Source organism: Patagioenas fasciata, chromosome 23, assembly GCF_037038585.1.
Source record: "Patagioenas fasciata isolate bPatFas1 chromosome 23, bPatFas1.hap1, whole genome shotgun sequence".
Taxonomy (NCBI): Eukaryota; Metazoa; Chordata; class Aves; order Columbiformes; family Columbidae; genus Patagioenas; species Patagioenas fasciata.
Window position 1 is genome coordinate 845,321 of NC_092542.1, and position 485,547 is coordinate 1,330,867.

Genomic DNA, 485,547 nt, shown 5'->3' on the forward strand with positions numbered 1-485,547 from the left:
CAGCAACGAAGAACTCACTGAACTCACTAAACGTTTGATGTTTCTTCAAGAAGGTGTTTGTGCAGAACTCCTCTCGCTGCCCCTGGGCTGTTTTCACCCATTCCCGAGAGCCTCCTCCCCAAGGCCACCAAAGGTTACAGGAGTCCTTGGCATCATTCCCATCACGTTAAGGTGTGAAAATCTGCTGCACCCCTGACTATCCGCAGGGCCTGAGAGCAACAGACCAGGCCAGGGACTGTTTCTTACTCCAGGCATGCACACACTTGCTGTAGCAGCTCAGTCCAGCAGTTAAAGTAATCCCAGGCCGGCCCGTTTGCGGCACAAACCCCAGTTTGGGATGCTGTGGAACCCTCTGCCGGGGGCGCAGCTGCCGCGGGACGGGGGATCCCAGGGTCAGCTGTTGTCCGGCTGCCCTGTAAGGCCGGGCTCAACAGCGCTCTGTGTATTTACTGGGAACAGAGTTTTCCTTGACCTTCTCTTTTGCCCCCCGCTCTGGTTTTCCGCCTCCCCTAAAAATGGAGCCTTTTTTCTTGCTGGTTTATGGTGAATCTCAAGTGCTTTCTGGATGACAAAGTCCACTTGTCAGCAGTATTCTTTTAAAAGACTCTGTTCTCTTCTCTGCAAGGCCTGCCTGACAATCGCTCTATTATCAGAGCTTTCTTAGCCCATAGATTTTTTCCTCTCCCTCCGGGGCTAATAAGGAGAAAGGCTCCAGCCGTCAGAGACCGTTTCTACTCAAGAGTTCAGCCTCGGCTGAAACCCTTACACGGCAACTCCAGGGAAGGGCCATTATGCCGTATGTAGGATACCATCATTTGATCACCATGAATGACTTTCTGAAGCGCAGACCATTCATCAGTTTCGTAATGCGTGTTGTTAGTTCAAAGACCGAGCTTTCAAGTCATTTCTGCTCCCAGGGCCCCCGCTGAACCGTCTGACCGCTATCACCGGATCGCTCGCTGCCTCGCAGCTCGTGGGTTGAAAGGGAATATTCCTGACACCCCAAACTCCCGCACGAGCTCCTGTTTCTGCTACATCCCCCCAGCCCTGGGGCTGGTCCGTCCTGCGCCTTCACCGCTCGGCCCCGGGCCAGGTCGCCCATCCGAACGCCCATCGCGCGGCTCCATCGCCACGCCAAGAACAAAGCTCACAGGACCACTGCTTATAAAAGCACACAGGTTTATTGCATATCAATCTCATGTATAAATTCATTGTAGCATTGGAAAGATTACATTTGGTATACATTCCTATTCTACAGCATTAACCTCAAAATCAGCTTTTTCTATTCATTATTTTAAAGGAATTTCTCTACACAAGTACATTTGTCTTTTATCACAAGCATCAAAATGAAATTTGTAAAATCGCTTTTTAATTATTTTCTACACTTCATATCTTTTATTTCATTATGCTTCCAAACAAAGCGATTTCATATTAATTAATAACTGCCGACGCTTTTCTTTCGCTCCTCCCGTGGCAGTTCCAGGCTTCCAGCCTCAGACGCAGAACCTAATCACATATACAATAAGTGCATCTACGGAATCTTTTTCCTTTTAATAAAAATTTCACAAACAGACACAATAATGACTGCTAAACACAAGTCATGCACAGTTTACTTATAAACATAACAGAAGCAATATACAATCAAGAATGATATGGAACAAGCACCATCCTCTTTCTCAATGTTTTTTAAACATTATATGAAAACCAGACATTTACAATTGATTTAAAAAAACACTATACAGGCCTAAAGAAAAAAACCCTAAATCATATCTGTATTGTAACAATGGGAAAAGGAATGACATAGGATGCACAGATTTATGATTCTTGCAAGCACAATATATATATGTTTTAAATTACATCTTTTGCAGGCTGGATATGACATCAGGGCAAAACATCTCTTGCTTTGAAGAGAGCAACAAGAATGTAAAATACATTGAGAATTACTTTCAGAATTACTTTGTTCACGTGTGAATTGCACATTTGGAAATCAAAGCTGCCTTTTTTTCTTTTTTTTTCTTTTTTTTTTTTCTTTTTTTCATTCTTTTTTCCAAAGTGGTAATTAACAGGAATTAACGACAGAAGAGGAGAGCAAAATAATCCTGGAATCATTCCGTAAGGTTTTAATCACAGTATCACTCAGCACTACAGAGGAGAAGCTGCACGGCTTTGTGGAGACGCTCCTGACCCCGGCAGAGGTTTTGCCCTGATGCTGCCAGCGCTGCCGGGCGGAGCCCGGTGCCCCTGCCCCTCCGCACCGAGAGGAGCCCGGCGCTCCTGCCCCTCCGCACCGAGTGGAGCCCGGCGCTCCTGCCCCTCCGCACCGAGTGGAGCCCGGCGCCCCTGCCCCTCCGCACCGAGTGGAGCCCGGCGCCCCTGCCCCTCCGCACCGAGTGGAGCCCGGTGCTCCTGCCCCTCCGCACCGAGTGGAGCCCGGCGCCCCTGCCCCTCCGCACCGGGCAGGTCCCGGCGCTCCTGCCCCTCCGCACCGAGTGGAGCCCGGCGCTCCTGCCCCTCCGCACCGAGTGGAGCCCGGCGCTCTTGCCCCTCCGCACCGGGCAGGTCCCGGCGCTCCTGCCCCTCCGCACCGAGTGGAGCCCGGCGCTCCTGCCCCTCCGCACCGAGTGGAGCCCGGCGCTCCTGCCCCTCCGCACTGGGCAGGTCCCGGCGCTCCTGCCCCTCCGCACCGAGTGGAGCCCGGCGCTCCTGCCCCTCCGCACCGGGCAGGTCCCGGCGCTCCTGCCCCTCCGCACCGGGCAGGTCCCGACGCCGCGCCGCGTCCCCGTCCCCCGCCACACACACACACACACAGTACAGCACGTAGAACTCCAATGTAAGTCAGTAGATTGAGATGGGCTGCGGGGAGGGGGCTCGCGATCCAGTGCTTTGATGCTTAGAGTCTAAACACGTTCACGGCATTGTGCAAGTGCTTTTCGAAACGCTTCGCATGAAGTGAAAAAGAAGCCACTTTCAAGAACGCCTATTGAAAGTCTAAGTGCTGATTAGGGAGAAATCGAAAGCTTCCACTAGTCTGTTTTAGCCAAGACAGAACCCGAGCTTTGCGTTTAGTCCTGAACGCAGCCGAGCGGTCGGTTTGGCTTTGCTGCGGCGCTCGGCTGCTCTGGGACTGCAGGGCCCCGCGGGATGTGCTTTAATGGTTTAATGGTGAGCACCGGGAGCAGCCGGCACTGGCAGCAACACCCTGTGCACCCAGCAGTGACCTGGGACCGCTGGCGCTGGGCACATCGTGCAGCACAGCCCCGCGCACCGCACTGCACCACCTGCATCGCCGCGGCGGTTCGCACCTCCTGGCTGCTCTGGGTGGGCCGAGAAGGGACAGCGCCATCAGAGCTGTGTCCTCCGCTCTGTGCCCAAAGACACATTCAGGAGCAGCAAAGACCCCTCTTGGTGCGGTGTCACATCGGCAGCGCTGAGCAGCCAAGGAGCATCAACCTTATCCCGCCACACAAACAACTCACAGCGCTCCTCCCGTCCTCTCCTCCTTGCTCTTGGGGCAAACATGGCTGCGAGATGTGGAAATACTTTTAATAAATAGATCCTACACAACTATTCTTGCTTTAATCCCCGCCCCCAGTGGTGCCTTGGCTTCCAAACCAACAGCTGCCATGTCCCAGCTCACGGTATCGCCCCAGGACCGTGGCTCCCAAGCACGACGTGCTGGTGGGTTTGGTGTCCCCCGGCAGGACGGCTCCATGTCCTACCAAAGGGGCTCCAGACCTTCCCCACCGCCGGGACGCAGCGCGTGCTCTGGGCAGCCCCTTCCTCCACACACGCACCGGGAAACATCCTCAAAATACGGGATTGCTTTTGTCTACAATGGCGAATCAAAAACTGAACATCTGCTAGGAGCTGCAACGTTTCAAGTGCAATTGAATGAAAGCTGCGGGATAAAGAGAGGTTCAGTGAGGCTTTCTGTTTATTTAACTATGGAAAAATTAAAACTTGTAATCAGTGCTAAATTAGAGGAGTTGGGAGATCCTACAACAAACAGATGCCAGCTAGGGAAAACGGGATGAAAACTGAATTAGGAAATATGAAAAGAAAAAATCATGTCATGATCTTAAGAACTCTATTTGCAACGTCCTCGCTCCCTGGCCGGATTGCGCCCCCGTCCCCGGGCAGCACCTTGGCTCCCGGAGCTGGGGGAGCAGGAACAGCCCCGCAGGACGCGCTGTTCTGGGCCGGGGTTGGGGACCAGCTCCCTGCTGCTCCTTCAGCTTCCACCACGAACAGAACATGGGGTTAGAGCACGCGACACTCGCTGTTACCCCCAGATCGCGCTCCAACACGGCAGACAGCGCCGCAGGCCCCTCGGAAAGATGCTCGGACGCGGGGATTACTCCAAGCACATACCCCAGGAGCCACGGGGCCGCACGGGTCTGGGATCACAACCAGAGGTTTTTATGGGGCTGGGCACGGCTGTGCAGGGGCTGCCAGGGGACACTGGCACTTGCCGGCTTGGTAGCATCACTTGCCAGCCCCCGACACCCCCCGGTGACTCCCTGGCCCTGTCTGGCAGGCGGGCACACGGGGACAGGCCCTCGCTTCCTGGTGGAGCTTCGCTTTCCAACTGGCCAAGGAAAGAACCCGAAACCTTCGTCTAACGCAGCGCGGTCACTTAAAGGCAAATGCAACAAAACATATGATTGTCTGGAGAATCGGCAGCAAGACCAGCAGGATTGATCAGGGTCATTTGGCACATGGACAAACTCTTCCTACTCCCTGGTTATCAGTCATACAACATACAACCTTAATTACACAATTTTGGTCCTTCACTACATACTTATATTAACATTATCTCTTCACAATAATGATACCTAACGCAAAAAATACTGTTAAGGAAGAAATAAAATAAGAAAAGAATTAGCAAAAAATTACAAGTTATATACAGATTAAAATAAATTCCATCAGGAAAAGAAACAACTCTTTCATTATTTTCAGTCGGCCCCTGCGGGCTCGATCTCCAGGCCCGGGGGGGGCAGGCGGTGCCGCTGGGGCACAGGGGACGGGACGGGACCGTCCCAGCTCCTCACAGAGCCGGGGGCTTTGGACAGTGTCGGCTCTCGGGCTGCGTTTGCCCAAGGGCTTTGTGCAAATAGATGAAGCAGTTCAGGTCACGCTGCCTGTTGGCCTCAGAGCCTTGGGCACTTTCACAGGGCGTTGTGGAAAACCAAAAAGGAAGGGTAAGTTTTCTTGGAAAATACACGGATGCTGCTAATTTACCTTTTGTTCCTTCTGTACCAGAGCCACCCCGGGCGCTTCCTCCGCGGGCAGCGCGAGGCTCCTGGCTATCTAGAAACAGCCTCACAAGTGCTCTTGGTGCAAAGGGTGAATGACAAGGGTATCATCCCTAACACAACCTCTGCTTTACCTCAACAGCTGTCTCCTTTGTTTTAGCATGCTGGAATGAGGCTTCGCCGCTCTGCTCCTTCACACCGGCCTGGCACGGAAGCCTCCGCCTGTTCTTTTGCACAGCACACAGGCAGAGAGGCCACACGTGTCAGGTGTTCACAGGCAGATACACCGACCTCTGTGAGCTGCTTCTCTGAAACTGGCCATTAACCCAGTTCTGCAAGCAGTTATGACCTGATGCAACACTTACCAGAGGCACACGCAGCACTAAAATATGCTGAAATCAACAGGAAGAGTTCCTCTGGCCTCAGCGGCTTTGGATGCGACCCATACAGAGCCGGAGTGCCCGCGCACGCCCGGCTCCTGGGGGCTGCTGCTGATGCAGAACTGCAACGGCCGAGATGCAGAGACGCGTTTTCACACAGTGGTGGGGTAGTCCAGTCCTTGGCATTCCTGACCTTTCCTTGCTGCAGCTCGAATATTCTCAGGACACACATTCTGTGTAGCCAACGTCATCCTTTGCAAGCCCTGATCGCTTTCCTGACTGTTCTGTAATTCAGCTTTACCGGCAAAACCAGTGCTCCAACGGCAGGCGGTAACTGCGCTGCGGAACAGCACAAACGGCACAGGCTTTCTGGAGGCTGCTTTATATTGGTAAAGAAGATGAGACTTGGAAGTGATTTTAAATCACTCATAAAATATTTGCCAGCGATTTTAGAGTCAGAGAGACAATTCGATTCTTAGCTCTGTGCTTGAATAGTGGTCTGTACCCCTGAGGTTGCCGACTCAAGGAAATGTTAATCTTTCTACTTAAATTATAGGCCATATAGCAGTGTGCGGTGCATAAGCGACCATCCAGCATACCAAAACAACTGCACGAGCCAGAAACTTCCACCACAATTCCCAGACACCATCAACACTGGAAGGATGCCACCCTCCAAACCCTGGGAGATGAATCAGAAGATGCAGCAGAATCGCCGTTCTGCAGGCGAGACCCAGCACCACGCACGGCGCACACACGGTTCACTCCCCGGCCCCTCTGCCGGGGATGCTGGAGCATCTTCAGCGTCTCAGCAGCTCGGTCGCGGGTCGGCGCGGGGCCTGGTGCCACCGTCCCCTGCAGCCCGGCTGAGCGGGATCTTTCTGAAACGCTCGGATGTTTCGGGTCCAAGCAGCAGCTCGGGCTCGCAGGCACCAGCAGAGATGGAAAGGACCGTTCACCTCGCAGCGCAGGCACAGACGGGACGTGCAGGGCACAGCAGTGACCACGAACCACAGCAGTAACCCACCCTCGGCTGGAGATGGCTCGGCGGGGACACCACGGACGGTGTACGGTGACCGCAGGCAACGTGGCCTCACGTTCGAGAAGCTTTGCAGCGTGCCAAGGTGTTTTGCTGGGAATAAAGGACAGGACGGTGGTTTTGTAGGAGCACAGAATTCCAGATTCTCATGGGGGTCAATCAAACGGGTTGAATTTACCCTTCCCTGGTATAACTCCAGTGACTGTGTCAGAATTGCACCAGGGATGGGTCACGCCTGGCTCATTTTCCTTATTACTTCTCTACCCAGCTGAACTGAAAGAAGTGCTACCAAATGGTTTCAAGCTTTCATTTATCCGCAGGCTTTACTGGCTCAGCGACACCGGTTTGTGCTGTTAGAGGGGCCAATATTTGATTGCACTGTTGCAATTCGTGTCTTGCTCATGCTATTCCTATTGACTGTGAAATCTCAGGGCTGTATTGGAGTTTTCCAGTTTTGGAGAGGTTCATTCTGATAAATTAGAAATGAAAACTCTGGATAGATAGAAATGCAGGACGCGTAGGTCGGATGCAACAGGTTTCCTTCTCAGCCAAAAGTCCAGATGGCTCCCTGAGGCCCCCTCATCCATCTTCTGCTTGCTGAGATTTTTGCTGGGACAATCGCAGCACCGCCGCCTCCTCGCTGGGACTCTGGCCAGTGCCTTGGTGACCTCTCAGAGGTGGTTGATGGGGTTAAAGGTCCCCGACTCTGAAGTTGCTCCTGCCATGTCCAACCAAGCACCCAGAGAGCTCTGGGAGGACGCGTGGAGGGGAGCGTTCTCGGACAGGGACAGCATCATTGCATAAGCCTGGAGGAGGAGAGAGCAGCGCAGAGCACACGTGTGAGCGCACCCGCCCGAGAGGCCACGACACCCGCGTGAAGCTCAGCAGGGGCTGCTGGCGACCGCAGGACAGCCGGGGTCCCTGGCCTGGGCCAGCAGCCTTGCCCGCGGGGCTGAGGTTACGTCCTCACGCTGGGACAACAGCCACCGCTCCAGCTACTCACATGTGGCACCGAGTTCACGGGCAGTTGTAGGGTTACTCGGGAGAGGCCATTGTTCCCACTGGCTTTGGCAGGACCAGACCCACCCTGTGCCAGCTTCGCACGTGGCCACAAACCCACACGTGTGGTTCCAGGCTCTGCTCTCGGGGCAAAGCAGCTACATGCAGAGTGTCAGTTACTCTGTTTTGTTCTGTAAAAAGTACATCTAGGGACAAGCAGGTGGCCCGGTCACAGCCACAGGAACAGCACCGCGACACCCACGCCAGCTGTGACCCCACGGGCAGCAGGACACGCGCCGTGACTCCAGCATGAGCTCACCGGTGCCCACAGAAACCTATGGAATCTGGGCACGAAATGCTCACCAGCATGGCCAGCGTGTCCATATGTTTTTCTTGGGGTAGATTTATTGCTGCAGTGAAATGCTTAAAAGTGTCTGCTGAGAAAAATGCACGGAGACCTCTGTTTTCCCTAGAACAACCTGCTCGCTGCTTTCTAACCCCGATGCTCTCCCTCCTCCCTTCCATCTGTGTCCTTTCACAGCCCACACTGGTGATGTGAAGACTCGGGCAGACGATAACCTAACGTGCGAGCAACGCAATCCCCAGCCACGATGTGGGACAGAGGAGGCCGCGGTGCCACCCTCCCTGGCCACGCTGGCCCTGCAGCACTGGGACACGCACGCTGCTGACGCTGCCCAAAGCACGGCAGCCACGAGGGAGAGCTGCGCTGCTCCCACAAACGGTGTTTTACCGCTATGTTCTGCACGAGAGATGGCTCGAATTATTTCAGCTACTTACTGTGATTGAAGTGTGGCTACTCCTGCATCTTATACATTATAAAACTGATTCGAAAAGCAAAAATAGCCCCCATCCAAGCACACACTAGACTTAACAATGTAGAACAAACTTTAAGAGAGCAGGCTGTGCCTAAACAGTTAGTACAATTAGCGTATTAGTAACAGGACACAGGTTAAGAATCAGGCAAGTGGCTTGTGTTTCAATCAGTTTCACCTGGAACAAAGCTGCACGCTACCTTCAAGCAGACCTTCCCCAGTTCTTTTGTAGGGATCAAGATATGAACTTCATAAAACCAGACTATTCAATGGAGCTGCCCCCGCCTCCACGTTTTCCTCAGAACCCCACAAGGTGCTGAGAGGTGATTTTGAGGTCTCTTGGTGGGTCTGAAGGGGCAGGCTTCCATTTTAGGGTTTCCTTTTAGAAATCAGGGTGATGAATGAGGAAATCCTCCAGACTTGCTGGACTGCAAGTCTTGGGAATACTCTTGTCTATTTTACCTTCTGTAATCAAACCCAAGGATTCTGCAGACCAAACCTCAAGTTTCTCAGTACAGACCAGCCGAAGACCCATCCCAAACTATAAATAAATAATAGTCCTAAAAACATTTATACAGACAGATAAAACCAGACGGACGCCTCTGTCTCTCTGCGTAAGCAGGTCCTCACAGCACAGGCTAAACGGTAAATTGATCTGGTGACCTAAACCTGATGCCCACTCCATTTCTGCTCAGTTTTAGCACAGTTGCAACAAGACACAGTTCACATATGATCCACATGTTACAGTGAGAACTCCTGCTCGCTGCAAGGGGAAAATAAACCTTAGCTAAAGGAGGCCCGCTGCTCGCTAACCCTGTGGGACGTGCTGGTGGCGAGCTAGAGAAAACGGTCTGTCATATACCCACCTGGTTTTTAGCCTGCCTGTACAGAGTCTGTTTTATTGTCTCAGAGTCTAAGGTGGAATTAAACACATCTTTAACTTCAAATGCTTCCTCGGCTGCTTTGCGAAGATCCAGCCCCTTCCCAAAATTCGGCATCTGCTCCAAATCTAACAAGCCGGCTTCGTCCTCCTCAACACACCTGTACCAAGGACCAGGGAAGGGGGGAGCTGGCGTTAGCTCATCTCGCCAGGGGTCTGACCTGCATGCACATACCACGGGGGTCTCACAAGCCACATGCGTGAACCGACAGACAGACGGACACAACGACGACACAAAATGCAAGGAGCGAAGAAGAAGTGGAGAGCGTGACTGTGCACAAACAAGCGGTAGTGCTGGAGGTGCTGCTGGTTCAGCGCGGCCACAGCTCACTCTGGTCTCTGTGTGATGTCCAATTGCTGCCCACTCGAGATGGCTAACACCTGAAGAACACCGCTGCATTTTGGCAATGACAACAGCGATGCACTGGAGTCACGTAAGATCCTACTTTGGACCATGGGACATTTGTTACGAATGCCAGTTGGGAAACTGAGGCAAGCTGAGGCAAAAAGAAAGCTAAGGCTATGCTGTGTGCAATAAACTTTAATTTTAAAGGTATCTAGACATGGCTTGACCTTGGGAAAAAAGCCTCACTTTTTCCCAGAGCTCTGAGAACTCCCCTTGAAGTCAACAACATTTTGCTACAACTAGAACGGGCAGAGCAGCACAGAACGGGTGCACACAGGTGCCTCTTCCCTTGCTCTGACCAGCGTTTGAGAGAGAAAGACATTATCTGCTGAACTGTGGTGCCCTGAAAATGCTGTTTTCTGTGTCGGACTAACTGTTCTGATGCGAACGTCTCAGCTCTTGGACACACACCTTATCCCAGGTTCTCCCTGCAGTCCACTTGTTTCACGTCCCTCACCATGGTGGAAATGGAATCTCCCAAGTGAATGCTCAAATCAAACCGGAGGGATGACACATGGCTCGAAAAATACAACAAGAGCACTCCCAAGCTCCCGGTGACTCGGGGTCCGCGCCCCGTCGGGTCCTCCAGGGAAGGGCCCCCTCACCTTCGGCTGTGGTCAAAGCTCATGGTGAGAGATGTGGGCTCTTCATCCTCCTCATCCTCGAACGCTCCCCGGGGCTCTGCGGCGGGCGACGCCGCCTCGTCCTGGGACTTCCCCGTCAGGCTGTCATCGTCCTCCTCTTCCAGTTCTTCGTCTTCATCATCCACATCTTCCGTTTTCTCATTTGCCAACCCATGACACTGGGAATTGCCATCGATATCCTGGATTTCTGGCCTGGAATATTTGGTCGAGAGGGGGAAGAAGAAAGAAAAGGACAAAAAGACGCCAAATGTGTAAGTCACGCATTTCCACTGCACCGCAGGACTTCGATAATTGTATACATATGTCTGAATACACAGACATATTTATGTACATATACATATTATTTAAACTGCAAGGAAGGGGAAACCAATACGTTTCAGGCATTTAAAAATCGGCCTTCACAGTGTTCTAAAGGCTGATAAGCATGTCGAGGACATACCAAGCCCAATGTTTTTCACATTTTACATCAGCACGTGCCCCACTTCTTACTGGTCTTTACGTGGATCACATCACCAAGTGGATTTCTCATACTTACATTTTGGACTTAAGCCTTAGTATTGGCATTAAATAGTTATTTGTGAAAATAGGATAGCAGCAGGTGAAATATCACTCACTCAAAATAAGGCCTGTGATATGGACAGATTTGAAACAAACTAATAGAGCAGAAAAGCAATACATGTCAGGAGATCATTTTACGTGCTTGTCTACCTTTTATCTGCTAAGGTTGACGCTTGATTCATCTCACTATTTGCAATAAAATTTCTGATTTCAGAGAAATACGAATCCTCTTTTTCATCTAAAAGTGCATGGTTGTCTGATTCCGAGTTCGGGGAGGAGGCGCTGGTCCCGAGGTGGTTTGTGATGACCCCGGAGTGCTGGCTCACTGCGAGACAAACAGAACGGGACGACCCGTCAGGTACCGCCACAGCTGGTACGAAGAGCAGAAATAAAGGGGGGATGTTCCACAACAATCCTCTCACCACACATTAATGATTTAACGTTGGACAGGAATCTCATGGAGCAAAGCTCCCAAAGGAAGCCCATGGTGTCCTGTCCCTGGCCCACGGTGTCCTGTCCCCCAGCCCACGGTGTCCTGTCCCCCAGCCCACGGTGTCCTGTCCCCGGCCCACGGTGTCCTGTCCCCCAGCCCACGGTGTCCTGTCCCCAGCCCACGGTGTCCTGTCCCCCAGCCCACGGTGTCCTGTCCCGGCCCACGGTGTCCTGTCCCCCAGCCCACGGTGTCCTGTCCCCCAGCCCACGGTGTCCTGTCCCCCAGCCCACGGTGTCCTGTCCCCCAGCCCATGGTGTCCTATCCCCCAGCCCACGGTGTCCTGTCCCCAGCCCACGGTGTCCTGTCCCCGGCCCAGCAGAACCCAGCGCCGTCCCCTCCTACCTGGAACGTTCTCGTGCTCGTGCTTCTTGAGGTGCCGGTCCAGGTTGGTCTGCTGCCCGAAGCACCGGTTACACAGGTGACACTTGAATGGCTTCTCCTTGTTATGGATGTTCCGAACGTGCCGCTGGAGGTTGGAGGAAATGCTGAATGACCTGTCACAGTATTTACACCTGGAAAAAAGCAGCAAATGCCAAAGAGTGCTACGTGAGGAAAAAAATCTGACTATCAGAAAAGCAGAAAATGTCGGTCTATAAATCTTTACTCAGTTGAGGACCTGGGAAACACCAGGCATTAATCATTCCAGACAAATCTGATGTTGTTTTTATTCAAGGAACACAAGGAAAGGATTAGGATTAATTAAAAAGTGAGCCGTCCAAACAAATAGGAATTTTAAGCAAAAGAATTGCTTTTCCACACATGAATGTAAAAATAAGAAAGGTGAATTTATTTCCTCCACCTTTCTCATTTAGTGGGGAAAGTAGAGAAATATGGCTGTGGAGCCAGGAGAAAGGAGGGAGCTTAAATGTATAAAGTAGTTATTAGGTAGAATATCCCTATGTGAGACAGCGATCTGGACATAGAGAAAATTCAGAGTTACTTGTGGGATTCCCAGTGGTACTCAAGACATGGGCAGAACAGCCCAGAACAGCCCAGAACAGCTCAGGACAGCCCAGAACAGCCCAGAACAGCACAGGACAGCACAGAACAGCCCAGAACGGCCCACAATGGCCCAGGACAGCCCAGGACAGCCCAGGACAGCACACCTTTACTGGCAATTGTGGGGATTATTATCATGCAACAGCTCCCAAAAAAGACACTGTAGTTTCCAAACAGGTGAAGATTTACCCCTATGTAGTGAATATCTGGTTTCCGATGAAACAACGCGGAACGTTCCCCCTGGGACGAAGCCCCGCAGGGCCCATGGGGGGTGTGCGGGAGCTGGTCCAGAGCCCCCGCCCCTCCGCGGGTCCCGATTCCCGACCCAGCCAGGCCAGGCTCTGCTAAACCCGGCTGCGAGCCGGGCCCAGCGCAGCGCAGCGCCGGGCGGGAGAGGGCAGCTTCGAGCCGCCAAAGCCGCACAAACCCCAGTTCCTCTGAATCCGCCTGAATCATTACAGCTCCCTTCACACGCCTCATTCGTACTCCACAAAGCTGCGCTCTGCTTCCAAAACCCACCAGGAGCAGAATCCTCTCTCGGCTACAGACCTGGGCACTTAGGGACAACATAAAACTGTTCCTAAGCCCTGGTAAGTCCGGAATAAAACCACTTGCTGTAGCAGAGCAGGACGTGTCCCACCGCGCTGAGCTGCCGTGTGCCAGGCCTGAAGACGCTGCCACGCTTGGGGACGTTTTTGGAACCTCGTCAGTCCACTCTGGGAGGAGAGGACACAGAACTCACCCCCTGCCTGTGCCACCCCAGCACCAGAGCGGACTTTCCTGGACACCAGGGACGCAGGATTGCTTCCTGCAGACACCACAGGTTCCAACGCGGGGAGGAGGCGCGAGTGTAAGAAACGTACGCTGGGAAACACACAAATTCCAGATGTGCTACAGCTGCGATTTTTATTTGGTCTCTGAAAATAAATTGATATTATTTTTGGAAATGGCAGAGATACATTTATGAAACACTCTCTCACTGAATGTTTTTGGATTCCACGTCCACCTTCACATTTCCTACTGTTCAATCACCAAAAAAGAATAAAGTTATTTCAAATAATGAAGCTTTGTTATGATTAACCTAGGAACCGCAGTTTTCTCAGCCTTCAAAAGTTTTTCTTTTTCATTCTTTTCAAAAAATACGAATAGAACAACTAAAGCAAACAAGGTGATATTTGAGCATCGGGGAGAACAAGCAGAGTTTATACACTGAGAGCTGAACATCCAGAGGTTTCCAGCTCTTATTCTCCACCTACCCGTGAGCGAGCGATGGATCTGACCCCAGGAGCTGCGAGGGTTCAGCACCTTGGGAAACCGAAATGTCCCAAATAACCAATCCCCAGTATCCTCGTTATCCCGCGGGGCTGCCACGGGCGCTCTGCCCGGCTCAGTTCCACCGGTGTCACATCGCCAGCCCCCGTCTCTGCCGATGCCCCAGGTTCGCCCTCCCTGTCTGTCCCCACCAGCTCTGGGGCTCCCAAATCAAATTGTCCCTTCTCTGTGTCACTTTGTGCCTGGCACACGAGGGACATTGGGCACACAAGGGACATTGGGCACATGAGGGACACTGGGCACATGAGGGACGCGGGGTCCCCAGCACCGTCCTGCTGGGCTGCCCAGGGACCCACATCACTCGCAGCTCCAGGGACTTCAAAGGAGCCCCCGCACGCGTCCGGCAAGAAAGGCCTGGCCTCCCGCACGCCCATTCATTTAGATGTTCAGGAAGCCTTTGAAAAGCTCCCTCTGACAGGTCCTGGCTCTGCCCGTGAGCGATGTGGATCCAGGTTGGGGGACGGAGAAAGGACAAAGAGCTTGTTACAAAAATAGAAAACAGAGGGGCATTGGAAAGGAGCAAGAGCTGATGCCTTGAAAGCAAAGGGATGAGGGAGACGTACGGCGTTATTTGTGGTCCCAGAGGGGTCGGTACTCGGATCTCTGCTGGTTTTAATCTAAACAAATGACCCAGAGAGAGGAACCAGCTTAAATTCAGGGAAGAGGTGAACACAGAGGCAAGAGATGAATAAAACTCAAAAGAAGTAGTATTTGCTTTGTAAACACGCTGACAAAACGCCAGTAAAGTTTCTTCCTTATCAGTTTAAAGTAACACACCGAGAGGCTAAAAAAACACAAAGTGGGAGTGAACGATCGTGAAAAACGCGCCCGAGCTGGGACGCCGGAGCTCTGAGGAGCAGTGGCAGCCCCGTGGGCGTGGGGACACCCAGGTACCTGCTGGGACACGGGGGACACGGCAGCGAGCCCGCGAGCGAGCGGGACCGGAGCCGATCCCGTCCGCAACGCTCCCGCCGCGCCGCAAAGCGGCTGACGACGCTCGGTGAAGCTGCAGCAGCAGGACAGCGCCTGCAGAATTATCACTTGTCGGCTGATCAATGCGAGCTGCGAGGACAGAATTGCGGTAATAAAGGATAAAACACGGGGACAGGCACCCTTCCTCCCGATAACTCCTTCATCTCAGTGCTTTACACCAGGGAGAAGTTTTGGCTACATTTGTAGAAAAGGAGAAAGAAGAGATTTTTAGTGAACTATGCACAATCTTAAAAGACGCGGCAGACGTCGGCTTTAGTTGTTAGTTTCAGCTTAATGCAGATAACAGGACACGGGGGCCTGAAAGGAAATTAAAGAAAAACAAACTCAAACCAGACGTCAGGAAGCACATCTTTATGGGGGAATCACGGCAACGCTTCGGGACGGGCTGTAACTCAAGAATCAATTAGAGGGCATCCTGGGGGGAATGGACATTTGAAGGGAGAAAACAAAGTCCCGCTGAATCCGATAGCTTTTAGCTGTTCTCAGGCCAAGCTTTACGTACTTTGTGTGATTCTGCGATACCACAGAATGAAAACAAAACATAGAAGCGAAGCCACAACCACAATAACTCTTGCACTCCTGTGCTCCGAGCACACGGAGCTGCACTGAGATCAACTCGGCTGGGTTTGCTCGGTAAGCTCAGAACAACATCCTCCTTTTTACACCCTGAGTTTCCAGGTTTTCACAAGCCCAACTGAACCTGCATTTCTCTGCAAGCAGCAGTTAGGTTTGCCAGTCCTTTGTGAAATACATGAACCTGGGATTTGGTGTGGAAGAGTGAAAAGCAGCAGCTCTAGTTTCACTGTATAGGATATTAGCTTTAAATCCTTTCCAATAAGTGCATTTTTTAGGAAGCACATTACAGGTATTTCTCATTCTCCAAAAAGCATGCAGCACTTAATAAGAAGAATTAATTTCCCTTCTTATTGCTCAAGTGCTATTAATTCCTACTTTATACATAACTAAATAGACACCTCGGAAACGTAAGCGACTGGGTAAAAACGCATCACTTATCAATGACAATCAGGAATCAAAAGCAAAGCACCTGATTTTCTGGCCTGCCTGCTCCTTTATCTACACTGGGACATTTGGTCAGATCATGTTGGCATTAAGAACATTGAAATTCCTGTTTGGACGAATAACACGGACAGAGGCAAAAGAAAAATCATTAAACAACCAAGAGAAAAGCTGCGAGAAAGACATCAGAAAAACACCGAACAGTCAGCAACCTCCTTTTACCTGCGTAACGTCGGCACTTAAAAACAAGCTTTCCAAACAGCTATTGCTGCAGACGTTGGAAATGTCAGTTCTCAGAGAGGAAAATCAAATCAAGGATAATTAAGCTCTCTGTAAGCGCAGCACTAACCCTCCTGAGTGCTGTTACAACGCAACATTGTCCAGCAGTCAAACCTCTGGTACAAAACAAACACACGGGCCGTTTTCTGGGAGAAGACCAGATCAAATAAACCTCTATTTTCCTAACCTTTGTTAAGTTGCAAGTCTCCTTTTTTGGAAGAAAACTGGACTAACCATCTCCGGATAATCGGGAGCAAGCGCTTCAGTCCGACAGGCTGTATAGTGAATGCACAGCATTCATTTAAGGCATATCAAATAACGCAACTGAAAAAATCAGAATGGGGAATGGTTCCAAAATGTGTGTCTGCTTTGGAGAGGGTCTGTTACATTCTTAATTTACCTAATGTCTACACTCAAAATTCTGGATGACTCTGTATGGAAAAAACCTGACTGTGTATGTACCAGGGATCACAATGTGGGAGAGAGCGGCTCCTTAAGTTAAACCAAGCATAAGAATTTGATGCATTTGACCACATGGCCTTTTGCTGCTCATAAATTTGTGTTTCTCTTTACATAATAACTGTTACATTTGCTTTGTTGTGAACTTATGACTGTGTATGGAAATACCATAATCTTCGCTACCAAAAATGAAACTGTTTGAATTGTTACTACTGCTTGAAAATGTGCGAAACACTTACTCACATTATGGAGAACACAGCGCTTGATTTGCAGCGAGCTCTCAATTCATCACTCTTTCAGTTTTGCTCATGCATGTACCTATTCTAACAACAAATCCGGGACGCAGGGCAAACCGAAGCCTAAAATCAGAGCAGCTCATCCACAACCAGCAGAAAAGGTGGCTCAGGCGACCGAAGGCGGGCACCCCCTAACTTTAGATTTTAAAGCAGATAGACTACAGGGCTTTTCTTTTCTTGATCCACTACTCCAGACACCTCTGGCATGCATTAGGAAAAGGAAAAAGCCCAGCTAGCCCCAGCAGTTACTGGCAAACCCTTCAAACCAGCCCGATTTTCAGAGACATTCAGCACCTTCAGCTGTCCCTGAGATGAATGGTTAATGTGAGTGTCAAACAACGCTGCGAATCAGACCGCTCGTTTGCCAGCATACATCTAAATATAAGTTAAGTGTCTATCTTCAAGCTGCCAGGGCTGATTATTTTTGGCTGGTACACATAATATACAATCCTATGAATCATTATATGTAATGCTACGGGACTGCGGTATTGTGTTGGCACGGCTTTACAGAGAGGAGAAAAAAGAACAGAGTGCTGGATGAGGAGGGGGTTTACTGGGGGGTGAGTGAGGAGGGTGTGGGAAGGGGTTTGTTGGGGGGTGAGTGAGGAGGGTGTGGGAGGGGGTTTCATGGGGCTGAACGAGGAGGGAGTGGGAGGGGGTTTCATGGGGCTGAACGAGGAGGGTGTTTCGGGGTTACCTGTAGGGCTGCTCCCCGGTGTGCGTCCGCAGATGCCGCGTCAGGTTTGCGGAGCGCGGGAAGATCTTCCCGCAGTACCTGGGGGGGAACCACAGAAGCGTCAGGTCCCCCACAGACACGGCCCCACCGCCGCCCACCCTCTGAAAGCCCCTTTGTGCACTAAGAGCTGCAGGCGCCACGTGCCGAGGGCGGAAGATGCGGAGGCGAGCCCACAGCTTTTGCAGCAAAACCGAACACAGGAGATACATCAAACAAAATGGACACCCACTTACTGCCCGCAAGAAAAACGCAGCGGGAGCCACCACAAGAACCTCAGGTAGCTGCAGGTAAAACTGTATAAGCAGATACAGGTTTCTATTCCTTTGGTGATCTGCTCCACTAAAAGCTTTTAGCGCTGCAATGGATGTGTAAGTATTTCTGAGGACACGAGAGCGTTTGAAAAAGCGGTCTGCAGTATGCTGTGTTCTAAATTGCCTTATTTTGCATTGCTGAGATCAGATGTGGCTGAGATCAGATGTGGCTGAGATCAGACGTAGCTGAGGTCGCCCTCACGTTGGCAACTGTGGCATTTGCTGCCACACACGAGAGACTTGGCTTGGCCAATTGTGTTTGCTTGAGAATCTCCAGATCTGCTCTCAAGGTTGTTAAAGAATTACAAAGAAAACAGAAGACGCTGATTTTCTACCAGACAAAACAAGCTATTTCAGAGCGAATTAGTCATGAGAATGCTCTGTTCTAATTCTGTTCTCCCTTTCCACGTCCGTGTGAAGCTGCCCCGTCCCGTGGCCGTGGTGACGCAGCGTCCCGGGGGTGCTGTTCTCACCTGCAGGTGTAGCGCTCCTTGCCCTTGCGCAGGATGGGATCCGACAGCGTGGGCGGCGGCGAGCGGAAGCTGAAGGGGTGGTGGGGAAGGGGCTGCAGGGACGCGCCAGTGTCCGCCTTCATGGCTGCAAAACTCTCCAGTTTCTCCGTCATCGTTTCTATGGCTGACATCTACAAGCGCAAGGAGAGACCTCGTGTCACAAAAATCCCCAGGAAGAACAGTATCCGATGCATAAAACATGTCCTTTAGCGCCAGGCTGCTGGGCAGAGCCTGTTGCTGGTGTTTGCTCTCACTCCCAGAGCTGGTTGCACAGTGTGAAACGGAGCCACTGAATCCAGCCAGGAAAAATACTGCACTGGGCTCAGAGAAATCAGAGAAGATACAAGCCATGCCCTCAGCATCAGATCTTAGAAATTAGGCGCTTGTTCACCTTTTGCAATGTGCATGTGCTTACTCGCAGCATTTTAGATTAAAAATTATCTCAGAACAGTTTTGGTTTCTCTTTTTCCAGGGCTGACACTGGAATGAGACACCATGGCCAACTGCTGGGCGCCAAACTCACCACCCAAAGCCTCTTCCCAGACTCAACTCAAAGTCTGGGCAAGCGAGGGGGTTTGATTTCTGACCTGGGGCTGGGGCTGGGAGAGCAGGACTCGGATCAGCCCCGTGGAGTGAGGCCACTTGCCCAGCAAAGAGCCCAACGCTTCGGTTCTGTGTGAGAAAGGCTGGGAAGCCAGTGAAGGTGAGGAAGGACGGGTGGGAGATGGCTGAGCCCCCCGGATTCCAGCCAAGGCGCGAGCTGCGGCGGGATGAGCTCGGGCGGGAGCACCAGCACCCACGGGTGGGAGCCGCTGGGATGGGGCGGCACACGGACAGGCCCAGGGATGAGATGCCCCGTGAAATGTTTCTGGAAGCCTGTATCAGCTTCGGCTTGTGTCTCAGCAATGGCCACATAAACACTGGGTGAAATACCAGACCAGAAAGAGGGAGAAAACCTGGAGAGACAGGAGGAGGGCAAAGCTAAAAAGGCAAGAAAAGAGCCAGCCTGCGCGCAGAAGGCTTCGCATAAAAATCCTGCCTAAAGAAAAGCGCTTTTGCTTCCACTAAAGCAAGACAGGAAATCCAAATCCAAGGGAGAGGCGCAGGTCAGAGGACCGGGCTGACATCTCCAGCGCTCGGTTTTACGCGCCCTCGAGAGCACTTTCGAGGCACTGAGCAGAGAACACGGATAAAGCAAAGAGGGCGGCAGTAAAGCTGCCTCCCCTCAGCCGACACAGGAGCGCGAGCGGGACAGCGGCGGAAGGCGGTAGGAAGCCATAGATCACATCGCGATGCTCTATTGTACAGGAAGGGCTGACCTTTTGCACGTTTGCACTTTATTAAACTGGGCTCGGGGCGGGGAGAGAGAGCCAAGATATTGTTTAAAATGTATGACTATGAAAAAAAAAAGTTGTCTTAATCACCAAAGAATACATTGTGGAAGGCTGACAACCATTCATAAGCTGTAAAAAAGAGGAGTAGTAAAACCCATTTCTCGATAATAGATCCACGGCCCCTTAGTTGGAGGCTCCCAGCCCATGATAAATAGTAAGTAATACTTAGCGCCAGCCACTTGAAAAGGTTACTTGATCATTTACAGCAAAAGCTCTGCCCCAGCTGCCAGTCATGTAACAAAACCATCACGTTAAAATGCTCTGCGGATCTCTGAGAGCTGTGCCGCTCAGCCCCGCGCCGCAGTACCTGCAGATCTCTTTTGTTGTGCCCTGTTCTTTAGGCACTTAGTCAGAGATGTTTGCTGCCTTGATAGCCGGAGGCTTATTTTAAAATTCTAAACGCCGGCCGCAGCCTCTCCAGTGGTAAAGGCACTTTGCTATTTAGGGAACAACCGCCTGGTTATAATAAAAAAGAAGGGGAGAAGAAAAGAAACTTAACAGGTGAGGAAAGGTTTTCCATTAAGTTATCAAAAAGTTACACCATTTATTTATGTTGTCCAGAGTTTCATTTAAAATAGACAATGTAAGAATAACTTCCATCGGAGCAGAGAAACTACTGGCAACGACTGGCTAAGAAATAAAAGTTGCCCGAAATTCAGTTTGAGAGGGAAAGCACCTCTGAATGCTGAGCATCCATCTGGCTCAATCGCAGCCCAGCCTGGGCCTCTGTGAGAGCTGGGGAACCGCTGACGGGGAAAGGGCTGAGACCTGACGTGCTCGGAGTGACAGGCAGAGCACGGTCTGGCTGACCTGGGACGCGAACGCCGGGCTCGATGCAGACAGAAACAGGAGCCCTTGAGAACAAGGATTCTTAGAAAAAGATCCAGGATAACATTGGATGGGGATCTGGCCGTAAAAATCTGACATATTCTTGAACAAATGACCTGCCTTGGCTCACCGCACCTGAAACACCCGGCGGATGACATAGCATGGGAACAGCCGCTCTCCAGATCAAGTGATCTCTACACAGCAACCCGCTTCATTAAAAATGAGTTACCAGGAAGTTTCGGGCTCGCGTGATTGTAAATTTTAGGCTATTCTGTGTGACAAGCTATTAGAGATAACCAGACCTTCCACATCTTTTCATTGCCATGGGAAGAGGACGTGGTCAGGGTTTCGGGAACAATGTTAATACCCTTCCACCCAATCCTCGCTCCCGCTCCGCGTCTGGACGGTTCTCATCGTCTCGTTGGGTTGCTTTGCCACACTAGCTCCTCCCTGCTATCAGATTCTTTACAGGCAGATATCCCCACTATTCTAACCCACACAAACACAGGATGTTCCTGGCCAGCCTGTCACCATTATCCAGCCTGGATGAAGGAAAAATCGGGGGAAGTTATTAACCAAACTCTGAGGCTGATGCGAAACAATGAGGGAACTAAGTTTAGCTGTGAAAGCAACCAGGATCCAGCTTTCACAAACCTGCGAGTTATTTATCTAAGGTGGGAAACACTATCAGGGGAGAACAATGCATGTGAATATAAAGGAGAGCACAATAAGGAGCACAGAGCCCAGCGTGTGCTCACGGCACCGGGCCGGAGCAGAGCGGGTGACGCCGCGGGGCCGGCGGGCAGCCCGGGCTCCACCGCTGCGGCGTCGCTGCGGAGCCGGGAGTCCCGAGGGCAGGAGAGCTGTGCGGGGGGACAACACACGTGCTCCATGGGTGACCCGTCCCCTGCCAGCGCAGGCAGAGCTGAACCCCCATTCCCACCCAGAAGATGGAAGGGAGGGTCCTGCTCGGGTGCTGGGGGGTCTCTCCACTTTGCACCGCCACGAACGACGGCGCGGGGCGCTCCCAAAGGGAACGGTTTGCAGGCGTTCTGGCGCGTGAAAGGGGAGCGCGGCAGACGACACGAGTTGTCCAGTCCTCATCCCTGTTCTGTTAATGCGAACGGAACAGCAAGGCACAACCACCATCCTCACAGCCAGCACGGAAAAAGTGTTTGCAAGTAACTGGTGGAAAAGCGCTGTGTCCAGTCGGGCCCTTGGACCACAACGGGTCCAATCCAAGTGACCCGTTTGCACCAGCTCCATCTCAGAATCCTCAGCGTTCAACCAACCCCCGTTCCAACGTCCCTGCTTTTACCTGGGGGTGAAAAAGCAGCGGGGAGGGTCGCAGGTACTTCTCCTTGAGGGCACCCACAGGGTCCGTCACCTTCCGCTTCTCCACCCTGCTGGACAACAACACAGAGGGTTACGTACCCACCACACCGCCACAGCATTGCCAGCGGGGCCTCCGCGGGAGGCTATTCCCCTGCTGACACAAGCGTTTCTACTGCATACTGCAAATGATGACCCACGTTACCCCAAAATGTGCTGGCAGCGATATGAAAACAGAGCCCCTCCTCTGGGCAGTGGTTTTTCAGCCAGCAGACTGGCGACTAAGAAAACATTCTGATCTCTCCTTGTGAGAACTCTCCCCTCCGCTACAGTGCTGTCTAAGTCTCTGTTGTTGTGAAACGTCACGAAAAGAATCACATTTGCAGCAAAAGCAAGGTTGAAGCGGGAAAAGCTCGAGAGTCCATAGCAGGGAGCCGCTGCATGGAAAACAACTGTCTGGGAGCGCTTGCCTTAAGAGTTAACACCGGGCCCGACTTCACAGCCCCAAGTGTGCTGACAACATTAGGTGTTTCATATTTATTTCCTCCCTTGCAGCTGAGATATAATATGCATTGAGTTTATTTGGCAAGTGTACGCAGACAACGATTTAAACAGTTAGGAACGGGTGGGAGGTTTCTGAAGTGACTCAGGAACGGGAGTTGTTCCGATAGCAATTTGGCCTGGTCAAATATTCCTTGCTTAAGCACCTTATGATGCAGAAGCGATCCTCAGGCTCGGTCCTTTTTTTGAAAGTATTGGCATTTCTTTCGCAAAATATTCTATTGCAGGGAAACTGTCATGTGAGATCACCCAAAAAGAGCAACCGGAACGTCCTCCACGGGAAAAGTGCTATGGAAGTAACTCCAATAAACGCAGCTGCATCTTTAAATTACTGGAACTGAGTCCATCTCGGCTAAACCAGCAGAAATCCCATAGTAAGAGTAATTTTAACAACATTAGTCCAGCATAAATGAGAGCAAATTATTTTGCTGCATTTCAGCTGATTGGTGTGTGGATCAAATTACCGAAGAGTTTAAAAGAAGAGTCATGCAGAGTGCTATTTAGCGAACTGTACTTAATCTGCATTTAATTTTTCTTAGGTAGAAGAAAAGAGAAGAGCCGGATTTGAAACGTGGCCGTAATTACGATGCTTTGGAAGGCACTTGTTTTGTTACGGGCATGAGATCTCAGAAGAACAACAACCCGTAAAACAATATGTGAAAAGTTCCTCCCTGGCACCAGGTAAAACAGCAAAACCCCGGTGAGCAACACCCGGACCAGGGAGGTGTCACCCCCGCCAGGGGCTGGAACAACCAGGGAAATGCCCCTGGCCGCGCCGGCTCTTGGCACCAGGGACCCCAAGCCCCGGGGACCCGCGGCGTTTCACGCGGCTGCGCCATCTCCCCACGTCAGGCGCTGGGAACACGACGCACAAAGGTCCTGGTCAGAGCGGATTCCGCAGCGAGCAGAGGATTAAGCTGCTTTTGAGCCCTGTGCCTGAGAACATTACCTCCGCAGGCCGAGTGAAAGCCGCGCTGATTGCGGGCTGTCTGCCTGCGCCGTATTAGATCACCAGGAGAAAATGTCAAGGATTTAAGTGGCCTTTGGGAGAAAAACGAAGGAGCCAAATGATGTGAGAGAGTCTGATAAAGAGAAGTTTAGAAACCAAATATTTCCATATTTTTTAAGCTGGGACTTGGAAGCTCTGCTGTTTAGCTCATTACACCAGAAGTCTGATTCACAAGCAACTCCACCACTGACTTTCTATTTTAACATATTACTAAAACTATATGCATCCCATGGAATGCAACAAACGATGCCCCCATCCTCCACTTCCATCTGTCTTCTGGACCTTTACGGTTTTCCCGAGGCTGCTATTTTAATTGGCAACGGCTTTTTGAGCCCATGTTATTCTAACATTCCTACTGAGAACGCCCAGAGGTGGCAGGATCCTACGCTAACTCCACGATTTTGCCTGTCTCTCCCATTTATTTACTTTTTTCCAGCAGTGCTTTCTACCAGAACAACTGCGGGGCTGTTCACAGCACCAGGGATGCCTGCGGGGGGAGATGGGCACGCTGGGCCCAGCCAGAACACGTACGTGTCCCGGGTGTGATGTGGCCGTTTCCATCACAGATGGGAGCGTGTCAGCGAGGAACAGCATCAGCCCCGAGCGCGCTGGCACGGCGAGAGACGCTTTCTCAACAGCAACAAGGCGGGCTCGCTAATCCTCGTCCCGGCTGACAGCTCCTTGGCCTGGCTAGACATTGACATCATTTTTTCCCACAGTTATCACCCGTACAAGGCAGCAGGGCAGTGACATAGGTGCTGTTCTCCCAGCCCGTGTTTCCAGCCCGGTTGTCGTTCGCAGCCCTTTGAACACCCGGGCGAGCCGTCCCAGTGCTGACACCATCGCTCTGCGGTGTCTGTGAGTCTGTCCAGCCCCGGGATCGCAGCGAGGCTCACGCCGCAGCCCGGGCACCCTCCAGACCCCGAGAACAAACCACCCGCTGCCAGGAACCGGCTGCTCGACCCAACAGAGCCCAGGAGCCCTCGGGGTCAAACCCGTGGACTGAGATGGATGAAGCAGCCTGTCCTCAGGGAGAATTAACTGCCACGTTAATGGCTCAATCAAACTGGTCTGGGACATCTCTTTTCACTGGACTTTGCTAGAAAGAAGCAAACGGTATTTGCTGTGTGACAAATACAGGAGGAGAACAAGGGCAGTGCCAGTGCCCAGATGGGTAATACGCAAACTGGTACCCCCCCTTAAACCAGTTTCCATTTAGAAAGGGTTTTTATAAATAGCTCTAAAACAACAAAAGGCTCAAGTCTGCCCCATACATCATCTTCTGAATTCCTTCCTTCTGGAAGTGTAACTGGCATTTGGATAACTTCATCCCGTCTGCTTTACACATGCCTGCCACGTTCAGCTTATTCTGGGCATGACATAGCGAATCAGGCCTTCCCCAAAACCCAGCCGTTTCAAGGGAAACTAGAAACCCCTTGTTATCTCCTAAGAAAGCTGAGTTTGCAATCAACCTATCTGGGAGAGATCCAGATAATAACACGTTACCATGTATTTACACAGTACTTGTTACTCCAGACTTAAAAACATTTCAAACGGCTGGGTCCACAACGGCTGTTCCTATGAACGGAAAAGCTCTAAGTGAACAGAATTAGAAAGCAAAGGGGGGGAGGAGGAAGCAAGGTGAAGCGGCACAAAGGCCATCGCGCAGCTTCCCGGGGCTCCCGACTCATTCCCAGCCCCTCGACTCCACATTCCTACCGGATCAAACCTCTGGAATTTCCCCAGCACAAGTGCCATCTTAGCGTTGGCTCGTGGGAGAGTCCTTAAATAGGCCAAGTTTCTTCTTTATCAAAATAAGGATGTGTTCTTTATACATACTGACTATAAGCACTCCTCTCAATTCAGCCCTTTCGATTCAGAAAATCCAGGGTGCTGTGACAGAGAGCAGGATGATGAGCTGCAGCAGACTGGTGCTGCGCCTCCTGAGCACCCCACATCCCCACCTGCATCACGGTGCGAGGCCAGCTAGGAAACAAGCTCGTTAGGGAAACGCTTAAGGCAGGGTATGTTAATACCTGTATATGGGGTCCATGAAAAAGGGCGATGGCTTAGCGTAATGCAGGGACGGCTGCTGAGGCAGTTGAGACTGGGAAATCTTGGGTAAGACTTCACTTGCCATCAGCTTCCTTTCCCCATAGATGTGGTTTTTCCGTGGCTCTCTTCCTCCGTTCTGGCTGGCCCGGATGCGGTTGCCGATGCTCAGATCCAGCGGCTGCTCCTCCCCGGAGGCCGGGGCTGGCAGGACCTTGGGTGGCGGCAGGATTGGCTTAATCTCTTTTGGCTTTGTGGTGAGATCGAAGGGCGACTCGGAGCTGGTGCTGCCCACTTTGTGGAGGTCCCTGGGTGACTTTGGTTCTGCCTTGACCAGCAAGTTGTGATTGAGGGTCCGCTCCGCGAAAGGGTAGAGAGAATGGGGGAAATTGGGGAGGAACTGAAAAGGGAACATGGAATGATAGGGGAGCGAACCCATCTTTTTCTCTTGCATCCCCATAAAGCCAGGCCCAAAATATTTTTCGGCAATGGAGGCGATAGCTTTAATAGAGTCATTGGCTGCTCCTGTGGCCGGCAGCAGGTGCTCTTCGGGGGGAGGAAAGAAGGAATGCTGAGAATAGAACAGAGGGATCTCACTCGTGTTGTTGTTGGAGCCTGCAGACACAGAGCTGCTGACAAAATCTGGCTTGCTCTCAATCGGTTTGCTCTTATCTTTCGTTTTGTCCCTGTCACTCTCTGCATCACTGTCCAGGTCCGACCCGGTGCCAGTGGTGGTGTCCAGGTCTGTGCCCGTGGTTGTATTGACGTCCTCGAAGTCGCTGCCGTCGGACATGTCGCTGTTCCTGGCTTTTAGCTTCTCCAGGTAGGAGTTTTCCAGGCTGCTTTCGCACTTCTCCTCTCCGGCGGCGGCCTGGTTGCTGTTGCTCACCGCGGAGATGAGGGGGAGCGCCGGGTTCCCCAGGGGGCTGGGAAGCTTTGCGTCCGGAGTGTGGTTCAGGGGACTCTTGAGCAGTTGGGTGGGTGGTAACAAGGGGGGCCTGGGGTACAGAGAGGGCGGGAAAATCCCCGGGAAGCCCGGGGTGAGGGCCGGGAAGGCCGGGGGGGCCGGGGAGAAGGGGAGACCCCCCGGGTGCGGGCGGGATGGGAAATAATCGTTAAACCCCAGGCTGGCGTGGTTGAGGTTGGGAGAGGGCTTGGATTTGTCCATCATGGAGGTGGGCGTGAGGGGGAGGCCGGGGGCGAAGATCCCGGCGGGGCTGTAATGGTTCTTGCCCTCGCAGAAGCGGCGGTGCTTGTTGAGGGAGGAGGTAGTGCTGAACATCTGCCCGCAGTCCTTGCACTTGATCTGCGTGCGGCAGTCCGCGTGCATCCGCTTGTGCCGGCACAGGTTGGAGAACTGCGTGTAGGACTTGTGACAGACCTCACCTAAAGCGTCAACAGAAACCAACAGCAAAAGCGATATGAAATTACCAGGAACTGGCCGGGGGTTGTGAGGAGCTTCCCCAGCCGCCCCCTCCCTGCCCCGGGAGCCCCTTTCCCCACAGACAGAAGAAAAGAGGTAAAAAGTACAATAATAACGCATTTCCCTTCAATAAACGTCCTTACCGGAGAACCTCTGAACAAGCAGCTCCACAGAAGTCTGACGGGATGTGCTATTCCTGCTCTAACACTCTCTTTAAAATCTTCAATAAAGATAATGATGCGTTTCAACGATAATACCTATTTATTTGATCTGCTTTCCCTGTAGTCCTGGCATGGCAGGAAGTATTGAAGGCTGAAGGGAGAAGATCTCTGCCTTATTTAATCAAACCCACCCTTTCTTTAGTGCCATTAATAGCAGGTAACCGCTCCACAGGGCTGTCCTATAAATACTTCGCCAGCCAGGCCTCAGTTCAAATAGAAGCGGGGTGAGATCTTGTATGCATTACGTTATTAAGACACCTTAGCAATGCTACGTTAATGCTACATCAATGTTTTCTTTAACAACCTGTAAATACCGAGCTCTCAAAACGTGATGTTTTAATGACCTCTTTCACCTACAGACTTTGCTGGTGTGGAAGGAACAGGCAAAGTTAGGAAAAAATCCCACCCAAACTTTTCTATATATCAAAACACTGTAACCTATTATCCGATGCCTCTTTCAACATCGGAATAAATCCTGCTGCTCGGTGAATCCACGCAGCTCTTTCTCAGCAGAATTGCTGCTATCACCGTTTTGTGAACACGGCAGGTGAGACAAGGAGAGGGAAGGCGTGCTGCCCACCCCAACCCGGGTTCTCCTGACACCCCCTCCTCCCCCTCAAAGTCCCCATCCCTCCACTCCCCCTCTCGCCTTTTACCAACAGGTACAAGCGAGTGTGACTTTCCCTTTGTTTTTCCTAAATCTTCAGAATTTCCATCCATGAAACGACTGCCAGGAGAATATTTCACTGGCAGCTCCGAAAATATAAGGGGGAGTCCCTTCTATTGAAATTCCTAGCAAAGATTATTAAAACTTAACAAAATTCTCTAAAGAAAAGCGCGGCAGGTATGAGGACTCACACCCTCCTCCTAAAACAAGGACAAATGGAAAATGTTTGTTTAGGTCTCTGGTTATACAACGATTTAATAACGCTGTGTCCTGCCCCTCTCTTGCTGTTCTGTGGTTGTGAAGTTTGGGGATGTTTTTAAGCCAAGGGTAGCAGTGTAACAACCACCACACAGGAACGGGAGAGCAAAGCGCAGCAGCGGCTCCTCGCTCCCTGCTAATGGGTTCCATGCTCACGCATGCGGCTCCACCTGGCACATCTGAGCCGGCGGGACCCGCCGCGCGGTGCTCTGCACGCTGATCTACACTGACAACCCCTAATTCTTATGAGGTGAGAGTGAGGAGATTATGAGAAGAAATCATTCATCTCGCTGCAGCCATGCTATGAGATCCAAATTATCTCTTTCATGTGCCCGTCATCTAATGAAGGATTGCATCAAAATGAGCAATAAGAGTATTTTTTCTTCCTCCACTGACACCCATCTGATTATCTCAGAGCACATTAATGAAACGAGCCTCCCAGGATACTCCTGCATGCTGTTCCCATTACAGCAATAGGGGAAAAGAAGGCAGAAGTGGGTTCAGTGGCTTCCCTACCGTGACATCAAAGCCGGAATCCAACCCAGATCCCGTCCTGCGCCTGAGCCGCGTCGGGAGGAGCCCCCGCGGCTCCCCGGGCTGTGGTGGCACAGCCGCTGCTCTGCGCTGTTACCAAACCCAATAGGTGCTGCGTCAATTAAAATAATATACAGCCCTGAGAACGACAAGGGATGAGATGAACGGCTCTCGGGGGAAAAGGCCCTTTTGGAAACACTGCACTAAAGTGAGCACTGAGGACACAGTTAATCTGCTATTTATTTGGCTCCCCAGCATTATCCAGATGAAACACACAGTAAATAAAGAAGGAAAAAAAACCTCTTTCTAAAAAACATCTTCTTGTGTCTGTGACTGTTCCAAATTCTTCACTACAGCTACAGGATTTGAGGCACCCCTGAACAACACTTCGATCAGGCTGTGTCAGCTGTTTATTTACATCACCAACATGAATGTCCAAAAATCATTAAGGACAAAAAAAAGATGAGAGGAAGAAAAGATACGAGCAAATGGCATCGCTAGGACTGCTGGGAGACGCGGCTTTTAACTCGCCAGGAAAGGCACAAACTGCCGTGGATGTTTGCTGGAAAAACAGGGAGCACGCAAAAAGAAAGAGAAAGAAAACGAAAGGCTGTGGAATTTCATCTTGTGCTCTGACCTATGAAACCACTGGGGCTGCTCCCGGAGGGGCAGCTCGTAGCGGGGGCCCTGCGGGATCTGTGCGGTTACAGGACAACTTACATATGAAAGGTTTGACGGTGCTGTGGATGTGCTTGTGCTGCTTGAGGCCGGACGAGGTGGCGAAGGTCTTGCCGCAGTCGGGGCAGGCGTGCGCCCGCGCGCCCACGTGCTGCGAGCGGATGTGCCGCTGCAGGTTGCTGGGGTCCGTAAACACCTGGGAGAGAAAGCGCCTTGAGGGGGACACGGAGCGGCGGGGGAAGAGCGTCTATGGGAAAAGCTTGGTGATGTTTGCCGTTTGTTGCCATCACCGCTCCTGCCCTGTGAGACCACACCTGGAATCTTGTGTCCAGTTGTGGCCCCTCAGTTCCAGAAGGACAGGGAACTGCTGGAGAGAGTCCAGCGCAGCCACCAAGATGCTGAAGGGAGTGGAGCATCTCCCGTGGGAGGAAAGGCTGAGGGAGCTGGAGAAGAGGAGACTGAGGGGGGACTCATTCACGTTTACATTACACATTACATGTGTAACCTCAGCTGGGTGTTCCTGCTCCATGGGGGGATTGCACTGGATGAGCTTTCCAGGGCCCTTCCAACCCCTGACATCCTGTGATTCTGTGGCACTGGGAGGGCAGGAGTTCACCTCCTGCACAACGTCACCTGCCACCCTGGGAGATGCTCCAGCACCCAAAGGCAGGTCCTCGGGGCGATGCTGAGCTCCACAGCCACACCGAGCTGTCCCCGTGTCACCACGCTCCACACCACGGCCAAACCACCAAACCAGGCTGGTGTGTGTCCCCCTGGGCTCCTTCCCCGGGTCCCCGCGCCTGTCCCAGGCAAAGCTGCTCGCGGTCCCCCGTCCTGCCCCGTACCTTAACACAGTTTTCACATTCAAACCGTTTCCCGCTGTCGTGAGACATTTGGTGCCGAATCAGGTTGGATTTCCAGTTGAAAGCCTTGGGACACTGGTCGCACTTGTACTCGCGCTCCTCGGTGTGGATCACCATGTGCTGCTCCAGGCTGGGGGACAGAGACACGGGCTGAGCCACCCGGACCGGCACCGGGGACACAGCACACAGCACACACCGTCATTGAAACCCAGAGAGAAGGTTATAGATGGTGACAGAGAAACAGCCACGAGCCGGGGTGTTTTCCAGGTCTCGCTGCCGAGCGCCGCTGCAGAACTCTGTGGAAAGCAGGTGAGCGGCACAGCGACCATGAGAGGGGCAGCGAGACGCAGATACCACTTTGGTTTTTGGCATTTATTTCACTGCCCTATTCTGCCTCAAAACGTCGCTGTGTTTTATAATACATCTTATTAAAAACCTGAGTCGGTTTACAAGGGGGAGACGGAAGGTAAAAGCAGACCTGACCCCGCAGGTTCCTGAAGGGATAAACGAGCGCTTTGTGACCAAGCGTCCTGCGGCATCCCCGCAGGGAGAGACAAGATACGAGCTGTTGCTGCTGAGAATATCACGTTGCCGTTTGCACGGGCACAAAGCCCACGGCTTCCCAGAACACAGCAACTTAACATTGGAAAGAAACGTGATAAGGTGCAAACACATTTCACTTCTAAATGTCAGACATCTTTTATTACTTAACTCGGCAATTTCCACTTCTGCCAACTGGCAGCTTCTCCCAGGCCAGGAGGATGATGATGGCGAAGCGGTGCTGGAGCGGGGCCAGGGCAGCGATGGCTTTTCAGAGAGAGAACGGGGTGCTCTCCCTCCCTGTGCCCACCCGCTGTCCCCGCTCAGCCCGCAGAGCCCTGGGGACACCCAGGGACGGCAGCTTTGGAGCCTGGAAACCATCCCAGTGAAGACCGAGTGCTGTAAAATGTACCGAGGGCGCTGGAAATGCTGCACCTCCCAGGCCAGTTCCTCAGAAACAAAGGAAGGAGCTTTGCGTCCTTCGCTGCCTTCGGTGGAGTTTAATTGAGTTATGAACTCTCTTTCTTACTGTGAATTCTGACAAACATACGTGAAACCTGCTGCTGCCTGAAATCCCCTGCAGACTGATATTAAACCACTGCTATGGAACTTTAAAGCAGGGCTATGTTTTAATAGGAGCATTAAAACGCAGCACTAGGAACAAGGGCAGCCCTGCAGCAGGTGGGTGTCACCACGGGGCTCGGTGGGACTGCGCCCCCCGATCTCTGCAGCCGCCAGCCCGCTGGTCCCCAAAGAGCCTCCCTGCCTCCAACTCACATCATCAATATTCACACTCATGCCCCTCACAAACTGCCAATCCACTCAGTTTAAAGCAGCAATATTCATTCCGCTGAAGAAATGGCGTTCTTAACACTACTAAATTTTGTACACATACAAAGAAATATATACCTTTCATATACATATACAAAAATAGGTTCCTGTTAACTGTGATTTATGAGTTTATTTAGAGCAAATATGGACAAACTAATACGCTGTTTAGAGGCAAGTACCTACCGGGATTAGCAAAACATTTATTTATTTAGTCAGCTGCTAAATGCTCAATTTGGGTTCCCCAGTGGCACTCCTGATTTGATCTGTATTAACTTCTGAAAAATTACAAGACCATCTAGGTCTGCTGGCCGGACAGATCCCGTGTTTTTGTGCCTTTCTCAGCACACAAAAGGCAGCAGATTGATGGGGGGGGTAGATGTGGACATTCTCTCCCAGGCCCACCTGGTCCATCAGGAACACTCGGGGATGCTGCTGCCTCTGCCTTTCCCCTGACGAAGAAATGACTTCACATTATCTGCTTGAAAAAATCCCCAAGCGAAATACTTGGGACCCATGCTCTAGAAGGCAATGCAGCCAGCACCCATCTGTCACAGCCCTGAGGAACTCACAGGCAACTCAGAAAACAACCATTTAAACTTGATATTGCCAATAAACTGTGGGTGCTTCTACCAGTGGATAATGAAAAGCATCAGTCTGTGAAACTAAAGTGGAACAAAATGCCACCTCATAGCTAATGACACTGGAGGAACCCAAAAAGGCCCTTCCTGAGCCCTGTGGACAACGGGAAGCTCAATCAGCTGTCCCAGCTCCCACCCTGGTCCCACATCCCCCAGTACCAGCCAGGACGGTGCAGGAGCAACGCGGGTCTGGGTGTCCCGGTACCTGTACTTGTTGGGGAACATCCTCTCGCAGTCCTTGCACTCGTAGACCTGCCCATCGCCGAGTCCCTCCTGCTTGATGTCCTCGCTCAGGCTCTCGTACAGGGAGCCCACGGCGCTGCAGGCGTACTTCTTGTGCCGCCGCAGGTCCAGCTTGGACTGGAACAGCTCGTCGCAGTCCTCGCAGCGAAACGTGGGCTCTTCTGCAACAGACACACAGACGGTTTGGACTGCTGGGTCAAGGGGTCTGCTTTACCCAACAGATGTGAAGAAGATGTGATATTCTGCGAGGATCTATCAAACAAACCAAGAGGAAATCTGCAGAGAGAACCCAAGGTGGGCTGTGCTCACAGGCTGCTTTCACTTTAGGCATTAAAAGAACTGCACCGCACACCCAGGAGAGATCTCGTTTTCTCCGGACTCTGCTGAAACCCACAAGAATCAGCAGATCACAAAACACTGGGGTACTTCTGGAGCACCGCATTCGTTTGCCATGAGCGCCTCTGAAATTATGAATGAGCTTTTCCTCAAAAGGGGCTGCCAGGGAAGAAAGGGACAGACCACAGCGACAGACACCGGGAAGAGCAAATCGCCACAGCACAAACCTGGGGAAGCTCCTTTCTAAGAAAATGTCTTTCTATTACAATGTTATCCTCTTAACTCGTCCCACAGCAGCAGCAGCTCAGGGCGCCATCAAACCCGACGGGTTCAAAACCAGAGCACCGTGAAGAAAGAAAGGGAGCCAAATTCTTTGTTGTTGTGCTTTTTCTAAAAAAAAGATCTAATGCACATAATAAATTATTGTAGTCAAGGTCAAACAAATTAAAAAGAGGGCAGCTATTATGAAGTTTACAAGGCAGCATCCTGACCACGGTGCCAAGCCAAACAATCAGCTCAGAGCTGTAAATTTTCCAGGAGAGCGACCTCTGCGAGGAGTCAGGAGGCTCCGGGTTCCTCCACCCGCGCAGCTTCTGCAGCCGCCACCGGTCCCCGACGCCGCGCGGCCCCGTCCCCCTCTGCCCTCCTCTGCCTCCGGGCTCTGTTCCGTATTAGTTTTATTCTCTTTTTCTGGTAACTTCAGTTTCCGAAGGAAAGGTTGTGGTAAAACACATTAGCTCAGAGGGAAGGGAGGAAATACTCTGCGAGACGCGGCAAGAGCCGCCGCTGTGCTGGATCCGTCCCCGCGGGAGGGGACAACGGGGGCCTGGAACCCTGTTCAGAACCTGCAGCCTTCCAGCGAACCCTCGTTCAAACACCCCATGCACTTGTCTTTCCTAAGTGCCGCACAGTTACAACCACTTAGGCTGTGCTTTAAGGGCTGAAGTGGTGTTTTATATAAATCAGGGTGAATTTTGGTAGTGTGACAGGAGCACAAGCGCGGGCAGCGTCTCACCCAGAGCGCCGATTCCCCGCCTGCGCCCGGCAGCGATCTCCTTTCTCCGGCTCTCTCGACACAGCCCGGTTAAGCTCAGGCTGTGGTTTGCAAGTTGCCTCTGCGGTGACTAAGAAAGAGCAGATCCCATCGGCTGCGACAAGCAGCGAGGTGGGCAGATAAAACCCAAAGTGCTCCACACCTACGCGGAAAGTATCGACATGCCCACGAACTGGAAACAGTCAAACACAGCTAGAAAAGAAAATACCACTGAGACACGACCAGCGAAGCTTTGCTGTTCATCCAGGCAGCGCGCACAGCGGCTCCGCGCCCCCTCTGCACACGGGGTGAACAGAACAGAGATGCTGCAGGATTCCCTGGACTGCAGAATGAGGGATGTGAGAAGAAATAAAATCCCGCGGGTCAACACTTGCCTTTGGGGGATGAAAAGGGATTTTGAATAACAAAGGAGACCTAAGGGAAGAAAATACCCGTATCTCTCCCATTTCAACTGGTTTTGACAGATCATGTACTCTGACATTGCTGTGAAGTGGATCAGGCCCCGCTCTGCTCCCTAGAGAAATCCTATCCGCTGGCATTTGGCAGAATAGAACCAATGTGTATCTCAGGTGTTTTATTTCCCCGGGGAGGGAACCCTGGAAATCAGGATACAAAGAACTACCCAGCAGTATCAGCAGAGCGCGTATCACCTACCATTAAAATAATCCAAACTACTTACTATGAGCGGGGGGGGAATTCCAGTATCAGATGTCTTGTTATTGCATTGGCCTTGCACCAGCGGCATGAACGTTACCCAGCAAAATTTAAGATTTCATCATGTTTATGGACCAAAAAGATTCTTGGCACAGGAGCAGCAAGGGGGGAAGAAGAGACAAACCTGATGGCACCGGGTGTCCCGACCCAGACACGGGCTGAGGAGCGGCCTCGCCACCACCGCTCCGCGTCACCCACCAACCCGTCAGCTCTGCACCGAGGTCTGGCCCGTGGTCTCTGTGCACCGAGGGCCGGCCCATGGTCACTGTGCACTGAGGGCTGGCCCATGGTCTCTGTGCACTGAGGGCTGGCCCATGGTCACTGTGCACTGAGGGCTGGCCCATGGTCTCTGTGCACTGAGGGCTGGCCCATGGTCTCTGTGCACTGAGGGCTGGCCCATGGTCACTGTGCACCGAGGGCCGGCCCATGGTCACCGTGCACTGAGGGCTGGCCCATGGTCTCTGTGCACTGAGGGCTGGCCCATGGTCTCTGTGCACTGAGGGCTGGCCCATGGTCTCTGTGCACTGAGGGTCAGCCCATGGTCACTGTGCACTGAGGGCTGGCCCGTGGTCACTGTGCACCGAGGGTCAGCCCATGGTCACTGTGCACTGAGGGCTGGCCCGTGGTCACTGTGCACTGAGGGCTGGCCCATGGTCTCTGTGCACCGAGGGTCAGCCCATGGTCGCTCTGCACTGAGGGCTGGTCCATGGTCACTGTGCACTGAGGGCTGGCCCATGGTCTCTGTGCACCAAGGGTCAGCCCATGGTCTCTGTGCACTGAGGGCTGGCCCGTGGTCGCCCTGCACAGGCTCCGACACCGGGCTGAGCTCAGGGTGTCGCTGGCACTAACAAATCCTGCTTCAGAGACCGCACTAACCCGATAAATGCTTTCAGAGCTACAGAGGTTTTAGAGCTCCGGCCCTCGCACATCACTGAACTGAACAAACCCCATCTGCTCAGTACAGGCTCGTGCTCCAGTAACATTTCTCTGCCATCACCAACACCACAGCTTGTACACAGGTAGGGAAGATGGGTGATAAGAAATGCTTGTGCTTCAGAATATTAGGGTTTGGAAAGAGAAACATTCAAAGAAGAGAAGAATCAGAGAACTGACAAACCCCGATGAAAAGCCCTGTGACCACACGTGTCGCCACGAGGAGGCTCAGGACCGAGCTGAGACCATCTGGTATCTGCTTATTGTCTTTATATCACACACCAGGTTTGCAGACCTCGGGTTCATTACAGTTTTTCTTTTCCTTCTTCAAGCAGCAAAAATAACAACATTGCCCTTCAGAACAAGTTCTCATTAAAGTTTTCCTCTTTGGTTAAGCAGCACAAATGAAGCACGGCCCTTCAAACAGGGTTTGCTGCTCCAGCGCCGCACGGGGAGAAGGGATGAAAGGAAAAGAAAAACCCAGTCACAAAAAATTGCTGCCTGTTCTCTGCGTCTTGTTTGTCAAATCTATGGTTATATGTGTCTATCTGAAGTTCCATCAGCAACACTCAGGACAAAGCAGGAATGTAACAGAAAAATAAATCAGTGCCTAATAGCTTTCAGAGAAACCAAGGGGAACACAATTATGTGGCATCTACATGCTAATCTACCAGACTTGAATCTCAAAGGAGTTCAAGTGCCCTACTCCAAATTCCTGCAGTGATAAGGGGTCTGCAGCGTTCCGCTGGGCGCGAGAAAAGACTTTTATGATAATTATCTTTGTGTAGAACAATTTTGCATTTTCTTTCTTCTTAATTCAGAATGGAAACGGGGTGCGAGGCAGCAGGAAGATAGCATTACCGAAAGTAGAAAGTATTAAGAAGTCAAATATTTAATGTTGGCCTATTATAATTTGAAAGCAATTATGTGGCAAAAGCACTAAACGTTACCAGGAAGACACAGATAAATGTTACAGAATGACGGAGCTGGAAAACAAGGAGCACTTTTTGCTCGTTCAAAGAAAAGCCAATTAGAAACAGGGATGTGAAGCAGCCGTGAGGTTTCTTTCTGGTTTCTCCCTGACATCAAAAAGAAAAGGCGTGTGCTGCTCCATCACTGAGAACACAAATCATTCATCTCTGTGTGCTCATCTTGGGAAAACTGTGAACTTTTCTGGGGGAACACTGACAATAGAATCCCAAACCTGACGTGTCCGTGAGCCAGCGCCCTCCGGTCATTCACTGCACCAATGGACCTTCAGCGAAAGAGCTCCACTGCAGCACTGCAGGGCCCACATTCGGCAACACTAATTCTGTTCCACAATAATTCCACCCTCTGCTTGGCCTTGGAAGCATTTGGCCCATTTTTATTAAACCTAAAGAAACACAGCGACCCTGGGAATTCAAAAGGCACCTCCAACCGCATTGAAAACCACAACGTCCCTCAAAGAGAAGCAGCAAATTAACCTGTTGCATGGCTTGAGGTTAATAAAAGCTCGCTCGCTATCAATGGCTGAGGCAGCTCACCAGAAACAGTGAAAATCAGCACAAATATTGCCAGCGGGAGCAGGGGCAGGCGCCGGAGCAGGGGCAGGCGCCGGAGCAGGGGCAGCACTGGCTGGGCGCTCAGCACGGCCAGGATTGCTGGGAGAGGTGCAGAAAGGTCCTGTCTGGTGAATCGAGGCCTTACCTTCCATGCTGGGCGCCATGTTCCCGAGGGAATAACCACCTTCCTTCAGACACACCAAGAGCTCTTCTCCCGGCTCAATTTCTTTAATAACTTTATAATAGATCTGGGAATCAGAAACAAAAATTGAGACACATGTTAAATATGCAAAGACTTGCACTTTACATTTTAACCAATAACTGAAATTATTCCAGCTAATAGGGGAGGCTGTCACTTGATTTGTGTGATAATTGCTACTGAGAGCTCTTTTTTCCTGCCTTTATTTTCCTCCATGTGTGTCAGCATTTCACTCGCCTTGGACAATAAAGCAGTATTTATGGTAACAGCCTCTCTCCTTCAAATTACACAAAATCTTCCCATTGTTTTCCCTGCCTCCCATAAGCTTGGTGTATTTGTTATAGCAAAGGGACGATTAAACTGATGGAATTGACACATTCAAGTCTCTGCTTCTCTCAGCCAAAATTGGTTTGATGATTAGAGCGCTGAATTAGCAGATCCGCACGGAGCTGTTTGTGGATCCCTCTCACCCGGAGCCTGAGGATCCGACCCCCAAAGCCACGGTCTGAACCAGCCCAGGGAGCAGCTGGACCCTGCTCAGAGCTCCTGATCCCCACAGGACCTGGGTCTCAGAACCCAGCGCCGCCCCCCCTCTGCACCATTGTCACAACGCCCGGAAACCAAAGCAGACCCCCCAGACCATGTACCAGCCGCATGCCCCGTCCACCTTCCATTTAAAGTGCGCCTTTAATAGCAATGCACAAAATTATTTTTCAGGATATCGCCTACAGTTTACCCAGAAAGATTCCCCAAATTAGCTGCCGCTCAGTTTCTGCCCATCTGCTGTTTATGGGGAAGACACAAAACTCTTAAACATCTGTGTGGGCTGCTTTATACAGTCACTATGATGCATTTTTCTTCTCAGAGCCTCTTTTCTCCCTTTGCATGGAAGTGAGAGGCCTGGGACCCCCTGCGCCGGAGGCACCGCAGCTGCCTGGGCTCCTCTCGGCTCGGCCGCTCCGTCCCAGGAGCCGAAATCTGCCCCAAGATGCGGCACCGCTGCCCGGGGCAGCCCCCCGGGCACCCGAGAATCCCGGCTCTGAGCTCTTCCTCCAGACCGAGTTCGGGAAACTCCCAAGGGATTAATAATTCGTTGCAACTAAACATAAAAATAACCATGTACCGCGCGCCAGTGACCGGTCCCGGTCCCGCGGGTTTGTAACCAGGGTCGCTGCTCACCCCGCCCGGCTCCGGGAGCAGCTCCCGCCGCCTCCCCCGAGCTGTTCCCCCGCAACCGGACCCGCTCCTGCTTCGGCAGCGCTGGGGGAGGGCTCGGCCGAGCTGCCCCGGCAGCGCCCGCCACCCGCACCGGGACCCGCACCGGGATCCGTAATGGAAGCCGCACGGGGACCCGCCCGCAGCGGGACCCGCAGCTTTCCCCGGGAAAGCCCGAGCGAAAGTTGCCGCAGCTGCCGGCGCGATGCCACTTGCGGGCGGCCCCGGCGAGGGCGGCGGAGCTGCCGGTGAGCGGGCGGGAGCAGGGCCGGAGCGGGATCGGGCCCGCGGCGCGCCCCGCCCGACCCAGCAGGGGGCAGGCTCCGCCCGCCGCGGGGTCCCCGCCGAGCGGCCGGTGCGGAGCGGGGCCGGTGCGGAGCGGGGCCGGTGCGGAGCGGGGCCGGTGCCGAGCGGGGCCGGTGCCGAGCGGGGCCGCGGGAGCAGCCCGAGGGGTCGGGACGCCTGAGCTGTGTGCGCTCCGGGGCGCGGGCAGCGCCGTCCCGGGGCCGCTCCGGCGGCAGCGGCCGCGATGTCCCGTCCTGTCCCGTCCCGTCCCGTCCCCGGCGCGTCCCGCCCGCCGCCTCCCCCGGCGCGGATCAAGCGAGGGAAGCTGGGGCTGTACCGGGGTTTGCGGCGTTGCCCGGGGCCGGTGGGACAATCGCTGAGATCAACCCCGACACCGCAGCCCCGACCTGAAAAAGCCCTTTTTGGTAAAGTGAGATCAATGCGATGCGTTTGGTTTGTGCAGGTGTCTCCATTCATCCTAAGCATGCTCTAAACCCCCTCAGTTTCTTCTGCAAATTAATTGAGATAGATTAATATCTTGCATGCAAACAGATTAATACTGCCCAGCAGAACGGGCATAAAATCTCTCAACAAGAGTTTCAAACCAGCAGCAGCGGCACAGCCACAAACCCAAACTGAAATGTAACTGCCTGTGATTTACAAGGTGTCCCAAACCGCACAGAAACCCGGCCTTGCGCTTGCCAGAACCCTGGTGCAATTTTCGTCACGGTTTTCTGCTGGTTTGTAACCAGTTCTCCCACTGAAGATACATCCATCCTCACATCTACCGGATACGCCATCAGAAAACGGGATTTACTAACACATCAGAACATTTACGTTCATGAATCATTTATGTTCATAATTTATACAAAAACTCCACACGTTACCTTTTCTTATTTCTCACAACAAAAGGGCACCTCTCCTAACTACCAGTTTTATTTAATATAGAATAGCTGACAATACAACTGAGGTTCTGTGCATCTTTTCCTTGAGAAAAAGTGCTTTTGAGGCAGACAGCCCAGAAACAACGTGGTGTTTCAGTACCAGGGCAATAGATGGAGATGAAACACGTCAAGTGAGAAAAGTCCGTCCCGGTATTACCTCATTATTCAAGTATCTTTCATAAGAAACAGCCCTGTTTACCTGCCGTTCGAGTTACGGCCACTATTCATCTTCACCTCATTGCGGCAACGCGTTTGTACTTGGGGAAAAAAGCACTTTAGAGAGCTGAGAAAACAGCTGCAGCGTCTGCCCAGAGATCAAACCCAGCCACCAACTGCAGCCACGGCAGCGGAGCTGATGGGCAAACCAGCCAAAACAAGCCCCAAAGCGGTTGGTTTACGTCCTTGTCTTGTGAACAGTGACCTGCACTAGAAATGCAAGGAACACCACGGGAAGCGCCGCTGCTGCTGCTGCTCCGCGGCCCCGGCCGCGTCTGCTCGGGGCAGCCGGGAGCCGCTGCTTCTGGCCCGGCCGGGGCTGCTCGTTCTGCTCCCGTTCAGCCGCTTTTCCTCCTCTGGGGTCGCCTTCCCTTTGTTCTATTTCCTCTTTTGTGTTACACACCTAGGAATCCTCAACAGCCACAGAACGCGTATGTAAAATACACATAAAATATCTCCATTATGCGCACGCGAGATTGACTCACTAAACAGAGGCCCTATTTTTTCCACCACTGTAGCTCCTGTTAGGCTCTTTTTTTCCAATATATGTAACACAAACAAAAGCAGCAGCTATCATTCCGAAAGCAAGCTCATGGCTATTATATTTATTACATATACGCTGTTTAAGATTAGTCTCCTGAATAAGAACAGCTAAACTGCTGTAGTGTTTGCCCCATGAAGGCAGCAGTAGCAACATGAAAATATAACCCAGGAGTCATGTATCATTTTCCAGATCCATTTAGCAAATCATTTCATTTCTCTACACTTTTTTTCCAGTCCTCCTTGAGAAACAGAATTATCTCGGTTAATCAAGGATCTTCTGTTCCTTTCAAATACCTATGAAGTAAGAATAAATATAAAGAAAACTGGCTAACATTATTTTACGTGTCAAAATTGGTTTCACGATTGGAATATAGTTAATGAATATATGAACTGACGTCTTTCTAAATAGCAGCATTTTAATCTGCACTTCGGGGAGGACAAAACCAAACGGAAAGCAGCACGTTCCGAGGCCCAGACCCTGCTGCCCGTTACTTAGAAATCCAGGAAAATCCCCTGAAGAGCCCTGGGAACGTTCCCGAGCTACAGCAGCGTGAGGAACACAACGTGGTCTGGGGGGGTGCAACGGACGGTCTCCCCGTGTAAACATGTTCATTTTTTTCCAGAAAAGCAAACGGTTTTGATTAAAGCTTGTCCTGGTCTCATCCTCACAGTGCTGCTCAGTTACTTTGTGGGTGATCTGTTACTGCAAGGTCTTTACTTTCACTGCAGGTTTTAGTTCTCTCCCTCCTCAGGGGACTCCCAGACCGCGTCCCCTCTCGGTCCCGAGGGTCACGGGGTGGAATCCCTCTCTGCCACCTCTGTCCGCTCCTCACAGCGAATTCCTACGGTATCGATGGCAACAAAACACCAAGACTGGTTCCCATTTGTCTCATTGTGTTTTGTTACCATAACCTGTGTTTCACACCATCCTCCCCACCACAAACGGAGTCCCGCACCAGAGGATCCCATCAGCGCAGGGGGTTTTAGGGATGAGCCCCTTGGTCACCGCATTCGGTGCTGCCCCACACACGGGCTGGACCGGCGAGGCTGTGCGGTTACCTGGTCGTTGAGGTGGCACAGGGCCAGGTTCTGCTCCTCGCAGGAGCAGCTGCCGCGGATGAACTTGAGCCAGGTGGCGGAGCCGCTCTGCCCGGCGTCCACTCCGAACTTCTCCGTGCCCAGCTCATCAGCGACCTGCAGGGGACAGGACAAGAAACGCTTGGTCATGCGACACCAAGGGATGGCTACAGAACCGAGACAGAAACCAGAACTGTCTGCAGCGCAGGATGCCAAACAAGAAATAGGAAAGCGGGATGGTGTGTGTAATTAATAAAGATGCACGTGACAAGACTAAAATCAGCTCTGAGGCATAATCTGCAGTTCCTGGTCGGCAGGACCTCCGAGGACGTGCGCCTGAGCTGTCCACGGGCTACAGGTGCAGGATCACGCACAGTTCTAGCATCCACACCAGCTCAAGTAATAAGGCGCAGAACTCCTCCAAACTGGATTAATTTAAATGGTAAGGCCCTTAGACTGCCCCATCTTCACACCATCTGTTTTACCCTTTCATGCAAGGTCATTTTCTATCATACATAAAAAATCACGTTCCTTTTTTGAGTAGACTTTCAGAACAGGTCACTTCCCACAGGGCTGGGAAATGATGCTTTGAAAAGCGCTGTAATGAATGGTGCCTCCGCTTACAGAACCACAGCAGTGACACCAGAGGATCCCATGTAAAATTTGGCCAGTGTGCAAGAGAGGAATCCTTCCAAATAAAACCCCAAAGCGAGTGCAGGTGTGAAAAAAAAAACAGGTTAATGAGATGGTTGTGGTCTAAAGAGAAGCACTGTTTTACCAGCAAGATACTTGGCATGTTTTAATTCCTAAGATAGCACAGTTTGATGGCACAGAACCAGAAATGATGCTCTGCATTCCACACCAACGCTGGCAAAGATCCATTTCACAATTCACTCAGCAAAGCGCAGTTTAACCATGGCACAGGCTGCCCCTGGAATGAGGCAGAGCCCCTGGTGCTGGGGTGGCCGGGCCGGACCCTGCTCGCGAGCCGGCCTGCGCCCCACGGAAACGCCTGTCCCTTCGGTTCCCCGCTGCCCCGCCAGCCCCGGGTCCCCGCAAGGTCCTTCAGTCATCAAAAGCTCTTAGCATGCTTTACTAGCCATTCATTAATTCAACCAAAATCTCATGGGATACCATAATCCTTCCCACCTATTTCAAGGCAGAGAAAAACAGAAAAGGTAGGAACAAAGGAACGATCAAAACCCAGCGATGGCGGCAAATCCAAGTGTCAGGCCAGGCCGGGAGGTGCTGGAGCGACGTGGTCGGCAGAGACCCCGGCCCCAAACACACCGACCTACGGCAAACACCGCGTTTCCTCCCAGAACCGGTGTTCGTTGGGACAGAACTGGTGGGAGAAACAACCCTCCTGTGCTGGGATCCGCGGGAAAGGACTCTGAGCAAAGCGCGCGGCGGTGACGCCACAGGAAGCCAAGTCAAGGTAGTTTGGAATTCATAATTTTAGGTTTTTTAAAGCGTTCTTAACGCGGGTTGAAAAGCTCCACGGAGTTTACTCCAGCTAAAATAACAACTTCTGTTTTATCTCAGGGAGCTTCTAGGAACATGGAGGGTGACTGAAGCTGTTGACTGTTGTTGAGATTAAAGTACTTGTCTTGGCCTTACTGACCCCCAATTAACTAACGAAGCAGAATGGCCCGGCCAGCACTGGACGGAAAGCGATCAGAGACCGTCCGGAAAACGAGACCGGGAGGAACCATCCACGTTCTGCTGTTTATTGGAAGCCACTCTGGGTACATCGCATAGTTTAAAACGGTCTGAACGAGCAGCAGCCCACGGACCTCCCACCCCACTCATTTACACAGCAGCGAGCGGAGAAGTGAAGTCACCCCGGGAATACAACACGGAAACTCCAGGGCTTACCAACAGCCTGTTCCATTTCCCAGCGGTATCTCCCGGACACCTCTCCCGTGTTCCAGAACAGTTTGTTGGAGACACTCGGTCCGCCCTGGGAAGAGCCAGAATTCAGCCCAAACCCCAGCTGCTTGCAGGGCCCTGCAGGGCGCTCAGCAGCTCAGCACAGCGTCCCGCCACAAATCACCTCCGACCCTGCGGTTTGATCTGAGTGCAGCTCGAAAACCCAACAGGGGTGTGAAATCTCACAGATCAAAACGAGAAAGAGGTCGCATGAAACCCTGAGAACTTCAGCCCCTGTTTTTCACACACGCTCTCTGCAGCCCGTAAATAGCTCAAGGCATCGCGAGCCCTTCGAGTATGACTGTCCCTTCTCGAACGGGCCGGGTCTGCGTCAGCAATAGGGACCTTGGGAATCCCAGCAGCTGGAAGACAACATGTTATGGAGCAGAAGGGAGTGGGCGGAATATCACCAGCAGTACAGCTGCTAAAAGGCAGCAAGTTCTCCTGGCCAGCTGAGCCACAGCGAGGTGATCCTGCGAGTTCTCCTGTCCCGATATGCATATGAATAGAAGGTACCATTTTTAGGCAGGGAATCTCCCCGGATTTTTGCTAACACGCTTTTCCTTTGCAATTGCAGCAGGCTGGAAGCTCGGGGGCACAATAGGACGCAACCATGTGGAACAGACTGTTAGCAAAGGTGCTTAGAATGGCCGGTCTATGGTTTTACTCGCTATAAACCCTTGATGAATAAGTCCAGATTTATGTAGCTTTCTAACTTCCACTGAGCATTATCTGCCTGATTAATAACAGCACGTTCTCCTGTGTGCCCGCGACCCAGGAGCAAACGAAGTACAGGTTAAACTACCAGTTCCAGCGCCCCTGGCAGCTGGGTACTCATTAGATACTTGCAATTTATCATAGGAATAAAATGAAAGTGAGATACTATCTACAAGAACACAGGCTAGTCTTATAAACCCTGCCTTCAAATGACAGTCGTTCTCTAAAAATCTCAGTATTTGCAAACACACAGCATCTGCCTTCCCTGCCGGCTGAAGGGAGACAAGCAGGCGGTATCTCCAAGGCTGGCAAATGCCTGCAATGCCCTTTCCTAGGATGCTCCGGTGTCTGTTCACACGGTGCCAAACTGCTGGCGAAGACGCTGCCCTCGGGCCGCGAGACGCGCTCGGAGCTGAGCTGAGCTGAGCTGAGCTGAGCTGAGCTGAGCGCCCAGCGGGACCGGGCCCAGCGGGGCCCGCGCTCTGTGGTTCACACCTCTAATTACAGATCAGCTTCACACGCTCTTTTCTGATCTTCTACATGAAACTCATAACACAATTTAAAAAATACTGAGATATCCAACCCCAGACACAAATTACTGTCTGCAATATGTATTTTTTCCTCCGTGAAATGTGCACTCACAGAATGATATTCTAAGTCCCTCTTCTTCCCACCTTAAAAAACTCCAGAAAAACAAACTGCAACCTTTTACCACATCTCCACAGTTTAGACCAGAAGGAAATCAGAAATTTCCTCTGCTGAAATTCTTCAGACCAACTGTTCACAAGCCATTGTCAGCAACAAGCCAGATCTGCGGTGTGCAGGTTTGCTCTCGGAACACACGCGGGCATTCACTCTCATAGATCTGCTAGAAGCAGCACAACGAGCGCTAAGAAGAACTGGTGCTCTGAGGAAGATCAAGTGGGGAAAGAAAAGGGGGGCAAACAGCATTATCTGGGGTAAATTAGGGATGGCAGAGGGATCCACCCGCGGCCACTGCGCGAGGGGCATTCAGCACATTCAACACCCGATCCAGGATGGCCTCGTCAAAACAGCCGCTTCCAGCTCTATTAAAGCAACTGGAAAACAGACAAACAAACAAACAAACCCACCAAAAACAACGACAGAGGATCACATGTAACTGGCAGGAATCCGCCCTGGCGGAGCTGAACCGTAACCGCCGCACTTTGCGCTCCGGCGCCCTCTGAAATCGGTGAGGAAGTGGAGACGGATGATTTGGCTCAGACATTAAAAGAGGTTATCAGAGGAAAAGGAGAGGGGAAAGGAAGGGGGAAGATAATGGAGAGGGGGGAAAGAGAAAATCAATTTATAATTAGTGATCGGTGTCATTTTTACAAGCCTCATTCCACCAGGTGCTGGCACTGCAGCCCAGCGCAGGACACGGCGCTTTACCTGCCTCTTGCGTGAGACCCGGACCCAGAACACGAGTCCCTGTCCCACCTTGTCCCAGGTCAGACCCGGGTGCTCGGGGACGGACGTGCACTCGTACGCCTGCTGGAGAAATGAGCTCCCATCTGGACTGCAGCCGTGGGCATTCTCGTAAAGTTAATTATTGTGGACATTTCCTCTGCCTCCTCTCCCTCTGATCAGCCTTCCATCTTATCCCGCCCACCCAATCACGGATCGCTCGCGGCTTCCTTTTCAATGAATGCCAAAACCCAAGTTCATCTTTTTTCCCCCTGTTGCACATTGTGAGTTCCATATATACCTTTATATATTAACCCAGGGCACCTCCCATCACTTTTGTTTTCAAGTCCAACAGCTCATCCAAGCACCTCAGCTCCACTCCCCTCCTGGCCGGTAACGGGCCCTGGTCCCACCCTGCTCAGACAGAGCCACCTTCACCATCTTCTCCCCGTCCTCCTCGTCAGTCTCGGTTAAACAAACGCCCCTTCCCGTCTGTCTGGTTCTGGGTTCGACCCGGCCCGTGGCAGGGACGCGCGGATCCCGAGCCAGGGCCCTGTTGTGGTTCAGACTCATCCCCACGGGCCAAAGGAAACTGTTGTCGTGTTCCAGGGCCCCGCAGCCTCAGCTGCTGTCTGCGGAACAGCGCTCGGGACCGGGATCCAAAAGGCTCATTGATCTCGCAAAGCCTCCGTTTCATAATTTATTACCATCAGAAATGCTGAGTTATGAAGCGAAAGTTATGGAAAAATTCTCTCGAACGTTTACAATTTTTTTTGCACATCATTTGAGGTTTCCTGCTCCTCCAATTCGCGGGCGCTCTGCCGGGCTGCTCCTTTCAGGTTTTAATGGGCAGCGTCCAGCGCTCGGCGCTGGGCGGGGGCGCCGGGATCTGTCGTCAGTTGCCTTAATGGATTCCCAGCGCGCACGGAGCAAGCGCGGCTCTGCCACCAGCGACCCCGCGTCCTGCTGCCGTAACAGCCCTCCCCACAAGCCCGAAGTGTAATAAACCTTCTCATCCCATAGTCGCAGGATCCGCCTCTGACAGCTTGGCTGACGGGCGCATTTTATTTGGCAGGAGTTAGAGGGAGATTTTTCCCTTTTTTTTCTTTTTCCTTTTTGCTTTAATGACCCACAAGCTGATTTAGAGCAATAAACTGTTGCCATGAAGTTTTGTTGTGTTTCTTTTAAATAAAGAGGAGGGAGGGTCTGCTACAATTTATGACTTTGAGAAGTAACTGAAACAGAAAGTCCATTCTTGCCACGAAATGAAGAGAAAAAGACTTGATCCAGAGAAACACCTCTGTCAATGTGTGGACATGAAGCCTAGATGAACTCATAAATTCAGCGCTCTGCCCGCAATTAAGCAGGCTTCCTGGTGCTTTGACGAAGAGTTAATGAGAAACGTGCCAGACAAACGGGCCACGGCACCGAGAACCGACGGGACCAGCAGCCCAGCCAACGCACCTGGTCTGCTGCCCCGCTCCAGGGCCGCAGGCCGAGCTCCACATACACACAGCCACAGCCACTTCGTGTTGCAAACGGTGAATTTCTTGTCCAAACAACAGGTCCTCTGGCAGAGCCTGGAGCCAGCTCCCCACCCTCAAAAGTGCTGGATGATACGGAGAGAAAAACGCTGTTCTCATCTCCAAACCCTCATGCACGCACAGGATGCGGGTGTGTGATGTGCAGGGGCTCCGGGGTCAAATTCTAAGGGCTCTTTATTGAATGACTGCAGGATCAGAGAACTCAGCTCACTTGCAAGTGCCTGACTGCTGCGTGGTCCCAGCAGCATCCCCGCCACCCGCATCCCTCCCACCCGCAAAGGGACGTGCGGGTCTTCAGCAAAACGTCCGGGCACACAGAACCCGGGAGCCCAGCGTGCCCGGCCGAGGGGAGAGGAAGAGACATCGCTACGTTTTTAAAAGAAAGAACATCTTTGAAGTTCCGCTCCCACTCAAGCCACACGTCTGGAGTGGAGTTTTTCCACCGGTGTCTGCGTTTCTGAGTCCGCCGTCGTGCAACCGTATTATCTGGTTTCATGAAGGATCTGCAGGAAAAACATCAGCGAGCTGCGGGGAAGGCTGTTACTGAGACATAGCTGTGTCCCGGAAAAATAACCCTCTCATTCTCTTTTCCATCACATCTCAAGAACACGAGAAATCACACGAAGCGAGGCTGGTTTTGAGCAGAAGGCCCTGCTCCGTTTGCGAGGCAGAGGAGCCCGGTTGCTCGCACGAGCTGTGCCGGCGAGGCCGAACTCCCTGAGCGCGTCTGAGCGCAGCCGAGCCCTCGGACGCCCTGCCCGCTGTAACAGCCGCTCTCCCGCTCCCAGCACAGCCCAGCACCCGGGTGTCAGCTCCGCACCGCGATGCAGCGGCTGCAGAACCGCGGCGCCACCCACGTGTCTTTCAGGCACGGCAGCTTCATTCCAGCTGAACGTGCAACAGCCCTGACCGTAAGCACAAAGCCTCGCTGGAGAAACCAACAGCAGCAGTAATTACACGCAGACCGTTTGCATAGCTCGTTAAATGCGATCTCCACGAAGGCATCTCCTGCTCTGCAGAGCAGCCGGATGCAACAGGCACCGGAGTCTCGGACGCCGTCTGGATCACACGGCAGAGCAAGGTCTGTGCAAAGGGAGAGGCTGAGAACTCTTGGGAAGAAGCAGCACTGGCCCCGCTCCCCGCTCCGGCCACCCCTGCTTTGTGGGCGCAGCTTTGCTGCCCAGAGGACAACCCAAATAACACGGGACAGAGCCAATTCCGCCCCGCGCGCCCCCTCCCACCCTCGAGCTCTGTGAGCGCCATCAGCTGCGCCCAACAGCACCATCTCATCACCGCACACGGCGACGCGGAGCACGGACGTCAAAACAGAGGACGACTTTCGGGATGATGGCAGGCGTTTATCTCAACAAAAGCTCGTTTTTCACTGGTAACGTCATTCGGACCGCACCGATTTAAATTAAACAGTAAACCATAAAAAGTTACGCTTGAATCAAATCACAGGGTTGCCTCGGATATTGTACACACAAGTCAAGAAAGGGATTTCCAGTTCTTTGTAATGTACACACACAACAACTTTGAAGTTTTCCTCCTCCCTGAAAGAGCCCAAGACATCGCATTCTGTATTCTCCTTCGTTCTGCCTCATTTTAAAAAACAGTAATTGCTAGAGCTGTAAAAGCTTAACACATGAAAAATACATGGGGACGTGAGAGAATTCTTCATCTGATAAACGGAAGACAGAGCGACCTGCAGGCAGGTGAGGATTCAGAGTTTCAGGACAGTTCATCTCGGCTAATTAGGAAGAGGGAGCAGAAGCACACAGAAAATTCGTGAGATGACAAAAACACTGATGGGTCGTTCGCTTTCCCTGTGGGTTCTGAGCCTGCTGTCTGTAACCGATTCACCTTGGGGTTCCCCTGGGCCCGGGAATTAAGAAACCCAAGGTCTCGAACTAATTGCTGTTTCCAGGAACTGGGGCTCTACACGGCGCATTTCTTGCCGCTTTTAGTGCTCAGCTGTGAAAGTTGTGGTGAAACCAAAGAAACCGGTTCCTTATTGGTGCTCCAAAGGTGCTGCTGGTGTATGGAAACCCCAGCTGACCAGGTGCCCCAAGGAAAACTCAATGAATCCAGAGAGCTGAGGTTCTTGAAATAGCACCTGTTTTCCATTTAATGAATAGATCTGGGGATATATGGCCCAAGTTCAAGTAACAGGAAGATGCAGATAACTGGTGTCCAGATAACCAAGCCCAGGTCGTGTGGTGTATTCAATGGGGGCAACTTTTGTGTCTCACTCCCCAAAACCGAGAGGATAATTATTCTTAAAGCTCAGTATTTGGAGTTTTCCTACCGCCTGGTTTGGTGCTCAGGCCACGTTTTTAACGCCAAAAAAGCTGCAGAATAGCAAAGCCAGAGAAGGCAGGCCCTGAGCACAGCAGTATCTCGCTCTTCTAGCACAAATTTACCAGCATCGCTATGCCTAAAACACAGGATTATCACCCTTTGCAGGCCAAAAAGGTGCATAGTACTGTAGCTTTAGCCATCACCTTACGCTTTCAGAACAGAGATTTTAAAAGAAGAAGATTTAAAAGACAAAAGGAGCCGCTCAGCAAAGCGCAGCGCCAGGCTGCCCCGAGCTGCGCCGCAGCCGCACCGGCTCCCACTGCACAGGAAACCCCCAAAACGCCACAGCCGCACGACAGAGCCCGGGCTGAGCCTCTGCTGTCAGAAACGAGCGGCCCAGCTGCTCTGCAGGCCGCTCTCGTGCTCTTCGGAAGGTGTGAAATGCAGGAGTTTGTGCACCGGGCTGGCACAGACGCGGCGAAAGGGCACGAGAGGTCTCCCTCGCCAGCGCCGCGCCGATCGCAAACAGAGCGGCGGAACCGGCTCAAGGGCTCTGAGAACAAAGCAGCCGCCGCGCAGCAAACCAAAGAGAAGTTTCCTCTCGGGGCCGTAAGCAAGCGCTGCTCACCCCTCCTGCGGCGGAGACGTGTGACTCCTTTAGAGCTGACAGTTACCAAAAACGTGAACAAGAGAAGGTGCAAAAATGAGGTGATGAGGCCTGAGCACCACAGCAGCAAAAAAAAAGGTGTTTTTCCAGAAGGGGATGCACCCCCAGGTACCTGCGAGTCAGCACCGTTCACACTCAGACACCAAGCGAGCGGAGTAGTGTTCCTTCACAGTTACGCAGAGAATAAAGTAATTTTGCCCCCTGACACAATTACTCAAGCTGCAAAGGAATTCTGGATCCTGGTTTTCATCCCGAGCTCAGAACCAACACTGTTCCTGCTCCTTGGACAACCCAACGCTCCTCAGGCTGTCTGGGGACACCAGGCCCATCACACTCGCAGCGGAAGGTGTCGGGGTCTCTATGGATCTTGTCTACAGACACCACCCCGGAATAATCACCTTCCGTTTCTGGCATCTCCATCCTCCAAAGGAATCCGACCATTACCCTCTCACTCAAATACACGGAAATCTCTTTTGTTTTGTTTTTTAAAAGCAAGCCCTAGAATTCCTCAAGCCAGAGCTTGTTGCTCTTTTCAAAACTCCGAGCAATGGGGCTGATTGAATTATCTCCCTCCAAAGCTCGGTGATTTGACCCCTCTGCAGCTGAAATGGAATCATTACCTTGTCTGACATCACAGGCTGAACTCCGGGCTGTAAGGAAGCACAAGGGTAAACTGCAGAGTCCCAAGTGCCGCCCGATGAACTTTACCCTGAGCCAATTCACCCACTTATGAAATGACATATTCCAGGGAATTGATTCTAATGATAAATCTGCCCTCTGAATGTGCTAAGAAACATTTCGACATCTGCAGCTCGGCTCTCAAGCCACCTCTGGGCCAAAAGAAGCTCGGCAGACGGGCGCTGTGGAGGCGGCTGCTCCAGGCAGGGCCGCAGCAAAGCCAGACGGAAGGTGCCCGAGCGGCTCGTTTCACCTCGGCAATCCCTGCACATCTGGTTCTCAAAACAAGACGTAACCTGACATACCATCTGTCCTCGATGCCGGGGACAGGCAGGTTTGCGTTAAGGCGGCTCTGATCACCCCCACGACAGCCAACACGCTGCGTTTGGATCCACCTTCCCATCCAAGAGGACACTCCTGCGCTTTTTAACGAGAGCTGTTTCAAAGCCAAATAGAAGAAAAAACAAACACAACAGAATTGCATCTGCCTTTCCCAGCATTTCCTCCACTCTCAGAAAGCCAGACTTCAGTGCAGGCCCAGAAAATGACATTATTCACCACCTTCACGTATTTAGGAAGCCAACCTGATAACCTGAAACTCTTCTCCATTAGCAGACAGACACTCTTCTCTTGCAGACACCTTGCTTCTTATCTTAAAGTTAAAACTCACATATTACAGAACGGAGGACTTCACAGATTCCTTTCAAACACAATAAAAAGTATGAACTTCATGCTGAGAAGCATTTTATCACATTTTCAGCAGCGCTTTAGCATGCGAAATAGGTGAAACACCCAGTGCAAACAACAGCATTGTCTCCTTCCTTCTGCAAACACCCGGGCTCTAAGTTGAAGCACCCGCTCAAGCCTTGAAATGCTGTTGAAACGGTTTATTGAGACCTAATCCTACAGCCTTTAAAAAAATCTCACAGCACAGTATTTCCATGGTATAAATGATTCCTGTCTGTATCTGGCAGCCCCACGAGTTCTCGAAGGATGAACATAAATTCACTTCTACCAAATTAAATCTGAACATACATAAGCCACATAACATTTTAATTGAGGCAATTCTTAACTTTTTTTGGAATAACGATACAACAGCAGAGCCTACGAGGATGATACAACACATATGCTTTCTCCCTTGAGCTGCCTGCTTTTATTAATTACTCTGGCAGAGATAGATTTATATTGATGTTGTCAGTGTGTGAACAAAACTTCATGGACAAAAATGGCTTAATTAAAGCAGAAAAACGTGGTTTACGGGTGGTTAGCAAATCTGTTCTTTAAAGTCTGTAAAACTTTCATAAGCGATTAGATAAAAATAAATCTCAGGAAAGCATTTGCAGCAAATACGTCTCGTGCGTTTTACACTCGTGCGTTTCGCAGCGCGGGGCAGGCACGTGGACTCAGTAACGCGCTGGCTGCAGCTCCCGTTGCTCTGCTTTGATAACCTGATCTGCCTCCTCTGCCCAAAACTGCTGCCGCCCTGCACCCCGTCCTGCTGCCACCGCCACCTTCCCAAAATCAGCCTCGGGGGGCCTGAGCTGCCCCCCGTTCACACCAGTACAGGGCACTGGGGAGCGGGTGACCCGGCGCAGGGCTCTGCAGCTCCAGTCTGTAAACACCCATGTTGATGCTTGTAAGCTGCTCCGGGGATGGACAGACTGCTTGGGAAGCACAGGCACATCCACACTGGGCTGTGGACGCTGTATGGCCCTGCCGTCCTGCTCTTGGGTTTGATATAATTCGATGTAAATTGTGCTGAACTGAAGCGGTTCACTGTCCCTGTCCCTGGAAACTGGGGACCCCATGGGCACCCCGCTCCCTTTGCCGAGGGACAGCATCCCCAAGAGAGACGGCGCTTCAGAGCAAAGCGAGGCCGTAGACGTAGATCTCACGTTCTAATACATAAAAGTAAATACCTGACCTCAAGCAAAAGATCCTTCCTTTGACACTCCTCATCATTTTTATCCTTCAAGCTCAGTTTTTACTGGACGTGATCCAGCCAACTTATGGTAATGTAACAGCCTTTTTCTTTACATGAACAAAAGTCCTTTTCTAGTCCTGAGGGCCGGCAAGTTTATCCAAATATTCTCAGTTTACTACTAGCCCCTTTGGAACCCGAGCACTCCATACAAGCACGGGCTGTATCTCCAGCCCTGCGCAGCGCAGGGTCGGGATCGGGACACGGGCCCTGGCTGGAAGGGATCGGTGGAGATGCTGCCATCCTCCTCCTCCTCATCCTCCTCCTCCTCCCCGACAAAGAGCTGCTCGCATCTGACAGCGCCGCAGAAAGAAAATACACACACAGAGCAGCTCCTCCTCCCCCTCCTGCCATCTCCCCAGGAAGAATGTTTGGAAATGCTAAATAGTCTTTTCCATGTTTCTACATCAGTTCTTATTTTGGCTAAGCTTGTCCGGCCTGTTCGCAGCTGCCAAGCGCATGAAGTAATGAGAAAGCACAGGGAGCGAGAGCTGACTTCATCCCCGCGCTGCAGCCCGCGCAGCCAGTTCGTTCTCCGGCTGTCAGCGCGGCGCTGGACGGACCTCATTAGCAGATGGGACTTGACCAGCCGGCGGAGACGCGTCCTCTGGTGCGGGGGAAGAGCTGGGGAAGCAAACGAGGTCCAGAACCAGTGAGGAAAGCTGGGGAGAATGGGGCTGTTCAGCCCGGAGGAGCCTGAGCTGCAAGGACCATCCTCAGCTCAGAGCCCAGGGCACTGCCCAAGAGTCGAGAGCGCGATGCAGTAAAGGACAATGGGCTGAAGAGATTGCGGAGAACAAAACCCACCAAACACAGCACACCCTGCAGCCCAGGGACCCCCCGGCTGTGGGACCCGGCACCCCCAGCAAAGGCAGGTTTGCAGAGAAGCTGCTGGAAAAGCCCAGCGCTGCCCATGGGGATGAGCGGAGCAGGAATGGAGGTTGTGCCATCAGCGGAGAGCAAACAAGTTGTCACCCGGCCCCAATGCCAAGCACTTATCCAGCTAATGCGGCCGTTTGAGGGGGAATTCAATGGAAATTCTTCCTCTCCTTGAAGTAGCACAGGAACACCACACACCCAACCCCTTCAAACAAGTATGCTGTCTCGGGGTGAATTTTACAAAACTTATATTATGAAGGGTCATTATATTTATACAAGACTTATCCACACAACGAAACAAAGCTTTCGGCAGATAAAGGCCCATAAATCTCTTCACCTCACTACAACGACCACTAGGTAAGGAGAGCGAACCCAGCTCACCCTGCAACACGTGCTGCGCTTCTGACAAGGGGGTGTAATAAGACGCACAGAACGTAGCGGGACCAGCGCTGTAATTTCCATGGGGCCGAGTGCCACAGGTGCACTAATATAGGCATTAGTGAATGATTAGGCCTCGTAAAATATATGAATGCTGTTTCTTTAAGAAGCCATAAAATTTTATTGAGGAAAAAATCCATGTGTAAGGCTTTTGGTTCGTTTCATGCGGTCATTCAGAATTTCACTCATTTCTGACAGGACTATGATAATTAAAACTGCGGCCTGGGTCTGGTTTCTATAAAGTCCATCTGGCCGTCCGCGATGGAGAGGTTTGCAAGTATGCAATTGCCTGGGCAGCACATAACTATTTTGCCATCCGCGGTGGTTTAATTTTGTCCCGGCAGCAGGGGAGCTGAGTCAGAGGGGCAAAAGATCATTAACGTCTGCAGCCAGAGAGGGGCTCCCCGAGCACTCCCGGCCCAGATTTGTTGAAACGCTTGACACCAATGGGCCCCGTTAATGCATGGGTTAGATACAATCTGTGGAAAAGGGTCTATTATAAAGGGATTATTGGGAAGTGTTCTGTAGTTGGGGGTGGGTGTGATTGAAGGACTTAAAACTGTTACATTAACCCTTAGGGCACTCCAGGCAGTAACAAACCTGGCATTAAAGAGCTGGTGTTTGTCACCATTTCTTCACTTCCCTCTTTCTCTGCCACGAGGTCAAAGAGATTAAAACCATCCAGAAGGCACTCGGCTGAGCTACAAAGATGGAGCTTGTTTTGTGTCCACTTTATGGCCGCACTCCCCCGCTCCCGCCCCAAACGCCATCGTTAGACAGAAAACACACGCCAAACACAGACACCGGCAATTATTGACATATACGTGTGTGTGTGCGTTTACTTCTGCATCACAACAAAGCCAGCACAGCCGTGGTGACCGGAGAAGCCCTAGAGCTCTTCAACACCCAAACTGCGGCTGTTCTGACTTTGCTGGACTAAAATGAGCTGGAAACTTCAGGTTTGTGAGCTGATCCCTTTGCTCGATAGACTTTAAAATACTCCACAGAAGGCCACTTAAATACAGACAGTTTCATTTCGATCTCAAACAGCATTTTGTGCAATTTCTCTGTCTTGTCAGTTGGATTAATGTGTCTCCCATGGGAAACTAGAAATTAAAACCACTTTGGGCATGACCAGGACTGGCCCAACCACTGCGACCTCACGGGCGGTTTGCTCTAGAATTAGCGACTTTTGTTCTGCTTTCTTTCCAAGGACTTGTTCATTTAATATGATCTCATATGACCCTCAACTGGACCACTGGGTTCACAGTGTTTACAATGCTGTCGAGAAGGCGGTAAAAGCCCCAGCGGGTGTCAGAGTGTCCGATTTCCCACCGCGCCACGCGGTGACGCAGGAACGCTGGTTCCTGGCATCCCCGGCCGGGCAGCCCTGCCACCTCCACACCGCGTGTGGCTGAACGGCTCCCCGGCCCCCACCTGAAACAGCAGCAGGTACCACAGTGGAACACGCACTTTATCGAGCGTTACTGAAACCGCGACTCCTGCCACGCAGCAGAACGTCTGTTTGCTTTGGCGTGTCCATCTCTGCTACCACAACAACCCGACAGCAGAACTACAGTCGGAAAGGATCAACGTGTCAAACGGTTCTGCTCGGAAGACCAGGGGGGTGGATTAAAAGTCACAAATAAGGGGGAAAAAAGGTTTTAAAACTTTTCTCAAGCAAGACACTAAAATGAAAGCCCCGGAGCCGCTGGTCCCTGTGACAGCACCGAACCACCTGTGTGCGGTGTTCCCAGGACACCAACAACCCTGAAAACGTCCCTCGGAAGGGAAAAAACCAAAAGAAGAAACAGACGAGAAGAAGCTGTGAAAGTTTCTGAGGATAAACACCGATGACAGGTGGAGTAGAAGCTGAAATTTGAACTCCAAAGTAACTGCAAATAAAGATTTGTTACAGCTGGTTTCAATATGACCTAACGCTGGGACGCCAGCTACAGTATCGCTCCTTCCTGTAGGCTGGACAAGACCAATAATACAGTTATGGAAACACCGGGACAGACACCTCAGGAATAAGCGGCGTTTAGCAGACATCAGTTATGTTCTTCAGAGCAAGACAGGACCAAAAATGGTGATAACGGGACACAGAGCCGGGAGCAGCAACAATGCGTATCTTCAACAGGCAGAATCAAAGGAAGGTAACTTCCCCCGTACACAGCAATATATCCAGATGGTGTATTTTATTCTGACGGGTTTCACACATTCTCCTGGTAGGCACAGAGTCAAACACGGGAAAGATGAGCGAAGACCGGCTGAACACAAACCCCTGGGTTCACGTGGGAGGTGCAGCGAGCACCGCGCTGCGGGCGGGTGGCGCGACACGGCCCGAGCGACGGGCCGAGGCGCCCGTAAACCCAGCAGCGGGAACTGTAAAGTTTTACCGCTCACCTTATGTAACTTTTATTTTACACTCGATTAACTTTTATTACCAAGCCCAAAGAATAAAGGCATTCTTACTGTAGAGAATTAGAAACAGCTTTTTGGGGAAAAAAAAACGGGCATTCTAATATAAGGGGCTGCATTCCCCTTAGCTTAGAAATATCAAGAAGAAATACAGTTTAGAACACGGGTAATGCGCAGCCTTGCGCTGCCGACAGCCCACGCTTGAGGAGCACGCTGGGCTCCAAACTGCCCTGCACCAAACCCAAGTGAGACTGAAGCAAGAAACCCACCCCGGTGCATACAGGACCTCGCGATGACAGCACATTATTTAGCAATTGCGGTTTCTAACCGCAGCAAAAAAGAGCGAACCGCACAAAATCTTGATGAAGATCCCCACGGCAGAGGCAGCTGAACTACCCACACCAGCAAACGCCGTCCCAGGGGTTGGTGTCGGGAAACCCGAGAGGAAGACGCACGCTTCTGTATTTCCTTTAACTCATTACACTTATTTTCTGAAACTTCTGCGAATGCCAATCACAAACAGCCCATTCTGGAGCAGCGGACAGTGCCCTCGGCCATTGCGCCCCACAAGTCCGGGGACTGTGTGATGTCTGCTTTTAATACGGGCCAAGTCCCTTTTCCCCTCCTGTTTAGTATAATTTTATACTGGGTGGACATATTTAGGGCCTGAATGGTTTGACACTAATGATTAATACCCTGCATTAGGAGATTCCAGTGAAAGTATTCAGGAGCACGCTGTGCAGTTTGGTTCTCATCAGATGGTCAGGTCTACAGGCCTATTAAAAACAGCAGGAGAGCTGCAGACTTAATCACAGAGGCTGGGCCCGTGGAGGGAGGAAGAGCGAGACACAAAAAGGAGAGAATGAGCAGAGAGATGGACCCGAGGCGCGGGAGCCCAGCTTAACCCGGGCTCAAACCAGCACGGAAACCAGCTGAGGTTTTCTACTTCAAACCTGTGTCCAAAAATGATTCAAGAATAAAAGCTCATTTCGAAGCCAGAGCAGGTAAGGTTAGAAGATTGTTCTTGGGGGGCGCACAAAGATGTTGAGCTTGGAAGTCCCTAGTGAACTTAGATTAACGGACTGTGGCACCTCGGATGGGACCCGCTGGGCCACTGGAACGCTCCCCGGCCCCCACCTGCTCTGCTCTAAGGTACAAAACGTGCAGCGGGGAGGATGCAAAGCCACAAAACACTGGTCTGTACCCAACAGTGCAGGGGTTCCTCCTGCTTTCCATACCCAACAGAACAGGGGTTCCTCCTGCTTTCCATACCCAACAGAGCAGGGATTCCTCCTGCTTTCCATACCCAACAGAACAGGGATTCCTCCTGCTTTCCATACCCAACGGAGCAGGGGTTCCTCCTGCTTTCCATACCCAACGGAGCAGGGATTCCTCCTGCTTTCCATACCCAACGGAGCAGGGGTTCCTCCTGCTTTCCATACCCAACGGAGCAGGGGTTCCTCCTGCTTTCCATACCCAACAGAGCAGGGATTCCTCCTGCTTTCCATACCCAACGGAGCAGGGGTTCCTCCTGCTTTCCACACCCAACGGAGCAGGGGTTCCTCCTGCTTTCCATACCCAACGGAGCAGGGGTTCCTCCTGCTTCCCATACCCAACAGAGTAGGGGTTCCTCCTGCTTCCCATACCCAATGGAGCAGGGGTTCCTCCTGCTTTCCATACCCAACGGAGCAGGGGTTCCTCCTGCTTTCCATACCCAACGGAGCAGGGGTTCCTCCTGCTTCCCATACCCAACAGAGTAGGGGTTCCTCCTGCTTCCCATACCCAATGGAGCAGGGGTTCCTCCTGCTTTCCATACCCAACAGAGCAGGGGTTCCTCCTGCTTTCCATACCCAACGGAGCAGGGGTTCCTCCTGCTTTCCATACCCAACAGAGCAGGGGTTCCTCCTGCTTTCCATACCCAACGGAGCAGGGGTTCCTCCTGCTTCCCATACCCAACGGAGCAGGGGTTCCTCCTGCTTCCCACACCCAATGGAGCAGGGGTTCCTCCTGGTCTGCAGAAAATGACTGAAACCCACAAACACTGAGCCGAGCTTAAACCCCTGCTCTGGGTACCCGAGGCTTCGTTTGGTGGGGCCGTCACCTTTCAGCAGTGCTGGATTTATATTAAAAACCAAATCATTGTTAAAACCCCAACAACATACAAACGGCACGTAACAAAGCCCCTGAGGTGTTCAAAGTCCGCAAATCCCCCTTTTTCTGAACGTCTGAATAACAACAAACCCAAAACAATAATTAATTCTTCTCCAATGCACAGCCCTAGTTCAGTAACAAGCGCTAAAAATACATCAGAACCTTAGAAACAAAAGAGGAGGCACGGAGCACTTTGAAAGTTTGCTCCGATGATTAAATAAATTAGACCTGAGCCGCTAAGAAGGGAAGGACAGAAAGTTCACCAGCAGCACCACCAGACGCTGCCAGCTCCTGGCTTGTTTACGGAGAGAAAAAGGGGAAAAACCAGCACATTCAAACAGATTTCCAAACTCCAGGTGCTTTTTAATTGTTAAGTGACAATATGACATTCAAATCCATGAGATCACGGGTGGTTTTTGACTCAAGCGGCCGAGCGGCTCCGCAGAGGCCCGGCCGAGCGCCCTCCGCGCGGGACACGAACGCTCCCGCTCGCGTCTCCACGCGGCCCGAAACGCCGCTTTGCCTTCCACGCGCCCTGACACCGCTCAACTCCATCCGCCATGGCTAAAAACACTGTTACTGAGACCCAGCGCTTTTAGTGAGGCGTGAGCAATGCCCCTTCACACACTTAGAGCCAGCGATGGAAAAGATCCTTGTGTGAGGACAGCAACTCTTCTGATACGCGTTTAGCGGCAAAAAGGATTTCACTAACCTCGGTGTATTTAAACCCAGCTCAGCACCCCCAGAGCCCTGAAGCCGCAGTTTCTGAGGACATTCAGTGCTATTACTGCGGTGTAACAGCTCTCCCAGACACGGAAAAGAACGCGGGACTCGCTCTGCCCAGCCCGTGCACAATTCCCTGTGTCCCCCCGCGTCCCCACAGCCTGGGGAGCTGCAAAGAGAACGAGTGTCACCCTTGGGAAGCATCATCCTTTCTGGACTGAGTGCTTGGATGTGATGGACAGCAGGAGAACACGGAGACAGGAGCTCTGGACACCCCCCTGCTATCTCCGCTCGATTTGGATCCGCGGGTTATCGGCGGGGCAGCGGCTCGGGCGATGACCTCATTAACCAACGTGGCCACATCAGCACCTCCACACAGCCCTTATCGCCCATCATGTGTCATGGGGTGGCCCGTTGACACCTCCCGGGAATGCCGCTGTATCTTATCTCGGGACAGGACCCTCGCCCGGAGACAGAGACATCCAGGAATGCAGCTGGAGACAAGTTCACCAGCAGCAGCTGACGGGGGATGATTTCTCAAACAAACACCGAGTGGGAAATGAATGGGCTTTGGTTTGCCACCGACAATACCGAGCAGAAATACATTAACTTCTGACTGCTATAATTTAAGAATTATTACTGTAATTTCAGTCCAAAGCTACCAGGACACTTCCATCGCGCTGCTCCGGAGCGCAGCTGCTTTCCTCTCCCATCATCACCATCGCGCGAGCACGGTCCAGCATCTTTCCTTCACAAAAATCATAAAGACCCTTAAGATCATTGAGTCCAACCATAAAAAATACAGACCCATTCCTGGTTGCCTGGGCACTGGAATTCTCTTCCCACATCTGAAAATCACTGCAGTAGTTTCTCCCAGTTTCTTCACATCAAAATCCTTCTTTGCACCTCACAAGCTGGACACTGGCTGAGCAGACCCAGCACTGGATCCGAATGGTTCATCAGGACCGGGCGCTGGGTCGGCAGCACAAATGCACTCCAGCCCTTACAAGAACCTGATAGCCAAGCACAGCGTTAGGAGCCAGAGAATGGGGTGGCTCAGTAGCTTCTCCACCGGCTGCTCCGGGAGGTTTTGATCCCACCCAGGATCCAACGTGCAGGGACACAGGGGACTTGGGGTCTGGGGCCACAGGAACGAGTGTGACCATGTGTGCACCCACCCCGGGGACACGCGTGTACAGGGACACGGGTGCAGGGACACGGGTGCAGGGACACGCATGTGCAGGGACATGGGTGCAGGACACGCGTGTGCAGGGACACACATGTGCAGGGACACGGGTGCAGGGACACGTGTGTGCAGGGACACACGTAACAGCCCGTCCAACACCTGTCTCAGCCACGGGCCTATTAAACACAAAGGATCATGGTGTTTTTCCCAAGCCCATCCGGAAGCACACATCCCCTGTGAATGATGATGTTCGGTTAATAATTTAGCACCGTGCCGCCTGCTGAATTTTCGGAATCACAACATGATCGATGGGGAAACAGTTGGTGTATTGAGTTTGCTGTCAGTTCTATATCCTGAAGACACGGAGGGAGCGCAGAGGACACCCGCTGCGCGGAGCACGTGCGGAAAGGGGAGACTGGGTCGATGCGCGTTTGCCAAAAATGATTATTCTCCCAGGGAATGTTCAAGACACCCTCTGGTGCACCAGCCTCTTAAAGCTGAAGTTTGGGAAGTACACAGAGTTGTGCCTGCTTTGCTGTTTTCTCATCAACTGCAGAGACACTGCAAATAAACAGCTATTCTTCAGCAGCCTACTTTCAATTTCTATTTTCTCTGTATGAAAACAATGAGGCTGGAAGGTAGAATATGAAAAAAATGACATTGCTGGTGGAGGCAGATGTCTCCAGAACTTACGCTCTTCTCTTTCAGATAAATTCATGTTTGCTCTGCCTGCTGTATCTGCCTGAAAGCACCAAGTTTTGCAACAAGATGTCCCCTTGGCATGGAGCATCGTTCAGGACCAAGCAAGGAACGCAGGTTTAGTCAACAGTCCAAAGCAGGAGAAGGGATTCCGACACAAACGCAGGTGAAATGTGCTCAGAAGCGGGCGAGCTCAGCACCACGGGCTCTGCTCCCCGGGTCAGACCCAGTCCCAGCCACACCAACACCGCACCTGCCGCTCAGACACCTTCCCTGAACATTCCCAAGGACTGAAACAGGACAAAACGCACATCGCACTGTGACGATGTTTCTGCACCCTGTAACTGCCTTAACACTGAACCGAACCACCTCTCCGTACAGGGGATTTCAGTGTAAGGACCAGCAAAAGCCCCTTCCCGTGAGGACAACCAAGAGCCGCGCGGGGAACGGAGCCGGAACACCAGCCGGATTGTTTTCTACCAGATATCTGAGTGTTCAGAGAGCGTCTCGTGTTTGCACAGGATGGGCTCTTACTCCCCTGTTCCTTTTAAGTTCCCGTAACCTTGCAGGTGTGGGTTGATTCATTTTTTCTCTTTCTCTTTCTCCTTTCCGTAAAGATTGATTACATGCTAAGCGGGGTTTCTTTAGCCAGCACTCACATCTCTAATTATTAGCACTGCCAACTTTTCCAGCACAATGCTCAGTGTCAGATAAACGAAATCTGGTCCTGTCTGCTCAGTAACTGATATCGGCTCCATAGTGACAGTCGCTGACCCCGGGACCCCGCGCTTTGTTCGCTGCTACATCTTTACTCTGTTGAGAATGGAGTCCACACACATCCCCAAATCACCAATATTAATTAAATGGCAGATACCGTTATCACTTCGCTGAATAAAGGGCTGTTTCAAGCCACACTGAGTAGCCCCAGCAACGCTTTTCTGCTGACAACATTCCAAATATTACATTTCCCATACTCGCTTTCATCTTACCCACAACCTATTTGAATTAGCGGTCATTACATTACGACAGTCAGAAACCTGTTAAAGTTCTGTCCACACACAGCACAACGCGGACATATTTAGATTCCACATCGTTCTTTTTTAATGGAAAACATAGTTAACCTAATGATAAACACATCGGTGTCAGCATCTGCCTGCAAAGTGGCTCTTGGGGCAGAGCAGCACGTTTCTGCAAGGTGGACGTTGTGGCCATCTCTGGCACCACAGGCTGAAAGTAACAGAATTTGGCGTTTATAAGTGCGTATAATAGGAATAAGCATTACCGGGGACCAGGGTCACTTCTGCTCAGGGATATCTGAACATTCCATCCCATATTTACCAAACCTCTGTTACAGAAAACAACTGCAAATGGGTAAATAATAAGAGCTCCCTAAAACGTCTATAATTAGAAGCTGCTGCTGTAGTGAGGAGTCGATTTTTAAGTATTTGTAATAAAACCACAGTTCTAATCAATATGAAAATATCTATTACAATAATTTCAATATTTCTGTTAATTATTTCGTTGGCTTTATTGGTTTGATAAATGTCTGAGCTTCCCGTCCTTTGGATTTCGGGGCGAAGCTGGGAGATGTTTGCACCTGGGGACACGGGCGCCTGATGAGCCTGGAGAAACTGATACCGAAAGGTACGGACTGAAATCAGAGCTTAATTTAAAGGTGCTGAGCCCTTTGCCTACTAATAACATCTGTACAGTTCGGTTATTTCCCTTGTCTCTAGAAACCACTGCACGATAAATCACGATAAAGCAGCCTCAGAGGCACTTTCTGCCATGCAGAGCGCTGTCCTTCCTCCCTAAACTCCTTTTCACAACTTCTTTTCATGACGGTTATTAAAGGCATGTTGATCACTTGTACAATTGACCATACTGCTGGTAACAACACAGCAGACTAATTGAAATGTATGAGAAACAATTACGAGTAATTGGAATCAATTAATTGATGACTTTCTGGGGAACTGCTGCTTGATGCGGGCAAATTCTAATTACATTTACACCACCTAGGAAAAAAACCTGGAATCGCATGATAGATTTGGAAGCAACACGGTGTTGTTTCCAACAGACGGGCCCCGGTTCAGCTCAGCTTTGTGGTGGTGGAGAGGGGGAGCTGGCCCAGACCCCCAGCCGTCTTTAAGGAATAAGAGAGACACCACCTCCCAATCTGGTTTTGTTGGGTTGCACGCAGTAAATTCCATCTGCAAAACCCATTTAAAATGATCTACCCTTTATAAAGAGACCTTAGAAATGAGGAGGACGTTTGCATCAAAATCAAAATCACCTCGAGTGATGCGAATTTGAGCAGTGGTTGGTTTGGGGGACTCTTCCCTTTCGCCGAAGCCCAACACCAAGGTGAGCGCCAGCCCAGCACCTTCTCCTGGCTCAGAACGGCCCTTATCAGAACCTCTGCCGCCCTTGGCTTCGGAAGAGGCTCCTCCGGCCTCGCAGCAGAGCACTTGAGCTGAGGAGCTTGGGCGGGGAAAGGACACCAGACAATCAAGGTAACGACAACAGGAGCGCCCGTGGACATTTCAAGTGGCAGGAATAGATACGTTAATGATTCGGGAGAAAACACATTTGCTTCTCAGACAACACTGAACTTCTGCCCTTCAAAAGTCACTGTTAGCATTCCGAAGCCTAAGGATTTTTGGTTTTTTTGAATAAATCCGTATTTAAAGAACACGTCGCCCCACGGGGTTCACGCTGTCCCTCCGCCCCTGCTCAGGGCACCGTCCCTGCTCAGGGCACCGTCCCTGTGCGCGAGCCGACTTTCATCACTCGGCCTGCAGCGCTACTTCAGGTTCCGCAAATTAAAAACACACCCGAACTCCAAACCCAGCACTGAAATTGCTTTTCATATTTATGGCTACTAAACCGTTGGCTACAATTTCTTCTGAAATATATCTTGAAGGGAAACGCGGAGCGGGTGCTGGCGGGAGAGGAGCACAACCGCCATCTGCCCCAGGGAGAGCCCCGCGGGGTCCCGCCACTATTTTCTACAAAGAATTCAGTGCTACCTCTGTAAACTTGTCCCAGGCATCCAGCGTCAGATAAAAGTGACATGAAAGCATTGCTGGGAGCCGCGCGGGGAGCCGCCGGTGTCCCACGGCGGGACAGTGCGAGCTGACAGGGCGCAGTCGGCACCAAATTGCTCAGCAAACTATGTCATGTACAAGATAGCACCGAGAGCCTGCGTTCAACAACGCGCCCGTGGTCCTTTGAACTCGTGACGAGCTCTGTGTGTTTTCTCCTCTTTATTTGTGTAGCTGCTCCAGATCCCAAGACAGGTGGTGCAAAAAGATCCAGACGGGGCTGCAAGGAGCAAGAGCCGCTTGGTCCGAGGGCAGGAGATGGACAGACACTTGCTACCGCGACACCAGCGCGGTGACACAACACGAGCGTTTCCAGCAGGTCCTCTGGGACACACGGTACGAGAAAGGAACTTCTTTGCCCACACAGCTATTTCCCTCACTTGGATACAAGGACAGAAAAACATCAATACGACCTCAAAAATATCCCCCTTCCCTGAGAATCCCGTAGCAATTTGTACACGTCAATAAAGAGAGCGAGACAGGCGAAACCACAGAGCAAAAGGGAGGGCGAGGAACAGGGCGCTGAGGTCCTGCCCGGGCCAGGGGCCATTTCTGAGCAGGAAATTCAGCTTCGATTCGCGAAGCATCGCTCGGTACACCGACAAAACCTCCTCGCGAGAACCACAGCCCCCCTCTGCAAGGCCGGAGCGCACGTGCGCGGGCTGGGACGGGACAGGACGCCCCGTCCACGTTAACGTGCGGGGAACCGGAGCCTTTGAAGGAAGTGTCTGGAAAGACGTTTCTGGTGAGATTAATACCGCACACGTTTTTCAAAATGTTGCCGTAATTAAAGCGTCCCGGTTCGACTCATGAGTGCTCAACTGCGTCTACAGGTGATTAACAGAGCATTCCAGCTTCGCTTTCATCCTCCCTTAATTGGTTTATCACCTTTTCCCCGGCAGCCTGAACAAACAGCTACTACGGTCAATCTGGAATGAATGATTCAGAAGACCTTTCTCCCAGCCAGGAGAAAGAAAAACGTCCTAATCTCAAGCCATTTTCACTAGAGGATGTAAAGGATTTTGAAGGCGGGATATTCTCTGTGGATGCTCCTTCCCCAAGCACAGCCCGGCCGCAGCATCCCAGATGTCGGTCCGTGCATTTCGCGCTATCAGTGGGTAAGGTGGTGAGCTGATCCATTCCCTATCAGAAACATGATCAGCCTGGGGGTCAAATAACTTATTGTCAGCATCACCAGAACTGCTATAATAGGCCCATCTAACTTTGTTGGCCCTAATTGTATATGGCCTCAATGAAAAACGATTCCCAGGGTGCAAAAGGGTGTGTGGGGAAGGGCTGGAGGAAGCGGGTGCAGCAGCTGATTCCCATCATAGCAGACGCAGGGACACGCGGGTTAAAGAAAATGCTTGGACTGAGACTCGTGCAACGGCAGGAAACGCCGGACTCGACTGAGCAGCGGTGCGGAGGCCGGCTGAGTGATCTATAGAGAGCACTGATCGCCGAGGCGCCCGTGTTATAATCAGAAAATACTGAACGTCCAAACATCAGCCTCGTGCTCTGCACCAGCTCATTCCAACGCAGCATCGCCCGTTACAATAAACCGAGCATCTACACGATCAGCTTCTCTATCTCGAACCATCAGAACGGCGCGTTCACAGCCGCGGCTGCGGCGGCACCGCCGAGGGCACCGCCGAGGGCACCGCCCGCCTTCCAACGCCAGCTCCGCAACTCCTACAAATTTTCCTAAGGATGAGGTTTTACCTCCCCCCTCCCGCCCCCGGAACCTGCAGAAACAGCAGCGCGAGGCAATTTAACTCCGCATTCAATCTTGTGCGGTAACAGGTTATCTGCACAGCAGCCCGCGGGTCGGGCCTCCCATCACGAGAGATGCCTGGCAGTTGACTGAAAGCTGATTCCTGTCAGGAGCTATTTTCCCTGGGAGACAGAAGAGACATTGTGCCCCTGGGTGCTCCAGTGTGGCCTCGGCTGCTGCCAAAAGACCACCTTCTTTTCTTTTTTTTTCCTTTTTTTCCCCCTCCTTTGCTGAGACAAAACAGAATCCCCTGCTGTCAGCTCTATCTGGAGCTGCTGAAAGGAGATGTATGAGCCCAGTAATGCTGCTGAGGAGATAACTGTCAAACAGCATGAAAACCGCTGCCCGTCTCCCGTGCGCAGGAGCCGAGCGCCGCGGAGGCTACAACTCAATGCTCAACAGCTCTTGGCATCTGTGAGGTCTCTTTCTTAGCTGCTCTTTAATACCCTGGTGAAAGGGAACAGTGTGCGCGGCGGCGGGGCCGGAGCCGGAGCGCGCTGCGGCGGGGTGGGCGCCGGAGCCGGTCAGCGGCGGCTCCGGGAGAGGGGGAAACCGCCTTTGTTCGGCCTGAAAAGCAGCAGATTCTGCAGCGTGTGGCGTGAATGTGAACTAGATCTCCAACCTGGGCTCGCGGGGACAAAAAACACACCCGGAGAGAGCGACGACCGCGTGCGGGAGCCGCGAGAACAACGCTCTGCGCCGCCGAGAGGTTGCAGTTGTGAGCCCGCTGTAGTTACTCACAAAAACATAGGCAACGCAGTTTGCTGTGACCTCAGAATAGAAACTGAAAGTGAAGCGTATACAAAAGTTACAGAAGCAGTTTTAAAAAGATCAAATATGGTACGGAAGAGCATAAGAAAACAGTATAGCACTATTTGTTATTAGGCACTAGCGACAGGTAACCGAGCGCCCTCCTCCCGGCGCCGGCTGAAGGGCTGATGTGATTCATCCACATCGCCCCCATTCCAATAAAGAAACGTTAAACTCCCTTTCACAGCACGGAAATTATGAAGGTAATTAAGTCACATAAAATACACGGAGAATGCTCCTCATTTTTTACACAGTATTTCAGAAAGAAGAGAAAGCAAATTCCATCAGCTTAAGGAAAGGACAGCAGATGTTTGAGCCCAGCCACCGAGTCCCCTGGAAACTGCTCAAAAGAAAGCGCAAATTGAAATGGGAATGGAGCGGGGACACAGCACGCGATAAACACACGATAAACCATCACAACGCACACCTCGACCCACAAAGCCATCAATGAGATACCTCCCTTTTGTTTTCAGAAAGGATAAGTAAATCCACCCTGTTTCTGTGAGCAGTGCCTGCAGGGATCCCCGCGGCCCCGGCCCCGCCAACGCCGCAATGGCAGCGAGCCAGCCGCCAGCAAATACGGCATTTCCGAACCATGGCAACTTGGATGTTTAGGGGGAAAAACCATCAGTCTAGAAGGAATCGCTGGTTTCATTACTTAGTTGTGCTTTTCCTGCACTTAACCACAGTATCATTATCAAAGCATCCCTTGATAAGCAACTTACATACTCTTCCATCTGTGAGTCCAGGCGGTAACGGCACGGCCAAGCCGGCGACCGGTGCTGTCCCCTTTACTGAATGAAAGGAACAACCGCCACTCTAAGGCAGTATTTTAAATGACAGATTTTCAAACGTTTACATACCTAACAGTAGAGAAGCCACTTTAGAGCTTATCAACTACAATAAAGAGAGCAGAACTTTAGGGCTTTGCTGTTAAGATCTGGATGGGAGCCATCAGAAAGCTCACATGAGAAATGCCTCCTCGGCATCGCGGTGTCAGATCCCACACGAGTGCACACGCTGGTGAAATGGACTGAGAAAAGGCCCTCGTGTTTCTCCGGGTTCCCAGAGACACAACTCTGAGCCGGAGCTTTCACGGCTTTACCAGCTCAGCCCCTTCTCCATCAGCTCCACATCCCCACAGCACATCTATAGAAATGATCATCGGGACTTGGCTGGGAGCATCAAGAGGGATGAGATGCCAGGTGAGGAGCGGCGACGCGCCACCAAGACTTTCACCATCCAAACCTGCCTTGTTCCATTCAGGTCCCTTTGTCACCCTCCAGAACACTGGTAACCATCCAAAAGATTAACCCAGCTGCGGAAAGAGCTGCAGCCCATTATATCCCATTAGCAATGAAAAAATAATAAAACGCAAATCCCTGCTGGATTAAAAAAATCTCCTCAGATGTGAGATTGAAGGCAAAACTAACGAGCACCGCAGCAAGCTCAACAATCGAGCATTTTTCTTAAAATACAAACCCTCGGAGCGAAGAGGCCGTAAATTGTACAACAATCAGAAGGATCCACTTTTTAGCGGAGGCACCTCTGCCAGCCTGGGCGTCTTTGATCAGAAATGTTACTGAGGAGAGGAGAAACCCGAACGTGTGAATTAATGACTCTCCGAGCTTTGCGGCCAAGTCAGGAAGCTGCTATTGAGCTCCAGCCCCGCGCGATGTATGGGGAACGTTATCTAAACCACTAGGACGACTATAAAATATCTTAACAGCTTCTGCTGCTTAGCTGGAAGCAGGGCTCCCGAGCATCTAATATGAACCAAGTGGTCCGGCCTGTGAAAGGCAGCTCTATATTCAGAGGCCACAGCGGCTGGAAGCTATGGGGTCGTCTCAGAAGCTCTCAATTGTTTTTAAATTCTGTTTTTACAAGGAGCGTGAGATTTATAGGCTCTTGAGGGGAAGAAAATGATGTAACTTGAGTAAATCAACAGGCCATTTATTCCTGGCCCTGTTTCCTCTCTGTCACTGAGCTCTGGAACCAGCCCCCAGCCCTGCGGAGCGGAGGCAGCGCCTGCAGACACGGCGCAGGGACACGGGCAGGAAAAGGCTCATTTGGGGCTGTGCCGGGGGCTGAACGTGGGGGCCAGCCCTGTTTGTGGCCCTGCCAGCCCTGTTTGTGGCCCTGGGGCCCCATTTGTGGCCCTGCCAGCCCCCCTGCCCTCTGTGTCCCCCAAAATCCAGAGCTGCCGGTGGCACACGTGGGTTTGTTCCGTCCTGGGGACAAAGGGACACGCGTCTGCATGTATGAGATGGGCAAAACCCAAGAGCTTGAGCTGTCTGATGAGAACATGTTCCACTGCAGAGCGCTGCAAACAGGAACGAGCTCAGAACGGGCAGAGGGGAGCCAAGGTGGATTTTTTTCCCGTTTTTCCCTCTCACATTCTGGTCGTCTAACAATAATGGATTAGCTCATTATAAACAATTTCCAAACTGCTCCTAAACCTTCATCTCAATTTAATTGCTGCTCAGTGGCCAGCGGCTCATGAAGCGATGTCTACGGAACAGCAGCACAACCTGGGCAGCAGGGCCACGAGGGACAATTTTCCTCCCAAGGCAACTCGATTCGGGTAGAACTCCCTTGTTGTCTGGAGAGTCAGTGCCTGACCGTGAAGCACAGGGGCAGCTCCTGGCCGGCTGCAGGTGACACTGTGCCCGTGGCAGGAGGGCACGGAGGGGCAGCTCCGTCTGCTCTCGGGGTGACGTGTCCCCCGTCCCCACCCTCCAGGCCAGACCCCTCCCCAGAGGCGATGGTGCCATTCAAAGAGCTGCTCGCCAGCCCAGGGCCTGCTGAGGTTCCCCGGGATGCTGCTGCGCAGATGAGAAGGTGACGTGGAGGGTGCTGAAAGGGAGAAGCGTGGGCACGAGCAGGAGCCCCCGCGAGCAGCAGCTCCGCTGCACCCCGCTCCAGAGACCCCGCGGGAGGGCTCAGCGCAGGCGCACGGGTCCGGTAACGACTTACGGCACAGAACTAAACCCCAACGAACTCCAAGCCCAGGAATGCCTACGGGCTCCAAAGCAGACTAATGTTTCAACCTTTGCACTCTCCAAATTTCAAGCCGTGTTACCATCCCCTAATCTGCTCCCTTAACCTTGACCAGGGAGGGAATTTTCATTTTTGTTTTATAAACTCCATCTGATGGGTATACACCGCAAATACCTTTACTCTCCCATCTCTTCTTTTCAATGCTCTGCCCACTCAACAGGGCAAGGCCTCCATGTCCCTGCTGCACGCAGCTGCCGCCGCGGCACTCGGGAGCATCCCCCGGGTTGAGAGCCAGGCCGACCCCCCTCCATGACCATGGATCTTTATCCAGACCCCATCCCAACCGTTCATCTCAGGAAGGTCAGGGAGAAAGTGCCTCTCAGGCCCCCGACCGCTGCAGCCTGGAGAACTTGCTAAAACCTGAGTTCTTTGGGGACGGTAACTCAACCAAGGCGGCGAAGACACCGACGTGGTGCCTTCTCACAATTAGGAAATGCTGATGTTACAAAATTGCTCTCAGCCCACAGCTGCCACTCCTAAACCTGGCAATCTTTCCTAAAACTGTGAGACTCGGAAGGGCCAACAGACCTGTGCGAGTAAGAACGTGAAAGATTTTACACCGCTGTGAAATCCATTAACACAGTTTTGGCTACAAGTTTAAAAGTTTAGCAAGGACAAAAACCTCAGATGAAATAAATTCCAATAACTCTTGGAAAATGCAGGTAACGTAATTCCTCAGCAACTCCAGCAGTATCAAAGCTGAAAGAATTGTTAGCAAAGTTTTAATAAAGTTACTAAAAATGCAATAACTTTGTCCTCCTTGCAATAGCATTTCACAGCATAATTTAAGAAAAGCCACACACACAATAAAAGGAAGAAAAAGGGGGAAAAAAAGCTTGTAGTAAAAAACTGGGGTATAATTTTCTTCAATCAGCTCCGGCTCATGACTGCAATTACCCCAAATCTCCGCGAAGCTCGCTGCGATACACCAGGGACAGGTCCTGGAGCCTCTGTGGGTGGCAACCTTTCATCTGCCTCTCAAACTGTTCTTTATTGTACGGTTTCAAATTAGTGCTAGCAGCAATGAGCAAATTTGATAATTCGATCTCAAATTAGTTAATGTAATGTGCCAGGAACCACTAACTAAGGCGCTGCAAAGATGAAAATGTATCTTTGCAGCTCAGGATGCGAGGTTAACCAGCCTGACGTTTCATATTTGAAAAGGTGCTTTTTAGTTTAATTAAACTGAAATTTTGCTTTAAACGTCCCCCTTCTCTTCCCCCACAGTGTATTATTCTCATTCTGGGTGGAAAAACACACTATGAGCACAGGAGGCACACATTCTCCTGTGACCCCACACAACTGTCACCCAGAGAGCTGTGAACTGGGTGGAAATCACTCGGATCATCTGTACTGATGGAGCTTTTGGAGACACCGGGTGACCCGGGCCATGTCCCATGGCAGCTCTCGGTGAGGCCAGCCCGCGATCCACTTTTCAGATCCTTATCTCCAGGTGTACTCAAACTCATCTGTTCTGGAAATCAAGATGAAGTATTCACCAAAGCCCCGGACGTGCTGTTTTCCAGCGGTGCTTGGGTTTGACAGCCTGCTTGGCCTCCTCGGTGCTTCCGCTCCTCTCTGCAGGTGAAGCCCATTCCCGGCGCTCCCATCCTGCTCCGTGACGCTGCTCCTTCTCCAGCCAAACAAAGCAGCGCTACTTAGACAGACTGGGATGTTACACACTTTAAAATTCCTAAATATCCATTCAAATTGACCCCATCTGTGACTGGTTTCAGCCTCCTGACACGGAACTTTCCGGTGAATGGTTTTTCACATCAAAAAGAGCGGCAGCCCGGAGCAGCAGCAGCTCTGGCTGCGCCAGGTGAGCACAAGCGGTGGAATGAAATGTATAAAACCTCCCGAAAACATCTCACAGACACTCTGAGGCTAACGCGTGAGGCTTCGGGTCTTCCCCAGGCATTGCTGTACGTGAAGAGTACAGATCAGTGGGACGCTGATCTGTATTAACTGGCAGATTTATTCTAATAGCATGAATTATATTTGGATAAAGATAAAACTCATGAAAACACAGATGTGTTGAGGATCCACCCGGGCAAACTGACTCCCCATACAAGATCGACTTCATTTGCAGCTCGGTTTATTTCCCTTTCGGCTTTGGCTGGGATGGGAGGACACTTGACGGAGGGAAAAAGTCAATGGACATGAAATTCCTAAAGCTCTGGAGGATGCTGGGGACCAGGTCCCTGCTGGATGGGAACGACCTGCAGCCCCCCAGCTGGTTCAAACCCGCCCGAGGAGCCGCGAAGCGAACTCTGGGGGTTAAGCTGGGCCGAAGGGCAGGGGCGGTTTGAAAAGCGTCCCTGTTGCGCTGGACTCGGCCCCTCCAGCCCGGAGCCGAGTGACAGATGATTCTCCCCTGAAATGTTTTAAAACGGAACAGAAGACGCTCTTTATCTGTGTGGTCTGAGCTCATTTACTCCAGGAGAAACCTCCAGCTCCCGGCCGACTGAAAGCCAGGTCTTGTTCTCCCGTCTGATGGATGAATGGAATTCCGAAGTTTGATACTGTCCCCTGAGATGTCATTTAAATCCACAGATAGCCTCAGCAGGCAGGTAGGGTTCGAATGTCAGCGCACAGGCTCATCTCCCGGCTCCGCGGCCCCTTCCTCCCGCGGACCAGCCTGTCTTCGCTTCTTCTTGCCATAAATCACAGCACCTCTAAAGGAATTATCACATTTCGTTTCTTTGGGGATGTCTGCCTGGTTTTGTACGTTTTGCTGCGAAACGTTAAACAGAAGAGCAAGCTCACACACACAGCTGCTGAAGCACCTGTCTGCTAAACCCAGCTATGAGACTGGTTTCTCTGTTACTTTTAAGCTGCATAAACAAGGAAGGGCAAGTACGAGGTGCTGCTGTTTCTCACTGCGGAGCTGCTCTGGTGGGAGCTGCAGGGCTGGCTCTCCCGCTCCCTTCTGCAATCCGGTCAGTACTTAGATGGGCATTTCTTTATGACAAACTCATCCATCCTCTCGAAATCCAAACACCAACCCCAAGCTCCATGCTAATCCTTCACACAGTATTTACGGCAGCTTGCTGGATGTCGCCTGTTCCACTGCTGCTGCAGATCCTGAACTGGGAAAGCAAAAGAAAGCAGCAGAGCAGCAGCACAAGGGCAGCACGTCCCTTTTTGGAGCAAACGACTCATTTGCTGTCTTGACATCCGCAGGGATTCTTCTCCAGAACAGACTGCACTCTGGGGCAACTGCTGCTGGACCTGGCCTAAGAGAAATTCTTCCCAGTATAGCAACATATAGAACATGAGGGGCGATTGCATCTGATCACCCAAAGATGGGAGCGTGCACGGCCCATCCCAAATCAGCCTGCACGTTTCTCTGAGCTACCCCTGCTTTATCACAAAAAGGGCTCTGAGACAGTGGGAGCTGCTACCGTTGTAATCCATCCAAAAGGAATGGTAGAAAAGCCTGAAATAAAAGCCGAGCTTCCTGTGCCATGTGTCGGCCAGACCGCTGGGAAAGGTCGGGGCATCCTCGCCGCACACTGCTAATTGCAAAAATGAAGGAGCTGAACCCTACCCAGGAGATCAAAGGAGGAGAGGGAAGGAGAGGGTTTTACAGGAACAGACCCACTGCAGGGCAAAACGCAGGGGGAAAAACATCTCGTAATAGAAAAAAGCCAGTATAATTAGCATTGCCTCCACGAATCACTCAGATACCAAGTAAAACTTAGCAGATAACAAATATAATGATCACTGGCCAACCGTTTATTCCTATTAAAGTAGAACATGCTGATGTTTGAGGTCAATTTTCACTAACAGTCGTAAGAGCCAGTCACGTACGAGTGCTGGGGAACCTGGGAAGGAACAACACTGCGGCAAGAGCAGAGCCCTCCAGCCCTCGGAATACTCAGTGCCCCCGATTCGAGAGACCAACAGTTAGACGGGACTTGGTGACTGTGGCGGTGCCGCCCTAAGCCAGGCCTGGCTGAGCCCGGCCTTAGCAGAACCGGCTCCCAGCAGCCTCGCTCTCTGTTACCTGGAGCCAGGGAGGGGTGAGATCTCCAGATTCACCTGCAACCTGCACAGATGCCCAGAGCAGGATGTGAACCGACCGAAGCTCCCCTCGGTCCCTCTCTGCCCCACATCGCCCCGATGACGCCCCCGTCCCGCACCCCTGACCGGGACCCTGCGCCTTCCCCTCAGCCCAAACTCCCCGCTACGTCCATTCCTTTTCAAAAGCTCAGAAATTTCTTCTAAGCGGAAAACTTCACGCTTTCTGTGTCTCAAAGCGGGTACAGGACGGCTGGGATGGCGACGCTGCACAGACAGTGCACAGAGCTCCCTCGCTTGCAGTCTGTGCATTTAATAAACTAATCCATTAATGACATTTCCTACTTAAACGAACGAGATTATGCAACTAAACAACGTTTTGCAACCAAAATGGATAATAAATCACGCCTTTGGAAGTGCTAACGGTGCTCACATTTATTCCTATTAATACTTCCTGGTTCTGAGAGCTGGGCCAATTCCAGAGATAATGTATTACAAACCTCCCCGCTGAAGGATCTGGGCTCCTCTAGGCCGGGTTCCAGTGGTAACTGGCAGCTAATGCTTTCACACATTCACAGATCCCGGCCCCCCCGCCAGCGCAGCCTTGGCTGGGTCAGCGATGCCGCTTTCAAACACCAGCACCAGATGCACCAAAACTCCAACACTGCGAGACTACGGAACGGCGAGAAGGGATATTCTTCCATAATTGCTTGAAAAAACTCTTTTGGTTTCCCTAAGTGCACCCCCTGCTTTTCGCAATGCGTGTCCGTATACATTGTGCATTGTAAAACACTTCTCTGCTGTATCTGACAACACCTATAGCCAAGACCCTCAAGCACCTTCAGAAGTTATTTCTGGAAATGCTGAACCCCATAACAGCAATAAAAGGAAAATATTGTTGCAGCCAAAATAAATGTCTATTTGGAAGACGTTTCAAAAGCATTGGAATATTTGTGTAAGTTGGAAACACTGCCCTTCGGAGAACAGCCCGGCGGCGGGGAGATAGCGAGGAGCGGGACACGCTTACCAAGGCCTCATGGTCGATTTGGTTTAAAGAAAATGCTCGGTAAGATAAAAGCCTGAATTCCGATCCTTTCGCAGGCGATCAGAATCCGCCCTGCCCGCTACCGCACCGGTTACAAAGCACAAGACGCAGACCCGGAGCCGAGGAACGGCGAGCGCTGCACCCTGGACCAGTGGCCCTGCAAACTCCCTCCTTTCTCCTTTTGCTTCCAGACTCAGCACTAGGACCCAGCAACACTTTTTACTTGATTTTTCCCTTTTCACGAAAGAAAACCAGATGATAAAATAGATCAACTCGAGAAATATAATGTATGGGTTCTTTTTTTTTTTAATAGAAACAACAATAATGCTCCTCTCGAGCAAGGAGCGGTACCGAGGAACAGTGGAATGATTGTTGTCGGAGTGAATCTGGTTTTCATTAGAGGGAAGTGATGGGTCCGGTTTCTGCTGGGACTGTTTGCTCCGTCTGTGTGCTCTGTGGGGACAGTTAACCCTTGCGGGGGGACGGGAGCACGCGGGTCCTGCCCCCGGGGACGGGCTCGGCTGGGACACGGGGACACCGACCCGGGGGACACCGACCCGGGAGCAGCACGGGGGACGCACAGCGGAGCTCTGGGATCCACTTGGAAGGAATTTAAGAATTGATTATGGGCTGGAGAGACTGTGCCTCATCCAAATAAAAAAATCCACACTCACAAATATATATACATATATATATAGATCTATGAATTGGGTGGAGGCGCGTGCATGTCAACCAAGACCAGGGTGACGTTTGCAGGTGAATTTGGCGCTTGCACAGCTGTGATGGGAGGATTCCCCCAGCACGCCCCGACCCAGCCCGCCCACAGACAAGCTCCCTGTGGCTGCCCCCTGCCCGAGGGGACAGGGGGGACAGGTGGGGACAGGGGGGGGACAAGGGGACGAGGGGTAGGGCCCTGCACGGCCCTCGCATCCCGAGAGATGTGACAATGACAAACTCGTTCTCATGGACACACCAACTCAAGCCAGCAGTGAAAACTTCTGACTTGTTATCTTCTATTTTAATACACTCATTTAAATTATGTACTTAATATATAGTAACATCATATCTATTAAATATATAATTATTAATTTAATACTACAGTATCAAAACTACCGTTAAAATTAATTACCATTAAAAATTGGTATGGGGCGCTAGCACATTTTCAACCTAAGGACATTTCGGAGTGCCCAGCCCCAGTGAATGGGGTTACACTCGGGTGTGCTTTTCAGATTCCAGGGCAGTGTAAGCAGCTCAGCTCACCTGCAGCTGGTTACAAAGCCCTAAAACTTTCCTCATAGTAGTTTTATAAATAATATCCTACCTTTACACAGCACTGTTCACACCATCCCCTCCCAGCCAGGCCGGGGCAAAATTTATGTTTTGAAACATGAAACTCGGGGTTTCATTTCCTTCACAGACCTCAAATCCAGTGCAAATGGACTGAGAAGTTTGCAAGGGCCAGCAGGGCCCTAACGCAAGAGTCGATCTCGGGGCTGATTCTTGTCGCTTATCGTTTGTCTCATCTCAAAAAGAGCTCGGGGACAGAGGGGGTTTCATCATTTTGGGGGCTCTTTGCAGCCTCTGCCGAGGGGAATTTCTGCCCAAGCCCCTCGTTGTGCAGTGAATTCACCGCACAGCCCCGTGTCCCACTGCAGCGCCCCAGGACCGTCAGGATGAGAGAAAACGTGGGCGAGATACTCAGAGCAAACACGGAAAGAGGGTGGGATTGTCGCTGACGGACCGACCTGAGCTGCAGACCCTATGTACGCAACGCGAGAGGCACCAAAGAAAATCGCAGCCGGTGTCTGGCCCTGAAGATCAGTATTAGACACAACATAACGTCCAAGCTCTATTTGTTAGGTTTGATTCACCTCCAGATTACACGGGACGGAAAAACTCAGCAGAACGCGCTTGGATGAAACATTTGCCTGAAAAGGCATTTCCCGGCGTCCCCCCTTTCCCCAGCGAGCCGCCCCCCCAGCCCAACACCGGCCCTGGCGGCATCACGCACAGAACCAGGCTCTAGGTGTAAAACGAGAGCCCCGGTGGCCCAGCAGCGCCCCCGCCCAGGCCGCGCTCGCCCCTCCGCTCGGCCCCTCCAATTCACCACAGCCCAAAGCACCAACCTGCTCAAACAAACCAGGGGAAAGAATTCCCCTGTCAGAAGGCTTCCTGGTGAGATAAACCCAAAGATACCGTTAGCCAGCTGCTGAACTAATACACGCAGAACATAAAGAAGACTAAAAGAAACTGTCACCACCTATTGCTAAAGCAGTTTTGTCCCCTCCTGTTCCAGCCGGCCTGCGTTTCACCGCTTCCTGGGACAGATTCTCTTGGAAGGAGGATCCTGCTCGTCCTTTTCCTGGGGGAAACCTCTCGGACACCCCCTCTTTCTACTGAACACATTGCAGCCTCAGGGCACAAACCAGCCCCACGGCCACAGCAGCTCAGAGGCTCCGACCGCGGCTCCCGCCCCGCTGACCCCAGCTCCCGTCCAGCACCAGCCCCGTGTGCCGTATCGATGGCGGCACAAGGCGGCATCTCCCCCTCTCTGCCCCGCGCCAACACGCTTCGGACTCTCCAGAGCCATTCATTTATCGCACGCCTTTTTTCCCTTCAGATAATTCCCCGAATTACTTCAAAGATCCTTTGCTGCGCTCCATACATTTATTATAAACGGGGTGTCTTAAGCCAAAACATTAATTGCATCTTCTGGAAAGGCAAAAAACCAACTGCATTTAGTAATGTATTCATTAAGCGCCTGATTGACGCAGCCAGAAAGGGGTTTAACGCGCGCGGCAGCGGAGGCCGGAGCGCCGGGAGCCGCGGTATTCAGCTCGGCAATCTCACCTCGCCGCGGTTATCTCTGCGAGCCGGATAATTGATCCTCCTCGTGGCACGGCAGAAAGGGAACTTGGCAGAGGGGGCAAGACAAAGCCGACGTTTTGCAACCGCTAAGTGCTAAGGTTTCTCAAGATAATTTTTGCAAAAGGTTTCTAAACAGCCCCTGTCAGCCAAGTTGTATTTTGTTATTTCAAAGTGACTGTGGGAGTCTAATCCAGTTCAAACCCTTTGTAAATTTTAATGGAAATGTTCATACACAAAGGACCAAAAATCGCTTAGCTGCTGCTGGATATTCAGGAAATGTAAATCTAATTTGCACTCCTCATCAGCACCGCAATCTCAGCAACGCCCGTTGTTTCTGTTTCCTTACTGCAATTTCAACGGCACTATCTATTTTATACCAAAATGCAGTTCTATATACAGCCATATATACAATTCTATATACAGATCAAAGTACAGCTTTAATTAATCACAGGGAAAAAAGGGGGGATTTTCTGACCACCACCACCAGAAAAGGTCCATTGCTGTAACTTCTGAGCTGTGCAAGCGTGGAGCAGAAGGAAGACGACGCCCGTTGGAGATGAAGTGTGCTCTCGGAAATTTTGGGCCTCACTAATTGTGGTTAATCCTACACAAAACGAGGTTCCCGAGCACACCGAGGTCGCCCCATCGCGCGGCCTGGAGGGCACAGCAACCTGCGCTAGAGCACCAGGGAACGGCACATTCCTTTCCTATCCAATGTCTCCATACATTACCAGCCTTACGTTACCACAGCTGTCCCTGAAGGTCGCTACATTTCTGCCCGCAACACAGCAAACTCAAGCAGTAGCTGCAATAGTATTAAAATGGCAATTGATTAAGGAGAGCCCACAGTAAAAGCAGCCCAATGGGTAAGGCCTGGATGTGGCCGAATTCGTGCAGCTGTTCAGGCAGCTCTGGAAGGAAACAGGAGAGCTGGACAGAGAATCCAAAGCAATGGGCACCGTGCGCTGTCGCGCTCCACGTGCACAGAATTGCTCGAAAGCCTGGACGGGTGCCCCGTAGATCAACCCGGCTCCACCAGACACCACCGTCAGAACGGGTGGTTCCGCCACCACGCGTGGGGCTGAGCGCTCAGCACGACCACGTCCAACCTGAGTGCTTTCATTGCACAAACTCCAGTAGCGAGACAGCAGGAGAAAGGACCCCACAAACCACACTGGGGAGCCCCCGACCATGTCAGTGCCGCCCGCCCAAAGACTCTGTCAAGCGTGTGATGCTCTTGGTGGTTTTTTAATGCAGATTTTTGCAATTCTCTAAACATCAGCCTTCAAAAAGACATTTTAAAATATCTTAAAAACGCATTTATAAAAGTCTGAAAAATACCCTGAAAAGCTCTGCAAAAGAATACACGCAAATAAACTACACCCAGCCTATTCACAGCATAAACCTTCATGGGGCCAGTGTAACGAAACCCACGCTCCAACCCAGAACCGCTTCAGTTCTGCAAACACGGAGGAGTTCTTGCTGCTCGACACCATCGTGCCGCCACATCTCGGTCCTTTTCGCAGATGCTTCACCTCTTCCTGGGAGGAAAAGCAGCGCCGGGCACGTCCGCACGTCCCCGCAAACCCGGCCCAGCCGTCCGCACAGAGACCCAGCCCGGCCGGGCTGGAACGCAGCGCCGGGCTGTAAACCCGACTGCTTGACAGAACAACCCAGGACGAGTGGGACAGGAACACCCATTCATTTCTCCATCCCCTGTTATCATGAGAAAACGGCATATAAAGTAACTCTTGTTCGCGTCCTTTATCCTCGAATTTATAACCGTCTCAGACAGTGCAGTCAAGGGTGAAGGTTATTTGTGTCGTACTTGCCAAGAAAGTGCCCCTTTCAACACTTAAGGAACACAGTCGAACCACAGATAAAGAAGCAGACAAAAGGATCCTGTCTTTTTCAAGTATTATTTATCTCCTCTATGTTCTTTGTTTCCCTCACGGTGGAGATACCAGCTGGGTAAGGTTCACAGACTGAAGTCCTTGAACCCAAGTGAGTAATTTAATTTTCTTTCACTTGAAACCAACATGGGACGGGAATCCCAGGGGTCGAACTTGACACTCCCCCTCTGAAACACCACGGCCTCCTTCTTCCGAAGAAACAGGTCCCGGGTGATACTCAAAAATGTATTTGATAAAACTAAAGGCAAAGCTTCATGCAAAACTCCCTGGGGGAAGCTCAGCTGAGACAAATATTATTGTTTATTTCCTAGTTAGGTAAAGTTTGTCAATAAGTAAAGAGATGTCATGATAACTCCGGGTGTATTAAACACAGTATTTACAGACACAGCCTGTGAGTTCAGGGCATTTGACCATTCACAGCCGCTCAAAACAAGCAGAACCACGGGCACGGGCGCTGCCACGGCTGCAGCCGCTCGCTGAGATGGACCAGAGGTGGACCAGAGGTGGATCAGAGATGGACTGGAGGTGGATCAGAGATGGACCAGAGGTGGATCAGAGGTGGATCAGAGGTGGACCAGAGGTGGATCACAGATGGACCGGAGATGGACCAGAGATGGACCGGAGATGGACCAGAGATGGACCGGAGATGGACCAGAGATGGACCGGAGATGGACCGGAGGTGGACCAGAGGTGGATCGGAGATGGACCAGAGGTGGACCAGAGGTGGACCGGAGGTGGACCAGAGATGGATCAGAGATGGACCACCATCCACTCCAAGCTCCCACCCAGCCAGTCAGTCCCACGCCAGCCCTGCTCGGACCCAGGGACGGGCAGAAGGTCCCAAGGTGCTCACGGAGGAGCAGAGGGAGCTGGTCCTCAGCATTACATCTCACCTCCTTCTCTCTGCATCAGTTCTCTGTCACAACAAGGCATCGCTTAAGTTTACATGAAGATTGGGTCATTTTTTCCCCTCATGTCACAGTCATTTACAAAATGATTCTCACTGTGAGCCAGAGGCCGGGATGCAGGAGGGACATGGGAGGGATGTGGGATGAATGTGGGATGGATGCTGCAGGGATGCGGGATGGATGTGGGATGGAGGCCGCAGGGATGCAGGATGGATGTGGGATGGAGGCCGCAGGGAAGCACCGGTGCCGATGTTGGAGCGGCCGCCCGCCCCGTTGCTCCGCCGGGGGCCGGTCCCTCTCCTAATAACACTGGTAAGACAGTTAATAAGACTCCCGATGAATGATTAGTATGGATTTCTGCACTGCTAATTTCCGTAACTATCACTCTTTGAAAGACAGCTCCAGGGATTTTGGGTCCGCGGTGCCCCTGTCTCTCCGAACACAGAGCTGCTTTATCCGACACGGTTCAAATTGGCGTATCCCGTTTCACTGATCTCATGTGCGCTGCACTTTAAAATGATACAATATTTTGAAACATGCAACTACTTTACTGATACCGTCTGTGCCTAAAAGCCTTCGTGGAGCTCCAACAATGGTTCCTATCTTTTTCTTTTGAAAATAATACAAAGCCTTGGCATGTGCTCGGTACTTTTTTATCTGTCGCTCTGAGACCTGGCGTTGGACGAGCAGGGATGCGGGAGCTGTTCCGCAGCTGCTTTGGCAGGGCCACGTTCAGTGGTCACCATGCTGAAAACACCACTTGCTTCCCAGTTACTCTTTGCAAAAGGACATTGCGGTCCATGGGCTGTGAAATGGGCACAGGAGAGCATCGCATCGCATCACATCACATCAATCACATCACATCACATCACATCACATCAATCACATCAATCACATCACATCACATCAATCCTCAGCATCACGCACGCCCCCAACAAGGAGGAAAATCCCCGGTACTTTTGCTTAACACCATTTTCCTCCCCAATGCAGAGAGACCTGGGATGAGAAGCTCCGTGCAAATCAGCAAAGCCAACAAGTGTATTAATTATTAAAAACTGCTACTGCTGGGTTAACCAACCCCCCCGAATCCCTGTGAAAATTCAAGATGAAAGCACGAAGTCAAACTTGAAGGGGTATTTCTGCACATAGATTATGCTACATGCAAACCACCTAGGTATTATATTAAAAGAGTGCATTTTCAGAGATTACTTATTGCTGTTTTCATAGTCAGCCTCAAGAGTCCTCTGTATTGGAACACAGCAGTCAAAATACCTGAAAGCTTGAGACAATGTCCAAGTTCCTGTCAGAATGGAATGTAATTAGTGCAAATTAAGCAGCATCCTGGAAGGAGGAGGTCAGAGAGCTGGCAGGGTCGAGCTGGGTCACCACCGACCGTTTCTATAGCACTGAGCGCAGGAGGGACGGCCGGTCACCCAGCGGCACCGCGGTGCTCCGGCCCTGCGGCCCAGACCCGCTGCTCCACGCACAACGGGGCCGGGATCCAGCAATCCCAGCAGCCAAAGAGCCCCCATTAAAACCACCAAACAACAACAGAAAAAGTTCTGTTCTTCTCCTTTTCAATTTTTCTATTTAAAATCAGGGGAAAAAGTGGCCTCATCAAAGCCTCGTGGACTGTTCAATTTCCGTGTTTGGTTCTGTGGCATTAGGTGGCCCGGGAGGAAAAGACTTAGAGCCTGTTGACCCACGGCTGGGTGAGCCGCAGTGAGGCACCGCAGCCCAGCACCACCCGGTGTGCGGGCTCAGGACACACGCTCTCCTCAGGCCGTGTCAGTCTCCTCGATGTGTCTGCCAAGGTTTCCAAAACTCCACAGACAACGTCAGAACATCAGACTAAAATGAACCCATCTCCTAGATGCACACACAGACACACTCGCACTGGGGTACAGATGCACACGCAGACACACTCAGGTACAGATGCACACACAGACACACTCAGGTACAGATGCACACGCAGACACACTTGTACCGGGGTACAGATGCGCACACACAGACACGCTCGCACTGGGGTACAGATGCACACACAGACACACTCGCACCAGGGTACAGATGCACACACAGACACACTCAGGTACAGATGCACACACAGACACACTCGCACCAGGGTACAGATGCACACACAGACACACTCAGGTACAGATGCACACGCAGACACACTCGCACCAGGGTACAGATGCACACGCAGACACACTCGCACCGGGGTACAGATGCACACGCAGACACACTCGCATCGGGGTACAGATGCACACACAGACACACTCGCACCAGGGTACAGATGCACACGCAGACACACTCAGGTACAGATGCACACGCAGACACACTCACACCGGGGTACAGATGCACACACAGACACACTCACACTGGGGTACAGATGCACACGCAGACACACTCACACTGGGGTACAGATGCACACGCAGACACACTCGCACCGGGGTACAGATGCACACGCAGACACACTCACACTGGGGTACAGATGCACACGCAGACACACTCGCACTGGGGTACAGATGCACACGCAGACACACTCGCACTGGGGTACAGATGCACACACAGACACACTCGCACTGGGGTACAGATGCACACACAGACACACTCACACTGGGGTACAGATGCACACGCAGACACACTCGCACTGGGGTACAGATGCACACACAGACACACTCGCACTGGGGTACAGGTGCCCGTATTCGTGTATCAGTGCTGACCACTGGAGGCCAGTCCTGCGGGAGGTGCCCATTTCTGGGTTAAATCCGGGCAGATCGGGTTCTGTCCTGCAGCGTTTGGCTGCGAGGCCTTTCCACACCGCTCCTTGCAGCCGGGCACCCGCACAACACGGGTCTCTAATAATTCAGTCCTTAATGGGTTGTAACCGCAACGCGGTTGGTGGTGTAAGATTATCCGCTTGAGTGTTTTCTACCATTTTTAAGTCATTTTCTCTAACGAAACTATTCAAATTCCTGTTTCTTCTCGCAGACAAGACAGCTTCTGTAAATCATTTCTGTCTGCCCTACCGGAATTGTAAACACCGGGGAAAGCCGTCGAGCGCGGGGATGAAGGCGAGGAAGAGGACGGAGCGGGTCACGCGCGGGTTTCGTGAGGTTGTCACGCATTTCTGCTCTCAATGGTATAGACTTTTCCTTGTGTCTGACAACACACTAAAAAACCCCTCCAGCATGACAACAAAAATAAATATCAAAAGAACATTTGAAGAGCTCAATAAATTGATCATATTCTGCTGAACCTTCACCCTCGTAACGATAGCACCATTTAAATGCTAATGTCATTTTTAAAAAAGTCAATTACAGGAGTTTTAAAGTAATAGAGTCAGCAGTCCTGATGTAAATCTGCTCTATTAATCTGCTCCGTACACTGTATCCACGGGCACTGATGCATTCGCCCCCGCGTCCCCGGGGGTAACGTTCCCTCGCACTGGTACCAGTAATTGAATCAAGTTGATATAGACACCAAAAATATTGTAAGTCTTGTAGGTAATGAAAAGCATATGTTGATAAAGCCAGTTGCTGTACTTTGGGATAGGAGAGCACTGACATTTGGGAAGTTCAAAATTAGAATTAACCCTTCGATGATGAAGTGACTTGAAATTGTCCTTCCAAACTGCTAATTTCACTGAGAACTGCTTGAAATGTGCCCTGGGACAGCTGGGATCCTTCGCCTCCCTTTTTCTCCGCTTATTCCCAATTCAATTCACTTCCATAAAGCGTGATTTTTTCAAAATTGTATCAAACTGGTTCAGACAAAATACAAGAGGATGAGAAGATACCCATTGCTCGGGGTTGGACTCATTTCTGTGCCTTCTCCTCGGCCCACCTGGGGCTGGGCAGCCACAGAACAGCCGTTGGGACCGAGCGCCCTGTGCCGCGAATGAGCACAGCAGGGACGCCAGGGCCCGGTCCGGGTCCCGCTTAAACCAAATACACCCAGACACACCAGGCATCTGCAAGCAGAGGTTTGCCACCTCTCAAACCAAATGTTACAGGTGTGTTATAACAAAAAGAGCCTAAGAACGTCTCATAAAATAACGGAAAGCAAGCTGAAAATGCAAGAAATTGAGAATATATTCCTCCTGTTGTGCTACATTGCAAGACGCTGTGCTGTATTCACATTGAAGTCAGGCTCTCCGACTGGAAGCCGTTACCTGTAACTGCGGAGCACGGGACACACAAACGGCCTTTAGAACAACAAAATAAACCCAGACCAGAACAAACAGATACAGGACGTTTGGAGAGGGACTCTTGGTTGGGAACGAACCTGGCTACGGCCCGATATTTTGCAATCCCTCAGCCCCCGATGACCCACTCAAGTGCGGATGCAGGCAGCAGCGGCTCTTTGCGCGACACCCCGTGGGGCTCCAGCCGGGCCCCCTGGGGACACCCCGAGTCCCTTCGCTCACACGAGCGATGGGGAACGACGGGAACCCCCCGCTGAGCCGCCCAGGGCTTGGGAAGACACTCTGGTCTTCTCCATTAGAACTTGGGAGTGTTATGAATACCTCCAGACGCCTGCGTACACGCGCACAGGAGCGTATAAAGGAGCCTTTCCATTTACAACAGAAGACGAAGCCTTCTGAGCGCTTCCAGACAGCAAGAGCTATAAAAAAGAAAAGACTAAACCAACATATTTTTGTAAGTAGCAATAACAAGTTAATTGCATTCGCTATGACTCTGAAACTGAGAGAGTACTTCCAGACAACGAAAATCATCACTGAATACATTCAACTTGTTATATAAACACGCGCTGGTTTTGCTGTTAAAAAGGGGTTGATTAACAGCTCATCAAGATTTTCCTGCTTCTGCCCTTTGTGAATTAATTTTCAAGTGTAGGTCTAATAAAATCTTAGCAAACATCACACACATGCCACAGAAATATTTCCAGTGCCATAATAAACCGAACAACTTGGACCGGGGCGCTCGCAGTTATTTTGTTAGCTCAGGGCCTCATTCTGCTCTGGTTCAGGGGTTAGAGGGATCCCCACAGAATTAAAACAAGGCTCAGGCAGCTCCAAGCCGACCGCAAATTCAGAACATGTCTAACAACATCTCAACATTCTCAAAACCTGGAACTCTTCCCAAAATACCGCGGGCTCTGGTATCTCGAGAAATGAGTCTGGAATCCCGGAGTTCTGTCACCGCCGAAGGCACCGGTGTCTGTCACAGCCGTGTCACACGCCGGGGCTGCTCGGGTGACACCCCCGCCGCATCAGGACCATCTAAGCCTACAGCAAAGCCGAGCCTCCCCGTCACGGCGGCTGCGCTGCTGTGCAAACGGTGCCGTTTCTACAACAGCGCTTGGAGTAATTTCATAAACTGATTCACAAGGCCACATTCGGCTACTTCCAGAGAAATCTTCCAGTTACATCTTGTGCTGTTTTGGCAAAATTGAAAATCGCCATTCTGGCACAAAACTGAAGTATTTCAGTACTAAAAGCATCACGGGGCTTTTTGGGGGGTTTTGTTTGCGTGTTTGGTAAAGTGTTTGTTTTCAAACGTCCATAAATGAACTCCATCACGTTTCTAACAAACCTCCCCACACCGCACCCTGGAAGTGCCCTGGAAGCCATGTATCCAGAACAGTTCATTTTATTGAAATAATAATATCCAGAAAAGTGCTGTCATTTTTGATGTAGTGTTTGCAGATCCAGTATTAGGAACAGAACCACAATCCTTCAGAACTCGATAGAGACATAAACTGCTACATGGCCCCTTTGAAACCAAACCCTCCTAGAAGCCAACACTGAAACAAAAGAGCGCGTCACACAGAATCCCAGACTGTCAGGGGTTGAAGGGCCCTGTAAAGCTCATCCAGTGCAATCCCCCCATGGAGCAGGAACACCCAGCTGAGGTTCCACAGGAAGGTGTCCAGGCGGGTTTGAATGTCTGCAGAGAAGGAGACTCCACAGCCTCCCTGGGCAGCCTGGACCAGGCTCTGACACCCTCACCATGAAGAAGTTTCTTCTCAAATTTAAGTGGAACCTCCTGTGTTCCAGTTTGCACCCATTACCCCTTGTCCTATCACTGGTTGTCACCCAGAAGAGCCTGGCTCCATCCTCCTGACACTGCCCCTTTCCATATTGATCCCCAGGAATGAGTCCCCCCTCAGTCTCCTCTTCTCCAGCTCCAGAGCCCCAGCTCCCTCAGCCTTTCCTCCCACGGTAGATGCTCCACTCCCTTCAGCATCGTGGTGGCTGCGCTGGACTCTCTCCAGCATTTCCCTGAACTCAGAGGCCTGACTGCTTCCTTTGAGGTGCTCACAGGGCTCCCTTCTTTCCACCAACAAGTAAGTGACCTCGCAGCACCAGTGGGCAAAGCCAGCCTGCGGTTAGAGCAGAGATATCCCCTTGGAAAGGCACGGGAAACACCGGTAACGCTCCATCCACACGCGCTCCAGCCTGTCTCTCCCTCCTGCAGGACTGGCACTGACGAAGCAGCGAGCGATCACGGTGCTTCCACCTGCATTTCGCATAAAGATGCCGAAAGCCGTAAGAAAGGAAGCGGGTGATGTTTCTAGACTCTAATTAAGCCCTGAACTCAAACTTCCCAGCAGAATGGCACCCACCAGGTAGCACGGATGGTCAGCGCTGCAGCTCAGAGCCCGCGCAGCCAGGAGCCACATCGAAGCAGACAAAAGTGAACCCAAGCTTACCCCAGCAGTTCAGACGCTCCCTGGCACAGGGTGGAGGGTTAGGAGGCTACGCCATGTCTTCCTTGTTTGTTCTATGCCAACCTCCCACACCACACATCTTTTACAGGTAGGTGGGTTTGCTCCTCTTGTTTTTCCTCCTATTGCGATGAGAAATGGAGCCAACAACTCCTTGTATTCACCACGCTGGACTCTCTCTGAACCGAGAAGCCCAGAACCGGCCTCAATAATATAGAATATTCTATAGAATAAGACAAAAACAAAGAAAAACCAACAAACTTTCCCGCGCCGCAACCCAACTCCCCCCCGCGCCGCCGACAGGGGGCGCCGTTGTATCGGACGGGCGCACTCGGGCAGAGGCGGCGGGGGGAACCGGGGGGCGGCGGGAGGGCGAAGCCCGCCCGCCGACCCCCCGGTTCCCCCCGCCGCCCCCCCGCGCTACATTGGTCCCGTCCCCCCCATTGACCACTTGGGACCAGGTTGATGAATGGCCGGTTTATAACGCTGTCGTGCCAGTTTTGTCCTGTGGGAAATGCGCGCCTCTCTCCGAACGGCTTATTGCCAACCTGTGGCCGAGGCGATGATCAATCAAACTGATCAGATATGGCAAACGCGGTAAATGATATCAACAAGATCTTTCTCGCCGCGTAGTTCGGGGTTAACGTGACAAACGGGGAGAAAGAATAACTTATGGGGGGGGGGGGGGGGCGGATAGCCCGTTAAATGCTGAACTTAAAAGTAGCTTTGGGAAGCAATTAACAGTTTCATTTAACACGCACTCATACTCCCTATCCATTAAGCCAACCCATCACAAAACCCTTGTGTAATCCAGAGTGTTTTTTAAACACAAAGCCTGATTGTAAAGAGAAATTTAACCCCCATGCACATCTTCAATACTCAGAACGGTTCACAGTGCAGGTAACGCATCGGTTTGTGACTCATTTTCCATCGCGCGTGGCACCTGTATCACCTAAAATACAGAGAGTGGCCAATGCACAGCTTTACCTCAAAATCCTGTACAAACCATTAAAGAAAACAGCAAAATCTGTATTAAGACAGGTGCTCGGGTGCCAGGAAAACCAGCAAACGCTTCAATCCTAGGGAGCTGAGCTGTATCAAGCCTTGAGGTTTCGAGTCTTCTGGTGCTCACGGGCAGCGGAGTTGTGTCCACACAACTTCCAATCTGCCTTTTCTTACATTTTCGGCAGGGCAGAGCACTGGAACTCAGGAAAAAGCCCTAGTTCTACTCCCTGTGTGGCCGTTGCCCGAGCGGTTCAGCCTCAAACAGCCTTTCCACACCTCGCACTTCGGATTCTCCATCAGCCAAACGCAGACGAAGGGCCCCATTTCTTGCAGACCATCTCCCTCACGGTTTCTCGTGGTTTTACACTGTGAGAGTCTGGACTGTCACTGAAGAGGAGCACACAGGCTGCCTAACGGGATAAGGCCTTGATCCTGGGTGTTTCACCGCAGCTTAAATAACCAGGGTCCATAGGCAGGTGTAAACGAGGTGCTGCGTGCTGACAGCAACAGCAAGATTTCACCTGAAAATCCCAGAGCAGAGATACACCACAACTTGCCAAAATCCAAACCGCTTTGAGATCCTCTACTGTCACTCAGAGCAGAGCTACCTGCACCGATAACTCTTCCCAGAACTTCACCTCTTTGCCTTCAAAACCACGGAGGAAGCGGTGAAATTCCCTACGTTGTGCATAACCCAACTGCGATGTTGGGTTTTGTAAAGCACGCGCATGGAAATACCCCGTGGGAAACAGGATCTCGCTATAGCTCGGGTTTGTCCCCGTTTCAGGAGCAGTTTCCTCTGCATGGCCAGGTCACCCCGAGCCCGTCCATCCCCCCCCACGGGAGGTGCTGTGGGGCTGGGACCACCCGGCACATCTGCGGCTCCTGGAGCCGGCGCAGCCTCTGGCAAACATCTGATGTTACTCACTTGACTGAGCTTGCGAAAACGAAGCCTTATTTGCTAGCAAAATTAATGAGAAAAGAGTCTTCAATGAGACAGGAATTTATGGCTTCCACAGCAGCTGGCACGTACAGTGACATTCAGCTGACTGTTCTTCACAGTGAAAGCAAATATTAGGGGGGAAAAGGTGTGGATTTATTTTCAGAAGCATTGTCTGCTATTTCAAAATCAGGTTCGTAGCTGGGTGTTTTATTTTATGAAACCTTTGCAAATTTGATGAAGGTTGAAGTAAGCGGGGCCTTTGCCCCCCTCACCGTACCACTGTGCACAATGACAGCAAAACCAAATTCTGCTCTGTGGCTACAGGTCAGAGATCGGTGATACAAACAACTCAAAACGTATTTTAGATTTTGTGTGATGCTGAAAACGGACACATTCAAACACACGGAGCAATACATACATCCAGCGTTATCTGTCCTTACTTCACGGGAAAGTGAGGGCTGCAAATCCTTTTCCTTGAAACTCAGCTCTCTGAGCTGGTCACAAACAGCAACTCTGTGCCTTTGGAACACAGCAAACTGCCAGCAGAAAAGCCAGAAATGCATCAGACAATCAAAATACGTATAATGGCTACCAAACTCCGTTCTTCTCCCCCTCTCTTTTTTAACAGATAGGTTTTAGACTCTATAATAATCATGCAGCTAAGATACAAGGTCTCTTGTTGGCAATAACCTACATGACATGACTTAGAAGGCAGGTGTTACTGTAATTAGCTATTGTTTGACTATCAAAAGTCAGAGCTGATTAAAGCCACTAAGTACAAGTGCACTATTTTATTTCAAAGAATATTATGAACTGCATGCTGGGACTCTTTCACTGCGGCCCTACCTTCCGGAGTCTGCTAAGAGCCCATGCCAGCAGTAATCAAAACTAAAATCTGCATAAACCTTCAGGGTTTTAATTCAAGCAGAGCCCTTTCATTAGAAATATGTTACTTTATGAAATCTGGTCGCCAGCAAGGGGAGAAAAATGTGACTTCTTAAGAAAAGTGAATGGCATCTCTTTAGTGATTAACCCAAGATTAATGGAGGCTCCTACTGCTAGGCCTAAGTCCATTTTATTGCTAATTCATTTAGGTACTATTTCAGATGTACTTGATGAAAGTCACCTGCTAAGAAGTCATGTTTTGGCAAGCACGGATAGCCATTATGGTCAAATCCCAAATAGAATTTTTATTAAAGAAGCTTTGAAAAGTGTCTTGTATTAGTCTTTCAGAGACATACTATTTAATGTACTCAATTAGTTAAAAATTTGGGGCCCAGGTCCCTAATCAAACATTCATAAAGCCCTTTTTTTATTACTTTTTTGTCTACATGCATCCTTAATGTTCCAGGTAGGATGAACACTGCACTAACAGGGACATTTGTGAGCAGACAAAAGAAGCAATAGGGAGACTTCCCAGGAGGTGGGTGGGCTCTGGGCTAAGTGCTCGCCTGGGGATGGAAACGCTGGCTTGGCAGAGCATCTCTTTGTTCCCCTGGCCCTGCCAGGGCTCCTGCAAATCATGTTCTTCCACTGCACATCATCATTTGCCTTTGGCTTGTGCATACGTTTAGAACACGAGGCTTGATCTCCTAACACAAATCATTTCAGTTTTAGACTTTCCTGCAGTTTGTTCTTTTTACAAATGGGATTTCGGGAGAACTATGATTAGAGAGCGCGGAAACTGCTTTGTTACGTACGCGGTGTATACCAGAGACGTTCTGCCCAGATAACCACGTCCCGGCCCAAGCGCAGCGCTGGGCCAGGCTGGCGGAGCCCGGGCAGCCCAGCTCGATCCACAGACAACCCCATGTGCTGGGATCACCTTTCGGTACGTCCTCAGACACGTGGAAACTCTACAAAAGTCACCATGGGCTTCTAAAACGCCTCCCTGAAGGGAACGTCCAAGGGGAAGAGCCGCGGACGTGTGCTACCCGAGTTAACCGAGTGTGCTCCCCTCGCGTGCCGGGGCGCTCGCACATGCAAATCTTGTCTGCTCAACCGTGCTTGTTCACCTCCAAAGTCCTTGGGTGATTCAAATCTGTGTCTTACTATCCTATAATACCCTTGTCTAACAGTTCTTTTTAAATGCATGTGTTAATTATCTTGCCACCGCTGTAATTTCTCCCTGTAGTCCATTAATTAAGAGGTCACAATCTAAGAGCATGTTTACCCAATAAGCTTTCTTTTTTAATTATCCTAATTGCTTGGATACTGACAAAGACTCCATCCCTCCCCTTTCTCTGAGTGGATTAGAAAACGACGTTTCAAAGCCCCACACAACGATGGTTTGTAAAACACACACATAAATATATATGGTTTTTACAACTCCACAATGTTCAAACACCAAAGGTCAACACGACAAAAGATATTATATTTGTGGAGCTATATAAAATGAAGATACAAATTGCCCTGCATCGATTTATCTGTTAGTCTAGAACGTTATATCGGTCGGGAAAAATAGAAGCAAAACTTCGAAGCCCGCAGTGCTAGAGCAAGAAGAGCCGGCTGGGCACGGCTTGTTCTGTTCTGCAGCACATCCATGGGCGCCTCCGGGGAAAGCGAGCAGAAGAAGGGAAAGAAACAGAAGACAATACTTTTACTGCACCAGAGATCAATTATTGTTTCCCCATTATTGCCTCCCATAGGTCGCACCATGGCAAGCTGGTCCAAGTGCTTTTTTTACTGCCCTAGCAAGGCTCAACAGACAAAATCTCCACCACTTTAAACTTTTAAACCTCTCCTTTTGTCAAGCCTTTAAAAGGGAAAAGGAGCTATTTGAATTCCAGATAGGATTTTAACACAACAATTAGTAGAGGTTATGTCCAGAAAAATTACTACTCTGTCAGAATACGAAACAACATTTGATATGTCAACTACAGTAAATTTTTTTGTTTTAATAAAGCAAATGTCCCGTTCAGACCAGTCATCTCAGGAACTATATAACACAAGTATAATTACTTAGAATTGCTTAGGTAAGCGTGATTGATGCATGGTAAATAGATGTTTCCAGCACTTATTGTTTCTTCCTGATGGATTAGAGGAGCTGTTTAACAGTTCATTTGACCAGTCTCTCCTGGTGTTCCTCGGGTCTGGCTGTGCCAGTCAGCACCAGCAGTTCCTGGTAGTTTAAGTCTCTTTAATAAAGATTAAGATGTCAGAGGTCCCGCATTGCACAAAATCCCAATTTTATTAACTTCTCATTATCAGCTGAAATATGAAGTGCATTTCTTTTCATCTAAAGCAAGGCACTTTCTCAAGGGAAAGAACAGATATATAATATCCGGCGATGATGATCAAGGGTGGGTTTGCTCCAGCCGTGGCTGATGCTGGTGAACGCTTTCTCACAGGATGGGTACCACATACATCGGTATCTCTCCCTGTGTTCAGGTATTTCATGACCAGGCCGTCACGGGGCATTAGCGAGCGGCGGCGCTGACCCGTGCGCCGGACACATCGCGGCACGTAGAGCCGGTCGTGTGTTCATCAGGGAGCAGCAGCACGGGGCGGAATCGCTGAACCCCGGCAGGACCCCAGGACGAGCGGCACACAGCACCAGCCCAGCCCACGCTCCCTCTCCGTGCCCTGCGGCTCTGGGGAGAGCAGGAACAGCACGAACCTTCGGGACACCCGTTAGAACAGCGCAGCAGCGCTCGGAGTCTGCTCTGAGCAGCCCCGGGGCTGGCACCATCGCTGTGAACAACGCACAGCACCGCCACACGCCAGCACCGCCCAGCACCCGATCCGGCACGTCCCAGTGTCAGAACCGCTCACACCCAACACCCGCAGGGCAACACACACCAACAGACCCTTAAACGGGTGCTTTCCCTGTGCGACCATCGGAGCTGCGCTTTTGGGAAGATGAGAACTGCTGTCCTCGGCGTGTTTTAAGGAAGGCGTTTGCGTCCCGCGCTGTTTCCCGGCCCGCGCGCTCAGGAGGCGCTGGCACCGCGTGCGCCCCAGCACAGGGCGGCTCTGGCTGCAAATCAGCGCACAAAGGGTTAAGAGGCAGGAAGGTTCTGCTGAACCAAACACGTCCTGCAGATCAAACCGTCCCAGCTCCGCAGCGGCTCTGGGGAGGGTTAAGCTCTATTACTTCTGCTCTCTGACGCTGCTAATGGCACTCTCCAACTAATTGCATTTCTATACCTATACATACGTCTAGGCAACAAATAAGCCCTTTAATCAAACAGCTTCATCTACTTCTAATTAATTCCATTTCTGTGCCTTTTTAAGAGTACAGGAACATACAAAGATACAGATGATGGAGCACGTTCTGCTGCCAGTTGACAACTTCTGCTCTGCTCAAGCCTCCCTCATGGCTCAGACTCATTCTGCCTGTGACTATCCTATGTATTCCATATTTCTGCTGCTCAAGACTCAGCAGATTCGTGTCAAAGACCAAAAGTAACAAGCAGTGGCTGTGTGGAATTAGTTACAATTACCTCAGGGAACCGCTTGTGCATTTGCTTATAGATTTAGATCACTTTCCGTTTCCATCAGAAACCGTGGTGGTTCTGTCCGCGGGTGCTCGGGGCGGGAGGAGGAGACGCTGGCATCAGCTGAGCAAACACGCTGCTTCGTGTTTGCACACCCAGACCCAGCGCAAAGTCTACGGCTCCAGGGCCACCGGCTTGGGAGGAAACGCTGATCCTCCTGCTGCATTCACCTCTTTGATAAAATAGGTCATATCGGAGAAAAGAAATCCCCCCATCAGTATTGAGGAAAGAGAAATACATATGCCATAAGCTGTCCGTTTCAAAGGTATGGATATGTACAAAAGGCATGATAAGTGGGTGCTGAATAGTTAGGAGTGGCAATTATCAGTTACACATATCATTATAGTCTCGCAGCTTTTCAATAGCACAGAGTTCCTAATACCATGTTTACTAGATCAGGTAAAAGGGGACTCTTAATGCTGTGCAAATATGACTTAGCGAAGGACTTTGCTTTCTCACCTATTCTTGGGCTTTTCAAACCACCATTATTAATTGGCCGGCTTATCGGTAAGTGCTGTCTGGCAGTTAAAGGATGTTTCCACCCATTGCTACGATACATAGAAACTCAGCAATGTCAGCCACAAGGACAAATAACTCCCATGTTGAAACAGAAAAATATTCCGACACCTTAAATCTTCTTTATAAAAGCATAATGTACTTCAGCATTAATTTCCTGTCCTTTATTTCATCTGTTATTCCATATTCTATCACCCCTGTTTTCCTTTATTATACTAGTTCAGAACCATGGCTTACAGTTACAAATACAGGGCTTTACAAGATACATTTTATTTTCTTCTCCCTTTTTTTTCCTCTGGTTTTCTGTTATTCAGGTGTGCGCACACACACATTTTAGACTGCGAATCTACTCCTTCCACACCAGGAAACTCCACGACGTGGGAGCTGGGGAGGTGACTCTGCAGGGCTCGATCAGCCCCTCACCTGCCAGCCCTCCCAGCCAAACCCACTTGAGAACGGAGAAGAATGCTTGGCCGATAAGGACTGAAAACAAAGAGCACGAAACTTCCCAGGCACCTTAAAGAAAGGCAAAATAATCATCTAACCTAGGAAGAACGGCGTTCGGTGCCGCTCTCACATCTGTCCCAACGGGCCAGGCTCGGCCCCTTCACACCAATTAACAAAACAAACATAGAAACCCCCAAAAACCCACAAGGCTGGAGAAGATCTCGGGAAGCCATCAAGGCCCTTATTCTAACGCACCCTTTCCTTTCCTTTCCTTTCCTTTCCTTTCCTTTCCTTTCCTTTCCTTTCCTTTCCTTTCCTTTCCTTTCCTTTCCTTCCCTTTCCTTCCCTTTCCTTCCCTTTCCTTCCCTTTCCTTCCCTTTCCTTCCCTTTCCTTCCCTTTCCTTCCCTTTCCTTCCCTTTCCTTCCCTTTCCTTCCCTTTCCTTCCCTTTCCTTCCCTTTCCTTCCCTTTCCTTCCCTTTCCTTCCCTTTCCTTCCCTTTCCTTCCCTTTCCTTCCCTTTCCCCTTTCCTTTCCCCTTTCCTTTCCTTTCCCCTTTCCTTTCCTTTCCCCTTTCCTTTCCCCTTTCCTTTCCTTTCCCCTTTCTTTTCCTTTCCCCTTTCCTTTCCCTTCCCTTTCCCTCTTCCTTTTCCCTTCCCTTTCCTTTCCCCTTTCCTCCCCAATTACCATCCAGGTTTCTTCCCAGCGCGCTCTAACGGGCCTCCCGCCTGATCTATATTCTCTTTAAGAGCCGCACAACGCGATTAACCCAACACTGCGCACACCTCGAGCTCCCAGATTACATTAACAGAACCATCTGGCTCCTGTAACGTACGTAACGTATACAATAAACCCCGACGCCGCGTTCCGCCTGTCCCGCCGGTGGGTATCGCCAGGCTGTGGAAATGGCGGGGGCAGCGTCGCCCCCGCGTCCCCCCCGTTAGCACACGGCTCTGAAATCCCAGAGGCCATCATTCCCAAATTTGTGATGTTTTGTCTACTCCAGTGATTTAAGGTTTGTCAGAAAATGTCAGAAAGGCCACGAGGCCAAGGGCTTCCTGACGACGGAGGATTTTCTTTCACATGACCTTCCTGAGGTTGATTTTGGGCTCCAGACAGCGCTGCCTTCAGCTCTGACAGGGGCCGGCTGGCAGCAGATTCATGGCCATCTCTGGGGCATTCTGGCATTTCTAAACTGAGGAGAGGCTGTAATGCCTCCTAATCATCCGCAGTACGATTTCCCCAGTAATCGCCTTCCAGGCGCTGCGTAAATGCCAGCCCTTCGGCCTGCAGCAAAAGGAGCGTGTGCTCAGAGCTATGCAAACAATTAAAAACATGTCTTGGTTCAAACGAATAAACGTGTATGTAGAGGATTTCTAATTTCACGTATGATATTACATGTGTTTTTTCAACAGGGAATCATTAATTATCTGTCCACTTAGAGGTAAGCAGGATTATGAGAGCAGTGTTGAAACTGCTCAGGCGCGCTTGTGACCGTTATCACAAGCACAGAGAGCTCGCTCCCCAGGATACGTGGGTTCCACACTATTTAGCTATTTAAAAGTTTATGACTTTCAAATTTGTGCACATCTTTAGCAAAACTGATGTCCCAACCAGTCTCCGTTGCCGAGTTGTTCTGCAGAAGCCTGAGGCCGGCGGCAGGTCCCGGTACCCGCGGTACCGGTGATGCTGAGCACCCACCACACTGTCCCATCAATGGGACAGGGTTTGGTCTGGATCACTTACAGCAACAGGAACACAACGAACTGTTCCACCGGCTCGCTAATGGATTGCCATCGCTGCCCTAAGGAGACGAGGTCGCGCTGATGCTGAAATACGACATTGGTTATAAATTACTAGTGGAGGGGTCTGGGCTTCTCTACCGCTCAAGCACAGCACTGGTCGGGCACAGGGGTTAAACGGGGCAGCAACCGGACTTGACTCTGCTGCTCACACTTCAGAGACGCGGCAGATCACCCATCCAAGCCAACAGATCACCCATCCAAGCCAACAGATCACGCATTCAAGCCAACAGATCACGCATTCAAGCCAACAGATCATCCATCCAAGCCAACAGATCACGCATTCAAGCCAACAGATCACCCATCTAACCCAACAGATCGCCCGTCTAACCCAACAGATCACCCATCTAACCCAACAGATCACCCGTCTAACCCAACAGATCACCGATCCAATCCAACTTGAAGAAAGCTCAGGCAGTTTCTTGAGGAACTCAGGGCCACCACAAGCCCGTGTGTCCGTGTTTGAGGCGCATCAGGTGAAGACAAGGTGACCTCTCGTAACCAGCTGTGCCTGCAGTTAAACAGACACTGACCTTAGGAGACACTGCTGAGCAGAGATGCGTGTTGTTCAGAACAACTTGTATAAATAGCTCAACAATACATTTCAGACACGTTCCCCTCAGCTACAGTAATTCACTTATTCAAGAAAATAAGACAGCAGATTATACATCAGTGCTAATGGTAAACTGTCATTAACCGCCCCAGTCACCTGTAGGTGCTGCTGGAGCTCCTGGGACAGGGGGCTGTGTGGGACACGCTGTGTGGGACACACACGCCGCTCACATCTCCAGCGACACACGTGGCCACATCTCCACGTCCTGGAGACCCGGACAGAGCAAACTCAACACAGCCCCTCGCAACCTGCCCTGATTCACGGGTTCCAAACCGCGGCGACCCTCCTGCGGTCACTTAGACACACGCACTACACAGCCGAGCCCAAGCGTATGTATCACACAAATTAAACGTACAATGTTATTCCTGCAAAATAATTTAACCGTCACTTTCTTTGCTGACTTTTCTGTGCCAGCTTTACACCTTTTTTTCACTTTACATGCTTCATTTCAGCAAAATCAAGGATGCAAACTTCTTAGAAGTACTTAGTTTCCATGGCAACCTAAGCTGACCGCAACATTATTGTTCTCAAGAGGGAACTGACTTTACTATATGTTCATTCACTGAATTAATGGACTCCTGGTTCTTTTATTAGCAGCTCTCCAACAATGGAAAGAGAGAATTGTTATAAAAAAGACTCTCAGACAACTGTCCACTCCTTTGTCCAGGGCTTATTGGAATGACGCAAGTCCATTCAAGAAAAGATTATAAAAATCAACTCGGAGCTGCCTCTGTTTGTGGCAGCTAAACATACCTTTATTTCCTAGAGATACAACCTATAAAACAAGCACATTAAAGCCTTTTTCTGCAACAGTAACCGTCAGGCAGTGCCGATGCTGGACCTGGCTCTGATAACCGGGTGGTGTTGCCCATCTCCGGGGCTGGTGAAGCCCCATTAACCTCCAGCGTCGGTCGCTGTGCTGCGCTGTCTCCAAGCTCCCAATAGCCTGGTACGTTTTATAAGAACGTGCTCTCCTCTGGAAGCTACATTTAGGCACACAAAAGCAGGTGATGTATTTAAAATAAATCAGTCTGGTTAATAGTGTAAATTCCCAGTACGTACGAAGACTTTTAAAACCACTAAAACTTGGGGCTGATTCTTCAACATACACAAATGAAATATGAATATCCACTGAAATTTGGGTTTTTAAATATTTACTAACAGTTTTAGAACACCTTTTATTGGACATAGATGAGAAATATACTCTTCATATATACAGAGTGCAGAAATGCCAGCGTGTTTTGTGCCAAGAGCTGCGGACCCAGGGCCCGGGGCCGCTCAGAGCTGTGCTGTGGGTGCTGCGGGTGCTGCGCCAGCCCGTGCTGCGGGTGCTGTGCCAGACAGCCCGTGCTGCGGGTGCTGCGCCAGCCCGTGCTGCGGGTGCTGTGCCAGACAGCCCGTGCTGCGGGTGCTGCGCCAGCCCGTGCTGCGGGTGCTCTGACAGCCCGTGCTGCGGGTGCTCTGACAGCCCGTGCTGCGGGTGCTGCGCCAGCCCGTGCTGCGGGTGCTGCGCCAGCCCGTGCTGCGGGTGCTGTGCCAGACAGCCCGTGCTGCGGGTGCTGCGCCAGCCCGTGCTGCGGGTGCTCTGACAGCCTGTGCTGCGGGTGCTCTGACAGCCCGTGCTGCGGGTGCTGCGCCAGCCCGTGCTGCGGGTGCTGCGCCAGCCCGTGCTGCGGGTGCTCTGACAGCCCGTGCTGCGGGTGCTGCGCCAGCCCGTGCTGCGGGTGCTCTGACAGCCCGTGCTGCGGGTGCTGCGCCAGCCCGTGCTGCGGGTGCTGCGCCAGCCCGTGCTGCGGGTGCTCTGACAGCCCGTGCTGCGGGTGCTGCGCCAGCCCGTGCTGCGGGTGCTCTGTCAGCCCGTGCTGTGGGTGCTGCGCCAGCCCGTGCTGCGGGTGCTCTGAGAGCCCGTGCTGCGGGTGCTGCGCCAGCCCGTGCTGCGGGTGCTCTGACAGCCCGTGCTGCGGGTGCTGCGCCAGCCCGTGCTGCGGGTGCTCTGAGAGCCCGTGCTGTGGGTGCTGCGCCAGCCCGTGCTGTGGGTGCTGCGCCAGCCCGTGCTGCGGCCGCGGGGCGCGTGGCCCGGCCAGTAATTGCTCCACAAAAGCCAGTTCACAGTCCCCTGCTCCTCTCTGCCCACCCTCCCGCGCGCTCATTGCGCTCTGGTTCCTGCCTCCGCCGGGTCATCACTCATCAGCCCCGCGGGTCCCGCGGGACGGCCCGGCCAGACCTTTCCCCGGTCCCGGCTGCCAGGGGCCATTTCTGACGGCCCGTGATATAGAAAATGTCTTCACAGCGACCCAGGGGGACAAACTGTGCTTATAATACCCAAATAATCATTTTGCAAATTATCATAATTATCAATCAATCATCTTGTGTGAACAATGTGTTTCTGAAGTATCAGATGGTTCCTGTGACCTGTAGCATTTTCTATATAATAATAAACCCGGAGAGATTTATGGCCCCAACCCGCTTCCTATCCGCAGTAACAAAACATGGGCTGGTTTTTACTTTTGTCTCAGGAATAAGGGCTTTCCATCTACCCGCTTCCTTCTTCACTACTTGATGCTATTGAAGAGGTCGAGATTTCTAATCTCACCCACTTTCTAACAGCAACTTTATTTTTGAAAAGGTCTGTGTGATTTGGGAGTGGAGGATAAATCACTGCGCTGAACACACTACTCTCAGTTTATAGTGTCATCAGCATTATATTACCCGCTTCTAGTATTTTGCAATGTGAGTATGAAGTCAGCCAAAGAGGGGAAAAAGCTGGGTTTGTCTTCAGTTTTTCTTGTTGTTTTTGTACAATACCAGATTGAATCCAACTCTTTTGAAGCCGATAGCATCTCCCGCTCCCCGTGCAGCACATTCTTGTTAATGGATAAATTCAGGCTCTCCAGAAAGTCAAAGCATAAATTTAAAGCCTTTTGCCAAATGCCTATCCTATTGGATTTTGATAAGACGGCTATTGAGCTTTAATAATGTCTTCTATCCTTTTTCAGCTGGCCCTTAACATGTCCCTTTATTTGTCCCTAAAGCCTCTTCAGCGATGCCTTTTTATTAGCAGTCTCTCAGCCTGCTCTCAGGGGAGACGGGGTCGACAAGAGTGATAGATAGATAACTCTATAGATTATCTCCCACAGATGTTTTCTCTCCAGTAGCCCCTCAGGCCATTCCCTCTAAGTAAACAGAAACTAAATAGAGGGGCTGCACAGCAGAGACGTCCCCAGGTCCCTCGTCCCCGTGGGCAGACACATCCTGGCTGCGAGCAGAGCGGCCCCAGCGCCATCCGCAGAGCGCCCAGCACCAAACACCCAGCGCTGCTCCCCACGTCTTCTGCCCTCTCACAGTGAAATCAAAATGACAATGAAAATAACAATAACAAGCTTCCCCCCCCACCCCCCCCGCCAAATATATTAAATGCGGCGGAGAAGCTTAAAAAATCAGAGCAATAGAGCACGCGAGCTGCTCTCAGCAAAACCAACAGCCTGCAGCAAGACGCCTTGGAGAGGTGTTTGGGAATACAGGACCCTGTCCCCGCAGGTACAGCTCAATCTCCTATTTTAGCATTACTTGAAAGTAATTACTTAAAAGATGAATCTCCTATTTAAGCGTTACTTTCACAAGCAATTACTTAAAATCAAACCACCAGGATGGGGAGCTGATGTCAACGTGTGCAAGTTAAACTAAATATCAGCCAGCAAAGTAGATCAAAGGAAAAGCTGGTAGGCGTACACCGCATTCTAGTCTCCAGCACAGCACATTTCCAGACATGGAAAAATGATCCTGGATGTAGGTCCTTTCATAATATTGCTAGAGATCTTAGTTCTTGCAAGACAACCACTAACAAGCAACTCAGCCTCCTGGTGCTGGTGGTCCCAGCAGAAATAGCAGTAATGCAAACCGAAAATAGGGGACATAGTGGGAAAATACTTCTTGCTTTGCTCCAAGCAAAAAAGCAGAGGCCTGCTTTATTATATGATCCACAATAGTGCCTGCTACGCTGCGTCTGCAGACTTTGCGTTACCTTGCAGTTTATGAACATTTCCATGATAGAGCATTATTTTCCTGGCATGTTAACAGCAGAAATAACCCCGGGCTCTGTTTTTGAGCAGAGATTGTGCCTGTGCATCTTCCCGCACCTGGTGCTTCCATCACGCCTCCCCTCCCAGCTCCATGTTCCCGCTCTCTTTGCAGGTTTCCTCTCCTCTCGGGAGCTCTGTCTGACCGTCCTGTCCCTGTCCCTGTCCCACGGAGCCGAGCGACGTCTCTGTCCGGCTCCAGCCTCCCACCGCAGCCACATCTGTCTCCAGTCACCTTCCCACCACCGACTTATCTCTGAAGGAACAGGAATAAATCGAAGTCAAATCTCCACTCTTGTGTCTCCAGGGAGATGACAACCGAGTGATTCGGAGAGGCTGGGAAGGGAGATCTTCTCCCCGGAGGGTTTTGTACCACCGGAGCAAAATGCTGCGCTGCTCCTTACAAACAATCCTAAGATGCTACGGAAATCGTACAGAGTGATTTCTCATTCTTTCTTTTCCATTTTCTGCTGTCTAGCAGTGGTCTTTTCACAAGCCATAAAGTTTAGACTTGAACTCTTTACCTTACTGCTCTGACCTTTCTTACCCCGCTGTAAAACCCTACTGCCCATCCTTCAATAAATTTATCACCTCATAAACTCCACTACTGCTTCTCCACAACGCATTTAAAGACAGCAGTGGCAGGCTGGTCCTTCCCCTCTTGTCCAATGTCATAATTGTCCAGTGCTATACCTGCTGGACAGGACAATATTTCCGTACATGCTATTTTTCAAAGACTGGTAGTTTCTGCAACACTCTCCTTCGAAATAGAAGTACTGAAGTTTAAATACGAACCCACGTATTGACTGTATAAAGCTGAGGGGTTAACGTTTCCTTCCACCCTTGTTTCATACAAAGCCTCCTCTCTTTAGGGTAACGCGCATTCTGCAGGAAGGGATGCAGAATTTATTTGTGACGTTGTAATTAAAGACTGAGAAGGCAATAGCTGAGCAGTGCGAGCATGGAGAATCGACTCCATCCCCGCGCTGTGACAGCGAGAACCTGCCACCTTGTCACCACGGCTGGGGGACAAAGGGATCCCACAGGGCAGAGCGAACCCCACATGAGTTATGGGGCTGGAGAAGGTAAAAAGTTCAGCGATGGGTCCCTGCAAGGTCAGGGGATGGTCAGAGGACGTTTCATATTGGTCGCCTGGCTTCCTACAATAAAAGCTTATTTTTCTCGACACGGTGAGAATAGAACAGTCCACACCAGACGTGGGCCTAAATATCTTTTCCCAAACTAACCCGGGAGCCTGACGAGGATTATATTTCACTTGGTTTGGCAGAGCGAAACGAGCGCTTCCCTTCAGCTTTCGGAGTGAAGCAACAGCACCGGAGCCTCGATGAGTGGATAACGACGGCACGAGTCGCCAGTTCCAACGTAAAACACTTTCCGCTTTCAAAACCTCCTGTTTTACAAACACGACCACGAACACCCATCACAAGACAGTTGAGTACGAACAGAATTACAGCAAGCTCGTTATTCCAAGAGGGCTGAGCCACCTGCGGGCACCCGCGCGGCTCCGATCAAGCAGGACTCGGAACTCGTCGCTTTGGAAGCCGTTCAGCAGCAGCCACGGAACCCAGGTCAGCTCCGTGGTACCGCAACAACCCAGCAAACAGCAGCCTGGCTACCGGCGAACGCCGAGCTGGGGCTGATCGCAGCTACCGGGGAGGAGTTTGTACAGCTGGGCTGTATTTGGAACACATTTTCCTCTGGTCAGTATTATAGTTTAAGCATCGCAACGTGATGAAAAGCACCGGTAATACATCATCTGAGTTAAATTTTATCCTTTCCTATATCTATTCTCTTTCCCTTGGATTTCACATAAGCCACATTACATAGTGAACCGACCTCTAAAAATTTAGCACTTTTAACAAAGGATCAACATTTTCTTTTACTGGAAAAGAGGTAACTGAGGTTTTTCAATTTGGACCGGCAGCTGTTGCTATTGTAGCTGAATCCAGGAACACTTCAAACTGTTCTGTTATTTTTCATAAATACCGGAGTCACAAGAAGACAGAAAAATACACCAGAAGAGCCACAAAACTTAATCCAAAAACGCAACAGCAAATATCGGAAAGCTTTTACGACGCTGTTGGGATACACACCTTTGTTCAGGAGGAAGAGGAGGAAAAGCGTTTAGGTGCATTGCAAAGCCGGGCAGTAAAACAAGGTGCGTAAGATCGATCCATATCCTACCTTTTTGACATTGCCCTCCTGGGAGGTCACCTCGGCATCACTCAGTATTTGCTGTGAGAAAAAACAAAACAGGAAACAAAATAAGTTGAACTGCAACTAAGAATGCTATAAAATAAAAAAAGATTATTATTATTATTACTATTGTTGTTGTTATTGTATTTAAAGCCAAAACTCCAAACTACAACGGAGCGACGCAGACGTTTTGTCAGTTAGACGGAAGGATTACACCAGAACTACTATTGTATTCTCGCACACATTTTAAGGTTTCTGCAGCTTCTGTAAGCAGTTTCTCTAGGTTTGGGCGATGGGCACACGCGTTTCCTTTCCCAGGGCGGCGATGCAGGGCACGGGGGACCCGCCGCGCAGCGGCTGCACCCCAGGCTGGATGCTGCGGCACCTCGGGACGCTCCGTAATTCCCCCTCCAGCAGAGGTGTGGGGACACAAGTCATTAAAACGCTGCTGGGTCTACCTCCGATTAGCTCCAGGTCAGCGGGCATTGGGGCAGGTCAAGCACCTCAACTTTGTGCCGCAGCGGATACCCGGTCAGGGTAAACACCGACTCCATGCAGTGGCCGGGCTGTGAGGATTTAAGCAATTTCACCGACCCCGGCGGCATCTCGGGTGTCTGAGGTTAAATGTGCTCAAGTGCCAGGGGGGTCAAGGGCCTCGGGACTGCCAGGCCCAGCAAGCCCTGCTGGCTGGCAAAGAGCGGGGGAAAATGCTCTGAAATGCAAGGAAACCCAAGATAAAATGAGAATCGTACATTGCAAAGGAACCTTACCTAAAACAAACAAACCAACCCCCCCACACACAGCAAAGGAAAGGGCCGAGCCCCCCTGGTGTAAACGGAGCCGATCCTCACAAACTGTGGGAGCCCGGCGCCTCCAACCGCTCAGGGTTTGGCACAAGGGGCCCGGGTGAGACGAACCAACATCCCAACTGCAAACGTGTCAGCAAATACCTGCAGGCTCAGCTGTAATAACAACCTGTCGTGTTCTGAATGGTCAGAACCTAAAGCATTCTGTATTTTACAACAGCTCTAATAGATACTGAAATTGTGGTTTAGAAAGCAGCTGAAAGCAAACAGGAGCAAGAGGTGAGCGCCGGAGCAACGCAAACCTGTGTGTCCGGCACTTGCGCTCGCACCCGCTAAAACCTCACCCCAGTTACCCACGTTAAACACCCACCCTGCACAGTTTGCACCGCGTTGCTGGGACTGCTGCCCCGTTACCTGCTCAGGGACCGGCAACGGCCCCCCACAGCCTTTTCAGAGCCAGGCCATGAAGCTTTCAGAGCTGTACCATAAACAGGCCTGTGCTGCATGACCTAAAAGCCTTCCTGGAACACTGCTGCCTCCAAATGAAGACACCTAAAGGCAATTATTATATGCAAAAAATCTTTACATACAATTGGTTGAGTATGTGCATTCAGAGTGCATAATCCACCCGTTCAACACAACCATAAACGTAGAGGGGAAAAACTCAAAATGAAGTGCAAATTGGGCTGTGGTGTAGTCTTATATAAACAGGCTTAAGAGTCAGGAATTCCTGAGTCTGAATCTCAACGCCAACACAAGCTTCCTTGTGTTGGTTTGGACAGATCTGCTCCAGGCGAAAGTTCTGTTTCCCAACCCATATTTTTTTTCCCTTCAGTTCATAAGTGATCCCAAATTTCAAAATTCTTCGGAGAACAGAATTTCCGTACAAAGTATTTCATACCGGAGGTGTCTGAGAGACGCGGAGATGAGGTTCTTGGGGACATGGGTTAGCGGTGGACTTGGCAGTGCTGGGGTAACCATTGGTCTCGATGATCTTAAAGGTCTTTTCCAACCAAAACAATTCTATGATTCCATATTCAGAACTGGTGCTTCTACAGAAAAGCATCAGTGGCTGTTTGCCTAACGGTTCATTCAGAATATTGCAAAACGGCTGATTTGTGACGAGATGAAATACTTTTTCAGTTTCCTTCTGTTACAGAACTGGGGAAACAAGCCCCAATTTCATGAAGCATTTTAGTGTTGATGGCATCACCTCCCCACGCCCCCAGTTTGATGAGGTTTTGGGTTGGAGGGTGTGGGTTGTGTCTGTGCAGGGGCAGAGGATGGAACCCAAACCCTCCTGCTGACAATCACTGCCAGAGCCGCTGAGGAACCGCCAGAATCACATCGCCGGGATGGATGTACCGACGCAGTGATGGACCTACCAACGCCGCGATGGACGTACCAACGCCGCGATGGACCTACCAACGCCGCGATGGACGTACCAACGCCGCGATGGACCTACCAACGCCGCGATGGACCTACCAACGCCGCGATGGACGTACCAACGCCGCGATGGACCTACCAACGCCGCGATGGACCTACCAACGCCGTGATGGACGTACCAATGCCGCGATGGACCTAGCAGCGCCGCGATGAACGTACCAGCGCCGCGATGGACGTACCACCAACTATCACATGAGAAAGGCAGAGAGAGGGAAACGGAGTACCAGATGCGATGTTTATTAATAAGAATAACAAAAGATACTTTGAAAATCTACTCATCGGGTAGTTTTAGCTCAGGCTGGACTTCATCTTATGTGAGTGCCGCAAGATTAAATATAGTGCTTGATGTCTACAGTGGGCTGCGCTTTCGCAGTTAACACAGATGTTCTTAAATGTACTCAAAATTTACACCATATGCTCTTTCTATCAACTGATATGTTGACTTTAGCCAAAGGAAAGACAACGTGTCGGCAGCAGCCGCGTCAGAGCGCCCGGTGCTGCAGGAATGGGTGGAGGTGTCATCTCCTCCAACCGGGACCAGGTCCCTGCCTTTCACTCCTGGATCCAGCGAACTGGTGGCATCCGAATCCTGACTTAGCGACATCAGTTGGGGATGTGCTATAATTTTTGCAATGCCTCCCGAATGTATACTAAACATGTCAAGTAACACCATGTGATTCTTTTTGAAAAACAGTTTACAAGCTGGCATTCTCCAGCTGCAGTTAACCCTAATTTGATTACATTACTGAGACAGATCACAATGAGCTTATGTAAATAGTAACGTTATCCATTCATTCCCTGAGCTCAGATAAACTGTCATTAAAAAAGGGGGCAGAAAACAACCCACAGCACAGAAGTTAAACAGGCTTGATGCATTCAGCAAACCCCAGCGGCGAAGGTGACGGAAAGAACCTGCCCCTGTTGGATCACTGGGAATCTTGATTTTTAACAAGTATTTCCATGGCTGTTCCAAGCTGGAAACAGAAGAGAACACCCAGTAATTCCACACAAGTCAGTATGCGGATAACAGCACTTGTTTCAACAACTTGTTCTTTGTTATCACCTGATTCTTTAGGAAGACCTCAACACACCACAGTCAGTAAGACTAAAACCAAGCAAGCACCTCGGCGTTTCAATCCGTGCCCAGGGATCTGCACGATCCCCAGCGCACGAGTGAACAATGCGACACCAGAGCAAATATTTCCTTCGTTAGGGGCTTTAAAAAACACCCCCAGCACCCAGCCCAGCCTGGCACTGCGGTCACATCCCCATCCGCATCCCTATCCCCATCGGCACCCGCATCGGTACCCGCATCCCCATAGGCATCCCCATCTGCACCCGCATCCCCAGGACACGGCTCCAGGGCTTTCTGCACCTCTGCTCCAATTCGGTTCGAAAGAGAATGTTGTTGTTAAGCTACAAATCTGGTCCTTCATAATTGCCATTAATTATTATTCCTTTAAAAGCTTTATCTTGCAAAGTCTGGAGAATGCTGGCCCTGACCCAGTGGGCATTGGAGTGAGCAGTATCTGAAAAAGGAATCACCAGAAGGATGAGTGCGTTCTGGAACAGCTCACACGGGCTCATCCAGGGCCAAGTGTAAGCCAGATATTAAACTTGGCACTGAGGGGCTGGAACAGCCTGTAAAGCTCATCAGCCCCGCAATAGCTGTGCCACAGTGACGCTCTCGCACAGCACGGCCAGAAGGAGAAGGAACGTTATCCATCCCCAGAAAACCATTTCAGCACTTCAGAATTTTTCTATTAGCTGTGTTTTTAGAATGCAGGGATTTGATAGCACTTTCTGGGCAGCAATTTACCAAAATTTCACATTTTCTATAGTAAGTAAATTCATGAAGCCTATTAGCTCGAGGAAATTTTCTATATCCTGCCTTGGGAATTTGCAACGAATGTGCCTGGAATGAAGAGGGAAGGGCGGAAAGCTCCTGTCTGCGGGGGAGAATTCCCCTCCCTGCCGAAGGAGATGAACAGCACGGCCCTGACTGGCAACAAACAAGCCGAGGGCTGAAAAGAGTGCAAAGAATAAACCAAGCATTCACTGCTAAGGGCAACCCCAGCACAACCGGGAACACTGCGGAGCGGCCAAACTGTGGCTGCGGAGCAGGACCGGCCTGCACGGTTCTTATGACCAAGAACTCCTGTGAATCACTACAGGTTGTTGCAAAGGGTGTTCAAAAGGAACATCCTTAGTCATCTTTTAGTAAGAAATAACAGCTTCTTATCACACAGAACAAACTTCCGTGCATCCAGAGAGGCGCAGGGAAACGCCAGCAGTAGTTAACGTGGAGAAGAATGAATGTCAAACATTAAAAATGTGTTTAAGAACAAAGACTGTGAGAAAGAAGATAAACACGCAATTTACATACGTGGTATCGCACCGCGTGTATCACTTTGTAAAGACGTGACTCCTCCACGGCGCTGTGATCCAGCTCCACTGCAAACACCAGGAAGTTAAACAGAATCTAATGGAGAGAACTTGTAATAACTTCAATAAGCTGAGGACTTGAGACTTTCAGCCAAGACAAATACGAGAGGGTACTGATTGCTAAATGTCACCGTTTCTCTTGCCAAGCACTCAGCGACTGGTGATAGGAGAGTATTAAATATAATCTCACAGTCTTTAGGGGCTCTTTGATTTTATATTGCATTCTTATCAGGTTCTTAAAGTCCAGTGTTAATAAGCAGGAGAAATGCACTTGATAGGTTGGCAGTTTTGCTAAAAGAAAACGCATTTCCTTCATTATGTGCGTTCCTTGGATCCGAGCTGGAGATGCATTTCCCCTTCGTACGGTGCCACATCCAACCTCCCTCTGCCCTTTTTCTCCAGCAACCCAACAGCCCCTTCAGCCACCACCTATTTACTGGTACTGTTCGGAGCAAATAGTGCTCAACAGCCACAGAAACGAGACCTCGAAGGGCCCCACGCGGGCAGAACACGGACACGGTGCGCGCACCGGGGAGTTCTGAAACAAGAGCAAGTCCCAGTTAATGATAAAAGCCTCCAAATCTTCTGTGCAGTATTTTGCTCACTTCTTGAAATGCCAGAAAAGAAATATGTAACGGTACACTGAGAAAAAAAATGTTTAAATTATTGTTTTCTTTTTAAAATACCCTTACAAATATCATCTTCAACTCCCTCTTTCTTGAAGAGAAATTCCATTGTAAAACTGAATTCCGGCAAGATGAGAAGGACACTTCTCTGTGCCCAGCGCTGAGCAGTAGGTGCAGTCTAAGGATGAAAACAGAAGTTGTAAGCACTGAATCGTATCTGTATTTACTCAGTCTGTTCCTCTCGAAGCCCGGGAACATGCCGAGCAGACTTGGACGCTAAACAAACTGGAGCTGGTCTGACAGACCGTGCTCCCAGGGCAGCTGCACCCTCCTCTGAGCACAGCGAGCCGGGAGCAGGATGGGAGCCGGGTCGGCAGCTCCGCATTCTGCCTGCGCACAACCGCACAATCACTTAATGTATCTGGAGCTATTTGGTATTGGGGCAAAAAGTCATCTTGAAGAGTGAAGTGTCATGTTTTGGTTACGAGATAAAGCTCCGATGTGTGCAGCAACGTGCATGGATCGGGCAGGCAGCTTCGGTCATCCAGGATCCATCTATCTTCTGTTCTCAACCCTTTTTAGTTATAAAAATGACCTTGATATTGACAGAATAATATAAATGAACTTCCCCTCTACTTCATATATTGATAACCTGTTTGTTAAGGTGATCAGTAATAATCGTAAGTAAAAAAAGAGAGACCATGCATCTTACGGTAATGGCAACGCTGACCCGCACTCGGTCTGACGTATGGGGACCTCTGGGCCCGGCTCAGGAGCTCGCACTGCACATTAACCTCAGCCTTCCTACCCCGGCCACAGCGACACGGAAACCCACACGTCCCCCTTCTGCCCCTTGTCCTCAGGACGTGTTGCTGCTCCAACACAGAGAAGTATTCACTGTGAACTGGGGAGTGAACCTGGAGAGGAATTCCTTGTGGGAATGCTCTGCGCAAGGAAAGAGAACAACACAGGGACAGAAAGGGCACCTTGTCTTCTGTACTCGGAAGTAATATTAAACAAATCATCCTCTCTATAAAGACAAGTGAACAGGGAATTATTCTGTGCACTAACTTCAGACATGGGCACAATCAGCTTCCTATTTATAAAGCACACGGTGGTGTTTTATCTGAATTGATAGGGGGTTCCAGATGAGTTCCCTTTCAAGAGCCGTAGAAACAATCTCAGACAGAACTGGGTAATATTACGCTTGGAATTACAACATTGTGTTTGGAAAAGGATATTTTATTTAATCAGCCAGAGAGTGGGTGGCAATTTCAATGCACTTTCTTAAGACAGGGATCCAGAGACTCCAAATGGAAAGAAGTTCTGGGTTGCTGGGAGGCTCCTGATGTCTTGCACAGGGGGAATCTGTGTTTGGAGCATCCAAGGGCACAATATAATACCGATATATGCTGTAACACAGCCGCAGTAATGCTGCGCCGAGTGTCCTGAGCTCCCCCTGCTTGGTGAACCAGCACAGGAACGGACAATCAGAATCACCACCGCGAGCTAACAACAACCGAACCTAAGGTAATCCTTAATCTTTACAGCATCTCCACAGACAACAAACGTGCATCACGGCTACGACCTTCTTCAAAACATCCCTATGTTAGCCCTTAGTAACTGCAGTTGATTACTAACAGAATCAACGTGGATTCTGCAGTTGGAGTATCTGTCGGAACAGTGCCAGGAAAAAAAGGGGGATTTTTCTTCCTTGCATTAGAAGTTTTGAGCAGCACACCCAGCCCTCATCATTATTAATCACTGCAAGTCAAGTTCTGGAGAAAACCTTGGGAGATGCAGCTCTGAGTATTGATTACAAGGAGCCTTTTGATCCCGAGCCAAGCGGAGCACTGAGGTTAGGAGATGGCTCCACGCACGACCTCGCCAAAGAGCATTTCTGTTTACGTCTTAAAAACCGTCACCAACAGATCACAGACACAGGAAGGTCCGTAATGTATCCAGATGCTGGAAACAAAATGTATTTAAGCCATTGAAGAGCGTTTCATGAAGTAAAGCATTTTTTAACTGCCAGCCCAAAGTAAATAACCACTGATGTGAGTAGAGTTACGAGATCCCATCTCACCAAATAACCTGAATGTGCCATCGAGGGAACTGTTGCTTTGTGGGAACAACGTAACAGCAGTTTAATGTTCTCATAAACTTGGTTCTTGTCTCCTCAACACCCTGAACCTCTTGGAAAGCGTAAAGCAAAAAGCCACAAACCCCCCTCGTGCCGTTGGTCCGTCCCGCTGGGTCCCGTTCTGCCTCGACCAGGACGGACTCACTGCCACCCCCACGGAAACGACTCTTCAGGTGAAAAGGAACCTTCTCTTTTATCAGAAAATAACCAGGAAAGAGCATTTCCATCCCTCTTTTGCTCACAGAGCCCTTGTCCGTACAACCAGCGCAACCCTGGCACCGTCCGGCACCGTGGAGGATGCACCATGAAATCCCAGCCCTGAGGAACCGTGGTCTGAGCCACTTCAAAAGAACACGCAGAGCAGCTTTGCCACGTTACCTCATGAACCCTGACACCAGAATTCAAGTTATACGACTTTGAGTTATATGCATTTATTTATCACAAATTTTGTGCAATCTGGTTCAATTATGAATTTGACTGCTTTTTTTTCCCGGATATAAAACCCTTTTCCTTGCACCATATAATTGTGTTCCATGGCAGAACTGGCATTCATCATTGCCCGCTGTCCCCTAGCCGAAAAGATAAAACATCCGCAGGGTAATAAATGTCAAACTATGATTATTGATGCTTTCAGTTAAATTGATTATCTATTTGAGGTGCACGGCGCGGTGATTTACTGCTGTCTCCTTACGTTGCACTTGGCACAATGGCTTCCCCAAAGGTGAGCACCTGCATTGTTTCAACAGATTTTCTATTCAATCTGACTTTCCAGAAGGGACTCAGGACCATCCTGGGGCCCGGTTCCGCTCCCTGTCTTCTGCTCCCTTCCGGAGCACGAGGTTAGCAAGGAATACGGAAAACAGAACATGAAAACTAGTGTGTAAGTGTTAATGGAAGGACAAAATGCATCTTTGACTTACATCCCTCATTCAAAACTTCTATTTACAGATTATATTAGACAAAAAGTGTGCATAATCTTGAGCTTTGCTGAGCACTACCCGCCTCAACAGAGATGGGATGACCTTCGGCTCGTCACTGGCGTTGTGTTTTTATTAGTTTCAGATAACAGGAGCTATAAAATTTAAAGACATTTGCTCCCCAATGATAACCAGCGGCCGCTCCACAAGCAGCGCTTCTGTTGGCTGCATCGCGGTGAAGGTGACACAAGGTGACCCGTACCTGGTCGTTTCCTTGAAGAAACGCCTGATGCGGTTGGACAACCCGGAACGAGCTCCCGCTGCCGTTGTTTCCCCAAAGCGCAGCACAGGTTGTTTCAGCCCGTTTCATAAAGCAAATTTGGCTTAAACCACACAGGGTCTACTCAGCAAGCTATGCCTGTCCTGTGAAATGCAGATCACAATTCTCTTAATGCACTGGTTTTGCTGGCTATAAAGAGAAACACGTGAACCTTCTCTTCAAGCAGGCAGACCTGGAGAATCCCAGGACCAAACCCCCTGTTTTCATGGGGAAAAAGCTCGGTGCTGGCTCAGGGGCAGGGACAGACGTGTCCCCATTGCTGGCCACAGCTGCTGTTTCCACGCCATGGGCAGCACCGTGTCAGGTACAGGGTTGAGCACCCAGGGCTGAGCACCCAGAAAAACCACGGCAGCCCAGTCCTGTCGGCTGATAGATTGAATATGAAGATGTGTCTATCTAAATAACCTTGCAAAATAGCACATGTGATAGATGAACAGTAAGAAGAGAAAAGGAGAAGGATGACTAACTCAGTTTTACAGACAAGACTGAGACAAGAAATTAGGCGATGTGCCCAAATCACACATCTCTGGCATTCAGAAAGCGCATTTGAAGCTCCTTAGACCTTATCTTGAAAATAAGGCTGTGATTCCTCCTCAGATGCAAACACCTTTGACCCCGGTAAGGTCTGAATTATCCACACATCAATTCAGACTTTGAAGCCTGGCTTATCTCTCAGTAGTGCAACTGTCCCCTCCGCTACAACCAACTGGGCTCGCTGAGCAAAACCAAACGATCATGGGAGAAAAGAGAAGCAATCGCTACAGCTCAGGTGGAACGAGCTGGTTACGTTTGCTGTGTTCTACCTCCACCCTGGCAAAGCCCAGAGTGCTTTATAGTTCTGCATGGATCAGGAAACTACTGAACAGCACGTGAAAAGTTACCAGCTTCAGAGAGGAACCACAGCAAGCACCCAACAACCCAAAGCAGCCCTGCAAAGAGGGGAGGGCAAATAGTAGAGTAGCGTTTCCATCTGATGGAGTTGGCTACACTTGAGAATGCAGAACGTGATAAGCCAGGTTTAAATCTGGTCACCAAACCAGAGTGAATACCTGTTATGGGTTTCTGATGTACGTGACAAGTAAGGTCTTGGACAGCTCGGGTTCATCACGCTGTTCTGGGGCATCGACTCAGACGGACAAACGACACAACCCCTGCAAACCCCCAGCTGTCCACAGACGCCCCGCTCAGCACAGCAGACACCGGGTTGAGACAAGACCGGTGAGCAACTCGGGGCCCGCTGTTCACTCCGTGTGCTTTGGATAGCAGGTCATAAAAAATAAAAATAGATAAAAATAAAAATAAGAGCATATATTGCTGATTCCCATTCAAGCTTATTCTGAACATGTTTTTTCAAATTGCATGGGGCAAAATTCTTACCCCAGAAACAGCAAAGAAAATGGAAGCTGAAGGAGGCGAGTGTGGTCACTTACTCAGCGCAGCACAGGCTGTGGCTCACACATCTGCCCACCCAGCCCCAGCAAAACCTTCCCAAACCCTCCCCAGGCCTGAATCACTCTCCTCCTCCTCCCTTCCTGCCCCGGACGCTGGAGCTGCCGCCCGGGACCAGGGGCCTGGAGGCCCAGAGCGGCTCTACAAGGGCCCGGTTCAAAAGGAGACACAGTGGGCTCCGTTCTGCCACAGCCAAACCCGGAACACACAACAAACTGCTTTTCTCCCTGCTTTTCTTCACACCAGCTCAGTAGACCCGTCTTCATATCAGATCACAAATAACTGCCTGCTGAGAGGCACAGGAATGAAGCGGTAAACTGACTCTTACCAACGGCATCTTCGCTCCTGACAAGAAACCTTCGCATTTCTATTCGGGCACTATCTGACTAAAGGCTTTTTTTTGCCCATTTTTGTTTTCCTTTTTAATAGGGACACGTTGCAGATGTTCCCGCGTTATCGCGGCAGCCGCACCGGCTATCGGCGAGCGGTGCTGGCCCGGCTCTGCGCGGGAACCGCGCGTCTGCTCTGTTTAACGCACAGGAAGCCCGGGGCAGGTTTAAGAAGTTCGCAGAGGATGTAATGGAGCCTCTAATGTGTTTAGGTTTCTCCAGCGGAATCTGGTTTTATCAGAAAACAAAGGTCCTGGAGGGATTATCAGCAGAAAGAAACCCAGGACCCATCTGGCTGGGAGCGGGGCCGTGCAGGCTGTTATGTCAAGGTGCGCCCGTTTCCTTCAGCAACGCCAAAAGCTGCTCCTGGAAATCAGTCTCCTCCAGCAAATTAACTGAGGTTCTGTGCCCACACGCAAGATTTTCAGCACACATAAAGTGGTGTTTGCCCCAGGCTGCTGCCTGGCACAAAGCACAGAGGAATTCGGATGGCTTTCCATGCTGAAGTTGCCCTACTACAGGTAGCAGCAAAATAAAATGTTGCTTGCAAGCAGCTTATTAAGAAATGCACCAAGTTTATCCCTGTTAAACACCCCAGTGCTGCAACGCGCTGCCCTTCATGAGGAATCAAACAAACGACCAAAGCTTACAAGACCTTCAATGTCGCTGCTCCAGCCCCAGCTCGTGAGCCCCCGCACACACACAATGAGAGCAAAAGGGGCGGTGGGGGCAGCGAGGGGGAAACAGGGACCGAAAGAAACTTTCACAGGCAGATAATGAAATTGCCAGGTATAAAGTACTAATCACTTGTGAACTTGATCCTTGTTTTGTGCAGTTTTTTTCATTATGTGATAAAAGATAATCACAATAATAATTTCAATTCAAATACAAGTCTGTATAACATAAAACTAAGTCATGTCAATGTGCCAGTCTCGGCTCTGCTCAATGCAGCTGCACAACAGCAAAATATCAAGGTGAGGCCATAAAAATCAAAGCTGGTGCCTCCTGAGTCTCTAGGAGAAGATTCAGTGATTGCTCTTTAGTCACTAGGGAGTTTCACAAAACCCAGATTTACATCCTGGTTAAGGCATTACAATACCCTCAAAATAGCATTTTGGATTCAAGGGCTCTTGATGAGACAGGAAATAAATACAACATTGGTATTTTAAACAGGGAGCTGCACCAACCGCAGACGCTGTGGATTCCCTGCCCTGCTCTCCCCGCGCCGCGGGCACCCTCAGGCAGGTCTCCAGGACGACGCTGCGCCACGCGGGGAGCCACGGCACACAAACCGCTCCTCTCGCACAAGCAACACGCAGGAACACCAGTACTACCTCTAAAAACCACCTACTGCTGCTGTGGGGTGACACGGGGACATGGAGGGGCTGCTCACCCACAGCTCGGCCTTCATCCCAGTACAACATCCTGTGGGGTGACACAGGGACATGGAGGGGCTGCTCACCCACAGCTCGGCCTTCATCCCAGCACAACGTCCTGTGGGGTGACACGGGGACATGGAGGGGCTGCTCACCCACAGCTCGGCCTTCATCCCAGTACAACGTCCACCTCAGTCCATCAATACCTGTGCTGGAACCACCCGGTTTTAGTGATGGGTTCCCCAAGGCGCTGTGGGGGATTGGGGGGTATTTACCGCACTTCTGCTACCCGGGGTCGCCGTCTCCAGCCCAGCGCAGAGGATGAGACCAGACCCAGCTCGTTGCCGCTAACACAGCCCCGTCGTGCACCCAGCGCCCCCCCAGCACCAGCTGAAAAAGGGAAAGAATGAGAAAGTGAGTACCCGGGAGCTGGCACGGCAGACAATGTGTGTCTTGTGTGAGTAATTTAGCGCTATGGCCAGTCAATCTGGTTTCTGGGCCCGATGCCCTGACCCTCTTTAGAGCGGCTCTCTCTCCAGCGCAGTGTGAAACATTTCCTTTCACAGCACTGACACTTTGCAGATTGAGACGTCAGGCCTGTCCAACTGCAGCAAATTAGCAATTTTTCTTTTACTAATTGGAAATAAAAATGTTTGCTAAGGGAATAATTTGTAGGAATGCAGTGTTAGGTTTCCGGCTTTTTATAAGGATGCTTTAAACTTTATACATGTGCACTTTTCTGCTGTTTTGATGCCTTGCACTGTAAATTTTAATAGGTTACTCGACTGTTAGCTTTACAGTCTCGGCCTTCCAAAGGATTAAATGAAGTGTTTGATCCCTCTCCCCTCCCAGGCAGCAGGGGCTCTCCTGGGCGAGCTCCAAAGGGTTAAAAACATACATGGCTACGTGGCATCTGGATGAACCTTGGGCAGCGATTTGTTTGCGAAGCCTCCGGCTCCCAGCTCCCCAAGTGCCCGCGAGCGCGGCGGAGGGGACGGGGAGCAGATCCGGGAACGCTTTTCAGCAGAAACCTGCCACAAACGGGCAGTTTCACCATTCCCAATGTGTGCGTTAGCAGCTGCACGCTGAACCAACACAGAGTGCAGGAACTCGCTCGTGTCTGCGCTGGTAAGAAGGGCAAGGAGGCTCCTGCCGTCCATGTTTGCAGCTCATTGGCACTAACGCAGCTTCGCCCACTCGGTGAGGAAATACGAACAGTTTGGGCAGGGTTTGGTGTGGCAGCGTCTGGATTTTCAAACTCCTCTCACGTGCAGAAGTGGATTTGGGGCAGGTTGATCTGTTTGATCCCAAACGCGCTCTGCAGTGGCACACGAACGGCGGTCGGGAAAGATTCCTAATCAGAAAGTTCTTCAAGAAAGTGAGATGGGGCAAGAGCCACCCATAATACAGAAGAACCCCCTAAAAACCCTAGAAATGGCAACAAAGCGCCCTTTCAGTGCAATGCAATATTTTAGTTTAACGCATCTCTGTAAGGTCTTCCCGCAAAGCGCGCTCGGCAGCGGTACATTAGCTCCTATAACAATGCCAGCACATAAAGAGTTACTGTTCTTTCCCCCTACAACCCCCCCATAAAGCATTTGACAGCCATGCCTAATAATTCTTTCTGGTGTGGTTTTTCTTTTTCTTGATGTCTTTATGTGAATATGAAGCCAGAGTGAAAGGCTTTGGGTGACCCCCGTGAGAGAGAAAAAGTATGAACTACAGAGAAAAAGAGTGAGATATAGACTCCCCGCCGAGCCATCGGCATCTTCTCTGGCAGCTCACAACTTGGCTTCAGAGGGCCTTTGTGGAGCAGAAAGGACTCTTCTTCACTCAGGCGGTGACAATAGGTGTTTTGTCAGAGGGGGACAGGATAAAAAGCAGGGGGTGGGAGGCGAGATCATCATCGGCAAGGGGCGAGCCTTTGGGGCCTGCAGATGTTGGAAGGAGGATGATTTATTGCTCCAGTGTCCTCGGTGGCATTTGGCTACCTTCCCAGAGCCCAGGGCTGGCCGGCGGGAGGAGGAGCGCACACAGCATCTCCAGCCTTCTACGGGCAGAGCGGGGGGGACACGGGGACCGAGCCGCGCGGGGAGCGGGTTGGACGCCGATTACTGCCGAACCGCGCTAGCGCGAGGAAGTGCAGAAAATGCCTTTAATTCCCCAGCCTAGAAAGGCCCCGCAGAAAAAAAGAGGTGCAGTGGCTACCTATAAATTACAGTCGCGGGACAGCTCTGTGCTCGGAATAAGCAGACCTGATTAAGCCATCGTCACCCAGAACCCGACGCTGAGGAGCTGGGGGTGTTCCTGCGGGTGTGAACGCGCAGACTGTCCCTGCACAGCTCCCACCACGGAGCACAGCGCTCCCGGCCCATCTCTGCCCGTTCCTAAAGGACAATCTGCGCTCCACATCGCACCGGCCGATCCCAAACTCAACCCGATTGCTGTGTGAACAGGAGGAGGGATCCCGGCCCTGCTTCTCGCTCAGAAAGCACAGCTGGGCTGGGGAGCGGTGCGGGGGATTTGTGCAGATCAGCTGAGGAAAGGAACCAGGATTCTGGATTCCCCTCCATAGCCCAAAAATTCGCAGGACTGTGTGAAGTTTGCCCACTGCTCTGTATATCCAGTATATTGAAAAGTATCCCAGATCACCGAGCCAGGACGTTCTGGATGATTTCCAAGAAAAAGGAATCACAGCCTAGCAAGAAATACACACCAAGATGGTATATTGCCAGGAGTTTGATTTAGGACTTTTGCTCTAGTTCCTTTCCTCTTTTAATACACAGTTTTCCACCACACTTTCTATATAAATACTGTATGCTATGGCTGACAGCCTCTCTTCGTAGATTTATCCGTTAGTGGACTTACTAAAAATGTTTTCTGTTTAAACAGGGGCACATGCTTCACCTCAGCAAGAGACTCTATTGAATACAAACCCGGTAAATCCGAGACAAGATAGATGCAAAGAAGAGCTCTTAGAGTCATTTCATACAGCAATGTGCACAAGAGGAAGGCAACCCAAAAAAGCATGAAAGAAAATGTACCAGACTCCCAGGTGGGTGCCACAGGAGTAACACTCAGAACCCCACGGGTGACGAGCGCCATCGGATCCAGCTGCCAGGACCCCGGAGCAGCCGTTACGAGGGATCTCAAACTGCTACCAGGTTCCGACACTTTTCTGCGTGTCCTCCAAACCGTTACGTCCGTTTACAGAAGGAAGCGAAGCATTCAGAGCGTAAGTGACGTGTCCAAGGTCACACAAAGAGTCAACTGCAGAGTCAACACCAGAGTAACGGGATCTTTGCTCCAAATCCCTTGGCTTTGACTGCGAGACAATGGCTCCCCCTCCCACGTAATCAACCAGTTATGGAGAGGCACAAACGCAGATCTGCAGGACTAAATATGTTCACTGGGGAATAAAAATGTTGGGATGATTATCTATAAATTATATGACATTATCCAGACCTCTCTGGTTTGGAAGTCGCATAGAAATTTGATGAATTACACGCGAGACACAAATGTTATAAGAGAAGCTTTGCTTTGACTATTTCTCTTGGTCTCTGCAAGAAAGTAAGAATTGCAGAGCTGGACCAAAAGAACACAATCCCCTGCAGCCCTGACTGTTCAAAATGATTATTGTTGGTATTCCCGGTATCGGTTTGTTCATCGCTATCGGCATTTCCTATTCCGCTGCTCATCTTTCCACACACCAAGGTTTTCCAGAATAAGGCAGCCTGAGCAAAAAAAGTGTCTGAAAGGCAAAGGAAACCTGGACTTCCACAGACAGGTCTAGAATGTCTCTCAATTTCTGATTAAATTGTTAATGCTATCTATGAGTGCGTCTTACGCAGTCTGCACATCTCCAAAGCTATGACCAAACGGGGTTGATTTTTGCTCCGTTTCCGTTTTCTGGGGGTGTTTGTGTCCGTGCCTGTGCAGGGTCCCCTGCCGAGCGCAGCAAACCCCACAGGGCCCTCGTGTGCAGCTCCGGTCCCGACCGACGGCACGGACTGGACGCAGAGGACACGCCAAACTCCCGCGGAACACGCTGGTAAAAGCTGGCTTTGTCTCTTTCTCTCTTTTTCTTAATAGGCAGTGTTTGTACTACAGACACAGATAACACTGCATCTTTAATGCCTCGCAACAAATTGCCACATCAGCACTAAATACCTCCACTTAATTTTTCATTTGGATACGATGAAACATTTTTTTCCCATGGAAGGAAAAGTCTGGTCTTTGTGATCGCGGCACTGCCAGCCCAAGTTACAGTAAAGGTTAATCACAAACAAGAGACAAGTAAAGTAGACAAAGAGCATCATACACTTCACTTTTCAATGGATGTTTTCATAAATGTATGAATAATTTAAATTATCATTGCCCGGTATTTATTCGAGTGTTTCAGGGGAAAAAAATGCCTCCTCTTTTTCTTCCCCTCCTTGATTCTTTTCATTTCTGTCTCATCTCTTTTATGTGCTGCATCGGCTGTTTTCTTGCCATCTGAATCAGTTTTTTGGAACAATGGGATGTATGAGGGCTGAGGGGGCAGTTGAAGAATACAGCCCTTGTTGTACACTCTGTGACTTGACATTGATTAATGAGGGTGCGGACATGGGCAGAATGTGATGGAGAAACAAGGGGAAGCCGGAGGACCTGAGGGCACCGAGGAGGAGGGCAGGGAGGTGACGGGGACGCGGTGGTGCCAGAGCCCAGCGCGGTGGCCACACCGCCCGGGACGGACCGGGTCCCGGCTCTGTGGTGACAGCGACCGACGCGACACACGGCATCGCACCTCGCCCAGGACCGCCCCGCACGTCCGGACTCACACGTCACACAACGCTTCCCTTCCTGTCAACATCTGCCCCGAAAATACCGGTAGGAAGAGCTTTGTCGCTTCCTCTGTTCTTTCACAGGTACCCCAGTCCACCCTGTGGGTTCACTCACTAAACACAAAACACTGAGGTTCGTAACCTTTTCTGCCAGCGTCCCAAACACCGACGACTTTCCTCAGGAGCCACATTCAGATCGAGGGTTTCTGGATGTCAGGGGAGGGTTGGGTTGGTGCCACTTTGGAGACACAAGAGTTCTGCAAATCCTGTCATTTCACTCAAATGCCTCATTTCCTCATGTGAACAAATCTGAAGTGCTGATGTGGTCAGAAAAGAGCAACATTCGTGCGCTGAAAAGCCGGAGATGTTTTTGTGTGGCTGAACGTCCCAGCTGAGCTGTGCACCATGGTCCGGGGATCGCACGTGCTCAGGATTGGATCAATCAGGACAAACACGACGAGCACAGGACACAAGCAGAGCTGTCCCACCTCCCTACGTTCGGTACGGCAGGACAGACAGACAGGGTCTACTGCACATCTTGTCATCATTCATATTAAACCACCAATAGCCATATCTTACTGGTCAGAAATCTTTACCGAAACCACACCTCGTGAAGCCTGGAAACAAAGCCGCAGGTGCAGTGGTTTCGGTCAGAAAGAATCCACCCCAAACCAGCACCAGCCCGGTTCTCCCATTCAAACCGTTCTGCCCTTCTCCACCGCCCCAGATAAATTCCATATCTGCCAGACTACTGACTGTTCATGTGCTAATCTGAGGCAGACTCTCATTCATGGCTGTTCTCTTTTGCATAAAACATTAAATGTTGGTTTAAGGGGCCAGTTGTCCCCACGCCGTACGCAGGCGCGCTCCCCCCTTTTCCCTGTGCTGACGGGCAGGGACAGATCCCGGCTTTGCTGGCGGGTATTTGAAGGGAATGCAGGAAAGTTCCCCAGATGAGCCCAGGATCTCCTCCCCGTCCTCATCTGCCACAACCACCACCGGCTGTACCGCCTCAATTAAAAAGCAACAGGAAAATTCTGCTGTGTGGTGCACAAGCTGCCTGAGCACCAGTGACTGTGCAAGGGCACAACCAGCCGCTGGTTCTGAACACCTGGTTGAGCATCGGTGATTGTGCAAGGACACAACCAGCCTGTGGTTCTGAACACCTGGCTGAGCACTGGTGATTGTGCAAGGACACAACCAGTCTATGGTTCTGAACACCTGGCCGAGCACTGGTGATTGTGCAAGGACACAATCAGTCTGTGGTTCTGAACACCTGGTTCAGCACTGGTGATTGTGCAAGGACACAACCAGTCTATGGTTCTGAACACCTGGCCGAGCACTGGTGATTGTGCAAGGACACAACCAGTCTGTGGTTCTGAACACCTGGTTGAGCACTGGTGATTGTGCAAGGACACAACCAGCCCCTGGTCCTGAACACCTGGCTGAGCACTGGTGATTGTGCAAGGACACAGCAGGCTGAGCACCGGCGATTGTGCCAGGACACAGCAGGCTGCGCACCCCGTGTGGCCGCGTTCACTGTGCAGTCCCCAGCCTTTCCCTTCCCGTCTGTCCCCACATCCAGCCCAGCGATCACCTGCACCAGCTCCACAGAGGGTGACCTGAGCCCCGGAGCGACTGGGAACAAACGAGAGAGCTTAACTAGAGCAAGACTGGCATAAAAAGGAAAGGGAAAGAAAGAGAGGAACAAAGATTCCGTCCAATTTGCTCTTTTCGGCATTGTAAAAACTGGCCTGTTTCCCAGTATATCACTCTGCCATTGAATAAGGTCAATTGCAGAGCAGTTCTTCAGTCATCCTGATGGGTTTTCATGAGAAAGTGAATGGAGTGCAAATTAGCCAAAGTCGTCACAAGCTTTTTTACTGTCACTCTAAGCCTGACAGTCCAAAGGAAAATGAGGATTAATAAATCTAACGAACTTTCTCTATTATCCGAGCCAGGTTAGGAAACTATTTATTGTCTCTCTTTTGCTGTGTTTCATCCATTTTGCCTACTGTGGTGAAGCATTTCAAGAAGAAAGAGCCAACAGCCGCACGCACCCCACGCCTGCGCACACCCTCGCGCCCGCGCACACCCCCGCGCCCGTGCACACCCCCGCGCCTGCGCACACCCCCGCGCCCGTGCACACCCCACACCTGCGCACACCCCCGCGCCCGTGCACACCCCACACCTGCGCACACCCCCGCGCCCGTGCACACCCCCGCGCCCGTGCACACCCCACACCTGCACACACCCCCGCGCCCGTGCACACCCCCGCGCCCGTGCACACCCCACACCTGCACACACCCCCGCGCCCGTGCACACCCCCGCGCCCGTGCACACCCCCGCGCCCGCGCACACCCCCGCGCCCGTGCACACCCCCGCGCCTGCATGCACTGCTAGAAAGTCTTAAAAATCACCTTTCTTTTTAAGAGCAAAAAATTGGTTTCAGGTTAAGGGGGAAGTTTTTTTACCAATCGCACCCACGCGTGTGAGGTATTTTAGTGTCATCTCAAAATTATCATGTTTTTAATAGAACGAGGCATCTCAGGAGCTACTGCTCTAGAATGCAGGCCTTTGCTGTTTATTGAAGCCGCTGGTATTCGGGCAGCTCTTGGAACCCCAGCTGAACCCCACAGGATTGCCTGAAACACCCAGAACCAGGAGGTCATGCCAGGCCCTGGTGGAAAAGGCCTCTAGAACCATCCAGCACTTTGGCTTGGGAGGTTTAAGCACACGGGTATGTACATATATATATACACACATGCGTATTTCAGTCCAGCACAATGCAAATCTGCCCAACTTCACAGCTGTACAAAATGTTTTCCCGTGTATTTGTAATGTGTTGTGACTGGTACAGTAGTTTTCATTCCGGAATCTCGAAGTTCTTAACAACTCGTGTGCACGAGGCCTGGTGCTGTCTGCAGATCCATGGGGGCCTTTGCTGAACTTCAAGCGTTTGTTTCAGTGTTTTGCTTCCACCTTTGAGGTGGGGACACCCATCAGAACAAACTCCCCCCGAGGAGGCTCGAGCTGCAACCTGAGCAACCAAAGAAAAACTGCTCACCATTCAAAGCGATCTGGGGTTTGCTGAGATTTCCCTTCTCCTACTTTTACAGTCACTTGTCATTTCATTTAATAAGAGAGAAAACTTTCCTGACCATCTGAATTATGCCATTCAGGACATTAAAGAAAAACACACATACCCCAAAGTAAAGGTAAAATTATGCTGCAATCATCAAATCAGCCTTCTCTTCTTATCCCATCTGTGTATTCTCCTTGGAAATGCTCGAGTATTGGCTACAAAGCTACACGAGAGGCACAGTCCTACCTGCTTGCCGCTTCAATTGCTGGTATTTTAATCTCATCAAAGAATCGGGGTTTTCCTTCCTGCTGTTTTGACTTTGCTGTCTCTTGCTCTTGTCACATTCACTAGTTTTGAATAAGTGCAGAACTTGCATTTACAGAATTTGCAATCTGCGAGATTGTTTAAGTGATTTATCAAACGCTTTGACCGAGCACTCGTCGCTGCCCTGGCTCTGATTCTCCTTCCCACTGACGGGGTTTGACACGGGCCCGCGAGCGAGCGCGGGGCTGCGAAACCTTCCCACCGCGCTCGGCAACGCCGGCCCTGCAGTGCCCTCCTCCGTAGGGATCTCGTGTCTGACAAATCCAGAGTGCCAACAGCCAGGCCTTACCTTACGAACGATCCAGCACGGCGTCTCTGTGGTCAGGTCCATAACGCACAGAGCACCTGAGAGCGCGCCCTGCATAAACTTCTTAGCGTGTTGTTCCTCTTGGCCCCTGCTCCAAAGAGACTTCAACAGGTGAATTCACCCACGGTGACTCAAGGGATTGTGCACCGGATTATTCGGCATCTTTGGTGCAGCTCTGAAATGTTTTGTGCACTTTGTATGAAACACTCAGCACTTGTTATCCCCAAGAATGCTGCGAATCCACCCCTTCCTTCAGGATTGGGTGAAGAACACCCAAATGATGCTGCAATGGAGACACTGATTGTGGGCGGCTGTGAACGCAGCAACCACTTGAGATGAACTCTTAGCGTATTAAATTGGTGCAGGAGAGGGGCTCCTCTAGGGTTTCATCATTTAAGTAAAACAAATGCACTCTCCGGGAACATTTGCTGTCTGCCACATGACTTTCAGTGGTATAACCACTCAGAAACAAACTTAGAAACTAATCAAAGTACACAAATGCAATAAGAAATCTCCCCAAAAACAACAAGGAGAGATGGGCCAAAGCCAGAGCGGATTTCAAGCAGCCAGGATTCAGAGGGGACCAGATACAGAGTTTTCATCATTAATAACAGGCCAAAGACAGAATAAATGAAGAGAACTTGTTTCAGTTCAAAAGAGGTTCAAATGCCGCGCTTTTGCAGCAGAACGGGTGTGAGTCTTTCTCACTGAATCTGTTGTCTTTCAGGCTCATGGCATTTTCAATGCTTCCTCCAAACCCGGGTGGATAATGCACTTCCAACATGTAGGCTCTAGGTATGCACATTCTTAAAATCAACCACTCAACACGCATCCCAATAAAAGTGAGCTTTCCTCCCCATTTTCCCCAAGAAAGGAAGCTCAGAGCCCTTTTATGCATTGTGAATGGCCCACCTAATTTAGACTGAATTATACCCTAACCTTCATTTCCCCTTTACTTCTTTGCTCCATTCAGCGGTTTCTGACTTCAGCTAATTCACTAACAATCCCAGCTGGTCCTTCCCAGCTCCCGCTTCTTTAGCACATTGTCCAAGGGAACTATGTGCTCCCATCTACGCTGGTATTCCGCTCTCCAATTAACCTACTGCTGAGAGGCTTTACCCCTTCCACCATCCATTCCTCTGCACAGGCATCTTTTTAACCTTTTACTTCTTGAATTGAAGTTCAGAAGATCTCTTCCAGGTGAGAAGGTGGTAAATTTATTTGCCAAACGTGGTGCTGGTTACACAGGAAGACACAACACAGCAGCAGGCGAGAGCTATCGGAAAAGAATCTGCTGGATGCAGAATGCACTTCAAAGCCGAGCATTAAGGCAAAGATGTTTAGGACACAACTAAACAAATAACACAGGAATTTCCCCACTGTCTGACAGGCACATGCTCGTTCTTACAACTGAAACTGCTCAGCCAGGGGAACCGATACCTAAGGACACCTGCAACCAGTGACACTGATGCCTAAAATCTATCACACTTATTCCTATAGACTTATTTATTACTAATTGCTGATTTTAGGTGTCAGTACGGCTGGTGTCCGATCCACAACCCCGCAGCAGCGCCCCGCAAGACACAGATGGATTTGCTATTCTCATTATTTTTAAACAACCGATCTCTTTTCTATCATACAATTATAACGCTGATGATGGTAAAATGAACACCTGCACCTATGCAACCACGTGTTCTTCACCATGTCTGCAAGGGATCAGTCTCAAACGTGCCCGTATCGCAGATCTCTTTGCCGTGTCACTAGAGGTTGGTGTGCCCAGGGACACGGGGGATCCTGTGTCTGATCATCACTCGTCCACTTGCACAAACAGAATAACCCGGGCTAGAAACAGCTCTGCTGTCTGGGGAGAAAAGCCGAGACCTCCACGCCTCGGAGCCCCTGTCCAACACCTGTGGAAGCATCTGCAGACAATCCCACAGCAAACGGGGATAAGCCTCCCTGATCCAGACCAGAGACCCGTCTGTTCTGGCGTCTGCACAACGCCCGTGCTGGTAACACAGGGTCCTCCTTTCCACTTAAACTGTCGCAGTTATTCCAAGACCTCTTTTCCAGTGTAGATTAAACCACATTTTAAAAGGCCGAAACATCAACGTGTGCTTCCTGAGAGCCATTTAACATCTCATTTCCTGACACAACGCCAAGTGTCTTCTTTCCTGGCCAATGGCACAGATCTCACTGTTGACAAGATCCCAGATAAAACCAAGATAGACAAAATGTAACTGATGGCTGTTGAGCACCTACCTCACCCAATTCCTCCTTTCTTGTACATTTGCTTAGAAGCAAGCGAGCGGAATAGCAGCACGGTGCTCAGAAAGTGCTTTTCAAACCAGGCAGTGGGAAAGTCAATATGGAGCAGGGTGTCCATTTGTTTTGATTTATCTCACTAACTTCAATTGACAGTTAATTCATCAGAGGAGGAAAATGCCAGTCCAGTGAAAACACAACTCATGAAGGAGAGAACCGAGTGGAAAACGTGGAGTGTGGATAATGCAGGTAATAAATTAAAGGATGCAGTATCAGTATTTTATCATTCACATTCTGAATTTGCTACATTCCTACTCTTGCCAATTACAGTTTAGAGCAAGCAGTAAATTTACACATGCATTTACCGATACGTATATCACACACACACAAGCCCTTTAGAAAATGAAGCAACTTGGAAAAACAGAAAAAGGCAGGAAAAGCAGTCACTTCAGCTCAAATTTCTAAATCTGAAATTTCCAGCAGATTACCACAAAATCTTGTAATAAACTGCAGGCAAGATGAGAATTTACACTGTGAATGTTGGCTTGGATCCAAACCCCACCGAAACAACAAGGAGTTGAAAACGGGATCTGCAATAGCAACACTGGTCCAGCGCTCGCACGAGTGCGGGGAATGAAGACTCAACATCCTCCTGAGGTCACCAGAAATGTCCCCCTTGACGTCACTTATCACCACCAAACACAATTTCTCCCTGGGATTTTCCTTCGCCCCGGTGCCCCGTTCTCGCGCAGCAGAGGCCGAGGGACGCGTTGGGTTTGGTCTCTGCCCCGGCGGTGCTGGGGAGCAGGGGAGCCCAGTGGCCCCTGAGCACCTCGCTGAGCCTCCTCGTCCTGCCGGAGCCGCTGCTCACTACATCAGTCCTGCTGCTGCAGGTGTGACGTGGGCCTCAGACACCAATTCCCAATTCCCTCTATGCACTGCTCTCGGGATTTTGTCAGCTCCACCAGTATCTACTCTCCACCTTCTCCCCAGAGTCTGCAAACCGAGGTTTTCTTGTTCTCCCTCCTACAACAGCCGCTGAATCCTCTTGGAAATTTCAGCCCTGTTTCAGCACATCAGCATCAGGGCAGGTTCCCAGCCTTGGTGCTTCGTCCCTGCTCCTCCACTGACGGTACAAGATCCACACGCGATAGCACAGCACCAGCACTCACCACTATGACCAGTATCAAAGGCCAACTCACCAGAGCCACCTTTAATTCTTCCAGTGCAAAAGCTTTCAAGCCAACTCAAAGTGGTTCACCACAATGAGTCCAGTTCTACAGCCAAGGGTTTCCCCCCCTGCACTGAGCACCTTGTGACTTAACAGTAACGTTTCAAAGTTGTTCAACAACCCTTTCTTTCACTACAGAAAAGATGAAGAAAGCTACAAGGTGTAAGCACTAGACATACCTGACGTCTCACAGCCCTGGCGCTGACGACAGCTGCCCGCGTGGGACGGACAGGACGCCCACCCCACTCCAGCTGCCGACTCTCCCCTCCTTCACTATACAATCTTTATTCCCTTCCTTGCTGCAAGGCTCTGGGACTGTGGCTGTTGTCAGCTAAAAGTGGATCTTTTCCTTCATATCGGGCTCTTTGGCACTCATCATGTTCTCTTCAAAAATCTTTCAGCTCTTGTGGCGTTACAGTCACACTCCCAATGAAATTCCTGCCAGGCTGCTGTGCAAAAATACTTCTAGTACATACACATGTAATCCAGTATTTAAAATTTGCTTTAAATCGATAAATGGGATTTAAATCCCAACACGGAGCCCTGTGGAACGGGCGGCAGAGCTGGGGCAACTCGAGTCCTGCTCAGACCCACCACTTCCTGACCCAGGACCGAGGTTTGTCCCCTTCCCCAGAGCTCCCTGCTTTTCAAACATTTGGCTTTGGCGACTCCCTCCACCCCTTCCCTTCCCTTCCCTTCCTCCAAGTTTAAGGCAGTTCACCACTTACGGTCATTTACAGCTTACATCTCAGTAAATCCAGAAGGTGTCTGATGAAAAAGAGGGACTAGCCAAGCATCTTAATCCCCCTGTTCATTCATGCTCTCTGTAATGTTCTTTCAGGCCTCTGCTGAGAGACTGGGCTGAAATGAAGGCTGATAAATTAGTCTGGAGGGAAACAAGGCAGATTCTGCTTGTAAAAGGTCATTCCAACTTTGTTCTGGGTGAGGGTTTATCTTGACTGCAGCTGCGACAGACAATGGCCGGGGCCTAAACGGCAGAAATCCAAGCTCTGCTCATGAAATTACTGTGCTGATAAGGTAGAATGGACTTCGGTGAGATCTAAATGGGAAAAGGGAGGTGGGGGACAAGGGTGAAATGTAGGTATTTTTGAACATGATTGAACAGGGATGACACAATGAGATGTACAATTAAAGGAATGACTTGCCCGGGCATTATCTGAAAGTGAAGAAACATACTGCTCGCTAATCAGATCAAAAGGGAGAAAATACCCACTTGTGTGCGCGGAGCAAACCGGCTCGGCACGGCGCAGGGACGGCGCAGGGACGGCTGGGCTGCGGCTGCAGCTTCTGCACCAGAAAGGGTTTGAAACGCACCAGACACAAGGGTGGTTCTCAGGGACGGGGCTCTGAGCTGCGGCAGCGCCCGCAGGACAGCGTGCTGCTGCCAGGACACACGGACATGCGCTCCGCCAGCAGCACGCTGCCCAGAGCAGCCTGAAGAAGCCTCGCTGCAGAGCACAGCGGGACAGCTGGCTGCGAACACCCCACAGCCAAAAGTGCTATTATTTTTAAGCAGCTTTTGTGCGTTTTTGTGCAAAGAGAGTAAGCGACGGCAAGTTCTGACGCAGCGCTCTCCAGCCTGTGCCCCCCAACGCGCACACAGATCGCCTGCGTTGTGAGAGACGCCTCTCCTTTATTTACACATCCCACTTGGACGTGCACGTCTCTGTCGGTGCGAACACGTTAAATGGTCCCGGCAGACTGTCACAGCCCGAACCCCAGGACACCAACCAGCTCCCATCAGGGCCTGTGCCTCGGAGCGTCCTGTTCTCCGTTTGCTTTCAGAGAGGGAAGAGAACCGGGACATGGGGAGAGACACACAGATGAGTCCAGGTGGGTATTTTACACAAGGACACTTGGCAGAGCAGCTGCTCTGAGTCACAACTCCGGAAACAAAGCTCAGGATTAGTAACGTTTCCAAAGCCACTCCTGTGCGGGGAAATGCTCCTTGCAGCCAACGCTCCACCTTGTCTGGACACCAGAGCTCCTCCCGCACACTCCGTGTCCCAAATGTGACTCAGACGGCGCTTCACACCTTCCTGGGACAAACACCACCCTGGAGACGCCCCGCGCCGGGCTGGACGGGCTCTGAGCGACCTGAACTGTGAGGATGGCCCTTCCATGGCAGGTTGGACTGGGGGAGCTGGGAAGGTCCTTCAACCCAAACTGTTCCACGATTCTACATAAAATGATGCGGCCTTTCAAGTGCCGTGTGCATTCCTGTTTAACTCCAACGCATTGGCCGCTCCCTTCCCAAGCCCCGCTGTGTTCCCGGGCCCACCAGCCGGGCTTTCCTGGGGACGCACAGAGCAAAGCCTGGATTTCTGTGGCGGTCCAGGCTCCGGACGCGCAGCGCAGCCCCGCACCCCACACGCCTTGGGACACCGACCGAGCCGCTTGGCAAACCCTCCGCTCACCACCAAGCAATCTGTGCGATTTGGTTTTCCTCCTTTTTTTCTTCCCCCCCCCGCCCCTTTTTTTTAATGTGGATGATCAAATGCGGTTTCAGAGTCGGGTGTTCATGGATGCCTCTCGAAAGCTAAAAGAAAATATTTATTTCCTTTTTCTGCTTGTGAATCAGAATGTTCTATTTAAAGAAAGTGCCCTCTGCCGGATTGCTCATGAGTTATTACCCCTTATGGAAATAAAGGAGAAATATCAGGAGGTATTCTTAGTCATTCCCTTCCCCTGTCTCTTCTTTTTTTCCTTTATTCCTTATATACCCATGTTTTAGAGACGTGCCCAAGATAGAGCAAGATATCCTGGCATTCTTGGGCCCAAAAAAGACTTACTCTTTTAACCCCCACTGGAAGCATTTGATGAAACACCACAAAAATGGTACAAATGCCGGTCATTTCACTCGGACATCATAAGGTGCATTTTTCTTTTTTAATCCAGCCTCGAGATTAATGAATTATCCCCCAACAGATGCAGTTGCAGAGAATGGGACTTTGCCTTTGGTACAACGAGCAGTTTTCCCACACTCCTCCCTGCTTCTCTTTGGGAAGCGTTCGCCAGCACCGCGTGTGTTTAACACAGCGCATCTCCTGGCCTGTGTTTGATACACCGCGTGTCTCCTGGCCTGTGTTTGATACACCGCGTGTCTCCTGGCCTGTGTTTAACACCAGGTGTAGGGAACAGCCCAACAACCGCCGGGACCCGGCGCTGTCCACGGGCAGGGCTGTGGGGCCACGAACGCTCCTGCTGCACCTTATTCTTCCCACAGTTCTTTGTCTTTCACGGAACAGCTTCTATCGCCACCCTAAAGTATGACCTGGGAGCACTTATCTTTCCCAGGTAAATCCGCAGCCTGCTTCCCGCTGCACTGTAAGCGAAGCCTCTTGTGCTTCAGCAAATCGCCTCTCTTAAAATATAAATTAAAACAAAGGAACTAATAACTATGTTTTATTAATGGTATTTACCCTGCGAAGCAAACTGAGCTAAAAGCATATCTGATCGCTTCCCAGTTCCCCAGAATTCACTTGCTAAATTTCCCTCCAGGATGCGATTCCCATCCTTCTCCCAGTTAGCAAATTAAACAGCGCTATGATAAATATCATTATTTATTCAACAAAGTGATCAAAATCATTACGTGGCTTTTTTTTTTTTTAAAGTCCCAGAGGCAATAAAGTGAGAACGCGCTGTGATTTATTCGGGGACTCTGAACGGCGTGTTCTGTGCCAGCAGGCGAGGAAGCCATAGGACCAGGAGAGCAGGGCAGAAACGCAGTCGCGTCACCCTAAATAACCACACGGCTTTTGGCTTGGGGGGCGTCTCTGAAGGGGGAGCGCTGGATGGGCACAATGGGCACAGGAGTGCCGGGGAGTTCTGTGGTGTTCCACAAAGCACATGATGGAGGAGACAGACATTAAGAAACAAGAGAGTAAAGCGTGAAGAACACGTCTCTCCTGAAGCAAAAATCCTCATGTAACTGACGGGCCAGGCGATCCAAGCACACGGGTGATATCTCAATTAGGCAGCAATAAGGCGTTATGACAAGTCTTACACCGGCTTTCTGCACTGCAAGTCAAAACTACAAGTTACGGAGAACTATTGCCAAAAACGAATGTCAAACTGCACACGGAACACGGCAACAAGTACATCTGTCAGATCCACCCGTTCCGAGGACCAGCGCGGAGGCAAAAGTCTCGTCAACAAATTACAGGGTGACAAAAAACTCCTCCCCTTTCCTTTTTTTCTCTTGCTGCCGATTGTCTGCCTGCTCCACTTCATTAGCAGAGATGGCAACGTGTCCCAAGCTGCAATTCTCGAGCACAAGTGACATCCTGTAAAGCTGCCTGGAGCATCTTTAAGGCTTTTCCACCCTTAAAATCACAGAAAACAGCTCAGAAAGCAGCGCACGGGCAGAGATGGTTTGTGCGGCAACGATTCCCGTCCAGCACCCGAAGGTACCCGGGTATCTTGTTGTTCCCAAGTGAAGAGGCTGAGGAACCAAAACTTGATTTCTGCACTTCCTTTAAATGCACTGGGAGGTGGAAAACCCCGAGAGGCGCCTGCAAGGACGAGGTCAAAGAGACGGTGTGGGGTGTGTGAGGACAAACCGTCCTTCCCGTGGGGTGTGGGCCGACCCGGAGAGCAGAGCAGCACCACCACAGCCCCACAACTTCCACTCGGAAAGGAAGTTTGTTCAACCGTGCTACAAGAATCAACAGTATCGCAAAGTCAATGCAGCTAACAGGTACGGCTGATATCAGTGCAGAATGCATGCAGGGAACAATCTTAAAAACAGGGATGTAAATACGAACTTTTATCACAAATATAAAACACAAGGACAAAGTTTTGCCGAGGTCATAGAGAACAAGATCGGCATTAGTCAGACTTGGTCTGAGTTCCAGCAGCCAAGAGGATCGCGCTTCTTAAAATAAAGTCTTTAAAAACAAAGCCACATCTACTGCAAGGTTCAGAGAAAGAGGATTCACCTTCCGCACTGCAAATGATCAGTGCTGGGTATTCCTAGAGGAAGAGCGCGTTTTGTTTGAGAGAGACCTCAATGCCACCAGCACATCGGGGACCTCCAGCTGCGTCGTACCCATGGCCTCCAGACTGACAAGCATGGACAGGTATTGACCAGTATCGCCAGCATAGTAACAGAGAATCTTTTTTCCAAACACCCCACCCGTTTTGAAGCTCACACAGTAACACCACCACCATTCTGCCAGGCCATCCGCCACAAAGCAGCCAGCACGCAGGTGAGCGGGGATCGAACCTCTGGCTGCACTTCCCTTCACCTGCATTGGGAGGGAGAGGAAAGGAAACAGCTCCTGCCACCAAACTGATTTGAGCTCTCCGGACACTTCCTACAGCACGACAGCCCAGGACAGCTCAGCGAGCCCTTGGATAGGGGCATTTTTCCTATTGAACACTGGGGTTTGTTCAGCTCTTAGGGAAAAATGACTTTCACATTTCTTTATCTTCTCTGCAGAACAAGAACTCAAGAACACCTGGGCTGTTAATGGGTACATGCGATTTTTCTCTGACCAGTTAATAACGCCTGCACAGCAAACACGGGCTGCAAGTCAAAGGTAACACAGCCAACTACAAAACATGATGCGACTAATCATACTCCTTCCATTGCGACAAGTTCTGAACACAATTTGGAAATGACAAGCACTTTAAGAAGTGACCCAACATCATTTAAAACCAACCTTCTAAAATGGTGCTAGGGCAGTATCTGTAGCCCGAGAAGCCGTCTTTAAAAGGATTTCTGCTGCTTTTTAAACACTGCGTGTAATCGGGGATGCAAAGTAAGGCAGGGAAACACGGCATTAGCAAAGCCACCGCCTCTGTCCCCAGGCCGGTCGGGGCCCGATGGAGCTTCACGAACAGTTTGCACAGAAGACAAACGAATGGGATTATCACATTCAACACGCTTACCTCCCATCCAAAGTTTGCTTCCTTTAATGTGCTCCTCTGTACTGCCATATAGGGTCCAAATCTTTCCCCAACTTCAATCTTCTTTTTGGCCCAGATCCCTAGCCCTGCCCCTGGAATCGAAGATTCTCTGAGTTCAAAATCTGGTGGGATTGGAATGTCATCAGGAATGTAGACGGGAGCTTCATAGGGTGAGCCCTCCTTGGGAGTGAAGTCCTCGCTGGTGGGAAAGGGTGACGGAGGTCCGACCGGAATGGGGGACATAATACTGTCCTCTGTTTCCTCCTCTGCACTTTCGCCAGCAAGGAGATCAGGGTCGGTCTCGTACATATTATTTACAATCTCGCTGTCACCTAAAAGGGGAAACAGCAGAACAAAACACACTGAAATACTCACGTGAACATCAGTTAATCTCTTCTTGGGACATAGTTTCATAAAGCCTAGCTCGCGTGCTTTGCGGACAGGAGCAGCGGCGGAACAAAGGTCACGCTCAGCTACAGAACGCGGGTAAGAACGTTCAGCCCGGCTGCGCGGTGCTCAGCACCACTGGAGATGCGATGGAGGCGACCGGCGGGTGTTCACCCAAAGCAACGGCACAGAGAGGGACGAGCACACAGCAGAGGTGCCCAAAGCTCCCTCTGACCATTTACTGCTTTAGCTGGCTCAGTGTGTTTTGTAGGGGAATTAAAAGAGAAATTAAGGTAAAATACGACTGAAGTTTGATGGGGACTGCCTGCTGAGCGCTTGGGTTTCTTGGGCTCAACGCGCCACACAACAGGAGCCAGGACCGATGTGACCGTCCAGCTGCACCTCAGCACCGCAACAAAAGCATCACTAGTTTGCGATACTGTTTTACGACTAATAAGTCCTACATGCTTAAAGAGCGAGCATTTTAAACTACGCTCTCAGCCACAGCACACACGTTGTTCCACCAGACTCCGCAGGACAGGGACCTGGTTTGTAACGGTGCTACAGCAGCCAAAGGGAAAGCGGGAAGAGCTGGACCTGCCCCACTCTAAGGACTCCTGTGAACCATTTCAGTACAGAAGGTGGTTCATGGGTTCTCTCTTAGGCTGACCCCACTACTTTAAGGCCCAACAAGCAGCCACCGCCACCGGGGGACATGGGCTCATCCCCCCTGCGCAGCCCCCAGCAATTCTAAACCCTTTGTCCCCTCTCCCGCCAGCCGTCTGCCTCCTTTTTCCCTTCCGCATTCAACATCTCTCCTTTTCAATTTTTGAGGATGTCACCTCTTAACCTCTCCAATGAGCCACATGGGATAGAATATCTTCCACTGAAATGGGAGTTTTCAGCCCCTCGCAGACTCCTGACTGAGCCATCTGTGGTTCAACAACTTTTGTGAACTATCTATGTGAGAACCGGCCAGGGGACTCCAGGATCACCCGGGCGAGTGCGAAATCCAGAGAAATTCTCCACTGAACACAACGGATTTCATCTCTGGGATGCATTTACCTCTTCAGACTTTTAGTGCTAAACAGGGCTTTTTACAGATTTCACAATCTCTATCATACGAAGTACAACACTTAACATCAGACACCGCACTGCAGGCATCATAAACCAGTTAAACACAGACTTAGCAGAACTGGGCTCTTACATCTCTTATCCCCTATACCTGAAAAATCATACACATATATATCCAGTTCCAACTTCCACAAAACCATTAATGGAATTTCTCTCCAACCGCACTCAAATGGTTCAAGATTAAGCAAAACTCAATTTCAAACGCCCTTCATGAAAAGCAACTAGGAAACAAAAAAATAATTAACTATATATCTTCAAAGCATTTGCCACATTAACTGGAGTGCTCGTTAGCGTATTAGAATGCCCTGTTTTAATTGAATGTGAGGAACTGATATTGACGTGTCTCATACCAAACTGAGGCAGGGTTGATATCGCCTCCAAACACAGGGTCACCTGGCATTAAAGCCGTAGCTGTAAGGGAGCTGGCTGAAGCGTTACGGTGAGATCCCAAAGGCGGGTGAGCTGAGCAGCAGAATGCAGCTGTTCCAGATGCGGCCCATCCCCAGAGGCAGAGTCACCAGCTCCCACCCAGCACCCTCTGATGATGCCAAACACCAGCACGAACACCAATAAGTTTGAGAAGCAAGTTGTACAACCAGCTCCGAGCACGCTCAAGGAAAGAGATCAAGTCCCAGGGAGGCTGAAATACATAGAGATAGGAGGATTACGAGTGAAAACTGCGGATTCAGAGGGTAATCGTGTTTGGGGATTTTCCAAGAGGAGGCAATTGCTAAGCTACAACATTCATATGTAATGGAAATGGAGCTTTTTTTCATCCAAAAAGGAAAAAAGGGGGGAGGGAAACAGATGAAGGGGGAAAAGAAAAACACATTTGTCATACCATACAAGTAGCTGAAGTATTTTGGGAACAGATTTGCCATCTCTCAATTAAACATGAGGCAGCATGACTGTGCTTTCATTGCACAGTAGTTTCCACTATGATAACAAGCCCAACAACCAGCTCATTGTGGGCCTGCAGGCCGGGAGGGACTCCCACCGTGCATGTTAATGACCGACCTGATGTCATCGCAACAGCACCCAGCAAAAACCAGTGTGCTCTGCGGCACAGAGCAGGCTCTGCTGCCAAAGAAACCGGCCGGGAAGAACGGTGTAAAAGCAAGGCTCCGCTTAACATACGTATATATATATATATATATATACACACACTGCATCTCTTCTCTCTCCTCAGAATACACCTTCTGTGCGAAGGGCATCTCCTCCTCCAATGTTTTTTGATGCCTAATGCAGGTTTTCCTGCGTTCACGCCTCAGAAGCTCGGTGGCAGCCTGCACCAAAGAGGAGGGGTTGGCTTCCTTTGCCAACACTTCTTTTGCTCCGGCTTTTGAGCCGTACAGAGAAGAGCCTGCTCCAGCTTACAAATGCTTCCTCTGCTAGAAAGTGCAACCTCCTTACCCAAACATGTCGCCAGAAACACACTTTCATGAGTGTGAGATACTCCCCAATCCTGAAAATACCTGTGGTTGCTGTAAATGTTTTCTCTCCTAGTATTAGCAAGTCAAATTATTTTCTACTCTATGATTAGCCTCTTTTGCACTTAAGAAACAGGAATTCCAACTGAGCTGAAAAGCGAAACTGGGTTTATTGGAGCATGACCTGTGAAAATGTTCAAACGATACAAGTATAAAGACATCTCGCTATGGAACAGTAACTTTAACTTGCTCTGAAGTTAAACACGCATCTGACCGACCTCGTATTTCAGGAGACATCACCAATCTCAGGTAATATCTCCTTCTGCCTCTTCAGCTGCTAACTCAGCGATCACCACCAGGCACCAGGCGCCGACCGACCGGAACCTCTTCAGGTCACGATACAAGAGACACCACACGCACCCACAGGAGCAGCGCCACCAAACATGCGTACGCACGCTGGGTTTGTCACACTATCAAATATTTAGATCAATAGCTTCCATGTGGGATTTATTAATAGCCAGGGCAAAGTCAGCCGCTGGGGTTTAGTTTGGATTAGAGCTGAAGCATCTGTGACAAGCCCATCTACTCACATTGCTGCTTCAGAGTCGATGGAGCCCCTTTAATGTCTGGTTACCGCGTTGAGAGTCCTGCGACCAGCGCGCTGCAGAATCCCCAGGTTGGCCCCAGCGCACGCTGTACCGCTCACCAAGCTCTGTGCCCCTCTCGGCATTACCGTACGCGTAACACCACTGCCTAACAAACCAAAAGGCTGAGGACATCTTGTAGGTTAGGAGCGCTGCCCAGATCTCGGAGCGTCCCCAGGAAGAGCCGGTGGCTTTGTGGCCGTTCCCGGTGACAAGCCGCTGTCCCACGGCCCCTCTCCTCACCGCGGGGATTTCAACACCCACAACGTCTGCTGCTCTGAAAAGCGGCACAGAAATACAACTTGACCTTATTGTTATTGCCATGAAACTAAAATTAGTCCTTCAAAGCTCACGAGCAAAATTGCTCAATAAAAAGACCCATTGAAAGGTCATTTCCACAGATAATCAGATATGGGCATAGGCTTAAAATCTGTGTGACACCAATGAGGTTCCTGCAACAATGAGAGTGATGCTGTAGTGTTGGTAGAGGCCTCATGAATAATCTATTTAGCAGCTGTACTGAAAGAAAAAGAAAGTCTGATGTTAAAGGAAATGGTGGTAAAAGAAACAATGCATTAGATTGCAGGTGGGTCCTTTTGTATGTTTTGTATTTGTTTCCTAATTTGTGTAATAAACAGGTATTTTCATGTTCTAAACACCAAGAAGAACATCAGGCCCCCACTGAACTCACACTCTGCCTCAGCAGAGAACCTGGGATCTCAGGCCCAAGAGATAATTCAAGCAGAAGAGTAGAAAACAGAAACACAGACATAGAATTGGGACTTTGTAGCTGAGCCTGAACGCGGTGCCGCTCTGACAGACGCCTTCCTCAGGCATCAATTGCCTGTTGAAAGGTTTTTTACTTCATTATTCAAACTTTGCAACTCATTCTTGGCTATAAGTTTACAAGTGCATCCAGGTATTAAAACCATGCTATTGTCTGGAACTGCTTGTTGTTGGGCTATAAGGATATTACAGTTATCATCAGAAAAACCCCCAGCAGGCCAGGACCTGCCGCCACCTTTACAACTCCATGGAACGTATCCAGGCTCCTGCACCGGGTGGGAAGAAAAGAAAACCAGCACACCAAAAACTATTCCAGCTCTAGCGCAACACTGGGAAGAAGTCGTGGAACATTTCACACCTCCGGAACACGAGGCACCGTCAGCTCTGGGGGACAGGATTCTGTCTCTTTGCTGTACACTCAGTATGTTTCATCAGCAAAAATAGTCATTTTCATGACCAATCTGCAGAGCAGCAGAGCTGGAATGAACCCTCAGCATTCCAGCCCGAGCCAGGAGTGCAAACTCTTCCATTAAGTGAGTATGTGCTCGACTACTGCCAACAGCTGCCCGGGCTCATTGCCCCTGAGTGTCGTGCCACCCATCTCTAACTTAGTTCAGGTGAGTTGTAACAAGCACCTACATCCTATATGCTCCTTCCTGCATTCAGGATTGTGCAGCAGCCCCGCTGCCCGGCCCCTCTGTCAGAACAGCGGAGCAAAACCCCCAGGACATGTGTAAATCACAGAGGACACCCGAAAGCACCAAGCAGCACCCACCCAAAGAGACTTGGAGCAGAGGATGATCTCAGTGATCAGATTGCCACCTGATGGCCGCAGCTGAAATACAATAGAGAACCAGAACCCTGCTCCCCACTTGGCTGGGGCTGTAACCCCGCTCACCCAGGCCGGGATCCCAGCATCCATCCCCTCCACACGTGGAGCCCTCGCACCAGAGAAACGAACGGCTGGGGTTAGGAACACTTTAAAGCCTTTCCATACGTAAGCCAAAGACCTCAATTCAGGGCAAGACCATCTCTGGAAGTTCATCTAAAATATCTGGGTTTCCTTCTGCCAGAAAGGATGCAAATTAGTGCCAAAACCACAATGAGAAGAATTATTTCTCTTTCTTTAAGGATGGGACCGAGGCATTAAATGCTTCAGGGCCATATGAAAATAGCTTTTCCTCCACCCATGGCCAGTAAGGAGTAAGTTACTGAGGCAATTCCTTCCTCCCGCCCATCCAGAAACCCTCTCCCAACCCCGTGTCCAGCACAGAATGGCTGCACAGCACATGGAGCCTGACACAGCAACACCCGCGGCTGCGCAGGACAGACAGGGAGGGGACACGGGGCCACTGGAAAGGACTGGGATACAAACTGAACGTCTGCACACATAACTCCTTCTCCGCCTTCAGTTTGTATAATTCTTCAAGTTTCACGTTTCCGGTCTGTTTCGTCTTGACTGCCATTGTACCTCGCAAAACAGATTCCAATCCTCTTATTAAAAAGAAACAGGAAACACCTTACACGAGGAATGAGAGGTGAGAACGAGTACGGAGCAGAAGAGTTAATGGGATGTACGTTTCAATAAATGTTCTAAAAAAATAGCTGCTTTGGAACTTGGTTGTAAGATGAGCAAGAAGTAAAGATTTCAATTACCTTTGGTTTCAAGCAAAAAATTAAGTGTTTTCTTTTATTAAGGCGTTTCTGCTGGCAGAATGAAGAATAAAGGCTGAGCCAGTGTTTCGATGTGTTCCCTAGTGCGCGTTTCCCGCTGTGCCACCCGCAGGGACAGTGTCCGAATGACTCGCCACGGAACGCCCGTATCACATTTCCAGTGGGAGTCTGGTCCAACCCGGCATCGGAAACCTTGCCACACCAGGTCCTTTCAGAACCAAACCCTCACAAGAATGTTCTTGTCCACAGCCACACTTCACCTCATCTCCGCGTTTAGTATGTTGGTTTGTATTTGAATTCGAGATGACATTTCCACGATTGTTCTATGTTAGAAAATTAATTCAATGCATATTGGGATGCAGTAGATACAGCACGTTGTTATAAGAAAAATAAAAGCTCTACTATGTTATTATTAAAGCCACTGGAAAAATATTAGCCTTTGGGATTTGTGTCTCTGAACTATTTACAACATAATAGCTGCAATGAAGCGGCACAAGAAACGTCCAGCGTGTTACACATACAGTCACAAACGCTTGTGAAGAATCTATGGAAATCATTCAAGAGAAAGAAAATCTGGAAAGAAGAGACGAAACCTGAGGAGAACGCTCCGCTCGTCCAGAACAATCCCTATTGCTCCTCAGCGCTCTGCTCAGCTCTGCTACAAAACATCTCCCCCTTAAAAATCTATACAACGGCAGAAATGCTCCAATCCTACAGAAATTTCTTTGCTGGAAATGCAGTAAAGTGGAACTCTAAAAACGACTGCACGATAAATTCTCCGCTAGGAGAAATGTTACCTATTCAGAATAAATAACTAAATGCAGCGAGACTGGTTCTCCAGCCGCTAACAAACGGCGCTGGGTATTTCCCTCGGTCCTGGATGTCAGACCATAGAACAAGAATAAAGCGTTTGTAAGGCTCCAAAAGGAGACCTTGCAATTGGAATTCACGTCTCTGCCAAGCCAAAGCTTTTCGGCTGTTGTCACCGTCTCATTGTCATTCTGCTCACTGTGGGTTCCCCAGGGTCCAGAACAGGAGTCCAGGCATTATTAACATAGCAGATTAATAGCGGTGGGAAACGACATTTTCACCAACGCGCTAAATATTAATATTAATCGATAACAATTTCTATTTCCTAACAGGAACCAGACAAACACATCCGTGCAGGAGGGGAGGGCCGAGCGGACAGGACGTGAAACGCAGCGGTGAATGAGCGGCCCAGGCGTGAGGTGGGGGACAAGAGCTCAGCTCTGAGTGCAGGGCACACACACAAACACACACACACACACACAGAGCTCTGAGTGCAGGGCACACACACACACACATGCACACAGAGCTCTGAGTGCAGGGCACACACACACACACACACACACACACACACACACACACAGCTCTGAGTGCAGGGTGCACACACAAACACACACACACACACACACAGAGAGCTCTGAGTGCAGGGCGCACACACAAACACACACAGAGCTCTGAGTGCAGGGCGCACACACACACACATGCACACAGAGCTCTGAGTGCAGGGCACACACACACACACATGCACACAGAGCTCTGAGTGCAGGGCACACACACACACACACACACACACACACACACAGAGCTCTGAGTGCAGGGCGCACACACACACACACACACACACACACACAGAGCTCTGAGTGCAGGGCACACACACACACACACAGAGCTCTGAGTGCAGGACACACACACACACACACACACACACACACACACACACACATGCACACAGAGCTCTGAGTGCAGGGCACACACACACACACATGCACACAGAGCTCTGAGTGCAGGGCACACACACACACACACACACACACACACACACAGAGCTCTGAGTGCAGGGCGCACACACACACACACACACACACACACACAGAGCTCTGAGTGCAGGGCACACACACACACACACAGAGCTCTGAGTGCAGGACACACACACACACACACACACACACACACACACACACACACACACACAGAGCTCTGAGTGCAGGGCGCACACACAAACACACACAGAGCTCTGAGTGCAGGGCGCGCACACACACACACACACACACACACACACACAGAGCTCTGAGTGCAGGGTGCACACACACACACAGAGCTCTGTGTGCAGGGCACACACACACACACACACGCACACACACGCACACACTCACACACGCACACACTCACACACATCCCCAGTCACAATAGCCCTGGGGTTCGCCAGCCTTAGCCAAATCCTTCCAGCCAAGCTCAGCAGCTCCGAGCTCTGCAAACACAGGGCCTGGTTTCTCCACACTGAGTAGCGCAGTAGTCTGCAAACTGTGTTTTCCTCTATGCTCTAAACACTATATAGATATTTGAAAAATCAGATATGCACAAATTTTTATATATATATTTATATATATTTATATTCAGAAAATTTACCAGATTTGTATTTCAAGCCCGCCTTGTACTCAGGATATTTTCTATCACCTGCCCCTTCTATTGTAAAGCCAAAAAAATCTATAAAACTTGTTGTATTATTTCTAATGACTTAGCCCAGCCGAATTTTTAAGATTCAGTCTTTGAAAGTCTTTGCCACTATCTCACATACTTTTTGGTTTACAGAAGCAGAATGCACAGTCCTGTTGCTACACAGGCTCCTGAGTCACCCACTGCACAGAGTCTGTGTCGGTTCAGCCAAATCAAACCATTCCAGCCCAAAACCTCCTGGCAGAACATAAATCCCACTCAGTCACCGAGCTGAGTCCTCCTAGAGCTGTGTACAACCAAGGCAGCTTTTATTCACAAACCTCAAGGACACGCTTTTGCAGCAGCCTCCAACTTCACTTTGGCCCAAGAACCGTGTGTTTTCCAGACCTGAAAGTCAAGTGAAGATCAGCACGGGAACCCCTGTTTGTACAGGAGAGGCTGCCCGAGCTGCTCCCCGGAGAGGACACACCGAGGGTTGTCAAACGCGCTGAAGCTTTTACCTCTGGAGATTTCCTACACCTGCACTGACTGGCAGCTGCAAGAACACGCACTGTCTGTGCACAAGGACAGCAAAGCGCAGGGTGACCAGAACGGGGACACGCGAGGACACAGCACCGCGTGGCCGCAGGTACCCAGATCCCCTGGGCTGGTCCTGTTCTAAACCTGCCTCTCACTTCTCAACCCGCATCCCATTCAGGCAACTTCCAACTCATGTTAAACCTGTCACATTTCAAACATGCAAATAAGGGAAATTCAGCCAAGTCTGACTCTGAGTTCTACCACGTTATTCCGCACCTTTAGGCCAAGGAGTCAAGTTATTGATATTATGGGAACAAAACCGAACTCGTTTCGTGGGCCGAGCACACCTCCCCAGCTCCCAGTGTTCCGACGATTACAGAAATGTTGGACTACTACGAAAAAATGGAATTTTAGGGGGGCAAGTGATGACACAGTGAGAAGCACAACTCTCTTTAAACCCCATTCTCTGCAAAGATCTGTCTCTGTTTCTCCTCCAAAGGTTTCCCAGCCCAGTTTCGATGGCCGCCTGCACTGTGAGCTCCTCTGCAAGACTGGCTGGGGGCATTTTCCTCCTGATCACGCGAGTGCTCTTCGAGGCAGGCTTTCCTCGCTGTGAGCAGGACAGAAGTACCTGACCAAGACCTAAGTGCACGTTTAATCCTGGCGCTTTTTTCCCCACTGAAGTCTATTTACAAGTCACTTGAGGCTGAGAAAGCGCTCCTAAACTCCTTCCGCAGAACGTGGGGCAGGAACAACAGCGAGTTCAACAGCAGGCGGTGGGACGGACACTACGCGTATCCTTCCCCATCACTTTGTGCGCAAACGCGGTTCAACAGGCGGCTTTCCTGAGCGCTTTGCACGTGGGTCACAGGACTTGCCAGTGGAGCTGTGAACACACGGCCAGCAACAGCGGACGTGTTCGTAGGAATCTCATGATTCCAATGGAAATCCACCGGACACCAGGGAGCTCTGCAGTAGTTTTAGAGCCGCTCAGCCCACAGGCACACCGGGTATTCTTCTGCCTTAGCCTGACGGATCCATTCAGGTTATTTTGGAGCCGATTCCGCGCGGTTCTGTTTGCGGCCGAGCAGCGGGTGCTGCAGGCACATCCCAGACAGGGGTGTCGTCCTCACCTTTCCCAAACCAGCCCTGGGTGCTGTACCCACCACCTGCCCCTGTTCGAAGCCACCGCATTATTCTAAAAAGGATTATTTATACTAAAAACGCTCCCGGGACTACTGTACTTGTATTTCAGGGCTGCTGCATCCCCTATTTCCTCACTGCTCTAATATAGCCTGGGGCAGAGCGGGTGAAATGACTTGCGATGCCACTGTAATTTTTATCAAGGCTTGTTCCTGGTAAAAAGCCTCTTTGTTTCAAAGAAATGTGATTTGGCCTTTTTCCTCCTCTGCTCTATTCCTTGGTTAATATACCACTTCCACTTGCCCCGGGGCTGAGATAGGTATTCCATGGAATTGGTCAAATCTCACTGTTTTTCTTCTAAATCACAACTGGCTTTCTTTGCTCGCCCTTGCTAAGCACTATCTGAGCTGACAGTCTGAACCGCAGGTTTTATTTGTGCCTTAACCCTTCAGCTCCCAGATTTCCCGGCGCAGGGACGCGTGTCAGGGCCGGGCAGCAGAGGGGACGGCGGCCAGAGCTCCGGCCACGTGGGTTACTGTTGGAGGTAAAGGCACGTTCAGCCGTGTATTCATCCACCGTACCTTTCAAAATGAATATCTTCTGCTGCTGGCAACTCTCCATCTCACTCACGTAAGCTTAAAAACACTTTTCATGGCTAAATGCAGAAGAGTATATTAGAAAATAATATAAACAGAAAAAAACCATAATAAAACATACAAGAATTGTAGAGCAGCGTTGTGGAAGCTCCAGTTCAACACTGAAAACAATGATCTCCGAGACCCCTATCACAAAAGCTCAATGTATCAGTGGACTTTTGCGTAAGTTTGAAGTTTACATTGATAGTTCTCAATGCCTGTTCAAAAGACAGGCTCTTTGTTTCCTATGTGACACAAATAATTTGTTTTTAAGCACAGTAACACTTAACCCAGATTTGGGATTGCTTAATCAAGTTTTCAATTATTCTGTCTCCCTCATTGACAAATAGGATGGATTTTCCTATGAAATAGATGCCAAACCCGGCGCTCACGTTCACCAGGGAAAGATACTTGGAAAGCAGAAGCTGCAGCGAGATGCTGGTTGCTGTTCTCCTCCATTTACATCATCCCCACCGCGTCTGATACAATTTACACATTACAAACCAGGTGTTCCAATATTTTTTCAGCCATCTCTAAACCGCTCACGTTTGGAACCCATTTCTCCTTTACTGCACGCACTGGAAGACGAGGGAAGGACATTTCACCCCCAAACCACCAATACAGCAATAGCCAACATACGGTGGCGTTTTCACAGAGGAAACAGGCGGCAAGATCTGAACAGCACCTTTAACAGTCAAAACCAGTCAAGTAGAGTCTGAAAGAGAGCATCTCCAGCCTAATTACACGACCATTAATAATCCCAGTTTGGTGATTCAAACAGATTTCTAAACTTTGCTACCCATAAAATTGTATCCCCATAAAGCGGATTAAAATCACAAGGACGGCATCCCACGTCCTCGTGGAGCAACCCAGAAGTGTGCAGAGCTTTTGCTTCTCCCAGGGTGGTCTCTACACCTTGTTGTGAAAAGCAATGGTAGAAATATCCCTCCCTGTGCAGGAAGCAGCAGAACCGCAGTGGGGTGGGCAGAACCGCAGCATTGGGGGGCAGAACCGCAGCATTGGGGGGCAGAACCGCAGCATTGGGGGGCAGAACCGCAGCACTGGGGGGCAGAACTGCAGCATTGGGGGGCAGAACCGCAGCACTGGGGGGCAGAACCGCAGCACTGGGGGGCAGAACTGCAGCATTGGGGGGCAGGCGGCCCCACCAAACCCCAGGATCGCCGCGTCCGCGGGAGCAAACCCGCTTGCTCGAGTGCAACATCCAGCCCGGCTGGTCCTTAGGTCATTTTAAAGCTTCCTGGTCTTTTCCTTCTCTCATCCCTCCATTGTTTCCTGCTCACCAAATACACGATCACTTGGAAATTGTTGAAGAACCCTGACAGGTCAAGTGGTATTTTTCTTCACACACATGACTTTAGACTGGTGAGATTGCTTGAGGACTTCCCATACGTGTTTGATAAAACAAATCCGGCTTTATAGCAGGGTTATTTGATCTTTATTTTCTACTTAACATGTTAGCTTGGCAAGAGTATAAAAACTGTGGTTAATGCAGGCAAAAAGGAGCTGATGGAAGTTCCCTGCTCATGTCCGTAGGGTGCATCTATCTCTGTCTGTCCCCATCACTCTCTGCATCTCCATCCATCTCTGTGTATCCCCATCTCCCTCTGTGTGTCCCCATCTCTCTCTGTGTCCCCATCTCTCTCTCTGTGTCCCCATCTCTCTCTCTGTGTCCCCATCTCTCTCTCTGTGTCCCCATCTCTCTCTCTGTGTGTCCCCATCTCTCTCTCTGTGTCCCCATCTCTCTCTCTGTGTCCCCATCTCTCCCTGTGTGTCCCCATCTCTCTCTCTGTGTCCCCATCTCTCTCTCTGTGTTCCCATCTCTCTCTCTGTGTGTCCCCATCTCTCTCTCTGTGTCCCCATCTCTCTCTGTGTGTCCCCATCTCTCTCTGTGTCCCCATCTCTCTCTGTGTGTTCCCATCTCTCTCTCTGTGTCCCCATCTCTCTCCGGTGGCTCTGGACCCTCCACCGCAGGGCTGCAGCGCGCGTGGATCCAGAGCAGCTGGTGGCCGCCCCCCGCGCACTGCGTGCCGTTCGCTCCATAGATCGCACCTACACGGCAATTATCTCACTAACAGGACCCATCACCAGCACGGAGAGAACCACCAGTCCTCATGAAACCCAGCCAGACTCTTTCCCAATTACCCGTGGGACGCAGCGCCCTCGTTAGCAGATCCCCGGGGACACATCCCCGCAGGATGGAGGGCAGGGAGGGATCCAGCACCAACACCAGACGCTCAGCCTCGCTGGACCAGACCCAGCCTCTTGTTTTCTCTCTCTTCTCCATCCTGATGCAAACACAGACACAAACTTGCAAGAAGCCTCGGTGCATCTGAACAAACCTCTGCAGCACAAACAAAATCCCCACCGACGCTTGCCACATCCCATCACAACCGTAATAAAGATGTTTATAGTTTTAACCATCAAATAAAGTGCTTAATTCCACCGAGCTTGTCCCCTCCACTCAGTCACTCCACAGCTTCATTTAGCAGGCCAGTGGTAAAAAAAATTCATTAATTTTTATTAACAGGGAGAGCCATTTGTTCCCTGTGACAATATTTGACTTGTCGAAATGATTTTCACCTCTGCCATGAGGTGCGCGCTCCCCACATACATCACCCGATTACTCCAGGAGCGGCCAGAGTTGCAGTCATTAGCCAGTGAATTAACGACAATCCACAGCGCTATTAATCACGCTGACAAAAGCGTTAGCTCGCTGCTGACCCGAGCACGGCTCTGGGACGCGGGCAGAGGAGAGCGCGGCACAGCCACGGGGCGAGCACGGAAAGGATTGCTATTTGTTTTTTAAGCTGCTGAGGCAGGAAAAAAGGGATAGAGAAAGAGAAATGAGTAACAGCAGAGCAGCCGCAAGCTACACCGGGAAACTGAGGCACGAGGGCGCTACGGGAAGGAGGAGAGGGGGAGAAACATGGGGTCACCTGCTGTATTTAACTTCCATTAAGCACCATGTAATAATTTCTTTCTTAATGCCTAGGTGTTTGGGGAGCCTGTTCCACTGTCACTGGGTACAGCAATCCCCCAAACAACCCTTGGAGACACAGCTGGGCTGACCAAAGCTCATTCCACAAGCCCCTCTCTCCCCTTGAAGACTTCAGGTAACCACATTTCGTAAGGGGCTGAATGAATCCTCCCCTGGGGAAGCTTTCGGGCCCTGGATCCCCCAGCACCGGCCACCCCTGCCCAGCCACGCTGGGAAGGAAGCGCAGCCCTGCTCCTCCTGTTCCGAGGTTCCGAGCACTGGGCCAAACATCCCAGCAGATACACACCAACCCCTACCACAACAATTCTTTGCACATTTAACTTTGGACGGCGCGGTGTGCGTGCCCTGGTGGTGCTGTGGTAATCAAACCAAACGGACGCGTTTGAATGCAATTTTTAAATTGAAAAACGGCGTCAGCAGAATCGCGAAAAAACAAAATGTGAGGAAATGCGGTTCCCGAAGGAAGGGCCGAGGAAGGAGACCCACACACGCTCCACCACGGCACAGCAACCGCAAAGAGAATGGATCTTTGCAGTCGTTTGGGATGTTCCTGCTGTATTGCACAGGCCATGGCAAAGGAACCGCATTCTTTCGGTCCTGCCCTGTCCCATCCGTTCGCAACTCCCACTGAACCAGTTTCAACAGTAAGGCCATTGAAAGTTATGAAGATAATAAAACCATGGTGAGAATTCCAAAAATCTCTTTTGAAAGTTTCTACTGCCTTTTCTCCATTCGTGACCTAATAAGGGATTTAACGGAGAATTTCCAGAAGTGCTCAGTGGGTTCTCCTCCCCCAGTTCTGACAGCGCATCCAGCAAAACACTGTGACTGGCGCTGCTGGGACCGGTGTCACCACCCCGAAGGGACATCGTGTCTCCAGCGCCACCCACGCCAGCGCTCCGCACCCGCAGCTCCCCCACTCGCGCCTCATCTTCCTCTAAAGTCCCTTTTAAAAGCAGTGGAACTGCTGCTAAACACGTTGATGATGTTTCACTCTTACCACAGAAGAATAATTTTAGAACCTGTTTCTTGTTACTCACTTTTGCGGGTTCAATTCTCCTTTTGCAGCGAGGAATGTCGTAAGGAAAGCCGGGCTCGGAAATCCACGATTTCCGGCAGGTTAATTAATCTCAGCAGAGCAGAAGGCAAGGTGATCTTCCTCTCTAATGCTGCAGCTCCGATACGGCAACAACCAGGGGCTGTATGGGATTCCACGTGCCGACATCTGCTCTGCTCTGTGCCAACTCACCCTCTGCCACCCCAGAGCCATCCTGCCCCATTAACAGCTCCTGAGCATTTAAACACCGAAGCAGTACCAGAACCACCAGCTCCGGTTCCACAACAGACTCTTCACCCTTCGGATTAGCGAAGGTTCCTGTGGCCCGATGTGCGATACAATCCATTACCTTCACTTCTTAAAAACTCTGGTTTGATGCAAAAATAGCATTAAAGCGAGTAAGCAGCACTCTATGCGAACCGTGCGCTGCAGGAACAGCTCTCCAGAGTCGATGCCTGAATCTGGAAGGATTTACCACCCAACTCGGTACAACTCTCAGCCCTGGGAAGACCCCTACACGACGTTTCCTCCTCCCGCGCTGCTGTGCCACAAGCACATTGACGGTAAATATTTAAGAGAAAAATATCTGTACGTTTTGCTTCTGACTGGGCAGCAATAGCCCCACGCTGTTCGACACATTAACTGGTACCAAAGGGAACCTGGAGCTCTCAACCAGGTGTCTACATGACTGTTATTGTTCACTGCTTGTTTTTCAGGGAAAAATGCAGATGCACTGAAAATATACCCATCACAATTAGCATTTTACTTTTATTTAGAACTAAATTCAGCTACCGTCTTCTAATACTGCCTATTACTAATGGCATCTGCCCAGAACCTCTTCTCACAATGGAATCTGTTTTTCTAAACCTGGGACATCTTCGGCCCGTCGTGCTTTCCCTTTTCCCTTCTTCAATTTCAGTCATATCGGGTCAAAGCTTAACTTTTTAGCTTTTCTGAAATAAAATGCTATAAAAAATACTCAAGTCTGTGTTTAGACTGTGTCATGATTTTCATGTTTCCGATCGAAGCTGCTTTCCAAATTCTACCTTTCTTTTCTAAGTCAATGAGCTGTTTGAAGAGCCCCAACAGCACTGCGATCTGGACAGACGCCCCCGCGGGTACGGACGGACGCCCCCGCCGGTACGGACAGACACCCCCACAGGTACAGACGGATGCCCCCGCCGGTACGGACAGACACCCCCGCGGGTACGGACGGACGCCCCCACCGGTACGGACAGACACCCCCGCGGGTACAGACGGATGCCCCCGCCGGTACGGACAGACACCCCCGCGGGTACAGACGGACGCCCCCGCCGGTACGGCCATTCTCACCCACATCATCTTTCCTGCAATCCCACGACCCATGGGTGTTTTCACAGAGCAGGGAACACCCACCCAGGGATCCCCAGATCACAACCAGGAAAACCTGCCGCTTTGTTTTTGCGCAGCGCTTTCTGGCCGCTTTACATCTTCTTCTGAAATGTACGGTGAAAGAAAACATTAAATGTTTCACAGACCTTTTAACTTAGGGTCTTCATCCCCACATATTTTTCATATTACTCATATTCCCCTGCTTGAGTTAAACTCAAACAGGCCTGGAACAACTTCATTAACATAAAACCACATGATAATAGGAAACAGAGCCTTTTAATGGTTTATTTTCTTATTATCTTGTGATATATTTCATCTTCCCCCCCCTCGGAGTGCTACTACATTCTGTTTCCACTCTGCCTGCTGGTTCCAGGGAGCGGGGCAGCGGGACCGACCGCACACACCAGGTCCCATCGCGCCCCGGCGCTGCAGGCGACACCACCTCCTGTCAGCCCTGGGCAGACGCGTCGGACCCGAACCTCTCAAACCCGACACATCTCCCCTGCTGCTGCGTGAGCGCCGAGCTCCGGCCCCAGCCTGCCCACGGAGCCCCAGCCTGCCCACGGAGCCCCAGCCTGCCCACGGAGCCCCAGCCTGCCCACGGAGCCCCAGCCGCCGCGCCAGTCATCTGCGGAAAAACACGAAGCTTTGCGCTCTCAGTTTGTAATATTTCCTAGGCTCAGCTGGTCAGGGAATATGGCAAGGGAAGCTCTTTTGCAATAATACATTTCCTTTTGTCCCAAGACCACAATTTCAAAATCCTGAAGTTGCAACATTTTTATGAAGGTTAAAGGAATCTGAACTTGATGAGAAATTGCATCTGTTTCGGGATGGTGCTTTCACTTATTTCAGCCACTTTCACTTTTAATGGGGAATAAAACTTCCTCACAGCATTTTTACTTTAAGGTATTTGCTTTTATTTCCTTGCCTCTTTAAACGCGTCTGTAAAAGCTTTCACAACAGTTTAAATGCTGAAGAAGTGCTACAACTTCCTCACTATTCTGTATATGATAACTTTAAACCCTAATTAATCAGAAAACACGAGGTCCGTGTATTATGCCTGACTGTAAAGACACCGCTCAGGACTCACTGATCTGTTGCTCCAGAGGCTCAGTACCAACCCCAGACTCGTCTCTCAACAGCAATGGCAATTTCTAGGATTCACATTCTATCATAGCTCAAAGTAGGTGCTCTGAATAAATGGGAGATGGAAATCAGTGAGATATATTAGCACCAGTATATATTTTTCATTTCCCTCTGTCTCTGCTTCCAGAAGAATATTGGTGATGAATTTGCAAATGGCTCTGGATTATGGCAGAGTTTTTTACCCTTCATTATTTATCCCCCCACTGAACACCTCTATTAGAGATTACAGTGACAAATGCATGAATAAAAGGCAAAGACAATATTTTAGCACCGCGGTGTAAATCTCCTTTTACGCATTATTAATTTAAAGAAATCCATTACAGCCCGGAGCTCTGAGGGGAGGAGGAGGCTCCAGCGGAGCTGCGGCCGCAGCCCGGATGCTCCGCTCCCGCGAGTTTCTCCTCCGCGAGCCGGACGCGGCTGCCAGTGCGCACGAGCCTGCCCGCCCAGGATGGACACGGCACGGGCACAAAGCCCAGCAGCGTCCCTCGGACACCGACGGCTCCGCAGGCCCCGCCGCCATCCATGGCCAGAGGAACAACCACGGGCCACCCCCCACCACGACGGGGACGCTGCTCTCCGGAGGCGCCCGCTTGTAGAGCCTTCCAGGACGCGTCCTCCAAACCCTCTGAAGCACACACGCTGATGCTTCCTCCTCCCCTCCTTCCCCTTTTCCCAAAGACGGGGCTGGGCGCTGGGCGCTATCGGCTGGCGCAGCTGAGCCGGGCTGTGCACGGATCTCCCGCGCAGAGCGGAGGAAACGCTGCTCCTATCGACAGGAAGGAAATAGGAAAACAGATGGAAAGGACTCAGAATTGGAACAAGTGCGTTTCAAACAATACAGCAGGTCCCTTTTACTCCAAAATAACAGAACACTTCTGTGGAAATCTATATACAATCGTGCCATTGACAACAAAGATAAGGGGGAAATAATTCTGTGAACCTGAACCGCGGGTACGTTTTGTGAGAGATGCTATCACCAGGCACAATCTCCGCGGAGCTCCCATCATGCAAACCCCAGCCTTGGAGTTCACTGAGTTTTTATTACTTTTTTTAAATCTCACAACAAAAGATTCAAGACTAAATGCCCAGAGCTTACAGCTACCGGTGGTTTCAAAACACCCAACCATTTGCAAGAATTTACCACCAGTTCGTTTTTATGCTGCAACTGACTGAATTATTTGCAGCTGATCTACCCAACAAATCTAGTCCCTTTTTTTGTGCTTGAAATTCTCCCTGACAGTCTGCCAGGAGATTACAGGTTGCTCTGGTCAAGCACGACCCTACAAACGCCCAGGGACACGACAGCATTGCGAAGGTGCCCCTGGGGTTCTCTGTGCAGAAGCTGGAGCCGCTCACCAGGCACCAGGCTGAGCAGGACGGGAGCGAACGCACAGCTACAACGTCCAAAAATGGGGTTTCTGTCCCGTTTCCTGCATCGCTGTGGGTTCGGGCACTGGAGGTGCGGGGTTTGCAAATGGAGGGTTTAAACACAGCCATCTAGACTAAGCGACCCGCTAGACTCAGCACCTACTCCCGCTCCATCGACAAAAAAGTTAATCTCCAGTTTTAAAGGGATTAGCAAACTCATAAACTGAAAGGTTCTCGCACTTCAGGCCTTTGTCCTTCCCCAGAGGAACAGTTTGTCACAGTACGTGTGCCACACGTTGTCACCTGAGCCCATTTCCGCATCTCTGCCCCGTGTTTCTTACACAGAGGTTCTATCAGACATCAGGAATTCAGGCTTTCTCATGCCAGTAACAAAAGGGACTAAAGAAGGACCAACAGAGTCGGTGAAAAGCAGATCCAGAACAGTGGCAATTTTGTTCTGAAAGGTCAGATGAGGTTTGCAGGGTAATGCGTGACATTCTTTGATTCTGTGCACAGGACACACTGAACGCAGCCCATCCGAGAACAGCACGGTTGTGCGATCCTGCTGACACAGCTCCAGGAACCCCAGCGAACACAAAGGGGAGGAAACGGAGCAAACACTGAGCTTCTCCAAAGCTTCGGCTGTTGGGAGCTGCTCCCAATCATCAACTTGGAAAATCAATTTTGGGGAAACAGAGTTGGAATTTTATTAGCTCATAACATTATTAAGTACAAAAAATTCCATCCCTTCATTGCTGCAGGGACATTGGGAAACAAACACTTATCAAATGTATTGTCTTAAAAAACTGATTTGAGATGTAGCAGCATTTGCCACTCCATCAGAAACACTGAAAGGGAACCACAGAACGCAGGTACTTCCACCTTCCTGAGAATTGGGGTTTCTTTAAGATGTTTAATGCTGGAAACTTAAGCTCACCAGTTCTCTTTCAAAATGCAGACCACGGTTCAATGATCTCTTTCCTTCTGAACTGAGGATCTCAGTCAAGGGGGCTGAAAATAAGATACTTAATAGTAATTTTAAACCCCTAATTTGTTTGCCCTCCCCTGCGCTCCCTACGCCCTCACAATAAATCCTTTGAAAAACTGGAAATGCTCTAGTGAAAAGACTGATGGGAAAAGCTAAAGAATATCACGCAAGGAGCATCAAGCTATCTCTGTTATTTTAGGCAAAACGTATTTCCTGCTTTCTTCCCTTCGGACTTGGTGAAGCCTGCAGCACCCGGGCTGTGCTGGGCTGAGCTGTCACCCTGCGGTACAGGGCCACTGCTCTGGGGTCCTGCGGTCCAACGCTCCAGGGCAGCACCAGCACACACAAGGGATGTCCCTCTGCAGGGACTTCAAACCACGCGCATTTGCTCAAGGACACCACGGTGCCACCCTGCATGGCACGAACGTCCGAGAAACCGCCACGGGAACTACCGCGGCATCCCGACGTTTCTGTAACATCACAGAAATGCTTCCAGAACCCCTCACTGAAGTTGAGAAAAAAGGTCATTATTGCACCTCAGTGATCCTGTCCTAATAGAAAAGAAATTAGTCTGTTTAATAACAGCGCATAATGAAGACTGTAGAATAAAGCAGTGGATAATTTGTCAGTGATTAGAAGGTCAGCAGGTCAGCCCAGGAACAAGTGAGCAGCTTCACCTGAGGAAGCCGCCTGTGCAGCCGCAGCGAGTCCGTCCTTCGTCCGCCTGTCGCAGCTCCCCGCATTATCAAAATAAAGCCGGGACTTATCAGTCACGAGGGAGACACGGCCACGTTGCTGCGGTGTCCACCAGCAGCGCGCGGAATTCCCACCGCTTGTTTGGAATGCTTTTCGTGAACAAGACAGATTTTTCCAAACGCAAACGCCTTCCCCCCTTTTTCTTTTTTGAAAAGGCAAACTGCACTTTCATCACAAACTTATTATGGGATTACATCACTTCGGCAGAAATATTTTTTTATCGTAGTCATCTCGAATAGGAAAGTCTGCAAAAACAACAAAGGTTTTGCTCGGTTTGGTTTGTAAGCCCTGCACCATTTACCTCTGATCCCATCCTGGACAATTCAAGATCTATTAAACATAACGCTAAACAACGCACTGCAGAAAAGCCCTATAGAGGTGGATTATTATTCCCTGCCAAGCCTCAAGTTCTAGATTCTGTATTTTCCTGCAGGCCATTGCCGCTGTCCCCGACAGCCCCAACAGGAGAGGAGGCCCCGCTCCCCACGTGCTCCGCTTCTGGTGACGCTGTCGGCTGCGGCCTGGGAGGAACGTTCGGAACCACCAGCTGCAGCTTTTGAGGTTTTCCAGGTACCTGCACATACAGACAAGAAACTAAAGCCTGGAGACCTGCAGTGATTTGGCCACAGTGAAAGTGCAAGGGTTTAGGAAGCTACCCCTGCTTTTCCTAAATCCTGCTTGAAAGCTTTTGCCACAAAATCATCTTTCCTTTTCACAAAATAATTTAAAAAATAATGTAGATTATTCCATTTCTTTCTAGCAAAGACTAAAGCCAGCTGAAAACAGTAGCAGCGATGTCCGGTGCACACGCACACACAGAATCAGGTGCAGCATCTCTGCTCCATCAGATCAGGTTCTGTCCAGAGCCAGGGGACAGGAAAGCTCACTGAATCTCAATCGATAATAACACTGTGACTTGAGCTCCAAGGAATTCCCCTCCCTGCAACTGCCTTTGTTTTTTCCTTAAAATAATTAAATTGGATGAGGCGAGATACTTGATCAGTTTCCATTCCTCCATTTCCAATGAAATAAAATCTAGCAACAGCTTTTGCAGAAGATTGTGTTCTATGCCAGTGGGTCAGTGGCCAATTTCACCATAACAAATAACAGTCTAGTCTTTCAAAGTTTCAACTATTTTTGTTCGGGGCAGCTTCCCTGGCTTGGCTCCCCGTGTTCTGCAGCTCCGATGGTTCCGGATGCAGAGGAGTTAAAATATTTCAGTTGTGAGTTAAGGAACAGTCAAAGCTCTGGCCCAGAGACGCCTGTTGCTCCTTTGCAATGGTGACTGGCTTCCCCTGCACCTCTTTTGTTTGGAGAGTTCTGGAGCGTGCAGACTTGTGTAATGCAGAGATTGCTTCCAATTTAATTCCGTTGTTTTGTCTTTACCATAATGGAAAGGAGCACAGGATCCCTCTCGGGCCCCGTGCCCACGAGGACGCAGACTGGACTCTCGCGGTTCCTCAGATGATGGGAGGGAGAGCAGGGGGAAGGATTCAACAGGATGTTAACTGAGGGCAGCACGGCAACTTCTGCATGGCGAGCAAGACCCAAAAATCTGCTCTTGAACTCTAGCAATTAATATCTGCCTAAGTACTACCCATCATCTGCTAATTGCCGTCCCCCAATAATCTGCAAGAGGCCTTGCCACATTTCCTGAGGATGACCAGCCATTCTAAGCCAGAGACTGACAAATAATGACTGTTGTCTTTTCACAGGATAAATATTTGAACTAATAATCATTCAGCAGAAATATGCAAAGCTTTCAGGATTTCTAAACGTCCTTCCAAACGCCTGGCGCTCAGCCAAGCACTCCACCGAACGCGGAGCTACAGAGCACGGAGCCAGCCGCAGGTGCAAAGAGAGGAAACCAGCTCCTTTGTCCATTCCAGGTACATTCCTAACAATTGTGGGCCAGCACTGTTTCCAGGATGGATGGAGGTTGCCAAGCCAAGTGAAATGGGACGTGGGACAGTTGGGCACCCGGTGCAGGTGGCAAAGGCCCTTCTGCCCATGAGAAAAGTCTTGGACCTCCCAACACGTTGTACAATCCATGTGATCTGATGATCCCCATTGGACAGGGAGAGCAGACGACACGAAATCACACTGCACAGTGATGCTGAATTCTAACACGCCACAAACGCGGCACGAGATAGACACCCATTTGTCGATGTACCAGCTAAATTCAAACAGCTCCTCCTTCATCCTCCGGCTAACTTGTGTTCAGTGGCTTTCTGGAAACGCACACATCCAGTTTCTGATGACACTGTTACACGCTTCTCCAAACAGGGGCCAGCAAGACTAAACACGCACACCTGGGAGCGCAGGAGTGCTTTGGGTTACCGGCCGAGAGGAGAAACCCACCCACAGCACCCCACGAACGCTGCCCAGCCCTGCGCAGGTATTTGTCCACCTGCCGGGGCTGCGCAGGGCTGCAGCAGAGCAAACAAGAGCCCTGAGCTATCAGCAGATAGCGCGGTTCATGGGTAACTTCGAGCAGCAGGGAACACACCTCTCCAGAAATAGCAGCAGCGCAAACAACTTCGGAAAATAAAAGGAAAACCCACACACCCACAGTCTTAGGAAGGGTGGATGTCCCAGGCTTCCAAAAATCAAAGAGCAGTGTACAAGAGATCCTTGCTGCTATCCTTACAAGTCAACGTGAATGCAGGGAGAACCTGAAATACTCTGTCATCCCCAGAAAGCAGAATGTTTCCGGGGGCTCGTTTTCCCTGTGTAAAGCCCAGGAGGCTCAGATGTTTCTGCTGCACCCGAGGCAGCTGTTCTCTCCGGGCGATGTCTGCAGCACAACACTGACGGGTGGGTCTTTCCGAGAGGACAATGGGCACAATAGCAACTGCCCCGGGGCAGAGAAGGGCCCGGTGCTGTAAATCCTGCTGCTGCTATGTCTTTCGAACTTGAAACGTGAATTAAGTCACAAAAATGTGATCTGAATGAAGACAAAACCCCCGTTTTGAAAGGTACTTCCCCTCCCGGGCTCTCTCCCTACCCCTGAAACACCCATTACCCGCAGACAGAGGATCCCGATGAGCTGAACCATGGGTCTGACCCGCAGCATTGACTCCTGAGCATCCCCAGTGGATAAACTGAGGGCATCACCACCACCCTCCACAGAATCGCAACACGAGCCCCTCTAAACCGCTGGGTCACTCCAACAAGGGCCTGAACGTCGAACGCAGCGTCCAAATCCAGACAAACACAACTCGGTACGAACAGAGGGAACAAAAACCACGAGTCCAGAGCTCAGCAGATCGCACCAAGCACACCCAGCTTACTGAACATGATTCTGGGAACGAGATCCCCGAACCTGCGAACTGAACGTGGCAAAGGAAAAAGCTCAGGGTGCAAGGGCAGAGCACGAAGGAGCCTCCGGGAAACAGGCCCTGGCGGCTCAGCTCGTTGGTACAGAGGCTGAAGGTACCGGACGGGATTCCCCTGCAGGTATCACCAGAAGCGTGTTTGGCAGCAGCAATAACTACTCACAAACACAACATTCATTAGAGCACGTTTAGAATAGCGATATACAAGCATTAATAATTTCTTGGTTGGATATTAACACTGTGGGTTTGACCCTTTGCTGTGTAACATCCACATTGACAAATCCTCCTCCCCACACACAAACCTTTCTCCTTTTTATTCCCAAGCCATCTTTAGTTCTAAATGGAAGACTATAAAATACCTTTATTAAAGTTTAGTCTTAGATTAGCAAGAGGGCAATGGCACCGTGACTCTCAATCTAGCGCACGCATTTCCCCCTCATGATAAAGAAGGAAAGCGGTGTGATGGCTCTTTCCACCTTCCTGATTTATGCCAGGCTGTGGCTGTAGGTCAAATGAATGAACAGCACCTGGGGAGCCGCTGCGGGAACGCGGCCCAGCGATAGCAGCCGGGGAGCAGAGATAGCCAGGCCCACTCGGGCAGACAAATTAGATAATTAAATGGAAACAGGCTAGATAAATTGCACTTTCTTAATTGGGTTATCAAGAAACAATAGTGACTATGAATGACCTCACTGTCTGTGTAGTCTAACACTTCTCTCTGTAGGAACTAGGAGGGAGTTATTCGTCTAGGCCAGGGTTATTGTTGGCCTAGAAAATGAATGCTTAGCTTCCCCCCGCCCCCCCACCAGAAGCCATTACAGATAAAAATCTCGGTCTGCTGATTTGGAGGTGGGAGCGCGCACGGGGCGCAAAGGAAGCGCTGCCGACCCCGCAGCGGAGGCCGGCAGCACCGCACCAAGGGGGCAAACGCACCCATCATCGGCGCTGAGCCCTGCGCTCGCTCACACCACGGGTTTGTCATCACTCGAACCATTCAGACAAAACCGCTGTGTGTTCTGTGCGTGCGCTACAGAGCAACAAATACCGCGAGTGCTCCTGAGATGCTCCCGAGAACACCGCGGCCAGGAGGCGGGAGACCGGGAGTGCGTCACCCCAATCCGGGCCACAAAAACACCCACAACGGGTTTCTTCGGAGAAAACCACACCGAACAACTCACGTGCGCACTGTGCGTAACGCTGAACGACCGAGCGCAGGGTGGAAACCCGAACATGCACTTGAAAAGAACATTTGAAAGAAAGAATAAGCATATGGCTTATGTTTAGAAACCTCTCTCGGCTCCACAAGCCCGGGGCTACAGGCTGCACTGAAGCCCAAGCTCAACTTGGTCTTAGTTGTCTGTCTGCTGTATTTTGTTAAAACAGCCCCTCTACCCTTTACTGAGTTAATGAATATTATGATCTTACTTGTGCTCAGTTATTAACATCCTGAAGCTGATTCTAATTCCACACACACTTCCATTTTCTTCTGTTCCTTATTTACAACACACAAAGCAGCTGTACCTAAACTAACAGTAAAAATGCACTGTAGGATGTTTGCAGCTTGTTAGCTCCAGCTTTAAGTGCTTCCTCAAAGCCAGGGCTACCTAAAGCTACGCTTGCTCGAGGTTCCTATTAAGATATCACATTCTCTATCCTTATTTTTATTCAAAATGACAGGAAACCAAAAACATCAAGTGTAGACCTTCTGTTCAAGTCTCCAAGAGATCTAATGAAAAACATAACCAGGGCTGCACCCAGAACACGTTAAAGATGCTCTAACCACGCGAAGGCCACCAACGCTCTCCAGCATGGGACACCCCCGCGTGCGGGTATTTTGAGACCCCAACAGTAATTCCAAGAAAAAGAAAGGAAGACGCTTCCATTTCTTCTGCACCTTCTTGTTCCAGCTCCCAAGCGCCTGGGCAATGTCTGCAAGCTCCTGAAGCACCGAGGCCTGACACCCTCATTTCTAGCAATAAGCAACCTGAGGCACAGAGAAGCGGACCCGAGGTAGCATCCTATGGCTCCTGGACCATGAGTGATGGGGAAAAAATGGACACAACTACAGGAGCTGTGTGCTGGCTCCCTCGCTCTTTACTGCCCAGAACACTCCGGAATGAGAAACTGTTCTCACCGTTTTTCTCTAAATGCCTTTTTCTCTATCAGTGGATGGGATTCCCTCTCCCCACCCCCAGACACAAAAGACCCAAAAAGAGCTATATTCAATTCAACATCTCTATAGGATTAAGTTCAACAGCACAGCAAAGCCTTTTCATTTTATCATGTTAAAACTCAGCATCCGAACTATCTTTCACCATTTACAAACTTGGCTTTCCTGCGACTGACCATTTGCACTGAGTTTGAGCAGAGTCATAATTATATTCCATTTTAGCTAAAGTTAGGTCATTTTTCTCCTAAAGATTTTTTAATAAATTAATTAATCCCCAGCTGCTGCAGAGAACCAAAATTCACTCGGCTCCCTCTACAAGGAACAAAGCCGTGGGTGCTGCCTCCAAAGCACTATCGGTGATGGATCATTTGCCTTTATGCATGAGATCGACGTGCACAGGTTCGACATAAAAATACCAGTTACCATTTGGGAGATTTACACGAACCTTCTGCGGTCCTGCTTTATAGTCGAGCCGGGGAGAGTTAATTATTTCTCCCGAATTTATCTTCCGAATGGATGTTCACCGCGTACGTTATTCGCGCCACTTTGCGCTGAACTCTGCACTTTGCCGCTCCTCTCCCAGAAGTCGCTGCTCAAGACAAAAGGCTGCAATGACAGACAAGTGCAGAGGCCACGTCCAACTTTGATATCTTGTTGATAACGTATTGTACAATTAGATCAATTTGACAATTTCCATTATGGCTGATAAAATATTTATTGAGCCTTGGAGATGATGTCTGATCCCCGTGCCATTTGTTTTACTAATGGAGGAGATATTTACCAAATCAGTGAAAAGCATTCAAATTTCAGATCCTCATAGCCTCCCCAACATTAGATTTGCAAATTACTGGCTGAAGCCATAAATTACAGCCCAGCGCAGCCAGACTGATGCCAGGCTGACAAGGTAGGTAGATGGCTTGCGATGACATTGTTTCATAGAAGCATTAATCATAGCGGGAAAGAAAATACTCTCAAATTGGTCCATAAGTCTAAATATTAAGGAATGAGAAGCGGGTTGCCAGGAGATAGCTTTAGCTGCAGCTGGAAAATTAGGAAATGAAAAACCCTTTCTATTATTTAACAAATCATCTTAATAATGTTTTACGCTGTAGTGCCAGCAAGCAAACGAAATTCCTATTCTTTCCCATTTGCTCTTTATCCTCATCGCTCCTTAATAGGAATATTAATAACCGGAGGGTTGGTGCAGATGGAGCCCAAGCTGTATTTTTCTGCTGCAACAGGTGAACTAAAAAAGGATAAATACTGAAAGAAAATCATCATTTCCATGTTTAAACTGTTTGCTTTGTCAGCAACACCAACGGGGGCTACAGCTCCCACTATTATGTCCAAGGTCAAGCGTTCGTTTACTTCTGTGCCGGCCAAAGTTATTGAAATCCCCCAAATCAGATAAATTGCAGAATCCAGCTTATCATGGAACACCGAGCCCTGGCATCTCAGGAAAACACCCATGTGTCCTTGTTGATGAAACGCAAGCCCTGCTGATTCATTTGGAGAAAATCACCACCTTACAGGGATGATTATACAACGAACGGCTTAAAATGCTTCCCCGCTCACAGCACTGTCAGAAGCCAGCGCTCCCAGGCCAGCGGCCGCGGGACCCCCACCGCGCCATCGCAAACAAGGTGAAGGTGACACATTTGTCTAGCAGACGTAATTAAAGGTCTAATATCGGTGCCAGAGGTCAGAGTTGTACAGTCCTAAGGCAAAAGCACTTGGAAAGAAACAGCTCTGAAATGAGGGAATGAAGAACGATGCTGGCGAAGAGTCTGACACCTCTAACCGGAACTGCACAGGTTTGTCTCGCTTTCCTGCCTTTCGGCACCAAAAAGCAGGGTACCCAGGGCTCGCCCTGCAGACACCGATGGGAGAGCTGGACGAGGACTCATGAAGGACCACGGTACTGCCCAGGAAGCACTTAGATGGTTAGTCACAGTTTGTCAAATTAAATACTAAAGAATGGGCTCGCCTTAAGCTTTGTCTCTGTCAAAAGCTTAAGCGTGATCTCTGTCAGCTGGATTTGTGGGTTCCATCAGAATGAGCAGCAGAAGATGGCCATAATGGTCCTCTGTTGTCCAACTCCTCCTCCCCTTCCCAAGGGAAGACGTCATTTCCCTTTTTCACTGGGGAAAAACGTCTTAATCAGCAGGGTCTGCACACTGTCAACCTGTCCCGCTGGAGCGGCTCCCCCGCACAACGGGAGACAACAAAACATCCCCATCGGCTGCACCACTGCCTAAGGCTTTAAAGATGCTCTTCCCATTAATGGACCGTGCAAGCACAACAGCAACTGCATCTTCCCAACATTCTTTCCAGAATCCAAAGAACCTTTATTCAGCATCATCAAACGGAACAAGGAACACGAGATGTGTGCGGTGAGGACCCAACGGGGCTGCTGCACGGAGCTGTGTGAGCAGCACATCTCCAGCCACGCATTCCGCACGGGGACAAGCGATGACGGGGAGCGAGAAAATTCACCTCCAAGCTCATTGATTTGCTACAGCAAGAAATGACTTCATGTGTGTAAAACAAGAACTGATGGGACCTTCTCTCCGGATGCTCTGCGGTTAGAGAAAAGTTGAACTTTTTATTGCTTCCGACTTCTTAAAATCTTACGCAGTTTTTCAAAGGCACCTTCGTGCTCACACGGTCCCTTAGACTTTTGCCAGACCACCACAGATTTGAAGCAGCTATAAACCCCTCCTCATTCCGCTTCCCACCAGCCTCGTTAGTAATTGAAATGGCCACAGGAGGAGGTTCCTACACCTTTAAGAGTGAAATCCCAAAGCAGCGCTGGCCGCTTTGTCTGAGATAGCAGGTTATTGTCCTTTGCTGTCTGGCAGCCCCTTCTGTCCCTTGGATTTATCTGGCACACATGATGCAGCTTTGTGGAAGGGATCGGGAGAGACTTTGCATTCCTCTGGTAGGAGGATATGAGTTTGTATCTAAATCTGTTCCATATGACCCACCTCACATGGTTAGTGTCTCGCTGATTCACTTGTAAAGGTCAACAAGTATTTCAGCTGAGGCTTCAAAGTCAAAGGGTTTGTTAATAAAAAAACTATGGATAGAATCGGGACTTGATGAAGACACTGAGGACATTCCATGTTTTTTGTGTAGCTGTATTTAAGGGTCACGAGAGGCACAGGTGCAAGGACGAGGCTTCACCTGTGGGGGTGCAGCGGGAGGGTCTCCCCACCTTCCCACCTTTGTCCGAAAGCGGCACTGCCGTGCCTCGCTGTTCCGTCCGTCTGCCGCGGACGATGGAGTTTGTCCTGTGCTTGGATCTACAACTCCAAGGTTCACAGCTACTCGGACACCTGACGTTTTGACACATGTTTTACAGAAAGGAATTTCCACAGTGTTTACAGCTTGAGCACACCTTCCCTGCTAATGCTACTCCATGTAGAATTTCCTGGGACAATTCTGCTGCAGAGTTATACAAACCCCCCCAGCAATCTGTCCATCTAAAATTACAAAAAAAATAAGGAGAGATGACCCAAACGCCCCCGTGCTCCACCCCACACTGTAACATTGAAGAAGTCTTCCTTCACTATAGGCATTTGGAGTTTCTTGGAAGTCGGGATGTCCATATGATGTCCACGTGCACATCTACACGCGGCCAGGCTGATCCTGAGTAAGCACTGCACTATTCCGAAAGTCCATTAGACTATGACACAAGGTCTTGCAATCTCCTCACCAAAAGAAAGGCAGGAAATGAAAGGCAAGATAAAATGACAACACAATTTATCCTTCATGGCCAGCGCAATCACTAAAATATGGAAGTCCATTACTGCACATCAAGTTGATGGGTCTGTAATATACAGTTATGTTTATCAAGAACCAGTTTAAAGTCACCAACTCGTTTCGCATGGACCACCAGCCAAGGGCAGGAGAAGCTGTGGGACAATGCCCTGTGTCTGACCCCCCTGGACTGAGAACTACGATCCCCATGTGAAATCCCACAGTATCGCGTCTGCTTGAGCAGCTTTTATCCCCTTAAATGAAACATTCAAACATCAACAAGTGAGCACCTGAAGACGACCTGGTCACGTCCAGCAGCATCAGGTGGTGCCTCAGCAAATCCACCCTTAGCGTCCCTCTGAGACAGCTGCCCATGGCCTGTGCTGTCCCACGTGCCTGTCACGAGAGCCTCCAAACCACCTGGGCTAAGATTTAGGAACCTCTGTTCATTTTCGGAGGCCACGTGAACATGCAGAAGCTCAAGTGCTGTTTCAAGTCAATGGCATCTGTTATCCATACCTTAACAGCAGCTCAGCGCTCACAGAACGAACCCGGGGCTCATTTACATTAGCACTGGGAAGATCGCTGCCCCGATCTCTCCTCTCATTTAGGGAAAGCTCTCTCTCTCCGACAGACCTTGTGGGTGGCCAGTGTTTTCACTGCTGCGCTAGCAACTTCGGCTTCTAATCCCCGCTAATGCCCGGGCGGCTTCGCTTTGCTGGCGCTGGATAAGTCGCGTTGGGGTCCCGCGCGCCGTGCCCGGGCAGCACCTCGCCCCGGCCGCCGCGGCTCCCCCGCCGCACAAAGCCCGGCTGTTTGGTCACCCTTCCCTCACACAGGCTTAAGGACATTTTTGTCATTTTTGAACAGCTAATATCTTGCGGATGGGGGGCGGGGGGGGAGAAAAAAAGTTGTCTAATCTCTTTAAATTTAATCTTTACTTTTTGAAAAACCTGAGCAGAGATGCTTAGTGCTGGACTATGTTCCATTAGACTAATTAGGTCAAGATTGCCTAAACCGGTATGGCTCCACCAGCTCAATTTAAATTCCCTCCCTCCTGTCCCTAAACTGGCACTATTGAGAACTTTATTCCCTTTTCTTCTCTGCTCCCCCAGAGAGCAAAGCGTGCAGGTAACTACTTTAGACAACTATGGAAAGAGCTCCCAAAATCGCCTTGTAACTAATTACTCAAAGTGATCAAGCAAAGGAAGATAGTTATTTTTACTTGGGATCCTTCAGAACATGAATGAACAATCTTAATAATTATTTTTTTTTCCATGTGCTCATCTAATTCTTCACAGACTGATACGATTTTGCTTTGAGTTCCTGCTAAACTTGCTTTACTATTGAAGCCTTAAAGGAAAGGAACCTTGACCGAGGCTGTGAACGTGCACACAGCTGCAGACCTGCAAGCAGAGACTCAGCTCCTGAATTTCTTCACTTGAACTGACCCACTGCAGCCAGAGCAAAATGTTTGGAACCAGTGGGATGCTCACCTGGCAAGCTTGAAAATGGACAATTTGCTGGGCACACACAAGAGCACGAGGGAGCAGAACAACCGGCGCTGCAGCTGCGGGGACAGGAGCTGTGTGACAAAGTCCAGCGAGCAAAAACACGCTGAGAGCTCTTGCCTAAGCTGGAGAATTTTCCAGTGAGTGTTAACAAGTGCTACTTGAACCTGGGGTGGTTGAATTGGTCTGCGCCTCAGCAGAGCGCCAGCCCGGCATCACAAAGCTGCGTAACGCAGGGCAGACGCCTCCGACAGCGCACTCGGGACAGTGCTGGCACAGCCCGGGTTAGGGTGCAGGCAAAATAGCAATACTGCTGACTCCAGAGAAGGAGAAAATGAAAAGGAAAGCAGTGACCCACCTTTAATCTTTACAAAACTGGTTCAAACCTTGTACATCTCTCATTAACAGGCCCTTCGATAAAGTGGGGGGTTTAAGTCTAGGTCAGGCAGAAAGCCATCTGGGGGAAGTACAAGCCTTGAAGGTCCTTTTTTCCACAACACCTGCAGTTTTCACTGGTCCTGGAGAACAGCACGTCCTAAACTCCAAACAAACCCAGTCACAGGGCACAGGGTACGTCTCTCATTCTGCAGGTTACTCATGGATCAGCTGTAGGTATCTTGACAAGCCTGGTTTTTGGCTCCAGTGAAGGCCATTCCTCCGAAGTGCTCACGTTCCTGGGGTGTGGGTTTCCATAGGTTTCCACAGACAGGACACCCGGAAGCACAGCGCTACCTTAAACTGTATGTGCTGAAGTTTATACCGAGATCAAAAGCATCCACTCACTGAGCAAGCAGCACAAAACAAAGCAGAATCGGGAAGGTGATTCACCCATCCTGCTGATACTTTCAAGTTTTCTTTTCTTGATATATTAATTTTAATATTTTGTACTTCTTTACATCCTATTAAAGTGACTGAGACAGCCCAAAACAACGTCATGACAAACAGCCACGGGAGCCTCTGGTCTGAGTCCGATACCAGGGCTTGGGTGTTTGCCTCTCCCTCCCACAATCGGGTTGATCCCGATGACCAGAAACACCCTGCGGAAAAGGTTTTACCAACATTTCTCATTTACTTCAGGATAAAGGCTTTGAGAAAGCCAAAAACTGCATGGAATTTTAGCAGAGTAGGCTCAGAGCAATTAATTTGTCATCCTACAAACATCTGAGCACAAGCATAACTTTACACACTTATTTACCCAGTGATGCATGTCAAATGGGGCTTTGTTGTAATTTCCTTTTCTTAAAAATATGTTCTATCCAACTTAATACAGAACTTAAGACACAGGATCAGTTATTAATATGTTCTTTCAATTTTTGGAAAATATGAATATCATCTTTGGCTGAACAGCATAATAGCCCATTTATCAGTGAGCAAAGTCTCCAGAGGAATGAGATTTTTATTTCAAATACACTTTTGCAGTTATTGGAAAAGACTCAGCATTTTTCTTGGAGAAATATGTCATTAACGTAGAAGGATGAGGGGAATGCTTGTGTGCAACACAGGCTGTTCTGAGAGCAGACTGGTGCCCGTCTGGCCGGGTCCCTGAAGACACGAGCGATCCCAACTAAACGAGGAGCAGGGCTCTGCCGACGCGGAGCGGGTCTGGAGCCAGACCTGGAACGGCAGCGCCCACGGTTCCCTGGCAATGGCACCACAGCCCACGGAAACAGAGCAGCTACAGCCCACGGAAACAGAAACAGAACCGCTACAGCCCCACGGAAACACAACAGCTACAGCCCCACGGAAACACAACAGCTACAGCCCCACGGAAACACAACAGCTACAGCCCAGCTCCCTCCCGCTGCCTCAGGGACCTGGACCTCTAGAGGGGGGGGAAAAGGGCAAACCCCCCCACACACACAAAGAGCACCCCCGGCTTCACAGCACCCTAAACGCTGCATTCAGGACAGGAGAGCATGAGACGAGTGGATTTGCAAAGTGCTGTCAATGAGCTCAGGCTCAGCTGATTGACTTCAGTCTGATCGCATTCTACATTTCAGTGAATTCTACGGCATGAAATATAATACAGATTTGATCTCTCTCACACGAACTCGCAGTGAAGTAATAAATATTTCCCTACAGAATAATTCTCCCGTAAGCGCAGACTTACTGCAACCCAAATTGCAATTTACTCATTTCAGAGCATCAGAAACCAATCAGACTCTCACTAGAACCTGCACCACGGGCAGAGGATTCCGCAGGACAGTGACACTCCCAGGCAGTATCCACAGTAAGGAAATTGGTATAGATGGGTTTTATTCACTAAGCTGGGGGGTGATTTTTCTCTTTCTAGCCATCTAGAAGACAGGGGAAAAATACGATTATTAAAAGGAAAACAATAACCAAAGGTGGCCTTTTAGAGCCCCGGTGGTTATGTTTACAACCAACATTTCCAAACTTAAATTGTCAGAACTAAACACAATCAAGCTTGGGTCGAGGAAAACTTTCACAAGTGAAACAATGAAAACCACGCTGGGCACAGCAGAATTCCCTGCCTTGCGAAGGTTAATTCTCCTTCCTCACCGTCACAAACCCAGAAAATAAAAACCATGTATTTGCTGCACTGAGAAACGTTAAATAATATCTTCCCAATAAGCCACAGCAAAGAGCAGAACAACATTCAAGAAAAACTGTGTAAAAACACCTTTGGAGAAGGTGGGTTTCTGGCAAGCACAAACACAACCCTTAATGGATTTTTTAATAACTCCGTGCCACGCAGTAATAGGGAACCGCCTGCCAAAAGCACAGCAAGGTCAGGCAAGCGGCACAGCCAGAGACCCTGTGATCGTCCCCTCTGACCTTCCGCAGCAGCCACCACCGACACGGCCTCCCGGAGGCTTCCAGTCTGCTCTTCTGTCTGGTCACTTATCCCCTACTTCAACACCTTTATTTTGTTGCAAGTACCACCTAAATTAAACACAACCATCTTAGGACACCCACACTCCTGTCCCCTTGCCCAACACGCTCCTGCCCCAACTGCAACTCGGCAATTATTTGGTGAGGGAGAGCGTCGTAACGCGCTCGGAGCGAATGAGAGACGAAGGCAGGCAGGACAAATAACACAGCGTGTGCACGCGTTTGTGCAAAAATCAATCACTCTGCATTTCGCCGGCTGCCAACAGCTGAAGTGGAGACGCTGGGAGCCTGCGTGTGTCTGGCTGGGGCCCTTAGTTAGGCTTGGCTTAAGGGCTGCGGCCCAGGCGAGCGCCCTTAAGCCAGGCCTCGCCTGGGCCGCAGCCCTTAAGCCAGGCCTTGGATCTCCCCAGGCCCCGGCCCCACGGGCGCAGCTCCCCTCGGCTTCCTTGGGGCAGGTCAGAATATTTAAACAGTTGTATATTCAAAGACCACAATGGAGGGAAGAGAATTACCTAAGGACAGGGTTAGCCTGTTTGATCAATGCATAATCAGATAACTGCTCCAGCTTTTTTACAAGTCTTTAAGCAAAGATCAGCCACTCAAATTCTAATTCCTTTTGCTAATTAAGCAGCCTGTTAATTGCTCTCGGGGTCTCTAATGCCATGTCATTATGCTTTTTAACAGCCTGCTTGACATCAATAGGGCTGCAAGCTCCACACAAACAAAGCGGGCATCTAGCACTTAGTGAATTAGGCTAATGCCGGCGTTGCAGCCGGGCACTGGCACGTCGCCTCCAGCGGGCGGCATTTCATTATCATTTCATCATCCCGCACGGAGGAAAAAGGGGAAAAAAAGGCAAGTTACAAATGTTCAACACTTACCAGAGCGGGCCCAAAGTGTGCAGAAGCGGAGGGCAGAGGCGCACGGTGCTCCCCGGGCCCCGCCGCTCACACAGGCACCTGCGCAGCCCGGGCTCGAACCCGCGGAGCGACGGAACCGGCCCGACCCGGCACAGGGAGCGCCCCGGCGGGACGGGCAGTGCGGGGCCGGCCCCTGGGGGGGGCGGCCCGGGCTCGGCTCCGGGCAGGGCCCCATCCCCCGGCTGCAGCACAACATGTGGCTCCAGCTGAGGGACTCCGGTTTCCGCACTCCATTAGTCCGGGAGAAATTCCACCGGTGAGCTGCTGAGTGAGGGGCCTTGTCTGCCTGTCACAGATTAGTCTCCGGGAGGGCAGCGGGGGCTGCTGCACCCCCCGGGGCTCAGCCCGGACTTGTGTTTCACCAGCCCTGCACCACGCACACACAGCAGGCGCCCGGGCAGGAAAAAGCTGCGCGGAGCAGCAAGAAATGCACAGGGCCCCTTCCCAGCAAGGGCTGGAGGAGGACACTGCGTGAGGGACGGTTCCTGGGGGGCCACGGGTGACGGCGGCTCCTGCCAGGGCTGGGGGGCTGCAGACATGGGGGTCCCCAGGCACCCGGCCGCGGGCGGCTGCTGCGGGGATGATGGAGGCCTGGCCCACCACGAACGAGCATCCACAGGGGTGCATCCAGCACCCATTTCCAGCACCCTGCACATAACACAGATGCTATGGCTTGGAGCTATGCTGAGCTTCGCACCTCCGCACAAACCCGGAGCTGTTTCCTTGCTCCCAGCCTCAGTCACTGCAAGCCCCGACCATCAGGGGCTTCAACTGCACCTCTACCACAGCTCAGGTCTCCTCAGGAGCTGCTTGTGTCATTGTTTTTGAAATAAACAAGCTACTCCGACCAAACGCATCTCAACGTTACCACCCTCTCTGCAACCAAAGGCCCAAGCTGCGCAGCTCTGGGTGCGGGTACCGGCCCACGGGATCACGCTGCGGAGCGGCTGCTCTGAGAGCAAAGCGGGACCAACTTAAAACTCTGCTTTACAAGAACTTCCAGACCCTGAGAACTGCAGTTGGGAAGCTCGCTCTCAGTGTGAGACCACCTGAAGATGCACCGATCGTCCCTGTGACCGAACAGCCACCTCCTGTCAGCAGATAGGACAGGACGGCACAAAAAGCCGGGATTGCTCTGCTCTCGGAGATCTCGGCATCCTTCACGTGTTGGTGTCTGAACGAGCTTTGCTGCAGCTGGAGAGCCACTGTTGGAGCGCATGGAAAACACCCTCAGCTATACCGAGAACACATCAGTTGTGTTATGTTCCCGGACAGGACAGGTTTGGATGAAGTAAAAAGCCATGGACAAGTAGCATAACCAGACAAATCTCCACTCAAGCAACTAAAGTAACTAACTAAAGTGCGAGTTGCACTGGATACACCCAAACTCAACTGTTATTTCAGTCTTTATTTTTACAGCATTTAAAGAAATTGCTGGTAACCTGAGTAAAGAATTCTGCACACAAAGATGAATCCAAAAATCCAGTGGCACAATAAAAATAACTCATATCCTAAAAAGAGCAGGTATAGGTGCAAACCATCTCTTACCAGCATTTGCTTCTCGAGAAAACTCAAGTCCACATCTCAAAAATGGGTTTGCACAGTCCTGAGTTTTCGCCACTTTATAGCCCCATAGACACGATTTAAGGGGAGCTCCTTCTACGGACAAAACTAAGCTCATTCTTAAACCGCAGGTACCGCAACTCATTATTGAAGTGTGAAGATTAAAGAATGCTATGTAAGAAATCAAAGCTGTTTTAAATAAATTTTTAAAGCATATTTTTGTATTTTACAGCAGAAATAAGAAATGCCAAGGTGCCTTAGCAGTTTGCAAAATACTCATTTGTCAGGCATCTTAAATCATGGGATGGAATAGGTAGCAGATTATACAAAATGCTGAGCATCAGTTAATATAAGAAATAATTGTTATTAAAAGCTAAATGAGGGATGACTCCTCTTTCCCTCGAGGGCGAGATGTTTGCTTTCCACCCTCAGCCCATTTACTGGCGGTTGGTGCACAAGTGTGGGCAGAGCGAGCTGTGGGTCTGCGGGTCTGCGCTGCGTGGTGCTCCAGCAGCCCCACTGCTCTCCTAACTTCCACACCAATTCGGGAATTTTGCAGCACCAGGCGTCTCCCCCCACACCTACTCCCGCAGCCCTTCCCCGCTGCTGCTGCCATTCTCTCCTCTGCTGCTCCTCGGGGTAATCCATCTTTCACTCAGCTCTCCGCCTCTTTCCCTCCGTCCCTCGCTCTGTCCATTCTCAAGCAGCAGTAGCAATATCCTGCCCATCGCTGACGGGTTCCAGCTGGCCGGTCGCCCCGGTGCTGCGGGCTGGGAACCTCCAGCGCATCCTCTCCCCTCCTCAGGCGAGCAGGGTCTGCCCAGGTACCCGCACCCACCGCCCCCAACCTTTCCGTGCAGCGGCACCAGCAGAGCGCGGTTTACACCGCTCCCCTTTAAGCCTGGCCTTGTTTCATTTGCCCGAATCAGTCTCTGGAGTTCAGACTGTAGCTCGTATCAATTGTGCCTTGTTATTGGCTAAAAGACCCACTTCAGCTTCATCTCGATTTCTTTTTCAAGTAAATTTTGGCACATCAGTATAGGAGAGAGAAATATTTAGGGTTGTTTAACAAACAGCTATTGCTGATTTCCTACAGAATTAACCCTCTGGCTGCTGACTTCATATTTTATTTATAAGGGAGAAAATCAATCAGAATATGTGCATCTGTGATCTCCCAGATATGCTGCTGTCCTGAAGCAGAATTAATCGGAGGTCCCCATATATGCACATTTAGGTACAGATACTTACGTGCACGCATGTGACAGGTAAAAATGCCTGCACACACACACGCAGAATCATTTTCTGCATCTCCTATGTCTGCTGCAGGATAGCAACTCAATTAAGTCACCGTGACTGAGACAATCACCCGTACAGTGAGTAAAATGAGATGTCCACAGTGCGCTGCGGAGTTTTTAAACACGTGGGAATAGCGCACAGAAACTCTGGAGAGTCATGCGGCTAATGAGCAATAAATACACACTGGCACACCCTCATCAATTTTAAAGTCTTGGTATGAAAAGAATGTAATTAATTAAGAGCTGCTGATTTATAAGAGGTGACATAACAAGATGGATAGAGAAATCTTTTCCCCGCGATCTGTCATGGTTTCTCTCCAGAAGACGGCCCAGGATGGGCCGATGTTCTGCTTGGGCACTCAGCAAGGAATCGGCTGGAGCTCCTGCTTTGGTTTCCCCCCACCATCCTAAGGAACAGAAACTTCCTTTTTAACCCTTCTTTGCGTTTGGCACAGCTCTGTTTAAACAGTTCTAAAGACCAAAAAAAGAAAAAAAAGCTGAAAAAATTATATTTAGAAAAATCCTTTTGACTTTTTTAGTGTATTGCATTTCCGCACCCTGAAACACAACCCGCTTCCCTTCTCCCCGCTCAGGTCAGATGACTTCTTTGTAACTTGGCACACACACAGTCTGGTATAAGACATTTGCAGCATTTGGCGAGTCAAGATGTTTAACTTTTTTCCCTCACATAATGATCCTTTTTTCCCTCCAGCCACTTGAGTTTTGTTTATGTTGCTTGAGCCCTAAACTAATACACGAATTCTGCTCCCTGCCAAGCCAGGACTCGGCACCGCGCGGGAGCCGCAGCCGGGGCCGCGCGCACTGCTAAGGACAGAGGTATTTTAAGAGACTTTGCTGCAGTTGTGACAAATGAAATGCATTAAAGGAAACAACTGCTGCTGCGGAGCTACTGCCCTTCGAGGAGGAGCGGCCAGAGCTCCATTCTCTCCGCAGGCACTTGACTGGTGCTAGGGGGCACTTGGCTCCTCTGCCAACTCCGGCTTATATTATATTATTCCTGGAACAAAACGTAATTAGAACTGGGCAAGTTGTGCTCAAAGAAAGTCATCAGATAAATTTTATACCATTAAGTGGTTCTAAAAGGTGGGATTTTTAAAAAGAAGAATAACTGCTCCAATATATTGGTTTTACGCTGTCAAGGGAAGATGAATGAGAAGTACAGCCACTTTCGCTCCGGCCAGACATGTAAACCTTGCACTTAATGACTGATGAGCAAAATTTTTTCCTCTTCCAAGTGCAGATGGGCAAATCCCTTGTAATTACAAAACACGAGAAAATCTAATTTCACCAACAGAAAGCAGCACAGCCCAAATGGTTCCCAAGCAAGAGCTTGAGGTGCTTGCTGAAGAAAAAAAAAGCCAAACAACATTTCTCATAATGTGATCCATATTCCGCCACATGCACATTTAATATAAAAGTTATGTTTGATATATACCGCTTTAGCGTTTTTCTGTTTTAACTGAAAGCCTTTTGTTCTGTCAAGATTATAGTAGGATTTGCTTTCATTTTTCATGATGTTTCACTCCATACATCACTAACATTAGCAGGACTTAATAAGCGCCCACCTTCTCCTTCCCCCCGCCCCAGCTCTTTTGATGCATATTCCTCAAGAATCCTCAGATGTTCAGGTCGTTGGCCAAGTGGCCTCTCTGTCCCCCAGTGTTGGGGATAACGAGGAGGATGGGGCTGTAAAATACTGCGTGGTAGCAACACAGTGAGCAAAACGTCGTGCAGCTTTAAATCCTGCCCTTGGTATGGTCTCCGTAATGGGCTCCCCTTCCTCCTTTCTCGGCTGCAGTCACATCTGTTTCTCTGCATTTTGGAACTGTGTTCATTTTTCACTGCTGCCCTTTGTCCCACACTCACTCGCTCTCGCCAAGGGCTTCATTTCACTTATTCAATAAGCGAGAGGCACTGCAGACGGCAGAGAGCTCCAGGACAGAGCTCCGACTCCTCTTAGGCCTCAACAAAAATGGGTTTGTTCCCTATCAAGGAACTTTTTCCTGTTGCTTGTTGTTGGTTTGTTTTGTTTTTAATTAACATGTGTAGTTGTAACTGCCCAAACAGCTTGAAATTTCAAAACTTTATACCAAATAAAAAATAGATGCAACCAAAAAAATCTGTATTATCTGTTCCCAGAAAAACTTCGTACTAGAAAATCCCGTCTGTCCTTCATCCTTTTGTGTCCACAGTACCTGCTGTACCTGCAGCGGGGGTGCGCTGGCGCTCTGAGGTCCTGTGTCCATGCACACATGGCCACATCTCACTGGCTTCACTCCCTGATGTGGGAACCCGGCAGGACCTCCCGGCTCTCCCCAGCACCGCTCCTGCCTTCCACTGCACACCGAAGCCTCGGAGAGGAGCCCAGCCATGTAGCTTGTCCCAACACCAGACTGCTGACATCTCAACGAGTTTACTATATCCCATTGCTAATCTAAATACAAAAAAGCTCTTATTCGGAGAAGAAATAGCAAGGATGAAACTTACAACCCTTGACTATTGTGCTAACAGCTTCATGTCTGCATGTGAAATTCTTTAACTCTTGTGCTATGTTCATTAAGCCACAAGCACGTGAGTCAAACACAGGTTTTTTTCTGACTAAATCCCCATCCCACTATGGTGCCAGTATTATAAACCTTCTTGTAAAACTACGAGGGTCAGGAAATATTTCTAGGCGTGTGGTGCTCAGCCAAAGGTCATCGATGGGCTCATTTTGCCCCTTGCTGTGTTTCTTTAAGAGCATTCAGCCTCCTATGTGAAGCTCAGCTGATGCTGCGGTCTGGAGTCCTTAGAGCGACTGTCCTTGTGCTGCAACACAAGGGAGGAATCACCAGTCCCCAATTACCACCTACCTCGCTTTTCCTTAGCTACTGAGCATTATATTTCTCCTGGTCTTACGATGTGATCACAAGTGGTCCCGCTACGCTGCTCGGTTCAGGTTCTGTCTCCTGCCACGAGTTTTTGAGGGGGTTTTCTGTACATCCCGACCACATTTGGAGCCTCCTGACTTTCTCAGCTCTCGTTTAGTGCAGAGGTTTTTGGTGTGGATGGGCCTTCCAAGGACAGCCCAACTCTATTTACACTCCTTCCATTCCCTGGTAAGTTAAGCCCATAAGTCAAAGTGAACAACTGGTGACATTAACGAGGCTTCGGAAGAATGAAATTGGTGGTAACGCGCATCCCATGGGAGGGGTGTTGATGATGGAAAAGGGAAACTTAATATTTGTGAAATTAAATAATACTGAATAAATGAGAGGTCTAAACCAGACTGTATCCATCTCTTTAATTACTATGGGTTTGGTTATCTATATAAGTATATTTTGTTGTTTAACTAGAACCTGACTGTTGTAAGTCCCAGCCTCCTAGGGGCTCAGAACGCATGATACTAAAAGCCTTAACATTGCTCTCACGGGGCTGGGAGGGTACTGACTGCACAAGGCATCTTTCTCTAGAGACCTGAATTCATGCCTTGGTGTTCAGATACGACCCAGCACAAACTTCCCAGGTCCCCATCACAAGGGAATTCGGGAACAGCCCCAGCACACGGCCGGACCGGGACTGGGCCGCCCAGTTTCACACAGGAGCTGGGTGAACCGGGAGAGACAAGGAAAAGGGTTAAAGCAGCATCTGAGAGGCAAAACCTGCAGCCCTGTTCAGGTGCCTCCACTTGGTCACCAAAACCAGAGCTCACAAACATTTCAAAGACCTTAGGGAGTCAAGTATCAGGTTTTTCAATGCAGTGTAAAGCATTGGTGTCTATATTGGAAGATAGGAAGAAAGGGTGGGGGGCAGAAAAAAAGGAGTGAAATGGAACAGCTTAATGTTGTTCACAAAGTTTTTCTCATTTGGCTGCCTTTCCCAACAGCACAACACATCTTACAGCCCTTGCACTGGTTGAATTTGGTCAAAGAACAGCTGCACTTCACCTAATGCGACATTAAAAATAGTTAAAAGGAAGGGAAAAAAACAAACAAACAGCAACCACACTAAAGCAAATCTTAGCGAGTAGGTGGCTTTCAGTTCCAGTTCTACTCCTCCCAAGGTTTTAATGGTTACAGGTAAAATTCTCAGATTCTTCCCACTTTTTCCCAGCCCACTCCCTATCTGAACGAACCAGCGCATGGATATTCACAAAGATGCAGAAGAAGGTAATTGTGCCCAAGTTCTTTTCAATTGAGATATCATTAAAAGCCAGAATTAAAGATAATTAAGAAGGATTCAGAAGGGACGAACCCATGCCCAGCTCACCCGTGCGGCAGCACCATGGGCCACCCTGGGCGACCGGCCGGGGGGCACTTGGTTTAACGCGTCCCCCTCGCCTGGACGAGCAGCTCGTGCTGTGAGCCCGCAGGAGGACGTGCTGGGGACTCGGGCACACAGGAACAACCAGCGCTCTGTGCGCTGGGCATCGGAGAAAACGGCAGCAGGACCCAGCACCCCGTGCCAGCAGCAAAGCCAAACCAGGCTGCTCAATCACGCTGCAGGTTTCTCCCTCCCCAAGATATTTACGCCAACGCGCAGAGTTTTCTTAAGCCGTGTCCTCTATTAGCACGTGCTTTCATTCAAATTAGGGCTGCAATAAAGACAAATGACTGTGGCAGATTCGATGCATTTTTACTTGTCAAATCCGACGCGGACGCTCTCCTTCATGTGCAGCTGGCTGTTGAGGTAACGAGCTGCAGTAGCCCATACACCACAGATAGCTCATCACGTGCATCTGGCATCTTTGCAGAGTTGCTATTTTAGATAAAATGCTCCTGAAAGTGCCAAGCACCCTCATTTCACGCAATACAGGCCTGCAAAGCCCTCGTGCTGCACAGGTGAGGACCCCCTGGCCACCGCTCTGTGCACAGGCACGTCCAGGCTTTCTGATTTTCTTAAAGAAAACAAAATTAGTGGATTCCTTTGAGACATGTGAGTGGGGAATTAGCTTTAATTTATTACATAAATGAACTGATTCCAATTACGCGTCGGTGGAGCAATGCAGCTCTGGCCAGCGCTGGGCGGGAGGGAGCTGCGCGCCTTGGGGTTCTCAGCGCTTGCCCCCTATGAGCTGCGATTTCTCTGGCCCGAGCTGAGAACCCCAACAGAAACGCAAACCGCTCTGCTTCCCTTTAGCTTCTCCCAGCACACGCTATGGGCAAAGTACAGAAAAGAGAGAAAAGCTAATAAGAGAGGGTCTTCCTCCTTCTTAGTTGACGTAAATCACTAATGTTCAAGAAAAATCAGGAAAAAAACAAAGGCAGCATTTAAAATATATGTAAAATAGCTTCACTTTCTCATTCTCAGCATATAATTTCTGTTATTTTAGTACTGTGAATACTTTATTTTAATTAAATACCACACAATTAAAAATGTTGACGTTGTTCGTGGCTAAATCTCCCCATGATTTATTTCTATATATTTTTCTTGGAATTTAATTTGCTTTTATTATTAAACGGCCTTCATTTAAACCCCGCCTTTCCACAGCATGGTTATATATATACATTTCTGAAACTGCAGCTGGTTAGACTAGTAAAAAAACCCTCGCTGCCTTGCAAAGAGTTCCTTCAGATGAGATAATACCTATTTATCTAAAATATCAAATGGGTAGAGAGAAATACCAACAGAGAAACTGATAGGCACACGGGAGGCCTCCTTTCCTCCTCTTTCTGAAGAGACCTTAAAGCTGAATAAACACCTTGGAAAAGCACAAGCAATCCCCGGATCTCCTGGGCTCTGAACCCGACCTCTCCACGTTAGAAACACACGGTTCCAGGGCTGAGCCTGCAAACCCTGGGAGCGAGAGCAGCTCCCGACCCCGCTCCTGAGCCCCTCCATGGGATCTGTAACATCATTATAACATCATACCGAAGTTTGTTAATTCTGTTTTCTTGATCAAGGAAAAGCATTCCCACAATGTCTCCTTAGCGTTAATTTCATGCTGCTGATGATTAGCATATAAATCTAAAAGCATGTGTTCATCTGTCCAAGGGATTTCCCCCCCCATATTCGATACGACATTAATCTTATTAGCTCAGGTAAACAACTTATAGCTATTAAGAAGAATGTAATTTATCAGAAAGCAGTTAACCCTTTCGAGCACGCCAGAGGGGAGGGGAAAGCTCTCCAAGGACAGGAATGGGTATTTTTAATATACTGTGTCCAGCAGCCCTGGCAAGGCAGGCAAAGGCAGGGCCGGTGCTCCGGGTGAGCCGCAGCAGGGCTCTGCGCTCGCTCAGCACAGGAGGAGCCTCCGGGGCCTCGTTTGAGAGCAAAATGGACAAAAAGCAAACTGTCCCCCCAAAAGCCACATGTCGGGGGGTGGCAGCGGGCAGGGCGCTCAGGGGCTCGGCAGAGCCGCAGCAAAGCTCCCGGCCAGCCCACCGCGCCGCGCCGGCAGCGAGCGCTATCAGCAAATATCTCCTGTCCGTACAATCGCTATTCACAAGGTCTGGAGCTCTCCTGGCTGATAGAGTATTGATCTCCCAGAGTGCAAAGTCCAGCATGCCATTAGTCCAATCTGTTTTCAAGCTGACACGATCCCATCATTTGTCATCTTCTCCTGTCCTGCTGTGTTTGTTTAGGAGCAGGATATTTGCTTTATCTGTCACTTCCCAATCCTCGCTGTATTCTTTACCTGACACGGGGTTTATTGGGTCCACAGTTTTCTCAGAGTCATTAACAAGGGAGATTTTGACATGCTGATGAGATCACTGGAAAATGATGATGTCAATAGCTTGGAAAGAATTCATGAGCTAGACTCAAATTATGTTCTGAACAAGGATGTTTTTGATATTCAAAACTAGATTTCAGTGGAGAAATTTCTAAAGAGCATTTCATTTTCTACAGCAAACCCATGGAAAAGGCCAGCAGAGGACGGGCTGGGGATCTGAGTCAAGAATACCTGAGAAAAACAGTCAGCTCAGCAACCACCTTCACCCTGTCTTTGAGGGAAGGATGGAGGCACCGGCACTGCCAGCGGGGCAGAGAGCGACCAGCGGCCTGCAGGAACACCCGGCTGCACACCCCACCAGGCCGCCCCGCGCTGCCGCCTGACAGACGTCAGTTTTCTTTTTTACGTTTCATATTTGAGACGTTTGCATCTCGCAATAGTTCACAAACATCTCTAAAATCTGCTGAGATTCCCATGTAAACGTTTTTCTCGACCTTACCATTCCCTGCTAGCTGGAGGAATGGTAGGCAGCTTGCACAGAAGCTTACCATGACCACTGGTACTTGTACGCTCAGGGGCATGGAAAACACCACAGCAACAGCGTCTGTTTATCGTCTGAGAGCCAACATTCATAGCCATTTTATGTTTGTTTTTAAGGCAGATAACCCACATTGCAGCAGCAGGGTCTCCTGTGGTACCAGTGACCAGCAACACTGATGGCAGGTGGTGCCCAACCAGTTCCCTGAGGCACAACACTTCTCTTAATAAAGCACTAAACTCTAAGCTTTCCCTCATACTTGTAAACAGTGAACGCAGACAGAAATCTGCATCAGCACACGGGGAATTTACAAACAGAAAGAAAATACTTGATTTTTCAGCTCTTGCTCCTACAAAAGAATCCAATGTTTTTGCTGAGTGGAATATGGACTTTTTGAGTTTGTTGTTTCCAGTGGAACCGCACGAGTTTTGTTATTGCAGGATCTTACAATAAATACAAGCAAGACAACTCTCCCCAGGCTAAGAAAGCACCAGGGCAGCCACACACCCGAGTGTTTCATTACAAAGGCAGCTGCAGGCGCCTGGGAGTTAAACCTGCGGCTCAGGCACCTTCTGGCCAGCACAGCCCGTGACACCGGAGCAGTGCTCGGCAAACCCTCCCGACATGGGGATCCTGCCCTTCCAAGGGGTTCCAACCCTCCCGACATGGGGATCCTGCCCTTCCGAGGGGTTCCAACCCTCCCGACATGGGGATCCTGCCCTTCCGAGGGGTTCCAACCCTCCCGACATGGGGATCCTGCCCTTCTGAGGGTTCCCAAACCTGACATGGGGATCCTGCCCTTCCGAGGGGTTCCAACCCTCCTGACACGGGGATCCTGCCCTTCCGAGGGTTCCAAACCCAACATGGGGATCCTGCCCTTCCCAAGGGTTCCCAAATGGGAACCGATAGAGCAGGTTTACCGTTGTATTTTGGCAACCAGAGCACAGTGTGAGTGTCACACCAACCTCTGCGTGCACAGAACAAACGATCTGTGTTGAAGAGCAGCTTCAGCTGGGCTCTGAGAGCAGCTCATTTTCTGCAGGGACATCCTCAGCACCCAAAGGTCCCTTCACCTCCAGGCTGAGCGCGGGGGCAGGTTCTGTTTCTGCCCCTCTCTGCTGTGTAATAATTTACTCAATACCCGAGTCTTTCTGAAAGATGCACCACGTGTAACTACTCACTCTTCACACCTTTCCCATTTGCTTTTGGAGCAGCAGGAAGAGCCCTTGGGTACGCTAAGGGATCAGAGACACACCAACATCTTCCATCTCCCCAGCTCTCCAAACCCCATCTGCCCCCGTCAGGTAACGACACAGTGCCCCGGCTCTTCCATCTCCTTCCCATCTGCCCTTGTATCTGGTCTTTTTCACTCTTTTTTTTCTTCCCCAAAGTACATTACCCAGTTCTCATATTGAAATATGTTCTATTTGTTGGAGAAGGCAGTAAAAAGATACGGAGGAAGTAAATAAGAAGCCTGGGTAATTTAGGAGGTGGCATTTCAAGGGTTCTGGCAACCTCTAGCAGTTCAATATCCCTTAGAGATTTGGATTAGGTAGGTTATAGATCACAGGATACACTCCTCAATAAAACGTTAACCATTCTCATTAGCTAACAGAAGCCTGCATACAGAAAGCAGCTGTCCAGCTGTTGGGACGGCTGTGCTTGCTCGCCCTTGGAAGGGCTGCGCAGGCGCTACTGCGGCGCGGGCGGGAGGGGGTCCCCAACCCGGGTCCCCGCACATGGCAGCGGCTTTACTGCCGCTCGCTGCTCATTGCTCGCAGGTTGCTGGAGTAATTGCCTGAACCAAAAAAAAAAGCAGCAAACTACTGCTAATAATATAATAAAAGCAAATTCTGGGCAGCACAATAAAAATAGTAGGTAGTTTATGCTTTCTGAGCGAACAGTATGCGAATTTATGGACAAACAGGCCTCTGCGTTCTCTCCCTTACACATATTGGGGATAAGGTTACATTTTATTTGTGGGGAATTTTATGGCAGTAAAGCCCATTCATTAAGGAAAGAAAAAGAGGAGAGAAAAAACAGATGATTGTTCCCCAGAAATCCGCACCAGCTCTCCCCCAGTTTATCCTTTAACTTTTTAGAGGAATTTCTAGACAAAGCTGCTTTCTTTCTGCTCTGGAAAAGCAAAGGGAGCGGGGGAAAGACGCAGAGTTTCACCCAGGCGCGCTGCAAATCCCTTCAGGCAGCGCCCTGCAAACAGCTCCCTTTAATGAAGACCTTTCCGGTGCTCTCTTCAATATTCACTTAGAAAAAATTAAAACTTCACAAGTTCATAAGGACGGATCCCTGGGTAGGACTTTTATTAAGTCTTTTCTATTTACTTCCTACCTAGATAAGATCTTAATCACAGCCCCCAAATTATCCGCAATGACATTTATCAACTCTAGTCATCTTTTCTTTAGCGTGCTCCGCCTGACCAGTCGGCTTTTCTTCCACCCCTTCCTTTCAATGGAAGTTAATTTCGAGTACATGATTTATCTTGCTGGGCTAACAGCACCGAGGCAGCCCACCTTTTCAAAGGGCTGGCCAGGGAGTGAATTATAGCAGAGTTGTCCGGTGATTGCGTTCCGTGGGGAAGGAGAATAGGCAGCCAGTGTGTTGCCCCGATGTGGCGCTGGGACCTTTTCAGCAACTGAAGAAAAAAAGATTGGGCCTCTGACCGTGGGGCTGACAGGCAAGCGTTATATCAGCAGACAAAGGCTCGAATACCTGAAAGGATCAGAACTCCATGTACTCCGAGATGTGATGTTGTTTACAACACCAGACGCTGACCCTATCCCGAATTTACATGATATCAGTGCCGCGGTCCTTTAACCTTTCCCCATTCTTCTTCCCGCATCTTCCCGCGGCCATTAGCATACGGAGAATTAGCAGCGACCGCATTAAATCCACCAACACTTTGAAATCCTTTGCACGCATTCTGCAGCAAGCGTTGCTGAAATGTATAATTTCCCTGCATGCCCTGTATATATCCAGGGGCTCTGTTTGGTTTGGCAATGGGTTTCATTCAGTATCTATTAACATTCAGCTTCTATTTGTAAAGGGCATGTACAACCCACTCAAGTACATATTTGGCACAAGCCGCAGCCATTTAGTGTTGGGCCAGGAGTACAGCTGGTGCCATCTGGGGCAGGATAATAAGAATCTTTCACAGAGCTCTCCGAAGCTGTGTTTTCATATTCCTTCCTTGCATTATACAAATGGGGGTGGTTTATGAACACGCTGCAGTTTAAAGTCAGCGGCTCCTCCAGAACCACGAGCTCCAGCTGCGCTGGGAGGGGATGGCTCTGGCGGCTTTGAGGTGACAAACAAGCGCCCCAGATCTGCAGGGGCCTGCCTACCCACAGCCAAACAACCCCAAGCCCCGCCAGCGCTCGAGGAGCAAGGAACATTTCAGCACTTTCTCATTTACTTCTAGAAAACCAGGTATCTCCTTGCTAATAACTCCACTTTCCCTACAAACAGCTTTGGGAAATTCAGAAATCACAGCTTGTCTGGGGGAGAGAATTTTTCCAACGTAAGAGAAGATTCCGCAGGGTTTAGTACAAAAGTTTCAGCTGGTTCCTACCACGTGTCGCTGCTCCAGTCAGCAGTGAGAGCAAATTTCGTAGATACAAAAAATCACTTGACACGGCGGCAAAACCTGGGCCCAGATGCCTTGAAGTGCTCTGCAGCCCCTCGGCTGTTCATTTTCCTGTTCGGTGGGTTACCCTGGATTGTTCGCTGCACAGTTCCAACCCTTCCCAGAGACCTGGAGAAGTCAGGCCCCCCTGTCCCAGCTGGGCCGTCCCTGCCGCAGGGACCTGCAGAGCCAGGGACAACACAGCGGCCGGCCCAGCCACCACGAGTGTCAGCGCCAAGGCAGGGCTCAGGACAGACGGGCAACTGGAGCCACAAGAAAGTCACTAATCAATTAAACACTTCTTAGCCTCCAACTAAGTGCCTCCAGGGAGCAGGGAACTGGGGCATAACTTTGTTTCTGGTCGCTAGCACCACATGGACCCTTTCTCAGAAGAGATTCTCATGCCATATCACTAAGCCACGCAAAACTGAGAACAAATGTAATTTTTGCTATAAGGACATCCTGACTATCTGGTGGAGCAAGGCACTGTGCTCGCTCCTCTCTTTTAATCAGGTAGAATGTTTTCTCATGTATGTGTGCTGCCTTTCACAGCTTTCTCCACTCTGGGAAGATGCGCATTTATTTTAGTCAGTCTTTCGGCTCATGGGGGAGGGTGATACTGCCTTGAAGACACCAGGGTCCACTGCAAACCTAACAGGAATGCAATCCTCACACATACTTCCATAAAAACCTGCTCAGCATTCCAAAAAGCAAACAAGTCGTGCCCTACTTGTTACCAATGCAAAATACAAGCCGTCTCCTCCAAAGCATTTAGAAGAGCTTATGTTTCCCTGTGCGATTTCTACAATACTTTTCCCCACTGTACACATTACTGGGGCTTTTGTTACGTTCCAGCGGAAAGAAGGGGGTTCCGCAAGCTGCATTGCTCTGACCGGCGCCGCAACGGGCCAGCCCGGCACCGACCATAGGCATTCTTTGCAAAGTGGAAACCGTCCCATTTGCAATAGCTGAGATTCACTGCTCAACACAGAACTTGGATACAAACATCGTGCTTTACATGGAAATATCGGGGCTTTTGTCCCGCTGGCTGTGCGGCTGCCCCGCGCTCCAGCGGCAGCAGCGACGGCTCCGCACGCCAGCCGAGCTGAAAGCAATGGATCGTTTTCTTGAGTCGGTTTCCTAGCCCAGCTCTCAACTTGCAGCAATAAGCGACTTCCGAACAACTGAAATACGAGCTCTGTTATTCTCCTTTGGTTGGATGCATCGTTCACATGACACGGTTTCTATTCTGCAATTGGTGAATATACAGGAACTCGGAGGCAAATTCTTGGGCATTTTTCTTATGTTCAAATAGAAATGTAAGTTCTGTTACCACAGACACACACTGTTCCAAACACTGCTCCAACTGCAGGGAGGACCGGCCAGTAGGAGAGTCCTTAACAATGAAAACCAACGGGCTAAACACAGGCCGAACACCAGCGGACGTTTGTGAAAATTATCACTGGTATGTATTTCTCACCCAGCCAAGACAAAGATCCATGTAGCATGAGACACAGAATTAGGTATATGATGCTGGAGAAAGATAAACTGATAACCAAGATGGGTATGATCCCTCCTCATCAGTGTCTGTCCAGCTCTCTGGCACCACCGGGTACCGGTGTCCCTGGTTCCTGAGCAGCCGTTGCCGATGGGAACGGTGACAACACGAGCACCGTGGGTTTTTAAACCAGGTCTGACCTCCTGGAGCTTTGCAAATCCCAATCCTTTGCCATGTGCCGGGAGAGCTCCCACACCTCCCTTCCAGCCACACTGCACCAAGGAGGGCACGAGTCCGCAACTGAAAAACTCAGCTCATACACACGGGGACAAAAACTGCGTCCAGATCTACTGACAAAGTTTGCCAGCGTTTTATGAAGAGGAAGAGAGATGATATATATTGTTCTAAGACATGCGTTTCTATTCTACTGATAACTAGGACTAGATAAAGATGAAGAAAGTCACTGTGACAGTCAAATGCGTTCCACAAATTGTAAACACAGCCACTTTTTTTACTGGAATTTTGTACTCTGTGGGTCTCTCTAAGTTTATAGGAGATGGAAATTGTATTATTTCAGAGACAGTGGGCTCAGCTTTGTTTCGTTATTCATACGGTTCGATTTCAACAATGTAAGAATTAACTGCAGAGGTGAGGAGGGGAAAAATAATTAGGAGTGCAACCAAATGCAAGAGCACATTAAGGTGTTAAAAGGGTTGGAAGTGTGAAAGCCAAAAATAAACATTCTGCTCAACATGTTAAGGTAATGTTTTGATGTATGCTAAGCAAATCAATATTTGAAATCATGGTAAGAACTCACATTTCCAGCTGGTGTAAGGACACCAAAACTGAACAGATTGCATTAGAGCAAACCCCCCATGGCAGGGCTCTGCAATAGCCCCAGTCCGCGTTCAGCGGCACATAAACCGTGTTACTCGTTGTTTACGTTAGGATTAACTTTGTGGATTGACACTGAAGAACTGTAAAAGGAGTTTTAAACCCCTCACTTTCGTGATCTTTTCTCAACCACATCAGCTACTGAGCTAACCTGGCTCACCGTAGAGACAACGGGATTCGGGGGATTTCGTGGGCAGGAGCCTCCCAAGCACGCTCCTGCCTGGAAACCACCTTTGCAAAGGCTGTTGAAAGGCAACCGCTTGGGATCTGCCCCCATCTTCAGTCTTAATATTGAAAAACAAAACCAAACCACCAGCACACACCTTTCCCAGAGCAGCAATTAAAGTTCTCTTCTCCTCATTCTCCGTATGTTGAAAATATCACCACAGCGGACCAGCGGGAAATTAAGTGTTTTGTGGGGAAACTATGAAAGCAAAGAAAGCAGCTGATGAAGCACAGGGTGAGGCTCAGAACAGCTTCTCACTGACTAGAGGGACTCTCCTGTGACGGACAGAGAGGCTGATCCGCGCTGAACTGCACCCGGTCAAGCCAGGCCCCGATTCAGCTGAAATACCAATGGCTGGGAAACAAATACCCCTTCCAGCAACACTCCTCTGGTGCACAGCACAGCCCCGGTGTGCACTGCGGGTCTGGATGAAGGCTGCTTCGGTCCTGAGACACCTCTGCTTGGCTGAGCCGGTGGGTTCAAGACTCGGAGAAAACCAGAGGTCAATACTAAGGAACTTGCAAGTGCAGCCACTGATGTTCAGTAGCTATGGCACAACAGGTTTCCGAGGTGGGGAGGCGGAGGGAGCTCAGCTGCGCCAGCGAGGACCGGCCACCGTCGGGGTGCACGAACGGCTCGTCACAGGGGCGGCACGGCTGGGACAGGCCCTGGTGACACCCGCACTGTAACCACCACTGAGACCCGCGGGTGCCCCCAGAGCACACGCGGGGCTGGCAGCGGGGCCGGGGAGCTGGGGTGTGCTGCTGGTTTGCCAAAAGGCCAGTGCGCGCACCACGAGCCCCGTGGCTGCGGAGGAGGTCCATCTTCATGGCCAATCTGACAAATGGCTTATTATTACTATTATTTTTTTTAAGTGGGCTTGTTCTCTCTGGGTCACTTTACTCAAGCCTGCCCAACCTTGGTAATAATGAGCTGAGGCTGGTTAAGCAGCTAATTAGCATGCCGCTTGTTAGACGAGTTAAGAATGTAATTATTGTGAGTAGGCAGAGCCTGCCGATGGAATGCATTTTGAAGGTTACCATAGGAATCCTTCCTTGGTCTATTCATTCTGAGTGTAATACTAATCACTATCATAAGGAAAGGATTGCTTGGATATAGACTGTAGGTTAACATCTGATTAGATTTCCAGTGAACAAAGCGATTCAGGCCATTTGTTTGTTAACCCTTTTGGGTCCTGCCAAAGTGTCCTGACCTGCAGGAAGAACTTGGTGCCATTGGGTCCCCCTCCCTGCCCTGGATTTGAAGTCACGGGTCCCACTGCAGAGCTCGGGGCTCTAATTGCGGAGGGCAGGCTCAGCGCTGCCCCAAACGTGCTGAAATTCAGGAGGTATTCACCCAAACTGGCACGGCAAGCCAGCTGCTACTGCTTTTTCACTTGTGGAGCAGGCGGGTTCAAATTGTGCTGGATGATTCAAAGATCTGATTAAGATGGTGACTGGGAAAAACTAAAGGGAACTAGAGCATTATTCTTTTATTTAAAATATACGGTTCCTGAAGCATTCAGCGTGGAATCCTGCAAACAAACATCCCGCACACGAGTCCATCCCAACATCAGGACAACTCCGCTCACACGGGTCAGTCTGCTCTTCAGGTGAGGAACAACCCCGCGCCTTCATTGCATCGGTTTGGACAGCACAGAACTACCAGCCCACAGTGCAGGACACACGGACACTGTCCCCCGCCAGCCTGTGCACACACAACCGCCACCCAACGCCGTCCAGGGCTCGGGCACCTCCAACGTCCTTTAACCACAGCAGCTCCAGGGTCCCAGGGTGCCCAGACCCCAAACTTCTCCCTCCCCTCCCACAGCCCCGGTGGTGCATCCTGGAGCCAAGAGTTCATAAGCAGAACAGGCTTGATGTATTAAATCCTTCTGTGGATGAAGAGCAGCTCCCTGTTTAAAGAGTGCAAATGTGCTACCTTTTGTCAGAAAGGAAATTCATGTAAATTTATCCTTTGTTCCCCTGCCCCCAAAAGTCACAGTCGGCAGAGATCACGTTTACACCAGTAGCGCGCTAAAGAACCATGGATGTTCATTAAATCGCCTCTGCATATTTTGCTCTTTTTTTCCCCTGAAGGCTTCCTACCAAAATCTCCCAGTGGTGTTCCTGAGCTCTTATCCTAAAAATATTATCAGAAGTGAAGCAGTGAATACCACAATCGGAATGCTTTCTGTGTCCAGCATCACGCTGTTCCCAGCTCCCTTCAAGGCCCAAGTCTCGGTGGGAATTTACAATTCATTGGCGACCAAACTATTTTAACGTTATCAACACATCTTTACCCTGGCATCCGAGTGTGTGACTTATGAAGAGAGAAGCAATTTGTTTCATGAATTTCATCCTTTGTTATTGAAAGCTGCTGGATTTGGATGTATAAAGGCCTGTGCCATTAAGCCACAGGGCAGAAGCATCCTATGGGCTAACAAGTTTGTTTGCTTGTTATTATTATTTTTTAAATACAAATTACTTTAAAAGTAGCATTATGTAGGACTCTGAAGGTGCTTTACTTAAATCTTGTGCCTCTTCCAAAAGATTGTAGAATATGAAGAAAAATGTATGGAACAGTCTGATCTCAATTCAGCAGGAAAATACCAGCTGATTTCTAACCAAATTAATGTATATAATTCAGTGGGTTTACAATTGTCCAATGCAGCGTACCTCTAAATAATGTATGTGTTAGGGAAATGTGGATTTATTAAAACGGGCGTTTGTCTGGTGTCTTTTGAAGAAAATTTAAAAAGAGAAAGGAGGACCAGTGTGAAAAGCCAATGTGACATTTACCACACGGCTCCTTTTCTGCTGCTCAGTGCCGTCTACTTAAAACCAGAGATCTGACTGGTAAAGAAAAGGGTCTTAAAAGTAAGGCTGAAATTCAAATAAATATTTAAGGTTACGGAAATAAAACGTTTCTGTTGACAAAATCCATTTTTTCAAATAATTAACAATCCCCGGTGTTAAAAAACCACTCAGACCCAGGTGGGGCTGCTGGAAAGGGGCCATGCTCAGTGAGCTGGGGGCGGCCGGGCTGGGCCGGGCTGGACGCCGCCATTCGGCCCCAACGCTCCGGCCCCTCAGTCAACATTGGTCAACGTTGGTTAACGTTGGTCAATATTGGTCAACGCTGGAGGCGAGTGCGGCGGTAAGGGCGACACCACACACATCACTGCCCCCGCAGTTTGATTACAAACCTCTGTGTGTTAATGCGGGCCTCCTGAAATAATTCCTCCAGCAAAACTTTACAACTCGGACCATTTTAGGCAGAAAATAGATGGGATTTCCTGAAATAGCAAAGGGCTTGATCTTTCATGTAACACTTCAAAAAACAGAAAAAGTTTTCTTTGTATTATTTCAAATACAATATCTCCACACATTATTTTATTAATTTCTTTTCTCAAGTTAGTGTATAAAAACAAGAAGCCAGGAAACTAAGAGGAATAATCTTTCAATCCAGCTTCCTCTAGCTTACCAGACTCAAACAGAAACAAATAAAAGTGTTCTTTGCAAACTATTGTTCTCGAGCCAGTTCTTTCACTCTATTTTTGGCTAATTAAATTAATCTGGTAAGCAGGTGTAAACCCGCTTGTTTGAGCAATGGTTTGGTTGCTAAAAGGAGAGATTGGAGGTATTTGCACAGTAAGAGACTTGTACAAGGGAGCATTAAACCCCATCAACAAGAGGAAACTCCACTCAGGATGCAGAAAATCCTGTTTAGCACTCACCAAATCGCACCCAATGTGAAATGCAGTCTGCTTCTAATCCAATACGCTAACACAACGGTGAAGTACAATCATCTGCTTGCTTAAACTGAAAAGTCTGATCGCTATGTTGAGTATGTTTTGCATAGTTAATATTTTACACGGTGAATAGAAATGTATAAATATCGCTGTGACGTTTGCATTGTGTGTATGCAATCAGTAGTATTCTCAGTTTTAACTGAACCAACCTTTAATTGCCATGGAGAACTTTTTCCGTGCATGCTTCATTCTTCACAAAGATAAGCTGACCAGGCCACCAATAAAGATTGCGGACAAGCACAACACCGAGCACCCTGACCATCCAAGGCAAAGTAATATTCCAAGCTCACTGTCTGGTCCACCAGCCACAAACTCAACGTCTGTTTGCTGCATTTCACAATTATGGCTTTGAACCACCAGAAATGGTGGGACAACCTGCATTCCCAATGGGGGGCCTGGGGTTGGGTGAGGAACACGGTGCGGGAGGAGGAGACCCCGGTGCCCCGACAGGGACAGCGAGTGTCCCGCAGCCTCCGGTGCTGGGCCCTTGCCAAAGACCAGGGGAGGCGTTTAGAGAAGAGGCAGCAGTGGCTCCTGGAGACGTTACACATGCTCAGTACATTCCCCGTGTCTCCAGCTCCCACATGAGCAGTGAACCAGCTCCTGCAGCTGCAAAACGTCCCACAAAACCCGGGCAAAGACACCTTCCTGGCGCTGGCCGCACCGTCCCTCCCGACACAGCCTGGGTGCCAGCGCACCTGTCACCCCTCAGTGCCACCAAACGCCGGTTCCTCCCTTGGGGACCCCGCAAGAGGATCACGCTGTCATCTGGGGACTACGCAAGGACATCCCTGTGCCTGAATCACCCTTGCACTGAACGATGCTCACTCCCAATACTCCACCTCGTATTTATTTCAATGGCAACGAAGCTGGAGAGTCAAAATGGCCATTTCATTTACCTCCTTCAGTAATAACGACCTGCAACAACAATTAACATCCCTCCTCTTTCCCCCAGTCCAAAGCACTTTTACTCTTCCCCCTCCTACCCGCCCCTTCCAGATTTGCTCCTGTTTTTCGTCTATTTGTGAAGGTGCCCAAGACAGGAGCTCACTTAATACGTTCCCTTACGCTTGTGGCGCAACAGCCTATTCAGTACAGATAAGCCCCTTTAGAAATGAAGGGGAATTTAATTCAGTGCTTGAGTGACAGCAGGAAGATTTATCCCCTCAGTAGACAATACGGCTTTTGGGGCTTTAATCTTGCCCAGACAATGGGCTGTTTCTCGGCCCTCATCTTGTGCTTTTCCCACGATGTTCGGTGATTAACCGGGGCTCCATTGGATGGAAGCCACTATCTCTCATTTAAGAGTGTTTGCGCCTCTGTCAAGGACCAGGGAGGGCGGGAGGGAGGTGGGAAGAAGAGAAAGGAAGGGGAGGGGGAAAAGTTGAACTCATCTGGGAGAAATGCTGCAAGGCTGGGGACTGGTCCCAGCCAGATGCCAGCGCTATCTGCAGTGGGCAGGGCTGGGGACAAAGAGGACGCTGGCGTTGTCACCTCTGCGAGAGCGCTGGGCAGGGCCCGACTGATTTATTTCCACAAACAGGAGCTCCTCTTTTATTTCATTATGGTCTGCATTTAGAAAAGCACTTGTCACAGACTGAAATCCACTGGTCCTTAGGTACGTGCTGCCTAAACTTAAGCGTAAGTGCTTGTCTGAAAGGGAAGGAATTGCAGTACTGCTCTTACATCCGCCACTGTGCTCACGGCTTAGAAAAGAAGCCGACGTTCTGCATGTTCCTAGCAAAGACACTCAGATACCACAGCAGAGGACAACCGCACCGAAACACCTGCAAAACACAGCAGGTGCCCCGAACACCTTCCAACAGGGGCATTTATGGCCATACCCGCGCGACACGAAGCGTTATGGATTATTTCACTTTATTGATGAAGACTATTTCACCATTATGAAGTTCACCACCAGAAAGTTCTGCACTTGCACAGCCAAAACAGCGCGAATTCTAAAGCACCTGCTGGCACTGACCCTCCTGCCCAATGTGGCACCGCGGAGATGCTCTGTTGTAGCTACCACGCATCTCTGATCCCACAACTGCGTATGTGGATGACTCAATCAGCTCAAAAAAGGAAAGTGGCGGTGTTCTCTTTTGTTGATGGGAATTTGGGAGCAGCTGAGCCAAAAAGCAAAAGCACATGTTTGTGCCTGCACGGAGCCCCGAGTGTGTAATCCAATAGACACAGCTGAGGCAGGGCCACCAACAGACTGATGCCCACAGAGAAACAGGCACACGGGTGGGACACGGGCCAACCAAACCACGGCACTAACCCTTCCCTGAGAAAACGCTCTCTCAGTCCACTAAGGTGGACTATTTCAATTAACCTGGAACTAATGAGTGACCTGGTGTTTGTTGCATCTCTGTCTTCAAAAGATAAAGGCCTCACCTTCCACATCCCTTTGGGGCTACATGGGCATCCGGGAATATTTTATCTTGCCTTTCAAGCTCCTTCAAACAGTGTTTTTCTGTCCTATTTTAAATGGTGAATGCAGGGAGGAGGCGGGGAGGGAGGAAAGAACACGAGAGGAACAAAAATAAGATTAAAATAAAAGACCATATAGGGATCCCACAGAAAAATTAATGTCAAGGCCCAATTCCCATGTCACCTCAACCACCGCGAACCCAGAGTCACTCCTTGTAACTTAGAGACATCAAACTGCGGCTTATAATTTTTACAGCACCCTTGTCTGGCCCAGCATTTAGAGGAAGTGGGGAAAGTAGAAGGAAAATTATTCTGTACAGGCTTCCTGAAAACTAAGAGGGACTTTTGTGGTAGCAGCAGTGGGTTAAAACAGATCTGCATTTAGAAGAAATACACCATAAAGATCAAATTCATTTTGCAACCCCCTCGACCACCCTGGTCCTCACAGAGCAGCACCAGCCCTACCCACGTCCTGGTGCTCCCTGGCCTGGGCTGTTCCCCCGCAAGCCCCGGTGATGGTTTCCACTCGCCAGGCTTGAACAGAACCCGAGGAGGTCATGGCTGTGGAGCAGTGACAAGCGGCATCACACGAGGACCGAGCCAGGCTGGCGACGTGGCACAGGCTGGCAAGGCGTGTGGTACCACCGGTTGCTGCCTCTGAACTGGGCAGCTACAAAATGTTTCCTCTTCTAGGTGTCAAAATCTCCTGTGATAACGGTAGATGCAAATACCAGCTCACCACTGCTGCCGAGCAGCCCTGCGCAGCCCAGGTGCTCCACTAAGGAAAAGAGCAACACTCATCTGCAATAACCAGTGTCCCTTCGCCCTCTTGACTTTAAAAGAAGTATTTCTAATGGCTGCTTTCAGCTCCTGGAGGCCGGCAGCTTCGGAGGAGATCAGGAACACATCAGACCCACATTTCCAGCAATTGCTCACACTCTACAGAGGTCTCTTCTCCCCAGGCTCTGCACGGCCGCTGCAGCTCCCGAGAATCTGTGGGACTCGCTCAACACCGTGACACCACATTTCTCTTTGGTCTCCGTGTTATCATTAGCACACTTACCCAGAGCCGTTCCAGAGCTACAAAGTCAAAAGCAAGCCAGCTCTGCAGGTGACCCAGCTGGGACACGAGACCTGAAGGGGAAAAACACCCCACACCTTGCAGGTGGCTTTGGTTTGGATTTCTGACCAAGTGCAGCACTGCCCACATGCAGATTAACACACACTGGTCAGCCAGGCTGGCATCGCCGTAGCTCATCTACGTTATTATTTGTGCTGCAGTAGCTCCCAGAGACCTCGAACCAGCTCTGGACATGGTACCGCTTGTTAGCAAAAGTGAGTCATTTCCCCAGAGAATTAACAAATTCTTACGTTGCTTGTGCAGGGTACAGAGCAGAGAGGAAAAACGACCACGCAAAGGTTATTGTGCAGGGTAGTGCAGAGGAAGAATGCTGCCTTCCTGCATCTGAGTCCTGTACCCGCGAAGCCAGGAGCAGATTCAGCCAACTCACGCACGTCTGCCGAGCGCAGGCAGAGAGGTGTTACACACAATTAAATACGATCTCAGCGTCCACTGCTTGCATTCCAGGTTACATCCAATACTAAACTGGTTCAGCAATTTGCTGCCTTGGGTTTTAGCAGCACAAAGCACTTGAGTAAGAAGTGTGAACCCCCTTGCCCTTCACCAGTCTTTGCCCAAAGCCAGGCGCTGACACCATCGCTGCTGTACATGGAAACTCACCTTGTTTTGCTAATGGGTTTTCATTTCAAGAATCCTTACCTTCCCAAGCCCAGGTCAGTCTAACATCAAAGCGCAAACACTCAGGAAGATTCTTCGCTTTAAAATTGCCGCATTTTGGCAGCAGCACTAACTCTTCATAAAATTACTCCTTTTCCTCAAATAATCCACTTAAAAATACCTAGAAAAACCTTGTCACTGCAATAACACAACTCCCAGCCAGAGCACCGTCAGGTGTTCTATTTATAGGGCCTTTCAGTCAAGCACGCAGGTGTGTGCATTTGCTTCTAAATATCTCCAGAGTCTGTAAACAGCGAGACTGCTTCCCATCATCAGCTGCTTGACAATTCCCATTAACCTGGTCAGCGTTGGGTGTTCGGAATCGGTTCTTACCCAGAGGATTTTCCCCAGATCAATCTCTGAAATCGTAATCGTGCCAGCTCACTACTGATTGTCATACACATGCAATACTTTAGAGGCAGCATAATCCAATTGTTAAGGGAAACACACTTAGACTTTTGTCCTGACCCAGCACAGATGAGGCACAACTGACAGGCCAAAGGATCAAAGTCTCCCCTTTATCAAGACGCACTTGGCAGAAATGTAAACTTCCCCATATACGGCTTCATCAATTTGTTTGAACTTGCTGAAGAAAACAGCTAAAGATGTCTCAAGGAGAGAAAACTCCCTGGCCCTTTCAGCCTCGGGTTCAGAATGAGAAAGGCAACCCAGGTCCATCGATTGTAGAATAATTGTTTTTCTTTCAGCTACTGCTCTGAAGTTTTGAGAGGAGATGGACTGTGTCAGATGAGCATATTGGGCATCTTTGGGTTACAGAGGGGAAAAAGTAAAAGAAAGCATCAAAAAACTTTCCAATAAAAGTAATCAGTTTGATAGTGCACTTCGTATTACAGAAATGATCAACTGGCACAAATCTAAAGCAAAATATCACAGAGCATCTAATCCCTGCCAGCAGTGGGTGGCCCAGCTGCAGCAGGTGGATGAGGGCAGAGCAGATGAGACAGGCAAGAAATAAACACAAATGAGGAGCAGCCTCGTCAGAAGGACCAATTAACAGCAAGACAGACAGACAGCAGTGCTGGACATTTCAAGCGTGGATCGGTGAGAGCAAACCAGGTGCTGGAGCAGAAAGCTCCTGGCCTGCAGCTTCTGTAGCTCTTCACAAGATGTTTTCTAAAGGAGAATTGTTCAAAAAAGTCTGATTTTGAAGTTTCCTTGTAACATAAAATCTTGGGTTCTGGTGGAAGAAGACATGGCAATTATTCCGTTATATATTTTTGCGCGTTCCTTCCTTCCCTGCTTGTGCCCTGCCCTCCAGAGACGTGAGCGCTGTGGTCCAGCAGGTCTGGAAACCATTCTGTGGGCAGCAGGAATCCCTTGGGAAAGGGTGACCCGAGGGAAACCGCGGCTCCCGGGCTGGCGATCCACCGGGAAGCACCGCGGCCAGACCCAAAAGCCAAACTGGGTTGTCACAGCTTGAAACTCTAATTGGGACTAAAGACAAAACGAAGGGTTGCCAGCGGCTGTAAAACACCAAAGCCAACAACAACAAATTAGGTGTGCGCTTAAATTTCGTACTTGCCGTGAAGCGTTTTTTATTTGGTGAGAGAAATACCTGGAGCAGTAGGATATTAAAGGCTATCAAGCAGCTACGTTCAAAGACAAATAAGCGGGTACCAATCAGAACACTAGAAATGAAAGGAAACCGTAAGAAGCGTTAAAGATGCGGCTGGTAACACAGCAGCGGGGTGACCCGCTCAGGGAGAAGTTCCGGATGATTTTAAGCAAATTCATGTACAACAACTCCTACATTTTTTTTCTGAAGAGTTTTAAAACACATTCATCAGCAAAGCAAACAGAAGCACATACCGGGATTCTGCCAGCAGCCAGGCCGATCCAGCACTCTTCAGTTTTACTGCCCTAGAAATCTTGTACGTGTGGGTGTGACGCAGCAGGGAAACCTGGGCTGCTCCTCAGGACTCAGCTCCACATCCCTCGGGTACAGAAAATACCCAAGACCCTTTCCTAGGGGACTAATGAAATTGCTTTACCTGACCAGCCACAGGTTACAAAGAGGAGCAATTTGAGATGTGGTTTTTGTCTGCAGAAAAAGAGCCAAGACAAGAGCTGGAGACAGAAAGAGGAAGGAAAGAGGGGGAAGAACTAAGAAGGAAGTACCAGTTCTTTGACACCTTTTTGATGGAGTTAGATTTGCAAAGCAGAACATACCCCCCTTCCCTTTCACTGGCCTATCCTGTCTAATCTGATTTTAAAAGCGCTCCTTGAAATGAATCATCACTCCCTGCCACATGTGCTGCAACGCTCCTGCCTTTGAGGGGTTCTGCATGTTCACCTTTGCACCGCGCTCCAGATAGCCCTCCCAGCACCGCGCAGGAGCAGCTGTGGCCATAAACCCGGCCAGGGCTGGGACGGAGCTGCCTAACGTGCCACCAGAAGGGTGGCCACACGTGGCAGCTGCCCGCCAGCCCAGCATTGGCAGCTACGGTGAGGTGGCCCCAGGAGACCAATGATTTCAAAGCAGGCCAGCGTCCAGGCTTGAAATCCCCCTCTAATGGGTATGTAAATGCCTCAGGTTTTGCTTTCACTGCTACTAACAACTTGCCAGCACACTTATCTTATTCCTTGAGCCCAGTTTCTCTCTCATTTATCCCCCCAGAACCACAGGGGCTCGCTTTTTACGAGGTGCTGAGCAACCACAGCTCCTGTTGGCTTGCCCTGCGGTTGGAGGCGCAGGGACGCTCAGCTCAGCCCCTCGAGGAGCAGACCCTGATACGGCCAGGACACACAAACCGGGGAGCCCCTGGGGACCCGCGGCCGGGCCCTCAGCTCCACGCAGCCTGACAAGTACGGCCCGTCCTGGACCCGCACATCTGAGTGGTCACTTGGCTCTTTAGCAACGAAAGAGAGAAAGAACAAGCTTTGGGGAAAGGTTTCTCTTGGCATACAGCTCTTTACATGAACAGAGTTGCCTGCTCTAAAATCTCTGTGGTAATATAACACAATTCAAAGGCTAAAGACGTTCTCCAACGGTAATTCTGGCAATTGTACTCAGAAAACTGGGCCTCTCTCACTTGCCCCGCCAGCATGATGCTGTCAAGACAGCGCAGAAGCTGTTCCTGTGTTTGAGATCACAGTAAGAAACATCTCCCTTCTTGTTGTACCCACACATTCACAACCTGCTGGTCCGGGCCCGCGGTGACAGCGAGCGCGTGAGCTGCTCTCTGTGCACCACTGCACCTTTCAGGGTCCCAGAGCATCTCTGGGTGGAATCCAAGGGGACTGCTCTTTCGGCACCTCAGGAAAAAAGCCCTCGCAAAAGCAGAACCATCTATTTGTGATGCATTGTATTATAATTGTTGTTTGTCAGACCCAGCTATCACTGAGACAGCACAAGTGCCGGATAACGCAGTCTGTGGCAAGAGAAAAGGATGAAGAGGCTTGCCCAAGGTCACACGGGGAATTCAGAACACGACCGAGACCAGATCCCATCATCCTGCATCCCAGTCCACCTTGTCAGATGTGATAGGCTTCGTTTTCTTCCTCAGTACCTCTTGTACATGATTAGGTTTCACAAGTACATAACAGCAGCACTGAGCAGTACAGATGCTCTCGCTGACAGTCTGATGGTCACAGGCAGATGATGGCAATATGAGACATTCCCATGTTCCAACTGACAAGGAAAAGGGGATTTGACAGGTAAATCTAACAAGTCTCCTGTTTGCTGCAAGGATGGGGTAACACGCTCCTCAGAGCACAAATAACAGTTCTACCAACAGCGTCCTGAGCTGCTCAATAAACAAGTGAAAGAAGCCAAGTTACATTTTGATCTTCCAGTGCAAATGCAAGCGAAGCCGGATAAAGGCTGGCAAGCTTACCCCTCACTGGCATTAGGCTGTTCTCTGTGCTGCTCATCTTCACATTCAAATCATTGTTTCCCTTCATTTCCGTGTCATCATTAAAAAAAATAAAAAGCTAAACTGATTTAAAATGTCAATTACAAAACCAAACCAGAAGTGCTCAGTAACACCACTACCAAAACCAATCCTCTGTGCACAACTTTACATTAAAAAAATAGGTGTTTACCCTGGCAACGCTACAGCTTTTCTCTCTGAACTTTGTAAAACTTCAGCCCCAAATGGATTGACTTCTACATTATCTGACATTTCCTCATTAGCTTCTTTCCTTTCTCTCTTTTCTTTGCAAAAAGGCCCTTGAGTCTAACAATGTCAGAAGTCTCTGAAATTTGACAGATCTTACATTTCCAGCTCATTTTCTAATGAGTTTGTACATCAGGACTGATTAGTGTAATAAAGAATTCATGAAGCAAATAAATGTAACATGAAGACACCTTGAAGAGAGGAAAGAAAGAGCGAGTCAAATATGTTGAGAAAAGGTCTGGCCTTTTTAACCTTCATTTAATCGTTCTGACAAAGACACTTCATCAAAGAGACTTGGCAGGTATTTGGACTTTGTGCACATAAATAGCAGGCTTTGAACTCTCTCTGCCCTGCATTACCCAGGAGAACCCATCATTAGCCTAATTTAGGCAAGTCCTTATCAACCCAAGCTTTTGCTGAGCATCTACCGACCCGCCGAACACGGCCGGGGCTCCGCGGAGGGCGAAGCGCGCTGGGAGCCGCCGGGATCGCGTTGCCCAGCGCAAACATCCCACGGATCAGCGGGAACGACTGTTGGCTCCGCTCACCAAATCTCACCTAACCCCACCGAGCAAAGCACTGCGGCTTCTTCCAACACAGGCACCTCCTTCCCCACGTACAACAACAAACCAGCAACAAACCAGCCCCAGTACGTTTACTCACAAGGCTCACATCTCTGGATTCACTTGCAGTTTATTTTCACCATATTCAGTACCCCTTTTCTGTCACCTTTCACTTAGCTTTACCCCCAAAGCCACCTGAGCTAAATAAGTTTGCACAAAGACGATTTCCTTCTGGATACCAGCCTTTGCAGGGAGAAGTGGCAAAGAACAACCACTTGCATGTTCAGATCCTACAAGATGGAAATACCAATATTGTTCTTTATGTTTATCCACAGAAGAAAAAAAATCAGCTTTTTTTTTTTAAATAATAGGCGTGGATTTAATGTCTTTGCTAAAGAAGCTATAAATTCGAGGGGTTTGCATGGCAAACTGAGCAGAGGATTTCTGCCCAGCCTTAGTCTGGAATCCCTTCCACCCTGGACACGGCTCTTGGCATCAGGAGCCTCAGGCTCAGCGGGAAGTTGCACACACTATTATAACAGAAAGCGCAACAGTAACTAACACTAATGAAGAATAATTCTATCACATATGTTCAGACGAGTAAATCAAAATTCACGAGAATTTCAGCACTCAGATCTATTTCACTGCTGGGCAACAGTGACTAAGGCTCCGTGAAACATGGCAACGCAAACCTGCCCCTTCGCTGTCATTTCTGTTGTGATCGCGGTTCCCATGAAAGGGACTCGCTCTGTCTTCACCCAAATGCGATACTGTCAGTGCTCCCGAGGAAGCTGCAGGAAGGTTCTTTTGAATAGGGACTGTATGTAAAATAGCGCACAAGAGTCCATGTCCTGTACAGACCGGGTCTGCATGGGAAGTTACGCTTCTGTTCTTCTGAAGAAAGCAAAAAACCACAAGGAGAAAAAAAAAAAAGAAAGAAACCAAAGAAACCTCAAACACTTCAAAGAGCGTTTCAGCAGCACCTCGCTCCTCAAGAGCAAGGACCCCTCGCCATCTCGGGGTGACTGAGTGCTCTGACGAGCTGGGTCTGTGCCGAGCATCCGATGGCTACATCCAAATGATTCACGCAAAGCCGGGGGCTGCTCGTGCACCCGCACGCTCACTGCTGCAGGACCGTGCAGAGCCGGCTGCTCCGGGAGGGACACCCAACCCGATCCCAGCGCTCAGGCACCAGCAGCCCCTGGTGACCAGCACCTCCTTGCTATTGAAGCTTTCAAGGTGAAAAGTTTCACTTAAAAATCTAATCTGATTGTCCTTGACACTATCAAGTTTCATTGCTTCTGAGGTTCTTCAGGCTAAAGTTTTAAACTGAAGTCAACTTTTTAAAAAACTGACTGATAAGCTGTAGCATCAAAACGCTCCCCCCTCCACTCCACTTCTTATTTTCTGCGTCCTTTTGACCCCATTTGTCCAAGCCACCTTTCCCCCCTTATTCTCCTTTTGCATCTGATCATATTCTGCATCCTCTTTGTTCTTATCTTCCATCGCGCTCCAGCTCTTTTCTCTCCAAGTTCTGCAAAGCTCAGGCCCAAACCTCACCCCTCCCTTGCAAGACATTTCTCTACCTCTTCACTGAATATTACCAGAGAAAAGCCGTTTCCTTCATTGTACGGCTGCTCCAGCTCTAATGCTGCTCTTCGCTAAATTTTCATGGACAGTAGAGCTCGGATTATTTCCAAAAGGGAAAATGCCCACTACAGGCTGACCCACCAGCGTGCGAGGCGCAGACGGATGCGCTGCGGCTGTGTTTGTCTCAGGAAACACTTCAACGTTTTCTCCTTCTTTTCTTAACGCGCTTTTAGAGAATAAGCAGCATTGCTATGGCAGCAGGTAACGAACGAGACCGGCTGCCAGAGGACTACAGGAAAAATCAATACAAGTGAGAAGATGCTCAGAAACCTAAACTAGTAATAGGATACCAGGGAAAAAGTTTCCAGCCATTTTGGCACAACAAATCATTTATAATATATATGATAAAAACAAGATGCAATATAATTAGTATGAAGTTGGCGATCTCCCAGCATGCTGAACTAAATAAATGATTCTGTATTTGTTTTATAGCATAGAGACCTATTTACATTGTCATCCCAGCGCCAGAGGGATAACTCTTTCCTGGAGTAACTCTCCATACCACAGCAGTGGAATATTGGCCCTTCGTTTTTAACTTGGGCTTTTGCAGCCCATGGCTGGGATCCCACTCTCCCTGCTCTCACACGCCTGCTGCTCACTGCTGCAAAACCACCGTGGAAGCTCCTGGGTGAGGAGGAACCGGCCGCTCCGGTCCCAGCAGAGCCGGACAGGGGCTTCCAGCAAGAACCTTTATGGAAAAAGACACTTCCCAGTTTTCCTCTTTTTGAGCAAATTGGCCAGCAAACAAACTGAACATTTTTCCATCGTTCCCCCTCCCCATATTTCCAGAAGCCAAACGGAAAAGGGAAACTCCGTAACATTTCTTAAAACAAAAGTTTCCATGCGTTTTTCTGAATAGCATCCAACTACTCACCCCTCCCTAAAGACACAAAAACTCCTTTGCGAGACCTCAGCTTTGAAAGCCTAGAGCTGTTTGGTCTGCAGGCAGAATCGTCTCAGCGCTGGCCCGAGCAGCCCGTGTCCCGCGGGCCAGCGGTGCCGTGTCCTGCTCCTCCAGGGTCACCTTCCACCACCTCACCACTTCTCCTCATAAACTTCTTGATTTGGACCGACCACATTAAACAGTTTTACCGCAGCAGCAGAAACATCCGTTATCACACGGGAGAGGGGCTGCTCGGGGACACCTTTCTTCCCATGGATGAGGGAGTTTGTCTGCATCGAACTCTGGTCATCTCTGGTTCGGTCACCCAGGAGGAGGTGGCGGTGGCTGGAAATCACCCACCAGCTGCCGGGGACACAGGCCAGACTGATGGAGAGAGAGGACCCTCAGCATCCACAGTTCTCGATCCGACCTCGGTTGTGGGCCATTAATCCACGTTTCAAAGCACCCTGCAGACCCCACCAGACCAGCTCTCATTTTGGGTCAACCAGACCTAGAAGTTTTGTGTTTGAATACAGCTTTTGGAACAACCATTTACAACACAGTCAGGACTTTTGGGAAAGTGTGTTATGAGGGGTGGAAGATAGAAACACGTGCAACTGTCCACTCTCAGGCCTAGCAGGTGTTTTAGCTCTGATTTTAGCAAGAGAAAAAGGACACTTTTACCCTTTAAAATATAAAATATTTATGAAAGCTGCTAATCCAAAATTACAGCTTGAAGGTAGAAGCTGATGGTCCCAAACAAGAGTGGCACTAACGTCATAAAAGGCAAGTTGGAAAGGGGCCGTGCTGTGGTTTTCCAGGCGGACTCCGGGACAACGAGACGTCCTGGTCTGGACACACAGACTCCAGGACCCACCCGGCCTGGGCGCTGGACCCGTCAGCAACAACCTTCAAGCTACAGGCAAACCGTGCGACCGTGGAAACGCTGTCCTGGGCGGTTTTAAGAACACACCCAACAAACACCCAGCAGAAACAGCTCCATTTGATCTCGTTGTGCAGGGGGATGCCCAAGCTGACCCCCCGGATCACCGCTCCAACCCTCTTCTCTTCCATTCCCACCCGGGCTTGTTGTTGCTGCTGGTTGCTTGCTTGTTTTGTGGTTGGATTTTTGGTGGTGGGCAGGGGTTTTCTTCTTGGTTTGTTTTGTGGTGGGGTTTGGTGTTCAGGGGTTTTTGTGATTTTTTTTTAATAAAGGGTCGTATTAATTTGTGTCGTCACACCTTTAGCCTATTGAATCCAATTCTGTCGTCAGGTAAGTACTTTAAGATGGCTCATGTCACCTTGTCACTTTCTTTCCATTAAACTAAACAGACTGGGCTTCTGGAATAACAGGCAAACTGTTTATTTCCAGGTTTATAGTTGCACGTTTTCATTAGAAATTATGCATGAAGGTTTATGTTACAAAGCAACAAAATGTGTTTTGTGTTGTTGTTCTTTTAAAAGCCCATTTCACAATGAAATCCAGCCCCTAATCACCAGTGCAGGATAGCAAAACAAGATGTATTCTAATCCTCTTTATTTAAATGTTTTAATTAAATTAAATCTGCAGATACTGCAGCAGGGTCTTACCCACTGCCCTCAGCTGAAAGGGGGGAGAAACGAGCTGACTTTAAAATGAAACAGGTTTCTCTTCTGACTGACTGAAAGTTACAGGATGTTGGTAGTGAACCAATTAAAACACATCTTAAAACGATAAATACAAACCAAATGTACATTATCAGCATGTTCAGCCTTTTGTTTCTCGGTTCTATTTTGTAACTGCTTATTGCAATCATATGTGTGGTGAAGGAGGGGGAAAATCAAATCATTTTGGGAAATAATAAATAAAGAATTCAGTGGAGGAAACAAAGGAGGACTGCGTTTATTCAAACATAAAATAAACCGTGCCTGCAGAGAGCGCGGTAAAAAAGAAGCCACAATGTTCACGGATCAGTGGAGCTCAGAAGTACGTTGAAAATTAAAAACCTGTTGGAGACAGTAACGCGGCATCTTTAGCTGCTCCACAAATGCCGGGATTTTCACCTGCTCCTCCTCTGCCAGGTGTCTGTGTGTATAAACACAACAAAATCACACCAGCTACAGGCATTCACTGCTCTCACACTAACATATACACAGATTTTTAGAAGTGAAAATGTTTCACTCCTCTCAAGACCCAGAGAAAGATTTTTTCTTACACGTTTTCGGCGCAGTTTTTGCTTTCCCAAGACATGACATTATTTCCTATCGACCAGTCCCCAGTCCCATACCCCAAGGGGATTCTTCTGAATGAAGAACTGCAGAAAGCCTGCACAATCTTTCATGACTTGAGGCTGCAGGTAAGCAGCTGCATAGTCCTGTGCTTAGGGGAAGGAAGTACCGAAAATCTCATTGCTATTCCGTGTTTCACGGTTTATAACGTGATACGTATAAATACTTTGGTAGCAGATTAAGCTGCAGAGAAAGGAAAACATTGCAAAGAGAGCACAAAGCCTGCGAGCGTCCAAGGGAGGGAGCAGAACCTTGCCCGGGCTGCGGGAGCGGTTCAGGAGATGCAGTGCCATGTGCCATACAATACAAGATAAACATCTGCTGTTATTTCAGGAAACTTAAATCAGATGTTAAGCTTTTTCTTCAGGGGGATAGTGGCACAAAGAAAGATTTTCAGGTTTTTTTCCTCTCCTTCCCAAAGTGGCCACATCCTATGCCAGGAAGACCAGAAGGTTCTGGAAAGGACTTCCATACTGTTAAAGCGATAGAGGGGTGATAAAGTGACCTTTTGTCACCTTTAGTGCACCCCAGGCCTTCAGCTGTGAATCTCTGCCCAGACAGACATTTATTAATAAGGGGCTGGAACCGCAAGTACCAAGATGAGTTATCGCACTCACAACCTGGAGAACGAATCCAAACCAGGGTGACCCCAATGGAAAGACCTTTACAGTTACTGGTGGGCTTTGCGCCGAGCTCCCAAAGCTACCCAGGCCACTTCTGATGCTGAAATGCGGGCACCGCGTCGGTTCCAAAAAGCGCACGGGAGGTCGCACACTTGCTTGCACAGACGAGAAAATCAAAATAAGCAAGCGCTGATTTGCCAGTGTGAGCCCATGCTGGTTTGCCATCAGGAACACGCTTTGATTAAGCAACATCAAATACTTCAGCTTTATACGCGATATTCCACATTGTCAATTGTAAAGGATCAGCCTTAATTGCTAACTTTGATGGCTTGTCTACTTTTCTCGTTACACCCTGTAGGCTGGAAGGTACGGCTAAGTTAATATTCCAAGCTGTTTCTGTTTTGAACACATGAAAAGGGACGTTCCGTGGCCAGCAGCACACAGCATATGGAGCTCAGCGCTCAGGCCTGGGGGTGGAACTGCTGGGGGTGCCGGGACGCTGGAAAAAGGAGGTTTTGCGAAGTATAAAGGAGGTTTGCAAGGTATGAAGGAGGTCTGCAAGGTATAAAGGAGGTTTGCAAGGTCCGGTTCCAGGAGCCGCGCTCGCCCGTGTTCCTCGGCACAGCGGTTACCAGCAGCGCAAATGAACCATGGACCAAACACGGGACGGGGGTAAAGCAACAGCAATCTGCCTTTGTGTCCCATTCCAGATGTATTTCTGTTCAACTTTTAATTCGGAAATTTTGTGGCATAAAGCAGTTTAACAATGCACTTTTAATGACCCAGTATATATATATCTTTTGTTTCGTTTTTATTTACCTTAGCAGCATACCAAAACGTAACCAGCATACTTCAGTTTTTTACATTATATTTTAATTAGTGTTTTTATATATGAAAGACAAAGACACCACTCAGTACGAACACACATCTACTGTGCTGCTTTTCCCAAGGCATTTAATTTAATACCCAGAACACTAAGTCTCTCTCCATCAAAATTACTACTCCCTTGCCGGGCACAGGCCCTGGTCCATCTGGGAGCTGGGTTGGGGTCTGCAGGACAGAACAACGTTTGCTGCTCTGGCAGGAGCACTCCGTGTTCTATAAACCCATCAACCTTCACAGAACAATTTGTATCACTGTGAATGGAACTCAGGGCTGGCAGATGTGCCTCACAATTCCTTAATCCTAGGTGGGTTTTTTTTGTTTTCTTTTCTTTTTAATAGTCATATATTCAACAGAGACAATGTAAGAGGAAAAATCAGGGCTTTTCCCAAAATGAAACTGAAGAGAGCTCAGTGTGTCCCATCCTCCAGCAATGGCAGCACTTTGCGCCAGCACAGCTCGCCCAGCAAAAGCAAACGGGCTCATGGTTCCTCCGGCCTGCAAGTTCAGGCTTTAGGCTCCATCCTTAATGATTTGGCCATTCACAGCTTTAATCCTGTGCAACATTTATGGAACATTCCTTTCCTCCTCCTCTGGAGCAAGTGCAAATACTCCTTGGCAAAGAGGAGCTGCCCACAAGGAGCGAGCTCCTCGAGCAGTTGCACTAGAACTTGAACTAAGCATAACATAACACATCTGAATAATGCCGTGAAAAATACATAAATATGGCATGGCGTTAAAAGCTTAAACATCATAAACCTTCAGCGTGCTATTTACCAGCCTGAGAAGGTGATAGAAACAACATTCTGAAGTGGAACGAGAAAAGAAAAGAAAATGTAGCACGGGGGCCAGAGCGCAGCGAGATCCCCTGGGACACGCGGGATGCGGCTCTGGAGGAACACACACCCCCCACAGCACAGCACCCCGGCCCGGCCCTGAGAACGTGCTAAGGAAGAGGACCAAAGGAGGGAAAATTTAGAAGAGAGGAAAAAACAATCAGGTCAGAACAGTGGCAAGGGAAAAGGATAAAGGAACACTGCACAAATGAAACGAGGTTCTCAAACGCGCCGCTGCGGAGCCCCCGTTCCCTCCGTCGGAAACGCGCGCTTGGGAGATCACACGGAAAACGGAGATTCGAGTTGCCAGCTACAAGATTTGCTCCAACGTTGCCAAATTTCTACATAAATTCAGAGCTCAAGTTTAAATCCAAAAACCCATTTTGTCAATTTTCAAGTTGGAACGTTGCTAAAGCGTCAGATCGGTTTGAGCTGCTTTCTACACACACGATTCCTGAGTTATGGCTCTCAGGCTCTGCATTACGCTCCAGCAAATAGAACATTTAAGTAGTTACTGTGAAAAACATTTAAACAAGCAACTGCAGATTGTGCGAAGTGTCAGTCCAAACCGTGGATACGGCATCTGGGGGCTGGGCTGGTTGTTCCATAGCACCCGTTCCCCTGCCTCTCTCAAACACCGCTTACCCCGGAGCAAACCATCATTTGTATAGTGATACTATGGATCAGAGCCACGCATACAAAACCTACAGACAATTCTGACCAGTCCTGCTATCCCGATATTTAGCTGATGTTTGGGCTTGACATATTACACACGTAGAGCTTGGACCGGGACCACAGATTATTCATCACACAACTAACTTTATTTCAGTCACAACTCCGACCAAATTCAATTTTCATCTGTAACTGTGAACTTTTCTAGCTTTTGTGGCTTCCAGTCAGCTCATTAACATTACTTAGACATCGTTTTTATAGTTGAATTATACTATGTTTATACTGTGGAATTCCATTACTTAATTGCTTCACTACTGGAAATTTCAGTGGGGTTCTCACTTTTCGCATAAATCTAGAAAATAAACATGTTTCTGTATTTCTCTTACTTAATTAAGTGCATATTTCATAAAAATAGCCAACATAGACAAATTAGGCAAAGCATCATTTGTTTAATCAAACGGGAAACTCATGCCGCATGTAAATGGGGAAACTCCCAAAGCTTCGGCGTTTGCTCCTGGGAAGAACCAGAGACCAGGGATCCCTCCAGACTGCCCGAAACTGCGCCTAGGGCAGTTGTATCAGTGTATAGAGCACATGGAGCAGCCCTGGTGTGCACAATACCTGCAGTTCTCCCAGTTATATCAGTGTATAGAGCACATGGAGCAGCCCTGGTGTGCACAATACCTGCAGTTCTCCCAGTTATATCAGTGTATAGAGCACATGGAGCAGCCCTGGTGTGCACAATACCTGCAGTTCTCCCAGTTATATCAGTGTATAGAGCACATGGAGCAGCCCCAATGTGCACAATACCTGCAGTTCTCCCAGTTATATCAGTGTATAGAGCACATGGAGCAGCCCCAATGTGCACAATACCTGCAGTTCTCCCAGTTATATCAGTGTATAGAGCACATGGAGCAGCCTCAATGTGCACACCACCTGCAGTTCTCCCAGGAAACCTGCTCTGGATTCGGTTTGGTTTGTGTTCCCCAGAGGGTGCAGAAGATCCTTTTGGGTTTTGGGTCTGGGTTTTTTTTCCTGTATGTAGCAAAGTGACTGTGGGTGACGAGGCTTTAATAAAAATCAATCAAAGGCACACAGGGACAATGTTACAGCCCTTTCCCTCTGCTAGTGTGGAAAGAGCGAACAGGAGACAGGCACATTATTGCAATGAAGGAGAGAAGCAAGAAATGAAACCTAGAAATAAGAGGAATAAATGTCTGACTTCTAGGTCAATGCCATGATTATTTTTCTTTTAACAAATTTGCTTCCTCTTCCATACAGAAGTTTTCCCCACTAGATGTGTTTGTTTTGAAGTTTAACAAGGGATAAAATAATGCCTTAAAAATTATAATGACTAGAATTAAAGTACTTTAAATTTTCACAGTTATTTTGGATGATAGAGGGTAAGGAAAAGAGCAATACACCAAGGAAAAAAAAGATAGCTTTGTTCCCACTAAAGTGGGAAAGATCTCATCTCATTTTTAGCCATGTATACATTTTAATTCTAACTTTGCTTCTTACAATCTTTACGATGCGCATGTCAAGGTATAGGAAGAGAATTGGGGCTTTTTCTGCAACTGCAAAATAACTCTCAGAGTTCATTCCCCCTGCGTACAAAGAGCTTTGCCTCTCGAGGCCGGTGTCTCCTGCCGCTCCAGCTGTTCCCCTCCCACAAAGCCCGTCCGTGTTGTCTATTTAGCACATCATGCAAATTGGCTCCGCAGCAGCCCTAGAGACCGCTCCCAAAATTCCAGCACTTGACTCACAAGAACTCTTTGTGCCAGAAACTGCTCCTGCAGTCATTGTGCAGACTGGATTCCTTCAGACGTCACGTTTCAAACAGAGATGCGTCCCTTGACCAGGCAGCGAGCACCGACACGGAGCCTCTACGGTTCGTTCTCGCAGCAGCAGCATCGCCGCCCAGCCGCCCTGGTGTGCTTACAGCCACAAATATGTTCACTGAAAGATCCTGTTTGGAGCAACCTTTCACTCAAACATCCAAACCGCTTAGAAATTATCACCTATCTTGGCAGAGAAGCCGCAGCCAACAATATGAGCCTCCAGGTCCCGCGTTTGTCGGGCTGGGTGGCTGGCACGGGACTCCCTGTAACGCAGCCAGGGTGTCACCTCCCAGGCGAACCCGGCCAGGCGGTGACATCCCGGAGGGACCGGGGACCTATGGGAACCGCTCACTCGCACTTGAAGCCAGGGCTAAATAATAATCAATAATTTATTGATATTTTTAATATGATGTGATAGACTCTGATTTTTCTTCCACCGAGGCATCTGTAGCACTACAAATAACCTCCCAACCGCAACAAAACCCACACCACAAGACTATATTTCTGACCTCGCTTTGATAATAAGAGCTTCTTGAAGCATGATATATCAAGATATGCCGCACTTCTCCGTGGAACAAACAATCCTGAACCCCCTGGGTTCGGTTTTGGAGGCTCTAAGGCCACGACCATTTCAGTTGCATTTAAAAACGATCAATGCTTCCCAACACAACTTCAGACCATTTAAAACATGAACCAGCAATAGCTTTTGGAAGTCAGATAAGAAAGGGTAGTGAGAAAGATTTGCCAAAAAAGAATCTACGCAATGCAGAGAAAAATGTGTACATAAAGCAGCTATTCTGAGAGCAGAGCCCTTTCCCCATTCCCTCCCTTATCTTTATTCCACTGACTCTCTTGAGAGCCAGAAGTAGGCAGGTGGGAAAACAGAGGAGCATAAGCTCAGGCTCCATTACACAAATGTTTCACTACAAGCATCACTTCACCCCTGTAAATAATGCCACTTGCTCCGAAATCCACATTTGCTGAAGGGTTCAGCACCAAAGTTTAGTCTGCGCTCCTCCAAACATTCTTCCTCGTTCCTTGGGGGGTTTCATTGCAGGCACTGGCCCAGCAGTTCCCACCCCACCGGAAAATGGGGATTCCTCATTTTAAACTCAAGTCCACTTATCTACATCCCACATTTATCATCATTAAACCACCTGCAAGCCACTGAAGGCAAAACCCTTCTCTGAAGCGCCTCATTCTGTGTCCAACACCAAAATCTTCCCCTTTGGCCCTGACAACGTGCATTAAAGGTTTTGCTCTTCATCAGCTGTGGTTATAGGATCTAACACACTAACCTCACTGCACTGTGAATTTTTGGACTACATTATTGAAAATTACAAAACGTGATACAACAAACCAGCAGATGCACTGGTGAAGTCTTCCCTTTCTTCACAAAATAGAAGCTAGAGAAAATGAATTAATTACCTGCAATTGGTAGGGTGGGGTTTATTTTATGGCAGGCTACCTTAAAGATACAGGGATGCCACTCAGCTACTGACAAGTGACTCTTTAAGAGCACTGTAATAGCTGAAGTAGCCCCTAACCTACCTTTACCAAAAGAACGTTAGTACCTGGTGCATTTTAAAGGGAACACGACATATAATAAACCTTTTCTTTCCAGCAGGCTGGGTTGCTTTGCTGCACAGCCGTGCAGTGGGGCTTCATTCCTGCAACGAAACATCGATACTCCTTGTAAACCCCAAAACGTTTAACATGTTGGCACGGCGATGCCTTTAATCTCGTTTCACGTGTAAAGTCCTCTCCCCTCGCAAAGAGCTCTTCCTCGCGCAGCCGCCATCCGCAGCGCGTAAAGCAGCCAGCGGCTGCGGCTTTCAAAGCAAACCCAGAAGTATTATTCCATTTTCCGCTGAATAAAAGTATTGAGGTTTCTTTGTGAGGGCAAAGTGAGGCGGGATGCCTTTATCCCCCTGCCCTTTCTGCCGACAATGCCACACTGTGTTTGGTGGGCCAAGGAGGGCTGGCTCCCAAGAGATCCCAACAGGATTCAGTCCTCTGGTAATGGATTCCTAATACTTAGTGGAACCAGCCACCTCCTCCACATTTCTCTTTGAACGAGGGTAGTCTGTCCGGAGTGGAAAGCAATTTAAAACCACCGGTAAAGAGAGACCTTAGGCAGAGAAGAAAGAATGATTTCTTATCAAAGCTGCCAATAGAGAAGACCCAGGTGGTGCGGCCGAGGGGGATCCCCAGGACCCACCTCCAGCCCAGAAGCAGCAGATGAGATTCAGTAACAACCGGTGGCTTTTAGCAGCTCAGCACAACCCGAGGTGCCAATTAACACCTCCGCTGGGGCAGCAAGAACCCGAGGGCCTGGGAGGTTTGCGATGCCGAAATTCACTTCTGCGAAAGCAGAGAGCCACGGGGCAGCTCCGAGATCCGCACCCGACTGTTTGGAAGACGTCGGGGTCTCAGAGACCTCCCAGCACACATTTTGTACGTGTGCGTACGCGTGTGAGGAGACGGACAGTGGGAAGCCACGAGCAAACGTGACGTGCTTGGTGTCCAGGTGTGCTCGCTGCGGTGCTGTAAAGCTGCCGGGGCTGTTTTCCAGCCGCAGGGAGGGCGGGCACCGCACACCGACCCTTGGCTCTTTGTTGTGGGGCAGCTCATGCCCTCTGAGAATGCTCCCTTATATTTCATTTCTCACCTTGAGTAAAACTCATTTCTCATTTCTCTGGGTTTCTTTTTAATATGACTAAAAGCAGTTTGTAGAAGAAGCAAAGTTTTAGAAATCTCAGGCAAAGAAACGAGAGGCTCTGCTTTCACCAACCAACCGTGATTTGAAAACATCTCCACGCAGAGATGCATTTTAAAGCATTATCTGTGGACCGGAAACATCCCAGACTTTAGCACATACAATTTAGAGTTCTTCTAATACCTCTAAGTGCATGTGGGGGAAACGTAATCTGTTTTGATAACTCTTGACATTAAACAGTGATAAATAATTAAATATGTTTAACTGTTTCATTAACTAAAGATAGATTGAGAGCGCTCCACAGATAGAATATAGATCAAAAAGATTGAGGCTGGCTGTAAATTCCCCTGATGTTTTATGACACCATTTGTATTCTGTCACTCACTAGCTTTATGGATAGTCCAAGCTGTGAACTGAATACCCCATTCAGAAAGCCACTCACTCTGCATGTTATTGCAATTTAATATTTTCACACACAGACACATCATTATCTTGGAACCTGATGCTGCAAAGAGAATTCAGTAATTTTTCAAGAGTGCTTTTTTGTTTTGTTCTAATGTGAGCACTGAGGCGCAAGATTGATCTGAATGACCGCTCTTCCAATATTCAGTCTCTAGACAGATAGATCAGCAGGTAGATATTTGTCTGTGTTTTCAGGGATTCTTCTCATTTCAAACACATATGATGTCATTCCAGTGGAAGAACTAAAAAGCAAGATTAAGAACCTGTCGTTATCAACAAGAACACCCCTTACGTAGTTACAGCTTGTGACTGTGCACTCGAGAGACAGACAGATCTGTGTACAGACAGGGACGTCCTCAAAGCTGTCCCTTCAGTCCTGGGTCACTGAAACGTGACTGTGGAAGGGGAATATTCCGCTGACGCAAGGATCCCGAAGGGGCTGTAAATACACATTCCTCTGTGCTGTTGGAGAAGAATAAGCCATATAGCTCTTCAAATGGCAGGTTAAAAAAACAAAAGTTTATCAATATTTTAAAAGCCAGGTCACATCAGAAAAAGGACTTTAGAAGCAGAGACAAAGGCACAGCTGACTTCACCCACGGAAACAGGTATCTCATACCAGCCCCTTGGTGGCTAATCATTAACGAGCATTACAGACCAACTCAGATACAAGCAAAATCTTTATATGCAAATAGCACTGATGTCCCAAAGAGCTCAGTGCCTTGAGGGCCTGCTCCAAAGTCCAGCCGGGTCCGTGGGGACGGCCATGAACCGCAGCAGCTTTCGGGCTCTGCGCAAGTTCCCTCGGGACAGCGATCGGCTGCACGAGTTTGCAGACAAACTTCCGTGGTGGAACTCGGGTTTCCTGGTCTTGAGTTGGGCATGAGCCTCGATTTGTCCTCTTCTACCCTTAGTATTTCCAGTAGGAAAGAAAGGAGGGTCCCAAACCAAAGTAACACTCTGGAGATCCTTCCATAGGTTCTTGTTTCCTTTTCTTTCTCCCACCTCATTTATTGAATTACTGGCTTCTTCAATAAATGAGAGGGGAAGTTCCTAGGGACAGAAGGGCAGGAGAACCCTTTCTCTGAGCTCTGTGTTCAGTTTCCAGGGGTGTAATTTGGGCTCAATTACTGAGCGGTGAGAAGCTCAGCTCCCAGCCAGGCGCTGCCTCCCTTCCACCAGCACCTGCGGCACCGAGACGCTTAACAGAACTGATCCTGCACAGGACATGGCTCCGGTAAACGCCTCAAGGCTCACTGCACAAACCACTAAACGATAGTTTAAAAAAAAAGTTACTGTCCCTTGGGTAAAAAAAATAGATTAATAGGTAGGTGTTAGGTGTGGGCTCCTTTTGCTGCTGTACTGAACACACAGTGCCATTATGTAGGTCAGTATTTAGCTGGGGTGCTGACTCCCAGATCACACAAGAAACTTCTCATTGCAGCTCGAGGTGATGCCTGGGATGGTTTGCAGCAAACCTCTGGCTTCTTCAGGACTCAGAGACCCACGTGGACATGAAGAGCCACCCAAAACTGCTGTTTGAACGGGTTGACATCCATTTCACCTCATGAACGCATTTTGAATATACAAATAATCATAAACCCCCCACAATGAACGATGTGAGGAGGCACCAGCATTTAGCAAAGGGGCTGGAAGATGTGCCTGGGCAGCCCCGGGCTGGTGGGAGCACAGGGCTGCGCAGACGGGGCCGTCGGGACCGGCCAAGAGTTCTGCGCTTCCCGACGCTCGACCGCGGCCCCGGGCAGCTGGTCCAGGCCCCCCCGACAGAGACCGCCAGCAGCACACAAAGCACCAAACTCCATTCTGAACTTTATCTGGATAAATACTTGAAGAGTGTTCTAGCAGGAAGAATTTAAGAACTCCCAAAGTAACTAAGATCTGGTTTTTATTCATTATATGTGGGATATATGAGCAGAAGTGTTCCTAAGCAGAGGGCTTTTCAAAGTTCTCCGTGAGGTATCCACTGCTTTTCAAATGTGACTATCGTGCCATGTAGGGATTTACATTTATTTTATTCCTATGTGATAATTCTAAAATAAAATATATGATCACTTGTAAGTTGTGCATGTTCTTTATTTCACATTTATGTAATAAAATATAAAATGAAACCAGCCTTTTACTATAAACAGGAAAAAACGGTTAAGCAATTTTATACTACATGAACCTCAAGCACAGCCATTTAAATATTAATTTATATGATTGAGCCCAAAAGGTCCATTCACTGTGAAATAAAAAAAAAACACCACTAAATCCTATCCTGCAAGGCAAACAGATGCCAGCTCCATGTCACCGACGGCATTTTAAAACATCTGAGACAGGGTAAAGGACTAGAAAAAACTTAGAAAAAATTAAAAATCTGATCCAATAAATTCAGCGACTGCATCCCAAAGATCTCAGCGGGGGTTGGAACAAACACAAAGATCATTAACGAGACATTGATCCAGGAATCAAAGGCAGGTATGCACGTCCCTCCTGCTCCACAGATTAAGTAGCTGAGGGTAAATTATTTGCATGAGCTGGTGAAGTTGGTTCATCAGCTCAGCAAAAACCCTGATTCGTGCTTTTTCTGCATCCCAGAGCAGCCCCTGAGCAGCTACCTTGTTTCAATCTGCTCAAAGTTTGGTGTTTGGGATTTTTTTTGTTTAATAATAGCAGCCCAGGACCGCACCCCCCATTCCCTGCTGCACAATTCCACAACTTTTCCATGTTCTGAGCGAAACTTCGCATCCAACTTTCCACCTTTCCTTACAGCCAGCGAATCACACACTCAAAGCACAATAACGCTGAGCCGAGAGAGTAAATCCACGTGCTAAATATAGGCTGGGTGCTGCAGTCCAGGCCTGAGCGGAGAGCTGGTCCCAGCCTAGTGCTGCGCCTAAGCTCAGGTAGAGCTGCTCTGCGAGGCTCATGGAGCGAGGAGGGAAAAGTCTCTTCTTCAGTCCCCCTCTGATTTTATATCGAGGAAATAAAGGAGATTATTTTTTTCCCCCGTAATACCAATAAAACAATAACTTGGTATCGCTCCTACCAAAACACCGCTGCTGTAAAGTTAAAGATAGGGGAAAGAAAATTAACTACTGTTTATGACAGCAGTGGAAGTGGGGGGGAATAAAAGCACAAGGCATGCAAGGGAACAGATGGCTTATGTCCAATATGGCCCATCTTCTGTATATTACTTCTTTGGAAAGGAAGTCCTGCCACTTCAGAAAATAGCAATCTGTCTAAAATATGCTGAGGAGATATAATTGATCATCCCATAAGGGAAAGGGGAAAAAAAGGCAGCAAGCCATATTTCTCCATCAGCTATTGATCTGCAGATGCTGGAGCTGCATCCCCTTAAAACAGCTACAGACCAATACTTGTATATTTTATGCACATACACACAAAATCTCCTGGGTCATGTCTCAGCTGGTGAAAATCAGCTTCGCTGATGCTGATTCTGATTTACACGAGTTGAGGATCTGGCCTCTGCTTAAAAAAAAAATCCAGAATTTTGTCAGTTTAACCTCAGTTTTCACAGAAGAAAACAAGGCACACGCGCTCTGCTCAGGATTATTCACTAATAACACATGAACCTTAAACCAATACCGTGTGTATATGAATGAGAGATGTGTTAACAAAACCAGTGAAGAACAGTTTTGTGGCTACACCGCGTATCTGAAAAGCACTCGGTGTAATCAAGTGCAGCAATAGAGTTGTGAAGCAGAGCGAGCGCCCAGCTCTGTCCCCACGCGCCGGGGCGGCTCGGGTGGCCGTGAACAGGCGACGTTCGGCTGTTCCGCAGCCTCGCGGAATCACAACGCGACTGTTTGGGGGACCAGGACGGACACCCCGTCCCCTCCCGCCCCAGGACCGCAGACACGGCATCGCTGCGAGACGTCGCAGCCTGGGTGGCATGGGAAGAAAAGCTCGTAGCAAGGGGAGCTGGTATTTGAAATCATGCTGAATTTCATCATGTTCTTCATCTGCCCTGGTCAGCAAAACTGCTCCTTGCGCTTGCCTGACAAAAGCTGGGCTTGCAAAGCAGGACAAGAACACGTGGTTGAGAAAATACAGTTTTGGGGGTACTAACAGTCCATCCTAAACCGGGGGGCTACAGACAGACAGGTGTGGATTTGCTGCAGGGGAAGCAACCTCCGAATCATTGAATAAAACACACACGCCATAATGAATAGCCGACCTTCTTTGGTGGTGATAAGATATTTTAACTAAAAACATCAGGGCATGTTTAAAAAATGATTACAAATTATTTTAACAGTGTATTTGCAGAGGGTTATAAAAACAGCTATAATATTTTTGTCTTGGATTCTAGAATTACCAGTGTGACAGCCAATGCAGTAATGATTTGTTTCAAATGCCAGTGTTTAAGCTGTATAAAGCTGATTTTATACATTTTTCCAGTAGGCCGCATTGTAGTTAATGAAATTAAACACACCAATCGCATTTGTCCCCAGGGGATGAGGAACTGAACACGCCACTGGTTTATTTTTTTATTAAAATAAATTGCAGCCAGCAAGATGGACTAATTGCCTACAGAATTGAAAAAGAAACATTCCATTGATATAATTAAGCCAATTTTCATGGACAAAAATAGTTATAGTGGATATAAAATAAGCAGAGCATTCACTACAGTTTGACTGCTCCCCACCCTCTGTATTTTGTACAGAACATTAACTATTAAACAAATATGTATCTCAGACGGGCTGACAGCGTTATCTGGCAATGATGGCTAAATTGATCCCAATAACTGATGCTGGGGCATTGTGTCCCGGAGCTTTGCTGGGAGCTCCTGAGCCAAGAAAAACAGACCAGCAAAAACCTCCCACATCAAAATCTTCCCTTTAAGCAAAACACCTGAAAGATGTAAAACTATCGAGACAAAACTAAATCACCACCGTTACTCTGGTCTGACATTTCAGCCCGAACGCCTGCGCAGTCTCCGCTTTCCAGAGAGCCCAGGTCCGGCCTCCCCCAGTTGTGTCCACAGCATTACAAAAAGTGAATGGTTTTGAGAAGATGAAGCCTTTCTTTCCACACCAGCTCAACGGAGACCAAGATTTACCGTGATAGACGTATTATTCTGTGGCCTACTGGAAATAATTTGGCTGTCTGAGTCCATTTGCAGCTGGAAAATGTCTCCCCAAGAGGGCCAGTGGCCTTGTCTGCGGTACAAAAGTGGGTCCGGCGGCACAAAAAATGCCTTCCTAGTTTTCTGTCAAAAATGTGAACAAAGCACATCTTAGAGGTGAGTGATGAAAGTTCATCTGCCCTCTGAACAGAAACTTCTCTTTCTCCCACTGTCCCGCGCACCAAGTGCTGCTGAGCAGCAACTGCAAACTGGTACCTGTGCCCAGAGCAGCACTTTGCTCCGTGGAAAAGCTCCGACTGTACCCACGGTGAGCACACAGCACCACCCGCACCGCGGGGAAACTCCTGCCCGATTACCAAAACAAAAAAGGCAAGTTGCTTATTCAGGGCATAAGCATTCAGAAGCACGAAGAAGTACACTTATTCCTGAGATGAAGGTCGTATTTCATTTTTATTAGCAAAGAGGGTCACATCATTCACTGAAGGAAGAGAGGGAAAAAAACCTCTTCAGGACAGGGACACTCTGTTACAGATTTGGACGCTACATAATGCACAACCTACTGCAATCAAAATAAAAATAAACAGCCCGTGAGTAGGTAGCGGTGATGCACGAAAATCCATTAAGAAAATAAAAGAAATAATAAGGTCATAGATCTTTTCCAGCACGACATCCCTGACCTGAAATTCCTCCAGAAAAAGGGCATATTTCAGATCAGAAAACACAGCAGTAATGTTGGTGTGGAATGCTGCGGAGCCCTGACATATCAACAGGCTGTTAGCCAGAGAGTGGAAACAAATGTGTTTGCACATATCCTTCAGATGCCTTCCTTGAACCGCAGATGGACATCGCGGGTATGTGTATTTATTGATATGCTGCTTACTTACCCCTTCAGGATTAAAAACATCCCTTGGGAAACAGGCATGAGAAAAATCACTATTCAGCTCAGATTTTGATCCTTTCAGGTAGCATTCGGCATTGCACGAGTTTGTCATTTAAATAATCTCTAACTGGAAAAAAATAAACATATCCAGTAAAAGTGGGAGAGCCATCAAGTAGTGGAAACAAAGGCAGCGCTGGCCCTGGCCCCGGGAGCACAGCCTCGTGCGCAGCCTCGCGCTGCACAAAAGGCCCAGATTGAAAATGCAATGTCTTTTTTTTCTTCCAGTAAACAATTTCTCCCATCGGAAGTTTACTGCAACAGGGACAAATGACAACGATAATAATAACAAGCACAGAGAATGCAAATTTTACAGCTCGAAGGGCAAGAGCAAGTCTGAAGAACATGGGTTCTTTTCCTGCCGGTGTCACCGGGAGCGCACGGGATCCTGCGCCAGTCGTCACACACGCGGCCTCCGCGTCCCCGGCGCCACCGCACAACCGCCAGCATTCCCACCGGCGAGGTGGCTGCTGAGCCTCGCTCGTGTTTGCAAACTTCTGCAGGCCTTTGTCTTTGAAGCACTATATTAAACAGTACAGAGCTTTTATAAAATATAGAAGCCATAATAATCATAGCCATAATAACAATAATAATACTTTTCACTCAACAGGGCATTTCCTTCTGAGAATCTCAGGGTGCTTTGCAAACAGTAATGAACGCAGCCGCACACAGACGGTATTTCCCTGGCTGCTCTCAGGTACCGGGGCCCAGCAGCGGCTGTTTGTGCGGCAGGTGGGAGCCCCGTGCAGCAGCGTTCCTGTCGCACCGGTCACGAACGTTCACATCCGACCGAGGAGCCGGGGTATTATTACAGTGAGCAAGGGCGATGAATTACAGTGCTCCCGTGTTGTGAAATCCTAGCTCCTGCATTGCATTTTGCCTGGGAGCCAGTGGAGATTTTGTGTTTCAGGTACACTTGGCTTTCTCCCGTTTGATAGTTCAGAATCCTACCCATTTCAAAGCCTTGTAATGTATGACTGCACAGGGGATGGTGTCTGTGTGCGGGAGAGAAAAGCAATTCTTTGCTCCTTCTGACCTCGGTGTCTTCATCAGGTATGTTTAATTGCAGCCTTTAGAAATATGCTTGTTTCAATTTTTGCCCTTAGCTCAAAGACCTAATTTGCTATTGCTGAGCTCAAACTTATGCTGCAGTTCCAATACAAAGTCTAAAAATAAGACAACTTTATTTGATGTCAAACAAAGTTTTAAAATACAGGTCATTCAATTTCTGCACATACCACACTGATTTGTGATCACACAGTACCTGTGATTTTACTGTGTGTTATAAGGTCTTTGCATGTGCATTCTCAGTTCAACAGACAAGTGCATCTGCAGAGATGTGTTTTGCATCTGCCCGGTGGTTTCTAGAGGACACAGGAATTCAGTGAAACTGGAATAACGCACCATTCTTTGGTGCGCTTTACAAACGTTTACATACGCACACGCAAATGCCCTCTGATGTAAACACATGCGGATAAAACATCACATGCACTTCACACACGAACTCCGCGGACACCCACGAGCACTGACTTTATTGCAGGCCAAAATTCAGCCCCCGATTTGTGCATCTTCCTCAGCTTTAGCACTTTGCCACCTTAATCCGGCCAGTCTGCGGGCAAGTTCGGTCTCCCACATCAAGCAACAGCTTCATTCCTCCCATTTGCCAAGTTTGTTCCCAGGACAAGGGAGAAGGAAACGCTTTGCAGTTGTTCCTTCTATGCTTTCTCAAATAAACCAAATGGGGAGGGTGGCTGAATTGATAAATTAGATTTGAAAAATTTGGATTTTTTTTTAATACTAAACTGATCTTAAATCCTTGGTAATTTTTGTTGAAGCGCTAATTACACATCCTCTTAATTAGCGGATCAACCTCCCCCCCCCCTTCCCTGCCCGGCATCCCTAATTGCCTAATTGAACAGATCCGGGGCAGGGCGGGGGAGGGCGAAGCAGCCTCGGCGGCGAGGATCGGGGACCCAGCGCCAGCGGCCCCCGCACCCGCGCAGCGCGTCCCCGGCCCCGGGGAACGGGAGCGGCCCGATGTTGGCGGGCCGGGGAGCGCCCGGCCAGCGGGGAACGGGAGCCCCGGAGCCGCTCGGCCGGGCCGGGCAGCAGCGCGGCTTCGCTCCGCCCGTGCCCGGCTTCCCGGGACGTGTTTGTCTGAGCCTGGGGCCGGATCCGCGGGTCGGGTTAGAGACGGGGCAGAGGCGGCGGCAGACTTGAACACGTAAAAAAACCAAAACAACAACAACAAAAAACCCTAAACGCCCGAAACCGCCATAAATTTTCGTCCTCCGTGTGTTCCAATATTGGATCCGTCTGTTCAAGCACAAATACAGTCGCACGCCGAGAAGCGGTACTTGGACTCCAGCCCCTGCGTTCGCTTCTCGCCCGCTTCCTTTTCCCTCGTTAGTAAAAAAATAAATATCAGTAAACGGGAAACCTGTCCTGTTCAGGTCCGAAACCGAGGAGCAGGTACCGGGCCCAGGCGGCTGGGGAGGGCAGGGCTGGACTCGCACCCCTTTCCCTGTCAGTCCAGCCTGCCCGGAAAGATGCAACAACTCTGTCTGAAAACTCGGACTTGAAACTTTGACTTTGTCATATTCCTAATAACGAAAAGCAAACGGGGCCGTAGAAATACTGGCTATCGTTTTCCAGCACGAACATTTATTTAGAGCCTGAAATGAAACAAATACTCATCCGTGTGTGGTTTGGAATTCTATTTGTACATTGCAAACGTAATTCATAGATTTCGAAAGAGAACGAATTTGCTTTACACGTGAAGCGTTCAACTTATTTATTTGCCGTCTTTCCACTCTCTCGGTAGAAGAAAAGAGACCGCCAGCTATTGTAGAAGCTTCTCCCTAGTCACCAATATTTTATTTTCTCGCTGAAGGACGAGGCCCATTGACCGCGGGGGCACAGCATGGCCTTCTGCTACCTGCCCACTCCTTCGGGGCCACCGGCTCGCTGCGCTCCCCAGCGCAGGGCGCCGGCCCCCGGGGTCCCTACCGAGAGGAGCAGCCCCCGGGCGGGGGTGCGGGGGACCCGGAGGTGCCCGCCCGCAGCGCTCACCCGCAGCGCCAGCACCCGCGGGGCTGCTGCGCCTCCTCGCACCCTGCCCAAGCCTCATCTTTAGATTTACGACCATGACCAAAGACTCCCACCCCCAGAGGTGAGCGATAAAGCGAGCGAAAATAATTCCCCATCTCCGGTTCAACCCCGCCGCCTCCGATACCTGCCTTGCTCCTGGGGAGTCGGATTAAAATTGCCGAGAATTTCACTCTAACCCCCACCCCGGCGCGCACACGCACGTTCAACCCTTCCAAAGTCAGGTAATAGAGTCGAATTCCCAGAGGAGCCTCACATCTGCTTAAAATATTGTCCAATGAAATGAAATTCTACAACATAGTGTTTTTAATATACTGTGTACGGCTGCCCTGCACAGCTCGGCGGCCGGCCGTGTGCTATCGCTTTCCCCGGGATATGTGCAGCATTAATAAATGCACCTAATGGAGGCTGGAGCACCCCGAAGTGCGGACGCAGAGCTGCGCCCGGGATTTCGTGCAGGAACGGGAGTTCTCGCTACCTTGCTGATGTAAATACAGCAAGATCCATACACTCGTGTCCGTGTTTAATCTGTTTTGCAAATAAATACTCCTGGGATATTGAAACCTTAGCTTTGGACTACTGTTTTGAACTGTGATCCCTAAAAAATCCTCAACTGAAACCCCATAAACCGTTGGGCCTTGTATTGTATTAAACACCTGATTTTAATCAGAGCTCAGCCTTCCAAATAGACACTTCCAGTTTGTATTAGCAGCGTTCACTCACAGACCGGAGGTTTCTGAACTGCAGCTCCTTCTGCTGAAGGGAAGTAGTTGATCCCAGGCACAGAAGTCCCAGCTCATGTCCCTAGCACTCCAGACAGCCAGGCACTCAGAACCTCCTGCTCTTGAAGCGGATTCACCGCTCCCAAGCCCGAGGCAGCTCGGACCCCGCATCAACCAACCAACTGGAAACACCCGGACCCCGCGCTGCGCACACGGGCACACATCTGCAAAACCTCCGTGCCTTTTGCAGAAGCAAAGAGGAAGAGAAGGAGGGGGAAAAATCAAAATTAAAAAATACATAATTATTCCACTCTATTCAGCCTTATTTTCACAGCCAAGAGAGCTCTGAAAATTACTCTTCTCCTTAACAATCTAAATGATAAATGATGAGTTAAAAAAAATAATGAACGGGGGCATTTAAAGCGTGTGTTTATTGCAAAAAAAAAAAAAAAACACAAAACAAACACAAAACCAAAACCTAACAGGATTAATAGAAAGACAACTTCCCAAATAGCATCGCAGCGATGTGCTGACACTGTTGATCACCAACTGTAAAACATCCCCGCCTTGGAGCAGCATTTCTGCGTACAGAGCAGCATTTGTTAGAGCCAGGACGGTCTACGGATGGCACACAAATATCTGCACGGGGCTATTTCGGGAGCGGGGGAAATCTTAATGGAGCGCGTTGTAAAATGTGGCCGCACGAAGGTAAATGGCTGGGCCTTGGGGCTGCTGCGTGTTGTGTGGTTTGGAAAACGAGGGCGCGGAGCGGCGTGGGTTCTCGGCCGCGGCGGGACCCGCCACCGCCACAAACTCCGCGACAAAGCCGTTTTCTTGTATTTTTTAAAACAAGCCGGGCTGAGGAGCCGCGCTGTTCTGCCGGGCTGCGCTTGCGAGAGCGATGTCCTCTCCGCGAAACGAGAGGGGAACTGCAGCCTATACTGGGACCAGAGCTGCGGCAAGAAATGCCCGCTGACCTTGAGGAGTTGAAAAGGCTCCCGAATAACGAACTTGAATTACAAAATAAACCTTTGAGCCCACGTGTGGGAGCGCTGCGTCTGCTCCCGCTGCCTCTGCCCCTTCGCCTGCCAAGGTTTGCAACTACGCCCAGGATTTCACCCCAAACGGTGTTGGTGGCCGCGGGGCCGCCAGCGCCCACCGCACCTGGGGACCCCCCCTCCGAGCTGCGGCAAAGCCATTCACATGCCAGGGGCTGCCGGGGAGCCCCCAAAACCTCCTCGTCCAGCTCTTAACGCGTCAAAGTCCGCCCGAAAGCCTCCCTGGGAAAACACCCGCGATTGAACCGACCCAGGCGCCGCTAACTCTCAGAATCCTCCTCCAAGCACTACAGGCAGAGTTTGCAACAGGGGCCGGATTGCGCTGGAACTTCTGCAGCCTCCAGATATTTCGTACGGAGCCAGAGTGAAACAGAAACTAAATAATAATAGTAGAGAAGTACAGACTGCCCGGGCACCGGGATCCTCTGCTGCACCGAACCTAAGAGTTAACTGGCGAACCGGACCGAGCGTTTACAGCTGGACTCTACGGGTGCGGGGGCAAAAAAAGCCCCCACTCTTCCCTACAAAAGCTGCGCTCTCCTCCTCTGAAAATCCAGCCTAAAAACGGCTCGAAAGAAAGAAAGAAAGGAAGGAAAAGGGTCCGGTGGAAGACGGAGGAAAAAGCTGCGCGAGACTTACGAGCTGCAATTCCACCCCCAAGTAAATTTTAAAAATTAAAAATTAAAGACACTCCCCCACACTCCCCTCCCCCAGACCTTCTTAACCCCCAGCTGGGACACCCGAGCTGCCTTCAGGATCTTCCCTCTGGACCTGCGAATCCAAAGCCCCTCACTGAGAGCGGATCCATTTTTGCTACAAATTCTCTTCCCTCTCCCCGATAATTGTTCCCGAGACTAGAAGGGTTTCTTTTCCCCCCTGTCTGCCTCTGCCTGTCTCTCTCCCCCCCCCCGCCCCCTCCAGCGTTAAGTCTCTCCGGCTCTCGCAGGCAGATGCCAAACGCAGATCTCTAGCGCCCACTATTTCAAAAGCCAGGAATATTATTTCACAAGACTTGGAACGACTCAATATAAAAAAAAAAAAAAAAAGTTGCTATCCCCTTTCGTCAACTTCCAGCTAACTTTCGCTTTTCTCCCCCGGCCCCGCGCAGCTCGCCGCTCGCCCCGCTATAGCGCGCCCGAGCGCGGCGCAGCGCGGAGCGGCGCGGAGCAGCGCGGGCCGCCCGGTCTCCGCGCACACGGGGCGGGCGGCGCGTTGGCCGCCGCCGCGGGGAGGGAGAGGGGCTGCAGCCCCGCGCAGCCCCCGGCCCGGCTCCGCGCCCTCCCGCCCGCCCGCCGGGGCGCTGGGACGCGGAAGAAGGGAGAGAAAGGACCTACTTTTGGGCAGTTTTCTCGCCCTCGCCTTGGATCTCATCGTGTCGGCTTGTGGATTCCTCTCCTCCTCCTTGAGCCCAGAAGCAGCTACACACTATCTTCATCTCCCAAGCATTGTCAGTTTGGACACCTTCGCACATGCGCACAGAGCATTCAATCTGACACCCTCACCAGGGCCAAAAAAACTTTCCAATGTATTCATCATCATCAGGGTGGTTTGGCTTTTTTTTTTTCTTTTTTTGTCCTATCCTCTTCTTCAGACCACTTATCTCTCCCCCCTCCTCTCGCCCAGCACCATCGCAGCCTTCCCCTGATCTGCCCCTTTAAGAAAAATCAGCCCTCTCCGCTCCTAACCCTCCGCACACTGACCTTACACACTGGACAATATTTAAGGATCAAGGTGCCATCATATAAAGAGGTGATTATCATTATATTATTATTATTACTACTAAATAGCAATGTTGTAGAAAGAGTTTGTTAATAGATGTCATCTTGTAAATATACTAGACATGTATTTTATTTTTTATTTGAAAAAATATTTATTTACACTAACTTTTCAATCAGTGTCTGTCTTTATTTCCTGCCTTTTTAGCCTTTTTCCTTTCTTCCCCCCTCGGCTCGAGGGCTTGCATAACTTTTAAAATAACATAATTTACGCTTTGTGTTCTGCCGTCATTTATCGCGTTTTTACCAAGATACTTCTGCTCGACACCGGCGCTCGAAAGCCTTTACCCTTTCTCCCCCCGGTTGATTTGTCTGTGTGTGTGAACGTTTTGACCCAGAACGCGAACCCTACGCTCTCGCTCCCCTTCCCGGGGCGGGGGGGGCGCGGACCAGCCGCTGCCGCTCTCGGGGCCGCTCAGCCGCGCTCCGCGCTGCGGGCCGGGATGCGGCGGGGCCCGGGCCCTGCGCTTTCGCTTCCCCGCCGGGCAGCGGCCGCCGGCCCCGGAGCTCCCGGGGGAACGGCGGGACGGGGAGGGCGGCCGCGGGCAGCCGGTGCCGCTTTTCTCTGCGTTTCAGGTGGAAGGCAGCGCGCTCGGGAAGCGCTCCCGAGGGACGGGGGAAGCCGGGGGAAGCGGGGACACCCGAGAAAAGTGGGGAGAGAAAGGAAAAATAAAATTTTAAAAAAACATAAAAGCACGGAGCGATGCCGACGAGCCCCGCAGGACCTGCCCGCCACCCCAAGAGCGAAGGTAGAGAGAGCCCAGGCAAGAACTGCTTTGAAGAAAGGAGCGAAGTGTAAATAGCCCGATGATTGATGTGCTGTCTTTGACTGCGGAGAAAGCACTATTTTAATTCAAGTGGCCAGGTCAGATGGTCACGGAAGAAGGTTGAAAGGTAGGATTTAATGAGATTAATATGGAGAGAGAGAAAGCGCGCGCCTTCATAAACATTCAATAAAATAATCGGGTTAGGGAGAGGGCTCTGCTGTGCGCTTGAGGTGCGAACCCATATCGGGGCTCAGGCAGCAGGAAAATCGGGAGCCCTCTCACTGAAGGGCATTGCAAAAACAAAGCTAAACTTCTGTGGGTGCGTCAGGTCTCTGCTGGAAGCCATTCTGCCAGCTGCACTTTTGCCCTGCAGGTGGAACTGGGGAGGGGGGAATATTCTTGCTAATTACCGGTTTTCCCCTCCTCAATAAACTCTTTAATTGCAAATGGGAGCAGGGCCCTTTCAGATGCTACCTAGGAGCCAGCGTTAAAGGGAAGGTTGGTGTAGCAGGAGTCCAAATAAAATAAATACGTTTGAAGGGAACTTGCAGCCACGTGTCGCCTAAAATGTTGAAATGGTGCCTGTGAATTCCTTCCTGGAGGACGCGGTAGCACAGGTAGCCGTTTCACTGCGCGGCGGGCACCCCGAGGTTGGAAAAACAAGCTCTTCTGAGCTTCACCGCTGAAACAGGAGCTCTAATGTTTCCAATTCATTGAAATATTCCTTCCAACGACCTTGGACGCTAGCTGTCTCCTGCATCCCTCCCTCACTGAGCTTCTCATGGGACAGCCAGATTTCAGTTTGAAAATACCATCCCTGGTTACTTTTCCCTATTATTCCAGTGGTTTTCTGGCAGAAGGCGCTGGCTGTGCACGGGACGTGCTCAAGCCCCGAACCGAAGCAAAGCTCCGAGAGCCCCGGCTAGCGAGGAGAGGGACGCGGTCGCGTCCCCCTTCCCGAGCCGGAAAACAAAAGACAGGAGGGCCCGAGCGAGCGGAGCCGGGACCGGGCACGGCTGCCCGGAGCAGCGGCCGGTGCGCTCCCCGCAGCCCTGATCCGGCACAAGTCTGCCTTTTGTTTTCTTGCCAAAATCTCCTGATTCCCCCTAGAAAAAAACTCCTACAGTAACTAAGCATGTACCGACGGACCCGCTCGCAAATATTTCGGGAGATGCAGGACGCTTTCGGTGGGGGTTTCCTCTACGTTTTAGCTAGTGGTTCTGCAAACGAAGCCACAGAGAAGCGATCGAAAAGTCGTCGTGCGACCCGGCGGCAACCCGGGCAAGCCGAGGGCTGGGGTTGCTCTCAGTTTGCCTCGGAAATCAGGGCTTTTTCTTGCGTTTTTCACTCGCTCTGGCCGCGTTACTGGAGGGCCGGCGGGAAAGGCTCACACCGGGCTGGAGCGCAGCTCCCGCCGGCGGGCACCGCGGCGCCTCAGGCTTGCGCTGCGCTTTTGTCGGGCCGGAAGGTAGCGTTGGAAAGGGGGGGAAAAAACAACAACACTAATTTTTAGCGGAAGGTGTCGAAGTGCGCTGGCGGTGAACTGTGAGGCGTGCGGGAGGGAACACGCTCATTCCCGACACCAGCAGGGTCTCTTCCAGCTCCGGGCGCGGGCAGGCGGTTGCGGTTCAGCAGCCGCCCGTCCCCGGGAATGGACCCGCTTTACAGGCTCGTTTCGTTTTAAGGCGAAAATGCTCTGGAGGTAGCACAGCTGGCAGCGAGGGAAGGTAGCCGGGAGGCTCTGGGGACAGCGTGTCCTGTCGGGACACGGTCTTCCCTCCTGCGCCTACAGAGACAGACTCATGGCTGCCAAGGGCGCCTCGCCGCACTCCAGCTGTGAATCCCCATCGGGAAGCAGCAGAGCTCCCAAGGCTTGGGCACAGGGAACCCCGGGAGCAAGGTGTTACGCTGGGGGAGAGGAAGAGCCTCGCAGCCCTTCTCAGAGCCCACGGGGCTCCCGCCGGCACAGCCCGCCCGGCCGGGCGAGCATCCCGCAGCTACCGCCGGCTTTTACAGCTTGCACCTGTTTGCGTGTCGCTTCCACGGAGAATGGCAAATTAATTAGTCGGGAGGGAGGGAGGGAGAGGGGCCAGGAAGCTTCTCGGCTGCCCCGGGTCAGCCCAGGTGGCTGCCAAGGACCTGGCACATGGAGCCGGCGGCCTCGCACGCCCGGAGACACGAGTGCTCCACCACTTCGCGCGAGTTTGCAGGGAGTTCTGCTCCCCCATGGCAAATTTTGGGCACCCCTGGAGCCAGCTGAAGGGGAAAATTACTTCCCCGGAGGCGGCCGCTTTTCCGCCGAGTCTAAAAAATTGTCCCCTTCAGGGAAAGGAGCAGCCGTTCCACTTCCTAGCACACGCGTGTCAGGGCAGCGGGACCCGCCGCGCTCCCGGGCCGGGCCGAGGGCACAGACGAGCCGCCGGTAGTGAAACGCGCCTGTTAACAGTTTATATCATCCGCCCTTGCTCCTGTTTGCACCTTCATCTCTGCTTCCTCGCCCAGCTAATATACATTTCAACACACAAACTCCGCAGCGTGCCACATGCGCTGCAACGGGGACTCGCTCTGTAAAGGGGGGCGCGGGAGGGGCTGTAATTTACGGGTGGGTTGTCTGGCATTTTCACTACAAAGCCCCGTGTTCCCAGGTATTTTATGAAGCCAGTATTGAAAATACACTCCAGGTGAAACTTTGCGTGCGAGTCTCCCTGATCGATTTTGTTCCAAACCAGATGTAAATCGCTGCCCCCCCTCCCGCAGTTCAGGCTGCGGAGCGGGCACTCGGGCTGGCACCGCGGCGGCTCTGGGGGCCGGGGGAGGGGAAAGGCGTTTTGCAAGTTGTTATGTACAAGTATTTTCGAGCAGTAAAGAAGATTAAAATGGTTGAGATAGTCCGGCTTGTTCAAGAGCTGCCGCACATACAGCATAACCTCTTCCCCTTCCCAAGGATTTTCGCATAAATTACTTATTGTTTCTGCGCAAATTTGCGGGGAGATTAGACCAAGAATTAATATTTTAAACTACGTAAGATCCCCGTGGCATACGACGGGGCTGCTCTCCGTTAGGGTCAGCGAGCCCCGGACAGATTAGGCGATAAGAATGTCACACGCTTCCCTAGAGATTTTCCCTTTCTAATCTGCCATTAATAAGCGGAGGAAGCACACACACAACCGCCACATTGTAATTAGGGGCTGCCTGAAATCCACGCAAAGAGCAGCTTGCCTTCCATCCCCGCCGCTGCCAAGGAATTTCAACACCTTTCGGTCGCGGCGTAAAGCCCCGGGTCCCTGCGTGCTGCAGGCGCAAGGGGGCAGTTAAGGACAGACGGGTTTAGGACAAACCCGGGTTTAGGACAACCCGGGAGCCCCTCCAAAGAGCCGGCCGGCGGGGAGAACGCGTGTTCGCTTTCACCGCAGAAGCTCTGCTGCCTCTCTGAGCGGCTGGAGCGAGGGGAAAAAAATATATATATATTGTATATATACATAAAATCTATATCAAAGGCTAGCTGCAGCCTCCCCGCGGCTCGGAGCCGGAGGCAGCCCGGGCTGGCGAGCCCCCAAGCCGGGTTCACCCCCTGCCTCGCTGGGGTCTCCGGCCGCCCGGGGCCGGTGCCCGCAGTTCGGCTCAAACGCTCCTTGCACGCAGGTAAATCGTGATTTAGGCTGAGTCCGAGGAGGCGAATCACATACTCAAGAGACTCGAGTGGCTCCTTTCTTAAGAAACCTATTTGGACACTCATTGGTTTAAAATAATTTTTTACCAGGAAACCTTTGAGAAGCTGCAGAAGAAAGACGACTTCGAGAAAGAAAGAAATGCCTGCGTTTTGTACAGGGAAAATATATAGATATCAAATCACCCTTGCTGGTCCTCTTAGGAATGAAATACATGGGGGGAGGAGGAACAAGGTTCATATCATTGCAAAACCCGTGCATGCACGTTACTGTCCTGCAGGCTCACTTTCCTGATACTTAAGCCGCACTGAAATAGGTCTTTACATCAAAATGCGTTTATCCGACTTTTTTCCCCCCTCATTTCTAGGAGAAAACACGGCTCATCTGGCCATGAAAAAATACCGTGTAAATCGCCATTTAAGATTTTTCAAAAAACATGTTCAGCTATAAGAATTCCTTCGAATTCGTTACACTCTGCTCTGCAAGGCTATGCCTTGCCTGTCCGGGGTGAGGTAAAAATGCATGTCCTAAAATAAGAAGTCGTAAAAAGAAAAGCAACATTTACATATGAATATCTAACTTGAACAGTATTATAATTACAATCGTAAAAGATCGTGCACTGTTGTCTTTAAAACGCCAGCCTACGAACAGTTAGTTTTTGGAGGATGTAAACACAGCAGTTTTAATCATGATGGTCTCTTGGAATGAAGGGAAATTAAGGAGTTATAGCAATTTTTTTAGACGTTTGATCAAAATATTTTCGCCCGGAGAATGCTTGCCAAATGAAAGCAAAATGGAAATGATGGGTGCTGCAATTCGGCGAACAGTTCTGTAATGGAAGCAGCCCAAGTCCGCAGTGTCTGAGGGCAGAGGAGGTTTTTGGAGTGGTCCTCTCCTGAGGGAGGTGGCACTGGGAAACAGGTATTAGGCACGTCATTTTCGATCAAACATTTTTCAACTGAAGTACAGTATTCTGAAGACACTAAAACGATCTCCATCACTTTTCGTCTCGAAATTACCCCCCCACTACTTAAAGGTCGGAGCGAGCTGTAGCATCCAGCGAGACGCGGGGTTTGGCACGTTACCGCACCCGCGGTGTGCGGGCATCCCCGCAAACCCCTCCTGGCCGAGGAGAGGAAGACCCTGCTCTTCTTCAGCTGCTCCAGAGCCACAGCCAGCGACCCGGGCACCGGCACCGAGGGCTGGCAACCCCAGAAAAGAGTTCCTTTAATAAAGTTTTACGGGGGGAGATGAGTGAACCGAAAACCGTCCAAATCTCATTTGCGATCCTGCCAAAGATCAGCCTTCCCACCTCGACTACAGCCGGCTCCGGGGGTGATCCCCTCCTGTAATGCTCCCCAAGCCCCCACGGGAGCCCCGGAGGAGCCCGCCCCGTCTCCTCCGAGCCCAGAGGCCGCCGGGGGTGCCCCCATGCTCCCCGGTCCGTGTGTGTAGGGGCTCAGTCCCCGAGGCGCAGCGCGACCGCGATGCTGCCCCGTCCCCAGGCGCTGCCACCCTCGCCAGCCCGGGGAGCGCAGGGGCTGCCCCGGTCTCCCCCCCGGCGGGTTGCGCACCCTCTTTGCTTGCGCTACCGATGGCTGCGGCGGAGCTAGCTGTCTAATTATTAGCTATTAATTGAGTTCAAGACCTTTTATGGCTCTGGGAAATGAGGAGTCCGACCACTAATCCCAAGAAGGGTCTGCGCACAGCCAAGAGCTATGAAAAAGCCATCCAGGGCTGGCTGGGCCCGGCCTGACACAATGCCCCTGGGGGCGGGGAAAGCATTAACGAAAAAAATTCATTAGGTGAAAATTATAGAAACTTTAAACCGATGGATTTATTTACGAGATCCCTTTGGGGGCTGCCACTCCAGAGCGGGGGGAGAAAGAGGCAGAGATGCCAGAGCCCCGCGGCGGTGCCCGGCCGGGGGGACAGCGGGGGGACCCCTGGGCTGTGCCGGGGGGGACCCCGGCCAAGGTGAGAGCGGCGGCTCCCGGGATCCCCCCGCATTCCCATCCAGCAGTGGGTTCTTCTCACCGATTCGCTTTCCATAAAGCCTTATCTTTACACGCTTCCACCTTCCAATTAAACTCCCCCAAATTGCCAAAAGCCTTATTTGCATGCAAGGGACCCCGTTCAAAGATGCTAACTTATTGTCTCCTCTCAGAACTTAACATCTCTCTCTTCAGTTCTCACTTGAAAGAAGTTTTAGAACAGTATTCAAAGACTGTCCAAACGAACAAAACCTTCCCCTTCGCTAGGGAGAGAAATCCGGTGTATTCAATAAGAGGGCATATTCTCTGAAGTTTGCAGATTTGGTTTTAAAGGCTGTATTGTTCGTGCCTTTTTCCTGAAACTTTTTTTCCCCTCTCAGAGAACGGCTCACATGCCTGCAAAGGATTATTAAAATAAAACATCATAGAGCTTCCTCCCCCCCTCCTTTTTCACTGTTTAGAATTACTTTTCTGGAAGAGCTTTCTGAGCATAACCCTCCCACCACAAAGTCATAATTAAGAACACTTTTTACTTTTCCTGTTTGCTGGGGGGGGGGGGGGGGGGGGCGGGTTGAGGGGTGGAGAATCAACCCCTTTTCCAAATACTGCTTTTTCTTTCACCACTTACACAGCTCTGCACTTCAGAAACACCTATTGCCACAAATACACCTGAACATGGGCGTGTTGCTGAATAAATGTTGTTTGTCTACAGCAGAACAAATTAAAGCACTGACACACTCATTCTGGGCAAAGCAAGAAGCATCTCCACAAGCACAAAATAAATGCAGACTGCAATTCTTACTGACTTCTTGGAAGTTGTTTAAAGGTGACAGGATCTCTGCATTCAGCCCCCCCTTTTTCTTTTTAAGATTAAAAGACGATAATCTGGTGAGCTGAGGATGTAGAACTCCTTTTGGGAATGCAATAAACTGCAAAAAGCCAGTGGCAAGCCATTTATGATCAACTCCCTTTTATAAAGGTGCATAATGGAAGCAAACAGGGACATGACCATATTTTATTCATTTAATACAAAGCGGCTAAAATAAAAAAAACCCAACCAACCAACACTTAAAAAACCCACAGTTCAGAGCATAACTCAAGGGCTGGGGGAAGAAAAGCCAGGCTGATGGGGTGTGATGTGATTCTGCCGTGATCTGTCGCCATGCACCAAGCGCAGCCCGGGCGCTGCAGGGGGGTCCTGGCCCCCATGCCCCCCCAGCCCCTCCCCAGGGACCAGGGCTTTCCCACTGACCTTGAGAGCACCGTCAACGTGCCCACAAAATTACAGAAGTGTGTACAAAGAGCTCCTGTCCTCAGGTCTGTAGATCATAACCAGAGATAGGAAAGTCTTTAATAGCACCCTTTAAGCAACCATGTCACCTCCCATACATCCCAGTCCAAGGGAAAGCTATCAGTACCAAAGAGCATCTTTTTCAACTGTAGGGAACCAAGAATTCATTTAGATTTACCAGTTAATGAAGATTTGCTGTATAAAGTAACTGTAAGAACATGTGTTAAAACACAAGAGAAAGAATTCCATCGATTTCCACGAGGTGGATTGTATCCAGGAAGAATGAGTCAACTTCATTCCTTCAGTAAAACTCACTGAACTGAAGAGAATTGCACCAGGCATGGTGCATCATCTCCTTCCCCCCTCATTTCACGTATTGTTGTCCAGACAATTATCTCTTCGGTGTTATGGGTCAGACAGAGCTAGACAGGAATTTTTCAAAAATATTTTTCCTCACTGGAAAATACTGCTTTGACAAATAAGTTGTTTCTTTTCATTTTTTACCCCCTAATATCACATCAGTTACAAGTAATTACTCAGCCACTCACACAATACAACACAATCCAGCGCAGGAAAGGACGGCTTAGTTGATAAGACACAGGGAGGAAGAAACAGGGGTCTCCTATACATGCACATTCACTGCAGCAACAGTGCTTATTTTACAGATGGAAGAATAAACTAATTCCTTCAAGTGATTTGGGCTGAAATCTCAGAATACAGTGATGGGAGCAATGGAGAGATCAACACTCATGTACTGTCAGAGTCGTAGTCTTTGCATTCAGAAACTCAAAGCGCCACACAGACCCTCCCCACACTTGTATTAACACAGAACGAGCACATCAAATGCCTGCAAGCAAGATCAGCAGCTTTTCAACCTTCCTGGTAGGGTCTTAGTCCACACATTGGCTACAGGAGAAGCCATTGCAATCCCACAGGAGCCCAGCACTTCTGTTGTTAAACAGAGGCTTAGCTAGCGATAAGCTAATTGACAAAGAGTTAAAAACCAAACTCCATTTTTAAGAAGTAGTTTGAAAATGAAATGCAAATATATACAAAATATCCAATGGTTTCTATGAATATAAGTGCCCGTCTGCCTCATGACCGCTAGTTTCCAGCCAGCTTTCCAACCAGCGCAGTCTTTGCACTTCTGTATCTACAATTGTACCATTTATAAGGCAGTAGCCCACCTTGCCCATATGCTTTTTCCTACAGTGACTCATATTCCATTGGGTTTATTCCTGTGAAGACTTGTGTTAAAGCAGAGGAAAGAGCAGAACCTTTGGGGAAGGAACGCTGCATTTCAGAAAGCACCAGCCCTACTCACTGCTCCCTGTCAAAAAGTCAAAGCACTGATTTATATCCTGTGTAGCAGAAAGGCTTTTGCAACTGGTATAGCATTCAAAGTACAAAATTCATTTGATACCTGGGTCAAACAAGAGTCTTACTGAATAATAGTGTTTACCCAACATCTAAAAAAATAGCCTTCCTAGAGGAATACACTCTATGCTGGACGAGCCACAAGTACTGTTTCCTGATATATGCCTCTAAATCTTGTATTTCTGCTCCAGATTCTTTTAGTACCCTGAAACAGATACATCTTGAGTGCTTGACTACCATTCGGCTGCAGTTCTGTTCCTTCAGTATAAATGAGAGGGGGAAATAGTTTAATTTCTCTGAAGTATAAAGTTAAATAGAGTGAACTGAGAAGTTTCTTCAAAAATAATGGAGTGAGATCACCCATACAGTGATTTTAAACAGCTCCAATAAGAGCAGCGCTTGCACTTATCAAGTACACCCTGAGGAACAGGAGGCTTTCTCCCTTCCAGCCACTTGGGTGCATTACAAGGGGACTGCCCATTCATATGGCAAACATTTTCTATAAAATTATTACTAATAGCTTTTTAACTCCACTCTCAAGCAACCCAGAATGTGAATCAAAGATCAGAAAAGGACTTGACATTTCCAAAGTAATTTGAGTCTTAATTATTTTGTCAAAGCTCAGCTGAATGAACCATCTAGGCAGTGAAACACTCTATTCCTGAGTATATTGACCATCTGGGCTGGCAGGGCACACCGAGGGTGTAAAGAATTCCTGTGAAATAGTGAAACCAGTGAAGTTGCAGCACAAGAAAAATGTCCCCTGACTTCTTTTCAAAATAGTCAAGAGTTGCTGCTCTTTTTGGGACTGACGCTCAGCTTTGTGAGAGCTCCAGCGACACCACAGGTCAGCAGCTCTGCATTGGAATCACCTCAGCCTTTCATTGTTACAGCTGGGCCTGTTTATCACAGCCCAGCTTTCACCAGCAATGGTAAAACTAACACTTTCAACAAAGCCATGCAAACCTCTGCATCCTACTGTAAATATATGAGAGAAAACAAGACTCGCAGTGTTGTCATTCACTGTTTTTTCATGCAAACCACAGATTAGGATTTTTCCCCCATTAAACACACACAAACTGATCCTGATTGTTTATTTCCTCATCATCCAGGTTGCTGGAAAGCCACATTTCTAACCAATTCACCATTTAGCCATTTTCTCACTATTCATACAACCATATAATGCACAACGAAATTAATGATACTTCTCTATTAATAACATCCTAAGGTTCATCATACATACAGTCCCGATCTGGAAAATATGCAGACAACTTGGGGCATATAGACTGCCACAAATTCACAGAAGCAAGAGATGACCCCCAACCCAAACCCAGATTGCATCATCACAACTCACAGAACCGCCTGTTCAATGGGTAAAACCAATATTTTTGTCACTCAAGTGGCTGCATTTTAGGAAAAAAAAGAACCCACACACAATAAAATAATTTTATTCTAGAAGGATGAGAAAAAATCTTAACCATGTTTTCATGGGAGAAACAGAGATATAGAACGAGCTTGAAAACTGAAAATCTCTCATGCCCTGATCTATAAATAAAACTACTTGGGATTTTCTTCTGTACTAAATTTAAAGTAAAGTCTTTTCCATAGAGAGTTTTCTTTACAACAAACTATGCCCCAGAAGGACTTTAACGATGGTGTTTCCAACGAGCAGCATGAATGAATTAAACAATAAATGCAGTAAGAGAGCAGCTATATTTTTCTTTAATAGAAGCAGATGACTGTAGTTCAAAACACGGCCGTGTTCTCAGAGGACAACCCTGACAGTTCTCACCCCCACTGCAAAACCAGTTCTCCTTCCCCTGCGCTCCAGGACCTCGGCTCGGGGCAACTTGCTCTCCAGCACCACAAAAAGCTTGAAGGGGAGCTCCAGGGACTATCAAACACAAACTCCAAATTCTGCCAAAGTACCAAATCATCCTTCAGGTCCATCTCATCTTCTCACAAAAATCCCACAAAGTCCCAGTAAGAACCAGCACCACAGAAGCTTCAAAATAACCCCTTCAGAGAGACACCAACAAGGTCTCCAGCAATTCAGATGAACATATATGAAATACTGTGATTAAAGCAACCTCAGAAGAGGTGGCACTTTCCAAGAACAGCAGGCTTTGCTCGTTAGCTTAGCAACACCCACTAATTGTTTTCATGCGATGTTTCAAACAGATACTCTCACCTTAACATCCCAACCAAAGCTGTTACTCAGAACTGCCAAATATGAACCAAATTCCACCAAGAAACAACAGCATTTCAAACAGAGCAAAGAACAGTAATTCAGGTTTCCAAAATCACTTTCTATCTTGAGTTCCACTTTTCCTTCAATTTACTTTCAGCTTTAAACTTTCGACTCTTTAGGTCTTTTAGAAAATAAACTGGTTTTCTCTACTTACAAGTTCTGCGTCCGCTGTTTTCTTCTTCCTCTGCCGTGAGGAGATTTCTCTTGACATATAGGAATTAGGCGTCCACACCGGTAACATCAGAACCCATCAGACCTGTAACAAAAGTTGCACTTTCAAGCTGAAGGAAACAGCTTATTTCCTTACAGCAGAGCAGCTCCCCAGTCCCACCACGGCCTGGGCTCCGGTGGCCGGGCAGCGCATTGAAACTCACACAGCAGAGCTTGCTTTCCACACAGCAACAAGGCTACAAACATCACAAAGATCCTGCTTCAACTAGACATTATCCAACCCTTTGCTGATGTGCATCACTTGAGCCATTTTTTCAGTATAGACCTGCCCTGGTTTTGTTTATTGCCACCTTGCCTTAAACCCTGACAGGACTTCACTGACACACAACACAGATGCACAAAACAAGAACACAAGACAGCTTGTATTTCGCTGTTTCAGCTCTGATTCTGTTTCCCATAGCTGCAAACCACCCTTCAGTTCACCACCTCAAGATATGAAGAGCATACAAACCTCAAAGAAGTCACGGAGACCGCAGGTTCCCAAGCCGGCACAGAGAGGCCTCCACACGCAGCAAACCCGCTCTGGCAGAAAATGGCTGCTCTGAGGGAGCGGCTGATATAGAATTAACCGCCGTGCCACAGGCACTCCAGGTGAGGTAAGTGGAGCCAGCTGGTCCTAGTTAAGTCCATCAGGTGTCAGGCTGGGCCTTGCTGGGTCTGCAGCATCACCACGGTCAGCGGGGCTGGACCCCGCCTGCCCCTCTCTGCTCTTGATCCGGCAGCACCGAACATGGCGGCTGCTCCCACGTGAGGGGAATCTCCTGGTGGACGTGCGGTGGTGGAGAAGGGTGAGATCACAATGCTGACGGGCTGTGTTCTCCAAGCACGCTGACTAACCGTGGAGATTCCTGTTGCGCCTTCTAGGAAAACAAGATTTATTGTGTTACGAAGGGATGTAAAACACCCATGTTGAAACAACCCAGCTCACCACGTCTAAAGCCAGACAATTAATGAATTTTCCTGTCAATAACTCCCAGTGGTACATAAAGCTCATCGTGTGTCATTCACACACCCACTCCCGCTTTCGTGTGCTCGTGATTACTCGGAAAAGGCAACTATGGCAGCACTGGTGAATACGGAACGGATTTTGTCTCACAGATGAGTTAACTCCGAGGCATCCCAAAGGGTCTACGTTTAATGTTCATGGCATTTCCAATGCTTAGATTCTTTCACTTGTAGTAACTCTGTGTTTCATAAGTGTAGAGACTGAACTTCCCCGTACACACTGTGGAAACATGTCAAACATAACTCAATGTCATTCGACTCGCTGATATTTCTATTTCCAGAAGAGAGCAGGAACACTGAAAGAAAAAAAAACGACAAGTTTTTCCCAGCAAATTCTGATGTATAGGATGTGACTTAATGGTGCAAAAACTTTTTGGCAAAAACAGGGATTTTAAATTGCTCTGCTCTATTCTGCTGTGGTGGGAGTTTTAATGCAGTGCACTTTGCCGAGAACCGACACAACAGAACAGACAATCACCTCAAGTGGGTTATGGGGAAGAACAAAACAATTTCCCACACAAAATTATACGGAGCTCAGTCTGCTGTTTATAGGTTTCAGTAAACACAGGGGTTTGATGTAATGGACGGTTTCTGGCTACCAGGGAACCTTTCGAGGACCCGGCGCAGGGGGGAGGCGGCAGTGACGAGGGGGCAGCAACACACTTCATTTCCCTTTCCACAAAACGATGTGCTGGGCTCTGTGGGTTTCAATGGGCGCAGTCGGCGTGGAGCAGGGAACAGGGGCTGCAAAGCTCCCCCAGGGCCCCCCCGCCATGGAAGGGACATCCTCACAGCTCAGGTTGCTCAGCGCCCGTCCAGCCTGGCCTGGGATAGCCCAGGGATGGTTCATCCACCACCTCTCTGGGTACCTGGGCCAGGTTCCCACCACCCGCAGGGCCAACAATTTCTTACATCCAGCCTGAATCTCCCTCCTTCAGTTTACAACCACCACCCCTTGTCCCGGCACTACAGGCCCTGCTAGAAAGTCTGTCCCCATCTTTCTTATCGGCCCCTTCTCAGTCCGGAAAGGCTGCAGGGGCTGCAGGTTTGGGCAGTGGGGACATCCTGCGCACGCTGATGCTAACGCCGCCTCCTCCGAAATTCTTGCTTTTTCTCTTTCCTCTCTCTTTTTCTAATGAAATCTTTCCATATTATTAATGGCTAGGGTGGATCCATAGAGTGTGTTCCTTCCAGGATTTTCTTGTTTGCTGTAGTCTTCACATTTTCCAGCTAATTTCCTATTTTCCTGCTCTAAAATCCCTGCCAAAAAAATCCCTGAAGCACACTTGGTATCTGAACAGAAAAAAACCCCAACATTTGAGAATAGACATTTGATCCAGACTCTTGTAAATCAGTAGCAATTTTCCCCTTAAATATGAGTTATTTTCATCAGTGGCTGATACTTCCTCAAGGTGAGTTTTTATCCAATTAACTATGCAGGTACATTTCAGTCACTAAATTGGGGAACGCTGTGTCGTACAATTTATGTGAAATTAGCTGTCCAAGAGCATTCAGCCAAAATATAAAGACTGGACTTCTGATAAGCTATTTAATCAGGTTCCTTTAGGAATTAAATTATTAGGAATGAAATTAATGAAATGGGTTTATGCCTAGATATTCTAAATGACACTAGCTTCCATAGCCAAAGAAGAAACAGGTACCCAAGACAGTGTTCCTCGCTCGTGGATGTTCTATTAGAAACAATAGTGGCTGTGTAATCCCCCCTGGAAAGAATTATTTCGGTTTCATGTAATCCCTCACCAGAAAAACTGGAAACATGACAAACTGCACTGATATTAGAGCTCAAGTGCATGATGGTGCCAGTTGGAACAGGATTGGAGTCGGGGAATTCCTGAGGACATTCGAGGAGAAAAAATTCTGAAGTAATTTCATGGATTATGGTTGGTTTTAATCCCTTCTGCGGCTTCTGAAAGAAAATCCTCACACGTTTAGTTGCTCATGACACGGACACTTCCCTGTAAACATCAACTGAAAATAAAAGCAGCTGGACATCAGTCAAACTGGTGAACTCCTGTGAAATGACTCAGGCAGCCTGGTACGTGAGACTGGTTATTGTGGTGTATAACACTGGTAATTTGGGGCTGAGCTAGTTCTATTTCTAGGCATGACCCACTGTTGGCTTGGGGACAGACCAGCAGGTGATTCTAAGGGACCTTTTGCTCTGAACACCCTCACCCCTCATTTGCTCTGCAGGGACAGACTGTCACCCACAGGAACGTCACCTCTGAGGGTGACACCGCCTCTGAGGATCCGATCAGGCAGATCAGAGCTGTACAAGGTTAGATGGGATGAACCCAGGTCTTGGTGACTTGCTGTAGAAAGTCTGTGACAGATCTGGAAAAAAGAATCCCCCCAGGAGGGCAAGCTGGAGCTTACCCAGCTACGCTGGATGCGCAGGGATCCATTCTTCTCCTCGTAAAGGAATCATGATCTCACACCAGCAAATGAAAAAACAGTTTTGAAGTAAATCTACTGCACGCAGTGGGTTTGAAACAGCGTAGCTGAAATCAGCATCTGGACTGTTGTCTCGGATACCTTAAAAGCCCGTGATTTCTTCCTCTAGAGACATCTGCTTCTAGCAAATACGTATTACTTTGGCTGAACGACAGCACTTCAGAGACTGTCACTGGACCACCAGCACCGTTTGACAGTTCTGCTGTGTTGTTCTGAGAAATACTGTTTTCTGTAGGAATTCGGGAATGACCCATAGAAACAACTTTGGCAGCGCGTGTATTTCCCTTTGGATTTGTCAGGGGAGGGAAGGATCTAAGAGCTGAATCTTTCCAAACCTTCTCAGCTCGTCTGCATTACAAGGACTAAGTGGCTCACCAGCGGTTCCGTGGCCAGAGAGGCTCTGACATTACCAGGGTTACACTTGATCCAAGATGTCTCGAGAACCGCAGGGAGAGTCATGTTTTCTAACACCGTCAAATTCCCCTCTGTGTTCTTGGTGAGAGAGATTCATTGCACAAACAGGCAGTAAATCCTGAAGGGCTGCAAGAGCACGGCACCGAGGGCCAGACAAATCAAGACAGATGTTCTGAACTCCGGGATCGCGAGGATGCGGTTCCGAGCGGCCGGCCATGGGGAGGCTCTCGGAACATCCTCCCTTCTCAGACACAAGAACGACGCAGACGATGGCGTAACGAGACACAACAAATGGAACCCAAGACGACTGTGGCGCGTGGGCTTGCAAACCTGCCGCTGCTCTTGGCGCCTGCAGACAGAGTGCACGGCTCAGCCGAGCTTCCCAGAGATTCACGCTGCTTGGCAGTTCCCCATTGCACGGTCCTGGAAATGCAAAGGAGGAAAGTGTGGGCAAGTGTTGGAGAGGCAGGAAGATGATTTGTCATGAAGACTTGCAGAAGAGGGACATTTCTCATCACGTTACTCAGTGTCTTTGTGTGGCCACAGAGAATAAAGAGGAGCAGACCCGCGGTGCTTGCTGGAGGGCAGCAGAGCGCCCCGCGGCGAGCCGGCTCGGCACCCCAATGTGAGAATCACTGCAGCTCGCAGTCAGAAAGAACAGTTTCTACCTCTTTTTTCCACCAAGAAGACGAATCTCGAACGGGACCGACACCTGTCACGTCACAGCACGGTTCACTGCTTCCGGACTGTCAATTGTGCTCACAATTCTTCCAACATCAGATTAAAATTATTTTCTTCTTCCTCTGTTCTTCTCGTTCCTTATACATAAATATCAGGCTGTGGACACAGAACGAATCACCTTCGTGGAAATGGTCATTAAAGACATGGGTAATATACATGCTTATTGTCCCACATGCTTTTCCAGTTAAAATATTTGCCCTGAGAAAGTAGGAGGTAAAGAACTTACATTTTGAGTTCTTTATAAAACATAGCTTGCACCCTTGATTTATGCTCCCTGGGACATTTAACTAGTTATACTTTAAATAAAAGAGACATCTGAAGCATTGGTTGGAGTTTCTCACTCTTTTCTCATATATCTTCACAAGACAACGTGCAGTCACAGATACAGCGCCCTTAGAGAAACCACAGCTTAGGCACCCATAGCGGGATGTCTGGGAGCGAAGTGGTCGTGAATCAATTGAGTAAAACAGGGCAGTGAAAGCCCGTGTAACGTGTTGGTCTGGAAACCGCTGCAGGCCTGGGGATGGAAAGACAATTCATATTTTACGCTGTGAATTTTTTATTAAGGGCTGTTTTTTTATTTTTTATTATTGCATATGAATATTTTACACGTCCGAGTTGAGAACAATGCTTTTTTTGGCTGCCTCTGCACTTTTCATGGTTGTGTACCCTTGCATTGCATAACTGAGAGAGATCCATTTACACACAGGGGGAAAGGGGACTAATGAATCTCAGCAAAACTAACTTTATTGTGTGTGAAAAAAAGCACTCTGAAGTTTTCCAAATAAAAAAAATCCATATATACATATATAAAATACTTGCATGGAATGGCTTAATAAAACCAGCGTGTGTGCGCATGTAAGTGTAGGTGCTCTGCATCCAGAACGGGCCGCACATCATCCTCCTCCTCAGCCCCGCTGTCCGCGAGGCCCCTGGGCAGCCTGTGCTCACACAGGAGATTTGGATACTAAAGATAATCATTATTTGCCTGGTGTATATCAGAATCCAGTGGTTTTATCGTGCACGTGATAGTGGAGGAGAGGGAGAAAGCAAGAGCTCTCAGCTCTCCAGAGCTCGCCCCAAAGCGGGCAGTTTGGGGTGACCCGTGCGCCCCGTCCCGGCTGACACTGCTGCAGGAAACGCCATTCACAGGGGCTGCGCAAAGTGCAAAATGATGAATCGCTTGACATTTAAAAGAAAATAAAGATCTGCTGCTGGACTGAAACTTCAGTGAGACTTGGGGAGGGAGGGAAAAAATTACCAGGAGCAGGTTGAGATTTTTCTGTAATTCCAGCGCAGATTTCACAAATGATTTTGTGTTTCTGATCCGAAGCCCCAGACCTTTGCCCTGATACAGGCTCCCAAAGCAAGAGACAGCTTAGAGGACAAGTAACGACGGAACGAAAGATGGAGGGTTGAGAGTGGGAACTGATGCCTGATATGCCCAAGATTAAACTTTGAATTCCACAATGCATCACTGGTAAATCCAGGAATTAACTCAGGCCTCTCTAATCCCTGCAACCGGTGGATTAACTAGACCAGTGTTGTTTTCCTGAGGCTACAAAAATCCCAGGCATTTCAAATTTGAACCCTCTCTGTATCCACAGAAGAGACAGAGCATAGGTGGAAATACATCAGGGGAAAGGTTCTTGCCATTTATTTTCTATGGCATAAGAGTCGAGGGAATAAGGACCCAAATGATTAAGACTTCATCCCTCTTCAAAGCAAAGATGAAATATAAATGAAGAAATGGATTTCCAGTGCTCTGTGCAGTGATGGAAGCACAAGGTGACCAAGAGAATGAAGAGGCCGAGATAAAGTCTGGAGTCATGGAACACGTGCCAACCTCTGCTATCGTGCTGTGTGTCCTTGAGCAAAGTCACGGCTGGGAGGCAAATGGAAACAGCCAGGCCAAACCAGCGCTGTGGGTGCCACGTCCCAGTAATGACGCTTTGTTGAATGATTTTTACCCGGGAGGAGCTGCACCAGGTGCCTTGATGTAAAACAACCTTGGCAGCCGCGAATCCATCCTGGGTTGCGCTGGGCAAGACCTTGTTCTGCCAGGCTGAACCCAGCGGCAGCGCACAGCGCCCTGCGAGGCGCCACTGCAAACACGGCTGTGTCAGCGCCCGAGGCTGCACTTATCCTGCTTTTTCCCTTTTCTTTCCTCTTCCTGACAGCAACCATGAGCTGCACCGTTTGCTCAGCTCCCTCTGCCTTCCCACATGCTGTTTTTTGCATTTTTATTTGCATTAGATTATTGGAGCAGGAGCCTGAACACTTAAGTTACTGCAAATCCCTCCTCATATGGAAGTCAGTGAGCTGTAAAGCATTTAAACTGTCTACAGTTGTACCTCATTTGTTTACACATTTCCAGCGGGCTGCTAAAAGGTAACACACTGTAACAGCAGAAAGATCCAAGATGCTGATTCTGGTTTCGTAAAAGCTCTAGAAGTGCGCTGAATTCGTGCATTAACCGGATGGAGTAACGTACATCTCAACTTTCTGAAGCCTTCGGGCCCAAGTGGAGCAGAAAAGCCACGTGCTTTTCTTTAGACTCTTTGCTTTCTGCTTCTTCAGACTCTTTTGCTTTCTGGTCATGGGGGAAAACGAGGTTCGGTGGGTCTGGCTGTCCACAAACGGTCCCCGCTCCCCTGCCCATGTTCTTCGCAACCGGGTCTCTGAGCACTTGTTAACTCTCCCCCCGCGCTGCAGGGCTGAGTGCAGGACCGAACTGAGCTGGATGTGCCCCCCGAGCACCTGTGCATGGCTTGGAAAGGAAAAGAGCGCCGTGATGTCCCCAAGGACAGCGGGAGGAGGCGGCGGGCGAGCGACCGGTCCCGAGGCAGCAGAGGGCATCCCTGAGTCTGGAGAGCATCCCCGAGCCCAGCGCTAACAGCCACGCACCGAGCCTTAACAACACACATCTCGGCTCTTTTCCTGTCGTCATGTTACCTTCGAACAAATTCTCAGATACATCTTGAGGTTTTTCTCAAGCAATTTTTGAACACCATACAAATCTAGCGCTAATTATTTTCACAAATCACGGTGAGATTTCTATTGCCTGACTGGATGCAGTGCATGTATTTGCGGTGTGGATAAAGATGATCTCTGTAAACGCGTAATTTTCAAGTTGTTTATTTGAATGCAAATTTCATTGCTGAAAATTCACACCTTTGTTAGGAATTTCACAGCTGACTCTGGAAATCCAATCAGTTAAGCCTTGACACTTACACTAGTTAAGCTTATTTGGTGGAATTATTTGTAAAAATTGAGCTTGGCAAAGCAGATTTGTTCAGCAATTCAAGCAAATATTTGCGGGATTATTTTGTCTCTTTCCCTCGTTCTTGCTGATGAGGTAGAGGAATAGCGCTTTTTTCCCAGGTTTTCCCAAAAGAGAACCAGAGTCAGGCAGGGACCAGAGTCCCCACCAACATCAAAACATCTGCTCAGGAGTCCCCTGTGAATAAACCCAAAGGAGATGCCTTTCGCCTTGTGCTCTCTGATTAATGTACTGATTTTGATTAATGTTATATTGGTACCTAAATGTAGTCTCACAGAGTCCTTATGCCAGAATAGTAGTGAAATCCCACAGATGGGCAAACAGAGGTGAAGTTCTATGTGACGGGACACGGCAAAGCACAGGGCAACGCTGCTAACAGCACAGAGATGTTTGCGTCTGAGAGCTCTGCTTCAACACTTATTTTCATGACATGAGCAAGAGCAGAAGTCGAGGTCTCGGTGCCACGGTGAGGGGTCAGCGACGCCCCCAGTTTCTCTGTTCCCATCTCTTCCCCCCGGGAGGTTTTCGGGGATGCCGAGGAGCCGCCCCCGCGGGCACCGCACGGAGCTGGTTTGTTCTCACTCGTTTAAAAGTCTGACAAACTGTTTGCAGTTCCAGCAGGGATCAACACGTTTCTAGAACTAAACCCAACGTCTTGCATAGCAAAAATGCTCTGAACAAGGACTCTTTCTTCAACCCAATGCACAAGGGACCTTTCTTTAGTAAGCTATAAAATCACTTACTATAAATCAATTATTTTTGTACTGATTTAACTGCCCTCCAGATGTTCAGATTGGCACTTAAAAAAAAAAAAAAAGAGGACTGGATAGTCCTAATGAAATTTCCCAGAGCATTTTCTCTGGAGTACCCGTGGTCCAACCTCGTTACAATCTTCCCTGCTAACCCACATGTTCCTAAACGTTCTTCGCTGGCAAGGACGGATGCGCCAACGCACACGGAGCGTACCTGATCTTGTGGAGGTGATTGTGACGTGAGTTATGTTGGGAGCTCCTGTGCAGAGCTCCTTCAGAAGCCACTCCTCGAAACCTCCAAAAAGAGTCGATCCACAGCACCGGGGAACGTCCTGGGTGCCCCGGTCCAAGCGGCCGCGCGGGGCTGCGCTCCCCCCGTGCAGCTGCACCGGCAGCGCCGCGTCCTGCGGGACGGCCGTGCGGAGCTCCTCGACTCAGGGCTAGCGCTTGCAAGGGAAACGGGGTGTTTCTTACTTCCCAGATAAATTACAGCAGAGAATCAATGGATTTTTTCAGACCCTGAGGCACAGAGGAGGGTCGGTTACAGTAATTGCATTTGCATTGATTTATATTTGGATTCTGTTTGGGGTTTTGCTGGGTTTCTAAAGGAAACACTTTTAATGAGTTAAAAAATAACATGAGAGCTGGTTTCGGAATATAAGCCCCAGATATCTCGAAGGCCTCAGGGGGAAGAGTCTCCCCGCAGAGGAGGTAACGCTGCTCCCACCCAGGCACAGTCAGTGGGGCTGTTCCTGCGTCCCTGGGATCTGTGCACACCTGGAAACGGCACAGGGAAAGGAGACGACGACAAGATCCTGCGACCAACGTTCCTCGTGCTCCGTTTGCACACAGCGCACAGCAATTCCTCCCCAGCCTGACTCTGTATCCAGGCCACCGACAAAGCGACTGCCCACGGACCGGCAGCCGTGCAGCATCTGCCCTCCGTCCTTCCCTTTGCCGCTCAGCACTTTGCTCGGAACAACAAACTCTTGTCCAGAAGTTTGTCCAAAAGGATGAAAATCATCCCAGATCTTCACAACTGATCCCCATTTTTTTTTTTTTTTAATTTTGCTTCGAGAGATTTCCCACAGAAGGAAATTTCTGTGGCTTTGAATCCGGTCAGGTCTGACGATCCAAATCTGCTCACAGAGAAAACTTTCTTAACAAAAACAAATCACTACACAGCTTCAGTTTGGGTCCTGGGCTGCCAGGCTTTAATTGCTTCTCCTTGTGGCTCTAAACCCGGGGCAGCTTCAAAGCAAGGGTGGCTTTATTAAATGTAATTACTTTTTCCTGCAGCTCACATGGCAAAGGTGCCAGCTACTCAGTGAAGATGGTTCCGAACCAGAGGCAGATTCCAAACCAAGATAGATATTAAATAGAAATTATAAGTGTGAGCAGATGACCTCCTTGTACAGAGACACTTGTACTCCAGAAGAACTGAAAAAAGACGCCATTTACCAAGGGATCAGCTCTGCGTGTGTTATTTCCATTCTGCTTAGATTCCAGACATGTTTGTGTTAAATGCCACTCCATCCATTTCAGCAATTTCTTTAATCCTCTTAATATTTGTGTACATATATTTCAGTGTGTGGCACACTTGCTTTCATGCATGCTTCTATATTAATGCCAACAGGTGTCCTAATCATTTAAGAGGTTGTTATGTGCATCCCACCAGAAGCCCATTTAATCCCGCGTGGTCTGCGTGCGGCTCGCAGCGCCGCTCTCTGCTCCCAACACCGCGGCGAGCGCTGAAACAAGGCAATATTGACTGGGATTATTAAATGGCAGTTGAACCTAGACGCAGGAATGCTCATCTGTGCCCTCGTATTGGTTCTGTCATAAATCACCTTAAAAAGGGCACGTGTGAATTAATTTTGTTACTGTAGGGTTTGCAATAAAATGAGTGAAATTGCTGTTTGTGTTTAGCTGCAGTACTGTAAACTGAACTAGTATGGCAGGACTTGTCCTCTCTCCATGGCCAAACTCTGCCCATCCTCTGGTGGAGAGAAACACGGAACTCAGGGCAGATTCCGAGTTAATCCGGCCAGACTGGAAAACACCCAAAGAAAGGGTGACAAGCTGCGGAAGGTCGGAGCTTACCTGGAGTAAAACCAAAGGGAAAAGGGTGGTCTGACTCTCTGCACACCCACGTGAGCCCCAAGGGCCTGATTAACGTATAATGTCCGTAGCTGCAGCGATAAACATCTTTCCACATCTAGAAAACGTGCCCAAAAAGAAAGACAAGTACGTCCAGAGGCTGAAGCAGAAAGGCTTCTCTCCGCGCCCTTCTACACCAGATTATTCGGATGTCTCGATGTGCCCTAAAGCCCCGGAGTGGCAGCTCATGTGGAGGAATCAAGCGCATCAGACACCGTGACAACGACAGACGCTGTTACCCAGTCAGACTGTCAGCACGCGAGACAACACCGACCCTGTGCCACAAGTCACTCTGGTACAGACAAACCGAGTTTACTGTTCATAGTGAGACAGTGCCGGACGTCAGCCGGGCTCTCCGAGGACCGCAGGGACAAAGCAGCAGGCAGGTCCTGCTCCAAGAACTCGCTCTGAGAACTGGGAGGTACCAGGTGGGCGAGACCAAGGAGCAGGTCGGGCTGGGAGGGAGACAGTGAAAAAACGAGGGGCTGAGAGCGGCTCTCAGCCGGTGAGCAGCAGTAATCACCACCACAGATGTTAAACAACTTGACAAGATCCATTTCTTCACGCTGGAGCTGTGTTTGATTGCTCCCGTACTTGTTTCTATCTAACCTCCCCATTTTGCGATGTCTTCGTGACACTCCAAACATCCACAAAGCTCTCTGAAGTTGAATTTTAATGTGTTTATTGACACCAGTTATGATACTTCAAAACATATGGGCTACCAATGGTTACCATGCGCTCCCAGCGTTTACGGTAATCCCCGCATTCAAACAAACGCAGCCTTTCCTGATGGTTTTATATCTTCTCGCTGACTCACTTGCCTGTGTTTATTTAAACTCCGGTTGAGGGCTTTTTTAATATTCAACACTTCTGAAACATAAAAAGCCCTATCTGCAGATTTCATACGCTTTTGAAAGGTTTTGCATTGGTTTCTGTGGGCACCACGTGGCCAAACCTCCCTTCCCCTCAGTGCCAACCTCCTCGTTTATTTTATAATTCCTTAAAGTTATTGGAGGGATGGAAATTGAAACGGCAAAGAAATTACAAACTATTTTAAAAGGTGCAATGCACTGTCCTTTTAAAGGCAACAAATTACTGGTTTGCTAAATTGGAACAGCTCTGGGGACTCATTCATGGTCTTCTACTCTTCAGAATAACAAAGTCTAACCAGCATCTCTAGGGTGGTTGGATTTAACAGTATCATCTAAAATGTAATAAACCCCGCAAGTGATGAACAACCGGGGAGGCACAGAACACACTGGGATTCAAATTTAATTCAGACAGTTCGCAATTCAGCATCTGAGAACTACTCAGAGTTCACATGTTGTTTTCCATGTTGGAGAACTGAAAACAAGGTCTATACGTAGATATAAATTACACATAAATAAAAGTCTTGGTTGAAAATTTATATATTTAAAATAATAGTCTTGATTATTTGTAATTGAGTTCCAGGAAAAGGCTCCTCTGCTGTGTGCGTACGGCTGGGTGCGTGGTCCCTGGTACCCGCACAGCTCCACGGCTGCTCAGTAAGAGCCTTTGTAAGAGAGATCAGAGCTGTTGGGAGTTTTGAGACTGTACAATGGAAAAATAAGAAGAGAGAGGGAAAAACCAGGGAAAGTAGGGCTCTTCTACCCTTGGAAATCTGTTAATTCAGCATTAAATACACCCTGAGCTGCTCTGGAATCTCGCTGTTACTTTACACAGCCAAGTTGTGTCACCTCCCGCTGTCCTGCCCTGGCTCTTGGGCTGGGTTACGAGCACGCCGCTCAAAGCTGTGCCTGGGTTAGGAGGCGATGGGCGGAACGCGCTCCCGTGGAGCAGCGCGGGCCAGCGGCGCAGTCCAAACTCAGTCACATCCTGCCCGTGGTCCGGGGCATCTTCCCATTGCTGAGCACCAAGGGCCGCTCCAGCTGGCATCCGGACACCCGCCCCACAGCGCCGCAGCTTTGGAGGTTATGAGAAGTTTACTAATGAGAAACATTTCGGGACACTGTGCCAACGAAGCTGAAGGAAGAGCTGTAATGACACGAGCGTGTATAACTTGGGTGGAAAGTCTGAAACATGAGTTCCACACCCTGAGAACCCCTCTGTTTATAAACCCCAACAATGCTGAACGTCAAGAGAAATCTGTCTGCTTGCTCTTAAGATGTTTACATTGTGCTTTCTAAATATTTAAAGCCACTGATGAAATGAAAGACAACTTTCACCATGCTGTGTTCCCCAGTCATTTCATTCATTTTGGTTTGCAGGGCCAGTTTGTGTTTTGTAAACAGGAATTCGATGCAGCAAAAGGGGTAAGAGAGCGCTGGGCAGCCAGGGACTCTGCAAGCAATTTCGGTAACCAAGAAAACCCTCTTTAAATGATCTTACCCAATTTCTGTTGGGAAATAACACATTGTTTGGATTTCTAAGGAGGAAGCACTCGCAAGCACCACTGGTTTTTCACCAGCGCAGACAGCAACCAGTCCAACCTCAAACATCCACTTTGACGCAGAAGCCCATCGCTAAACCTTATCTGACAGAAGACAGAGAATCAAACCCTATGAAGGCTTCCCCTTGGCGCCGTACCTGCCCAAGCAGGGTGCTGGGCACCCAGCGACGTCGCCTGCTCCGCTTGGCCTGCTTTTTAATGGCTGCACATACCCAGGTGCTCTGACACGCGGTGGGTTTTCAGCGCCTGATGAAGCAAAATACCTATAAAGGCAAAATACTGCAAATGTGTTTCTCCCTGAACCCTGTCCTGGGGACAGAAGAGTCCCATTTTAGAGCTGGATATCAGCAACTCGAATGGAAGAAAAACCAGACATTTAAGATCCGGAAGATGGGATGGGCGGGTGGATGGAGACACTGCCTCTCTGGTTCTGGTATCGATTACAGATCGGAGCCCATTTGAGCGTTGTTCAGCGCCAGAGAAAAGGAAAGGCAAGGAATCGTTGCCCTGGATTCTCCCAGCACAGCAACTTCAAGAACTTTCTCAGGCGCTGCGTTTCCCTCTCGCGTTTCCCAGTTCCGCGCTGGCTGGTGCTCCCCTGGCACCCCCCGACAGAACAGAAAATAAGCCCACGGTCCCCGAGGATCTCTAACAGAACATCCGGCATATTAGAAGTGAAAGAAGAAATACTGAACCCCCCCGTTCCCATCTTCATCCAGGACAACATTTGGGTGCAGCAGGAGAGCAGAGCAGTGTTTGTCTATCTACCAGCGCTATTCATCACTGAGTTTACCATATTTCCCTTTCTTTCCATAACTCCTGGCTTCGCTCATGTCTGGGTGTTTTCTAACCAGCCTTACGGCAATAAATCAAAGCTGTCAACGGTGGAAGAAAATTAATGTGAGAAGTTGTTCCAAAGGCCACCAGCCTTTCCCTGCTCCGTGAGCTGTGTTAATCCAGGAGTCCTCAGTAGCTTTCAAGGTTTTGCTGTTTTTCGCAAGGTTTTGAGGCTACAGATGCGTTTTTTTGAAGGGCGGTTTGAACAGTGTCCTGTAAGATACCGAAATCCTGGAGCTCCTCCGGATTTCAAAGGGAAGCGAGGGTGCTGAGCACAGACCCAGGTCTGACCCCGCGCCACCTCTGGCCAAGCCACAAGCAGAACCCAGATCAGGGCTGGAATGCACCAGGGGCCAAATCTGGGCTGAGCTCCTCATGAAGAAAAAGGCCAAATTATTCAAAAACAATCCTGTCACTATGCCCCGTAGTGATGACGCCGGTTGAATTATTCATTGCGAGTTATTTATCCAAAGAATGCGGCTGGCATTTATGCTGAATACATTACTTGCAAGTTTTGATTTCTCGTTTCATTACTCACTGTTCTGTGGCACTGAGAAACCCCAACCTCTCCGTTTCTGAAAGTCTCTTTTGCGAGTCTGAGAAAAAGAACACTTGGGAAACAACCTTGGGCTGGTGCTGATGTGACACATGAAATCCCTCCCTGGGAACGCGCAGCCTGGCAGCGACGGCGTTTTCCTGGAACTCGGCAAAGCCAATGTTCCTGCCCTATTCAGCTGCAGATGAACTCGGCGACCCCGGGTAACCACTCGGTGCCCTGTACCTCTGGCTGCACGGCTGGAAAACGGACGCAGGATTTCTCTCTGGAAGGCTGGATATGTTAAAGATGATGGATTGCCCGGTTACTATGGCAACCGGAAAAGCACCTAATGCAGATGGATGAGTTTAGATACACGTCTACCTGCCTGAAAGATCATGAGCAATTGGGAACTTCATTAGGTAAAATTCATCACGTCGTAATCAGAAATATTGTGGGAGCCACTCAAAACCTCCTTTAATAGAAAATACCGGCTTATTAGATTTGTCTCTGAAGAGATACTCAAGTTTTTCCCTTGTATATTTTCAAATTCTCATGTTTCGTGTACCTGTTCAGATTTGTTTTTCTCCAGTGGCTTGGGACATTCAGGTAGCCACTGTATTTCTTGTCCTACCAAAGAAAGATCATTAAAACAAGAGCAGGGATTGCAGAAATCTGCCCAGAACTCTGCAGACAGACATATTGAGAGAGAAGTTTAATTCCAAAACTAAAATCTCTCGAGCTGTTTCAAGAGAAACTACCGAGCAACTGGTGATGGCAACTGCGGCAGCTTTTCCTCCATGGGGAGACCGTTTTAATTGCACCCTCGCAGACGCCGCTGCTCTCTGCTTCGGAGCAGCCTCCACCTCCAAGCACACAGTGAGCAAGGACTCCAAAGCCCAGGCCAGCGTTTGCATGTTAATCCCTGTTGCAGAACCAATGGCAAGAGCCCGCTCATCATTCCCTTTGCCCAGGTCCTAAATAAACACGGGATTTTTTTCTTCTTAGTTCTCAGATTCTGACTAATTTGATTTTTAAAGAGGTATTTAAAATACAGAGGTTTGCCCCCTCCTGCAACACATCCAATTATAATAATTTTGAGGTATTTCAAACTTCAGACCTCGAACTACTCCTCATTGTCCTATCAAATTATCCAGGTCTTTGACAAGAAAAGTCATTATTGCAAAGGCTCCTGGTAGCAGCACTTACCGAAGTGAGCCTGTTCAGGTTTGGGAGTTTAAAAATGGGTTTGCCTTCGCAAATGGCTCATCGAGTTACAGTTGTGTCTCGGTGGGGTAAAGCACTCAAGGCTTTCAATTGCAGCGGGCCCTGCTGACTCAGGGAATGAAAGCTATGGAACCGCTGGCAAAGGAAATGCTAATTATTAAAGCAGCAATCGTGACTCTGGGGCAAGAAATAAATGCCTACAGGGTGACGAGAGATTGCATAAACAAAGCAAATAAGAGCCTCACGCTGCACAATGGCCCGGAGCAGTGATTACGGCTGGCACAGCAGCCCGGGCTCCCGCGCCAGCGCCGCGGGGTCGGCTCCCGGAGAGCTGAGCATCTCCCCGCAGGAAGAGCGGGGTCGCGCAGCCGCTGTGCTGAGAGGAGACCCGGGGGCCCTCCAGACCCGCGGGTCCAGCGCTCAGCGTGTCGGGGCTCGCTCGCCCCGTTCAGTGCAAAGACTGTCACCCGAACCACGGAAAACCAGCCCCACGATCCCAGACTCGCGCTGGGCACCCCCAGGGGTTGCGCTCTTCCCGCGACGGAAAACCCTCCCGTTCTCTGTAAAAGTGCAGCAATGGGTCCATACTGCTATTACAATCAAGACCATTAATAACATCTGTTGGTTTTTGGCCTCATTTGTGCCATAAATTATTTTGGAGGTGTTAGTACTGCAGCAGCAATATTGCTCGTGAAATGACGACGGCAGGAGCAGAAAGCAATGATGATCACTTTGACCTTGCACTACACGTTACAAAGATCCTCAAAACGCTCTCCAAAGAGCCGCCTCGTCCCCTCAGTCCTCTTCCTGAGGATCGTCAGCTGCTTAACCGGAGTGGAAAGCAATGAATTAAACAAATACTTCACTGATAAAAATTTTCCACCCAAGTCACCGGTGTCCCCGTCATGCGAGCAGATCATACGCTTAACTAAAACGCCATGTGCAACGGTGAACGAGAACAGGTGGGCCACAACCAGCCTGGAATGGGGGAGAACTGGCCACCTGTTGAATTTCAGACTACACTACGATACCTGAAAATCAGATTTGTATGAAATGCGGTGCAGCTGACAGAGGAGCGTTGAGCAACGCCCCGGGTGGAGCGCTGAGCCCTGCAGAGGAGCCGTCTGTGAGCAGCGATCCCTGCTGTGAGCGGGACCTGCCTTGAGTAAAGTCCAGCACACGGAACGCGGCCGCCGCGACGGGCACTACCTGCATTTACCGTCATTCAGGAGTCAGGTTCCACTTCCCTGTTTACTGACTGTAATAATATCCCACAGACTCTGGCTCGCACAAGGGACTAAGTGAAGTAATTTGACAGCAAAAAATAAACAAATGAAAGGAGACTTTCAATACATCAAAGGGGAAGCGGGCTCCTATCTGCGGGGCCATCATCACAAGCCGTACTGCTGGATCCCGCCCCGCAGAGACAAACCTCACGTTACCGCCTCCAGGGCCAGGGTCAAGAGACACTTTGCTCCTACTTGTTATGCTTGCTATTTAACATATACTGTTTGTTATGCCATATTTGCAATGCTGAAAATTCACGAGTTTTCTCGGTCTGGAGATCATCCTTCCCAAGGAATACATTCCACCCTTTATCCTAAGGCTACAGATAGGAGGCTGCTAAACTGGGCCCAGGAAATCCTTGTCAGGAAGGCACTTAATTTCAGGAATAAGGACAAGGGAGGAGGAAAGCTGGTCCAGGAGATTAGGGGTGGAAAGTAAAAATCTGCTGTTAGGCCACCAGCAAATGACAGCGTTCGGAGGCAGAGTTCTGACAGCAAGGACTGCGAGTCCTTCATTAAGTGCGCCTAAGAAAAAACACCGTGTGGGTTGTTGCCTTTTTTTTTAATCATTTGTGGGTGTTTTTTTCTCTCTAACAAAACTGGCCTAATGATGGGAGTAATTAAATTATAATGTCTCCGCTATTGTCTGAATAAGGCAAACTCCCTCACATGCCATTAACGAACTATTGGCAGCGGCAGCCGGGGAACAGCCTCGACAATGGGGAGGATTTTCCAGCTCACTGTGCGATTTGATCTCTATAAACCTCCCATAACATATACTGTACGGCAGTAAATCATTTATAACATTATTATCCACCCATCTGGGATCAGAGTGCAACCACTAAGACAATGCAAGAAATCTGGGCTCCTTTCAGCACCCGCCGAAATGAACCTCGTTGGAAAGATCTCATTAATTCAGCAATTCAACAAGTAGATCACGCTCCCTGCAGAAGGGACTGTACTTTCCACTGGCTCCTTTCCTAGCATTTCCCATGGCTCTGGTATTTTTATTCTTCAGTATTGCTGATGCTTTCACTTGTATTTCAAAACGGTTATTGCCTGAGTGCGGTTGGCTGGTCGCAGCCCGGTTCCTCGGGAGAGGAGGAAGTGGTTGTAGAGAAAAAAGGCCACGTTTTCCGATTTAGCATCAGACTTTGTTCCCGGCTTAGCTCTGGTGAAAAGCCTTTCCGAGTGCGCCAGCTCAGAATGAAACCTGTGCGACGGAGGCGAGGGCGGCGCGGAGGGACCAGCCCCGGAGCTCCCGCCCGCACGGCCATGGAGCTTCACACCAGCTGCTGTGCAGCCGGAGCGGACCTCTGTGCCCCGGGTTGTCACCTGTGCTGCCTGCGGAGCTTCGCTTCACCTGCCATGGGCAGTATCTCACAACAACGCTCCTCCTGCATGAACGTCGGCCCAGCTGGAAACTCAGGGGCGGCACAAAACCGCACACCTGAAAACCTGCACGTTTGTGTTTCGGTCGGTGAAACACGACAGCTGCAGTTCCGGCTCCGCAGGCAGAACTTGGAGCTGAAATCGCAGAGTGGAATTCGGGCAGTTGGACGTTGCCAACAGCTCAATCAAAGAAGACGTTTGCATGGCTATCTGGGAACAACCTGACAAATTCCACACAGAGCAAATGCACGGGTGGCCAAACGTTAACAATTATTAATTAAAACAAAATACCAGCACTTCACGTTGTTACCTACAGCATGAACTCTGGAGGGTGACAGGGAGGAGACGTCAGACCCTGCAGAGCCCCGCGATCCAGGACAGAGCAGAACATCCTCCAGAAAGGGGAAAACTCCTCTTGCTGGCCATGGTATGAAGAACTTTGAACGTAGCAGAACACAATTTTCTGTATTATTTCTCAGCATAAAAATCAGCAAAGGGACAGCTAAGGCAGTGACAGTGCAACCATCAGCAAGCTGCTTATATATTAGCATTGAACCTGGAGTCTTTTCTATGCACACCTACAACAATATTAGCACTAAATAAAAACAGAGTTCACCCAGTCTATTTGAAGCACCATTTGTTTCAGAGCCTCTGAATACTTTCATGTAAGCTTAATCAATTCATAACAATCCACACTGCTTTATCTAAACTGGCTACCTAAATTCATGCCACTTCTTGGGCTACAAGCCTATAGTTTTTCCCCTGTTCTCCAGAATAACAGAATGCGCTGCCTGCCCGGGGTCGCTGCCCAAGCACAACCCCTGTCCTTTCTCCCCAAAGCTGGGATGACTGACGGGGCCTCCTTTTCCTAAAGAGGCCAAACTCAACCCAGCTCCCTTCTGGGACGCCCCCTGAACCCCGTCCAGCTCTCGTGCCCCCGGTCGCGCCGCTGACCCGGCCGTGCTGCGGTAGGTAACAGCAAAGCCTCTTTTCATCACCTCGATCCCCAGCCCTGCTCAGGTGTCGCATCTTTTCAACAGACCGGCCGGGGAAAGGACACCTTGGCTCTGCCTGTGCCGGGCCATGTGTACAGATGGGAACTCAACAACAGCCGAGTGAGCCGTGGGTTTGTTCTGTTGAGAAGACGTCAAACCGGCCCCTGGTGTCACACCAGCCCGTCCATCATCGCTGGGACCGCGGGAGCAGGACAGCGAGCGCGGCCCTCGGTGCCACCTCCCAAAACCAGGCACCTGCGCCTAATGCGCCTCTGTGACACATTCACTGCAAAGCTAAATGATGCAAGTTGTCAAAATATAAAGCAGTACAAAAATACAGATTTCAAAATAGGGACTGGAGCCATCTTCTGTTCTTTTCTTGCTCGCAACTTCTCTTTTCATTTATACTGAAACAGCATCTTACCCTTGCAGGCAGTTTCAAGTATATACATGTATACACGTACATATACACTCATTCCGATTCTAAGCAGCAGCTCCTGAAGTAACTGAAAATATTTGCACACACAGACCAATAAACCACTCACAAGCACCAGGTGCACCATAAGAAATTCCTCTCTACCCCGAGTGGCTTTCGATACTCTTGCTCCTACCAAGTGTCTCACACGTCCTAAAGACAAAGCCAACTTGTTCCAGAAAACCGCGGAATTTTTTTATTCTTAGTATAAAAAATACTGTATGCTTAACATTTCGGAGCCTCCGCAGGCCCAACGCTGCCCTGAGCAGCAGCTCGTGCCCGGGGAACGCGAGCCGAGTTCCGCTGGAGCACGGACCAACCCAGTAGATCACCCTCTGACACACACACGCACCAGGAGCGCGGATTTATTCAGCCTAATCCAGCCCGAACGCCTGTTTGCAATGGAAGTGAATATCTAAACAGATTACTGAATGCAACAGCAATAGCTCTTTGTGAAAATCACTGGGATTATTCGCATTCTAGAAGAGAAGAAAGCAAAGAAGAGTGTTGCAGTAACATGATCTGCCAAAATGGGATGGAAACTCTTTAATAGCACCTTGCCAGAAACAATGCGTGGCCGAGTCTGCTTTAAACAAGATGATTTTTCAGAATATTGTTACTGACTATTTGTATAGTGTTAGTGAGGTTTGTGTACACTAATAAAAAATGAAAGCTGCTATTAAAAACAAATCAATGGGCTGTACCTGGTTTTGATCACACAAGAGCTGGCCGTTTCCATCGGTATTTGCAGCATCTGTTCCAATTAAGACTTGTTTTCTAGTTTAAAGATATTAGTCCAATCACTAGTGTTCTGTTGAAAACATGAATAGTGCATTGTTCTGGCAGAATGTAGTTAAACAGACTCCACAGACTCTATTAAACAGCTTTGCTACCCAATTAGAATGGGAAGGAGCCAGGCAGACATGGCTGTGCTGGGCACCCTCTGCTCCATGTGCATTTTTATGGATCCATAGTCAATGAAACAGCTAACGTGGAACACGTGTTACGAAAACACAGGCTGCGTGCTGTCCTGGAGCACCACAAACGGTGCATCAAGCAATTCATCAGGGTTTAACAGACACAAACTTAACAATTATAACGACTGTGTGTAAAACAATGCATAGGAATGGCGAACCACGCTACTTCTGTGGGATGGAAACCATTGTTTGAAGCTCAGCAACACAGAACCCTCGGTCTCCAGGCAGCCCAGGACCATGTTCCCCTTGTCCGGGTGTTGCGATAGGCAGCTCCAGACCCCAGGCTGACGACCACAGCAGGTGGTGGGACTTTCCCAGACCCACAGGGGCCTCGGGGCTGGGACGTGGGGCACCCCGGGCAGATGCAGGGAAACGCACCTTGTACCCCTGCCGCGGTTCTACACGGCGCTACAGACCCCGATGAGCATCAGAGCCGCGGCTGCCTTCCCTCCAGCTAATTAGCTTCTGGAGCTTTGATGGATGGATTGATTCAGCAGTTAAACGGAGATAAATTAACTGTCTATCTAAGCAGAGTTTAAGTGAGGAGGGAATTCTGATTAGAGTGTTATTTCATGCAGTACTGCTCTTCTTTGCAGCAAATGCTGAAGAGCACTGGCCACCCCTGCAGGGCGGACTCCAGTGCAGGGCTGCAGAGCTCTCCTGCAGTTCTGCAGTCCCGCAGGGCTTTGCAGAGCTCTCCTGCAGTTCTGCAGTCCCGCAGGGCTTTGCAGAGCTCTCCTGCAGTTCTGCAGTCCCGCAGGGCTTTGCAGAGCTCTCCTGCAGTCCCGCAGGGCTTTGCAGAGCTCTCCTGCAGTTCTGTAGTCTCGCAGGGCTTTGCAGAGCTCTCCTGCAGTTCTGTAGTCCCGCAGGGCTTTGCAGAGCTCTCCTGCAGTCCCACAGGGCTTTACAGAGCTCTCCTGCAGTCCCGCAGGGCTTTGCAGAGCTCTCCTGCAGTTCTGCAGTCCCGCAGGGCTTTGCAGAGCTCTCCTGCAGTTCTGCAGTCCCGCAGGGCTTTGCAGAGCTCTCCTGCAGTTCCGCAGGGCTTTGCAGAGCTCTCCTGCAGTTCTGTAGTCCCGCAGGGCTTTGCAGAGCTCTCCTGCAGTCCCGCAGGGCTTTGCAGAGCTCTCCTGCAGTTCCGCAGGGCTTTGCAGAGCTATCCTGCAGTTCTGCAGTCCTGCGGGGCTTTGCAGAGCTCTCCTGCAGTTCTGTAGTCCCGCAGGGCTTTGCAGAGCTCTCCTGCAGTCCCGCAGGGCTTTGCAGAGCTCTCCTGCAGTTCTGCAGTCCCGCAGGGCTTTGCAGAGCTCTCCTGCAGTCCCGCAGGGCTTTGCAGAGCTCTCCTGCAGTTCTGTAGTCTCGCAGGGCTTTGCAGAGCTCTCCTGCAGTTCTGTAGTCCCGCAGGGCTTTGCAGAGCTCTCCTGCAGTCCCACAGGGCTTTACAGAGCTCTCCTGCAGTCCCGCAGGGCTTTGCAGAGCTCTCCTGCAGTTCTGCAGTCCCGCAGGGCTTTGCAGAGCTCTCCTGCAGTTCTGCAGTCCCGCAGGGCTTTGCAGAGCTCTCCTGCAGTCCCGCAGGGCTTTGCAGAGCTCTCCTGCAGTTCTGTAGTCTCGCAGGGCTTTGCAGAGCTCTCCTGCAGTTCTGTAGTCCCGCAGGGCTTTGCAGAGCTCTCCTGCAGTCCCACAGGGCTTTACAGAGCTCTCCTGCAGTCCCGCAGGGCTTTGCAGAGCTCTCCTGCAGTTCTGCAGTCCCGCAGGGCTTTGCAGAGCTCTCCTGCAGTTCTGCAGTCCCGCAGGGCTTTGCAGAGCTCTCCTGCAGTTCCGCAGGGCTTTGCAGAGCTCTCCTGCAGTTCTGTAGTCCCGCAGGGCTTTGCAGAGCTCTCCTGCAGTCCCGCAGGGCTTTGCAGAGCTCTCCTGCAGTTCTGCAGTCCCGCAGGGCTTTGCAGAGCTCTCCTGCAGTTCTGCAGTCCCGCAGGGCTTTGCAGAGCTCTCCTGCAGTTCCGCAGGGCTTTGCAGAGCTATCCTGCAGTTCTGCAGTCCTGCGGGGCTTTGCAGAGCTCTCCTGCAGTTCTGTAGTCCCGCAGGGCTTTGCAGAGCTCTCCTGCAGTCCCGCAGGGCTTTGCAGAGCTCTCCTGCAGTTCTGCAGTCCCGCAGGGCTTTGCAGAGCTCTCCTGCAGTTCTGCAGTCCCGCAGGGCTTTGCAGAGCTCTCCTGCAGTCCCGCAGGGCTTTGCAGAGCTCTCCTGCAGTTCTGTAGTCTCGCAGGGCTTTGCAGAGCTCTCCTGCAGTTCTGTAGTCCCGCAGGGCTTTGCAGAGCTCTCCTGCAGTCCCACAGGGCTTTACAGAGCTCTCCTGCAGTCCCGCAGGGCTTTGCAGAGCTCTCCTGCAGTTCTGCAGTCCCGCAGGGCTTTGCAGAGCTCTCCTGCAGTTCTGCAGTCCCGCAGGGCTTTGCAGAGCTCTCCTGCAGTTCCGCAGGGCTTTGCAGAGCTCTCCTGCAGTTCTGTAGTCCCGCAGGGCTTTGCAGAGCTCTCCTGCAGTCCCGCAGGGCTTTGCAGAGCTCTCCTGCAGTTCTGCAGTCCCGCAGGGCTTTGCAGAGCTCTCCTGCAGTTCTGCAGTCCCGCAGGGCTTTGCAGAGCTCTCCTGCAGTTCCGCAGGGCTTTGCAGAGCTATCCTGCAGTTCTGCAGTCCTGCGGGGCTTTGCAGAGCTCTCCTGCAGTTCTGTAGTCCCGCAGGGCTTTGCAGAGCTCTCCTGCAGTCCCGCAGGGCTTTGCAGAGCTCTCCTACAGTTCTGCAGTCCCGCAGGGCTTTGCAGAGCTCTCCTGCAGTTCTGCAGTCCCGCAGGGCTTTGCAGAGCTCTCCTGCAGTTCTGTAGTCCCGCGGGGCTTTGCAGAGCTCTCCTGCAGTTCTGTAGTCCCGCAAGGCTTTGCAGAGCTCTCCTGCAGTCCCGCAGGGCTTTGCAGAGCTCTCCTGCAGCTCTGCAGTCCTGGGGGGCTTTGCAGAGCGTGTTTGGGTCGCACCACGCGCGCTGCATTTGGTACAAAGCAATGCTGCTGCACTGATTGCTACAGGTTGAAGAACTGGTCCGTGGACCTGTCTGAGGACACTCAAAGGGACGAAAATGCCCCCAAAGAGAAAAGCAGATAAAAGTAAAGCAGAAAGGAACAACCTCACATATAAAGCACGTATCTTTTTGTATGTTTTTTAACTTCAAGAACCTTAATGAAGCTCAGTCACACCAAGGAGAGCCAAGGGTATGAGATTTTCCTTTTCTGTTGAAGAGGCTCTAGATACATTAAAACTAATTATTCCTTGTTTTATGCTCCAGTAGGATGAGAAATTCCAATTAAGTTAGGCCAGGAATTAATGCCAGTGGACAACTCCTCATACGGTGTGAAAAGACAGAGCCAGGCAGCCTTGGGCAGAGTTCTTGGGAGCAATCCCACCACCTTACTGAGCATCCTCAGACATCACCATATAACATACTTTCAATAACAGACTCAATTCTTTCTTCACAGGAAAGAAACTACTGATGACAATGTTTACTGCAGACACTCAGTATTCCAGAAATATGCAGAAACGGGCAAAACTCAGGCAGGCAAGTTTTAAATGTGGATGTCCCAGTGTAGATTTTGTACCCTGAATCAAACCTTTGTGTACTTTCTGCACCTCACCTGTTCCGCAAGGACAGTTGTGATTTCTGATAAGCAAAAGTGATAGAAGCTTATCCCAAGGTCCTCACGAGGCAACAGGAGAGATTAATTGTAAATCAATACCCCGGTGGGGCAAGAGAGGCGCCGGGGGGCTCCGGCACCTTCACCGCACCTCCTCACCTCGCTTTGCACGGGGTTCAAGATGTTGTACAACTTCCTGAAATGCACACATTTTGAAATATGATTTTAAAAATATGAAAAAGTTGCATTGATGGCCATTTTTTCGTTTGCTCCTGCACTAGAGACCAGCAGAGCATTCATAACCTCAGTAGTGTCCTCAGCTGCAGCACCTGGGCGAAGACTGGCACGACTTGACCGGGATTCCCGTGGCAACGCTGGATCAAACCCGCACCGGTGACACCGTCCCAGAGCCTCCTCGCCGGGACATCAGCCCCGGCGCTGCCGCAGGGAATCGCTTTCGCTCGCAGGGAGATTTCAGAGAGATAGCTTCAGTTTGCAAAGCACTGCCGAGCTCCAAGTGCAAATTATTGTTATTAATAGGATATTTTAGCCCATCTGGGTAAACTGTGCAAACAGCAGCAGCGTTACCCGGGGCTTCTCAAGTTTATGCACTTCAAGCAGATCGGCTTCCTCTCGGTAAACAAGCGTGTCTTTATACCGCATTTGACTTTTTCTGTGTGTCTTTCCAAAGCTGTAAGCTCTTTAGCCTTTTGTTATTGTTTTAACTGTTTATTTCTTTAACAGCTCATTATTTTCAGTGGGCTCCTGTGTCTCGTTACTCACAGTTCAGTTCTAAGAGGAAATTTGTCCTTTATACAGGTTTATTCTGCTTAAAAACACCAGCATCGGCGTTTCCTACGCTGGTGATAGTTGTCTATATAAAGACTATTCTGCTGGAATCCTTTTGTAGGAAATGTTTTACCTGCTTGAAGTGAACTGAAGAAAGTTATAAGACAGATCTGGAGCTTCAGCTGCACCTGTGCACCACCGAAACCTTCGGACATTTGCAAAATGATATTAAAAAGCTTATGAAAACAGACATATCTTACAGCAGCTTCATTACTACCTCACCCAGCCTGACCAGAAATCCAGCTGGAACAGACAGAATTTGGGTTCCTTCTGCTTTTTCTTTGGTCTAACCCATAGATGGGCATGGCAAAGATGCTCTCAAATGTCTCCTCCCACATCCCATGGCTTGACTCATTTAATTCATTAGAAGGTTATGTCCCGTGATCCCCCTCTGCCTCAGTTGCTCTATAAAACGGTGACTGGAGCTGCAAAGATGGTAACTCAAGAAACAGCCTCCTGACAACACACTTAGATGAAGGGCTGTGATTTCACCAGTTCTGTCAAAGCAGGTGATGGAGCACACAGTGAATCTACGCTGATACGCAGCGCCTTGGTCACAACACGGTTAACAGGGTGCTTAGAAACAAGGCAGAAAAGCCCGAGAAGAAGCAACCAGAGCCGTGCGAGGAGATCCTCAGCTCTGCCTGCGCTCTCCGCCCAGGCGCCACAAGATTGATGTCCCACCTGCACGGCCAGGGAGAGACCGTTCCCACCCGTCATCCCCGGGGCAGCGCCGCTGCGAGCGCGGGAACAAAGTCCTGCTGCAGGATCTGAATAACCCCTGGCCTGGAGGTGACAGCGCTGCCAGCACAGCCAGGGTAGCGCTGCAGCAGAACCCCCGCTCGTTAGGACATGAATCACCGACGTGATACATCACAGGAGAGAAAGCCCAGGCTTGGTCGAGGCCAACGCTGACCTGGAGACGAAGAATCCATCACCCTGTAAAGGTGAAACCTCCATCCTCATCTTCTCCAGCCTGGTGACTTCACTGCACACAACTGCGGGCACAACCAGTACGGTAACTCAGCACTGGTATCTCACCTGGTTTCAGTTAGCAATACATGTGAAGGCACCACCTAAAGTAAAGGGAAGCATCTGACAAATGTATGTATGGCATCATGGGTGTTTCTTTGTTATTGAAAAACTAAAATTGATGGGCTATTTTTTCTGTGTCTCGCTGTAACAAACCCCAAGGCCGTAAGATGCTACCAGAGTCACTCAAACCACCTTGCTGGCCCGGGGCCTGGCCGCTCGGCTCCCCGAGTCCAACGTGCAGCAGTGTGGACCTTCCCAATAAATGCTGAGGTTACCTAAGCCTGCAATAATCAACGCATTTCCATGAGATCCTGAGAGCAGATAACTGTGCAGCACTCTTACAGAAATCACTGTCCAGTGGGAGCTGGGTCCCCCTCCATGAAGCCTTTGGACCCAGTGGAAGGCTGGAGGGTGGTTCCAGTTTTAGGGTATGGCCAAAATAAAAAGTCAACACCAGGCAGCATCAATAGCGACGCACACTTTGTGTTACCCATTCCTCCTCCTTCAGGAGCAGCTCCCACAGGTGTGGGGTGTTGGTACACACCACCGATTAAAATAACAGCTCGACCAACAGAGCCTTCCAAAAGAAAACTGGTTAAAGAAGAAAAACAGTACTCAAAGAATTTGGGAAGCTGATTTTCAGTCCAAATAAATTAGAAAGAGAAAAGGGGTGGGCAAGAGGGAGGAAAAGAAAAAGTCAAGCTCTGGAACCACTGAATTACCCTTAATTCTAGGAGCCTGGCCAATCCAGCATGCGAATGATTGCACAGACGGGTCCAAAAATGACACATCCACCCTCTCCCTGGCTCACTCATGGCAAACCTGCAGCAATAGGGTTTGGTGTTTTTAATGCTCTGAAATTCCCATGAAAGCAGCAAGAGGAGCCAAGGTGGTCACAGTGCTGTGCGCCCTGGATCTGAACACCTCTGCAAGCCCCCCGGTTACAACCACGACTCCGGCCCTTGGCCCCCTGGCCCTGTGCTTCCTTCAGAATAGAAGCCCCGAGAAGGCAGAAAAGGCTGTGACCTGTCAGTCCCACTAACCTTGTTCTTTTCTTTTTTCCTGTAAACCGAACATACCTTTTTGGACACTCAGCCTCTCACAAAGGAGGTAAGTCTCTCCCTGGTGTTTTTTGGAAGGAAAATGTGGCATGCACCTATTTTGTTTCATTCTGTGCCAGGACCTATAAAGTTACTGCGGGCTGCAACTCCTGCCAAGTTCTAAAGGTGACGGGGCAATGGGCACCCAAAGGACGCTTCTATCAATGCCCTTTTATTTCCCTCCCTTTCTCCTTCCACCAAACTTTTTTTTCTAATAGAATTACTCTTATCTGCAAGTGATTTAAACTCTAAGGTTTACAGAAGATTTAAAGAGTGCGAACACAGTTGGAATGTTTTAAACTAACAGTACAAGTTGCATTTTAAGAAAATAATTAACTCCCAGGGGAGGTGCGGTTTTGGAGTAATGACAGATTCAAGGCTGGCTTTCCCTATATGGAGTTTCCAAATAATAAAATATCTTTGGTTCCCTACTGGTGTCAGATGAGAACCTGTTAGTGTGCGAGTTGCTAGTGGACTGTCATGGGTTTGGGCTTCTTTGGGGGGGGGTATTTTTTTGTGTGTGCCCATTAGTGTTTTAAAGACACAGCACAACTGTGCATGCAAAGCTTCAGCACAAAACACTGTAAATGCACCGAGTTTCCAACCTTTCCCCATCCCTTCTTCTGGCTGAGAAAGAGAAAGAAAACGCTTTCACGTCGTTCTGCAGCGCTGGGCTCCTCGTGCCCGTGGATTTCCCACAGCCACGCACAAGTCTTTGGGTCCAAACCCAGGGCTTTTGCACCGGCATCGTACAAAATCCCCGAACCTTTGGCCTGGAAGGTGAAATCCAAGTATTGCTCTGTGAACACCTAATAATATACTTTACTGAAACTTAATAAGGTGCTTTAATCCTTTGACCACGCAAAGCCTGGCACTGATTGGATCAACGTTCGCTGGAGCTTTGGGGGTTCGCCGAAGGGGACGGAGCAGGCAGGTAACGGAGCGGAACGTGCTGGGGTGACAGCCCGCAGGCTGGGGCAGGGGGAACGCTCCGACACTTGTCTTATCCTCAGTGAACGGTTGTGTTACACGTCTCTTTCAAGCAGTTTGTCTAAAGAAGGGTCAGCGGATGAATCTGAATGATGAACCCTGAGATGCAAAACACATTTAGCGAGATACTCCCAGACAAGGGGTAAAGGGGCAGGCAGGCAGCCGGCTCCTTGTTACGGAGCTGGTAGAACACAGCAGCAGCAGCACGGCTGACTCGAGGCTGCGGTCCAGAGTCACCTGCCCTGATGAGTATCAGCTCCATTGAGTCCTGCACAAGGAGCAGCAGACACGTGCCTGCTCTCAAGCGCACCGCTCAGGCTCTCAGCGACAGCGCTTTCCACAAATTTAATTACTTGCAAAACCTTTGGTCATTAACACCCAACCTAAATTCTATTGCAGGTCATAGGCTATTAAAAAATAAAGTGTCCGTGCTCCCTAAACAATGATTTGTTTAACTGTAGCTTTGATTAAATCCGAAACCACAACAACACAGGAATCCTACTGCTAACATACTCACCCTATTACTCTATCTGCCAAAACCAGTTCAGAGGTCGTTATTGCTTCCCAGGTTTCTCTCTGACATATCACGGCACTGTCATCCCTCGGGCCACTGAATTTCCGTGTGTGTCTTTATGGGCCAAAACATTCCGTCACCACCATGAAACGTGTCCCTCCGATCTGCTGAGGCCAAGGCAGCACGCGAGCTGCACTGGCGGAGGGAAGGGGCTGCACTGGGGCCGCGGTGCAGCTGCAGCTCCTGGCAAAGCCCGGCTCAAGGCGAGGTGAGCCCCGGGTCTGGCTTTCCCGGAGAACGACACCTCACTAAATCTGAGCGCTCGCACTCGCAGAGGGAGAGCCCTCTCGGGCTGCCTGCGGTACGGATATTTTATTGCTTTCATAATATTGTCTGGGTTTGGAAACAGAAACCACATGTTTAATATTTTTTCAAAATTTACACATTGCACTTGCTGGATGGTGCTCGTTCCAGCGCCCACAGCCCCAGGCCCTGCTCAAAAACAAAGAGAGGGAGGAGAAAGAAACGCTCCAGAACTGCTGTCTTGGCTCTGGGGCAGCACTGCTGCTGGGCTCCAAAATCAATGGGTACATTCCTCACCCACTTTGAATTTACAGGGCAATAAAAAGTTCATTTGGATTATCTTGTCATCACAGAAATCATTAAGGTGCAAACCCAGGGCAGAAGCTTGCCAGCTTGCTCCCTATGGAAGGGGAGAAAATGAAGAGCTACAAGTGCTCTAAGCCAAGCTCACCTGGGGTGTAAAAACCTTAAAACCAGTTCAGTTCCACCAGAGATGAGCTTGGCCCCGAGCAGAACAGACCGTGACGCTGGCTCACTGTGCGGCCCCGGGGCCTCACACTGCCACCAGAACCCCAAAACCCTTCCCTTGCGTTCAGAAGGGACTTAGAGAAGAAGAGATTTAGATTTATTAGACAAATCCTCTGCTTTCTACACCTCCAAGAGCTCTCTGAAACTCAATCTTCCTTTACATCGCTACATCTTCGCAACTGAAAAACTGAGACGAGCCTCTCGACTTCTGAGTGTTACTCCAGAAGATAAGGGGAAGATTCCCAAATTTTTTAAACTGTTCATTTAAAAATGCATGCAGGATTTTCAAAAGCAGCCAGGAGCCTCGTTCTCCTTGGAACCCCTTGGATTGTCCCTTCAGAAAAACTCTGTTTACTGGGTGTTATGGGTGTTGTGAGAACAAAGGAATTATCCTGTGCCATGGGGGCAATCGCAGCCAATCGTGCTCATATCCACATTCCATTTGCTGCCAAGGAATTCACAGATCAGTGGGATCTACACAGAGAAGAACCTCTGTTTGTAAATCATGTCCTATAAGCAAAAGCCAGTTTCCTCTAATTCCCATTGAATTAGACACCCAAGAGCTTTCGAAAATCCCGTTAAGTACCTTTTGCATCTGTAAGTTCCCTTTAAAATCCATCACTCTCCACCTGAGCCTAACGGGTGCTGAATCAAGCCCCTGATGCTTTCTGACTTTCCCCTCACCTCTGTCTGGTGGTGCCCACACCTGGCACAATCCACAGTCCACAGAAAATAAAGCCCCTGGTGATGGTTGTGGCGTTTTACACTGGGACGCGCTGGGAAGGCTCCGGGAACCCGTGCCCGCAGTGCGAGAAGGGCAGCGAGTCACACACACCCCCCTGGCACTCTTTTGCTGGTGCCAAGTCCACGCATAAAGAATGCTGTATTTTTATTATAGAAAAATGCTGATATTGGACATTTAATAAGCATACAAAATATTGGGTAGTTATGTTTGTCATTACGCATTTTAACGAGCGTATTCTCCATGAAGCAGCTCGGTGTCCCCCAGGCAGGGTACAGTCCAACTGTGCTGTGTCTTGCTTTGATTAGGACTGGTTTTAACGGAATAACAGGTTAAAACGCACATAAAATTCACATCAAGGGCCTACATTTGTGTGTCAGGGCGACTCTACCATGATGCTTTTGTAGCCACTCCTCTTCGCTCTCATTTCCTTACAGGAAAAACATTCGCTGGCACATTTGTCCCAACTCCTGTCATGTTGCAGCATCGCCCAAACGATTCCTTTGTGTCAAAGGCACCGTTGTGTGTCTGCGGTGGGAGAACAGACGAACAGCGTCATCCAGGGGCAGCGACCAGCGCCAGGGATCACACACGCGGTCAGGAAAGCTCGTGGAGATGTGAAAAGAGCCGCTCCTGAGCACCACGGCCCGTCCTGCAACGGCCCCACCGCTTTCTCCTGAGTTAAAGCAACAGACTGTGCAACATCTCCTATCGAGAACACAAAGTGCAACTGAGCTGGTTCATTATTGCAGGTCAGCTTCACTCTGGTGATTTCCCAGCAGTTACCCCAGGCCAGAGAAAACAACCCAGCGCCTTTGCCCATGGAGCGGGAGGGGTGCGGAACAGCTCATTCGGAGCATGCACTGTCACCATAACACCATGACAGAACTGGAGGGCACAGTGTCACCATAACACCGTGACAGAACTGGAGGGCAGAGTGTCACCATAACACCGTGACAGAACTGGAGGGCACAGTGTCACCATAACACCATGACAGAACTGGAGGGCACAGTGTCACCATAACACCATGACAGAACTGGAGGGCACAGTGTCACCATAACAGCGGGACAGAACTGGAGCGTACGCCGTCACCATAACACCATGACAGAACTGGAGGGTGCACTGTCACCATAACACCGTGACAGAACTGGAAGGTGCACTGTCACCATAACACCATGACAGAACTGGCTCTAAAAGCCTCCAGAGCTGTGGCCGGTGTGGGTCTCAGTCGCCCACAGGCCGCCCTCGTCCCCCAACGCTGACTCAAAATGAGCCGGTCTGGGAGAAGAGGCACCCCCAGCAGTAAATATAACAACCAACGGATTTCTGTGAGGATGTAAAACATCTTTATAACAAGGATGATTCTAAACCACATTATGTCCAGAGGGAAGTGATATTCGCTGGGTGAATTAAAACTGTAAAAACAAATAAATAAAAGATCCCATCCCCAGGGGACAATTACAGCCAATTGCTTTTGTACTCTCATCCAATTTGCTGCCAAGAAATTTAGACTATCAGGATTTACACGTGGAGGAATCCCTGTGAGGCAACAATGTCCTAAACGACGGCCAATTCTTGTATGAAATTACGATTTGTAGCTGAAATCCCGGCTATGGCTGTGCCGCAGATACCAGTCCGAGACCAAGCGTCTATGCAAACGTCTGATTACAAACACCCTATTGTCACAGCCATGTAACAACAGTAGCTATTTGTTTGCTGTCATCAGTTTAAGATATTATATTAGTAAGTGCCTTTATCACAATAATATAATGAAAAATGTGATTTCCTCGTCTTGTAACAGCAGTGACAAAGGAGCTATTCACGTTTTGCTGGGGAGACGAATGTTCACACGTTGGGAGAACAAAAGCCTAAAAGGAACTTGGCACTCGTTGCTTTGGATCCAGCTTCGAGCGGTGGGGTGAAGACCAGAGCAGGTTTAGCGTGGAACAGATGAAGCAGATGCACGTCCCACATGGGATGCCGGACTCAAACGAGCCTGGTTAATTGATGTGTCATGTAATGCAGCTTCCAAAAAATACATAAACCAAGCTCTCAGCCAAGCAAGTCTCTTCCAATTGTTACTTTTAGGGACTTAAACACAAGCGCATTTTCCAAGGCACTGCCAGCTAGAAGCAAAGAGGCAAGAAACCAAAGGGAGCTGGACTCCCGCTTAAAGCCGAGCCTAAGCGTAAACGCCTTGTTGAACTGGGGCTAACAGAAGAGAAGCTGCTAGAAAACAGAGCTGCTGGGCAGAAGGTTCTTGGCTATAGATTTCCAACCCCAACAGAACACAGACGACTGGGGAAGAGGGAGGTCCTGACAGTCGTGTGCTCCGAGGGGGAGTTTGGGGCAATCCCTGGCTGTTATTTTCACAATACCTCGCATTCATTACTTTATTTAAAAACGGTGTACTGTGTCTGGAAAACAGGAAGTAAGCCATAAATCTCTAGTTTAAAAGCCATCTGAAGCCTGTGGACCAGATATGTTCTCAATCAGTAGTCAGGCAGTAAATAAACATTTATATACAGCAACTGCTCTCAACCAGCCTGACCTCCGGCTATTACAGGGCACATAAAGAGGAAATTTGTTTAGTCCCGTAAAAGCCAGGGCAATATATCAATAGATTATTAAAAATGGAAACAATGTAGGCTAATGGATTATATTGATTTTAATAAACATAAGTATATGGGATTCAAAGATAAGAGTCAGATATGACATCCTTCCAAGCTCACCTTTAGGGATATCTCCTAAAATTAGCAAAACTATATCTGTCAAGAATATAAGTGACTGCTATTTTTTGCTTGGCAAATTGATGTATTTTTGGCTGACGGACTTGAATTGGAAGGTCTGCGTTTTTATTTCTGCCTGTGAACCATGAACACAGTCAAAAAATAAAACTGGAACATCTTTTAGCGTCGCAGCTGCGCGGAAAACATTGGAAGCGATTGCAGGCTGTCCTCAGGCGTGCAGCGTGAAAGCACACACGTGCTACTGCGCTTTTGGGGGCTTTCTTTGCAGCTTCACAGCAGAACGGGTCAAGGCAGCTCTGCAGATCAAACAGCATCAGTAACTGTGCCATAACTGGGCTGGAGGAGCTGTGATGTCTGTTCACATGCTCTAAAGGTCAGGGTAGGAAACGGAGTGTTCTGTATGATCGCCGGGGCAATGGGATTGCAGGTTTAATCTACCTCGGCAATTATAACCCGGCTAAATGAAAGCAACCCTTGGTGCTAGACAACGGAACCACGCAAAACCTGAGCTGGTTTTCCATCTGGAGGAAAGGTTTTCCATCAGCAGCGAGACACAAGTGCTTACATCCCAATTATTTAACAGCTCCAAAGACCTAAATTCACACTTCCCTTAAAGATCATACAAAGCAAATTCAAGTCCCTAATTACGAACATCCTTAAAATCTGGAGTAACTCAGCTCTAACCTTTGTGGAAGGTTCAGATGTCTTCCTAATTTATAGTAAGGACATGTGTCACACATTTTATCGTATCAATCAAATGCTACTTGAAAGCAAATAAATGCAGGGCTAACCTCAAACACTTTAGGCTTTGGATGCATACCCAGAAGTTGGATACTTGTGAGATAACCATCTGAACTGCCCGGGGTTGTTGACATCACCAAGTGGTTATAAGAAATGATTTATCCTGCTGCCTACAAGTGAAAAATGGAGCATAAAGGATCCAGCCAGAACGAGTTCCCTTCATTCAGCTGCTAGAGATGATCACAAAGTTCTCTGAGCACGAACCGCTGTCCTCCTCTGGGCATCACTTGCTTTCCATTTCTTCCCTTGCAAAATGAGGGATTAAAAGCAGGTGAGTATATGTGAGCATCCATTTATATCCATTTATACATTTATGCAAGGTCTGGGTTCCCCCACAAAGTTCTCCGTAATACTTGGGGTTCTTTTCCCGATTACAAACCGAAGGCTGAAATCTTTAGTTAGTGTCAATTGTTTTCTAAAGAAGAATACACGACTAAACTTAAAGTAAATTTCTAGCACTGTTCATTAGCTCCCAACAGTAGAAATAATACCCTTGCAAAATCCTGAATACCTCACAAATTACTGTAATCTGCAATTATAAGCTACAGTGTTAATGAGGCTTGATTGCCCGTTATTTGTGATGCCACCTATAAACGCTGCTTACGTTTTACACCATGTTGAAGCTAACAGTCTGTTTTAAGAAGATCACTGATAGTCAAATGGACTTTTATGAACACCTTTTGTAATTTCACTCTGTTACTTGGAAACCGACCATGGCCACAGCGCATTTCCCGTCCCCACGGAGCTGCGTCCGCTCGGGTCTTCCCGTCACCATTTCCCTTCCGACACCGATCTCTATGCCAGAGGGACAGTTTTCCTAATTACAGAGAGTAGCATCTCAATTTTTATGCTTGACCTTTGACCAACAGTATTTTGGTCTCTGAGAGGACTAATTGTGCCATTCATATACGCAAGGGATAATGTGCCTTGCAGAGCAGTGCAGGAGGCAATAAACAGCTTTTACAAGAGATTAAACGCCCAAGCACAGCCAAAGCATTTAGATAACTGCAAAAACCATTTATGGACACTGCTCCGGTGCCCAAAACCACTTGTCTTACACAGTTCTACTCTTAAAAAAGCAGCAAAAAGAGCCCTCAGAGCCATTGCTTTTCTCCCTTTCCCAAGTCAGGACTCCCCGGGGCCGGGGCTGTTCCCTGTGGAGCACAGGATGGAGCGGCCACCTGCTCTGCTCAAGTACACGTGTTTCTTAATTCTTCTTCCACAAAACATAGATACGTTTATCGTTCGGACCTCTGGGAAATCTCCGTACCTCCAGCAGGCTCCTGCTAGCACGCGGCATCCCGGAGAAGAGAGCTAATGCATCCCACGCACGACTGAGGCACATAAACTATCAGAAAATATTAACACCGATATGAAGCTATTAGAATAAAGCCCACTCCATAAACAGTCTTTAAATACGGGTAGCCGAGATAAGAGTAAAATAAAAGGACACATTAAAGTCATATCCCTTTAAAAAATTAAACAAATCCGTTTTATAGTGGTAGGCACTTCAGAAAGCTTATGTTTGAAAGTCTAAGGGCAAGTCAATAAGGCATAGCTAATTGGAGAACAAATTGACATTCATAAGCTGCCATTTAACACGACCGCGGTAAACAAGGTAATAGACAGTTAATGCAGTGGAGACGAGTGGAGAACAGAAGCAATCCAGCTTGAATAATGGAAAAGGACCAATTGAGCAAATTCAAAGTGCAAACACTCTGATTTCAGCCTGCTTAGCGGGCATCACTCACAGCTCACAGCTATAATAGGCTTATTTGGGCTGTTGTCTTTAAAGAATGAGTATGTCAACCAAAAAAAAATAAAATAAAAGAAATCTCCATAATGGCAAATGAATCCGGGTTACTAAGTGCACATAGTGATAACGTTCAGGTGCGTAAATACTAACGGCTGCTTAGCACTAAGAGATGTCCGAAATAGCAGCCAGCAACCAGCACGGGACTGGCCAGGGCTGCTTAATGGTGCGTTATCTCCCAGGAGAGCTGCAAGGCCCAGGGCCCAAAGCAGGTCCTGGAGCTCCCTCGAGGCCCCTGGCCCTTCAGGTCGTGCTGCTTTCGGCGGCACGGAGACAACGCAAACCGGGGCACTTCTCACCTCTACCGCATCCCCAGAACTTGCCCAGGAAGTCAGGGTCTGATTTCAGAAGCAAAAATGAAATGTTTTGGTTAAAATTTCAGTCAAGTTTTACGTCCGAGGATCCTTGACCAGTTTTTGGATTTTGTGCTTTCTCTCCCAGCACAGTCTGAAAAGGGTTCTTTATGTATGTATTTACATCTACTTTTGCACACCTTCCGTTCCCATTGCACGGCTATAAACATCGTTCTTTCCGGCATTATTCGGCTCGGAATTCACCCCACACCGCCACCCCACCACGGTGCAGGACGTGCCCAAGGTCCTCTGGGAGAACCAAGAACAGGCCCCGTCCCATGCAGGATGTGCATGATTTTTATCGTCTACCATCTCATATCAGGTTACGCCTTGGCCAGACTTCCTTATCCTATGCCCTTAAGAGAAGCAAAGCACCACTGCAGCAGTTAATACTAACAATTTACATGGCGTCTCAGGCATTTTGTCTAAAATTAATGAAGTCCAGCCATTACCAATTAACGTCATGCTCTTTCCTCCCCTCCTCGGAAATCGATTAACGTTACCCCGGCGCTCAAAGGCCTCCCTTCGCCATCCTCCTGCTTGGATCGCACAGACAGCTCCACAGCCCTGCACGCTGCTCTACAACCTCCAACTTGTTTCTGGGTTTCCCATGTGCTGGCAGAGAGAAACCCAGTTCACAGAGGGCTGGTGGTGACCCCGTGTGCCAACGGCAGGGCCACCGCATCAGCCTCAGCTCCCTCTGATCCACCACCTCCTCCGGGCCCAGAGACTCCTGGAGCACTCAATGGTTTCTTTATCAGTCTCTGGCTTTGTTTCATTCATTGGTCCATCCAGAGCTCCAGTTCAGGGCTGCACAGTTATCTGTTGTTACCCTGTCCCACAGAGACATCTTTTGGAGCCTTTCTTGATGAACACATTCCCTCTCAACTCAGAACTCCAGACCTAGAATTCAAGGCACCCACACCACAACGCTGCTGAGTGTAAACCATTCTTGGAACCTTCGGCTGTTAAGACCATATTACAGTCCCATCTCTCTAATTGTAATTACTGTCCTCAGCAGACATTCCCCAGTTCCCACCAGAGTTTCTTGTTTTGTGTTTCTCTCTAAACCTGACAAATTTCCTTGTCACCCTCCCTCAGACTGTAGAAAACAGTCTTCCCCAATGCCTTTGCTCTTCAGAAACCTGGATCCCATCCAATCCCAATTTAGTCCTTGAAGACTTAAATATACCAACAAGACACTTTTTGTCACAGAGATATTTTTGTGTTCAGACGGCCCTCGAAATAGATCTGGGAAGATTTTTAGATATGTCTATATTAGGGGCGACTAAACCAGAACAGATATAATAAGCAGCAGCATTTTGCAACTGAATAGGCAGATTTTTTCCCCCCAAGCGATTCACGGCCAGATTTGGGACCCGCGATGAGCAGCGTGGAAGCTGCATCTCTAACAACAGGAGAGGCTTTTGCAGCGCTGGAGACTCTTGGATGCGCTTCCTCTGCGCACACATGAAAGAGCATCTCCAGTACAGCGGGATTGCCAACAGACGCCGCTGTATATTAACAATAACCTCTTATTTTTGCTGGTATACAACGTGCTTGTAAGGCTAATATTGATAGTGGGAGTCTCTTAAAGCCTGCAAATTAACTAACCACACACAACTGAATTATGGAAGGGCAGCTGTGAAGGATGCTTTCTCTAAAGCATCGACTCATGTAATTGATGACAATAGTTTCCTTTTTAACTGGTTGCTGCTCCATGTAGCGGGAGGCGGCAGGAATTGCATATCCTCCGGTGCTAAGCGACAGCCAAGATAAAGCAGATGCTCACTAGGGTATTATCCCTTATGCAAACAAATGATAATTTCCTTCATAAGCGACCTGACCCATCAGGAATTACGTACGTGTGGGCTGCCACCCATTCCGAACTCGTTCCGCACACGAGTTGGCACAACCGGCTGCCAGCGGCCCCCTGCCTGGTGACGTCCCGCAAAGACGCACCCTTGAAACCAGAGCTATTTCCATTCGGATCGACCTGTGCTCCAGAACCAGCAGTTGGTTGTTGGAGATGATCAGCATCAGCTCTCCAAGGGTCTCCCTCCCATCCCAGACCCATCAGCAGCTTCCCCGTGGTCCCTCGCAGCCCACCCACACGAAACCGGGTTTGTCCGACCGTCCTGCGTGTCCCCGCACCCATGGGAAGCCCCCAGCAGCGCCAACTGCCACTAAAGGCCTTTTCCCCGAATGATCTCCAATTTAGAAAAAGCTCCAGATGTGCAACCGCTGCTCGAGGCATTAACGAGTTTGTACAGACAGTCGCAGCCCAACAGGCACGGCGCTTAACGAGGGGCTGTGCGCTCGGGGGGGCGGCAGAACGGCAACCGCTAGCAGAGAAGTGAGGGCGCTGGGATATAAAAGACGTTGAAGTTTATTTTGCCCAGAGTTAAAGCGAGGACTGCACAGGGGTAGCTCATTGTTCTGTTTTCATAAAGTCATTTAAGTAGCAAATGGCCCCTGAAACTGATACCATGATTTGAGTCATGTTGGAAGACATATTGAATTAATGATGCAGGTGTGGGTTGTTGTTCCAAAAACTTTTTTATAGCAACAGTGGGAGGGGAGAAGGGGGGGGGAGTTAAATGAAAAGATTTGGTCTATGTTATGTTTTTCTAATATTTGAATTTTAGCTAAGATTACTCTTTCTCCTCTCTTTAATATATTGTTTTAAATAAAAAACGCTAATAAATCTTGAGAGAAATATGTCATAGTGGAGTTTAAAAACTGTAGTGCAATATATAACAGTTCATAAAATATTCTATTCAAATAGCCAAAATTGTAGTGTGTTTGGACCAGAAGTAGTTAACTGCAGGAACAGCATTTTATTAGCTACTAAAATTAAGAAAGAGTACTGCTGTTTCACAGCCAGATAATTAAGTACCGTTTTCTCTTTTTTAATACTATAAAATTAAACTTCCTGTTGAAGTGGCCTGGTGGGGCTGCAGGGAAAGGGTCGCCTGATGAGCCCGCGGGGCAGACCCAGAAACACAACATAGCACTTATTCACACAGCACTTTAACGGGGTGGGAAACACCCATTGAGGGAAAAAACGCTGCAGTAAGCGAAAAATTGCAGGTAATAAATCAGAGATCCATTTTTTCACATCATTTTGCCTAATCCATTCAATCTCAGCACAAAGGAATCTATCAGAAACAGAAGCCACTGCCCTCGCTTCTACGCCTCCAAATGTTATTAAAACCGTACAAGCAGTGAAAGAACTCATTAAAGCCAGAGCACTGATGAGATGGCCCCGTCACGCCCGGCCCGCCAGCTCCTCTTCGTTAGTGCCAGTTTTGCTAAGTCTGGTCTTTAGAAGAGATTACACCCAAGCACTTAGTCAGGGTGAACTTTTTCTCCGCATTGTTTTGCAGGGCAGTTTTCCCCGCTCGCTCTCACAACATCCACCCAGAATTAATGGGCAGCAGCAGGAGAATGCCCCGGTTAACAAGCTGGAGTAGGTGCGTCTCTTTCCCCCATCAATCTTATCTACGAACCTGTGTGCTGTGGAAGTTCAGCCTGTTTTGACTCAAAAGCACAAATACTGCAAAGAGAATTATCCCGAATTCTGGCGGTCTATAATTAAACAGAGAATTTACACTGTGCAGCACACTAGTAGATGAAAGATGGTTGTACAAAGCAGGCAGGAGGCTCAGCACTAACCACCCAGCCTCCGTTGTTTTTCTGAAGGCTTACTAAGTAATAAAATCCTCTTCAGTTTTACCAAACACCGCAAGCGCGACTTCTGTTGGTCTGCTCAAACGTTTCATGTTTTGTCCAAACCCACCTACTAATAAAATGCTTCCATATACCACAAAATTACCAAAGGGATAATAACGTTCTGGTTAAGGCACTTTATGAGGTTTTGGGAGATCCAAACCATCCCTTCCTTTGCAGATGATGTCCTGCGGACACTGTGCAAACCGCTTGATGGGAACGCACCCCACCACACGTCGGCATCCCGATAACTGGGTGCCTGCTCTAAAATACTCACTAAACGCCTTAAATCACTCCCCAGCCTATGGGAAGATGGTCAGGACCATCCACCTCGTCTGAAACACCACCACTGGAGGTTTGGGGTCGATTCCCCACCACGAGTGTCACGTTATCGCTCTTTGCACCCGGATCCTCGGCCCAGGACCCCAGGCACAGAATGTGCTGCTCCAGGAGCATCCTCCACAAGGAGCCCACAACACACCAAATCACTTACGGCATTTAAAGCCTGGATTGATTGAAATATTTTATTACATCAAAATATTACTTCAGTTTCAAATTTCTAACAGTATACGTTCGTTCTACAGAAAAAATTTAGAAGAAATCTCTGAAAATACATAGTGACACTTGATAATAGCATGAACATGTCCACTTTATTCTGCGACAGCTTTTTACCTCTATTTTTCTTCTGAAACAAAAATTCAGGAAAATCTGACTAAGACTTATGAGGCATTTTGATGTAATGTGGCTTTGGCACCGTTTCTGCCTGGCATTAGAGCCTCACATTTGGTTTGCAATGAATAACAATAGAAAACGTCCGAAGCACGCGGGGTTTGCTTTGCGCAGCTCTCACCACCCACTGCGAGTTAGCGCAGGCTCCCTGGGAGCTCAGCACCGCAGAGACCTCAAGAGTCTAAAAGTACTGGGAGGCTGCTTTGATTTCTCCCAAGAACAGGGACGGCAAAGAACGGGAGATGGTTTGTATGGATCCTTTGTTACATCTCCTCATGGCTCCCTGAAACCCGGGTAAAACTCACTGACCAAGCACCACCAAATGCGCTCATGGGATCAACAGACAACTTCAACATCATCCCACTCGAGACACAGTGAAGCAGGATCCAAACTCATTCTCCTGGTTTAACTTGAGGTGCGTGTTTCTGGCCATTCCCAAACGAGCCGTTTTACCAACCCCGACTGTCTGCAGGACACAGTAGCTGTGAAACTTTATTGAAGGCTTTGCTTGCAAAATCCTTTTGTGCATTACGGTAACGTAACGCCACATTTTCATAGCGAAATACATTTAAAACCTTAAAAGCGAAAATAAAGTCTTTTATGTCGCTATGAAGTTTGAGCAAAGCCCGGTTATCAGGTTTCAGCCCTCTGTTCTTCGGGCCGTGCATCAGATTGCTCCCCAGATAAGGCAGCGAAGGCGGGATCCCCTTCATGCTCCGAGGGGCTCCGGGAGGGACCCGCACCCGGCCGCGGGGAGAACTGCTTTGATTAGAGCCATAACCAACCGCTTCGAGAAGGAAAATCACGCTACATAATGTTTAGTCTCATTTAATCTAATACCGGTCGCTAATGGGCTCTGATCTTTCTTGTATATGTAAGGAATTCATTCCAACTGGTCAAGTGTCGAGATTCGCTTTTGCATTTCATTTGGGGCGCTCGACGCCTGATACCCGAGTAGGGCAGTACAAGCTGCTTTTAAAATCAAACATGAAGACCTGAAAACACAAGAGTTATAAACTAATACTCTAACATTTTTTTCTATTTATTTCCTATTAACTTTCCAAACGACAGCAAGCATATGAAAACAAGGACAAGACTCAGCACAAGGGGTAAATGTTGAGGAAAAGGCACGGTTAAGTTCATCTGGATTTGTTTGTTTCTTTTCAGAAAGTGTCAGAACACAGCTTAACAGCAGAAAATATCCTGAGGGTGGTGAAAGGCCTAAGAAACAGCAACCCACGTGAAGTCCCCGACATCTGCCCCAGCATCCCGCTGCCACCGATCGCTGCTCCAGCCCCTGCCTGGGCAAAACCTCTATTTCATCATTTAAAACTCATTGTTATTGCACAGACCCGCTCCCCTCAGCCGCACCCTTTGGGTGCCGGGCAAGCGGCACAGGAACCGCTGCATGGGGCTCCCTAATTGGCGGCAGAGCCCCGGCCCAGCCGACATCTGCAGCTGGTTTTGGTGACAATAAATCAGGGCTGGGGGTTTCGGCGTGGCCGGCAGCCAAGGAGCTCTCGTCCCATTGAGCCAAGGAGCTCTCGTCCCCTTGAGCCAAGGGATGAAGACAACAGGGAGGATGGGGGAAGCTCCGGCGAGCAGGGGTGCTTGGGGACAGGAAAACCCCTGGGATGTATCTCCAACCAGCCATCAGCCCCACTTAGACTCGCAGCTTTCTAAGAAAAGCTGGACACAGGCCGGACAAACACTTTTCTCCCAGCACTGAGCAGCGACTTATCCGGGAAGACTCAAAAATATCAGATATTAAAACAAGGGCAGGAATGCAGGAGCAATTGCTTCGCAGAAAAGCAGGGTCCCTACCCCAGTCCTAAGGGGATTTCAGAGCTGCCCGAGCTGGTGGTTGTTCTGTGATCGCCCAAACGCATCTGCAGAGCCCGTTACAATCATCAGATGGGATGCTCAGCCCCAAGCGCTGGTTTCTCAGGGCCGGTGGCACTGGCAGCTCAGCGCAGCCACCCGGGCGGAACAGCCACCTGGGCTGGGCGGTGATCCCAATTCTGAACAGCGAAATTCAGACGAGGGGGAAAAACGATCAAAGGTTGAAACTGTTACCCAAACCAACTAAGAAACTGAAATTCGTAGCCAACTGAACAGAACTGTTAATTTACACGCTGACACGTCTTTTCTGCTGATCCTTGCAGCACAGTTTTGTACCAGGTCTGGAAGAGTTGTCTTCTGCACTAAACGTCCACCTCATTTACAAGATCACAGTTATTGTTAGTGCAAATCCAGCTACGTGGGCAACAACCAACACCTCTGGAGTGCAAAACCACTACAGATTGTTGAAGAGTGATTCAGTTATGGAAGAATTTAGTCCTTTGAAAACCAGCAATAACAATTAGCACAATTAAGAACGCGTCTGCCACGGACTGCAACGCTTTGCCAAGAGTAAACAACCCGTTATTGCACCGCTTGGACGTGGTGATTCGCATTCGCAAAAATAACATCTGCCAGGAAGTATTTCTGGAGCTTATGTAAGCTCTAAAATCCATGGAAGGAGCTGTGCGTGATATCCTGTTTGAAGGCATTTCTAATTTAAATTAACCACCTGAAGGATATCTCAAAGTAACAATGATCTTATTGTACTAAACCCTGCCATAGCCGAAATGAGTTACGAATTCCTCCAACTGATTCAGTGGTTAACATTGTGAATCACAGCTACCCAGTGCGGTGCTGAGTCCCAGCACCAGATGAGATGAAGCTATATAGGTTGTCCTCGAGCTCCCTGCCTGGCTTGGAGCAGCCGCAGGTGACAAACCTCGGCTCCTGGGAAGGGAACCACATCTCGGCCGGGCTCCTCACGGCCAACACGGGGCCTGACGGAGATGCCAGAGCCCGAGGAGCAGAGAACGGAGCTGCGGACACCCCGAGGAAGGCGAGCTGGCCGCAGGGAGAGCTGCGCCCGCAGACACAACCAGACATTGGGCACCGACTGCGGGAGAAGCGCGATAGGACTGCGCAAGAAACTCCGGAGAAAATCACACGGCGCACACTGTTTGCTGAGGATCATTCTTGCTGTGGTGGTGATTTGCACATTTGTAAGTCTGTACGTCACACATATACAGAACGGAGTGAAAAATAAGATGGATAAAATTTCCCTTTGAAAAGATATAGAACCAAATTGCCCCTGAAAACGGCGCTTTCAGCAGCTGAGAAAAGCAGTCTGTTATTTTACCTGCGGGCCGAACTGCACGTGAAGCAGTTGGGCAGGACTTGCATTGCGTACTTGTTTCATAGACATTATTATGAGAATACAGGCCCTCCTCACCGCAGAGCCTGAGGCAGTTACATACAGCTGGGAACAGCCTCTATACACATCATCTGCATTTGCTCAAATTTTGCCACTTCTTATGCTGTTTGAGTTGCAATAAACTAAGCATTTACTCCAAACACAGCTCTATTTTAAGCTCTGAAAACATTGTTAGTATTAGGTTTTGTGCTCTGTTATGAACCTAAAGGACATCCCAAGCTGCAAAATGTGACTCACTAAAAGTATTACCAAATCCACAATCCATTTCCAAGTGAAACATCAACAGGTTTATTGTTCTGATACACGACTGGGAGTCAGTCGGTGTTTTCTCCACTCCGCTTCCTTTTGAGCGGAGCAGATTTGTGTGAACCCCTAATTCAAAACACAGCTTTAACCTTCCCAGCCCACGTGGCCAAAAAGCCACTAGTGTGGGTGTAACTAATCAGTGCTTAGTAATTAATTATTAACAAGCGCACATATCCCTGGCCGTGGCCATCCAGGAGCCCTCGGCTCAGCGCACACCCAGCGCAGCCGCACACACGCAACGCGGCTGCCACACTTGTCATTGCTCTTTACACCATTTTCCCCACTCGTGCCTGCCGTTACACTCCAACGTGAACCACGTCAAACTGTAAGAGACAGCAGGATGCCACGTGGCAGCCGCACAACGCAAAAATCCGCCCGCCTTGTAAACGGCTCATTTATTTCCCTTGTTCCTCTCCTTCCCGGTGTACACTTTATTACTTTAAGGCACTTTTCTCAGGGACAAACTTTGCCTCCCATTATTTCTAGCTTGTACCCAGTGTTGAAAGCCTGAAAAAAAATGATAAATTAAATGAGAAGGAAATGTTTAAGGGTTCCTATTCATAACAAAAATACTTAAGGCAGCTTTGGCCATGAATCTTCCACAAGCCAGCTGAGATACACATAAAGAACCTGATTCAGAAAAGAAGTGTGGAGGGCTTTGGTGGGCGCCTGCTGCTCGGTGGATTTATGGGGGTAGCGGCTGGTATGTGGGGAGAGTCCGGGCGAGTAATTAGTTCCTTGCAGAACTCCAGTATGGAGTTAGATTTTCCAGTTGTTCAAAGGCTCTTCACCCAGGCAGTGGGCCCGCAATGGGCAGCTCTGCCCTCCCGCTGCCCGACGGCCGCTTGTTCTGCACTGAGCGCCGCGCTCGACTTGTGCGCGAAGATTAATGAGTGATCAAGTCCTGTTTTTTCGGCAGCGGGGACACGTGCATCTAATTAAAGGATTGAGAAATCTGGCAGAAAAGTCCCACGGTGTTTTTCAAAGCCACCCAAAGTTTTTGTTTGGTTTAATTTTCCAGTTATGCCCAGTTAATAGGGATTAGCTTAAAAACCTCATTTACCTTTTTCTGTGTATGTCAGCTCTTGAGTTAACGTAGTGGGGAAACTGCTAGATCCATAAATCCTGTGGGTTTAACTCACGTGTTTACCCTCGGAACAGGAGCGGCCTGGCTGTGGCAGCGCGGTGCCCCTGTCATCGTGTCCCGCTCTGCCGCAGAACCACCTCTTGCCCCGGGTCCCCAGCATGTCCTTCCATGTCCCCATCGCGCCTGCGACAAACGTCGGCTCCTGCCAGCAAACCAAGGTTCTGGGTTCTTTTCAGTCCTGGAACCCACAAACTGAACCAGGACCACCCATTCCACAAACAAAACCAAGCAGAACTTCTACAAGAACTGGTCAGATACGGACAGAAATGTTTAAACTCTGGTGAAGATATAGCGGCTTCTTTCTACGGGTACACCGCCATGGAACAGAGAGGTCTTGCTCACAGCCCTCCCCACAACGAGAATATCCCTCCCCTTTGCAGGTTTCACTACACAATTAGAGAATAAGACATTATTGCGGATCATTCACTCTGAACGGCTGCAATATGGTGTGAGAAGTGGCAGTTTGTCCACACGACAGCAGAGACCCGGTGAGACAGCCCGGTTCTGCTGGAATAAAGCCCTGGAATAAACCCGCGACACGATAACCAGCCCGTGTCTGCCTGCTGGTAGCAGGAATAGACCGAGCTTTAAGCCGCATAAACCAGTGAAACATATTCATCCTTAATTTGAACCACCTCCACGTTCAGCTGTGCTGAGCACCACGACCTTCCCGTGCAATATCTCCTAACGTCCAAATTTGCCTGGACTTTCAATTATCCAGACAATAATGAAAACATGTTGGTAAGGCAAGCATCGGGTTACAATCACAAATTCTTCCTTCAATAACAGCCATAAAACAGAGACCTAAAGCATGTTTTTTGCTTTTTTTCCAAACATTAGCAACTCATCTGATACTTAGCCCAAGGATCCAGTTTCCTGTAAGCTGATGACATGTGAGACCACAACCCTGAGGCTGATATTAAATTATACATATATACATATATAAATATACAGAAAGAAAACCTGTGAAATTACAGACACAGATGTGTTATTGGTGTCATAATTTTTTTCCATTAAACACCGTATTAGGTTTATCCCCCTTCTATACTTGAAAATCTTCACGTATAAAAGATGAATAGCAACTTCTCAAGGGGATCCTTGTGGTTTAACCTTGTTACAGGAGGTCAAATGCAACACACAAACTGTATTGGTACAAAGATGACTGTAAAATGGAATTAGCCTTTTGCTCTCTGTTCAAATGGAAAGGAAGCAAACCTTCACATTTCTGAACCACTCCTGCTTCAGAACCCCAAACGGGGCTTGTGCACGCAGGTCCCAGAGAAGCCTGAAGAGCACATTTTGTACAGATTGAAGAGCACGTTTTGTAGAGAGAGAGCTAACAACATGACACCCAGAGTCTGGCAGGCATGATGTCACACTTTTGAAACACTGAACCACAATGGTTTGGGTTGGAAGCCTCTCACACACACAGGACTGACCTGCTCAGGTGACACAGGTACGAGCTTCTCTGACACCTCTCCAGTCTTCTATGCGGCAGGAAGATGAGACTCCTTCAAATCAAACACAAAAAACAAACATAAGGAACAGAGGTGGTGAGAAGGAGTGCGGAAAGAACTCAACTTTCCGACCTTCCTCGGCCACTCTACCAGCCCAGCATTGTCCCCACACACAGCCCGTGTCGCAGAGCTGCCAGCTCTCATGGGTATAGGATATTCCCATGGTTTGTAAAAAGGGACTTGGGTTCCTGTAGGGAGGCACAGACGCACCACAGCAGCACAGGGTCAGGCCCAGCACCCACAGCTTCATCCCAATCACCACTGCCTCCCTGGCCCATCAACAACCTGCACCTCACCTGTGTCCCCCCTCAGCCCATTAGCAGAGAAGGTTAATTCTTCATCTGCTTAATTAATCTACAACATACACTGCAGAACAATTAGGCCCGTGTTGAATTTGCAGATTTCCTGGCTCTGTTAACACAACACTGACAACACTATAAGTATTAATAGATCAGTACAAAGGAAGAAAGCGCTGTGATGCGGGCTATCGCTGGTGCTCTGCACACCTGGGACCTCTTCCCCACTCACCCTGCAGGGGTTGGTGCAGTCAGCCCAGAGCCTGTGCCCCAGGTTTAGCTCAGGGTTGTTGTGACGAACAAGGAGTGTGACCTGTGGGATGAACATCTCACAAGTAGCTGAGCACAGAAAGTAGTTCCCACCACAATAATTAATGCCTCCAGATAATTATGATCGAGACCCTACCAACCGGCACCCAAAGAGGAATGTCAAATCGTCATTTTCTCGTAATGCCCTCGGTAGCGTCTCCGTTGGGATCTCATAAGGAAAAACTTCCTTCTCCTCCAGATGCTGAGCAGGCAAGACATCTGCAGGCCTTATGAATTTTACAGTCACGTGAACAGAAACACAGAGCATAAGAACTTCCAAAGGAAGACACCAGCAGCAACACAATAAAGATCTTCATTATTTTTCCTTGACATTTTCACGACAGAATTCATGTAGAACATGAAAAAGCATAAGGCATGTTTACTGGATGTTTTATAGTTCAATAAAACATAAATAAACAGCTTTTTAGATCAAAGCTGCCTAAAGAAGGAAGCACTGTGGCTTCTGAGACCAAACTAATATATCACATAATGTGAAGTTGAAAGAAGTAGCCCTGGCACTCCAGCTTCGCTCCGGATGAATCCCAACTTCAAGGCGCGGTGCCTTGCAGCTGGCTCCTTATTCTCTGAGTATTTTTAAGAAACAAGTACAATGGAGGTGTCCTGGTTTCTGGAGTACCACCATCTGTCTTGTGAAGCCTCTGTGATGAGATTTCTGGGTTCAACTGTTTGCTCCTTTTTAAATTGGACTCACAAAGCAATTTCACCGGTTCTACTCACACCGGTCACGTTACCTCCATGTGAGTATTTGTGGGGCTGTGATTGCACGTGACGCCATCAACCGTATGCAGACCCAAGTCTGGCTTAGTCAGCTGCAAATCCAAAGCCCAACGTCGTTTGGTTGCCATCCTGATAAACCTTTTCCATGTCAGTTCAAAAGAACAGCACACGATGTCAGACGTGGACTTTTTATTAGGGCCGTACTTCGGTTTGCGCCAGAATAAACTCAGTGCATACCTGCACACATATTCCAGGATCTTGTGCGGTTTGCTTTTCCATTCCTGCCAGAAACTGTGTGGATTGTGACTTTTTAGCATTATTGACGATCATGCCTCAGTCTGTTTCCTGGTCTGCATTTTATATCGTGTTCTTTGCACGGCTATATAGGCTTTCGCAGTTATTTTGGTCCCATGTCTCCTAATATGGGGTAGTGGGAAAATACCGCACAGCGCTCATCTTGGTATGCGTTTATTAATCTAATGCCAGGGTACTGCTGGCCACTCCTAAAATAGTCACAAGCCCATCAAGACCAGGGCACCCCTTCAACAGCAAAACCTTCCACGTAGACTCAGCACGGCTTTACCAAGCCAAAAAAGCCTGTCTTTGCTAAGGATCCCTCCTGGCCTGGAAGTGCCATCCCCAGCGACACAAACCCGCTCCCGTGGTGGTTTCTCAGTAACTCGAGCGCGTCTGTGGCCGAGCGCTAAACCCCGACGAGGTCCAGGACCTGTTCCAGCCTCAAGGATTCTCAGGTCACGCTCGCTCGAACGTACGAATGGAAACAGCGCTTTCCTGACTGCCTTTGTGGTGACTGTGCCCAGCACCTGAAGGCCAGGCTGTGCTTTTTCTGCCTCACACATCATCACCCTCGGCCCGAATTAACTGGCAAGACTGGTGATGATGCGTGAGGCCAAACAGAATCCAGCCTGAGCTGCCAGGGATGCCTTGGCTCCGCAGCGCTGACAGCCCTGCAAAGAACTACAAGCAGGTCTCAGAAAGTTGGATCCCGAATCACTCCAACGAGTCTGAGCTGCGGGGCCGGGCCCCAGAGATGCACGGGCGCTGTTGGCGGGAGGCGGAGAGGGGGCAATGGTGACTGCGCCCCAAAAGTGCTGCCCACACAGCCCACGGGATCGGGAGTGCAGAAGGAGGATTCCTCCACCCTCAGCTCCCGCGTCCCTGAGCAGACACGGAGCCGCGGCAGAAACGGCGTCCGGCCCGACGGCACCGGGAAGGGACCGCGTCTGCGCCCGCCCCACCGCGCTGCCGACATCCAGGTTGTCCCTGTGCACGCCGGAGTGGGGAATTTTATACCAAATGTGCTTGTCTAAAAATATCTCACTTCTGTGTTTTTTGACCGTATGCCCAGGATCATGAAAATTTTTCCGTAGGAAAAAAAAGCTGAAAAAAGCCCTTAAACCCAAAACATCTTGGAATGATTTGACCATTTTCTTCTTAGGACATTCTCTCCTTTTTATAACATGATGGGGTTTCTCCTGAATTTAAAACATCAATTTGGCCTGACGTTAGCAGTGTTCATTCTTCCAAACCATAAAGATCAGAGACTACAAACTGTTGTTTCTTAAATGTTTCACGGCAAAAGGCATTCAAAGCATAACATTAACACAAAGTTCTTCTGTAAAACAATCTGGGAAGTGTAATCTCTGTAAGAGGTTTTTTATGCACCGTGGTTAATTGTTCCTGACAGTATGATTTTACATCGGGCATTTTTTGTAAATTCAACACCATTCAAAGTTTATGGCAGGTAGGATTCCTTACAACTGCGAAAATCTTGACCATGTCTAAATTACTATTGCAGAATGATCTTCGTTTTTTTTAAATACTAAATATTGGGACCAAATCCTCTCCTGTCTTGAAGCTCCCACCACTAGAGACGACTTCTGAGCCTCTTCCCCAGCAGAGCTCCAGACTGAGTCGGAAGGAGCTTTCACACATTTTGTAGACAGCAGAGAGCAAAGTGGCAAGAAAAGAGAAGCATCTCCCCATGTTGCTTCCCCTTTCGTACCCCGCAGGAGTTCACGAACACACCTACACCATCCTTCACAATCAGGGTCAGGTTTAAAAACCTGGCACATGAGGAACGGTCACTTTCTGAGTGTTTCTTACAAGAAATTATTCAAACCCACAAAATGTAACCTGGAGAAGGTTGGTCCTTCACTGGCAAACATTGCATCACTCGGGACACGGTGGGTGACTACCAGGAGAGCTCTTGCTATGAAAACGACAGGGTTTTTATGATGTTTCTCTAACCATTCCCCGGAGACTTCACTCTCATCCATCCTAGGGGTCAGCTCATACAGAAAGGAGGACTGGGCTCCAACTTCGCCAGGCTGAATTACCTGTGCATTAGCTCTGATTCACACGCACACACGTACACATGAAAAACCCCTTTCGTCCAACTCACTATACCTTATAAAATATGGGTTATAAAAACTTTATGGAGCCTGTTCCTCCGAGGGGCTCATTCCAAAGCACAGTACGCAAAACCCAACTCTTTTATAGCATGGCAGAAAAAGGGCTCAGTCTATGCAGAGAGCCCCTATGAACGAGAAACAGGATCGGGCCTCCACATGGACCACACAGCCTTGACCGGGTCGCTTCGAGGGCAGCACATGGATCTGTGTCTGAAGAAAACTGGCAGGTGAGGAAACACTGCTCCTTTCTTCTACCAACTCCTCCTCACCACACCTGGGTGCAGCTCCACCAGAAAGGCCAACGAGAAGGGGGCTGCACCAAGAACGGGCCCCGTACGACGGGCACCGCAGGGGGTGTCCAGAAAGCCACGGGCGACCTCAGGCAGCTGGAGACAAAGGTTTTCACCTCCAGTGACTTCGCCCAGATCCGACCCACTCGCAGGCGGGAAGGAAGCTCCAGAGCAATGGACTGATCTCCTAAAAGGGAGAATGAGGTTCCTGGCAATTCATAGAGCTGAGCATAGAATGAGCAATAATAAATGCCCAGAGTGTGATAGTTATGAAAACTGGAGAGTAATACAGGCTCAATACTGACAACATTTTATGTGGAGGCTCAGACCGAATCAAAATAATTTCCATGTTTTCTCTGCAGCGATGCCCTCAACCCCTGAACTGGGGTTTCACTTCCGGCTGCGCTCTGTCTGTGCCTTCCACCTGCTCTTTGTTCTCTCCGAAACTCCACTCCTCAACCAGATTCTTAATTTAGGTGATCTGAACTAGTTCACCCTCAGATATACTTTACACCCGTTCAGCAAATCGGTTTTCTTGGTGCATGGTTGAATTATTCATTATACTTTTCTTCCAGGATGGAGAAGTTACTAAAAGGCTTCTTTCTTGTATAAAGCATTTTCATGTTTGACTATTAATTTTTAAAATCTGCTGTAAGTCCACGGTACTTTACAGTTGTTTACCTAGCCTTTTCAAATTTATCATTAAAGCTTGCAAGTGTGCACGCATGCGCATATATATATATATGTATAGATGTATACAAATAGATGGTCAGGTATTTAGTCAGTATCTTTCTATTCTGACACTTGTTGCCCAGGCATAGAGTGTCAACCTCCCAACATAGACCTATCCCTGATGGGAAACACTGGCGCATCCCCCAGCATCAGCAACATCTCCGGGGTTCCCAAACATCAGCACTGAGCAGCACAAGCGCTGTGCAAGCGCTGAGAACAGGTGCAGCTCCTCCATCCAGCTCCACAGCCTCCCTGGCACCTCACCCGGAAAGTGGCTACCATGACTTTCGGTGTCGTAATTACACGTACCATAAAATACAACATCACCGTTGTGTGCAGTATTAAGCCAATACTGGCTCCTTGCTCGGGGATCGGCCGGGCTGCGTGGCATCACGCAAACGTCCTGCGGCTTCTGCCTGCTCGTTCTGCTTCGCGTGCCCACCTCAGCTGGGAAATTGGGCATTTTTAACATTTCAGCAGCTCCATGAGGTCACTGCAGCTCCAGAAAGCTGTAAAACCTGCCTGGCCTGATGGCTCAAGCAGCCACAGGTCTTTTTCATTACAGAACAGATATAACCCTATGAAATTATTATAATAATAACATCATTTATTTCAACAGGACTGAAGCAAAAAAGCTTTATGGTGGTGTTTTATATGCAACATGTGCACTATAAATATTTCCATAAAAACATGCATTAAAATATAAAGTTGGCAAAAAGAAATCAAAAGTCAGGAGGAAAAAAAAAAGATCCAGTTAAACAAGCATTAAACCATAAGCCATGGAATAGTGAATAACGAGCCCCTGCCAGCCACGGCAACAGGCCTTCCTTTCTCTGCTTGCAGCTCCTTCCAGCACAAAGGTACAAGCCAAGGGAGCCGTGGGGAAAGCCCCGATAAACTCACACGCCACTGCTCTCGTCTGCCACCCTCCCCATTACGGGAAAATCCTCCTTGTTTTGTCACAAACTGGGCTTCACGGAACAGAAAGTCTCCCCCTCTTCAGAAGCAGTTTCAGGGTTCAGATTTTTTGATCCCTTTGGCTTCAAATGCAATAAAGGTGTGAAAGAAGCCGTATCTTTCCCAGCTCTGGATGACAAGGAGCTTGCGGTGCTGGAGGCCTCGGCATTGCCCCCAGGCCCCGTGGTGCTGGAAGCCACGGTGTTGCCCCAGGCCCAGGTGGCCCCGTGGTGCTGGGAGCCTCGGCGGTGCCCCCAGGCCCAGGTGGCCCCGCGGTGCTGGGAGCCTCGGCGGTGCCCCCAGGCCCAGGTGGCCCTGCGGTGCTGGGAGCCTCGGCGGTGCCCCCAGGCCCAGGTGGCCCTGCGGTGCTGGGAGCCTCGGCGGTGCCCCCAGGCCCGGGTGGCCCCGTGGTGCTGGGAGCCTCGGCGGTGCCCCCAGGCCCAGGTGGCCCTGCGGTGCTGGGAGCCTCGGCGGTGCCCCCAGGCCCAGGTGGCCCCGTGGTGCTGGGAGCCTCGGCGGTGCCCCCAGGCCCGGGTGGCCCCGCGGTGCTGGGAGCCTCGGCGGTGCCCCCAGGCTCCGCAGTGCTGGAAGCCTCAGCGCATGGGCTGCCAAACCCCAGCAGGCGTTGTTTACACCCACAAACACCCGCACACCAAAATGCTGCTTCCCGGGCCAATTCTGCTGTAATACATCATCCCCGAGCTAACTTGTCAGATTAGTTTGTCTACAAATATGTTCACACTTGGAAATATCTCCCTTCTGTGAACAGCAATCCATTAAACATGCATCCCTCTGTTTTCCCCATCTTGCTCTCTGTACATAAAATAAGTTCGCTTCTTTTGTCCTCAGTAAATGCCTATTCCACATTTTTGCGTGTTTTAAATATTCACGCATATGAAAGAAGCTGTAAAAACATTGCATGGCTTATTTATTATTTAGTGTACACACTTCTTCCTGCAGAATACCAAAATAAAAAACATTTTAGTCTTTTTTTTTTTCTTTTCATTTCCTTTGTATTTTATTTCCATTACCCTGCTCGTTAAAGTTTAAAAACTGCTTTGTTTCCTGACAGTCGGGATTTACGCGTCTTTCTGTCAGGGAATGTATTTGTAGCTGCCAACACGACGGCAGAGGGGGGGTCGGACGCGGCGGGAACTTTCGGTTTGTCATATACGGGTCCAGTACGCAGCCAGGAGCCTCGAGTCACGCTAACGTGGTTGCTGGAGGCGCTTGGAGAATTCAACCAGGAGAGCCAACACATCCTGACCCCAGACTTGGGAAGATGTCTGAGTTCAGATACGCAGCCCACAGCTACTAAAGGATAAACACAGGGACACCTCACTGCTGACAATAAAATCTCTGCCACGTATCCATCTTTCCACAAGAGTGACCTGATTCATAGATGAGTCAGGATGAGCTCTTCAACAGCCCAAACCAAAGAACGTCACGCAGCAATTTCACCCTTAACAACTCCGCGGGCTGTGGCATCTCTTCTGGAATGAGACAATTCCAAGGGTAAATCAGCTTTATTCTCAGATATGTGCCCTCTAGTCTGTGTTATTTCCTCATTGCTGTGACACTCCACAAGCATCTCATTCACTGCAGAACTACTTGCACAGAAAAGCCCTGTACACTTAGAGCTGACCCTGGCACCGGAGAGCGGACTTCACTTTGTCAAGCGTTCACTCTGCATCAGCAACGCAATAACCCGGGGATGCTCCACAGCCAGTCGGACAGAGCCACCGCAACACCGCCACCGCAACACCGCCACGGAGACGCTTTCCGCGTGGGCACAGCAAACCAGGGAACCTCGCGTCACCGTCACCAGCGGGTTTTGGTCGTGACCCAACACGACCACCCGTGGGAGCTCCGGCTCCAGAGGGAACCGGCGCTTCAGCAACTCGGGATCTCCCCAGCGGAACTGGACTGGAACCAGGAGCTCTGTTCACAGCGGTCACCCGACAGACACAACCACCCCCCGGGCTGGGTCCAAACGACCGGCCCAGTGTGCCGAGACCCGGATCCAGAAACCGGTGCCATACAAAAGCGACTGTGTTGTAAAGGAAGTTCCTTGCTCCTGGAACCAGACGGTGTGTGCGTGTTCGTGTGACAGGCTTTGGCGCTCCAACGACACACAGCGAAAGGCATTTCAGACAGAGACAGGCAACACAGCTAGTTTTTGCATATTTGTATGCTATTATATAACAAGGAAGTTAAACAGCACATTGTAATGTACCTAGTACCTTACACGCGCTATGCAAACGCTACATTATTATGTATTGTGAAATACAATCTTGTCTTGCCAGGGAGCTGTACTGAGTAACTTAAAATATACTTTATGCTATTTTATTCAGCACCATTCCTGCCCACACAATTTGAATATCCCTTCTAAGCCTGACTTTGAGGTGTACATACATATCTGGGCACACATAGTGCACAACTGTACATATTTAAACCTTGCCCCTGCTCCCAGGAAGAAACTAATTGTTTTTCCTCGCATTCTTGATCTAAAGGAGCACTACGGTGTCAGGCGATTCGGTTGTACCCATACGAAACCAACCCCAGAGGATTAACTCATGTTCCCCAACCTCACAGAGGGGTAAATCAGGACTTGGGTGACCTGAGGAATGCTGGTATTAAATCCACCGAGCCGAGCCTGAAACCAAGGAGAAATTTCCTTACGGCCACGTCAGGTTTTCTAAGAGCAACAGCCATTTCTGGGAGACATTTACATTGAAGCTTCATAGATCAAAGCCCATATAAGTGACTGTGGCCCAAACCTAGAAGCTCCCCTTTGGTCCTGGGATTTTTAGGTGAGAAGCAGAGGTAACAGCCTGGCCCCCCTGCCAGCCATTCCGTGGCAAACTCAGGATTGAAAGGCAGGGGTTGGTTCTAATTATGGGTTTGTAGTGGTCAGGCCAGCAAGCGTAACGGTAACGAGCTGCTTCCTAGTTCTCCATGCAAAAGACGCTAAAACGCTGTTCTGTGCGTGCATGCGAGTGTGTTTGGAGCAGTAAATAGTACAAAGGGAAAGAGGGATAGGGTAATACTGGAAGACAGAAAGAACAGGAAAACACAAAGAACAGGATTCTGGAACATTTCAGTATCCCGTTGACTCATAAGATTGGAGCAGACAGGTACAGCCCAAAGACAGCATGATCTAAATGTGGGCCAAGCTCTAACACACAGCAGGAATGTCTAATTTTAGCCTGTCCAGTTTTGGCAATGTCACCTTTAATTGCATGGCTCATTTGAATTGTAAAACACCTTTAAAAGCTAACTAGTAAAAGGAAATAGGCCATATTTTCTAGACTAACAGTCATATTCAATTTTAACTGCAACAAAATTGGTTTTAAACAGTTAATGCACATTAGGACTTGAGTTACCAGAGAGAAAACACGGCCTGCAAACCTCCACGCAGATGCTGGAGTCCCTTCATCGAGCCCGCGCTCCCACTGCTCTGTGGCGCGGGCACCGGCCTCGATGGGTACACGAATACATCATGCTGTCAAAAACTGGGTAATAACTAAAATCTGTTTAGTAATTAGACTGTGGTACCAGTTCAGGATCTGAAACAAACCAAACCAAAGCTCCTCCAGCAGAAGAGAGGATTTTCTGAAAAGCTGGGCTGACGCTAACGAGCGCTTTGTCACCAGCTCCAGTGAGGCAGGATTCCACCTCACACTACGTACATGCTGCAGTCTTCAAAATCTGTGATCTTATGAATGAAACCCAAGTAAACACCTGGTGGAACCACTAAATATACATGAGAAAACATGTGGGGTAAACTGCTCATGGTCAGCAGAGGAAGGGAAAGCATTGGGAGGTGCATTTAAATAATACTCACATTTGCAAAATAATTAGGCACCATCCGGGAAGCCCAGACGTGAGGACTGAACTACTTTGTTAGACTTGAGGCCTTGATTAGCCAGATTTCCCAGAGCACCCTCCGGTTCCGCGCTCCAAGGGCTACAATTGAAGACCTGCAATTGCGGGAAAAGTGCTGTACGGCTTCTGCAAGAGCAAAATCCTGCAGAGCCAGTGATGGAGGGGAATATTTAAGGACTTTGCCACTAGCACAACCTGTGCTGCCACCTGAAACACACTCGACACCGAGTGCTTTTCTGTCGCGGCTGATGGTGCCGCACACACGAACTGCCGAGTCCTCCCGCAGAAATAGCTCTCTGCCTCCCTCTAGAGATGCGGGTGGCACTCACACGCGGAAAACTCGCTTCTCTGCTTTTGTTCAAGTGTGGTCAATGAGCTTTTAACCTGCTCTTTAGGTCTTCCTGAACATTTTTAAGGCATTAGTAGTAAGGGGGCTGATCAGCCAGCACTGAGCTCCTGCACTGCAGCTGCTGCCGTGGGGCAAACGCGGCACGGTCGCACCGGGAAAGGTAAAACCCAGCATCTCCCTCCTAAATGTCCAAGACAAACACTCTCACTTTAGTCCTCAATTCACAAGGTTTCTAAGGACAGGTCTAAATTTAATCTTCAGAACTCTGAAATGATCCCGGCAGACCTATTTACATATTAAAGGATGCATATATCTTACAAAACACACGTACATCTTGAACGCATTTCTCATTAGAAATAATTGCTCCAGTAATTTTAATACATAACGCCTGCTCTGGGGCTTTCTCGAGAGTTTTGGTTTGCTTTGAACACCCGCAGCACCTGCAATCTGGAGGCTCCTCTCGAGACACTCGGGTCACATTTTCCCTCCCCAGAAGGAATCGTTTCTTCTCTGAGGTGTCCAAAATTTGATGCAAGATCTTAGGTGGACTAAATTCTGTTCTTTCCCCTTAAGCCTAACGAGTCATTAAAAACAGGCAAGTGGGGAATAGCATGGCAATTAAAACAGAATATGGAAGAAAAAAATTAAAGTAATGCATCCTTGGACTGTAATTTAGAGAATTTATTAGCCATAAAACCTTGATGAGTTATTCTTATGACAAAACCTGTAATAAGAAGGAAAAAAATGATAAAAATAACGAACACATTTGTATGACAGCAATTGTAACCAGTACAGGGAATGACAGAACCCTCCTTTGGAAGGATATAGCTTCATAATTATAATCATATGGAGATCTTTTAATGCCGTTGTTTTGGTAATATATTGTTAATTTTGTCTTGGAAGCCTTTCCACTGAAGCTACTTGCATTTTATCTTTCGCAAACAAACACGTCTCTTCTCTTCTGTAAAGCAAAGCGCTGGGAGTTGGGCAAGAGTTCCCTGAGTGAACCAGCGAGTGCCGAACTGGGGCTGCGGTGGGGTTGGGAGCCACCCCTGCCTGCACGTGGGCTTTGCAGAGCCCTGCAAACCTCATTTATAGATTTGGGTGGGACTGCAAAATTAAGCAGTTTCGTATACGCGGGAAGGGCACCGCAAGGGTGTCCAAACAACAGCAGGCAGATGGCTGCTGTGAGTCACTGTGAAAATAAATAACGGGGGTTCATCCAGCAAATGAAAACTCTGCTGTTCAACCCCAGACAGATTTACGCATCGGCAACAAAGTCGGGCCTTGAGCGCAGCCCCGGAGCGCACGGGGGCTCGGAGGCTGGGACGGGGCCGCACACACTGGCACTGTGTTCCACAAGCCCCGCCACGCTAATCCCAAGCTTGACTTCCATGCCTTGGCGGCGGTGCCCACCTAGGCCGGGGTGTTGTGTTTCAAGGCGAGGGGAGGTGCGGGGACGACCCTTGGGAAGGACTTGCCGCCCCTTTGTGCAGTATCTGGGGTTACTTCATTTGAAATACCGCAGGAAGCAGGAAAAGAAAGATTTGAATTAGACCCTGTGGATTGAATTTCAGAATTAGAAACGAGATCCTCCTGAAATCCCACCTGCAAACAAACCCTAAGCACAGGCAGCTCTGGGCTCGAGATTTAATGTGTCCCTTCTACCCAAAGTGCCGCCCCTGCGCCTCCTCCCCATGGCGTTTCTTTATGCATCTCCCCAGGAGACAGACGCGGTGTCTGATCCATGTTTCAACAGCCACCAGTCCACAAGCGAAAAAATAACAAGCAATAAAGAGAGGGACCTGCAGCAATGTGTAGTCAATAATGCACGCTGCCGCTTCGCCCAGCTCACTGACACTGTTTCTCCATCGTGGGTGTCAAGGCTCATTTAATATCCCAAGCAGCCGCTGTCCTGACAGGCGGGTGAGTAACACCTATGCGCTACTTGAAGTATTTAATGGGTGTCTATGAGCTGGTGGGACGCCGGGGTCCTCCCCGAACCGTATGATCTCTGCCAGAAATAAACATCAGTTGGAATGGAAGGGCCCTGATAGGCACAATCTGTTAGCAGCAAATTGAACTGTCACCCTTGTATGTCATGTTCATTTGGCTGATTAAGGAGATATTAATCTACTGTCATTGTTACAGTATCTGTCATCCCGGGGAAAAAAAGCCAAGGATATGCAGGCAGCGTTTCTGGAGATATATATATACACACAGAGAGCAGAAAGCAGAGGTGTGCAGAATACAAATGAAACTCTAATCTGCTACAAATATTGAACCACCTACAACTGATTACAGACGCATACACAGAGCAAACAGCGGGTCCCACTTCAGGTAACACCGAAGCTGCTTTTTGGCCGGTTTTGGCCACCCCTCAAAGGCAGCGAGACAAATGGTGTGCAGCCCTGCTCTGCCTCCTCAGAACACAAGCGTGGTTCGCCATGTAGAATGGGTAGGACGAGGTGTTCCGATAAGGACTTTCTGATACCGCCTTTCGTTATTCCAGGAGGCCACAGCAAATACCTTCACTGCTATCTTCGGTAAAGCACTGTAGAGACACCCATTATTTTTGCTGAGTGGCTTCAAGGTCAGAAGCTCTTGAAATGGCGGACAAGCCTCACGATAAAGCCTTTTTCTGTTCCTCAAATACCAGGACCTGTTTCTGAAATGTGTGGCACTGAACGCACACAAAACACACGCGGAGCAAACTCACCAGTCATCCAGCAACGCTGGAAAAACCACCCCGGCTCGTCTGCCAGACAATCGCCTCCTCGTGCCCTTCTCGCCCGTTTGGCTCTATTTCCCCAGTGCCCGCATCCCGTTCCCACCACCACCCATCCCACCATCTATCTGAACAGAGACCAGCGCTGAGCTAGATTATTATCTGCAAAGTAAAGGTCAGACTGTACAAAATCTCCTATGGAATAACAGTGCTCTGAATGTGGTCTGAGGATTAAGCACGAAATGCCTCCAAATTTAGGGTGATTACGAATGGTGTTGACTTACAGCCGCACGCAGTTAATAAGAGTGAACGATGACTATGAATCCCTCCGAGAAAATGATAAAGGTACAAATTCAGCGTATGCAGACAGAACTCTGGTGAACCCGTGTAAACTTGGGGCAGTTTGAGGCAGAGACAGCTCAGGATGTCACACCAGTGCTGGGCAGCAGAACCCGTAGCGAGAGGCAGGTTGCTGGAGCACTTGTTTGAGAGCACAGCTGCCGTCAACACAGGGTTTTAATGAATACGCACGCACAAAATCTTGTCTGCATAGGTTCTTACTCATTTTTGCAGAGGGAACATTAACACAACCTGAAAAGCTCAAGAATACATCATTAAAAACAAGCTGCTAGATGCACATTTTCTGGGATGAGGAAATGTATGCTCAAGGCCTCCAGCCCCGACTCCTGCGGCAGTCGTCATAGTTTATGTTTGAATCAATAACTGCTTTAATATGGGGAGTTTAGAAAAGTTTGATTCAAATTCCTTTGACACAGTTCCATCAACATCCAGTTATAGAGCCGTTCTGCATATGACTCATTAAATATTTAAAAGATTCCTATTATTGAATTAACTATTTATTGATTTATAATTTAAAAGATTTATGCTTGGCCATTAAAAAAAATTCCGCGCTGACTTTCACTTAAAGAGATGTCAGGTGCCATTTGCTGCTGGTGAATGTCTAATGTACCCTTTTCACCCCCAGAGTGAAGAAAGGACAATTACTCAAGGACCCCTGGTTCAATATTCATACTGGTTGGATGCTGAGGTCTGTGGTTGCTGGTTTTTCCTGCGGCATTAGGTCACGCTCAGCGGCGTCCATCCATCCCACAAAACCTCAGCCTCCGCGAAACGCACAGCTTGTAGTTTCTCTCCTGTTACATTTATTGATTCGCATCCCGGATGAATTTTCGAGCTTTATGAGACTTCCTGGCCCTGTTCTTGCGGCAATGATGCTCTCGCTGAGGCCACAACGGCAGGAGGATAAAGACACAGATAGGCGCCTGATCCTTGTGTTCCATCACTGCTCTTACAGGGCCTTTTCAGACTGGGAGCCCTGCCTGTGGGAAATAATGGGTTTTTCTAAAATTAAGAAGGGATTTAAGAGCCCTGCTGAATTGGGACCACAGAAATTAAAATACACTCTGAGCACTGTAATGTTAACTCCCAACTCTAAATCCTACAGTTATCAGGCCATTGCTTTGCTCTTTCTATAAGGAACTAAAAGCAAAAAATATATTAATATATTGCCTTTCTTTAGCACCTTTAATCTGAGGCTCACAGACTGCTTTACCAACATTAATTATTGAAATGTGGAAGAGCCCCCGAGGGGTGCCTGTTATTACAATCCTCCTGTTACAAATGAGTGAACTGGCGCACAGGAAGGTTAAGTGACTCGCTGAAGGCCACACAAAGAGTCCGCGGCAGAGCCAGGTACGGTCTTTCAAAGCAGAGAAAAAGGGATAGAACAGAACACAGGCACTGCCTTCCCGCGCTGCACAGACCCAGGGTATCTCCAGATACACACAGAAATACTAGTTGGATCTAAAGGAAAAAAAAAAGAAACATAAAACATAGGAATGCCTTTTTTCTGTACATATCTAGTAAGGGTCTGCTTCAGATAATGATCTCGCACTGTTTGTTTTACTTTTGACTTCGGGGACCTAACTTTTAGTGATATCCATTTTTCTACAACCCTGTTCTTGGCTCTTTATCAAAACCACACAGAGTAATTAGCGCAAGTCTGACAGACAAAACTACAGCAGAGCAATGCATTATACTCTAGAAAGTGCTGCTCCAGCCTCTCCACTCTGTGGATTATAACGATTTTGACGAATGGGGAAGGCGAGCTGCTCTAAGTAGTAACTATTCTCACTCTGCCGTGTAGTGTTCCTAAAGGTACTGGTGGGGGTTAGGGATTAACCCCAGAAAAAGAATTTTTGCAATATCAGGCAAAACGCTGCGAAATGGGAAGAGCAGCTCCCAGCCAGAAGAGCGGTATGACCTCGGCTGGTTCACGGATGTGCAGTTTCTGTGAAAGAGAGGAGCTGCATACGCCCAGGACGTGACCGAACAAAATACGTCACGACTGGCCACATTTTGGTTTCCTTTCTTCTTCCTCAGGTGATGGGCCCAGAGCAAGCAGTGGGTTAGAGCTGCTCACAACACAAGCTTATGAGTCTTCTCCTGACCCCCTCAGAAAGTGACAGGCAGTGATTTATATTAAGCACCAGCATCCCCGCTTGGGAAGAAGTTTGTTCTCCAGCGAGTGTTGCCTGTGGTTTCCAGGAGGGCCGTGTGGGGGCCCTTGGCAAGGCCAGGAAGTTGCTGACTCCCCTTCCCCTGGCGCCCAGCACTACCTGGAACGCTGTGAGCAGCCGCCTCTGGTAGGAGATTTCGGGAGGGATGAAGATCCGCCCCTCCAGGGACATTCATTCCCAGCCTGACAGACAGGCTCTTGATCAGTTGTGGCACTTGTAATGGGCTGGAAACTGCAAAGCCCACGACGAGGAGTCAGAACGAGTGACGGTCTCTCTCTGCAGAGCTGCGACTCCAGGCATCTCCATCCACCATCTGCCCTGCCAGCCCGCATTAGGAGCTGCGCGCTCACATCCGTCGGCTGCCCGAGGCAGGAGAACGCACAGAGAACCCATTCCCGCTGGAATTCCTTGCCCAGTCCGTCAGTCCCACTGGCTGTCATGGCACCTTGTCCTCCGGAGCCTGGCCAACAAATCCATCAACACCGAGCAAAGGTTTTTAAATGTGAATGGCACATATTCCAGAGCCAGAGCAGAGCTACGTGCTGTTTGGACACCCGTGTGAATTCCAGATCCTTCTTAGAACTTCTCTGGCAGATCTGATCGGGAAACAGGCTCCTTCCCTTGGCTTTTCAGATGGAGCTGTGGAAACGCTCTCGAGCTGCAGGCACGTCATGGGCGGCGCTCGGCAGTGTCACCGCTGTCCAGACCCGCAGGGACCCCGTCCCCGAGGGCCAGCGCTTCCTCCTGCTCACGGGCTTTGCCAGATCCAGGATCCAGAGTCACTGCCAAGCTCCACGTAAAGGTGTGAGTACGCAATCTGGGCCTTGACAACACACAGCGTTGCAGAAACCTGCGTCTGAACATCGAATTGCCCAAAATATTTGTTCTGTAATTTAAAGCCAGGCCAATATTATTTGCCCTCATCTGCAAGCTTTTCAGTATTAATCCTAGATAGCCAGCACAGCAGCAAACACGATGTGTCATGTTTCATCTTAAAATCAAATCCTGAATTTTATGGTACAGTATACCATGCTTACTAATACATATGCAATCACACAGCATAGTCAGGAACATATGCAGGGACTAGTAGCTCTATTGCTTTGATATTTAAGTACCTGTGAATTACAACATTGCTATGTAAATACATGCACGCACAGAGACAGGCAGACTGGGAAGGATACATACATGAATAGGCTAATTCAAAATGAGTGGAGGCAAAATGAATTATTCACTTGAGGGTTTTTATCTGCATTATTCACAGGGTGCATTGGAACACAATTATCCACTTGGTCAGTAGAGCTCTGCCCAAAGTTTACTGTGTTGGACTTGCTGAAGAGACAAAAAAGGTTATTTCACAAATGGAGGTTGAGCCCAGCTCTGCATTTAACAGTAATCACTGCACACCAAGATTAATAGAACATCGTTCAGTGACTGAGAAAGCAAGTTATGATGAAGAAGCTGTTGGAACAGGAAACAGTTGATTTCCCAGGAGTCCTGTAAATCCACCTCTGATGTCCTTTCAAATTCTCTGTTATTGCTGCAAAAATTTTAAACACCGGTAAGAGGGTGAAGCGGCTGACATACTCATTTACCACCAGAAGAATTGTGTTCTGGGCCTGCCTTTGCAATCCGGTCCAATGTGCTGAGCAGATACATCAATAGAGAGCGACCTCCTCGCAGAGGGTTTGGATCGCGCGGTGGCACCGGGACCAGGCGCCGCTCAGCACCTCGCCGCCCTTGTTCCGCCTCAGCGGCGCCACCGAGCACCCTCCTGCTCCCCACAGCGTTCGGCCCCTGCAGCAGCTTATTCTGGGCTCTCCAACCCTCCACGTGCCCGTGACATTGTGAGCCGGGAGGACCCTGTGAAGACCTTGCAGGTCACTTGTGCGCCGGACATTCCCTCGGAACCTTCTAGCGGCAGCGCGCCATCAACCTGCGCCACGCACGCAGCGACCCAGCCAGGAGAACTCTAATGCCGTAGGATTTATTTTATTTTATTCTGTTTATTTTAAGTCGACTAATTCGATACTAAATTAGCCCTGATGCTGTTCTGGGTGTTTTGCCAACTTTAAATTGAGCCACCCAAGAAGAGAGGGCCAGGTACCATCTCACGGCGAGACGTGAGCTCAGTTCGCTGCGAGCAGCCACAGGCAGATCCACAAACAGCAGATGATACTACCTAGAGTTACTTTTTGTTTAAAAACCTACTCATTTTTTGTGCTCTGTAATTAAGAGCCACTGCAGCTGTCATCACAGCACAGTAGCCCATCAAAACACTCCAGAAAATATGATTTTCACAATTCAGACCCTTCACTCCCTCAGCGCGGGGAATCTGGGTTCAATTTTCGGCTGTGTTTGTGCAGACGAGCCGCTCTCTGTGACCTGCGCCGCTCGCCACTGCTGGGAGCACGCCTTGCTTTGTGGGCCGTGTAACCTGGTTAGACTGCAAGGTAACACCGCGGCAACTATTTTCCACAATAAGGATCTCTTGACATAAATGCCTCCCCGTGACATTACAAATGACAGTGTTGAGAAACTGATAACCAGCATGTGATTCTTGAAGAGTCACAGAAAGCGGCGGTTACGGTGTCCACACATGGACTTTGTTTGCTATTGTGCTAGGAAACTAATTTTTCAATATCAAAAATTGCCTTTTCTTCATGTGTGTTGAAGCACCATTAATTTTTAACAGCATTCTTTACCGTTTCACTAAACAAGAAAGAACAAAAAGTAGATTTAAATCCATGGTTCTCTCAACGTTTTCGCTTACACACTTTCCTCCCGATATGTCTCTTCTGACATATTTTTGTGCTTGAAAAGAAGAGCGCGGTGCTGCTTTCTGTAACAGTATCAGCAAGTCGAAAGCACCGCTCATCAAGGAATAAACTCCCTTTCCGCACATCAGACTAATGCTCTTCCTGAGAGGACGACAAACACCTACTGCATTTCTATGCACTTTGGAAAAGAGTTTTCACAGCCACAGCTTTAGACTCGGTGTATCTGAGCGAACAAGAGAACACCTTTTGCCCCTTCTGTTTTATCGCCGGTTGATGGGGAGCCGTCCGGGCTCCGTGGGGCTGGAGCGCGGCACGAACGCTGGGCCGGGAGCCGGCGGCTTCTGCCAGACGGGGCCCGTCCGCGGCCTCGCGGCTGGGGTCAAACAACACAAACCACGTTCGGCCAACGGGTCCCATTTACCGAATCCAAGCCATGCATGACTTCACGACGTGAACAGCCGATTCTTATGTTTCTTCATCAGGAGTTTTTCTTCCTGCTTTCTCAGCTGTACAGTGTCTCTGAATTCTTTCTTTGGCTTGAGGTCTCTGCCTAATTATCGGTAACCTTCTGTTCGAAGATCGCTGTCCTGGCCTGATACAAACCAGTAACTTTGAAAACAAACTGGGTCTTAATTTTCCTTGACAGCCCTTCTTTAAACATGTGGGCAAAGCCCTGGCTTAATTAAATGCACATTCGTATTCCAAACAAATTAAGTACAATTAAGGACTCTGAGTTATGGGTATCTATCACTCGGCGATGTTTTTGTAAAAATTACCACATTTAGATCAAACACAGAGGACCCTTTGCTTAATTGCTTCATTAGGGCCCGATGCAATAGGCTTCATAAATACAGGGTCTGATGTCTCTTTGGGAATTGCCCAAAAGACGGCTCTTAAAGTAATTGCTTCCACATTTCTCCCCGTGCAAGGTTCCTGTGCTCACTGATGGAAATGGGATGGCTCTCAGACGTGGGAGCGAGCGTGGGTCCCTGCTCGTGCTCCAGCGCCGCGGCTCTTGCAGCGCTTGGGGTGCAGGGTCCGGGCCGCTGGGTGTCCCGGGTCCCGGTTCTGCGGGGTTTGGTGGCTGGGACAGGATGGGGCTGTGCGGGGTGCACAGCGCTTGGCCCACGGATCGCCTGCAGACCCCATAGGCTGAGATAAACACGATGCTTTGGGACTGACCTTTCCAGAAATCGCTCCGAAACAATAATGAACTCGCAGAAACCATTACAGAGATGGATATGTCTTCAGGTTTTTACTAGTTTTATCCCTTTAGTTCTTCCAGAAGCAGTTATTATGACTCTTCAAGAAGAAAGTCTATTTAAAATCGTTGCTTTAGCCAAACACAACCTACTTTTGATTAAATTAAACCTTCCTTCAAACACACCTAGAGTGAGGAATCCAGGTAGAGGGAGTCCAGATCTAACCCTTGCTCAGATTAATGCCACTGGGTGCAAATATATATATATATAATGTGGATGCAGAAAGGGGCACTGTTTGGTTTTTATACGCTGTAGAAAGTGCAGCAAGAGAAGCTTTGCCATTCTTTCCCTTTTCCGTTTGTTTTCTGGCTCCCTTGACGGAGTCAGGAGCTCTGCGACTTCACCGTGGAAGCCACAGTAACCGGTGCGCACCCAGAAACCAGCACAGCGGTGCCGCCGAGCTCAGGGCTGCTGGGAGCCGCCTGGACAGAGCAACGAGAAATGACACCTCAGCCCCAGATTCTGTGTTTGCAGCATTTTTGTAGTTTTCTTCAAATATTCCTGTTCTTTACCAAGAAAGAACCATCACTAGAAGGTTTTCCTCTCCAACTCTTTCTCTCGATCCCTTTGTATCTGCCCCTCTTTCTTTTGAAAAAAAGGCAAAGAACAGAAAAATGGAAAGATATAAAAGGGAAAAGGAAATCCCTCTTCTCCAAAGAAAACACTTCCAAGTTTTCATCTCATCCTAAAAACAAACAGAAAGGTGTTGTTTCTTTGATGAGCTGGTTTAGTTCCTGGAAGCGCAGTTTCTTCATGGAGATCATCACTAGTTGCACAGAGAATGCGCCAGCAGCTCTTTGTGAAACAGAAGTCAGCCCGATTTCCACACGTTACAAAAGTCCATCAACCTCCGGTGGCCAAAGAAACACAGCCGCTTATTTTCCAACCGCTTTATTCTCCAGACCAATTTTCCTCAATGCTAAAGCTGAAAAAACGAGCGGCAGATTGTCCGGTCCATGACTGGATGGCTGGCAACAGCAATCCTATTTCCACACTGACCCCTGCTTTCCAGCATGGCATTCATTAATTCCACAGTCTCACGTTTCGAGGAAGATGTCAGTCATGTATGTGATTTTTCTATCAGCTATTAATGCCAGATCACAAGGTGAGAAAGCCGGGGTTTTAATCTCAAGACCCTCAGGAGATGGAGCTGCATACATTTGGTGTGAGCCATGTGGCTGCAAATGTCAAGGACAAATATTTTTAAAGTAAGGAGCGTTCGTATCCACGTGTAATCTACAGAACGACAGAAGTGATCCAAAACACAGCCCTTTTCTCCTTGTTAGGGCTGGTGGGCTGCAGCGAGCACGCAGCTGCCCCTGCCCAGCAATTCGGTTTCCATCACGCAACCAGCACCTCTGCATTTAGGACTTGGCATATTCACACTGGGCGACATTTGCCCATGGCCACACGCTGAGTTTTCTGCCGGCAGAAAGGAGAAGTTTTACTGCAGAAACAGGAAAAGTTCCCTGGGTGTCTCCAAAAATTGTTGGTTCCTTCATTCTGAAATTGAGATCAGTTCCTCACCTCTGTATTTTTTGTCATTTCCCATTAGGTTATGTTCCCACGCTCTGCAAAATCAGGCACTGAACTTACTACAAAGTTCCGGATTTTAGACCTAATCACAGATTCCACCTTCCTAAGGAATGCACAAAATCCCTTTTTCTTTCCACCCAATGATAACTTTGAACCCCATTACAATCCAGGTGTCAGGCAGCATACAAATGTGCTACTACCGCTGGAACAGAAGTAACTACATTGCTGAGAAACACACAGAAACTCTATTAAAATGCCATTTATGTACATACATTTCTAACATAACATACAAAGAACTAGCACTGTGCTTCTTCACCTTTTCTCCTACAAGCTCCACTGAAAACCTAACCCCGAGGAAGGTTCCCTCAAAAACGTGAGGCCAGAAATGCAGAAAAAAAGAGGTAATTTCTCCAAATTCTTTGTGAATCATGGACCTGCTGGTTAGCAGCTCGTCCAGCGCCACAGTCAAGCGGAACTGGGAGCAACAGCAGTTACATCCAACACCAGAAACCCCTCTGCCTCCCCAGCCCATTGCGTCACCATCGGCTGAAGAAAACGTCGGCACGACACCTATTCCACACGCTATGGCTGCAACCGAGGAACGTATTTCACTAACAAAGGGCATTGCAAATAGTTACTCATTTGCCCATCACATACTGTCACTGATTTTCTTTCTCTGGGCCTATAGAACCATACACGTTCAAGGGTGTAAAAATCATCAGTCTTCCTATTAATGTGACCCAGGCGCGTGTGTCTGTGTCACCACAAAAGAGTGAGAAAGAAAGCGAAATCTCTGCAGAAACACTGCTGGCGTGCACCCTTGTGCAATCTGGTCCTAGAGAGCTGCTCCAGCTCAAAATGCAGACCTGAGTCTGCTTTTAGCTGCTAACCGCCATATAACATATTATCCTACTTATTGCATACAGTTACGAACATCTTGTATCTGGAAGCAAGGAGGGAGAAGGCTCCTTTATCAAGTCAATCTCCAATCCCATTATGTTCCTCTACAACAGTTTCCGTAAACATTCAGCAATTTTCAGTGTCTGAGTTGCGCAGCTGAAGAGGTGCATAAACAGGCTCCACTGAAATGTGAAGATGACTGATAATGTACTAACATTGAGACCCCTTGCTGGGATTATTACCCCCTGAGTGCTCCTTACAGAATGTGCCTCTTATCTCACACTGACAACGCTAATAGAATATGCATAGCCCTATTAGCATACAAGATAATAGCACCCTGGAGGGGACAGAGCCATAAAACTTTAAGTAGAAATCAAAACAGAAGGAGGAAGAAAAAGGGAACATTGTCACAAGCCAAAAAGGAAAAAAAAAAAAAGGGAGCCCGAGGGCAAATTTTGCTGCAGAAAACACACATAGTCATAATTCTTGTGCTAGTCACCATGCAAATGGTAATAGTCTTTAGTCCCATGAATACTATCAGTGCCATGTTTGCTGTGAAACATTAATTGAGATAATGTGCCCCTTTCGGATGCAGCGGGGAGTCGTATGTCAAATTGTACCACAACAAAATTATGGCAACATCTGCAAGAAACACAGAGCAGCAACTGGGGTACCTGGCGGCGGGCGAGTCCAGCCGGGTCTTCGCCTTTGCAGATGGAGGCCATGGAAGAGCGAGAGCCTGCAAAGGGCGACAAGCGGCTGTTACTGCCTGGGTACGGACCTGTAGCTTACGACTTTTCAGCTGCTGCACAGTTAAAAGCTTTGCAGGTTGGACGTGTTATCTCTTGACCCTACTTCAGTCACTAGATTAAACCTCAAGCAGCTCTTTGAATGCCAAAGCCTTTCTTTAGTCACGTCTGCCCGCTGCATTCACATTTGTTCCATGTAACCGTCCATTGTACCAGACCTTTCACTGCTCACCCATAGCTGGCAGCCCGCCACGCATTCATATGCTTTCCATCTTACAGCAATAGCCAAAGTAAATCTTTCAGTGCTTGGCACAAGAGTGTGAATTCAATAAAAAAGGCTTCAAACAAGTTTGAGATGGCTTGTCTCTAAACAAACCAAGAACAGTGGGCTTTTTTAATGCTCATTGTGGTTCAGTTCCTGCCTACAGCTAAATCCAGATAACCCCCAGCGGCACTGACAACCCTGTCTGCTAAAATAGTCACCTGTCAAGTGGGCATGAGAACAGCCACACATCCAGGCTGCGAGGACTGACCTGCTTCTGACCAGGAGCCTCAACAGGGACAATCAAAGGTCCGTGTTGGCTTCTTTGTGAGACCCAAACTCCCCAATGCCAGTGCTGAAAGCACAGGACCCCGGGGTGATGGCTCCGCCACGCTGGACGCTTTTCCCTGCACAGAAAGATGGTGTCAGGAGGTAACAAACATGGGATCCCTGCCGTGCATTTTGAAGCATCACGCAAAGTTTCCTGGGATTCCTCCTAGCATTCACCGGGGTTTCTATAGAGCTCAGCTCTCTGTGAAGTGGCTTTGTGTTGCAAAGTTTTGCAGCTTGTGGGAGTCTGCCTCACTCCATTTGGGTTGATGGCACTTTATGCTGACGGTTTCAGCAATTAGAACACGGTTGGAAAAGACGCTGGTAAAGAAAAACCAGCCATTTTGGAAAAGGAGCATGAAGATGAGAGGAATGATTCCTGAATGTACCTTCACATTTGTCTGGGTGTGTATGTGTGTTTATGCATCCATATATCCTCTGTAAATATGGCACCTCAGGCAAAACAGCTCATCTCAAAACCATACAGATTTTAGAGACTGCTGAAGTATTTTGTTTAATGTTCCTTTGTGGTTGATACAAACTCTGGAATAATTTTGCCTGTCTTCCTGGAAAGGTAAGAAACACCAGTATATGTTCTAGCATTACCTCACGCGAATCAGAGATGTACAAATCTCCGAGGTTATCTCCATCCTAATTTTTCAGACTCTGGGTTTCTGACTAGTGTTGTTACCAAGAGCCAAGCAAGGAGATGCTGGTTTCACGGCGAGGCAGCGCAGCGCTGGCCCGGGCTGACGGAACGCCGGGGCACCTGCACCTGCAGGCACAGCGCGTTGTCAACAGCTCCTAAACCTGCGTCCAAACGGGACCCCTGAGGCGCCTCCAGGACACCGAGCGATGGTTCCCAGCACCCCAGCACAGCTGGGAAATCTCACTGAATGTTGATCAATTCTTGACATATTCAGGTATATGCGGGAGGAATATTTTGTACATCGTGTGATTAGCAATTACTCAGCTTAAATTGCTTTCTATATGCAAAAAAAAAATTAAAGAGACGAGAATTTGTCAAAAAAACTTCAGAAACAAACTATGAGAATGGAGCAAAGCTTGTGCACTTCAGATGGAAGCGAGTTACCTCCATGGCAGCCTCTGTCGGTCACTTTGTGCTGTATCTCCCTTCCTATCTCTCTGAGAGGCCCAGGCCCTGTGCTGGGCTCTGGCCGTGCTCACTCACTGGATCACACCTCAGTTCAGCAGGGCACCTAAACACAGGCTTCTTTCTCCAAGCGTAGCCTACAGCTCTCGAGGTTTTGCTGTGGACATTTCCTGGCTGGAACAGCAGACAAGCTCCTAGCAGAGCAATGGTTACTTGCATATTACTCACGTCTTTGTGCAGAGAAGCGGAGGTGCTCCCGCACACCAGGGTCTGGGGCTGAGCACCACGGAGCGTGTGTGCGCTGCAGAGAGGCAGGGAGAGCCAGGATCAGCAGCCAGTTCATTTCTGCAGTCACTCAATGCATAGGCAATTATTCCAGAATAAATAAGTATCTATTTTCCCTATGCTAAGGCATAACTTTTATTTAGCAGACATTATCTCCAAGGATCCTTAGCAGCCCAGGACACAGCGAAGTAATACAGTGCAGTCTGGATGTTGTTATGTATTTATTAAGTTGTATCAGGGCCCATTTAGTAGCAGCTCTGCAGTTTATCACGTAAATATCGAATGCCAAATACAAAAGAGAAGAAAATAGCAACATAAAAAATTTATCTTTGGGGGGAGGAGAGGGAGAAAGGGAGAGAGAATGGCGCTGATAATGTGATTGTGCCTTCAGCAATAGTGGCTAATATCCCCTTGCAAGGGGCGCGGTGTACAAATATTCCCGTGCTGGGGGAGGAGGAGTGAGGAGAGGGGAGCGGAGCTGGTGTTTGGTTGGTTTAAAGTGTATTCTGGTTGCAGGCTAGGTCAGCGGGTGGCCAGACTGAGAAAATGAGTCCCCCGGGCTGTAATAATTGTAACTGTCAGGGAAAAAAAGTCAAGGTCTTAGATAGCAGTGGTCTGCTCTGACTTCTGACCATGGAGAAATATATATGAAAACTACTGCCTGGGGCACTATGGGAAGAAACCAAGAGGTTTTAACTCATCGTGGCCTGTGCTTATGAATTGGAAAACTCATTCTGCACCTTGGTGGTTTGTATCTTTATGATTATTTTCATTTGCAGCCTAAATGAAGCTAGAGGTATTCCTGTTCCTTATGCCCAAATTTGTGGTGCAATGAACACCTATTAGCAGACTAGCTTTGCATTTCTGAGCCCCAAATAGCATGGAGGCTTTTAACCGATCTTTTAACAGTGGACATTCACAAGGAGAGTCTGAATTCCATTATCTCTAGCAGTGCGCTCGTTATTTACCTGCACGGTCCATAGCTGCCTTGGGTGGATTCATCCAGAATTACACACAGGTAACTTCACCGCGTCTGCCAGAAACACACCTGGTGTAAAAGCAGTGCAAGAGAGGGATGAGAGGTTGAGAATTTAAACCATACAAGACTAAACCTTGCAAACAGAGGGCAGAACATAAAGCCATAAACCTGGATTCCTTTCTTTTTTTTGAATTATTTTACAGCCATGTGAATCATCAATTTGCCACTTCTCTGATAGCCTCCTAACATGAATTAATTAGTAAATGTAATTCCTTTAGTAAGAATTAATAAGGGAACTGAAAATATTTATATACCTAGTGAGACCCAAATACACTACATAAACATCAAACAGCAATTAATCCCAGTTTGAGGGTGACAACAGCACGAAAGGTTTTGCTGGTAAAAGAGGAGAATTCTTGCTGTAATGTGATTTACTTGTTGGAAGTCACCATAATAGTGAGCTGGATAACTTTTACGGGCCCCATCTGTGCTTTACTCACCTTCCGTGCAGTCTGTGTCTTGTGAAATGGAGACAGAGAGAGCAGTAACGTTAGGAGTAAGGAGTGAAGTCCAGTGGAGCACACAGGCATACGCATGAGGAAAGAATATAACATTGGTGCTCACGTATATCACCATTTTATAAATAGCTCCCCTGCTTTGTCTCCGGGTAGCCCCAAATCTCAGTAATTCACATTTCGTTGTTCATTGCGTTTTACAGAGAGGCAGCAGAAATGAGACACGGCTTGTAAAAGGGACACTCACCCTGGACCCTCTGGAGCACGGCAGTGCTGAGAGGCGCGTGGCAGAAACCGGGACTCAAACACCAAAAGGGACCAGCAGCGTCTCTGGCCTGACCAGAACAGCAGAGCCCAGACCCCTTTCCCCCTCTCACCCCACATTAAACCTAGGAAGTTACGCTTGGAAAAAGTACATGTTCCAAAATGCACTAGTGCAACTGAAACACCTGCAGCACCTAAAGCTTGCTGCTTTGAGGATGGGAGTGGGAACCAGAGTGGAAATCTCAGCTCCTAAGGGACTTTAAGGATTTTGGATCTCGCTGAGCCTCGGCTCATGATCCACTCTCGAGCCAGGCACAGAGTTCATGGGGCTCCCCTCTCCCCAGCTCTTCAGAAACGCTGCTGGCTGCACAACCTGTGCAGAGGGGCCTCTTTGTGCCTGGGTGACACGCAGCCCCGTGTCACTGCAGAGGGGACACAGCAGCTCTACCTGGAGCTTTGCTAATGCAGCTCGTGCCCGGACAAGCAAATGATTGTTCAAGCGATTTTCTGTTTTCAGGTGAAGGTGGCTCACGCGGAAGATCTCAATGTCACCACAAAGCAGGGAGGGAGGCTGTAAGGAGGAGGAAGGCAGAAACCTTCAAACTAATGTCAATTTTCTGCATCAAATATTTTGATAATTAAACAAAGCTGATCAAGAGAGGAAAACAGCATGTCTCCAGAGCTCCGGAAGCAGAGGCCCATTAAATAGAAGAGTCAAAAAGTGCCAGAGGCGGCAGCCTCAGATTAATGGCACTCCAGTAATAGATTTTCCCAGGCACAGTCACACAGGAGACAACCACTGTGTAGCCAGAGCAGCGATGAGGCCGTTAAAGCAACACTAACATTAAATCACCTGGTACCGCGGGGCGCGGGGATGGATGGGAGCGCATCGGCCGCGCCACAAGGTGCAAGGCTCAGCTGCTCTCAGGCGCGGGGCCGGGATCCCAGCGGGCGCCTGCAGCAGGGACGGCAGCAGCTGGGACGTAGGACGCGTTCAACAGCAGATAAACAGGAGGTCCAGAAGGATGGCGAGCTGGGCGCAAGTATCTCTTCCTAAAATGGAGAAGTGGGCATTAAACATCACAGCGTTTGGTTTTGCTGAGACTGACCATACCTGTTCTGGTTCACTTGTCCTTATTTTCTTAATTATCAAGTACTGGTTTTATCTCTAGTGTTTCCCCACTGACTTTCAGGGTGTTAAACACCATTTTGAATCTGTTTGAGTGCAGCTGAACTTTGGGGAGGGAAAGGGACAGGAAAGCAGTCCTGTTTTCTTATTGTCAAGTCAGGTTTGTCTCAGCAGTGCTTGAAACATCCACTTTGTCTAAAGCATTGGTGTCCACTTTGGTGCAGCGAGGGCTGCTCCCAGGGCAGGCTGGGGAACCGGGGTCCACCGCGAGAGCACCGCGCTCCCAGCTGGGACGGATGGAAACCAGATGAAGCGGCTGAAAATCGGAAACAACTTTTAAACGCACTTGAATCCCGATACGATCACATCACAGGGATGGGTTAAATTTACGATCTTATCTAGGATTTTTGTTTGTAATCAATCCCAGACCTACTGGCTATCACTCACTAGAAGCTTATGATTTCCCGGTGCTAACAAGGAAAAGTTGGGACATCAAACTATGAGAGAGTGAAGCCAAGCTATGATATTAGCAGATAGGATCAGAACTGGAATGCAACAACAACAAAAACCCCTCAAAACGCACACTACAAAAGAGAAAAGCAGCCTGTAAACTTCGGCTTTTGTCTCTTTTGGCCGTGATTCACACATAAATAAGGTGTGTGCATAGAACCCCAGTTTCCAGGCAGAAAGATCTGGTGATAGAAGCTAACAAAACAAAAATTACAATGGAATACCCTGAGATCAAAGTACAGCTTCAGCATGGAATTCAGTTGCTTTCCTTAATGATGCACGTTCGGTGGGACGTGCACCAAAACGCACCAACTTCCTGCTCCTCTCCCTCCGAGGTTCATCTCGTCAATGCACAAGTTCAAGTACGTGTGCTACAACAGTTGTCTATAATATGTCGACGCAGCAGATCTCCCTAACGGGCGAGCGCTGAGCTGCAAAGCATCATCTCGGGCAGTTCAGAGGTGTCGGAACGTCCTGCCCAGCTCTGAACAGCCCTGTGCACGGCGAGCAGCTGCCAAACCCACCCTGAGTTGCTTCCTTCTCCACTCGGACCTCAGACCAACAGTGTGACAAACCTGTTAATGTTTCAACAGGCGAGTCTTAATTTTGCACATACCCTTCAGTCATTTTCCATATGGAAACGGAAACTTCTTTCTCCGCAAACAATCTGTTAATATTTTCAATATAGGCATGAAAAGACGGTTCAAAACGAGAAGGTTTCTACTGGAGGCGTTCAGATTGTTTCAAACACGGGAATTCTTGAGCAGTAGTAATCAGTCCCCACAGCAAACAGAACTGTGACAGAGAAACAGCGAGGGCCAGGCTCTTTTGTCGTGTGTAAATCAGACGTATAAACCAGGAGCGACTCCGCTGGTGCTGCTCTCCCTTGGAGAGAATGGATCAGAATCTGGTCCACCCATTTCTGAGAATCAACACTTGTAACTGTATCAGTAGCCAGGAATGGTTCCTAATTGGCACCAAATGTGAATCAGCTCATTACCTGGGCAAGGAAAATAGCAAGAGAGAGGTGTCAGAAAATGAATGTAACACACAAGTAGAAACATAAAGAGCAAACAAGTTCCACGCACAGATAGGAACTGAGGTGTAACAAGCATTAAATAATAGCTATAAAATTTTATGCATGTACATGAATTACAATATTATTTCTTCCAAAGTGATGCTCACAGTCAAGGTGTGGGATGTTTTCCTCTCTCTGTGATGTAAAAATGACTCATGAAACTAGTATGTAACGCTATTTGTGTTGTGTAAATACCTTGCAAATTTGTACTCATGTATATCGGTGGCACTGAGATTTATGTGCATGTAGGATCTTTTGAACCTACTTGACTGCAAGTGCTTACAAACCAGCTGTAGAAATATTGTGTAACCCCCAAGCTTAGGAACCCCCCAATACAGGTGTTCACGTGGGGGTCGACTCACTTGCGCTACCTAATAAAAGATACAGGTTGGGCTCAGCAAGGGACCCTGAGGAGAAAGCCGCCCAGACCACGCCGGAATCCCAGTGTCAGGCAGGCGGGCTGCCCGGTAACCTCCAAACCCAGAAAGTGCTGGAGGATCCTGATGTTTATTCAAGCAAACAAGCTGAATAAATCCTGTTAAAGTGTTACTAAGAGTTTTGCTGGTCTGCTTGAGATTTGTACCCTCCAGTCTGAATGCTGACTGAGGAGAGGAAGCACCATTAACCAATGCAGAAAATACATCTGCTTTACTCACAACAAATGGAACTTCTTGACATTCCCAACAACAAACCATAAGTTTGAATGATGCCGTAACAACAAGGCCAGCACAAAGTCGTTCACTTTCCACTAGCGGAATGCTTTGGATCAGGCTCCTTATTAAAAGCAGCAATTAAATGGGTGTAACTAGCTGTCTGCATCTTCCTTTCTGAATTAACCTCGTCCCTGCAGGCATTTTGAAAAGCACATCCTGAGATTAATTACACACGTCCAATAACTGCTCTTTGCCTGACGATCAAATCACGGCGCGTCCTCCAGTGGATGTCCCAGTTTCCACCCTTTTCTTCGAGATGTCTCATTTCCCACCCTGAGGAGTGGAAGCTGATGCTCTTTCTGGAAAGCGCAGGATCCACGTCTGCGAAACCAGTGACACGGAGGCAGCAAAACTGCAGCGCAGTCGCCAACCTGCGGTGTCCCCCGCACCCCAACCTCTAAGACCAATTCCTGGGGACAGCGGGGGGGGCGAGGTCGGTGACAGGCGCAGCAGAGCCAGATCGGATCTGGGGGTTGTTTGCTGCGAGCAGGTAACCCCGGCAGCACGCAGTACCACAGGATCTGCTTAAAGCACAGACAAGGTCAAAAGCCGACCTTTCCGAAGCGGTCAGCCACGGCGCCTCGCAATGAGCATTAGTACCACATCATTATGTTCTGATAAAACTCAGTTACTCTTCAGCAAAAACCCATAAATCACAAGGCTTCACCCAATCAGGGGTCTGTCACTGTAACTAAACAGTGACTCCCAATACACTATATTTCTATTGGCCGTGACAGGGGGATATAAATCTGGCCCCGGCCAATCCCCGGCAGGTACCGCGGGATGTCAGGGGGTGACAGCCGAGCGGGGACTCGGCCCAGGGAGACCCCATCAGCATCGCCCCGTTCCATACGGGGAAAACTCACAGCACCCCGAGCAGCTGCCGAAGTGTCCCTAATTTTACAATACGGTGAAACGTTATTTCAGGTGTCACTGCCGAGAAGGGTCAGTCTGGGCTTTGAAAGGTTGCGTGTCACACGCTGGGAAACAGATTTCCTTCTTGCCAGCCCCACGGGTGCCGAAATCCCGGGGTTTTATTGGGTGTTTTGTTGGGAAATCTTAAAATGGGCATTGTTTGTGCAGCAGGCTCTGCTCGTGGCCCCGGGGGATGGCTGGGGGACAAATGCAGCCAGGACCCCCTGGATGTGGCATCAGCACCGCGGGTATGCGGGTTCTCGGGGTCCCAGTCCTACTGGGGCCACCTGAGGGCACAACCCCACGAGGGAAAGAGGCGCTGAGGGCTGAGAAGGTGTTTCGAGCATAAGCTGTGAGCTGGATTACATTTTTCCCTGGTTTCAGCAGTGAGAAACTCATTTCTTGAGATAATTCCTAGTCCACTGTCAGAAATCACAGAACCTGAGCTTGGAAATCTGCGCCACTGGAAGATCAGGGCTGTGCGGTGTGTGCAATCCTTCACGGGGCTCAAACACACGCTCTTACCCTCGTCTAACACCTTCGCAATTGCCTCAGATTTATACCACGCTGTGCACACTGAAAATCACCCTCGTGCCTCAAAGGGTCACGCTCCTGCTTGCTCGCCCATCAGTCAGACCTGAACCCGCCACAACGTCGTCTCCTCTCGCACCGTGGTCCCCAGCGCCTGTCCCAATGCGCTGCACCCAGACACAAGGACACTGCCCGGCCCAGCTGGCCCCCAGTCTTCTTCCCTTTTATGCCTTTTTGAGCCTCTGTTCCCACACCAGCAGAAGGGCCTTTCCCTGCCCGCACAACTTCAGCAAGCGGCCTCCCCTTCTTCCCAGCAAGTGTTTCTCTGCTCAGCCTCCACCGATGCCCAAGAGGGAGGCCCCGGGATGAATAAGCTGTGCCCATTGAGAATCGGTACTTACGGAGGGAGGTAAATGCTCTAATGAGGCATTTTGCCTTTGGAGATGGGCAGCTCTGCCTCAAGGGGAAAACTACCCTGCGAACCAGTCCTAACATTTAACTTGCTCTTTAAAAAAAAACCCCTGCCTTGGCATTTTTAGCAGGACCGTAGTGATTTATAACACAAACTGACATTTCAAAAAAAGATAATGTGGGTAATGAATTATTTGCTGATCCAAACGAACAATTGGACATACCTACTTTTCATGGATTTAATCTTTGCCGAGGCGTTAGCTAGCAAGCATGAAATATCACTTTTCGGAGGCATTCTCTTGCATTTATGCAGTGTACAATTACATTAGGCAGCTTTATGACACATTGACTCGGTCGAGTGTGATGCAATGTAATACAACCAAAGTAATACGAGCTTTTAAATGCAACATGATGGCAAAAATCCATCTCGGATCTGATCTTTGTTTCATTTCAGATGCCAACTGTCATAATTCACGGGGAGTCAAATCCTTCTGGTTTTGCTCACGTGAGCAGCGCCATGGAAGCCAGCGGGATGTTCCCGCATCGGCCAGGAAGCCGCGCTCCATCCAACGGGGAAAGCGTGTGAATGCATTAGTTGCATTCGCTGCCGCGCATCCTTTAAACTGGAACTCAAAAAGCTACAGATCAGCTGCAATTCACCCAGCACATTCAAAACCAGCGCAGAAGGGCGCAGTATTTCTGAATTCTGGGTGCTCCCCTCGCTCCTGCTGCCGGCAGAGCGGGCAGTCCTGCACGCACCGGCTTTTGCAAGGAGCCGGCTTGGCATTCCCTGATCTATCGCTGCTCAAGAAGCTCATAAGAGGAGATTCTATAGAAATCTTGCACATTTCCGTGATTTCCTATGAGCAGTGCCCTGTGCTTGAATGGAAATGCTCAAACACAGACGCGGGGCAGGATCTGAGCTGGTTTCTCTATCCGTCTCTGCGTTTCTCTGCTCCTGTGCGGTATTTCGGCCCCGCTTCCCTGCGTGACCGGACAGTAGACACAAATGTGTCCATTTCCATTCTGATTCTGATCCCGGGATATTTCTAACTCTCTCCATATCCTTGATAGATAATGGTTTAATAAGCGATCTGTTTTTTATTTAAAGGGTCGGTAGTAAAACCCAGATCACATTTCTCACTTGGTGGGTTAAAAAACCGCTTACGCTCATTTCTGGAATGTAAAACGACACTATATCAAATCAAACATTTCCAGATGTGACCAGCTTGTGTATGTAAGAGCAAGAGGAGCAGCATTTACAGACAAGGTTTCCCAGGTTTCTTTAACAGGATTGGAACCCCACCTACTGGCAAAGATGGTTATAGTAACGCCAGGACAAGACCTTCTCTGAAAGCACATGCCTGCAGGAGGTTCCCGCACCTCCTCTACCACTTACATCCCTGGGATGGGCTTAAGGCTCAGAAGAAAGAGTTGGTGTCACGTTTGCCCTTAAACCTCATTGCAAATCACAAGAAGGCACCCAGTTCTGAACCCAGCCGTGAAGTGGGAGCAGCTCCCTGACAGCTCCTTCCTACGCCACAGAGAAGCCAGGTCAGTCTGCCATGGAAATGACCCAGAACAACTCCAGATGCTGCCCACTGGGCTATTTGTGGTACCTGCATATGCACCAGGCATGTCCAAAGATGAAGGAAAATAAAAAGTCCCTATCCTGGGCCAAACGTTTTTAAAAGTTGCATTTCGAGCAGACTTCGGTACGAAGCGGCAAACATGGAATTGGTTGTATCTGACCAGAAAGAGAACTCAGCAGGCAGCGCGCGTGGCAGGGACACCCGCAGTCCAAGCAGCTGGACTGAGCTTCCATACATGGGCTTTCTTTTAATTCAAAAAAAGAAAAAGCACTTTGCATCAGCATCGAGTTTGCTTGTTCTGCTATCTCCTGTGATCAAAGAATTGAAACAGCTCCATGTCTCAGCTCACTGGCAATAAAACCTGCAGTTGATCGGCTTTGTCCTAACCCCACAGCCACGGGGAAAGCACAACCACACATCCACAGAGAGAAAACAAAGGCAAAGACCCAAGCTGCATTTCACCACACTCTGCGTCCTCCTAACCTGCAATCTCTTAAGTGCCACTTACTCAATTAATCCAAGCTCTTCTACTTTAAAAGCAAAGCTGTAACGTATTTAAACAGCCTAGAAACTCTGCCCAACAAGCCCCACTCCCTATCTTATTCATCAGCAGCAGGAATGACTGTGCATTAACTAAGCAAGCACATGGTTTGATTAACGCTTCCGCCGCCACTTTTCTCCCGCTGTTCATTTCTGCTGCAATTCTGCTAAGTCTGAGTTTTCTCAGCTTTTTGCAGCAGGGTGGATCTCAGCTCAGTAGGGACTGTCTCTTGGACCGCCTCCTAGAACATCCTTGCAGCAGCTATAGTAACTATTTTTATAGGCAAGTTTTATTAGGAAAGTATTTTAAATGGCCTTTGAATGCAATTTAGCAGCTGGAAATAAGGCAGCACGCCAGCACCGTGTGATCAGACAGCGAGCGGAGCACCAACAAGCGCTCCCGAGATCGTCAGCGCGCCGTGGACTGCACAGGGGAACCCACGATGCGACGCGCTGGGGACACGGGACAAGTCAGGAGGTGCCTTTGAACTGCAAACGCCCCAACGGCCGAGCTGTGCAACTCCTGGATCCCTCACCAGAAAGGCACTACTTTGAGACCTAAAGGACACGTTTAGAGCTAAAAAAGGGATGGAAATGGTGGGGTTTTATTACACGGTAGGTGTCAGCTTATCATAAATATGTGTAAAGACATAACTAGCACAACTTGCGCTTCTGTGGCGACCAGGGGGTGTGCAGAAGTGTGAGTAGACACTTGAGGGGTTGGTTCTGGACAAAAAATCCAGGGTATAAAATGAAGCGGGCTGAACACGCAACACCAAACATACTCATCTTCTGCCACACACCCACACGAAGCAGGAAAAGATCTGCTTGCCACTCTGTTCTGACCGAGCCGAGGTCAGAACACGGCAGGTCCTGAGCGGTGGCCACGGCGAGACACCAGGCTGGCATCGCTTTACTAAGGAAGTAGAAACCGAGCTTGAAATAGCCAAAGAACCAACCCTAATCTCAAGCCGCACCAGCACAATCCCATGTGGAGTTACTGTGGTTTAAGCTCATGCAAATGTGAGTGGAAACTGGCCCGCGGTGCACGGGCGCGCTGCGGGGGGAGCCAGCCCTGCTCTCGGACACGCTTCCAGTTGGACAGCCTGCGATGCCATTAAGTTCTGCTTTCCTGACATCTCCTTCCAAATAAAGGCTCAGTCCTTGTGCTAGGCATTTCTAAAAAATAAAATAAAACAAAATCACACGTTTGGCAGGACCGAGGCATTCCTGCTACTAAATTGTTCTGTACTTCATGCAAAATTTCAGCGTATTAAAGAGACGGATAGCTCTTTGACCAATGTCCAACTGTTTAGGCCTGTTAAATGTGAGTTTTTGCCCATGTTTACATGTGGAATGGAACCCAGCCATTCAACCACAAAACACTCCCAAAGCAAACATCCCAAACCTGGCCGCTGGCAAGGCCCGCCGACAGAACCGCCTGCAACCATTCACAGAACGCCAGAGCAACGCGTCCCCTTGGGGAAAAACTACGCAAGGTTCTTTTCTTACCTCCTGGGAAGAGACCATTGCAAGTGACAGGAAACAGCGGCTGGCAGCACGGAATGGAGGCTCAGGGGTTTACTTGGAGGGAGAAAGAAGATCGGTGTTGGTTCAGATGTGCATGCTATGAACACAATGAAGCCAGCACACGTTGCCAATCGCGTGTATGAACCACCTGAGTTAGAGTGCACATACTCCGCTAAGTCAAGCCTAGCTAAGCGGTACAGAAATAAAGCAAGAGAGGTGAAGGCAAACAGAGACAAAGTAACTCGAGCAGGACGCAGCAGCTCCAGACGTTTCTCAGAGGGGAAGGTGAGATCAGGCGCTGACCTGTGTTCCTTCAAACGCAGACCTACAGTTTTTGTGACAGTCTATATTTTTCTGATCCTGGATCGTGTCACTGTAGCTCTATGCTTATTCAGATAAATGGAAAGGCACACTTGAGGTTGGCACGCAACAGAACAAACGTAACACCACGCTGATATCACCCTTCGGGATGCTGCGAGAAGGAAAAGGTCTGTGAAACAGGGCAAGAAATTACATCCTTGCAAAAAATACAAGTAATAGCTCAGGACACATCTGAGAAGGATCCTTCCTAAGGAGCATGAGATTTACAGAGACTTCTGGAGAGTCCACTCCATCGTGCAGGGCGCTAAGAGATCTACCCCCTCACATTTCCAAACCATTTTCCAGAGGTGACGGTTCCTCATCCCTCTGTTCTTTGGCAATCAGACGTGCCCGCTCCTTCTCCATCGCGTCCCACGAAAGCCAAGGCACCGGCCATGGATGGAACTGCAGACTCCACGCAGAGCCACAGAACCCCCGTGCAATGGCAGCCCCGTCGGTGTCACCAGAGAAGGTCACGGCCACCTTCTGCCACCGCCGTTCCCAGGCTGTGCAGCTCCAGTGGGCAGCAGAAGCCACAGGGGTCCCACACCTCACCCCGCGCCACCTTCCATCCCTTGTCTGCTTCTTTCACGCCTCTGAGAATTATGTAATTGCTCGCTAACCAACAAATACCAACATTTCACCATAATGTTTTCTTTTCTCCGCATGTTAACACCTCCCACCGGCTGAGTGGTCCCTGTACGCACCAAATTCTTGTTATTATTCTGCACCGACACCTTGTTGTATGAGCCGTGCTGATCGATTGCAGGTGCCCCTCACTATGAAACCGGCCAACAACCCACTCACAAATTTGCTCCACTTGTTAATATTAAAATCATATGGCCAATGCCTTCCTAAATTGGTTCAGGCTTGAGGTGCCGGTGCTTCGCAGTGGGAAGGGTGTTGCAAGAGGTTTTCTGCAGGGCCTGCTGCTTATGGTAAAGACTCCGCTTTGTTGAAACAACATAAAATTTTGAGATAAACCTATTCTTGCAAAGGAAACATTAAAGTGCCACCACGTCTTCTTTACAGCATTAAAATAAGTTGTATTGCAGCTGCCTTGCACGGTGCAGAGTTCAATGCATGGGGCTGCCCAAGACCGGAGGACCACGTGTTCTCTGCCTGATGAAACGGGTAAGGAGAAGATCTTTCCACCCTGTTGAGTCTTCGGAGAAAACTGTGGCTTCACTTCACAGGTACAGACGTCAAAGGTTTGACTGAGATTCCTTCCATTTACTTTTCAGATATTCAAGTTACAAGCATGTACATCTAAGTGTTCTGAATTCACTCTTTGCAGGATCCAGAGTCAGGTGTCTCATTCAGGACACATTCCGACCCGGATGCAGACACTTATTGGAACAATAGGTGCCAGATGGAAAAGCAAAGGGAGGATTTGAAGAATGATCATCAGAACAACTCACTCGAACGCTGAGCCCTGCTAACGACGTCGTAAAACAAACGTATGCATCCTGCAGCAGGATTTTCTCAGCACAACCGCACACCGGGCTGGCAGTGCCGGGAAGGCCACCCCGCAGCCGTGGTTTACGTGGTTGAAGGGGGATCAGCCTTCATGAAAGACTCGCAAATACTTTTTCTCAGTGAAAGTTTACAATAATATTTTAAAGACTCTCAACCAACACCCATACTTAAGCTTTGAAAACAGATAATGCGTTTTTAATGGGATTGCACATCTGACAAGGAATGTGACTAATTCCTCTGATAGCAGACAGCTTCCTCCCCATAATTCATCTCAAAAGGATCAAAAATCCAAACACTCCCCACCATCTTCGGAACGGCCCCCCCTCCGCCTGGAGAGGGTCAGATCAATTCCAGCAATTTGATGGCAAGAGAACGGTGACGGGTACCTGACCTCCCCATGGTCTGTCCTACCAAAACAAGGGCTTGAGTCACGATGAGAAACGGGCAAAAGCTGCTCCGGAGCCCGTTGTTCCTCGGATCCCTTTGGAAGCGCTGCCTTAGTCAGCCAGGTAACACGGAGCTACCAAAACCTGCAGAGCTGTTGAGTCCCTGCTCTGGTGAACCAACAGTTGTGGAGCATCAGGAGGTGTCTGAATCTGAGGTGTTTTAGGAGGAAAAGCACGAGAGTTTTCATTAGCTCTTCTATTATTGGCCCTAATTAGGGGTTCCTACTCATAACCGTATGTTTGGCCACACGCTAAAGCCCTTCTCCAAAGGGGACAAGTCAGTACTCTGCATAACCACACAACTGTGCCTTTAATGCCACTCGCAGCATAATCCTTTGTAGATGAGCCACAGCACAAAACCCAGCGAGGTCTGTCAAGGCATTTTTAGCATTTGTTCTGTTAAAAAAACAAGAAAAAAACCCTGAGGTATTAGGGTGCACTAATCTTTAGAAAGGTTAATTTATTCATAGAGATTTTGACAGAGATGTATGGCTCGGTGAGAGTCCGAGGCACTTCTTCCCAAGGGGAACGGCTGGTGCAGAGAGGCTTTCCTGGCGTGGGAGGAGCGAGGCTGCAGAAACAGCCCCCAACTGCATTAACTTTGTGCACAGCACTTGGCTGCACGAGGGTCCCAAACCACCCCGAGCGCAGAGCTCATCCTCCCCTGCTCCCACCGCAGTCACACGCAGACCAGCTTTTCCACCCCTGCCCTATTCCCGCTCGCAACATTTCCTGACGTCCCCCGGTGCTAAAATCAGCCCCGGTCCATCTGACGCCTGTGTTCTCCTGCATCTCCAGCGCCGCCAAGGACGAGGGACCAGCTCAGCCAGGGCGAGCCAAGAGCAACACGGCTCTGCTGACCAGAGCTAGTTAACTGCTAGTTTAGATTATTAACCTCTTGCACTTAATGAGAGTCCTGAGGCTGCTTAAGCCACAAGCCTCAATTTCTCCTAACCACAAACATGGAATCCTCGTTAATATGAATCTGAGACACTTTCCCAGGAAGAAATGATTCGTAGAACGTAGAATCTACCCAGAAGCAAATGATGCTGGATTTAGAAGCATGTTTGAAACTTCTGCAGTTCAGTTTAATTTGTCCCCAAGGAGAAGGAGGAAGGTCTGGATCAAGAAATGGATTTTCATTTTTAATTGCCAGGTATCACCAAGGCCTTAACAAGGAAGTTTTCTGATGTTTTCCCCAACACCCCAAAATACTCGTAATTATTTTCTGGGGAATTCTGCTGGAAAAATGATCTATTTCTAACTGAATTTAAGCCTGTGTTATGCAAACAGTAAACCAGCTTGTTTGAAAGTAATCTGTACCCAAGGGCTAGCAGAGGAATAAAAATAAATAAAGTAGAAGAGGTTTTACAAAACCACAGACACCACCAGGTTTTCCAGGTCTGAAGGAAGAAAATCGCATTCTGCAGACTCCCTTTTCTATTTTTCCAAGTTAAGGTTTTTAAGATGCATTACAACTGATGTAAGGATCACGTTTCCCAACAACCAGCACCTGCTGCCTCTGGAGCGGAATGCGGCCGCGTCCAGCAGCACAGAGCGAACCAGCTGAGGACGGGGAGCAAAATTTATTGCATTCATTTGAAACGACAGAAGGCAAGGGTTTAGCAACACATGACTACTCGTTTTCAGCTCAATTGTGTTGATCTTGCCACTATTCAGCACAAAGCCTCCAATGCGGGATTTCTGGGTGTCCCGACACACGGAGCTTCTCCCAGGTGGGCAGACACGGGGCTGCTTTCCCAATTGTTCTGTCCATTGTCTGCAATACAAATCCCCGCCCCAGCCGCATGGTGGGGAAACTCCAAGAGCACGGGAAGGTGCAGGGATTGCCCTGGGGTGGGGCTGGAAGGATCTTAACCTGGTACCGCCAGGTTTCCCTGTGGGAAAGTGGTTCAGAAATTCACGTCCTCCGACAGGAACAACCCACAAGTGCTTTAGAACCAGCGTCCTGGAAAGCATCAGTGTGTAATGCATTATCCCCTGGTGTCTGAGCTACTGTGCTGGCAAAAGCTTTTCATAATGACAGTCACACCCCCCCCGCACGCTGGTTTGCATTACAGAGAACACGGTACAACAGAAAGCCAATTTCTCTGGGCTGCAATTGGGCTTGGACTTGTTCCAAGCAGTCACTATCTAACAATCTCCTTCCAGGAGTTCCCACTCACTTCTCCTGTATCAATCTATTTTTATGTTGCTATCTTGTTTTAATTTTTTCTTTCACATGGATGCGAGCGCAATACCAAGAGCAGATGTGGCTCATTTATGTGTATAGCAAGTCTCAGTCATAACACATTTAAAGAGCTTTCTCAGGTATACTTGTTTGGCTTCTAGAACACGTACGCAGTGTTTTTCATTAGATTTCTTTCTGGCAGGTTTGGTTGAAATTCAAAGGATCAGTGGCGCTGCTTTTCCTCTCTCTAATGTAACATCCTTTTTTAGCAGTTTTGGAAGCAAAGGGATATTTGTCAGACATTCAAAATTCACACAGAAATGTATTTTTCCCGTAACAAACGTTATTCTGCAATCTGCCGATAAGGAGCATTCCACCAGCACGAAGGTCACTTCAAACCACACATTTCAGCAAGAACCCAGCACACGATGGCCAGCAGTAATGGACTATGCAGGTTTCATTCCTGGTGGTCATCACCAGCTCAAGTGACAAATAAATTCCACAGCTTTCCGCTTCTTCCTGAAACCCAAGAGCTTCCAGGGATCAGCAGGATCAAGCCAAGCACCGGGAGCTGCTCCGCTCTCCTCGCTCCTGGGAGCACAGAGTACGGTCACCCTCACCGCCACGCAACTCATCTGGACTCTAAATACTTGCCATTTTAGTGAAGTTAGCTAGAGTGGAACTGTACCAGACCTTCTCTCATTGATGTACCGGCAAGAGAAGGTTTACAAGGAAGAAGAATGCTGTGCTGTACCCCTCAGCTCCATTAGGAAAAGGCCGTCTCCTATTGCCTCGTAAACAATTCACTTTTATGGGCATGAAACAACCATTTCTTCCACAGGTCCCCTCCACCTGTGCTCAGTATTGATTTTGAAGTTATCTGTTAAAGGGATCCACGTAACGCATTCCACTGAACGTATCGGGGACCACAGCTCTCATGCCTCCTCCTGACCCTTTTCCTTCTCTGAATAGCACAGACAACCATGCTGGAGGCCCATTTTGGTGTGTGTGTCTCAACAGCAATCCCGATACCTCTGATTTTTGCTAGGTGGGTTAGTTGGGGGTTTTTTGACATTTTACACAGGACAGATGTTGTCACCGAGGCTGCTCTTGTAAACAAGATATGGAGATGGTCTGGATTGGGTTACCTTGGTAAAATAGTTTAAAATAAATAAAAGGATGGTTGGTCTCTCTCGGATGAATTAGCTTGATTGGAACTGTCAGATTAAAAAGGCCTAAATAAACAGTTGTGCATCTACCCGTAATGGAGTTAAGGGCCCGGGACAAGCAGTAAGAGCCCAGATGACGGAATTCATCCCTGCGCAGACACGGCTCGTGTGTATATAAGCATCTCCTAAAGCCCAGTCTAAAGAGGGACTTGGATTTACAGAGACCGTGGATCTAGTTCACAACACCCACTAAAGGCTGTGCTGATTCTTTGTCCCCACTGATAAATAATTCCATAGAAACACAAAAACAGGGGTCAAGGACACGCAGAGACGAGAGTCACGGCCACCGCTTGCTGCTGGTCCAGGGCTCTCGCCCCAGGTAACACAGGACATTGCTCCACAAACTGGGCTGTGCGTTGGTCCATTTAAGTCCCTAAAAACCAAAGCTCTGACACCGCTCTGTCACCTCCCACAGGATTCCATATGTTCCAGTCTATTTACAGTGCTCTTGCACAGGTAACACTCAACAGAGCATTATGCTCCAGCTCCTGTTGGTACACTTACAGACCCACGGCAACAGCAGCACACTGACCAATGCAGACTCTGACTCTTTACAGCAGAACTCTTTTTCACATTTACCACCTTGAGCTGTTCACACTGAAACTTTCAAAGTCTCTTTCAGACAGAGCTTTTCCCCAATAAAATAATCTAAAATAGCTCATCTGCGGGTTGCTTTGGTTGTACGCAAATAAACTGTAAAGAAAAGCGTATTGTTCTGCCATGCTAAATGTAATCTATAAAAGGCATGGTCAGAAACATCTAGGAGGTTTAGATTTCGAGTTATTAGAAATTACTGGATACTGTGACCCTCTCCCAGTTAACAGCCATGAATACAGCACAGAAACAGAGCTACCTACACAAAGAATTTGGCCCACAGCAAACATATATTATTGTAAAGTTGTCTAGAAAATAGATGCTGTTCAGACCAGAAATTACCTTAAATGACTGTTGAGTTGACTGGGTTACAATATTTTAAGGATCATAAAAATAAATATAGTTGTCCAAACAGTGAGGTGCAGTGTGTTGCCAAGGAAAACAGGGCGGCCCGAAGGGGAGCGCACCCCGCGCGGCACCGCTGCCCGCGCGCGGCCCGGGCCCATGAACCGGCTCTTTGTTCGGGCTGTGTGTTTAAAAATTGACGAGTGCTCCGTGGTATCAATCATGCCTGTCAGACAGCACAAGTGCAGATCTGTTACACTTAAAGGGTTGTCAAACGAGACATGATTTAATTTGTCATTTTTCTCTCTCTCTCTCTCTCAGTGCGGCGTGCACGTGCTCTTCATTACTCTTCATCATCAGGAAAATGAATACATTTTTTGTATAATTTTTCCTCCTCCGAGAGGGTGGAGGGACGGTTGTTTACCAATGACCCAGCACTTGTGAAGAGATCATAAGCAGCTGTTCCCTACATGCCCTCACGATCCGAGAATTTCGCTGAAGCCGTGGGAGGAGTGGGATGGGAGACGGGGCTGGCGGCTCCGTTGTTCAACAGACAAAGGCCCCGGTCCCACACCGCTCTGCAGGGCTGCAGGAACAGCTCCAGCTCTTCACCACATTTTACTCTTCAAACTTCTCTAAAATCTTTTAACATGGTATCTTCGTGTTATGTTCTCGGGAGCACAATTATCGGGGAGTTTTGCCCACTTTGGGACTGCAAGATTTCACTAAAACCAAAACCAAACGGACCACTTTCTGATGCTCTGTGGCATGGTGGGGTTTATTCTTGGGAGAAGCTTTACCTGTTGTCATAATCCAGGTAGTAAAACAGATAAACAAGACATCAGAATGTTGTGGAAAGAGATTAACTCGTTTGTTTCACAGTTCATGTGGGAATTTTTCCATTTAAGATAAAGAATGAATGGTAAAGGAGAAAATAAACAATACAAGGAGAAATATATTACAATAGAAGAAAAAGAAATACTACCTATTGATAAGTATGCTCTTCAAACAGGTGCGAAACCTGACGCTACATCCCCACAAGAGCTTTTAGGTACCTGTGAGTGAAGTTACACTTGTTGCCTACCAAAATAAGTCTAAAGTAATAAAAATGTTCTTAACTCTGGGCAGAATTCCAAACACTTCTTGCAGGTAAATTCCCGCAGCTCTCAGTGGGAGCTGATGGCCCCAGAATCGTCCAAGGATGTCACAGTCCGGCCTCACACACAGTGAGGCTTTCACAGCGTGAAGCTTCATCTTATTCCAAGTGACCCTTCAGAAACGCAGCGGGCAGAACAAGGCTGGGCAGTGCTCGTCTGCAGCCGCTTCACACACGGGGGTTCCCTCTTATAGATGAGAGAACTGGAACATCTCTAGAATAAGTGAATGTCACCGGTCACTTGTCCAGTCTGTAAAATGGACTAAAACTCTGGAACAATGCTGCTAAACAGAGTAAATAAATGTACTTTAAATGAGGCTGGAACACCCTGACCCCGGGTCATAAGCCACTGCCTAAGCTTGGGACCGCAGGAGCCCAGGGGGAGATTCAGCTGCATCCTTCAATTGACATTTCATTCATTGCAAGAAGCTGGATGAGAACGTCTAAAAGACACCTTTTTATTATAGGTTTAATGATAGCTCTCCTTCTCTACCCTACGCAATGTGTCTGCTTTCCACAAAGGCTGCAGCCCGGCCCAGATGTCACAAGAAACTCCTTCCAAACACAGCAGCGCCAGTGCCGCTCACGTGGAGCGCAGCCCAAACCGAGCTGCTTACTGCCAGCAGCTCCTATGGACACATTTTACAGGTCCCCAGTGAAACCGAGCTTGAATTAAGTACAGTGCTAAACTGGTAAACCTCTGCGTGTTCCATCGTGGGGTATCAGGAAGGTAATTTTCTGAAATGCTTCTAACACATGAACCTGGCAATACAGCGTTGGAAATTATAAAGTAGCAGCTGTCAACCAACTAGGATAATTGTAGCCCTCACTGTAAAGGAACCTATATAATATACATTAAGCTCACACAAGTCGAACAACGGCAACCCCAAGTCTTCTCCTAAGCCACAAAGCAGCCCCCCAATGTCCAAAAACTAACTAGTCCTCCTAAAGGACTAGTACTAACAGAGAGCAGGACACCCAGCCCACTGCTAACATCTGCTAACATCTGCAAAGCCCACCAACAGCAGGGAATTCAGCCGGTGACTGCTGCCAGTGAAGCATCACCAGTCCATAGAGGACCACAAAAACCAAATACAAGGCCAAATCACTCAAATTTGGCCTGAAGACCCTTTCCAAGCATCTCACCTGCAGGAGACCAGAGACACGACTCCACTAACCAACAGCCTCATCGAGCATTTCGGGATTGATATTTCCAGAGCAGCCAACAACGGCAGCGGGGAACCAAAAGGACAGTGGCCTCAAGCACTCGCTTGACGGGTTTTCTGAACTGAGTCCCAAATCCTGCTTTGCCCATTAACGTGAATAGCCCTATTGAATTCAACTGGCCTGCTTATGGGAATATGGATAGAAAACTTTGGCTCTGCTTTGGTAAACTAAACTTCAGGAACAGTCTGAGTATACCATAACAAAGACCCTAAAGCCAGCAACATCATGAAAGAAGCTTATTTCATTACTAAATCAATTTATAAGTATAAACATAGAGTTATCTGACTAAAATATGGATATTGCCTATTTGAAATACTGCACCTCAAACTTACTGAATGTCACCAATAGGCATCCCTTAAGGAAGCGAGCAGCATGCTGCCTTCGGATGGCCCAGCTATAAATCAAGAGATTTCCTGAAGCCTGCCTGGAATAGTGGAGAGAAGCCAAAATTACATGAAGCGCTATTTGTGTGCTATTAGTTGTGGGGCGGGAGGGGGAGGAGTGTGGGAAGGAGAAAGGGGAAGGAGGAAAACCACTTTCTTAATAGATCCTACAATGTTTGGAAAACATTCGTTCATAGCATCCATTTATCAAGCCTCCGTGTAAGAACTCCAGGCCAAAAAAAAATAATAAAGGCCCAAAGGGGTGGTAGGCGGGGAGAGGAAATCGGGGATACTAAGCTTTAACGGGGAAAAATTGGAATGCTGTCAATGTTTCCATTTAAAAGGAATATCGTAATGACAAAGTAATGTTTGTGTCTAGGTGCCATTGGGAGGTAGCGGATGATGTCAATTTGTTCTGCTCAGTGGTTTTATATCTGAACAATAGCCCAGTCTTAGACGGAACCTTTAAGATTCCCCACTCGGCCGAGCGCAGCCTCCCACACCCCCCGCGCATTCGTGGTCACCCAAAAAACGCCCGGGGTGTCATCTGGGTAGCTGGGAACACCTGGCAGACGCAACACCGAGTCCTGCGGCCGATGGGCCGTGCCGTGGTGACACAACGTGTGCACCCAACAAGGGACACTGTGGAAAGTCAGTGTCCCCTACCAGTCACCGCGGCACACACAGCGCTCCACGCCGCCCACGTTCCAGCTCTGGGGCTCGTTCCCAGCAGCGACCAAATCCCCCAGTCACCCGGCGCTGGGGGAGATCCCACAGCCCCACTTCTCCATTTCCTGACACCAAGAACACAAAGGTACTGAGCAATTAGCCCCCGGTATCTAATTTCATTGTGAATCCGAAAAACGCAGCAGGAAGCAAGAAAGTGAGCTGGAACAATGTGCATATGTGCGGCCGAGGACAGAGGATGGGAGCAAGGCGTCATTAGAGCTGTCACGATGACCTCCCCTGCCCAGGATTGATAGGAGCTGAAACGCAAAAATCTCGCACCAACTGTCATCCGCAAGAAAGACAGATCTCAACGCGGCTACGGCACACATTCTTTTTCCCGTATTGTAGCGGATCACGTTCGTGGTTGTCTTTTGATGTTTCTAGCTGAGAGAACATTTTCATAAAACAAAACCAAAAAAGAATCTCTTTGGGAATCCCTGTTGGTGCGATGTTTTTGATTAGTGCTAATGTTTTTCTGGCCAGCTGTGAAAATGCATTTAACTATAATTGACTAGGCATTGTAATTCCAAAGCTTTATGAAACAAAAATCCGCAGAGTGACAATCTGATACAGAAATCTGGCAAAAGATGATGTATCTTGCCCCTCAGAGACAAGTTTAATGGAATAAAAATATTGATCTAATATAGAAAGATTGGATATACATTTTCCTATACCTTTCAGTATTATCAAGGGACTAGGGGAGAGAATTCTTAACATGGAAACCTATTCATATTTGGAATAGTTTCCTCTTAAAGGAAATGGTGTAATTGTAATTTCAGCGCTCACTGCACAGGGCAGCAGACAAAGCACTGAACCCACACGGCAGAGAGGAAGGGACCCGGCGCGGCTGATGACACGGCCCATCTGCCCAGCTCCGGTTTCCATGATTCCCTTATTTACACTGAAACTGGGAGCAGAAGGGAGGAGGAGAAAAGCACCAGAACTCCCTCTCTAGGCTCACAATGACCCTAGTGCTGTATTCACCGGGCAGAGATGGACTACAACGCCGCTTGCCGTTTCCTGAAGAGCTCCTTGTCATGGCAGCCGTAAGGAAACCGCGTGTTTTCTCTACCCAACCTCAGAACTGGAAAACACAACCCTGGTTGACTCTCTTGCCGTAAAATTCAGAGAGTACTTTTAAATATTGCTCTAAATTGGATCTTCTTGTGGGAAAACAAATCTGTCAAGACAACAGACGTCGTAATTTGTGAAACAAGGAGCTCAGCTGTCTGGTTGTAACAACGACACCGTCAATTTGGATCCAAGAGTTGATACTGAACTGAAAGGGGATTGCGAAGAGGGAACGTAGCACTGACGGGACGGGATCAGGCGACTGTCCGCGGCTCTCCCTTCTGCTTCGTTTTAACCACAGCAAAAGTTGTGAACGATTTCTCCCTCTTCATGTTTTGAAAGGAAAAAAAAGACTGAAAAAAAGAACAACCCTAAAGAACACTGAGGATAAAGAAAAAAATTGCAGCATCAAATCAATTAATGCGAGTTCTTCCTAACTTCCATGCAAGCTTTGCCTTCAATTAGCATGATCTCACTGAACCCTCTTGTGTAGGCCTGGAGCAAAAGCAATGGAAACTTTCTCCCTTCTTGTTTTAATCTTTCACCAAGTCCTGACTTTCGCCTCCAGCCCGTCTAATTGAAACTAATCTTCGCGGGCGAGGCCTGTCTCTTTCCCTTAATCCCTCTCTAAGGAAGCTCACATGGTCCCAATTACAGCCACACCGGCCCCTTTTATTCCCCTCCTCGGCTCCTTCTGCCAGTTTCATTTTTTGAAAGTTTGCATTATTAACTCCATGCTTGCGAGTTCCTGTCTGTCACGGGGGCCTAGAGATGTTATCACTGGTTGCCGATGTATAAGGTTACCATGAAAGCATTTTATGGATTACATTTTGCAAAAAGGCGATAGAGGGCATGATAGCTAGCACAGTGGCGAGCTTTATAGGAGTTTATATCTGCAATAAATGGGAGGCCAAGGAAGTGTTTATCTTGGACTTAAGTGTATACCTGCTTAGTTATCTGGAGGCAGAGACAATAACAGCTCAGAAGGGATCGCTAACGTTTACTCCGAGGCTTTCACACAGATGCCTATGAGATGGGCTGCTACCCCGGGAGGAGAGCGGCACGGAGACGCAGCCGAGGAGCCCGGCCGAACAATGTGCTTAACGTTAATGAGGTTATATGAAGGCAAGGACAGCACTCGCTGTTCCCAAGCTGGCTCCTAATCCCAAGTCAAAGCCTAGTGCACTAATGCTGAAGCTCAAACAATTCATTAAAAATAGACAATTTTCTTTCTCTTCCTTCTTTTTTTAAATACTTCCTTCTCATAACTTGCCTAGTTCTGGGCAATAGCTCCTGTGTTCCTCAGCGCCATGATTTATTGCTTGCTTACCCAGTTTCTGGTTCAAAGCTAGGCGCATAAATCAATGCCGGCGCTTGCTGCCCTGAACACATTCATCTGGACCTCTCCGGTGCAGCCCCGAGGAAGGCGGCTCAGCACCACCTCTCTCCATCCCCAAAGCTCGCTCTGGATCTCTTTGAGCCCCAGCACACGCGTTCCAGAACGACCCTGCCAGCCTCCCTGTCCCGTCTGAGCAGGGGAACGTCCCCCGAGGAGACGCCCAGCGCTGAGCCGGCTGGTGGAGCCAGAGAAGGGCAGGCAGGTGCCGTCACATCCAAGAGCAGCTGCGCTCTCAATAATCGCCAGCGGTTCTATGATTTAGGCTTCAAGCAACTGCTGCTGGAACCGATATTCATGTCACCAAAGTACAGCTTGACTCTGGAACCACAAACCTGCCCATTTCTCATTCAACTGCCAAGGGTATTCCAGTGCCTAAATCAAGGAGTATTTCCTCATGCTGTTTCTTTCCCTTTGGAGAGGATTTAAGAATGATGGCAGGTGCAAAGGACAGCTCTTCAATGGGAGGTTCCAGCCCAGCTCTGGGGACACACTGGGCTCTTTTGGCTCGTCCATCCCCCCAGCTGGCACAAAACAGGCTCCTTTTCCTCCTTCTCAGCCGTCCGAGTTACAATACTGAACTACAACGTACTTTATATGGTCCTGGAAAGGCCGAACGCTGCCAAAGTTCTGCATTTTAGCTCCACAGATGAGCTTGAGTTTGTCTCAAAATATGGAAGATACTGATCCAAATAATGTTCTAAAACCAAGAAATCCAGGAATTCCTTAAGTAAGCACTTGAAAAAAGCCTTATCACTTCTGTCATCCAAAATGTCTTTTCTATGTTTCCAGGCATCTAACTTTTGAACGTTTTGAACATTAAGTATCTTTACCTCAGTTCACTAAAGTCTGAAAGCAAGAATTCACTTAAACCAGAAAAATGACAATTTCGTTTTTTTAAATGTCAAAATAACATATTTTGACAAACTCCAAGCATTTTTTCAAAACACAATTCAAGTCAAGAATTTGCAGAAAGCGTTCCCACAATGAAAACTGGTGTTTTTAGGACGAAATAATCACTTGCACATCTGGATAATGAACGACTGGCCAACACCAGCCCGGTCAGCAGCAGCTCCACCCGGGAGCCACAGCAGCCCCGTCGCGGCCGCACGGACTCACCGCAGGGCACACAGCACAGGGGCTCCGCCGCCCTCCCGTGAACCTGCTCACACTTCACCTGCTCCCCGTCTTTATAGTGGAACCATAACGCGTGTTTTCTCCAGCGTTTTTTTCAGTATGGAAAGCTTCATGACTCATTCGTCATTATTTCAGTGTCTTTCATAAGACACTTCTAACAAACGCCCGCAAATCTCACCTTTCATTAGCGAAAATGATTCTGCCTTTTACTGTTGAGAGTCACGGCTGAAAATCCCTCCCCGCTCAAGTTTAGAAGGATAAGTTCATAAAATAATGAAATAACGGCACTTGGTTTAAGTCTGGCTGCTAGGGGTGCTGAGGTGGAGTAGGCTGCTGCAGTATTTTTAAAGTTTGCACTACTAATACAGATTTTATAAAGAGAAAAATACATCAATCCACACTTTCATATGTATGCATGCATGTGACCCTTGCTGTCTCTCTTCTTTCTCCTGGAAGACTATATTGTCTTTGAACACCTTTATGCCCACCTCCTTTTTGGCCTAGAAAGCACAGTCAGCAAGAAACTTCCCTTTGCAACCTCTGGTTCGCTGCTGTATTTTTCACGTGTGAGCTGAGAAGTGGAAACTCGTAGCACACCATACATTTTATGGCACAGCAAGAATGGGCCATTCTTTTCCTTTGCCCGTGATATTTATGAGGACTTGGAGAATGATTAACTGAGGGGGATGGTGGAAATGAATCCTTCTAAAGAGTGAAGCTTTGGATTCTCCAACCAAATGAATGGCTTTTATTCCAGATTTATGATCTTTTCACAGCCTGGCTGTGATGAGTAATGACCTATCTTCACACTATTAAAGAATTTATTATGACTATTTATCACCAAAGTAACGTAACAAGATTTGAAGAGGTGCAGAATAATGCTAGGAGAGCAGCCAACATTGTCCTAGCTGTTAACTTGCCCGAACACCACAGAGCTGAAGTGGGGCTGCAGAAGAGGGCGCCTGCTCCGGGGCACACGGCAGGGCAGGGCGTGCGGCTGCCTGGGGAAAGCCCAGAGCCCACACAGGTCTGTGGACCACGGGGACATCTCCAAGGGAAACCGGGACAGAGAACAGGATTGTGTGCACGTACGCATCTGTCTTGCCCTCTTTTTCCCAGGCTTAATGATGGGGAGGGAGATAGATCTACAAGATGATACCTAAGTACATAGGCTAACGAGGCTATTTCCAATGGAGAATGAGCCCTTCTAACAGCTGAGTAAATGAGACCCTAAAGATGTTGCCCACAGCAGAAAGAACTTCCAGAAAACAGGAGCAGCGATGCTGAGTGAGCAGTGATGCTGAGTGAACAGCGAGCACTCTGGATCCCAGGGATGCTCTCTGAGAACGGAGCCACACAACATCCCTCATGCCATTGAATTCCTAACACTCACTCCAGATCTCAGTTGTAAAACTATCAGAACTACAACTGCCTTCAAGACTTTTCAGGTTGGCAACATAGCCTGAGCCCAGCGTATAAGATAAAACCCCCACCCCTTTGCTGGCTTTGACCTGAGCACCCGCTGACCTCCGTGCCAGTGTCTCGGAAAGGAGTTCCAAAACGTGGTCCAGCACATGAGGGAGCTCCTCAAAATACGGCTCCTGAACAGCAGTCCAGCAGAGCCAGGCGTCTGCTTACACTGGACAAGAGATGAGTTTTCTGCTTTGCAGGGGTTCACATCCTGATGGCAGCTCAGCTCGTGGATTCCGGAGCGATAACAGATCATCTCCGGAGCCTCGGCATGGGAGATCAGCCCACTCCACTTCCCAAGGAAGCTGTCAGTATATGTCATATTTTATTCTGCTTCCGAAAGACAAATGTGGCAACACGCGCTTTGTTAGCAGGCCAAAAGAATTACAACTGTATCTTGCTGAAAGCAATGTTGATTTGGATTTAGCCTAACGCTGCTTGTAAAACTGAATTACGCTGAATTTGTTCTGAAGAGCTGTGACGTTAGGATCTTTGCACACACACGCTCTGCTGGCTGCAGTAAAACTGCAGCTGATGCTCAGGGGAAAGCAGCTTCTCTCAAAAGCACAGGACAGCTCATCACGTTCTGCTATAAATATCTATGTCACTGGTTTATCCTGTTTTCTACAAGGAAGATAGAGCAATGTGTGTACATACCTATCAAAACAGCTCCAAAATCATAACACTATTTCGAACATTTTCTTTCCTAAAAAAAATAAATTACGAACTCCTGAAAGATGTTCTTGCTGCTCCCTAAACAGACAACAGGAAAGCCCCAAACTCCAGAGATGAGCAGAGAAGCCCACAGAGCAGGGCAGCACAAAGACCGTTGATATCTCATTCTGATGGACCTCAGGCCAGGTCCAACAGTGCTTCCCCTCTTTCCACAATGTATTTTTGTTCCACAACCCAAAGAGTTCCAGGGAACTCCAGAGGGTCAAGCCGGTCTGAGCCAGACTCGACGTCCCGGCTGGGATCCCGAGCGTGTCAGCCTGGGCCACCGTGGTCGCGGTGCCTCCGCTGCTCTCATTGAGCTGCTGTGCTGACCTCCGATACCTTTTGCTTCTTCTGCAGGAATATAGGCCTGGTTAACAGCAGAGCCCAGATGTGGCAGCCAGTTCTAGCTTAACCGGGTAGGTTGATGAGAGGGGTCACTAATAAAACCATGATGGTTTATGTGTTCCCGGAACAGAATCTCAACCCCAATATACCAGCACCAGGCTCCAAGTTCCCAAGCCCCATCTGTAGCAACCATTAAATAAACTCTTAACAGTGTCTTCTGTAGCTTTTAATAGACTAGAGTACTTATACTGTCAGCTTTTACTGGGCAAGATGTAATTTTCCAATAAACACGACCTCTTCCAAAAAGCAGCACTTTCTGAACTTTTTCCAGAATCCAAAGGTTTTGGCTGCAGCTGCAGCAATGGGAATCAAATTATAAAAACAAAATCCCTCCTTTCACTCCATGCCTTCAAATGTTTTTCCAGGGCTGAAATGAGAGGCGCACTCACTATTTGTTTCTGCTTCTGTTGGCTTTTAAAAGCACAAGAGGGTAAAGGAGCTGGATGGCTGTAACTTTCACAGCTTGCTTATGTACACAGTGCCATAACCTTGGTGTCGTGCTGGGAGCAGCTGCACCGCAATTGTATTAGTCTGACTGACTGTAAACTGTGTGGTAATATGTAAAACATATTGTGAGTGATGATGACTAATCGGAGAACATCTTGCGAGACGCTCTCAACGTGTGTAAAATGTCATCCAGCTGTAAGAGGCATTCTGTCCCCATCAGCTCCGTATTACTGATCAGGGTTTCAGGGCTCACCAGAGACCTTACAAGGAATGGCATGAGAAGAAGAATCCATGTTTCAACCTCTTCCACCTTTAGTAACTGATACTTGATCAATGAAACTGAGGTATCAAGTTCTGGTTTCCTAGTAGTCATTCACAGCATCCTGGCTGGAGGAGCCTGTTTCTCAGTGGGGAACCAGGACAGATCAGCTGCTCTTTCAAAAGAAACAAACAAAACAAATCCCAAAGAAACAAATGAAAAACACCAAACAAAACCCCACAGCAACAGCAACAAACAACTCCCAAAGAAACAGAAACAAAACCACACACACAAAACCTGACCGCCCCATCATTTTTGGTATCTCATCCCTGTTTCTGGTGCTGGCACAGGGGGACTGAGCTCTGCCAGCAAACTGGGGCACTCCTGGGAGCAGCGTTACTGTGAATGGCAGAGACAGAGGGTGACAGCGTCTGTCTCAAGAAGCCAGCAGATCCCACATTCACAAGAGAGAAGTTGCCCTCTGGAAGAAGTGTGTTAGCTGCCTGCTGCAGGAACCAAGGCTTGCACAGGACAGAGTATTAGGATTGCTCTGTTGTCACAGCACCAGCCACTCATGCTGGTCTCCAGAAAACGCTCTCTTCCAGCTCACGTGGCAGGGAAGGTATTCCCTACATGGTGTATAGCAGTGAAACGGTACCTTTTATTGGACACAGAAAGTGCACCGGGTCTTCTGTTAAACACCATTATGTAGCATACTTTGGCAGCAAAGAAGATCTTATACTTACAAGAGATTAACTACGCTGCCCCAGAACAACGATGCAGTTTTAATATGAAGTATGTTTTACAGAAGCACAGCTGCCCTATGGTGCTAATATTGCTTGCCTGTGGGACACATGAACAGCAATTGCCATGCAGTACATCTATGACTGGAGCACCTAGTAGGCAAAGTATAACAGATTAACGAGAGAAGCTCCTAAACTCACAGTAATGAAAGCTGAACTCATGTAGGATTCCATAGGAAATGGGAAGTTCTTATAAAAGAGCGATTCGTGTGTAAAGGAGCCTCCTCGAGACCGGCCGGCCGTGTCTCCAGACAGTTCCACCGCAGATGCCCTGAGCCTTCACAGCAGAACGTGCATTTGAAAACCTTCAGCAGCAGATCCCCAACAATGTCTCCCATTGTTCACTTGAGCTCACGCTGGACCAAAACAATAGGTTGGTTGTAGTCCCAATAAGCTGGAACATATCTGCTATCTGGTGCGCAGGCAACAGGGAGGTTAGCGAAGGGTAAAAATAATTCTGTCCTCCTTGGTGCTGAAAACCCTTTCATTTGTACTGATATTCAAGGCCCTAATTTAAACAGGGACCATCTCTTTCTGAACACATCAGACTGGCAGAGCAGGATAGAATTTCAGCTGTATGGTCTAGCTTGTCCATTACGCATTTAAACACTGTCACGACAATGCTAAAAAACCTTCACCATGACCACCGCTCCCTCGGGATCAAACCAGACACCCCGAACACCACGGTGCTTTTGGAGCTGACCGATCATTGGCGGTGCGGTTTGGGCTCCTGGAGCAGAGCGCGGGCACAGGCCGGACCCACGGGAGCCTTTCGGGAGCTCCGGGGCCGCTGGCCCGTCCTGCGCTGGCCCCGGAGCCCCAGGTGGGGCATAGACACCCAGCGCAGCGCTGCCACTGACCTGCCATTCACCTCCGCGCTAACAGAGCCGTTTTGTTCCTCCCCGGAGTGGAGGGCGTCCAAACAGCAAATGTGCAGCGAGGGCAGGAAGAGCGTTTGAAGCAAATTCTTGCAGAAATAAATGTGAACTTACTTAACTTACCATGTCTCCTGCTTTTCCCCTCAGCCCCCCTTTTCCTTCCTACTGCTGCTCCTCAATAGCATCCCTCTCCTTTCCAAGTCATCCTTCACAGTCACCGCTGTGTACCTCTCTCCCTTTTGCCACCCACTGCCTGCTTCTTTATTTTCTTTTTCTAATTTCTTTCCCCTCCCTCCATCTCAGCACAGACTTCTTTCCAGGTGAGAATATTTTACTCAGTGATTTAAAAACAAACCAAAAAAAAGGTAGAAGAACTAATCCTCGCTGCTGTTAGCTCCTCAGAATACTCACATAGATCAGTCATGAGAAGAGGGCTGGGGCACCCACACAATTAAACCTGCATGGAAATATTTGTTTCATGTGTTCTTTCTTCTGAGTGGATCTGAGGTTCTATGGCTTTGTCAGACACAAAGATTTTGTCATGACTTTCAGCATTTTGCATTAAGCTGCAGCTCTGGCCTCTCTGTGTTTATAGGCTAATCAAATTTTCCTTTATAACTAAAGTTTCTGCCTCTCATGTTATGGATCACAGCTTGAACACTATTGTAAAAATACAAAGCTTCCAAATCCAAAATTTAAAACAATAACTTCCAACAATACTCTTCTGTTCTGAAGCCAACCTCATAATTTTGGGGCTAAGTCCATTTTTCAAGTCTTCTTGGTGGGTAATTGCACTAACGTTTGACACTCCAGTACTAGAGAATAGCAAACCCTAAAAGGCAGATATCCACGCTTCCTAGACACAGCAAGTGACATTGGATGTCACCAATTTGCTCAAGCTCTCAGAGCTCTTTTGCAGAGCAGCTACTTTCAGAATCATATGCAGGTTGCCATTAAGTAGGTTATATTAATACTTGATATTAAATTTTAATATAGTGATTATAGAGGAGAAAAATTGTACTTCAGATTAGGAAGGTATTAAAGAGTTTGGAAAAAAATGTTTTGAAAGGAGCATTTATCAGGTAGCTGATAGGACATTGCTTATTCTTCCCAGCACTTGTGCAGCATGTTCACAAGGGAGAAGCCTCCCCATTAATAACAACAGGAGATTCAGCAACATCTTCACTTTAGTTCATCTCAACAAACCGAACTGGCAGTATGTTTCCAAACCTAAAAAGGCATCTCGTTCAAAGGGTCTGGCCATCCATTCCTTCCTATGTATTAGCCGTCAATAAAAACCAGCGAGCCTATTAACAAGGGATTCTCTTTAACTAAACTGATCAGTTCAGATACTGACAAAAACCAAACAAATCCCAGCCACCTTCTTTGGGCAAATCCTTTGCGAACCGTGGGATCCGAGTCACAGCTCACTTGCTCCATGGGGGTTTCACGTTGCCCGGTTCTCCTCCAGACTACCTGGAAAGCTTCACATTTTCCAAAGGGAGGAGCTGATATGGCTGCAGTGGGACAGCACTGCAGCCGTGGATCCCAGAGGCCCAGGTTCTCCAGCAGCAGAAGGAAACAAAGCAGACAGTGTTTGCTGGGAAGGAGATGGAAGAAAAATAATTTTGGCTGAACCAGCACTTTCCAGTGAAAACCCTTTTTGTCAGAAAATTCCCAACTACATCTACTGAAGGGAAAAATATAAATGTCATATCCCATTGCCCTGAATCGTCCTGACTGCCCCTGTCGTGACCGAAGACACAGCTGGTCAAGGAGCACTATGGGGACGTTCTCCCCCTTGAATGCCCCGTGGCATCAGCAGCAGTTTGCAAGCAGCAGCTCTTTTCAACTAAAGCTAGTTACAAAAACATTTCTAGGAATATTTCAGTAGAAGCCGAAGATTCTCATTTTCTTTAGAAATTACTACTTTAGTTTTGTATTATGCAACACGAAGAAATGAAGACAACACCGGAACGAAACAGAATTTAGTGGAACAGGATTGCAGAAGCACAGACATCTATACATGGAGTCAACATTGTTTCACGGGAAGATATCACCGCCCTTTTCTTTACCCTATTTTCAAGCAGAAAACACTGAGCACTTCCTGAAGTGACAAGTCCAAGCCCTGCTCTGGCTTCCTTATATCCACAGGCCTTCATAACAGGCAGAAAATTCTGTTTAGTGTTAATTGCCGATAGCTGCCTTGCTGCCTTAGCTTCTTGTTTCCTTCAGGTGCACCTTGAAGACATATCAAACACAGGCAGAGCCAGCAGAGAGCCTGCACGAGCGTCTCTGGACTTTCATTAGCACAAAAGCCACAGTTAATTTCCTAAAGAAAAAAGGAAATTGAAGGGTTGGTTTTAATCTTGTCCCAGACTGAGTGAATCCAAGAGCTGGAGCAAATGGTATCCCCGTAAATCTAACAGCAGCCACAGTGAAACATTATCCTGTGCCTTTTTTAGGAAGTACTTAGTGTAAGAAGTAGCAGAAATGGTTAGTGGAAACAGACCCTTGCCTCGGTGCTGCAGCCATTCCTTGATGCTGTGACCCGACCAGATGTGGCCGTTTCGGAGGCAGCACCAGGGCCAGATAAGGACCCTCGCCATGGAATTAATCAGTTCCCATTTTCTTAACCCCTCATGTGCCTGTGCAGGGGGCTGTGCAGCACCGAAAGATTTCCGGGGCTGAGAAAGATGCAGCCAAACCTCCCTCACTCACTGCAGCCCCAGGAAGAGAACAGAAATCCAGCCACCCCAGGAGATGCTGGTGACTCTGTGAGGAGCCCGGGCCAAGAGACGCGCACCCATGAGCTTGAGGTTGGTGCTTGGAACAAAAGGGCTTCATAGGCACAGCGAGAGGACAGCCCGCTGCCCTGGCCTGCCCTGTGCAGCACAGCAACACAACTGCAAGGCACGGGTAATGGGGATGACTGAGCGGGAGAACAACGGGATGCCCTTGGACGGAAAAGCTGCAATGAAAGCTTGGGAAGGGCCTGAGAGAGAAGCAGCGCACCTTTTGGGGAGCACGAGTGTCTGAACTTCCTAATAACTAGCAGGAAAACTACTGTGCTCTCTCTGCCCACCTGTGCCTGAGCAACATTATTTCAAGCTTCCTCATGTTGTGTTTTTTATTTAATTTTCCAGCGAACACACTCTTTTATCATCCAGAACCGTGAAAGTAAATTAAGAAGAAATGGTTTTCTTTCAATTAGACTCACAGTTGCTTTCAGTAACTGCCTATAATTCTATTTAATGAAAAAATAAAATCATTATTCCAGTTCTCCCTGTGCCCTGTGACAAGCACACAGACGGGCCCCATTAGCAAGCACTGTAGATTTACTTAATTAGAAAAATATTTTGTTTTCTCCAATTCTTAGAAAAGGAGAGAGAGAAAAAAAAGAAGCAAAAAGAAACCTCCAGGCACAATATTAATCTAACCTGTTACCTGGTGCTTAATAACTTATAAACTAAAGGCATCTATCTATCTATAATTTAGCTTTCCCTTTGATCTGTCGCAGCGTTTGGTTCCCAGTCTAGTCAGCAGGCTGGTGCTGCCTTATCCTTTCTGCTTCGCTTGGAAGCACAAGGTCCTGCACCCCTGCCCAGGTATTAATCATGTTTTGGAGAGCAGCCCCTGAGGTGGGTGTAGCAGAGCAGAGCTTACACCTGGACTAGAGCAGCTCAGAGTGAGACTCCTCCACCCATTCTGACCCATTTTACCTCTGTCCATAAATATCCCACCATCTGTCTCATCCCTTTAGCTCCACGCGATGCTCCCCATCCCACTCTTGGCAAACAGATGGGGGGGCTTAAAGGACACGATCTGCAGTTGTAGGTGACTGCCTCGACAGTGAGTGTGCTCAGGACCCAGATTAACAGCTCGAGAACAAATATCCTGCTCTTCAGTTCTTTTCTTGATCCAAGCAGCATTTCCAGAGCAGAACGTCAAAGGGGCCATTAAACAGCACTGACCAGAAACCAGAGCCCCATTGTGCCAAGCACTGTGTGTGTCCCATACCATGACAGTTCAAACGAGGACACTGAAACCCCATTTCTGACAACAGCAGAAAGGCCACAGGAGATCCCTCAGCACAGCACACGCTTGGCAATAGGTGTCGGAGCTTTCCTGGCATGTATGGGTTACTCGAAACAATTCACTTCCATTGTATCTGCATCTTGCCTTTTTTATGATGATTATTATTCCGCTCTAGCATGAATGCCTCCAAGAAGAGGAAGTTTCAATTAGGATGCCGAAACCCTAAGCTGTAGTTTTATGGCTTTAAATTAACATAGAGAGATTCGCTCCAGGTACCGTAACAAAATCAACATCCAACCCCGCTATCTGATTACATGAGCTGATAAAGAATTTATGGAACATAGCACAGGAAGCTCTCTCTTTACTGGCTGCCATTCCACAGGGCAGTGCCCCTTGCGAGGAAACGACGGGGGCCGGTGGCAGAGGGGACAGACCGCACCAGGCTGATCCGCAGCTGTAGCTCAGGCGCGCGGGCTGCGGAGCTGGCTGGAGCACGCTCGGCTTGCTCGCCACTCCTTCCCCTTTCAGAATTGACTGGCTTCACTTTGGTAAAATTACACACTAACCTACACGGGCTGTAGATCTCAGCTGTACTTTTCTGCCATCGTCATCTCAGCTGGGGAGCTACCTGAACGCACGTGTGTGCATTTGTAAAGTATGTGACGATTCTTCTCAAGGTATCTGAGGAAAAGGGATGGATTTCCAGCACCCAATCTCATCTGTCTAGTAAGAGATCAGGTAAATCGACGAAACCTTCATGCCAGCTCCCTGCCTTTTCAGTGAGCCTCAACAACATGACTGCTTCTAGCAGTGAGCAGCAAGCACTGAGCAGCGAACTCCCAAGCCTGATGAGGGAGCAGCGTCCTGCTCCTGTGTGAGTCCAGTTAACCACACAAAATAAAAATTAAAAATTTTTTAAGCATTTCCGAATATGCCAATGTCCACCCTTGCAAACAGTGCACTGGTACCCTCTGCTGGTGATGGTTTGTCACGGCAGAAGGATGGATGTTCTGCTACCAGTAATGAGAGTCGGATCAAGGTTGCAACACCTTTTAAGTTGAATTTTGTTCAAGCATGTTTTTCTTTACACATCATAACAATGATTATCTTTATCATGATGGAGACAATCCCTCTATTCCTGTGGAATAAGAAAACCAGCCTGATTTTGGATCAAACCTGCAGTTAAATGAGCTTTGTCAGATTCCCAATCTCCCGATCCGGCACCACGGATGTTCTGCAGCCACAGCACAGAGAGCTGTCTGGTTTCAGACCTTAGGTCTACCCTGCAGTCCTGGAGCAGCATCAACAATATCCAAACCATCCCTTGCAGATGTTTGTCTAACTCATTCCTCAAACCTCTGGGGACAGACATTCCGCAACCTTTTTGGACAACGCGTTCTCATGTTATGACAAAATTCCTATTGCCTTTCACCAAATGATCGATTCTTGAACAAAGGAGAAGTGCGCTTGGCAAACCAACGTGGAATGATTCTCAGCCTGACATTTCACGCACTGTGTAAGCACAGGGTGCGCCTCAGCTGGCCGGCTCACCCCGCGAGGATCCCGGTGCGCGCACACAAACCCAACCCGCCCGCAGACACACCGGGCAACACCAGCGAGAAACCACAGGCAGCATCGCGCCTTCCTATCCAGATTTCCCTTCCTTTAATCATTATGGCCTTTGTGGTAATAAGATCTCATTCCAGCTCTCCACTTAACTTCTGAATGAAATGAAAAAAGTCTTAAAAAGAAAAAACCCACCACCTTTAAAAATGCATGTGAGCTAGCTATTGTTTATTGTAATGTATGCTGGGGAATGGAAATATGATGACCCGAAAAAAGAAGAAATTGTACCTAAATTTTCCATTAAATCATCAGAAACTTTCTGCCAAAAAGGAAAGAATAAAAAAAAGGAGACAAACCACATTTTTCTTTCTTATAAACTTCAGAATCAAATCACAGCAAAGAGGGCCTAGAAACAACAGGACTAAAGGAGGACTGGTACCCAGACTCGCCTCATGGCGCTCCGGTTGATCACGCTCATGTTTTGGCTTTCCTGCTGTCTGTTTAACCTGACTATTTGGCACCAGCCACAGAAGGGCCGTTTCTCTCGAAACGCCGACAGAGCCTCCCGCAGAAACAACACCTGCTCGTAAAACACAGCACGGGCACCTGAAACACGAGTGTGCACGCGCGTGTGCGCGGCCCGTGATCCGCACTGCCCCAGCACGGCGCTGCGGCAACAACAGCACCGACAAACGGGCTCATCTGACTTCATTAATCTAACTCTTGCTCATGTATCAAAGTGCAGCACGTTTTCTTGTAAAAATGATTAAGCTGCTAATTAAGCTGTTTATAACTTGTTTCCCTGGTTGCTAATGATAATTAACATGCAAATTAGCTGAGGGAAGAGAGGCACAGGGGTCCTCAGTTCATTACCAAGTTAATTACTGTTTGCATACTTAAACATAACAGTTATAAATGGTGGCATTTAATGTAATGGCCAAGATGATAATTATACCAACGACATTTTGAAAAGTCATTTCACTGTGTGCTATTTTTCTGGGTGATTAATGTTTCCATGGCTGGTTGATAAACTTAGTTCAAACCAACATGAGTTGGAAACTTCGTGTAACCGAATAAGTTATCCCTTTACAAGCAGAGATAAGAAAATGCTGTTAAGTAGGGAAGCGATGAGAGGAAATAAAAGCCGTAAGTTTCAATATTCAGAAAGGAAGAATAAAATGGGCTGGTCAACACTGTGTTTAATTTGGGCTGGCAGATCTACGGAGATGTTGTAACACCCTCCTTTTTTCACACCTCACAGTTTGTTATTCTTCATACTACAGCAGTGCTGGGAGACCCCTCCTGAGCCCCAGCCCATCAGTTCATCGTACCAGGAACTATCCTTGCACGATCATTCTGTTGGGATGAACGTAGACGAAAGCAGTCCAATAAAAAGAGATCATTTAGGATTTCTGTGAACATATACCTTTATGCATTCAGGGAGCACTAAGATGTTTAACGTGTTAATACATTTATATTTAAGCCCAGCAAAGCCAAGTGAAAAGTTAAGGTAGTCACTTCCTCAAGGGCTTACCAAGAAGCTTAAGCAAAGGTGTAAATTTTGTTATACTCAACCAGATCCAGAGTAATGGGGTCAGACTACAAAATTACAAGGCTAAAACTTCTCTGTCCTATGCCACCTTTCACCCACGTTTCAGAGCTTGTTTCAAACACCGATTTAACCACCTTATCGTTTCCCTCAGATGTGTTATAGCCCTGCAATTATCCGAGGTGCAGAAAGGTTTGACCAAGCAGCAGTCTGTCACATTGTACACAGAACAGCACAGAACAGGCTGGCTGAGAACCTGAACACCCTGAAAAGGAACATTTTGTGTACACTTTCCTACCAGACAATGTTAGGAAGTGGATCTGTCAATAACAAAGATTAGACGTCTCCGTTGGAAATCTGCTGTTCTAACCCAAAGGAACAGCAGCAGCTGTGCTCATGGGGACACACAGTACCAGGGGTGCAGATTCCTTCACCAGACAAGAATATCCCAACTCAGTTGGAGAGCAGAGTCACCGGCAGCCCAGCCCTCCCGGCAGACTGCACCTGTGGGGCTAAATACGCCTAGGGATGAAATTTCACCGTGTGGCTTAGTACATCACCAGAGCTTCTTGACTTCAGCATTGCGGGCATTCAGTCACCCAGCCTGTATAATTTAATACAAACCACCTTCACTCCCCAGCCTGCGTGTTACACCAGCCTGAACGAGAGCACAATTTGGCGTCTGCTCTCCAACACAGGTACAGCTCAGAGTGAAGCGTGTTAGCCAAATCAATCAAAGATGTTTTAAAGTTACTAATGCCCCACCCCATTATACTCCTTTCTATCAAAGAAAGTTCTTTCTCTACTTTTTTAAGCCAAATTTTCTGTAGCAAGTGCATTTATTAATGGTTTCTGACTCTCAATCCTAACTACACCCAGCATTTAAAAGCCCTGAAGGGAGGGACTTCTTACATGCGCTGCAGGCACTGAGAGCTGTTAAAAGAAATAAGTGCAAGGTTTCTCAGCCATGTCTCTTTGAAAAGGGTTATTGCAGTCAGGTGTGTAAGCATCTCCTGCTTTGCAAAGCCCTCCACTTGTCCTGTTTACTCCCTCCCGACCCACCTCCCTTTAAAAATTTATCAGTAGTCAGAGACATCATGAGAAGCTATTGTAGGATACTTAATACTTAATGAGTGTGTAGCGTACTTAATATTTAATGCTTAAATAAACATCTCCACACTTTTTTTTGCCCCTCTGCGTTTTTGTTAGAATCAAGGCTTGCCATACCTGCCCCATGGGGCAAACAGCAAATTGTCTGCCGGCCTGAGAAAAATGTGGGGAGCTTGGGCCTCCAAGTTACGCTGCTGGCTCCCCCACTTACAACAGGTTTTCACACCCGGCTCTACTCACACACCTCAGGTACGACACCAGTCCTTTCCACCACAAACACACTCTCTTTCCCATCAGCACTGAGCTCTTGTAGATGCTGATCCTCTCCTTTCTTAAGGACCCAAGTTAGAAACCTAAATTAATCTAAGCTTAAGTTTGACACACAACTTAAAATTGGATGTATTCACACCACCTGTTGACCTAAGGCAACAAAATCATTTCTTCATGTTGCTGCTACTTTTCTGGCCAACCTTGTTCATATAGATTGTTACAACACCCCTTAAACCACCCACACACACACTGGATTCCTATCTGAACCGGGGCTCTCTATGTTAGAAATGACAAATGGAAAATACCGGCATCCTCCATGTTCTCTTCGTATCTACAAGGCAAAACGTGGCTGGAAGCAAGTTCCACACCACTCAGTCATGCAGCGAAGTCAAATGATGGGTAATGATTTTTGCAGCCTGGACCGCAATCCATCGGAGGCACGGGACTGGTTTCTATTCCCACAAGCTGCGCTCGATCCTCAGCGGAGGAGCAAAGAGGCAGAGGCATTGGAGCGCCCAGCTCCTCGTAATGGGATTTCTATTTCAGAACTCTTTCTTTTTATGCCCCCAGGTCCTTCTTGGTAATATCACCTGTGGCCTAATGTGACAGCAATGCTAAATTATATCTCAATGGCTAATTAGGGTAATTAAAGTGAGAGTAATCAAATCAAAGTAATGGGCAAACTCTTAATAAAATGTCAAAAAATCTCTATTAACCATAGCAGGTTTTCCTTTTTTGAATGTCAAAGAACACAGATAAAGAGCTGGAGTTCAGAAAGAGCCCTGGCTTAAAGGAACATCATCGGCCTAAACACTCCTAAAACCAGAATCGATTTACCACCGAAAACGTTCTTTATTATTAAAAAACGAGTTTAAGACGTAGGCTGCAGCACAGAGCTCGCTGCTTTGGGTAACTAATTCACTTTATCTCGCCCAACCGAGGGTCACGGGGCCGGGTTTACTTTTCCTGAGGTAACGGTGTCCTGCCCGGCGCCGGCAGCTGGGAGAGGGCAGGAGGGGAGGACAGGGCCGGGGAAGGAGGGAAGGACAGCACCAGGGAAGGAGGGAAGGACAGCCCGAGCACTCGCGGAGCCGCCCAGCCGAACCGCGAAGCCTCGCAACCGGCGCGGGGGCCGCGGGGCCCGGGCGCGGCCCCTCCGGAGCACGAACACGCGGTGCGGGGCCGGGCGGGCCCGCTCCCCTCCAGGCCCCGCACCCCGGCCGCGGAGCCGGGCAGTGTTTGCGGTCTCCAGGCAACCAGCTGCCCGGCCCAGCTCTCCGGCCCGTCCCCGGCTGCCTCGCCTCGTCTCACCTCAGCAGCTCCCGGCGGGCGCGGGCCGCGCTGCCTCCCCCGCAGCCCCGGTGCCCAAGGCCGGCGCGGCCGCCGCGCTCAGGTATTTGTGTTCCTCCGCGGGACCCCCGCGCTCCTCAGGGCCTATGGGGCGGCGGGAACGCCGCAGGTGCGTGGGGCCGAGGGACGGGCTGTGGGGTTCTGGGCCTTGTGCTAAACTGCATCTTTCCCACTGATTCTGGGGGTAGAAACGTGGAGAAGGTGCAAATTTTCTTCTCCCTTTCCTGCTGATCCAAGGCAAAGGAGGAAAGGCAAGGAGTGGGCAAAGTATCAAGGTGCTGTTCTGTCTTCTTCTTGTCCACCACCAGCATTAATGTACTGTCTGATGATTAAAAATTTATCCAAGTGGCATCGCAGCCAGGGAGGACAAAGCCCTTAGGCTGCCCAGCCCCAGGTCCTGGACCATGGGTGGGGCGGGGAGCACTGACCAGGTTCTGTGGCTGCTTTCCAGGACTCAGAACCTCTGTAGTGTTTCTCCTCATGACTTTGCTCAGCCTGTCAGTGACAAAACGCTGGCTTCTCACAGGCCCTGGGCTTGCTTGTGCCTGTCAATTGGAAAGCTGCCCCCCCAAGCAAAAAAAAACCTGTGCTCCACAGCCCCTCACGTTGCTGATTTTCTGTTTCGTAGGCACCAGCCGCATTGCACACTGCTTGGTGAAGATACGAGTGCAGAAAATGTCACCTCAGGAGCTCGCTGCACTGCTCTGCAAGGAAGGAGACCACCGTCTCGCCCAGGAGGAGTTTCCAACAGCCACTGCCTTCTACGTGGCTGCCTTCAGCTGCAGTGCTGCCACAGCCGTACAGAAAGTGAACTCCTTGGACAAAGAGCTCTGGGAGAAAGTCACAGCCACCCTGGAGACGTGGTGCCAAGGCAAGAATCACATTCCCAAGATTGAGAGCGAGAACCTGGCCGTTGTCTCCCTCAGTGTGGGAATAGCTGCTGCCTTTCTCTCTACCCTAAGTCCCAACAGTGTGGTGTCCTCAGAATATAAACTGGAGACCCCTTGTAGCAAGGCCCTCAGGGAATTCTCGGCTGATACTGATCTCGGAGATGAGAAGGCTGTGGGTCTCCTCTTGGAACGAGCCGCTGCCTGTTTTTGCTTGGGCGGACGGATGCAGGAAATGATACAGGATTTAGCAGAAGCCTTTGCAGTGGCTCCGGCCCAGGCAATGAAGCACTTTGAAGAGCGTTTCTCACCACATGACACTGAGAGGATAGAAGAGCAGGCTAGAACTGTCCTGGAGGTAAAGTTTGCAGCATACAGGGAGGCTGTGCGTGCTCGGACTGAACTCAGAGGCAATCATGGTAATGAACTGCTCACTTCTGTCATCCAGACAGTCCAGTTTCTCCTTCAGATCTCCCCAGGGTCCAAACGTGAGCTCAGTGTTCGGCTAGCAGACTGCCACCTCCTGCGCGGGCACATCAGAGCTGCCCTGGATATCTGTGACCACCTCTTGGCAGCAGAGGAGAAGACTTACTACAACACCCTCTTAGCATTGCGAGGGTTTTGCTCCCTCCACGCTCATGACCATCAGCAAGCCCTGCAGGACTTTCAAAAAGTCATTGAGCACGATTCCCCACATCCTAACAGCTGTATTAAAGCCTTATGTGGGCGTGGACTTATCCGGATTTCTGGTGGCAACCATTACTTGACAGCCCTGGATTATATCACAGCTTGCCAGTTAAAACTGGAAGAAACTATCTTCACAATCAAGTCCTATGTGCCATGGAACCAAAGAGGACTGCTGCTGAAAGTTCTCCAAGAAGAAGGACAGAAGATGCTCCAGAAGAAGAGGTACCTGGGAGGCAGTTCAGCCCGTGGGCAGAAAAAGAAACAGATTCCTAAGAGAACGAGAGCAGTTTGAGTAGTAGAGGGGGTACTTGCTTTATATAACTGAGAGTAAGATATAGACCCTTTTATAGATCTGATTAACGTAACAGGTTGAAATAGAACTGCATCGGTGTGTTTATTCCAGCAAAATAGTGTTTTGCTGGCATGTCAGAATGTGATATGATCCACGTAGCCAAATCAGCTCAGTCTTTCTAAGGAAGTTAATCCGTGATATACCAGCTGGCCTAGGATTCCCTTTTTCTTTATTTTTTTTCCCTGCAGAGATGCCCCTGGGATTTACCAGCTGGCTTCTCTCTTGGTGGAGCTGGACGCCTCTGATGAAGCATCAGGGATCCTTTGTGCCGATGCCCTTTACCAGATGGGCTGTGTAGACGCGGCTCACAAGCTGCTCTCACTGGCACTCTCCAGAACCCCCCAGAGCTCTCCCATCCTGGCTAGACTCGCACTGCTGCAACTGAAGAAAGGTTTCATCTACGATGGAAACCAGGTAAGGAGCACTTGGCTGGCAGAGAGAATGAGGGGCAGGGAACAAACAAAAGCAGAAGCTCAACTATCAGTCTGCAGCTTGCTTTCCATAGTGGCTAATGACTTATGTTTGAAACTATGAAAGCGACTCCAACATGTTGATTCTCCTACCAAGGATTACAAACCTGAATTACCAGGTTCTGCCATCAGAGGGAACTATTGCATTTTTTAAAATCTCATAGAAACTCTTCAAGCCCTAAAAAGAGAGCTTCTATTGTCACCACTTCACTACTCCCTATGAAAAATTGAAGTTTTATATAATTTGCTGCCTTTGGGAAGGCTACTAATGAATGGCAGGACTTTATTAGAGTCCATATGTTACCCTTGGAAGCTGGATTCCTATCTGCAGCTTCTGCTGCAAGTTCTAGATGGAGCATATGTGTCACTGAAAAATTCTCTTCAAAATGTTTTTGGGCCACATGCCTGTCAGCACGCAGACACTGTTATCTATTAATAAAAGTAGGGAAACTAAGAAGTGTAGTGCATGCGTTTGGTGCATCAAGATAACTTTGCTCTTGTCCTGGCTTCTCTGGCTCAGGTTCGAATGTTGGGTGCCCGCTAAGCACATTTGCTCTGCTGAAGGAAACACCTTTGCATTCTTTTCCTTAGGAAATGTGGTAAAATAGCGCTTGGTGATTCTCACTCTAGTGAATGGAGGCAAAGATACTGGTAGGTCAGGCAAGATTCTTCTCCAGGAGGAAGTAGTGGGGAAGCACTGGCTGAAATCCTGCTTGTCTTACCAGACAGCAATATTTCCAGCTTTAACACGACTTAATTTACCTTTTCATGCCAATCTTTCTCTCTGCCTTTTTCTGTCACATTGTTAAGCTGCTGAAGAAAGTGATCAGAATTGGAGATACCTCCTGCCTCCTGCCGATCATGGACATTTTCAAAGATGAAGACCGGCAGCTGATGCAGACTCACTGCCATTTCAGAGCGCTGACCATCCTGAAGAGCAAACAGGGGGACGCTGACATCAAAGAGGCCATTGCCTACCTCTCCTTTGCCATCATTGCTGCAGGTAGGCTCATCAAGATACTGACAGCACATTTACTTTTAGACCCTGTTCTCCAGCTGCTAGGTTAGACAATTATTTTTGGAAATGTTTCCCCCCAAAAATAAAGTTGATCTAGAAAGAGGTGAGAGCTACATGGAAATGCTTCTGGCATGTTCCAAGTAAAACCATGTTTGTATGGAAATTTGCCTTTCATTCTGAGAAAATATTATGACAGCAGCATTGAGATTTGTTTATGAAAATGGAAGAAACCCTGTTAATTGCTTTGAGATGGTTCCATTTCACAAACCATGCATTCCAGCTTATCAACTCCCCACCTGCTAGAACAGATGCTTGTTAAGAAATAGATATTGTCTTTAGAGGAGCCAATTGATAGTGCTCCAGAGCAATAACAACCTTTGATACAGAAGTTTTGGAGCATATCAGAAGGGACAAAAAGCCTCATTACTGTAAAAGGATTGCTAGAAGCCTGTCTGCTGGCTGGTGTCTGCAGGCAGCTGTGCCAGACGCTGCTTTTGCTGACCTCCCGATGAAAAGATATTCTACAGTGGCACTGATGATTTATCATCCAGTATTGGGATGCCACAGTTACTGATTGCAACCCTGGGCAGATTTAATCCTTACCAAAAGGAAAGGGCATGTGGATGGCAGAAAAATACATGTGCTACAACCAGTGAAAGAATGGACCATGATTTTCATTGTCAACTACATGTGTGTTGATTTTGGAAGCACTTATTAGAAAGCAGCCCAGGTTAGAGCAGCAGACTGGAGACCTCGCCAGTGAGCATGGCTGCGTTTCCCTCCTGCAGGTGGTTATGCTGAAGATTGCCTTCTCATCAGGGCTGGATGTTATGGGCGCCTCGGTCAGAAAAAAACTGCTATTTTTGATTTTAATGCCATCCTGAAGGAGGACCCGAGGAACGTGCAAGCTCTGAGTGGCCGAGGATTCATTTACCTTGCTCTCAAGCAGCAGAAGGTATTATCAATATATTCATTTGCAGGTGATTTTTCTGAGAGTATTGAGCAATATTAGTGTGAGGTACCCCAGGCTTTGTGATGGACTCACTGAAATCCAAAGTTTCTCACAGAATTTGGTCAGAAAGGCTCTCGTTTTGGCTGGTTGTACAAGTGGTCCACTTGACATGACTGATTTGCTTTCTCAAGTCTAGAGAGAGGAAGATTGAACCTTAATCATAGATCTTATTCCCTGTCACTACCATGCCCTGATAGAACCGATTAGCAGTACACAGTTATCACTACCATTTCATTTTTTGGTCTTGTTTTTACACAGGAGGCAGTGCAAGATTTGATCTCAGCACTGAAGGTGGAGGCAGGAGTAGTGATCCCAGCAATCCTGTCTTTGAAGCGTGAAGCCCAAGGGCTGATCACTCATTGGCTTCTTCAGCATGGCAGGACTATGTTAACTGAGCTTGTTCCTACTAAAGACCTTTCAAGAGAAACCCTCAGAGACCTTCTCATGATTGCAAAAGCACTCATTAAAATTTGCAAAGATTCACAATATCACATCTTCTACACAGATGTTTTGATTGCAAGTGGTAAGTTCCTGTTCTTTTACGTAGCTCAGCAGATTAAGTGAATGAGCAGTGCATTAAAAGTGGATGTTAAATGCCAAGTGTATTGTCATGTAGTACTTTCAAGAGAAGTTTGCAGATGTTTTGGGAAAGGTTATGAAGTAATTAATACTCTTAGATACAGACAGGCTACCTAAATTCTACTTTAGTAAGTTTTCTTGATGTCTTTTTCCACGTGGAATGAGTTATATATATATATATAAATATATATACAGCTTGTACTGGTGTTAACCAACAGGAAGGTATGAAGAGGCCCTTGCTCACCTTCAGGAATCATTTGGCCACCCTCTTGCTGACGACTCAGCTCGTGCAAGACTGGCTGTGCTGCAGCTGAGGAAGAGGAACGTGCCGGTGGCAGCTCACTCCCTCAGCATCCTAGCTAAGAAAGATGAAAGGGAGCTGGGCTTTCTCCTGAACTTCATAGATGCCAAACAACAGCAGCATCTCTCTCAGGTACAACCTCTTTTTGATGATGCATTTGTGGAGTCAGTGGGGAAAGAAATGGGAAGCAAAATTAGGCTGCAGAGACTTTCCCTGCCATGTCTTGAACAGAAGTGTGCGGGGACACCGTTTATCACACGAACCAGGAACAAATTGGCTTCTTCCTCCAGCCAGATGAGGGAGTTGAATCCAAACTTCTTTCCTTGCAGTGACCTCTATTCAATCTCATCATTCATTGTTACCACTCCTTACCACCTGGGGGAATTTCTGGTTGGTCTCCCTAGCATGAGACGTGTTTAATCCCAACGCTAAAGTGCAGGGGATGTGAGAAGCAGCAACTATGGATTGAACAGGATCATCGCTGGTATTGTGCTCCGTAGGAGTTCCATGGGGCTCAGGCCTGGCTGCTGGGGAGGGGGAATTCGTGTTTAGTTCATTTTCTTGAGGAAATGAAGCTGAAGGTTCTGATTCCGTGACATTAAATGCTTCAATCCTTTTTGCTCTTTTGTGTAACATTTAGAAATTTAAGTATATTCATTTTTTTATAAAATTACTAGCCTTTGAGGTTGGCATTGGTTTTCTTAGCTAAAACTATTTGCCACAAAGATGACACATCACTCTAGTCCACCCAAGTATGTATTTTTCAGTATTTTTTTCAGTTTTCTCCGCCACAGTGCATCCAGCTCTGAGGAAGCATCTCTGATAATAAGACAGGACAAGGTCAGATTGGTAGTGAGGAGTTTTAACATTCACTCAGGCATCTGCAGTTCTGATTACCCAGAAGCTCCGTGTTCTGAGAATCAGTTTGCTTCCTTTTATTCAATTTGTGGGCTGTGCGCACCCTGGTGAGAAGCTATATTGTTATGCATTTTCCCAGGTTATAAAACAAATAACATGCTGATATACTTAATGCATCCTGAGAGGAGCACTTTGTATGTATTTTAGCAGAACAGCAGGAGGATATAAGTAAACAAGTATTAATTTACCACTCCCTAGATATACCCATTACAGAGAAAAGAGCCCCTCTCTTCTGAATAATGTAAGAAGTTCAGTCTTATGGGGAAGATTTGGAGATTTTACAGGCAATTTGTAATCTTTCACTATATAAAGCTGGTAAAGGTACCATCAAGAATGGGTCTATGGAGGCCCTAAGGAGGTGGCTATAAATGGAGATGTTTCAGAGCTGAATTTCCCTGAGACTCAATACCAGTGTTGGAAGTAAAGTAGAGTCATTTTGGTTTTGATCTTTAACCCGGTGCTTTTGTTCAGCTGAGTAAACATTTTGGACCTGGGAGTTTTTCCATATTGTCTAATCTTCAAAGATTACTGAGTGTAATTACTTTTACCACTGATAAGCCTGGAATCACAGATGGTTTTTATATGTATTTTGTTGCAAGGGGTTAAGTACATACTTTGCTGGGGTAGGAATTGGTTAATTCACCTGCCTGGTGTCTCAGAGGATTTTCCAGTAGCGTTTCCTTTTGCTTGCAAGGTTATTTCAGTTTGTGTGTGCAAGGAAGATGTCAGTAAAAATTAAAAAGCTCGGAGACAGAATTAGTTCCAAAAAAAGCCAGGGGTGGCTTAACTTTGCCGTGGCTCCTCACTGCACCCCGCGAGGGTGTTACTGCTGTTACCTCCATCTCACAAAAAAGGAGAATGAAGCAAAGAAGAGTTTGGTGGTTTATGCTCGGTCCTTGGTCTCAGCGCTCCACACACAGCAGATTCCAGGCATCATCAACATGTCTCATCATTATCCTGGAGTCTGGGCTCAAAAGCTAAAAATAGTTCTGCATAAGCTGAATAGGAAAGGGTGGAGGAAGGAGAGCTCCTTGATGTACTGATTTTTTGTCATGAAAAACAAAGCAATAAAAATTCTGCCATTATTTATAGTCTAAGGGGTTCCATGCTACAAAATTTGTAAACAAGTGGGAGAGCCACATGGGAATAGAAATCTGAAAGATTTATTAAACGGCGAAAGGTCAGCGGAAGGGAGTTTGCTTGCCGCGAGTGCAGCTTCAGCCCTGGAGTTTCCTTACGTCAAAGGTTAAATGCACGCTATACGGCCCGAGGCGGAGGTTGCCATTGCACATCCCTTCGCGGCACGTGGGCCCCAAGCAGGGTCTGCGGGTACGGAGGGAGAGGCTCGTTCCAAACTGCGTCCCACGGAAGGAGACCGAGGAAAACTCTTACCCTGTGCTCGGAGCCTCAGCTTGTTTGGCTCAGCCTTCTGTAAGACGGAGCTGCTGGTGGCAGCCTTGTTTATAACTGAGATATCCACTCTGCTGCAGCATGTTAAAAGCTTTGTTTATTACCAATAAAGGGAAATAATGAGAAATCCATTTGAGGCAAATAGTTCTAATGGAGTTTTCCTTATTGACCTTTATGAACCTAGACATTATGTGGCTCTTTCTGCCTTCTCTATTTTCATGTTGTTTTTCCCTGCGGATAAGAGCAGATAGTTCACTTGCACTTGAGATTAATGATTAGCAAAGCCATCAGTTGGCCACTTTTTCCTATAGCTTGGGTAAACTTCAGCAGACACCAACCTTCCTTGTTAGCACAGGCAGGTATTTGTGGGGCAGTACATGGGGCTGACCCATTGACGGAAGAGACAGTTTCCATGCAATCACCTGTTAGAACAAACCATGGCAGGAATTTGGTTTCACAACCTATTTCAGTTTTCGGTTCATGTATCATTGCTTAAGGAATGGCAACAACTTCAGAAGAAATGTTCTGAGAAAGTTTCAGCAAAACATGCAGAGACAAAGACAGGGGGTTCAGAAACTCTTGAGATAACAGCAAGTGCCTATTGATCCAAGATTTTTATGTCTGCATGCAAAAAGTATGCCAATTATATGTTCTCCAACCAGATGCAATTTCAACAGTGCCTGTGTCTACCTGTGACCAGTCGTCTTTTTCACTCTTAATAACTGATGTTAACTAACTTTCTGTCCACAGGTAGCAGCCCAAGAAGGGAATATGCTGATGAAAGGACATCACTATGAGAAGGCTCTTGGTTATTACACCCTGGCTGTCTTGACAAGCAAAGATAATCCAAGGTATCTCCGACGGAGAGCTGCCTGCCTTACACACCTGAAAAAATATGACAGAGCTCTAAAAGATATGGAGAAAGTGATCCAGAAGCACGGCTGTAACAGCCTGAAAACACGCGTCGAGGACCACTGCGCACAGGGCCGCCTGCTGCTGGCGGCGGCTGAGGAGGAAGCCGCGGTTACACAGTACATCCAGGCACTGCAGTTAGACCAGTCCATAGCACTCTGCAGCATCACGAATGGCCCTGGCAGGGAAATTTTAACCAGAACGTTTCATAAGGTTGCACAACATAATTTTGAAATGCAGCGTTACGAAGAGGCCTGGAAAATCACAGACTACGGTCTTAAAATTGATAAAAATACTGAACTTAGAAAGCTGAAAACAAGACTTAAACGAGAGGCATCAAGCTGTAGCATACATTAATTCATCTGGATGTTTTTCAGTGTCTGATTGCTTTCTAGTTTGTTTGTGAATAAGTGAAGCTGAGAAGCTCGTGATAAAAGCACAATGGACATGGCACTGAACCAAATAAGAGCTATCAGAAGAAGGCAAATTGCAATGTTCAGCATTCTTTAAAATTATCATGGATGTATGTAAACTCGCCCTTGTGAAGAAAGTGTTTTGTTTGGCTAAACTCAACTAACTCACACAGGGGTTCCAGTCCTAGTGAAGGAAAACACTCAAATAACTTGCAGTTTATGAATAATAGCCGTGGATTTTCTTGCTATTTATTTGATTAGCTTGAACACAGACCATTCAGTTAAGTAGCCTTTTTTTTATGGGCCAGTCAATAACATCAGTCAAAAGTAACATTTGTAACGTGTTTGCAAAGGCCCACCCGTGTTACACCACTCAGATGACCCACTCCTGAATGGAAGGAGCTGCCCCGTCATCATCTAGTGTATTTGCAGTGATCGGCACCAGCGGAGGGGAGCAGAGTGGTACACATGCCCAGTCAACTGTTTTTCTGTCCCAGGGAACACTGATAATATGAAGGATGAGACTCAACAGAGATGAAACATCCAACCTAGTGACTGATAGCCCATTATCTGGGACACGCGGGTGGCAATACTCCAGATTTCACCTTGGATTTCCAGCCCCCTGTGTCTCAGTTTGCCGGTGCAGAGCCATGGAGATAATCCTACAAGAGCCCGCTAAATATCATCTTTCACACTCCCAGACAGTTGTGCACAAAAGCCAGCACTGGAGCATGAGCTAACGGAGGAGTGATCAATATACGAGCAGGAGGCTGAAGGTGACAGCCAGGACAAGAACGTGATTGCGCTGCAGTGATTCTTGCTCCTTCCTCAACATCTGTGCGGGCCAGCCCAGGAATCAGCATCTCCGCAGAGATCCTGCTGATCTACCCCATTTCCGCGTGGTTTGGTGTTTCTGCTGTGCAAAGGGAGCCTATAGCTTAATTTGGAAGCAGCTGTGCAAAAAGGAAACAACAAGGTGGGCCCCAAACCAATGGGCTGTATATTTGTTTTGACTGCTCCGAGTGAATTCCTCCCAATGTTTTTGGAGTGCGATAATACAACCGTGAGGAAAAATATAAACTACTATTGAAAACAAAGATTAAAGCAATACTGAGAACCGCTCTCCTGCTTTGATTAGGATGAAAGGGAAATGGAACATTTTCTTTCTTGTCACGTTGTTTTCTGAAAGGCAGCATTCCCGAAACTTCATCCCGCAGCCAGGCCATCAGCGCAGTAGGCAGTGATACCATCTGTACCCTTGCATCTCTTTTCCTTCTCTGCATGCTCCTTTTTTCCTTCCCTAAGAGCACAGGTAAGAGGGGGTTTCTTTGCTTCCAAATTCAAGAAAAGTTACTCTGAGTTTAATCCTGGTGACACTGGTGAGTGCTTTATGCTCCTGACTGCCATCAAGATGCTACAGGATAATTTCTTTCTAAGCATGAAATTATATCCTTAAACAACTGTTAGCTACATTTGCAAGCTGAAAGGAGAAACTATGCTCTGGTTCTCTTCCCACTAATCCGTGCTGACAGATAGGAATAATAGCAGTACAAAAACTGTATGAAGAAAGTATCAGGGTTTAAACAAAAACAGAAGAAAACAGTCCACACGGCCTACTGGATTGGTAGCCTCTCTGCTGAGAGCAGCAGTACCAACTTGCTGAATTTTACTACGTAATTTCTAGTGAACTAAGATTTCCTTAAAGCCCAAAGAGTTATGCTAAGGAAAGATTTATTTTCAGATGTCTATAGCTGCTGTTTCTTGAAGCCCCAGGAAGGCTCAGAACTTTCTGTCTGGTCCTCATGGTCTGGAGTAGTAGCTGCTTCTCTCAGCAGATCCTGACTGTTCTCATCAGCATTTTTGTGTCCTTTATCTTCTCCATCCTCTTTCTGTGCCCACTAAACTCCTGTGATCAAAGAGTCTTTGCCTGTGGCTAAGCTTCTGATTTGTTCCTTATTTCTCCATTGCGTGCTTGCTCTTCCAACTAATTTCTTGGAATATCAAATAGATCTTTGTGATTAGTCACAGCGAGAGGGGTTTGATTAGCAGCATTATGCACGCCTAGCACAATTTCACACTTGCCACATCCCATTCTGACACTCGTTTCCTGGAGTCCTGGGGAGCAGACAAGATTTCATCTGACCCATCTTTCCAAGTGCTGCCCAGCCCACCCACCTCGCGGCCAAACCCACCCGTACCTGCACATTCACATTCACTCCGTTACACTGCGCTTTGCCAGAGGACAGGATCATCCAAAACAAACAAAAAACCAACCCCAAACTCGCTGCAGATTGCAGGGAAGGACTCATCCTGAGTACCCGGTGTCTCTAATAGACCATCACTGCCTTTGGTTATAACTCAGGCTAATTGTGGTCCTTCAGTCAGCGCTAGTGAGGCCACAAAGACCATTTAAGATGTTTTAATAGGATCAGTGCGCTCGCGTCGGGCTCTGGCCAGACTGCTGCTATGTTAAACAAGTTATCCCAGCAATCAGGCTCGTTGTCCTGGGGGAGCGAGCGCTGGCTGCTTTCCCTTCAGCCCAGAATCCCCTGCCAGAAATAGTTCTGCAGCAGAAATCTGTCAGTGTTTATCAGCAAACATCTCCCTCCCCTTCAGGCTGATACGTCTCGTTCTGATCTGTTGTCGTACCCATGTCAGGGCCTGGGACCACTCAACTGAATCACCTACTCCGTTACATACATGCCATTTTCTAACAGGATATTGTTTCCACTTCTTCCAGATTGAAGAATCTGGATAGAAAAAAACAATTGCAGTGGTCATTTCTGTATGTTTCCTTAATGTTAAGCTGCAATTCATCAAGATAGTGGAGCTATTTCCAGCTGCTTTGAGACCCATCCCTCATTCTGTGCATGCAGCCGATGGGTCAGTTATTTAGAAAAGGAACTCTCTTGGAACACTTGCTCCTTGAAAGTCCCTTGTGTGATGTGCTTTAGGACGTATTCTTGTGGCATGCTGCTGGAAATGTTCGATAACCGTGAAGAATTCAGCACTGATGTAATCAAGAGAACAGGGCCTGATAACCTATGTCAATAGTGGAACTTGATACCTGTTGGTGTATAGACCAGCCTGAAGCTGCATTCATCCCAAGGAGAGATTAAATGTCTGTAGTTTATTCAGCTCTAAGCTATATACAGACACTACCAAGCATTTCTCTGCTCCCCAAGAATGTTGTCCCTTTAAAGTATTCTGCAACCTCAGTAACACACCGGTCAGGCTGTAATAATTGCAGAAAGACCACCTTGTTGCACAGAGTCACCAGGTAACGAGAAAGGAAATTTTGAAATCATGATTGAGAATGTTCTACACAAACTATTACCTGCCAGTCTTGCCTCTGTGGAGTATTCAACATTCCTTACAAGGGTATAAAAGGAAAATCAGATGTGAGAATATTTGCACCACAAATGCAATTACACAAGGAACGTTTCCTGACCTCATGCTCTGCAGTCCAGCAGCCAAAGAGCAGCTTAGGAACGATGGCAAATTGTTTGGAATTAGATAATCAACTGTAAGCTTTTTCTCAGAGTTCAGACAGGGCTGAACTTTGAACTTTTGTGGTCTCAAAAGGTTTTATTTCCTATAAAGGTCACGTCACTCCTGTTTATTTTTCCCATTTCAGTTAGTTACGTGTTCCCAGGTACTAAGAGAATCTAAACACGTGAGCCAACTTCAGCAACTGATCAAGAGCATTTTTGAAGCTGACATATGGCCTGGGAAGTCATCTTCCCGACTTCCAGCCTCATTCTCTGTGCATCCCAGGTTTAGATCCTAATGGCAATTTGGCTCTGGCTCGCAGCCACGCAAACCCAGTAGCTTTAATGAGTTTCTGTGTGCAGAAGTGAGGACATTCCACTTGACTTGCAGAGGCAGATGTTTCACTTTAATGACAGCTAATCTAAAAGCCATTTCTTTTACTATCATTTCCCTGCAGAAGATTAACCATGTTATCATTGTACTGCTTCTGCATCAAGCAATTTCCAATTTGCCAGGGCTCTAAGGAGTCGCTGTCACCATTAATTTAATGTGTTACATGAAATTATCACTGGCATTACAGCCTTTGGAGCCTTGGCTATTTCAGTCATGCTGCAGTGAACCGGTCTGGGTTGGAATCTGTTGCTTCAGCCGGCTGTTACTCAATGACACCTTCAGGAAAGTGCCTCATTATTCAGAAGGCACAGCAGTCCAAAGCTCTTTCTCCTCCTGCTGTGGGTTCCAGAAATGGCTTTTTCATGTACGCCTTACTACAGATGTGTAACCTCCACATCTAAGATCCATGCACCTATTTAATTTTCAATTACTTTCATTTCCCAAGTTTGTTCTGGACATATGATGCGTGGCCAAAACCTGCTTGAGACCCCGACAAGCCCACTTGCTGTTCCTACGAGCCACCAAGTGCTTGCTCTGCGTGGGATGCAAAGCTGAGTTTAACCTGCCAGATTAGCTGCGACTTCAGTTGTCTTACCACCCAGCCTTATCGGTTTTGTATTTGTGTGTTCCCTCCATGATTCCAAAAAGTCAAGAGTTACAGAGAATAAATCAGCATAAGGATCTCCCCACAGACTCTAAAGGAAATTAAGAGCAGTTTCTGATAATAAGTTTGTGTGTCTCATTCCTGAACTGCATCGCAGTAAATGAGAAAATGTAGCCACAAAGCCAGAGGGGGAGTGTAGGAGGGGGCTGGAGCACAGGAGGATGTTAACGATTCCATTCCGTTCCCGTTTGTTCTGCCCCTCACTCGTGCTTTCATCTCCAGGTCAGTCTGCAGATCCGCTGGGTGTCCCGTGCGGGGTGGGTGGGACGTGCAGGCACAGGGGAGCCACGCGGCTGCATCCAGACCAGCAGCGGGTGAAATGGAACACTGGCAGTGATTAGTGTTTTCCCACTTCAAATTACCATCTCATGGAGCATCTTGATTGCGGAGAAACCTCAGATGTACTATTATAAGTCATTCAAACATTGCTAACACTCTCTAAAAGTCACATTAAAATCTTGCAATATTAGGCACACCTCAGTGCCAGTAACTGCGTAGGATTTGTTCTTTTAGTTTAGAGTTTTAACAATAGAACCATTTATACCTTGCCATTTTCTTTTTTGGTGGTTTGTTGGCTTGGTGGGCTTTTCTTTTGCAACCTTTCCAACAGTATTTTTGCAAAGCAGTTTCTTTTCTTCTCATGCATCATCTGTCCGTTCTTGGGCAATAAGATGTACTTAGCGGAGAAAACGGGTAATTAGCCATCTACATAAATTGCCCCGTGTCTACATCATTGATGTGTTTGGATGTTTTAATTGATTGCTTTCTCAGCTGTTTTGGATGGCTTAAATGCCAGCTAATGCAATCCAATTAAGCGTCCTCATAAACCTGCCTGATGAACTGCGATACAATCGCACATCAGGTGGAGCTGTAGAAGGAAATGCCACAGGACTGAGAGCTGAGAATAAACTGTGCCATTCTGAAAGGCCCAAACCACTTCTCAACAGGGAAACTTCTGATTGACTGGAGCTGCTGGTGGGTTTGGCATCCAAGACCGGATGCAACACAGCTTAGGCACACGCTTAGGGCAACTCCTATCTACAAAACATGTTGCATAGAACAGCCCAGGCTGGAACTGTCCTCTGTCACTTGTAAGTTATGACCAGTAAATTTAATAAATATAACAGCAGAAATTGTTATGTGCTCCATAGCTGAAAATAATTTCAAGTAAAGTATCTTAAATTCATTTTGTTTGTAGTTCATTTTCCCATACAGCAAAATAATTCAAAAATATACCCAAGTCATGTTCATATAATTTTAAAATGTTGTCATTAAAAATATAAATACAATATTCATTACTGTACTGAAATTAAGTGCATGGAAACTGAGACCCTGCCTTCCAGAAGTCTTCCTGCCACAGATACTTGAAAAATGTCATGGAAAAGAAGTAAAGCACGTCACGTAAACTGAGAACTGTAGCAGGAGCGGCTTTTCTAAATGCCAACAAGCTGGGGAATCATCTTGTCCACTGAAGGATGGCGTTGCTCACGCGCGCTGCACAAGCCGATTCCCAATCTAGGTATAAAATCGACTGATACAAATACGGTGGGAAGGTTTAATTCTCCCTGATAAGACTCTGAGCAGAACATTAGATTCCTTGGGCACTCTGAGCACCTGTGTGTGTGGGGGCAGAGGGAGGGAGGTGCAGGCTCAGTGCTGTGCTGGACCACTACGGGGGGCGCCGGTTACAGACATCAGTGCTGGTGATAACAATAAGTGTGTGTCTCTGACCGCCCGAAAATGTAACCGTTCCAATCACATTCCAGAACCTACACCAGCCACCTGAGCTCTGCAGCCGAAAAGCATTCTCCACGAGACAGAGGTAAGACAACTTCACATTTTTACCTGCTTTTCTATGCAAAACGCATGTATTTAAAAATGTATTGCAGAAATCATTGCTTGCCTTTTGTACCTCATACTGATAGTATCAGGGATGTTTTTCTGATTATGATCAAGAGATTGTTATCTCAAAAAGGTGAGTGAAGAGTTTTCAAACACAACCTAAACTTCAAGCTTTTCCCAATTCTAATCTGTTTTGGATGTACATGTACTAGGAATTATTTACACTGCACACATCTGGTAGCCAACCAGCTATAAGAGGATATTAGAGTACTGATTGTTTTTAAATTCTTTTTTATGCCAGTGGACAGATAACAGGGTTACGCTGGCTCTCGAAGACAAACCCATTATTCTTGAGCACAATGAGTTATCCTCTCCGCTCTGCATCCCTGCTGCAATAAATCAAAGGGCAGCATCCAGCCATTGTCCTGGAGTCATTCACTGTGCTGATTTACTGAGGGCTGGGCTGTTTGCTGCTTTGTTCTGTTAATGTCACCCTGTAGCTTCAGGTTGTCATCTCTGTTTAGGGTAGATGTGTACACTAGACTCATTGCTGTCACCAATTCTTAAATACTCCTTTTGCTCTGCAGAAAGCGACTGCTTAGACTGAGGAAACTGAGGTCAAAGTCATTTACTAACATTTGATGGTACTGGAATAATGCAGACTGGCTTAGTTACTGAACAGAACTAGTGACATTGATAGTAAATCTGACCATTTCAGACACGCATTATAAATCCTGCTTCAGGTGAGCTTTCCCAAAGGACGCAGTCGTCCAGATTTGCCACTCAGTCCCCACCCCTCCAGGATGCAAGTGTAAAAATCTATAATTTGAGGCTTTTCTGAAACTGCATTCCTGCCATTGCAAGCTCATTACGAATCCAAATTCTAGAAATGTAAGACCTCCTTTAGTTACAAAGCAATCAAAACAGGAAAAATCTCTCCAAAGTAGCCCAATACAAACAGCAACATCCTTTTGTTAGCCGTGGAACTCCCTGCAAACTGAAATAAGGGATTGCTTGACTTATCATTAAACGTAAAGCCTTGTCCTTAAAGTAACCTTCCCTTCCGTAGCTGCTTTTCGCATATGGACACCCAGGATCTGCAACTCCCTCCTTTTCTTTCAGATCTTTGTGTTCTTATCCTCCTCTTCAGACGGTGGGATGAGAATAGCTGCCTTCACACTTGACAGAAGCCAAAGAGAACATGACTGAAAAGAAAGGCAGGCTCTGCTGGGGGTTTTGAGGCAGAATACTGACTACAAGAGGAGGCTGGGACTCCTGGCAGAAGAAAGCGGCATTCGTTGTTCCCTGCCCCATCCACAGAAACAGGTCTGTGTCCGCATTCTTGGAACACTCCGTGTGTATGCTCTCAGTGAACAGAACCGAGCAAGGAAACCCCTGCTCTGAACACACAGAGCCGGGAGTGCTGCTGGAGCACTCGGGTGGAGAGAGGTACCAACCTGAAAATCTATATCGTGTGAACTTTGGCACCAGCTCAATAAACCAGCCTGCAGGGGAGAGAAAACAACAGAACAAATACCCCAAACCTGCTTCTCCTTGCAAAGTCAGTTCCGGAAAAGAATAAAATGGAAACCCAAGGGAAATCACACACCTATTCTGCCTTTGCTTTTATTGTCTTTCCAGTTGTTATCAGATAGATTTCTAAGCAGTAGCGTAAAAATCCTGTGCACAGCCTGCAATAATCTCTGAATGGGTGTGTTTTCCAACCAGACGCTGTTCCCATACACGCACCCAAAAGCTGCCAGCACTCTCAGAGCCAGAGGGTCCCGCTGGGTTTGCAATTCTCTGTCCTCACGCTCCTCTGCAAGCACAGCACGCAAATAACCCGGTGCCAGATTTCGGGAAAGCCAGCGAAACCCCTGGGAAGCGGCAGCAGCGGCTCGAGCGCCGGCCCTGCCCGCTGCCGTGATGCAGCCCCTGCTCCTCCTCCTGCCGCTGCTCAGGAGCTTCGCCTGCAGCTGGGAACCGCACAGCGCCGAGCTCCCAACTTTGAGCATGGCTCGGAGGAGACCGAGAGCCTGGGGGTCCCAAACTCCTGCAGACCTGGGAGCTGACACGTGTTCTAGGAGCATTTTGCCTTCCAAACCCTTCCTCTCTGCTGAGGACAGAGCAGACACAGCTCAAAGACACTCGCACCTGGAAGGATCTCTTGTTGGATTCTGCTGCTGTTAACAGAGCTCTGCAAACCTACTCTCATGCACAGAAGAAAAAGAGGGAAATTCTTCAAAACAGCAAGACGCTTGTGAAGCGGGAGTGGAAGAGGCAGCGTTCCCCTCCTCCCCGTTTGGGAGAAAGGAGCTGCCCAACCTGCTCAGGAGACTTTTCCATCTGCCCCAAAACCAGCTCCTGAAGTTCTGCCCCTGCACCCCCAAGAGCCCGGGGTGGTGGCACCCAGAGCAGCCCCCGAGCGCAGCCGGTCTGCTGGGCACGGGAGATGGAGAATGAGGTTGGCAAATCTGTGGACAATCAAATGGACAAATACATGTAATAATTTGGAAGTTTTCTTTATCTTTGCTTTCATTCCGCTTCCTTTTTCTCCCCGATTTGTCACGCTTTTATCCCTGTATTGATTTAGCTGTGCTGTTAATTTTTTTTTTACCTTCCCCTCCTCAATTTAGAGTTACGATAATGGGGAAATCAGAAAGTCAAATGGATATTGTGGAAAAATCAACAAAATCTGGGAAGAAATCCTGGAGCTTTGTGGCAATCACTCTGGCGGTGCTGCTGCTGCTCGTGACCTGCGCGCTGGTCGCCCTGGTGATCCTGTATGCCAGCAGCAGAGGTAAGGAACCCGGCAATAATTCTCCTCCTCCCCTGCAAACAACATCAAAGTCTTTTTGCAGAGCTAAATGAGAACGAAAATAGAGGGGGACAGTGAAGTCACCCCTGTGAGGGACTTGGCTGTCTCTGCCTTTTTCCAGGCTCATGCAAAGAGAGGGTTATGTTGGATTTGATTTCATTTTAAAATTGTGATGTAAAAGTCTATGTTTTTCATTAATTCCATGCATTTTATTGACTTCAGCATTGTTTTGACAAAGGTAAAAAAACCATTGCACTATTTTAGAGGGGAAGATTTATTGCCAGGAGTTGTAAAGCAACAGCTGCTTAGCAGATTTAAGGGGAGATTGCTTATCACAATGTGAAGGCCATTGTGCTGCTGAGGAAAAGTAGACTTTTTGCTAATACTACATCAGGCAACTCGATCTCCAGGTGAGGCTGGGTTCTGTGACTTTGTGCAGGACCCCGACAGTGAGGTCTCAGTGTTTGAACTGCAGAGCACGCTTACTCTCAAAACCAAGTTTTTCCACTAGCACACCAACGCCAAGTCCTATTTAAAAAGCCTGTGAAGCAACCAACATGACTGGTAGCAGCGCCTGCCTCCTCTTTGTCACCCCCATTCTCACATGAAATTCTGTCTTGGCCATGCTTATAGATAAACTATAGGTGAGAAATCATAAGAGAGGTGGAATAAAAACCAACCCCTGTGTTATGGAGTGCATTGGAAGACACACACCTGGTATAGACAGTCACCTCGGAGGAAGACAAGCTCAATTGGGCAATTCCATTGTTCATTGCAACCAATTCACCGTGTAAGAGCAAAGGCAGGCTGCAGCGCAGCACGGCTGCAGAGGTGGGCACGAACAGAGGAGGCGCTGAAAGGTAAAACTCACACTCAACTGCCTGATGACAACTGTGGCTCTCATTGTTCCAGTGTGTGCCATCCCCAGGGAGAAAATTATTTACAGAAATACAGATATTAAAACTTAGGTAGGTGCTTTTAGCAAAGTTGCTTGAGAAAAAGTCCATAGACTTTGTTATGTCTCTAGTTTCTAGTTATTTGGAGTTTAAGAGGTGCAGCAGACAGAGCCTCAGTCGAGTGAGCAAAGACCCAACAAACGTATTGTGAAAACAAGCAGGGCGGTGTTGCTCATCTCTCGTACGGAGTCAGGTTGGCTGGCTCCTTTGTCAGCAGTGGGACTGAGGCATAAAAGATAATTGATAGAAAAACAAAGGAGCCACTTTTAGAAGTAAACTGAGCGCCCCTCACCAGCCATTTCCAATTATCCGGTTTGGTGGCAGAGCCGCAGAGCCCCGAGTGTGCAACCGAGGTTTGGCTTCCCTGCTTATACAGCTCAATTACATTTTCACAGTCACAAGGGCTTTTTTTGTTGTGGGGAGTTAGAATCTTGTTGAAAGCAGTTGGGTTCCAGAAACCGCAGTTGGACATTGTCGGGTTGTATTAAAGAGAGAAGCTTTGATTTAAAAAACAAAAAAAAGCTTCATTTGAGTCCTGCCTGTCGCTGAGAAACAATGAGAGAAACACAGCACACTTGTAGCACAGTTCCCTCTTCTCACCTTGCCTGTTGCTGTTTCTCCTTTATGGAAAATTTCCATATGCCTTTGAACTACTGGTTTCTTTTCCCCAAAAGGACTTTTTCATGGAAATACCCTGGTCTTTAGATTTTCTTAATTTTTAAAAATTACTAGGGAGTTTAGGACACTCCAGAAGTTTGGCTTCTCTTTTCTGTACTGGAAGAAGCTAAAAGCTGACCCCCTGCATGCGGAGCTCACATTGTGACCGTGTTTTGCTCTCCCCACGCTCAGCTGGGCAGACTCTGCCTGTGACGAGGCCATGACCGCTCTGCTGCGGATCTGCTGCGGATCTGCTGGCCGCTCTGCTGCGGATCTGCTGCGGATCTGCTGCGGATCTGCTGCGGATCTGCTGGCGGATCTGCTGGCGGATCTGCTGGCGGATCTGCTGGCGGATCTGCTGGCGGATCTGCTGGCGGATCTGCTGGCGGATCTGCTGGCGGATCTGCTGGCCGCTCCGCTCCCCCGCAGTGCAGCAGCTCCCGGCTCAACCCTGGGCGCCACATTCCCAGTCACAGTGGGGGCTTTTTATGTTGCTTCCACTGATGAACTTCAAAGCCCTCTTTTCTCCCCTACTGTTTTATTTCTATCTGAATTACTGTAATCTTGTTTGCTCTCTGTTAAACACTTCACTGGGAGGATTTTTTTTCAGTAGCTCCTTTCTGCAAGCATCCTAGTGTAAGGAGCACAAACTAAAGCTTAAAAATGTGGCTGTCACTGGGGCTGGGCTGCTGTGAGAACATTGGTAGCAATTTCTTCCCAAAACAACTAATTCCATGTGGTTTGTCACTGGCTCCCTGCAGGCACTCGCTATGGCCCCGGCTCAGGCAGCGTGTGTACCACACCTGGATGTGTCACCGCAGGTAAGGATGGGTTTATAGAGCTGATGTTTTACACGTTAGTTCTACCCAGCCTGAACAAACACCGTTCAGGCTTTAAGACTGAAAGAAGTTGGAAAAGAATTAAGTTTCCCCTCAGGCTAGATACGCATTGCTGTTACTGTAAAGGCAGCAAGTAAAGCCATCCTCAAACACAGCTCCGTGTGTAAACACCGAGCAGAAGCCCCATTGTGTGCTTGCTCCGTCACCAGGAGCATCATTCACAAAGTAGTAGTGCAGGAAGGTTGTGCCAGTGTGGCCAAGAGTGCTCTGGTCTGAGCCACAAGGATGGGGTTTGACCAGCGCAGTCTCGGTCTGTGAAGCGTAATGAGAATTCCCTTAGACCCAGTTCTCTCTCAGAGAGAACACATCCTACACGTGGGGCTACTCTATGTGCCTTGCCAGGCAGCTTCTTGACAGTCTGGGGCAGCCCCAGAGGTTACTGAGCAGTCTGTGGAATGTAACTCTCTGATTTTGGTACCTAGCTGCTAGAATAATTCAGAATATGGACCCAACAGCTGACCCGTGCAAGGATTTCTACCAGTATGCCTGTGGGGGCTGGCTGAACCGGCACATCATCCCAGAAACCAGCTCCAGATACAGCATTTTTGACATCCTGAGAGACGAGCTGGAGATCATCCTCAAAGGTAGGAATGAGGCCGCTCTATCCTTGGTTGTGCACCAGTGTTTAGTTTCAGATGTTATTTACTGCACTTTATGCAGAGAAATAAACTGCCAGCGAAGACTTGATTGTGATTTTTTTCCTCTGGTCCTTTGATCTCTACATTTCTTACTACATCCATTTTGTGGGAACATCCTGTTCCCTCTAAAAATCAGCCAAAGGTGATTTGGTACCAACTTCAAAAGGAGCAGGACAAGCTGCACACAGGCCCTTCCTCCTGACACTTTTTCCATTAATAGCTCCCTTAGAGAGCACTCCAGTTTCACTGAAATTGAGCAAGTATTTATCACCGCCCTGAATTCTCAGCGATTTCTATGAGAAGATCAAAGCTCTCCAGGGCAAAAAAACCTCATTGCACCATTTCCTTCCCCAGGTGTGCTGGAGACTTCGGACCAAGGGGACAGACAAGCGTTTCAGAAAGCTAAAATACTTTACAAGTCGTGCATGAATGAGAGTGAGTCTCTGCTATGACAAATTCCGTTTCATATTTTAACTGTTAGGCCTATTACCTGTTTTTCTTCATTTTTTCTATGAAAACAATATTGTATTTGTTTTTCTTCTCTCAGGTCTTATAGAGCAACGAGATTCTCTGCCTCTGCTTGAGGCCCTAACGATGGTTGGAGACTGGCCAGTGGCTTCTGCAGACTGGAATAAGACCAAAGGTAGCGCTGTGCCCGAAAGAGTTCGGTAGTGTTAAGTCAGAATTATTTACTGGTTCTGAATAACTTCAGCAATAAGCTTGAAAACTGTACAACTTGATCAGTCCTGATAAATATTGATAAATAATGGACATTTTCCCTTTCATCTCCCAGAGCCAAATTGGAGCATGGAAGAAAAACTCTCCATAATGAACTCCAGGTTTAACAAACGTGTCCTCATCGACATGTTTGTGTGGAATGATGACCGCGATTCCAGTAGACACATCATTTATGTAAGAAAAACTTGCAAGGAATTATTGCCATAATCATGATAGTTATTTATACTGCATACACATTAGCTTTCCATAAGTTGGTGGGTATGCATGATACTGGCAAAACGTATGCAACAGTTCTGCACCTGAGTGGCAGATCTGTCCAGAGTCACATGGGGAAACATCTGCTGGTAGTATAGTTTTTGTTTCAGTTAAAGAAATAAACATCAATTAACCTTTGCTGATTTGCAGCACTTACGAGTTGTAAATTCTTATGACTTGCAAAATGATTATGAGGTTTAATATATAGCAGGAAACCATGTTTTTTATACATTAAACAATATTTAAGAGTTTGTTCACGTATGCTTCTGCATGAAGTCGAGCCCTCAAGTCAAGCAGCTCTTCTAAGTTGCTTCAAATTATTCTTAGATCTCAGGGGTTACTGAAAGATTTTGGTTAATAACCCGCACCAGGAACCCACCCTGTCCTTGTCCAGGAATCCAGAGACTAAAGTCCTGCCACCAGCTCCTGCTCATCACTAACTAAAGACATTTCTCTGATTTCCTTCAGATTGACCAGCCAAGCTTGGGAATGCCATCCAGGGATTACTACTTTAACGGAGGCAACTATCAAAGGGTAAGTATTCCTTGTAATTTATTTACTGTGTGCTACTAAACCAACTTTAGTACTTATCCCTGTGTTTTGGCAAACTCAGATATGTGAATCTTCACGTTGTGTTACAATCAGAATTAGACTGTGACATTCATTATTCCTAATTGTGCCAAAGTTTTGTAAAGTTTACAAAAGGACTGAACAACTGTGTAACTATCAAGCCTACAAACTATGGCCAGTTCATACAGATAAGAAGGTTATGGAAAAATAAAATCATTGTGTTTTATAGCTTAAAATTTTGATGGATAGATTCACATTTTCAGTACAATCTTGGATTTGCTTATATCTTCTTCTAAAGCCTCATGTATAATATAGTTTAAAATACAGTCCTGTGAGGTTTTTACGAGATTGTTCCCACACCTTCTGGTCAGCTCTATAAACTGCCAACTCCTGTTAATCCATCTCATGATACAAAACAATCTCCACATAGCTGTGTTGGGAACACAGTTGTCTGCTGGAACCAGGGTTCTGTTCTGTGACTTTCACCTATATAGCGGTAGTTACAGTAAAAAAGAGGGATATTTATACATCATTGCATGGAAGTCAGACTTAGACTGACTAGTAGGAGGTAGAAATCAAGTAGAGTACATAGATGCTCCTAAACGAGCAAAAGAAAACCAGTACTGCTTAATACAGTTTTAATCTGAAGCTATAAAGAAGAAGGGCTAAGGCTGCGTCTTTAATGTTACTGAATAAGACACAGACACAACCTCTTTATTTGCTATTTAACAGCTCACTGCCCACAGACAATGAACCAAACTCTGATGACCCAAACTCCCCCTGTGCTTAGTCCAGCATCTTTTGGCAAAACTCCTACTGAGGCCTGTGGGAGTCTGGCCTGATTAAAGCCTCAGCTTTCAGACTAAAACCAAAAATCATCATCGTGTGAGTGCCCAGACTCAATTTCACAACAGTTACTGTATTTATCTAGTTTCCAAGGTCTTTGGAGGAAGAAAAGTACGCAAGAAGAATAGGTGGTAGTAAGCTTTCATGTATCAGAGATCAGTACTCTCTCAGCAGCCAAATATCTGTTCAAGGTCCATTCTGAGGTATAAATCACAGCCATACCCTGTTATTAGAGACAAAGCAAAGGTATCACTGGGAACCATCGAGACAGAGCTTTCCTTTCAGACAGTAAAACAGAGTTTAGAAGATTTATGGTATTACTTTCAGCAAGGTTAAACCTTCCACGTTTACCCCGATATTCTGGCTGGTAGGGATGGCTGTTCCCGTAGTGTAACTCAAAGCACGGAGCTTTCTCTTTGCTCCAGTCACAATTGTAATGCAGAATGCCAAAGAATTGCATTGCACAGGAAAGTGTTGTATTCACTATGTATCTTGAGACTGGCAACTGCACTGTAGAGTATTCCAGGGTGAGCTGAGATCCTACGTATTGCAGTAGTATTTATTATAGCTAAAAGAAGAGACAAGAAAAATGGGCCAGGAGGGTTGCATTGGAGACACAGGCAGAGGCTGTGACCCCTGGGGCAGACTTTTCGTACAGCACACTGTGAAGCTAAAATAACAAAGAATGCTTTGGAAAAGGAGAAATGACAGCAACCCTTTTCTTCACAACGCTACACACGTGCTCTGTTTTGTGTGCAGGTGAGGGAAGCTTACCTGCAGTTCATGATCAGCATCGCCAAAATGATCCGGGAAGACAAGAATATGTCTAAAGATGATTCCTTTGTCCAAGAGGAAATGGCAAAGGTTATGGAGCTTGAAACAGAGATTGCAAACGTGAGTACAGAAATCAAGAGCTTCTCCAGATGTTGGGGGGACCAATGGGAATCTCTGGCTCTTTTGGGCAGCAGTTTAACACAGCAGAAAACTCAAGGCCTAGAAGAAAGCAGGGGGAGGACAACTGGTGCCACGAGCAGCCCAGAAATCAGAGCCTTGGTCTCCAGTTATGTCTGGTCTATACACTGCTTCCGTGTCTGCTCTAGACCTAGCCATTTTTATTTTTCAGAAGTTTCCTAAAGCAGGATAATCTGTCTCCTGGTAAACGTACACTGTGGCAGCACCAGGGCCAGCTGCCTTGCATCCGTAGGGGTCCACAGCACCCCAAAAATCTCTAACAGCTTAGTCTTCCATTGTGAAGAGGGTAGAGGGAACCTCTTGGCTCAGCATATTACTGAAACATTATTGAATGGGGGGGGCCGAGTTCCTGTGCTGAACTTTAGAAACTGTATCAGTCAATTCTAGTAATAACCTTGTGAATGTCTTCAGGCAACTACCCCGGCAGAAGAAAGGCATGATGTGACCTTGTTGTACAACAAAATGACCTTAAAAGAGCTGCAGGAAAAGTTTGCGTTGAACGTAAGTGTTTAAAGAGCAGTCAGATACTTTCAGCCTCCTTTTATTACCATGCCAATTGAAAACGGCCTTGTGAATTTATCAGTGATGCAACAGAGAGGTATAAAATCATCCCCATTCTTCAGAGTCTCTTAAAAAGCATTGTTTTACTGTACAACACAACTACATTCAGTCCTGTAGACTGTAGAAAGTCCAGATAGTTACTAAAGCACTTAAGCACCTGGCACTGGTGTGTGTGTTCCTGTCTGCCTAGGAATTTAACTGGACCTTCTTCATCCAAAGCGTCATGTCTTCAGTAAGCGTCCAGGTTGAGCCAGAAGAAGAGGTGGTTGTGTATGGCATGCCCTACCTGCAAGAGCTGAAAGCAATTCTCTCCAAGTACTCAGCAAGGTAAAGAAACGGGAGCACAACCAAGACAAAAGCCAAGGAAGTGTTGTGAAAATGTAAATTATTGGGCTCACTTGCTAGTTCTGCTAGAGGTTCTCTGGGAAAAATGACACCACTCCACTGTAAAATATGGGTAATGTCTTCTAAAGCACTGCGTTACTTGGTGTCACCTGCTCACATGCTTAGCAAAGGTTAAATGGGAAGAAAGAGTTAATCTCTGAACAGAATGGTAGGACAGGCCTTGGTGTGGATGCCTCTGCAGTTGGACACTGTTAGATAAGAACAGTCACCTGCAGATGCTCTGAAACTGAGCAGAGGCAGCAGTCATTTGCTTTCTCATCTCTCCAAATTAAAACTCTGTCTGCACTAGTGTTGCTTTTTCCAGGGGCTTAAACTCAGCTTCACTTTCCCACACAGCACCATCCAGAACTACCTCATCTGGCGCCTGGTGATTGATCGGGTCAGCAGCTTGAGCCGGCGCTTCAAGGATGCTCGGGCCAGCTACAGGAAGGTATTTCCTCCCTTCCTAGAGACCGTAGAGCACTGGAACAGTCCCACAGTCACCACACCAAGCCCTTGTCAGTACGGTGACATTATTATGTCATGTAATCCCCAAACAAATCTAAAAGAAGAGCAACCACAGCAATGGAAACCTTTGTCTCAGGTTTAGCTTCTCTTCAGGCAATGATTTAGAAGCGCCGTGTGGGCAGAGTTAACCTGGTGGTGTTTTGGGTGGCAGGCGCTCTACGGGACCACGCTGGAGGAAGCGCGCTGGAGGGAGTGCGTGAGCTACGTCAACAACAACATGGAGAACGCGGTGGGAGCCATGTACGTCAGGGAGACATTTGCTGGTGAGAGCAAGAGGATGGTATGTAGTTTACCCTTCGTACTGTTGTACACGCACAATGTCTGCGGCGCCCGGTCCCCTCCCTCCGCTCTCCCAGCCTGTTGTGTCTCTTCAAGACATTATATCTATCAGCCAGGAGTCAGAACTCATTTGTCATGCTCTGTTAAATGCTGAGTACCATGTTTTAGAGCACAGAACTTTGGGACATCATCTTGCAGCAGGAGGCTTTTCACCCTTAGCTGTGCCTGAGAATAATAGCATGTCAATTATTAATGACTTACTGCCTGTCTTTCAGGTCCGAGATTTAATAGATAAGATTCGTGAAGCGTTCATCGAGACTTTAGATGAGTTACAGTGGATGGATGAGGCATCCAGAGAGAAAGCTCGTGAGAAGGTCAGAGATAACAAGGAGCTTCAATATTCTGTCATGAATAGAAAATATCTGGAATTTTGTAGCATCGCTATTCCCAGTTCCCCTACAAATGAGAGGAAAAAACTTGGATGTTCACCATCCTATTGCAATTTTCTTTTAATCCTTTGTTAGCTCACATGCATCTTTATTTCATTTAAAGAGTCTTGTGAACGATGTTATAAATGAGGAGAGAAGATGGCACCCGATGCATCAACTAGAATGACAACCAAATCCAATGCCATCCTTTTCAGACCTCGCATTGACTTCAGGACCATCAACACTGTTTCAATAGCAAGAAAACAAATAGAAGGCACTAAATGAGGGTTAATCCTGGTCCCTGTCAGATGGTGCTGCAGGGTCTGCAGGGGGATGGGGAAACTGTATGTTCCATGTTAAAAAAAGGCTCACTAACAATAGGGTGCATTTGAACATCCAGTTTCTCAAAGAGGTGGACAATAGCAATAAAGAATGTGAACTATTACATGTATTGAAACTTAAAATCCACAATTAAAAGGAAACATTAAACTCTTCTCTTCCAGGCAATGGCGATTAAAGGACAAATTGGCTATCCAGATTATATTCTGGAAGACCAGAATGAAAAACTCGATCAGGAATATGCCAATGTGAGTATGCTGTGCATACCTCAATAAGGACCGCCCTAGAAAAGCCTACACATATTTTCTTGTCACTTGGAATATTTACACCTATGCAACCGTAATTTCCAAGTGACTGGATAGCAAACAAGCTTGTGTCACACATTTTATAAATAAATGCATGCAAAGAGCTAACGATTGACATTCTTTGGAAGATACATTCGGTGGCACAAGAAATTTCTTTCTGCACAACTTTGATATCTGTTTCTTTAGTTAAACTTCAGTGAACACAGTTACTTTGAAAACATTCTGGAAAACCTGAGAGCTGGAGCCCAAAAGAGCCTGAAAAAGCTTCGAGAGAGAGTCGACCAAGACGTGTAAGTTCCCCAAGTAAATCCAGTTCTCGTAGAATCTCCCTGACCCTTCATCAAGCTGCTTCACATTCGGGTATTACATTGAAGCTGCTCAACACAAAACTGGTGAGACACCAGTCATTTCCTAGTACTGGTATTCTTTTAAAGCTGTGTTCAGTGGCACCCTTCTTCCCCGCCTCAGTCCTTTCCTTATACGCAGCCTGCATTTTATTTTGACAAGAATAATTCAATTAAAAGGACACCTTAAAAAAATTAAAAGCGTTTCTAACTTTATGTGTGACATTTACTTTTAGATGGATAATTGGAGCTGCAGTGGTCAACGCGTTCTATTCCCCCAATCGGAACCAGATAGGTAGGTTTACAATTTCCAGCCGCAGTGTGGAACTAATTAACAATTTTTTGCACACAAGGGTGCCAGTCTGCCCAGCAGCAAACCTGCCTTATGGAAGTTCTGGGCTGTTCTTTTCAAGCAGTCGCTTTGTTGATGAATATTCAGCTTCCCCCGCTTGGCCACCATGGTTTCTATACTGGAGCAGCTGTATGTTTGTAAGACAGTAAGCGCTGCTATACGAGTGCCAGCTTCAGCAGCCAGAGAACACTCAGTGTGTTCTGGGCTGTTTGTGCTCATGTTCCACATCTCCATAAATACCCGGGCAGCTCTCCCGTCTGCTCTCTGTGCAGATGGTACTGGAGTTGTTTTGATAAGAGACAGACCAGACTAAAGAAACCTGCTTCTGCTTACAGAACAGCAGCTCTGGGTCTTGCAGAGGAGCCAGGCTGACCTTTTGTGCTCTTAGCAAAGACCTTTAGACTTGAGCCACTGCGAACCGCCTGGCTCCCCGCACTCTGTGATCTCTGAGCTGCTGCAGACGGCCAGAGGTCCAGGCTGGTGCTGCAGAGTCTTTACTGAATTCTAAGCACCCCAAAGAGGAGAGGAACCAAGTCCTCTCTACCAAGTCATGCTTAATCAAATTTACAGACTACCTACTATCCAAGTACTGCCAAATACCGTAAAAGGAAAACTCCATGCTTTTGTTAGGCCAGACAGCAACTGTATCCTGTTCACAGGGCAAAGGCCAGAAATGGATCTGGTTTTCGTTTGTGTAGCTTCCACTTACCTGATATCACAGGTAAAAGCCGTGAGCTTCAGCCATAGCGGTGCTGCCTCAGCCTCTGAGGGCTCCTCGGTGGGGCTGGGGTTCATAGGTGGGGCTCAGGCTCCCTTTTATCCTGGGTGGGTTGATGCCCATTGCAATCAGCTGTGAGCCAGCTCGCCAGGCAGGGAACTTGGGTCTTAAAGGAGACTGGTTCTGCAACTGTGCCCTTATAAGTAATATGGAATTAGTAATAACTGGTTTAAGCAACTTGAGGATGAATATGCAAGCCAAAAATCCACGGGTAGCTACTCACAGTAGTGTAGATGTCAGTTAAATCCTCTTTCTTCTTGTCTCTAGTTAGAGGAAAATAATTTTCCACGCTACTTTCAGTTTCCTGCTACTGTTTTACTGCAGTCTGTCATATGCTTCTCCCCAAAATTGTGCACATAAAACCTTCTATATAGTCAAAAAGGTTTTTCTCTCTAAATGAAATACTTGCTATGTAATTTCAACTTCTCTCTTGTTAAGAAGTATCTTATCAGAATGAATTGCTTGCAGTCTTAATTCCTCTAGAAGTGTATATGTTTTTCACCTTGTGTGCATGGGATGAAGACAAAATCCCATGGATCCTATAGAAGGTTTTTGCTGGTTAACTGAAGCTCAGACCTTGTGCTGCCCCAGACTGAGTCCGCGTGCACTTGCTGGTCTGTAGGAATTAGTACGGTGCATGTTTTACACACCGAGTATCGGCTGTAATCAGTATATGATTGCTAACCCTTCTTTAACACAAATAAAGCAATAAAATATCCATTAGTTCCCCTATAAAATGGCTCTAAAACACAAACTATACTTATCTCCCAAAGACAGTTACCAGACATTTTGCTCTTGACTTACAGCAGCATACACTGGACCCAATTAGGCTAAAGTTGAAATGTAAACCATGCTTGGTTCTCAAAGAAGGAGATACTGTAGTTGCAGACGTGCTAAATTAAACCTTTATTATCTTGTCATTTTCCTTTTATCAAGAGAACCAATTTCACATGAGGAGGCACGATGTTGTTTCTAATGATTTTGTATTTTATGTTCCTGGTCCATAACCCGAGCAAACAATCTGTCTGCAAAGTCTGCAAAGCCAGAGCTGCCCCACGGCTTCTCCCTCTCGTTGCAGTTTTTCCTGCCGGGATCCTGCAGCCGCCGTTCTTCAGCAAACACCAACCGCAAGCCCTGAACTTCGGCGGGATCGGGATGGTTATTGGGCATGAAATCACTCATGGCTTTGATGACAACGGTGAGGAGATAACTGAGAAAACATTATTCTTTCAGCTACTCACGGCTCTGTAAGAAACTGAAGTTACACGCGGCTGTGACTGAAATATCCGCGCACACATGGAAAAGAAGCGGGCTGCACTGGAAGGGTGGCTGCTCCAACAGTCACTCAAAACTTTCCTTTTTTCTTGGGTTTTCGTGCAGGGAGGAATTTTGATAAAGACGGAAATATGTTTGACTGGTGGAGCAATTTCTCAGCGATGCATTTCAAGGAGCAGTCTCGTTGCATGGTTTATCAGTACGGGAACTACACATGGGAGCTGGCTGGGGGACAAAACGTAAGTAACACTCGTGTCCACACCACTGTCCTTTTGCTACAGGAAAATAATGAATGTAAATGGAGAATCTCCACAGACAATAAACATAAACCCCTATATGCTACGGGATAATTGTTCTGGAAGTAAGATACGATGGTTGTTTCTTGTAAATGCGGGATCCTGGTGCACACCAGCACTGTCGCGGGCCCTTGGTGCATGGGGAACTGGGCCATGGGTGCTGTTGTGCCAGAGGGGTTTGGTGCGAGGGGAGGGAAATCTGCTGTTTGCTGCTGGGTTTGGCAGTCCTGCCAGCCCGTGTCCTGCCAGCAGCCCGGAATTCGTTCATGTTACATTCCTATAGATTCTCTCTATTCTAATCTACAGCTTTTACCCTATTCTTGGTTTTAATTTTTGTTCTCTCCTGCTTCCTTGTGGCCCAGCCCTCGCTGTCCGTGTGGGACGCGTGGCTGTGTGGCAGCGTGTGCTTCTTTGCCTTCTCATGTTACTGACCGGAGAGGACATTATGATTCTTTTACAGGTCAGTGGAATAAGCACATTGGGAGAAAATATTGCAGACAATGGAGGAGTCCGACAGGCTTATAAGGTAACTTTCAAATTTACTGAGAGTTAACTTTACCCCTGGGATTCAGCAATGGGGTTACCTATTCTGTCATCAAATATGTATTATTAACATGTTATTACCATATGCAAAACTTGAAGCCTCCGTTATACATCTGGAAGCTCCTGTCCCCATAGATGCAGTCCCAGGTAGGGCTGCTGTACCACAGCGCTTCCTCATACTCGTGTCTGGGGGAACAAATGCAGTGTTCTCCTGCTGAAAATAGCAGCTACGACTCGGAGCAGCTTGGCCCATGGCAACAGAGCACTCATTTCTTGGCAACACAGTTTGGGGATGTTATGAAGCAGAGCAACTGTTTTTTCCAAGTTTCTTTCTCTCACGCTTTTCATCTTCAGTCTCCGAAGTGACACGTCAGGTAGGACGCGAAAACAATAGGCGGAAATGCCATTATCCCTTTCCCAAGAGGGATGCAGATCCTATCTACCAAAATACCTGTCTCTAGACACTCGGCTCCTTTTGTAGCTTGCTTCATGTTTTCTAAGCTTTAGCAAAATAACACAAAGAAGTCCCTTGTACCTTGCTGCTCTTGTTTCTCGTGGAGCTAGGGAGCAGAATAACAATGCAAGGCTTGCTGGTCTCAGCACTGACTCCTCCCAGTTGCCGCAAGCATTTTCAGAACAAGAGAAACGCAGCTGATCTGTCAGAGCACGACCTCCACGCTGTGGTTATGAACTGGCCTGGTTTTAGCTGTTACAAACACCCTTGCGCGTCACCTTCTCCTGCTCTGCCGGGGAACTCAGCCCCAGGCTCAGGGAATCCAGTATCTTTAATCCTTCAGGTTTGCAAGCCGCTGTTGGGAACAGGAACACGGTGTTTATCAGCACAAAAGGCTCTTTCTGTGTGGGCTCAGGTGTGAGCCTGGAATGTTCTTTTCTACAAATAACCCTGCCAGGCGTCACGGTGAAACTTCTGTCTCTGGTGTTTTGAATACAGCAACAGTGAAGGGTGTTCATAGAAGAACATCCTGAGTTCTCAGAAATCTAAGCTGACAATTCTGACTTTGAGGGATACCATTAAAATTAATTACTTTGTTGAAGTGAGCATGTACTTGGTTCTGAACGCTGTTCCAGGTGTGGAGGGGATGTGTTGTGTGACAGCTGCCTGCAAACAGAAGCCTCTGATGTTCCGTGGTGCTGATCGTGTTTCACCCCAGCTCTGCCTTTCTGTTCTGTGTGCTTTGGGACCAGCTCGGCAGCTACGAGGAGAAGGCAGCAGAACGTTTGAAATGAAGCAGCATGAGGACACATTAACTTGTCTCCATTATGTCAATATACCTAGAAAAAGAAAATTGGCCAATTAATGCGTAACAATAACAGGTAATGGATTTAACATTGAGCAAGGTTATTATCTGCTATTTTATGAGCAGTTACCTGAAGAAACAAAAATCATCACCATAGAACTGTGGACTTAACACTTTTATTTCCCAGTTGCTCTGCTTCATAACATTCCCAAAGTCAGTGGAAGCTACAAACATGCAGAAGGGAAGACAAGTTGGGTTCATATACACTGTGACTAAAGTCTCTCACCCCAAAATAACATTCAAAACACCTGGACAGGCCGTCCCGCTGCTTCTCGGAATTGAATCTCTGATCTTTTCTAGGCCTACTTGAAGTGGCTGGAACGGGAAGGGAAGGAGCCAAAGCTGCCCGGACTGAACCTGTCCCACAAACAGCTTTTCTTCCTCAACTTCGCCCAGGTGAGAACACCTGGATGCAGCACTCCATGCTGCATGAGAGTAGAAATTACGTAGTGCTAATGGTTAACCCTCCTTTCTAGGTTTGGTGTGGTTCCTACAGACCAGAATACGCCAGCCAGTCAATCAAGACCGATGTTCACAGCCCGCTGAAATACAGGTGGGTTTCACAACCAGGTTTACTAGTTGGTAACTTACTTGTAACTTCAACCCATTGCACCAACGCAGCGCAAAGGACAGAATGGCTCATTGCAGAGATAAATCTTGAGCAACCTTCAGAATCTCTGCCATAGCTTGTAGGACAGCGCTGAAGGGAACTTTCCTTTACCTGGCCCAGTGCATTTGCCAGTCTATGAGAACGGACCTGAACCCACGTGCTCTGTGCTCTGTTTGTTCCAGCATTTCGTTAGTCATGTTAGCTCTATTTTTCTTGCATAAACTATCCCATATTTGGAGACTATAATTGAGTTATGAGACTCTAAATCTCTTTGTTTAGGGTGATGGGATCTCTGCAGAACTTCGAAGCGTTCTCGGAGGCGTTCCACTGTAAGAAAGGCACGGCCATGCACCCCGCCGAGAAGTGCAGGGTGTGGTAACCAAAAAGAACACCGTCGAGAATGACAGATGCTCTGGTGACACAACAAGCAGCTCTTGCCAACGACGTGCCGGATGTTCCCCATTCAGTCACAGCCACGGCGAACGGTGCAGCTGCTGCGGTGAGAACGGAGGAGACTCCAGCGCTCCGGCTCGTACCGCGGCACGGGGCAGCGCCGGGGACCTCGGGGACCAGGGATCTGCTGGGGGCCACAGTGTGTTCCAGAACACAACTGACCGGTTCAAACGCTCCAGAACAGAACTGACTGTTTCAGATGCTCCAGAACACAACTGACTGTTTAACACAAGTGACTATTTCAAATGCTCCAGAACAGAACTGATCAGTTCAAATGCTCCAGAACGGAACTGACTGTTTCAGATGCTCCAGAACACAACTGACTGTTCAACACAACTGTTTCAAACGCTCCAGAACAGAACTGTTTCAGATGCTCCAGAACAGAACTGACTGTTTAACAGAACCGACGGTTTCAAACGACATCCTGACTGTTATGAAGATACCACATCAGGGTTACAAAGACTAAGTAAATAAAAAACAAAACCAACAAACACCTATATATCTATTTTTCAGAAAGGAACAATAATTTTAACATGTCTGTGACTCAGCAAACCTGTTTGGGATGTTTCACTGCACTGTTTGCCGGTTCCTGATGCCGTTTCCGGTGCGTTCTCCCAAATGGGGTCAGGGCTGCTCTGAGCTCTCGCACCTTTTCCGCTGCTTTGCTGTGAGATGCTGGTTGTCTTGCTTGGCACAATGAGCTTGTGTAACGTCCTGTGAAGCTGCGCTCCTGCTGCCGCCACTTCCTCCAAAGAACAACCGTGACGTCGCCTTCAAGTGAGGCGTTGCTAGATAGAAAGATCACGTTTTTAGTAGTACAGATTCTACTGTAATGCTTAAAATTCTGGAGTCCCTCCCTTCAGAGATATATTTAAAATGATGCTTATTCTTGTAGAAAGTGTATAAAGTACTTTTTGCCAAATAGCAAACATGTATCCATGGAAACAAGCTGTCTTTCAATCCTGTGCCTTTTCATTTTGCCATAGGCTATTTTTCAGTATTTACACTTGAAAATGTAACAACTATTAATTTTTAATTAAAAAAAAAAAACAACACATGGTAGCCAATTCAGCAAACATTTTGCTATAGAGAGTTTTGGGTGGCTTTCCTCAGTAAGCATTCTGTTATAATGATAATATTTTAAACTGCCAACACTCAATAGTGAATTTCAAGTACTCTTGTAGCAAATGCTGTTCTTTCTAGCATAGAAACCACAGGAAACAAGAGGATAACTACAAGTGCTTTGCCTACGAAGTGCCCAACCGTCCCTTGGTCGTGAGACAGGTCAGAGTCACGCACAAGAACAAAAGCAGGAGGTTACAGAGGAAGAGTCACCCGAGGTTGTGCCCAGTAACGCGGTGATGTTACCTGTTCTCATTGTCTGTGACAGCTACAAGTAGACTACAAATACTACAGTAATATTTACTTAGCATGTACACCACAGGTATGAGGAGTGGTCGTAGGGACAGTCAGACTGGCACATAATCCTCTGAAAGTACAAGTTCTTGTCCTTTGTTGCCATATTCAGAGGACAGTTTTGGCCCCGAGAGTTGCGTTATTTGTATTTCAAGCCCGAGCAGAGGGGCTGCGGACCTGCCGCCAGCAGATTGCCAGCCGGGCGCTGCCCGCGGGGACAGCACAGGGAGGTGACAACGGGGGATGTGCCAGGCAAGGGGAACAGCCGATGAGGGCCAGAGGTCAGGTGGAGGAGCTTCGCGTGGCTGACAATTTAATTACTCTGCAAAATCATTAAGCTTTGGAGATGTGCCATTAGACGTTTTGGCACCTGCAACTGCTAAAGGGATAATTAAAATATGCCTGGGAGGTTTTATTCCAAGTTATTACTAGAGCACATGGAAATTATTTTTCATGTAAGTTTATTACGCCTCCCACCTGCAGAAGCCTCTTTCCATCTGTCGCTTGGTGTCTGTGCCAGCACAGCCCAAGTTGTAATGACTTTTCAGTTATTTTCCAAGGAGCAGGGCCCTGGACAAGACCATCTTTTTCTCCACCTGCACAGGTAAATAATGTATTTAGCGTTAGGTAAGAATGAAACTGTCCCCTAAACTTTCAGACATGAACTGTTCTCCACACACACGCTGCCCTGCCCAAACCAGTCCAATCTGTTCCGCCATCGTGACTCACACAATAACCTCTGTTGTCATTTACAGCTTCTGGAAGCCAAGCTACGTATAACATGTGTTTGTACATCTCGGGCAGAGACTCCACTGAGCAGCCTCCACTTCAGCCCCTCCAACACCCCACACAACAAAACCTCCATCCACAACCAAGGCAGCGGACAAACACACGAAACTGGACAGAAATCACAGGCTCCTGCAGAAAAACGCGTCAGCCCCATGGAGAACACCGTACCCAGGGGTGCTGTGCTGCAGATCTGATTCCGTTGTAGACTCGCAAGCATTGAAGCATCAGAGAAGCTTTATCACATACGTAGCACAACAGGGTTCAGACTTCATCTTTTCCAGGACCAGAGGAATCGCGCCTTTCCTTCTGCCATGCTGCCACCTGCTGACAAACCAGGCTCCGCGTGTCTTCATTGCTAAAAACTTTATTTCTACGTACAATGTTCACGTAGGACCTTTTGTTGTAGCACATGATCACAGATCAGAGCAGAGCTGACCAGCAAAAGACACAAATTGTGTAATTCATTACATTAGAAAAAGCTACATGTTTCTTGCTCTGCAAGAGTCCTTTGCCTATCGATATTCTATAAAAAAGACTTGTACAAAATGCAACTGGAAAGTGTGTGAGGAATGTTTACAATAATATATGGAATATTTACAATAAAAAAGATGCGGTTTTCCACTAACAAACGTATATTGGAATGATTACATGCGCACCGAGTGTCCCGGTTGGTAAGTAAGAGGCTCCAAGCTCTGGCGGTTCTGAGCAACCGCCATCACTCAGCTGTCGCAAACGCTGACGCTGCAGAAGACGCCACTTGGCTACTTCCTTGTCTCCTTTGCAGATGTGACGTTTCGTTTTCAAGCTGTATTCTTCTCCATTAAAAAGGTTGGGCTTTTTTTGTTGGCATTTTTTTGTTTGGTTGTTTTTTTGTTTTTACCATGTCCGCCTGTTTACAACAGTTCAAATAAAAATGGCTTATTCAAGCCTGATTTCTTCAAGGCCGGCACCACGTTCCTGCGCAGGAACAGCTGTTTTGTCCCCGTTATCCTCATTTCCCATCAAAGTCTGACCCTGCTGTCCACTCTTCAGAACATGTCAAAAGCAAACACAAGAGTTAGAAGGGTCAGCCTTTATTGGCGTTGCCTGCTGGTTTCTCTGCTAGCAGCCGGACTTTTGCTGCTGTACGTCCCTCTCAAATCAGAAGTGCAAATTACAAACCCCAGTCGAGGTTTGTCCCGTGGAACTCATCACCATCTGCACAGTGCAAACCATTAACAGAACTTTTAGGGGATCTGTACTACTGTAGCATGGAGAGATCAATGAACACAGTTACATAAGACAGACTTGTACTTTTAGTAGGCGTCCATCTCCTAAATCCCCTTCAATATCCATTCTTAGACAATGCCAGGTGACAACAATGGCCTTGGGACTAGATCCCAGGCCTGTGAAAGAGAATCAAATAAAATGAGTTTATACCGCAAGGTCTTGGGGATTCTGAACTCACAGACACTCCCAGTATCCACAAGCTGCTCCGGTACACACTGAGCCCATCAAACACATAAACACCGAGCACACACCAACACCAAACAAAAAACCTACTTCGGATTGCAACATATTACCAAAAATAAAGAAAGAAGAGATACGCACCCCAGGTTCCTGCACAGCTGCAAAGAAAACGGAACAGCCCCATCAAATTGCAGTAAGGTGAACTTTATACCAACGATTTTTCTGATCACGTGATCTTGCCCTCTATACACATGGTTTCGTACTTACGTGGCACAAAACCTCTCCGTTTCCGCCTTCGCCAGACGCAGGCACAGCAAGCTGCAACAAGCAGCATGACTGCAACAGCAGAAGCAATTGTTGCAACAGAGCGATCTGAGCCGGGATTCCCGCCCTCTCCTTGTCCTGGGCCACCCTCCTCGCGCCTGGTGTGAAGAAAAAGAATTGTGCTCTTAGAACCCATCAGCAGAAATGCTGTGCTGCTCTTAACACCACATCTCTGCATCCAGGGCACTCACAAAGCCTGACTGGGTGGGTAACCCAAGCAGGAGCTGACTTTTACCTCTTCATCTTAACGCTTGTAAATGCAAATTGCTTCTCCTCAGAGGCAAACTCCCACCTGTTCTGCTGCAGCTAAGGGATGTGCCGCAGAAACCTGGTACCCGGAGGAGTGCGCTGCTCCTCACGGTCCCGAGCAATCACCAGAGCTCTGAGAGCCTCCTGGGCAGCCACAAGTTGGGACAAGATGCTGAAGGCTAAATCTGTTGTGTTAGTGAGTTCATAGAGAAGCGCAGCTGTTCCCAAAAAAGAGTGGGACACGGAAACAGGACTGCACACTCTGTGTCTTTACTGGAAGCAGGAAACTGCTGTTTCAAAGATGGCAAATGCAGGCCCAAGAGTTACAGAGAATAGTCCCAGGCCCATAAAGAGAAGGAGCTGCTTACTCGGGCCACGGTGTGCAAGTGTAGGGCATGTCGGCTGTAGAGAAGGTGCCAGGAGGGCAAGCTTCACACACGTTGTCCGTGGTCTTTGTGCCTGCGAAGGAGAAGACAACAGGATTTCTGTCTGTACCTATGGCTAAGGAGAGCTCGGGCCAACCCTTTGTAACTGACCAAGGGACGGCTGCACAGGCTCTCCACCGCACACAAGAGCTCGCACGCTCTGTCTTTGCAGACAGCACAAAAAAGCATTCTTGGCCATACCACCAACTCAGCCTCTGGGATTTCTATGGATCCTGCAAGCTTTCAGCCATACTCTGGTGCTCTGACCACGGGTCAGGACAAGAAAGTTCTGCTGTTGGTGTTATTTGTGCTGTGTTGGCTTACCCCTTTCTCTGAGCAGACTGCCAGGAAAGCAGACGGTGTAGCGCTGACACAGTTCACAGTCTCGAGTCCCAACAGAGGTGCAGAAATACCCGTCCGGACAGCCGCACACCGTGTTCTTCGTGTGCGTACAGGCCACTTCTGGCACCAGGTTGGCTCCTAGGGGACATTTCCATCCGCATCCACAGCCACAGCATTTACACGAGAACATTTAAACTGATTCTTCAGCATCCTCCTTACCTTCATCACACAGTTTACATGGCCTGCACTGTTCTAGACCGTTGGGATGGTCTGTGTATGTGTCAGTAACACATGGAATGCATGTTGTGCTGGAATTGGCAGTGCAATGCTTGAAAACACGAAATCCTAAAAACCAGAAACAAGCCCCCTTAAAGTGGCTCCATTAGCAAAGCTGACCAGGCCAGAGACTGACACATCACACCACCCGTAACTACTGTAAATAAACTGCAAGGACCTCAGAAACATCCCAATAGCAATTGCAGTGATGATTCTGAAACAGAAACCAAAACTGAAAGGCCTGGGAAACAGTGAAATTATCAAGTACCACAGGCTCCAGAGAAGGGACAGGCCCTTGCGCTGTGGTGTGCGGCGTGACTGTGGGCTGGGATACATTAATAGAGGATCATATTCTGCCGTGTTGCTCGCAACTGTGCGTTGTGGGACCCTTGTCGGGGTGCGGCTGTTGGAACCGGGGCAGGGTGACCCCGGGGGGGCGGGAAGGCGCCTCCTCAGCAGCCGCCATGGCGAGCGGCGTCACCTACCGGCAGCGCACATGGGGCAGCACTCCGTGCCCGCGGGATATTCCCCCAGCCCGCAGTCCAGGGCCTCCACGCCGCCCAGGTGCGTGAGGAGCACAGCGGCAAGAACCTTCGGGCAAACACAAGAACCGATGTCACAGAATCAGACAGAATCACAGGATGTCAGGGGTTGAAGGGACCTGGAAAGCTCATCCAGTGCAATCCCCCCATGGAGCAGGAACACCCAGCTGAGGTTCCACAGGAAGGTGTCCAGGCGGGTTTGAATGTCTGCAGAGAAGGAGACTCCACAGCCTCCCTGGGCAGCCTGGGCCAGGCTCTGACACCTTCACCATGAAGAAGTTTCTTTTCATATTTAAGTGGAACCTCCTGTGTTCCAGTTTGAACCCCTTGCCCCTTGTCCTGTCACTGGTTGTCACCCAGAAGAGCCTGGCTCCATCCTCCTGACACTGCCCTCTCCACATTCACCACCATGGTTGAGTCACTCCTCAGGCGTCCCCAGGGTCAGGAGCCCCAGCAGGTCCGGGTCAGGACTCGCCCCTCCCAGGGGTTCCCGAGGGGCCCCACTCACCAGGGGCATGGTCCGCCGGGCAGGGTCCCGCGTCAGGGGCCTCCCCCGGGACCGCCCCATGCGGCGGGACGGACCCCAGGGCCGAGCGCCGAAACACGGGCTAAAACCGAAAGCACAAAGGGGCGGGACGGGAGGAGAAGGGAAGGGGCGCTGCCCACAAAATGGCGGCCGGCTTGGGGACAGGGGCCGCGCCGCCCCCTTCCCGGGCGGTCACACCGGGGAGACCCGGGTACAAACCCGGTGAACATCCCCAAACTGCCTCACAGCCCGCGTTTGTGTTCACGAAAGCGCACCAGACTAACCAGAAAACAACCCGCTCTTGAAAAAATACCCTGCAGCTGCCTGCCTGATTAATTACTCGCTAAACAAGAAATGCCAAACTCTGCCCTTAACGCTGGTCCGAGCTCCTTCTCTCGCCTTTCGTATATTTTTCAGCACTGGAGGAGCTGAGTTACTGAACCGGCTTTTAGTCACCAGATGTTTACGTTACCGAAAGAACAGGCGGATTTAAAAACAGCTGTTGTGAATATTCAAAGTGCTGCTCAAGCGGGTTCCTCGAGCACCGCAGGGAAGCGGTTGATGTAAATGCAGGTTTTCTCCTATTTTTGGAGAAGAAAAAAGCGTCAATACTTCACTAATTTCTGAAATGAGTGGGCAGCGTCTCTCGCAGGACGCGGTGCAGGAGGTGAAGAGATGAGCTTTGTCAAGGCTCCGATGAGCTCAGATCTGCCATGAACCCCTCAGGGAACAGGTGAGCAAACCGAGACGTCTGTCGTTTGCTCAGTGTCTCCTTTGATTTTCAGGTGATCACGCTAACTTTTCTAGCTCTTTGGGAAGGACAAAATAAGCTGATTTTACCGTGTGGCAGCTGCCTCGGTTTCCTACACGTCACCACTTTTTTCCACTGTTTCAAGTTTCACTTGACACGACAGCCAACGCTTCTCTGACGAGAGGCAGCGGCTGCTGGTGTGATGGGAAGGGGAAGGTCCGACTGTCCTCACCCCACCCTCCAATGGGTTTGACAAGTCCAAGTTCACCGGTACCATCGCTCACCCCTCAGAGGGAGAGGACCCAGACAGCAGTTGCACACGAATGCGTTTTATTGCTCTCTACAAACACAGACGCATACGCAGTATGCACAGAAGCCATGGCGCTGTCCCAGGAGCGGGAGAAACACGATCCACCATGAATTAAACCACTCCATACACACAAAAATCATTATTATAATGAAAATGCTAGAAAAAGCATAGCTTACACCCAAAATGTATAACATTGACCAATTAAGCCTTTTACCTACTACCTTTTCTTTAACATAAAGCAGTAACATACTCTTTTTCTAAATCGAAAAAAGCAGCAAAACAGTAGAAATATTCCACATAGTTTCCTAGCTTCTGCCCATCTGCCACACTTTATATCTAGGACTATGGAATGGCCACTGGGGAAAGATCCAAACCAAACCCATTTTTGATGCTGTACAAGTTATAAGCAGAAGGAAACTGATTTTAATCAAGTGTGCATGAACCAAAGGGGAGTAAATTTACCTTCTGCAGTGACTGAGCAAACAAGTGTCTCTAGTCAAGCCAGAGCAAAGCTGATGGCTCTTACAAGCAACATGAGAGAAACCTCTCCTACAGCAATTCTTGTCCGTCACAACCGTAACATTTACAAAAATACCCTCCATTTGGAAGACCTTTGCCCCGACTGGGCAGGATGCTGTGTGCTTCTACACCAGCGTCTACACAGCTTCAACACCGCTCAGCAGAACGCCTGAACTTTTGCCAAAGGATCCCGCAAAAGTCAAAACTATGCCATTCTTTTCACACATAAATAAAATACACAGGGGAAACAAAATTCCCTACAGAAGAGAGGATCAGAGCTGGACTAGCAAATGCTGTCAGATCCTTCCTCTGGACTGGAAAAGGCAAAGGTCCATGCAGGAAGGACTCCCCTGACTACCAGGGTCTCCAGAGAGCACCGGCATCTTTGGGGGACGCTTGCTTCAGGGCGCTGGGGTTCCCAGGGGACAAGGTGACCTCCGGCGCAGCCGACTGGCTCTTCTGGAAGTGGCTTAAAAGTTTGGTCTGCGTTTCAGTCCGGACTTTATGAAGAGAGAGGAAATGGAAAGCTTCTTGCAAACACCTAGAATAGCCCTCTCTGAAGTCAAACTGAGAGCTTTTATGGAAGGATCCTGCAGCTGGAGAAGGGAAGAGAAGAGGGAGGGGGAAGAAATGGTAGTTTAGAGCAACTGTTCATGGCTAGAGATTCATAAAGCTGTCACAGATTTGCAGCAAGCTAGAGACTGAAACAAAACTCAATACTCACTCTTCACCTGCAGCTGGCTCTGCTGCTTCAGGTAGCTGACGGTCATCTCCAGGATGTCAGCTTTCTCCAGCTTGGAGTTGGGCTGGTGCCTCTGGAACTCCTTCTCCAGGAGCAGTTTCAGCTGCTCGATGCTGCTGTTAATCCGGTCACGGCGCATTTTCTCCACCACCGGCTTCCTCAGCTGTAAAAAGCAAAGGAAAAGAGACTTATTATTAGATGAATCTTCTCTCTGCCATTTCCCAGGACTGTTTGTTGCCTGTCACTGTTCCTAAGCAATGCGGAGCAGTTTCTCAGCTGGTGTAAACTGCTATGGGAACAGCTGAGAGTGCAGCTCGGAGCTGCCTTCCTGTGCCTGGACTTACTTTGTTTTTCTCCTTTGGTGTCAGCAGGTTATCGGGCTCCAGGAAAACAGTGCTGGGAGCCATCTGTCCTGAGAAAGGAAGCTCTCAGAGTGGAATTCCAGGAGAAATGTGTGGCTGGAAGCTGTCCCTGCCCGATATTTATACTGTGCAGCCTCCCTGAGAGTCTGTGGGTCTGCGGCTTGCTGGAGTTTCCCACACTCCACAGCCAATGAGGGAGAATGGCCGCACAAAGGGAGAAGCATCTATTCTTGCATGCTCCATTGGCAGTGAATAGCCGGGGGATAATGACCTTCTCCCAGATGAGCAGGTGGGGAGTGTGTGCTGCGTGAAAGCCTGGGATCAGAGTTATGTGTCCGGAGCTGGGAAAGAGCCGCCCTTCAATGGGAGAAGGCTGCTGACTAATGCCGCGGATCAATGGCGTTCCGGCCGCGGCCGTGGGCGTAGAGCGTGGAGGCAGGAGGAGGTCGCTGCCCGTGTGGACACGACCTGCTGCGTGGGGCTGCATTCTGCTCCAGGCTCGCACGGCGGCACACGCTGCAGCGTGCACAAGCGCACACGCACACACGGGCAGTTTCTGGCCCCCGGAGATAAAGGGCAGAATTTCTTTAAATCCACTGACCTTGCTTTCTCACTAAGCCAGAGCCAGTTGCTCTCCCTCGGGTGACTGTGACACTAGTTTTGCCCCTGTGAAACAGAAATCAGCTTTTCCAGCTCGGCTTACTGCAAATAAATACATCTAATTGTAAGCACACACAGTTATTGAAAACGTTTTCTGTTTCAATCTTTGTTCTCTTCCCTTGATATCTTAGGCACCTCTTTAGAACACTCTCAAGCACCTTATGTTTCTGACATGATCAGGTCAATTCGCTTCTCTCCGAGCATCAGTATCTCCCTCTGCAACATTCAATACCAGAATAATAATAATAATCAGATAAATTACTGTCAGGTGATTTTAGGGCTTATGTTTGGGGATCTCCTACAGTAATATATAAATACTGTTTGTGTTTACATTAATATATGTGTGTGTGTCCGTGTATATATTGATATAAATGTCTGTGGTCACACGTCTTTTAATGTGAATACACACACACACGGACACGTTTCTCCGTCGCTCTGCAGCTCGTTACCCCTCAGCCCAGGTAAGGCTCGTGACCCCTCCAGGGTCCGCTGTCCGGCCCCATTGTGCTGCTGCTGAATGGGCTCCCTCGTTCCCCACAGAGCAGCAGCTGTTGAGCTCCGAGGCTTTTATGTCAAGTTGTGGGAAAGCTTTTGTGACACCATTTCACATGTTCTCCCCAAAGCCTGTGGATTATCTCTGAGCCCGTGTAATGCCACCTCTGAAACCAACCTTTCCCTCTGGGCGTCCCTCTTGGGAGATTCTCTGAAACAGAAACTCCTGAGTAGCAACTCCTCTCTTGAGCTCGTTAATCAAGTGTGTGAAGAAGAAATGTATCAATTCCCTGATCAGCAGGGTCCACTAGCAGTTTTGCTAGAGACAGTTTCTATTTTCCAGAGTAGCTCACTAATAAGCAGCTATAGGAACAGCATGAATTTTAAAGCATCTGAAATAAATCCATGTATTTAAAACAGCTTTTCGTTTTCTCTTTGGATTCACAGCCTGTGAGGGGAAAATGTAGCCAATTAGTGACCATCTTGGAATAGTTACTCAAATTAGATGCTCAGTTACTGGAAGTAGATGCTCTGCTTCTGCTTTGGTTGGAAATCCTACAGAAAAGCGGTAACAAAAATTCCTCCCTGTAATGAATTCTGAATGACCCACTTGTACTCTGGTTCCAAACATACACAACATTGCATAGAAAACTTACTAGGATCCCAAGATACTGCATTTGGATAATGTGTTTGAAACATGGCATTAGCGATAGTCTTCCGGCCAAATCTCTGCCAGATGTTCGTTCTTTAGGAAGAGCTTTCCCAAGTCTGGAGAGATGCTCGTGGCTTCTCCTCTGCTGTGTGCTGCCCAGATGGCCTTTTGGGAGCAAAGTTTCCCACTGCACACAATGCAGAGCCAAGCACCGTTGCTAATGCAGTTTGTAGTCGGGCACACTTCCTTTGTGACGGGGATGAATATCGTTAAGAAATGGTGTGGGAAACTCCGAGGTGCACAGTCTTCCACAGCCTTCTGTTAGGAAGTCATTTAGAAAGTTGAAACACTGGGAGCGGGGACAGAGCGACGCTTCTGAGCAGAGAACAGGGAAGACAGCAAAATGTAGGAGACTTGGTCAGCTCTGAGCCCTGCAGACCATCCTGGGGTCAAAAATAAAATGGGCCCAATGCTAAGGGCCTTTCTTGCATCCTCACTGAAATCAGCAGAAACTTTGGACTCCACAAAGAGAGAAGTGGGCTGCTAGATTCATCCTGCAGCTTATGCACCTCCAGAGCTATCGGTAAACTGCTGTAAATATAAATTACCTCTGCACCCACAGTGGAATTCATTAAAATCAGCAGCAGCAGAATGTGAGCCTGAATTTTCAAGTTTCAAACACCAATACCAGAATCTGTTCTATTATATCGCATTTATCTCATCCAAGCAACACAGAATAGTTTAGGAGTATTAAGGAAGAGCAAAGTTTCCCCACAGCATTACTGGTATAAAATCTGATCTAATTTTCTTACAAACCAAGCCCAGCTCCTATAGCTCTATATACAAAAATATCCTGATATCCTCACGCTCCACAGGTTTTTCCTTATCACTGTGCAGCGAGGAGGCCGTGCCTCACCTGCAGATCTCCGAGCTGGCAGGAGGAAATCAGGCCTGTATTTAAACCCCATATTCAAATTACAGCAAACAGCAATTCAGATTAACATGCCAGGGCAATCAGGGTTTGGAGGCGCTTCTGTATCTGTTTGCAACAGTTTGCATAAGCTTACGAGCAGTTTGGCTAATATCAGGGGTCTGTGTTTCCCAAAACATATTAAACAAACCTGGGGAATTGAAGACAAACAGAATATGTGGCTCAGAAGCCTCAGTGTGGGTCAAACCATCTCTGCCACCTTAGTGGGATGATTTTCTTTGGCCTTACTGGTGGGTGAGCAAGATTCTGCTCCTGCAGCTCCCGTCCCTGTCCCTGTCCCTCGCCAACCCGCGCTCTGCTGCTGGCAGTGCCCGGTTTCAGCCTGGCACAATTTCTGTTTGCACACCTTCCTTCACTTTTTTCCCCATTTACTCGGGGTTTATTTTTCCCTTCACGAAGTTTTTATAATCTGATTTTTCGTTCTGTCACTCTTTTCCCCTCTGTCTGTCACAGGCAGATGTGGTGTGGGGACAGGGGTGTCCTACAGCCCCGCGGACCCTGTGAGTTTGGAGTTCCTTCCAGTTTCCCACACTGCTCTCCCATTCAGGGCATTCAGGCGCAGGATAAAGGAAGTGTGCCATGCTACAAGCTGAATTAGAAATGGTGTTTGACTTCCCTTTGTGCTCCACAGAACCCTTGCTCCGGGCAGACCATCTGCATTGCACTCACCGGGGAGAAAACCATTGATCACGGCCTGTCAGCCCAGCTGGGGGAACTTGGGAAAGCAATTCCTTGTGCCACTCCGGCTCTTTGGGGCTTAACATCTGGCTGGAGGGGGAGGCGACAGTTGATGGTTTAACAGTCGTGCTTCCTTTCAAGTTTGGGATGCTGTTTTGATCCCCGATAAGCCTTTCTGAAATCCAGGTTTTAATAACATGGAAAGCATCCAGAAGACTAGGAATAATGCACTGGCTTTGCATTTTCAAAGTGCTTTACAAATACCAGCTAATGAATTCTCAGCAACCTCCTCTAGGAGATAAGGACATATTATTAGTGATGTTTTACAGAGGAAGAAAAATAAGGCAGACAGGAGAATACTAAAATTTCAGTATTTCCAATAGCCCGCTGGTTGCAGTGCTTCTACCGCCAAGCGGCCGTTTGAGACATCTGGTTTGCAAAGATGCTCAGTATACACTTTTGATTTAATTAGCTTTGGTATCTCTGAAAAGGAGCCCACTCCATAGCTTGTGGGAGGCTTTGGCTGACCAGCCTGGGCCACACTCACAGTCCCACACCACCTTAGGTAAGCGGACGCAGACGTTCTCCTTTGCGCTCAAATTCAGTGGTTATTTAGTACAATTTGTTCAAGCTCATGAAATGCTGACAAGGAAGATGTGCTCAAACCCTTGATCAGCAAATACTTCATGATCTATTCAACAGAATCGTACTTCAAAGGACTTGCATTTTTCTTAGACACGTGAAAATGTTTTTGTTAAATCCCTATGGCTTTCAGCCCATTTCTTGGTTTCTCAAAGCCCAAATACTGACATTTTAAAGGCTGGCAGTAATGCCAGATCCTCTGAGGTGCTGAGCGCATTGTAACAACTGAATGCCACCGTCTTCCAAAAAAACCCATCCAAAACAATGCAGAAAGTGCACAAACTCAGCAGCTTCTGTGCTTGCTCCCTCCACCCCGTTGTTAGTGACAGGCTGCTCTCCTTGGCCAGAGCCAGCAGGTGACCGACTGATGGGGTCTGCCTATTTCCGAGGACTTTTGGGGAGCACGTGCTCCCGCTGAGCTCAGCAGCACCTGGGGCACTTCAGAGCAAAACTCAAGCCTTGTCTGGTTGCATTTGAGAGCTGCTGAGATGGGAACAGTTCCGTTACACAGACCATAACTAACCTAGCACCGACTGGCCTAATCACAGAGCAAGGTGCAGGCGAGTCCCCTGGCGAAAGCAGGAGGATAGGAGATACTCTGCGGTGTGCACAGGTTTTGGAGGGAGGAGGGTGGCAAACACATCCCGTGGTGGCTCCCCGAAGGCTGCTGGCAGGGCAATGTGTTCCTTTGAGCCGTAATTGATTCCTGCCATCAGGCACCAGCCTGCTCTCCCCAGGGTCAGCGCTTTCCCACATCCAGCCCCATTATCCCACAGACCAGGCCCTTTGTACAACACACTCCGGCCATTCATGTGCAAAGCAGCTGTAATCCCCAGACCTTTCAGAGTCAATATACCAGGAAATAATAAATCCCTCTTGTGCACTCTTGAATGTGCTGAGAGGTGACTTGTGGGAATTTCAGCTGGGCCAAAAAATAATAAATTCTCCTTAATTTTTAATTATTTGTCATACTCACTGTAGAAAGACTATGCTATTGGTGCATGACAATCTCACGGTCACCCAAACAAGCAGCTATAGAAATTGCTCTTGCCGCTAACAACCCTGAAAATGCAGATCAAATTGTCTCATATGTTTCCTAATGATCAAAGTCCACTTGCCTTCACTCACACACCTGGGAATGGCGGTATATTAAGCATTCTGGATCTAAAGAAAAACTAATTAAAAAAGGTTAAACCTGTGAAGAATGTACTTTACAGTAATAAAAGACCCCTTTTTGCCAGGGTTCTGATGTCTAAAGGAGGCGAGATAATGCCAAGCTAATGACATTTAATGAAATATTTTATACAATAGGTCTAATAACAACATAACCTTTTCCCCTGAAAGAGGCGGATTTCACTGCACTTCCACTCGGTTCAGACAGCAGAATTACACTTGGCTTGTGAGAGTGCAAGAAGCCAATCCTCAATAGCAAGTTTTGCAGGATAACTTTTTTAATATGTTGCCTCCCATGCCACAGAATTTGTAAACTCTTTACTGTGTAGAATGCAATATCACTGAGAGCCCGGGTGCACAGCCAGTAGGGTTAGGGACGCCTGGGGGCTGCGAGAAGGGACCTTTGTGCCACCGAAGTAAGCAGGGGCTCATCAGTTAAAAACCGCCAAAGGATTGATAGGGTTCACCTCAAATCAACAGTACCCCGTCCTTCCAAACCTTAGCAAGAAACCTCCACAGAGCGAGTCACAGGAGCATGAGGATGCTGAAGGGATTTCTGGTGCTAAATTCCAGGAATCTTAGACATTAGGACGCAGCAAGATAGCAATAGTGAGCTGTGTGTGGCACAACACACAGACCCAGAAGTTGCATCAAGCATAAAAACTCTGCATTTTGCCCATGTCAATAAGCCTTTCCAGCAGTGCCAACCATGGGCTGGCCTGAGGAAGGGCCAGAAGGCGGCTGGAGACGAGGCTGCAGGCAGGACACGTCCTGCAAACCCTGCTCTCCAGGCAGCTGCGGTGACACAAGGCTGTCCCAGGGAAGAAGCATCTCTGCCGGGCTCCCAATAGATGGGGAGAAAACTCCTCTGCAAGACGGGCAAACTGAGGCACGGTGAAGCAAAGCGCAGCCCCAGGGTCAGCCAGTGCAGCTCTGTATTCTGCTGCCCACCCTGCGCGAACCCGGGTCTCTGTCCCCTTGCCCCATGTTGTCCCTTTCTCCTGGTAAAGACAGATCTCCGAGAAACCCCTGCCTGGAAGGTGAAACATGCGCTTTTCAGCCATGCTCGGTGAAAAGCCATGCGAGTTCATCGCGCCTTGACAGAAGCGCAGGCTCCACAAAGGAGTTATTAGCACCAGGCTGCGTGGGTTTGAATTTCTCTGCGTTTCCCATACTTTTCCCCTATTGATAACATTTCTTGTTGGGACAATAGAAGCGTGCCTTGCAACTACTCACGACATTAGTGACGGTGCTTGAGCCTGAATGATAGAAAGGGAAAGAATCCAACTCCCAAAAGACCATCTGGCTATCAGTTATAATACAGCAATAAAGGTCAGGGCTGCTTCTCCAGAGCTGGGAAAAAGATGTTTTTTGACACTAAAGAGTCTCTGCAGCCAGGTTGGTACATGCCTACCTGTCGGCTCTGCGCCCTGCCACCACTGCTGGCTGGGGAAGGGATAACACAGGACACCAGCATTTGGAGGAAAAAGGGCAACACCGTATTACAGCTGGCAAAAGCAGGGGCATGGTCTCTGAGCTGTGTCTTATTTTGTATCATAATCCTTTGACCGCTTCAAAGTGTTCATGAGATGTCCTGTCTCCTGGCTTTCCCACAACACAGGGAATAAAGGGCTCCAAGGACAACATCTGTCCTTCACAAAGAGCTGAGCCCATTCAGGCCCCTACAATGAAAACCACAGAACTATTTCAGCGACACCTCCCTCTGCCCTGTCAAGTGCCCATTAAACTCAGGCTTCGGGATTTCCAAGCAGGAAATTATCTTTGGCTTTCTCCCCTCACTGCACGCTTCCCTCCACCATTTCCAGTTCCAGATTCTTGGCCACACGCAGGGCACTGGGAGCAGGAGACCCTGGGATGCGGGATGCAGCGGTGGTGCTCCATGGTCAGAGGAGAACGGAGCGCAGCAGAAATCTGGGACAGCAGCAGAGCCAAGCTCCTGGCCAAGCTCTGAAGATGGGCCTCAGCTACTAAATCCCATTCATGACCCGCCTCTGACTTCCTAAGGCCTAGGGCTTCCGGGTTGAATCTGATGCTGTTCTTTAGCCTATCTTAACTGACATTATGGTAAATGTCTGTATGAAAGACAGAGTAGAAAAGGGAAAAGCAAGAGCTGCAGGGGTGACTCGGCATGGCCTGGCTCCGCTCGAAGGTGCGTGGCTGTCCTAATGAAGGCAACGGCAACGCCGGGCTCACAGACCTTGCTGTGAGAAGGGAGGCACAGGTTACCATTTCCACTTGCTTACCATTCCCTATTTATTCACCCTGTCCACCCAGCATCCCACTATCCTCACTGCAGATTCTCCACAGCGTTTAGAAACATCATGCAAATAAATGTTGCTTCACACTGTTAACACTCTGGCTTACCCATTAAAAGTGTAACTACCATATGAACCGGCGCAAATACACCCACAGCTGTGAAGTGCCCTTTCTAGACAGAGCCAAGAGATGTCCCTGGTGCTGTTGATTTTAACCCTAACAGTGCTCCCCTCCCTCCCCACCTTCCCCAAAAGCGTGCCCCCCCACGCCACGCTGTGACGGGCACACGCGCGGACTCGGGAATGCGGTTGATCCCAGAGAACCAGCTGGAGGGTCGGTGCTTTCCCAGCTCCCCGGGCAGCCCCGGTAGCCCCGCCGCACACTCCACCAGCCAGCGTGGGCAGAAGGTTATTCTCTCCGGGGCATTTGCAATCAATGTACCATGCACTAATAGATGCCTTCTCTATTGTTCAGCTGCGCCCCTGGATTGGCCGAACGGCTGTGGGAAACACCAGCAACCCCCAGCCTCATGTATCTGTTGAAACTCCCCAATGTATAAATAGAGCGGGCGGTAACTGCCCGAGCATGGTCTGACGCTCAGCACAGCGCCCGACGTGGGGTCTGTGCCCAGGGCTGAGAGCGCTGAGAATGGCTCCCAGTAACACTCTCGTGAGCCACATGGAAGAGAAACTGCTGCCAAAAGAAAAGAATAAAGTAAGTAGAGCCCTTGACAGGATTGGAAAGGCTGGTCTGTGCTCTATACAATGGGCTGTGTCTGTCAAATAAATGCTACATGGGAAAAGATGAGATGAAGGAGAAAGAGGTCTGGGGGAAGGCAAACGAGTTAAAGAGAGATAAAGAAGATTTTTTTAAATGAAATTGAGTGGGGAACAGATAGACAGCATCGCAAAGCTCTCCTGCCCAAAGAAAGCATCTTTGAACACGTGTTTAGAGGGCATCACAAGGGGAAATTAGGTCAGGTCTCAGAAAATCCTTAACAATCTGCTCCGTCTCTCTTGCAGCTGAGGAAGCCGGTGGTGGAGAAAATGCGCCGTGACCGGATTAACAGCAGCATCGAGCAGCTGAAACTGCTCCTGGAGAAGGAGTTCCAGAGGCACCAGCCCAACTCCAAGCTGGAGAAAGCTGACATCCTGGAGGTGGCTGTCAGCTACCTGAAGCAGCAGAGCCAGCTGCAGGACCCCAGTGAGTGCAGAGCAGGTATTTCACACCACAAAGTCCGCTCCCCCATGGGCCTCTGTAACGCACCAGGGCTGGTCACAGGAGCAAGGCTCATGGACTTGGGTTCTTGAAAGAAACAATGCACGAATCAGCACTGTCCCAGGTAGTGATCTTAACACTCTGCACTTGCTTCTTTCTCTCTTTCTTTCCCAGCATTCATTCACAAGAATCTAGAGCAGAACTTTAACAGCGGGTACCTGCGGTGCCTGAAGGAAGCGATGCATTTTCTGTCCTACTACGAGCCCAGGAAGGAGACGCAGGTGCAGCTCATCAAGCACCTCTGCAAAGCTCAGATGGGTGCAGGTGTCACGCACGCTCCCGCTCTGCGCAGCCCTCCGCTGTCACCCTGTCCGTTAGCCACAAAGCCACCTGCCCAGAAGACTCTGGTTGCTGCTCCTGCCATCTGGAGACCCTGGCAGACCTGCTGAACTGTGCTTTATTCCTATGTTTGGCTACAAAAAACTAGAGGGACCTGTGATTTCATAGTTCCTCTTTAAAGTAGGAAACGTTGCTTTCCAAAGGTGGGAGGGGGGTCAGTCATTGTTTTTCTGTCACAAGAAATGGGGGTTGCTGAGTAGTTTCCCTTCACAGTGAAGGAATGTGTTCGTATCTTGCAGCAGATTTGCTGCTTTTCCTGGTGGCTCCTGGTCAAGGACCAAACCCTGCGGTGACTTCCAGAGCCAAATGCCCCTCAGTTTCCATCACACTTTTGCTTGGCAAGGCTGCTGAGCCTCTGGCTGTCACTGGAAATCTTGCTACTAACTCCCGGGGTCATTGGTTCGAGTGCTCCATTGTCTCTAGATAACATATCCACCTTCCTAAAGAACGAGCACTTGGAAGAACGTATTTTGTATCATAAAGACTCTTGAGCCTTTACCTTTTGAGTGAAAGATGCTAATAAGAAATGCTGATTCTTCTGAAGTATCTATGCTATTTTTAGTATACCTTCTTACATAAAGTTACGATAACAGCTCTAGGGAAAATTCTTTTAATGTCAGTATGTGCCACTCTCATTTGAGGGATAATTGATGCCTTTTGTAAAGGAAATACCTGTGATATACCTTAAAGAAAAGGGGGAGGACGGGAAGCAATAAGTACCTTATAATCATTCACTAAATGTGCTAAAGAGCTTAAAAAGCTTTTATAAAGTTGTGATGTATTCATCCTGTGTGATGTCCAATTTTGTCTTCACTGTACAATGCAATAAAAATGGTTTTAGTCATTAATCCTTTGGTTTGAAATGATTAAAATGGCTAATAGTCCTGCATCCAGACTCCTTCTGCAGTGGGGAAACTATTGGGAGATGTCATATTTCTGAGCCCTTCATTCCTGTACAGTTTTTATTTGTGAAATTCATTTGGCACACCAGGATTTCAGATCCTGCAAAGAAGCAACCTCTGGAAAAGTTAACAAAAATTAAAACGGAGGTGAAAGCGAAGTGAGATACGGAGAATGCAGACCCAGATACTTAACAGCAACCTAACTCAGACTTCAGCAAATCACTCATTTCACAGCCCGTTTATTTTCCCCCATTCTCCATGAATTTGCCCTCCAACCCGAGTTCACTCTCATGCTTTCTGTCCACTTAGGAGGGAGCAACGCGCAAAACTCCCAATAACCTCCGAAGAGTTTGGCACCTGACTCTGCTTGGGAATCTTGCCCTCTTCTTTGAAACCACCCGCAATGGGGTGAACGAGTTTTTAGCACTTCCTGTTACCTAAACACGAATTCTGTCAGGCAATAACAGAATTACATTCTTTACTGAAGTGAAATCTGCCCACGTACAGCTAAAAGTATACCTAATTTGGTAGCAAACAGAGGCTGAAAAAGCATTTCCTCCCCTTAGAGAAGCACTAAGCAAACTCAGGTCTGCTAAGCTGACGAGATCAAACTGCACTCAAACACCGCTGGCTGCACCTGGCCAGTCCTCACTTGATTTGTGATTAAATGTATAACAAATATACGTACAGAAAGGACCAAAAAGCCAGCTAGCTGGGTCAAGAACATATTGCTCTGCCTCATTACAGTTGCATGAATTATTTTGGTTATTATTTTACCCTGCATGCACAAACTGGGTAAGTGCTCTTCATCTGTCTGCTAATGCAATACAAGGTGAGTTTTGGTACAGTTCTGCAATTCATCAGGGGCTGGTACCAGTGCTGCAGATAGATTTGTTCTTCCTAATGAACTATTAAATAATTCAAAGAGGTATTTCTGGATTTTCTGGTTGCTTAGCAATTGTGAAAAAGTCACTTCACCTTGCTGTGCTCAACTTGTCTTTGTTAATTAGTACAAGCTTCTGAATCTCAGCAAAATTCAAGCTGTTCATCCATGCTTGTGCATTTTTAAATGAAGCCTAATTAAGGCAGTTTGCAGATAGGAAGTTTGGGGGAGTGTGGGCTCAGTCAAAATGTGATGTGCCCCAAAGCACGACAACCTGACTGCACCGCAGGGACTGGGACCAGGGTCACACACCGGAGATCTCTGCTGCTGCCGTGAGGACGGGGACGTCACCACCCGGCACAGCACGCCGTGCGTGTCACAGCTGGCAGCGCCGCTGCGGTTTGTGTCAAACTGACAGCACGAACCAAAGAGAGAAAAGGAAACCAAAGAAGAGCTGCACAAACTGAAGGCTCGGATTTAAACCCCTCTAGTTCTAGGCTAACACAGGAACAGGCCATAGAAATGACAACTCAGGTGGGATCCCAGTCGGAATTCTAAGCCCCAAACTCCTGCCACCAATACTGGCATAAATCTGGAGAGATGCAGCTCCTGTCATTCAAACCACAAGGTCTGATTCTCCTTTACACTGAGGTGGGGAAGTCAGCCCTGCTCAGCTGTCAGTGGACGTGAGGTCCAGACCTGCTGTTTGCAGAGTGCTGTAAGGGGGAGAGAGACAGCAAGTGGCTGCTTTCTGGGCAGGGGGAAGAGAGCAAACCCCCCAGAAATCCTCCATTCGCTCCAGGGAGTCAGATCCATGGCTGGTGCAAAGGCATCACTTCTGGTTTTCACCAGCCAAAGACTTGCCCCTCTGGGCTTTAGTTACCAATTACTTGAGAGCGAAAAGCCAGACCTCCGGTTTCACCCGTCTTGGCACAGCAAAGGTTATGTTTACAATTTATTAATTATTATCACTTATCATAATTGACTGCAAAGCTTCTTATTGCTCCTCTGTCCCCCGGGGTGACTCTCCCCTGCTCCGACACATTCCCACCCTTCGGGGAGATGTTGTTCATTATGCTGATCCCACAGCCCAGGAATACTCTCCTGACAAAGCCCCTATTAACCTCAGAGTGTGGGCCTGAGTTTCTCGGAGTTTCCCACACTTTCTTCCCTATTTATGACATTCAAAGGGACCACAAAGGAAGCGTGCCTCACAACAGCCCACATTAGTGACGCTTCTTGGCTCTGCATTGTGACGACCAGCAATTCCTGTCCCGATAGACCATCTGGAGAGCTATTTTCCCAAGGAGCACATTGATCGATCAGCATTATGCGAGAGCCCTTTTAAAACTTGGGAACGTTATGCTCTTTGACACTAAATAGGTGTCTTGAGAGAGGTTGTCAGAAAGATTTTGAACCATTTAAGGATGGCACAGAAAAAATAAAAATCGTAATTATTTCTTTCAAAACACCACCAATAGCATTTGTGAGACAGGCTGATGTGAATGTAGGAAATGCTCTAAAATAAAAATGCTCTAGCAGTGGTATAGAAGGGAAAGCTTTAAGCCATCAAGCTGTGTGCTCCAAGTACAACCCCAAACATACAGAAGCACTGGTTTTTAAATCTGCATAACATAGACAATGAAATTCTGGCTTTCTGTCCTCTTCTCTCATTGCTCACCTTGCTCCAGACCCATTGCTATATTGCAATACACTGGGCTCCTCTCCACAGGAAGCCAAGTATCAGATGGGCCAAGAAAGCTGCCAGTTGGGAATACACGTAGTAGCAGTTTTTGTGAAAACGGAGTGTGTAGTAAGTCTGCACCTGGGCCGAAATCACCACCTACAAACCAGAAAGCTCCATGGCCCACGTTAATTTCCTGGGCTACCTCCATCCTGGCACGCAAGGCCTGCAAATACAGACTTCAACAATTGTTTGCAGATTTATTTCCCCTTATACTCTTCAATATCTACACCAAGCGGGAGTGGAGGCACCTCCCTGCTTTCACGTGTGATTTTGAAAACTGCATCTTCATTAAGAAAGCAAGTCTCTTTGTCCACAGCATAAGAGTCATCTCTGCAGAGTGGGTCCAGATTCCACAACATCCTCCAAAGATGGGAATTACTGTGTCACACAGTTTAGTCAACTCCATACATTTAGCAATTTTGAGGATTTGTTTCTTGAAATCCTTCATTCCAAAACCAGGGAAATCCCTGCTTCTGAGTCTTTCCTTCTGGCCCTGCAGTGACGCTCAGAAGCACAAACTCCTTCCTCAGATATGAGGGACAGCGACGAGGATTTGGATCACAATCGGGTTTCAGTGGGACAGACTATTGCACTAAAACCTGAACTTGAAAAGAGCCCAAACTGAGCAAACTAGCTACAGGCTTCCAACAAAGAGCAACTGGGCTTCCTACAGCGCAGGATTTTTTTCCTCACCAAAATCCTTGCAGAAAGTGCACCGAGTTTCATCATGAATACATTCTAGTAGACAGTTTATTATTCTGAAGCAGCACTGGGGAAATATTGTTGCCATTAAGTTTTCAGGCCTTAATAATCAAACCAAACAGGGGTGGGGGGAATATTTGTTTTACTCATCAAGAGTACACAGGGTAGGTGCAGCAGGCACACGGGGAACGGAGGATTTGCCATCTCTTAGCTGACAGGGAGAGGAAGGGGATCTGCTGAGCCAGGCTGTCCTGAGCGCTGGCCGCCCAGCAGCGTCGCCTGGTCCACCATCCACATCAGATGGTGCGAGCCCACAGCTCCCAGGATTTCCCACATCGCCCCATTCACCATGTTAAACTGGCCACAAAAGAAGCGTGCCTCGGCGGTCCCGAGAAGAAAGCCAACGCCTGCTGCACCATCTGCCCGGCACTTGGAGGAAGGGATAAAGCTTTAATCAGTGGGAGCTGGTTTAGCCCTTTGGAGTGCAGGGGCATTGTGCTGGGGATAGCATGGCATTATTGAAAACCACTCATTTCATATTTCCAGAACTGAAAACTGGGTCAAAGCTTCCCTCCCAGCTCACTGTGCTCGCTGCTGCTGCAGACAGATTCCTTCCTGCACGGTGCATGGCAGGGCCCGCTGTCCATTCTGTCTCCTGTGACCCCTGAGAGATGCACAAAGCCCCGCGCGTGACATCAGACTCCAACAACGGCACAAGTACCTGCAGCCGGGGATCGCCCTGCCTGCGGGTAATACTGCCCATTACAAGCCGACAAAATAACTCAGAGAATGATTCTGAATAGGACTTGTACTCCCTGATCAATTACAGGTTTTGACAACCATCAACAATTAAAATTGTTACACTCTAAGTGATTCATCTAAATGTAAAATGCCTTTGGGGTGAACAGTCACAGGATATCCCAGCACCTCTAGTTCCGTTCTGCAGGTGAGATCATACAAGCAAAGTAATAGATAAGAACTGATTTTTCACTGCATCTCAGTTGTCTGTAAAGGGAAAATATATTTAGGTGCTTTATGTGGAGACTCAGGACCAAGGGGAGAGCGATGCCTTTGCAAAGTAGCATGAAATTAAATAGGATGTGTTTGGGAAAAGCATCATAATCATTACATGTCACGGGCTGCCATAGGAAAGCCCAGATTACCCAAACAAAGGCAAGGAAGAGCTCCGTATATAACTTATAGAGGGACTTTAAGTGTTTAAACAATGGGGAGGAAAATAGTTCAAGCTAACTGCTCAGCACAAATTCTTTTCAGGGACATTACCTTGATTTTAGTCTCTATTTGCCTGAAAATTATCTGGTACTGTATTCATCTAAGCATGGTTTAATGTCAATGAAAGGGTTTAGTCCCTCTAATTCTCCATCTTTTCCTTTATAACCCCTCTTTTGGTCCTGGGGACAGAGCATTATCGCTTCCTGGGATCAGTCTTCTGTGCTTAATTTTACCACAGCCTGGGAAAAGGCAGCACATTGAGATGTTGACGTACCCAACATCAGGCAGAAGTTTGATTATAATGACGGCAAACGCTTTCCCACGTTCTTTCCCCAGCGCCGTAATGCCAAGCCCTATTGTGTCACACACTCCCCAGTCCACCTGCTCCTTTGGGAGCTGGGTATTATCCCCAGGCAATTCACAGTCAATTTGCCATGCTGTAATAGATGCTTTCTCTATTGTCCGGGGGCTCACATGGATTGGCTATCGACTGTGGGAAACTCAAAGTCGCGTAGGACCCATACACTTGTATGCAGCCGCTGCGGATAAATAGAGGAGCTCCTGGCTGCCTTCTGCACTCGCGAACCAGCCAGCTCCGGGCTCAAACCAGCACCCGGGATAATGGCACCCAGTGCTCTCTCCCTGGAAATCCTCACACCCAAAGAGAAGAACAGAGTAAGTACCTGCTGCCTCTGTGACCACCAGGGCAAAGAGCCGAGAAGGGCCGATAGAGACGGGAAGGGGAAAGTCTCATTGCTAACTGTCCTGTCCCTGTTCTGTGTTACAGCTCAGGAAACCCATAGTAGAGAAACTGCGTCGCGATCGGATTAACAGCAGCATCGAGCAGCTGAAACTGCTCCTGGAGAAGGAGTTCCAGAGACACCAGCCCAACTCCAAGCTGGAGAAAGCCGACATCCTGGAGATGACCGTCAGCTACCTGAAATACAGCCGAGGTGAGTACATCCCCGTCACGCTTGCTGCCCTTACTTCTAGGCACAACTCCAGCCTGAGTCTCCCCGTGTAACACTTCCCTCTTCTTTTGCCATTTCAGCTTTTGCAGCACCTGCCAAAAGCCTGCAGCAGGATTATTGTGAAGGGTACGCCTGGTGCCTCAAAGAAGCTCTGCAATTCCTGTCTGTCCACTCAGCAAACACAGAAACACGGATGAAGCTCATCTACCATTTCCAGAGATCACAAGCAGCGCCTAAGGACTCTGGTTCTTCTTCTGCACCTGCTACCACCCACCAGCCTCCTGCAAAACAAGCAGCACTGAAACCCTCCTGCAGCCTCTGGAGGCCTTGGTAGGCCAACAGTGCGATTCCCTGGTTCCTGGACTTTTGCTCGTATTCCAGAGGAGATCGTGACTTGCTGTACAAGTCCCCCACACTCCTCTCATGAGTAGGGAAGAATATTTTCCTTTTGCAGAGCATTACTATGCTTGGATGTCTGCTCCCCTTCTTCCAGAAGGACTGAAATGATCCCACCACGTGGAGAGAAAGTTATTCTAAAAGAATGTGAGATGTAATCCTCCTGCTAGGAGGCGCGAGAGGAGTTGTTCAGAGAGGAACACCGACTGTTCTTAACCTTAGTGAGGTTGTATGCGTACATCTGTCGAGAAAGCAGAAACTTCTGAGATGTTCAGGCTAGCATTTTCAAACGTGTCTGTTTGGGAGGAGCCCTTTCCTTGACCTGCCCCATTTGAGACTCCCCAGCGTCCCCCGTTGTCCCAGCCGTACTGCCCAGCTGCGCTGCAGCCACGGGCGCCCAAGGAGTCTTGAGCAGAGCAGCTGGTCCAAGCGGACACGTTTGAAAAGCTGGCGTTCCTGTGCATGCCATAATGGGTTCTATAATATTTGTAGACTGTACTGAGCGTGCTCCGAAAATGGTTAAACCATAACTCAAACGAAGTAGAGGAAATTCCTAAGGATGTCTTGCTCACAAAATCAGAGTACTGTTTGTGAGGTTCAGGATATGTCTGCCTTTTATAAAGGCAAAAGCTCATTTTTATATCCTTATAGGAAAGAAAGTTACGGCCGTGTTGTCGATTTTACAAGAAATATTTATCTAAGTCTTTCATGAAAGGCAGGTGTACAAATTATGTTTGTTCTTTAGTACCCTACCACTGGGGGAGAAGGTGAATTCATTACTGTCCTTGGAGGATGTTATGACATGTTATGTGTGAGCTGCACCAATTGTATAAACTGTGCCAGAAATTATCTGGAATTTCAGAAGCTGCAGAAACTTTTAACAACATAAAAATAAATAAAAATCTAGTTAATAAATCCAGCATGTTATTCTTTCTTGAGTAGTTTGCATAGCTGATGTCCCTGTGGTCCCTGGGGTTAAAGGAAACGAGACAAAGATTTCAGTAAAGCAAAGATATTCAGAATGGGTATTTAATTGCATCACCAGTTTTGTGTCCATTTGGAACCCCTGCAATGTTGTGCATGTCTAACCAACAAATTCTGTGGAAATTTAGAGCAAAGAGACTCGTGATGAAAGGTCAGAGCAAGGGCAAGCTCCGGGAAGTCTATGCCTGACTCCCAAACACAGAACACACTTTTGATTGCTAGATGAAACTCGCCAAGGCACTTCGCGTTACGTTTTATGTTCTTGTGGCGTGTACCTGAGTTACAAGACAGTCTTAAATGCTGGGAATTTAAATCTAATTTTTCGTCTAAAGGGGAGAGACACGAATAGCTGCTCCATATGCGCGTGCACATGTACTCGTGAGGGACGACTCAACGCGGCTGATGCCAAAGCAGCGCTGCCCTCGGTTATTTGCACGAATAAGACGACGACTCCGGGGATCGCAGCCGGTAGCGCGGTCCGTGCCGACCGAGCACCAGCGCACCCACTGCAAACCAGCTCCCGACCCACCGGCACCGTCCTCTCCCCGCTCCGCCCTCCCGTTTCCCCGGCTGGGAACTGCGGGGACTGTCCGCGGGTCCCGGAGCTGCAGCCCGGAGGCCCCGGTGCCGCAGTCCCGGGGTCCTGGCCCCGCCCCCCCGCTCCGATTCCCGCCCCCCGCGTTCCGCTCCGCCCCCCGCGCTTCGCTCGCGCCCGCAGCGCGCTCCCCGCAGGCGCGCGCCCGCCCCGGCCCGCCGGCAGCCCCGCCTCATCCGCATAATCTATGCGGCGGCGCGTTTAGTATGTAGATGTATGCACATACATTTGCATACCGATGAGGCCGGGCGAGGAGTGGGTCGCGTTCAAAATGGCGGAGCGGGGCGGGCGAGGTAGCGGCGGTCACGGCAGTTTGGACAAGAGCATCACCCTCCCGCCCGACGAAATCTTTCGGAACCTGGAGAACGCCAAGCGCTTCGCCATCGACATCGGTAACCGGGCGGGATCCGCGGCGACGAAGGGGCCGGCGGGCAGGGGGCGACGGCCGAGGGACGGGCGGCGCCTCTCGCCCGCTGAGGGGACGCGCCGGGGCCGGGCAGCCTGAGGGGGGCGCGGGGCACGCTGGGAATTATAGTCCCGTGAGGGGCGCGGTCCGGCGCGGGGCCGCGGAGGCGAACTACAGCTCCTGGCGGGCACCGCGGCAGGGGGGCGGCGCGGGGCACGACGGGACTGGGAGTCCCGGCGCCCGGCCCTGGCGCGGTGGAGGCGGGGAGCGGCACTACAAGGCCCAGCGTGCCGGCCGCGGGTAACGGGCCGCGGGGGGGACAGGACAGGACAGGACAGGACAGGACAGCACGGGGGTGTCCTTGGCGGCCGAGGCAACCCCGGCGAGCCGAGGGGAGCGCTCGGAGGGGGCAGCGAGCTGTCCTGCCCGGGGGGGAGCGGGGCCCACCAACTGGGGCCGCGCCCCCCCGGAGCCGTGCAGCGACCTCGGCCGGGAGGACGCTGGCCCGGCCTAGGCCCGAGCGGCTCCAGCACCGGCCCGCGTACCTGGGTGCTGCTCCGTGCTCTCCACACGGGCCTGGAAGGAGGAGGAGGCCCGGGGAAAGCTGCTGTTCAGCGGCCCTGGCAGGGATGAGGGGCTTGGCGTGGGCTGGGGGCCTGGCACAGCACCCGCGTCCTCAGTCACCCCCAGAAACACCCCGTGTCCTACGCGTAAGCCCGACAACGTAACATTCCTGGCAGCGCAACAGCCTGCGCCAAGGACAGGGTGACACACAGACCGACACCTGGGCACCGCAGGAGGGAGTTGTGCTGGTGTGCAGGGCCGTGCTGGGACACGGCTGAGATAAGCCTGTTCAGGATTTCACCTGTGCAGGGATTAGCATCTGTTCTGCGGAGATCTGCAAAACCAAAAATGCCCATTCACACAGTTTGTGTCTGTTTTGCAGTTACTAGGTCAGTGGAACTATTTAGTGGCGAAGCCAGAAGTCAGGTGTTTTTCAGCCATGGTACCATATGGTACTAGTGCCAACCTCCACTAGTCCTCTGGTTAGCACTGCTGTGAGTGGTGTGCGTTTCCTGTGTGGTGGGGCGAACATACACACTGTAATATACAGTCTTGTCATACCGCAAGTCCAATTAACTCCTTCAGAAGCTACTCATTTCCTGTCTGTTCAGGTAACAGCTGAAATTGGCCCTTCCTGTGAGTCAGAGTGAAATTAAGAGTTCTAGGATTAGTTATAAAGCCTAGTGACATGTCTCAGCTGGTGTTCTGAACAGAATTAAGTCTTCAAAAACCAGGAGACAAAGAGGAGAATGTATAAAGCACACCTTTACACACCATTTATGGTGATTAATTGCTGAAGCACCTGTATCATTGTCAGTGTTGTACAGACAGTATGACATTCCAACACAAGCTTAACAATTCCTCTACTTAGAGATTTGGTAGAAAGCTTTTTCTCATAGTGCAGAGCTACCAAGTTTCATTTGTTGGTTTAAAAAAACCCACAAACACATACCACCACACACAAAAAAACAACCAACACAGAAGCTTAGAGAAACCTCACCTTCAAGAGATGAACTAGCAGAACAGAGTTTGGAATTTGTCTACCAGAAACTTGAAAACAGTGTCTGGTACACTGAAACAAGGTCTGGGGTCAGGAAAGCTTTATTGCTTTTGTCACTGTAAGCATCTGTCAGTCATCACCCTAAGTTGACCCCACTTGAATTTTGCTGGGAAAAGCCACCTATTTGTCTCCTACAGGTTGCAAAAATTTTCTTGTTTGTTTTGGCACCACGAAAGAGATGAGAATACTCTTATGAAAGCAAAGCTGTAAGCACTAGCTAATTATTTTTCACTTGCCATAACTCATCATCTTTTTATTAACAGGTGGTTCATTAACCAAATTGGCTTATTATTCAACTGTACAGCACAAAGTGGCAAGAGTGAGATCCTTTGATCATTCTGGAAAGGTGAGAATCGTCTCATTAGCCAGTTGCATGTGGTTGACTCATAAGAGTGAAGTATGGGACTGGCTTCTTATAGCAGAATAGAAATTTAATCTGAAACCCATCTAGTAACTTCTTCTGCATAAAACTTCATCTAGAACTTTCTTATAGCTTAAGTGTGCCCTTCTGTAATGTCTGTTACTCTGAATTAAGTTGTCACAACTGAAATGTTTGTTTTAAACACCCGTTCTAGTGTGTACTTAGACTCAGAGCCGCCCCTAAGCATTGATAGTGCAGCTCAAAAGAGTGTGTGGCTCCTCTTCATAACCCTTTGCGATATTCCAGGGGAAACTAAGCATTAGCATGGGTTTGGCAGTCATTTTTTGCTTTGCAGGCTTAATATAGCTCTAGATCTAAATTCATGTGATGATACATCAAACCTGTTGTCTTTACTGAATGGGTTTCAGAGTTGTGCAGCCCATGTGCAGGCAAACTTGGCTACATTCCTGGCCTTCCTGGAAGTGCTGAAATTGCCAGTCAGTGTTGTGGTTTTAATAACATTAACACAGTTTCAAGACAAAGGATGCACAAGTATTGATGTTCAGCAGTTTGTCTATAATTTTCTTTCTCAAGGAAGGATTTTGAATAATCTACAAGAAATTATTTTCTCTTTTAAAGGACATAGAAAATGAACCTTTGTATGAAATATCGGTTCAGGAGGAGATTACAGCTCGACTTCACTTCATTAAATTTGAAAACACTTACATTGAAACCTGCCTAGATTTCATCAAAGACCATCTTGTCAATACAGAGACAAAAGTCATCAAAGCTACAGGTGGTGGTGCCTATAAATTCAAAGATCTTATTGAGAAGAAATTGGGGTTGAAGTAAGTGGAACTGTTTAAACTTAGTTTTAGGAGCTTATTTCTTCTTTAGTGGGAATTTAGTAGGCTTTTTCACTTTGCCCCTCAAAACCCATCTATGCTGCAAGAGCGAAGCAGCGGAATGCGCACACGCGTCATGGTCAGATCAGGCTCAACAGAAGCTGCAAAAAGATAATGGTATCATGAACTGACATGGTAGAGGTGCAGGAATTGAGCCAGCAGACAGGAACACAGCAAAAACAAACCAAAAAAATGATTACGGTAACGGCTTTCACCTCACAACCAGCAGCACTTCAGGGATGTTACCTGGCTATCAGTACCCTGCTTTGGACAAACTGTTGAATTCTGCTGGAATAGAGCTGACTTAACTGCATCATCCGTCTTATCTAAATTATGTATCATGTTCCCAGCCCCCATACTCAAGATATGGACTGTTGTGAATCCTGTTATTCTTGTGAGCAGTCTTGTGTGCTGGCTGGCGGATGAACAGAGCATTGACAGATAGATGCAGGCTTTGTGTTTCTAGAGATCTGGATTTTACCGCGACGTGTGGGTTACTATCTCCTTTTGTAAAGTCTTTGAAAACTACTGTTCTAAAATCAAACTTGCTTATCAGTAGGACTGTCAGATTTACATAAGCTTTTTTTTTCTCCCTGTTCCCCTCAGAGTAGATAAAGAAGATGTAATGACCTGCCTAATTAAAGGATGCAACTTTGTGCTCAGGAACATACCCCATGAAGTGTTTGCGTACCAGAAAGATTCAGATACAGAATTCCGATTTCAGACGAACCATCCAAATATTTTCCCTTATTTATTGGTGAATATTGGCTCTGGGGTTTCTATAGTGAAGGTGAGTGGTTGCTAAAACATTTTGTTGTAGAATTTGTTAAAGATGATCTGAAACATCTTACTATTTGTAGTTGTTTCTTCTTGGGTAATAAAAAGTTTAGAAGGGTTTGGTTTTTTTTACTTTTGCTTCCATTTCTTATGGAGCTATGAATGCTTTTCCATTCACCACCATAGTTTCTTTTTAATCATATTTAATTTGGTGTTTAGAGAAGTTGTTATGTTAAGTGATGAGGACAAAAGCTGTCAGATCAGAGTGACTTTTAGTATTTGTTTGTTTGTTTTGGTACACTGGTCTGTATTTTCTATCTAAATTTCAGAAACCGCTTGTGGTGTAAGTATATGGAACATGTACCTCCGGTGAACTTCTCACCTGATATTTACACAATTAAATAGTTCCACATAAACTAATTTCACTGTTAAAAAACCCAATATGCTCTCATGTCTGTGTGTTTATGGTTATAATAGGACTTTCTAGACAAATCTGCCTTTTTTTTTGACAGGTAGAGACAGAAGACAAATTCGAATGGATTGGAGGGAGCTCAATCGGAGGCGGAACCTTCTGGGGTCTTGGAGCACTGCTCACAAAAACGAAGGTACTGAAGTGTCAGTTTTAAGGACCGTAGGATTAAGTGAGATGCTAAGAGGAAGCTTGAAATGTTGGAATGCCAGACTCTCTGTATAGGGAGAAAAAGTTCTTTTAAATAACGTCCGCGATGCTCAGGACAATGTTGATACTCTCCACTAGGTGCTTGTGGTCCTAGACTGCTAGATACCAAGGCTGAGTCCTTGGCTTACATTCATACTTTCAATGCTTCTGATGCATAAAAGGTAGTTTTAAATACAAAAAGATAGTGGTGTAGGGACGAAAAAGATGGTCATTGGTGGTAAAATAGTAATTCTGTTAATTGTCTGTACTCTTCAACACAAAATACCTGCCTGGTTCCTGCAGTATTATCTGCAGAAGCAGAGAGTGCCCAGTTACTGCCAGTGTCTGGGAGCAGAGAGGAAGAATTCTAACTCTTTGTTACACTTCATGGTTTCAGGGGTTCATCACTTAAATCCCAGGTTGGTAATCTGCCAGAATAAGGCCTGATTTAGTACTGCTCTGCCTCACTCAGGTCTTAAATCATGCTGGTTTTTCTTGTCTCCAGGATCCATGTGTCTCAAATAGGTGTCCCTAAATGTCAGCAGCGTAGAAAAGCTAGAGTTACATACGCACCAAGTAAGAAAATGTCAAAGGGAAAACCCATACTTGCGGTATTTTGCTTGATGCATTTAAAAAAAAGAAATGTTAGAACATGACAATGTCTGCTCTTAATTCTCTCTGGTTTTGTAGAAGGAAAAATCAGGGTTAACAGGCATAAATTAAGTATTGGTGTAATTTCAGGCCCATTAATGCATTTCTGCAACAGTAAAGGCAGACTTAGTCTTTTGGTTTTTAAACATTTCTTATGCGTCAAGAAGACACAATTCGGTTTTCTCTTAGTTACTGAGTTTCTGAATTCCTTGCAAGATAAGACATGAATGAGGTTTCCGACTACTTTATATATGCTGGTTCTAGTTTTCAGGGGAAATTCAGCAACAGTCCTTGTGATCAGAAATCGTGTATCTTTTGCTGGGTTGATTCTCAGCCAAAGCAAACTCCTGGTTTTGGTCAGTAAAGATGCTGCAGAACTCCGGGTTTCTGGGTGAGGTTCCCTGGCAGTCCGCAGAGCTGGAGTAACTCTGCTTCTCATCCGCAGAAATTTGATGAATTGCTGCAACTCGCTTCGAAGGGCCAGCACACGAACGTGGACATGCTGGTGAAGGACGTGTACGGAGGTGCCTACCAGACACTGGGGCTAAGTGGGAATCTGATAGCCAGCAGCTTCGGGAAATCTACTACAGCTGATAAAGGTATTGGCACATAAAAGGTCTACTCAAGATTTACGACACAGTTAATAGTTTATATGACCTGTCAGGATGGATTTGCTGCTTGTGCAGAAATGTTCTGTGGTACAGCCTTACAAGCAGGCATTCAGATTTAGTTTGGGATTGCGTAAGTCAAGGCAAACAACAAAAATAGCCGCATAGTTAGTGCAAAGTTAATCCATTCCTGTAGGAAATACCTGCGGCTTTCTTGGCCCAGAAGGGGACCTATGGCTGTGATTTGCGATTTTATTTGTAGTATTATAATAAAACGCTCGCAGCACATCTCAGATCAAGATGGATGGATGAACCATCATCAGTGGTTCCTAGAGAGAAGAAATGAGGTTCTTGCCATTTGCTGTTGGCCTTTCATGCAGGTTTCTTTCAAGCAATATTTCACAGAGGCTAAGTGTTTTTTTCATGATATCTTCAGTCAAATACACACTCAGTGTTGTTTGAAGTACTTTTTTTGGTGGGGGGGGACACCTTTCTTCTACACACATAAAGAGGCTGGTCGAACTCGGTGTGTTTTTTCCCCAGCTGTGCGCTGTTAGAAGAGTACAGGTCATTTGAGCATTCTTCAGCTGCGTTTAATTTATTTTACTGTTTCTTTCCCTTAAGAATTTTCCAAAGAAGATATGGCAAAAAGCTTACTACATATGATCAGCAATGACATTGGTCAACTTGCCTGCCTCTATGCCAAAATCCATAACTTAGATAAAATATATTTTGGAGGATTCTTTATTCGAGGTCACCCTGTTACCATGCGCACAATAACCTACAGTATCAACTTCTTCTCCAAGGTAATGAAAACAGAGATTTTCCTACTAGCAAAGTCACATATTTAGTTACCTTTCTAGGTTTTTGGGAGACTTTAGAAAATGAATTTGCACATGAAGTAAGTTTAGAGGGCCGCTGTTTAGGTAGGTAAGGCAGAGCTATAAAGATCTGTTGTGGGAGGGGTATAATAAATGTGAATTGCCTGGGAGTTCTGTCTGGCCTCTTTCTCCCTCCCTTCTCTGTCTCTATTATAGTTTTTGATTGACAGTCTGCCTTGTAGCTGCCAAGTAATGAGTTGTCACTATTTTCTTAGATAGCTACCACTGTTATTCAATTCCTCTTGCTGACTCGCATCTATTTCTTTTCACCCCCTAGGCTGTGCAGTGTGGGATTGTTCTGCTGCCATAGTTAGCAGTCAGGAGCAGGGAGGGGGTTGTTGGTTGATTGATTGGTTTTGGGGGAGGAAAAGAAAAAAAAGAGGGGGGTGGAAATAAACAACCAACCTTTAGTTCATTGTAGGTTTTGAAGCTGCGGAAGATGCCGAAGATTTTTCACTAGAAAAACAGTAAAATCCAAAAGCTCACTTAATGGTTGTTACAGGTAGATTAGTTCCTGTGTGTTTGCGATTATATAGAATAGGTGACACAATTTTTAATCTTTTCTCAGTGCTTCAGGCAAGAGACTTCTGTATGCTGCCTTTTTCCCCCTTTTTTTCCACCGTTGCAGTCCCTTTCTGTGAAACTTTGTTGGGTTTCAAGAAAACTATCGCAAAACTGCAGCTCTAGTTTCTTGCAAGAACAGCTTTATCAGTGGCTCCAATCCCAATGTCACCGTGGACTGCAGCTGATCTCTCGCTGCCCATTTTCCCTTAGGGAAAGCTGCGGGACCCTGGTCTTACCCTCCCTAGCCTTCCTGTTCTATATTAACAATTGAACTGAGTAACTTGATGGGGGAAAATGTGTGCCTGTGGGTAATACACAGTGTCTGTTCATTAAATGTTAAATAGCAGCATAATGAACTAACGGTAACGAGCAGTGTCTTGAATATGCTGGATGCGCAGTGGCACATGCTCAGGGTGGTGGCCCAGAATTTGGTGACCTTGTATCTGCAGGCTGTTGAAGCAAGAGGAGTTGAGTATCGGTGGGCCGTGTCCTTCTCAGCGCAGCCCTGCCGCAGAGCACACGCCACGCGGGTGGGCCTTTTCTCCCCAGCTCTTTAATAACTGTGCAATGATGTGTTAAGCAGTTCCTCCTGCAGCTGCTAAAGTTACTGAATGTGTTAGCATGTAGCACAAATGACTATTACCATCTCCTAGTTGTGTCTATTAAATTTAAGTGTAAAACTAGTGACAAAGAAGTACCTGTTAGCCACCAGGGACCATCCAATTGCAATGTTTCATATTGTGGCAGGGAGAGGTTCAGGCATTGTTCCTGAGACATGAAGGCTACCTGGGAGCCATTGGGGCATTTTTAAAAGGAGCTGAACAAGACAGTAAGTACAGCCCTGCTATGTTCTGTATCTGCTGTGTTCTGAAATGTCAGTGTAATGTCCGAGTTTCTCTTAAGAGGCTGCATGTAAGTTGTTGCCTAAATAAATACATTTGGCACTAATAAATACAGATGCTGGGCTTTGGTTTTATATATTCTGGCAGAGACATCTTAATATCTCGCTGTTTTTCTTGCTCACCTTTGAGAAGCCAGCAGGATTTGGCTCTTTTCTGGATTTCTGCAGAGAGCAGTCCTAACTGAATCAAATTGGGGAAACGGGGTTTGTGAGAACTTTCTCCCTCTTTAAGAGACCAGCACCCGAGTTCCTTTAATGTACCAGAGAAGACCAGCATCTCAAAACTGTTTGTTTGAGAGTGAAAAGCCTCACAGACCTTTCTGAAGGATGAGACACTTCTGTCCAGCATTCTTTGGTGCTTTAGTTGATTTCTGCTATTTTTTTTCTTGTTGCAGTACTAGCAGCCAGTCAGTATACTCGTTATACTGGAACAGTGAGGTTCTTAATGGTACTTAGTGTTAGCAAATATCAAATATACCTCAGAATAATGAATGTGGAATTGTTTTCATACCCATTTTATAGATATGGGCAAGGAGCAAGCTACTGAGGAATTAAAGGTGCTGCTTCTGCACCATGTACTGTAGATCTGAACTTGATTAAACTATTTTTTAACTAAAAAACGTTTCTACATAGAAGTTCAGTGTTCCTATGAAACTTACATGGTGCTTTGAGGGTTGTGTAATTATATTTGGTTAATAATGGATCTAGATTTAGAAATAAGAAATGGTCTCTATGATCAATGATAGTGCTATAACTGCTGGTTATAGCCCTTAATTACAAGGGAAGAGGCTTTAAAAGAATTATTATTATGTCTCATTGAGGTTGAAGCTCTTTAGAGCTTGGTAATTCACAGAGTGGTTAAACGTTTCTGGTGTGGTTTCGAGGGGAAAATGTGTTTATTTCTAAAGACAAGGGAGAATAGCTTTTGGAGCGAAGCAGCTTCTCTGCGGGGATGCTGACTGCAGGCTCACTCATGGGGGTGTTTGCAGTTTTATTTTCAGATTATGTTTCTCTCTTGTCTTTCTCTTTTCCAGATCCAAACCAGTATAGCTGGGGAGAGAACTACGCCGGGAGTTCTGGTCTGATGAGCACCTCCCCTGATGTTTACCCCCTGCAGAGAACACGGAGTGGTACAGTATGTGCTTGTCTTTTCTAGAACTAAGTGCCTGGGAAAGTGACGTTCCACTGTCTTTAAGCAGCATTTATTTGCTTCCTATGAAAAGAGAAATATATTCTTGGCCAGAAGAGCACGAGCACAGTCATGTCTTACATACACCAACAATACACTAATTCTGATTTCACAGTGAAACTGGCAATCAGAAAATAAAATATTAAATATTAAAATATTCTAATATTGCATATACTGAATTGCTTTTGAGAAGAAGCTGGAATAGGAAAGCTCATTGTGTTTTACCATCTTTTGCTGCTCTGCATGGTGGTGTTTTTCATGTCAAGTTGGTTTAAACGTTCTCCATTGTTGATTTATCTCTCCCAGTTTTCAGGAATTAGTTTCCTATACTTTGATGGATTTAGTGGGTTGTGCCTGTATATTAAAACCAATACCTAATCGTAAGCTCTATTATATGGCAGATTTTTAAAAGTACGATCTCCTGTTTGTCAGCCCTTTAATCTGTGAAAAGATTAGTTTGTTGTGAATCAATTTCTGAGTGAGTTCTAACAAACCTCTTCCATTTTTCACCTAGTTTGACATGCTTGAAATGGACAGGTTGGAGAGGCCGCTCGTTAACCTGCCCCTGCTGAAAGACCCATCGACCTATATTCCAGACACCGTTGACCTCACAGACGATGCCATGGCCAGAAAATACTGGCTCACCTGCTTTGAGGAGGCGCTGGATGGGGTAAATGTCACCCAACAGTCGTGCGTGTGAATGGTGCAAATGTTAAATCCTTTATGGACCAACGTGTTTACCCTGCAAAACACACCTGGTGTGTCAGAGCTGTGGTGTGTAAGTCCAGTCCCTCTTTCCCCTCATACCAGAGGCACCAGACTGTCCCATCTCCTCGGGAGCCCTTGGTCCTCTCAAAGGCAGAACGATGCTTCTGTGGTGCTTTTTGCATTTTTTAATATATTTTTTAAAGTGTTTTGAAGCATCTTCTTTCTTAAATGGCACTTAATGAACACTCCAGCAGATGGAGGGCTTATTTTTCAGACTGACATGGGGATGCATGAATTCGGTGACCTGGTCCTGCCTCGTTTCCCTGGCAGGTGGCGAAGCGCGCTGCAGCCAGCCAGCCCGACTCTGTGGATGCACTGGAGAGAGCTGAAAAGTTCCGGCAGAAATACTGGAATAAGCTGCAGACGCTCAGACAGCAGCCTTTGTGAGTGCCTTCATTTGCCCTTTGTCAGCGCTTGCTGCTTCCGCTGGGCAGAGCCAGTTAACGGCTGATGAAAACCCACGGAGAGCCAGCCAGGTGCTGAGGCAGAGCCAGCCCGAAGCTGAGGAGGCTGAAGGCTTTAGCAGGTTGATGTGCCAAACGTCACATCCTGTGCACAGAACTTTCTGATTTCACATATATCTGAGCAGAAAAATTATAATTAAAAATAGTTATGTGGTTATTAAAAAAGGTAGCGTGTTAATTCAAGTATCTAGCTTTGCTCTGAACGTTTTCCCTCTCTGTATTTAATTAAACTGTGTAGTAGATTTACAACTTAGACACAGTGTTTAGCACACACGGTATGTAGAGACTTGTAGCTTGAGTGTTTGTGTGCTGTGCTGTGACTTAGAGGAAACAGAAAAGAGCTGTTTGCTGTTTGAAGTAGCTGATCTCTCTTTCCCCCCTTCTCCCTTTTCAAAGTGCATATGGTACCTTAACAGTTCGAAGTCTTTTGGATACAAGGGAACACTGTTTAAACGAGTTCAATTTTCCGGACCCCTATTCAAAGGTAGGTTGTTCTTAATTTACAGGGTGGACAACGTGTAAGTTCAAGACACTTTTTCCCTACTCTGGAACTTTGTATAAGTGACGGTTTGTGGGGAGGGATCGGAAACTGGGTACCTTGCGGCAGTTTCAACCAGCTGGCGGTTCTCCCTGAGGAGGAACAGCGAGAAAGAAGCAGAGGAAAACGTTCAGGAGCTTCTCAGCACCTGGGATGATGAAACTCTTGATGCAAAACTCAAAAACTCCTTCTCCAGTTGGAGTAGAAGGTCTGGGGGAAGCCCTGTCCTGGGGCACCTGCCTGCGGGGGGTCGCGGCTCCTCCAGATGGCTTCTGTGTGTCCTCTCCCATTCCCCACCCTGCTCAAGACCTAGTGCACCTCCGACTCATTCAGAAAAGTAACTCCTGGGCTACAGATCGTACCCTGGCACTAATGAAGCTTTTTCTTAGAATCCCAGGGAACTTTTACCTTGTTGATATTAAGCATGCTGATAACAGTAACTTGTTGGTCCATTAGAGGCCATTGAACGTAGAGGAGAATGCTTGAACGTGGTCTTGGGACTGAGACAGCCAGTGATGGGTAAGACATTTTTTGTCTATAAATCCAACGTTTCGTGTCTTTCTTACAGGTAAAGCAGAAAGAAAATGGCATAGCCTTAAAATGTTTTCAAAGCGTAATCGAATCTTTGGATTCATTAGGCTGGGAGGAGAGGCAGTTTGCTCTGGTGAAAGGACTTCTTGCGGGGAATGTCTTTGACTGGGGAGCAAAAGCAGTCTCAGAGTAGGTGTTAAATATTTTAAAAGCACCTTTTAAGATACAGAATATCTGATTGTTCTTTTTTAAACAACGTGCACCAATCTAACTCTAATTGTAGTTTGTATTTCACCTTAATCCAGCGTTGGTTGTTTGTTTACGAGCGTGGCCGTGGTGCAGGAAGGTTTCTATTTGCAGCCTGTAAATCTGGCAGAGCTCTGTGCTGTGTGAATCAGCGTGTTGGACGTGCCAGCGCGGCCGCTTTGCTTGTAGCGTTGTTAGCAGTGCTGCTTTGGGCGTGTGTTGGACTGTGTTCCTAGAACCAAAATGTGCTATTTCTGCAGCCTCCCATTGTTCTGATATCACAGCGTCTGTTCAGTGGGCTGGAGGTTGGGCTGGGTGGTCTCTTTTGATGACTAAATACTAATTATTTTTGAGCAACATACATTTCTATAACTATTTGAAAAGCTTTTTTCCTTATATCCCGTCAGGATCCCTGAATTCATTTGAGGATATTTTTGATAGTTCTAGAACTTCCTTTCTGTGAGGCTGATAATACAGACGCAAGAGCAGGGGAGAGGGCCAGTTTACAGCTGACATCCAGCACTTCCTTCCCCTTCTGCATCTTTGAGGAGTTTTCCCCCCGATTAGATCAAGAGAAGTGCATCAAACTTAGTGTGAGGTTTAAGGATATTGAGGAGATGTGGCTGGAAAGCGTTGCCCAAACGGTGCAACACGTACCTGCCATCTGGGGATGGGATCCTGGTCACCACCTCAGCGTCTGGGCTGTTTTACAACACAAAGAGCCAACAGCAGGGGTTTGTACAACCTGCACCTGGGTATTTTAGTTCCTTTTTCCCCACACACAGGTACAACTTTTAAAAGCTTCCGTAAACCAAACTTCAAATTCGCCTTCGTAAAGCACCGTTTTACCATGCAGCTGTTTTCAGTCATCATTTTATGGTCGTCTGCAGACCAAAAAATGCCCTTTTTTGCCCATAGTCTAGTGCCTGCAAACATCTGTGTGCTGCTGAAGCCTTTTTCTTTTGGTCTAAGAACCGTGATTTACTGTAGGTCTGAGCCTGTTGTTTTTAACATAAGCCCAGTCTATCTGCTTCTCTGCCATAGGCCCTGCCCCCAGTCCCCATTGTAACCGATGCAAAAACATTGCTGCCCACCTGCTAAAGAAATGTTCAAATGATATTTATGTGAGATGAAGTCGCCTAACTGCCTGTTCTTTATTTCTCTTCTTATACAGCGTTCTGGAATCTGAGCCGCAGTTTGGATTTGAAGAAGCCAAGTCAAAACTACAAGGTACATATGTTGTGTTAACATGAGCGGAGTGTGAATGTTTCTGGGGCTGTTCTGGTGCCTGGATGCCCGGGAAACCTGCGATACAGGCTGCAGAGTTTCAGTGCAATGTTCCTGTTTGTCTTCCAAACAAACTGAAACCTTAAAGCTTCTCAAACTGAAGTCTTGGCTGCACAAATATCCAGGATGTCTTGCCCCTGCTGTTTCTGTAGCTGTTGTAGCCCTGTTGAGCGGGTGTCCTGGGCAGTACAACACCGTCCATCCCCAGCGAGCCCGTACAAACACCACCTTGCACGGCTCCATTGCTTTAGTGTGAAAACCCCATTCCGAGACTGCTGTAATTGAGCTACTCCTGTAATTAAGAGCTCAGGAACTCTTTGAATTTACACATTTAACATTCAGAACCTGAGCTCTAGTACTTTAATGCTTAAGCATCTGAAAGACACACCTCTTGTTTTTCATAATGTACAGAATTACTGTTTGCCTAAAAGAAACGCTAACGTGATTTTGTGTGTGACACAGAACGTCCCTGGTTAGAAGATTCCTACAGTCAGTGGCTGGAGCGACTGAAGGTACAACCCCGCTCGTTACTGACCATCGACCGGTTCGATACGTGAACCCCAAAACCGCTTCATTCATCTTAAGTTTCTAAACATTTAACAGAACTTCGTTCAGACAACTCAAAACAAATCCTGTTAACGCAGCACCAGTGAATCAGCAGCCTCACCGTAAAGAAAGGAGCAAAAGGAATTAGTCAGATGCTTCGTTACTTACCGAGCGTCTCAGCTGAATTCCTCAGGAGCTGCGGCGTTTGGAGCCCGGCTGCTTTCAGAGCAGTTGTGTCCCCTCTTTATTGGGGTGCTTATTTCTATACAACCTGACCCATAATGTTGAAAACTTGAGCCCAAATGCAGTGTTTGTGTTGTTTCTCCATCTGAGTAGCCAGCCTGAAAACGACATCAAGCTAAGAGCTGGCTGAAAGTAATTAACCTATCAATTAGCAAAGCTTTTTTTTTGCCCTGTGTGATCTCTATTAGTATTTAATGAAGGTTAATTGAAAAGCTCTTGTTTCTTTGTGTAAATCTCTGTTGGAAATGATAGCCGAAGGTTTGGTAGGAGTGGACTGTTATAAATCATTACGTGATGTTCTGATGGGTTACGCTGCTGTTAAATACCAAAAATCGCCATCACTTAAGGGTATAAAATGTGAGGTCTTTGAGTTGTTCTAAATAACACAAACTGTGCACTGAAATGCATTGTGAACTCCATCCTGAATACGTTGGTTTTTTTCTCTTACAGGAGGGTCCCCCTCATAAATGTGCCTTAATTTTCGCAGATAACAGTGGAATAGACATAATTTTAGGAGTCTTTCCTTTTGTCAGAGAGCTCCTTTCCAGAGGGACAGAGGTACGTGCTTCTCATGGCGAGCTCGCTGTGTGAGTCTGGTGATTGGTGAAGCTTTGTTAATTACCTGCCAGCAGTACGGGGACTCCTAACGGCTAAATGGGGAATAACCCAAGGCCCTGGGACTCCGAGTCTGGCTGGAAGTAGACGCTGAAAGGCAGGAAAGCAAAACGAGTGTCAGACCCGCGGCCGCTGAGCGAGGGTAGAACGTCAAAAGACCTGAGGTAGCTGCTGAGCGGCGGGAAAGGAGGGAACCGAGGGCCGCGCGCCGTCTTTCTTTGCATTCCTGCTTTTGTAAAATGAGGGGTCGGTGATTTTAAACAAACCGGCAGCTCTGGCGCTGCACGTGGACTCGTTAATCAGCAAACTCGGTGTTGCCCTCAGGTGATACTGGCTTGTAACTCTGGCCCTGCCCTGAACGATGTCACCTACAGCGAGTCCCTGATCGTCGCCGAGCGGATCGCAGCCATGGACCCGGTGATCCAGTAAGCGCTTACCAGCCTCGTTAGATCCCGTGCGATGTGCAAAACAAAGACGCGAGCTCCTTGTCACATATTTATTTCATTCCTGTTTAACTGTGTTTGTTCGTGTCTGGAATCTGCAGCCTGGCAGTAAGAGAGGGTGGATCATTGATTTTGTTAAGGTGAAAAATTCAGGAAACAGATCTTTGCTGAATGTCCATATTTCCTGTCTGGGTCTTCCCTGATAAGCACTCAAGCTACTAAAAGATCAATTTTCTATTTATTTTTAAAAAGAATAGAGGAAAATACCTATATTTTGCATATCCTCAGTAGGGGATCCAGAGTTGACTCAATAATCCTTTTGCTCAAGGAAACATTTTCTTGGTGAAATCCTAGCGGGAAAAAGAAGCCTTTGCAAAGAATAGCGAGATATTAGTTGTCCAGCTTATGGCTGGATTTGCCTGACCCTGTCGAGGCAGCTGCTAAAATCTCTTGTCTTTGTTTAAAGATCGGCTCTGAAGGAGGAGAAGCTGCTGTTGGTCCAGACAGGTTCCAGTTCTCCGTGTCTGGATCTGAGGTACCAGTTTGTTATTGTCTCCATGGGGCAGGATGTTCAGCGCATCTCTGCGCTATCTCGGCCGCCTTTCTGATACAAATCACTTTTGCAAAACCACTGCGAGTTGCTTAGTCTGGATTTACAGCCTTGTACGATTGCTCAAGCCTCACTACTTGTTGGACATCAGATTTATCATATGACGTTATCAGGTGCATGAGCAGCTTCATTATGGAGGATGTAAAATCCTGCATTGACCAAGAAATCCACTTGGCTATAAGAAGCATTTCATGTCATCAATTTATTTATTTGTAGTTAGTTTCTCTATTGGAGATGGAACTTGCAGTGTTTTCTGGGAAATCGCAAATCCGCGTGCATTTAATGAAGCTTTTCAAGCTGCATTTCAATTCCATTGACTCAAAGTGTTTATCAGCTCATCCTCCACGGGCGTTTCTAACCCGCGCTCTCGTTCCAGCCGCCTGGACAAAGGCCTGGCCGTGCTGGTCAGGGAGCGCAAGACGGACCTGGTGATCATCGAGGGCATGGGCCGCGCCATCCACACCAACTACTACGCGGCGCTCAAGTGCGAGAGCCTCAAGCTGGCGGTGATCAAGAACTCCTGGCTCGCGGACCGGCTGGGAGGGAAGATTTTCAGTGTCATTTTCAAGTATGAAGTGCCATGTAAATGATGCGGAGGGGCCGGCTGGGTGAGCAGGAGCAGCGGAACGGACTTGCACTAGTTTTACTTTAACTGTAAAGAATGTATTTTTATTACAACAGGGAAAAGAGTTCACAGGAAATTCCATATTTATATTGTGCTTTTGTGACTTAAAAAGCAACAATATGATTCACTCTATAGTATACACACACAAATATATATATGTATATCACTCATTGTTTATTTTGGTAAGTGTTTATTTTAATGCTGCAGTATTTGTGATGAAAAGACTTTATTTTTTTGTTCTGTGAGACATTCATATAGAAATATATTTAAATGTCAATGAAACCTTTTTTTATACATTTCTGCCTACTCTGCCAGCACTGACCTGGCACATACCAAATAGTTTTTACAGTGCTGAGTGACTGACGCTGCATTTTCCGTGCCAGCTTTGAAGCTGACCGAAAATCTTTCATGCTCTTTGCAGTTAATTTGGTGGAAGGACTGATCCACCTTCTTGCTTAAGCCGGGTTTCAAACGGAGCTGTTGTGATCTGGGAGCGTGGAGCAGCAGCCGCCCCGCGCGTCACCGACAGCCGGACGCTCCGGGAACTCCTGTCCCTCCCTCTTGGTTTGGATAAGGGATGGAGGGGAATTCTGCTGCCAAGTTGTGTGAATCAAGTCTCACAAAATTACCCTTAAAGTGAACGTGCAGGGCTTTATTTGGCTATTTTCATGTCGCTGGCATGGAGTTTGTTACCTCTGACTCTTTACTGCTGGCACTGATCAGCATCAGTCTCTCTGTCCATGCGGGGCAGTTAAAGCCGTATCCAGTGACTGAATTTGCCTTTCCCCTCTATCAGATGCGCAGTACGTAAATGGAGTGATTTAACCCTTTGCAAACCAGCATGTGCCTCAGTCACCCCGGCTTTACATTTCAGGATTGTACCTCACACTGAAATTAGTAAGCGAAGGCTTCAAATTAACCTCTCTGAAGTCACTTACTCCTGCAGCATCCATGTACTTACACAGTGAGGTTCTCAGCTAAACACAGATCCACCACCTTGGCCATCTCAACTTCATTTTACCAAGTCGTTAATCTCCCTTGTTTTTAACAGTTACACTCTGTCCCTTTTCAATGTAAATTCTTCCAAGCCACTACATATTCTGCTGTATCCACCACCAGTCCAGAAGTGCTCTGTGTGTGTTTGTCATTAGAAAACTAACACTCTAGACTTGCAGAAAAAGATGTTTCTACACTGATGTAGTTCCTATGAAGTACGTATGGTATAAACCTAATACACGCCCATTCCTTAAACTGAAAATCCTTAAGCATTAGCCCTCCCTGAAGTCTCCTGGCTTTGTCTTGTATTTTCTTTTATACGAAGGCGAGTGCACATTTCTTCTGTGAAAACAGAGCAGCAAGATTTCTGAAAAACAAAAGGGAAGGAAACAAGGGGGTGAGTTGTTCAGCATCACAGAATCCACGTTTTAGGTGTGCGGAACCCAGCCAGTGGCAGGGATGGAGAGCAAGAACCGCGCTGCACGCTCAGATAGAGGTGTGCTTCCATTTACACGTGTCTTCCTGCTTGCCGACTGACTGAAGAACAGCCAGAGTTCAGAATAAACTGGTTATTGATGACTTCCTGGCCTCTGTACACAGCCCATTGGAATGCAGTTTGGCTGCCCAGGAGGTACAGTAAATGCTTCTACTTCATACTTTTGGGAGGAGGGGGAGTTGTTTTATTATTGTTGTCCTGTTCAGGCCACTAAAGCATCACACAGCCCAAGCTACGGAAGGCAGAGCTCCGCAGAGCGGCGCGTCCGTGCTGACCAGCAGGGACGCGGACGGGAGGGGGTGACCGTCCCTACCTTGGCGTGTCCCGCGGCGCGCCTGCTCTTGTTGGACAGCTCGGCCACGGCCGCCAGCACCCCCAGCGCGAGGCCGATGGCCAGCGTGAGGAACAGCCCGCCCAGGGCCTGCGGCTGCAGGGGACTCCAGCGCTCCCGGCTCTTGTGGAGGCAGCTGCTTTCCCACCACTTGTTGCGCAAGTAGTCGAGGTCGCCCGATTCGCGCAGTTTGAGGACGGCGATGGAGAGCTGCTTGGTCCACCGGGATGCTGGCAGCGGCACAACGAGAGAGAGAAGAGTACAGGAGAGATCAGAGCTGCTGTAACATCGTTACCCAACCGGCTGCTGCGCTGCCCAGCAGGGTAACCTGGGGCTGCGGCCGTCCTGCAAACAACGCAGCAGCCTAAGCCCAGGGCTTGTCTTAGGTACCAACCATTGCTGTCCCACACACAGAGGGACGATAATACTTGCAGAATAGTGATGGTAGTTTGAGAAATAGCAGCAGTCATGCTCCACAGGGGAACAAACTGTCTGCCCCGCTGACACTGGGAGCTCGGGATTACCGAGACTCAGGCAAAACCCACAGGAACCAATGACACCCCCGAGAGCTGCATTTTTTTTATATATTGCAGTTCAAAGGAAGAGTCAGTGAGCACTACTGATAGTTCACTAGTGACAGAATGAAAACCCTGCGGGAGCAGGGTTACCAATCAGTGCAGATGATTAGTGTGACTGCAGAAAGCACGGGCAGGTTTCAGGACTCGGCTGTGTGGGGCTTTTCGCTCTGTCAACCTGCGAATTCGGACCCGTGAAATCCAAGCAGAGAAGCGGGACGGGCGCGGCTGCCGTGACTGACCCTGCGCAGTGGCGATGCCGAATCCTCTGGCTCCGATAACTTCGGGGGCCCTGATCAGGTTGCAGTGCCTGGCGGCTGCGAGGTCCTGCGAGATGGACTCGCCGATGAAGGCGTAGTTCGAGTCCATCACGCGCTGAACGGCCTCCTGGTAGGTTTTGACTAAAACGTGGTCTCGTCTCTTGTCCATATATTCGTAGATCATCTGATGGATGGGATTCTTGGAGTTCTGCAGCCCAAAACAATCCAAGTGTCAAACTGAAGTGTAAATTGATCACACACACACACACACAAAAATCTGCATATATGCCTAATAGTTGCAGAACAAATTGGAAGAGTAAGAATACTTAAAGCACTGCCCTTGGAGCCCTCTGTCCTGAGAGCTGGCACAGAGCTAGCACAGATTCCTCTCTAATGCACGGTGATACAGGGATAGAACGATTAAATATTCCCCAGCCATAGCCCTTCAAAACCAACCTCTGCAGGCATCCAGTTAATGTACCCAGAAGTGACCTACATCAGTCCTTGTATTCAAGGCACACAAAGATAACCCCTGCAGACCAGCACCACTTTCTTAAGAGAGAATGCAGTGTAAAAATATCGGTCTCTGCACGCTTTTCTCTCTGAGAAAAGGTGGAAGAACAGATGAACAAAACAGCAGATAACAATCACATCAATTGAAGTATTACATGAAAACGGATGGAGTCTACAGTGATGAGGGTGGGCGGTGTAAGGACGTATAGGCAGGAACTAGAGAACTTGGTCCCAGCTTAGCTGTTCTACGGCGTGTGTGTGTGTGCACAACTCAATTCTCTGCACCTTGAAGTAGTAAAAAGTAGAGGAGCCCTCCAGCGTCCCAAACTCCAGCTTTCTTTGCTTCACGAGGTCTTCGAACGTCTGGATGGGCAGCTGCTCGCTGCCGGAGCTCAGCAGAGCGGTGAAGTTGGCGATGTAGGCGGCCAGCAGCGCGATGGTGAAGAGCCACCAGACTGCGGCGACGACCCGCACAGAGAGCGCTTTGGGGCGAGGGGTGACACCTGCACGATAAAACACACGGGAGGTGACGTACGGTGAGACAGAGCTGAAGAACTTTACATCCATGAGCCCAAGTTAGACCTCCTTTCAAATATCTGCAATGATAACTTTACCAAACTGCAAAACTTGCCCTACAGCTAATGCACAAGCCTGAAAAGACCCACTATGGGTGGTTTGAACTGTGTCGACACTGCATGCAATGCAGAATTGAATCAACAGTGGCCAAAACCACCACCACTCCACTCTACAAAGCACCGGTGCTGTGGTGAGCTTGACATTCCGCAGGGCAACTGTCACCGCAGAAAAATGTGCACTCCCCAACTGAAGCCAACCATCTGTACAGCTCCAACGTCCCTAATCAAACCCCAGACCGGGAGTTTCAGTGCTGTCGAGTGTCCCTGCTGGAACAGCGTTTCCCTCGGCAGGCGGCGTTACAGATGGAGCTGGATTTACCCTCAGCTGAACACCCCACAGCCCCCAGAGCGGCTTCGCTCAGCCCGCCCGGCTCACCTTGCAGCGCAAGGGCTCCTGCTCCAAACCACAGGCTGTTCAAGAAGGTGAAGTGGTTCTCCTCGTTCTTTGGCTCATTCCACTCGCAAGGGCTCAGTCTGTGGGAAAACAACAGGATAAAAGCAGACAGGGGAAAACAGAAACAGTCCTGCAGAGTGACTGCAGCAGAGCAGACAGCCTGGAAACGCCACTTCTTCCATGGCAGCTTTATCAGCCCTGGTTCTGGACCTGCACAGCATGTCCCTCAAAGCAAAATGCACCCTGGTACTTTCTTTAACACTGAGATCTCTTCACAGCTGAGAAATCACTTGACTTGAACAAAATCCATGAAACAAACTCAGTTATACCTGGCAACAAGAAAGAGGCAGAAGCAGGTCAGCACGTAAGCAAATAAAAGGCCAGTCCAGGTCTCCTTACTGAAAGGAGCCAGGAAGTGGAAGAAAGACATCTCCTGCGAGCTGGTGTCTTTGCGAAGCAAGATCCCAATGCCGGTCTGCAGGAACGGAGTGGTGAAGGACACCACCTCCTCCCTCGCGGACGTGACGGTCAGCGGAGCCACCGCGATGTCTGCTTCCTGCGGGATGGGATTAAACACACATCAGTCTTTACCAAACCAGCAGGCAAGTTCCTTTCTCTTTCTGGCTGCAGCACCTACACGACTGAGAGCTGCACACAGTATTTGTAGGCCAAAACCAACTACAAGTCTTGCTACTCACTAGTTCTAGACAACAGGCAGGATGACTCCACGTTGCTCAGTCCCTGAGCAAATTCTAATGGAGTCCAAGAGCTGCCAGCGCTGTCCTTTCTTTCTAGAGCAGCAGTTTGTAAACAACGTAAGTTAGAAATTACCTGTCTCAAAATCTCGCCAATCATCCCTGTCCAGTTGCCGCTGGAAGAGACGGCACCGTACTGCCCGTCGCCCACCACCTTCACCCTGTAGCTGAAGTGAAGCATCGCAGCGAGCGCTTTCAGCAGATCCATGCAGTAGCCCTCCAGCTCTGCCCTTCTCACCATGACATAAGGATCTTCCTGCATGTCGAGGGAAAAAGATAAAATTACCTTCTCCCACAGTCAGCAGCGCAACTGATCGTGAATTAAACCGGTTTGGGCCTTTCACAGCCCTCGAATCCTCCCGGTGCAAACTACAGGCAGCGTGCACCTCTGCACCCCTGAGCCAGTGCTCTGATGAACAGGGATATCGGTGTCAGACAGCCCAAAAACCACCTGCAAACACATGGGTGGAGGAAGAAAAGGCCAAGTGTAATTCCAGCCGCCTCGCAGCCACTGTCAGTGCTGTGTCGCTGCCTTACCAGGATTGTTGTGACAGTCAGCGTTGGAAGAGCCTCTTCTGGTCCCCTTGAGCCACTGCCCTGCAAATCAAAAAAGAAGAAATGATGGAATTTCAAAGTCGCAGACGTGGCTCCTCTTATCACATTGCACCTTGGGGTGGGTGTGCATGTGTTAAACCAGACTTAAACCCCCCCGTGTAAACTGCAGCTATGGCACCACCACTGTTCCCTAACAGTAATGAATAAATCACATGTATTTCACTTCATTGCATGTTGTTGGCATACTTTTTTCAAGTAAAAACCCCTTTAAATATTGTCACAATTCCTCAGATACACAGGGTACACAGTCTTCCAAAGAGATCAATTCATGTTGTTGACAAATTAGCAGCTAATTAAGGTCTCATTAGAGAGCAATTCCAGGAGATAGAACAGTAGGAAAGGTGAGAGGAGGAGGAGAGGAAACGTGGATTAATGGAACGCTGAATTCACCAGGGCATCTTCCAGCCTCACAGCCACACGACTCGGGGTGATTTCCCATCAGCCTTCATCAGTAACTCTGCACCGATGAACTCACACATACCTTGCTCAGGGCATCATCCTTCCTCGCAGCACCTAAAACAAAGAATTAAAACACCGAGTTCTTGCAGGGCTTATATTTGCAGCTCCTTCAAAGTGAAGTTTGGTGCGCTCATTTCAGACCGCACTTCAATAAACAGAATGATTATCCCTGACTCCCAAGCTCCCAGTGCAGCAGTTTTGCCAAGCACAGAATTAGTGACAAACAGGAGCAGAAACAGCCACAAAAGGTTCTAATCGTAGCTTAATGACTGTGGCTGTCATTCACACACTGAGGATGGGATTCTGCAGAATCAATGGCTTACAAGCAAAAGTTCATCAGCGTTAAGCTCCCCTTTTCATAATACTCAGGAGAAAACCTCAGTCAGTCCCCCCTCAGCTGCAAGACAGATAAACTGTAATGATGCAGATACAAAATTAAAACCACAGTTGTGTCAATACTGATTGCCCAGGATTCTTTTTCTAGAATGTGCACAGCATTGCTCTTCGGAATCAAAGAATTCCCAGTGCAAAAGCCAAAAATCCCTCATGATAAAACAAAAAATTTAGGGTGTTTTCACTCTTTCAAGCAAAAGCTGCGAGTTCCTCATTAAATATAGCAACATATTCATTCATTATGTGTTATCCATTTTTCGGTTTTGCATTTTCTGGTCTTGCGCTGAACTCTACATTATTGTAAAACAAAACCTGTTTTTTCCCCTCTCCGCTACAGTTCTCCACGGGAGCTGGAAATCTTCACAAAGGAGTTCTCTTGTCTCCCTTCAGAACCTCATTAAAGCCAGTAAAAGCTTTTTGAGGCTCCTTTTGGAAGACCTGCTGTGGTTTCTTGGAAGCGAACGGGCTGCACCGAGGCCTCCAGCGCCCCGCAGCGCCGCTGGACGCAGCTGTTCAGAGCCCCATTGTGAGAACGCCTGAAAGGCCCATAAGGAACCGAGCTGCAGCACTCGCTCAGAGCTCACGGCAGTGACGCGTCTCAGAAGCCAAGTCCTCCTTGTGAGGATCCTTTGTGAGAGTTACAAAAACATAAGGCAAAAAGGAAAATGAGGCTCATCCCTCTTGTTCCCCACAGGCCGGTGGCTGCGGGAAGCGACCGTGGCTGCACAGATCAGCCTTGTCCTTATGCCTTCTGCTCCGAGTGCGCCCAGCTCCCTGCTTAACTTGCCGAGAAAAGCTCGTAGCGCTCTTAACAACCTCACCCTAATTTTCTAGCCCATCATCCCTCTCTAGGCCGGTCCCATTGCCTCTGCGTCCTGTGCCAGGAGACGGCTGAGCTAAAAGAGGCGGTGAGGGGTTGGGTGGATCAGGGTTCTGGAGCACACTGGGAAACTCAGGAGAAGTCTCAGGATGAGAGAATTTGGCCCTCAGCACAGAAGCAAAAGTGTGTGAAGCGCTGCTGTCACAGCTCCGCGATCCCCAGCTCTGGGCAGGCAGGAGGTGCGTGTGTCAGATGGACAGGGGACAGCACAGGAAGAGAAGTTGCTCTTCCAACCCTCCAAACAGAGAACCCAATTTTTACCTTCCAGTAATTTTGCGAGGCCAAGCTACTCCTGAGCATGAGTCTGGGACACAGCACCAAGCAGACACAATAGGATTAAAACAAGAGCATTTGCTGCTCAGGTGCAACAGCAAGCTCAGCTCCTCGGGGAGAGCAAAGCGGGACCCAGGCTCCTGCTGCTGCCCCCGCGGAGCTCGGGGAACGCGGGGTTACCTCTGTCTACAGAGCCAACAGCCCCAGTGCGCTCATCACCCCTTCTTCCCAAAGCCTGGTAAAGCCACAGCCACAAGCTGTCCCAAGGCAGGATCTGCTGCTATCTTAATAAGCAATTCAAAAGCAAATTCTTAGATTAAGACAAAATCCTGTAATCTCTAGCAGCGAAAGACTGAAAGAAATAACACTCTATAAAGAGCAAAACCAGATTTAGATGCAGGCAGCATTTTTGGCTCATTTTTCTCACCTGCTTGGCTTGATTCTCTCAGGAGCAGCGTGGTTGTGATCACACAGAACACGAAGTGGAGACCTTTGGCCATCGGAGCAGAAGTATCTAAAGGAAAACTCCTGCTAGAGATGAAAGGCAGGCACTTAAAGCTGGTTTTACAGCTCCTCATTGCTGGGTGAAAATCAGTATGTCCTGGATTTTCTGCACCTTATTCTGGAGAGGCCCAATTCAAACAACTACCCCCAGGTACATACTACAAAATTACCTTATTTCAATTGCCCTCTTTCAAAAAACAGCTAATCAGAGCAGGTAATATATCACTTGCATCGCCTTGAAAAGAAAAAGTTGTTAACATGCTGGCTGCTGATTGTCTGAAAGAACAAATAGAGTGTAAATATGTGCAAAGAGAGAGTTTTTGCAAAGGCTACTACACTTCCCCAGTTCTAATTTAGTGCTAAAGACAAACATAGTAAGTTAGAGATAAATAACAGGAGGGCAGAGGGGTTTAGTGCCTCCCCATGTGCGAAGTGATCCTTAGGTCCCGTTTAAATGAACCATCACAATAACCATTCACCATCTACCTGAGGAGGCACCACCAAATTTCCTCACACTGGCTTTACAGCCAAACCAAGGATTTAAAAAGTTACTTTGCTAGAACCAGCTCTCACTCCTCAGGTTTTCAGCCTTTCAAACTGTAAAGCAAAAAGACAAGGTTACTCCTCGAGCAGCCCTCTGCCCGCAGTGCGGGAGGAAGGCTCCGGAACTGGGAGCGCGGTGGGAAGGACGGACACCCGGCAGCGGGAAGGACGGACACCCGGCAGCGGGAAGGACGGACACCCGGCAGCGGGAAGGACGGACACCCGGCAGCGGGGATGGAGACAGCTGTCACACACGGGCATCCATCCTTGTCACCCAGAACCACCACGGCAGCGACTGAAGGCCATATCTCACCTCTGCAGCTCCTTCGGCCTCTCCCAGCTCCGTGTGTCTGCCTGGGTACCAGCAGAAGCAGCTCGATGAACAGGCACAGTGAAGCTGCTGGAACGCTGAGTTTTCACAGGCGTTCCTCGCTGTTTTAAAGAGAAAAGAGAGGGAGGAGCCAGCTGAGGGGCTTCTGCAGAACGTGCCAGCTCGGACCGCAGCTTTGGGTTTGGGGAACAAGAGGAGGCGGCTGCACCCAGCAAAAAAACAGCGTTTGGAAGCAGTTTAGTCCGGCAGCTGAATGCTACGCAGAGACTCAGAACATACTATTGCTGGCCTGCTGTGTGGTCTCCTCAACCTTGATGATGAAACAGGGCTGTCTGTCTAACTTGGAGAGCTGGAACAGACTAGATTAGCCTTGGATTATGTCTGTTCAGCTACTAATTCCATGAGTTCTGCTAACATGTTCACCTGCACAGCAGTCCCTGCCTGCCAAAGACCCCACCTGGGAGCATCGCACCACACAACGCCCGGGCTGCGAAAACCTGAGCTGGGTCTGAAATCGCTACCGCTCTGAAAAAGAGTAAAATCAGATGTTATCCACGAGGCGATTTTTAAAACAAGGCAGACAGATTTAACCGCGTTTGTGTACCGAACTTGCAGAGAGCACGGAAGTGTTCTGTCACAGCCAGAGAGTCGTGAGCTGGAAGGTTAAATATGTTTATTTTAGTAGCGCAAGGTGGTTTTACAAACAAATGTTTAGATTTTGCAATATGCACAAAAGAATCATTACAAACAAAAGCAAAATATCCTCTCTAGTAATAGGGACCCTCTGCAGCCTGAAATAAAATTAAACCTCTGTTTCTCTTAAAAATGCATCTCAGTAAACATTCTTCTCCATCACTGATAAAATGTACATCTATAATAAATGACACAATAACTGGGGGTGGGAGTGGGGAACATCCCTAAAAATAAAAAGTAAAAAAAAGCGGGAGGAAAAATTATTATTCTGTTTAGGTTGGTATTTAATTCTAAATATATCCATCTAAAAAAATTAAATAGCTCTTTTTTTTAAAACATATCATTGAAAGGTTTTTTTTGCATGGCAGTGCAATACAGAAATAGTAAAATTCATCCCAAAAGTGCTATGTACAGCAGCATTGTTAAAACACCATACGGAAGGGCCGGTGCTGTTTTCAAGACAAGACGAGCATGCTTCTTCGCCATTTCTGGATTGAAGTCAGAGGGTACTTCCTGTCTGGTTTGGGTAATTCCCTTCTCTCTCCTGTCTCATTCCCACAGATTATGTTTTGAGACAAGGAGCAGTCACAGTTCACTTTAAGTGTGTGCATGTGTACACATATGTGCAGACATATTTGCATACACATAGGTGTATAATATATAGTCTTTTATATATATATAAACAAGCTTAGTTTAAAAAAGCATTGCTTTGGAACATAGTGAGAGCTCTTCTTCAACAAGGGAGACAATACAGATTTTCATTGAAATAAACAGGTCCATGATGGAAGATGGACTTTATCTACTACATGATTAATTAATTAAACAGTGTCACTGCAATTTTGACTATTTCCCAGAGAAGACACCCTCAGAGGCCTCAAAATCTTCCAAAAAATAAAGCAGAACAGGGAGCATGATTTTAAATCCAGCCTCTTTTCACGGATCCACAATTTGCAAGAGCAAAGTTTACCTTGGCTGTCATTAACGTCACGTAGATGTTTAACTACTGCAAGAAGCAATTACTGAAATTAGTAAAGAACATGAGATTTGCACAGAGCAACTTGCAAATGGAAAGAAGTGGCCACACACAAAGGAGGCCAAATCTGAGGCTGGGAAAAGTGTATTCAAAATAAAAAAGGGGGTCAGATGATTAGGACTGGAAAAACGTGTCTCCGATTTCACTTGATTGTTTTATTTCCACAAACTGCTGACAAATTTAACACAACTATTCTTTTGGAGTCCTGATGTTAAGTGCCCTTATGATCAAGGGAAGGCCAGGAAGCACCGAGCCGTGTGAGGATATTTTGTGCCTCTCAGGTCACTACGCTTTGTTTGAACAGGAATGTAAACATCGCCTCATCAGTGCTGCCCAGAACTACAGTTTCAGCATAAAGAAGACTTCTGTGTCAGCGTCATGTTCAGTTTGGTTCTTAGGCTGCGATGTAAACGCGGCAGGAGAAGCTAAATCCATACAAAGGGCTTTGGCAACGCTGCAGGCTCCCTCGGGGTTCCCGCGCTCCTCCATGGGGCTGGCGCCCAGCCGGCCCAGGCTCTGCAGCCGCTGTCTCTCCTGCGCTTGCTTGGCGCGGTTGGCGATGTAGCGCACCCTGCTCTGGCTGCGAGACGAAGACCTGCGCAGGAGGCCCAAGCTCTCCCCTTCCTCCTCAGACTCGGCTGGATCGAGGCTGATCGGGGACGTGATGTCGTTTTCCTGCTGAAACGCCGTCAGCTTCTTCAGCTGCTCGGTCAGTTCATCCTGGGGTTTGACGGAGGATCTCAGGCCCGAAGAGCGGCGCTGCTCCCGCATTGATCGCGTGACAAAACTCCTGCTGATGCTACGGTATTTGCTTTCAAAAGTGCACACAATATCATCAGAGGTAAGGTCTCCAAGACTCTTGGATTTTGCCTGGTTATTGCCAACCATATCCTGTGCTTTGGATTTGTTAGAAGACTGTCTGAGACTTTCCATGTACAGCCTGCTCCAGGTGTGCCTCCTAGGAATGGATGAGAACGCATCTTGGGGACTCCTGGCAAGAGGACGGGGACACAAGTCATCTGCTGGCAGCTGGCCAGACCTCAGGTTGGGATTGGATTTGCTCTTGCTCACCATGGGCATCTCGTTACTGGATGCTGTAGCAGACCGGGGGCGCATACCCTTTCTTACGGCAAGCGGCTCGAAAGTTTCATGACGGATGCCAAGATCCGGGAGGCTTTTGCGAGCTAGATTGGGCAGAGAGAGATCGATCACAGTGTCGTTGGAGGACATGCTGGAAGAGGAAGACATGCTGTCACGATGACTGCTGCAGTCTAGCTTGCTCCAGATCCGGTCGTTGACAGTGGCATCAAAGTACACTTCTGCTGCTGGAGACAGGCTACTTGGAGGTTTTATTAAGGCTGAGGAGTCTGACATCTTCAGTCCTTCACTCTTTGGCCTTCTTACTAACATGTAAGAGTTTGTCTGAGAAACAGGGACAGGTAGAGCCTGCACAGCCTGGGCTTTCCGGAAAGCGTCTGGAGGCAAAGCTGTCTGTGTGCTGTTAATCACGTTGTTTTGCTGCAGTAGCTCAGCTGCTGCACCAGGTTTTTGGCCTTTGGATTCAACGGTGCTTTTCATGCCCATTAATATCCGACCTGGTTGGTCATTTTGCTTCTGGCAGTTTTCAAGAGGTTGCCCAGCAGTCTTACCTGCCGCTGCCACCAGCCAGGCTTTTGGAGGGTGTGCTGCCAGTCCACACTGATCTTCGGCTTCACCACACGCCCGCGTCCAACCATTTTCTTTGCTGAGACATCCTGCCATGCTTGTCCTCACATCTTCTTGGCCTCCCAAACTTGTGTCAGCTGCTCTCCTGACTACCCGCACTTGGTCTTCTGCAGCCAGGTTTGTTCTTTGTTCTCTAGCGAGCAGAGATTCTGGAGGCTGGTTGGATGTGCTGCTCACTTCTGATCGAGATTCGGAGGAATGATCAGACACAGACCCTTCTTCAGAATCACTGCAAGGAGTAATGCGTAGAGGGAAGAAAAGGCCAGCGTGATGGTTTTCATTGGCAATAACAGGCTCTTCAGTGATCGTTTCTAGGCTGCACAAAGAAGTGACTGACCTCTGTATTGAGAAATGGCAGACATCTATTTGGGAGACAGAAAAAGACAGGGAGAGGAAAAAACAGAAACAGGGTTAATTACCTATTACAAATTGCAGTTTAGTTGAAGATTTGTTCTTTATATGGTATCATTTTGTTTTTAAGGTAGTAGTTGCATATAATAATAACAGTTTTTAAAACAACTTATGATTTCAAATGCCTGGCTAAAGGCAGCAAAAACTTCTGCTCATTCAGTTTTAGCTGCCCCAAAGCCCCATTGCTTTCAAAAAATCTCAGTCCGTGCATAGTAACACCACATTACTTTTCTGATCACCTTATTCAAACAACTGTACCCACCACTTTCTTTTTGACCCTGTATCCCCTCTCTTAATCTTTTCATCCACCATCCAGCACCACCTGAATTGCTCTTTTCCTTCCCTCCAGCACTCAAACATGAAGAATCACAAGAGCCCCCAAGCACCTGAAGAAAATGCTCCATTCGTCTGCAGTGTTTATAACCTGCACCCTAAGAGCCAAAGCAATCATTCCAAAATACTGCTGCCCACGTCTCCAAACCACAATGCAAACATGCACTCGAGAACTAGCAAAGCACAACTAAGCCAGGCAACAACCTCAAGAAACAGGAGCAGATCATTATAAGGCAGTAAACAAACCAACCCCAGGACTACAGGCAGCAGGGTGCTCGAATCAGTGACACTCAGCAGACAGTTACCTTTGACTTGCTTGTCCTTTCAGTTCTTAACTAGAGAGAGGGAGTGTGCATGTGGAATAATAGGACAGAACAGAGGAAAAATCCAGTTAATGTAGGGAAGGCAGGTGCAGGTAACAGGATAAATTAGTGCTGAGGGAGGGGAGGGAAACAGACACAAATTTGTAGGATCCTAAGAATTTCTGACCAACCAGAGCACTCAATGGAATCCATAAACAGATGGGTATTAAGTTCGTTACTTTGTCACAGAAGAATAAAAGGCAATATTTGGTATTGTTCAAGAAATGCACTCTGCTGGACTGGGGAATGGAAGCCAGACTCCTCTTCCCCAAAGCCCTTTCCTAATGCTATGGAAAAAATCATCTACATCACCAAAAACTGCCAAGGAACTGCTGGGCCTTTCCTTTCAGCACCAGCATTTCCAATCCAGCGTGCAGTGGCAAGAAGCTGCCAACAAAAACAGGGCTTTACTGGCCTGTGTTACATCAACCGGGAGCGTGAAAAGGGAAGAAGGTGCTTGTGCCCATCAGCAACATCCGCCATTCACAGCAGAGCTGAATTTCCAGTAGCTGGAGGAGTATCGGGAGGAATCCAGCGCTGATCAGACTAATGAGATCTCCTTCCCCCTGCCCAGGCCATCAGCACACATTAAGCCAAGCTTAAAAGGCAAAATGCTAGAAACTGTCACGCTGTTGCCATAAAAAGGACAAGTAGAGACTATAGTTTCCTGTCCCATCCTTGTGGCATTTTCCATCAGCAGAATGTTAATTATGAAATGCAGCCATATTAGGCCAAGGCTCCTGGTTTCCCTGGTTTCCCGGCGGGGGAAAGCGTGCTGTTTGTGCGAGCTGGATCAGCAGCAGCCCCCAAGCGACTATTGCACCATTTTAAAGGTTTGCTGATTCCATGCTTGAGAAGTCAGATGGATTTAATCAAATTTCAAGCATATCACAATATTTATTTAGTGACTTGGGGGGCTGGCGGGGGAGCTGGCACTGATAATGGGAAATGGTTTCATATGTCACACTACTCAGAGCTTATGAAAAGCCTAACGCCAACAATTTAGACACAGAAAGGGCTCTGCTGCTTTGGATTAATTTTAAGTCATGGGAAGTGGCAAAGTTCTTCCCTCCCCCTCCCACTGCCCTGGTATTTTCCCAAAAGCTCAAAGCAGATATTGGAAAAAAAGATGTAAAAAGAATATATTTAAAAAGAGAAATAAAGTGAAATTGTAGACACTGAACCAGATTAAACTGATCAAATAAGATATTGTAAATTCCTGTATGAGGCTTTCAAAGAAACCCACTACAGGTGGACAGTGAGAATCTGTTACTAACAACGGGATTACACCTCGAGAAGCAAAGTCACTTAACTGCCCCTGACAGTTCAACCACCCGTGCCCAAATTCCTTGGACAACTGAGGGGGAGAGGGGCAGGGATCTGAAGAGAAGCTCTTGTAGTCCTAGACAGCAGCTGCATTTCTTTACTTCCTCTCACAATTCTATGAAACAGATAAAATCTTGTCAAAATCTCTTCCTTTCCCTCCCTTCCCTGCCAAATCAGGAAGAAAAAAACAGCCGGTTTCCTTATTAAAATATCTCCTTTGACTGCCTCTGGTCCTCTTTACTATCTGTACAAACACGCAATAAAGACAGTGCCGTGCTCCCAGTGACCATACGCATATTCCTGGTTTGAAACCGCTATAAAATACTGTAGCTCAAAGCCTCCCTTTAACTGGACACATTTTACTTTGCACCTGGAGACGTTCACAGTCCACCCAGCTCCACTGGTGCCAAGTAACATCTCATCACATTGCTTTCTATTATATTACACAACTGTGCCCTCAGGTCACAGTCAAATCATATCCACAACATCTATAAATGTTTGCGTACTGGGGATTCAAACACTTAGGACCAGGTCTGCTATGTTTGTAAAGCGTGGGCTCTTGAACAACCCAGACCGGAGAATTCTGCCCAGTGATCCCTGAACTGATGGCAAGAATTTTGCAAGTTCTTTGAGGGAGGAACTGGTTTTGTTGTTTGCAGAGTAGACGTTAGATATCATTTCTGATGTGGATATCCCCCAGTGAAACACAAATACCCATAATGAAAATCTTGTTTGTTAATACGGGTTTCCCATATTCAGCCCCTACTTCATGCTCTGGTTTGGATCTTCAAATTTACTTAGTATCATACGACATTCATGGAAAAAAACAACAAGGAAACAACCCTGAACACGCAATCCAAACATTCATGGGCTACCAACAGCTTCACTACTGCAGACGGTTGACAAGGCATGGAAAGGACTCATCTAAACCAGACACATCTAGGAAAACAATAAAATAAAAATATTTATGCGGACTATTTTTCTATCGGTGCCAAAAATAAAGAAAAAGAGCTCTTCATAGCAAAACAACATACAGGAGTTTCTAAGTAAAGACGCTATGCAGAAGCTGAGACAATGATGTGATCTAAGGTGGAGAAGGGTGAAGAAAATCTGGTCTTACCAGTAAAGAATATAGGGGATTTACTTCGAATTTCCTCCAATTTTTGAACGAACAAGGCGTTCATTTCCCTCTGAAGGGTGCCCACTTGCCTTCGAGAAGTTTCAGAGCAGCGCTTGGGGAATTCTGGGCTTCCAAGACTTTCTAGACTGCTGGAGTTGGAGGATACAGAGCCATTGCTGGCTGCAACCAAGTTGACAGTGCTTCCGTACTTGCCACCCGACTGGCACTGCCAGCGCGGCCGGGTATGAGCCTTTAGTCCATGACATTTAGATTCAACGCTTTTCTTCCCTGGGGTCACAAAAGACTGGGTGCTCCTTGTTAGGTCATCGGCAGTTCCAGGGCTGTTGCAAGACTGCAAATCTGATTGCCGCCTGGGCTGACCCCGCACAACCCAGGTTTTGAGCTCTAACCTCTCTTCTCCACTTATACTGCTATACTGCTCCTGGTGAGGTATATCTTTAACAATAGGCCTGCTGGGATGGTCACTCCACTTGCAGTCTAAATCTGGGCTTTCTTTGGAACCAATCATGCATTTCATGCAGTTGGTGGCCACTCCAATCCTACCAGAGCTGTTGATGGCGCAGCGTGCAAAGACGCTTTGCTTCTCGCTCTGGTGCTCCTGCAGCCGGACCCTGTTCGACCTCTGCAGGGGTTCACTGAAAGCAGCACCCCCTCGAGCACAACTCTGGCTTTTGGCGCCACGAAAGCTGTGGGTCTTACCTTTCAACCCCTTGCCAGGTACCTCCCCACTGGCACCATCTCTGGGAGCTGGTGACAGAGGACTTTCTGGCTCTTGCTCGAAGCGAGGCTGTGAGGCAGCGTCCACTTCACCGTCTTCACCGGGCCCCTCAGAGCTGTTGTCTTTGGTGTCAAAAGCAATTTCAGGAAAGCCCTTCTTGCTCTTCTTCTGGCTTTTGGCGGGCGCGCTGGCCGTCCGTCGCAGGATGTGGCTGCTAAAGGAATGTTTGCGATGGAGCTGACCAGCAGCATGACTGTCCAGAGAGGCCTGCTTTGGATTTCTGAGAAACAGGCCTTTTAGACCTAGAGCTTGTTTGGCCTGGAAAATTAAAAACAAAAGAAGTCCTTAATAGAAAAGGCAAGCCTTCTACTTCGGGCACAGGACCTCATGCACAAATGACCAGTCCACATATGCACACACATACGGAGCCTCCTGCCACATTCCTACCAGCAGCACGAGAATGAAACCAGAAACAGGACAGAGATTAAGAGTGAAAAAAATCAGTAACAGCAGCTTTGCAAAATCTCACGTCGTCTTTCCTTAACCATGATTTTAGATAAAATTTCCAACCAGGCTTGTCTTTGGATTGGTCATCATCTTCTTACAAGCATATAGCTTCTTATGACATATACATTAGATATTGAAAAGAAAGTAAAAAAACTTAAATACTTCAGTCTATAAGGATCTAAGTCTGAAAGCTGGAGAGGGTCTCGGTGATTGTCAAAGCCACAAAGCTTAAGGTATTCGTAATGCCACATATTTCAGACTTTTTAAAGTCAAAGTGCTTCCTTTATAGCAATACAGCTTTCTGGGAGTTTGTTGTTTGAACTACATGCACAACAAATGAACAAATACTTTGCTTTCTACCTCTCTGATTGCATGTTGATGATTTCCTACCATACCAAACTTATCCAAAGACACTCATGTATGTTCTCATCACTGAAGAAACACACTATAAACAAGTGCAGTTAGTCAGGGTGATAATGCAGTACTTCATATACTTTGGTACTTAATTAAGTGTTAAACATATATATATTCACCATCATAAACCTCCCCCCATCATACAATTGATTCCCACTTTGGTGAAACAGAGTTCCAGCATTCCTGTGAACATTCCAGGTGTACTTGCCAACTTTTAAAGCAACAGGCTGACGCCTGGTAAAGGGTATGTTGGTTTTGCTCTATTCATAGAGCCTTGTACACGTAAATCACTTAAAGCAGAGAAAGAGGCATTTCCCTTCTAATCTACTCCTCCTTTGTTCCCTTTACTTCCCAGTTAGATCAGGTCCTGTTTAGTAGTTGCAGCATAAAGAGTGAATAAAAATAGAGTACATAAGCCTATGATTGAAATGCATTGTAAGAACCCATTACAAAATGTGACCGGCATCCCTGCTTGCTGGCACTTGCTGTCAGTCCAATTTTTCCCCTGTGATGCCATGTGAGGTCACATTTCTGCAGTGCCAAACAATGGCACAGAAATGTCTGCTTTAAATTACAATGGTCTGTCTTTCAGCCCAAAATATTTGAGTGCTTGCTCACACATTTCTCATTTTGCTTTGCAGGACGTAGTGGACAGATATTCACTGCACTGTACAGCCGGCCTGGGTGAAAAGCTGCTTTTATTCCTAAGTGTCCCGTGCAGTCTGGCATATGGGATCGAGGTTTATTTGTCTGACACAAAGCCCAGTGAAGGCATTCAGAATATTACTTCAGGCTCTAATTGACTGAAGTTTAGTTACTCCATGCCAAGATACAGTGTGAGGAGATGACTAACGAGAGACCTAAAATGGGCTTTAAAACTATATCCAGGATAAGATAAAGAAGGTAGGGATTGATTTTTTCCATACAAGTCAGAGAAAATGTAATTTAAATATTAATAGGCCTTATGTGAGAGTCAGACTATTGAACAGTCTGCTTGGATCATTCGGGATTCACTTTCACCAGAAAGCTTCAAAACAAGATGCTGCGTTTGGTAAGGAGCGAAGGGAAAAAGCACCGTGCTCCAATGGAGACAAGTTGGCAAGTACATGAATTCATTGCTACAAAATCAGACAACATAAATGCTTGCAAAACCCAGAAAAACTGTCATCCATACACACACACACAAAAATAATATCCAACAAAAATAAAAGCAAAGCACTGATGGAATGGGTGATGCGAGTGCAGGGCCCCGGGTATCATTCTAGCTTTATTTGGTGCATCTTTGTTAAGCTGGGCACTATTGCTTGAATCAGTGGGGTGATTCAAGAACCCAAAGACAAATCTGGTTAACTTAGGGGAAAAAACCAAAGTTTTCAGGAAAAAACAAAGAGAGCCATTGTGACGGAGATCCAGAACGTGTGCTTTCAGCTCTAGTCCAGCTTTTACAGAGCTATTTCATTCTTTAAAGCTGACTTGAAAAACAGCACAAGAGGTTTTCCCACAATTTAGCAAACAATTCACTGTTAATGTTCTTTTCTGTGTGAAAGGTTTGAATTCTGGCACAGAGAAAAGACAGCAGACTCAAAGAAGAGAGAAGAGGGTACAGAAGGACTTTTATCCTGGATCTGCTTCAAACAGGGAGGGCTCTCTGCTCATCAATGGCCCAACAGAACTGACCGTCAAATGTCGCAATTCACATTACATGAGTCGAAAAGCTTCAAAATGCTAATAAGGAAACATTGATGCTAATGAAGCAACTAGTTAGAGGCATGCAGGTGTGTGGTGGTGGTTACTGCACCTCCCTGGGGCAGGAGGGGGTACCTTCAAGGCGGCTAAAAACGCTCTGCTTCTAAAAGTAGGTATTTTGGACATAGAGAAGCCCACTGAAATCACAAACAGACAGAGCAAAGGCAGAATAACAGTGAGGGTGGATCTCGGAGATACGCACAGCTAGAAAACCACAAGAAATTCTGCAATACATGAACAGACTACAGAAGAGACAGAGACAAAGAAAAGCGTCTCCGGGAAATAGCACAATCTAGAAAGAGATTTCAGTTAAACACAAGTTAAGGTGTAAACAAAATCTAAAGACTTTGCTTTAGTAATATCAAGCTGCTGAGAGGGTGGAATATCTACACTTAGAAAAAAAGCCCCAAAAGGTTAACGCTTGCATTAGAATATCTGGATTAATAAAGGATGGGTAAAACCAGGCTGATAACTGGTGATTTTTTGCCCAAATTTCTGTTAACTGAAAAATCAAAGCAGAACATAATTCAGAGAGACAAAAACTGAAAGGGCTGTGCAATATTTGTTCCACATTTTCAGTAGTTTTTATTTTAAAAAGAAACATGTACAAGCTCTCCTTCCAAATCCTTGTACTTCCATCACGTCAGTGCACAGTGTGGAACTGACCTAAAGTGTCTAAAGTGACATTCTTTCCAGAAACAGCCCTTCTTCCTAGAAATACAAAAAAGCAAGCTTTCCTGGGGCTTATCTGTTTCATCCCATAGAAATTCTGATTAAAATCTAGCAATTTAAAAAGTTGTTTTCCTTTTGAAGAAGAGTTTTAATTCCCCTTACACGAACAGCGCAAGAAAGGGAACTCTGGTTTCCCGGCCTGTTCAACGCCGCCTCCTCCTGTCACAGTGCGGATATTACAGTATCAGTTTATTGCAAGTGGATATGAACTGGCTTTGAGATTCTGAAGGAACCATGTTCCAGTTTGAACCCATTGCCCCTTGTCCTATCATTGGTTGTCACCAAGAAGAGCCTGGTTCCATCCTCCTGCCACTCACCCTTTAGATATCTGTAACCATCAATGAGGTCACCCCTCAGTCTCCTCTTCTCCAAGCTAAATACTTGTTGCATTGGACACAACCATACTTATCTATATAAATGTGTGCACACTGCAATGAAATAACCTTCCCCTGCAGCTCCCTCCCTGCAAGAATCTCTTTTTCTAACTTTCTCTATGACTTGCCTTTATCTCCATGTATATTCAGAACGGTTTCAGGCTACCATGACAATTGTGGAGAGGAAGCTTACTGCAGTTAAACAAATACGTGATAGCTCGGACCTTCACCCATGGGGCTTCCCTGGTGTGACACAAACCCCTCTGGTGCGCTGCCGTACACGAGCTGCGCTGTGTCCCACGGTCGGCACTCACCTTACCGCAGATGTCATTGATGGCCACGTGGACAAAGATGGACGCCTCCTCTATACCCTCCAGGTACACGTGTCGGTAACCTGAAACACAGCGAACAAAGCGGACGAGGAGTTGAAAAGGATGGGAGAAGAGCACCGAGAGACTTTCCTTCTGTAAACCGCAAAATAAATGAACCACTATTTTCCCAGCTCCTCCTCTCAATAGGCATCCAGGCTTGTGCATCACCTCGCCACGCTCAGTTATCTGACAGTCACACCACTTAGAAACTTTACTGCCATCTTTTTTATCCTCTTTATTTGATAAAAAAGCCGTGTCCTGTTTTTTCCCATGTCCCTTATTGCTGCTGTCAATCCAAACTGAGAGTTATAAGACCAAAACTCCAGTGTCTTTCGAAAACCAGTGGCAAGAAAACGGAGGAAAAAGCTGTACGAGATAACAGGAGTAAAGATTCTGAATGCCAGCCTTCTGAGTCCACAATATTTAGCCACCCTGCCTAACAATCTTAACCATTTTTTTTAAATCTCATCCCATAGAGTTAATGGATTTAGTTTTCATCATCGCGTAAAGGCAGAGAACTCAGAGTCCACACTCCCAGTCTCCTGCTCTAACCAGAAATTCTGCAGCAGACACATGCGCTCACATTAACCCAGCATTTGCAGCTTCTGTTCTCACACAAAAAAGCCCAAGCCAACTGACCTGGGATGTCAGCATTTCTGTCTTACCTGGCATCATACTGCTGAACGCAATCGTTCTCTGTCCAATAAAGTCACGCCCGATTGGATCGTGATCCCACACAAGGAACCGAATCAGTGCAATCTCTGGCATGTGGACTGTGAACACCAACGTTTCCTCCCACATGGGGTTAAAACCTTGGAATGAAGAAATGAGCTTTTAGGTTTTTGATTCACCAGGTGCAAGAAGAAAGAATACTGCCTATGTAAGGAATGCCTGAACTGCAATGTCATTCTGGTTTTCCTAATAGTTTGATCATTGTTACTGGAAAATGCAGTGCTCCCACTCACTTCTGCAGGAGACACAAGAATTTCCAAGAAACGTAGTTGGATCTAACTAAAAGAACCCCACGTAATCTTACCGTTATCATCAACTACTCTGGTTTGTTCTTTGAAGCAGTCAACAGGTAAGCCTATCACTTCTACTTCAACAAAGGGATCTATGATCTGGAAAACAGACAGTAACACACACTGAGAACTGCAGGAAGTTAAATCCCCATCCTTAGCCCAGCCGATGTGGAAATAAACGGTCGCAAGCACAGAAGAACAGTGACTAGCTGTCCCGTACCTCTCCTCTGTCTCCCAGCATGGAATCACGTGGCTTGGGGAGTTGTTGACCACTGATAATCCTTAGAACCAGCTGTTTCTTCAATTGACCAGGGAGTGGGTCTTCAGAATTTGGATTAAAGACACCTGTAAGAACGAGAAGGCACTTAATGGGAAAGAAGTGGGGATGACCTTAGAGACAACTTCTGGCTTATTTGCTTCTAGCACCAGAAACACATTTTTAGACAAACTATAATAAGGATCCACACCCACTCTTCTCGTGCAATAAGTAATCCATCTATTTTGCTGGTTTTCTTACCTTGACACATGCAGTTTGGTTTGAGGACATAGCCACAATTCCCATTGGCACTAAATTTGGCCCGGTTCAGTTGCAGCATTCTTCCCTCTGACTGGTAGTTTAGTGCAACTATTAAAAGAAAAAGTGATATTATTTACTGAGTACATTAATAACATTCTTGTTTGTAGAACAAAGTTAAAGGAAAGACACCTAAATACATCTTCACATTTGACTTCTTGTATGCAAAAACTCCAATGTTTTATGAAAAAGAATTGTCCTACATAACATACATTGCAGCTTCAGAGAGAGAAGCTCTCCAAAAGAGTCTGAACTCTGAAGTCCTCCTGCATTTGAGAAGCTCATTTATTTCCACTTATCGACAACTGCCTGCACAGAAGACACATGTTTGAGGTAGTCTATCTAGGTAACACACAGTAACAAGGAGAACTCAATTGTCAGTAAAGCTGAATGACCAGAGAACTCATAGTATTTTAAGGGGTGATTCCAAAGCCCCTGTTGTAATAAAACATCCTCCTTGAAGTAAAACAAAAAACCCCCAAAGTTCTCATTCTGCTCACCAAGCTGGCAGCCAGCATTCCAGAACGGCTGGGGATTGTAGTTGCTGGAGTCCACCCGGTACGATGACGGGTAGATGCGGGACAACTGCTGCTGGTTGAAACGCAGATACTGTGCTGGCTTCTGCTGCAGGATCTGGTGGGCTTTTGTTTCACTGAAAGATGAAACCTGCCAGCTGGAAGAGACTATAAAGAACAGAGGAGGAGATTAGAGGTAATCTTATTTATTTATTAACTAGATAAAGCATTCAAAACTACGTAGCACTAGTTTCTTATAACTATCAAGCATCATTTGAATACATTCCACTCAGAGGGAACGATGGTTTTCCTTGTACTCCAGCAACAGATGGATGGTGGCAACAGATTTGACTTGAAAATCTAAACTTCACGCTCGAAGTGCTCCTCAGACCACTCTGCCCAAGAGCACAACTACACCCTCTGTCATTTCCCACGATGCAGGTGTTGTGTGGCACATTTACACAAGCTAGCAAAGACCACATGGGTACCACCACTTGTAGGAATGTTTTCTCCTTTATGGAAGCTGTCACACAACTCTTTAATAACAAGATATGTAGGAACATAACTTTTTCCATTTCTTTGTACAGCAATTACTTTCAGCAGATCTTTAGCTCAACTTACTTTCAGTTTCAACATCGTGGATGCCAACAGACTTTGTGTATTTCACCAGGTCAGAGAGTGCCCTGCACAGCTTCATTGTTTTCTTCTGTCTGTTCATCCTAGAAAGACAAAACAAATTTATTTCCTATTAATTAAGGGGTAAATTTTATCTTTCATATTTCAAAATAAATATAAACAAATATAGTGCATCAATTGTTTTGACCAAAGGGTGGAGTATCTATTCACATATATATTCACTTCTCAGGTCAAGTACTAACAAAAAAACTACTTAAATCCTGAAGAAATAGCAAGAAATTAATGCTCTGATCCTCCTCATTTGCTCAGGTTATCAATAACATCACATCTACTGATCTCCCAAAGAAATCTCCAAATTGACCCAGTGAACTGCTTCATCCGATTTCTTACTTCTGAAGCCAGAAGCATAAGCAGCCATACTTCGATGTCGGGATTTTTAAAGAGGCAATTATAAAAGCAAATATCAAAATCATCACCTGAATGTTGATGCAACTTCATTTCGCAAATCGTAAAACAATTTCAAAAAAAGCTGGGGACCTGATACACTGCAAATCCACCTTAATGGATTCAGACAAGGTTCCCTGTACTTTGCTGATGAGTCTGAACGGCACCAAGAGATCATTCTGATGATCTTGCGGCAGACATCGGATCTACCCTTATACCAGATTCCTGTCCCACGCCTGCAGCCTTCAACAAACTGGCTTCTAGAGCAGAAACCCATCTTTTTAGTGCGGACATTTCTGTAGGTATCTCTTTTTAGAAGAAAAATTGCCAAATAACTTGTTAACAAACCTGCCATGTACAGAGCTCCTGGCTAAATTTCCTTGAGAATCCGAATCATCTTCACCCTCTTCCAGACTTGTCGCCTTTTTCAATTTGCTTCCTTTTTTCTGTGCCACAAGGAAATAAAACCGTAATATCACAACTGCCTGATCAAGGTTTGAGCAGCTGCATCCAATTCTGCTTCATTATGCCAATGAGTGTGTTGCTTACAGAGAATGACAGCTTTTGTAACACTCAGTACTGCAGAATCATGTGCATGCATACTGGGAAGACTCAGCCTGAGGTCAGAGCGTTTCTATAAGGAAATCATAAATCCTCAGATAAAAGCTGCAATTTTTTTTTTTCTGGTTAGAACTTGGATACTTTTAGACCTTGATGTAAATTGAAACTATCTGTTATGCACAATTATAACCAGTTATCCAGCCTATCTATTCAGTGAACAGTCTGAGAGCAAGCAAGCCTCTGACAGACAGTGCAATTCTGATATTCCTCTCTAACACTGTGGGCGAAGAAAAGATCTATCCAAGAACACCGTATTTAGTGCAGACCTGGTCTACCAAGTGGCTCACCTTGCGTTTAGAAAAACTGCCCATCAATGACCGGCTGTGCCTTTTATTGGTACCGAAGTCCTCCCCAGACTCCACATCATCCTCAAGTTTATTCTAAAGAAACCAAACAAAGAATAATTTAGCAGACCTGAGTGCTACAGCGTATTTAAACGTTCTTTGTTTCCCAGACTGCTGTGGTTAACACCTATGCAAAATGATTCTTGAAGTGGACGGATGATGGCAGAGTGGTGGACGTGATCTACCTTGACTTGAGTGAGGCATTGGACACAGTCTGCACAGCATCCTCACAGCTGAACTGAGGGAGTGTGGTCTGGATGAGCGGGTAGTGAGGTGGACTGGGAACTGGCTGAAGGGAAGAAGCCAGAGAGTCGTGGTCAATGGGGCAGAGTCCAGTTGAGGCCTGGATCCGGTGCAGGGCCTCAGGGGGCAGTGCTGGGGGCTGTATTACTCAATATATTCATCAATGATTTGGACGAGGGAATAGAGTGACTGTCAGTGAGTTTGCTGATGACACCAAGCTGGGAGGAGTGGCTGACACTGGAAGCTGTGCTGTCATCCAGACACCTGGACAGGCTGGAGAGCTGAGCACGGAACAATTTAATTAACTATAACAATCCCTAACATTCTGTGATTATATAAATCATTAGGCTTAAAAGCACATACAAAACTCATGTCATAGAAAGTCTTGAGAATCTGATTTTTAGTTCTCATCTAGCCTCAAACCCTAGTTAGTACACCTGCTTATTACTGGCAGATCTTCAATGTTTCTCCTTTGCATGCAACAATCTTCAAAGCTTTTTGTGGCTTATTACAAATTCTAAAATGATATTGCCTCAAGTTCACAAAGCGTAGTCTGTGGGCTGAGTACATTTTTATAAAAAAGCATTAGTATAAAATGAAAATGAAAATGTAAATGCACAGAACATAGAGAACCGAGAAAAAAAAGTCCAACTTCCATATGAGCTTTTTATAATGGAAAATAAAATTCTTTCTGTTGGAAAGGCATTTGATGTGTACATTTCATGCTCCAGTTGCTGTGTGAGCAAGAAAAAAAAGCTTTGTGTATCTGACAGTGATGTTCACCTGGTATCACCATTAACTGAACGAATTCAGCTATGAATCTGAAGCCAATAATACACAATTTATTCAGCAAGCTAACATAATAAATGGAAATGCAAAACACCTCTTTCTCTGAAGTCACTGGAAAAAGTAATTGGACTTTGGAGAAAGAGGTGTGCAGCATCTCGGTTTACATTTCAAAGCACTGTCATATTTCATTATTCAGCTGCAATAGACTACCCCTCTGCATCAAGTGCGAATCATAAAACCAGCTAAAATTAAAATCTCATTATCAGCAAATTAAACAGAAACTTCTACTGAATGACAAATACAAAAAGTATTTTTGCCTATAACACAGCTTTTATATAAGCAATACAAAGTTTTAACGAGATGTCACGACAAAATATTACAGAAGGGAACACATTTTCTTGTATATTGAAACAGCCAAATTTGTGGTGGTCAGGGCAGCCATCCAAGAATGGAAAACAGAGCTTCCAAATCTCAGTTCTACCTAAGTCTGACTGGGGACCTGAACGTGGATCTCCCACATCCCAGGTGAACGTTTTGCTACCTGCTTATTCTTGAGTTGAATTATCCCAGTTAAACTGACATAGGCTGGAGACGGGGACCTAATGCCAAAGAGACTCCACAAAATCCATCGTGTGACTCACTCTCTCTTGTTTTAAGCGAAGTGCTGAGCATTCTTGAGTTTCATTAGTACTACAATAGCTGCAGACACCTCAGGTAAACTGAGTTATCTTTACCGGGGAGTCTCAAAACAGATAGAGAAGCCCAACTTTAGCCATCTGCCTTTGAAAAAACAAGCATTACTTGTTATGAAATAAAGTACTGTGTAGCTACAGAGACAAAGAAAACAACAATCAGATCTTGAAGGAAGTGAAGTACAGTAAAACACGTTCACCTTCTTACTGTCTGATTTTAGTCCAGCCTTTCCAGATGATGGCAGAGTGGTAACTGTAAAATTGTTTGGATCTTCACAGTCACGGATTTTGGATTCTTTTATCAGTGAGTCGAGTTTTTTCTTTGCTATATTCTCCACTCTTTTCCTATTACTAGATGCCTACAAACAAAACAGAATCATTAAACTAGATAGTGATTTAATAAGCCTTAGTAATTCCAGCAAGGATTAATGCAAACTGAGATGTTATGTGCAGAAACAAAAGAAAACACAAAAGATTCTTGATTTGCACAACATGAAGCAGTTACCTGCTGCTCAGTACCAGACTTAAGCTAAGGTATGGAAGAATCTGAGGCCCTGAAGTAGATGTTATATCTAAAGCATAAACAGATTGAAGTGATGAGAGTAAAACTAATTAAAACAGTTCTAATTAATCCAAGACCAACTGTTAGCAGAGCTGTTCAGATGTAACGTCTGCTAGAAGCCAAGGACATGCTAACACGGAAATAGTTATTACTGAGATGCCTCCCCACACTGAACTCATTCACATATGCTGTGTTCTGCAGCACATATTTAGTAAAGAGTCTGATCTGTTCCACTGTGCTGTCCAATACCAACACTATGATGCAATAGAGAATAATGGAGATATTACTATTTAAAATATTAAAAAAACAAAAAATTCCATACTTGAAACACAACCACTAGAACTTTTGCCACAAATTTTTGTCAAATCTGTCCCCAGGAAGGTTTAGAACCTAACAGACTTGAGATGTATCCCAAAGATTAAACACATCCACATTCCAGAGAACCCGTGCAAGTTTTCTTCTCACTGAGATGGGAAGGCTTGACATCCATTTACATTCAAATGGCCACTTAACTTACATCTCCATTCATTAGTTTGCAGTCATCGTCAATCTCATCAGCACTGTCCTCATCAGAAACTTCACCTTCCTCTGCATCATCACTGATGTTGGCTGGAAGTTTCTTCCCCTAGAAGACCAAAGGATTACACAGGCAGGTTCAGCATGCAGCTCTTGCCATCACACATAAAAAAAAACTTCAAAGCATGCAACCACATTCTTATTGATTGAGAAGACACCTGTTCAAAACCTTAAGTGCCAGGTTCTTACAGACTGCTTTTTGTAAAATTATTTAAGTGATAACCTGGCAGAAATCATAATCATCACAAACAAGAAGAGGGATGGAACAAATGAAGCAGGTTTTCACCTTAACAAGTATTTTTCCTTTAAGACTTGCTGGTGAAGGAAGCTTGGTAGAATCATCGCTGTGCACAGAAGACAGGTCCAGTTTGTCTCCCAGAATTTCTGTGAGATACTGAGCCATCTTCTTCTGCTGAATGACACTGCAATGGTTCTCAATTGACAAGATAACAGGGTACCTGGCAGAGACAAAAGCAAGTATCATCAACTCCAAACTGCTTTTATAGCATTAAGAAGACAAGGGTTACTACTGTCCAAGCCATTTCTGTAACAGACATCATCACCAATGAATCCACAGGGGTTGGATAAATCACCGTGCGCACAGAACTGATACCCCACTAATCTCTCCAAACTGAAAGGTTATTTTCAACAGCCACAGGCTTTCAGTCACACAATGCCTGCAGGACAAAACCTTCCCGACTGATGATTACAGTTAAATCCCAAGCTTTGCCTGCAGCTGGTTCCTTAGCAGAGCTTGCAGCCTCCCAACAGCTATGGCTGCAACCTCTCCTGGAAAGAAAGCACCCACAAGTCTGTTTATAGCCCTGAGACTCAAAAGTTGGCAGACTGTACATACTCATTCTTGATAAAGGCATATTTGTTGATAGTTTCGATCACATCTTTGAAAAGAATTTTGGAAGTCAAAGTGTATCCATGGTGGACGATTGGTTCACCATCCGGCCCATCCCAGCAGTCAACTGTAGAACAGAAACAAAGACACCGATCAGACAAGTAACACCTGGGGCCACCGAGACTATGAGACCCTGCAGCTCCCCTCAGCCACCCAGCCAGGCATGTACCCAACAAGCCCAGGCATCAGTTCATTTCCCATAACAGAATCCTACTTCCCTATCAGAAATACCAGATTTCCTTTTATGTGTAGCATAACAGTGCCATATTTGCCAGTTTGTTTGTCACACACTTGGCTACAAAGCATATACACTGATACATTCTACTGAATGTTAGTATCCTCTCCACAATGATTTTCTTTTTCCTCTAACAACACTACTCTTCAAAATTCTGCCTTATTTGCATGCTCAAGGAATGTATCCATTAAATAGCATAATTATTATTTTGTTCTTTATGAAGACACCGTTTTACCAGGCTCTTCCCTCTACCCAATTTCCACGTTTTCTGCAGAAGCCAGGAGCCTTCCTTTACAGAGGAGAAACAAAACTACGGAGCCTGCCAATGATTCCTTTTTGATCCTTACCTTCCACGCAACGACAGCCGGACTGTAGCACCCAGGCGTACATGTCCACCCGGGACTGGGACATCAGCTGATCTCCCATGAGGTAGGTATTGTGTGAAGAGGTAATGAAATAGTGACTCAACGGATAACTCATGTCCTGATTCACCTGGTAGTGCTCTGGGTTGAATATGTCCCCTGATGGACTCCGCATGTAATTGGTGAAACCTGTAAGCAAACAAGACCATAAATAATACAGTTTTGTCCTTTGTGTTGCTGTAGCTTTCCTAAAACCAGCCAAAAAATTCATTTCTACATTCACAAACATATAAGTAAGATATATAAATAACATCACTACATCCCAACTGTCCCAATGCCCAACTGTGATTCTTGCTTTCAAGAGATCTCTAGTGACTTTGTCAGCAGAGGCCAGGAAAGCATGCTTCTAGACCAATTTCCTTACCATCCCTCTGCACGTTTACTCTGGATCACATAACTTCTCTTACTAAAGCTTAAAGGATTTCTGAAAATGCCTGCAAGAATGATGCAATGTATCTTCAAAAAGCATCAGTAAAGACGCATCCAGCTGACCTGCAATGACTGCTGCTTCTTCGTGACATGGACCTTGAAAAAGATCTTCCAAAGAGTACCGGTTTCCTTTTAGGTTCCTCAGCAAATAATAGGTATTAAAAAAAACCAAACCAAACCCAAAACCAACAAAACCCCAAAACAACCACCACCCCCTCCCCCCCCGCCTACTGAAAAGCATACTCTGTACAACATGGCAAAATTATATCACTATAGATTTTGCAATTGAATGCAATATTTGCATAAGCATTTCAACAGTTGCCTCTTCCCTACAACAGCTCCAGCAGACACCTTACCATCGATCCCCAGAGCTCCCTCCTTCTTGTTCTCCAGGCACGGTTCAAACTTGCTGATGATTTCCAGACAGTGTTCTTTAGTCACATTCGTCATCTGTAAAAGTAGCAAAAATGAAACGCTAACTAACAACCACAGCTTCTGCTGGCTCTTTGCTCTGCGCACGGTTTAACAACTGGCAGATCCTCCACAGCAGCACTGCGGATTTCCAGCCACCCCGGGAGATTCTCACTCCCGTCAATCAGTGTCACGTCCGATTAAGAACCAGAGCGCGCTGTGAAAAGTTCCTGTCCTATTGGCAGCCGCCTGATCACAGCCAGTAAAGAGAGTTCTGCTTTGTAGGTCAAATCTGGTTAGCGTTATTAGGCACACACAGCACCCAAACAGAACGAGCTTTGTCACAAACCAATGGGATTTCTTCTCTCGCAGGATTAAAGGATTAGTTTGCATTATCAAAGGGTTTTTAGTTTAAAATAAGAGAATGGTTCATCTTTATGCAGCAGACAGAAAAATCAGTTACTAGCAGGGTAAGAGAGAACCAGGACATAATGCTCTCAGAAAGATCCTTGAGGAAATCTGCTACTTCAAGGTTCCTCTGCATTCTCAACTGAAAAAGGAAAGAGTACAAAGGGAACTATTTGTTTGTAAATGTTATCACTTATAAAAAAAGGGCAATTTATGATAAGCCGTAGGTTTTTTTACCTCGCAGTGCTTTCATAACTGAATTTTAACAGTGTTATTTAATATTCCTGCTATTTACTGTTGATGTACCCTCTAATTATTATCCCTACTATTATTAAATATTCTGTCCTGAGTGGCCCGGTAAATCTTCTCCAGCAGATGCTGTATGTGACACATGAAAACACAGCCCTTGTCACCAGAGGGAACTGCCAATAAAGCAACCCAGCTGATGACTGTTTTGGCTACATGGAATCTTTGCTTGGGGGGACATGAAACCACCAGCATAGCTGCTACCAGATCAATGCCTTTTCTGGGAGTAATTTAAAACCTAGTAAATAAATGTAAAAGAGGAAGAAGAAAAAAGCCCTAACCCTTTATTTGCCCATATATGATAGGTTTGCTGGGTTCAAAAGAATAAGATCTGGAGCAACAGAAGGTTTTTCTGGTACAGCTTCAAATGCCCAAACACACACTTGCTTTCCCTGTACATATCACCCGAGAAAGGGCAGCACCAGAGAGAGAAGCCCCACAGGCAGGAGTTGTCCCCATCACTGATCAGCTGAGCTGATTTGTGTCCTGTGGCCAGTGCTCATCTTCCTCTCACCATCTGGAGGATCAATTGACCAATGAAATGGAAACACAGCCCACTTATCTAAAAAGCTAACTGCCAGAGAGGTGGCTTTTTTATTCATTCATTTCTTAGGCAACTTTTGAAACTGATGGAGATTCATGACTTACAGGCATGCAGCTTCAAAAGAGATCATGAGAGGAAAAAGGCAAAGACGAGTCAATGCATTTGTCCTGCACTGACTGCATCTTGCTGTCCAATTATTTTTCCTCACATCAGAATCTTCCACAAGTCTCTAGATGAAAGAGCGCAGGATCATTCATGGACCTCAGGAATTCATGTAGCCCCAAATCCCGCTCAAAGCAGGGCCAACTACAAGGTCACATTGGTTAGAGTGCTACCTAGACTGGTCCTGAAAACCCCCAAGGACGGAGGCTGCACAACCTCTCCAGGCCCTACCTTCTGTTCAGTCTCCAGGAAGCGTCTCAGGTCATCTGCATCCAGGTAGTCCTTGTGGTTGCTATAGGTGAGCATTAGCAGGTACAAATCGCGTCGTGTTGACATCATCTTATAGAAGGCGCAGAACTCGTCAAAGCCCAGCGTGCCCTGGTTATCATCTGTATCAGCCTCCTGCATTACACAGTGATTCAGCAATGAGATACCCAACAGCCTGAACCAACTTTAAATAAGCAAACTCCTGCATGAGAAAAATCAATGTTGAAATTAAACGCAGGTTGCTGCTGCCTGACATGGCTCCTCACCACGGCCTGCTAGAACAGACTGCTTTATTGAGCTGGTGCTTGTCATAGGAATGCTTTCAACAGCACTGAACCCCTGAAATGTGTTAGTGCATAAGCCAAGAAACAACTTATAAGGTCTTTTTCATTCCATAGGGAAACCCTGCTTGAAGGAGTTCTGTCTATAGCAATGAAGACAGCACGTCTTTACGTTATGTAACACCAGAAGGTACCTGGTGTAATGCCTTTTTCTATGAATAACAATTTATCTATGACGTGTTTCTGGAGCTCGCTTCAATTTACCAAATGGACTGTGTAGTATCTCTCAGCAGAGTGGAAACAAACCAGCTGGCGAAGTATTTAACATCTCTCCTATTAGGTTTCATGTTAATTCTCCAGCAGCTCAGTCCTTGTTCCTTTAGAAAACAAAATACATTTTCATTTCTTACCTTAAACATTTGCTTGACTTTCTGCCGGGGTAGGTTCACATTCAGTTTGTGCATTAGCTGGAGAACTTCGCTGATACTCAGGCTGCCGTCACCATTTTTATCTGCCTCATCAAACGTCTGCTTCAACCACATTGAACAGGAGTTAAGGGACAGCACGGAATATCAAGGGACATTACTGAATGTTATTTATAGGTGATTTTTTTCATGTCAGGAAAGACTGTATATGAGGCTGGGGATGAAAGAAAGTTCAAGGTAATATACAGCTCTACTGATCTTATTTCAGTAACAGTTTCTAGACCTGCTATTTACCCAGACTACTGCACAGAACTGACTTCAGAGCGAACTGCGATGTTCCATCACACTTTGGCCTGTATAGCCAAACGAAATGGACAGATTTGCACAGGGAGTAACAGATGAAAGAATACACATGTGTGTTTTTCAGTCCATTCAAGTAATTCATCTCCAGATCGTGCCCAGAACAATCCTCTTCTAGAACTCCTCTCAGCCTCTGGAAACAGGGAATGCAATGGGAACTGCTTTGAGGATTTGAGCCTAGCACATACTTCTAGCCAAACAAATACTTGAAGGAATCCCTATGCTATCAATAGCTCTCCATCACTTGGAAATCTCTCAGATAGGATAAGGATATTGGTCTCTGGTCCTCTGGCGCTTTGAGAGGCTGTCTTCATCACTGATCCCTGCCATCAGATACTTCAGCCCGGTGATCCAGGTTCGTGCTTCCTCTCCACTGGAAGATACCAGGTCAAGAGATTCCATATGGTCTCCATAGTAGATGCTGAAGCAGCAGTTGGGATCGAAACTGCCATCGGCATAGCGCTGAAAGATCTCCGATTGCTTCCCCTCGCAAACCTCCTGAATAGAGTCAATGGAAACTAGAATGACAAAAGCACGTAGCTCATTAATGACTGTGTGCATGCCCGAGGCCGGACAGGATGCATTTAACCTGCAGAGAAAGGGCCCAAACCTCACACTGCAAGGTCCCCAATCCACATGGGTTTTGTCTGCAACTCATTTACAACATGCTACACTACTGCAACCTGCATAGCTAACAAGAACAACCTAATCTTCATAAACTATTAAACATAAAATCATTTACTGCCCTTTAAATTCAAGTATAATGTTCTTCTTCATCTCCGGTGAATGAACCAAATCCTTCACGCTCATTCGTTTATAAGGCAGCAAGACCCTGGGAGGAATCGGAAGAAAGGCTGACACTCACTTTTGGCTCTCTCATTCTTTCGAGAAGGTCTCCAGCGAATACACGACTTGTGCTCGTCCAGGTAATAGAAGCGGACCAGCCCTTTGGAACCGCCACGCAGTTTGATCATCTGGGTACCAGCTTGCATGGAACTCATACATCTTTCCACTGAAGAGAGAAACAAAGTGATACCACTAAGCCAGACTTTGCCCCCTTTACAATCGCCTTTACAGGAAGAAAACATATCCATTTTCTCGTAAGCACCTTAAGTTCAGAAGCTCAGTTCTACAAATTCCCAGATAAGCTGCTCCCAACATGTGAACAATCCTAATAAGCAAACTCAGAAAAACTGAATTTTAAAGCAATATATAATAAAACTTCACAAACCATATATCCCTACAATTTGTCCTGATACCAGAAAAAAAAAAAGAGCCAACTTCCTTGCTGACTGTTTGAACGATGTTCTAACGTCTGTTAATTAATCATTTAGGATTCAGTAGCGTTATTGTCTTGTAGGATTTTCTGGGTTTGATGTGAATGTGTGAAGGAGTGGGAGTATTTTAGCATGTGAGGACGAAAAGAAGTCAGAAGAATTGAGTCACTGGGTATTTTTACACAGGGACCAGCTTTGTCAAACGCTTCCCATCCGAAGCTGAGGCCACCGCAGGTGCCACCGCGGGCGCCGCCGCGCAGCCCCGGCCCAGCCGCCCCTCTGCCACAGCAGTCACAGCTCTGCGAGCTCTGCCCTGCTAACAGACCCTGACAAGATGCATCCTCATTGTACGCTTAGAACAACCGCTCTTCTAAATACCGTTTGCTGGTTTTGTTGCCTATTTAAAAGAAAGGCTGCTGTGAAGCTCAGACAGCTAGTGAAGCTTAAGGGTTTTGCCATCGTATATCAGTATTCAGAAAACAACCTCTCGAGAGCCCAGTGACCTATGATGGAAGAACACAGGGATTCTTCTCGATTCAAAGTCTGAAAACTACAAATACTGCAGGAAATATCAAAGAGTTAAGAGATGTATGAATCCCGGCAGACAGCAAACCCACCTTACTGCGGGTATGGAGAGGGAGATGGATTCTATCTATACAACAGAAAATTTCAGAAGGTCTGCATATGTCAAAGCATACTACTTTGCATTTACTTTTCCAGAGGAATGTAAAGAACTCAACAATCAAATTTTAACTCTAAGGTTCTTGAAGACCAAAAGAACTGCACTAGCGAGCATGCAAAACAACACAGGACTATGTGTCTTGAGTTCTTCCTTCTTTCCCTTTCCTCTATTCTACTGCGAGACAAGATTTAAACACAAAAGCTTTCTAGATGATACCATCTTGTTCAATAAGCGGCAGGTACTCAGCCTGCATCTTACCAACGTGGCCGATTTTCCATCTCGGAGAAGCTACGATGCTGCCACCAACCCAGAAAAACTCTTCAGCCAGACGGGCCACTGAGAACTTATTCTGGAGCAAGGGAGACTTTGAGGCATCCATGGCTGAGACAAATGGCAGCTTCAGAACTGAACACAAGCACTGCAGGCCTTAGTAGAGATCAGGATTCTGTAGCACACATTTTCAATGTAAAAATGTCATCCCAAAAAAAGCGCGATAATTGGCGATTTCCAAAAATCCAGTCGTATTTTTCGTGTTGTTACGGAGTCATTTCACTGTAAATTTAGGCTCCTCCCCTGTCCAGATATAGAATATGAAAATCCCAAGAAAATCCTTGTTATTCTGTGTGATGTACTGATATGTCTATTTCTGAAGCCTGGGTGGGTTTCGGTTCAACATTTTAAAGATGACGGGCGATGGACACGGCCAGGGCCGTGGGGCAAGATGGCACGGGCAGGAATCCATTGCTGGACAGAAAGGCCTCCCAGTTCTATTCTTTTTCCTACCAGCTGCTAAGCATCCACCAAGACATTCTATCCATTTACAGCTGTTGGCTTCTCCACGCTGCTTCCTCCTTCTGACAGCAATTCCTGCATAGAGGTCCCCCTTTTATATACTTGATTATTAACAGAGTTGCAAGTCCCGCTCTTGTGAGGGCACTAATTGCTCCTCAAAACCAACCAACAACACCCATTGCAGCAAATGAGTGCCAAGTTAGCAGTGCAATCCATTCCCTCTCTGCCCTCCTGAGCCACCTTTGCCTTTCTCTGTGAACCGTTCCAGGTGCTCACGCTCTTCAGTCTCTTCCCAGGTCCAAAGAAATAAAAAACCGATCACATTTTCTTCTTGTACAGCTCTTCAAAACATCATCGTACCAGTCTCCATCTTTTCTCAGAAGGTTCTCCTCAGTATTTTAATGCATATGCCTGCTAAAAGAAAGAACATTTCTCTCCAGGCAGTAAAAGCCAGATACAATGCAAACACAGCAACACATGTTTGCTTGAAATCCTAAATCCATCCTGCGCACTAATCCTAAAGCCGCGGTTCTGCCCTATCCAGTCAAGGGATTTGGGTGACACGTTACAGCTGAAGGAAAAAAAAAGAAGGTTCAAAACCCCAGTAAAACGGTGCTTCCTCCTCCACCAGCAGCCTCTTCCCCCTCACCACACATGGAGGAACCTCTCTGCAATGACACGAGCCCTGAAGACACCTGCTCAGGGCACCGGCTGCTCCACGGTGCCCAACGCCCTGCGCAGGAGCCAGGACATGGAGGGGCTGAGATAAATGGTGAGGATTCATTTCTAAAGAGCACCAAGTCACTACCTCGTTCTATTTGAAATGCATCCATTACACTCTAAATACAGAAATCTGTCATTTATGTTATCACAACCTCTTAATGTACATTAAGTTTTAAGTACAGTGTACAATTGCTCCTGCCATCTGTGATCTGCACAAGGAGCCTAATAAGCTTCTAGCTTGATGGGCTAAACACAAACTGCGCGTTTAAAAACACATTCATTAAGTGCTTCCTACTCCTCCTTTCACAGTTTGAAAAGCTTTAGAGTAGTTAACTCCACAGATGATTCACTCTCAATTAGAAGTTGCTTATTTCACCACTTATGGCCAGAGTCCTTCCATTCCATCACGAAACCCCTCTCCCAGAGTTTAACCACAGATTAATTCCCAATTAAAAACAACGCGGGTCTGCACTGAGGGTCAACAGTGGCACTGATGGCACTAAGGACACTCCTGTCACAGGCTGCTCCCTAGTCAAACACTCCAGCAACAGCCTCCCACTCTCCTAAGGCACCTCTCAAGGGTGATTTAGAGATGACTGCAAACTATTGACACCAGAGGAGCAGGAAATCCTTCTGCAAAATGCTAAGAAGCATATATCTGTGCAACAGAACACTGCTACGCAGCACACGAGAACCCATGAAACATTGGTCTAAAGATTCTAATCCCTTTTTAGAGGAAGATGTAAAATGGTTGAGAATGAGACCTGAGAAATGTGAGCAAAATTACTTGCTGTGCCCGTGCTTCTCTGAATTTCTTAAATAAATCACTAAACAGCTTTGTGGGCAATTTCCATGCTACAGAAATTAGATCTTAAATGAGGAGAATAACATTGTACCTCATGGGGAGGAGAAACAACTAAGCTGCACGGCTCTCAGTTACAAGACGACGCAGTTAAGCTAAACTTCTGCAACAAGCCAAAAGTATTGTGGCTGTTTAGCTCCACTTTTTCTCTTGCAGCACTGATCAGGATTCCTTGCAGTTCTCCAGATTGTACCTCTAACGAAATCTCAGTAGCTGGCACTGAATGTGCTAGACCTGTTCCAACATTCAAGTTAAAGTTAGATTTGTTAATCCAAAGACCACCCATAGAAGGTTAACTTAAATCCTTTTAGCTGGCACTATCGATCCATCCTTCACGTCTCCTAAGCCATGATCACATAAACAGAGAAAATCTTTCAAACAGCCCCTCTGTTTACTGCTTATGCTGAATACTGGGTAACAGTGTGGGAAAGCAACAGGAAATAACAAAGGGTTAAATGCGACACAATTCCCCTCCCAGCTCTTAAGCATCCTGAGCTCAGTACTTAGGATATAAGCCTATTGAACCGGGTTTCTATTCTTGCCTCACTTGACATCCTCAGAAAAATCTTGCTCACCTGACACAACACACAGATTAAAGACTTCTTTCCATAGCACTTTAAAAACATATTGTTCTGAGTGCAGCAAGGCTTTTCATGCCACACCAAGATCTGCAAACCAACAGTGTGTGAGTCTGCAGGCTGGGTTGTGGCTTAGCTAAAAGTGGCACTCGCAACACTTGAGGAACAACACTAGAATGTCAAGTCTTCCAAAAGAAGATATTTGCTTCAAGAAGAGCAGAAAAGCCAGACACCACCATAGAGAGAAAGAGCATCCTGCACAAGATACAGGAGCACAACATACATGCAGTTTGAAAGATGAAAAAAGCGAACAAAGTGGAGAGCCTCCTGAGACAAATAGCCCTTGAAGTACTAACGTACAGACCTAACAGCTTCAATGCTGGAAATTTCAGTACATAGGCCAGACTCAGATCTCTCTTCTGTCCTTTGCACATCAGGATTCAAGCAAAGACAAACCAAAGCAGCAACTCAAGGGGTAAATGAGACCCACAGTGTAGCAAGAAGCTTGAGTGTATCAGGGAACAGCACACAGACAATTTCTGTGCTTCTGCTGGCTCCCAGTCGAGAGATTGATTTCTCATTTCTCAGGTCTCATTCTCAACCATCACAGAAAACACTTCAGGTACGCTTAACAAACTGATTTTCAAAGTTCAATATGCTGATCCGCAGAGACATTAAATATTACAGACCTGACACTGTATCTGACCTGTAAATCCACACGGATTAGACTGGTAACCTCCCAGCTATACAGCCCAGTTATCCTTGTGCGAACGCACTACAGACCCAGTTTACCGGATTAACAAACTTACCTCGCCGCAAGAGTCCGATTCCAAAATATGTAGAAATACATAGGCAGCAATTAGTGATACAGGTATTAACTTTAATACAGGTATCACTATTTCCCACTTCCCATCCAGGGAAATCTTGCTCCTAATGGCTGCAGAATACATAGAAAATTATTGCCAACCCACAACACAAGCCATAAAATAAAAGGAGCAATGTCACCTGGCACACTGCCATTTATCTGCACCGTCTCCCTCTGACTTTTATCCTCCTCCCTGCACTTTCAGCTGTAAATGCCAGGCAAAAAGCCTTGGAAAAACGGCAGGAATTGCAGTTACAGCTATAACACATCTCAGACACCCCAGGCTAAGATCTTCATGTGAGGCCTGTTACTGTCTGCTGAAGGCCAGGACATTTCTAAGGGAAATAACAAGAAATCTCGTTGAAATGCACGACTTGAAAATACATCTGAAGTACAGTAAAGGTTCAAACCCAACATACAGAAGCATGAACGTGAATGGCAGGAGCATAGAAAGCTTGACATGATCAACCAAAGTCATGATGCTCAGTCACTGCTCCTAGATGTGCAATTTCTGTTTCTTCCCTTTCCCCCAGAAATGCCGCTTCCTAAAGGTCTAAAGCAGCACGATCTGGACACGACGGAGCAGTTTCAGGTTCTCCTCTGCCAGAGCCATTTGGGTTTCCCTGGCACTCTGTTCCCTCCTGCTCCGTGTCCGAATGCAAAGCTGCCTGTGGCACCACCTCTGCCCAAGAAGAGGGACATGGGCAGTTGTTGCTGATTGCGTGTAGACAACATTTGTTATATTTTCTATTTTTGTCTGACAACTACAAGCCTCTGCATTAGTTACATTAAGAATTCACTAAAACAGCTACTTTCAGATGGTTTTGGTAACTTCCAAGGAAGGTAAAAATTTGGATACATGGAACGTCGTAACTGAACCTCCTGCACTCATTCAACTGCCCATTCACAGGCTCGGAAAGGCCAGAGCACCAGCTGGACCACGACATCACTGCAACCGTACATAAGCTGCCTTTCCCTTAATTCTCGCATCCCCCCCGCAGTGCCGCTTGGCACGGACACAGCGCTATGGGCTCTCTGGCCATCTGGCCAGGCAGGAACCCATGGCCGGGACCGCAGCCCCGCAGCCAGGCCATGCGCCGCCCTCTGCTCCTCACCCACCCGGCTCCAAAGCTTCGTTTTTTGCGCTGGCTCAGGATACACTTGAGTTCTGACTGAGGTACATCCGTCTTCCATTTACATGGCCACTGATTCCACCAGGAGAACCAGCCCTGGCTGGAACGCTGTGTGTCCCAGTGCGTCCTTCCAGTGTGGATTCCCACCACGTGAGCCCCGAGACAGCTGCTTTAGCTGAGCAGCCACAAATATTCAGATTCACGGGGCTTTCCAAAACTGTTCAGAAAGTCGCATTATTAAAATGAACTGATCCTGAAATCCCTTGAGTTACTTCATTCACATGAAGGAATATTGGAAGGACCCGGGACCCATCAGCAACAGCAGCACTAACATCCGGACTCCTTCCATGATGCTGAGTTCTCTTGGGCTCATCTGAAAATATGATGCAATTATTTTAATTGAGAAATGGCTTTGAGTAGGTTTTGCATAAAGGAGGAGTTTTCTTTAATAAACATATTAAGATTTTTGTGTCATGTTTCATCAATGAAGCTGTAGAAATGTTATTAACCTTCTTCCACTTAAAACATGCACCATCTCTGAGATATTTCTATGGGTTTAACCTTCAATGACTAAAATATAATAACAATAGTCTGCTAACAAATTCTACTAAGAATTCTGATGCTGGTTTTGGCAAAGGAAATTCAATTTCCAAGGTATCTTTAGTAAAAAGGACTTAAAAGCTACTTGAACTTTTCTCGCAAAGCTGTAATCATGAAGTTTTGGTGACTGGAGAAAACCATCAGCATAAAATAAAGATTTTAAGACTACAAATGTTGCTCTAAGGTCACCTTGTTTGCAACTTCTGAAATGTAAAGAGAATGTCCCCATACACTTAATTGAGGTAAGATCTTAAACTCTTTACATTCAAAGATCTTCCAGCACTTTACCATCTGTTCAGTGACATGGGTCATAGACACTGAAAGGGAGATTAAGGCAGGTTGGGAGGGAAGGAATCCATTGGTATTATTGAACTCCTCCTATGAGAACACCGCTAAGAACTCACAAATCCCAGGCAGAATTGGTACAAGAAAACAAGGCAGACGGAAAGAGGTTCAGAGAAGACATCTGCTCCTGTCATGCATCACCACGAACTGATTTTAACTCAAACTTTGCTTTCATATTCAGGGTGAATTTTAATATATTTTGCCTGTAAAAGATTCAGAACTCTTCCAGACATTCCTTTCGTGTCACATACATTTAAAAAATATGACAATTTTGGTTAATTACAAGAGAATAAAGAAAAAAATCTTTTCATTTGTTGTGCAGTGTTCATTTCCCTTGTGCACTTGATTCTCCCACATCTAGATAAATGTTAAAAGTGTTATCCTACATTCATGAAAACCTGTGCAGAATTTTCCAATTAAATTATTTATACAAAAGCTAAAAAGATATTTGCTTGGTAATTCAGCTGAGAACATTCGTTCATGCTAAGGAGCACAGAAGCTCTTTTCAGAGGCATCATTCTGTGCAGGCTCCCTCCTCGGCTCCACTAATGGGCGGCTGGATGACAGACCCGAGAGTTCCAGTCGCCTTAACAAACCCAAGAATCCGTTCTGGTAGAAAAGGGTGATGATTCCGAATGAGCAGCATTTCACTGCATCTTATTTCTACTGGACTTTTATCTTTTACTCTGTATTATAAATAATACCCAATTTACTCACATCAAAGAAGACGCCGCCACAGGAAGAAATGCATTAAAACTACAGACCAGATAATCTGTTCAGAATCACTGCTCTTCCCACCGTGCCCAAACACATCAGGAAAACAGCCAAAGTTTGCTCTTTCATTAGAACAAACATTTCTGACAAGAAAAGAGGATGCACAGAGCCCAATTTTCTCCATCAAATTACTATACGTTCACTAACAAGCACGAGGAAGAAGCAAACATGGTTTAATAGCCTTAGACTCACGTTCGTTCCTCTGTACCCTGCTTTTTTGGCAACAAGCAGGTAGAATTGCATAAGGAGAGCAGAATGTGCATTGCAGTAAATTTCAGATCCCTATTCCGAAGCAGGGAGGCACTTTATGTCATGGTTTCTGCTTGAGAGCAGTGGATCTGGTAAGCACTTCCACTGACACAAGGTGAGAACCGAGCTTCGGAAACATTTTTCAATTACTGTTTACAAGTACAATTGACTGCACGAGGTGCAACTCAAGAAGAAATCAAGCCTGAAGTGTTTTCTGAAGACAAAAATAAGCTTCTCCCTCCCACTGATCTGCCTTTTGCATAATAGATGCTTGATGCTCATTGCTCCTCTCACTCCACTGCACTCCCGCAAAGGCAGCTGGATACACGAGCTGCTTCAACTGAGTTCTGCTCAAATTTTAATCTCCAACCTGACTATAACTGACCTAAACCTCCTGATAAATCACGGAAAGCAAAGCAGTTCCTCCCCGTCACCCCATTTGTTTTCAAGGTGCCTCCAGCAGTGGGTTGGAATGACACCGTCTGGCAGAAACGCGGACAGGCTGAGCGTCCCTGGGGCTCAGCGCTGACTGCAAACGCGGATGAGCCTCAACAACGGCTCCGGGGATGATTCTCCAGGGAGATCCTCAAGCAAGAGCCTCTCTCTCTCATACCTGTTTTTAGAAGTTAGAAGCTGAACCTTGCTGTAGGAAGTCAGAAAGACTTTGGGTGACAAAATGCCTGCTCCATTGTGCCTTCCTCAAGGACCTTGTCTGTTTAAAGCACAAATGAATCCACAAGGGTACATCAGATTTCAGAGAACAATAACTAGATGAGGAATCCCATGGGCAAGGCTGCTTGAAGGTAAAGGGGCCCAAGATAGTTGGTCAGTGTTCAGGGACTGTTTCTACTGGGCACAAGATCAGAGCATCCCGACACACAGGAAGTCAAGGAAGGGAGCCAGGAGACCTGCGTGGCTAAACAGGGAACTGCTGGGGATGCTCAAGTGGAACAGGAGAGTTTCTAGATCATGGAAGGAGGGGCTGGCCACTTGGGGAGAATATAAGGCAGTTGTAGGGAGGCAACTAGGAAAGCTAAGGCCTCCTTAGAATTAAACCTGGCGAGAGGGGTCAAGGACAACAGGAAGAGCTTTTTCCAATACGTGGCTGACAAAACTAACACCAGAGGCAATGTAGGCCCACTGATGAACGAGGTGGGTGCCCTGGTGACAGAAGATACAGAGAAGGGGGAGTTATTGAACGCCTTCTGTGTCTCTGTCCACTCTGTTGGAGGCTGTGCTGAGTGCTCCGTACCACTGAGGCCCCAGAGGCAGGCAGGACAGTGGACGGGGTCCCTTCCAACCCCTGACGTTCTGTGAATACTCAGGCTGTCCCATTACAACATTTTCAAAGCAAATATATTTTGGTTTTCAGTCCTGAGACACTTCTGTTAGAAAATGCAATCAATACAAGTATGTTAAATGAAAATGTTTCAATTAAACTGTACCATTTCAATCGATCAAATCCAAAACTTGGGGATTTACAGCTTATGAAGATTTAAGAAAAACATGTCTTTTCCTTGGAACAAGAAAGGAATTTGCTCATAGTTTGCCACCATTCTCTCTAGCATCTTCTTAACTGAAAGCTTGCATGCTTTCAGATCCCTGGATCCTATGCCAGCAATATGGCACAGGTAAACAGACCCTTAGGCCAAGTTTTAAAATACGCTTCAAGTTTTTTGCTCTTTAAATAAATATTGACAAAGCCTAAATACATCTCGCCATTTCTGCTTCATCCTTAACAAATCCCAATGAAAAATATTGGCTGATGTTCTCCTAGTCTCCTGATGCAGACTGAGACTCATTTACCAACCTTACTTGCATAGTTCTCCCAATCATTAAATCTGTCACAGACCAGAAGTATTCTTGGATTTGACATTATTCTTGTTAATAAAGAATATCCTTACCAAAACTCACAGAAAAAGCAATGGCCATTTCTATTTATAATAGAAGAATTTTCTACCTGATGTTTTATGGACATATTTTTAAACTTATAAATCTGCTCTATAGTGAGACAATTCGCTTTAATTTTCACATTCACATCCTTCTTCAGTTACTGGAGCAGTACTTGCTGCAGGATTACTGGCTCCACAGGCACAGCCACACCTGTCTGCAGCAGCTTCTGTTTGCTGAATGAACACCATCACTTTAGTTTAGTTTTAGTACACTAATAATAAAACCACAGAGGAGCCAAATGAGAGTTAATGGACACCAGGTTTGGTTTCAACACCTAAACACCAAGTTAGATCCAAGCATTTCTCCACTTTGGTAAGGGTTTAACCTAGATATTTTTTCAGCCAATGTTACAAAAGAAAAGTGAACTTTATGAACGTGTCCTTCAACAGATATGGCAAGATATTCCCGAACATGTAAGTATTCTGCTAGTTGAGAATACAGGGAGCCAGGGTTCCTGCTCTGCCTTCCCAAAGGCATGGAAGTGCTCAAACGGCATCCAGTGCACACTGAGCAGCTTTTCTGAACACACAAGTCATGCTGCTTTACTTGTTGCATAACTATTGTCAAACCACATGCCTGACAGGCACAAAATACAACATGCTAGAGACAAGCAACTATGCATTTGATTCAATTACAATATATCACAGGTAAGGGTTTCTCTCTCTGGGCTTTTACCAAATAAATTGAGAAAAATATAAAGCTTTTAAAAAAATAAAAACTGGGTTTTTGAGAATTGGTCATGAATTAATACAATGTCTTAAGCCATAAGTACAGGAGGTGTGACCTCCAAGTTCACATTGCAGAAAACTGCCCCATAGTCGTACCAGCTTGAGGCAGCTGAGAGAGGGCTGAGTCAGTCCGGGTGTAAGCGCACGGGGACACGTTCCACCCCGACTGATTCTGTGCACCTCTCTTGTTTGAGGGGCATAAAGAAACTGTATCCAACTAGAAGCAAATCACATATTTAAAGAAATTAAAACAATACACCTGACTCACAACAGTACTGGAGTCTTTTCTCTCTTCTAATGCGGGTAGCAGATCATCTACGGTTAAAAATAGAAAACCTTTCCTTATGGTGACAGCTGGCTCCTTAAACGAGCAGAAAAGGGACATGAACATACCTGGTGCACTCTTTGCACTCCCCATGCAGGAAGAAGAAGCTACGAGACATACACCTATTATTTAAGGTTTGGTGGTAAGAGGAGGCAAAGGTATGGTACAGCAAAGGCTGCCTTAAACTGCTATGTTTTCTATGTTTTATGCTGCGTTTTCAGCATTTAAGTTTGAATAACAGAAAACAAGTGTTCAAGCAAGCTCGGTAAACTATACTTTTCTTTACAGTAAAACTAATTACCCTCCAAAAGGTGGTTAAAATAAAATTTCCCCTTACCTTTATCTGGGCTGAGGCATTTGATGGTGCTTGCATCATCCATATTCCAGTGAGAGAATCAAGTGAACAAAACACCAGAGGAAGCAGCAAAGACCAAATGTACATCACTGATATTTCAAGAGACTCTTTCGAATAATGAGAAAAATACCACTGCAGGTTGGTCTTTAATGAAGCACCAGAAGGCTCCTAAGGATGCTCGCTGCTTCTGCTCTGAGCCAGCTCATTTTTGATTCCCTGTGCAGTAGTAGATCAGGCGCTGCTGACAGGTAGAAACCCGCACGGAGCTCAATGAGTGTTACCAGCCTTTCACTGCAACTCAAGTGTTCAGCCACCTGGGACAATCGCTTATTAACTCTTTTGTTTCCCCACTCTCAGATAAGATCTATGGATGTATTTTGCTTCACTCCTTCAAAAAAGAACTGGAGGAAAAACTTGTGGATGCTAGGAAATAAACTCACTCTCAATTCCTCTGGGATGTATTTCACTCAGTAGGCATCAGGCATCAATGGGTGCCGCTTCATTTCAGAAGGAAGACAAAGTATTTTTGATTTTAAAGCCTCCCCTGTGTCCGCAGAGCATCCTACCTATTGTCAAAGTGTCCTCCCATACTCGCCTAACTTGAGAAAGTCTACAGTTACTGATAAAGATAGCTGCTCTCTTTGGACTTCTGTCCGACTTCTTTTCTTGGCGAAGACCATATATTTCCCTCCTTTTTAACTTGCAAGGAAATATAAATGCAGAATTAATGGAAAATAGTCAGCACACAATGCACGTTATTGTTTGCTGTGTCCCAAAACACAACACACAAGAAAGCAGATGCAGATTTCGGAGTCCTGCCTAAATTCTGCAGAATTCCAGTATCTTTATATGACGGTACTGCCTAAAATTTCCAAGCAGGAATAGTTCCTGCCTGTCCTACATATCACTGAAATACAAAGGATAAGACAATTTGTGCTTTTGAGAAACTTGAAATCTAAATAAACAGGATTAATAAATGAATGGAAAAAATAATTCTCTCAGAAAAGGAGAACGGATGCATGGGGACAGGGTAAGAAGGTTCACAGTGTCCTGCTCGCAGTCCCCAGCGTTTCTGCTCTAGAACCCTCAGGCATCCTCCCCGCACGGACTCAGCGGCGCTGCCGCTCTGCATCCCCAGCGCAGCCAGCAGAGTCAGCCCCGCGTGCTCTCCTCCTTGTAACAGCTCACTGCAATCCTGACCTACTTAAGCGTGTACGTGAGGTGCTGTGTAAAGCTTACAATTACCCTTCTCCCACCCCATTCAGTCTTTCCAGACTAGAAATGTTGAGTCTCATTCATAGTTCCCAGTTGTTACAGCTGGGCTTTCCTCATGTTTTCATTCTTTATCGTCTTTGCATTTTAAGCATCAGTCAGCATCCCTGTGAGATCAAGATCTTTGCAACACCTGACACAAAACCCCTACAATTTTCATTTAGGCACGAATCCCATTGTCCTTACCATCTAACGAGTGATTTCAGAATTTGGCTCAATTCTATTTTCAGCAAAGCATTATCCCATTTGCTTACTCGCTTTCAACATTAGCGATGTCCCCTGAGATATCATCTCCTGAGCAACCCAGTGCAGGAGCACTTGAGGAGCACTTATTCCAGGAGCCTCCTGGGACATCATGTATTTACACCACATTACATCTGGGTTATTCCTATTGCATCCACGGCATTTGCTTTCCAGGGCAAACACTGCGGCTGCTGTACTGCGCCGTGCAAACTCAGGCTGACATGATGGACGCGACAGTGGCAACGGCAGAAGGCACAAAGATCCTGCATTCCTCAGGATGATTTTTTACATATAAAGAAATTATAAGCTGCATAATAGGTTGAGATCTGGCAGTCATTATCCTTCAAGCTTTTGAAAGATATCATCATTTCATATAGAGTCTGCTTGACTACTGACACACCACTTCAGCATAATCAGGGATAATTCTCTACACAGAAAGCAATATAGATTTCATGTGCCAGTAAATGAATTGCTATTAAAAGACTCCAGTCCTCACCAAAAGCAAGTTACAAACTAGAGTATTTTCAGGGTAAAACACACGCAGCAGCTGTATATATTCTGAATGCACATGGCAAATCCTCACAGGATCCAGTATTCCTCCAGTGTTTTCCATCCAATAGACTTGCATATCTAGTTCAAATAAATAACCTACCAGGTAAAACATTTCTGAAGGACACAGCATCGTCCTGTGCACGAGGGAAGCTGGGTTTCAACAACAACAGCTGTTACTGCCCGACAGAGGGGAGGAGCGTTACCACTTCTGGGGCCAAAGTAAGGCAACAGGGAAAGGAGCACAACAGCATCAGAGTGGAGTTACGACAGAGTGGAGAATGGAGCATCCATGATACCAGGAGCACTCCAAGTTACTTATCAAAGCAGAATACTTTGCTCTCATTGAAGCCATCACACTCCACAGCAGATAGCTCCATATCGCACAGTTCATGGCATCGCTTCAAGACCTTCTACAAATCAACTTCAACACACGTGGGTGTCTGTTCTTAAGTTTTTGTTCCCATAGTTACCAGTGTACTTTAGCACAGGAGAGAACAGCAGGTGGCTAGACAGAGAACAAAATCACCATTCTTTCAACACAGGAGGAGTTGGGAAGTTTCAAATTAAGGTTTTATTGGCAAACGTTTACCGACAGCTCCCAAGACTTGCACAATCAGATCAGCAAACTCTAGGATCCTTCCATTCGTTTGTTATTCAGCAGACAGTAAATTCAGCAACTCCCAGTAAAACGCTAAGTTTTCAGTTTTGCACCTGATGATGCCGTGGGGTTGCACAATCAAGTGCAGAAATATGGTTTCCTCTTTTTTTGTAATTTGAAATACTCTCCAGGTCCCCTTGATACCTTTGCATGTGCTTTCTGCAGAAAAAACGTAAATAAGCCCAAGCACACTGTGCACAAGACAGATTTCTCACACTAGAATTATCTTTGTGGGATAAAAACCAGTAAAAACAAACACCGACAGTCTGTTCAACCAAAATAACAATTTACTTGAAGTTTCCTATCAAAACTGTCACAGCTTGCAAGGTAATACCTTTTCCATTTTCAACTAAAATAGAGGATAAAATGTACTGACATTTTTCTGGCATTGGTGTGCTGCAAATAACAAGATGCTTTGCATTAATATGTTTTGTCACTTTTGGTATAATAAGATGCTGTGGTACTGTGTGCTGTCCATTACCTTTCACTGTCGAGGCAGATGAACAAACCAACATCATCCATGTGCCCAGCGCCTACAGGCTCACTTACCCTCACTATGTGTATGGATCTCCCCAATCCCATTTCATCGCAGAAACAGGACCAAGCAGCTTTTACATTTAACATCAGGTCACTAGTACAATCCTGGATTATTGACCAGTTTCACTAACGGTACCGTCGCAGTGAGCATTCAGCAGGACCCCACTGCTGGGCTGCCAGTGGCAAGGTTTGCAAAATGGAGAAAAAAATATCCTCTAGCTGAGCATCATGCTAATAATTGACACTATACTGTAAGCATCCACAATACTGGAGTTTAGGTAGGAATCCAGTTCACTGAACCAATATTCTGTGGGTTAGCAAATGCCTTTATTCCATTTTCCTCCTGTGGGCAGTGGAAGGGAGCACGCTCACAGCTCCCTTCCCTGGCCTTGGGCACGTTACTGCTTTGGACATATTTTTACCTACATCTATTGTCTCAGAGCTCCGTTTCCTCCAAGAGTCCGTGTCAGCGCTATTAGAGCTGTGGAAAAGGTGCAAAACAACCACAACCAGAAGAGAATCATGGCTGCCCAAACTACATGAGTTGTCCTTATAAAGAGGTAATGACACGCTTCATGATAAACTGCAACTTTGTTGTGTTCCAAAGGCAGGAGTGGAACAAAGAAACAAGTTAACCTTCTCATTTTTCAGAAGAGGACAGAACATATGACATATATGACAAAACATGAGTAATAAGTAGCCCTTGGAAGTGACACCCATCCTGAGCCAATTCCATCCCCAACATCGAAACTTGTGATTTATTCAGCCACAACTATGGTCTGGATTTCCAAATGCAGATACGGTTTTCAGACAGTTGAGCCACGAAGGGCCAAGAAATGCACAGAGAGGTGGTCTCAATTACTAATTAGTAACAGAAGACAACAGATGTTTGCATATAGAAAAGCAGCTGCGGTGCACTCCGCTCCATTGTTCCAAATAAACCGAAAAAGATAAACGCATTGCTCTGGATAAGCACTAAGGAGATGAAGCGTTCATGCTTTGTTAAACTTTCCAAACACTCGAGGGTGTTTGAAATTATGTTGCATGTTAAATTTAAACAGATTTATTATCCACGTGTTCTGAATGTAATGAACACTTCAGTGCCTCACATTTCCCACTTAAAAAATAGTACATTCTCTAAATAGAAAACACACATCTTGTGTGAGTCTAACAGAAAACCTTTAGTCAAATTCTAACTAACACACTTGGATCATTCTACCTGCTACCAAAATTAGAACAAAATTTGCACAATAAGGCCTCATATTTAGGTAGTTGCAACTTCAATACAGATGATAAGGATGCGGCTACACAAGGAAATCAGTATGGGGTGTGGAAATCATAGTTCATTAATTGCACTAAGTTGGACTCTGGATACTTATTAAGATGAAGTAACACACCTTTTTGCACAGTAAAAAGGCATTTCAAAGCAGAAGTTATTCCAGATTACTTTACCTTTCGTAATACATATATTAAATGTCCTAAGCAGGTGGTATGGGGAGAAGTGTGCAACTTCCAGTGTCGGATTTTCAGTGACGATCACTCCAAACGAGATATCAGAAGTCCTGCCTGAAAATTTCCGGCTTGTTTACTTCCTAGCGCTCTTCTTATGCAATGCTTTAATGTAGACTATCCTGAGCACAGGCACAGAATTAATGAGGTCAGCGAAAGGAGACTGCTAGCCTGGTTCCTACACCTTTAAACACTTATTTTACTGACAGTTCAACTGTTACTCTGCTATTTTTAAATTGGTTTCAAACTCAAGACACAGGGGGACAAGCCCTTCCCCAAAAATGCCACTGATGAGAGGCCAACATCCTCAGCTCGGGAGATTTTCCCCCTTTTCTCTACAGCTTGTTTACTGGATTGTTAAGCACTCTGGCATCAAATAGAAGGGGGTGGGGAAGAAGATGAGCTGCCACATTTCTAAAATTAGCATCTTCTGTCTCTGAGAAGCCTGTGGAGATTTAAAAAAATTAGGTTTCTCTGCAAGATGCAGAGAGATGTGGAATTTAAACTGCGTTACACAGCTAAAGCCCTAAGCTCTCTTTCATACCCGAAAGCTACTTCACCTCCCCTTTCCTCACCCCTGCTCCCAGCTGTCAGTCAGAGACCAGAACCACAAAATACCCTGTCCAGCCTTTGTTACTAAAAGCTGAGCTTAAAGGTGAGCAATGGCCTTGAAAACTTCTCCTCTTTCCGTAAGTGAAACTCGTCCCCAACACCAGAGTGAGTTTAGTCTCTCCTCACTGTCCACAGGCCACGGCTTCTTCATTCTTGGTAATAAATTATGAATGCCCCCCCCATACGCATCTGTTACTCAAATCACCAGCTAAATAATGTATGAAAAAATGAAGAGGCTCTTCTGAGGGGAGAGAACTGTGGGGGACTAAACTTTGAATCATTGTGCTCCAGCAGCAAGCATCAAAGCTTTACTATCAGGTTTGACCCCAGCTGGGTTTTATTTTTAAAAGGGTTAGAACTCAGCCCTTATGAACATGAATGGCTGAACAGCAGGGGCATGGCATGAAAGCTCGCCCAGAAACGCATGCAAAGAATTAAACCCCAAATGAAGAAACTTGCTAGAAGCACATGGGTATCAAAGGTCTTCACTATCTTGTACCAGTCTGACCTGGGACAGAAGGTCACCATTGATAACTTTCACCAGAAATACATCGGCAGTTAAATCCACAAACAGAGTGCTCTGGTTCAAGAGGACTGATGAAAGCTGAAAACACAAAGCCTGCAATTAAAACAAAAGGTGAAGGATGGCTGCTGAAGGAAGTTTCTAAACTTAGAATTACAGAAACGCAGAATAGAGGCAAGTGACAAACCCTGACAGTATCCAACTTATCAAACCACAGCCACACCTATTAAGATCACAAATGTTATTTTTAGTAGTTCATTATATGGCAAATTTCTAAACACATGTGCAAATAATTTATAGTTTCTGTTATGTGGAGACCTTACTGCTGCTCCTGGGAAGAAGAATCTGCATTAAATTACATCTACAAAACTGTATTTCAAAACAATACCTTTGGAAAGGGCAGAAGTGAATTAACATACTGCATTAGGCTGTATCTGCATGTAAGACAACCAAGGTACATTCCTGGAACATCCAATTAAAGCTTGTTAGACCAAAGTTTGAATGAATTTGAAGTGAGCCAAAATTTGCTTAACAGATCAAAGGATGAAGGAAGTGTCCTAGTGTAATGAGGAGAAGGAAAGGGGAATTAGTTTCATCCTTGGATGCCTTATCTGATTACACTTTGTACCCAAGGAGTCAATGTATCCAGTATCATCTAGAAGCACTTGTTTTAGGCAATCTGATGCATTACTAAGGATATGTGATCATTAGCTGGCACGCTGAATTCCCTCCCAACGGTATATAGACAACCAATTTTTCTTTCATCCACGTGAACTGGCTGAGCTTGGCAGCACTACTTTCTGTTTCATCCTGTCAATGCAGAAAGCTGTGCCCGTGCAGGCCAGTGAGAGCACGAGCACCACTTGTCCAGGTGCTGAACACAGATAAAACATTGATTTCTCCATCATAAAAATGAACAGGACAATCTGCTGCTGCACCATCTCCTGTCTCTAAATTGTCTCGTTATGCCGCATGTTTGGCAACAACCTTCACAACTCCCTCACACCTCTAACTTCTATTATTGATCAGAATAAAGCTTGAGGAAAAGCAGGAAATCTGCATAGCCGGGACGTAATTTGAAGTCAGTCAACTTGTACTGAGAAGTAAAGAGCAAACTGCACACAGCACAGCTGCTCAAGTCACCTGAATTAACAGCGGCAAAGAAAATCAGGTTCCAAACCAGACAGTAAAGAACACAGCACAGACTCCAGCAAAGTCACTCTGATACCAAAACTAGATTTACGGAACATCATGGCCATGATACACAGTGCAGAGAATACACACTTTACCCTTATCCTACCTACCTGCAAGAAGCTACTGCTAAAAAAACCTCCCACCGGAGGACTAATCATAAGCATCTCAATATTACAGTGGCAAATGCATGCTAGAAGGGAAGGGAAGGTTATATAAAGCCCACAGAGAGAAGAAAAGTGCAAGAACAGAACTGTTCCACTGGAAGAATATCCCTAGGGTCGCTGTTTCTGCAGGCACAGAAAAACGAGGTAGCATTACAGCCTGCAAGACAGTTAAGTGGTCGTTCAATAGAGTTTTGATGAAACTCTAATCTCATTTAACATTTGAGGACCTGGTTTGTGCAGCATCTGAATGTCTGCAGGTGCTTTTAACAGTTAGATGCATTCCATGTGTTCACTGTAATTTACTTGTCAGTCATTTACTTGACTAATTATCTACTCAAAATGGCTCGTAACACAGGTACCTGAGGTGTTACAACCACGACTGCAGATGTGATAGCTTCATCCTCAGAGTAACGGTACAGGTAACACCACCCTCTATACAAATACGTGTTGTCAGAAAACATGCATATACAGAATCACCAACACCACACAACACCGGAGAATAAATTCAAGATCTAAACATGTTAATGGCTTTCACGAGCTACGTACCACAGAGATAAGAGTGACTGCACAATGAGAACTGATCAGCATAACCCACAAGAGCAAAACCACCGCATAATCCCTGAGAGAACGCAGGTACACCAGCTCTGTGGGGCAGTGAGCACGGAGGATTCCATTCCAGATAGAAGTTATTAATGAAATTAAGAAATGATGCGTAAAGTTTAGCGCACTTATTTAAAAGCCTACCTTCATTTCCTCCATCAGCGAAGTTTGCAAGGTGCACTTAAATGTAATGTCTATAGCTCATGAAACTCCTCTGAAGTAAACAGATTTGTCAAAGAATGATACATTGCTCTATTTTTAGCATTACCATTTCCCTGAACCAGTACATATTTACAGTAAGTGGAATGGATTTTCATTTACTTAACAGTCTTTTTATTCATCTAGATACTATGGTCATAATTAATAAAACCTGATAGGCTAGAGATAAAAGAGCTTTTGGAACAACTGTGTGCTGATAAGGTCTAAAACAATATTATCCCCTAAGTGAGCAGGGTCAAGTAGCTAAATAAATAGCTCTGGACAAGTGGGAAAAAATGAAGCTTAATGTGATGTTATCAAAGTACTACTGAAACGCAATTATGCCCACAAGCACCAGCACCGTTTATCCTGTAGTTAAAATTCTAGTGTATACAGAGAAAATAAATCCACCTACTGTGCTTCTGTGGCGGGCTTCCTAAAGCCATTGTCTTGTAGAAATAAGAATATTTATGTTTCAGTTGCCTATATTAGGATGTAAACAGTCAGCATTTTCCCTCCGCCTCGCTCCCTCTTCTGCATGTCCCTCTTGCTGTTCGCGTGAGCAGGCAGTTTAAATTTCATCCCGTTTATCAGCTCAGTCACTGAGGAATCACTGTCAGTTCTGATGGTACAAGCTCCTTCACTGTACACAACACCCAAAGAAGCGGGGGAGAGAAAAAGAGGTAGGATTTTATCTAAACTACTTTTTGCTGGAACAATTAACTCTTAATTGACTGACATCTCCTCCTTGGTACCTCTAGCATCAGTTGACACTGAAACATCCATTCCTCTAAGGCAACAGGGAATTCTTCGTGACAGCTGCTTAATGCTCATGCCCCTTTTTCTAACATTTCCTCAGCTTTTCTCTTCCAGTGCTTAACAAGAACCTACAGACAGACACCGCACAGCCGTGATTTCTTACAACCATATGAGGTGTCCCTTTTCAATCATGCCAGAGTGAATAAGTCTCACAAATCCCATGAACTTTTTCAGTTTACTGTTATCCCCCGTCATTCACGGCTTCTAAAACTTCTAGGGATCTCTAACAGAGATTTCTTCTCCACCAGCTAATGCTTGCTGCTTCTCCAGGCAGAGTATTTTAAACCTCTAACTCTGATCATCCAAAAATAACAGAACAATCATTTGCAAAGAAAACAAATTCACCTTCATCCCTAAACACTTAAGTTTTCAAGGTAGCAGAACAGAATCACATTTGTTCCTTTGCTGTGAATTTACAGTCATGTAACAGGATGATTTTGCTCCACTTTTCTCAATCAGCTGTTCTAATGAAGAAACAGTTTTGGTAACACCACCCCATAGCCCGTTCAGTACGACCAACCAGGACTGCAAAGGTTTTCACAAGTTCAGTGTTCTCCTGGGAGTACTATATGCTGGGTAAATATTTGCATCTCTTAAGAAAGAATTAAGCTTTTTAATCCCTGCCTACAGTAAAACCTCTCCAATGCAAATTTTCACCTACAGCTGCATGAGAAAAACGAGTCAGAAGAACTAGATTTTCCTAACTAACCATTTTCCTCTGAAGGGCAGCATCTTGGATTAGGCACAAACCAACCTTCTCCCCCCACCACCTTCAAACAGTACTTTGTTGTCCACCTATTCCTTATTTCTGCTACTACCTTGTAGGAACGAAACCTGTTCTGCAATCATGGATCTGTATGTTAGTGCTTCTAACGAATGACTATTTTGAACTTTCATTAAGCTCCATTTCTTGAAGTTTAAGTTTGGATGGCAGCACAGCCTTCTGGCGTGTCAGCCACTCCTCCCAGCTTGGTGTCATCAGCAAACTTGCTGACAGTCACTCTATTCCCTCATCCAAATCATTGATGAATATATTGAGTAATACAGCCCCCAGCACTGCCCCCTGAGGCACTGCACTGGATCCAGGCCTCAACTGGACTCTGCCCATTGACCACGACTCTCTGGCTTCTTCCCTTCAGCCAGTTCCCAGTCCACCTCACTACCCGCTCACCCAGACCGCACTCCCTCAGTTCAGCTGTGAGGATGCTGTGCAGACTGTGTCAGATGCCTCACTCAAGTCAAGGTAGATCGCGTCCACCGCTCTGCTGTCATCCATCCATCTTGTTATGTCCTCATAAAAGTCAACGAGGTTGGTCAAGCACGACTTCCCCTTGGTGAAGCCATGTTGACTGCCCCTAATGACCCTCTTATCCCTGATGTGCCTTGAGATGGCACCAAGGAGAAGTCGTTCCATCAGTTCCCCGGGGATGGAGGTGAGCCTGACCGGTCTAGAGTTACCCGGGTCCTCCTTCTTGCCCTTTTGGAAGACTGCAGTGACATTTGCTTTCCTCCAGTCCTCAGGCACCTCTCCCATTTCCCAAGACTTGGCTGGTTCTGAGGCAGCATAAAACTTTCCAAACCTGCATTCGAGAAGGATGAAGGGAATGTTTGAGGGCTATGTAAATATGAGCACACATGCAGTGCAGTCTGCTGTGATTTCTCTCTTTCGTAGGAAGCCTGACTAGTACTGGTCATACACGGTACAAGAGCCGTATTGACACATCATGTTTTTGTCACTGTACTGTTCACAAGAACTGTCTAATAACCATGGTTATATATAAAAATATAACTTCTTGTTCCAAAGCCTCCTCTCCTTTTTAGTTCTGTTTGTGCTCATGATGCCAGCTTTGCATTTGTGCATTTGTCCGGCAGATGGCAACAGCGATACAGACAGACTATTGTATTAGCAAATTCTTATCCTACCCTCTGGAATGTGTGTGCAAACAGCACTATTTATTCTGCTTGAAGTGTCCCATTTCCCACTATATACTACTAAAATCTTGACAGGCAGCAACAGATATACAAGAGAAAGAGCACTTCTGAATGCCTCAATGTTCACGCCCCTTCCACAAATGAAGTCAATAGTGTTAATTATTAATACTGTTAATACAGTGCGTCTTTTCAGATTTGATTCAGACTACATCAACAAAAACCAAACCCAAACCAGCATCCACTCTCCAGTCATTCAGCAATACACGCAGAGCTAGCAGAACCACAATATCAGTTCACATTTTATCTTCAACGGATGGGCAGTTTCACAGTAATCTAGCACTAATTCAAGTCACTTTCAGACAGCTGATGCCAATTCATATAATAGCACTTGTGTGTTTGTTCTTCAGATAAAGTATCACAAAATGGTTTGGGTTGGAAGGGACGTTTGAAGCCCATCCGGCGCCCCGTGCCGCGCAGGGCTCTGCTCACGCAGACCAGCAGTGTCAGACCCATGTGCTCAAGGCCATCTCAAGTACTTCTCCAGCCTAATCTGATGGACCAGGTATCTAAGCAAACAGGATTTTGCGTGTCTGTGCACAACACTCTTTCATCAGATTACAAGGAAAAAGTAAGCCCATACATGCCAGAACATATTTGAAAAATAGAGGATTACCAAATTTGCCATATACCTCCTTGATTTTGGACTTTCCCAATGCTGCTGTAATAAGGTTGAATCACATTATACAGCAAAATTATGTAAAAATTAACTGCATTCCACTCAGATTTCCTTTTTACATAGCAATCTTGTTCCTCATCCACGTACAGCCTACACAGAAAAGAGTTCTTATTCCAGAAAAAGCAACAGCTCTTGAAAACCGTCTCAACTGATGAAACAATGGGACCAAACGATCAATTGAGGATTTATTTAACTGCATGGATTTATTCCAACTAGAGATTTAACTCTCTAGCTCCATTCATCCTTAAAGATTCTTGCAGATATATTCACCCAGATGAGAAAGCTGAAGTGTTACATTTGACACCACAGGTTACTCAAGACAACAGTTCAGCAGCATTACGATCACTTCTGTGTAGGTCACTTCGCGTTTATTACAATAAGAATGCAAAGTAAGAGCTGTTACTGCACTCCACAGCATTTAAACTGACTCACACAAAGAGTTAAGGAGGGAATTTAAGAACGAACTCAAGTGGGTGTTCTGCACAAGTGTGCAAAGGGATTCCTGAGCGGCAGACCAGCTTTTGTTCAGGTTCAGGCCCACTCGCACTGGAATGCTGGAAGTGCTGCCCAGGCACAACCAAGACTTTCTCTCCCTCCAGCTATTTCTGCCATTTCTTTGCACTTCGTCCTACCTACGCCCACTGACAGAGCTTTATGGATAGAAGTATATAATAGACAATTCTTGTTCAGAAGGTAACAAATTAAGATGCATGCTACAGATAAAAAGTTTCCTGAAAGCCAGTTTATATGGTATAGCAATAATTGGAACATACTAGCTTACTTCTGTAGTGTCAGGAAACACACAAATGAGGTAACACACCTATTAACATTTCACCTCTAAACTTCTGCACTATTCTTTTTCAAACCTCTTGCGAACCAGTTTATGAGAAAGAGCTAGAAAAAATTAATCATTGTTGGGGCAGCCTGTAGGTGAGAGGTAGGAAGCAATTTCTGTAAATATTTCTCCTTTTCTATTGGCGCACCATAACAGTGCTGGGGCAAACTTCCTCAGAGTCCTGCGTTGAATACATGACGTTCTGATTAAAATCTTGGGCTAAATCAGCTCCTCCTCCTTCAGATCCCTCCTGTAGCACACATTCATCTGCCGCAGACATCAGTTACACAATTCCTCCTACCCAATCTCCACTCAACACCTGATATGCAAAATCCTATCTGTCATCTCCAGAGCTTCCTAAGAGAAGAGCTGATTTGCCTCTGTGCAAGCTGTCAACGCTCAAAAAAAAAGAAAACCAGCTAACAATGGTTATTCTTTGAGCTCAGTATCTCTCAGCTCAATTCAGACAACATCATGGCACAGAGCCACAACCCGAGGCACTATAAATCCTGCTCTCCTCAGCTTCAAGACAGATTTTCCAGAAGCACTTGAAAGAATCAAGGAAAAAAGTTGCTATCAGTTTTGACAGTCTCATCCTATGATACTGATGTACATTTTTAAAATATGTGGCCCCAAAATGTTTAGCTTTGAGAAGCAGTTGGGTTGCATCTATTTATTTCTGTAAAGGCACCAATGTTATGATTCTTTGTTAGCAGATCATGGATGATATGCACATCACCTGTGGTTTCAAAAGCAGATAGGCATGTACCTCCAAATATGCTTACTCAACTTTGAAGACATCTTAAACTTCACATACTTAACAAACCAACAAGTGAAACATTCCCTGCCATGAGACAGCCAGTTGAAGATCAGAAGGGATTTTATGGGAAATGCACATACCCCAGTTACGCCACAACTCAGACAGTGATTCAGAGCCAGTTTGTTACAGACGTAAACTTGTGCTGTTTGAAGGTCTGGTAAATAAGCGTACTCTTATGATGTCCGTCCAACCTGTGAGTTTTGCCATGTCCCTATTTTTTTGCTATACCATTATTATCTATAGCCACAAAAGGCACATTAGGTGAGGGTACTATTTGTATTTTTCCTTAACTTGGGAGTAGAAGTCAGTTTCCTCATCTATTTTAAGTGCAAAACCACTTCAATCATTTAATTCAAGTATCAATGTCACCAGCTACATGAAAATTCAATGCCTATACGAGGTTTTTACTGTCTCTCAGAGGCCACCAACGACTGGAACAGTTCAAACACAGGTCAGAGTAGTGACACTGTTTGCCCATTTTGGTGTTGTGGGTTTTTTTGGTGTGTGTTCTTTGTTGCTGCTTTGGGGTTTTGGTTTGTTGTTGTTTCCCTCCTTGTTTTTTATTTTAAATAAACTTCACCCACACTCTAGTCATCATACCAACTACACAGAAAAAAGGGACTGAGGAATACACAAGCACAATTCCCTCAAACAAATGTAAGGAACACCAGAGGCACCATACGAAACCTCAAGACAATAAAAGTAAATTGGGACCAAAAAAAAGTCTTTTCAATACCAAGGTGTCAGATGAAAGGATGGTAACCTTTCACTTACCTACTGTGATGATGTTTGCAGAGAGGAAATGGAAGCTGTTTCCATCGTGGAGCATGAGTTCTCTTTGTATCAAATCCCCTGCTAGAGATTTTGGAGATGTCAGAGCCATTTCAGGCTTTCAGAGCAGCCTAGCAACCGTGCTTGCTCCAAGTCAAACTAAGTGTTTCAAAGATATTTGTGGAAAGATTCAGCCGAGTAATAGAACTGAGAAAAATCAAGAATTTCAGGATGTTGCTGGCTTATTCCAGACGTCACAGCAAGTGCCTTCTCTGGAATTCCACATTCAGGAGACTGTCCTGGTTTAATCCTGCTGACACACATTCCATGCATCGAAGAACAGAATTTATAGTATCCACGCAGAGAAAGAATTACTGCTGAGCTCAGTCTTGATAGAATGATGTGATGGTCCTTCCCAGGAGCAAAACAGTTACAAGTATTCAGCGCATCTTCCCAGGGCCTCTTGTGTGTTGCAAACCTAGAGAAGACAATTTTTTATAAACAATGGAAATTGCTTTAACTGTTCACTATACAATATTCACTACAGAAACATAGCTAGATGACATATAGGAACACAGGTAGATGACATACAATGGACTAAGCTCGCAGTTGCTTACAGCCAGATAGCTCCTCATACAACAGAAGGCACCGACTCATCTTTCCTTCACCCCAATATTTTCTGTCATCATAGAAAACCATGCTTTTGCCAGGAGCAGCTTCTCCAGAAGCCAAACTGCTCGTACTGGGTTTAATTCCTACATATATATATACACACACTTGATATACACACATATGATATATGCACATATGCTTATCTCAATCATTTTATATAATAAGGGAACATATCAGCTATATTCCCAAAGGACAGTTTTGAGAACTACCCGCTGTGATGTTGGCTTGTCCAGTCAGTTCTGTCCTGCCCTTTAAAGTTCTTTTCTCCTCTTACAGGCCACCAACTGTCTCTATGCTGTATCTCTTCCTCATTGCCTGGCACCCCCCTTCCCTTCCCTCACATCTCCTGCCCACTGGCTAAAGACGACTCACCTTGCCAAAACTTGCCGATAGATACCCTCCTCAGAGAAAGAAGGTAGAAAACTGGGATCCTACCCTGTGCTGGTAACTGACTCCATGGGAGTCTCCTTCAGTTTGTAATTACAAGTTGAGCTCTGAAACGCTGTCCTAACATGTTTTGTTGTGAAAGCACAGATCCAGTTTGACATTATTTTAAAAGAGAGAGGGCAGTGAGGCATCCCTAATTATTTACAGGAAGTAGAAATAGAGGGGAAGTTGAGACATTCGTAGCAAAAAATGACTAAGAGTTGTCCCTGTTACAGCATCTGCCAGTTTGAAGTTGTACATCTCTTCTTGGTTTTAGTCCCTCAGCCTCTTTGGAAAGACATTTCCTCTCTATGACTATCTTTCCACCAAGCTTCACCTTCTCTATTCTCTACCTTGTCAAAATCTCCTCTGTTGAGAGGGAGTTTGTCAGTCAATGAAGTAATACCCGTACATAGAGCCAAATGTACAGCAACTTCATGTACGGGACAGTAGCGCTAGACAATGTCAATCCTGTGGAAAGTCAGTATCATTAAAATCACTTGTTTCCACATTTAAACAGGCAATATCTCAACGGGTATTCTGTGGCCCTGAAATAATTTTTCACATATCAGTGAGCAAAATTCATTTGGCAAAGAATACGTTTATTATGAAGCACATCTAGAAACGCCAAAACTATGAACTTCGGACAGATTCAAATCAACTACGTCCACTGAAAAAGCCAAAACCGCACTCAACAGCATTTCTGGAGCTACTCCATTGCATACTCCGGGCACGTACTTCTACATTTGACAGGCACTGCCTTGCAGCAGGTGAGTTATCTGTCTGCTTTGGTCATCTGGGCAACTTCTCCTCCTAACCACAATTTTATAGCCACTAGCCACAAAGTGCCATTTCTGCTACATGCACATTAAGTGTTTAATCCCCAGGTTAATCCAGGAAGCCACAGCTCATAGGACAGATGAAACGGTTTTAACATTGAGACAAGATCTATCCATTTCCTTTTCAGAAACTTGAACTGGTTGGTAGTTATTTTGCCAGACTCTCTCACCTCTTTGCTTTAGGGGTTTTTTGAGAGGTCATTTCCTTTGTTGAAAGTTCAATCACTGTGACTCATTATATACCAAATAACACAGCCATGTGAGGAAGACTTAATGGGCACAGATGTTCATGCTGGTACATACTGGCACCATTTCAGTGGAAGCAGATGAGCTGCAACACTTCACATTGTATGAGGATGTGGCTCACTGAATATTTTCCTGTCTTGAGTCATGTTGAATTCACATTCTTTATTCTTTTTTTCTGATCTGAAATTGAAGATATTGTGACTCAGCCGACCTCTAAATGTCTTCTGTTTTAACGTAAAATATATTCTTCCTTCACTCAGTCCCACCTCTTAGAGGTTCTGTACAGGTCCTCAGACTTCTCTGTCTTCCCCTCCCTTCTCTCCAGCATACCCATGAGGTTTCGTATTCCCTTAAAAAACAGGACTTAAAACCTTAGATACAGGATATTCATCACCTACAGACAGAAAATCTGCATGTACCATTAACAATCCTTCAGCAATTCTTATATCACTGTCATATTTAAAGTTTAACCCTAAAAGACCGGCTTTTGTGTTGAGGGAAGTATCGTGTAGCACCCTCCAGAACTCAAACAAGCTCTGATACCCTTCCAGAACAGAGACGCTGATACTGCGGACGAAACATAAAAACAGCAAGTCATCACTTAAACCTGAATAGTTTGATCAGGAAGCAGATCAATAAGATATTAAATATTATATTAATATTAAAGCATTTGAATTTGAGACTTGGGGTTTGCTTTTAAACTCTACTGCGGTTCAGTACCACATGCTGTTCATTTTAAAGAATGCAACTCCATTCACCGGGCAATTCCATTTGAGATAACTTGCACGCCCGGGCATGTTCCCTCACATCCAAAGCAACTGGAAAATGAGAGAAGTCTGCTGCAGTGCTATGGAACAGGGGGCAAGCCCACACCTTAGGGTGTGATACAACATTCTCTTTCCCAGGGGACAGAGCACTCACAGAACACACTGGCATGGGTTACAGAGTTCTATGGCAAATGATTTAGTTAAAAAATAAGAGGGAGCACAGGAAAGTCACTGAGGAAAAGAGGGCATCAGAATATCTGTCTGGCAGCCTGATGCATTCCCTTTACACCCAGAAGGCAGTCAGCCCACTTAAAAGGAACACTTAACATTTGTCAGCTTTTCTTCACCTGCCGCTCACAGCCTGAACTAGCACTGCACACGCAGGAGAGCCCTGCATTTTTGCTGAATGATGTAACTGAATTTTCCTTATGCAAGTAAGGAGACTTATTCTTTAATACAAACAATTTATTTCAGGCTTGTATTGTCCATGACGCTTTAGCCTTTACTTTACAAAACAAAACTTCAAAGTTGCTACTATTTCTATAGACGGGGATAGACTTGTTTGTTATCCCCTTTCCTATTTATCCAGAGTTGTCAAAAACTCTCTCAGTTTCATAATCATAAGGTGGTGCTAGCCAGTTCCCAGACCTACCTGAAATGACAATGGGAACACAGCACACAGCAGCCTCTTGCTTCTTAAGAACATTTGCATTTCTTATTAGCAAGAGTGAATTGGAAACTTTTAGTAGAAGAGCAAAGGGAACTAATTAAAGCAAGACTCTAGATCTCACCCAATAGCTTGGCTCAGAAGCACTTTGAAAGTTTCATACTATAGACCATGAAAAACCAAAAGCCTCAGAGAAGGCACAGGGAGAGGAGGATCTTGTTCGGAGGCAGACAGGAAGTGGCTGCTGGAAAACCTTCCACTGCACATGGGAATTTGTGAGTCATACTGGAGAGGAGACGCAGATTGTGGGCTCTGATACCATTCGTAATCAAGAAATCTATAATAC

General features: G+C 48.0%; 10 protein-coding genes across 31 annotated transcripts; 5 read left to right on the forward strand and 5 right to left on the reverse strand.

Annotated features, from left to right (window-relative positions):
- Positions 1–1,162: 1,162 nt before the first annotated feature.
- PRDM16 (PR/SET domain 16) lies at positions 1,163–307,512 on the reverse strand. 10 transcript variants are annotated; one of them, XM_071798575.1, is made up of 23 exons: positions 307,457–307,512; positions 306,432–306,504; positions 305,031–305,166; positions 304,423–304,487; positions 281,934–282,005; positions 235,335–235,743; positions 234,807–234,908; positions 133,563–133,912; positions 103,660–103,710; positions 41,593–41,727; positions 37,277–37,379; positions 32,513–32,711; positions 30,281–30,428; positions 29,478–29,631; positions 25,639–27,040; positions 22,019–22,106; positions 18,440–18,609; positions 17,617–17,694; positions 11,887–12,056; positions 11,202–11,376; positions 10,455–10,685; positions 9,370–9,544; positions 1,163–7,477 (listed from the first exon to the last, which is right to left on the reverse strand). In XM_071798575.1, the coding sequence occupies exons 8-23, from the start codon at positions 133,887–133,889 to the stop codon at positions 7,343–7,345; spliced, it is 3,741 nt and encodes a 1,246-aa protein (XP_071654676.1). In that variant the 5' UTR covers positions 133,890–133,912; positions 234,807–234,908; positions 235,335–235,743; positions 281,934–282,005; positions 304,423–304,487; positions 305,031–305,166; positions 306,432–306,504; positions 307,457–307,512; the 3' UTR covers positions 1,163–7,342. The 10 variants fall into 10 exon arrangements, with proteins under 10 accessions (XP_071654676.1, XP_071654677.1, XP_071654679.1 ...); XM_071798576.1 differs by lacking the exons at positions 281,934–282,005; positions 304,423–304,487; positions 305,031–305,166; positions 306,432–306,504; positions 307,457–307,512 and adding an exon at positions 238,286–239,017 and having other exon boundaries at positions 235,335–236,184; XM_071798578.1 differs by lacking the exons at positions 281,934–282,005; positions 304,423–304,487; positions 305,031–305,166; positions 306,432–306,504; positions 307,457–307,512 and having other exon boundaries at positions 235,335–236,425.
- A 38,089-nt stretch (positions 307,513–345,601) lies between these two features.
- TTC34 (tetratricopeptide repeat domain 34) lies at positions 345,602–362,915 on the forward strand. The gene is made up of 9 exons (XM_071798540.1): positions 345,602–345,843; positions 346,429–347,596; positions 347,915–348,140; positions 349,007–349,199; positions 350,003–350,169; positions 350,485–350,749; positions 351,024–351,238; positions 354,185–361,130; positions 362,273–362,915. The coding sequence occupies exons 2-8, from the start codon at positions 346,476–346,478 to the stop codon at positions 354,701–354,703; spliced, it is 2,706 nt and encodes a 901-aa protein (XP_071654641.1). The 5' UTR covers positions 345,602–345,843; positions 346,429–346,475; the 3' UTR covers positions 354,704–361,130; positions 362,273–362,915.
- Positions 362,916–363,143: 228 nt separating this feature from the next.
- On the forward strand, positions 363,144–380,241 carry MMEL1 (membrane metalloendopeptidase like 1). 2 transcript variants are annotated; one of them, XM_071798541.1, is made up of 23 exons: positions 363,144–363,614; positions 363,787–363,950; positions 366,343–366,402; positions 366,903–367,064; positions 367,473–367,553; positions 367,666–367,761; positions 367,912–368,030; positions 368,580–368,645; positions 370,287–370,421; positions 370,911–371,000; positions 371,251–371,387; positions 371,802–371,895; positions 372,124–372,252; positions 372,527–372,625; positions 373,183–373,266; positions 373,510–373,613; positions 373,904–373,962; positions 375,876–375,995; positions 376,178–376,311; positions 376,829–376,894; positions 378,531–378,626; positions 378,707–378,783; positions 379,120–380,241. In XM_071798541.1, exons 1-23 carry the CDS (start codon positions 363,610–363,612, stop codon positions 379,217–379,219), a joined length of 2,277 nt encoding a protein of 758 aa, XP_071654642.1. In that variant the 5' UTR covers positions 363,144–363,609; the 3' UTR covers positions 379,220–380,241. The 2 variants fall into 2 exon arrangements, with proteins under 2 accessions (XP_071654642.1, XP_065711175.1); XM_065855103.2 differs by having other exon boundaries at positions 363,145–363,652.
- TNFRSF14 (TNF receptor superfamily member 14) lies at positions 375,680–386,061 on the reverse strand. 7 transcript variants are annotated; one of them, XR_011735595.1, is made up of 10 exons: positions 385,614–386,060; positions 385,049–385,154; positions 384,507–384,632; positions 384,270–384,425; positions 383,889–383,979; positions 383,215–383,369; positions 383,089–383,105; positions 381,187–381,305; positions 379,847–380,081; positions 375,680–378,204 (listed from the first exon to the last, which is right to left on the reverse strand). XR_011735595.1 is itself a non-coding variant. In XM_071798545.1 (8 exons), the coding sequence occupies exons 1-8, from the start codon at positions 385,671–385,673 to the stop codon at positions 378,196–378,198; spliced, it is 720 nt and encodes a 239-aa protein (XP_071654646.1). In that variant the 5' UTR covers positions 385,674–386,058; the 3' UTR covers positions 375,680–378,195. The 7 variants fall into 7 exon arrangements, 6 of the variants coding, with proteins under 6 accessions (XP_071654646.1, XP_071654643.1, XP_065711177.1 ...); XM_071798545.1 differs by lacking the exons at positions 379,847–380,081; positions 381,187–381,305 and having other exon boundaries at positions 385,614–386,058; XM_071798542.1 differs by lacking the exons at positions 375,680–378,204; positions 379,847–380,081; positions 381,187–381,305 and adding an exon at positions 381,847–382,695 and having other exon boundaries at positions 385,614–386,061.
- A 634-nt stretch (positions 386,062–386,695) lies between these two features.
- On the reverse strand, positions 386,696–388,747 carry LOC136111157 (transcription factor HES-5-like). The gene is made up of 3 exons (XM_065855108.2): positions 388,298–388,747; positions 387,936–388,116; positions 386,696–387,807 (listed from the first exon to the last, which is right to left on the reverse strand). Exons 1-3 carry the CDS (start codon positions 388,358–388,360, stop codon positions 387,566–387,568), a joined length of 486 nt encoding a protein of 161 aa, XP_065711180.1. The 5' UTR covers positions 388,361–388,747; the 3' UTR covers positions 386,696–387,565.
- Positions 388,748–396,460: 7,713 nt separating this feature from the next.
- LOC136111229 (transcription factor HES-5-like) lies at positions 396,461–398,345 on the forward strand. 2 transcript variants are annotated; one of them, XM_065855227.2, is made up of 3 exons: positions 396,461–396,594; positions 396,903–397,098; positions 397,273–398,345. In XM_065855227.2, the coding sequence occupies exons 1-3, from the start codon at positions 396,529–396,531 to the stop codon at positions 397,545–397,547; spliced, it is 537 nt and encodes a 178-aa protein (XP_065711299.1). In that variant the 5' UTR covers positions 396,461–396,528; the 3' UTR covers positions 397,548–398,345. The 2 variants fall into 2 exon arrangements, with proteins under 2 accessions (XP_065711299.1, XP_065711300.1); XM_065855228.2 differs by having other exon boundaries at positions 396,903–397,083.
- Positions 398,346–403,526: 5,181 nt separating this feature from the next.
- HES5 (hes family bHLH transcription factor 5) lies at positions 403,527–405,246 on the forward strand. The gene is made up of 3 exons (XM_065855195.2): positions 403,527–403,639; positions 403,752–403,917; positions 404,016–405,246. Exons 1-3 carry the CDS (start codon positions 403,586–403,588, stop codon positions 404,267–404,269), a joined length of 474 nt encoding a protein of 157 aa, XP_065711267.1. The 5' UTR covers positions 403,527–403,585; the 3' UTR covers positions 404,270–405,246.
- An 839-nt stretch (positions 405,247–406,085) lies between these two features.
- On the forward strand, positions 406,086–422,521 carry PANK4 (pantothenate kinase 4 (inactive)). Its single transcript, XM_065855033.2, has 19 exons — positions 406,086–406,302; positions 408,204–408,286; positions 408,941–409,149; positions 409,813–409,996; positions 410,496–410,588; positions 411,738–411,891; positions 412,525–412,706; positions 414,093–414,174; positions 415,281–415,381; positions 415,950–416,105; positions 416,474–416,586; positions 417,064–417,151; positions 417,774–417,925; positions 419,157–419,212; positions 419,732–419,781; positions 420,509–420,616; positions 420,998–421,098; positions 421,583–421,651; positions 422,103–422,521. The coding sequence occupies exons 1-19, from the start codon at positions 406,149–406,151 to the stop codon at positions 422,314–422,316; spliced, it is 2,349 nt and encodes a 782-aa protein (XP_065711105.1). The 5' UTR covers positions 406,086–406,148; the 3' UTR covers positions 422,317–422,521.
- LOC136111121 (probable glutamate receptor) lies at positions 422,505–431,857 on the reverse strand. Of its 5 annotated transcripts, XM_065855040.2 has the most exons (12): positions 431,287–431,857; positions 430,601–430,665; positions 430,354–430,454; positions 428,403–428,434; positions 427,844–427,903; positions 427,383–427,562; positions 426,881–427,107; positions 426,534–426,631; positions 425,808–426,025; positions 424,992–425,217; positions 424,157–424,404; positions 422,505–423,714 (listed from the first exon to the last, which is right to left on the reverse strand). In XM_065855040.2, the coding sequence occupies exons 3-12, from the start codon at positions 430,424–430,426 to the stop codon at positions 423,613–423,615; spliced, it is 1,464 nt and encodes a 487-aa protein (XP_065711112.1). In that variant the 5' UTR covers positions 430,427–430,454; positions 430,601–430,665; positions 431,287–431,857; the 3' UTR covers positions 422,505–423,612. The 5 variants fall into 5 exon arrangements, with proteins under 5 accessions (XP_065711112.1, XP_065711107.1, XP_065711113.1 ...); XM_065855035.2 differs by lacking the exon at positions 430,601–430,665; XM_065855041.2 differs by lacking the exon at positions 430,601–430,665 and having other exon boundaries at positions 430,354–430,457.
- Positions 431,858–431,960: 103 nt separating this feature from the next.
- On the reverse strand, positions 431,961–458,605 carry PLCH2 (phospholipase C eta 2). The gene is made up of 22 exons (XM_071798594.1): positions 457,586–458,605; positions 456,234–456,380; positions 455,643–455,886; positions 454,994–455,123; positions 454,267–454,437; positions 452,561–452,654; positions 451,701–451,904; positions 451,065–451,185; positions 450,495–450,666; positions 450,150–450,257; positions 449,271–449,429; positions 447,290–447,382; positions 446,730–446,827; positions 445,923–446,020; positions 445,287–445,469; positions 444,730–444,837; positions 444,433–444,557; positions 444,227–444,311; positions 443,856–444,002; positions 443,134–443,213; positions 438,308–439,364; positions 431,961–435,117 (listed from the first exon to the last, which is right to left on the reverse strand). The coding sequence occupies exons 1-22, from the start codon at positions 457,704–457,706 to the stop codon at positions 433,370–433,372; spliced, it is 5,493 nt and encodes a 1,830-aa protein (XP_071654695.1). The 5' UTR covers positions 457,707–458,605; the 3' UTR covers positions 431,961–433,369.
- Between the last annotated feature and the right edge of the window lie 26,942 nt (positions 458,606–485,547).

Excerpts from the sequence above, each read along its gene's own strand:
- PRDM16 (XM_065855049.2), bottom strand. The coding sequence starts at position 222,900 with ATGAGATCCAAGGCGAGGGCGAGAAAACTGCCCAAAA. Across the intron at positions 17,695-18,439 it reads AAGGAGCGCTACACCTGCAG|GTACTGCGGGAAGATCTTCC; the intron begins GTGAGAACAGCA and ends GTTCCCCCCCAG. Across the intron at positions 7,478-9,369 it reads ACAGGCAGGCTAAAAACCAG|GCTTATGCAATGATGCTGTC; the intron begins GTGGGTATATGA and ends CTCCTCCTCCAG.
- TTC34 (XM_071798540.1), top strand. The coding sequence starts at position 346,476 with ATGTCACCTCAGGAGCTCGCTGCACTGCTCTGCAAGGAAGGAGACCAC. Across the intron at positions 350,750-351,023 it reads AGATGTTTTGATTGCAAGTG|GAAGGTATGAAGAGGCCCTT; the intron begins GTAAGTTCCTGT and ends GTTAACCAACAG. Across the intron at positions 351,239-354,184 it reads AACAGCAGCATCTCTCTCAG|GTAGCAGCCCAAGAAGGGAA; the intron begins GTACAACCTCTT and ends TTCTGTCCACAG.
- MMEL1 (XM_065855103.2), top strand. The coding sequence starts at position 363,603 with ATGGAGAATGAGGTTGGCAAATCTGTGGACAATCAAATGGACAAATAC. Across the intron at positions 373,963-375,875 it reads CCCCAATCGGAACCAGATAG|TTTTTCCTGCCGGGATCCTG; the intron begins GTAGGTTTACAA and ends CTCTCGTTGCAG. Across the intron at positions 376,895-378,530 it reads GAGTCCGACAGGCTTATAAG|GCCTACTTGAAGTGGCTGGA; the intron begins GTAACTTTCAAA and ends GATCTTTTCTAG.
- TNFRSF14 (XM_065855105.2), bottom strand. The coding sequence starts at position 385,673 with ATGGGGCGGTCCCGGGGGAGGCCCCTGACGCGGGACCCTGCCCGGCGG. Across the intron at positions 385,155-385,613 it reads CCCGGCGGACCATGCCCCTG|GTTCTTGCCGCTGTGCTCCT; the intron begins GTGAGTGGGGCC and ends GTTTGCCCGAAG. Across the intron at positions 383,370-383,888 it reads ACTTGCACACCGTGGCCCGA|GCGCGAGGAGGGTGGCCCAG; the intron begins GTAAGCAGCTCC and ends TCTTCACACCAG.
- LOC136111157 (XM_065855108.2), bottom strand. The coding sequence starts at position 388,360 with ATGGCTCCCAGCACTGTTTTCCTGGAGCCCGATAACCTGCTGACACCA. Across the intron at positions 388,117-388,297 it reads CACCAAAGGAGAAAAACAAA|CTGAGGAAGCCGGTGGTGGA; the intron begins GTAAGTCCAGGC and ends TGCTTTTTACAG. Across the intron at positions 387,808-387,935 it reads GAGCCAGCTGCAGGTGAAGA|CTGCAGGATCCTTCCATAAA; the intron begins GTGAGTATTGAG and ends TCCCTTCTCCAG.
- LOC136111229 (XM_065855227.2), top strand. The coding sequence starts at position 396,529 with ATGGCTCCCAGTAACACTCTCGTGAGCCACATGGAAGAGAAACTGCTG. Across the intron at positions 396,595-396,902 it reads TGCCAAAAGAAAAGAATAAA|CTGAGGAAGCCGGTGGTGGA; the intron begins GTAAGTAGAGCC and ends TCTCTCTTGCAG. Across the intron at positions 397,099-397,272 it reads CCCCAGTGAGTGCAGAGCAG|CATTCATTCACAAGAATCTA; the intron begins GTATTTCACACC and ends TTTCTTTCCCAG.
- HES5 (XM_065855195.2), top strand. The coding sequence starts at position 403,586 with ATGGCACCCAGTGCTCTCTCCCTGGAAATCCTCACACCCAAAGAGAAG. Across the intron at positions 403,640-403,751 it reads CACCCAAAGAGAAGAACAGA|CTCAGGAAACCCATAGTAGA; the intron begins GTAAGTACCTGC and ends TCTGTGTTACAG. Across the intron at positions 403,918-404,015 it reads CTACCTGAAATACAGCCGAG|CTTTTGCAGCACCTGCCAAA; the intron begins GTGAGTACATCC and ends TTGCCATTTCAG.
- PANK4 (XM_065855033.2), top strand. The coding sequence starts at position 406,149 with ATGAGGCCGGGCGAGGAGTGGGTCGCGTTCAAAATGGCGGAGCGGGGC. Across the intron at positions 409,150-409,812 it reads GAGAAGAAATTGGGGTTGAA|AGTAGATAAAGAAGATGTAA; the intron begins GTAAGTGGAACT and ends TGTTCCCCTCAG. Across the intron at positions 420,617-420,997 it reads TCCTTTCCAGAGGGACAGAG|GTGATACTGGCTTGTAACTC; the intron begins GTACGTGCTTCT and ends TGTTGCCCTCAG.
- LOC136111121 (XM_065855034.2), bottom strand. The coding sequence starts at position 430,504 with ATGAGGAGCTGTAAAACCAGCTTTAAGTGCCTGCCTTTCATCTCTAGC. Across the intron at positions 427,108-427,382 it reads TTGGCGAGATTTTGAGACAG|GAAGCAGACATCGCGGTGGC; the intron begins GTAATTTCTAAC and ends CCCATCCCGCAG. Across the intron at positions 426,026-426,533 it reads AGGAGCCCTTGCGCTGCAAG|GTGTCACCCCTCGCCCCAAA; the intron begins GTGAGCCGGGCG and ends TTTATCGTGCAG.
- PLCH2 (XM_071798594.1), bottom strand. The coding sequence starts at position 457,706 with ATGGATGCCTCAAAGTCTCCCTTGCTCCAGAATAAGTTCTCAGTGGCC. Across the intron at positions 452,655-454,266 it reads TCCTGGAGACTGAACAGAAG|ATGACGAATGTGACTAAAGA; the intron begins GTAGGGCCTGGA and ends CTACTTTTACAG. Across the intron at positions 445,470-445,922 it reads CCACGATGTTGAAACTGAAA|TCTCTTCCAGCTGGCAGGTT; the intron begins GTAAGTTGAGCT and ends TGTTCTTTATAG.